This window comes from Cnephaeus nilssonii (assembly GCF_951640355.1).
Source record: "Cnephaeus nilssonii genome assembly, chromosome: 2".
In the NCBI taxonomy this organism is placed as follows: domain Eukaryota; kingdom Metazoa; phylum Chordata; class Mammalia; order Chiroptera; family Vespertilionidae; genus Cnephaeus; species Cnephaeus nilssonii.
The window spans coordinates 89,909,808-90,404,872 of record NC_137073.1 but is presented as its reverse complement, the minus strand read 5'-3'; the positions used below and the strand labels follow the sequence as shown (position 1 = coordinate 90,404,872).

Here is a 495,065-nt window from a genome sequence, read left to right as displayed (position 1 = left end):
TTACAATTTGTAGGGTCCAAACTTCTTCCTAAATATCAAGTGAAATCATTTCTTACTCCGTGCTGCTCCCTGGAGACGCCTGTGGATTTTCATCTTTATAAATATGTGATGTTTGGATTGATTGACCTTTTGGGAGCAAGATCGTATTTTGCTTCAAAAGTGTTAACACCCTATTATTACACAATAGGTGAGTAATAGAGGGTTTTGTTGATTACTAACCTTCAGCCTTCATTCCCATTTGCAATATTTGCAACTTAGTAGCCATAGAAGGTCTGGAAATACAAAATGGACTTGCCTTCCCTAAAGGCGAAGTGGAACCAGGGTGTGCAGTAGGGCTGAGTCAAGACTGCCTGGGGTTGAGTCCCCACGTGTTAGCCACATATAGCAGACTGTCTTTGGGCAGAGTTTTTAACCTTTTCTGCTTGCTGCTTTCTGTAAAATAGGAGAATAGTGGCTTCTTAGACTTGTTTAAGGGTTATATGAAATAATGCGAGTATTACAGTAAGTGCTCAGTAATCGTTAGCTGCTGTTGTACGCTAGGCCAGTGCTGTCCAGTAGAGTAGCCCACTAGTACATATGGCCACTTACATTTAAAATAATTAAAATTAAAAAAAATTCAAAGTTCAGTTCCTCAGTCACATTAGCCACACTTCCAAGTGTTCAGTAGCCACAGGTAGCTCACGGCTGCCATATTGGACAATAGAGGTATAAGTGTTTCCATCATCATGAAAGTTCTGTTGGACAGCACTGACCAGAGTCCAAGGCCTTCTGCCCTTACAAATTTGTAAAGATTAATGACTAAAAGAAAATCAGCTCAAAGAGGACAGTGTTTTACGGCTCCTCTCACATCTCACTGTCCTCGGGTATGGGCTCCTTTTAGAAGAGGAGCGGTAGAGCATCAGTGGGAAGGAAGGGAGCCTGTCCATTCTCTGGGACCACATGTTGGGGTGCAGGGATGCTTTACTCCCCTGGTGGCTCTGGGTGCTCCAGTGAAGAAAGGTTCATTGTGCATAGGTGTCTAGCATTGCTTAATTTAAAGGATTTTCTTCACTGGATTGAAGGAGTCAGTTGTGTGAGTGATTCTTGTTATCCCCCAAATAACTTGAGCACCCACTCCTTGTTTTTGTGTAGTTAGCGTTCTTAGTTTCAGGCTGACTTGGTTGATTATAGGCCCGGTTACGTTAAAAATCTCACCATTGTCTGGTGTGGTCATTACTTTGCAGCCTTCAGCCAGTTGGTAAATGCAGTGTGGAAGAATGCAAACAGACGAGGAGGCAAGGAAGATAGTGTTTGTGAGGGTATCACACGAAGGATTTTTCCTTTCTTCTCTCACCAGATGTTGAAATTAAATTAGATGAAGAAGGATTTGTATTACCATTTACATTTCATGAAGACGTACATAAAAGGTAAGAAAACTTTTGTCGTTAATGTTACTTGCTGAGGATAAACAATGATTGTCTTTTTAAAGTGAAAAAAAATAATCAGTCTAAAAATTAAAACTACTTTGCAGCATACCAGTTTTGGAAAATATTTGTAACATTATATGAAACTCAATTGAGTGTTTTCTTGACAGATTAAAGGATAACACATTCATTATTTACTTATAGGAATAAGCAAATCCCAAATAAACTCTGGCAACTAAAAATATGTAAATATATTGGGTTGTTTTGAAAATGGACTCTCTCTCTGATTTTTCAGGGTAGCACTGTGTATTGATGGTCCAAAAAGATTTTGTTTGAATAGCAAACACTTACTGGGAAAGGAAGCTATTAAACAAAGACACCTACGCTTACTTGGTTATCAGGTTGTTCAGGTATGTTTGTGTCTTTTTACTCCAAAGCAGTGTCTATTTTAGATTGCTTTTTCCAGGTTACTAAGTGGTCTATCAGCCCATTTATATTAAGGTCAAGAGCATTTTATTTTATTGAATTTATTCGGGGGGTACATTGGTTAATAAAATTATAGGTTTTAAGTGTACAGTTCTATAATACATCATCTGTATATTTTATTGTATATTCAGTTACAAAATTATTGGAATGTCTGTTTTAATTTCCACCTGATTTTATGAATAAAAGTGGACAAGATAGCCCATTAAAACCAGTATCCTCATTACCACTTAGTGTTTAAGGCCTTACTTGTATTTACATCATAAATCACGGCAGAAGGTCTCATGTGAGGAGCCACAGTGAGTGGACGTGGAGCTTCCCTAACTCTCTAAGCCAGTGGTCGGCAAACCGCGGCTCGCGAGCCACATGCGGCTCTTTGGCCCCTTGAGTGTGGCTCTTCCACAAAATACCACGTACGGGCGCGCACGTACACTTCGATTGAAACTTCGTGGCCCATGCGCAGAAGTCGGTTTTCGGCCTGGGCGAGTCTATTTTGAAGAAATGGCGTTAGAACACTCAAAGGGCCAAAGAGCCGCATGTGGCTCGCGAGCCGTGGTTTGCCGACCACTGCTTTAAGCTGTCCACCAGTCTGTCCTCTGCTTTCCTGTCTGGTTACTCTTCTCCACTCCATTTTTCTACATTCTCAGATTAATTTTCCTAAAACTAATCGTGCCAGTGTGTGTTCAGAGCCTTTATGTTTATTGCTTATTGCTTAGGTGATAAAGTCAAAGCTCCTGGGCGTCTCAATGTCCTAGGCCCTCTGCTCTGGGAGCTGCCCGGAGCTGACAGCCAGGCGCTCTGCTCTGAGCTCGGGGGCTGCTCCCCTTCCGTCAAGCCCCCTCCATTCTCTCTGGCCTTTCTCCCTTTGTCCAGCTGCTTCCACCACCACACTGGTCTCCCACTCTGAGTGTCTGTGGTCATTCATCAGCTCCCAGGTCAAGTCCACCTTTCACCCTAATCTGACGATACCAGAGCCCAAATTTTCTTTGCACGCTCTGCTTTGTATTTCCTGAACCTAGGTGCTGTTGTAGGCACTGGGGCTACAGGATGAATACGCTAGTGCGAGCTTTGCCCGCCAGGAGCTTACATTCTGCTGTAGAGGAGGGCGAGAAACAAGTAACCAAAAACACCAAGGGAGTTTCCGATTGTGAAGGATGATGACAAATTTCATTTTCCTCCTTTACAGATTCCCTATTATGATATTGAAACTCTAAAATCAAAACTTGAATTGGTGGAATATCTACAAAGGAAACTATTTTCTCAAAATGCTGGCATTTGTTGGTAAGGAGAAGGAATACTGGCTTCAGAACTCATATCGTGAAAGAACTTGTGTTTTCATGGGACTCAATATAAGAAAAAGAATATGATTTGTGAAATAGCCCTTTCTTTATGGACTGATGATCTGGAAATGGTCTGTAGTTTTACTTATGCCATGTATATAATTATTGGTGATAAATTTAAAATTAATTTTAATTTAATGTAATTATCATAAATACTTTTATACAATAAGCAGAATTAAATCAAGTATAATAAAGTATGTAAAGAATAAATTGTTATTATTAAATCTTCTGCCTTGTAATAGCTATCTGCTAACTGAAAATATGCTCTTTAGAGATCTTAGTTTCCTCTTCTAAAAAATGTAAGGAAAAAATTTTATCTCCCTTGTCCTTTTATATTTTCTTAGAGGAAATAATATATGGTGAGGAGGAGGAGTGAGAAAAACAGACTAGAGTCCTTTGAATCCTATCTAATAAAGAGGGAATATGCTAATTGACCATCACTCCATCACAAAGATGGCTGCACCCACAGCTGAGGCCAAGTTCCCATAAAGAGCCTTAACGAGCAATCAGCAGGGACCTGAGGCTACACCCTCCCCCGCCCCTGTGGGGCTTGACAGGGGACCTCAGGCCACGCCCCCCACCTGACAGGGCTGACAGGGGACCTCAGGCTGTGCCCCCCACCCTGCGGGGCTTGACAGGAGACCTGAGGCTGCGCCCCCCTGCCGGTGGGGCTTGACGGGGGACCTGAGGCTGCGCCCCCTGCCTGGCAGGGCTTGACAAGGGTGGGACTGGCCGTGTCTGGATCTAGCCCAATGGGAGGCGGGGCGCAGCTGGTTCTGGGTCTCATGCGATTTTGAGGTGCATGTGGGTGGGCAGGGACTTGACTCTGGGTCCTGTCTTGAACCCCAGACTCTGACAGGAGGAAGGCTTTCATATACATTTTACTAATTTTCTTTCATCTCTGACATTTCTATTATAGAGAAAGGGCAAGTAGCAAAATAGTAAATTATTTCCTCTCATCCTTTTTTAATGTGCACGAATTTCGTGCACTGGGTCACTAGTATAAACATAATTATAGAATTATGCAGAAATAACCCTTTAGTTATTAAGAAAACATTAATATGGGAGCTTTTATCTTTTTTAAAAGTTAAGTTTTAAAGACTTAAAATAACTTATTAGAGTTTTGGGGAGGAGGCAGGCCTCCTACGAACTGTGGAATTGGACATAGGTTCTTCCACCAGCTAGTTCTTCAACCTTGAGCAAGGAGACAACCGCTCTCTATCCCTCACTCACTGTGCTGAGTCACTCACTGTGCTGAGCCTGTGCGTTGTGTGAGCCTCAGGGCTGTGTGACTGAGGTGCTCCTCCCCTTTCACGGGTGAGTGGACCGGCTCAGAGAGGATGACTGTCCGGCTTTAGCATTTCATGCCTCACAAGTGGTGAGATTTAAAGCTCATCTCGAGAAGCAACATACTTTAGTGGCTAAGAGTTCTAGCTTCACCACTTGCTAAGGGAGTGTGACCTTGAGCCTGTTTCCTCAGGGGTACTCATAAATAATAAGGGGGTTGTGAATAGTTTCCAGAACTGCCACAACCAAGTACCATAAACTGGGTGGCTTGAAACAACCCAAATTTATTTCCTACGAGTTCTGGGGACTGGAAGTCCATAATCAAGGTGTCTGCAGGGCCATGTGCCCTTGAAGCCTCTAGAGCAGCGGTCGCCAACCTTTTTGGACCTCACAGGCCACCAGTGGTCCACGGACCACCGATTGGTGACCGCTGCTCCAAAGGTTTCCTTAAACCAAAGGTTTCCTTTCAGCTTTGTTGGCCTCAGGCATTCCTTGGTTTGTGACAGCATCACTCCAATTTTTGCCTCCATGTTCACATGCTGTCTTCCCTGTGTGTGTGTGTGTTTGTTTTACCAGCCTTATGGGATTAGAACCCACTCTAAAGACCTCATCTCCATTAAATCTGCAAAGGCCCTATGTCCAAATAAGGTCACATTTACAGGTAGTGGGGGTTAGGACTTCAATATAGCTTTTTTTTTTTGGGGGGGGGGGAAGGGGGGCATACAATTCAACCCATAACAGGTTGAAATGAGAATTAAGTTAGTTAATAAATATAAAACCCTTAGAAAGCTAGAACAAAATAAGCACAGTCTATGTTAGCTAGTTTAATTGGTCTGAATTTTTACCTCATCATGCCATATACTTCACTTTTCCCTTTTGAGTCACTTTATCTTCAGAATAGCAAGTGGAGACAAGGTAAGCTCTAAGATCATTCTTTAAAGTTTATGCCTTTGAATACAGAGCGGGGAGACATGGAAGCAGATGGAGATTGAGCAGGACAGAGGTGCTGTGGATTCTGATGTGTCTGTGCACCCAGGTGACCTTGTCACTCCCTTCCTAGGCCAACCTCACTGCACTGCCTCTCTCATGACTAAGCTCATCCCTGGGTATGATACAACCCTGAACTGTGAAGTACACACCTTATAGTTTAAAGAGGGGACAGAGGTGATCACAGTCTGTTATAAATTATTCTATATAATAAACCCTAATATGCAAATCAACCAAACGGTGGAACAACCAGTCACTATGATACACACTGACCACCAGGGGGCAGACGCTAAACGCAGGAGCTGCCCCCTGGTGGTCAGTGCGCTCCCACAGGGGGAGCGCCGCTCAGCCAGAAGCTGGGCTCACGGCCTCTCCGGCCTCCGCGGCGGCACTAAGCCGGGCACTGGGCACACGCTGGGCTGAGGGACCGCTCCCCCCAACCCCCAGTGCACGAATGTTGTGCACCGGGCCTCTAGTATAAATGATAAGAAGGAAAGCACAGCCTAATATGTTCTTCCACCTTTTCAATTTATCTAACTCCCTCTCATCCATCATGACCTTTTTTACTGGTTGATCTAATTGGAATCAGATACTCCTTTCTCTGTACTTCCCGTTACATCCTCTGTTGAGCCTTTGCTCCTTTGGGCTCTCCCCTACTCACTTCCTTCATTCAACAAACATTCACTAAGCCCTGACAATGCTGGGCGCCCAGTAACTGCTGGAGCTCCAGAGGGAAGCGGATAAGAGCCCTGCTTGAGGGGTTAGGAGTTGGGGGAGGTAAATAAGTGAGCAGATGATGACAGTGATGAGCCAGCGGGCACTCCTGAAGCATGAGCAAGACTCTGGGAATGCAGAAGGCCAGGCCTGCCTGGGGAGTGAGGGACGCTTCTTGGTGAGATTGGCGAGCTGAGTTCCAGAAGGAAGCAGGGAGGGTCCATGTGGGGGAAGAGCATTTCAGGCATTAGTGGCCAGAACACCCAGTGCAAAGCACACAGGCCAGTCATAGGAAAAGAGGTGAGACCTCATTGGCACTGTTTGATTTAAAACAAATTTTCATCCTGAAAATCTGTGTGTGTATTTATTATACATAATAATTTAGGCCCAGCTGGGTGTAGCTCAGTGGTTGAGCACCAACCCAGGAACCAAGAGGTTACCGGTTCGATTCCCAGTCAGGGCATATGCCCAAGTTGCGGGCTCGATCCCCAGTGGGGGGCGTGCAGGAGGCAGCCAATCAATGATTCTTTTTCATCATTGATGTTTCTATCTCTCTCTCTCTCTCCCTCTCCCTTCCTCTCTGAAATAAATAAAATATATTTAAAAAATAATTAGGTTAATAAATAAGATTGCTGATTTTCCCCATTGGCTTGAGTTTATCAAGGTCTGTCAAATTATAAAGCCAAGTCCTTATAAACTGAATTCTCATGTCGCTGAATTTTAATGTCTACCTATCCCAGCAAAAGTGATGTGATTATGCTTGTTGAAAATACATATCGAGCTCTGGCCACTGTGGCTTAGTTGGTTGTTTTCCCACGCACCAAGAGGTTGCTGGTTTGATTCCAGTCAGGGCACATGCCCGAATTGTGGACTTGATCCTCACTAGGGGGTGTGCAGGAGGCAGGTGATTGATGTTTTTTTCCCCTCTCTCTCCTCCCTTCCTCTCTCTCTCAAATCAATAAAAACTTATTTTAAAAAATTACATATTCAGTCTTGTAGCTCATGACCTTTCAAATAAGGTTTAACCTTGCTGTAGTATTCAAGAGTAAATGCAAAGACAAGTAAATCAGAGAAAGAAAAATTGGTGAAAAAAATTGTTTTACTTGCAAGCAAAAGCCTTGAAGCAGGGATATGTATCCCTAAGCACAGTGGTATTTATTTTTCAGGCCTGCCACTAGGGGGCAGCAAAGGTTAGGACTTGAACAGTGAGAGAGAGAGAGAGAGAGAGAGAGAGAGAGAGAGTGGGAGAGGGGGAGGGAGGAAGCAGGAGCTGTGGAAGGGTGCAGAGACACTTCTGCCTGAACCAGGCCTAGACAGGAAAGGGTCAATGGTGTGCTGAGATGAAGAGATGCCTGTTGGGGTGGGAGTTCTTTGACTAGGATCCTACCTTCCGAATCTTTCTATGCCTAGGTGCATATGGAGAGTTGGTAAACATCTGTTCAATGGACAAAAGAACAGGAAGGAGCAGAATTCAGCATATTTAATAGATTTCTTAGAAAATAAGAAATCAGTTCCCTCTAGAAAGCTACCCGCACTGGAAGACTTTGTGTACAAATGCAGGAATGGGCTATTGGGTCTGTGTGGTAAAGGAAGTGAATTAGCCTCAAAAGGCCGAGATTTCCCCAAGCTGGAAACATACCCAGTCCCGTTCAGAGTCTAAACACTCAGTGTAGAAGCGTGAAATGAGACACACCTTGTAAATCCTTGGCCAGTACCTGGGAAACAGTAAATGCTCGGTAAGGCTAGTGGGCCATTACTATTGGTGCATGTGTTGTGTTTCATTCTCAGCTAAACATCATTACAACGTTGTGAGTGTGCATGTCAGGGATGCTCTATAAGGAGGAATATGACTCACTCGCTAGTTACAACTTCTAGGGCTTCCACATGAACCTGTGGCAATTGCTTTGTTAATTAGTATCAAGGACATCGTGCTGAGAAACCTGCTTTTTGAAATCCTAGAGCCTAACTTAATAGCCTTTTTATCAAATACCTATATGATTACAGTAGTATAGACTCATTACACCTGAGGGCAATTCAATGATCAGTGTAAATATCCTATATAATAAAAGGGTAATACGCAAATTGACCCTAATGGCAGAATGACCAGAATGACCGCTGGACCAGTCACTATGAGGCTCACTGACCACCCCTTGGTCCCTCCCCCCGGCCATCAGGCACCGATCACCTGATGGTGAACAGGGAGCCAGGGGTGGGTAGCAGCGGGGGGTGAGGCCAGCTGCGGGCAGCTAGGGAAGATGGCCCTGATCACAGGCCAGGCCTAGGGACCATACCTAGGCACGAATTTCGTGCGCCGGGCCTCTAGTTTAAAATAAGTGTGGTAGACTGAAATAAAAATAATAGTGTCAGTAAGAAAGGGTCATTCCTCTATTGCCTACACAGGTTCTGAGCCAAATGGGCGATTTTTACATGGAGAAGTAGCCTCAATTTCCAACCCGATGCACAGCTTCATAGAAGAGGGTTTTGGATACACCATCCCACAGGGTCCAGAGTTGGCTTCTCAGGCCAGGCTAACATTAACCCTTTTACACACAATCTTGCTCTGCTGTGCATCTCTCCAACCTAGTTCATTCAATTTCCCCTCATTCCACCAGTCTCCCCATCTGCTTGGCTGGCTGTCTCTTGGTTTCTCTGTTGACCCCTCTCTTTTGCCTCAACAGTGAATATGCCTAACTTTGTGTTGGCCTTCTTCACCTGTTGGGCTCCATCATAAGAAAGTTTGCCTTAATACACTTGTAATCCCATCTCAGAACAAACAAACAACCATCTCTCAACCCCTCCCACAAACAGGCAGTTCTCCTCTGCTAATTATAAATATGTATATTTATACATCCATCCCTCTTAACCATCAGCCCAATGAATTTTCAGCCAAGGGAACAGACCAATTGAACCAGCATTCAGATAGAGACAACATAACCACGTTTACAGAGGGTCCCTAGAACTGAGCCTTAGCAGCTGAGTTTTGCCTGATTTTGTTAGATCACACTGATTTAATTAATGGAAGCTTTACACCTGCCCTGGCCAAAGCCACAGGTGGCCACCAAGCCCTTGAAATATGGCTAGCACCACGTGTTGAAACGCTGGAGTGAACATACTGAGTTAAAGAAATGTATTTTACAATTCATTTTACCGTGTTGTTTTACCTTCTTGGTGTGGGTACAGAAAGTTTTCACTTAACTGTGTGTGTCTCACTACATTGAAGTTGGGCGTCTCTGCTCTAGGCTTCAAGCTGCTTTTTAAGTTACTCGTCTTTTTCACCTCTATTACCTGTCTTATACCAGACTGTAAGCTCCGCGGGGACACGGGTTCAAGGCTGCAGCTCCAGCGCTGGCAAGTCGTAGGTGCCCGGTCATCAGCTGCCCGACGAACGGTCTCTGAGTGGACGAGCCCACCCTGCGTGGGAACAGGCACGCAGGTTGGAAAGTGCTGCCGCACAGGCGTCTCTCGCCCAGGACCCCGACCCAGCCGCTCGTAGCAGCTGGGGCTCCGCACCCCATCCACAACCCAGAAAGTACCTGGTGAAGGGGCGGGGCCAAGGGGAGGAGGGAGGGTCGGCCCCGCCCCTCGGCCCAACCTGGCTTTGCGCGGCCGCGGTTGCCAGGCAACAGCCCAACGCGGTGTCCGGGGACTGAAGCCGGTGACCGGGGACTGGGTTCCCAGCGGCGGAGCGGAGCACGGCGACCGCGGGGAAGCTGGACGCGGGCGGCATGGAGGACGACGAGGAGGAGGAGATCACCGCCGCCTCGCTGCGGTGCAGGCCCCCGCCGCTGCCCCTGTCGGCGCTGTCCGCCTTCCACTACGTCCCGCCGCGGCGCCAGGACCCCAAGGAGCACAGCTACTTCAACCGCCAGAGCCAGGTGCGCCGCGGGCTGCGCCGGGAGAGAGGAGATCCGGGCGGGACTGGAGGGAATGGGGGGACCTGGCCACCCAGCCGGGGAGGAGGCCTGGAGGTGGTGCCCCGTTTCCAAGTAGGACTCCAGGGGCGGGTCCGCTCAGGGGGCGGGGCCCCACCAGGTACGGGCTTGGTACGCGAAGAGCCTGCGGGTCATCGGAGGCCACCTTGCAGCCAAAGGAGGAAGAGAAGCCAAAGAAAAGGAAGCAAATCAGAACTTTCAGGGGTCGACTGTTTTCCTAAATGTCTCCAGCGTCTTGCAGCTCAGGGTGCAGGGGCATCATTATTCAAAAGGCACTTTGGTTGGGGACACTCAGCCTGCAGCGATGATGAGTGGCCCCAGAGGGTAAACCCATGGCTGGGAGGAAGGACGCCTTTTCCTCAGGGTGTACAGGGTGTTCCCACAAAAAGTTCCTCCTTTTGCTCCTTCCCACCCGCAATCCATGGAGCACAAATGAACCGCCATTTGGATCAGACAGCACACAGTTGAGGACTTGCCACAGGTGAAGTGTAGGAGAACGCACATTGTTAAGAGCTTAGCCTTACAAACAGAAGCGATAGTTTCTAGTTTAGGCAATTGTTATGGGTTGCATTGTCTCCCTAATATTCTTGTTTGAGTCCTAAACCCCAGTACCTCAGAATGTGACCTTATTTGGAGACAGGCAATCAAATTAAAGTGAGGTCATTAGCATGGGCCTCATTCGGTATGACTTGTGTCCTTATAAAAAGGTGCATAGAGGGAAGACGACATGAACAGATGGGGAATCAAGGGCCTTCTACGAACCAAGGAGAGAGGCGTGGAACAGGTTCACCCTCACAGCCTTGGAAGGAACCAGGCCTGCCAACACCGTCATCTCGGAGTTCAGGCACCAAAACTGGGACACAACATTCAGTGCAGTTTGATAGCTGGGGCACAGGCAAATTCAAGTCCTGAGGCCTTTAGTGTCACACGAAGGAAGTGACGCAATGGAAATATTAACACCTAAATCAAATCCTCTGGGAATTATCTGGACTGGCATTTAATCAGCTGCAGGGCTTCAGAAGTGGATTCTCTGACCTGGAGATCACTTGGGCTAAACAGGGTGAACTGTGTCCTAGGTTTGTGGGGTACTCAGCTGCCCTTAGAGTCATTGTAAATAATTCCAGGCCCCACTCAAAGCGAAGTAAAAACATTGCAGAATGAGCTCTTAAGTCAATTAGCATGCGGCACACTGAGCGATAAGTTAGTAGCACGGCCAAGGTGTCCTGGGTAGAAATATTGGCTTCGTGTTACTAGCTGTGTGAATTGCCCAAGTCACAAATTCTCTATCTCACTTTGCCCATCTGTGAAACAAAGATCAAACAGTACCCGGTGCCTGGAGTTCTTATGAGAACGAATGTAATTAATGGTATACTGTGGCATATAGTAAGCCCAGTGTGAATAGAGCTAGTATAGCTATTGTTTGTTTTTGTTAGTGATTATTAGAGTTCCTTTCACTGAGGGTTGGTTCTGGGGGCCAGTGTCTTATCTCCCCCGCTCATCCACCGTCTGAGAGTAACACAAGTGAGGCAGGTAATCTGTGTGTAGAGCTGGTGGCTATGATCCTCTCGGGCATAGGGAGCCCAAAGGTAAAGCTCTGTCAATGCCGCACACGTATCAAAGCCCCAGTAATGCCCTGGTCTTAAGTCAAATTTGTCATCTCAAGCTGCCAACGACAATGCCATCAGCCCCAGGCCTGCTCCCTAGGGGGCTCTAGCTGCATGGGCTTTCCTATAAAATGTTATCCCAGGGGCAGCAAAGCAAATTCAGTTCAATGGTGCTTTTAAACTACTTTTTTTTCTGCTCCTGAAGTGGAAAAGCTAAGTCAAAGGAGAATGGCTTTTTATGAAGGGGTTGGTTAAATTTCTCATTCTAAAAGCTACAACAACAAAAAATTCGGAGTGGTTTTAGAATATGCTTTCACTCATGCTAAGGTGAGCTGTGGATAGCGCTGTTTTGAGTGAAGCTTTGCTTAGAAAGCCCCAATTTAGCCCTGGCCGGTGTGGCTTAGTTGGTTGAGTGTCGCCCCCTGCACCAAAGGGTTCGGGCTCAATTCCTGGTGAGGGCATATGCCAGGCTTGCAGGCTCAATCCCCTGTAGGGGGCATGCAGGAAGTAGCCGATAGATGTTTCTCTCACACATCGATGTTTCTCTCCCCCTCTCTCCTCTCTCTAGAATCAATAAAAACATACAAAAAAAAAAAAAAAAAGAAAAAAAAACCAACTTAGCTTTGGTGGGATTAGCTGACTTTCCTTCTAGGTGTGTGGTGGGGACAGAGGGCAGGGCCTGACAATTTCTTTCCCCTCCTGATGATTGAATTTCCCTTCCCCAATGCAGCCAAGCACTTTGTAAACATAACAATGCGTGTTGACTGGCCAGAGGTGCAGAGGGGGATGTGGAGGACCTGTGCCCGTGTCCAGTACACAGGAGGTGTGCAATAAGAGCTCTCCAGCCCCCCTCCCACCCCCACCGCCGTGTTGAGCCTCTTCCCTCTTAGGCACCAAGCACATCTGCCACGCACACTTGGCCACTCCTAGGGGCTGTGGAGGGCAGGCAAGCTCCCATTCTGTTGCTGATGTACCGGTTAAAATCTAGGCAAGTTTACCTCTGGTGTCCTGCAGACTCTTGCACCCACATGGCTTCCAATCAAAATGTGTGCTAGCAAATGAAGTCATGACTACCCCCCACATATACGTCCTTTCCCTCCCTGCTTCACCCCTCCCACCTTTACACCTAGTAGTATCTATTCTATTACATATTTTACTTAGTTATTTGATTCCCCCCCCCCCCGCATTAAAATAGGAGCTTACAAGGGCAGGGGTTATTTCTTTCCTCAGCACACCAAACAGTACCTGTTTCATAGTTGGTGCTTTATAAATACCGGCTGCATGCAAGAATGAGGAATGAATAAATGAAATGTAAAAAATTTTAAGCAAAGAGACAAGTCACCGATTTACATGATCACCCCCTTAGACTAAACAGAAGAGGCCATGCCGCTTCAGTGGCTCAGCCTGGGAATAAACCCTCAGCAATTTTTCTCCTTTTACTCCCAGACAGGAATCATTTCCCTCTATGACTGTATTTTTAAGAGGAACCCAGGATATAATCAGAAATTGCACCGAGATGACAGAGAGCATGCGAAGGGCCTGGGACTTCATATTAATGAGGAGGTAAGACTAAGGATATTAATAGGCTCTGGCAGATGGACTGTGCATGCACAATTGTTTATTATTGTGTCCAGTGTGTGTCTGGCTCTCCTTTGTGCTGCTCTCCTCTAGTTTACGAAGAGTATGCTGCTGTTATAGCTCACTCTAGTCTGTCGTGTTGCTGTGCATTAATTTTGATTGGCTGCTGTTTTGTTCTACAGAATTTAACAATTTAAATGGAAGCAAAATAAGAAGTTCTTTTCAACAGATAAAGTAGGGTTTTGCTTAACCTCTGAGTCCAGGCTGTCACAGTTCTTCTAGGGACACTGGGCTTTCAGGGATGAAACCACACAGGCCAGGATGTATCTAGCTCCCAAGCTGATTACCAGGCCACTGCACGTAGCACAGTTCCTCCGTTATCTCTCCACGATTTTCAGGAAGGGAGGCTCCGCCTGCAGCCAGCTGCACAGGTGGTTGACCAACAGAGGAAACAACACCCACAGAGTGAGGAGGTCGGGATCACAGCAGTACAGGGGTGAGGAGGTGGCATGCTCCTTAGCATGGCTGGGCCCATCTGCCTGCTGGGCTGGATCCTCCTCCTGCCCTTCCACACTGGGACATTGTGCCCATGCATTCTGACCTGAAGACAGTATGATTATGAAAAGTTGGGTGATGGTTAATATCATAATCTTTTATCTGATACACAGAAATCAGGATGTAAAAGCTTTCCATGGGATTTCTTTCTAGATCATTGGATATTTGCCTGTCGCTGTTATTGTTTAAGCATGTTGTCATGTCACTTTCAATGAAACATATAATTTTAATGTGAAATTAAGTGATGGAGGTAGTGTGAGGTATTACTGTGTAGATCACGGACGTTAACGTATTTCCTCATGTTTTTGTTTGCTATTTCATTCCAAGTTGGTAGCGAAGTCAATGCTTTCCTCCCATGAGAACATGCCTAGTGTTTCATATTTCCACTCATAGATTTTGAGCACCTCCCATGTACTCCTGAGCACCCAGGGAGTAAGGCAGCAGTGTCTGCCTACTAGAACTGACATTCCCACGAGGAGACAGAAAAACAAAAGCCAAACAAATAATGAACTGAATCCAGGTAGTAATAAGTGGCTTGCAGAGACATAGAGCCTTTTAAGAGGATGAGGAAAGTGAAAGTGTTATGTAGGGGCTTGGGAGGTGAGAGGGGCTGGGAGATTAGAAGGGGGCTGTGGAGATGAGGGGTGCTGGGAAGATGAGGAGTCCCTAGGGGGATGTGCACCCTGGAAAAGAAAAAAGTTGGGAAAAGATAGAAAAGAAGGGCAGGCAGGAGCAGGGCAGGGAGGAGGGTGGGGAGGGAGGGAGAAAGTGAATCTGAAGTCACAGGTGCCTGGCGCCCAGTGCAAGAGCTTTGCCTTTCCTCTGAAGGGCCCGAGGACACTCGAGAGCTGTGAGCCGAGGGGCAGGGCCGGCATAGTAAAGAGGGCCCCTGGCGCCAGTGTGGAGTAGCCTCCAGGAAGCCCAGGCGGAGATGGGATGAGGTGTGCAGGTGACTCAGGCAGAACCAGCTTCCAGATCCCAGGCCCAGGGGAGGGTGGGCCCTGCTGAGGAAGCGGGTATGTGCTGACCTGCATGTCTGATGCCCTGGACAGGAGCAGGAGAGGCCTGTCGGGGTGCTGATGTCATCTGTCTACGGGAAGCGCATCCACCAGCCAGTGGAGCCTCTGAACCTGGAGCACGGCCGCGCCAACCATTTGAAGGCCGACTTCAACAGGAAGAATGAGATCCCAGGCTTCAAGGATCCTGGCTTTGGGCACATTTCTCCAGTGTGACAGTTCTCCTGTGAAATTATTTCAGATGAAATGATGCTGAGGACTGATCCACTGGGAGCACCTGAATAAAATGCAAACTTGGTTCTTACTTGATAGTGGTTGGGTAGAGCTTTGTTCACGGTGTTCACAAGTCTTCCCGGGGGAGGCGCTTGCAGGAGCAATGCGCAGTTACTTTTCTTAACACCTATGAAAACTACTGCCCGATTCTTCCATTTTCCCTTTCTCCACAAGGAGATATCATGAAACAGCCTTTTGGCACAATTGAACTCTAGATGCCACAGCACTTTTCCCCACAGAGGTCTGAGCAAACAGAATTTTGCACAGTGGAGGACAAAAGTAGGGATGGGTGGCCTCGGTGGTCGGCAATGCCCAGGTCACTCCTCAGGGGAGAAGCAGTCCCAGGTCCCAGGGAGAGACTGGACTTGAATCTTCAAAAGACTTGGGTACAATTCTGGCTTCGCATTTTCTAGCTGCATGGTGTAGGTAGGGGAAATGATTTCACCCGTTTGAGCCCACATCAGCTCAGCGTCAAAGTGGGGGCTCCCGAGCTTGAGGAGTGTGTGTGGGAGCCCAGGAGCCACTGCAGTGTGGTCGGAACACAAGCACCGCAGGGGCCAGGCTTGTGCCTTTGAACAGCCTTCTTTTTAGAAGCAGCTACATTGGAAATGTTTGCTTTGCAGATAACTTGGAACTTTTTCAAGTATTAAGACAGTGCTGTATTTTTAATGAATGGATCCCTTGGAGGAAATCATCCCTCATCTATCATGATTAAATTTCCCACAGCTGAGCATTCAATGGAAGGTGATCTAATGTGTTTCATTGTTGATTCCTCTGTTGCTGGTTTTATGATTTTTGATTCTCTAAGGACCCATGACACTAAGTTGCTGGTAATTTCAAGGCCGAGTTACTCCTAAATATTTCTTTATTCATTTGAAAATGTTTTTTTCCCCTCACTATAGGTGCCTTTTTAAAAAAATATATATATTTTATTGATTTTTTACAGAGAGGAAGAGAGAGGGATAGAGAGTCAGAAACATCGATGAGAGAGAAACATCGATCAGCTGCCTCCTGCACACCTCCTACTGGGGATGTGCCCGCAACCAAGGTGCATGCCCTTGACCAGAATCAAACCTGGGACCCTTGAGTCTGCAGGCCGATGCTCTAGCTACTGAGCCACACCGGTTAGGGCTATAGGTGCCTTTTTATTTTTCATTTTTTCCCAAGCAAATAGCAGTAGTTTATTTGGAATGCCCTTGGTGCATTAAACCATATTTATAATAACATAATAGAAAATATATAAAGTCAGGGTTATGGAAATTTGTAAAATTACTCTTTCTTCAGTTTTGATTACCAAGAAAGACAAGGCTTCTCTATGAAATGCCTTCATCTGAAAGTAACTGCCATAAATTAGTGGCAAGCTAAATCATTTTCAGCTAATTTAAGTCAGATTCTACTCCCTTAACTTTCTACTACTTTTAAAAAGCAGGGCTTGAATCAGTCCAGGTTTCAAAGATCTCACTTTTGTTAGACATAAATGCCTGTCTCTTGGCATGTCGAGTTTTGCAACTTAAAACCGATCCATAAATGCCCACTAGTCATCTTATCAAAGAGAAACACAGATAATTACAGTTCCACCCTTAGTCAATATTTTTTCAAAGCAGAGTAGTTGCTGTCTTTAGTAAAAAGAACAACAAGGATGATTCACAACAATGAAGACATTTCTAAGTAGATGGATTAAAAGCACTGAGATTTAAGGGCACTGAACTGAGGGTTTTTTAAGAGAGAGGGCTTCCGACTGAATGAGAGGTTGAGGAGGCTTTGAGGAGAGTCTTACCTACTACTGATGGTGCAAGGCCAATGGGCTGCTGGGTGTGAACTGCAGGTCTAGTTTGCATGTTTTGCTCACGGGAAGGTTTGTGGTTGAAGGTGCTTTGACCAGAGATGAAGGGGCTTTGACCAGAAGCTACACTATCAGTTTTCTGGGAACTGGCACTTTTCTAGTCTAGTCTTAGTCACAGATCACCTGGAAAACTTCAAATTATCCTATGGACCTCTCTGTACCTGTGTGTAAAGTGCAGGGGGTCTCAGGGTGGATTGGGATCAGAATCACCTGGAGAATTTGGTATCAGGAACACGGGTAGTGTGCGGGACCCTGCTGCCAGGATTTCTGACCTGGCAGATCTGGGTTGGGCCTGAGAATCTGCATTTCTAGCAAGTTCCCAGGTGATGCTGATGCTGCTGATTGGGGACCACACTTTGAGAGATGCATGTATGCACAGACCTTTGCAAGGCAAACTCTGATAATGACTTCGATTATTTTAGTCTGTTGTTTGTTAAGAAGACCTGGTGATACAACTTTGGTTAAAAGCAATTCTCCTTTGAGTTCTTTTCACCAAACTCAGCACCTGGGGGGAGCACGTTTAAGAGCGTTTGGTGAATCACCAGCTCTGGGTGTCCGCTAAGGGCTGGTGACATAAAGTGCCCTGGGATGGGTGCCATGGACTTTCCGGGAGGAAGGACCCACCAGTGCAGCTGCCGATCATTGTCACAGGTGCTTCACAAGGCCAGATGGAAGTCACTGAAACCCAGGGCATCCTAATCCAGATTTTGGTTAGAGTGACGAGACATGCCTTATCCTCTTTTTCTTCTTTCAGTCCCCTTTTTGGAGAATTAGCTGTGTCAAGGCCAAGGCTGAGTTGCAATTATAGAATAAAAAAATTCCTGATGGAGGCAGACAATTGATAAGCTCAGCTGAAGCCGCACCTCCTTGGGTGATGAGGGCCAGTAGTTAGTTTCCATGAGCACATTGACTATGAGTCCAAGTTCCCGCAGGGCCGCCATGTCTGTGCAGTCAATGTCAGTTGCAAGTTACTCGTTTGCATCCTGTGTCTGGTAGATTACTAAAGGCAGAGTATACCAGAGTGTGAGGACAGAGGGGTGCTGTTGTCAGTAGAGAATCTTCTTACTATTAAAATATTTTCAATGAAAATGCTCTCTAGAGAGGCCAAAATCAAAAGCAGACCGCAGGACACATGCAGCATGCTTCCTTTCTCCCCAGGGAGCTACCTAATCAATTATCTGCATTACAGACTTTGTCCTGATCTGAAGGACTCAATTCCTAGGTTCCGGAGGGCGTTTTCCAAAACAGGGAGATAAATGGAAAACAAACCTCCATTCTGGAGCAAACCAGAGAAAGAAGAAGGGGGGTGGGGAGAGGGGGGAGAGAAGACACCATAAACCAAAGTACATAAAATTTAATGAATTAACCTTACAAAAGACAATGGCATCAAAACATCAGACACGTTTGGTACAAAACTGGTCCTAGGTGGTGAGAACTAATTCTGGTGATGGATGACTACGTGCTGCTGGCACGACACAACAGAGCAAGGTGACGGAGCCAGGGATCCCAACGGGGCCCGTGGATAGCCCCTGGCAATGAGACACGTGGGTGAACACAGTCAAATTCCATGTGGGGTGACAGACTCAACTTAGTCACGAATACTGTGTGTTGTAATATCAGACTAGCGGATGCGGTTGGCGAGCTACCATATTTTCCAGAAAAGAACATGCACCAGAAGATAATATACACCCCCTAGTTTTATTGCCTTAAGAATTTTTGTTTGTTTCATCTCCATCATCCATGTTAGTTCTTTGAATGCATTTCTCTTCTCCATCACACACTCCTTTTCCTCTTCCTTCGGAGTAAGCACAGTGCGAGTGGCAGAACGATCTTGGCACCCCAAACGGCGTGCCCTCGGGTCACAGGAACGAGTCTCCAGAGGCTCCAGAGGACAGAACAGAGCACGCCATCAAAAACGAGGGACAAACGTTGCAGTCAGAAAGTGCATCGTACCTTCCTAAAAACACAGTCTTCTTGCCAAAACGAAGATGCTCTTCAGGAAGCCAGGTTGCTCTGGGAAAGGGACCTTGACATTTCCGTGTTCACAAAGTACGTCTTCAGGTCCCCCTTCCCCTTCACGTTGATGATGCCTCGACACGTGCACGTGTACCCTAGGGTCTGCAGGATGAGGCTCGTCTCCTCCGTGACCTACAAGCACGTCGACAAATGAAAAGGTGTTTAGCCAGAATATTAACACAACCCTTTTGAAAGGCCATTTGCCTATAAGGATAAAGAGCCAAGACATGTTTGTGTTCTTTGCTTCATTAATTCCACTCCTGAGAGATCAGTACGAGAAAGACAAATACATGAGGAAAAAAATTTAAGGGCAAGGTTTAATTCAGTGGTGTGATAGTGAAAAACTGGAAACAGTAATCTTCAGGGTTAAGTAAACCATGATGCAACCATGATCAATATCATGGATAAGAGGATGGGATAATGTCAAACCATGTCACCCTCTCAAAAATGTTAAGCCTGGTACCTGCTATAATTTCCACCAGGTGAGGATTAACTATGCACATATAAGACACCTGAAAAAAAAAAAAAGCAAATCAAAACACGCTGGACTGGTGGGATTTTTGATGATGTTTTTAAGTTGTCATGAATGTCATTTCAGGAAAAAAATAAATGTTAAAAGTAGATTTTAATAAAAATTGAGGAAGACACCCTGAGAAGACGAACAGTTAACTCCTGCAAATGGCCCTGAGTGTCTGGTTTAATGCACCTGAATAAAATGACCTGAAAATAAAGACACTAGGAATTTGCAGTGGCCTTAAAATGGATACGACACTGAGTCAGATGTGGAGTTTCCTCAGTTCACTGAGTGACATGAAATGCTAAATGGAGTGAGCCCTTCCCTTGCAGCCTGTCGATGTGACCTGTCATGTTCAAGTCCTGCTGGGTCAGAGGGCAGGGGCACCTGCTCAGTAGGACAGCTTCTCTCTCCAAGGGGAGATGCCCTGCCCTGCATTGAGCCGTGCACTGTCTCAGCTCGGGCCTGCTTGTGCTCCCTTGGGGGGCCCATATCTGGGGAAGGAGACCCAGGCCTCTTGGGTTTGGCTGCTTGAGTGTCCTAAGAGCCTCCTGCAAGAGACATTTTCTCAAGCAGAGAATTGGTGACATGCATAGGCTTGACCAAGAATGAGATTTCAGCTTCTGAGGTGAGGGAAGACCCTCTGTGGGGTACATGGTTCCCTAACCAGGCCCCTCACAAGGGACCTGGGCTTTGAGCAGAGAGGGAGGGAGCTGTTTGCTCAGGAAGCCTGGGTAACGTTGCTGCAGCTTTGGAACCAGGTACAGAAGCAGAGGAGGAGGGGTTTCCTCCCACTTTATCAGGGGAAATGGACATGACACCTGTGCCCCTGCCACCTCGCATGTGGGTGACACACCCATGTGAAGGGTAGGCTTGTGGACAACACAGCGATGCTATCACATCATGGTGCTCGTAGCATGGGCACTGTCGGGATGGTACAGTGGTGGGGACAGTGGTGGCAGCACCGAGCCAGCCTCCTTGGGCCTGGTGGCTGGAGAGACCTCAGGAGCAGGCACTGTCTTGGGGCAGAGACAGAAGTAAATCAAAACCACAGGAGACCCAGGACAGCATCAGGCCTCCCATAAGTAAGGCTGAAGTGTTCCCTGTAAAGATCCCAAGGGCACGCTGTGGGAAGGAGCCAGCAGCGCTGTTCTGTCTTCCTGCAACGAGACCCTGTGGTAGTTTCTAGCTCAGGGGCCAACATGTGGGTCCTCCCGACCCCACAGAGAGCAGGAAGGAAAAGGGGAAGCAGATGCTCATGCCTAGTAGGGCCCAAGTCCTCGGGGAGGACTGGTGTAGCTTGGGGATGAAGCCAGCGGCACAGAAGAGACTTTGGATTCCGGATAAGAACCAAAAGAGCAAGTACACAGTCAAGAAACTCAGATGACAATTATGTTCTCATGCTCAGAGTTCTCAGGGGCCATTAGGCGGAAAGAATCCCATAGGCATTTGTCTTCCGACCTTCCACAGAGAACAAACCCATGATCTGGAGCCCTGGAGCTTAATTTTGGAGTTGACATATTTATTGGTGCTGGGTAGCACCACCAGCATTCTCAAGCTATCCCGTTGGTATTTGTAGCACCGGTCATACAATTATAGGGATGAGGGGAGGAGGGAGCACCAGTCATACAATGATAGGGACACAGGGAGGAGGGAGCTGTCTACCTGACTGACACCAGCTCTGATTCCTCTATGCCTGGGAGGCCTGGCTGGGTGCCAACAGGCTCTCTATGCTGTTTGTGCTCCCAGTCTAGACAGCATGTGGGAGTTCATGCCCTTTAATAAAAACAACCTGTTTCTGAGGCCCAAGAGAAGCATTTAATTGTCTCTGCATCAATTTTTATGTTTCCTGGCATCTCACTACATTTTTTTTTCTTTGCACTTAAGTGGAAATAAGAGGCTACTGGAGCTAGACCGAGCCACACCCTCGGCAGAAGGACATCTTCCCAGATGGAAACGTGCCACCTGCTGTGGAAATGAACACACAAGGGCCTGCGGAGGTCCCTCACTCTCCACAGCCAGAGCCTGTCTTCCTCCCTCCCTGGGGCTCCCAGGAGACCTTCCAGGTGGCCGCTCTGCACTAAATCACATGCAGTTTTATGATGCCCGATATCCTCTCAGAGAAACACATGGGCACAAACTCATTTAAACATTGACCTGCAGGGGATTTACAACCTCCAGGAGGGAGCAGTCTCTCCGACCAGCTTCTCTTAAATGGCTTTTGATACTTATCCCAAGTGCCTGAAGGCCACTTGGAGAATTGTGAAGGTTATTAAATCTACCATCCACCTTCGGAAGGTTCCAGGTGGGGACATAGGTCAGCCTACAGGTGGGAAAGTGTATCCTGGGTAGGAGCTTGCCTCTTTCCTCAAAGGAGGGCCCTCGGTGGTCCAGGATGCTGGAGCCTCCCTGGGCACTGGGAGTGGCTACTGATGAACATGCCGAAAGCCTTATACTCTGTGGTGCCATCCGGGCACTGTTAGATTAGGCTGCCAAGGTGGCAGACCATTCCTGTCAAGGGTGAGCCACTGGGCTGTCTGCATAGTCAGGGAGCACCACTCCTACCCGCTGTCAGACGAGCCCCATTTGGCCAATTTGTCTGGGAAGTCCGAATACCTCCTCTCCTCCCCCATCACTTTCTTCTCTCTCCCTTCTCTTTGTTGGATGTTGCTTACTTTTCAACACCTGTTGACTAAGAAGGTAGACACTTAAAAGTAATGTTTGTGCCATTTCGTATAAAAATTAAGGATACATCTTAGAAAAGGCCACAGCAGTAAAATTGTCTTGGGTGAATGAGGTGAAGAAGCATGGCAGGCATGTGAGTGGGCAGAGGGTTAGTGACAAGCCCATTCTTGGTGATCCTGGAGCTGGTGGACTTCCACCAAGATTTATCAAGTTTCTACATCTCTATCACGATTTTAAGAAGGTTATTTGTGGCCAAGTTGAGGTACACAGGACAGGGACTCATGGATTTCTCTGAAGAGGACTAAAAACCATAAAGCCTCTCATTTGTGTCCAGTGGTTTTCATACAGATTTGCCATCCGGTAGGGCTTTATCTAGCTGAATACAACAGAGTTGGGGTGAAATGTAGAACCACTGCTATTTGAGGGCAATGCAAATAGAAAGTTTAGTGCGCGCGCACACACACCCACACACCCACACACCCACACACACACATCCTTTTCATTGGGAGGACTTAGTCCCCTGATTATTCTAGGTCAATGATTTCTCAACCTTCTTAATCTCATGGCACACATAAACTAATTTCTAAAATTCTGCGGCGCAACAAAAAATATATTTTTTTGCCAAACTGACAAAAAAATAGGTATTTTGATTCATGCACACCAGATGGCTACTGTTGTGTTGGCTGTTGTCACTTTTAAATTTGAAAATCTAAGGGAAAAGAGGTCAGTGCCCCTGACTAAATAGTCAGGTATTGCATGTTTTAAAAATTCTTGCGGGCCCTAGTGCGCCTGCCATGGCACATCAGTTGAAAATCGCTATTCTAGGTGTCTGGCCTGGTGCCCAAACAGGTGCACGCACTCACCACTGCTTTTCACTTGCTAGGTCTTCCCTTTCTCTCCCTTGAGTGGATCCCAGAGTTTTCCAGTCATTTCTAGATCTTCAAATCCCATTCTAGTCCAATTTAGCACCATTATATCATATCACCTGTGATTCCATCTCTCTTCCTCCCCTCTTTTCCTCCCCGCATCAGCACCCAGGGAAAGAAAGGCTGATTAGGTCTGGATTTGGTTACACACAGCCCTTCTCTCTTGCAAAACGCTTTCAAGATGTTGGTGGAGAGCAGGAAGAGGAAAGAATGGCTCTAGTCCTGCACGTTCCACTAAGGCTGTCCTATCGTGTGCTGGTTGTTGTGATCACTATGTTCACAACAGCCATGATCTTTATATCATCACAACTTTTTATTGTTGTTAACAGTGAATGCAGAAACAAATGAACATTTCCCCAATAAAAAGATTTAAGTAAATGTCAAGCTTTTTTCCAAGATTCTCAAGGTTTTTCAAGTTTTTTGGGGGGTCAAGTTTGAAGTAAATTTCAAGGTTCTTTCCTTTGTTTTAACATAGTAGTATAATTATTCTTATATTATCCACGGTTCCCCAGAGGACAGACATGACCCATGATGACTGTACAGGCTGAGCTACCTGTATTTTGTCCAGGACTCCAGTGCTGTCCATCCTACTGGCCACGTTTACGGTGTTGCCCCAGATATCATACTGTGGCTTCTGAGCTCCAATTACACCAGCTATTACAGGTCCATGGTTCATACCTGTGATGCATCAGAACTGGGTTAAGAGTCACATTATCACAACTGTCTTAAACACAAAAGTCTTACAGAACCATCTTGAATCATCATTATTAAATGAACATTACCCCATATAACTCTAAAGTTGGGGGTTGGGGGGAGGGGAGAGAGCCTGGGTGGATTATTGCTGGCAATGGGTGATCTCTACTTAACTGCAAGTGTATGCTCAATTTGTGATCCCCATTAAATGACTGATTCTGAAGCTTAACATTCAGAAAAGGGCATTATGAGTGAGTCTGGCTCTTACTTGTTTCATCACTTTTTGTGGGGAGTGGGTAATATTACCCATCTGATTTTCTACTGTGACCTGCCACTGGATGGCACCATGCACAGAGGTAGAGCAGGGAAGCTGACCCAGGAGAGGCTGAGGGTTTGGGCAAAGGGAGACCCAAAGTCCAAGAGAAACACTGAGCGTAGGTTTCCCTAGAAACCCAAAAGAGCTGGCATGTGGGGTGAATGTTTCATTAATCAATAATCAGTGTGAAGTAGGCTCTCAATAAATACCTACTGAAGGAGGTCCATTCCGTTGCTCACAGTAATTTGGAAAACACTGCTAAGGTCCAGACCAAGTCCACTGTGCTTTGATGTAGCACAGGGGACCGGCAAACAATTGTCCCTGTTCCCCCTCCCAGTGAAGGGCAATGTGATTTGGTCCATAAATGTCTGACAACAGAGGGGTCATTCCGCAAGGTGATAGATTTTCTCTTTTAAAGGCGGGTAGTGTGAAAGTTTCAGGAGCCCATTTTCCAAGTTACCAAACAATAAAGAATCTCCAGGGTGCAAGAGACACCTGGAGTTTGATGTGGTCAGCAGCGTAATGGGCAGCCCTTCTCCCCTCTGTATATGGCAGAGCCTGGGTCAAGTCCACTGTGCATGGAGGTGAGAAAGTATAAAGAGAAGTGTGTCCAGGTTCTGACAATTAATAGGACACACAGAGCGGAGAGTCCCATTTGCTCAAAAAATGTGAAATATTTCTGGGTTGAAAAGAATATATGCAGAGCAGAGGAAGAAATAGCTCTAAATATCAGGATTTTTAAAATAGTTTGTGCAAGAGAAGTGAAAGGCCATTCAGATGGAATGTGTTAAAAGATCTACTCTTATGTGGACTTGCTTTCAGAAGGAATAAAATACGTTGCCAAGAAAAACATACAATGGTCAAAGAAGTTCTTACAAACCCTGAATGGCTGGAAGTAACGGCAACCTCACAAGGCTGCTGTGCTACCCTCAGGGCTGAACACATTTTTTTTTTTTTAAATAAACACTTGTAAAAGGCAAATAATCACGAGACATGCTAAAGAATCAACTTAAAGTAAGGAAAGAACTTATTAGAACTTTTTATTTTATTTGAAAGAAAGTTGGATTTTTCTCTTAAATTTGAACATCCAACCTGAAAAGCTATAGCTACTTCAGAACCTAGGACACATGTTTGGCGTTCTTGTAGGTGCGTGGCTATTTTAACAATTCTAAGATGCACTTAACAAAATTAAAATTAAAATTAAAATTAAAATGTTTTTACAACTCTGAGGCCTAGAGGCATTTTCTAGCTTATGATGGGTCCTAGTTTTAGAGACAGAGGCCTACGAAACAATGAAGTGGCTTAGTCAGTGGCTTCCATGAGCTCCTCAGGGAGGCAAAGCCTTAGCCTCCCAGAGGAGCTCATGTAATCCACCTCATGGTCCAGTTGTTAAACCTGGGTCCAACCTAAGGCGGTAATTTTTGTTGTTGTCGTCTAATAATTTATGCCAAAGTGCCTGAGGGGCTCTTAGCTTCCCTGAGCCCTCCCAGCTGCAATCCAGTCCTGCTGCTCTAAAAGCACATTTGTCACGGTCCTACTTCAACGCAGGGATTATCAACATTTCCTGGGAACTCGTCCTTACGCCACGGCTCCGCCACAGCTGAAACCCAGTCTCTGCTCAACGTACCCACTCGCAGCTTGAAGTCATTGAAGGAGTGCTTGTTGATGGCGTCCAGCTTGGCCACCAGCGCGAAGGCGAACTCCACCATGGTGCCGATGTGCATGTACTGCCTGTCGGGCTCCTGAGGGAAAGGAGACACATGCAGGTGGGTTAGGGCTTCACAAGCTGGGGAGTATTCCCTCCAGTCTCACACCGGGGCTCCACTTAGAAAGGGACACATGCAAATTATGGCCCCGCAATGCACTGTAGACACTGGTGAGAATTAAATCTCATCCCTAGGAAGCACTGTGTGCGAATTCATTTTTGTGGCCACGAGGAAACGTGAGACACTGTGGAGGGCTCACACTGTTTTAATTCTGGGGAGGGGCTGGCTTCTGGTTCTCCATTTGACCCTCACACCCACTCATCCCCCTTCTCTGCTGGGTTCTGACATGGGGATGCTGCCCTGTAGGAACTGCCCCTTCCTTGTCCCCTAGTTTTCTGTTGGACTGACCCATGGGAGGGCCAGCGGGAGAACAGAGGGTGGGCAGAGGGAGGTAAGGGATTCACTCCTCCTCTTCCTCACTCCACACCTGCTACAGTTCTCCCTGAGTCTGCAAACACCACTCCCTTCTCTGTCCTTTTGGGGGAGTGGGTGTTATGGGCTGAAATGTGTCCCCCCACGAAACTCATCTGTTGAAGTCATGAGCCTCTAGTACCTCAGAATGTGTCTGTATTTATTGATAGGGTCTTCAGAGGTAATTATGGTCAAATTAGGTCATTAGTATGCTGACCCAGTATGACAGGTATCCTTATAAAAAGAGGAAATTAGGACACAACCAAACACAGAGAAAAGGCCACGTAAAGACATAGGGAGAAGACAGCCATTTACAAATCAAGGAGAGAGGCCTCAGGAGAAACCAGTCCTATTGACATCTTGATCTTGGACTTCTGGGCTCCAGACTGTGAGAAAGTAGATTTCTGTTACTGGAGTCCCCCAGTCTGCATTACTGTGTTATGGTAGCGCCAGCAAACGAATACAACAATTTTCTGCCTTTACTGTCCCTGGGTGGTATATCATGCTTTGAGCAATGGAGAGTGATCATATTATAAAGCTGAAAAAGAAGGGAAGTCCAAGGTTTTCAGTAGGGAAAATTTCAATTTCTATTTACTCTGAATATATGTTTATTATTCCTGCTGCTAGTTTATATTTACCATTAATTTGTAACATTAATTTACCATTAATTTATATTTACTTTTGAAGTTCATCTTTTAAAAATGTCTATTTTGGGTTAATAGATCATTTATACACACACACTACACACACACACCACACACACACACACACACACACACACACAACATACTAGGAACCTAGCATGCAAAATTGCGCGGCCCTGCCCACCCACTGGCCACCCTGCTTTGACACCTGAACCTCTCTCCATGCAGAGCTCCAGCATGCCTGGCCCAGCTACCGACCCCTTTGGCCATCTCTGGCTGCTTCAAGCCCCACCCTCAGTCCCTCCAGTCGCCTCAGGCTGGTCCCGCCTTCTCCGGGCGCCTCCCGCTTCCACCCCCTCTCCAGAGCAATGCAGCACTCTGCCCTGTCATGGCGCTGGAGGAGAGTGTGGAAGCCTCCCGCCTGCTGCGCTATGCTCCTTCCCCTGGCAGGTGGGTGGCGGGGCGCTCTGAGTGCGAGCGGTGGGTGGTGAAGGACTAGTGAGGGGGGTGCTACGGGCTCTCACCCCCACCCTCCCTGCACGAGATGGTCCCGCCTCCTCTGGGTGCCTCCCCACTTCCACCCTGCCTTTGGAGCAATGCCCCGCCATGCACACACAGGCAGCCTCCTGCAATTGGTCGTTATGCGTTATGGAGTCTGACCATTAGCATATTAGCTCTTTATTATACTATGTAATAAAAGAGTAATATGCAAATTGACCATCACTCCAACACACAAAGATGGCTGCCCCCATGTGGACACAAGATGGCCGCCACAAGATGGCCTGCAGCGGAGGGCAGTTGTGGGTGATCAGGCCAGCAAGGGAGGGCAGTTGGGAGGGACCAGGCCTGCAAGGGAGGGCAGTTGGGGGCAATCAGGCCAGCAGGGGAGGGAAGTTGGGGGGAACTAGGCCAGCAGGGAAGGGCAATTGGGGGGAACTAGGCCAGCAGGGGAGGGCAGTTGGGGGGGACCAGGCCTGCAGGGGAGGGCAGTTGGGGGGGGGGACCAGGCCTGCAGGGGAGGGTAGTTAGGGATGACCAGGCCGGCAGAGGAGGGAAGTTGGGGAAACCAGGCCAGCAGGGGAGGGCAGTTGGGGGGGACCAGGCCTGCAGGGGAGGGCAGTTGGGGGAACCAGGCTGGCAGGGGAGGGTAGTTAGGGGTGCCCAGGCTGGCAGGGGAGGGCAATTAGGGGCAATTTTGCCAGCAGGGGAGCAGTTAGGTGTCGATCAGGCTGGCAGGGGAGTGGTTAGGGGGTGATCAGGCTGGCAGGCAGAAGTGGTTAGGGGCAATCAGGCAGGTGAGTGGTTGGGAGCCAGCAGTCCTGGATTGTGAGAGGGATGTCCGACTGCCCGTTTAGGCCCGATCCCACCAGTATCGGGCCTAAACGGGCAGTCGGACATCCCTCGAGGAGTCCCAGATTGGAGAGGGTGCAGGCTGGGCCGAGGGACACCCCCCCTACCCCCGTGCACGAATTTTGTGCACCGGGCCTCTAGTTATGATATATATTTCCTGAAATGTTTTAATGTACATGTCCTTTATGTTCCTGCTCCCCCAGAGTTGAATGGTTGGGTGCACTAAGGTAGTTTGGAGCATAGCTTCCATTCAGCCTGGCTGATGAAATGAAGTCCCAATGCTGATGGCAGGCTTATGGGACATGCAGCCATCTTAGCCCTAAAATCAATGTGGCATTTCCCTTAAGCCTGTCTTATTCACTCGTTTGTGGGCTCCACAAGGCGGGAGACGATGTTCTGGTAATTTGTGCCTGCACACCAGGATAAAGTATCTGATATGCAAGAAGCATTTGGTACATGCTCACTGAATGGCTACACTTAGGTGGACCATCGGGTAGCAGAGGAAGTCATCAAGCTTTGGTGGGAGGTCAAAGCCAACTAACGCTCATCTGGGGAGCATACACCCAGGAGGGATCATTTACGAGTCCACTGAGGTGGATGAGGGCTCCAGAAGAAGCAAAGGAAAGGGAATATTACTGGGGTAGACTGGGGAGTGCCCTCAGTTGGGACAGGCATCAGTAAGGGGCAGGGGAAATGCTTGAGAGAAGAGTAGCAGAAACAGACCACCAAGTGTCACACATGACTTCTGAGATGAGTCCAAAGAGGAGGCACCTGGTGGCCTTGGGGGAGCATTCTCTATGGGGATGAAGACAAAACCAACTTTGATGATTGCGAAAGGGATGTGTAAGAAGAAAACAGGGACTTTGAACATAACCTGATATTCAAGATGACAGGGAGATGAAGAAAACCAAGGTAACAGTTAAGGAAAAAGGAAAATGACAATAGGATTATTCATCGAGTCCACACAGCATTTTAATAACAAGAGCAAAGAGAGAGAACACTAAGGCAGGGTTCCCACCTCCGGCACTGCTGACATTCAGGAGGGATAGTTCTCTGTTCTGGGGATTGTCTATGCCTTATAGGATGTTGAGCAGCATCCCTGGCCTCCACCCTTCCTGTTGTGACAACCAAAAGTGTCTCTAGACATTGCGAAGTGTCCCCTGGCGGGCAAAATTGCTCCCAGTTGAGACCACTGCACGGAATAAAGTAAATGTGAATGTTCTCGTTTAGAAAGATTTCTTCCTTTCCTTTGGTAAATTACATATATCTACAAAAAGTCAAATGAAATCCTACTGTTGCCATAAAACCATAGCTTAAAACCGTGGAAGAAAAACCAAACAATTTAAAACATTGGAGCTACGAAGCAGACTGCCAGCTAACTTTGATGGAAATGCAGTCATTTCTTAAGAACAGTTTTCCATCAGGGCTTGCTAATGTTTCCTTTCTCAGGACTTAGAAGAAGACAGTTTGGAAGTTTATGCAGTCACTTGGAAAACATCTTGCTCCTTAATGAAGGACAAACTGTTAAACCAACAGGCAGAACCCTGTGCAGTAAAAATCGCCACCATCCTAGCAAGGACGACCGATTTGCTTTTTTCCCCAACCAAGGGCCAGCAAAACAGCCCCACTCCCCGATAAATTATCGCCCGGCCTGTTTTCCTGCAGTGGGCCTTACCCTGGAGGTTTGACATGACCTAAGTAGTAAATGAAGAGACTGTGTTCTGGGAGTGGGGTTTAAATCCAACGTCAATAACTCATTTGGGCTTAGTAAACCCTGGACAAAATTATGCTCAGTCTCTGGAAGAGCTCAGTTCATTTCAAGATGTCGCTATACCTGAGCTTTTGATAAAGCTTTGATGGCAGTGAGAAGCACCCCCTTCTCCCATGATCTAAATAATTTGTTAGCTATCTTGGAATATTTTAATGACTTCCAGGCACACAGTGCACACGGTGAGACAACACGTTTGCTTTTGTGGAACACCTTTTGTGAACTGTGTGTTTTGGAAGTTGCTCCAAGCAAGGACAACTGCTTAAAGTAAACTGGCATTTGTCTGACTCTGAAGATTGAGAACTGCTATCTAAGGAGCACCATGTTCTGTGCCTGGGGCTCCTGGGGTGATCTGACCAGACCTCTCTGTCCTCCAAAGGACATCAGCCCTCTCCCAGGTGAGCTGAGGACCACAGCACGGAGATCAGCCGGCTCAGTGGCTCTGAACACCGGAGATTCAGGCACCTGTCAGAGAACAGGACTCACACCTTCCCAGTGTCTATCAAAACTCAGAGGCGCTGCATAACATTTGTGCAATGCAGCCCGATTGTTATGCCATCATGGATCCCTCTAGATTCACTCAGCTTGGATTAAATCGGACTTTCACTGTTCTCCACCTGATCTCACTCTACAGAGAATACGCTTTATTAAAATACACATTAAGGGATGTACTGGCAAGTATCTCTGCCCCCAACATTTTAAAGCATTTTCCATGAGGGAGGTACCGAGCACATGGCTCACCACAGACCCATTGTCATGGTTACAAGGGCCTCTGTTCGCACTTGGGACAGGGTCCAGTGGAGCTTCCAACTCTAGCCTGACTTGGCCTGGTTTTCAGATACACTAATGGTTTCATCTACCAATTTTCAGGAGAAGCTGGAAATGATATTTTTAAATGAAATGTCCTTTTTTCTAAAAAAAGAAAAAGTCTTCAAGTCAAGGAAAACACCTGTAAGCACAAATGTGCTATCATTGCCTGAAGTCTAAAGGTCATAGCAAGGGTCAAGCAGGGGCTGCAGTGTGGGGACTGGAAGAGAGTGAGATCCCGACAGTAAAGCGAAGGGCAGACCAGGGGCAGGGTCCCCACTGCTTCCCACCGCTGACTTCATCACAGAACATCTACTGACCAAGTGTTCGTTTGTGGAATTATGAGAGCGGGCTTAGAATGCAGGCCCATTCTCAAGTTAATATTCCATTTCTTGACCAGTGAAAACAGCAGTCACTTGTTACACATTATGCAACCAACATTTAGTCATGCTGTATTTAAGCTTAGAACTAGAACACATTTTTTTTTCTTCATTTGAGAAGCACAAACTAAGGCAGCAAAACAAAGGCAGGAATGAAAGCCCTGCCCGACTAGGTGGCAATAGGCTCCGTGCATTTCTTCTCCCGGTTGATATGTGTGCTGCAACCACAGGAGAAAATGCAGAGGTGTCACAAATAAAGAGGAATTTCAAAAGGCTTTTGTCCAGATAACTTTGCCTCTTTTGGGATTTAAGGAAAACACATCAATCCTCTAGAAACCAATTTGTTCTGCAAATTAAAAGTCATTTGTTGCCAAATGAAATATTTGGCTAAACAACAAGCAGAAAGTTGTTTCATTTATAAAAATCAAGTCGAATATGTTTTGTTTATAACTAGAGAAACAAGTGGATGTGTTGCAAAATGCAAAAGTGACTTTCATTCCTTATAAAAATAAGTAATATCCATATTAATATTTATCAAGCATATTATTTCCCCCCTTTAGAAGACATTTGCTGAACTTCAAATTACTTGTAGGATGACCTTACAAGATTCCACTTAAACACTCTAAACAAAAGTAACTCATATTGAGTAAAATCTCCCTGCATGGACATGATGACACACCACATTTCATTTATGTCCAAAAGCCCCTTATATATGGTCTCTTGGAGGAGACAATGGTATTAACATGAGAAACAGTGCACAAACCACAACTGTATTATTGTTGCTATTAGCATTTACCTTACCACTCTGTTCATGAGTCTACTGAGTGTTTTGCATGTTCATGTAGTCTTCCTAAGCCTTTTGAAGTGGGTATGATCCTCATTTTACATATAAGGACACCAAAGTGCAGAAAGCTTAGCTATTATAGTAATAAGAGCAGTCTCACTTGAAAGTTAGACTATTTCCACTTGTTCACCCGGAAAAATGCTAATGTAGTCCTAGCTGGTTTGGCTCAGTGGATAGAGCGTCAGCCTGCGGACTGAGGGGTCCCAGGTTCGATTCTGGTCAAGGGCATATGCCTTGGTTGCGGGCACATCCCCAGTGGGGGGTGTGCGGGAGGCAGCTGATCAATGTTTCTCTCTCATTGATGTTTCTAACTCTCTATCCCTCTCCCTTCCTCTCTGTAAAAAATTAATAAAATATATTAAAGAAAAAAAAGAAAAAGAAAAATGCTAATGTACATTTCACACTCTATTCTCTGCCCATGAATGAGAAGAGAGAAAAGAGGACCCTGTACTAATGTTCCTGGAAAAGGGAGCTGTTTTAACACTGCTGCCCCTCTGTCCCTCTCTCACTCCACCCATGGGAGGTGGGTCTGGGAGAGGAAGCTGAGCATATGTGGCTCAGCCCTTTGGAGGACCCCACCTGCTTTCAGCAAGCGGTGCTCTGATAAGGTCTTGTTGTCTGTGTTGCACCCACCACCTCTGTCCCACAGCAAACCTGTGCTGGTGCCCGTCAGGGAGCCCACTGTCCTAAGGGGAAAGGGGGTCTGGGTTAGGAACCCAAAAGTTACATACATATATCTATACACACACATACACACACAGAGAAACAAAACACAACAAAATGGGAAACCCCCTAAAAAATTCTAGATGACTAAAGATTCTCAATTTAGTCCAATCAGCTTTTAAATCAAATTTCTAATGGCCAGCTTGGTTTTGGACCACATGTTTGTTTGTTTATTTATTTATTTATTTATTTTTTAAAATATATTTTATTGATTTTTTAAAGAGAGGAAGGGAGAGGAATAGAGAGCCAGAAACATCGATGAGAGAGAAACATCGATCAGCTGCCTCCTGCACACCCCCCACTGGGGATGTGCCCGCAACCAAGGTACATGCCCTTGACCGGAATCGAACCTGGGACTCTTCAGTCCGCAGGCAGACGCTCTATCCACTGAGCCAAACCGGTTTCGGCAGACCACATGTTTTTAACCAAAAGATCAGCAATCATCCTGTGATGAGTCACCTTTAAGTAAACAGCTCTAATCCTGGTTTTGTATATTTATCTGGTATCAAGCAACTACTGGATTGGTTAGACTTTTCTCTCCCTGTCCACCAGAAAAAGTTCAGTGGACATATCCTCAGAAGTCTCCAGAATTCTCATCTTTTCTCATAAGACCTTAATCATTGAGATTTACGTGTCCACACAGAACAGTTTATAGTCATTGCATGACGGTTTTGGCTCCATGGATGACCTATAGGTGGAGCCGAGGCTCACATGTGCCCTTGTATGGCTGACATGTCTGTACCTGGGCATGCTCCTGGCTGGGCACAGCGCTCAGACCTGTTGCTGCCATATATGTGCTGCCGATGGTCTTGATCTTTTCAACTCCACTGAATTTTGGCTTGGACAGCAGCTGTGAGGCAATGACAATCATTTAAGTTATTCAGTCGAGTGCTGACCCAAGGTCTAGTGCTTTCAAGAGACATTCTCAAATTCTAGTTCACAGTAATAGTAATATGAGATGTTTCAACCACTGCTTATTCATCCTTCAATCTTGGGTTTTGCCAGGAAATAACATTTCATGAATTTCACAAAGAGCTTGTCCTTGGAAGGAAATGCAGTATAATGATTTACTTCTAATTAATATGAGTTATATTTCAATATTTGCCAGTGAAGGAACCAATATTAATTATGATGCATGTGATAGTGGCTTTAAATAAGGGAACAAGTGAAAGAAATTCTGGAGGTTCATATATCTGCTCAGGAGGATAATGGGATCAACTAAAGTCTGAGACATCTTCCTGACCCTTCTTTGGTACTTCTGTTTTCAAAGAAGTTTCCTTCAAGATTACATCTCAGAGAATTTAAGATAAGTGAGCCAATCCTCATACCATTTATCTAAAAGACAGTCCAATCTAAAAGACCACTGTCACTCATCCGCTGGTACTGGGGAACATTTATTTTGCTGAGGGGAACTGAAGGAAATATGCCACCATTTTTCACTAAGAACCTGGCAATATAGTGGAAATCTCTAGTTATCATTACTTTATCATGAGTCTTGAGTCAACCTCATGGTGATGGTGATGGTAGTAGAGAAATGTATACATCCCACAAGACATTTAGAAAGTTGGCCTGAAATCATCACTGTATTTCAAAGTTTCATGAATCATGATAAACATGTTCATGAATGTCAATTTTCCTATATTTTTCATAATATTTATCAGAATAATGTAACAGCAACATTCTTAAAACCAGAGGTGTGTTTGTTCTTACCAGAAAACAAAACACATTATTCTTTATGTAGGCAGAATATTGAAAATTGAAAAATGACATCTATTTCAAATTTTAAAACATATACGTTGTCCCTTCTAAAATATATTATCTCAGGTACATATTGCTTTTTCAATAACAAAACATGTCATCCATGCACAGTTCAAGTTGATATCTGACTCAGATCTTGGAATATGCACAGATAGGCTAATAATTTATGATAAATAGATTAATTATACTTTTATATAAAATTGATGGACAAATATTTTCTTTGGAGTCAAGCCTTTTGAGAAAATTCATGAGCACACTGTATAGGTATTTTATTGAACAGATTTGGTAGTTGTTCCTAGCAATCATACCTTCTCATAGATAAAATACATTTGTCACTCCAAATTTTTCAGAGAGCTAAAGAGAGCAATAGGCTTTAACTCCAGCCATGAGAAATTACACCAAAGGAAAAGTTTTAAGATCTACCATGATGAGCAACTTCAGGTGTACTGGCCTTGGGATTGCCCAAGGGTGGGACTAGGGCTACTCTTGTCCTTCAGGGGTCACTATCAAGTACCTACATCATCAAAGTCAGCAATAATCTCATTCAGGAGCCGTAGGCATTCCAAGCCCTCCTTGTTGACATCTGATTCTGTGTAGAATTCTTTGAAATCCGGAATGGAAGCAAACATAACACAGACGCATTCGTAGGACTGGTGGTATAACTCCTGCCAGAGAAAAAGAAGAGCTCAGCACCAGAAAACCTTTCAAACACATGCTCTAATGCATGTGTTTCTTTACACTAGGATTGGTAAAAAAAGTCACCCAGTGCCCCACATCACCTGTCCCACCCAATGCCAGGCCCATTCCAGACACTGGCCATTGATCACAGGGGAAGGGTTCTAATGAGCTGGATGTAGGCTCAGAATCCTCAATCTGCTGACACCAGCAGCTAATATGAAGAACCCTTCTAGTTAAAGCTCTCTTCCATCTCCAACTTGGGTCTCTCTCTTACAAGAGACCACAGACTTCTGGTTTAGGGAAAAGTTTCCTTTAAGCAACTGAAGGGAAACAAAATGATTTCCCAAACCACTACATTGTTCTAAAACGACTCCTTACGGCTTCATTCTTTGTATTGAGGTCCCGATGCATTTTCCTTTTTAGGGTCTCCTGAAAGGAGCAAATGAAACTCATCAAGTTACTCCTTAGTTGATCAGAAGGGAGCAGTGAAACTCCTCAGGCTATGTCTCATATTGCATTAGATACCAGCAATATTTAATGCAGATATCTGTTTTTAAATAGAAAGAGGCTCATAGTTCTTTGTCCATGGACACGAATAAAATTACAATGTCTTGTAAACACAATTTCAAGGTGTTTCCATAATTTCCCCAACATATAGTTAATCCCCCAAGTTCAGTGAAAGTTTCTGAAAGGGAGGGTTGTTATGAGGGTGTGTGGGATAATCCTAGGAATGAGGATCTGCCCTCCCCATAGTGTTGGCTCATCAGGGCACTCAAATAACCCAACAAAGGCAGTATGGCCAGGTGCCTTGGTGGTGCAGCACATCATGGGAAACGTTCCTTACTCCAGGGAATGTGAGGCTAGTTCTGAAAAACAAGATGACCATCATCTGAGTGAGGAAAGAATGCTAGCAGCTGGTGCTTCCGGTGTGCCTGGCAGGGTGAGGAAATCCACTCTGCATGTATGCTATCAGTGAGTTCTGTCCTCTGGGGCAACCAGATGAATCCCCTGGTAGAGAGTGAGCACTCCAACAGCACCATAGCTCCAAGGTGGCCTCTCAGAAGAATGTTCTTCCCCCACTGAGGTCTCAAAACAAACACATGAGGGCAATGGTGACCCATTGAAGGTCACAACTACTCCCTGGAAAAGCTAGACTCATGTAATCTTCCTGTTCTCAGGGCCAACCACCTCGTAATGCCTTCTGTTACTGGCTCACAATTCTGTACACAACACACGGAAGACAGAATCAAGGTTTCCCTTTTCTACTCTGCTCTGAATATGGTTGAGCTGGCTCATTGTGCAGACCTATACTTTCTCCCTCTGCAAAGTTGTTTTCGTGAACATTCATATCCTGGGAAGACAACTGGTGGCATTTGTGATTTCCAAGCTTAGGTTCCAGTATGCTGACTAAGCTAAGGATTCAGGGTAACAGATAACTCCCTAGGAGCCTGTTCTAGTTAAAAATACCAGTTTTTATAAACACAGGGTAGCCCGGCTTATGGGTCTCAGTGGTTGAGTATCAACCCATGATCCAGGAGGTCACAGTTTGATTCCCAATCAGGGCACATGCCCAGGTTGTGGGATCAATCCCCAGTAGGGGACATGCAGGAAGCAACTGATCAATGATTCTCATCATTGATGTTTCTATCCCTCTCGCCCTCTCCCTTCCTCTCTCTGAAATCAATAAATTCATATTTAAAAAAACCCCATAGTATAAATTCAACTGACCTCCCTGCTCTTAAGTAAAAGGGGTATGTGTAGGAAGGCAAGGGTATATTGTTTATATCCTGAATTTCTCTGTAGTCTGCTGACATCAACCAGAGTGACTCTCTGAGGAATGATGATGATGATAAGAATAAGCATGAAAATCACCAGCACTGACTGCTTGCTGTATGACAGGATGAGTGCTCTTACATCATTAATGAAAACTGATGGTTCCTTCTTAATAGATGTAGTGACACCATCATCTATGACCAATATGTAACTTGGTTGCTGAGTAACCTACTGAATGTAGAAAACATCAGGAGAAATAGGAAAGTGAATGGTCTGTGGCCAGTCATACCTGCTGTGGGACCCGGGGCTGGCTCACATGCCCAGCACACTTCCAGTAAGATGACAGTGACAGTGTCCAGTATCTCACCCCACCACCTGGCACTTCAGAAAAATACTGTTCCAAGCCTTTTCTCTCAAGGTTGCTTTGTACTCTAGCACCACCACAATTGAGCTTATTTATTAAGGAGTTCATCCATCTATATAGGTTCCCTGATCCCTCATCTATTCCCAACCTCATTAAAAATTTCCTAAGAACAGGACTGCACCTCACACATCATTGAGACTCCACTGTTCTCAACCCAGGCCTTCGCACACAGTGGGTGCTCAAATACATGTTTCTTTTTCTTTTTTTAAAAAATATATTTTTATTGATTTTTTACAGAGAGGAAGGGAGAGGTAGAGAGAGTTAGAAACATCGATGAGAGAGAAACATCAATCAGCTGCCTCCTGCACGCCCCCTACTGAGGATGTGCTGGCAACCAAGGTACATGCCCCTGACCGGAATCGAACCTGGGACCTTTCAGTCCGCAGGCCGACGTTCTATCCACTAAGCCAAACCGGTCAGGGCCAAATACATGTTTCTTAAATTAATAAAGTCCCACTGGAGATATATCTGCTGACTCATGTCATACAAAAATATTTTAAAAATTCACATTTTATTTCATATGCCATTTCAACACTGAATTTCAATCTTTCTAATGTGAGTTAAATATCCACACCTTTATATTTTCTGTGAAATTTCCATTTCCACCCATTTAAATTAATGGACTCAAGACTTTGATCTGGTCCTGTATGGATAACTTCCAAACTTTATCTCATATCTTTGAAATTCTAAAACCCTTAAAAGGTCCCCAGGAAAGCTGTGAGAAGTGAAAGAGTGGACATGTGGGATGTGTGGTTTGATTCTGCCTCTGGACTTGGGTCTCTAGTACATGCCGGTATTCAAGGCCTCCTCCGGCGCCAGGGAGAGGGTGCTGGCCACTTTTGTGACATACACATTTGGAACCCTAGTGCCTCATATTGTATCCTTAGAACATTATGTGATTGGGAGAACAATGAGGAATAATGAATCAGTTCTATGCTAAGACGTTCACAGGTGATTCTAGCTCACTCTTCTCGACTGACATCTATGCATCTAATCAATATCTTCTCGAATGCTGGACTTGAACACTTAGGTGTTTGTAGTACCACAGGCATCTAGGTGATTGCCTGGAGCTTCCAGCCCTCACCTGGCCCACCATCCAGTCTTGGCCATCAGTCCCACCTCATCTCACCTCGTTCTTCAGGCTCCTGGCCAGGAAGTGCTCGGCCACGTGCGCAGGAAGCACATTCTCCAGTAGCACGCGGTTCAGGTTCTCCATAGTTTCTATCTCCTCCCGCTCTTTATTGAACTTGTTCTTCCATAAGAAGTCTAACCTACAGTAATATTCATTCTGTTACAAGAGGACACAGAGGTAAAGAAACAATAGGCATCTTGTCCTGCCAGAGAGTGGAGGTTTTAAAGAGAAAATAAAAAGAACGAAAAACAAAACCGAAAATAGAACCCCCAAACAGAATTGTCACCTTCCCTGCAAAGCCCACTGTTACCCACCAATGCCGCTCACTCAACCTCTAACACAGATTTGCAAAAAGCAAGATCAGGAAAGAACCAGCCTCAGGAACAGAGAAAACAGTTATGTTGGAGGCTTGCAAGGAAAAAAGACAGGAAAGCGCCTTGCTCAGTTTTGTTAATAAAAGATGGCTTGAATTATTTTTTGAAAAGAGGCATAATAGAATGTAAATAACGACTAAATGAAAAATGGAAAACACATTAGTAGAGAAAGTGCTTTGTTTGATGATTTGCATTTGAGAAATAATGGTGTTCATTTGTGGCAACTTGCCTATAATATTTAAAAATTCGTTTTCCCCTAGCACAAATTATATAATTAACTATTCATTGAAAAATATGCATTTTTTATTTGGTGTTTCATTGTACTGAGAGAGTGACATATTTAGACAAAAGTTCATTTTGATATCATTTAATTAAGATGGTGCTTGGTAATAAAAACATGTGCAAATGCTTTATAATGTATTAAAACTTAATGTTGTTTTTTAAGTTATGAACATTGTAGAAATGGAGAGACTTGTTTACTGTCAAAGGGTCTCGCTGGTTTTGGCATCATTCTGTGCCAGCTGTGTGCCAGGCTTGAGTAGATCCTCCTATGGCAGAGGGGCCTAGTACACAGGGTGTATTTCAGCACAGAGAGTAATTTATAGACAAACAAATGCAAAGAAGAACTAGATGGAGGGGGTTTGTTTGTTTTATGGTTTGGTTAATTATGCCAGTGATGTAAAACAACAACAACAACAACAACAACAACAACACACACACACACACACACACACACACACACACACACCCCTCTAATGAACAAATAACAATGAAAAATAAATCCACATCCTGAATCCAACAAACAATGATCATTCATCTATTAGAACTGATTGAATTATGTTTGATCCACTAAAAAGTTACGCCTTCTCTGGTGTGGCATTTATTTTTGCCTCATATAGCCAGACATTTTTTTAAAAAAAGATTGCAAAGGATATTTTTAAGTTTCTTCATATTAACTTTTTACATTAATGCCAATTTCCCACATTCTATTTTATGGCATCATGCTGGGCACTTACTAGAAATGGCCTCTCACTTAGAGATTAGATTATTCACTTGGGCCTTTTGGGGAATAACCCAGTGATGTGGCTGGTTTTGAATTAAAATGACAGAGCAATCGATGGTGAGACAGAAATGGAACATGAGATGAAACCAAGGAGCCAGCAGGGCAGGCAGCAAGCCCAATTCATGCAGGTTTGAAAGGTTTCTATAAATTGTACAAAGAGGCTGCTCAGGTTTTCCAAGTGATCGCTCTTGCATCACCGGGGAGCATTTTGCAAGTTGTTTAATAAAAGGAACTGGATTTGGGATCAGCTACATTGGACTAAAAGTGACATTTTGCCAAATCTTCACATCTCCCCTCCCCAGTGCTTTCTGCTGCAGATTCCTGTCCTTGATGTGCAGGTACCTTAGAAACTTGAGGGGAGGCCCCCAAAGGAAGACAAATGTTCCCATCCCAAACCACTTGTCATGGACTTATTGGTGTGCCCCAAAAGACAGTTCCAAGTCCTAATCTCCAGTATCTGTGACTGTGACCTCCACTGGCAATAGGGCAGTAGGAGAAACAGATGAAACCAAGAAAAAGAACAACACGGTATAACAAGGCTTACAGAAATGTGCGGTTGTCAAAAAGGCAAGCCAAAGAAAACAGAACCAAGCAGGCGCCAGGGACAGAGGCGGGGAAGGGCAGCAGGCAGACCGGGATCTCCGAGGCTCTGCAGCAGGACCACAGCTCAGCTCCAGGGAGAATGCTGAGGGCTGCCCTGTGAGCTCCTGGGGCAGGCTGCCACTAGCACTGCTCCGGGAGATGGAGACTCCGGTGTCCCCAGGTTGCTGGGCTGGCAGTCACAGATCTGGTCTCTGCCCTCGCCATTAACAGCTTCCTATTGGTTCACAGTTTAGGGATGTGTACATAATGTAAATGGATTTGCATCTTAGTTGGTTATTTCCAAGTTAATCACTACTTGGTTTCACGTTATCCATCAAAGTACTCAAAGCAAACTTTGGTTGAGGCAGAGCCGCCAGGCATGAGATGAATGAGATGAGTCTATTCTTTGAGAGAGTGTCCTTGTGCTCAGGCAGAGGAAGGATATTGCCCTCAAAAATCTTGCACCCACAGCCTCTACTGGGAGGCCAGGAAGGAGTACAGGGCCCAAGGAAGGAAGCACAGTTTCATTTGCATCATAAAGTAAAATTTTGAACAAAAGACTCTATTTCTAGGAGTGATTACAAGTGACAGCACAGGTATTCATACCCACTTCAAAGAAAAGAAAGCATATTACACATTCTGAAAAGCAAATGAAAACCCAGTCAAGGGGAGTTTTTTCCAAGTAGTGTCAGCTTTTTTAGGCTCAGGAAACCTGTAAAATATATTTTGAGACTTAAAGGAAATGAATTGATTCACATCTTTATAATTTACAAAGTTTGCCACTAGTGGAAAATAGCAACTTTGTTCCTTCTGTCTGTATCTAAGCTCACGTACCCTGTGCCACCCAGTTTCTCCTGTGATAAGATGTTTGCATGAAGGTAACTACAATGCACATCCTCAAAGTGTTATTAACATAATACTTTAGAGAAATTGTGTAAAAAACCAGACTTCTTACCTGTCTACCCAGAACAAGCAGTGTGATGAAGAATATAAAGAGAGACACTGAGCCCATGGTCTTCAGGTCTTTCCAAATGCCTGGTCTATTAAAAACAAACAGACAAAAACAATACAAAACAACATACACACCGGACTTAGAATCTGTGAATCGGCCAACTTAAGAAACTCTAGTGAATGTCTGCATTCCATTCCGGACACACACACACACACACACACACACACACACACACACCCCAAATATATTTTCAAACTCAGATTACATCAAAACAAAACAATCCTATTTTAATAAAACATTATTTCAAATTGATAAAAGTTTCTTATTTTATACCAAGCTCTAACAAATATAAGGGGAAGGAATGTTAATCTTATTTTCTTTATAGTTTGGGGATCATTATGGATAACTTCATATATAACTTTTTTAAATTTTCAAAAATTTCTTAGAACTTAATTTCTACAAGCTATCACTTTCTCAAAAGCGCCCATTCTTATACCCTCTTTTATATGACTTTGTATCACAAAAGTGTAACGAAGATGGAAACCCTTCATCCACTGGCCCACTTCCCCTCAGGTCCAGATAGACATCAGTAAATTATCCCTGCCCAAGTTCTCACATCCTCACCACAACATTCCAGGCAGTGACCTTCCACACATCCAACTTGGCATGTGTGTTGGTCAATTTTATGTGTCAACTTCAGTGGGCCACAGGGTGCCCAGCTAGTTAGTCAAATACTACTCTGGGTGTTTCTGAGAGAATATTTTTTGGGTAAGATCAACACTGAAATTGGTAGGCTGAGGAAAGCCATTGTCCTCTGCAACACGGGTGGGCCTCATCCAAACAGTTGAAGGCATCAACAATAGAAAAAGCTGATCTTCCTTTGAGCAAGAGAGAATTCTCTCTGGCCTGACTGCCTTGGAACTGCAACATCGATTCCTCCTGGTTCTACAGCACCTCCCAGCCTTCAGACTCAAACCAGGACACTGGCTTTGCAGATTTTGGATTTGCCAACCCTTTTAACCACATGAGCCAATTCCTTGTGATAATCATATCTATACCTCCTATAGCTTCTGTTTTTGAGACAGAAAACAATGAGAAATACAGCATGCAAAGGGAAATCTCCTGTCATCCCAGGACAGTCCTGTATAAGCTGACAAAGAATGATTTCCCACATAGTTCCGAAGTAAGACCTGAAAAAACAGTTGATTTTGTATGGACACCGTGTCACATAAGCATCATAGGTTGTGTTTAATCAAGTATAAATATCACGTAATCACTGTCTGCTTGTGAGTTGAAGTTGCTTTGAGATTTTCCTGTTTCTCTATGGAAGGTTCAAGTGCTGATGAGAGAGTAAGAGGAATCGATACAGTACTGAAGAGCTCAGGGGGGCTGTGCAGTAAGATAAGCCAGCATGTAATCTTGACTCTACCTTCTCTAGCAAGCTGTGGCCCTGGGATTAACCCCTTGAAACCACACTTTTCTCATCAGCCAAAGGGGGTACCAATACCTACCTTATGGGCTGTTTCCATAACTAAATCAAATAGTCATGTACCTGGCAGAGAGCCTGACTCAGAGGAAGCACTTCATGACTTTAGGTATTAACTACAGAGTGATGGGGTGGGCGATCGAACTGGGAAGGATACACAAATGCTGATTGGAGAATATCATTAACAGAATAAAAGATCCAAGTGTAAAGGAGAAGTGGATTCCTGCATATATGAGGACACAGTTGCCCAGTCTCTGTGGTTTAAGACTCAGGACCTCAGAATTCACCAGAAACTGGCTGTGCTTGCATTCAGGGCTCTCTCCTCCCTACTAAGCCAGCTATGTCTGGAAGAATCTGAGCTCTTCAGCCAGCAGGTCAGCAGTTTCTCTCTGAGAATGAAGTAAGCCATTTTCCTGTCTCACTCATATTGATTTTAAGAAATGAAGCTCCATTTTGAGCCAGTGGCAGCTGTGTCTAAGCACAGTTGAAGGGACTCAGGGGAGCAGTTATTTATAAACAGTGCTGACTGCAATGAATGTTAAACTCATCTTTTTTCTATATTGACTATAGTGACATGATCTTGACCAGCTGGTAAAAGTGGTACAACACAGCCAACAGCCTAAGAAGCTGGCGCAGGCTGAGTTTTGAATTTTCATGTTGTCTTAGGAACACCTTATTACTTTGAACCAGGGGTCTGAGAAAGCAGCTATGCCACCCTCCTCTTCCACTCACCACCTCTGTAAGCCCCAAACTAAGAGTGAAATGTTGACTCCCAGGTCAAGATCTTGCATTAGCATCATTGGCATAACCAATCAGAACTCAGGTCCCATTAGCATGCCCAGGAAAGGGACCTGATGCCCCAAATATGCCAGCTCAGGTCCCTATCACTGCGGGAGAATGGGAGGAGGGCCCTAATAATGTAATCCAGGTCCTGCCTGGGTTTGCAGTTACTCACACAGAAAATATATGTAAGCAACCTATGGGAACAATCCTTTCCCAGAACTCCTCACATTGATGCTCTTGAGCATTGGTTTAGGGGTGGAGGTATCCTGCTCCCCACTCCCACATCTTGAGCCTCAGTGAGGAATAGTGGTGGCTGGAAGTAGGTACTTGGAGGAAGCAAGGTAAGGGAGGGCTCTCATGCTGAACTTGGCAGTGAGTTTGAAAGTACAGACCAAAATGGACCTCAGACATAAGAAGGCACAACCCAGATGTAGAACAGACTCGTGTACTGACACATGGATGCCCTTTTCACTTCTGAAAACCTCTGTACTAGGAAGAACTGCATCTTGCTTTCTTGAGTTTCATTTAGATGTCTTTAAAACTTCTTTTATTCATCTAGCCAAAAATAGTTGCCTACTCCCACCGGAGCCCTTCTCTCCCGTGGTGGCCTCTCAGGGATGCACGCTGCCAGGGCTCCTGTAGTTTGAATGATGAACTTCTCCATCCACAGATCCATTCCTGGTTACCTTGCTCTTTGTGTGTATGTGGGGAATATGGGGAGGAAAAGGAATGTGTAATGTGAAGGGAGCATTGGAATAGATGGAATAAAAGGGTAGGATGTCCTCCTGGCAGAGTCTAGTCAAGTGGGTGGATCACTGTATTAGTTTCGCAGGGCTGCTGAAACATAGCACCACACACTGGGTGGCTTAACACAATAGGAATTTATTGTCTCAGTCCTGGAGGCCAGAAGTCGGAAACCAAGGTGCTGGCAGGGCAATGCACCCTCTGAAACTTGCTGAGAAATCCTTCCTTGCCTCGTCCTAGCTTCTGGTGGTGGCCACCACTCTCTGGCGCTCCTTGGCTCACTCCTGCATCACCCCAATCTCTGTCTTCATCATCACATGTGTCCTCCCAGTATGTCTCCTTCTTCACATGGCCATCTTCTTATAAGGACACCAACCATGTTGGATTAGCACCCACCCTGCTCCAGTAGGACCTCATCTTAACTAATCACGTTTGTAATAACCCTGATTCCAAGTAGATTCATGTTGAGAGGTATGGGGGGTTAGGACCTCAGCAGGTTTTCTTTTGGGGGACACAGTTCTACCCATAACAATTATGTTAGCCATTTATATAAAAATGACAGCTAGTTGTGTATGAAGCCTCTTTTTCTCCTTCTCCCCCCTTTAAGTTTTAAGGATAAGGTCAATTTCAGACTTTCACGTGTAAGGGTTGTGCTATCACTGAGTTATACAGTAGGGGAGACAGAGCTGATATAATTGAGAAAGTTTCTAACTCTATGATTCTTAACTTGATGACAGTTCCAGCCAAAATGTGACCAAATATGCTTTCTTTAATACCTAAAAATTGGACTCTGGAGATGTAGATATCCAAGTATGCCTGTAGCCACACACTAATTCACAGTTGGCTCTCACCCTGAGGCTGTTCATGGGGTACTCATTCTGTCCCTCAAGTTTTGAGAGTCCAAAAGAACAAAGAAACCTAACAAATTGGGTGGCAGATATGGAAGGATTACTTGGTGAGCCAGTTTCTAACTTAAAGGCAAACAGTTCTGGTGAGGTAAAAATGACCATTCTCTGAGGAGAGAAAGCAGTCCAGGCATATGGACACAAATATAATCCTTAAAATGTGTTTTTTTTTTCTTGGCGAAATGAGCCTCTATTTTTATTTTTTTTTCAATTTTAAAGGACTCAGTTTATTAACTGACCAGATTACAAAAATAACCATGGTAGATACCTTAGTTCATTCTCCTAATAAGCCTATTGATCTGGTCTTCCCTGTTCCCAGCGTCTCCACCTTTTACACAGTGGGTGGTCTTTCTCTTCACCCCAGCTCCTGGAGAAGATAACTTGAAGGGCCACAGGCAGTTGTTTACTTCTTTGAAGCACATTCCAACAGTACAGATCTCATGCATCAGCTCTTCTATGCAGATGATGCCATAATTACCAAGAGATCAAGCAATCAATGAGTTATCTGTCAGGGCAATTCACTTTTTGTTGATTGTGCCATAACCACGCTTATAGATCAATTTATTTACTGACTTCAGGTTTGGGTACCCCCATGCAATATATGGTTCCACAATCCTCAGCATGTTCATGAAAGCCTTGTTGAGCTTAACAAAGGTGCCACCGAAGATCTGGCAAAGGCGAAGAAGCTGCAGCACCTTTTGGACCTTTGGGCTCACACCGTTGATACCTTTGAACCTGATGACAAATGCCAGTGTTGGCAGGTACATAGAAGTTGCCAGCTTTTCTTGTCATCCTGGTCATTCGAATCTCTGTTCTGTACATCAGCCTGTATTCCTTGTGATAGTGTTTAGCTTTTTCATAGATGAGCTTCCTTCTTGCTTTCGAAGCATCTTTTGGGAAAATTTCCTTCTCAGGTGCTTGATCTTCAGCTCTGCAAAATTCTTTCCCTTTTTCTTGAGGGTTTCTGGCACAGCAGGAACCTTCTTCTTCTTCTTCTCTTCTGCACCCTCCATGGTTCCAGCCAGAAAAGAGCGAGCCTCTATTTTTAAAGAAAAAAAGCATCTCAAGAAATCTAGTTATCTGTTGTTTTGGCAATAGTTGATAAACTGAAGTAAAGGTTGATACCTGTTTATATATCTCACATGTCCTTTACCTATTCATACATTGACAGACTTAGGCCATTTCCATGTCTTGGCTACTGCGAATAAGCTGCAATGAACATGGGAGTGCAGATATCTCTTTGAGATCCTGATTTCAATTTCTGTAGCTATATACCAGTAGTGGGATTACTGGATCATATAGCAGTTCTGTTTTTTATTTTTTCAAGGTACTTTCATAGTGTTTTCCATAGTGGCTGAAGCAATTTACACTTTCATCAACAGTGTATAGGGTTCCCTTTTCTCCACTTCCTTGTCAGCACTTGTTATTACTTGTCTTTTTGCTAATAGTCATTCTAACAGGTGTAAGGTGATATTTCATTGTGTTTTTTTAAAAGATGTATTTTTATTGATTTCAGAGAGGAAGTGAGAGGGAGAGAGAGACACATCAATGCTGAGAGATAATAATTGATTGGTTGTCTCCTGAACACCCCCTACTGGGGATTGGGCCCGCAACCTGGGCATGTGCCCTTGACTGGAATTGAACCTGGGACCCTTCAGTCCGTAGGCTGATGCTCTATCCACTGAGCCAAACCAGCTAGGGCTCATTGTGGTTTTGATTTCCCTGATTAGTGATGTTGAGCATCTTTTCATCTACATGTTGACCATTTGTTGTCTTTAATGAAAAAAATACTCCATGCTTCTTGCTCCCTCTAGTGGCAGAATTCTTAAGCTTGTATTCCTCCTCTGCATCCTACAATGCATTAGGCCAAGTGCTGACTGCCTCTCTTTAGTTTTCCCAAGAAAACCTACTAAGGTTCATGTCCCCATATTTGGACCAGCTTTCCGTGTGTGCTCACTAGCTGTCTGCCAAAGCTCACTCTCTCCGCTGCCACAGGGAGTGCACACAGGGAGCTGGCCCCAGAGCAGGGGTGGGAGGAGGGAGGAGGCAGAGGGAACAGTGGAGGTACTGTGGAGGTACATAGGCCAGGTGTAGGATCTGCGGGCAAAGTGTTCCCCATGGATGGTGGGCAGGCTGCTTGATGGAGGCCTCAGTGCAGTTAGTGGAATCCCTTTAAATGCCCATGGAGAGTCCTATCTGCTACTCTTCCAGCCTCTTCCTGACCCCCAGTCATACAGCTCCTGACGTAGTACTCAGGGTGGGCCAAGAGAGACAGGGGCCTCTTTGTAGTGCCCTGCACAGCTGGGGAAGCTTTGTGCTCACTTACATGCTCTTGTTTCCCCTTCAGGACCATGGGCGAGGGGATGTCTCTTGAGCCTAAGCTGTACCATCATGGGGGAGGGGTGATGTGGGTAGAGTCAAACTGTTCTTATTGCCTACTACAAAGCATTCAAATTCTAAATTTTCTTCCCATAATGTGCTGGAACTTTCCTCTGGAAATCTGGGCTTTCCTAAGGCTCTCTAATCCACTGGTGACTGGCTGAGAGTGTTTTCCCGGCCTCCCAGATCATGGCTGAAAGGGGCTGGAGCTTGTGCCTGGGCCACCGCAGGGCCCAAAGCCAGGACCAAGGTCTATATGACATTACCTGATGCACAGGTGGGTGAGACTCCACCCAGATCCCTTGGTATAGTTGCTGGACCCCATAACTCTCACAAAGGTACTTTGGTCTTTGGACAGGTTTCAAATTATTATTATTAAGGTGGGGGGGTGGGGAGGGCAGAAACGAGAGATATCTTATTCTGCCATGATGCTGTGCTTTGTCCTGTGCTTTTGAATCTCCATGGTTCTTCAAAGTCTCTCCAATATTGGAGTCAACTCTGGGCTACCTGAGGTAGGTCCCAGCCTGCATGCCACTCATTTCCTAGGTGTGCTGTACAAACGTAACCACGACTCCCTGGCAACCTCCTTTTGGCCTTCTGCTGAACCACGGTTTTCTTACAGCAGGTTTGTGTGACCTTCTTGACAACAGAGACTATATGTTATCCATCTCTGTGTGCTCCGACTCCAGGAATCAGGGCGGGCATATGGAGAATGTTCAATACAAGTGTGTGGTAGAAAAAAATGAATGAGCAGACAAATAATCACGCTGGTTTGAAACCTAAGGGGCTTCATTTCCAGACAATCTTCCTCCCCCTGGCTGGACACAGATTCGCCGAGATCCTGTGCAAGCTTCCGGAGTCGATGGCCCAGTGTCATCCAAAGACAGACAGACAGACAGCTCAAAGCCTCATGCCTTTTCAGAGTGGTGTTCAAATATGGCCAGCGGAACATGCAGGGGCTGAAACAGACTAACACGGTAAGGGATGTGCACAGCTTCAGCACCACCGATGGGAGAGTTGGTGATAAGAAGTATGTATTCTGTACAGTCTGTGGGCACAGGCTCTGGGAAATCTTCTCCCTCCCCTCATTCTAAAATCAAACAAAACAGCCCAGAATTGAGTATCTTCCTGCAGGTGGGTCCAAATCACAGGACATTTTCTGTTTTAGGTTAGACAACAAAATTGCTCACTGATGGCTGCTTTCTGTAGAAGAAAAGAAAGCTTGAGTTGTCCTAGGATGACTTGCTTTTTTGTTACATTAGGCATCTCAGATTACCTATCTCCAGCCCCACTGCCAGTCACAAAGAGATGTGTGCGTTCCTTGCTTTCTGGAGATGGCACGGGGTGGGGGAACTCGAAAGGGGAAGAGAAACTGAGACGGGAAATTTGAAAATAATATTATTTCAACATTAACTTGGACACATTATGGGTTTGAATGCAAATGTGAAATACAGTTTTAATTTAAAAGAGAAGACTTCAAGGAAATTTCAGGTGCTCTGGAATACGCCCAGACCGTCTACCGCGGAGGGAGTCTGCCCTGCTCCCCGGCCTGTCCCCTGAGTGGTTAATTCTGCAGTTCTTCCTCCAGACTCTCAGTGGGCTCATCACCAGTTGACCCCAAGTCGGGGCATTGTCAAAATATGTCACAATATCTTGAATTCCTAGCTGCTGGGTTTTCCATGAGACACAGGGAAAGAAGAGCAATTCCACATCGAAGGTGCCTAACTCACAGCTCGCAGTGGTGGTACATGTCTGCTTGAGCACCTGCATCACTACCCTTGATACCAAGCTGTTGCTGATCTGGAAGTTAAAATTATGTAGACATTTCTACCAGCAACAATCCAGAGCCTCTGAATGATGCCGGGCACCAGTATGCCTGCTGCTGATTTATATACTTTATTTATACGCTATCCACAAAGTATCTATTTTATGAGGGTTAAGTGCTTAAACAGAGCTGGTTAGTCTACCAGGCCCCTGGTCATCCCCTCTGTTCTCCGTACCTGACACCTCTTTGAAATTAACAGCACATTTCTGGGTCGATATGAAATGGTAACATCTATCCCCTGAGATTTTTCAGTTCTGCAAGGAAAAAGCTTCCAAGAAAAATCGGACACTGTCTTGCAGACGCTGTAAGAAGCATTTGTCATGGGAAGCGTCTCTGACACAAAAACAGCTTCCAGCAATATCAATGGTCATCACCATCCATCACCAAGAAGAGCACTCAGTGTCCTTGAAGGCCCTGGCGGAGGGCTGAGGGAGCCAGTGTCATGGACAGGAACCAGAATCCTTATCGATCGATACAGCAAAATATCTTGTCCTCACAGACAAGATGGAGGAGTGTTGTAAATGCCAAAGAATTAAGAAACATCTTGTTCTGGCCCTTCTAAATACCAGAAACTTCTGAGCTTCCATTACGTGAGGTAACTTAGCAGAATCACAGAATGGCAGGTAATGGTAAGTACTGAGACGCTGCTGGCCTTCATTCTAGATTTAGTTTTCAAATTTTTATATGACTTATCATCAATAACTGAAATATACATCAAAACTGTTAAAACATATTTTAGAGATTTGTATTCCTTTACAAAGAAAAAAAAAAGAATCTGCAATTACTATTTTGCTGTCAAGTCATTAAGACAAAATGAGTTAAAACTATTAAATTCAATTAAACTACTACATTAAAGTTGAAACTATTTTTGTCATGTTCATTTCATACTTTGCATTTTTTTGGCTTATTTATTTTTCTTTTTTACTCCCCCCCCCCCCCCCCCCCCCCGCTCCCCTGTCTTCCCTTTGGCAATTATCAGCCTGTTATCTTTATCTGTGGGTCTGTTTCTGTTTGGTTTTGCTTGTTCATTTGTTTTATATTTTTTAGATTCCACATATAACTGAAATCATATGGTATTTGTCTTTCTCTTTCTGGCTTATTTCCCTTAGCATAATACACTCTAGGTCTATTCATGTTGTTGTGAATGGCAAGATTTCGAATTTTTAATGTCATATTCTCTCAAAGTAGACTTCTTTTATTTCTCCTGAAAAGTTGACTTTCCACATTCATGAATCTGTAAGAATATGTTTGATGTCACTTTCTGAATTATTCATTGATTTGGAGTTGCATACTTGCATACTTTGTAGTGCATACTTCTGTTTTCTTTGCTAGCCCTGCTGGCAAAAACTGCATTGTTGGCTTGTCCATTATCAATATCAAATTTGGTTTGAAAAAGCCCTCTCAAACATGGGTCATGGTGAACTCACCTACAGGACAACAACACTATCCAAACTGTGTATTGAGACCATGGCTGGGCACTGCCTTATAAACAGAGATGCCCTCCCATATTTTCTCTTGACATTTAAGGTATAAACAAAATGGATGCTGATCCTGGAAGGACACATTTCCAAGGAGCCTCTTCCTTCGGGGAAGCAGGTGAGCTGAACGTGTCATTAGAGCCAGTATATTCAGGAGCACAGCCTGTTTTTATTCATTCATTCAGTAGATATTCACTGAGCACCCATTTACAAGATGCCAGGCACACTTTCAGGCACTGTGGACACCACAGTGGTACTTGGTTCAGACCTGCTCTTTCCTTGAACCAAGAGTTTCTATTAAAATTTTCAGTGTATGTACCATAGAAAAGGGATGGGCAGACATCAGAGGCAACAGATTTGTCCACGGGGGATACTTTCTACCCTCCCGGGATGGGAGTGTGGCTCAGTCCTCAGGCACACCCAGGGGTGAAAGCCCAAGGTCTCAGTAAGCCTACTGGGAACATTCAATGCCAATGAGGGGCCAGCCCAGAGGCCGAGGTGGGCAGCAAGGACACCGACTTCCACACTGGCAAGCACATGTCCCAGAAAGAAGCCCAGGACACCAGGAATGAAAAGCGTGTGTCGGGGGCAGCGATGCGGTGACCAGAAACAGGTCAGAAGAGGAAAAGGACCAAGCATGTGACTTCAATGACACACACTCCATCGGTCACTAAAGGAGGTGCCGCCTGGCACTCCTTCAGCCAGCTGCCTCCGTGAAGGACACCTGTGGCTTGGGACTTGGGGATGTCCACTCTCAAGGCACCAATCCATGTCAGGATCCTAGTCCTAGTTTCCTATCTGAAAGCGTTGTGTCAGCATCAACAAACCAAAGGATGAGGAAACTGTATCCGTCTTTTGATGGGGAATCTCTGGAATCTCAGCAGAGAAAGAAAACATTGGAATGGGTGGATTGGGCTCCGGCATGAATCGAAGGGTTGTATCAAACACACACAGAGGCTGAGAGACCAGGAGGGAATTCCAAACTTCCCCTCTTAGGAATTTCTCAATTTTAAGCTGGCATTAGAGAAAATCTGATGTGATGTCAGCAATATTTATCTCTCGGCAGAGGAATGCTCTGGGAGTGCTGTGGCAGTGAATCCTTCAGGAATCGGGTCTGGAAGTGGCAGAACCCTGAGGTCAAGATTAGGAACAGGGAGACAGGTGCATCCCCCCAGGGGAGGAGGCGGGCTTACTGTTGGAAGAGAAGGCAGGCCCTTGGGCGTCTCCTGCCAGCCCTCCCTCGCCGTAAGGCTACTAGAAAGACAGAACCAAGAGAGCACACACAAAGGAGCTTGAACTAAACCAAAGGGCTCGGAGGGTAAAAGCTCCTCTCCTTCAGCCCGAGCCCCGCTCCACAGCTGCCGTGGTGTCTCTCTCAGACCCCACGCGGAAATCTCTCCCATCAGAAACTTGCTAATCTAATTTCTTCCTCTGCCTCGGCTGTGTCGCGCATTCAGGAGCTTTAAATTTAATAAAGGGAATTTAGTAGCGTCGTCAGCTGCGCATAAAAATCAGTAATGCCGCATTTACTTAGAGATTCGATACAGGCTTTCTGGATACAGTACAGAAATATTAATGCATGTTTGCTGGGCGCTTTTGAGAATTTATTGGAAAATTAACTTCTGATTTCATTCTCATCTTGGCTAAGGAATCATAAAATTTCCTTAATACAATTATACATTTTTTGCAACTTCACTACCCTGAGCTTGATTACAGATTATTTGGATTTCATGGTGTGGGGGATGATGAAAATTAAATTAGGTGAAGAGAATGCTTTGCAGTTGTGTTTTTGAAAGCATTCTTATCAGTACGAAAGGTTCACAAAGTATCCCTGGCTCTGGGCTTCCGAAGATGTACATGGCCAAGCACTGTCAGCATATACCATCTTCCTGGAGCAACAAATCCATGCAAATACTTAAGGCATTTACTTTATATGAAAAGGAACATAGAAATATTATGGAGGATTATGCAGCCTGCTCATAGAAGAAACGTGAAGTCTGGTGGGCCCAGAAATAAACCAAACACTTGCTATAAAACATTGTCTTGCTATTAAAATGTGAGAGGGAGGATATCATAATGATTAAAACATTGTTTTTCAAGCAGGGAATAAATATTCATTATAAGCTTATGGAAGTAATTTGGTCACAGGAAACCTCGTATAAACCCGACTGAGTGTCTGTGAGAGGACCATTCTCTCAGCATCCAGTCCTAAGGCTGGGAAAGTAAACAGTCATATCTTTTCTTGAAAGTCAGTTTCTTCATAGAACAGAAAATTGACACAGTGATAGGAGTACTCCCTCCATACCAGGGTATTTTAGGAATGTTCCCATAAGAAATGCAGCACTGTAAGTGTATCTACTCAGTTTCCAGTATTTTTATGTGTGTTGATTCAGTTGTTCTGGACTGAGGAGCGGGGGGCATTTTGCCTTGCAGGGTACATATGTCTGGAGGCATTTTTGGTTTTCATGGCTTTGGAGGAGGTGATTGTGTCTGGTGTCTAGTGGGTAGAGGCCAGGAATGCTGCTAAATATACCACAATGCACAGGACAGCACCCTCAACAGAAATTATTCAGTCACACCCAATGGAACATTATTGATATTATTCAGAAAAATATCAATAATGCTGAGGGTGAGAAACCCTAGATTATTCTTATCAATATAGTAATATAGTACAGATTATAACAAAACATCTCTAAACCACTTCATACCTTCCTTTTATGATAATACATATTCTGTGTAATGTATAATAAAACCACACATCACCCTTCTGAACCACTGCTTCAAAGAAACTCTCACACAATGTGATTCCAATTACAATGTTATTGTTAATTTGCATTTACTCAACACACTCACATTATCGACATCCCATACTAAAGTAAGGAGAAAAAAGGTTACCTCTCAAATAAGACCTGGCTGTAGTCGTCCAGGACATGGGCGTGAGTGTGGAGGAAGATGATGTTGTAGCCCACCAACGCCGCCAGCATGATCAACATCTTTAACTCATAGTTGACCCGCAGGAAAACCGAGCAGGATATCAGCCCCAGAATGCAGCTGTATATAAAGTACTGGGACAGGAAAATGCGTTGAATCAACACTTAGGATCTCTTTTGAGAAATGCTGAAATAAGGATTAAGATTGGGGACCACCACCAAGCTCACTGGTCAACTTACACACTTCATGGGAAAGCAAATGCCTTTTTCTCCTCTTTGATACAGTGGCCAATGCCTGCACACATTTGATTTGGAAAAGGATTACTCATCACATGGCTTGCTGACCCAGCTTAGCATGTTAAAAAAAAAAATCAGGCATATTGCCAAAGAGACATAATTCTTTAAAAATCTATACTGAAGACATATAATTATAAGCCAATGTCATTTTCTTGAAAGTGAAAAAAAAAACCAGATCTTTTAAAAAATTTTAATATGTAGACTCTTCATTGGCCTTTCAATTCTTTAATTCTTTAAGTGGATATAAGTCGTTACTGGTAGTTCTGTTAAAAGGATAAGAAAGTGTGGAGATTTTATTAAAAGAGACATTGTTTGTCAGAAGGACTATTTAAAACAGAAAGGATTTTTAAAACTCAAATCTTTGACCAGGGTGAGCCATGAATATCCCGGAAGTGGACAGGTACTGGAAAAAATGTGAAGAACCAAGAGGGAGGGAGAAGGGGGCACCTGCCATCTGTTTAGTCCATTGGAAGCAGCACAGGCCAGCCTGTTAGCACTGTTCTCACTACTGAGCACAGTGGACATCGCTGAGTCAGGATACCCCCGGATTCCATCCTGCCTCACGCATCAGCTGACTCACGTGAGGTCAGTGACCTCGCCTGCCTGTGTCACAGCGTCGTCATCTGTGAAATGGGGGTAATCGTGTCCTCCTTGTAGGTCACTGAGAAGAACAAGTAAAGCTTGGAGCCCAGAGCCCTGGAAACAGTTGTCATTCTCACAAAGCCTTTTTTAATTTTTTTTGCTAATATGGTGTTTTTTACGAACAAGGAGGTTTGCTACTATATCAGCATTCTTGGAACAGGAACAGCACTAAAAAAGTGAATAACTTTAATAACACACAGATCTGATTGATGTCTGATAAACCCTGTCTGTATAAAACAGCCCACTTTGTAAGCTACTCCACCCTAGTTTCATTATGTGAACAGAGCCATGTATAATCTGCTTATTGTTGTCATTCTAGCTCTTGCTTTTATTTCCCCAGCCAAGGTCATCCATAGTCAGTTGTCTGGAGGCTACTGATACTCGATGCTCATCAGTCCTGTTCTTGGGGAAGAAAGGAAAGTTGAAAATGAGCTGCAGGGGTCATGGTCATCCCATGTTTCCTTCTTTGTACTATTCTGCTGTTAGGATGATAAACTGGGGCTCTCTGTAAGGTTTGGTTTTCAAAAGGATTCGGCTGCTAAAATTAGGTGGAACACCATTATTAGAATGAAAGTGATCACCCAGGTTAGCCTAATGGAATGACAAGCTGAATAAGGAGCCACTTATATGAACACATGTATCAATGTGTGCATGGGTATTTTTTGGGGGTGCAGATAGGATTGTAAAGGTTTTCTGGAGCACCCCTAATTTGAAATATGAGCCAGCAAATACCTATGCAAACCTGCCTATGGTTTCATATTTTAGAATTCATTCTTAGGCTTTTAAAAAGCTTTCACATTAAAAAAATTTTTTTGGGGGGGGGTAATTCTTTTTTCCCCCCATTTTTTTATTAAGGTATTATATGTGTACATATCTTACCCTTGCCCTCCCCACCCTCCACCCCACTCCCATACATGCCCTCACCCCCCAGTGTTTCACATTTTAGAGATGGCTACAAAAATACATATGTAAATGGAAAGGAGGCTCTAGGTCCATTTTGTATTAAAACACCTTTCTAGAACTCTTGAAGGCCATGCACAAGGTATGCTGGGAGGTAATGACAGGTAAGTTGGGACCCTGAACCTAGCCACAGAAGGGTGTGCGAATGAGGGGGAACGGCTCTGGGAGGCCCGGTGGGAGGCCCGAAGATCAGCCGTCACTGCTGCATCAGGCCGCTGGCCAGGGAGGCGCCGGGTGGCCAGGTGTTCCGGCTGCAGCTCGTGAGCGGACTGCTGCTAGGGTCTATCCTCGTAACTTCATTTTTATAGAGTCTGGGTACAGTTAATATTACTATTAGGTAATAGTTGTATTGTTATTTATTAATTTTAAATTAGCAAGTACTAATATTTTAATTACCGAATAATATAATTTATTAATACTAGTTAATATTTGACCCCTTTTCCCTTTACTACCCCTCCATACCTCTCTTCCCTCTGGTAACCACCACACTGTTGTCTGTGTCTATGACTTCTTGGTTATTTCATAAAGTAAATAAAAATATTAGTTGGTATTAAGTTAACTAAGTAAATATAGTCATTAGCACTTTTAATAGTTAATCAATGAAATTAACTTGCATTTTAATACCTAGGGAACAGCCACTGGCATCTTGGCCCCCTACTTAAGACTCTTTGGCCTGTTTCCTCACCTAGAAAATGGATATTCCAATAATATCTACCTCACAGGATATTTTTCCAATAAAATGCTATAGATACCTGGTAAAGCACAGAGTGCCTACATGGTAAAGATCCTTTATGATTGATTTTGTTGGGTATTTTAAAACTAGCTTTTTTTAATGCTACAGCAATTACACATCTGATGTTAAAAATTAGGAAACATACAAAGCACACATATAAAAATAAGGGTCTCCAATTATCCCCAACATCCAACTTGAGCCTATTAATTATTTTGTCTATAACTTTCCAGCCTTTTTCTTCTACTTATTATTGGTACAATTATTTTATAAAATTGGGATTATACTGTTTTGGTTGTTTTTAAATGATACTTTTCAATTAATAGCATCATAAATATATATATTTCTGTGTCATTAAATATTTTTCTACATCTTTTGTAATGACCGGATGAAACTAAATAATGATTTATTCAAATACATTTACTTTATCTTTCAGGTTGCTTTCTTTCTTTTTTAAAAAAATATATTTTTATTGATTTCAGAGAGGAAGGGAGAGAAAGAGATAGAAACATCAATGATGAGAGAGAATCATTGATTGGCTGCCTCCTGTACTCCTCCTACTGGGAATTGAGCCAGCAACCCAGGCATGTGCCCTTGACCACAATCGAACCCAGGACCCTTCAGTCTATAGTCCGACGCTCTATCCACTGAGCCAAACCAGCTAGGGCTCTTTTACTTTCTTGTTTATTGTTGATGTTACATAAACAATTGAATGAATGCTTTGTAGCTAAGTCTGTGCATCTTTAAAATTAATTTGCAGAATTAGTATTGCAGAATAAAAAGTACATCTGTATTGTGCTTTTCAAGAACTATTAAATTACCACTAAGAGGTTATATCACTTTGTATCACCCACAGCATGAAGGGGACTCTCCGCATCTCTTGTCAGACTCAGGTATCACGGAAGATGAGGTTTGAGAGGAATAAGGTATACTTTGTGAACGTCTACAAAATGGCTTTCCTAATATTTCTAAAAATCTTTTAAGGGGGAAGATGGGTTGTTTACTGGTTCCCCTGGAACCACTAAACTTGTGAGTTAATAAAGCAGTGTCTATACCGACAGCTCGTGAGCATGCGGGGCTTCCTGGGCGAAGCTCACCATAAACCTCTTCCTGAGGACTTGCTGTTGGAACAATAGTGACCTTTGACTAAGTGGGGCCTAGATTTTAAAGAGCCTATTGTGTATTTTTTCAGGATCTATTAAGGTTGAGTAAATATTACCTTTCCCCATCTTGGGTTTCTAATGATTTTCTTCTTTTGAAAATAAGGTATCATACAGACTTACCTAAATGAAATTCAGAATGATCACCCAATTGCTGTTAGTGGTGCCAAGCATGGTGAGTCATTCTACCCAAAAATATTGGATGGAGAGATTTAAAAAAGTGCTTTGCTAGCTATGCTTTTCTTTCCTATGAAAATACAACTTTAAAATGTGAAACTTAAAAAGTGCCCTGTGAATGTCACATGAGGACGGCTTGGAGTCACTCTCCCTCCACTGTCCTATGGGCTATGTGTGTTAATGCCATCCATTCAAGGATGCACAGTTAGGTCACAGCCAATAAATCATCATGAGACCCATCTCTCACCTGTCACATAACTAATATAGAGAAGATGGTGTCTAATCCTCATGGGGGTTTAATGCCTAAAATGAAGGCTAGGACCCTTTGGATAAGGGACAAAGCTTATGCTCTTCCCGAGCCCTCAGGGACATTCCTAGGAACCCTGGTCACCTTGCCTCAGAAACAGCCCTGGCCTCAAAAGAACACCAGACACCCCTCCCTACTCTGTACGCAGAGCAGTGAGCTTCCCAGAAACTGAAATGGCAAAAAGTATCCAAGCCAAATGTCAACAGAACAAATCAGCAAAAGCAGGATGAGGCAAGGAAATCACCTTTATTGCCACTGCTAGTGGAGTTTTAAAACTTGGCAGGACATTTTAAAAGTGCACATATTAAATGACCAATTTCAGGCTCCAAACTAGTTCACTTAGCACCGTCAACACAGAAAGTAAATGTTAATAATTTATACTACTTTTAGATGATTACTCATAAAATGAAAAGGAGAGTATCAAAAGACTTTTTTATTTTTGCACAAACAATTCATGGGTAAGACTTATTAAGCAGTAAATAACTGATTTACCTCTTTTTACTTAAAATACTGACGTGTTAGTCAGTTTTAAAATTCCAATCTAAGCCTTTTTGGACATTGGTTAAAATGAGTCAGTTTGTAAGGATTATCTGAGGATATAATCACTGGACGGTATTTGCAGCACAAGGAGAGGCAGAGAGAGGAGATGTAGCCCTGTGATCACAGCAACAGGGAGCCAACACGAATTCACTGGAACAATTCGCAAAATCTATGAGCAAGGAACCCAGGAATTCAGTGACATGTAATCGAATGCCAGATGCTGGGATCCATGCCATAAAATGCACCAGTTTAGAGAATAAAGGCAAGAGTCACCTGTGAGAGCATCAGAATGACATTGTGACTTTGCATTTGTGCCTGGCAGTGCCAGCCAGCCAGGACTTCTCTTAAGAAAGGCTGGTGGGCCCTAGCTAGTTTGGCTCAGTGGATAGAGTGTCATCCTGAGGACTGGAGGGTCCCGGGTTTGATTCCGGTCAAGGGCACATGCCAGGGTTGTGGGCTCAATCCCTAGTGTGGGGCATGCAGGAGGCAGCTGATCAATGGCTCTCTCTCATCATTGATGTTTCTATCCCTCTCTCCCTCTCCCTTCCTTTCTGAAATCAATAAAGCTTTATTTCAAAAAAAAAAAAAGAAAGAAAGGAAGAAAGGAAGAAAGGAAGAAAGGAAGGAAGGAAGGAAGAAAGAAAGGAAGAAAGAAAGAAAGGCTGGTGGTTCTTAAGCAGTCAGGACCTACTCAGGTACTGACACCAAAGAATTGAAGTCCAGGACAGGTGAGAAAGTGGAGGCCATATCACCACATAGGTGGAAAACAAGAAAAGCCATAATAACGAGGAAAATGCTCTTACCGGAAGAAAAAACAAGCTTTGCGCACGCAGAATTGCTGCCTGATTATTTGAGGCAGAAAGACTTGTGTTTGATGTATTGGTAGTTGGAGGGATTGTTTCCTCTGGGTCACTCAGGAAAAACTGCAAAGAAAATGTTTGTTTTTCAATGAATTAGTGCAAAGGAGATGGAAGGGTTAGTAGGTGGTGCTGTTTATTGGTGCCTGTGTGTCATCCGCAGTCGGCAGCACTATGTGGGCAACCCAGTCCCCTGATATGCTTCAGATGCCAGTAGCTCCATCCGCTTTTCAAACTGTGAGAATTCCTACTGAATAAGTAAGTGACTATTTATTGTTGTGCTATGCACTTAATAGTGAACTATAGAACTGCAGGATTGATGTTAAAGAACACACAAGCACCTCTGTTAAATATTATATTAAAAATGGCTTGGTTAGAATTACGTTTGAGGTTGACATCATCACGCATACAGACTCCCAACTCCCTGTCCTGAAACGCAAGCCTTTGGAATGTGTTTGCAGCCTCTTCACCATCTTGCTTCAAACATTAAATGAGTCCATGGAGTTTATGAGTTTTTGATTTAAGAAAAAAAGTTAATTTTATGAGCAAAATGCAATAACTGGTATCAACATCTTATCTATTACTTGTGAATGCTTGGCAGCTCAGGGTTACAGGGGATTAAAATTCAAAGGATGCATAGTCTGAGCACTGTTGGAAAAAGGATCCTATTTTCTTTTTTTAAAAAGGTAATTCTGAGAAAATGATACTAGATACAGTGTTTCTACCCATTATATCATTTGGTAAAATCAAAATGCTTATTTGAAAATTCAAATGTTGGAGATTTCTTTATTTACTACTAAAGAATTTGTCAAAAATGTCACAACCCATGGTTGAACTATAAATGTGCCAATTCTTTGGGAAAACTTCTATCAGAAAAAATGTTTGAACAGCAAAGGTAAACATTGGGCTCCAAAATGTTACAGATTTATATTTTACAGATCCCAAATAAAATTTATTTAAATACCAAAGAATGAAAAAATAAAAAATAGAAGGAGATAGTTTAGCTTGTAGGTTACTAGTCTCAAGCACCTGGGATCTTAAAATTATTAACGAAAATATCTTGATTATATCACTCTATGGAGAAGAAAATAAATTCTTGCTCTACAATGGGTAGAAGTACATCTTGTGAAAACTTAGTCTTGCAAGGAAGCTCTACAATAAACATGATGATTTAAATTTGAAAACCAGCCCTAGCTGGCTTGGCTCAGTAGATAAAGCGTCAGCCTGCGGACTGAAGGGTCCTAGGTTCGATTCCGGCCAAGGGCACATGCCTGGGTTGTGGGCTTGATCCCTAGTAGGGGGCATGCAGGAGGCAGCCGATCAATGATTCTCTCTCATCATTGATGTTTCTATCTCTTTTTCCTTCTCCCTTCCTCTCTGAAATCAAGAAAAAGAAATATGTTAAAAAAATAAATTTGAAAGCCATTAGAGAAGTTCAATAGAGAACTTCAATCACTATACCTAACAATGCTCCATTAAGCCCCTTTTGCACACTCTCTCTCTAGTATTTATTAACTACCCCCAAATCAAGAAACTCTTCATTGTGTCTATATGACATTGTAGAGAGTGCCTGGGAAAGGCCCCTGAGCTGATTGTTGTCTGAATCCAGCAGTGCCTGGCAGAGCCATGCCCTGGAAACATACCTTGCCAGAGGCAGGTGTGTTGTCAGCCTGACCTTCAGCTCAGATGCCAGGGGGTGGGTTTCATTATCTAAATCCAGCCAAGCACCAGAAACAAACATGATTATCAGGGCCCACCCAGAAGTGACTATTACAAAGAAGCCACAAGAATGCATATAATCTCCTTTGTCTTGAGCTTTAGTAAAACTTCCTGGTATTTTGCTGTATAAAATAAATGCACTGTATTGGCTCTGGGTCACTGTCTCTCCATCAGAGGACAGCTGTCCCACCCAGCCCCAGCTTTTTCCTTCTATCTCTGTGTCTGTCTCTTTCTTTCATTTTCTCAATCCCCAGCCGCCCCTACTCAGGAACTGGACTGCTGTCTAGCCGCACTGGACGCAGAAAAGAGATAAATATTTATATGACATCACACTACAATTGTGAGTCAATTTCCCCAGTCTATCTTCTTAGTCACTTTAAAATAACAAACTTATGTCATCCTCTATATAGCCAGGCAAATCCTCAATTGTTATTAATCCCATGTTTCTCTCTCTTTCAGGTTAAACTGCCACAACTTTCTCCACAGAATGAATTTCTAATAATCATAATTATTTGAGGAACTCCTCCCTAGACCAATTTTAACATTCATCAAACTTTGTCATCATTGGGAAAATAATATCTTCATCCTGGACAAGATGTCCTAATAAAGGGCCTATGAACACTACATATTTTTACCTTCACTTCCAAATTTTACATTTTTCAGAAAATTTAAAACATCTCAGAATTATGTTTTCCAAGCAATATTAAATTATGAACATGCAATGTAATATTGTTTTATGCCTGATGACATCATTGTGCTTTGCTTGTCATTTGGTTGGAATTAGAAGTCTGGCTAGACTACCAGTTGACTAAGGCTAATCCTGGGCTACGTGGTTCAAAAAGCTGTTATTGATTGCATTCTCTGGGAAGTTTCTCAGAAGAGATTGCAAAAATGACGTGGGAAGTCACAGAATGACACTGTCAAAATGTCAGAAAAAATGGCAGAGGATTTGAGCTTCTCATACAGGTTAAGCCAGCTGGAACTAAAATGGAACAAAACACGCAGGTCACTGGCAGTTTGATGAAACTCTGTATTTGATAAAAATCTGGATAACTCCTCCACTTTTTATTGGGGTGTTTGGTGTTACATAGGTGAGTATCAGGTGTTTAAAATGTCCTGTTAACACCTCACAATTCATTTTCAATACAACTGACCTGGGTGTTTTGTCATTTATATCACTGCGTGTTGAGATCTTAAAAGCCAGCCTCTCTGAGACACCGTTCCTATTGACCCCCTAAGTGCTGTTAAAATGTAGGTGCCATGTCCCCTGATATGAGTGAGTGACTTGGGAGCCCACTTCCTTTGCATGTCACCTCACTGATGCTCAGTTCTGATTGGCCAGTGTCTGAATGTACGTCAGCACCACTGGGTGAGGAGCTTGACCCAGAATGGTCACATCACCTTACAGCATGGCTGGGGACACAGGACCCTGCGTCTGCCTCATGTAGTCATAATTCAAGAAGGCGCGGACAACATTCTCTATAAATCTGCAGCTGTGATGAAAGCCAGCACTCTCATGAACAAATTCTTCCCCTTCTGTGATCAGTAAAGCTCCATAGTTATTCTCCAGTAAGAAAAAATTAGTTCCTTTCTGTACCATATGTCTGCGTTCATAGTGTTCTATGATGACTCTTTGAAATAAATATATGAGGTGCTCAGATGGAGAACCACCACTCATTTCAGGGTCCCCGGTATCAAGGAAAACACTGTTTCTCCTGCATTGATGGGGACAGCACCTGCTTGAGTGGTTCTGACTTCCTCTCCCTCTCCACTGGGCAGAGAAAAAGTACTCTTGTTTATTCCTCACCCCACAGCCTGGGCTGCCACAGAAGGGAGCTCAGTATGTGGACCAAAACCTTATTACCTTCCTCGCTCACACATCATCCATCCTAGTGTTAGCATGTCTTCTACAGACTTCTCTATCTCACTTGGCAATACTAGTAAATTCCTTTCTTTGTGAGGAAAAAAGTGGCCCTGGAAGACATATTTCTGGTACTGAAGATGTATCTCTTCTCTCCAAAGGGATCACAGTTACTGTGAAACCAATCTCCCAAATGCTCAGCTCATCAAACATTTAGACAGTGACTGAACTGCCTAAATTTCATTAGTAATTATAATCATTACTAATTATCCTTTGTGAAATACAGTTAGCTTCTAAAACTGATTTGTTTCCCACATAGATTCTGTCATCAAAAAATTAGGTGATACATCCTGATTTTATGAGGTCAAACTGGATTTTATCAAAATAAATCGTTGGTTTCTGGAAGGGTTTTGTGCTTACCTGTTCATTCACTCATTCTTTCATTCAGTAACTATTAAGTAGCCACCCCTCACATGGAAGGCACTTTTCTAGGTGTGTGATGGTGTGTTAAATGTCTTGTTCTCATAACTTGTATGTGCAGCCAATGGAGAAGGTCAAATCTCAGGAAGTGTGTTTCATTGGCTCTGTGCCTGCTCAGGTGAGTGAGCACACTCTTGGGGGATAAGAATGCCAAATGATAAGGGGATTGCGGCAATCATCCCTTGTAGAGTGAACACCATGTGTCTGTTAGAATTAGTGAGACCTCTAGCTAGTGGGCCCTGCCTGGTAGGAGCCTTCCGTGACTCACCATGTTGAACACGGCCATGGTTAAAATGATGGCCGTGGTGATGATTGTGAGGGAGATCCGTGGCCAGGGGCGGTTAGCGATGATGCCCGATGACTTCAAAAGCCACAGGAGAGAGACAGATGCCTTTTTGCTGCATTGCTAGGAAGAGAGAGAAAGAAATAAAGAAAAAGCATTGTTATTTTATGTATTATCTCAAGTTTGTTAATGATATGTAAAACCACAAGATGCCCCAATATTCTTCCAAGAGTCAACAAGTAGGCTCTGTCCTCTGCTGGGGGCTCAGACCAGATCACACACCTTGTTACATTATGTTGGCATCACTGTTACAAAGTAAGAACAGATTAATTAAATTTTCATAATAAATGTAAGTTGTGACTATCTGTCCTTTAAAATAGACCTAAAATTATATTTTAAAAAAATCTGGTGAAGAAACAAATATGTCAGTTAATTAAACCATTCTATGAGATGTGTTGGGTCTCAGATCACAGCTATGATGAAGCAGTTGTCATAAATTCCGCCAATTTATGTAGAAAACAGACCAACATGTAGCTAATCATAGGAATACAACTGTCAAATACTACTAAGTTAATACAATGGTAAAACTGGTGTGACCTCCATAAAACTCAGAGAATACTCCTTGACAGCTATAATAAACAGCACTTTTATTTCTCTACCTCTTTCACATCTTCTTTCTGCTTTACTCTCCCCCCCCCACCCCCCGCCTCTCCCTCTATACAAACACTGAGTGGCCAGATTATGATCTCTGAATGCATAATAATCTGGCCACTCAGTGTGTGTGTATGTGTGTGTGTGTGTGTGTGTGTGTGTGTGTGTTATACATATATATATACATATATTATTTATTATCCTACCTAATAATAGACAAATATACAAATTGACCATACCTTCGCTATGCCCATGATTGGCCAGGAGGTGCGGGGGGGCAGGACTCGGGGTGGCCGGGGTAGCTGATTGGGCCAGCGGGACGCTGAGCTGCGTCGCCAGCAGTGACACGAGCTCAGCGTCTGCGCCATGGCTGTGCTGCAGCACAGAAGGGGCCTCTGGGGCAGCGAGCGGACGTCCCACTGCGTGGACCATCAAAAGCGGGGGAGCTGAGTGCCTGTCCGCTCAGGCAGCAGGCCTTTAAGAAGCCTCCGCCACACCGGAGGCTTCTGAAAGGCCTGGTGCACCAGCGATCAAAAGCGAAAGCATGGGAGCTGGATGCCTTTCCGCTCAGGCACCAGGCCTTTCAGAAGCCTCCAGCGCCTGGTGCACCAGCGGACAGGCACCCAGCTCCCCGTGATCGAAAGCGAAAGCGTGTAGGGGACCCTACACGTGCATGATTCAATCATGCACTGGGCCTCTAGTATATCCTATATAATAAAAGGCTAATATGCAAATTGTCCTCTTGACCAGGAGTTCGACCAGCAGGCAGGCCGGCCAACCGCCTATGTCCCCTCCCCCTGGCAAGGCTGGCCGGACCCCACCCATGCACGAATTCATGCATCAGGCCTCTAATATATATATATATACTGAGTAGCCAGATTATTATGTGTTTAGAGATCATAATAATATGGCCACTCAGTGTATATATTTCTTAAAAACGTAAGTAATGCAATATGTGAAATACTAATGTAACAATTAAATGAGATTCTCTAATAAAAAGTGACAGATAGATAGGTGAGCTTAAAGAACAAGTCCAGTGGCCCAGCATCACACCCTCATCATTGTGAGACTGTCTGCATGTTAATTTTCCTCTCTAATTCTCCCAGGTCCGCCTCTGATTTCCCCTAGAGCCTGTCTGGAAGCATGAGCTGCCCTGGACTCCAGGGGCTGCAGGCAGCTGAATCTCTGGCTGGTGGCAGGAGGCACACACAATGGGGCTCTGGAGGGCATTTTCCCACCAGCAACAGGGGAGGAGCCAGATTTGTACCTCAGGCTTCTAAAGAGCAGGATTTGGTGGTGGCATTAAATATGTCATCCAATAAGATGCCCTTTAATGCTCTGAACATGCAGTATCCTGGAGGGTCCAAGAGCTGGAGGACACCCACCTGAGGATGCTTACTTATGTCATTATCATTTAATACATGCTACTTTTAATAATATTAATACCACAGACCCTAATCAGATTTATGTTCTGGAGGAGAAGCTATAATAAAGTGTAAAAAGCAGAGATTCAATAAAATGTCATAGTCATCTATTAGAAGATGATGGCATTGGGTTTGATTTTGGTAAATTAATATGAATTTGCATCTCAATCAACTAGAATTAGTGTTTTTAAGAGAGAATCGTTAAAATCAATGACTTTGTGTCTATACACAGAAGTTATCAATAAATTTGATAATAAATATGTTTAAGAGCAGAAATGCAAAATTTTATTACTCTAGGAGAAATTTAAAGCCAGCTCAGATTCTATATCACACTTAGGTAAAATATTATCTAGTTATTGCACAGACTTATTTTTGAAATTAAAAAATTACTTTGTTTGAAATTTTAGAATTATACATGATGGTGATCTTGCCAAATAAGCTATCTAATAGGAATATGTTATACTCTGAGTAGAGATTAGTCGCTTACTGAAACAGATGTGGGCAGACACACGTGAAATTGTTTCTGCTCCTGCAACATGCTGGGCAGAATTACAAATCAGCGCCCATGTGTGCCTACTGAACATGTGGCAGGGTGTCCGGGAACACCTTCATGCTCCTGTTTACCCCTAGAAAGAAAACACTTGGGGCACCTCACTAAAGACCATGGGTTTGGCATGCACTGGGTTCAGGATAATGAATTTAGGATGTAGTAGGTTCCATTTAGTTTTCTGTTCAGTCTTCATGTATGCCTCCAAGTACCCCCATGCAAGCATTTTTAAACTTAAGAGAAATATTGCTCTCAAGATCAGGGAGGCAGGCAGCCACCCCAGTCTTTTCACTCCTGTGACCAATTTCAGGCAGAGTGAATAGAACTGAAATATAAAGACTGGTAAGCATTGCTGGTGGCAAGGACAAAGAAACAGAAGATAAGAGATGAGTAGCCTGAACTATAGGGACATTTGGGGAAGAAGAGGAGGGAGATAAAGATTATGGAAGCAGAAGGAACCAACAATGAAGAAAAGAGGGAAAAAAAAGACCAAGATCTTAAAATAGAAAAGATCTGACTAAGGAAAAATGGGAACATTGATTCAATTTGAAGTCCTGAATAAAAATTACAATTGGATCTTGACATGATACTTTACTTCAGTTTATTCTGTTTTGGGTTAAGTATTCAAATAAAGTCCTGGATAACAAAAATAAGTTTATCAAAATTTATATCATTCTAATGAAGCATCCTATATAATAAAAGGCTAATATGCAAATAGATCGAATGGCAGAATAACCAGAACTGAACAACTGGTTGCTATGACGTGTGCTGATGACTAGGGTACGTACACATGGAACATGGCGGGCATTGGACGTGACAGGATGGTGGAGCAGGTGAGCAGGAGCGCCAGACCAAGGTGGGGCGCCGGATGCTGTCACTGGGGCGAGCCTCTGGTGTTTATTGAAAATTCTTTGCTCCTGTGCGCCTAGGTCCTGCCCGGTGCTTGCACCTGCTGACGGTGCTGGAACCACCACTTGCACCCACTGCCAGCGCTGGCCCTGTTCGCACCCACAGCCAGCGCCGAAGCTGCCATTTGCACCTGCTGCTGGTGCCTGGAGCCAGTCCCAATCGCTCAGCGCCATCAGCGGGTGTGAGCGGTGGCTGCCGGCCCCGATTGCCCCACAGGGCTTCTCCACCTCCCCCTGCTCCTGAGGGGTGATCGGGGCGGCAGCCGCCTCATGCACCTGCTGCCAGCAATGGCCCTGCTCTCACCTGGTGCCAGCGTCAGAGCTGCTGTTCATACCCACTGCTGGTGCCGGCCCCACTTGCACCTGCAGCCGGTGCTGGAGCCACTGCTTGCACCCGCTGCCGGCACCCAGCACTGGTCCCGATCGCTTGGTGCCATCAGCAGGTGCAAGCAGCACTGCCTGCCCAGATCGCCCCGAGGGCTTTTCCACCTCCCCTGGCTCCTGAAGGGCAATCGGGGCAGTAGCCACCACTCGCATCCACTGATGGTGCTGGCCCCACTCGCACTCGCTGCTGGAGCCAACCCCAATTGCTCTGCGCTGTCAGTGGGTGCGAGTGGGGCTGGCACTGTTAGTGAGTGGGAGTGGCAGCAGCAGAAGCAGGGCTGCTGGCAGAGAGGGGACCAGGGGCCGCAGTGGGAGGGGCCGGGCGGGGGCACAGAGGATGGGCCAAGACCCAGCCCTGTGCCCACTGCAGCTTCGCGGCCCACAGTTCCTTTAAAGGTGCATGAATTCGTGCACTGGGCCCCTAATAAATAATAATATCTCAAAGAACATTTTAGCATTTATTCAGAAGATGCTACTTATGGAAATGAGCCCAGGTTAGTCGCGCTAGTTGATCTTTGGCTTAATTACTGACATAATTTTACCCAACTCTGTTTCCTCCCTCTCCTGATCATCAGTGGGTCTCACTGTATCCTGTGTTTGCCTCTTACTTACAGTGAGCTCAAGTGGGCCTTCTAGCAATGCTCTTGGCTGTCAATGCCACACCCACTGACAAATATGGTATTAGTATTACACATAGTGGGAGATGTAAAGGAAAAAGAATATAAATTTATATGAAAACCCTATCATAGAGATGGTGCTGGGGAAAACGAGCAGTGTGGTTTGCTAGAAAGGGTACAGAGTGAATGTCAATGTTCTTCATTCAGTAAAGGCAAAATATTCCCCACAGAAAAATACAATAAAATGCTCATGCACTGTATTTGGGTTAAAAAAATATTCCCACCAAAAATGTTTCTCTTCCTTTGTTCTTATATTTTGTTTTTTAATGTTTTGTACTGGAAACAATTGGTAGTCTCTCACTCTAAAATACCATATAATTTAATGCAGTCATTATAAAAGCTTTTGTAGTTTCATTAGTGTCCATTTAAAAAAAATAAAATGAAGTATCTGGAAATAACTAGATGCTTATATTAAGTGAAGTTTTAATTCAGAACAACATTCAGAAAAATTATAACTATGTTATAGTGGCCGAATAACAAGCTTGCATTATTAGAAGCACAAAACTTATCTTAAAATCTTGCCTGACAAATATGGTGAAGTTTATCATATAAACATGTGCTTTTGTGTATTTGCCTAGAGGAACACCTTCTTTGGCATTTAGTTGGCCAAGGATTGTATTTTTGAATGGCAGCAAAAATTATTTGTAACATTTAATGTCACAGAGACTGCCATGTGTGCTTTGATTACTTACTTGTACTTGAATTTCCTTCAGAAAGAATGCTTTATTTCAATCAATCATATTTTACAAAATCAACCTGTTTCTTTTGTGCTTCCTGAGTGAGCTATATTCCTCACCCACTTCGGGGCACTCACAGCCTGTCCACATCGCATTGTCTTTGCTGAAATGCTTATCTCTGGCCACAGGAAGAGCTGCTTGAGAACAGTGACCACATTACCCGGGTCTTTGTACTCCCACAGGCAGCACAGTGTTCGGCAGCTAGTAGAAATGCAATAGATGATTACTCAATACATTCATTGTCTTAATGATGAACCCTAAAGGAGACTCCCAAGGGCAAGAAACAAAGGAGCAGCTCAGTACTGGAGAAACAGTGTCCTGGGACCGAACACAGGGAAGAAGATGTTGCCTTGGGTCTGCAAATGGTGGGCAGCTGGAACCAAGACCCCTGAATAAAACCAGAAGCCTCAAAAGGCTGTTCCCTCCATGTAAACAAGTCTAGAAGAACTCCATGAATTGGTTGAGGGAAGCACTAATAAACTTTAATGATAAATTCCAACTCTAAATGGAGGTGTTGGGTTTGAAATTTTGTGATCTGCTTCATAATGAGAATTTCAAGTTGAGGGGTTGTTAATCAGTTCAAAAACCAGAAGAAGTCTTTGGGGCTGTGGCAGAAGAAAGAACACTGCTTATAAATGACTAGAGGCCTGGTGCACATTTGTGCATGGAGGGGGGGCGCGTGGGGTGTCCCTCAGCCCAGCCTGTGTCCTCTTGTAGTCCGGGACCCCCGAGTGGTTTGCCAGCTGTGAGCCCAGCTTCTGGCTGAGCGTTGCTTGGTGCTTCCCTTATGGGAGCATACTGACCAGCAGCTCTTGCATTGAGTGTCTGCCCCCTGGTGGTCAGTGTGCGTCATAGCAATCGGTTGTTCCACCATTCAGTTGATTTGCATATTAGCCTTCTATTATATAGGCTATATAGTTGAACCAATTAAATTTATTTATCCTTTTTAAATAATAATTTTTTTTATTTTATTAAAAATAAGTGGCCCGGTGCATGAAATTTATGCACGGGGCGGGGGGGGGGGGGGGGGCGTGTTGTCCCTCATCCCGGCCTGCACCCTCTCTAATCTGGGACCCCTCGGGGGATATATGACTGCCAGTTTAGGCCCAATCGCCCTCACCTGGCCCCCCTGCCGGCCTGATTGCCCCCAACTGCTCCCCCCTGCTTTCCCCTAACTGTCCCCCATCCCCCCCATTGGCCTGCTCGCCTCCAACTGCCCTACCCTGCCGGCCTGATCACCCCTAACTGCCTCTGCTTCGGCCCCACCACCATGGCTTTGTCCAGAAGGTCTCCCAGTCTAATTAGCATATTACCCTTTTATTAGTATAGATACTTTACATTACTGCATGCAGGGCACGTCCCAGTTGTGGGGAAGCCATTCCCACTGAACATGACCTCACAATAAAAAAAAATTACAAACTACCTAAGACAATGGACCTCACAAGAAATACTCAATAGACGTACCAGATTGTACTAGTAGAATTAGCACAAGAAGATCTGTAGATATTATATCAATCTGAAATAGCCTATAAAATAAGATTGAAGGAATAAAGATGAGTTAGAGTCTTTAATAAATGAGCATTTAAGAGAAAATAATAGATGTTTTTTTAAAAAATGAGCCTTATAGACTCTCGAGATTAAATTGTAGATACTGACATTAAAAACTCAAGAGAGTTATTCTAAAGAGGAAAAGATGGCTGCGAGGAATTACACATAAAACCACACAGAAAAATGAAGAGATGAAAAATATAAAAAATACACTGATGCACAGAAGCTACAATAAAAAGTTTCAACATGTAATGAATGTTTGAGAAAAACAGAACAGAAAGATTGGGAAAGAGGTAAAATACAAGGAGATATAGGCCAACATTTTGTGGGCCTGGACAGAACATGAGTTCTGTGGTCGAGGCGACACACCGAGTCGCAAACAGGAAAAATAAAATATACCTACACTTCAACAAAAGAAATCTATTGCCCATGACAGCAAATAATAATTTCTAAAAAAACAACAAGGAAGAAAAGACATATTATCTACCAAGGAACAGCCACTAGACTGTAGCTTTCTCCTGAGCATAATATCGTCCAGGAAAATACAGATTCATGTTTTCAAAATGTTATAAAAACTATCAAAACCAGACGATTCTCCAATACAAAAGGTGAGTGGATATTTCATGCACAGGCTCTCTCTGAAAGGATTACAAAAGGAATAATCCTTTGAGAATATGGACCCCAAGTCCTGGAGGAAGGAACGATATTCATGGAGAATGGTGAGAAATCGGTAAACAACAGGAATAAAAAACAACGAATAATAAAACCAGTTTAAATTTAGAAAAATTTAAACAGCACTCTTTGTCTTTCTGTGTTATTTTATGGATTATTTTTTCAGCTCTTATCACACCTTTATTATAACTATTGAGGTTTTTTAAAAAATATAATTTCTTTATTGTTTAAAGTATTACATATGTCTCCTTTCCCCGCCATTGACCTCTGCCTGGCCACTTCTACCCCCCAGCACATGCCCTCACCCTCCTACTGTCTGTGTCCATTGGTTATGCTTTTATTGAGTTTTTAATTTCAAGAAGATGAAAGATGGAAAAGAAGGATTATATTTAGAGATTTAGAGCTTAGTCCCTGTATTCTTCAACAAGAAGATGGATATAGTAATAGACTCTGTGAGTCATGTGCACAGTTATATGTTTTAAGTTAATCACCAAAAAAAAAAAATAGAATTTATAATTTCCAAGTTGCTAGAGGGAATATAGGAGAATAAATAATTCAATTGGTTCAAGAGAAGGCAGGAAAGGAGAAAAAAAGAAGTAGAAACAAAGAAGATACATGATGGATAAAAAAAGCAAAATGAATATGTAGCAGTAATTATAATACACTGAAGTGTATGACACTCGTCAGGTAAAAAAGGGGGATTTTGGGTCTGAGGCAATAACATAAAGCTGCATGTTGCTTATCACATGCACAACTAAAACCTGCATAAGGACAAGGACAAGCTGAAAAAAAACAAAAGATGGAAACAGGGACACTTTCTCTTGGAAAATATGAACCAAGAGAAAGCTGGTAGTTATATTGACATTAGAGAAAATAGACTTCAAGAAAAAACGCTCCTGTGGGGCAGAAAGCTTTTCTCCCAGCCGGTGTGTGACCGACTTTTCTTCCCCAGGAGACCTCGTACTTGTGCTTTCATCTCTGCCTGCAACAAGGTTGGAGGCTGGCATCATATTATCTCTGCTGTACAAAGCACAAGACGACCACGTCGAGAGAAAAAGGTCTTCTGACATTTTCTAACATTTTCATTTGGTGTATCTGGTGTACTTGTTCTAAAAGGTGCTTTGGTGTTGTTTCCTTGTGTGTGGGTTTTTTTTTTTTTTTTTTGGTAGTATTTTTCATTTCAATCACTGAGCTCTATTTGTTACTGAGATGTACGCCCACTTCAGGTAGTTCAGAAAGTTAAACCTGGCAGAAAATGTACACATTTTATCACTACTATAACAGTTTTTTTTATTGCTGATTGTAATGAAAATGTGAACTTGAATCTCTTATTCTATGTCTCAGTTTCTTAGATAAAATGCATTGTTTTATTAAATAATATATATGAAAACCCTTTGAAGGGCTCATATGTGAAAGCATTTTGCAAAGTATTAATATTAAGGGTACTTTCTTACTAGCATATTTTAGAGTCTACATATATTTATAAGTTAACATTTTATTTCCATTTTACCAAATGTCTTTTTAGATAGAGTTACACTTTCCCCAGAATCCAGTTTTAAATCAAATGGAACAACAGCTGAAAAATGTATTTTAGGAAATTAGACTAGAGGAGGAGAATACAAATGAGGTCCCATGTGAGGTTATCTTGACTTACGAATGTAACTAGAGGCCAGGTGCACGAATTTGTGCACCAGTGGGGTCCCTAGGCCTGGCTTGTGGGATCGGACCGAAACCGGCTCTTCAACATCCCCCCAGGGGTCCCGGATTGTGAAAGGTCACAGGCCAGGCTGAGGGACCCCACTGGTGCACAATCAGGTCTGGGGAGGGATGCAGGAGGGCTCCAGGGCATGTTCGGCCTGTCTCGCTCAGTCCCGATCAATCGGCTGGACACCAGCCGCAAGCTCACCTACCAGTCTGAGCGCCTGCTCCCTAGTGGTCAGTGTACGTCATAGCGACTGGTAGACCAGTCTACTGTCTGCCCCCTGGTGGTCAGTGCATGTCATAGTGAGTGGTTGAGCGGCCGTAGCAATCAATATTACACTTTGATTGGTTGAATGGATGACTGGATGAATGGACATTTAGCATATTAGGCTTTTATTTTATAGGATTTTTATCAATGGGTGCTCAGCAGCAACACAAGGCACGCTATGTGCTGGCCAGTGACCATGAACATAGACATCGCTGTCTAGTGCTGGGCACTTGTCTGTTGGCGACTCCACACACAGACTGGCCCCCTGGAACCTGTCTCCAATTAATTTTTAAGAATACTCAGGCTGGATTCCTATTCTGGCTCCAATACCTACTTGTTGTGCATTGCAGGGCAAGTTTGTAGCAATTGCAAGCTTCTATCTCATTAACTGTAGAATGTGTGTTTCTTCCAAGGACTTTTGTGAGGACAAATGAGCCAGAATATATATAATGCCCAGCAGATTCAGTCTTCATTTTGAATATAATGTAATATTTGCTACTAGTGAACTGCAAGGAGGTCACATACAGAACTATTAATGGGGATCTTGCCTGCCATAAGCAGTGTATATTGCTTCCAAAGAATCTTAACCAAGGATAGGAAACCTTTGCAGGTCTTATAATTATCACACTTATGAGCCTGCTCCAGTCTCCATTTCCATCCTCAAGAGATCTGCTCACAGATCCTTCTGCATTATTTTCCATGGGGGGAAACTTCTGGATGATCAGAATAGGAAACTCCCTGAAGCCCATGGCACCCCAGAGTCCTGGGTTCTGTTTCAGCTCTCGAGCTTACAACTCTGAAATGCCAACCAGCCTCTGCCACTGGAAGCTAAGTGCCTCTGGAGGCACTGATGCCGAGGCGCCCAGTGAGATATGACATGAGAGGACTCCAGGGTGGTGGGCCAGGATGTCCCTGGCCAGCAGCTTGCCAGAACTGGGAACAGGGATGCAGCGATGGTGAGCTGAATTCAGAGCTGCCAGCAAGGAAGAACTGAGGGTGTGTGAGGACACGGTGGGACGTTTTCTGAGCAGTGGTGCCAGGAGGTTGCATTTGGGTGCAACCCAACATTCCTTCAAGCTAACTGATATTAAATATTTATCTTGTGGTTCAAGTGCCTAAAGTACGACAATGAACAAAACAGGGCTGACGCAAACTCACTGAGGATCGTTCCATCTAAAATAATACAAATAAGAATACCAAAGAGGAAGCCCAGCCAGCAGGCACTGGGAAGGCTGGCGGTGGGCTCCACAGAGCTGGGTTAGGAAGGTTAGAGGATTATTTCCCACTGAGGAGTCAGCTGGAAGCATGTTGGAGTCAAGGAACCATGGCGCATGTAAGAAGGAGTTTCAAGGCAGAAAGATGGGGCCACTGTCACCACTGCTCTCTTGTCCACAGGTTCTTGTACACACAGAACTTGCCCTTTGCAAGGATGTCTCGAGAAAGAGGGATTAACATGGGCTCTAAGGGCCCCCTGGGAATGATGGCATTGGTGAGACAAGGGGTGGTGGTGTTACACGGAGCCTGCTGGGAGGCGAGGCGGGGGTGGGGGTGGGGGTAGGGGTGGGGAAGGAAGATAGAAATGATGGGAGTCCAGCAGCAGTGACTTAGCACATGCTATTAAACACAGTTTCGTGGTCAGCAGTCTGCTGGGTTCACTGGGAGAGAGGAAGCAGGTGTAGGAAACAATTTTTGTCGTAAGGAACCTGTTATCTATCAGGGGAGAAAACAGTCACACTCACAAAAAGGGGGTCAAATGAGCTGCCATGTAATCAAGTGCCAAATTACGGGGCACAGACCCTAAGTCTCATGCAGCTCTAAAAAGGACACCTCACAAGGGCCGGGGCCGTTTCTGAAAAGTTTTCTAGAAAGGCAAGCAAGTGTAGAGGGCACCCACATGGGCAAGAACTGAGAAGTGGGCCACAGGGGGCAGGGCAGGGAGAGCATGGCTGCCTTAGCCCCTTGGGCAGGGGTGAGCGTGGGGGGTGAGTCTGGGCTTCTCACTGCAATACTGACACTAACAAATTTCCTGAAAAATTTTATCAGAATGTGTCACTGAATGAACACATGTGTGATTTTTTTAATCAACAGGAAAAAGTTGCATTTCATTAGCACTCTTATTTTTTGCCCATTTTGATGTTTCTCCACTTTAAAAAAAAAAAAATCAAACCCAGCCATATAATGACCAATCGATTTTATTTACTTGCCATGTATGTTTTGTATAACAGAGGGAAACAAAGGTAAAGCTCTTGGTGGAAAAATATCAGCCAGGCTCACCTTTTATCAACCTCCTTTATGTGAAAGTATTTTACTTTAATTCTTCACAAAGAGAATTTAATATCAATATTAGTATGAATACTGCCTTTGGCATTTACGTTTTCAGAAAGTTAACATAAGTTACTAGAAGGTGAGTCTGGGTTATTAAGTATTTTTTCATAAACTCAGTATTTAATCCATAATTAAATGCAAAGCATAATAAAACCTCATACAATTTGGTAGGTTTTCAAGAGGCCAGGGAATGGGCAGTTAGGATGTAGCAACGTATTCTCCAAGACCACCCAGGAGTATTTGTGCTATGCATGGATTTTGCTTGAATTTGGAGGGTAGAATAGAAAGCATACAGAAAGCCTTCTTAGATTGGCTGTGCATTAATATGTTTGATGTTTACAGTTAAAAAAAATCCTTAGAGAATCACATAAATAGTAAAAGAAATCTCTTATTGGAATGAGAAGAATTCCTTTTTGAATTTTACCAGGATTACCTCTGGATCAAGGATTCCAGCTGGCCACTGGGGGGAGACTCATTCATGGATCCTACTGATTCAAGTTTAGAAAGACCAAGCTGTCTTTAAGTCTAACCTTCCTGACCATTTTGTCAAAATACAGGCTTCTTGTGAGGACGAGGCAGGCACCAGTTCATCTGCAGCCTTGAAATTTTTCTTTGAGATAACAAAGAGTTAAAAAGAACTCCTGAGCAGCTGGTGTGTGGGTGTCAAGGTCTGAAAAGCCCCCCCCTTCCCCCCCCCCCATCCCCTGGAACTGGAGGAAGCAGGCACTGTGTGTGTGGGCTCTCTCTCCATCACCCTGAAGGACCACAGGGCGGGTACAGGAGGAATCAAGAGCCGTGAAAAGTTCCACAGTGAGGTCGGATTATACTGAGGCCGAGAGGGGAGACTTTTCATGAGAGCAGAGCGTTCCCACACAGACATCAAAGTTGCTCTGCAGATTCATTTTTCAGTCTCCAGTCCTGTGTTCCTTTTCTACAGAAACTTAGTGGGAAGAAAAACAATCAACTTGAAACCCTAAATATACACTACTAGAGGCCAGGTGTATGAAATTCGTGCACGGGGGGCGGGGGGGGGGGATGTCCCTCAGCCCAGCCTGTACTCTCTCCAATGTGGGATCCCTCTCACAATCCAGGACTGCTTGCTCCCAACTGCTCGCCTGCCTGCCTGCCTGATTGCCCCTAACCACTCCCCTGCCAGCCTGATCGATGCCTAACTGCTCCCCTGCCAGCCTGATTGCCCCCAACAGCTCTCCCCTGCCAGCCTGGTCATCCCTAACTGCCCTCCCCTGCCAGCCTGGTCACCCCTAACTGTCCTCCCCTGCAGGCCTGGTTGCCCCCAACTGCCGTCCCTTCCTGCCCTGGTCACCCTTAACTGCCCTCCCTTGCCAGCCTGGTCACTCCTAACTGCCCTCCCTTGCTGGTCCGATTGCCCCTAACTGTCCTCCCCTGCAGGCCTGGTCACCCCTAACTGTCCTCCCCTGCAGGCCTGGTCGCCCCTAATCGCCCTCCCCTGCTGGCCCAATTGACCCTAACTGTCCTCCCCTGCTGGCCAGGTCATCCCTAACTTCCCTCCCCTGCTGGCCTGGTTGCCCCCAACTGCCCTCCCCTGCTGGCCTGGTCACCCCTAACTGCCCTCCCTTACCAGCCTGGTCACCCCTAACTGCCCTCCCCTACCGGCCTGGTCACCCCCAACTGTCTTCCCCTGCAGGCCTGGTCTCCCCCAACTGCCCTCCCTTGCAGGCCTGGTCCCTCCCAAATGCCCTCCCTTGCAGGCCTGGTTGCCCTTAACTGTCCTCCCCTGCCGGCCCAGTCATCCCTAACTGCCCTCCCCTGCAAGCCTGGTTACCCCCACTGCCTTCCCCTGCAGGGCTGGTCCCCAAAACTGCACTCCCCTATAGGCCTGGGTCCCCCGCAACTGCCCTCCCCTGCAGGCCTGGTCCCCCCCAACTGCCATCCCCTGCAGGCCTGGTCCCCCCCAACTGCCCTCCCCTGCAGGCCTGGTTGCCCCCAACTGCCCCCCCCCCCCTGCTGGCCCAGTCACTCCTAACTGTCCTCCCTTGCTAGCCTGGTCACCGCTAACTGCCCTCCCTTACCAGCCTGATCACCCCCAACTGCCCTCCCTTGCCAGCCTGGTCACCTCTAACTGTCTTCCCTTGCCAGCCTGGTCGCCCCTAACTTCCCTCTCCTGCCAGGCCGGCCAACCCTAACTGGCCTACCCTGCTGGCCTGATCGCCCCCAACTGCCCTCCCCTGCAGGGCTCGTCTCCCCCACAACTGCCTTCCTCTGCAGGCCTGGTTCCCCCCACTGCCCTCCCCTTCAGGCTTGGTCTCTCCCAATTGCCCTCCCCTGCAGGCCTGGGTCCCCCCCAACTGTCCTCCCCTATAGACCTTGTCGCCCCCAACTGCCCTCCTCTGCAAGCCCAGTCACCCCTAACTGCCCTCTCCTGCAGGCCTGATCACCCCCAACTGCCCTCCCTTTCAGGCCTGGTCCGTCCCAACTGCCCTCCCCTGCTGGCCTGATCACCCACAACTGCCCTCCCCTGCCGGCTATCTTGTGGCGGCCATTTTGTGTCCACATGGGGGCGGCCATATTTGCCCACATCTTGTGTGTTGGAGTGATGGTCAATTTGCATATTAGCCTTTTATTATATAAGATGATCCCCTCACCCCACAAATGGATGCCTTGGACTAGAAAATGAGAACTATGGCTATTGAGGCAAAATGATATAAGGTGCTTTACAATGAGGTTTGGATTTCAACAGAAGTACAAATGATAGTTCCTGTTCTAAAGAACTAAGAAATGGGCTTCCAAGAAGGATCTGGAGTCCAGGAAGACAGAGGGTGGAGCAAAATGCTTTCCACCCAAGGAAAATCTGAATGTAGGAAATCAGGCTTCTTTGTGTACGAAGCATTTTAGAACTTGACAAGGATTTACCCAGTCAATATTTACCCAGTCCTCTCTTCTCTACAACCTCTGGTATCTTTAGGGGATTTTTAAGAGATGCTGTGTGCTTGCCAGGAAATCAGAAACCATAGTCTCACTTGTGGGAGAGTTTCCAATCCAATTTAAATAATCTAAACTATGATCCAGCAAATAGAAACCCACACAAGTTTGTAAAGGTACAAGACAGAGGAGGCCAGCAGTGGAGACAGAGACATGCTTTGCAATCTCAGCACTTTTTGGGCAAAAGATTTCAACACAGACTAGAATACAATGGACACCTGGGGCTCCAAACCATAAGAGGCCATTCTGTCACTGTACTGATGTTGCTGGAAGTAATACTACCATATGTTTTTAAAAAGCAAAATGACATTACAATGGAGAAACACATGAAAAGTGTAAAACCAGGTAGAATGAGAGAAGTGCTCTCCTAGAAGCCACAGTGCATCCTATGGGTGTAGCACAACCTTGAGAAGTGACCAGGAGCCCTGCACACTCTAGGTCTGCTTCCTTGGTTGTGTCATCTACTTGCTCTTGTCAAAGTCTAATTGGAAGAAGAAATCATGACTTCAGAAATATGAAAAATATGAAATTTCCTTAACCTCACACATCTCATAAAATGCATTCATTCACTGGCAGATATTTTAAGGATTATTCCTGTTTATTTTGTGTAACGAACTATTTGTGACATTAACATTTTGGTTAACAAAAGTAAGGGAAGTGTCTCCACAGAGGATGCCCATGAACTCTGCTCAAAAGTGGCCTCTCCTCTTTCAACCCATCTCCAACCAAAATGGAACATCAGCTCTCTTTTGTGACTTCTATCCCATTGCTGGCCTTCTTAGGATGCTCTCATTGCTTTAGACTCAAGTAGATTTACTTTTTATATCCAGAACTAGCATCTAAACCATAAGAGCTTGCAATGATTGCCTTAAATTAAAACACTAAAAAAATATTTTTACATTTGCTATTTTGATATTCTAAGATTTTATATCTGGAAAGTTGATATAAAAGATATATTTGGTTTGAGTTTTAATTCTCCTGTATACTAAAAGTCTCCCATTATACTTATATAGTCACAGTTATAAATACTCTGAAAATGTTGAGAAGATGATAAAAATTGCTGACAGAAGCAAGTGGACCTAACTACAATTTTATGATGTGACATCCAACATCTCAAATAATCTTCAAATTAGTGTCCTGGTTGTGTGTGAGCTGCGTCAGTTTGTATTTTTAGCAGATGACAGGAAGGACACATGTTTCTTTACTGGGATCTGTATATCTTGAAATGGTAAGTCAATAACCTCCCTGTTTTAAGTAAGAAATCAGTTTTCATTGAATGAGCACAGTTTTCAAAGAAGTTCAATATATGAAATACCTACCAAAAGCTGTCCAGCAAAGCAGACAAAAAGGATAAAGGCAAGCAGGAGGAACGCAGCTCCAAAGGAGATCCCAAGGATGGAGGTTCTACCAGGAGACAGAAAAGAATGGGTTAGTGTGGGGAGAGTTTTTCTTATCCTGGAAAGCCATCAGCAATATCTTCAGCTTAATTAGGACTTAATTAAATGAGGACTTCAATCCTCACTAAATTTTTTGAGAAATGAAAATGAACGTAAAACAAAACCAAAAATATGTCCATAGAAAACTATGTCCACAGTTGTGTCTGGTTGACTTGTTATGATGGCTCATTAAAATCACCCTGTACACAGTTCTTTATTAAAAATGATCTTTTTTTGGACTCACCTAAGCAAATAGCACTTTTCATCTCTGTGTCCTCTTCCCTGCTGTTGATGTTTTGGCAGCTGCTACCTCCAGAGCATTCTTACTCCTGTTCACTTAGGAAACACTGAGTCTTCACCCTCCCCACTACAATCCAACCAGATTCAACTTCCTTAAGAAATAAATGCATCTAAATGTTTTCTGAGATTCTCCCAAGATTTCAAAGGCCACGGCTTTTACATTCTTGCACGAGTCAATGAACACACAAGCTTTCTACGATCATGTGAACAATGTGCCCACTGAGTTACAGATTGTGCTACCAACAGGTTACAAGTATTTATAAGAATTACATACATTTCTGAGCGGTCCTTTAAAAAATTAAAAATTAAAGCCTCTTAAGCCTCCATTTATTCCAAAGATAAAAGGGGTTGGGGGTATCAAAAGAGCAGGACTACAATGAATAATCAGATGAAATTCAAATGGAACATCCAAGGAGAGGTCGGGTGTGTCTGAGACCATAATAACACTCATGCCGATGACACTGGCTGGAGAAACTGAAGAGGGAGAAGATACTGAGAAGAGTAGCAACACCCCGAATGTCAATAGACAGATGGAAGATCTAGATGCAAGTCAGCAATAAGGTGAAATAAATCTCTAGTGGGAAGGTGTTTATATACCAAATACACCTATATCATTGACTCATCTCATGCAGCTATGTTAGGCTGCAATGTTACAAAGATGAGTAAGATGTCAACCATATTTTTAGCTGCTTACAGTCTAGTAGAGATAAGCACTGTATGTCTCCTTACCTTCTAGAACACCCTTCCTTAAGACATCACTCCAGTCCTTAGACCCTGGTCAGAGGCCACAGAGGCCCTGACTACCACCAGTTGCCCCAGCCTCATCACCTCCCCTACACACGCTCAGAGGCTCCTGCTTAGACAGACAGAGAGGAGGGAGGGGACTGTGAAGCGGTGCACACCTCAGAGGGATGGACTAAGGAGGGACACGGTAACTCATCTGCTGAACTTTTGTTTGCCACCTTTCTCGTCCATTTTATTCTTATAAAATAAGTTCTCAAGAGTTTCATTTGACTCTATGTTCACCTGGTTCCTTTTAAATATCAAGGTAATGCCAGCCTCATAAGGTTGAGTTCAGAAACATTATTTATTTTTTTATGTCCAAAACTGTTTAGATAACAAACAAGTAATCATTTATTGAAGGTTTGGTAAATCTCAACTATAAAACCATCTGTCTGATGAGGTGATGGTGATGATATGATGATACGATGACACAAATTAACATCCACAGATCATTTACTACATGCCAAGCACTCTTCTAAGGACTTCATCTGTATAGTTAATTTACTCCTGGATAGCAGTTAATATTATCACCTCATTTTACTGACAAGAAACTGAGACCCAGATATCTTAGGAAACTTGCCTAAAAGCTATTTCTCTATTAAGTTGTGTGGGTGACGTTTGTGTTCATGATATTATATTCTTGATCCATGATTAGAAGTAGATATGTCACATTTCTGTCATGTTTACTGGTTCTATTTTTTTAAGTAAATTTTGATAATTTTCCTAGAAAATTATCTATTTTATTTAGATGTTCAAATGTAAAATATTACATTATTCTCTTAAAAGTTTTAAAGTCTCCATATTTAAAGTAATTTCTTTTTGTACTAAATGTTATTTTTATATTTTTTCTTTAAGTCAGACTTTTGAAACTTTGCATGTTTGTTAATTTTCTCAAAGCTTTTGGAATATTATTAAAGTCTATGCATTCTGATAGTTTTTTAGATTATTAGTTTCTGATTTAAGTTTAAAAAAATCTTTCCTTTTTCTTTATTTAAACTTAAATTGTTCTTTTGCTTAATTGTCACTTGTTGTCAATCTTTTGTATTTTCTAATAAATGTATTTAAGCACATAAATATTCCTATAATTACTGCTTTAGCCAAATCCCATAGCTTTGATTTATAGCTACCTAATTGTCATTCTTTTCTAAAAGGCCTGTAATTTCAATTTCAATTTCCTTTTAACACAAGAGTAATTCAGAAGTCTAATTTATAAATTCTACAAAGAGCCTATTTTTGGTCTGTTCTTGTTATTTCTAATTTCAACAGATTTGATCAGAGATTGTGCTTATTATTTATACTTTGACAGTTTATTTTTCTTCTGGGCTGTGATAAACAGGCTCTACTTCTATGATGATTTATGGCTTTCTAAAAATGATATGTATTTTCTATTTTTCTGGAAACAAAGCATGTTCTCTAAATATATCTATTCAGAGGGCCTGAGGAGTTAGTCAAATCCCCAGTGGGCTGACTTATTGACTCAATTTAGTCTGTCAATTTTAGAATGCATTAAGATTTCTAAATAGGATTGTGGATTTGTCAATATATCTGAACATTTTAATAGTTCCTCTTTATTTACTTCAAAGAGATGCTGGAGTGCACAAAGATTTATGATTGTTAAACTTTCTTGGTGACTGTACCACAATAGGTTTTTTGTCATGCTGAATGCCTTGCATTTGAATTCTGTATTGTCAGAAATTTATATTACTGCTGCTTTCTTTTTTCTGTAAGCTGTTTCTCAGAATAACTATTTTCCATCTTTATTTCCAAACTTTCTCTTTTAATTTTAAGTTGATCTCCCATATATAGTACAAAAGTGTGGCCTCTGATTTGTAGCCTCAATCTTTGAGCTTCTGTCCATGAATAGGATATTTTTATCCATTCACACTTATAAAATTCGTTAATATTTGACCAGTCCCTTTCATCTTATTTTCTTAAAATGCATAGTAGGATTAATACAGAAAATCACTTGCATGTGAAGTTTTATGTGAAGATTTAAAACAATTAAATTTAATACATTTAATATGTACATACACATTTAAATGTTCTATTCTATTATGTGTCAGGTTTGATAGAATTTCCTTTAAATGAATTTCTCCATTTCATCTAAATTTTAAATCTTGTTGGCCTTGAGTAATTTATAACATTCCATATTTATCCTGCCAATGTCTGTAGGCTCTGCAGTGGATTCCCTTTTATTCCTTATATTATTAGTTTGGGTACTTTCTGGTTATCTCTTTTTCTTTCTTGATCAGTTTTGATAATGGTTTAGGAATAATTAAACTTGTTCAAAAAAATCAACTTTTGGAATTACTGTTTCTGTATCGGTTGGTTCCTATTTTATTGATTTTTTTCTTCCTTCTTTACCAATTATTCCCTTCTACATTCTTGATTTGCTCTTCTTTTCCTGGCTTCCTAAATTGGAAACAGACTTTTTATTGTAACTGTCTCATTTCCTTTCCTTTTTTTTTTTTTTAAGCATTTGAAAGTTACAAATTCCTCTCTAAATGACTTTAAGGTACATACCAGATAATTTGAAGTTATGTTTTGATATACAAAACACTTGCTAATTTTTCTTGTGATTCCTTATTTGACTAGTGTATTCAAAAGTATATAATTTAACAATGAAAGGAGTGAAATACATTTTGAAAAGATTAATAAAGATGGAAGCAATAAAAATCTTGCTCATTGTTCCAAGAATATAGGTATGCTGTGGCTACTCCTATTGAATATTATACCGGAAGAGCTAGCCAGGGAAATTAGACACAAAAATAAAATAAGGGCATCAGATTAGAAACAAATAAGTAAAACTATCTCTACTTGTAGATGATATGATCTTGTATTTAGAATACGATGTCATAACCTGGCATTCAGACCCAGAGTGGCTCGAATTCTCACTGACATGCTTGACCTGAGGCTGTCCAGTGTTCCGGTCCACAGCGCACAGACCCTCTTGTTCAGGTGGAGGTACCCTTTATCTCGGGGAACAGAAATACCACCAAGCAAAAGTAATGGCTGCTCAAAAGCTCTTAATTATAACCATTTATCATGCCTGTTCTATCAAAAGCATGTTCAGGCCCATTAAGCATACCATGATGTTATGTAACATAACCAATTTTAATTAACATTCTGGTTGCAAAGCTGTTTCTTTTTAAAACCCAAGTATAACTGATTTATGTACTTACTGAAAAGCAAAGCTGACTCCTCCCTGTCATGAGGCATGAAAAGTCGCATTTTTTTAGTGAGGATTTTCGACTTTGGCACTTTAATCAAGTGTATTGTTACAGTAAATGGAAAAGGCTGATTCAGGACTAGGTCCTTTCTCCTCTCTGGTTTTTCTCAGCCAGTTCATCACTTAAAGATGGTTCTGACAGGGACAAGGAAGCACGTTTGCTGAGAAAGAAACCAGCAGAGATTACCGATGCCTCCCCCACCAAAAATGTCTAAAAGTTATATTAGTTATAAACCATTTAACTGGGTAAATAATAAGGCCTTTCTCTGGAATTCCATTTAGTGCCACGACCCTCTTCCCTCTGTGCTCTCACTTCTCCTCCCCCAAGTAGTGATATGGGTCCCTCCATCAATGCTCTGTGCACCTCCTACACATGGTATTTAGCAAAGACATGAGAACTGAGGGAACTCACAGACCCTCAGTAAAAGAACTAATAAATAATATACATCAGTAAGAAGAAAAATGAAGAAAGGAATTTTTAGAAAGCATTGATGAGCAAAGAATTGGTAAACACTATGGGTAAATCTAAATAAATATTGACTATAATTACCATCCGGACATAAAATGATAAGAAATAATTATACAAGAAATATAATGATTAACTTTAGAACTTATTAAGTTAAGAATACATATATTTCCTTTTAACTTAATAAAAAAAATCTCATCAATCCTTTAGAAGTTAGGAAGGGAAGTGGAGAACAAAAGAAAAGCAAGGTAAATGCAAATAAGAAGGTAAAGTGGGTCCATATATATCAAAGAAAAAATCAAAATACAAATAAAATAAAGCATATTAATATAAAGATAGCAGTTTGAACACATAAAAAACAAACAAAAGAAAAATAGATGCTATCTATAGGAAGCTATCCAAACAATAATGGACCCAAGAACATAGAAATGTACTTATAGTAAATATACCACCAGATTAACATCTGTGAAATGTGCATTTTGTGCACATGCATGCTTATTATCTTATGCTCTGTACTTTTCTGTATGTTTGAAGAATTTAATAGCAAGAATTTTTTTAAAAAGGAAAAAAGAGAGGCTATTAACATGAAAGGAAAACGAAGGGAAAAGACCAATACAATACAATACAATATAAAGCTGGTACAGGAGGTGCAGTTCTCAACTAAGAAGGGACTGGAGACTCAATATGTTAGCCCCACTTCAGGAGGAGGCTGGAGACCAACAGGCAGTCCCATGGGCAGAACGTGATTTAGCTTCATAAGAATTCTGGACACCAAAAGCTTGGGTGAGCTTCCCTGGTTGACAATACTTGGTGCTTATTGCCACACATGGTGGCTGGGAGAAGGTAATCTCTCCACGTTCCCCTGGGAGAGAGCAGCCAGAAGCCCTGCATTTGGGCCCCTTCTAGACTCTGCCCTATGTGTCTCTTCCTTAGGCTAATTTTAATGTATCCTTTCCCTGTAATAAGTCATTCAGTGAGTTACACACACACACACACACACACACACACACACACACACACTCAAGTTTCAATTCTTTTTATTTGAGGAGCCCACAGGCCTTCCTCTGAACTTTCTGACTGCCAACACAAAGAGGGAAATGCAACCAGCACAGAGTTCACAATGTTCACACTCGAAGTCTAACTTGTTGCTCAAGACACACATAATAACTGGTCATGATACCTGAGAGAATGAACTGCTATAATTAAATAACATATTTATGGGTCCTCATAAATACACAATTCAATAAAAGAGAGACAAGAAAATAAAAGCAACGACAGAGCAGACATCTCCTGTATGTTCTTTTAAAAGTATAATGCCATGAAATGTTCTTCTTGGTTCCTGGAAGTCTGTCATCTTTGACTCCATTTTTTTGTTTTTGTTTTTTTGTTGTTAATCCTCACCTTAGGATATTTTTCCATTGATTTTTAGGGAGAGTGGAAGAAAGAGGGAAAGACAGAGAGAAACATCAATGTGAGAGAAACACATCGATTGGTTGCCTCCTACATGAGCCCCCATCAGAGCCAGAGCTGGGGAGAAGTCTACAACCAAGGTACATGCCTGTGACCGGAATCGAACCCAGGACCCTTTGGTCTGGATGTCGACACTCTATCCACTGAGCCAAACCAGCTAGGGCATCTTTGACATCATCTTTTAAAATGCTCATTCACTTTCCTCTCTTCCAACTCCTTCTAGTGGTTGATAAACTATCTTAATTATGATGTAAAAATATATATAAAATACTTATTAGGAAGATACAGAAAAATGAATGAATTTATCTACTTGAGAGTAATAATAAGGGTCCATTTCCCTTGGTAGTACTAGTATCATCTATATAACTTTTTTAAAAAAGAGAATGTTTTATTATTTTGCTCTCTGAGAGGATTGTATAAATTAGTAATCAAAATACATGACAGAGATGTAAGAACTTTTTTTTTTATCCTCACCCGAGGATATGCTTCCATTGATTTCAAAGAGGAAGGGAGAGGGAGAGAGTGAAACATCAATCAGTCGCCTCCTGCACATGCCCAGACCAGGGATTGAACTTGCAATCTAGGTATGTGCCCTGACCAGAATAAAACTCACAACCTTTTTGTTGTATGGGACGATGCTCCTACCAACTGAGCCACCCAGCCAGGGCAATGCACAGCCTGTAAGCCTTGTGTATGCTGGGACCATTGTTTCTCTCCTGAATCATGTGGCACAGGCCTGGCACTTAGAAGGAACTTAAGTTGCTAACTTTTAAAAAAATAAAAAACTTGTAAGTTGACATTAGCAAATTTCACTTAAGTTTTAGAAGAACTCAATTGGCCCACACATTTTAATGCTAATAAGAGGAAATCTAGTGGGAACCCTTTCCTAAAAGGGTTGGATTGTACATATATGAATAATATTTTGATTTGTTATATTTCTATAAAGCCTTTGAATGGGCTCAGTGTCCAGAAGAATATCCTTTGGAGTACACAGAGAAAGACAAACTATTCATTTCTAGTTTGCTTTCTATCAATGAGACAAAATGTAACCCAGCCTTAGCAATTCAAGTTTCCCACAAATGCTGGCTGTGCCCCTGAAGTTAAATGCTAATGCTCTAAATTATACTAAATTAAACATGATTGCTTTGCCTTAACGAAGTAGGTAATAATAAGGGGAAAGAACATTTATGTCTATATCCCCAATTATCAAAAGACAAGAGATTTGTTTTCTTTTTCTTAGAATGGGAAAAATCTGTTTCTTTCTTTCTTTTTTTTAAAAATTGATTTCAGAGAGGAAGGGAGAAGGAGAGAGAGAAAGAGAAACATCAATGATGAGAGAGAATCATTGATTGGCTGCCTCCTGCACGCCGCCTAATGGGGATTGAGCCTGCAACCTGGGCATGTGCCCTTGACTGGAATCGAACCCAGGATCCTTCACTGAGCCAAACCAGCCAGGGCAAAAATCTGTTTCTTTAAAGGAAGTCAGTTGGTGTACATTTCATTCATTAAGAAGGTGAGGGAGAAAGACAATCCAGGAATCATAGAGTGACTGGGTTTTCACCAATAGGTGGGACTAGCAGGAGTCCACCCCAAAGTGTGAACCTGTGAAATCCAGCTCCCCCGGTTCCTCCTGTCTGTTTCAGGTCTGTCCTGGGAGAGGCGAGTTGGACAGTGACCTGTAACAATCAGAGATGGGGGCAGGGCATGGACTTCATGGAGAAGACTGTGAAATCAGAATGAATGGGTGGGCTAAGTGTGCCCAGAGCAGGTTTTGTCCTTTCAATATACAATGATGTTATTTGTATATTAGAAACAACACCTGGCAATTTTGCCTTTTTCGGTAAAGTTTTCCTGGGCTATATTTCTTAAACTGGGCATCAGAGTAATATGGAAGTCAAAGGCAGAAGGAAACACTGAAACATGAATCCACATGTCCACTTTGAAAATCCAGTATTTCTATAACTAAACATGATGCAAGGAGACCACTTAACTTCACAGATCCTGAGGTCTACCCCTTCCACCATCACTGTGGTATGGTACCTAACCCCCCTGTTTTAGAAATTACCATCTTCTCACACCCTTGAGCACAGTGGGCCAGTAGGACGGTACCAGGTGAGAATCCCAATGGAGAACCGCATGCACTTACTTTGGTAACACGAGAATCTGCACGATAAAGATGCAGAAGAAAATGAGACAAGCACAGGTCACGTAATACTTGAACGCTGGCAGTGCCGTGGCTCGGTACTAAGGGGAGAAGGAGGAAACTGTGAGTGGCAGTTCAGTAAGAGAAGGGCTGAAGCAGTCACCTAGCAGCCTAACTCTACCCAGTTCATGCATCACACTCCTACATTGTAGACTGTGGCACAAATGAGCTAAGGACGATGGCTGCTCATCTCCGGCAATGGGTACTTCCTCCCTCCAAATGAGCTGTAACTTCCGAAGACCGTGACTTATACGCTGACCTGTTCAGCAACCCATTTTAAGGTAACTGAATCAATCACTCCATCAAGGAGCGAGAGCACCTGACCAGAAAGACAAGTGAGTGACTGAGTGAACTGTGTGGGAGCCCTGGTTCCCTTGTTGCCCACATTTATTTGGGGAAAGCAAATACATTTTCACTTAATATTTCACTTTTGAATGCTACTGAGGAAATGTAATTTCCTCATTTAATTTACTTGTTTTAGTCTTTCATTTTGTTATTTATTTTAATGCTTCTTAGAGGTAATGTGTAGATTTACAAGAGAGAGAAGCCCGGCGGGCTTTGTCTAGGTCCACATTCATTCAGTTTGCTTGTCTGAGCCTGGCTGATGGACATTCTTTCCACTTGTCCACGCGGCTTTCCATCCCATCCAGGACCGTACACTGACCAGTGTAGCTGCCCACCTGGGACTGCCCCTGCCTGAGTTATGCAGGAAAAACAACAACCAAAGTTGCAGCTGAGACTATATTGCTTCTCAAAAGAGTTTTATAATAAAATGAAAGGAAATAAAGTTTCTGTGGCCATGCTATTGAGACACCCTGACAACACTGGCAGGCTGCATTAGCTATATCTGCACAGACTGCTCTCCAAGCTATGGGAAGTTATAGTATGAATTGCTGGGGTTTTAGCCACTGGGGTTTTAGTGAGGGATGCTGGATCTCTGGGTGGTGAATTGATGTTTCTCTTCCTTGCTTCCTTGCTACCCTGTATCCTTCCTGCAGGGCTGAAGAGCAGGCTTGGGGATACATGGGCAAAAAGCAAGCTTAAATCTCAATGCCCTCTCAACCTCGCCTGAAAGTTGGCCTCTGCAAATATGTCCTCATGGGCAATGTCAGCAAAAGTGGCATTTTAAAATTACGATCACCTTCTATCTGCTAGAATATTTTTCTGATGAATTTTGTGACTTACTAGCTGGGATAATTTACATGTTGATGAAGGAGCTACATTCGCAAAGGCACAGAAATGTGATTACATTCTACGCATTCAATTACACCCTTATCTTTTCCCTTCTGCTGGGCTTTGTGCAGAGCTATGAGTTATAGTATTAATAAAGGAGATGGACTTCTACCAGGAAGGGACTACTTTACCATTTACACATTAAGTAACCATCAGTATCAGAATAACTTTAATTCAAGGAAAAAAGGGTCAAAATAATAGTAATGAATTATATAAAACATCAATTTGGTAAACCATCTGTAGTCAATATGTTGATTTAGAAGTAGACAATTGATCTTCTTGACCACTAGTAAAAAAAGAAAATTTAGGTGTAACTGCATAATCCAACCCTGATGAATTCTGGGAGAAATTTTGGTATTTCATTTTTTCTATTCAATATCCATAAAACAATGAACTGAATTCCCTTAATAGCATTGTTACTACAGTAGCTTTTGTTCAAACTAAGACTGTAATTACATGGTTGGATAATAAAAATCAGCTCTAACTTGTTCCTTTTCTAGATCAACACAAAACAAAAGGCAAGTCAAATAAAGCTGACCTAGAGCAGTTGTCCTTTCTATAATAATTATTTAATTCATTTTAGCAAATCCATGTTAAACTTGACATGTAAAAATTAAATGTCTGCTTATTATGTGTGCCTGAAATAGCTCTTACTTTATGAGTTATAATGTGAAAGTATTTAGATGCAACAAAACCTAAAAGTTTGAGGTTCCTAATTCTCCCCAAAACGTCGAATGTAAATCTCATATTTTTGTCAAAAAGTTGATATAATTTGTGCAAAGTCACTGTACATTTATCAGGAAGAATTTGTTTAGTTCACGCTCCTTTCTTTAAGCTCCCAATCTCAAACGTGTTCCAGACATCACATACCACCAGGAGTATTGAGAATGATGACTAGCCAGAGATGAAGCTTGGTTGCAAGAGCTATGACAAAACAATATATGCATGGAAGAATTATAGAAAAGGTAGCAAAAGTTCGGATATAGCTAGAGGCAGTTTAAATGTCGCAAGTAAGAAAAAACACGAGTATACTTTCATGAAGAAATTTGAAAAACGAAAATGTCAGAAAAATGATTGATTTTAAAGAAAATTATAGCTTACCTCTTTTTCCAGTATTTTATTGTAGAAAAGCAATGAGATTCTCTGAATGTCTTCGGACTTGAGCCATTGCCTAGAAATAAAAAGGGCAGACATCATAAAACCAAACCTCTAACCAAACATCTGGAACTACTTTTAAAAAAGTGACTTGCATTCTTCTTTCTTTATTGTAAATCATCCAAAATTGAATATTTTAAAAAAGGTATAATGCCAAATAACTGGATATGGAATCTGCAAATATAATATTCCTATTCACACTGCCCTCCTTGGAAAATTTGATATTAACAACCATCTGTTGTACCAGCTTGAAACTCAAGTTATCCTAATTAAATAACTAGGGATTCAAGTACATTATTAAATGTGTTCCCTGATGTTTTACTGAAATCACATGGTAGTGTCATGTCCTGAAGCATTTGATCCACAGAGAAGCACTGTATTTCTGAGTTTATACCAAGCAACACATCATAGAATGTCAAGCCCATTTAGAGTCCCTTCAAGTTCTGGGTGAGGAGATTTTGCCTCTTTTACACTTACTGAAAATACTTTCATTGTTATGTTTTGTTTTCTTTATAATAATTGTTTCTCAATTAAATACATACAATTACAGTTGACATACAATATTATATAAGTTTCAGGTGTGCAACTAGTGATCAGACATTTATAAAACTTATGAAGTGGTCCCTATGATAAATCTAGTATCCATCTGACACCATACATAGTTTATTAAAGTATTATTGACTATATTCCCTATGATGTACTTCACATTCCCTTGACTATTGTAACTAGAAATTTGTACTTCTTAATCTCTACACCTTTTTCACCCATCCTTCAAACCCTCTTCCATTTGGCAACCATCAAAGTGTTCTCTGTATCTATGAGTCTGTTTCTGTTCTGCTTGTTCATTTATTTTGTTTTTCAGATTCCACATATAAGTAAAATCATAAAAATAGTATTTGAACATGTTTTTCAAAAGTATCAGTTGAAAATAATAATATAAGAATCAAGCAGTTCAGATCACTAATATTATGTTAACATAAACACATATGTGAATAAATACATACATATCTCTCAGATGTTAAAAAAATAAAAATTATATGGAAGTATGCATGCTTACTCACTGATTGACTCACAAAAATCTATCTTAAGAAAGTAGTTGAAATAGAGAAAGAGCTTAATGACAGAACTTTTCACTGGAATGCTCTATATAATCATAAGCTAAGTGGAGACACCAGACATATGACCAAGTAAGGCGGGTGGGTACACAGTGCTTAAGATAATCATACATTTGGCCATAAAATTAACATACATTTTCTGAAACAAAGTTAAATAAGAAAAAAATTAAAATGTGTGCATCAAGAAAAATATCTAAAAATAAACACCAACAATGACCAACTGGTTTGAGTCATTAACTGATGAATTTATATTTCTACTTTCCTAACTTCTCTTAAATATGTTTATAATTACAAATATAATAATCTGAATTATAATGAATATGCATATATATGTATATTTCTACAAGTCTATATAACCTTGTTTATATATATCTATATATAGGGAGAGAGAACATATACATATATGAAAACATTAGAGATAAAATGATATTTTACATAAAATTCCAAAAAAATTACATCTGTTCAAACAAAAACCAATTCACACGAATTTATTAATATAGAACTTTCCAATCCATTGCACATCTGTCTATGGATTTGGACTCTTTGAGATGTATTCAGGAAATAAAGGATGAAGGCCTTTGAGGATCCAGGAGAAACGGCCAGGTGAATTGTTACACTTTATCCAGTAATCAGCCACTTACTGATTTCAGATTAGGGCCCCAAAATGTACATGAGGTCTCAGATTTGGGTTAACGACAAGTTACCCCAGGAGACCAGCACATCTGAGGAGGGACATCTCCAGGTCTATGTGGATACGCTGTGCCTGGAACTCCTGGAGAGTTAGGAAGACTCTCATGGTGCCGACCATGATGAGTGTGAATGTCCCACAAGACTCAACAACAAGCCATGCACTTTCAATCGGGGCACAGAAGTCAGTAATGTATCCCAGAACAATCACCATTAAAACTGAGAACTATATATAACAATACTTTAAAAAATATATTTTTTATTGGTTTCAGAGATGAAGGGAGAGAGGGAGGGAGAGATAGAAACAGCAATGATGAGAGAGAATCATCGATCAGCTGCCTCCCGCATACCCCCCACTGGGGATCGAGCCCACAACGGGGGAATCTAACTGTGACCTCCTGGTCCATAGGTTGTTGCTCAACCACTGAGCCATGCTGAAAAGACAATAATACTTTTTGATTCAAGGGTATAATCTTTAGATTCAGGGAAATAGATATTTTTGTCAGTTCTTATTATTACATTAGCCGCAGAACTATGTAATTGTCCTCTTTTATGAGACTAATTAGAGGAATCAAAGGTTGGTTAATATAAAAAAAGGACAGAAAATAAAATTTAAGATAAATTTTTACTGTACTCATTTCCAGAACTGTGTAGTTATGAAACTATGAATTATGTATACAGGTAACTTATTAAAAGTTTTTTCTTTATTGAGAAAGAAAGATCTAATTTAAAAATGCTCCTGAATTATATAAGCTTGGAAATAAAATGAGTGAAATTTATAAAGGGGAAATAAAACCAGCTCATCATTAAGTTGCAAGGCCTCCTAATTCCAGTCCAGGTTTCAGTTACCTATCTGTCTGTGTCCTGCAAGTAGCAGGAAGTGCTCAAGACCAGGTTTCACTTTCCTGGTGTCCCTAACACCTAACACTAAGTTTTGTAAGCCATGAACACTGGACTGATACTTGAGGAAATGACTTAATTCAAGCCACATGTTGCATTTAGAGCACATAAAGGGTCTCTAGGCAGGTGTTAATTCAATGTGCCAGTATATCGGAATTATAACTGTAGCCTGACCAAGATACTTTATTGTGTATATATTCAATTACACACACACACACACACACACACACACACACACACACACATACACACAGTCATGTAATTTTCTCATAAACCCTATCAATATTTTAAAACAAATACTTAAAATGAACAATGTAGAAGAAGCACACAGTTTGCAAAGACGTGCAACTTAGTTTTGTAGGCAGAGTTCTAGGTGAAAATCATTTACATTTTTCAAGAGTCAACTTTCATGATAAAAATTAGTCCGGTTTCCATAAGATGGAAACTTTTCCATGGAGCTTTTCATTTGGACCTCCTGATGTTTACACTACAACTTAATTCAACAAACATTTATTGAATGCACATGCACCTGGTGTGGTTTCAGAGGCTGATGGATGTGACTGTTCTGTCCAGGCCATGAATGCCACTACTTTCTTTAATTTTTTGGGGGCATTTCTTGGACCATTTAAAACTACAACAGCAATTCATAGACTGAATAGACATTCACAGAATTTATAGACTTCATAGACTGAACAATATTGTGTCCCCACCCCAGAAAAACCTGTTCTTCTTCCTCATGAATTCAGATTCTAATGCATAATACTCTTCCACAATTTGGAACATGGGTAGCTCCATGTTCTCTGGGTTTGCATGGGAATAAATGCATTCTGAATGGATAGTGCTACTTACTATAACTTAAAGTTTTTCCCACATGGAATTCCTATTGATCTTTCACATGACCTCCTGAACACATTTTGCTATGATTTTTCTCTCCATATTTACATCTCATGCTTTTAATTAGTAATTTACTTGGAGAGTGTTTATTAGGCAGGAAATAACAATCTTTTCAAATAATAGGGTTTGAAATATCATCTCTGAAATTATCAGAGATGAATGATAATTTAAGATTAAGAAAAACTCACTTTTGTGCATTAATCCCATCAATTGCTTGAATCATCCTTTCATTCAATTCTTCTTCAAATCGTTTCTTTTGTGACTTGGTTCTACATGAAAAAGGAAATGTAATGGGTAAGAATCTTATTACTAAACTAAATATTAACCCAATTTTTCTATGATGCCAAAACCTCTGTTTAATTCTGTTAAACAAGTAAAAAGAATGAATCCATGAACAGCCTTTTCTTTATTAACAGCAGCCACTCTATGAATCGACAGAATTGACTAGAGTTTTTGGTGCAGTAAAATGTGGCTTTACTTCACTTAGAGTGAAATTTTTCTTGGTAATCAAAAGCAACACTGAAGGATAGGTGCTTAGTGTTTGAGAAGAAAGAACTTTTTGTCCTATAAGACACATTAGCCCTTGACTGGTTGCCTTTATAAACTTTAGTTTATGACAGAACACACTGGCTTTGGAAATTCCCCTGCAAAAATTCAGTTTAGTTGACAAAATAGTTACTCCTTGTTAATGTTTTCATTGGTCTGTTTTCAAGAATTTGAAGAACTACCATCCTTTTTAGGCATATCAAAGCTTAATTGTATGTATTTAAATGTTCCTCAGTATTGGAAAGCACAATTCACAGAAAACCCCACTTATATTTGCAGACCACTCACTTGGTGGTGGCAGCAAATAACCTTCAGCCGTAATATGCTTTGTAAATAAATTATGCTAAAATCATAATGAGTTTCACAAGGTTAATTTGATAATTAGCATGAGAAAACTAAAATAATAAATGTTTTTAAAAGTTAAGCACCTGCTAAGAGTGAAAGCACAGGCTGGCGCTCGCCAACTGGCCTGCACTAACCTGTGCCTAAGTCTAGGTGTGACAGGTCACTGAGTGGGATGTGCAATGAGCACATGGCTTCTCTGTGTTCTGATTGGTTAAATTACCGATTGAATAGACTTTGTATTCTGGAATAAAAATCACACTTTTCTGAGTTCAGAACTGCCTCTAGGTATAGACAAGAAGAGCCAATCAATATGCAATGTCACAGTTATCTATAATTAATCTCATAGAAGCATCATTAATGAGATGATGGGCATTGTAATTCCATCAGCATCTGTAGATTTGTGTCTTCAAGTCCTGTCTTCTTTAAACAGGCCAAGGGCAATCTTGGTTTAAAATCAGAATAATATTAAGTGATCCAGATCCAGATGCAGATACAGAGCCAAGAGGTATTGATGTGCCATATTCCAAGCTGCTTGAAGAAGACAAATTATTTATCTTTTTTTTTTTAAAGCCAGGAACTTTAGCAATCATCTAGTCTGGCTAATTCTCATTTACAGGGAGGAGCTATCTTTACCTTAGACCTTTTGTTTTGTTTTTAATCAGCCCTTGACTGGACTTGAGTTCTTTGACTTCAATTTGGCGGCTTTCTTTTTCTCAAAATATCTCTAAGTCTAAGAAGAAACAGTTGTAGGTCCTTGAATTCACAGAAAAACAAAATCCTTTAATGTTATGCCTGGGGCTAACAATGGCATTGCCTTCATGAATCTGTTTTGGGATTAGCTTGGGCAATGCCTGTACAGCGGTCAATGCAGTAAACATGGCACATGCAGTAGCCAATAAATGCATATGATTTTGCACCATTGTATTCACTAATTATCTGGACAAAAATTATTAACCTACAGACAGTTTTCTTGCTCCTCTAATTTGGTGACTTCTGCTAGGGAAATAGTAGATATCGCTGGGTCTCATAATCTATCCAACCAGGAGTTCTTAACTTGCCAACAAGGGCTTTGTTCCTTTGACTTTCAGCATTTCTGACCTTCCAGTCCTTGATCCTGCCTCTGGGCCTCACTATTAGCCTTCCCATTGCTCACTGTCCCTTACCCCTCTTTCTTTCCAATTTCTCTCCATTATTTCTCCTGAGCTCCTTCTCTAACCTGTCCCACCCTCATACGTGGGCTTTTATATCTAAGGAGACATGGAAGAGGTTGTGTGTTAGCTCAGATGATGCCTCAATAGCATGTGACATTGCCTCATGGCCAGGCTGGAGGCTCAGAGAGGTTTTATGATGTAGGCCATGTGACAAAGCCAGGGTGTGTAAGGGAAGTCTAGGTGAGGCTGATTTGAAAGTCAAACTATGTCCATGAAGCCTGTAGGGTCACCAGAGATCACCCATCACAGATATGGAGGGGACCCTTAGGAAGGCAGACAGGACAGGAGAGCAGTGAGGAGCGCAGGCTTTGGCACCACAGTGTCAGGGCACACATCCTGGCCTCACCTCTGCCAGCTGCCTGACTCTGGGCATTTGCCTAACCCCCTGCACCTCAGTGTCTTCCCTTCTTAAAGGATAATGGCCATAGTGTCTACCTTGGAAGAATACTAAGGACGAAATTGAATTTTCCACATGCCTAGTCCAGATACAAATGATAGCTTTTGATCACTGTCTTCCAGACAGCACTCATCCCAGAAGACACTGCCCACATAACCCTGGTGCTCTACTAGGCATTTCCTGCTGTCATTTCAGAAAACAGGTTCTTGCAGCACGATTTCAGGGAGGGGCAGATGGACAACAGAAGAGACATGGAGAATAAAGTGAAAGGATGTTCACAAAATTCCTGTGCACAGTTGCTCGCAGACCTGCTAGCGCCTGCTTGGCCAGAAGAGTCACACACTCTCAAGGTATGCTATGGGGTCCATAATATTCCTTAAATTGGGTGGAGTTCTCTTTAATATGGCACTTGTCACTTCAAACATAACGCCTCAAACGTCCAACAACCCAATTATCCCTGTAACAGAGGGCTATGGGTGTTCTATCTCAATGTTAAAATTTCAGATTTTACACAAAATATAAAGTAGAGCTCATTACAACAAAGTCACCTAGAGGGATTCTGGGGTGATGTGCACTCCTTGCCATGCTTTGCAGGGAATGATCTACCTAATTGTGTTTAGTTTTTACTTGGATACAATGTGTTTTCTATAAGAATAAACCCACTTCTTAGTGGGGGAAAGAAAGACTGGCTTGAGTTTTGGGCCTTCCATGAATTATCCTACTTACTTCAATAAGAAATACTTCATTCCCAAACCAATACTAAAGTATAACTCTGACCCCCAAAGCTAGAGGAACTTGGAAATAAAAGATATTAGTGCCTGTAATTCTACCATGGATGGTGACAGGGGCCTGGAGACATGTGTGGGAAGTTTTTTTTTTTTTTTTTTTTCTTTTTAGAGAGGTTGGGCAGCCCTACTTTTTACCATAGAAAGGCTAGGTTTATCTTGCTTTTATCTCTAAGATTAGAAACAGAAAAATGTAATTTTAAGGACCATACTCATTTTAAGAAAATTCCATTTTTTTGCTACATATTAATATTAGGAAGAATCATTTTAGGAAAATAATTTCAAGTTCTACAGTGATTACCAGGTGGTGTTTTCTTTTTCCTCTCTTAATTCTAATAACACGATACTAATAATCCTATTTTTAGAAGCTTGAGAGCAATTTAATAGGGCTCTTCACAAGTAGCTGCTCTTTTAGAAGAAGTAGCCTTCAGAATTACTATAATTGATGATAATTACTTTCAGAAATAAATAAAAAAATGAGCTTTTAAAAATTAGAAAATGGAACATATACCATACCTTAAGGTGCGATTTTGAAAATTATGCTGGCCCATTGGTACATCCTACAAAAAAAAGGATATTAGTTGCCAAAAATATACTTTTAAAATAGCATTGCGATGATAACTATGTAAAACATACTTCTTCTTTTATCATGAGAAATTCCAGTTAGGTAACATATAATTACCCATGTGGAGCAAAGACTTAACTATAAATGTAAAACAAGACTAAAGACTCAGTTTATATTTAAAATGTTGGTGTCATCTATAAACTGTGATGCCAAAAGTATCAGACTGGTTGTCAGGATTTTTAACATTTACATCCTAATATTCAAAGATATGATTTCAAACAATGGCCTACAGAAAAATCATTATTAGAGTTATGTAAACAGCTTACAATCATTTGAAATTGTAGTTTGACATCAGAAAAATATTTAAAAGTGCTTTAAAACATAAACATAACCAGAAAGTCTATAGTCAATCCTTATCATTAAACTCTGTTAAGAAGTGGTGCCATTGGTTAAGAATGTGTATTGGGGGAACCACTTTGTAAAGTATATGATTGTCTAACCACTATGCTGTATACCTGAAACTAATACAGAATATTTTTGAATGTAAACTATAATTGAAAAATAAAGATTTGACATATGAGTGCTGGTAGTTCCTGAAAACAGAATGAGAGGAAGACACCAGTCAGGGTTTATCAATGGGACACCCACTGTTAATGTTCAATAGTAGACTTAAAAAACCCACAAGATTCACCTTTATACAGTTACAGTGGAAATTAAAATAAAAATAAAGACAAAATAGTTCTAAAGAAACTTCTCTTTACTGCTTTATCTCCAAGGTTAGGGTAAGAAATGTGTTAAGGGAATACATTTACCTAGGAAAAGGTAAAGCAAAAACAAACAAACAAAAATAAACCCCAAGTTTTCTTACATGAAGTAAAATAATACATTTTTCACCAGCTCTATCAATGTTGAACCAAGAATCAATGGAGCTCTGCATAAGGGATTGGATAAAATAAATAACTTCTGGCAATGACAACTGTTCAATCTTGGGATGTATTAATAAGAATGATTATTAATCATTTCTGAAAGTGAGTGAGGGTCACAGCTAAGTAACCATCATATGGGATTCATGTGTTAAACAAAGCCTTGGAATTGTCTTAAGATATCCTATCTTGCTGCTAAAGCAGCCCCTAGGTTCTGTATCTGTGACTAGTGAAACCAGCCAGTTAAGAAAATTGATTTTGTTCAAGAGGTCCTCTGATTTCATAAACTTCTGGAAGCTTAAAGCACTAGACCTTGCAACACTCCCTTGAAGGAGGCATCTTCACTAACATAACAGATTAAAGTCAGGTAAAATATTTCCTGTGGTCTCATGATGAGATAATGAGGGAGACAGGCACTGTTAAGTCCTGGGACAATAAGACTGATGAGTAATAAATAACCACAACAATATCAGTAACACCTGGACAATAACATTTTCACAGGTATACATAAGAAACAGCACAGAAAATCATGTTCTAATATTTATACATGATTCTTATTTCTTGAAAACCAACCAACCAACTTCTGATGAACAACAAACACAATGAGAAATATGGTTATTAGCCATTAGCATTAATAATAAATGCAGCATTGAGGCGAAATTATCCAAATTATTATTTTCATAAGAGTGATAAAAGCATCGACTTTCACTGACAACTTGATACTAGCATCTTAGGATGCTCTTCCTCTAACAGCTCTGAATGCTAAAAGGCCCCAGATGCTCCAGGCCCTCCTCTTTTGATCTCTTCTCTTCTTGATAATTCCATCCAGCTCCATGGCTTCAAATACCTTCTAAAACTTGACCCCTCTCACATTCACATCTCCAGCTTGGGTCTCTTCCCTGAGTTCTAGACTTGCACATCCAGCTGCCAACTTCCTAGCTGCACTTAGATTCTAAAAGGCATATTGATTTGAAGATGTCCATTAGCAAAGTCTTGATTTTTCCATTTTAAATCTCTTGATTTCCCTATAGCATTTGTCGTTGCAGTTAATGTCATCATCATTCTTCCAGCTGTGCCACTGAAAGAAGTGCGAATTCATCTTTGACCCTCGTTTTCACACATATCCACTCTACCACAGTCTGATTTGCTCTACATTCAAATTAGACCCTGAATTTGCTTCTCACTGTATACACTACTAAAATCTTAGCATAAGTGAGCATCATTCTCACTTGGTCCCCTGCACTCTTGCTCCGTTATTGCAAGGCACATTACGTATACCATGCCCGTTCCTCACTTAAGATCCTCTAGTGACCTCCAATTATACTTACTAGTAGAGTAAACTAAACACAATTACCTTATTGCATCTCAGCCTGATTGTTTGCTCATTGTTGATGACACTACAGCCACACAGGATCCTCTCTGACCACATTCATTCCCATCTTAGACCCACTGAATTTATTGTTCTGCCACCTCCTTTCCCAATTTCCTCTTTTCCTTCTCTGAGATGTCCCCAGCCGTCCTACCCAGAGTAATCACCCATGCACTCCCATGAACATCACTCCATTTTATTTTTATCATGGCCTTCTGCAGCTCCCAAGATGATCATGTTTCTTTGTTTCCTACTTCTATTCTCTCTCTTCCCAATAGAACACAAATTCCTCTAGGACTCGTCCTGGTGGTCTCCTTTACTGATGGTCTGGTGGTCATAGTCTTCTGTCAAGCCACATTTATTTTTTAGTTTGAAAAAGAACAAGGGAAGTTGAGAGGAGAAATATAACTAAGTCAAACAAGAATGCTGAGCCCTACCTGTAGGGCTTCAGTGTGTCATTGTGACATGCTGGGACGTGTGGGACACAGGAAGACTGGAAATGCCCACTTTTACCTGACAACCTGATATGCTTCTTCTCAGGAGCTAATAGGAATTACATAACATTCCATTTCCTTTCTTTACCTCAACTCCATCTCGAATAGAATTAATTTTACTCAGAGATCATCTTAAAATCTAATGATACCATTGGGATTATTCTAAGTGCTTAATTATATTTATTTCTCTCTCCTCTATGGTTCTTTCTATTTTCTATCTGCATTGCAGCCATCTTATTGAAAACTAGTAGCCCGTTTGCACGAAGATTCGTGCAATAGACCTTCATTCACTTGGCTGCCTGCACCAGATTTCTGCCGGCACCGGGGACCCAGGCCTTGGCTGTGGCCACCGCCTTCTGCCTTTTTCAGGGTCGGGGCTTGGCCCCGGGCAGTGGCCTTGGGCTCGCCCGCACCCAACATCCCTGCTGAGGATCGAAGGAGCCGACCCCCAGTGGTTTCCTGCGATCGGTGCAGGCTCCCCGCTGGTGCCCAAGGCCCGGAAAGCCTCCGCCCCAGGCTTTCCTGGCCTTGGGCTCGGCCGCACCCAGTGTCCCTGCTACCGATGGCAGGAGCCGACCCCCAGTGCTTTCCTGCGATCCGTGCAGGCTCCCCGCTGGTGCCCAAGGCCGGGAAAGCCTCCGCCCCAGGCTTTCCCGGCCTTGGGCTCGGCCGCACCCAGCGTCCCTGCTACCGATCACAGGAGCCGAACCCCAGTGGTTTCCTGCGATCGGTGCAGGCTCCCCGCTGGTGCCCAAGGCCGGGAAAACCTCCGCCCCACATCTTTCCCGGCCTTGGGCTCTGCCACACCCCAACATCCCTGCAATGGTTTCCTGGTGGGCGTGGTTGGTGGGCGTGGCTCGGTTGGTGGGCGTGGCTTGGGCGTAGCGAAGGTGCGGTCAATTTGCATATTTGTCTATTATAAGGTAAGATGTCCCTGTTGTAAAGAACCTTGAGACTTTATTCTCTGATGGAAGTTGGAGTGATATAAACAAGGAACTACAACAATAGAATGTACATTGCTGCCGCCACAGCCTGAATGTTTGGGTGATGAAGAGACTGTCTTAATAATGCTGCTCAAACTCCAAGGACATTATGCCTCCACTTGTTCTTTTATTAAGATGCTCAGGTTTTTACTTAATGATGGCAAAAACAAAACACAAAACACAAACCTGGATTTTCAAAAACGTTCAACTGTATTCAGTTGCTACGGTCAGTTGTCAATAATACAGTCTTAGGGTTATAAAGTTACAATGCAAAATCACTCTGGGTTAAAACCTCTAGCAATGGGGGGTTGGCACTCATTCATATCCTAATAGCTATTTTTAAGGGGCCTCTCCGAGAAGTCAGAGATGGTAAACTTGCTTCATCTGAAGTTATTTTGGCAGGCGATGCCTTTTGGTTTGGGGGACAAGCCTTCATTCAGCGCTAAGATGCTTTGGAACGTGGGAGGACATACCGTGGTGCTGATCTTGCCGTTCTCCGTGGTCATGCTGTCTCTGTGGTGCAGGTGTGCAAAGGGCTTGGCCGCCCCCCAGGACTCCAGGTACCGGGTCATGCGCACAGAGGCCCTCATCTTGGCCCCATCAAGGGTGTGGCGAGTTCTGAAGAGGTGCTGGGGACTCCGTCGTTCTCCCTTGGGGTGGGGAATTAATCATTACACTTGGCATGGGAAAGCGGCACAACCTCTCCATCCTGCTCCATCCCATCAAGAAGTTTCCCTTGACTAAGCATCTTCCTCTAACATCACCCCTTCACCTCTATGGCTTCTGCCCTCACTCCTTCAGTGCTACTGGCATGCAGTGTTATAAGCTGTTTGAGCTGAGTCATTTTCTTTCCCCAGGCAGCAAAAGTTACCTGTAATTTAAACTTAGGAAAAATAGCCATTTTAATAAACATTTTTATAAAGTAAAATTTTAAACAGATATGATGATCTGTTCCAACTTTTTCTTAATGGTGAGTTTCACTAAAGTGACGGGAATAGAGATTGAAGCTGTTTTCTAATGCTAGATGGTCTTATCTATCCATGATTTGGTGTTCTTTTCCTGGAACACAATGTTTTCGTGTTCTATTTTTTGCCTTTTCCTTATGGTTCCCCCCATCATCTCACAGTTTTTCCTGCTTGTCACAGTGAACTAAAGTTTGCCACCAAAGGCAAACCGAGGGTTTGAAGGAGGCCACCATGAGTAGATAGCCACACATCCACACACTTGATCCTGTTTACTTTGTGATACTGGTTTTGACAGTTTAGGAGTGTTTCTTGCTTATATTTGCACCATTTAAAGCTGTGTGATTTAGGGTAAGTTACATAACCACTCAGAGTTTTGGAATCTGAATCTTTAAATAGCAATAACACTCATTTGGCAGGAGTTGAGAGGCTAAAGAACATGAGGGCTCTAAGGCCCTCATTCTGGAGGACATGTGGCGTGAACAGAGGAGGAGTCGGGTCCCAGGAGTAGGTTCTGGATGTGTGGGAAGGTCTTCCAGTAGCAGAGGGTGTTACTGTATGGAAGTTAAACATGTCTGTATACACCTGTCCTCGCACAAATGTATATGTGATACTTTATTGTTAATATTTTAGAAATCCCTTCTTTTCCCTTTTCTTATATGTTTATCCTATCTCAGCTCATTAGATTTTTTATCATCTGAAGGCCTAAGCAAAATATTTCTCTTTAATTTCCCATCTGTCAGGCTGCTCCCAGAAGCCCCACAAATTAACACATACACTGACTAACAATACAACCCTGTCACAGAGAGCAATTATTTCAATTGTTTCTTTAATAAGTAAATTTAAATGCATTATTTAAAACACGTTCCATAATTAAAATGCCATATGCATTTAAAGTACTTTTAGAGGCAAAGGCTTACTTAACTGAAAACACTTATACAAGTAATTTTCTCCTAATCACAGAAGTCATAGGCCAATTACAGTATATAGACTCTTTACTATACTGACCTTGGGGTTGATTACAAAGTAGGTTTTCACCAGGTGCTGCTTTAAATACGGGTCCCTGATGTCACCGTCTCCTTCCTCCACTTTGTAAGCTCCATTCAGATGCTCCAGGGTGACAGAAGAAATATGGACACGTCTGAAATTCCATTTAAAACCACAATCAAGATAGATAAGGCTATCTATGGAGGGAGATTATTTCTGTGACTTCAGAAGTGAAGGGAAGGCTGTATGTTCTTGGCAAAATGGACTGTGATAAGGTTGACAGTCTATTAACCAGGGCTTTAGAAAGATGCTTCTGGAGGTCAGGAGCTACTCCTACTTGGAGGTCTCTGCACTCACAGAAATTTGTCTGGTGGGTGTGGTGAAGAACAGCAAAGAAAGCTTGAGCATAAAGAATTTTATTATATAAGGATATTTTTTGAAATGCCGGCCAGAGGCATTTTAGAAAGCATGCTGATCTGTATACAAAGAGGAGTTTTCTTTCTCAGTTTGCTCTCATGCTTCTCTAAATCAGTGGTCGGCAAACTGTGGCTCGCGAGCCACATGCAGCTCTTTGGCCCCTTGAGTGTGGCTCTTCCACAAAATACCACGGCCTGGGCGAGTCTATTTTGAAGAAGTGGCGTTAGAAGTTTAAGTTTAAAAAATTTGGCTCTCAAAAGAAATTTCAATCGTTGTACTGTTGTTATTTGGTTCTGTTGACTAATGAGTTTGCTGACCACTGCTCTAAATTAAAGCACTTGCATCGAAAACCTCTTGTCTGAAATATGCTCTAACCAGAGACGGATGCCAGTTTTCTCATTTTAATAGTACTGGTTTCAGAGGTCACCAATAATAGAGAAATGCCATATCTGCACTGCAGTATAAAACATCTTCAACTTATGCCCCTATTCATACTTTTGCAAGTAAATAAAAGTTGTAATTTAGAATCTGATATCCACAGTCTTTAACCATGGGTCATGGGGGTGGTGGAATTGGGACTTGACAGGTCATGTTTATCTGATTAATGTAAGAGGCTGTAGGACATAAATACGATAGAAATCATCCAACACTGAGAATTAAGTTATTAACCTTCTGACCTATCATTTCTAACCATGCAGCCAACTTAAAGAGAGAAATCCAATGTCAGGCCTTACCCTGGGACCCCTCCAGCTTCCATGTGATTGGCCAAGGTAACGTCATGCGACCACACATCGTACTGCCACTTCTGCAGGCCAATCACGCCGCAAAGGACATTCCCGGAGTGCACTCCCACGCGCATGTTGATATCAACGCCAGTAGCATCTCTCACTTTCCTAAAGAGAAGGAAACTTACATCACCATCCAGGAACAGCCTCTTCTTCCTTTAACTCTTGGCCAATTTTCAGGGCATGTGATTATTCAGAATTTCTCAGACTGTTGGAAATATTATCACGAATTCTTCTGTAGCAGATTACTGCCTTGAGCCAGAAAATGTTTTTTCTTTCTGATTACTCCTCTTCACCCTCTTCTATCCCCCACCCCCACTTGCCCTCTGGTAATCATACTGTTGTCTATGTTTATGAGGTTTTTATCTAACCCCTTCAACTTTGTCACCCAATCCCCCCAACCCTTTCCTTCTAACAGCTGTTAACAATATCTTAGGACACTGTCTCATTAACAGAGGCAAATGAAAAATTTCCTTTAAGGGAAAATGACAATGCTTGGCAATGCTTATTTATTTCTGCCAGCTAAGTACATTTATCAATTAACATGTTACGGTAAAAGAAGCATACAGGAAGGTATTCCTAGTTACCCTGAGAATCACCCCCAGAGGCTATGGGAAGGGAAACAATGATGTTGGTTGCAACACAGCAAAGAGGAAGGGTTACCAGGTGTGGCTGCAGTAAATGAAACTTAAATGGCTCAAAATTGACATACGCATAGATGTCATGCTTAAATGGTAAAAAGACATCATTTGCGTATGCTAAAAATGATAAAAAGAAACAAACCTACAATGTAAAAATAAATGGCCTCCTGAAAAAAAAAATAGAAAGTTATTCCCTTCCTATCCCTTCTCTTCCTTTCTTTCCCTGCCCTTCCTCTCACTCTTTCTTCCTTTTATGGTCCCTTCCCACCCCCCCACCCCCTCAAAGACAACAAACAATGCAGGCCATCCAAACCCTTTATTCCTGCCCACAGGATGAGCCAGAACATTTACATAATGTAGAAGATCTGCCCCTGACACTCTGCCCTCCATCAGCAAAGAGTGCTATGGTGGCCCAGGCCCTGTATGATCCTCGCCTTTTGCTCATGATGGTTCCTCTCTCTGCTCCCCACTCCCCTGAGGCTCCTTTCTCTGACAGGGTGTGGGTGCCACAGGGCCAGTTTGCATTGTTCTTCCATCTGTGGCTTAGGCAAGACCTTCTCCTCATCCAGGAAGGCTTTCTAGTTGATAAAGGAACCCCTCCTAGGTCCTCAGAGCTCAGCCAACACTCCCGTTTGTGTTCACATCTGCTCTCAGAGAGTCAGCCCCAGGAAGACACAGACCTTGTCCAAATGGTTTGTATACCCATCAGTGGGTTCAGGGCCTGGGGCAATGTAGACAGTCAATACAAGATACAAGTTTATTACTTGACCTGGATCATCTTGGAAGAATTTACTTTGTTTCGTCTTTGGGAGGTAAATAATTTGTTGTAAAACCCATAATTGTTCTTAAGATTTTACCTCATGGAGAGAGAACAGTTCCAACCACGTGGCATTTCTGTACTGAAACATGGTCAGCAGAGAGCCAGGAGGGCATAAAAAGGGAAGACAAGGCACTCTACAATGGCCATTGTGACAGAATTGACTGGTTAATTTTTTGACTCTTTAAAATAGTCTCCAAGTCCTATGCATCTTTTGTAGAAAAATGAGTTGGTCAAAGGTTCAAATGAATTCACTGACCAAGTGTTTTAATGCATGCAGATGCAATCTATGTCATCTCCAGAAAAATGTTGAAGCAATGGCTTAAAACTTGCAACAGCAGTAGACACATTTTCTAGTTTAAGAGGAAGTTCCTGACTTACAACATCAGGATCCTGAATATCACTTCCTTGATTAAGAACAGTTTGCATTCTCATGACAGAATAAAAACAACACACCCCTCTCTAAGCCTTGAGAACATTCCAAAACTTCAGCTGAAGTGCTTCCACCATGGGGCCTCGGCGAATAGGGGTTGAGGCGCTGAGTAAGTAAGTGTGGAGTCCACACACGGAGGGGAAAACACAGGCAAACATTCACAGACCCATGTTTCTGGTTCCTGTGACAAAACCTGAGATGATCTGGCAAAATTCCAATGCCAAGTGTGTGCTTTCTCCTCACCATCTTAAAAAATTAAAATGCCTTTATCCATCCTCACCTTATGCGTTAACAAATGGGAATGAAATGCTTGCCCCTGCATGTGAGAGAGAACAGAGACTTCCTGAAATTGGCTGAGATGTCCTTTCTTGGGGGTGTAACAAAACAACCCATTAAGGATCACTTTGTGAGCTGTATAGGAGCCAAACAGGTGACATATAACTGAAACTACTCAAAGTTGAGAATTGTTGCCCAGATGAAGTAATTTTGGGCTGTGTTTGTATATTAATTGCTGCCTGGTGATAAAACTACTTTCTTTCTTACAATTTGTGTGTAGCCATATTATCTGCCAGAAATCATGAGGGATCCTAAGAGTGCAGTTTCCCTAATATCAGAGAAGATACTTAAATTTTTAAATATCACTTTTGAAAAAACCCAATGCTGTTCTTTTCCATAGATTTCTAACTCAGTTTTGCAAAAAATCTAAGGCCAATAATAATACAAAACACTTAGAGAAGTCATACTTTGGATCAAGTTACTCACATATCAGTAAATGGGTCTCTGCACATTTGTATTTAAATGTACAATAATGCATTTAATGCCAGTAGACTGATAAATACAGGTAGTGGCATCTGAGAACTGCAACTAAAATTATTAAACTGTTAAAGAAGATCTTACTAAGTGTTACACTTACTTTATGGCTTCACACATATCCAGTCCCATTTTCACACAATTTTTGGCATGGTTGGGGAGAGATATCGGGAGTCCAGACACACAGTAGTAGCAGTCTCCTAAAATTTTTATTCTCATACATTCATTCTCCTGGAAGAAAAAAAAATTCACAGAATTTCAGTTGCATTAAAGCACTTATATGAGAATTTAAATTTGCAGAATATCATCAAGAGCTAATCCTACTGACAGAGTGAGTAGGAATCATGGGGAGAGAAATGAGAACAAGTTGGGTTTCTTTTCACTACCCATTAAGAATGAGTCACCATCACTCACATGCCCATTTGCCAAAGTAGGAGAAGACGGGAAAGGGGAATGAAAGGGATAACAGAGAATGTTCTGGAATTATTTCCACTTAATATTAGCAGAGGAATATACAGACAGGATCATTCTCCTTAGTGTAAACATCCCCAAACATTGATGCTGAAATGAAACATTCTATGCAGAATAGAATCTCCCAGGGCAGAAAACAATGACCAGAATGTCACTGGAATTAGAATCGATGTCATTCCCTACTAAGCTCACAGTCTTCGTTTATATAAAAGTTCTTACCTGCAGACATATAGCTTCTGATACACATTTCCATCATATAATAAAGCACAATTCATTACTGTCTAGTAATTTAAAACAATTCTGCCCTGGCTGGGTAACTCAGTTGGTTAGAGCATTGTCCCAATACGCCAAGGTTGCAGGTTAGATCCCGGGTCAGGGCATATATAAGAATCAAACAATGAATACATAAATAAGTAGAATAACAAATATCTCTCTCTCCCAACTCTTTTCTTTCTCTCTAAAATCAACCAATAAAAAATAAATAAAACAATTCTGACAAATTCAACCAGTTGACTATAAAGTTAGACTAACTCATCATTTTTCTTGTCTGGGTTGTTTTTATAATATGTAGATCAACTTCATTCATATGCATCAATCTTACACTTACTTCTAATCTTTGCATCTAGCTTATAGACTCTTCACTAAAATAAAAAAGTCCAAAACCAAAACCAAACACAGGTTTTCTTTTCCTTCCTAACACAAACTCAGGCTTATGTATAAATTGAACACATTTGAAATAATAAAATGAATATAAATTTTTTTGTTCTGAAGCATACTGTAGACTTATAGAAGATTTTGCATAATTCTTTCCTTGTCTGATGGAGAGTGGGTGTACTTTCAAGCTTATCTACAGCACTGTATATGGCTTGCTAGCAATTCCTGATAATAGTATCATCTATAATAATAAAAGTGTAATATGCTAATTAGACCGTATGTCCTATTCAGACCTCTAGTCCTCTCTAATAAAATGGTAATATGCAAATTAACCATCACTCCGCTACATAAGCCACACCCACAGCCAAGCCACACCCACCAGCCAATCAGGGCGAGTATGCAAATTAACCCCCATCCAAGATGGCTACAACCACAGAGAGCAAGGTTTCCCAGGTAACAGAGCAAGCCAATCTTTTCAACAGCCGTTGCAGGCCTAAGCCTCCACTCAAGCTACAAAGTTTCAATTATAGAAGGTAAACAAATTCAAACAAATGGCGGCAGAATGGAGCTTGAGAGAGCAGGCCAGGGTTGCCGGCGGCAATAGGGGAAGCAAAGCTTTCTGCACACCATGGCCGGGCTCACCCGCTTAAGGCTACAAAGTTTCAATTGTAGAAGGTGAATTAACTGCCACAGAAATGGCTGCCACCCCCGGAGGGAACAGCAGGCTTGGCTCCACTCCAGGATACAAAGTTTCAATTGTAGAAGGAAAATAAATTCCAGATACCAGGGCCTCCTCTTGGGTCGCCAGGGTGCGTGGCTGGCCTGCAAACCACCACAGGCCCCTCGCTCAGGCCGCCCCACGCCCCAAGGGAACCCCACCCTGATCCGGGACACCCTTCAGGGCAAACCAGCTGGCCCCCACCCATGCACCAGGCCTCTATCCTATCTAATAAAAGAGTAATATGCAGATTGATCATCACTGCAACACACAATATAGCTGCCCCCATGTGGTTCAAGATTCTGCCCCCATGTGGACACAAGATGGCCACCACAAGATGGCCAGCAGGAGAGGGCAGTTGGGAGGCACCCGGCCTGCAAGGGAGGGCAGTTGAGAGGGACCAGGCTTGCAAGGGAGGGCAGTTGGAGGTGATCAACCCTGCAGGAGAGGGCAGTTAGGGGTGACCAGGCTGGCAGAGGAGGGAAGTTGGGGGCAAACAGGCTGGCAGGGGGGCAGTTAAGCATCAACCAGGCTGGCAGCGGAGTGGTTAGGGGGTGATCAGGCTGGCAGGCAGAAGCGGTTAGGGGCAATTAGGAAGGCAGGCAGGTGATCAGTTGGGAGCCAGCAGTCCTGGATTGTGAGAGGGATGTCCGACTGCCCGTTTAGGCCCGATCCAGCCTAAACGGGCAGTCGGACATCCCTCGAGGGGTCCCAGATTGGAGAGGGTGCAGGCTGGGCTGAGGGACAACCCCCCGCCGTGCACGAATTTCGTGCACCGGGCTTCTAGTAAGTAATAAAAAGGCAAACAAATATTTTTTGATAAGGATTACCTATCATATTTCCTACATAGATATTCTGAATCTAGAATACAGAAATCTGCAATATTAAGCATAGTGAATTCTTGACACACTTATCAAAGATCAGTTGGCCATATATGCATGGGTTTATTTCTGGGCCCTCCATTCAATTTTATTGGCCTATATGTGTGTTTTTATGCCAGTATCACAGTTTTGATTGTGGTAGCTTCGTAATGTATTTTGAAATAAAAATGTGTGCTGCCTTCAGCTCTGTTTTTCTATATTTTATTATTATTATTGTTATCAATTTCAGAGAGAGGGAAGGAGAGAGAAAATGTTTTATCAATATTCCCACCACAAACCTTAACAGTTCCAATAAATAAGGTTTAATATGGTTTTAAATCACTTGTCATCATTTCCTCTCTATAAAATTTCTTATAAATGAACATATAAATAACAACTACTGAACTTACTTCTTTCTTGAATGGCACAAGGATCAATGAATGAAAGTGAGACAGTAGTAAATAAAGGGCTAGGGAGAAGTTATGCATCCTACTTTAGGGGTTCTTTTAGGATGCTTCTTAACAATGTGAATACATGATAGTTACAACATGATAGTTATAACTGGACTAGAGGTCCGGTGCATGAAAATTGTGCACTAGAGGGGTGTCCCTCAGCCCAGCCTGCACCTTCTCCAATCTGGGACCCCTCAGGGGATGTCTGACCGGCAGTTGGACATCCCTCTCACAATCCTGGACCACTGGCTCCTAACCACTCACCTGCCTGCCTGCCTGATTGCCCCTAACTGCCCCCCCCCCCGCTTGCTGGCCTAATCACCCTTAACTGCCTCTGCCTACTGGCCTGATCGCCCCCAACTGTTCCCCCCCGCTGGCCTGGTCGCCCCTAACTGCTCTCCTCTGCCGGCCTGGTCATCCCTCACTAATGCCCCTGCCGGCCTGGTCACCCCACGCAGCCTGTCCAGTCATCCGTTCAGTTGTTTTGGTTGCAAAGGCCGCTTAGGCTTTTATATATATATAGATGAGAGGAAACCATGTTTCCAACTCCTTGACATCAAAATGCCTAAAAAAAGGACCTTCAAATAGCACAGTGCACAGAGATATGCAAATTAAATCTCATTATTCAAAATGTATTTATTATATGTGTGCTGAATTATATATAAGCAGGAGTTTTAAAAATAGATAAAAATGTGTTAATTACATGCTATGACATTTCTCACCCTTGAATTAGGCTTGAGACTTATCAGGAGGGCTCAATGGAAAATAAATCCAACACATTTACAAACATTCCTAAAGGAGGCTTTTTGTAAAACAGTAAAAAGTTGATAAGGGGCCAGAGGAAAAGTAAGCCAAATTTTTATTTATCTTCAACGTGAAATAGAATCACTAATACTTACCTTTGCAATTTGATCAAACTTCCCAAAAAGTTCGTTCAGCATGTGGACCAGTTCTCCTGGGGAGCAGTCACTGGCCAGCCGGGTGAACCCAACAATGTCAGCATAGAGGATACTGTGGGAATGAACAAAGGGGGCAGTGTTTGCGAGTTTATATTCATTACGAAGGTAATGCTATTAAAAGAGTATATACTCTGCTTTTCATTTTATATTTTCAGAAGAAAAATGTCATTTCCCTGGAAAGGGAATACATAAACACTTTGCTAAACATTCCCAGTACATTTTTATGTTAAATTTTTATAATTAAAATGAGAGAAAATTAGTCACATGATGCACTTTTCCTATTGTAGTCTATTCTTACTGATCACCTGTCTCTTTCAGGTTCAGGCCCTCTCTCCCTCTGGTTTACTTAGTAGTCATCCTGACAGTCCATTACACTGTCCTAATCCTGATATCCAATAGGTATGCTTCCATCTGTTACATAAATTTGTACTATAAGAATTCCTAAAAGTAGAAACAGTAAAATAATAAAAGCCAAAATCCTGTTTTTATTCATTTAAAGCTTCCTGGAATAATAAGCTTCTTAAAAGAAAGTCTTCTTAACAAAAGATTCTGGATTACTTGCTACCTGCCTGGATGAAGTAATCAGGGTACATGTTCCTAAAGCTCAGAGTTTAGTTGGGTGATGAATTAAACAAATAAAGATACCAAAAATGTCCAAATAAAGTGATAATAAGTCTATAAAAGAAAACAACAGGCTGCTATAAGAAAGAATAGTGTGTGGGTGTGTGTGTGGGGGGGAATGTGGGGGTTGGGCAGGAGGTGGGAATTAGATGGTGAGGAGTCCAGGAAAGTCACTCTTAGGGAATGACAGTGCAGCCTCCCTTTATGCATGTGGCAGGCATTGAGAGTGGGACGAATGAAAGCAGGGGAAGATGTCTGATTCAGCTTTGGTTGTATGGAGTTGGATGGTGTCTGCAGAACACCCAAGAGGAAGACGCCCATTAGGTAGATGAGTACGGAAAACTATGGTTGAGTTCTGTGTCTCAGCACCACGTGGATGGTAATTAAATCCTGGCAGAGAGCTGGAGAGAACAAAAAGAGCGAGGGGAGAGCTGTAAGACACTAATTTTACCGGAGAGGTTAGATTTAGGGAAGAGAAAACAACCAAGGAAACTGTAGAAATAAAACAAAGGGGATAGGACGTCAGGAGAATGAGGGATGGGGATAAATCTGTGAGTGCCAGGGCAAGGGCCGAGGCAGTCATTGAGAGAAGGGTGTGGAAGTCTGTCAAACACAGATCTGGGACAAGACAGTTGGTGAATTTAGCAAGAATGAGTTCTGTGACATGCGGATGTTAAAGCCAGAGAGTGCTGATTTGAGGAGAGTAAGGAAATAAAGATTAGTCAGAGAGAGTGGAAAAAAATTTCTGGAATCTGAGCTCTGAAAGGCAGAAAGGTCATTTTAGAGGTGGATGGCGGCATTGGGCTAAGAGACGTGTCTATTTTCAAAGATCTGATGGGTTTGTGATGTTTCAGCACCAGTGGGAGGGACTTGGAGGAAGACCAGGAAGATTCAGGAAGCAGCTGGTAGTTCTTACCTTTATGGCTATAAATTGTCTTTTCCTTCCCCTCCTTGCCATTTCCTTATCATCACCATCATTATTGTTGTTGTTGTTATCATTGCATAACAAAGAGCTAGTAATTATTATTAATGGAGAATAAATGTTTTGTTGAATGAACAGTCAAAGCAGAACTAAAAGTAAGTAACTGATCTCTTTGGTACTATCTACAAACCTAAAATTCCCATTAAAAGAAAAACCCCAAAACACTCAGGTATTATCTGTGTTACCTGCTTCTTTTCTTGTACATGTCCTGTTGCAGGACGAAAAAGCCACGTCTTCATATATATTTTTTTAAATTGCTATTTCATGCCATTTAAGGTTTTACATTTTTAAGTATTTGAGTTACTTTTGGATTCCAAATATATTTTATGAATTTAAATTTAATTCAATACTGCAAACATATTCCAGACAATGTGTAAGGGAAATTAAGGGCATTGAAGCTGCTTCCCGAACCCTTTGCCTTAGCCAGTGAGGCAGTTAGCTTCCAAGGTGGCCCCAGGGATCCTCACCTCCTGCTGCTCACACCTGTACTGTCCCCTCCCACACCGGGTGGGGTCCCGCAGAAATGACCAACAACTAATGATCACCCGGCTAAGATGCTCCCAAATTCCCACCCATAGACACTGGGAGACAATATTTATTCTTGTTTTGGGGAAATTCATTACAAAGAAACTGGTAACTAATAGCAGGATAAACCTGAAGTTGGTGGTTATCTTTAGTTATTTTTATAGGTCTGTTGGTTCCTGCATTGTGTCTTAACTACTGATGGATATTCTGTGATCCTGGTTAGATATAGTTGCATGTATCTTCACATGTTTTGAATAGCTGATATGTGACTTAAAAATATTTCCTGAAATGGGAGGGGCATTGCTGACTATCAGACAGTCAAGGTTGGAAGAGGTTAATTCTAGTATAATATACATTGTCAGATAATGCAAAATTTTTTTTTTCTTTAGTTATGTATGTAAGACACTTAAAAACCAGAAGATACTATTTTAAATAATTTTACTCCTAAACATGTGTAAATGTTCTTTAATTTTTAATCTATCTCCCCAAATGGTGGGACTTAAAAAGAAAAAAACACTCCCGATTCTTCATTTATCCAAAGGTGCTTTCACAGTTCTTTCTTAATATGCAACCATTTTTCTATTATCTCCTTCTCAATAGGCATTTCTTATGTATATCACTAGCTCTATGCACCTTTTCTAAAATCTGTTGTCAAAGTGAGATTTGTTTCAGCAATGCATTTATTTTGCAATTAAATTTATTTCTTATTAATGAGTTTAAAAATCCTTGACCCGAAGCAACCACACCAGAAGGCAGCATCATGCATTGGAAAGAGTCTGGACTTGGGGCAGAACAGGTTGATCCCAATTATCCCAATTCTAGTCAATGCTCAACAAATTTTGGTTGTTTGTAATTGTTATTATTGAACTATTGAACAGGGTGGTGGGTAACTCTGACAGCTGAAGTATTAACATCAAAACATAATGAATGAGACCAAATACATGCATGAGAACAAGCTGCCCCACAGGGTTCTCCTTCCTGACCCCAATCCCATCAGATTCCAGGGACTGTGATTCCAGTAATGGCTCTCGAGGATATATGACTGCGCCAGACTTTGAAAAGCAGTAACTTTGACTATAATTAAGCTCCACATCAGTCTCCTAGGATGTTGGTCACTGGTTGACCACACTCCAGAAACTCTTCATTCCTGGTGAACATGTAGATTCTCTAGAAAGTGCTGGTTTCTCTGAGACCTGTCTGCCAAGCCCACTGTGAGAACTCGTCCTTGTGCTGAGAGCCCACCAACCCGTCCTCCAATCTCCCTGCAAAGCTGAGTGTCCTAGGTTCCCAGGAACATGAGCTCAGATCATGGAGTTCCCAGAATAAGGACCACTGTCCACCTAATCCCCCTTTTGTGATGGTCAGCATAGAAATCAGGGCTAAGAGGGACAACACAGTAAAGTAGAGGATCCTATTTTCTTAACATGAAGGCCCCAAGAGGCAGCACAAGGGTGGGTGAAGGGGTAACTATTCTACATGCCAAGGTTTATCAATTGCAAAGGAGACATGCTATTGCAAGATGTGGGCTTCCAGTTAAAAATGTCCCCGCTGCAGTGAACAGGCTCCCCGGACTTGCTGAGAAAGAACAGAGCAGTATACCTGACGTTGGTGTGGCGCTTGACGTACAGGTTGTGAAAGTTGTTTGTGTTTTCCATCTGGCCGGCTTTGGGGCCCTGCAGCCTCTGGATAATCTCAGCTTTCATTTCCATGGCTATGTGAGCTGGCAGCAGGGACAGCAGGAGCCGTTCCTGAAACAAGGTGTGGAAGGAAGACCGAGAGTTCAAATAACTAAGGGAGCATCCAAGTAATATTCAAGAACATCAGTGAGTTGTAGCACAGCCAATTTGAGGACTATTTTCAACGAGTTAAAAATACAGATTCTAGGACTACATGTTGAAAAAAATAAAAATGTTTAAGGTCAGAGTGTGTTGTTTTATTTATTGAGTTATAATCATGTGTTCTTCAGTGTGGAGAAAAAAAGGAAGGCAAAGTTATTTCCCCAAGGATATTATTTATCCACTTTGATTCTAATGTAGTAAAGCAGAAATAAGTTTAGAATGCCAGAAACCAGTGGTTTGTTTAAGATAGAAAACACTCATTTTTGCTGGCTTGCCCATATGAGAGATAAGGTGCTTTATTGCACTTTAGAAAGTCAACCAATACTCCACATTTCCTAAATAAGATAAATATTTTCAACTATTTCATTTCCTCTATGATGAACACTCAATCTCCTTTAGTGATTTTGAACTATTATAAAGACAGAATATCAGGAATATTAGCTTCTGTAAAATGCCATCTATAAAAAACTACTGGTGGAAGGCAAAAAGCTGCTATGAGCTTTTCTTGTATGTTTGGTTTGTAAATTCAGTAAATTCAGTACACAGTAGCATGCAATATTATATTTATTTTAATATGTACTTATTTAGAGTTGTACTTTTCCATTTTCTTCAAGAAAAATGTGCCATATATATATATGGAAAAGTATTACAGATGGGCAACCTTTTTTTGAAAGTTTATATTAATCCTAGAGTATTTTAAATGTTAAATCTACTGTAGAAAACACCATGTTCTTCAAGTATTATAGATTTAATATTTATTGTGGTATTCCATGTTGATAAACATTTTTGAATGAAATATGTCTCCATCTTCCACATTTTTTCTCTCTCTCTCTTTTGTGTGTGTGTTTATGAACAAAGTGGTGAGAGAGTAGGGGCTGAGGGGAAACTGGGCTTTGCTCCCAGGTTTACAGGCCAGGGGTCCATCTCCTATACACATCACTAAGGTGGCTGTTGGGAACTACCCCTGAGGGACAGAGGGTAGTCCAGGAGTGCATCTTGATGGAGATGGGATGACTCTCATCAAAGCACATCCCAGCCTGCTCCAGGTAAAGTTAGATGCAAAGTCAACAGGAGACAAAGTACATGCCTGTAGAGGGACCTCAGTTCTCCATGAACTGGCATAACTGAGTGTTGATCTTTCTTCCGTTGCTCTGAGATGCCATCAAATCTCTGTCATTATCAAAGCAAACAGACACTGAATATAAATCTGTTAACTTCTAAAACTGTGATAAGGAATGTTAGCATGTAGAACACAGCAGATTATGAATCTGGACCTAGCCTATCTATTTAGAAATCCCAGAGGATTCTGTGTGTTTATAGAGATGTCTGACAATCAGCTTGACTAGATTAAAACCAATTTTGTCCTCTTTCGGATGGGTGACAGATGAGTCCAGGGCTAAGGAAAACAAAAAGCACCAGGCCACAATGCTCAGCTGACTTAGTTCTACTTTGCTATTTTATGACAATAACCTGTGTGTGCATGAAGATTCAGTGCAGTCTTCTGTTGAATTTAAAGCAACCAGTAGACTTTCCCAACATTTACATTCATTTCTACTTATGCTTCTTGTAGTCAACATTGTCAGTGTCCTACCCACATTCCCTATGCCTTCCTTAGAGGTCGCTTGCAGCCTGTTCCTTTATAAATCTGGTTTCCTGTGTCCCTACCAATAAGAAAGTAATTTGATGGAACTGTCCCCACCTTCTGCACCCATCACCCTCCTTGAGGAGATCTGAGCATATTACAGTTTCCCAAGGGTCTCCAGTAGTACTGAGCCCCTGTTGCCACCAGCAGCCCCTTTTAATAGCTGACCTCCCTCCCTTACTCTCCTACTTGAAACCACTTCCCAACCTAGTGACTAAACTCAGAGCCTTCTCTTAGGGTCTTCTTGGGGTAAAACTAAAAAAGAAATTTCTTCTCTCTTCCTCCTGGATTCTCTATTAAGAATATGCCAACCTCCAAAGACAGATTCCACGAACAAAAAAGAAGAATCGAATATAGTAATTGTTTTCACTGGCTGTAGAATCACTTAATGACCAAATGTAAATTATGATATTTTACACAAAAATGTAGATGGATGACTGGCTGGCTTTTTTTTAAAGCTAACTTGAAAAAATATATGTTGAATAAACTAAACTGGGCTAAGATTTTCCTTTCTAAAAGTGTTCATGAGTCCGTGTGAATTTAGACTGGAAGAAAGATTTTGCTAACAGCCAACCAGAGAAATATAAGAACCCAAAGTTCCCCATTACCATGTGATTCTGGTGCACTGGTGGACTGTGAGACCTCTTATAGAGCTCATGAACAGAATCTGTGTGATGGGGTCAGCACATGTCCGCTCGGTGATCACAGCCTTGGACAATGGGGTGAGCCTCAAATAGGAGCCTACACTCAAATGTGGTGAGTCAAGACACTTTTAAATTTGTCTTTATTCTCTTATAAAATGTTATACTTTGAAAGAAAAGCCCAATATGTTGGCACATATGACAAATTTTGACTCAATTCATAATCTGACAAGGTTAATATTCCCGTTAACATTTTAGCTTTTTGTTAATTTAGCTGTGTGAGCTGCCAAATTATCTGAAAATAATATACAAACCTAAGTGCTTTCCATACCAGATATGACCTAGCTACATTACCTCTCCAAGTACATTGGAAATCTTCCTTAAGGGGACTTTTGGAAAATCAAGTTGTCATTAGACTGATTGATGCATACCATTACTTCTTTCTCTTGCTAGAAAAGATTGTATAATTACAGAGAATTTGGCTAATTCTGGCATATTCAAAGGTTATCTGATGAATAACTTGGCCTTGGTTTGAAGGTTCCATTTCAACACATCCCTTTATTAAACCTGTAATTATTATTCATTAGCAATAGTTTTCCTAGAATTTGTTCTTTTCAATTATGCCTCATAAAAGAGCTACAAAGTTAGTACTTTTCAATGTACTATCGATCCAAGTTCAGGACACACTGAGCTCAGAAGTGTTTTTAATATAAAACAGAGCAGATATTATAACTTTATATTTGTATGCTATTTTTGTGGTTATTTTTGTGGAAAGAAAAATCCAATTTAAGCAAAGAAGACTTCTATTTAAAATTTGAACTAAGATTCAGTAATGCATATTCCATCTTATCCCTCCAATAAACCATGCATGTAATAAATATTTAAACCCACTTTACAAAAGGCAGGATGACAGTGACATGCTCCTTCCATAAGAATTTAAGCTTTTTTTCCTCCTTCAAAATTTCTATTTAGTTCTTATTTTAAATGCAATTCAATTACATCAGGATACCAAACCAATGCAACGAACAGAAGGCATATTGTTATAAATGTTTCTCCTTCCAATAGAAAGTAGCTATCAGAATGGACAGACGCCAGGTCCCAGAGCAGCCACTGGGTTACATGTGGTGCTGAGGAAACAGATGATGTCCTTCAATACTGTCCTGCAGTATGAAAATATCAGGTGTCCATTCAGAATCAAAGCTGAAAACGCTGCAGTTAGAAAATACCTGCCAGGAACACGAAAATATGTCAACGCCTTCTCATATCTCCTGCTGCAGCCAGCTTCATGTCTGCAGGTCTCAGAGAATAAGCATCTCCCTTGGCACCAACCTCCATCACCAGCATGTCCCCAAACCTAAGTTCTAGGGACCACTGCTAATGTTGTTGTTTCCCATTATAACGTTTAGTTTGTTTCTCTCAGGTCCCTCCTTAGAAATCTTGCTTCTCATCACTCAGTCAGAAGGCACTGAATACTCTTATTATTTGGAAGGGCTTGCTTTATCTTTCTTTGACTTTTATAAAAGATTAAGTCATCATATTTATGGATGATGGAGAGCAGCAGCACTTTGTGGTAGAAACAGCACTGAAATGGGAGATGTGGGTTCCTGCCCATTCTTTGCCACCATCTAGAAAACCTCCACCAAATCACTCCGGCCTTTGAGTCCCAGTTTGTTTGTCTAAAAAACACATCCATTGACCCAGGTGAGTTGAAGGTCTCCATGTCTGTGTAAGTTTGTAGCATTTTATGGAACCACAAGAGGCCCCTTTTAGATGTTATCTCTCTCTCATTTTTTTTGTTTTGTTTGTTAATTCTCAACCGAGAATATTTTCCCATTGATTTCTTAGAGAGAATGAAAGGGAGGGGGAGAGACAGAGAGAGAGAGAGAAACATCAATGTGAGAGAGACACATCAATTGGTTGCCTCCCACATGCACCCCAACCTGGCCAGAGACTGAGCTTGCAACCAAGGTAGGTGCCCTTGACCAGAATCGAACCCAGGACCCTTCAGTCTGCAGGCTGATGCTCTAACCACTGAGAAACTGGCCAGGGCAACTCTCACTCTTTTGGAGTCAAATAATTAGTGACACAGAGGAAAGAACCCAGTGTTCAGATCTAAACATGATGCCAAGACTGTAAGAAGGATTGTGGGTAAGGAGAGACCACTGGGATCTTGACAGAGAAGACTGAGTTCATCTTCTTGAAGAGTGGCTTCCATGAGTGGGAGGAGGATGAAGAAGGATGGCTAAGAGTTTGGTGCGCCATATTAATGGCCAATGTAGGCATGCGTAGTGAAAGTCAGCTTATTTATTTTATAGTCTAGGAAAACTGGAGTGCTTTGCGCAAGTTAAAACGAATATGCACTTCAACCAATCACTATTCCCTTTTACAAAAGACTGAGTCCTTTCACTGCATGCTTATATTGTTTTTCATTTTACAAACCCTGGTCACATACAGTTTCATTTAAATTCAAACATTTTTGGCAAAAAAATAGGTATTGGAGTGGCTCAGATAGGGTAAAGTGGAATGGTAGACACTAGGTAGACACTGTGTGTCTTAGGACTTCACAGTCACTGTTGGCTCTTTCCACTCACTCTGATTTACACTGAGTGGCCAGATTATTATGATCTCTGAACGCATAATAATCTGGCCACTCAGTGTGTGTGTGTGTGTGTGTGTGTGTGTGTGTGTGTGTGTGTGTATTAGAGGCCCGGTGCATGAATTCGTGCATGGGTGGTGTCCAGCCAGCCTGGCCAGGGGGAGGGGACATGGGCGGTTGGCTGGCCTGCCTGCTGGTCGAACTCCTGGTCGAGGGGACAATTTGCATATCAGCGTTTTATTATATAGGATATACACTGAGTGGCCAGATTATTATGTGTTCAGAGATCATAATAATCTGGCCACTCAGTATATAAGCTCAATGAGATGACAGGAATGCCTTTAGAAAGTAAATCATTAATAGAAGGTGAAAGAATGAAATTATCACTCATCTTTGATGACTCTGCAGTTAAGAGACATTAGAGAACAATGGGCTAATCAAGTCCAATTATAAATTATGTCCATAGTGATGGATGATGGTAAATTGAAACTTCTAAACTTTTTTGGTAAGGAAAATGGTCCTTTCCCCTAACTATGCTGAACTGAGACACTTGAAACCCAGAGCAAAACTGCTCTTAGGGTGAGTCTCACAGCTCCCACTGTCAGCAGATGTCAGCCCTTCCCACCCTTCCTGTCCAAACCCCTGACAGGGTGCTCCCAGGGCACCACTGGGGCACAGTTCGAATCACAGGCAATATCACAAGGCTTTCTCTGAGAAGGGGGGAACTGAGGCGATTTCTAAAAGAAACTCAGTGACATTTCTCTCCTGAGCACATGACTGAGTCCCGAAGTGGGCATTTACATCACTGGGAATGTGAAGCTGAATACTGGCGGGCAGGGGTGGGGTGATCTAAGGACACTGCAGTGCGGAGGTGAACTTTAAAGCTCTGCTTATCTGTCCTGACACCTGAAGTGCCATATGCCAGCCTCCAGAGCAGAGCCTCCAAAGACACAATCCCACAGGTAACACCGGTCAAATATTGTGCCTGCCTTCAAACACTAATTGTCCCCATGGGCACCGATGTGGTTGATAGGGCGAGAGGGACCCATCATTTCTGCATGACATCAACTTTCCAGGGAAAGAATAATACATGAGGAAAGGGAATTGGCAGAACAGCACTCATTCTCATTCCGCTAACGAAACAATGTCCTGAACTCTCTCAGATAAAAAGTAAGGATGCAAGCAGCAAACTGCTGATGTATAGCAAAATCAGCACAACAGAAAGCTCAAGGGCCATCACATTCCTAGAATTTTAGTAAAAGTAACTCAAATGAACCCAGCTGGTGTGGCTCAGTGGTTGAGTGTCGACCTATGAACCAGGTCATGATTCAATTCCTGGTCAGGGCATATGCCTGGGGTTGTAGGCTCAATCCCCAGTGTGGGGCATGCAGAAGGCAGCCAATCAATGATTTTCATCATTGATGTTTCTATCCTTCTCTCCATCTCCCTTCCTCTCTGAAATAATAAAAATATATATTTTTAAAAAGTAACTCAAATGAGATGACCATGGCTCACACTCAAGTACGAAGGTGCCTGTCTGCTACAGTTTGCCGGACTGTAAACTTGTTGCACACCTGATTGCGTTAATATTGTTGGCACGGAGTATTTTCAAAGCTTTATCTTTGCTTTTGGAAAACACCTTCTTGGTAATCAGACTGCAGATATTCTTCCAGGGATTCACCCATCTAAATTCCACTAATACATCTGCTTTAGAGAGAATCATATCAAAATAGTTAAAAAATGTAATTCTTGTTCAGTATCTCATATGCACCTCTACCTACAAAAATAAATAAGTCGTGACTTGGCGCTTCTATAATTAAAAAAACCTTCTAACAGATTTTATTGCAAGTTACAAATAATTAACTCAAGTTTAATCATTCACATAATGTAGAAGGAAGCCTTGATTTGGTGTATTTCCTAACTCTTTTATTTACTCTGAGCATGTAAGTTCTTATGACCTGTGAAAATGTTAAGTCCAGAGGAAGCAAACTAGCAGGCTGTGGACTGAGCTCTGATTGGCTTGCAGGGAGCACACAGGCATGCTTGTGTGTGTGCAAGTTAAACGAATTATCCTTAGGTAAGTCATGCACTGAACAGCTACATGTGGTCCATCATTTTAACCACTCTCTTGCCCCCGGTTTTCCAGAATAAAAGAGCACAACTAGCTGGGGCATCTCTCAGAAGTGCACCGTGACTTCTGCTCACCTGCCATTGGCCAGAGGTCACAAGGATATTCTCACCTCTAAGGATGCTGGGGCATGTGCCCAGCTAAGAAGATCCTCTTACTATAGAAGAAGAAGAGAGTAAACATTGGAAAAACAAACAAGCAGTGGTCTCTGTCCCATGCAGAGCAAGCAATGCAGCATTTCCAAAAGGAAACCATCAATGTCCCTCCCAGAGGTGCCCCTTTTTTCCCCAACCTAAATCCAGTTAAAAGTCAACCTGCAGCTGCCACCTGCTCTCATCCTTGACTGCTCTTTCCCTCTTACCATCTCCCATCCAGTGAAGCAGCAGTTCCTGTCCCTCACGCTAGGAAACTGCACCTTCTCCCAACCTACTGCCACTACCCTGGTCTTGGCCACCTGTGCCACCCTCTGATGATGGATCGCTTCCTAATGGACTTCCTACCTGCTGTCCATCCCCCTTGCTCACCCTTCCTCTTCTGCAGCAGAGGTCTTTCTAAAAGGTAAAGTAGCCAAATCAGGTCAGTCCCAGCTGACTGCTTCTACTGACAAATCTGAAGCTTACCAGTATGTTACAAAATATGAATTACTCCTGTGAACTCCACCTCCTTTACTTTGCTGCCCTCCTCCTGAGCCTGTGGCCCAGCTCTTCTGAATCATATAGAGCCCCAGCTGGGCACTGTGCTCACCTCCTCGCTGGAAAGCCTGCTACCCTTGGACCTGGACTGCTGGATCCGTCATACTGTTCCCACCCACGCTCACCTTCCTTCCCTAAGGCTGTCCTGCTAATTCTTCCTTAAACTTCTAATCACATACTGCCTCCTCCATCACTTCCTCCTGACAGCTGTCCTGCATGGCCTTCCCATCCCAACGGGGTTAGGTCCTGAGTGCTGTTCTGGCACCCGCTGTCACCCTCAAACTCTACTGAAGCCATCGGTTTCCTTTCTGCCCAATGTTGTAGGTGCCAGTGTGCCCAGGCTGTGCCTTCTTCAGCATAATGTTCTGGGTACGGGACACAGAACCTGGCACAGAGAAGAAAGACACCCAATAAGCATTTGTTCAGTGAATACAGGAAGAAACACTTGAATGTGTGGCTAATGCCTCATTACACTTTGAATAAGATTTCCACTGGGCAGCTCATTTAAAAGCTTGGTTTTTCAATGATTATCCAGGAGAACATTTTGGCCTTGCTCTGCCACTCATTGAGTGGACAGTGGGTAAATCATGTGCTAACCCCTTTGCTCCCAGTGTCCTCCCTGGGGCCTGGGAGGTGTCTGAGTATATTTCTGCTGCCTGTTCCACTTCCAGATTTCTTCCATTCTGTTAGGTATTGGGAGGAAATGGGAAGACATCCTCGAGTGTGGCAGCAGAAATGAAATACTTTTAAAAATTATTTTATTGGTAACTTTTAAAAACCTGTGATTTTTTCCAATAAAAGAAATGATGAAAGAATATATATAATTAATATATGTATATATTATATATGTGGAATATATAATATCTATATCTACAGATATCTATGTACTATAGATATCTATACTAATAAAAGGGTAATATGCTAATTAGACCGGGAGACCTTCTGGGAGACCTTCCTGACAAAGCCATGGTGGCAGGGCCAAGGCAGAGGCGGTTAGGGGCGATCAGGCCAGGAGGGGAGGGCAGTTGGGGGTGGTCAGGCCAGTGTGGGGGCAGTTAGGGGAGAGCAGGCTGGCAGGGGGGGTGGTTGGGGGTGAGCAGGCCAGCGGGGGGGGGCAGTTGGGGGCAAACAGGCTGGTGGGGGGCAGTTGGGGGTGATCAGACTGGAAAGGGGGGCAGTTGGGACAATCAGGCTGGCAGGCATAGGGGTTAGGGGCGATCAGGCAGGCAGGCAGGTGAGTGGTTAGGATCCAGTGGTCCTGGATTGGGAGAGGAATGTCTGACTGCTAGTTTAGGCCCAATCCCTTTGGGACATCCCCTGAGGGGTCCCAGATTGGAGAGGGTGCACCGGGCCACTAGTAGAAATATAAATAGTTATCTTTGAATTTTGTCACAATATGCATTAAGTAGGCATGCATGCATGGATTTCTAGGGCAATTGTAGAGAATAAAGGGCCTTTACATTCCTTTATATATTTTTTCTTAAAGGTTTTCTGATATCTGATCATTCTAGAGCTGAAGACCTGTCACTCTTCTCTTCATTATTCTGCAGGTACAAATCCAAGTGTTCATGTAAATCACGTTGGTGCAGGCTCCTCCTGTCACCGACTCGAGCCCTGGGCCTGATGGAAGGCGCACAGCCCAGGATGCGGTGTGAAGGAGTGAAGAGGGAATGAATGAATAAGTTATGAGCTGCAGCCCTGCCAAAGTGAAAAGAGGGCATAGTTTCTGCCAAGAAGCAGAAACTGGGATCAGTATGGGAGTGAACACCATGGCCACACTGCATTAAAAAAATACGTATTGATTAATTGAAATAACTACATCAGCATATATAAGCTTGGGAATTCTCAACTTTGTCATACCAATAAAAATATTTATCAAATAGTAAGCAGATTTTTAAGAGCTCTAAACTGACACAGGAAAGCCTGGTATCTGAATCCGACGCAATGATTTCGAAAGAAAATAGCACGTTACTTTCACCAGCTCCTGGGCACATGCTGACTTGAGCTCAAGCCTGGTTTGGATTAGGAATGTTTCAGGACTTTATTGCTGCAAAACACATCCCCAGCGGTTCAGAACACTCATGATTCTGTGGATTGGCTGGGTGGTTCTTTCGCTGGTTTTGCTGTGGGCCAGTCACCTGAATGCATTCACCTGGAGGGGGGTGGCCTGGCTGGAAGGCCCAATGTGGCCCCAGTTACACATCCATCTGGCAGTAGCTGCTGGCAGGCGGCTGAGCCCTGGTCTCCTCCACGTGGCCATTTATCCTCCCTCAGGCAGGACTGTCTTCCTAATGGCAATCTCAAGGCAGCAGTCCCCAAAAGTTGAGAGGGGATCTGCAGGGCCTCATAAGGCCTGGGCTCCGGAATTCACACAGCACCATTTCCCAATTTCTATTAGTCACAGTGAGAAACAAGCCTACCTCCAATTCAAAAATGACTGTCTCCATCGGATGCAAACTAAGTGAGAGCCGCTTCCAGCATTCATGGTTCCACAGGCATGGAGGAGCCAAGGATTAAAAAACGTCTACAGGCCCTCTCTCCTTGGCTTGTAGATGGCTTCTTTCCCCTGTGTCATCTTCACATGGCATTTCCTCTGTGTGTCCTAGTCTCCTTTTATAAGAACGCCAGTCAGATTGTATTAGCACCTACCTTACTGATCTCTTCTAACTTACACTGAGTGGCCATATTATTATGACCACCCCATCAGTACTTCGTTGGGCCACCTTTTGCCTTCAATACTGCGGTGATTCTTCTTGGCATTGACTCCACGAGATGTTGAAAGGTGATGCAAGGAATCTGACACTATGCCTGATGAATAGCACCGTCCAGTTCTGTGAGATTTGATCGTTGTGGAACCAGCTGCCTGATGGTTCTTTTAACTTCATCCCCAATTGGATTGAGATATGGTGATTGTGGGAGCTACCTAAGCAAGGTAAAGTCTCCCTCATGTTCTTGAAACCACTCCTGCACAATATGAGCACCGTGGCATGGCGCATTGTCTTGTTGGAAGAAGCCATCTCCATTGGGTTACGCCATCAACATGATAGGATGAACTTGATCAGCAATGATACTTAGGTATGTTGTGCTATTCAGATGTTGTTCCACATGAATTAAAGGGCCCAAATCATGGCAGGAAAACATGTCCCAAACCATAACACTGCCCTCATCAGCTTGAAGGGTTGTACTCATGGATGTGGGGTGCATGCTTTCATGCTGTTTCCGTGAAATTTTCACTCTGCCATCAGCATGATGCAACTGGAAATGTGATTCATCGGACCACAGGACTTTTTTCCAATGCTCGACTGTCCAATCCTTGTGTTCCTGTACGAATTGGCGACATTTTTATCTTGGTAACTGCAGACAGCAAAGGTGTTCGAACAGACCTTCAACTTCCATATCCCATATGATGCAGTGTACGGCTACTTTGCCTATAAACGTCAGGTAGTCATAATAATCTGGCCACTCAGTGTAAATTCCTCTTTAAATGCTGCATCTCTAATATTGTCACTCTGAGGTACTGTGGGTTAGAGCCTCAACATATGCATTTGTGGGGATACAATTCACCCCAAACAGAATCTTCGTCTACAGGGCAGAGAAGGAGGCAGGCAATCCACAGGCTGCTGCAGACTCATGAGCTGACTTTTTCCTCCCTGCCTTGTGCAGGCTTCTCCCCTCTGCTTCTTCATCACCAGTGCCTCACTTGTTCAAATACCCTCAAGGCTCCTTAAATGTTCTCCTCTTTCTCCTCTAACTGTCCTGCCCCTGCATTGTTGTCTTCTCGAGTTCCTGTCCACCTAAACTATGCACCAGGAGAGGCTGCTGGACAGCTCCAAGGCTCACAGTTTCAAGGAGCCATTTCCTCTGGGGAGCTGTGGGATTCTAGGGTCTTGTAGCCTCACAGTAAATAAGTGGAGTTACACCACTGGGAGGGACCAGCCCATGACACAGAGCCTCCAGCAGGGCTGGGCAAACTCTTTCTGCAAAGGGCCAGGATATGAATAGCCCAGGCTTTGTGCACTATACAATCTCTGTCACAGCTACTCAATTCTGCCATCCTACTAGGAAACCAGCCATAGATGAGGAGCAAATGAATGGGCGTGACTGTGTGCCAATACTTTATTTGTGGCGACTGAAACTTTAATTTTATATGATTTTCATGAAATATTATTTCTCTTTTGATTTTTAAACTTAACAATGGGAAAAGAAACAAACATTCTTAGCTCAGGAGGCTGTACAGAAACAGATGGTGGGCCAGACTTGGCCCTGGGGCTGTAGTTGGGCGACTCCTGGTGTAGAGAAAGTTCTATGGAAAACCACACTTAAGGGTACTGCAGACACATTGCAAGTGTCACTGACAACCGAAGTAAAGGCATATCCTTCCTCCAAAGGGCACTGTTATTATGATTTCCAGAATCTGTCTCTCATCTGTTATTTAACATGCTGGGCTCTATAATAAAAGCCATCAAATGGATCTTCTTGGAAAATAATAATTTCCAGGTTATTACTGAGTTGTCAGCTGAGGAGGAGGGTGCAGCGGCTCAGAGCATGGTTTTGGATTATCACAAGTCTGGGAACAAATCCCAGCTCCTCCACCTCATCATGTCTTGATGGTACTGACTTGTGCAAGGGTCTGGCCACATCCTGGGTTTCCGTGGCTGGTGGCTTGGAGGTGGCTGTTTGGCATCATGATTCAGAATGATGGCGGGCCAGCAAGACCACTGCACACAAACCAGAAGGTTGAAATTCAAGCCTGAGCAGGTCATTATGTGGAATGAGCCCTAAGGCCACCTCTGACTTCTCTGGGCCTCATTTTCCTCATCCTTGAATGAAGGGCCTGGACTAACTATCCCAGTCTGCTTGCTCTAGAAGCTGGTGAAGCAAACGTTCTATAACACTTACTTTTAGATAAAGTAAAAGTCAACTTGCGTTTAGCTGCAAACAAAGTATCTCATTTCCTCACTCAATAGCTAATACTCCAGCAGTCAGAATTCATAATGCATGTTGCTTGATTTACAGTGGCAACCAGTAATTTGTGTGAGAAAGACTTAATTTAGAAGAACGCACATGTCATCTTTTTTTCATAACCAAGTAAGACTTACAATTAGCTTGATTCACATGCTGTCACGGATGTCTCCACTGAACACACAGTGAACAATACGACGTTTTCAAGGCAGCTCTTTGATGGAGAGAACTAGTCCTCAGTTGTGTAATTCATACTAAACATAAATCCTCCTCCATTTTCTTCTTGAATACCCCATGCCCACTCGAGCATCACCTTCCGTGAGTGAATCATTAAAGGGGAAAACCACTGAATACATTCATTTTTTACTGTGTTTTGCTCTGCAACATTCTATGCTTGGGAAATAGCCACAGGAACATCAGTAAAATATGCAAAATAAAGAACAAAATATAAAATGCCTTAGCTTTTTCTTCCATTTTCACCAATACTTCTTAACACATAGCAAATTTTTAAAATAATGTCATTCTATCAAAAACCAGATGAATCAAAGTGTTTTCCAATGTTTGACTTAGAAATCAAGGTGCTGCAATACGAGGTTTAAAAGAAGAATGGATATGTTGTTAATAGTTGAAAAATTAGTGTTAATTATCACTTCATTTCTGGTAGCAAAGTTCATTCTTTGCTAATCATTTCTCTGTCTTATTTGATCCTACCTAATAAAAGGGTAATATACAAATAACCATCACTCCACTACACCCACGATTGGGCCGGCGGGAGGCTGGGGGGCGGGACTCGGGGTGGCCTATCCGGCTGTTGGGAGGCGTGGGGGGTGGGCCTATCCAGCCGTTGAGAGGCGCCAGAGGCTTTTGGCCTGGTGCACGAGCGGATACCCAGCTCCCCTGCCACCGAAAGCCGGGAGCTGGGTGTCTCTCTGTGCATACAGAGAGACTATAAGATGCCAAGAAAGAAATGACTACTAAGGAAAGGACTCAAAAACTAAAACTATGGAACTTACAGGTAAAGAAATAGGAGAAAATCTTTGCTACTTTGGAGGTAGCTAGATAGCTTAGAAGGACATAGGAAACACTAACCATAAAAAAGTAATTATTAGATTTGTTAAAATTAACATCTTCTCTTGAAAAAAGACACCATTATGAAAATAAAAAGGCAAGTCATAGGGAGAAATTATTCACAATACGTATGTCTGAAACAGACTTTTATGGAGAATATCTATGAAGCAGTCTTACAATTCAATGGTAAGAATACAGACAACCCAATGTTCAAAATGTGCAAAAGATTTGAACAGACACATCACAAAAATAAGATCTATACCACCATGTGATGATTGATATCATTAGTCATAAGGGAAATGTGGATTAAGCCTCAGTGATTTTCTACAAAACACACTAGAAAGGCTAAAATTAAAAAGACTGACAATAACAAGTATTGGCAAGTATGAGGAGCCACTACAACTCTCATGTAGGTGGGAGTATAAACTGTTGCACCCACTTTGGAAAATGTATTGACAGTTTCTTAGAAAGGTAAACATTCCCTTACCATAGACCCAGCAATGTTACCTCTTGGTATTTAAAATAAATCAATAAATCATAACATTTGTTCACACAAGGATTTGTACACAGATGTCCATTGTAATCCTATATAATAAAGAGCTAATATGCTAATTAGACCAGATGGCAGAACAACCTTCCAGAACGATCAGTGGGCGGGGCTGTGAGGTAGCTGTGAGGGCTGAGTTCCTTGCACAAATTTTGTGCATCAGGCCTCTAGTAGTTAAATAATTAAAATCACATGAGGGCTGATTTCATCAGCAAGCAATAAAGAACTAAATCCAATCTTAGAGAAGTTATTCTATGGAATAGAGGGAGCACATTTTAGAATATGTGAAGGAGTGTGCACACATTTCATATACCATTAAGAAATATATTCTTGGTATATAAAGCATGCTTTTGTTTTTTAATAATGTTAAATGACAGTATAATAGTATAGGCCTTCAGTAAATCCCTTCAGTACATGCATATTTTGTCACACAATGATTATATAACTTCTTCTTTTAAAAATATTATCAAATGTCTTGCCAATAATATGCACTCAATAAATGTTGAAAGAATAAGTATTATTTTGAGACATCAGCTTAGTCCCATCTACTTGGGTTTACAGCACCCTCTTACATAGGATACACATAGAACAGATTAGAAAGAAGAGGAGTGCTTTAAGAAAGGTGGAATGGGGGCCATCTTCATCTTTCATGAGAATCAAGGGAAATTGAGGCTCTCTGTTGTTCAGAGAGCTGCTACTCTGGGATGGAAGCCCACAGCTTCCCAAGTGCCATGTGACTCTTCTTCCCCCGCCCCTACACATCTCATAGGGCACAAGGTCTGCTTTTAGGTTAACTATGCAATGTTTTTCATATTCTAGGCTCTGAATTAAATGAATTTAAAACCAGGACATTCAGTACATGACAAAACAATACTAACAACTTCATCTGTCTGGAGCGGTTACTATGTGCCAGGCACTGTGCATTAAGTGTGTGTTAACTGTCTACTCCCACAGGAGCCTGTGCATTAGGGACGTTATTATGGAAAATGACCCAAGCTCACATCACCTGGAGGTGGCAGTGCTTTTGGACAGCTTAGGTTTGACTCAGCTATGTTTTATTCCTTTGGCTCTTCCTGTGTTTATTCCCTCTAATTCTCTGTCATTTCCCCTTTAGGAAGTACCACTAGTTCAGGTGATTCCACAAAAATCATGACACACTATTTGCACAATTACTGAAAAATGGCACAAGCAAATACTAGTAGAGACCCATGATGTCTCTTTACTCTGCCTCCAAATTCTGGGTTGCAGTTAGATTCATCAATATGTTTTAGAAAGCTAGTAGAGATGTGATGGATTCTGGGCTTCTGCAGAATTAGTAAAGACTGAACAGGTCAATGATAAATATCATATCTCTCATCACAGTTCACATCTTGGGTCAGAATTTCAGACCACTTGGCTTCTTCCAGGGGAATAAAATAAGGGCTCTGGCTGCTGAAATTCTCAGTTGTAACACAATGTCATATATCTTTTCTTTCTACAATTAGAAAATACCTTTGTTTACTTTCAAATGTGTGCATTAATCAAGTTTTTCCAGAGAAAACAGAACCAATAGATATGTGTATCTCTATCTATAAATTTTATACATCTCTTTATCTACAGTTATTTATATCCATCATCTATCTATCTATCTATCTATCTATCTATCTATCTATCTATCTGTCATCTTTATTTTAAGGAATTGGATCACATGAATGTGGGAGCTGTCAAGTCCTAATTCTGAAGGGAAGGCCAGGAGACTGAAGGCCCAGGGAAGCAATTATGTTGCAACTTCAGTTTGAAGGCAATCTGCTGGCAGGATTCCCCCTTCCGTGGGGGACATTTGTCTTTTCTCTTAAGGTCTTCAACTGACTGCATGAAGCTCACTCACATTATGGAGGGTTATATGCTTTACTGAAAGTCTACTCATTAAAATGCTAACCTCTTAACAGTATCTTCACAACAAAATCTACACGTGTGTTTAACCACCCATCTGGGTACCATGGTCTTGCCAAGCTAACACAAAATTAACTATTGTACCATGGTTTTAGACAACTTAAATATAAAGCACAATATGCTATTAAAAGTATTTAATTTTATATCAATTTTTCATTAGAACTGTTTCTGTGGAAACTAGGGAGATATTACACATTTAATTATTCCTCTCTTTTTCTCCAGAGAAGTTGCACAATTATTAAAAAATGGCACAAGCGAAGAGGGAATTCTTAATCTGGAGAATTCAAACTAATCACCAAGGTATCATCCTATATCCCTGATGTCATCTGTAGCTGACCTGCCCCACATCTACCTGGTCAACACTTAGAACATTTCATTCACAATGGAGGGAGGGAAGTTAGGCAAGCAGTGATTTCACTTTTTATATCCTTTACACCAATTGAATACTTTAGTTTTTTTTAAGGTAATAAAAATTTAGTTAATTTTAGTTAGTGAAAAGTAAAACACAAAATTATTCCAGACCAAAGACATCATTTCATAGCTCTACCCACATCAGTATAGAATGTAGTCATTCCAATCAAGAGAATGGTTTCTCTCCTCCTGAACAAGACTTTAGCAAGTTATTTTATTATTTTAGAAGAGGATATTATTTTGTTAAAGGTATTAAGAAAAGTCAATGGATCACAGTAAATAGTGAGAAGTAGTGAAAAAAGTAGTATGTTTTGGATTTGGAAGCAGATGAACAGTTACCAAGAACACCGGTTCTCCTCTGCGATCTTCTTAGGACTTGTATTCCTAGGTGGTTTGACAGTGGATCATGTGGTTCTTGCCAAAACAGCTTGTACATATTAGAACCGGAAGGTGGGACTATCATGGAGAGGGCGTAAGCCTTTCCTTCCCAGCCATGTACATCATCCCTGCCATTACACCATTTTTAGTTTGGGTTTACTCTTTTGCTCATTAGGGAAATGCAAATGCCGAGGAATCTGAGAATTAAACTTCTTCCCCTTGGACAACTTGGGAGACAGGTTATTTGAACAGTTCTTTTATTTATCCTGGCATTAGTATTTTACTCCTTCCATACATCTCTTTTTAAATTTTTTTCTTTATTGATTAAGGTATTACATATGTGTCCTTATCCCTCCATTGCCCCCTCACCCCCCACTCATGCCCTCACCCCCCTGGTGTCTGTGTCCATTGGTTAGGCTTATATGCATGCATACAAGTCCTTTGGTTGATCTTATACATCTCTTGATATACACTTGATTATCTCATCAAACACCATAGCTACTGCGGATGGAAAGGTGCCTACAACACAGACCCTGCCGCAGGAGTTCTAGGTCTGGGTAGAGGAGCTTGGGCATGAAACAGATCCTAGTAATGGACGCTGCTGGCTGTTTTACTAGGGTTCTGTTCCAAAGTACAAGTGAGACACTGGAGGGAAGACAAGTCCAGGAAATGGAATCAGTGAACATGATGCACAGTGGGAGAGGATGGGGCAGGAAGCCAGGAAGGGCAGGGTGAGCCCCAGCACTGAGATCTGTGATGTGGGGGAGATGGCCAAGCAAGTAGATCCAGACAATCAGGCTAAAATCCCCATCCCTATACACTGCTGTGTAACCTGGACTTTGCATTCGGAATTTTAGTTTCATCATTAACAATATAAAAAATTTCCACCCACCCTGCATGGTTTCATTGAAGTTACTGATAAAAACATGAAATGTTTCTGGCATGATGTGGGCACTAAATAAACACAGTTGCCATCCTCTCAGGCAGCCTTTAATGTGTAGGCGGCACATGAGCACATGGAGAGGTGGTTCCTTTCTCTCCTGGAACCCAGAAAAGGTGATACAATATTTTTCTCTAAAAATTATACTACAAACCAAACATAAATAAACCCAAACAGATATCTTAAAGAATAATACACTGCAGAATGTCTTGTCAGAACCAACCCGGATGCAGAAGGAAGAGGGCACTAGGAGAGGCAAGTGGGGATGGCCTCTGTCTGTCCAGGGAGAGGCCAGGCAGGCTCAGGACCACAGTGTCTAGACCATGTGGCCTCTACAGAGGAGATGGAGGCAGCAAGGGAGCATTGTGACCCAGCCACTACTGCCACCCCTCTCATCTGCTCATCCCGATGCATTATTATCTCCTGAAGCACAATGAACAACTATAACTGGACCTCCAACACAAGGAACATGAGCTGAGATGCAGATAGGAGTGTCTTATTTAGTGACAGTGGGATTTCCTGGTGTATAATCATCTGTTCTCTGCTTTTGATGCTCAGTGCATATGAAATTCCTCACAGGAGTGGAGCACATGCTTGGGGTGCTGACAAGTCAGGTCCCTGAGCCTCCAAAGTGAGAAGCCAACCCTGGTGGGAGAGAAAGTATCATCCACCATGTGGGAAACTAGTTTGGAGGACATTCAGATGGGCACCTGGGACATCCAGGGGACAGCTGCGATCACATGGTACATTTCAGTGCAGCAAAAGGAAGAGAAGAACAGATGGCAGGGCAGTACTCCTGGGCTCCGAGTGTCTCCTTTCAATGGCTTAAAAAGAGAGCCTTTGCCATCGCCCCTCTGAAAGTAAAAATCTTACTGGAGAGCAGAAATTGTTCTTTACAATTGAAGTGGAATTTTAAAAATGACTTTTCAATTCAGCAGTGAGGGAAAAATAAAACTCATCTGTTTTTCAGATTGAACAATTTGTGGCTATGTCTCTTTTGCCCCATTCTGTTGGCATTAAATGTTTTTATTAGAAGCTTTATGAAAAGATTCTTTTCAAATGGTCATATAACCTCAATTTTGATGGTTTCCATAAACAGAAACTGCTAGTGTTACCTTGAAAAACCATTTCTACTTTATAGGGCTTTGGCACATTAAACCTGGAAGCTTGCAGCTGGAGCTCAACGGAATGGACTGGCTATTTCAAACCTCAGAGATCCAGACAGAGGTCTCTCCAAAGAGTCACTCTTTGGAAACCACCCTCTAGCCCAACTTGCTGAGTTCCTTCAGATGCCTCCCTGACCCCTGCAATTCTCAGTTTAAACTAAAGAGTTCCAAGATCACATGGAGCACAAATTTCTTTCAAAAAGAGATCTGGGATATGCAAAACCACATTTAGGGTGTGTCAAGCTCCCTGTTGTCAGAATCCTGACCCAAGGTATTTGGGCCTGTTCTGACTGTGTTCCTTCCATCAGCCTTGGATCAGGCCTTGTCCCATGGAAGGTTCCCATTGGTCTTCCGGAAGAACCAATGTTTAAGAATCAAGAATATTAAAGTGGCTCATAAATGAGCACCATTCCAGGTACTTCCTAAGGACCTTTAATTTGCTTCCCCAACATGGGATTTCATTGGCCCACCAATGCAGAAACCATGGATCTTTTCAAAGGTTCTCAGTTAAAAGGCACAGTCCTGAAGTCTCCTGGTGGGTACCAGGACCTCAGGCATTAGTTTAGAAGCTCCACAATGAGGCACTGCAATGGCAGGATGCCAAACACAGGGAGTGCACCCAAGGGCATGAGCCAACTCTGACATCAGAGTGAATGGTGATAGCGCTGGGGTCTTTTGCAGAAAGTGCTTTCATAGGCCCATAATGTTTCCTGCCACAAGTCAAGTCCCTGAGCAAAACCTGGGCAATGGGTTGGTGCTAGTATATAGCATGTCTTTTTTTTTTCATGGCTCAATCTTTATCAATCTAAAAGTTCTGTATATAACTCTGTCTTTTATAGCCATTTAATAGATGCCTATCAGTAGTAGCATTAGTAATTCTGCAAGTGATTCTAAAAATCAAGAGATGAACAGATTGACATATTCATAGACTTTAACTCTTTTGGATTACTCGATTAGGCCTCTAACATCTACTTAATCCAGTGTGATATGTTAATATACTAAAGACTGTTTGGTTATATTTTGCTAATTCAAACTGAATATGTGAATGTGTTGAACTGTTGCCCTAAATTTCACTGCAGACCTAAGAAGCAAGGTCCATGTGGAGACCACACATCAAATAGAAGAAGGTATAAACAATCAGTGATCACCCTCCTGATTCATGATGTTCCTTCTCTTGCTAAATTTATGACCATGTTTCTGAAGATGGCAGAGTACTCAGAACTTTTCTATCCTATGTTGTTAAGAAGCCCTTAACCCCAAATCTTTATTCCTAGGAGATTCCTTACTCAGACCTGACAACCAGGAAGCACTGTCTATTAGGGTAATCAGTGAGCAAGGTCATCCAGGTAAGTGGGGTCTTGGGGAAGACAAGTTTAACCAGAGTGGCTTTTGGAGGTAAGGGAATAGCATTCTTGGCAAAGCTCTTCTGTACCTAATGCAAAGTGTGTTCCAAATCATGTGAAATGCTACTAAAACAACCATGGCCTCAGAACAACAAATTAAAAATAGAACAGAAAGCCCTACAGCTGTGGTTCAGGGCTGCCAGCTAGATGGCTGGGCACCAGGAGGCAAAAAGGCATCTGTCTGCTGGGAGGGCAGGAAAGGGAGGGACCAGGCTTCTTGGAGGCTGGAGTAGGGGGAGGGTGGCAGCAGCTGTTCTCTGCACTTGCAACAGCTGGAGGAAGGAATCTCAGCTGTGATTCTGCCTTGGAATGGAAGAGTTATCTTTGCCAATGGCCTCTTGCTTCCAGAAGACTTACTGTGATTAAATTTGAACATTTGCTTGATTGGGAAATTATTATATCCTAGCCTAAGGAGTTCTATTATCTTTCTGACCCCATCATTGTATCCCTAAAATCTGCAATCACTTTCTTTTGCTTTTGGTGTATGTGTGAGCTGGACCAGCAACTTTTATATTACCACTTGGTTGATGGTTATTCATAAAAGTGATGAGGCCATGTGTGTTAGACTTAATAATGATCTCCCTAAGATATCCACATCCTAATACTCAGAACATGTGAAAAGAATAACTTGCTTGGAGAAAGGAACTTTGTAGATATGATGAAGGTAAGTGTTTTGGGGTGAGGTTATAATCCTTGATTATCCAGTTGGGCCCAGTATAATCACATGACTCAAAAGAGAGAGCCAAGTTCAAAGACAGAGAAAAGGTGATGTGATGGTGGAAGCAGAGAGAGAGGGACTGGAAGATGGCACACTGCTGGCTTAGAAGCTGGAGGAGGGGCCATGAGCCAAGGTTTGTGGGCAGCCTGTAGAAGTTAGTTTTGAAATAAATTTCTTGGTCCAAAATGGAGCCACTCCTGCCTGAGGTGCCATCTCAGCAGAACAAAACTTAGACAACTTTCATGTCCCTGTAAATGCTCTATTTGACCAGAAACATAGTCTATCCAGTCAGCTGTTCCTCAAATGCCAAGGCAACTCTAGGCTCTATACCTACACTTCCTTGTTCCTTCTCACCTCAAACAAAGTTGACTATGTTGCCCCGTCAATCAGATGTTTTCTATATTTCTCTTCCTTGTTTTCTGTCCTATAATATCTTCCTGCCTTCTGCTACATTTTGCAGTTCTCTGAATGGAGACTGTCTGCCCTAAATTGTCTTCTTTTGTGTGTGTGTGTGTGTGTGTGTGTGTGTGTGTGTGTGTGTGTGTGTGTTTAACACTAGGAAGGGCAAGGAAACAGATCCTCCTCTACAGCTTTCAGAGGGAATAAGACCTGTCAACCCATTTTAGACTTCTGGTCTTCAAAAGTGTAAGATGATAAATTTGGGTTGTTTTGAACCATAAAGTTTATAGTGATTTGTTATAGCAGCAACAGGAAACCAATACCTATGAATAAAGACATGGACATGGAAACAGTGGACTAGACCTTCTTGGAAAGGAAACTGATGGGTGTTGACATGAACTTTGCACCAATGGTAGGGTGGGGGCTGTGGGAGGGTCATTGAGCCAAAGTGGGATGCAGCTTATGTTGCGGCTGTGGGCATGTGAGCAGGTTTTCTCAGCTGACAGCGCTGCTCTTCAGCCCTCATCCTGGGCTACATAAATCAGATGCAGCCTTGAGTTACAGAGCATGAACTTCAGACCCAGGATAAGTTTCCAGGGGACATTATTAGCTTGACATCTACTCATTTTGCTTCTACTAACACTTATTTAATGTGATTAATTTAATAAAATTTACCAAACTAGATAAAAGAGGGATACACTATGCTCCTAATGAGGGTACTATGATAATTTCTGGGTTGAGTTGGGAACAAGGCTTTCTCTAGAACAGGGTGTGTAAAGAAAAAATTAAAACTTCTATTTATGCTTATCTTTTAAAATTAAAAGTAAGAAAGACATCCAGCTCTTTAATATCTTGATTGGCGATGGCACCCTCTTCAGGCAACTGCTAACACACTGTATCACCTTCAATAGAGGGCACACCGGCTAGAAGAGAGGACTTCCTGAGCAGAGGTCTAGCAGTGGCACTCACTCTGGTATGTTAACTCATAGCATATCGCAACATGTGATGTGCACATGCTTTCGAATGTTCTGTATGGTTAATTCTATAGAGAGTAAATGTGTACAAAACTCCAGAATGTGATGCACTTCCACACCACACAGTAGTTTCTGGTTATCCTGTGCACAGTAATAACATCATTAAACTAAAGAGGGGTGTTGTTTCTTTGTTTTGTTTCGTCCAAAATTAATGGAGTCCAAATTTGTTGCTCTTTCTTAACATGACAAAGAACTTCTAATATCATACTAGCTAAGAGATATTTTTGAATACACACACACTCATAAATATTTTTCAAAGTAAGATTGTTGTTTTCATCATGAGAGAGAAATAATTTTTTTATAAGAAGACATGCTATAGAGAAACCACTTGAAAAGCAGGTATTTAGAAATCTCTCTTGTGATTTCCTTGCTAAAACAATATAAAAACTCTCATATATGTGTACTTATAATTCTTAGAAATGGAATTTTAAAATCCAGTGAAAAATCTCCCAAATGAAGATTCAGTACAGATTGAACCCATCTGCTAAAAAATAAAAATGCAGTAGCTTCCAGTTGATTTGCAAGAACTGACTGACATCAGGAAAAAGTTGGAGAGTTTGCAGCTGAATTTCATAAAAAACCTCTGCATGAGTAGAGATAGGATTAAAAATGAGTGTCATGATTTAGAGACCCAATCATGGAACATTTTCTCACTGGAATAATTTGGCTATTAAACCAAGTGACAGGATAAACTGAGCTTAAGCACAGAACTTAAAAGCATTAGATTGCAAAGTACTAACCAAAAATTTCTTAAGCAATGAAGCATATTCCATCATAATGCTCTTACCAAAAAAATGAAATAAAAAAGCCTAATGTATTTTTGAATAAAAAGTAAATAATTTAAAAGGTTGTTTTCATTGTTGTTGGCCTTTAATTTTAATATGTGTTTTATTATACACATAAATATTAACATATTTTAAGAATAGAAATATACATATCAAGGTACATGGTTAAATTCTTTTACCTTTAAGTATTTACAATTAAAACCGCTTGAATGCCCACTGCTTACAGCTACACCTCCCTGCCCAAATCACCCTGCACTGGCTCCCAAATAGCAGAAAAAAAATTAAAAAATATGCTGCTTTGTGATCTGGGGAAGTTGTACATGTATTGAATATTTATGAGGACCTATGTCAGTGATGGGCAACCTTTTGAGCTTGGTGTGTCAAACTTCGCCAAAAAACTGAGCATAACTCGGCTAGTGTGTCACTTTGAGGAAAAAACATTATTTCGCAAATGTTTCATCCTCGGCATGCAGCCGCGTGTCATCAGAAATGGCTACATGTGTCAGTGCTGACACGCGTGTCATAGGTTCGCCATCACTGACCTATGTGCTGAATTCTGCCTCTAAGAGCATGTGGAAGGGTGCCTCTTCATCTTGCTCCCCACTTCCCTCTCCTGTGTCCATGCTGTGACAGTTAATTTTATATGTCAGCTTGGCAAGAATATGGTGACCAGCTGTTTGCCCAAACACCAATCTAGCTATTGCCATAAAGGTATTTTTAAAGCTGTTATTAACATTTGCAGTTAGTTCATTTTAAGTAAAGCAGTTTGACCTCCATAATGCACATAGCTCTATAGGCACATACCCTATTGATTGTGTTTTCCTGAAGAGCCCTGACTAACCCACATAGGAGGGACCAAAGCTAGAGGTTAACAACCTTTTCCCGGCCATGCCTCTCACTCTTTAGAGGCGAAGGATCTGAGCATGCTCGGTACAGGTCCTGTTCTCCTTTTCCCTTCAGGTACCACACATCTCTTTTGATCTGCTCCTCAGTCTCCTAAAGTTTCCCAGCAGGGGTGCCTCCAACTGTTTAGCTCCACCAGGGGGCTGGAGCTAACTGACCTATAACATATGGGGTCACATCTGAGCCAAGCTTTCCCAGAATGCATCATCAATAACAAAGGTGGAATTCTGAACTCCATCTGTTTGACCTCTGTCTGTATATCAGTTCATTCTGATCACAGGCAATGCAACGAAGGGGCTGTGTCTGGGGCCCCTCATGTCATATAGAGTACACAGGTCACTGGGCATGGCCAACATGCAGGAGGTTGACATAGGCGTGAAATGTAAGCGTGGGGTTTCACAGGCAATGCTGTGAGAGACAGTTCCGCAGGGCTACAGACTGCTGTTCTTCTTGGGGTGGCTTCCCTGGCAGTGCCACCTCGGTTGAGGCTAACAGTGTCAGCCAGGTTGATGGGAAGTCGGGAACGTGTAGAGGGAAGCAGAAAGAGAGATGACAGGCACAGAGGCGTGAGGGAGACATCTGTGTATTGGGGAGCTGCAGGTCGTTGGGCTCTGTGGGCAGCAGTGGTGGCTAATGATGGAGGTTCATATACTGAAGAGGGTCTTACCCTACTCCCATTCTCCCTGTAACCTGCTCCTGCGTTGCCATAGCTACCATAGCCCAAGTTGAAAAGCCTAGATTTGGGAGCACAAAAGCACACGGTAGTGAGGACAAGAGGCATGGAAGTTAAATGTTCACATTTATATAATAGCTCCATATTCGAGGGCCGTGCTTACTCAGGCCTATTGGATCCAATTAACTTCCCACCTCAGAATGGAAAGCCCGGGGGATATGAATGAACGCTCTCTGTGAGCACCCGAGCAGTGTGTGCAGCGGGGCCACCATTCTAAATATAAAGGTGTCTCTCCCAAGCACTCGAAGAAAGTCCTGTTCTCGTGTATGCCGATTAGATGAATGAAACTGTTTCCTGCGCGTTGGGTCATTCTGGTGGAGCTGGTTCACAGCAGAGGCCTTATTTATCCTTAGAACTCAGTGTCCTGCTCCCACAAGGGTCCTGTTACAAGCTATGGATACATGGGGATTAACTCTTGGAATTCACACAGCTGAGGGTTTCAAGGCCAACAGCTAGAGGTTTTCAGCACATTTACCGAGCAATGACAATGATTTTGGTATCAATTTTACCAGACTGCTTTCATTTCCATTCCCATGCTGGAGGCAAGTGATGACATACCCAACACAGTACGGTAATCTGGGTATTATAAAGTTCTTGAATAGAACACACACACACACACACACACACACACACACACACACACACACAAAGACACTTCTGTTTATGTCAAATCACATCTTAAATTACACTGCGTTGGAGAGAGCTACATAATTACACATTATTTAACTGGGACTGGCTGAATGGAACAGGGTGAATAGCTGCAGAATGAAGAAAACGGTACCTATTCTGACAAGCAAACCCTCGCAAAGTTAATGCCAATGGCATTTCTTGTTTCTTTCATCTCAGAATCTGAGTGATTAGCATGTTGAAATATCTAATTTTCTGAAGATTCTTTGTGTAAAATGCATCTTAGTGTTTAAACTGAAGCACCAAGAAAACTCAGTGCGATAGTTCATTGTATAGGTCAACTTCGGTGAGGGTGTTTATGGATGAGATTTACATTGAAGTCAGTAGACTCTGAGTAAAGCGGAGTACCTTTCATAATGTGGGAGGGCCTCACCCAATCAGTTGATGGCCTGCATAAAACAAAGACCGATTTTCCCAGGCAGGAGGGATTCTGCAGCAGCAGCCTTTGGACCTGAACCACAGCACTGGCCCCCTGGGTCTCCATCTTGACGGCCCACCTTGCAGATTTTGGACTCACCAGCCTCCATAATCATGTATACCACTCCTTTAAAAACAATCTTTCTATATGTACACACATCTTATTGGTTCTGTTTTTCTGGAGAACCCTGCCTCATATGCGTAGGATTAACAATAACTAATGGTTCTGTTCCTTAGCGTTGCATTCTCAGCAGAAGTGTTGCAGTTAATACAGTTTTCTTCACTGGTAAAAAGGCAAATTAAACTTGTCCTAGGAAGAACAATGTGAACATGGCAAAGAACAGCACAGTCCAAGAGTGGAGAAATCTCACAAAGAGGGCTTACAGGAACCTTCTCATGAGGAAAATCTGGAGACAGAAAGAGGGCCTGAGAAAAAGTAATGCTGCTCCTCTCTGCCTTGCCTCCAGGGGTGGGGCCAGTGCATTTGCTGGTCTGACTGAAAATCACTATGTTGAGAAAAGTCTTGGTGGACAGGCTTTGAAGTCTGCCTCTTTAAACCTGGAGGAGGGCTAATGTTTAAGGTGAGAGACCCCCACATTCACCACTGGAAACCCTAGGAAGGCAGGGTGGTCGCTGCACCTGGAGTTGGGGGCCTGAATGTCACAACGTGCGATTCTTCCTATTGGCCTTGAGGGCTGTGGGCAGCTATATCACACCATGGTCACAGCTGCCCCCTTTGCAGGGTCGTATGACTTTGCAGAAAATATATTTGTTGGGAATTTTGGCATCTGACTTTCAGCTGAGGGAGCAAAGGTCTGGGTTGTGCACATCTGGACATTTGCTCTGAGTCCTGCCTGCATGCTTCACACCAAGGGGTCTTTTCAGAGACACAGGGTGGGCCTTTGTTTTGGTCCTTGAGTCAATAACTTAGGTCATAAATCCTCTTTCTTAGGAAAAAAAATGAATAAAAGAGCATATATAAGACTTTCAAAATAAAGTTAAATTAAAAAAAAGAACATAGTTCTATTGAGCACTTTGCTTACTGGTTTTAAAAAAAGTGCAGTGTGTGTACACGTGTGTGCATGGGGGAGATGGGGTGAAGACAGAGCACAGACACAGGTGGAAGGCACAGGAGGCATGGGGAACCACTGCCCACCATCCTGTGACTTACTGAACCCTGCCCAATCCTCCACATTACTGAGTATTCAAAGCAGAGTCTCCTAGCACACAGCTCCTCCTGTTTTTCCTGAAGGCTTCACCCTACTCCACGCATCTGTAGTGAAGGGCACACAACAAAGGAGGCAGGAACTCAATTAGCCTCACTGATTTTTAACTCTCCATTAGGCTTGCCCATCCAGTCCTACTGTGGGCTCCTGCTCCTGCTGCAACTTCACTGGGCGTATGTCATTATTACATGTCCCAGATTTGACAGATCCATCACAGAAGGCTGCAGACCATACAACCAGGCACTTGTCTTCCTCCTCACTATACATGGACCTGTGAACTCCGTTATTCCTCCTCCTGAAGGATTCCTACCACACCTTGCTGAGTCGCAAGGAACTGCAGCACATCTGGCACCATCCTGCTTTTGTCATGAAGTAACGAAATGCTGCCATCTGGAAGTGGGCACGCTGGCCCTCCAGGCGCGGTGAGGTGGGAAAGGATGTTTGACTGGCTATTTACTAGTAGATGATGTGGATCCCAGATTCACTTTGATGTGACAGATGAACAATGTTGGCAACCACCTATAGTCCTTCATTCAACTGTCTTATTTAGTGAGTGAACCTATCTATATTCCCCAATCAATTCTCTCAGTGTGCTTATTCCTCTGAGTCCACTGATGGCTCTTGTTTTAAACATGCCCGGACATCTTAAGAGCTTAGAATTGGTACCTAATCAATGCAAAATATTTAAGAAAGCCTTTCAAAAGATAGCAACTCACACCTGCGGAGAGCTTTCTCTGGGTCAGGTGCTGTTCTACATGCTGTCCACAGTAACATCACAGATATCCTTCGTGTACAGGACACAGCTCATGGGGGACGGGGGTAGCCTTGGACTCAGACTGCCCAGCTCCCAAGTGGGGTTCAGACACAGGTGGGTGGGGCTTCCCTCTGCTTTTCTACAATTCCCAATAAGCACACTCAGAGAATTAAACATCATTATAAATAGCACGTAGTTACTTGGAATTAAGACCTGAGCTTTCTTATAGTTCCATTAATTGGTCCTAAAATACTCAGAAATAATAATAAAAGCAACAAAGAAACACAATCCAATAAGCCACCATCAAAGGAGAATCTCCCCTAGACACAATCAATCTTCAGTTACTGTTAGATCACTGGGTTCCACCCTGAGACACAGGAGACATCGCTGGGACTCCTGCAACATGGCAGCAAGGAGCGTTCTCTGGGCGTATCAATCCCAGGGTTGTGTCTCTATATATCTTAGTCTCAATGCCTAAGAGGGATCTAAAAATACTTTTAAAACTTGAGGGAAACATGTATGTTTCGGCCATTAATGTCTCGCCAGCACATATTCCCAGTACAACTGTTGATAAGCAACACTTATTTGTATCCTTTTCCTAAATGACCGTTTCCATGTGTCTAGGTTTGGCCCCACTTTTCGCTATTTCAAAACTTCATAGGTTACTCATCATACTATTGATGTCAGTATATGGGAAATCACTGTTCTCTCACCATTTACATTTTCAGTACCAGCAGCATTTACTGATTGCCCACATCTTGCACCCTCTAGCCTGAGTGAATGGCAAGGGTGTGTAGAGGCACAAAGATGGGTAAATCAAACAACATAAGGAAGCAATAAAAATGGAAAGGATAACCACATGCCAGCACCTATCCCTATGAACTCGACATCCCCCCTGTAAGTCCAGAATGGTCCTGTCCTGTGTCAGCTCCACCCGCATGCACAATGACTTCCTTCCTGCAAAGATGTGGCTCTAGCAATCCACGTGTCTCTCTTACAACATCCATACTCCCTTCTCTACTGGATCATTCAACAGGGTACTCATGTGCAGCTCTTTCTCCTATGCTCACAATAACCCTCCTGGACACCATTTCTCCTCCTTGGCCATCTATGCAGCAAAGCTCCCCCAAAGAGTAACTCTGCACCCTTTCCCGATGCCTCTCCTCTCATTTGTGTTGAACCCACCATGAGAACCGCTGTTGGTAAGGACATGGTTTGTTGCTTCCCTTCCTCCTGAAACTATGGACACAGTTGGCTTTCTGAGCACCACACTCCTGCTGCAGGAAACAAGCTTCTCCATGCCCTTTGCTGATACCTCCTTGTTTCCTGGACTCTAATTGTCAGGCTCCCTTGATGGCTGACTCCAATCTCAGGACCTTAAATAGTATCGATCTGCCAGCTACTCTCAAATGCACATCCTTGGCCAAGCCCATGACCCTAAACTCCAGACTTAACAACTCCAATTGCCTTCTCAACACGTTTCCTTGGATTTATAACAAACCCTCACACTTCAATCTAAAACTGAACTCTTAATCTGCCCCTCAAACGAGCCCCTCTCCCAGGAATCAAGATCTATTCATCCTGAGTGATGGTGAGAATTGGTCATTTTTGAAACCTCATGTCTCTCATGATAGGAAATTATCCACATAAGAATATTTTATACTCATTAGCCATATGAAAATAATCAGTCTCAATTGCAGAAGTTTATCTAAGGCAATTTTTCCTTGAACTGATCAGCAAATATTTCTGATGGCATCTTAGTGTTCTAAATAATCAGGAAGGTTTAGAATATCTAAAGAATAATAAACTCTCCAATTTTTATTGAGCTCTGCGTGCCAAGACATGAGTGAAATCCTAATACCTTTTGTTAATATAATCCTCACGCCATGCTGAAACATGGGATGGAGGTGATTATCATCCTCATTTTTACATCTTAGGGGTTTTAAAAAAGAGTAATTTGCCTGATATCTCAGAAAAGAGCCAAACCCAAACCCAGGCTGGCTGGCTCCAGAGTCCACACTCCAGGCCTGGCTTATGGGAAATGTCGTGGGAAACAGAGAAAAAACAAAACAAAACAAAAACAAAACAAAGAAGGAAATGGTTTGAAATCCAAATTTCTTAGTAATTATACTTAGTTTAAAAAATAAACCCTGTTAACAGAGCTACCGCTACTCTGCACTCGAATGCCAGCCCTCCCCTGTCTACACCCACAGAATAGTGGGCTCAAGGGAATTAAAACAGTATCAGTTCCAACACAGAGGCACATGGAAAGGACCCAGAATCTTGGAAGTTCCTCTTTCTGTCAATCCTAAAATCTCTTTCCTTTTTTTTTATTTTCCTTTCGATTTGTTATTTTCCCTCTGGGTAACAGTTTATTGCTTTGACTACAAAGTTCTCTGCAGAGCTTATATAACGATGAAGGTTAGCAGGTCATGGTCAGGGCACATTACGGGAAGAAGGAAGATCTTTTCTTAGAAAGGAAGGGAAGCAACAATTCCAAGGTATTCCTAAAGAACCCGCTGCAAGCCTCAGCCTCCTCATGTAACATGCACATGCTTAACAGAATAACATCGGGGTCCCAAGAGTTACCTTCACATCAGCCCCTGAGACCCAGACACAACCTCTTTGATCTCTTCATATGAACAATGGGTTTAATCCGATAAAAGAAAGTATTAGAAACAGATGAAGTTATGCAGAGCATTCTGCAAAGGTTTCTTTTCACCATCAACACTGATAAAAATTACATAAAAAACGTAATGTGAATTTTTGAGTAGCATACCCAAAATGTATTTGACCTTCAAGAGTGGATAAAAGGAATATTTTTCTATGTTGTTACAATGTTCATCACATCTCCACATTTTAAAAATAATCGAGGGCAGAAAAACATTTGTGGTTAATACTTGAAAGCTGGATTTTCATTTTGTGGGAGAAATAGAAATTTTAGTCAGTCTCTCTTTTTCTGTATTTTTCCCTCTCCGGTAATGTAAATAACTCAATATTTTTATACATGTCACTACTTAATGAAAAAGGTAATGGAAATGCTCACAGCTATAATCAGAGAATGATTTAAAACTTTCGCCTCTTATAGTTCTGTTGATCAGCTTTTATGTCTGTGATAAATGTTTGTATATCTTCTGCTCAGAGCTGGGAACCTCAGCAGGTTGAAATGAGAGGTGGAGGCGGTGGGTATTGTTATTAATGGACATGCAATTTATTTACTAGAAGAGGCAGTCATTAAAGAAATTGTACTTTTTACATCATTCCCTCTATATTCTTGCCAGAAAAATGGCTTTAAAAAAGAACCCTTTGATGTTGCGTTTCAAATCGGACTCTGGGGGCCTGGGCTGACACCCCCATGCTGGTCACCCAGGCAGGTCCATGATCCAGAATGAGGATGAGGCTGCAAAGATGCTGGACAAAGCCCACACACCATTACCCTCTACAGGTCTTGTCTTTGCCATGTCACCAAGGAATGGTCCACTATTCACAGAGCAACTCTTTGTCAGCATTTTTTATGCAAACATTTCTCCCTGGTCAACTGTCCCACAGACAAAAGAGAATGATTTCTGTTCTCAGGGAGGTGCTCAGTATTATTTTATTAATATACTAGAGGCCCGGTGCACGAAATTGTGCACTCGGTGGGGGGAGGGTCCCTCAGCCCAGCCTGTGCCCTCTCGCAGTCCAGGAGCCCTTGGGGGATGTCCGACTGATGGCTTAGGGGGAGTGGGCAGTTGGACATCCTTAGTGCTGCGCGGAGGCAGGAGAGGCTCCCCCCACTGCTGCTGCACTCTCCAGCCATGAGCCCGGCTCAGGGCTTCTGGCTGAGCAGCACTCCCCCTGTGTGAGCATGCTGACCACCAAGGGGCAGCTCCTGCATTGAGCATCTGCCCCCTGGTGTTCAGTGCATGTCATAGCCACCGGTCGTTCCGCTGTTTGGTCTATTTGCATATTACCCTTTTATTATATAGGACTAGAGGCCTGGTGCACTACATTCATGCACTGTGGTGGGGGGAGGGGGTCCCTCAACCCAGCCTGCCCCCCTCACAGTCCTGGAGCCCTCAGGGGATGTCCTACTGACTCTGTCTTTTTCTATTGCCATGAAACATACCTGAATGGCAAATGAAACCACTAGAATGGAGAATATTTATATTTTTGGATCACCAGTTGAGGATATTCATGTAAAAATATATTTCTAGGCTAAATAGTATTTTTCCATATGTCATAGTAGTACTCTTCATTGTAAATATAAAACTAACTGTTCACTTAAAAAACTGTTTTATCCTGAAGCTTTGCTCTGAAGAGTTTCTTGTAACCAGCATGCATGAATATTTATAATTCATGAAGATAATTAGCTAAAATAGGAGTAATATGCCATGAGAAATGAATGCCATGCTCACAGAATACAAATGAAGGTCCACAGAGAGCAAGGAGTGAAAAGCTTAATGGAAACACCACAAAATCATAGCCAAAATTTGAGATGCAGTAAAAAAAAAAAAAAATGAAGAAAAGGAAACCAGTCATAGAGTTTTCCTTTGAAAGTTTCTGAGAGACTACAAGTAATATTAGAAAAGATAATTCATGTAAATCTATTGGGGGCTAAAGCCCTCATTTCCTTATTAAATTTATTGGTGTAACATTGGTTAATAACATTATATAAATTTCAGGGTACAAGTTTATAATATGACATCTGTATTGCATTGTGTGCTCACCACTCAAAGTCTAGTTTCCTTTTGTTACCATGTACTTAACCCCTTTGCACTCGAAGAAACTGAAGCCTATTGAGCACTGACATCACTCTTAGCATTTTACCCTTGCCTTTGGAAGGGCTCCTCCAAGGGAAGGAAGAAGGAAGGCAGAGAATCTGATTATCCCTTTGCTTTGCACTTCAAGTCTGACATACTTCAATGCAGACAGAAAGAGAGAACATCAGGAAACAGCAAAAGTCAAGCACAGTGTGACCTGCAGCAACTAGGATTGATGTCCTAAATTTTTCTAAAATTATGTCAAATGGTGGTGGAGAGGAAAGAGAAGGCACAATTAGTTGGCCAAATGTTGAGCAACACACTAGCAGGTTTAGTGCCTTCATTCTCAGTACCTCCTTTACCTTCATAAAGTTGTTATTTCTTTAATTTTTAAAATGTGTCAAAAGCATTGCAAATTTCCAAACGTGCATTTTAAAAAAAATATTTATTTTATTGATTTTTTACAGAGAGGAAGGGAGAGAGAGAGTTAGAAACATCGATGAGAGAGAGAGAAACATTGATCAGCTGCTTCCTGCACACCTCCTACTGGGGATGTGCCCGCAACCAAGGTACATACCCTTGACCGGAATCGAACCTGGCACCTTTCAGTCTACAGGCTGACACTCTATCCACTGAGCCAAATCAGTTAAGGCCCAAACATACATGTTTGTGGTTAATTTTTTCCTGTAATATTTAGAACATTTCTGAGTGTGCATATAATATATGGGATCTCTGTACAAAGCCTTGGATTTACAACTCATGGAAACGAAGAGCCTGTGAGGTTCAATCTCCATATAGTTTCCACCTAGTGGCTAAGGGCCCATGTGCACTGCACGCTCACTGTGTCAGGTAGCTCCAGACTCGGTCATATACACTTCATCCCCAGAACGACCCTATGGGCAGATACCATGACTGCTTATGTGTTACAGACCACAAAACAGAGGCACAGAGAAGTTAAAACATCAACCAACTAAAACAGAAAACAACACCTGTCCAGGGACAGTCACATTACCTGGCAGAGCTCCTTACCTTAGGAGTTGAAAGACACACCCATACATTCCTAAGAAGGGCAGAGGGGTCTGCTTGGTGGGGGTATGAAGGCCCTCACCCTTTCTGAGGGCACCAAACTTTCCTAGAGCAACTTCTTACAGGGGAAAAGCAGTAGACAGAACGCATCAGTAGGATGAGGTGAAGACAGATGGTCCCAGGAGCTAATTATTCCCAAATAAAAGTTATACTTGAGTCTTACCTGTAGGAAACTGTGTGAATGGCCCATCAGCACAAGCTTTTGCTATACCTCAGTAATTCCCCACCCTATGCATTTATGGCAATAGCACCACCATATGAGACATTTCTATGCAACATGGTATTTATGATGTTTCTAAAGAACTCAGTTCCCTTCGATGAAAAATGTTATGTAAACGCAAATACCAATAATGCTGAAATGTAGAATGTGCTTCAGAGGATTCTGACTTCCATAGCTTAAGTATAATAAGCACTATTTTACCTGGTCCTTCAGCTGAGATTTTATTGCACATGATGGAAGAAAAATATTAAAGATTCAGTGTACCAAACTGCATAATTCAAGATAACTAGTCCTTATATAAGCAATGTCTTTTTCCTTCTGCGCTGAATTTTTAATTACCACTGAGATAGTTTTTTAAACTTAAAACATAATTTATTTTGATATATACAAAACAATCTAATATTCTCTTTTGTGTTTGAAATTAATAATAGTCACCATGACTAAAAGCAGTGGGGTAAATAATTCCTTATGTTGTTATTGATGGCCTAGAAGTAATCGGTTCTTCTAGACAAGAGAGCCATCAACTCAATAACTCCCAAGGACTAACTTGATTTTTAAAATATTAGACTTTTGTTCTTTCTGTTTTAATGAATAGTGCTATTTTTATATTACATAACATTTCGTCTTAACTCTCAAGCTTTACCAGTTTCATGGCTCACAACATTTCTTTTCTTTCTTTTTTTTTTTTTGGTGCCCTTGACCGGAATCGAACCCGGGACCCCTGAGTCCGCAGGCCGACGCTCCATCCACTGAGCCAAACCGGTCAGGGCAACATTTCTTTATTCCCTTAACTTTTTCTCTTTTTTGTTTGAATTCATTTTTGTGTGTTTTACTTGGGAAAAAAATCTTCAAATTCCAATGTCATAAAATATGTGTGTGGGTTGCACTTTAAGTCCATGTATGCCTGAAAGTGTTTACTCAAACATCATTTATGAAGAATAGTTTGACTTGGTGCATAAATCAAAGTGCGGGATACATTTTTAGGATACTTTTAAGATTTTGTTCTACTGTTTTTTAACATCTGGTGTTGTTTGTGAGAAATGCAAATCTGACTTTTGTCCCACAGCAGTTAATCTAGTTTTTTAAAACTTCTTTCTAAAAGCTTTCAGGATTTCTCTCTTTATCCTTAATATTGAAATGTTAGCAGCAGGAGAATGAGTCCAGTGAGGATATTTGGAGTGCCTGTTGAAAAAATGAAGATGCAGGCCTTAACTTGAGTGTCTTATCATTTCCTCCTATTTTTTCAGTATAAAAATGTTTCTAAATAATGACTTAAAAGAGGATGGGATTTAAGACATTACTAAAAATGAAGGTAATAGACGTAGTTAGGAATTTGTTGACTGGTAACTTGGTGATTTAGAAGCGGCATCTTTCTTTTCAAAACGCTTATACGCTCTGGACACTCTCTCACTGGGATATCCTGAATCCTCTCAGTTTTTGACATTCCCTTCTTCATAATCTGTCGGCTGCAAAAGTACCTCCTAACTTTCAGGGGTTGGACTAGCTCTTCTTTATTCAGGACTTTAAAGTTACAGATGCTGGCTTTCCTTTTATTATCACTCTTAAAAGTTTCCAAGTGAAGCCAGCTGTCCTGCCCTGATATAAAGTGTCAGCTACTTTCTGTGGACTCTCTTTAGGCCACTTGGAATTCAGAATGTATATTATATACATATATGCTATATATGATATATATACATACACATATAACATATAATATATATTATAATATTATTATGAATTAGATATATTATATATTAAATATTATATATATTAAAAAGATAACGTGTATAGTAAGGAATTTGTTGACTGGAAATATAATATATAAAATATATCTACTAAATATATATTTAGAAATCCTATACAATAAAAGGCTAATATGCAAATCGACAGCGGAACACTGTTCAAAGTCAGATTTGCATTTCTCACAAACACCAGATGTTAAAAAACAGCAGAACAAACAGCGGAATGACTGGTCACTATGATGCACACTGACCACCAGAGGGCAGATGCTCAATGCAGGAGCTGCCCCCTGGTGGTCAGTGTACTCCCACAGGGAGAGTGCTGCTCAGCCAGAAGCCCTGAGCTGGGCTCATAACTGGCGAGCGCAGTGGCAGTGGCGGCAGCCTCTCCCACCTCCTCGGCAGCACTAAGGATATTCAACTGCCCACTCTCCGCAGGGAGTAGGCCTAAGCCATCAGTCGGACATCCCCCGAGGGCTTCTGGATTGTGAGAGGGTGCAGGCTGGGCTGAGGGACCCCCCCAAGTGCACGAATGTCATGCACCAAGCCTCTAGTAAATATGTAAGCTAAAATATAAATATATATTTAGCAAACATGTTTATTTATATAGTGAGCACACATATATCTTTAGCAAGCACATATATGAGAATAATAAAGTATTTATATATATATATGCACATATTTACATTTTAGTGAGCACATGCTCCTTGACTGATAACAAAAATGTGTAAGATACCGACAACTCTACTGAGGTAGGTAATATCATTACTCCATTGCTATGGAGTGAATGTTGTTCCCCCCAAAAAATTTATATGTTGAAATCCTACCCCTTAATGTGAAAGTCTGAGGAAGTGAGATCTTTGAGAAGTGATTAGGTCATGAAAGCTGAGCCCTCATAAATGGGACCAATATTTTTAGAAAGGAGACCTTACAGAGCTCCCCCTTTTTCCATGTGAAGATACAAGGAGAAGTCAGCCATCTATAACCAGAAAGAGGGTTCTCACCAGAACCTGATCATGCTGGCACCCTGACCTTGGATTTCCAGCCTCCAGAACTCTAAGCAATAAATATCACCTATTTACAAACCACTCAGTTCATAGTATTTTGTTAGACCAGCCTGAATGAATAACACTTCCATTTTACAGATGAAGAAACTGAGGACCAGAAAGAACTCAAAATCAAACAATGAGGAACAAGAGCCATGCTCATAACAATTACACAATACTGCCCCTCAGTAAACAACTCAAAGAACACCTGTTAAAGGTCCTGCATTATAAATCAAGCCAGGGTGTTTACAAGTCTAGCTTCACCCTGACACTAACCTTGGAAAGATTAATATGACACTATTGTATGGCATAAATTTGACGAGGACAAGGTGCAGTGAAATCCTAAGGCCATGACAGTAAGAATGGCAAATAAAAACTACTGTAGAGCAATTGATTTTATGTGGGAAATAAAGGAGAAAGTGCAAAGAGAGAAGATTCAGAGTTAGGGTGAGGGAGAGAGGATGGAATCACTAATAGAAATAGAGAGGATGACAGTCGAGTGTGGTGTGAGGAAAGATGGAGTTTGAACATTCTGAGTTTGTGATGTTAATGAAAATAAGTTTTGAACTCCAGAAAAGGTGGAGGGCAGAATGAGTGTATTGAGAGCAATTAATCCAGACAGGACGATTGGAAATGTGTGAGGAGCTGAAAGCCGACCAACACAAGGATGGAGAAAAGATGCCTCTCTGCTAAGCCCTGAGCAACACATGTGTGTGTGTTGGTGGGTAGGAATAGAAAAGCATCTCTGAAGAATGTGGAGCAAAAATTGCCAGAGACCAGAATGGTTCCAGATGGTGGGAACCAGGAGAGGAGGTTTGTCTTTTCCCTCCAAAAATACTTTCTCCCAAATAGACAAAAATGAGGGCAAAAGCATCAATACTGCACAAATCTAGGATGGAAAATGCTTTTAAATTTAGCAAGTTGAATGGTGAATTGTGATAGTTGAATAGTAAAGTTATGAAGTGGGTAAAAGGGAGAGAGAAACAGAAATTTCTATTTTTCAAGAAATTTAGTGGTGAGTGGAAAAAAGCAAAAATGAAGACACTTATTATGAGATACCTAAGAGAAGATAACTTTCTTCTTAGTTTATTAATTGTAAAATAAGATAAACTGGAATGTTTATTAGCAAGGAAGGACGTAGATAAGCATTATTGGGACCATTTGGATAAATAATAATGATAATGTTAAATTGCTGGTGGATATTCTAAAGTGCTTACAAGATATGTTAGAAATAGAATAGAGGACTTACAAATCCTACTTAAAATAAAAAGGAAATACAAACTAGAATGACATTGCTATAGAAAATTAAGAAACAACACTATGTATTAGGAAACAGAATGAGAGATACTAGATATGGAATCATGACTTTGACAACAATGCAAATGGTTTGGCTTTATCTCTCTCAAAAACAAAGTAAGTCTAGGTTTAAAAGAAAAACCAAAGTGGCATGGCTAGGAGAAAAGAATGTTTTAAAGAAGCTAAAAATAATCATCGAAATAGTTTTGAGACATATGTGTATTTAATGTACATTTGAATACAACAATGGCCACTTCTGTAAACACAGGCACCAACAAAGCTGCCCAATAGGATAATGTCATTCAGTGCAGCTTTGACGGCTTCTGATACCAGACAACATGAAAACTTAAAGGTAAAAAAACATAAAATGTCGTCTGCAGGTGATTATTGCACATGGGCTCAGGAAGCAAGCATGACTAGAGTGAACAGAGAATTCCCTGAGTGTCTGGAAACAAGATCTGTATTTATTCCAACAGTGTCCCTGCATTTATAACACTATTTATAATCAGGTAAAAGTCAAGTTGAAAAGAAGATAACCTCTGCATAAGAGCGCAGAAACTTATCAAGATTTCAGAAAAAAACCGATATTAAAACTGTGCCAGAACTTTGCAGAAAAAAAAAAAGATACAAAAATATATACAAAGAAGAGTGGTAGTAGTCTTGTAAGGTACAAAAGTACTGCAAAATACAGCAATTACAATCATAAAGTTACTGGGACAAGGACATAGTGACAAAATCATAGTAAAATAGATTTTGCATAAAAAGTTATCCTAATATATAAAAACCCTGGGTCTGTCACATCCACAATGACCAGAGGCTCGACCTAATGCCCAGGCTGCGTGCGCAGCAGGTTCTGGTGGGTGGGGACTTGTGGCAGCAGAGATGGGGATGGAGAAGGTGGGGCCGGCACTCACACTCACTCACAACTACACACACTCACAGACACACACAGTGCCCACCAGCTCACAGCCTTTTCTCCCTTTCTTTCCCTCCCTCCCAGCTCACTCTGGGATCCTCTCTCAGAATGAGGAAACAAAACAGACTGGGCCTGAAGAGGCCTGGATGGAAGGGAGGGCAGGCAGAGGGTGGAGCGGCCCCCACTAGCCCCGCCCCCTCCCAGCTGGGAAAGAGGAAGAGGGAGACAGGGAGGCAGGGAGGTCTGGAGGACTGCTGAGAAAAACAAAGAGAGACAAAGCCTGGGCAAGACCAGGCCAACAGGGGAGGGCAGTTGGGGGTGAGATCGGGCTGGCAGGGGAGGGAAGTTAGGGGTGATCAGGCAGGTAGGCAGGTGAGCGGTTAGGAGCCAGTGGTCCCAGATTGCAAGAGGGATGTCTGACAGGTGAGCGGTTAGGAGCCAGTGGTCCCAGATTGCAAGAGGGATGTCCAACTGCCAGTTTAGGCCTGATTGGGCCTAAACTGGAAGTCGGACATCCCCCAAGGGATCCCTGATTGGAGAGGGTGCAGGCTGGGCTGAGAGAACCCCCCCCACTGTGCACGAATTTCGTGCACGGGGCCACTAGTAATCCTATCTAATAAAAGAGTAATATGCAAATTGACCATCACTCCGACACACAAGATGGCTGCCCCCATGTGGTCAAAGATCCTGCCCCCATGTGGACACAAGATGGCCACCACAAGATGGCCAGTAGGGGAGGACAGTTGGGAGGGACCAGGTCTGCAATGGAGGGCAGTTGTGGGTGATCAGGCCAGCAGGTGAAGGCAGTTGGGAGGGACCAGGCTGGCAGAGGAGGGAAGTTGGGGGTGACTGGGCCTGCATGGAAGGGCAGTTGCGGGGGACCCAGGCCTGCAAGGGAGGGCAGTTGAGGGCGATCAAGCCTGCAGGGGAGGGCAGTTAGGGGTGACCAGGCCATCAGAGGAGGGAAGTTGGGGGTGACCGGGCCTGCAGGGAAGGGCAGTTGGGGGGGACCCAGGCCTGCAGTGGAGAGTAGTTGGGGGGGACCAGGCCTGCAGGGGAGAGCAGTTAGGGTTGACCAGGCCTGCAGGGGAGGGCAGTTAGGGGTGACCAGGCCTGCAGGGGAGGGCAGTTAGGGGCAAACAGGCTGGCAGGGGAGTGGTTAGAGGCAATCAGGAAGGCAGGCAGGTGAGCAGTTGGGAGCCAGCAGTCCTGGTTGTGAGAGAGATGTCCGACCGGCAGTTGGACATCCCTCGAGGGGTCCCAGATTGGAGAGGGTGCAGGCTGGGCTGAGGGACACCCCCCCCCCTCCGTGCATGAATTTCATGTACCGGGCCTCTAGTAAATATATAACAAAGGAAACATCATTCTATACTAGAACACAGACAATTCATTAAGAAAGAAAAAGGCACATTTGTATCTCACGCTGTGATCTTGTCAGCAAGAAAAAAAATACGTTTGTATCTTACACTGTTTTTCTTTAAGCTTGGGGTGCTGGGGAATCTCTGTGTTTTTCATTTGCATTTTTTTTTTTTTTTTGCAAATCTAATCTCAGCAGAATACATTAACGTTCATAGAACTCGAGAATCCTGGGGCAAGTGTAATGGACAGTTAGGCTCCCTCATAACATATGAACCCTTTAACCACATCCCTGACAGGTGCCGAACCTCCCAGTTGCGCACCTATAAAGGGCTCTGGGCTTCAGAGAAGTGTGTGGGTTCCCTGCCTTTCAGAAGCCCTTGGGAGAGGGGGTGTGACAGGAACATCAGGCCTGGGTCCTGTCTTGCAGGGTCTAAGTGACACTGGAGACATACATGTTAGCATCTGATTTTCAATATCCTCATCTCTCTACCCAGGAGTGTTCCAATAAAGAAAGGCTAAATAGGAAGCAAGTACCGAACTTTCACTGAAGCCACAGAAACGCAAGTTCTCCAAACCCACTCTCAGCTGGAAGTTTGTATTAGCCATTATTTCATTAGATTTAGAAGGCAATCCAGTCCATCGCTCTACTCCACCAGTAAAAAAAAGACAGTAAGAGATGAAATGATTAAACTCATCATTCTCTAGAGAAAATACCCACAAAATCCATAAAATCAGTGTCTTTCTATTTTTTGCACAATAATATTCTTGATTTGGCCTCTCTAATCTTCATTCTCTTGTTATTCATTTTCCAATGAAATAAAATCAAATCATGATGTCACTAAAGGCAGAAGACAGTAGCTAAAATTCTAATTTACAGTGGAAATGATAGGAATGTATTTCAGGAAGGCATATAAAAAGCAAACTTTATTTAAAGGCAAGTTTTAAATAATTTAAGTTTTAAATTATTCATTAGCAACCAACTTTGAGAGATCCATCAATTCTCTCTCACATGGAAGTTGCCATATTTTTTTGTTCATTTATGTCAGCTGATGAAGCATGTTGCTCTCTAATGAAAGGATTTCCCTCTGTTTTTCAATAAAACGTTCAAAATCCAACTCATAACTTTTTAGAGAGCACACCCATTTGAAAGTTTTGTCCTCAGAGTCCAAGTTTTGAGTGTTTATGGATCTATCTGCCCCTTTTGAAAGAGTAGAATCTGCTGTGGACATTTGTCTCTTTGTTCTGACCCACCCTATGGAACATTCACTCCTAAATACCGCTCCCTCCCTTACATTTTCCCCCTCAACTTGTTAATAAAATTTACTGGCAAAGAATGAAAGAGAAATTATGTTAAGTGCTAAACTCATCAATGTCAAAATGTAGCATTGCTTTAAAGATCCATTACCCTGCAGACTGTCATCACAGCTGTACCCATGAGCCAATCATCTTAATAAAGGCTTGTTTAAATGTATGTTCTTAGCAGATCTGAATCAAGTTAACAGGCCAGGTGATTTCAAGCTTGTATTTTATCTTTGACATAAAAATTGTGTCATTCATAACACACACACTCAAAATTCTGTCTCTACACTCCTTACAGGAAGGATATTGATCACTTCCATGACAACAAGCCTAAAAGTTCATACAAATACTTCAGCCAAAGTTATAGTTGAAACTTTTGGAGAGAGGAACTTTTGGCCTGGGAGAATAAGAAGGTGCACATTTTTGCTCTTTATCTTTGTTTTATTCTTTGCAGATTTAACATGACCAGTGTTACTTTAGTGAATGACGATACAAGTGAGCTTCATGAGGGGAAGACAGTATCTGAGTTTGTTCAGAGCAATCACAAAGGGTGGAGTGTTCAGAGATTACATTTAACTTGCAGAGAAGTCAGGAGAGATTATGAATAGTGCATCATGAGGGTGTGAGTACACTCAGTAGTCCAGGGACTGCTATAAACTATGAGGAATCAAAGTGTCGAAGGATGTAGTTGTAGGATGATTGATAACTACATATATATTAATGGTTGCATTGTGAAGATTGAACATAGAGAGAGAGCAAGCCAGTGCAGAATATATTTAGGCATTTTGTCGCTTGGTGTTTAAAAGCATGTCTCTTTGCCTACTCCAAGCAAGGACCTGGACTAGGTTCTAAGAATATAAAGAAAAAGAATCACTTAATAGATAGCCCTTGTTACCAAACAATTCACAGTCTAGTTTCAGGATGATGCTAGAGGGATGATGACCCTGGGAAATGGACTCCTGAGTTACTTAGTGTGGCAGTGAGCTCTCAGGCAGCTAGGGAGGCGGCTACTAGGGCTAAGACATTGGCACGGCACCATCACCTGGCACCCTGCCTCATGCTAAGCATGTTTGTGTTTCACTCCAACGTACTTTTATTTCTCTAATCAATGGATTATATAATATTAAAATGAATGGTAGTAATTTTACCCAAATTGAGGCTGAAACAAATTATTTTTGCTTAGACTCCATCCTACCCCTGAATGCAGCACTTTTAAGGGCACTGCTGTTTGTCATGTGACTGTAGATGAAGCAAAGATGGCATGTGGCGAAGGGTGGGCTGGAAGTGACACTCGGAACCCTTGGGCATTAATTTGGTTTGTGAGATGCTTAATCTGGTCTGTGGAGGTACCAGTCCTCATGGTCTCTGGGCCTGCTCCTTTGTGTGAAGGACACAGATTGCCACTGGCCAATTTTTATTTGTCTCCTTACATATATCAGATCATATATTATAGATTTTATTAAGATAAATTTTCATTCCTATTTATTTACATGTTGGTCTGAAAAAAGTACAAGCATTCATTATAATTCTAGGAACATATTTCCTGTAGCCCTAATAAGAATAGTAGTACATTCTAGGCACCAGATCCTGAGAGTTGACTCCCAATATTGATAATAAAATACACTGGTGGTATAAAATTATATATTATTAAACATCTTTAATGTAAGTCTTATTTTTCTTCAGAATATCCCTTTTCGCTTTCTTCCTTTTTAAAAGAAATATATTTTTGTTGATTTCAAAGAGGGAGGGAAAGGGAGAGAGAGATAGAAACATCAATGATGAGAGATAATCATTGATCAGCTGTCTCCTGCACGCCCCCTACTTGGGATTGAGCCAGCGACCTGGGCATGTGCCCTTGACTGGAATCTGCTCTTTGTTTTATAACTCTGCTCAGTGCACAGCCATGCTGGGCACGGGCTACTCCGGGTTCTTTCTGATGCCTGTGAATGAATGAACTGCATACTTGATATTAACAGCACAACATCATCTTAGAATACCTAAAAAACGTGGAATTAAGATTGAAATGCATTTTACCTGCTGACGTTTTTCAAACTCCAATTTGATCCGGGACTTGATGCAATTGCACGTGTCCTGATACGTTTGCTGCAGAGCAAGCTCCATGAGGTGCTTGTGGTATGCTCCTGCCAGGTTCCCACAGATGAAGATGATCACATTGGCCAGGATCTAACGACACAGAAAGAGTCACTCAATAGGGTGGGTGTTTAACTCTTGGATACAGCAATAACAAAATGCACATTAGCAATAGTCTTCCAAGAGATGTCTCTGTGGGAAGTTAATTTCATTTCTATGTCCAAAGGAACATTTTTATTTACTTAACAGGAACAGCTATTGCCTTTAGGGATTTTATCCCCTTCTTGGATCTATGCCCTTTGATAGTTGACTTGGCAGTCCCTCCCTTATCTGTGAGCTCAGCCACGTGATTTGCTGATGCTAAAGTAATGTGGGTTGGAGTAACTACTCTGCCCTGACAGCTACGTGGTTATTGGGGGGCTGGGGGAGAAGCCAACACCTATATTGAAATAAAATATTTTAATTCACTCTTTAATAACCAGTGACTTATTATGGGCCCTCAGTAGCTTTGTGCTTGTTGAGCACTGTGTAACATCGCCAAGACTTAGATTCCAATTTGACATCACCACTCACATTTCTCATTCTTGTCCTGATTTCTGCATGTACTGGTTTTTGTCACAACTGCCCAACCCAGCTTTTGAACAAAAGGAATGCAGTGTCATCTAATGTTGAAACCATGAACTACCTTGAGCTTGTGGTTTATGGTATCTGGCAGATGTCAAGTGCCGCTGTATTTCCCTTGAGCATTTATAACATGAAGAGGCACCCTGGGTGCCCTGGCACACAGTTTGGAAACCACATCACAAATGAAGTACAGTTTCAACAAAGTAAATAAATGTATTAATTAATTAAACAGAATAGAAAGCTATTCAAATTATAATGGGCACACTACTTATTTTCATCTTAGTAAACCCAGAGAAGGTATGTTTGATTGGATCAAAAATATATGAGACTTGCTAGCAGCTTCCACAGAGGTGTTTGGTTCTGCAAAGTAAACCTGATCTGAAAGGAGTATTGTGCAGATTTTTAGAAGACACATCTCAGAGTAGCTATGGGTTTAACCTTCTGGGTTAAAGTCTTGCCTGGGTCATTATCAAATAGCAGGAGCTTCCACTCCAAATCTACTTGTCTTCCTGAGAGACAAGAAGCAGCAATAACACATACCACATGAGTTCAGTTCCATTCAGTTCCATTCTCCCGTCTCCCCACCCCCCCACCCCCTGCCCCAAATGGTGTATACATTTTATCTCATGAGAGGTAAAAAGTCTCATGAAATGATAATTTACAAAGGCTTCCAGATTGGGCTTCACACACACTTTTTCAGCCTATAAATAAAATAAGAGACATAGTTCCAGCTCTCATCTGGGACCATCTTAATCATATTTTAAAACCCTCTAGTGATTCCAAGTCTAAATGTTATTTCTGCAATGAATTAACATGCTTCCTGATGGCGTGAAGACGTATTTTACTCCAAGAATGAAACAAATCCCTCCAAGGCTACTAGAATTCCAGAGAACATGTATAAGAAGTTAAAAATACTCACTTCAATTTTCCAATGGACATATTACATAATAAACCTGTCCACTAAAAAAAAAATCAAGAGCAAAATTATTAGATGAGCAATCCAGAGTACTAATTTTTAAGGAGCATAATAAAGAGTTGAAATCCTACTCGACAATTAACGAAGTTCTTTTTATTTTGTATTATATGTAAATCAGGCTTAACCAATTAGAGCAATATTTACTATCTCACTGTGCATTTTAACTATTTGAGGAACAGTCTGTCTTTATGATTTAACAAGACTATGTGAGATATGAAGTTGATAGAAGCAGCAGAAAAGTTGATTGAATATCTAAAAGAGAAAGTAGTCCGAGAAATGATCTTTACACTAGAAAGAAAAGGCAAGCGGGATGCAGAGCTTCCCATGGTCCTGGGTCCTGATGGTTGTGTTTTGCTGAGCAGAACATTTGAAATGCTGGGCTTGCTACAGGGAATAGTTTCACATGGTCAATGGGGAAAAAATGGAGACATATGTACTATTATTTGTAATACTTTAAACAATAAAATAAAATTAAAAAAAAATCTATAGGCAATCACTGCACTGAAAGATGCTGATGGGGAAAAACATGCCAGGCATCAGAACCACATGGGAGAATTGGAATGGAGGAAACAGATTTTAGAAGATGCATTTAGAAATTGCTTTTTATAGTTGAAATTTGACCACCAAATTCCACCAATTGCAAGAACACTTGTTAACTTCCCATGCATAAGAAAACCACACAGCCCTGGCCCATGACCTTGATTAATCAGTTGTCACCAGGCAACAGGGATTCCAGGCTCTAGTTCATTCCCAACCTCAAAGTTTGTCTACTTAAGCTCCTTCTACTTTTTTGACCTCTGACTTTCCATATCCCACTTCAAATAAGGAAGCAATCTCAAGATACCACCTCTCCTCTTGTCAAGGTCACTGATCACCTTAAATTTTGCCAAACCCATCAACTTCTTTGTGCCCTCACTACCACGATTTCTGAGCAACACCCTCAGCAGCAGCCGGTCCCTTTCTCTGGCCGAGAATACTGACCTCTCTTGGCAACCTAGGCTCTGCTTTCCCTAGGGTCTGCCTAGGTGACTTGACTTTCTGTGACTTAAATGTTTTACTCTCCAGGCTTCTGTGTATGACCCCTTCCGTTTAAATCCCCCCAATTTCTTTCATACAGAGTCATCTGTACACCTGGCTTTTCCAACACCATCTAAATAGCACAAATTCCTAAAGGTAGACCTTTAACCCAGATCCTCCTTCTGATGTGTGTACTGAGAGGAGCTGGCATCCCTACTTTAATGTCTCACAGATTTATCTTACATTGAACTCTTTATACATCCCACCCCTATCTGCATATTCAACCTGACCTCATGTCCTACCTCCAGCTCAACTCATCCCTTTTGGGGTTCCATCTCTCCAGGCTCAAGGCCATTGCCTACCTGGCCCATCTGGTTGGTCCATTCCTCTAGTGGAATTATACTTTAGGCTTTTGAAAATTGATGTCTTAAACAATGCATTCTCAATGTGGGCCATCTCACTCCCAAGAGGGCAAACATTGGCTCTTGGGGAGAGAAAAAAAAATGTACTAAATACATAAAACACAGATATGCTTACATCACATAAATAAATATGCAATAGAATTTCAGGGGGGTGAGTTAGAGAAAAAGTATCTAAAAGAAGCCCCTTAGGGGATTGTAATGGAGATAGGTGGAGAAACATTGCCTTAAACATTTAGTTCCCATGCCACCTGTGCTGTCTCCATGCTCATGGGTAACTTTCAGATAGAGTAGGTTTTTGCTTCAAAGAGAAAAGGCAGGAGGTAGTTTCATATAGCTATCTGGTCTACCTGATTCTTCACGATAAATTAAGCAGTTAGCATTCTGGGTTTAAATATCATTCTTCTTCACTTTTGTTAGAGCAAGTCAGCCTTACAAGTCTAGTAAAGTTTGGATTACTAACAACACACTTCAGAGCTTCCCTGACTGAGGGCCACTCCCTGCGGAGAGAACACTCCCAGGTGGACAGACACTACCTGTGTGGTCAGGCTTCCCCAGGAGACAGGTCTTCTGTCTGATTACATCATTCTTTAAATTAAAAGCAATTTATTTATAACTCCACCAGCCACAGATTTAAATATACCTTTCATAACCTGCTTAACTTTCCTATTTGGTAATATACATAAATTACATCCAATTCTGCACATGACCTTTGCCATCGTTTAGAACTATAATGAATCTAATGAAAACATCACCATAATATGCAAATGTGAATTTCATGCACAAACTGTGTTTTATTTAGAGAACCAAAGACTTATCTTTTAAAAGCATGCTGTCAATTGTAGGTGCCTTACAAATCCATCTTCTGATTCACTTTTAGCAATTGGAAAGATAAAGCTTCACAAGGGCTCACTGTACCATGGTTCTGAAACAGGCTATGCATTATAATCACTTGGCAGTTTAAAAAATATGTACCCAGAGCCCATTCCTGGAGAGTCAGTAGGGTATTATTTTTTTTAACATAAACATCCCCAAGTGAATACATTGTGTACTACCATTGAAGAAACTAACTCAGATTAAAAAGTAGACTACTAAACTTCAATACTGCCAGAATAATGAAAGAATCCAGGTTAGGAAAAGAGCTGAGGATTTAATAACAGAGGGAATTATGGATAATGCTAAGGAGAATGAGCTTCTCCCAAAGGAGGTGGGCCTTGCTATTCAAACTAACAATGTGAGGTATGGTATAATACTTTTAAACCATAAGAAAGTCAGCCTTCCACGCTTTTAGGAGGGCTCTTAGACTGATTCGGGAGGGAGGTAAGGCTGTAGAAAGAAAACTAGAAAATTAACTTGGATAAAGCTGAGACTAAGTGATAGGGTATGGTGGGGGGAAAGAGACAGAATGAGATTAGTAAGAGATGAGCCAAGGCCAACCTCACTTACTCCCATCTAAATAGTCAAAGGGAATCTCAGACAACCTGCAATAACAGATGAAGTAAGATTAGAGGTAGGGATTGAAGACTATGCACATAGGGTAACATCACTTCTAGGAAGGGCAGGTTCCCCTGTAACTTCTAAATGAATATTCTTAAATGCACATTCAGAGTGATGGGGCTTTTACCTATCATGTGAGCATATGTTTAATTTTGAAAGCAAATAGCAAACATTCAGTAGTTTCTAAGACAATTGGAAAACAAATCAGCAAGTTGAAACTAGTTAATAAATGAACATTCTGAAGTTATAATTCATTCTTTTGTTCCTTTGTTAGAGAAAATCAGCATCCTAAATCTGATAGCATTTAGATGAACAAACCTGATTAAGTTTGGCTAATATTAAGGGATAACACTTCAGAGTTTACAGGTGTAGCCTTCATTAATAAAAAAATCATTGCATTTACATGATCATTGACCAAATTTAGATTTAAATGTTAAACCATATCTTTCATACACAATATTACACTTTATTAAGTTGTAAAAATATTTTTACTTTTATTAAATTTTGCTGAATGATTAGTTAACTAATGCAAATAAAATATAATCTTCATAATTTTTTCAGGTTTCTCCGTAATTTTCACCCCACATCACCACTGGATGCAGGATCACAGGAGAACACTGTAGCAGGGGCTGTAGCAGAACCTGTGGTAGTAAAACACCTGGGGGTACCCTCAAAAACATGGTGTGTACCCTGTCTAAATATGTCCTCCTCATGTTTAACAGGAGCTTACGGATGGCTGTGCTGGAGCTTTCTGAACAACCAGTCAAGACCTTCCCCACTCTCTCTCCCCTGATACCTCCCACTACAAAGGGTGGAAATGCACACTTTTGCGTTTCCAAGTTTTTATATAACTAACTAGGAGTAAAAGAAGATGTGAATGAAATTGGCTTTAGAAGAGGAAGAATCCCTGTGTCAGCTTTAATTTTCTAGTAAAAAGGACCAGATGTAATTCATGGGAAACTTCCACTTTCCTACTCATTCTACTTGCTCTGAATGTAGATGAAATGGCTAGATCTTCAGCAGCCCCCACATGACTGTTAGAGAAAAGCCAGTGGACCCCTGGAAGCATCAATACTGAATTCATTAATCTGCTGGACCTACATCAGTAGTCCTCTACCTTCATATTTCATTTTACTTGAGGCAAATAAACTCACATTTGTTTAAACCTCTGTAATCTGGTTTTCTGTTTCCTTCAGCCAAATGTAAGTATGACTCATATGACTGGGGTATCCCGATTGAGTCAGCAAATATGGCTTTCCCTATGTTGTGGCGTACGCTTCTGTTACATGTAGTTTTCTGTGTGTGTTTGGTATATTGCTAATGACTTAAGATTATACATAAAAGCTATGTATGGAATGCACCTTAACGAGGCTGGAAAACCAATAAGAGGAGAAATTCAAACCAATCTGAGGAAAATTAACCTCTTTATGGAGACAATAATGTCAAGAGAGGTTTGAGTTGGGGAGATGGATTGAGTTATGTGTGGGAGCAACTTCTAGAAGGTTGGCCTTGAGATAACTACTAAAAGGTGGGAATGAGGTTGCTCCATGTGTGAAGGTCTGCAAATTGAGAGGAGGCAAATTCAGCCACACTGGGAAGACATCCAGAGTGTACTAGCTAGAGGGATTAAGAGAGAGTATTATGAAAAAGGTGACATGTTCTTTCCCTCAAAAAACTGACTGTATAGTTATGAGAATATAATAAAACTAGAGGCCTGGTGCACAAGAATTGTGCACTGGGGGAGGGGGGCTTCCACAGCCTGACCTGTGCCCTGTTGTAGTCCAGGGCTCTTGTAGTCTGGGCCCCCTGGCTCCTTACCGCCCGCCTGCAGCAGAGGTGGTGGGAGAGGCTCCGCCGCTGTGCTCACCAGCTGTGAGCCCAACTTCTGGCTGAGCGGAGCTCCCTCTGTGGGAGTGCACTGACCACAAGGAGGTAGCTCCTGCGTTGAGTGTCTGCTCCCTGGTGGTCAGTGCACGCCATAGCAACTGGTTGTTACGCCGATTTGCATATTATGCTTTTATTATATAGGATAATGTCAAAGCAGATTTTGCTCAGGTACTATTTTTAAAAATTCTTTATTGTTTAAAGTATTACATATGTCTCTTTTTCCCCCCATTGACCTCTCCTTGGCCACTCCCACCCCCAGCACATGCCCGCCCCCCCCCACCCCCCCGCCCCAGTGTCTGTGTCCATAGTTATGCTTATATGCATGCATACAAGTCCTTTGGTTGATCTCTTACCCCACCCCCCACCCTCCTGCTCCACAGCCTCCCCTGTCTTCCCTCTGAGGTTTAACGGTCTGTTCGATGCTTCTCTGTCTCTGGATCTATTTTTGTTCATTAGTTTATGTTGTTCATTATATTCCACAAATGAGTGAGATCATGTGATATTTATCTTTCTCTGAGTGGCTTATTTCGCTTAGCATAATGCTCTCCATGTCCGTCCATGCTGTTGCGAATGGTAAGAGTTCTTCCTTTTTTACAGCAGCATAGTATTCCATTGTGTAGATGTGCCACTGTTTTTCAGGTACTATTTTTTGATGGTATTGGATTGAACGGTACTCTCCTGTTTAAAAAAAGGTATGTCCACCCTAACCGGTTTGGCTTAGTGGATAGAGTGTCAGGCCGTGGATTGAAGGTTCCTGGGTTCAATTCTGGTCAAGGGCATGTACCTTGGTTGCGGGCTCTATCCTCAATGGGGAGCATGCAGGAGGCAGCTGATCGATGTTTCCTGGGGCAGGAAACATCCCTCTCCCTTCCTCTCTGTAAAAAGTCAATAATAAAAAAAAAAAGGTATGTCCACTTAGAATCTGTGAATGTAACTCTACTCAGAAAGAACTGGAGATGAGATCATCCAGGATTAGGGTAAACCCTAACTCCTATGGCAAGTGTCTTCTCTTTATTAGGAGAGAAGACAGGGAAAGTAGTGTGGAGACTGAGGCAGAAATTAGTAGTGTGGAGACTGAGGCAGAAATTAGTAGTGTGAGACAGGAAAACTGGGGCCACCAGAAGCTGGGGGTGGGGGTGGGGAGAGAAAGGATTCCTCCCACACACAGCTTTCGAAGGGAATGATGAGGACACTTTGATTTTTGGCTCTGGCCGTCTGAACTATGAGAGAGTAAGTCAAGTTTAAGTCATTGAGTTTGTAGAAATGTGTTACAGCAGCCCTGAGAAACTGACATACTGGTGCGCAGTATCATTGCTTCTGAGGAAAGATGAGAGTTCTGGAGAAAGGCAGGGTGTTCCTTCATTTGACTTTGCAATTAAGAGTAGTGACTTTTCCATCATCAAACATGATGCAAGACACACAGATGTCCCATACCTGGTCCCTGAAGGAATCAATGAGAATGCATGAATGAATGGTTTATACCAGTGGTCGGCAAACCGCGGCTCGCCGCTCTGTTGACTAATGAGTTTGCCGACCACTGGTTTGTACTAACTCGATGCTCCTATTGCATAGGTCATCCCATCTTGTTTCACTATTAGGAAAAGAAAACAAGTCTCTACTAGGGAGAGTTGAGTGAAGGGGGCAGCAAGGAGCAGTGCTGGGACCCCTGATGGTCCATGAGCTACTCATAGCAGCTCTGAATCCTCCCAATTGCTAAGGAGCTTCAGAGGATGGAGTCTGGGGGTACCTACTTCTCAAAGAGGGCTCTGTGTGGTTTCCACCAGAAGCTGCCTGAACATTTGCTTTGAATCCTGCCCAAACCACAGCCTTACCCTGGCCCCTGCCTCCTGCTCCCTTACCTTCAGGCAGACATCAGAAATAGCAATTGGCAGAGAAAGGCAGAAACAGCAAAAGCTGAATTTTATGTGCTTGCTCTTCAGACAGTTAAAAAAATGATCAAGAGAGAGATTTCTGGGTTTTGCTCCTGGTACAGCTCTGACCTGTAACAAGTATTTTGAGCTTGGCTGTTAAGGGAGCTCCAAAAACTGCTCATAGAGCTGCTTTGCTTTCCCTCAGTCCCTTGGTTTTCCTTTACCTCACTCTCCTGGCCTACGAGGAATCAGAGTAACATGCTGTATTGTTTGTATGTAGCCCATCTTAATTGCTGTTTGAAATAAAGAGAGGAATGATTTTAAAATATTAATGACTCCAATTCACCAACAAAATAGAGACCATAACTTCAGGGATACATCATCTATGATAATTATGTGCATACTAGTTAATAATAATAATAACAACAACAACAAAAATAATAACAGCAGCAGCTGAAATGCCAGCTCAGGTATACACAGCATTTACATTGGACCAAGCATTGTTTCAAGTAAAAGCCATTTATTAATCCATTTAATTGCTTTTAATGGCCCATTTTATAGATGGAAATGTGGCGTAAGAGAGGGAAGAGACTGACTCCCGGGTACCCTGTGAACCCAGGCAGTCAGAAGGCAGAACTCACAGGCTCAGCCTCTCCACTCCACTGCCTCCCACAGATAAGGAAATCACAGAATGAATTTTTAGGACAACATTTTAGGATCTTTCTCACTGTTCACATGTTCTCAAGGAACTAGTAGACAGTTCCAGAAACTACTCACTTGGTAATTGGATTCCTCTTATAAATACCAATTGTGTTGTTAGTGAGGGAACAAGGAAGCTACTTATGAGCATGAACCTGAAGTTTTGTGTTGACTTGGGTTCCAATGTCCCACCCATAGGCTAAATCAAATGATAGGGCATTTGATCATCATGGAAATATACCTCCTAGCAAGGTTGTAAATTAGTGTCTCAGGTTATCCATCTGATAAATGGACATTTAAACAATTACTTTCTACTTTTTTGCAAAAGCAATTATGACATATAGCTTGCCAATCATGAAAGGCTGGAAGGAAGAAAATATATATCGATTCCTCAGCATGTAAAGAAATATATGGTGGCAGAAGACACCTACTGAGAATTTTCTGGAGGTATATCCCTCTCTCTCTCTCTTAGACCCTGAGAGGCAGGGCTTGCCCCCACCTCCCCTCTGCAGGAGAAGGGATTTCAAAAATAGGGCAGGGCCCTTGCAGAGACTTCCTGCTGGGGAGGCCTCCAGAAAGACTGTGCTCCCTAGACTCTGAGAACAGTGACAAAGTATTGCTTTAAAAACATCACTACTAGTATATAAAATATCTGGCATGCCTACATAATTTGCTAGTATTTAAGTCGTTTGTAACTTGCAGACACTCAGAACTCAGGAGATGTCAAACACTTGTACTTCTGTTTTTGAACATCAGAGAGAAATTTTTATCTCCAACCAGAAGATGTGTGAGAGAAAAAATAACAGATTGCTCTTTCCTTGAGGGTTCTCACCATTTCACAAAGCCAGAAACCAAAAACACTTCACGTAGGTTTGGAAAAAGCCGAGTGAAATGATCCTAAATATTTCTGAGGCTTACGAGATTAACAGAAACAACATAAATAAAGATTTATGGGAAATGGTTCCTTAAAATATTAACATATACATATTGAAATAATGATTGGAAGTTAGCGATGACAATGGTCAGTAAGGAACGTGCTTGTTCAATACAGAAAGTAACTCCAGTGTTGACCACTTTTTAATAAAAACACTGTTGTTCATGAATGGACTCCTACTTTATTTCCATGAGCTGGCACTGGGTGTGGGCAGGTGTTTGGGTGCCTGCTGCCATGTGCTCATTATAAGAGCACAATTATAATGAGATGATTAACAAAACCATTATCCCCTTGTAAATTACTTTGCCTTAAAGGACAAAGAAAACATTAAAAAGAAGGGGAATAAAGGCAAATAAATTTAGAAGGATATATCAATGTCTCAAATAATTGGCTTAGAGAAGCAGTTAGGGCACAAATAGATAGCATTTAGCAGGCTCTGGATTCCATCCTTAGACACTGGCCTTGAGGCTCCACTCTTTCTAAGACATTATCCTTCCTCCTACTATGAAACAAGGTTCATGATACTGATCTATTGATAGAAGAGGGTAAAGTGGCCAGTTCTTTTTATAAGAGCTTTGATTGTTTTCTTTAATAAATTTAGTGTTGTTTTTTTTTAGGTGAATACTTCCCAAATATAGGAAATCCCACTCTCCTGGTGAAGGTCTGTTCATGGGGTCATTTATGCATCAAATATTTTATTGAGGACAAGATGGAAAAATGCTCTTGTGCAGATTAAGTTCTGTCTGGGGACAAGGGCAATGGATGTGTAAACTCATTAATTAAGTCAATAATTAATTACAGGCTGCAAACAAGGGAAGTGCTGTGAGAGAGGTCCACACAGAGTTCTCATGCTCAGAGAGAGACAAGCACCATATGATTTCACTCTTGTGTGGAATCTAATGAACAAAATGAACTACCAAACAAAATAGAAGCAGACTCTAGATACAGAGAACAGACTGACAGCCCATTGCCATCATTTCAAGATTTCTCTTCATTCACATGTGTGGTGTGATAACAGATCACCTACCACTGTCTGCAGACAGAGCTACCTGGTAGGCCTTTAGCTGACAGTCTTGCCTATAGAAAGTCTGGGCAAATTAAAGACATCCAGTTGGCTACTTGAACACTCAAGGTCCCTATCAGCGGCTTATTAGATTAGTTTGTCTCCTTTGCCTAAATCAAGCCCTATAGCAAATGTGGCAGAATTGAATTAGCTGTGCCTTTTCTTTCTATCACATTTGTCAGAATTCAGGGATTGACTTAGAATCACCTGGTACACACATATGCCTGTGCTGAGGAGACCCTGGGGAAAAAATGATAGTGGGGATAAGGATAGATGAGTGAGGGAAGTTGACAAAACAGGCAGGTATGTAAACTCATCTATGTCCTTAAAACTCACTGCTTTTTAAAATTACAATTCTGATATGAATTTCCCCATCAGTAATTTAATAGAATTGTTATTCTTAACCCTGAAACTTCATCTATCAACTTGTTATGGATTAGTCCATACTTACAATGCTGCTTTGCCACAAAAAATACAATAAAATAAATAAAACCAGTGCATAATTTCCCCTCAAAATACAATCAGAGTAATATATATCAGTCTTGAGACAGAAAAAAAATATAAAGTAAGGTGGCTGAATCTGGGGGCAAGCTTATTCTTGTCTAACACAAAATTGAGTACAGTATTTTTCTTTCATAAGGCGGCCTGTATTTCCTCACTTCATATATAAAGCCCACCTTTATGATTATTGCTCTATCCTAGAGCTACTGAAATATAAGGTGGGTATTTAGAAAACAACAAAATGAAGAATATATTGTCACTCCAGAAGAAGCAGTGTTAGACATGGTGACTGTAAGTAGTAAGTAGGTGCTGGTCACATAGGACAATCTTGCCAATGGTTGGTGTTGTCATTTTTTAAAACTAAGCCATTTTGGTCTGTGGGTGCTATTATAGCATTTTGACTTTAATTTAATGAATCTGAGCCCCCTCTCACGTGCTTATGTCATCTTTTGTGAGATGTCTGTTCAGATCTTCTGTCCTTTGTTTTTTTTAGGTTGTTTTTCCTATTGAATTATAGAAATTCTTTATATATTCCGGGTAAAAGTTTTTTGTCAGACCTATGTTTGTTGTTCTATCTTTGGTTTTCTTATTCATGATCTAAACAGTGTTTTTGATGAGAACATTTTGGGTTTTCAAAGTTATTATTTTCCATGGCTTGCCCCTCCCGCCAAAAAACAACAACAACTCATCTATTTTAGCCCCCAACAAAGATGGATTTTTACATTTTCATTTAGAAACTTTACAGTTTTAATTTTTGCATTTACCTACAATTAGATGATTCATATGGATTCAACTTCTTTATATGGCGAGAGAGAGAGGGTTTTTTGTTTTCCCCTGCATGTATATACAGGTCTGTTTAGGAACTCCCTATGGTGTCCCATTGACTGACCCCTTGTTCTGTATGCAACACCACCTTGTCTTGAATACTAAAGCTAACCAAAGTAAGTACTTGGACTATCCTAAGTCCTTTATATTTCAACATAAATTTTGCAATATGTTTAGATATTTCTACAAAAAGCCTGCTGAATTTCACTTGGGATTAAGTGAATATAAACAATAATCGAGAAAATTTACATTGTAATAATTTTGAGGTTCCTAAGCTAGGAACACAGTATATTACTTCATTTACTTTAGTCTTTTTAAAATGTCTTTTGAAAACTGTAGTTTTAAATCTAGAGATTTCACTTGTCTTTTTTGAAATTTATTATTAAATATTTTGGTTTTTAACTCAACTAAAAAGGGAATTATATTTTTACTTCTCCTTTTCACTTTTTCCTGCCAGTTATATAAAAATACAATTGCTTTTTGTATAGTTCTTTGCACTCTTTAACCTTGGTGTATTTGCATATTAGTTCTCCTAGGTGTTTAATTTATTTCTTTCAGATTTCCAGTGTAAATAATTAGTTCTCTATGAAGAGACACAGTTTTCCTTGTTACTTTCTATATTTCCGGCCTTTTATTTCTTTTTCTTGCCCCATTTCACTTGTGTGACCTGCAGTAAAATATTGAACAGAGGTGCCTTGTTCCAGATCTGAAAGGGCAAGTCTTTAATACTTGACCATTGAATAAAATATTAGCTGTATGTATTTCACCTATGCCTGCTAATGGTTTGAAAGTGTTCCTTCTCTTCTAAATTGCTGAGCATTTTTATTATAGAACTAGAGGTTCAGTGCACGAATTTCATGCACAGGATGTGGGGAGAGTCCTTCAGCCTGGCCTGCACCCTCTCGTAATTTGAGACCCCTCGGGGGATGTCCGACTGCCAGTTTAGGGTTAAAACCGGCAGTTGGACATCCCTCTCACAATCCGAGACCTCTGTCTCCTAACCGCTGGCCTGCCTGCCTGCCTGCCTGATCGCCCCTAACCACTCGCCTGCCTGCCTGATCATCCCTAACTGCTCGCCTGCCAGCCTGATTGCCCCTAACCACCACTGCCTTGGCCCCCGCCACTGCAGCTTTGTCCGGAAGTTTGTCCGGCTGTCCAGTCTAATTAGCATATTATACTTTTATTATTATAGATGGTAATATATTTTGCCAAGTGCCTTTTCCATTCACTGCAATAGTTGTTTTCCTTTATTCTGTAAATGTGGTTGACTAAATTGATTACTTTTCAAATGTTAAACCAACCCTACACTCTTGGAATAAACCCAAGGTTGTCAAGATATATTATGTTTTGTATATATTAATAGATTTGATTGCTAAAATTTTAGTAAGGATTTTGCATATAAATTCATTAGGAATATGGGTCAATCACTTTCTTTTGAATATCTTTATCAGGTTTTGATATCTGGGTTATGCTGGCCTCAACAATAAAAAAATAAACTTTAAAAAATGAGTTGAGAAGTGTTCTTTCCATTTCCTTTTTTAAAAAATGGTTTGTGTAAGATGGATGTTATTTTTCCCCTAATGATGACCAATTCATTCTAAGAGGATTTGTCTCCTACTCTTTTTAATTCTATTATTTTATTTCCAACTACTTGAAGTACATACATTTTGGTGTCTATATGTCTTCCTAATGAAAGCAGCATCATATGATTGAAATGTCTGGCAATTCTCTGGGTCTTGAATATTATATATATAGATGTAAAATAAACCTCTGTATATTAAATATATATATATGTCCCTTTTCCCCCCATTGCCCTCTCCAACCCCCCTTAATATGACCACTCCAGCCTTATAGTGCTTGTTCATGTGATGTACCTTCTACATCCTTTTATCTTTACCCTGCACGTCTTTATATTTAAAGTGCATATCTTGCAAATACCATATAATTGGGTCTTGATTTTTATCTATTATGATAATATTTACCTCTTACTTAGTGTGTTTCCTAAATTCATTTGAACAATTATTAACATGGGTGGCTTTAGGTCTACTGTTTTACCAGTTGTTTTATGCTTGTCCCATCTGCTTTATGTTCCTCTCTTCCTCCTTTCTTCTTTCTTTTGGGCCAATTGATTTTTCTTCTTGTGCATTCCATTTCAGTTAATCTATAGACTTCTCAGCTATAACACTTTGCATTACTATTTGAGTGATTGATGTAGTGATGAAAACATGCATCCCTAACTTTTCTTTCTAATGTCACATGAGCACCAAACACTACTGGGTGGGCCTGAAGTCTGTGTGTTTATATTTAGTATCAGGAGCTCTCCCTCTGTGGCTCTCTATTACCCCATTGAACAGATGAGAAAACTGAGGCACTGAGGTTAAGTAACTTTTTTAAGACTCACCAATCCAAGGGGATATTGTTACAGAAAAAGACAATGTATTTATCATTTTGATAGTAAATATGTCTGGGCTACTTCTAGTTGCCACTGTCTGCTTTTACTCCCAACACTCCTACTAGGCCACTAGGATAGACCACAAGGCTTCTCATAGTGACTTTGTACCCCATCACCTTCCACCATTAGTTTCCAAGGAGCTCTACCCTGTGGGGAGCCTGGAGGAGTGGAAGGAATGGGGAGGGGTAAGCACCGAGGCTGGCACACTGACATCCAAATATGAAACTTGGACACGAAGGGGAGTCCCCAGAATTAAGACTGTTCACACTGTAGAGTTATATAAAAGTAAGCTCTGAAAATAACACACCCACAATTCAAAAATAGTGACTTCAGAGAAATTAGATAAATGAAGAACACAGTTATTGCAAAAATACTCAAACAACAAGACAAAACAAAAAACTCCCTAAAGGGAATAACTTCTCTTTAAAATAGTATACCCAGGCAGGACGTAGGAACATGTGAAAATAAATTCAGTGTATGGAAAAGGTGAGCATAAACAGCTAAGTGTTACGCTGGGGAGACCTCAATGCCGTATTTATAGAACTTCCTAAATAAAAAAGTGCTGGGAGCTGACTCCAGACTTTTCTTTCCCTGTGACCACAGGCACCACACTGCACAAGCTAACACTTCAGAGTGCTCCTGGAGACACTGCGTGCCAGGAAATAAAATACCAGTGACCCACATTAGAAGCATTCTCATTTCAGAAGTTTTGATCTACGTGTCTCGTGGATAAATTGTCCAGGATGGCAAGAAGTACACAGCGAGAGCCCTTGGCTTGTTAGCTGAGGGAGCGCTGCTGCAAGTGGGAAGCCTTTGCTGAGAACTGAGGAAGGTTCCTTCTTTGACACGTGTAGGTGTGTCCACACCTGCCCTCTGGCCCAGTCCTTAGCTACTTATCTCCTACCTTCTTTCTCTGCAGACCCCCTGGGGATCCACCTTCCTCTCACTCTTGTCAGCCATCAAAATTGAAGTGCTTTTCACTTTCTGTTCTCTGGCGCACTGGAGTCCGGTTACAGATTCCCAAAGTTTCCTTTTCCTTCCTTTTTGGGAGGCAAACCGTTCCTTAATTTTCCTGAGCTTTGCTTTAACTTATTTATTATTTTCACTGTATTATCTTAATACTGGTAGTGATAAGAAAGTATAAGTCAAGGGGAAAAGAGCCCAGCTGGAGGGTGTTCTCTGATATTTGGTGGAGACAGGAGTTAACAATTTTCACACCTGCTGGCTCCACCTGCAATGGGCCAAATTCATCACATTACTTTATTCCTTGAGTTCAAATCACAGACACCTTTTCTTTTAGAAAAAGCCTCTACACCAGTTACATGCATATCAAAATCACATATATGTGTGATAATTGCCAATTTGATGGAGGGTAAATTGCTTGAAAATATCCCAAATGCAGGGTTAATCTAGCTTAATGCATTCCACAGATCACGGAGTAGCTTTACACACATGCTCTAAGGGCTCTCTTGGTTTTTTGATCATAGATCTAATATTAAATTAAAATAGAAAAATGCTCATTTACTTTAATGTATTATAATCATTCTAATCCCAGAGGTCTGCCCTAAAATGTGACCAGATTGGCATTCCCTGGACACACTGAACACTTCAGTAATTCCATTTATCTGGCTCCAAAAGAATGAGATAGTTTATGAAGACAAAAAAAAAAAAAAAGAGACAGAGAATAACAACATCTCTATCATGAACCGAAGGAAAAGGGAATAATTTTCAATAAAAATGAATGAGAAAGGAACTGGGCATCCTGAGAAGGGGGAACTTCTTAATGAAGACATACACTGAGAGGTGCCACGGAATGAAAAAGTTGTGTTTTCAGTAAAGATGAATCTATTCAGCTAAACCACACCTGCACACAAAGTTCCTAAATATAGACTGTCAATTTTAAATAGGTTTGCTAGTTCTACTTGATAAATGAAATCTGTTTTATATTTCAGGATGTGCTTAAAATTATTTCCCTAGTTAAGGGAGTCCTTAACAATGCTGCTGCTGCTGCTGCTGATATATGTGCATGTGAATAAAATGGTTCAATTTCTGCCTTCACTTAAATTGTGTGACCTTTAGCAAGTTTCTTAAACTATCTGAGTCTCAGTTGCAGGTCCCATAAAGCAGGAATGCTGCAGTTTTGTACATTTAAAACAAAATAATATGCTGAATAATATTGCTTTGTACAGCGTCTGGCACACAGCAAACTCTCTGGTAGCTATTATTTTTATTTAACCAAGAACCCGTGGAATTATTGGATTTTATTTCAGGCTTTTATGCAAGGCATCATGAGAGGATTCCTTCGTTTTGGTAATCCTGCTTCACCTAAATCATCTAGCATGTCATTGTCCTGTTGATTCCAGATGCAAATCTAGAAATGCAGATGTAAGAGGGAGAATGGGAGGCCTTTGCCATCTGTAATTAATGGGCCTCCTTCTGCTCACTAACCCACAAAGACAGTCTCTGGAGTGACATGAACACGGTTTCCAGCCACCTCATCCCTCCCCTAAGGAGGCATCCACTGAGGCTGCAGATTTAGCACAGAACCATCTGTGGCAGCCCCGTGACAGCTCTGTTACTGCCACCCCTCTCCTGGGAGGGCCTGTGTACAGCACAGTGAGCCAGAGAGAAACATTTCTGGCTCCACTTCCATGGGGGCTGGAGAAGGGCAGGCAGAGGATGCTTAGCCTGGCCGGCTTCTGGTAGAGTCTAACCCCAGGACACCATACCCAGAGGATCAATTCCAACACACTTCAGTCTAAATCATACTTCCTTGTTGCTTTCATAAATAGAAAGAGAATAGATCCACGTGCCAAAAATAGCCAGGCATGCACACACAGACACATGGGCACACCTGCATGAACAGACTCAATATTTCTTAATTCTTGAAAAACAACAATATTATAGAGGTAGTTCATTTTAAAGATAGTAATTCTGATTTCCAATAGATCTGATTATTTATAGTACATTGGAATTTCTTTTTAGCCTTGGTTTTAAAATAGAACATTTTGGGAAAGATGGTCCATGGTACATATTTGATTATAAAAATAAAGTGGAAATTTATTTTTTCACAAAACCTTGTTTTTAATATTATATTGATAGTTATATTAATAAATGAAGGGATAGATCATATTCATGGATGAAAAGATTCAATATTGCAGAGATGTCTATTATCTCCAAATTGATCGAATTTTCTTAAAAGAATTGGGTATGTAGAAGTTAGTCTCATTCCAAAAGATTAATATAAAATACATAGCTTTATCAAAGGTATGCATAACAACAGAATATCTATTAGTCTGACTCTAGAAATCCTATGTTTTAGGAATAGTTAAAATAAATGAAAATTATCAGTTAATAAGAACAAGACATTAACCACTAAGAAATGAATACAAAAGCACTCAATGTTTCAGAATTTTTACATCATCATGTTTGTAAATGGAAGCAATTACATCACTATATCTTTTCAAGGTATCTTTCTTCTATTTACATAAATTATATTGACTTTTGAATTATACTGAGTTTTTAAAAACAGTAATGAACATTTATTTTAAATCATGGAAAAGATATAATCCAAAAACACGTTAAAAATCACCTATAATCTAGGAGAAACCAAGATGGCGGCATAGGTAAACACCTAAACTGCTGCCTCGCCCAACAATTTCAAAACTACAACTAAAAGACAAAACGGACATCATCCAGAACCACAGGAAGGCTGGCTGAGTGGAAATTCTACAACTAGAAGGAAAGAGAAAAGCACACTGAGACTCAGAGGAGCTGCAGGAGGCAGAGGTACTGAAATGCGCGCGCGGAGAGGACTGGCAACTGAGTGCGCGGCAGGCTTTCTCAAGCAGGAGGGAGACAAAAGCTCCCGACTGCGCTGAACTTCAGTTCCAGGCGAGACTCTGGGGACCCAGACTCATACGGGGTGAAACTGGACTGTCAGGAAAGAGAAAAGCGCACTGAGACTCAGAGGAACTGCGGAAGGCAGAGGTACCGAGGCGCATGCGCGGAGAGGGCGGGCAACTGAGTATGTGGCTGGCTTTCCCAAGTGGGAGGGAGACAAAAGCTCCTGACTGCGCTGAACTCCAGTTCTGGGTGAGACTCTGGGGACCCAGACTCATTCGGGGAGAAACTGGACTGTCTGGCAGCGGGCGGAACTCGAGGGCGGCTTTCTCTCAGAGGTGCTTGCAGCGATTACCACGGGACACTGAGACATAGGGGCCTATTAGGGCAGAGCTGACGAGAAACCAATGCTGTCTGCTCCGCCCTGAGACTCCACCCCATTCAAGCTGAGCACAGAGGCTTTTGTAAGTCTCCTCCCATAAGATTGTCTCCAGCACAGAAGTTCTCCCAGCATAGACACAGCTGATCCTCACAGCCAATTGGCCTGGAGGTCAATTCCTCCCAGTGATACCAACAACAATCAAGGCTTAACTACAACAAGACTGTGCACACAGCCCACAAAGGGGTGCACCAAGAGTGTCCACCTCAGGTAACTGGGGAGGCTGAGCCACTGGGCCCTATAGGTCACCTAGCACACAAAGCCACTCTATCAACTCAGGGAAGCAGCCAAAATGTGGAGACAAAGAAACAGGTCACAAATGAAAGAAATGGAGGAAAGCAAAAGACTGGATATAGAGTTCAAAACCACAGTTATAAGGTTTTTCTAGACTTTTCTAGAAAAGGCCGATAAATTTAGCGAGACCCTTGAGGATATGAAAAAAGACCAACTAGAAATTAAACATACACTAACTGAAGTAAAAAATATTATACAGAGATCTAACAGCAGAGCAGAGGATTGCAAGAATCAAGTCAAAGATTTGAAATACAAAGAAGCAAAAAACACTCAACTGGAAAAGCAAAAAGCAAAAAGAATCCAAAAATTTGAAGATAGTGTAAGGAGCCTCTGGGACAACTTTAAGCGTACCAACATCAGAATTATGGGGGTGCCAGAAGAAGAGAGAGAGAGCAAGATACTGAAAATCTATTTGAAGAAATAATGACTGAAAACTTCCCCCACCTGGTGAAAGAAATAGACTTACAAGTCCAGGAAGCGCACAGAACCCCAAACAAAAGGAATCCAAAGAGGACCACACCAAGACACATCATAATTAAAATGCCAAGAGCAAAAGACAAAGAGAGAATATTAAAAGCAGCAAGAGAAAAACAGTTAGTTACCTACAAGGGAGCACCCATACGACTGTCAGCGGATTTCTCAACAGAAACTATGCAGGCCAGACGGGAGTGGAAGAAATATTCAAAGTGATGAATAGCAAGAACCTACAACCAAGATTACTCTACCCAGAAAAGCTATCATTCAGAATTGAAGGGCAGATAAAGAGCTTCACAGATAAGAAAAAGCTAAAGGAGTTCATCACCACCAGACCAGTATTATATGAAATGCTGAAAGGTATTCTTCAAGAAGAGGAAGAAGAAGAAAAAGCTAAAGATAAAAATTATGAACAACAAATACATATCTATCAACAAGTGAATCTAAAAATCAAGTGAATAAAAAAATCTGATGAACAGAATAAACTGGTGAGTATAATAGAATCAGGGGCATAGAAAGGGAGTGGACTGACAATTCTCAGGGGGAAAGGGGTGTGGGTGGTGCGGGAAGAGACTGGACAAAAATCGTACACCTATGGATGAGGACAGTGGGGGGGGGGCGGGTAAGGGCAGAGGGTGGGGTGGGAACCGGGTGGAGGGGAGCTATGGAGGATAAAAGAGGAACAATTGTAATAATGTGAACAATAAAGATTTATTAACTAAAAAAAAGAAAAAAAAAAGAAAAAAAATCACCTATAATCTAAACACCTATCATTCAAAATAATCCATTTCAGTATTTTGATGTGCATCTTTCCAATGGTTTGTACTTATATGTAGTTATTTTTCTTTACAAAAGTGGAATTGTAATATTCTTATAATTTTGGAACTTTTTTTCATATAAGGTAAATAAATAATTTTCCATATTTTTAATCTTCAAAGTTTTTATTAAATTATTTTACTTAAATGTAACAACTTTTATTTAACTCATCCCCTATGGTCAAACATTTATTTTTCTTCACTTTTTTTTGCCAAGCACACTGTGATGAACATTTTTGGAAGCTAAATTTTTGTACATGTCCATTGGCATTTTTAAAGGATCCATAATAACAAGAGTCATTGCTGGGTCAAAGGGCATTCCATGTATGACAATCTTTGCTATATTTACCAGATTGCCCTCCAAATATGGGATCAGATTTAAAGGTCATGGATAGAATAGGAGAGGGTCCATTGCACAGGTTCTCACCAACCCTGGGTGTTACATGTATTTGCAAACTTGGCCACTTTGCTGGCAGATGCTTTAAAAATGCTAGCAAATTAACTTTTCATAGATGGAACTTAAGCTTTAGATTCCATAAAATAAAATGATTCATAAAGTATATATCTTCCAAAGTACAAGTTATTGCTTCTTACTTTTTGTAATAAATCTCTAGTGACACATCAGCTGAGAATATTTCTGATAGAATCAACAATCAATGAACACAGAGAGTGTTTCTGGGACCCTGTAAGGCTGAAGGATGAGTGCTGACTAATGAAAGAACATTACAACAGTCAAGGAAAGATGTCTGCTGCCCTCCTATGTCACAATTTTTAAACATAAAAAAGTAGCATCAGCCTGGCCAGCGTGCTCAGTGGGTGAGCGTCGACCTAGGAACCAGAAGGTTATGGTTCGATTCTCGGTCAGGGCACATGCCCAGGTTGCAGGCTTGTTCCACAGTGTGGGGTGTGCAGGAGGCAGCTGATCAATGATTCTCTCTCATCATTGATGTTTTTTTTTTTTTCTCTCTCTCTCCCTTCTTCTCTGAAATCAATAAAAAAATATTTTAAAAAGAGAAGGAAATCTTACCTTTAAAAAAAGTGACTTGCCCAAGGTCACATGACCTGTTTTCACAGTATTATTCACAGTTGACATAATACAATATTGAATTGAGACTAACATATTAAGATTTAAAAGAAAGTTTCCAGAAGACACATTCTAGAAGAGAGGGTGAATTCTATAGTGTGGAGGTTAAAAATATATATCCCTTTGTGGCTTAATTTTTGATTTCTAATCACAAGCACTTTTTAAATGCCTCATCTTACACAGCTATTTGTTGATTCGCTATTTTCTTTTTCTTCTGCATTTCTATTTCAGTTCATCCTCATTGCAGCCCACCTTCAATTGCTTCTACTCATGTTCCAAACCTCACAAGACACTGCCTCACTGCCCTGGCATACTGAATTAAAAGGGAGCCTCCATTCCATGCTGCCTAGTACTACAGAAGTCCAAATTGCAGTGGTTACATCAAATGCTATAGAATAAAAAATGTTATGTCAAACTATATTTATTACAACAAAGTTACAGGCCATTAAAATATTTTAACAGGTCCATTCAAGTTCTTTATGATAATATTTAACCCACAGTTCAGTTGTTCTGCTCAAAAAGTCAAGGAAACCAACCAGTTTTGATCTATATTTCTCTGTGCTTTCATTTTGTCCCTGAAAAACATATGGCAGCCAGACATTGTGGTCACAGCCTCTCAATGAATCATGATTTTGATCTGGTTTGGAATTTAATCTTTAGGGAAAAGCTTAAATGAAGCATTCAAGCAGAAGCCAGATGGTTATATCTATAGGGGAAAACAGGTCATGTGACTTTGGGCAAGTCACTTAATTTATTTCCTCTTTTATAAAATCAATGATATTGTTTTAGAAACTATGCAAGGTTTATACTGCCAAAATTATTAATGGTTCTATTAATCTTTACCTATTGAAAAATCATCTTCAAATCAGAAGAAAATTTCCTATATTTCTGTAAATGAATAGAGGACTAAAACAGCATAGCTAAATTAAATGGAGATTTAATTCTCAGTAACATATCTTGGGTCTTTAGCACCAATCTTCTTTGCTTCTCCCAAGGCAGGAAACCAGTCTTTATTTTCTCCTTAAATCTGAGAAGTTCACCATTTTAACTATGAGCTTGGTGCCTGGGAAACCAGAGCCACCTTTGAGACAGTAATTCAGAGGAACAATTAGATGAGAAGTTAGGAAAATAAATCATATATGAAAAACCAAGCTTCAAAAGTTGTTCATTCCAAGCAGCTTGGTGACTAAGGAAAAGAGAAATATTAGGGAGTCAGCTAAGATGTAGCTTGGAGACTGAAGAAACCTCACTGCGGGGGGGCGGGGGGGGGGGGAAGGGGGAGGGCGGGAGCTCTGGTGCATTTGAATGACAGATGCTTGGCTCTGCTTCCCAGGACTCTTGGGTAATGCCCTTCCATTCTTTAAACTTACTTGTCTCTTCAGGGCTTATCTAATGAAGGCCAAATTATTTGTCATAGTCTATATATGATTTTAATGATATGTTCTGAGCCCTTCTCAAGCATCATCTCTCAGTTCTCACCTACACCTCTGAGCCAGGTCAAACCACTAGAAGTAGGTGTAGGATCCTTGAACATGCCTGGACTCATGTGTATGGTTGTGTCAGTCTTCCAGACGTAGTTCTGGGCTGCCCTCTTCTCTGAAGCCTTCCTCGCCCACCCTAAGCATTGAGGAGCTCTCCCTTTGGTGCTACATGGCACTCACCACACTGTACTGGGATTGCTTGTTCCCATGTCTATCCATCCAAGAGACCATGTGGCCTATATATGATACACTCTTATCTATAATCTCTTAATGCAAAATAGCTTATGCTTATTTACATTACAGTCAAAGCTCCATCATAGTCATTAGCCCATCTAACAACAGCACACGAGGAGACATGGCAGGTTTTATTGCCCCAACTCAACTTGAAAGGATGGAAGTCTACAGATGCTAACTTAGTTGCATGCCGGTCCAATGAATCATGGCTTCACGCACACAAAAGAAAGCTATGTAGCTGGAAGAAATAAGCCATTTCCTAGGACAGTCTCACTTGAATAGAATTAAGTAAAAGTTCATCTCAATCAAGAATTGTGCTGTGAATGTAATATGTGATGAGAGCTCAAAATCAAAGTTTTTCTTTTATTAATATGGTAGTGAATATTCTCTGATTCCAGCTCTGGCAGCAGCAGCCAACATGGACCTCTCCGGTGAGGAATTCTTGCCCTTAGTTGCAAAAACCATGGTCACACATCAACACATGGACCTTGGAATTTCTTTTGAATCCTAATAAAAAAAATTCCACCATAAAACTAGAGAACACCTCTAGAAGTGAGACTAGGCACTCAGATAACAATAATTTCTATAAACTGAGAGAAACAACTTAAAAAAAATGAAAGGGCTCTCAACGTGCTAATTATTGTACCAGCCACAAGGATAACACCATTTCAGTCCTGTAACTTTCCTTTAGATTTATCTTACTGTAAGCTTAAGGAAGAGCTATGCCTATGACTAAACTGCATCGAAACCCAAAGATTCAAAGATCAGCCCCGAGTTACATAAAACAGTGAATATAAAGTAAGTCTGCTATGATACCGTGGAGATGAAATGATTATAAAATAAATGGTGCTAGGATAAATGCATATTAATAAAAGAAAAACTTTGATTTTGAGCTCTCATCACATATTACATTAAGTGCCCAATGGACAAGAAAGAAAATATTTTAAAAAATCAGATCACAAAATATTAAAAACAAAATCCAGAATGCTGTTCTCTCTTAGAGGAACAGAGTCAATTACAAGAGAAAAGGTAGCTCTTCCTTTGCTAGAGATTGACATGTCCCAGGTTTTTTGAGAGGCAGATCCAGGTCAGACTTGTCTTTGTGTTTCAGTTATCTGAGAGAGTGAACAACATTTCATGGCTACCCATGAATAAGAAAATGCGTATTGACTAAATTTAGAAATGAAACAATATATAAACATTGGATACTTCTGTAGAATGAAATCCAACAAAACTAGGATTAAAAAAGGAATTAGGAAACACCAAAGATAAATATAACTGGCGAGGCTGAATATATAAGCTGCAATAAGAACTATATTCATTAACAAAACCACTCCTTAAAAGGCACAAAGTTCCAGGTGTACAAAATATGGACCACAAAGATGTGAATAGTCTTTGAAAAAACATGTCAGTTGCATTGATAATCCAAGTAAAAAGGACACAAATTCCTGAGGTTTCATTTTTCTATTCCTTTAAGGAAAAAAAAAAAAAAAAGGAAATGCCAAAATCCACTGCAGCCAAATTTGCTGTGCTTGAAACAATGGAAACTAGGGAAGAATTTTATGAGACAATTCTATTCTTCCAAGGAAATAATTCAGAACATCAGCAGCAACACTAACTACCCTGTATGTCCAAAGACAGTACAATAGCAACACTTTAAAAAATCAAAGTCTTCTTCGATAAAGATGTCAATCATATCATGCAGAAAAATTTATCTAAATTGTTATCCAAAAAGTAGAGAAAAATTGATCTATAGACCATGATGACCCTTAAGAAAGTGCTGTGGCAACAGATGGACACAAATTGAAAAGAACCTCACAAACATAAATGTTGGCTAAGTGACAGAATTGTTCATGTGAACTATTAAAAATTATTTAAAGGTAAATTATACCAAAAACTTACTGAGACTAATCAACACATTTTTGAGACTCTAAACTATAATGAAAAGTTACTATAGTCTTAATCATTTTAATTTTTTTTGGCAAGGCTCATCATATTACAATACTTGGAAACTTTCAAATTTAGTACTATGCAACTTCACTGCCAAAATTCTAGAATATTAGACGAGATCATGCATGACCAAATCCCTCACTATGGAATCTGAGGTTCACAGGGTGACACATTTAGCTCCTGACCAGGAAGAGTGTCCCTCAATCTACTGCCTTCCGTGATACACCGAGGCTCTGGGTGCTGCAGATTTTACATGTGTGAAGTGAGGCTCATTTCTGCAAAATCACTGTGAGAAGAACATGGAGTTTGGGGTGTTCAGTGAGTCATAAGGAAAGCAGCCCTCTCTCTGATTGCTGGTCAGAGACAGCATCATATGTGGCTATTTATGCTGCTTTTAGAAGTGCTGACCCAGTGCGGCTCACTCCTTGCTGGACCCCAATTCTTCTTCACTCACTTGTGCCAATGCTTCCCTTCCTCTGGGAAGAAAACTCCTTTTTACTCATTAGATGCGTAAGAACTTTCTAGATTCATTTTTTACTCTCATTTGAAAAAAGCTCAGTTATATTTCCCAAGGCATGCAGACTGGGTACGTTCATAGGTGTTATATGAATAAGTTTCCATGGTCAAGTACATTGGGAAAAGCTGGGCTGCTCAGGACTCCATGCGGCAGGCATTCTCAGAGCTGTTGATGCTCATTGGTAATGAGATTTCATAGGCGAGCATGTATGTAAGCGTGCATTTGCATATAAGACCTTTCTTCTATGGGGAACATCTTGGAAGATATGGGTGTGCAAAGACATTTGGAAGACTCTGGCCCAGGTTGTTATATATCCAGGTGACCCCTGTACTCATGCTAAGGCAGACCATTGGCCCGGAATATATATATATTTTTTATTTTGTAGCTCAAACAACTCTGTGAGAAAAACTTTTTTATTCTGGAAGAGAAGAAGCTGCTCTTTGCAAAACTTGTGCAGCAAACTGAGGTCGGAGAAAATACGTGGCTTAAGATAGTTTTAACCCAGGCATTACTTATTTCCCTATTAGTAGTAAATAAAGTGGGTGTCATAAAGCATTGAAAACAATCAAGGGAATGCATAAGTTCTGAGGCCATGTTAGCATATAAGGAAGATAAGCCTGATGAAAACTCCCCAATTCTTCATTTATTTCTCTAGCTTTGAAAAGCAACTGAAAGCACTTTTGATAAAAGTCTGAATGAGCTGCCCACCATTTCACTTCGGTGTGCTCTGACAGGCTCATGAATGATATGACTTCACAATTCACTTCAGAGTGTCCACAGACCAGCAAGAGGGAGGGCAGGACTTTCCCTCCGGGTCCAGCATGAGAATCAGCCCACCCGCTGGCCCTTGGGTAGTACCGTCCCTGTGTGTTAATTCCCGGTTCTGAGTGTCTGCCCTCATTAGGAGCAAGTTCACTTCCCCTGCTTCAGCATTTCCCTTTGTTCACTGGAAAAAGGCAAATGAAGTGTTGATTTTCTCATCCGAATGCCCGCTAGGAAATTCACTTTTCTCTAAAACCTGGAGAGACCTTTATTCAACATGGCACTTTCTTGAATCCACCGTCATTCGTGGTATCAGTTCACGTTTACTGAATGCCTCTTGGTAATAGTCCTACATACCTTTATGTTTTGTTTTTGGAAATCTTCAAAATGAACTTCCCATTTCTTCTGGGTGATCGCCCCTGTGATTTGAGCTTTGTTGGGTGGAAGCTGTGCATGAAATCCAATGAAATGACTTACAATGGACCTTCCCTCCAAGCCAGGCCTTGGGCAGGTACCGTAGTCAGGGCCCATTCAGGGGCAGGAAAGCAGTCCATCACAGCAGAGAAACAGTGACCATGATCAGAGAGTGGCTCATGGAGGCCACATGATGCCACCACGAAGATGATATCCAGAATACCCCACACACGGGGGCTTCTCAGCTCTCCCACATGCCAGCTGGATGACCTTGAACAAATCAGTCACCCTCTCTGTGCCTCACAGGCAATAAGGAGTAAATGGGTTAATGTACATAGAGGAATTAAAACAGTGCCAGGCATATTGAGAAACTTGTGGGTGTGTTATCCTTACTTTTTTCACTTAGGTTACAATGAATTCCTTGGCTTTCTCTGTAGGTATGTTACTCATATTATAATACCTTCCCTGTTGCAATGAGAAGTGAATCTTAAATCCATTATTTCCTTAACCTAGTCTGGAAATGTGTCCGTATGTTGTATTTCTATGAAGGTTCTTGGCTCAGGAAGAAATGTCACCAGATCCACAGATAACCTTATTAAACTGTGTTTAGAAAAAAAGTGTTGAGTGAGTAACTAAAGCTATGGTATATGGGTGGAAAAAGAACATCTTAAAAGTGCCTACAAAGACTATCTTCTATAGAATCAATCCTTAAAAATCAAATTAAATTCACTTTCAACTCAAATAGAAATATGGCCATCAGAATTGCATGTGATCAGAATTTGTCTGAGGTTCAATGTCATAAAAACCAAACAAAACACCTTTTTGCTTTGCTTGTGCTTGGGATGGTACTTATGATAAGAGCAAGAGGAGTCTTTGTTAAATGATAACACCCACACTATTTGATTATTCACTCAACCAACCAACATTTACTGACCATAAACAATAGGTAAGGTGCTGTGGAGGCACAAAGTTGAAAACACAAGGGTCCTCACTCCCCGAAGCCTTAGAACATGGAGAGAGTTAGGTGCTCTCAGTTGTCAGATACACAGTGAAAACGAAGGTCAGGCACTCCCTCAGGCAGCACTGGAAACCTTAAGAAGCTATGAAGCTCCTTGTTCTCATTTACAATGTCCTTGAGTTGTGCTTTTTACTCTGACCTAGGAAGCATGCTCACAGGGGAGGTGTTGCTTTTCGTCTGGATTATATAAAGTCATAACGAGAGCTATTCTATTTCATATTTATGGTTTTTAAAAAGCCTCCATATATTAAGACAGATAGTATACATATACTATCAAGAGGACCACAACACAAGAAGCCTGCACGTTTTAAGTTTAAGAATCAAACAGGAGATTTCAAAAAATGGGCTACTTTGAAGTAGATCTAATAAAAGAGAGTCCTGAGCCTAAAGGGTGCACAGGCAGCTGCCCTCTGGATTCAGGGATGCTCAAGGTGAAAGCGGGGCTCTCTTTTCCGGGGCTCATCTCTAAGTCCCATCTGCATCCTTTACTTTTTGTTTACCTTATATGAAGTTCTGTGTCACTGGACCCTGGAGAAGTGTAGAGAATGGAGGATTTCTGTCAATCATAAATGCAGAGAACATTTACAAAATGGCATTTATAAATATTTAGCTAGTTCATATTGGTTCCTATTTAAGTAGTATGTCTGCTAATTCATTTTTAACTTTACTTAAAAAAATAAATATCACAGATCACATCTTTTATGAATAGAATCCAAATATGGTGAGATCAAAGGTTAAATCTGTCCCCAAAATGTCAGGAAAGAGAACAAGAACAATACAATGCATTTAAAGCAATCTGGAGGATAGCAATACAAGCTTGCTAAATCTAAGACCCAGAATTTCAAAAGATAAAGTGAAGATAAAAGGAGATGCAGTGAATGCGAATGCCTCATTATTTTTCTTAGCTGAACTGAGTATCTGATAATGTCCTATAAAGGCAGTTCTGTAAAACACACAAAAAAGAAAAGTTTATGACTTATTAATGAATTCCTATGGTGAGTAGAGAAAATAATTCATAAATCCACTGAGAATGTAAGGAAAGGGAATCATTTTATAAAAATTTAAAGCATTGGGGGTTTCTTAGATTTTCAGCTAACAGGCTCTGCTATTTGAAACATGTTTTCATCAATTTCATCATGTGTGTGTGTGTTCTGGATAGCAATGATCCCAGGGAATTACTTTTGGAAACTCTTTCAGTGGAATAGGAAAGACTAACATATTTACGGCTCAGCATTGAGCATAATAATGACACTAAACACTGAATTATCACAGTAAATAAAATGCCACAAGGAATATGATGATAGTGAGCAAGACAGGCTCGTCCATTACAACCAGATGACACAGAATGTCCACACTCCCCCGTTTTATTTAGTGCCTTTCCAGAAGTTAACTTCATCAAAGAAAAAAACAAATATCTTCATTGAATAAAAAACAAATAAGGTAAAAGTTATAAGTACTGAAATTATTATAAAGTACCATCCTATATAATAAAAGCCTAATATGCTAAGTGTCCAGTCGTCCATTCAACCAATCAAAGTGTAATATGCTAATGATATGCTAAGGCCACTCAACCACTCGCTATGATGTGCACTGACCACCAGGGGGCAGACAGCTGACTGGTCAACCAGTTGCTATGACCAGTCGCTATGACCACCAGGGGGCAGATGTTCTGACCGGTAGGTTAGCTTGCTGCTGGGATCCAGCAGATTGTGACTGAGTGAGAAGGGTTGGACATGCTCTGGAGCCCTCCCGTGGTCCCTCCTGGCTGGTCAACCTCCTGCATCCCTCCCTAGCCCCGACTGTGCACTGGTGGGGTCCCTCGGCCTGGCCTGCACCCTCTCACAGTCCAGGCTGAGGGACTCCCCCCACCCCCAAGTGCACGAATTTCGTGCACTGGGCTTCTAGTGTAATTATAAATTAGTATTACTCACTGGCATGATCATCCATATGGGAAAAAAATGGAACAAAAAATAGGATTAAGAGTGTTCAATTGATTGGCCTGTTAGAACTTGCAAATATTAAAATTGGGAGTTTTTCCTATATGTCAGAGTAATTCATTAGTACATATAATTTGTAAAAAATTAAAAACCCATTCACAGAGTTAAAAATATATAAAATACTTAGAAATTGACAAGAAATGTACAAGGCCTCTATAAACGAAACTATAGGATTTTCTTGCTGTATAGCGAAAATAGCATGTGGATGTGTTGCTTAAAGGTACAAAATAATATTCTTGGGCATAAAGGCTTGGTGCTGCAGACAATCAGAATTAGTGTAGAACTAATCAAAATTGGCATTTTGGAGAAACTGAGTAACTCAGTAGTGTTGGAAGGAAGAGAGCATGCCATAAAGGTAGCTGCTACAGGATCCTGGTTAACAAAATGCAGTTTTATCCTGAAAGAGAATGAGTGCCCACCACAAGGCCATGCAGCTGCCAAATACATACCATGTGCACCGTCTAAAGCCATTCCCCATGACATTACAATAACCATATGTGAAGGCTAAGGAAATCTGGGCTCTGAATTATGTATGCATTCTAACAGTTCTGCAAAGAGACTTTTATTATTTGCCTTCACATTTTAAAAATTCACATTTCATCTTATACTTGAAAAATGCCTTACAAGTCATTGAGAAAGTAAATAAATACATACATACATACATACATACTATATAGTACTTCACTCTAGAAGGAGGCCAAGTATGTGTTTTTAGGCCATGCTTAATTATAATCAGAACTTTCCTACGCACTGTTGAAAATCCAAGAGAATAAAAGCATCAATAATGGGAACACAATGCCCATATGTATATTTAAAAAGAAAGAATAAAACAAATGATAAGAGTTAAATATTAGAAAAATATCAGTGAATTCAGATAGACCTTTCCTCACATCACTGTAGCGCATAAGAAATATACTTGAGTATCTCCCATTTAGGCTCATTCCAAAGTCTCAAGGCCATAAATCTCAAACAATAACATTCAAAATGACATCTGAATGTTGACTGTGTGCATAAAGGCTGAACACCGTGGAAAGAAACTCGGGCAGTTTCTTCAGGATGGAAATACATAAATAATTTTTCAAAGTGGCCATTTTTTATACTAGATAATTTTACATCCGCTTAAACTAGATACATTTTAGTACTCATTTTAACTACTTTAAAAAATGAAACCCTTTAAAGATAGAAAAATACAAAAAAATACTATAAAAACACCAGTGAACCTGCCATCCACACCTACAGAAAAAAATGGCAACAATTCTAAGAACTAGCTTCCTCTCTTCACAGAGGCAACTGGCACCCCCACCCCGTCTTCTCTACTTCCACCACATCTACGTATCACCATAAACAAAATGCAGTGTGGCTCCCTCCGTTTTAACCGTATAAAATGGCATCCTGACATATGCAGAGCATTCGGCCATTTGCTAGTTTTTATTCAGTTTGATGTTTGGGATGTTCATCTCTGCTAGAACACACAAACCCAGTTCATTTTCTTAATTTCTGATTACCATTCTTGTCTCTAAATATAGCTTAAGTGAATTACTTTTTTTCCCTACCCATGGACACTCATAAGCTGCTCTCAATTGTTCACTCGAATAAATGATGCTGAAATAAGCATTCTGGAACCTGTCTCCTTGGGGATACTCACTGAAGTCTCTCTAAGTAGAATAAGCAGTGGGATTTCTGCATCAAAGGTATGTATAATTATATCTTCCTAAAGTAGTTATTTAATTTTCACTCCCAGCAGCAGTACAGCAATTCTCCTTCTTTTATATGCGATCTTGTTTCAAGTATCTGAGACTTGCAAAATGTTACCAGTCTGGTGGTTGTGCAGTGGAAACTGCTTATATAATATGTATTCTTCTGATTACACACCCCAACCACGGCCAGGGAACCTGCAACCCAGGTACGTGCCCTTGACCGGAACTGAACGTGGGACCTTTCAGTCTGCAAGCTGATGTTCTAGCCATTGAGCAAAACTGGCTAGGGCTCTTCACTTTTTTAATGGTGTTTTTGTACAACTGAAAATTTAAATTTCAATGTTCTAAAATTATCAACCTTGCCTTTTTAGTTATGCTTTTGGAGTCTAAAGTTCTTACAAAAGCAGGAGCCATAAAGAAAAAGATTTAAAAATTGAAGCACAACTGTTGTGAGAATGTAAATTGGTGAGAACACTATGGAAAACAGTATGAAGTTTCTTCAAAAAATTAAAAAAATAGAACACATCATCCAGCAAAACACTATGTTGAAGACATAGCTGCATCTCCATGTTCACTGCAGTATTATTCACAACAGCCAAGACATGGAAACAACGTAAGTGTCCATTAACGAATGGATGGATCAAGAGAATGTCATACACACACACAAAATAAAATATTATTCATCCATAATAAAGAAGAAAACCTTGTCATTTGTTGAAATATCAATGGTCTTGAAGACTTTATGTTAAGTGAAATGAGTCAGACAGAGAAAGACAAATACTGTATGATCTCACTCTTACGTGGAATATAAAAACCAATTTATAGAAAATTGCATCAGATGTGGTTATTAGAGATGGGGGGTGGGGAAGAGAAATTGAAAGAGGGTAGTCAAGAGGTACATACTTCCTATTATAAGTAAGTACTGGAATTGTACAACATGATGACTACTGTTAACACTGCTGTACGATATATACTAGTATAAGAGTTGTTAAGAGAGTAAATCCTAAGAGTTCTCATTACAAGGAAAAATACATTTCCTTCTTTTTCTTTTTTCTCTATATAAGATGAGCGATGTTGACTGAGCTTATTGTGGTGATCACAATATTTGTAAGTCAAATCATGATGCTATACACCTTAAATTTACAAGTGCTATATGTCAGTGATATCTGAATGAAACTGGGGAAAAAAACCTAGAAAAAACTGAAGCTCAGAATGTTAAAACCTTCTATATAATACACTGGGAGCACATATTTATGACCATAATAATGATCAAAATAGAAACATAGGCCTGGACACATAGAACAGACCCAGAACTGATAGAGGAGAGCAGAGAGAGGGACTGGATGAAAGAAAATGAAGGGGTTAGCCATAGAACACATATGCATAGCCCGTGTACACAGACAACAGTGTGGTGATGGCCAGAGGGAAGGGGGTGAGGGGTAGGAGATGGGTGGAGGTGGGCAAATGGGGAGGAGAGGGAAATGGGGACATCTGTAATAGTGTCAACAATAAAAATAAAGTAAAAAAACAAACACTAAGTCCCACTGTGCAAAGGTATATGAAAATCATACAGCCACATATATTCACAAGATACAAATGCTGCCTAAAGTGAAAGAAATGCAATATTCCTGAAATAAATTATACATGCTTGGAAAGTATCTAACCCCCCTATTTTAAATGCATCTTTTAAATTAACTTCCTACTTATTAAAATTTAAAATGATTTTTGTCTATGCTCATATAAAAACTATCCTACATAATAAAATGGTAATATGTAAATTACCATCACTCCGCTACGCCCACGATTGGGCCAGCAGGAGGCGCAGGGGGCGGGACTCAGGGTGGCCGGGGTAGCTGATTGGGCCAGAAGGACGCTGAGCTCGCGGCGCCTCTGGCGCCGGGAGCTCAGCGTCTGTACCATGGCTGCCGGAGGCTTTCGGAAGGCCTGGGGCGCCTGCGGACAGCCAGCCGGACAGGTCCCCCGCGATCAAAGGCCAAAGCGGGGGACCTGGCCGCCTGTCTGCTCCGGCGCAAGGCCTTTCGAAAGCCTCCGCAGCGCCGGAGGCTTTCGGAAGGCCTGGGGCACCGGCGGACAGCCCGCTGGTGCACCAGGTGCATGATTAAATCATGCACTGGGCCTCTAGTGTTTAAATAAATAGCTATGACATACAAACAGGTGTATGAAGTGTATCTTTTCTACATGAATATAGGCAAGGAACCAACTTTTACCAATTTAAAAGCAAAAGGTCTTAACAATTTGCCAAAAATGCAGCCCTACCCTCAAAATACAAACAAGCTGAATATCAAGTGCTATGTAAATTTTCATAACTTTTAATAGAAAAGGTACTTGAAAGCAATCATAGGCATTCAACAATATCTGTTGATTGATGAAAACATTGTAACAGTACAAGGGGCATCTCCCTCCCCATACAACAAACTTTCAAGGAAGAGATGCCTACAGGCTACAGGAGGATTCAACAAGGCCATCACATAACAATGAGTTGGACATGACTTGAAAAATGTATGTTTTTGTTGTTGTTGTTAATTCTCACCCGAGGATATTTTGCCATTGATTTTTTAGACAGAGTGGAAGGGAGAGGGAGAGATAGAGAGAAAAACATTGATGTGAGAAAGACACATTGACTGGTTACCTCCCACACTAGCCTCAACCAGGGCCGGGGATCAAGCCTGCAACTCAGTTACATGCCCTTGACTGGAATCGAACCAGGGACCCTTCAGTCCACAGGCTGATGCTCTATCCACTGAGCCAAACCAGACAGGGTGAAAGATGTATTTTAAAAAATAGTTCAAGAACAGAAAGACACACAGGGAATACAATGCACACCCCCATTACCTACAAAGAGGCCTGATTTGTAATTTGATGATGAATTGATTATAAAAGCTCCACTTCCTTCCATTAATTACAGCATCTTGGGGGGAGACCTGGGGGAGGTAAAACTAGGGTGATACCTGGGAAGCTGAGAGAGAACCAGGTCAGAAGGAAACAGATGGACGATTTTCAGCCACAGACCCGATTTCTTTACACTTTGGGGATAGTCATTAACCTCTTTGAATATCTAATGAAAACTGTTCAAACTTTTGAATACAAACAAAAATATTTCTAAGAAGACTGCTGAGACCCCATGACATCTACTATGAACCTCTGCTCTAGGCATTAATGTCCAACGAGAGTCTGATACCTGTTGGAAGCCTTAAGTAGCTGAACAAGGCGGGGCAGGGGGTTTGAATCAAGACCCTCTTTTCTGGGACTTTCTAAAACTGAGGATTAAAGTTGGTAGGGCTACCCAGCTGACAGTTTTCAGCCTTTTTAAAAATATATATATTTTATTGATTTTTTTTTTTACAGAGAGGAAAAGAGAGGGATAGAAAGTTAGAAACATCAATGAGAGAGAAACATCGATCAGCTGCCTCTTGCACACCCCCCACTGGGGATGTGCCCACAACCAAGGTACATGCCCTTGACCGGAATCGAACCTGGGACCCTTGAGTCCGCAGGCCAACGCTCTATCCACTGAGCCAAATCAGTTACGGCAGTTTTCAGCCTTAAGGGATCCATCTGAAGTCTTCGTGGGCTTAATAGAGCTTTGCACATACACTGTTTTGTAAGAACCACAGTATGAAAATACACATGTTAACCAACCCTCACCCATATCCTTATTTACAGCCAGTAAACATTTGGTGATTGTAATTATATTCAAATATGTACTTCGTCCCCAAAGAACCACTTCTTCATTCAGAAGAGCACATTATCTTCACTATAGTCAAATGCAAGAGTATGCTCACGCTTCAGAATGTCATTGGAACACTCTAGTTCTCTCATGCGGGGCAAAAGGACTCAGGTTAATTAACTCTTTTATCTATAAAGCAAGGCAAATCCCTTTATTTATTTTTAATTTGAAAGAAGAAAAATGCAAATTAAGCATATTTGTGATTTGACTAATCCTTTTCTTTTCTATAAATAGCCTTGTCATAACTCGTTTCAGCACTGAAATCACTAATAAGCAAATTCATATTTATTTATTTAAGCCTGACCTTTTTAATGTGATGCCGTTTTTCTTTGCAGACACAGAATGCTTGAATGGCTTGTTTTTACTGGCCAACTTCTAAGCCCTCCCTGTTTCTTAAATAGTTTATACCTTGGTGGGATTTTCATAGTAACACTAGCAGACTCATCATTTGTTGCACTTTGTCATGTTTTGAGAAAGAAATGGAGGGTTGCTCTCACGCTTCTATGTCTGGGCACCACGGTGAGTACCCTTGGTTAACAGTTCTCTGTGCCACTCTTGTGGGTCTGCAGAGCTCCCCTGTGCTGGCTGGGAAAGCACAACCATCAGTAAGACAGAGGTGTCCAAGTGCTTGGAGGGCCCCACCTCCCCAAGCCCTGGTCCACCCCACAGTTAACAACTGCTCTATACTCTCTGGCTGTGACTGCATGCTCACCGTGCTCCCTCTGAAGGAGGGAGCTATCTGAAGGGATGTGCTCCTTGTCTGAAAGGCCTTCACAATGCCTCTCGATGTATCCAGGCCCAAATGAGTTAGGTGTATTTTAGACCAGATGAAGGTGAGAGGTCAGATAAGCTACTGCTTTGTATTCTGACTTTTTACTTTGTTTTCTTTCTTTTTCCTTTCTTGAAGGCCTACCAATAAGACCTAGAACTTTCCTAACCCAGGTTGAGAATTTTCAACAATTATATGCAAAGAACCTGCCATTGAAAGAATATGATGAGAGAACCCTACTGTATTTCACACATACTCCATGAGCTTCAAAATACATTAGGGGAAAAATACTCTATGTCTTAAATGTTCTGGTGTCTATATAGGGATCAGCAATTTTGTCAAAACTCACTGAAATGTACACTTGAGGCTGGCTGGTGTGGCTCAGTGGTTGAGGGTTGACCCTTGTACCAAGAGGTTGCTGGTTTGATTCCCAGGGCTCGATCCTCAGTAGGGGGTGTGCATGAGGCAGCCAATGGATGTTTCTCTCTCATTAATGTTTCTATCTCTCTCTCCCTCTCCCTTCCTCTCTTTCTAAAAGTCAATAAAAACATGTTTAATAAAAAAAATGTATACTTGAGATAGTACATACACTATGTATGCTTTACCTCAATAAATTTCACCTGAAGTCTTAGAGGAACACAGGTTATGGGGCTGCTCACCTTGTGAGAAGAGCCATTCGGGATGCTCCTCCATGGCCTTCAAACTAGGTCCCAAGGAAGGACCACCCCCAGGAGTGGCCGGTGGCTGGTTAATGTCCCGAGGCTTGACCAGCACTGCACTGGCCCTTTTCTTCAGGAGAATGAAGGTGGGCCATAGAGTTTCTTCTCATTAAAAAAGAATAATAATAAATAATATATTTTAATTAAAGTATTTAAAAACATTATATACTGGTTTTAAATTTTTAGTATAAGAGGGTTACTAATAGAAAAAAAATATAACATCTTTTACAAATTTTTTATCTTCCGAGATCTCCTAAAAGTAAGTAAGAAGGCCAATCTATTGTGGTCTATTTATGGTTCAAAATAGTAAACAATAAAACATTATAAAAGAGAACCTATGTATAAACATATCTTTCTACCATCTGATTTTAATGACCAGATTGAAAGGGGATTTCTGGGGACTGAAAAAAGCTACAAAAGAACATTTATAAAATGTGTTATGTTCAAGAAAATATTTGTTGGGAGACTAAATTGTGTTATATTCAAAGGCTTTCAAGCATGTGAGACAGCACATCCAACTTTGGTTAAAAATCCTTAAAAAATGATATTTGCATAATTTTATTCCCTTTGAAAGAGAAACGCAAAGGTCTGCAACAAACAGTGATTCACACCCGTGAGTCCTGGCACATGCAAAGACATTGGGAGAAAGTCTGTCAACCATCAAAATACTGATTTTCACTGATGAAAGACTCTGAATCCAGACCCTCATTACATTTTTAAAAACAATGTAATTAAAATGTGGGTTAAGGAGAAAAGTTTGGTTTTCTCTGTCTTAACAAGTCAGTTTATTGGAAATGGTTTACCCCAGTACTTCAGCTAGTTTCATAAGAAATAGCCTCTTGGAAGTCTAATAGTACACTCTATTCAGGAGAGCAATTATGACAAAGTTATTGCTCTTTCTAATCAATAGCTCTATTAAAATATTGCTAATAAAGCATTATAAGATTCTCATTAAGCCATTGATAGTAACATTTTAGTTAAATGGTACAACTTTGTACTGATTTCATTATTTCAGCTAACATACTGTTCAGGTCATAAAATTAAGTTTATACAGCAAACAAAAATAATACATCCCTGAAAGACTTAAACCAGAAAAATAGTAAAAGATACTAGGCATAATTTTAGACACAGTCTATTCACGGACTGGTTTTCAAAGGTAAATGACCTCTGTAGGACTCTCCAACTCTTTTTCAACCATACCTGATAATTACATTCTGGACACTCAAAGGTATATACATAGTAGTATGCAATGGAAGTTTTCTGTTCCCTGCAACATCTCTTGAAGTAAGCTTCCTCCAAAAATATGATATTCCAGAGTTACTGAGAACACTGATATTACTTGTGACAAATACCAGCATTGGCAACACTCGGTGATCACTGAATCTTTGGGAGATTACCCGTGTCTGGCACATGACAGGCTTTCTTAAACATTTTAAATAGTTTAAAAAAACACAGGAAGATGCACACTTATTCATGTATTCTTAGAAGAAAATCATGGACATTATGACATGCATTTTGGGTCTTTAGATGGAAGCCTGATCCCACTGACAGTGTGATGCAAAATAACAACACAGACGTGGACACTTCCTGTCAATTCAACTTGGTCAAGTCATTTCAACTCTCTGAACCTCTGTTTTCCAATGTTCAAAATGGGATATTAATATTTATTTTGTACAACCATCAGGAGGACTAAAAGCACTATGAATGTGAATGATATCGTCCCTGAATCCTAACTCTCATGAACTCAGAGTAGTTTCCATTCCTTGCTTGCCCCATTGCTAAACAGTATCCTTAGAGGCACCAATAGAGTGAAATGTGATGTAATGAAGACTGATCTTGGAGAACAAACTTTGTAGATTTTAAATTTGATGATATCTATAAATTTAAACAAAAATAAAGACTTAACTCTACCTGTGAGGGGGGGGGGGTCAAGAAATACTTCTTAAAGCAGGTGACTCTTGGATGATTCAAAACATCAAGAGCAATTTTGTAGGCAGAGAGAAAAGAGAGGGACAGAGAAAAGAGAGAATGCCATAGAGTAGCAACCAAAACGTTCCAGGGGCCCCAGGGAACATTTTTAAGCAGATGCTTGAGGCTGAGATGCTGAGCGTGAGTGGAATGGTAGGTGATGATGGTGGGCCTGTGATGGCATGCTGGAACATGTGCTGTCGCCTGTAAACCATAGGGCCAGATGTCAAGGACCTTATGGCATGGAACAAATGTCTCCATGGATGTCTTGGACAAAACCAAATGTCCTCCAGGGCCTCACCTACCCTGATAAACATGCCAGGTTCATAGCATCTATTGTTCTTTATAGAAACATAATTCCAGTAGGACAGAGCCCATCACTGTTACATAACACTGTTGGTTTTATGAGTGCCTTTCTAACTTTTATTTTTTTTTTAGCATCATTATCCTCGCCCACAAAATCGCCACTTGTCATTGTGTGCTGCTGATTGTAGAGGCAGGAGAGCTGCTCAAGCACAGGCTTTCACTGCACATGAAAGCAATCAGCTACCGCCTCTCCTCCCAGGGAAAGCAACAAATGCAGATGAGTAAATAGCATGGCGGCCTTTTTATTTTTAATTTCACAAAGTTCATTACATGAAAAACAAAAATGGCTTTAGCATTTTGGGCAAGTTGCCAAGAAGATTCTTTAGGGCCTAAAGTCTGAGGATATAGTCTTGACTATACTTTCAAAATATTTCAATGATTAAAGTGCTTGAGCCTGAAGGAAGATTTCTGATCCATGGCTATTAAGAAATATTAAAGTTATTGGTAAAAGCTAAGACTCTAATAGCTTGTTCTTGAAGGGACAGAATAATTAGGAGCCACTGATGCAAGACTGAAGTACAAGCAGTTTCTGTAAACAGACATTCAGCCCCAGTGGCCCACAGGTACAAGATGTAGGTACTCTGCCAGCTGAGCAAAACCAAATCCATGGCAAATCTTCTTTCTGCCATAATTATTTCTATGCAGAATTTTGTTTTTCACCCAATTTTCAATATTGGCATCTATATTTATAAAACATTATATAAATATATTTTACAAAGTAGACTCATTATCTTTACTTTAAGTAGATAACAGAAAATCAATTTATGAAGTAATCATTGATATAGAAAAACTTCAATTACTAATATTGAGCTTTCTTTGCAAAACTGTCCTCCTAATTTAGAAACACTACTTTGATGCATGCCTGAGGTGATATGTTTATTTGATTTGGTCATAGAAGAAATGAAAATAGTTTTACAAATGCTGCTCCTTGTTGCCAGGTTCAGCCACAAAATGGGCATGTTCCAATCCAACCAGTGCATGAATTTCAGAGGGAGACGCTGGGACTTTGAGAAACTCCCTCCCATGGAATTTATGATGATGGAGAAACTCGGTGTGGCCGTTCCCATAACAAAGAGCATGCATTTCAGAGCATAAGGCAATGGTAGACCCTTGTCCACAAGCTTCTTCAGAGACAACAGTGAGGGGGGGAAAGGCCAGTAGGAGGTTAGATGTGGTGAGACAGGGGAAGTGAGTCTATTTTCAAAAACTAAAGCAACTTAACATAGAAAGCAGGTAAGCAGCAGCTGACACACCTGCTCAGTGCAAAATGCTGTGTCAGCTATAAGGGGGTACGGCTTAAGAACAATCTGCTCAGGAAGGGGGCCACCAGGTGTGTCATTGATAATAAGAGGAACACGAAGGCAAATGAGATCAGAAGCTGTCTAGTTTTGGAGTCTTGTTAGAAATTCCTAGAAAGCACCCTTTCCTGCTTATGCTGCAGAACCATGGGCACCTGCAGACTCTGGATCTCCCCAGGCACATCCTCATGCCAGCAGATGCCCTCACAGAGGAGAGACATAGATGCAAAACCCAGACCAGGATCTGCTTTAGTAGAACTTTCTGGGACCTCCTAGAGTGAGAGAGTCCCTCCCCACTCATGCCACCCAGCCCCTATGCTCAATTCCAGCAGCACAGAAATCACACTATCATAGTTATCTGATGCCTGGCAATTATGTAAATATCTGACTGTCTATCTAGTCCTGTAGGTTCGAGTTCATTGAGGACACTGAGTAGTTCCTGACCCAAGTCTTTATCAAAGGGACATTTGATGAGAGAATGAACACAATAAGGAACCGGGGAGAGTGACACAGCGTCCCTTCCCTGGAGGAGACATCCTACTTCCATGCAGCTTCTCCACGAGTAGCAGCAGCGTGGGGATGTTAGCATTAGAGAGTGTGCAGAACTAGCATGTGCTGAAAGCATAGCTGATATCATAAGCCCATGGAGCTTAAGGCTCAGGAGGTAACAGACACTGAACAAATAAAGAAGGAAATATGTACTTGAAATTATGCAAAGTCCTTTAAGGCGAATGCATAAAGGGGTTGGGAGAAGGAATAACGGGGGCCTACTTGGGTTGCAGAGGAGTCAGGTTTCTCTAAGGAGAGAAACAATTTGAGCTGGGACCCGAGGGACAAGGAAGAGCCGGGACACTCCAGGTGGACAAGGCTTGGTATATTCTGTGAACTAAAGGAGGTCAGGTATGCAGGGAGAACACCAAAGTCAGAACACCAAGAAGGCTTGGCAAAGATTTGAATTCAGTCTAGTGGGTATGCATTATAATGCATGCAAAATGCAGTCTGATTTACAAGATCACTTCTAATAGGAGAAGGGGCTGAGGGAAGGAAGCAGGTGTAGGGCTTCTAGATGTATTGTAAACTGACCCGGACTTGGAGCCTGGCTGCATGAGAATGAGGGCAGGGGCAGGGTGGCCGTGGGCACAGGAGCTGGAGGCAGTGTGCCTGCACTGGCATCCCAGCTCTGCCACCTACATGCTGTCTGTCTGTGGGCAAGTTGCTTCTCTCTCCAAGGCTCAGTTTTCACACCAGGAAAAAGGAAGGAGGAATATTATTACCAGGATTAAGTAAAATGAAACATGTTAAACACAGTAAGCCCCAAATAAATATGCTGATATCAATCATTGTGTCTATTACTGTCATATTTATTCATACATTATCACTCATCCAAGGCCTACTCAGGGCATGGCACTGTGAAAATGAAGATCTATGAGGAAATGTTAGATGAACTGGATTTCTGCTCTGTCTTGTGTAGGGAAGACCACAGAGATCTGTACAGGGAAAAGAGCTTACTTAGTGTACATTTAAGGCATTTCACACCTACTGATGGGGGGTTCTATGGCACTATCATTTTCTAGATGAAAGATAGCAGTGAGAGGAAGGAGGAAGCCTATCTTTAATGAGTAGCTTCCTAAGGCAGAAAAAGTAAGTTTCTAGCATTGGTTCTGGAAACTGATCATTTGGAAGTGGAAATATCCTCAAGCTTTTGCAATGATCCCCTCTGAAAAGACCAAGGGCACAGACCTCACTTGAGAGAGCTGCGGTGGCTCTGATAACACAAGCCAATCAAATCTCCAGGCCTTCAGTGCCTGTGGCTGAACTACACAGAAGGTGGGATTTCTAGGAAAAGCAATTGCACAGAACAGTGAATGTGCAAGAAGGCCACTTATCAGCTGGAACAGACCCCATGGGTTGTGGGCTGAAGGATTATGACGCCATATCATAATCAATATGACCTTCAGAGAGAAGCAACTGCCCTTCTAAAGGTCAAGCCAACCTCTTCAAGCACAGAATCTTGGATAATTTAAAGTAAATATATTAGTAGACCAGCACTACTTTTCTAAGCTCCGAAGTGTGTGACTGTTGGGGTTGGATAGGATGTTCTGGGCACAGCTGCTAAAACTTTTGTGAGCCACCAGAATGGAATGACCATTTATCTCCCTTCTTCACAGGCATACACATCCTCTCACAGGCAGCTCTTTCATTAACAGAGAACAGTGATGTGGTGGGTGATATTGGAGAAGGGGCTGGCCTATGTGGTGGGTTGGACACTTCCCTTCCCCAAAACTTCTAAATCCTAATCCTTGGGTGGGTGCTGAACCAGGGCCCAAAAATGTCCACATCCCAATCCTCAGAATTGGCAAATGGACTTTGCAGATGTGATTTAAGTTAAGGATCTTGAGATGGGAAGGTCACCCTGATCTGTCTTAGTGGACTGAATTAAACAGGGATTTTTATGAGGGAATAGGAGATGTGATGGTGAAAGAGGTCGAAATGAGACAGGAATTGGGTGGCTTTTGGAAGCTAGAAAAGGCAAAAAAAAAAAGAAGAAGAAGAATTCTCTAGAACCTGCATAAAAAACCACCCTGCCAATACCTTGACTTTACCCCAGTGAAACTGATTTTATACTTTTGAGCTCCCACATTGTCAGAGAATAAATTGTGTTGTAAGCCATCAAATTTGTGGTACATTTTGATAGTAGCCACAGGAAACTAATAATGCCTGCTCACCTCAGGCAATCGTTGCTGGCTCTGTGGGATCTTCCTTCCATAGGGAACATGGATTCTGATGGGCGAGCTGTTTTTCATGGGGAAGGGGCCCAACATGGGTGGGGCAAGCAGAAGGACTAGGTAAAGTGCCAGTAAGCCACTTCCTCTTAGGTCCAATGGAGATATTTTTATCTCTGTCTCTCTGAGTCATAAGTGTATCTCTCAGTTGATTCTGAAAAAAAGAGGAATCTAATATGGCACGTGCTCCTGAAACCTTAATTAGTTTCTTATGTGTGAAGAGGACTGGTAACTGTCTGGAGGTATAAACACTATATATATTTCTGCTACTGGTTCTGTTTTTATGGAGAACACTGATGGAAACACCTGTTAATGCTAATCAAAAGAAAGCTGTCATAGTCATACTAATTTCAATAAAGCAGACTTCAGAACAACAAAGATTATCAAGGACAAAGAGTGACATTACATAATGGAGAAGGATCAATTCTGCAAGAATACATAATAATCTTAAATGTGTATGCACCTAACAACTGCGAGTCAAAACACATGAGGCAAAACCTGATAGACTGAAAGAACAGACAAACCCATTCTTATACTTAGTGACTTCATATCCCTCTCTCAGGAATTGATAGATCAAGCAGGCAGAAAATCAGTAAGGTTTGAAAGAATCTAAATAGCATGATCAATCAACTTGATCTGACTGACATTTAGAAAACACTCCATCTCACAACAGGAGAATATAGATTCTTCTAAAAAATGCAAGGAAAAGTTCACCACAATCAACCACATTTTGAGCCATAAAACCAACCTTAACAAATTTGTAAGTATAGAAATCATATAAAGTATGTTTTCAGGCCATAAAAGAATTATACTAGAAATCAGTAGCAGGAAAGTCATTGGAAGATACCCCAAATATTTGGAAATTAAACAATATACTTCTAGATATTCCATCAGTTAAAAAAGAAGTCTCAAGGGAAATTTAAAAACATTTTGAACAAAATGAAAATAAAAATTCCACCTATCAAAATTTGTGAGATGTGGCAAACGTGGTACTTAGAGGGAAATTGACAACAATTTCACATGTTAGTAAAGAGTAAAGATCTAATATCTATAACATAAGCTTCCATCTCAGGAAAGTAGAGAAAGAAGAGCAAGTTAAACATAAAGCAAGCTAGAAGGAAAGCAATAATAAAATTAGAGCAGAAATTAGTGAAATTAAAGTCAAGAAAATGATAGAGAAAATCAAGAAAAATAATATCTGGTTCTTTGAAAAGATCAATAAAATAAATAAACTTCTCTCGGGGCTAACCAACAATCTTAGAATAACTGGAGGGATTTAAAACATATATGTTTTATCAAGTCCAATATCTCAGAATTTAATAGAATTAACTCTCCTCTGCTTCCCAGTTTGATTACTGAATCAGGGTCTAAAGCAGCACAGTGAAAACAAATACATTGCTGAATGCCATATACTCACCAAACCCACAGATCTGTGTACTGCTGTTAGATGAAGAATTCAGTACAGTTTTATGGGGGGGATCCAGGAGGAGGTCCTTAAATTGGTGGCCTGTGTGGCATCAGTCTGTTTCTTGCATATCATCAGTCCTTTGCTTTAGCTAGTCACACTCACTTCACATAAAGGTTCTCTGATTTTCCAAGGGTTGTTCAGAGTAAACTACTGTAGTTCTTGAGGTATTTTTTTGCTTTTTTTCTCATTAAAAAACATACACAGAAGGCAAGAAGAAAGAGAACAAGTGATTTTCACCTGGTTCTGGGAAATGAATGTGTGTTGATGTCTTCCTAGTTGAGATCACACCAGCAATATTTCTCTAACTGAATGTTCTCAGCATGGTTCCATAACAATGTCATAACCACACCACCACCAGGAACCTCCCTTTACTTCTCAGTGAGCCATGCTCTTTCCCCTGCCATTATTTTATAGGGCTGTTTTCACATGGGTGCGCTGCACTTTCTTTATATAAACAGAACTGGATAGAGCTGGAAGAGACCTCAGGATCATTTTCTCCAAACCCCTTATTTTACAGATTAGGGCATTAGCATGGGAGGGCAGCGAAGGGCTGGGGGCACTGGTCTACCCCCAGACTCCCAGGTCAGTACTCTCTCCTGTGTCCCTGTTGGTGTCTTCTCACTGTCCCTGTCACAAAAAATGACTAAGTACCCATATTTCTGCTTCACACACATAATCAATCACAAAAGTGGGAATGGTTCCACTCTAGGCTTTGAAGAGACCTATTCTTTCTATAATATTTACCCTGTCTTTCCTGTATATTTTTAATTTTTTAAATAAAAAAATATTTTTATTGATTTCAGAGAGGAATATATTCAGAGAGGGAGAGAGATATAGAAGCATCAATGATGAGAAAGAATTATTGATTGGCTGCCTCCTGCATGCTCCTGCTGGGGATCAAGCCTACAACCCAGGCATGTGCCTTTGACCAGAATTGAACCTGGGACCCTTCAGTCTGCAGGCCAACATTCTATCCACTGAGCCAAACTGGCTAGGGATCCCTGTCTTTTCTTTAAATTATAATCCATCATGTCTAGCTATGTACCCTGTGTCAAAAACTTAATTCCTTCTTAGTCTACCATTGAAGTAAAGAAAATCATGTAAGATTCTGCTTTAATTATGTGAGTTCTGGGAAAGCTAAGTCTTCTAGTTAATGTTTTACAACATCAGGGGTAGGGGAGTTTGCCTACAGAATTCTACAGGGCTAGGTGGTGTCTGCAATAAGACTGCATGGGTCGGATTTCTACACCTGCCACTTGCAAGCTGGGCAACTCTGAGACACCTGCTGCCAATCCCTGCATTGTGTCCCTCTCTGCAGTAGGATAGGTGTGGGATGATTAACTGAGTCAAGGTGTATAAAGTGCTTGGAAAAGCAGATGTTAGTTAACTCAATGACAATTAATTAGTACATGTTCATCTATTAGCTATTATCAACCCATTCTAAACATGTACTGCTCAATAAAAGACATGATGATGTGTTTCTGTTGATATCATTTTGTTTTGTTTCATGTGGACACACAGCACATGCCCTTGCTGGGGAGAATTGATAATTCTGTTTTGGTCTAAATAAATCACATACTTCTTGCATTAAACTAAAAAATTTTAAATTCTGTTCCATGAGAAATTCTTACATCATGCTTCTCCCTTCTTGTGCTATGGAGCTCACCGTCTGACTTTCATCCATTCAAAAATAAATCTAATCTTAAGTAATCTGTCACATGTACTAATGGGACAATACCACATTTGGCTGTTTATCCTATTTCCATCATATTCAGTATCTCATGAAAATTGCTGTGGGGCTGCTCTCAGCATCACCTCTGTCACCAAACAAGGCTTTGATTTAAAATGTAGGATAGGTAGAGGCAGAGATGACCCTGCAAGGTTTATCTGAAGACTTCCTTTCACTTTGACATTGGCGTCACTGGGTACACTGGATCTGCCTGCTCCATTGGAGATGGACCCTTCAGGTGACATTGCTTTCCCAGGCCACATTGCTCTGTCTTTTCCTCAAGCCCTCCTTCAGGATATCATCAAGTGCCCAGGAAAAACACAGACACCCTCTGTCTCCAAGACCCCCAGTCTCACAGCCCACTGTGTCTACCGTGAGCATGTGTTCCCTTCAGATCTTCGATGGGAAAGGGTTTTGTATTTTCCTGAACATATTTTCATTTTACAAGTCTTGCATTTCACACCATCTGCTAATCTGGGTACTTCTCATGCTGCCAGTCAGCTTAAATTTTATTTTTAGATGCCAGCTTTGGGCAGACCATGAAAACTCTGCAGGCTAAATTTTTAGACATTCTAAACAAAATATCTCAATGGTCTTTTTAGACCCCATGAGAGTGAATTGTGTCAGAAGCTGAAATTGCTGAGAATTACTTGGTGGTTATTTCACGAAAAGAGAAACAAAGCAGCTGCAAATGGAAAAGGATCAAATAACTGCTGTTTATGTAACGATATCATGCACACTGGTCAGGAGAGTTGACTGTAAACAGGCAATCACATGTGAAACACAAGATTGGGGGACATTTTCAGCAAAGACAGCAAAATCTGACAGCTGAAAGGCAGATAGCTGAGAGGACCCCAGAGGACAGGATGAAAATCCTTAAGTGCCTTTTCACCTAAGAAGGTTCTAATCTTCCCTTGACCTCTCCTTCCATTTAGATTAAATGTAAGAGTGAGAAGCAGAAGCAGGAGTGTCACGAATCAATAATCTTTTAGTAAAATGGGAGTTCTTACTTCACCAGCTATCTGTCTCTTTCAAGCAGACCCAGCGAGGATGCTGGCTTGAGAAGCTCTGACCAGCAGATCCTGGAATCTGTTCATTCTGCCTTTTGGAGATTCAGGGGGAAATGTTTAGTAGTGCCCCCACCCCCAAGGTGAAAAATGAATGGGGTGTGTGCCCGAATGGCCCAGCCAACTACACAGTGTCAGAAAATGTAACTGTTACATGAAATCCAAAGCATCTGCTTAAAACCCAGAAGAGGATGTTCAGACACAGCCAGGGCACCACAGAAGTCAGAGATGGAAAGAGGATAAAAACCTGATTCTTACACCAGAGTGGAGGAATTAAGACCATCTAGATAAAATTAACCTTACCCTCACTATGTATACGACAAAAGTGGGGCATCTTATGAGGCTCACAGAACAATGCGTGATGACTGTGCTCCCAGGGCCCAAACATGGGCTCCTAAGACAGGAGCCAGTTCAATTTTTATCTCATTTCTCTGCCCATGACAAGTAACCCCAGATCCTTGAATTTCTCTCTATATATCCTGTTCCTAGATGTCTTTTTATCATCTTAGCATTTTCCCTGATTCCTCTATAATACTACACATTTGAAGAGCTCAGAAAGGGATTTAAAATCCATGTCAGGATCTAATTTGCCTTGAAACCAGAGAATGACATCAAGGTTTAAGGACATTGGGATTGTTGTCACTCTTTTGGATTCTCTTTAAAAGACACCACAACCTCACCTACTTTACAGTCGGCCGTCATGCTCAGAGATGGTGCAAAGAGATGGAACCGTTCATTCTTTCCCTTGTTTGGTGATATCAAAGGTACCTGGATGTTTACAATGTCCCTACACTTGGCCATGCATTTTTGCGCCTATTCACTCAATCCCTCATGGGTTTATTCATGCACACATCCATTTAACATTATGTACCCTTGGTGCTGGGACAAATACAAATATTAAAAAGCTCTAAACACTGTCACAGATTCAAGGCCCAGGGAATGTGTGGTAGGAGGACATACAGACAAATAAGCATGCTTACATATGATGTGATAATTTCTGTAGAAAATAATAAGAAGAACAAAGGGCAGGTGCTCTGGGAGCATGGGGAGTGAGGAGAGGGCTCCCACCACTTCAACCCTCATCTTCAGATCAGTGATTCCCCACTGATCACTGAGGGACAAGGGTACTGGCCCCTTCACCACCTTAGCTGTGCTTCTGGTCTACTTGGGTCTGTCTCCTGGCAGAACAAATCAAAAGAAGAAAGGAGAGTGAGACCCCTGCAGAATCAAACATAAGACTTTGTAGTCTGAGTTCTTCGGACAACGCTGAGACAGACCTGATAAATATTGAGAAAAACAAACAAACCCACTGCTTTGGACTGAATGGTCCAAGTTCTAACCCCCAATGTGACTATGTGACTATATTTGGAGTAATAGAGTAATTAAGGTAAAATGAGGTTACAAGGGTGGAGCTCTAATACAACAGGACTATTGTCCTTATAAAAAGAGACACCACAGTGTCCTCATGTGTGCTCGCTGTCTCCACCCCCCACCGCACACACTATGTGAGGACACAAGGAGAAAGCAGCTTCTGCCACCCAGCAAGAGAGCTCTCACCTGAACCTGGCCATGTTAGCACCCTAATCTCAGATTTCCAGTCTCCAAAACTGTGAGAAAAAAATTTCTGTTATTTAAGCCAACCTGTCTATGGAAACTTGTTATGGGAACCTGACCTTCTAAGACACCAACCCATGTAATAAAACTCTGTTTTGTCTCTTTATCTGTCCTTTCTTTCTTTCCCATCCCATTCTTGGTCCATATCTTGACCTAGAGTTTGAGGCTCAGACATGGCATAGAAGGCGAAACTGTAATAAACTAAAGAAATTATTAAAGACTACATATTTCCAGCTGAGGGCCAAGCTGAGGGCCCACCAAGAGATGTGAAAACCAAGTCTCTGATCTTCAATTGAGGGAATGTTGGTGGGAGGCCTCTTGGGGACACATACATGTATTCATGCATGTCTCCATGACCAGAAATCTGAAACAAAGGATGATCAGATCCATCCTATAAAGGTGCCATGTGCTGGTCTGAGTGAGGAGAAACGTGCAACCCCAAAGTTGGCTTGGGAACAGCATCCGGCTTCTCCAAGGGAACACTTCAGAAAATAGTCCAAGATGTCCCACTGGCAAATGACCCGGTTAATGCCCAATTTTGCATTTCTTTTTCTCACTTCTGACAAGAGATGAACTATATCTCAAGGGTTTTCAATACCAGGTGTTCTATTAACCCACAGGAGCTCAGATTTTCGTGCATTAGTAAAACTTTCCAACTCCACTCATTAGTGGAATGTGGGCTACCAGTTCCACACAAGGATGAAGCTCACTGCCTTGAGTCTGGGTAGGGCACACTGCAGGATGCCAACCACACCAGACGTGGGCCCTAAGGGACTTACATATGTAACTCTTGTCCTACTCAGCTCCATAGGCCATTTGGAATTCAATTCCAAAGTATTTTTATGTTCCACTTCTCTTAGCTTCTAAGAAGTCATTTATATTTAGTAAAACACATTACTGCTGCTGTTGCCTACTGTTCACTGAGGGCTAAGGATCAGCCCAGCTTGATAACAAACAGGTTCTTCCCACATGTGAGTTCACTGATTCAGCACCAAGGCCAGCAATGACTGAGGGAGGCTGGCATTACCCTTGCCATTTTACAGATGAGAAAACTGACTAAAGTAAACTAAAGAATCAACCCAAGTTCATGCAATGTGGCCACATGGTCCTCCAGGAAGCACATTCTGAAACAGTTCACCATTGATTCGGGAGTGCTCTTTGGCTCAGTGCCCGTGGGGAGGAAAGGAAGCCAATCTGGTCAGAGGGAGACTCTGAGTTGTGATGCAGACTTGACAACTTCAGACAAAAACACAAGCTCTAGAGCTGAAATGACCCATTGGAACTGCCCTGCATTGGGCCAAGATGGATAGCACATTTAATCAATCTGCAATAATGTATCATATTTGACATGAAACTATTGCTTTGAACAAAAAGAAGATAGAGGTAGCTGATGGGGACAAACCATCATTGTTCATTTTTTCAAGAAACCCTTCTTGTTGACGCTCCTTTGATCAAATATTTCCAAAACAAAACTTATGGTCTGATAGGGCTTCCCTTGACCTCTGATCCTTCTATCCTCTCCCACAAGCAGCCCCATAAATGCTGGAATATAAACCTTGGTCTCATTCCACCATGAGAGTAAAATAGTCCATGAATGACATGAAAATTCTCTGTCGCCAACATTCTGACAGTTTCATTCTAAAAGTTGCCAGAGCATTTTAAAAGTAATTTGGTGTCCTGCAGGGAAGCACTAATGTTTGTTGTTGTTCATTTGCCCAACCAACTGAACTTTCCCTGGTGGGACGATGGTATACAGTTTCTGCCATTTAGAGGAGAAGGGGTTTTATCTGCTGGGCTTGGGAAGGATAAGAAAGGAGAAAGAAGACGACTTTGAGGTGCATTTAGATTTGCTTTAGGATTTAGACACATTAAGCAGTTGCCTGTTTTTACTTCTTCTCCATGCGTATTCCCACTCCTTCCAAATCATAATCTTTAGGACAGATAAAAGATAGTTTTTAGAAAAGATAAATGTTAACTTATAAAACAGAAGGTAGATCATACTCAATCAGTAGCTGGATGCTATGCAGAATGAACAGTGGTACAGTCTCCTTTTCCCCCTGGTGGAACATATTAATATCTTGTGTTTCTCTAAAGACAAAATAGTAGGAACAGAGATAAAAATTCCTAACAATTAGTCTCTTCCACAGCCAGGAACCAGGCAGCTGGTAACCTGTTGTTTTTCCTTTGAGCTTCTCAGATTAGATGCTAAATGCAATTTAATTCCAGACTCCAATATACAGTTCCTGAATTATACTGAAAAAGAATCAGTTATGTAACAAATCTGCATTACTACTGATTACATGCCTGCCATAGATGAGAGGCTATATTTTCTATTTTAGGTCTTATCTAAAATTTTCCCAATTATATCACAACTTAAAGATATTAAAGTATCCACCATGTAAAATAATTCTATGTAATTTCTGTAAAATTGAGTGAGTAATCCTGTTAGAAAATCAATAAACACAGCTTAGTTTATCTTCTTTAATAAATATAGATTTTCATTTAACTGGCTTGCTTCAGTAAATCTATATTCAAATTCCTCCATCTCTCATGGGAAAATAAAAGTCATATGAAATGAAGACTCATTTCATATAAATACCAAGGAAATGAAAATGTAAGAAGGGTAAGTCTGTTTTGAATATAAAATGCAACTGTGATATATAAACAGGAATATCTGAAAATTCCTGAGGATGGGTCAGCATCCTGCTGACAGCCATGCCGATCTTCAGAAGTTTAGCAGATGGAGAATAGACAAAATGTATATTTAAATTGAAATTAATGTTACACAGGCACAGGCTGCAGGCCAGACCAAGCTACTGATCAATGGACCCACTGCCTCTGCGAGGCAAGACTCCTGACCAGGTTCCTAGTATTGTTTAAGGGCTGCATAACTGTCACCCCAAGGGCTCAACCAGGGAGCAGTCACCAGGGCATTGGGTGGGAGGTTTCACTGGGTTTTCCTAGCCTCCCTCTCCTTTTGCCTTGATAGAATAATAAGAAAGGACTCCTCACTACTCTTGTGGAACTTTTAGTCAAATGCATGTTATGCTACTAATATAAGCAAACTTACTTCCCGGTTAATTGTAAATCGGTAAGAGCTTTTCATTCTTATGCTAAATTTATGATAGATAAAATATTCTTACACAAACAATATAAAAATACTTTTATTTATTTTTTCAGATACTTAAATACTTTCTAACCTTTATTATTAAGGGATTTCAGATTCCCTTAATAAATGCAAATTCCAGAAATCTTTTCTTTGAAACCCAGTTGGGGGGAAAAATAGAAGAGAAAAGAATTAGAAGAAAAGTTGCTGCAACCTGTACAAAGAGATTCACAGAAAGTAACTAAAAAGAATCTCTTTCTCTTTAATAAATAACCCCTGTTTAAAATGTGTTCCTTCACTTCCTCTTGCTTGTCCCATCCTCTCTTCCTGCCCTTCTTGTCCTTTTCCTTCCCTCCCAAAGAATTTACTGCTCAGCCAATGTATAGCAAGGAAGCATTTGTACCCACAGGACACGGGAAGCCAAATTCACCCACAGTGACAAAGTGGGCTGGGTGTCAGATTGTTTACAGAGGGGAGAGTCAAGCACAGGGGACAGAGTCCAAGCTGGGGGAGTGGGATGTGGCTGAAGGATGGGAAGCTGGGCCAGTGACAAGGCCCCAGTGCAGATGGAGGGGTGGAAAATGAAATAAGAGACTGGTTATATGCCTGGATTCATCAGATAAGTCAATATATTAAGGATCAAGGGAGCTACATATTTTTCACTATTGGTCAAGGGAGCCATATTAAAAAGGGAGAAAACTGTCATGAAACCTATGGTGAGTTGAAAATGGAAATATCTGTGTGAAGTCTTGTGTTTAATAAATCAGTATAATGTACATACTACCCAAAGCAATCTATAGATTCAATGCACTCCCCATTAAAATACCAATGGCATATTTCACAGACCTAGAATAAACTCACCAAAAATTCATCTGGAATAAAAAAAGACCCCAGGGGGGTAAGGGCATGAGGGGTGGGGCGGTAAGGGGGGTAATGGGGAAATAAAGACACATATGTAACACCGTAATCAATAAAGAAATAAAACAAAAGACCCCGAATAGCTGTAGCAATCCTGAGAAAGAAGAACAAAGTAGGTGGGATCTCAATACCAGATATCAAGCTGTATTACAAAGCCACTGTTCTCAAAACTGCCTGACACTGGCACAAGAACAGACATATAAATCAATGGAATAGAATAGAGAACCCAGAAATCGACCCAAACCACTATGTTCAATTAATATTTGACAAAGGAGGCAAAAACATACAATGGAGTCAAGACAGTCTCTTCAATAAATGGTGCTGGGAAAATTGGACAGATACATGCAAAAAAAAAAAATGAAACTAGACCACCAACTTACACCATACACAAAAATAAACTCAAAATGGATAAAGGACTTAAACATAAGACAGGAAACCATAAAAATATTAGAGGAATCCAGAGGCAGCAAAATCTCAGACATATGCTGAAGCAATTTCTTCACCGATACAGCTCCTAGGGCAATGGAAAGTAAAGGGAAAATAAACAAATGAGACTACATCAAAATAAAAAGCTTTTGCACAACAAAAGAAACCATCAATAAACAACAAGAAATCCCACTGCATGGGAGAACATATTTGCCAATGTTATCACCAATAAGGGTTTAATCTCCAACATTTACAGGGAACTCATACAACTTAACAAAAGGAAGATAAACAACCCAATCAAAAAATGGGCAACAGACCTAAATAGATACTTTTCAAAAGAGGACATAAGGAAGGCCAAGAGACATATGAAAACATGCTCAAAGTCACTAATCATCTGAGAGATGCAAATCAAAACAACAATGCGGTACCATCTCATACCTGTCAGAATGGCTATCATCAACAAATCAACAAATGACAAGTGTTGGCAAGGATGCGGAGAAAAGGAACCTTCGTGCACTGCTGGTGGGAATGCAAACTGGTGCAGCCACTGTGGGGAACAGTATGGAGATTCCTCAAAAAACTAAAAATGGAACTCCCATTTGACCCAGTGATCCCACTTCTAGGAATATAACCCAAGAAACTAGAAACACCAATCAGAAAGAATATATGCACCCCTATGTTCATAGCGGCACAATTTACCATAGCTAAGATTTGGAAACAGCCTAAGTGCCCATCAGCAGATGAGTGGATTTAAAAACTGTAGTACATCTACACAATGGAATACTATGCTGTGGTAAAAAAGAAGGAATTCTTACCATTTGCAATAGCATGTATAGAACTGGAGAGCAGTTATGCTAAGTGAAATAAGCCAGTCAGAGAAAGATAAATATCACATGATCGCACCAATTTATGGAATATAATGAACAACATAAACTGATGAACAAAAACACATCCAGAGACAGAGAAGCATCGATCAGACTGTCAAACCTCAGAGGGAAGGTAGGGGAGGGTGGGGGTTTTGGGGAGAGATCAACCAAAGGACTTGTATGCATGCATATAAGCCTAACTAATGGACACAGACAATAGGGGGGTGAGGGCATGAGTGGGGGGATGAGGGGCCAATGGGGCAATAAGGACACATATGTAATACCTTAATCAATAAAGAAAAAAATCAGTATATACTTTTAAATGGGGAACTAAATAATCCATTGAAAGGTAAGGATCAATCATTCAAACAGAAAATCAATAAGGAAATATCGGTCTTAAATGACACATATACCAAATATTATACCAAATACACACATACACACACACACACACACACACACGTAAATGTACTCTGGGCCTTGGCATACTGACAACCCGATGAAAAGACACAAAGCCCAGATCTTGCCTCCAAATGTCATTCTTCACTAAAAAGAACCAGGGCTCCTTGGAGAGAGGCTGATTTTAGGGCCAGGGCAGGGAAAGCACAAGATGAACCTGAAACATTGTATTGTGCCAGAAAACAAGGATGGGGACACAACAAAAGGACACTGAAACCAGCTTAAAGGGGTGCCCACAGGACAAATTGGAGCCCATATGGGCCACAAAATCAACATTCATCATGGTTTATAATCTACTGAATAAAATAGGAAAACACAAAACAGTGTAGATATAAATAAATAAGGAAAACAGCATATCTGCCTAGTTTCAAAGTACCTCTCCACATATATTAATTACAAAGAGGAAAAGAGTCATGTCAAAGAATAAATGCCTGATGGACAGCACCATCATCCTAATGACCACCATAAGTAATGGGACAAAATGGAATTATGCGGCCCTGATAGAACGTGATGCGGACACACCACCCTGTCTGATTCCTGCCAACAAGGCATGACCTCCCCCTCTTCAGGAGGAAACATCAGACACTCCAAACTGAAGTACATTGTACAAAATAGCTGGCCTGCAATCTTCAAAAGTGGTAAGATCATGAAAGCCAAGGAAGACTAAGCAATTGTCCCAGACTGAAAGAGACCAAAGAGACCTGAGATCACAGTGCAGTGTGTTTCTGCTCTGTGTCTTTTGCTACAAAGGACATTAATGGGGAAGATGAAGGAACCCGAACGATAGTAATAGGCAATGTGAATTTCCGGATTTTGTATGGTTATGCAGAGCATGGTACAGTAGGAAATATACACTAAGGCATTTGGGTGATGGGTTATCAGATTGGCAGTTAACTTTGAAATGGTTTAAGGTAAAAACACACACAAAATCTCTCGGAACTGGATTGGCAATTTATTGGCAGACCTATGATTGATTCAAAGTAAAAGTAAAAAAAATGTGGTAGGATTATATCGGGAAAGCATGCAGTAAAAAGGCTATAGGAAATCCTCAGACATCAATAATCACCATAAATGTAAATGGATTGAATTCACCAATAAAAAGGCACAGTGCAGATAAAAAAACAAATCCAACTTCGTACTGCCTTTAGAAGACACATTTCAGCTGAAAGGACAAATATAGATTCAAAATGGAAAAAGATTTTCTAAGCAAAAGGCATCTAGAGAAAAGTGAGTGTATCCATACTTATATCTGACAAAATAGACTTCAAGATAAAAAACAACAACAAGAAACAAAGATGGACATTTTATAATAATAAAGGGGACAATACATCAAGAAGACATAACACTTTTCAATATATATGCACCCAATCAGGAAGCATCAAAATATATAAAACAACTACTAACAGAACTAAAAGGAAAAAATGACAAAAAACAATTATACCTGATTAACAGGTATAGATTTATCATTCAAACAGAAAATCAATAAGGAAATAATGGCCTTAAATGACACATTAGACCAAATGGACATAATTGACATTCACAGAGCCTTTTATCCCAGGACACCAGGTTATACATTCTCTAGGGCACATGGAACATTTCAAGGATAGACCGTATGTTGGGACACAAAACTAAAAATTAAACATCATATTTAAATATGTTAGGAAATATCATCCATAATTTTCAGTTATTAACTACACTTCCTAAATTAGATGATATATCATAGTCTGAGGATGAATTTTACTTCAGGACAAATGCTGGTAAGATGAATTTCCTGAGAACAGCGAACTCTGCTACTCAACCGGAAAGGGGACTAAGGTTAGATTTCCTATTAAGTCAGTATTTTGGTTAACAGATAAATACTACATGTTATCAATGGCAATGTTCAAAAAATAAAATGAAACAAAACTGTTTAGTATGGGTCCATGCTCAATAAAATACACTCTTTCATTGATGGTTTAGAAGGCAGGGTGATATTGATCATCACTGATGGGCAATCTCTTCTATCAAACCAATATTCTCTGAACAATTACACCACAGCGATCTGTCGCATTCTGACTTACACACATTTTCATTAAAACAATTCAATAAAGTGTTTTTCCTGCAACACAAACCAGTGTTATTTTTTGGTTATAGTTCCAGCTCTTTTCTTCATTATTTTGATGTTTACCCAGGAACCTTCCATTTTAAGTCTGCTGACATATTTTGCCTTTCCCAGTGAAAGTATTCCTAAAAGGATGGAAGACTGACCTTATGTTTTTCCATTCCTTTCAATGGTATTCTTATATGAAATACTATGAAATGAAGAAGTATTAATCTTTTTATTATTTCAGGATTATATTATCTGGCTGTCTAGTGATAAGTATTTTTTTGTTGGCTTTGGAAAGTTAACAAATAAAAATTTAAGATTACATTCTTTCCCTTCATTATATTTTTACTAAAGAAAGAAAATAAAAGTTCTTTAAAAAACTCGGTATCGTTATGACCTAGAATATGCCAGGTTCTTTGCAAAGCAACTTACTTTTTCCTTTAAAAAAAAATCCTAATTGATCATACATCAACAATCACCCAAATGTAAATGGACAGATATTATAATCTTTATCTCCCAGGTATTTTCCTATGATATCTGCTCCAACAGACACTTACTGGTATATATGCATCAAGGGGCAGAAGAGACAGGTATAAAATGTTCAAGGGATGCATTCCATGGTAACCCAAACCAGGAAGGTGCTGGGGGCCGTGAGACATGTTTGAGTGCTTTTTGCAATGTGAGGAAGACTTTCCTGCCGTGATTTCATAATGTCAACAGGCAAAAACATACCCGCTGCCTGGCCCTGCATGGGACCACCTCAGGCTGAGCTTAATGGCCCCACTAAAGGGTGGGCGGAAGAGTGGAATTTATGGGAGAAAGAAAAATACCCCATAAATAACCTCAAGGGAGGCTCAGAAATGCAGAAAAAGGAAGCAAAAGCTGGGGCAGAACTCGTGAACAAAGGAGCGTCTCCCGCCTCCTCCCAGGCACGGCTGGGTTGTTTCTTATTTTAAAACACCCACCTTCATTCTTTCATTTGATTAGCTACTGACTGGCCTCCATCTGTGTCAGGCGTGCAGGTTACAGGCCTGTGTCTACTCTGCTCGGTCAGTAGGATTGCACTGACGAAAAATGTGGCTTTCCTCTGCTTCCCGGGGGTGGACTCTTCTTAGCAATATCTGAACATGTCACCATGAACCTGGAGCCCACTGTGCAAAATCAGGGGCCATCGCCTTCACAGGGGCTCAATGCTCAGAGGATGTTTCACAAACACAGGCTGCTCTTTATGAACATTGTGTTTTAAACGATGGGAGAGAAATGTTGAGAAAAGTAATCAATCCCTAGAAAGCTTTCCAACTAGCAGAGATTACTACAGAACCAAGGGTCAGCCTCCAGGTCTGTCTCATGTTTCCAAATAAAAAACTCCATCAAGCACATGACAACTAGTTTCTAAGACCCCCTAGGGCTCAGGTGGTCCACGTCTTAAATCCCCTTTATGATGATAGTGCTGTTCTTCACTACTTTTCCCCCACCTCTCCCCCCAATGCACTTTGCACCATGGCTGCATCTCTTTCATTTGGTTCCAATAGAGCAAAATAAAATACACCTTTTACAGGTAAAAAGGAGACTGTTAGAAATAACTCTAAACCCCTGACCCTCGTGTCTACAGATGCACATAACAAAAAAATCAAATCACCTTTCAAATGCTTTTAACTAACTAAATGGGTGGCTTCATTGAAATACCATTTACAAGTAAAGCTAAATTTGCTGTTATCACGTTTTTAAAAAACTTTTAAAAATGTCCATGGACCTGCCAGAATATCAGAAATGGATAAATCTTTTGTCCTCTGTAAAGACGGGTAGGAGAGAATTATGAATTTAATTACAGAAGTCGGTTCACTCTAAAAATAAGAGTGCTAAATTATAATGTATAATGAGAATAGCTTTTAACCATCAAAATCACACCGCCATTCAGCAATCAGCCAAATGGAATTGCCATTTCCAACTTGCACTGTTGCTAACTGCTAAGTGACTGTTGGTTCCACTGATGGAGGGGTGTGTGTGGCTGGATACTCATTAGCAATACTCAGAGTCAAGGTCAGAAAGCAAAACTTAAGCACCTGCCAGGTATGAAAAGTCACACTCTGAGCAGGCGTGTGGCACCTCAGGCACTCCCAGCAGGACGGGAAGGCCACCTACCTGCCAGACCAGGTGCTCCTTGGCCTCAGGTGTCGCAGATAGGCAGACGCTCAGCACAATGGTGTGGGAGGAGGAGGTGAGCACGCTGGCGATGATGGCATCTCGCATGTTGAAGGGCAGCATGGTGTAGACCACGAAGATGATGAAGAGGAAGAAGGACACCTGCGGGTGGAAAAGAACAGCAAGAGTCACAGAGAATCCCCATTCCCAAGGGCTTCCAGTCTCCTTCCCATTACAGGCTGCGTAAAACATCAAGAACTGCACTCGTTTAAAAAATACTGTTATGACAAAGCCAAACAGTGTAGTAAAAAACAAAAACAAAACAAAACAAAACAAAAAAACCCCTGGATTACAATAAAGGACTATTGTAATGGTAAAAAAAAAATCATCCTTTTTCCAAATTTGGGGATTTCCAGTTTTGGTATCCAAACAATGGCAAACATTAGGTTAGTCAAAGTATTTCATGGGTATGGGTGCAAAGCTGGTCCTCCACCCCCCAGAATGGCTATATGAGCTTAGGAATGAACATCTGGAACCTTTAAGTTATCTATGGCATGATTTCAGGGGACCCAAGAAGGGAAATAGGTACCTTCTGGGGGAGTTAGCGAAAGTAGATCACTGCAATGAGTATGAACATGCAAAAAACAAAACAGCATAGAGGTGGTTTAGCTGTTATGAAAACAGTTTGGCAGTTTCTCAAAAAGCTAAACATGGAATTACCGTGTGACCCAGCAATTCCATTCCTCAGCATATACCCTACAGAATGGAAAATAGGTACTCAAACCAGTACATGTACATACATACTCAAAATAGCACTAACCACAATAGCTAAAAGTGGAAACAACACAAATGTCCAACAAGAGATGCATGGATAAGCTGCAAGTGGTATATCCACACAATGGAATACTATTCAGCCATGAAAAGGAAGAACATACTGATACCTCCTACAATGTGGATGAATCTCAAAAACATTATGCTACATGATCAAAGCCAGGGCAAGAGACCCCATATGGTATGACTCCACTTATATGAAATATCCAGAATAAGTAAATGTATAGAGACAGAAAGCAGATTAGTGGTTTCCAGAGGCTGGAGAAGGGGGGATGGGAAGTAAGTGCTTAATAGGTACAGGGATTCTTTTTAGGGTGGTGACAAACATTTGGGACTAGATAGAGGTGGTAGCTGCATAGCATTGTGAACATACTAAAGGCTACTAAATTCTTCCCTTTAAAATGACTAATTTATGTTATGTGAATGTTATCTAAAAAATCAATATGAAACAGCTTAAAGAAAGGTTTGTAACGAAATAGAAACTGGATTAATAGACAATGAAACAGGCCATTTTCATTACAAAGAAGTAGAAACAGAAGAACATCAAAATGGATAAGAAGGTTGTAAATAAAGTAGAAAAAGGACAGACAACAGGGACATTTGGAAAGTAGCATTGGTGAGCCTTGCCACACAGCTCTTCACTCAAAAGCGAAAGGGAAGCTAAGGGCAGAGCGTGCCCCACATTCACAGCATGACCCATGTTTAAGGATCCTGAATCCTAGCACGGCAGGAAGGACGGGAGACACCGCTAGCTGCTGTGAGAGCTGGGATATGTGCTCATGAGAGGACAAGCCAAGGGCCCTGCTCCTGATGGGTGTAATGAGAGGGACTTCTGAGCAGGCATGAGGCTTGTCTACCCTCAGGCATAGTCATGGGACTCTGTACCACCTAGTACAATGGAAAAGGACTGGGACCGAGATTCTGTGCAGCAGGATGCCTCAGCAGCAGCACTACTGACATTTGGGGCTGGATAACTCTTGGTGGTGGGCACCTTTCTGTGCATTGCAAGGTGTGCAGCAGCATCCCTGGCTCCTACCCACTAGAGGACAGGTAGCACTGCCCCCTTTAAAGTTGTGACAATGTCTTCCGGGGGTAATATCACCTCTGGCTGAGAACCACTAGGCTATAGAAAAAGTTTCTTTTAAGACGAGAAATACAACTGCTGCATAGTCATGGCTTACCGAGAAAATTAAATTTTCTTTGGAATCCCTAAACTCCAACAAATATACAGGAAATATTTTCAATGAACTTATTGTTATTGTTTACACATAGCATTTATGCAAAACCCTTATATCCTACAAGAGGTATTAAATGAATACTTTCAGGTATAAGAATTTACAATCAAGAACCAAAGAAAATCTCTGTTTTATAACTATATATTTTTTCTCCTAATATAAAAAACTTTAATACTTCTTTGAAATTATCAGTACTTTGAACAGCTTAATTTTGGACGGCTTTAAACCTCTAACATTATTTCAATTAGCATACAATTTTGCAAACATCGTGAGCTTTGAAATGGAAGCATGTGGAAGGCTTATCTACAGTAACCAAATGGGGAATAGACGTTGTTTTCCAAATGCCATTGCTCCTGTTAAGTGTTCCTTTTTAAAGGACAAAATGAATTTTTAAAGGTCAATTAAATAAGTCACGTTAAATTAAATTTTGGAAGTCCACGGCAGCGTCTTGGGAGCACAGCTCGTGGTGCCTGAGTAGCATCTACAGGCTGGAAGGGGAGGAAGAAAGTCAAGTGCAGTCCAAGTCCCACAGGGAAATGTTCTTCACTTCTTACTAATCCCAGAGGTTTCTATTTTTTTCAGACTGCTTTCCAAAGAAACTTCAAATAGGGCCATATGTAAACCAAAATGAATTTGGCAGATCTAAAGAATGTGTGGGTAAAAATCTCCAAGAAGTCTAATGCAGTCGCTTGGGTTTCCATGTTACCATGGGGACATTTCCGTGACTGAGATTCCTAGAGGATGAATCTCTGTCCGGAATATAGAGAAGGAGGGGCCATTGGTCAGATTACTGGGACATGCAGAGAAACTCAGATTAACACAATACCTGAAGAGGGAGCACTCATTCCAATAAGATGGTTTCAAGTGTTTCTCTTCACTCTAGTCCATCCGGCATTTGCATGTTGCAGGGCATATTTATCAGATCTACTTGAACTCCACAGGTTTCAAACCAACTAAGAGCCTCTTCTTTATGTTCTTAAACCTGTTTGTCTTTCAGGAGTAACTTAATTCTGCCCATGATGTCTCTGTCCTCAAACAACCCAGGTGAAAACTTCAGAATCTCCTGTGACAATTTTCCTTCATGTCCACACTCAAAAATAATGTCTTCTTACTTTTGCACTTCAGTGTACTGCACCTGTCCACCCTACTTCCACCAGGCTGGTCCATTATCTTTCAATTTGTTTAAAATGTATGCTTCCAACATGTTGCTTTACCTTGTTACTCCCATCATTCTGCCAGCCCTCCCCCCTTCCAAAAAAAAAATAATAAAAGCATGCTTCTATGCTTCCATACTTTCTCTCACTTCTCCTGATCCCTCAACATGGATATCAAGGTGTGTGTCCTTTCTCATCTTTGTTTTGGCTCATTCCATTCTCCATGCTTTTGCTAATCATTAAGACTCTTAAGCAAACATTTCTAGCTTCCCTCCTTCTGGGCACATGGTACAATCAGCATTTTTTCAGTTAAGCCAGGCCAGTCAGACTTGCTTTGACAAATGAAGTGTGAGCAGAAGTGATAGGTGTCCTTTCTGGGTGGGAATTTTCAAAGCTAGTGCACAACTTGCCAAGTCCTCTTCTCTCCCTGGCAGTCATGGAGACACGACATTGGAGCTCCTCTGAGCTTTGGGGTCACGTGAGGAGCAGAGTTCCTAGACTGATCTACATAGCCCGGTGGTCATGAGTGAGCCATAATCCTTTGTGGTGGGAAGCCCCTGAGTCTCAAAGCACAGTTCAGATGACCCTGAGGAATACCAAGCTCAGACACACACACACACACACACACACACACACACACACACACGCGCGCGCGCGCGCGCGCGCGCACACACACACACGTGCAAGAGGTTTTATTGATAAAATAAATAGGATGCTTTTATGTGCATAATTCTACAATTTGCTCTTACCACTGAATTATATCATGGGCTTCCTTCCAAGTCCACCCACAATGTCTCTATCTGCAAACAATTCAGGTGAAAAATATTATCAGTTGAAAATATTCCATAGTAATGGATGCACTAATTACTCCAGCATTTCCTTACTGATGGTGATTCATGGCATGATAAGAATCCCATATCCAACTGCTACAGTCATACTCTCACTAATTTCCCTTTCTCCAACATTTTCCTTTCTCCAATCCAGCCAACATGTAGCTGCCAGCTTCATGATTCTGAATGCAAAGGTCTAATTGGTTCCTTCCTTGGATGAGCATTTCCCCTGGCTTTCCCTGTGTTCTGTACACATCTATCAGAGGGTTCTTATGATCACAGAGTAAAGCGTAAACCACATGGCCTGGAAGTCAAGACTTTCCCCAAACTGACCTCTTCATCCTTCTCTATCATGCTCTGGAAGGATCCTCTGCTCCAGCGAACCTAGGTTATCCCCATGCCTTGAGCATGGGGGTGCTCCCCTGTAGGTCTGAAGTTCCCTACCACCAGAATGTCCTCTCTCTTTTTGCTAGTCATCATGACCTGCTTTACTGATTCACAAAAATTACAGTTCTAGGTTTATTTGTTAATTTTCTTCCCCGACACTGTAAAGGTCAATGACCTTTGAGGGCAGAGACTTGATTCACTCATAGCCAAAACCTCAATGCCTAGGAAAATACCTTTGCATAGTAGGTGCTTTACAAATGTTTTCTGTCTGCATGAAAAACTATTACATGTCCCAATATGAACCACATCATATCCACTCTATTAGCATCTACTCATTAAATGAATCTCTAAAAACATTCTGTCATCCTCTTTGGTCTAATTAGTCTTGCCATTAACCATAGCCATGTTGAGTTTCGAATGATCATTTGTCTATTTAGGAGACTAATTACACTAAAAAACCCAAGTGAACAGACATTTGTTAATGTCTATGGCAGGCAGCAGCAGATACTGCATTAAATATGAAACATTCTTGTTCTCAGTGAATCTCCTATTTTGTCTGCCTCTGGGAGCCCGTGTGTCCTGCAAAAAACACACAAAACAAACAAACAAAGAAATAAACAAACAAATAAACAAACACTTCTTCTAGTACTGAAGGCATAAAGCCAGTGTTAATCTACAGAAGAAAAGGGTGATCTAGGCTAAGGATGTTTATTGAAGCAGCGAGATTTCCTAGGCTGCTCCTCTGCCTCGGCTTCTTAGAGGTCAGCTCAGAGGAGCTGGTGCCTTTCAATTCCCATACATAACTTACCCTTCACCCATTATGGCAGCTGACAGAAAAGATGCTCATTCTGTTTTCCCAACAGCACACGCTCTTCCCACAGTGGCCACTTGAGATGCTGGTACGATGGAAACTCACTAAGCAAAAAGGAGGTGGCAATTTTGTCACTGCTTTCCCATAGAGGTAGCTCTTTTGCAAAGAAAAGCTCATCTTCTTCACAAAGTGGTCGCCCCTCCTTGGTTAGCAGAGAGAAAGGGAGATTCCCTGGGCTGAAGTCTCATTGTGCTAATGAGATCTTGAGCTGTATTTTTAGAAATAGGATCAGAACTGTGCAATTGAACAAGGATGCATTGAAGGGTCCATGTGATCCATCCCTTCAGAGGTAGGCTGGAAAGAGCAGAGGACAGGGAGGGCCAGATGCTTCAAGGACTTCCTGACTTCTTCAGAGTCTCATGTTAAGTGTATTAGTTTCTTGTGGCTGCTGTAACAAAGTACCACAAACTGGATGACATAAGCCAACACAAATTTATTCTCTCACAGTTCCAAAAGCTTAAAATTTGAAGGTGTCAGGAGGTTGGTTCCTTCTGGCAGCTCTGAGGGAGAGCCTGCAACATGCTTCTCTTCTAGCAGATTCTGGTAGCTTCCCGTAATCTCGGTCATCCTTTGACTTTTAGGTGTATCATTCTCTGCCTCCATCTTCACCTGGCCTTGTTCTCCTTTTGTCTGTGCCTTCATAAGACCTGCTCCTGTCTGTGTCACTCTGTCCAAATGTCCCTCTTATAAGGACATTATTATTGGATTTAGGACCTATCCTAACTCAGTTTGACCTCATCTTTACTAGTAACTCCAAAGACCTATTTTCAAATAAGGTCACATTTACAAGGACTGGGGGTTCGAACTTCAACATATTTGGGGGTAAAGTAATTCAACCCACAATATCAAATTTGTGTTATAGCTCAAACCAGAATTTAGATCCCAAGTACTTTCTGTCCACCTCACACCATGCTCCATTCCCACATGAGAGGTGAAAACTATGTGACCCCAATATCCATGTTATTCAGGTTATGACTCAAACAGAATTTAATAAAAAAATACATTTTTAAACAGAAAATCATTATGAACAAGGAGAAGAGATGAGGTACAGCTTAAGCAAGAGTAAGATAGACACAGAAATGGGTCTTAACTCGACACAAATCTGGTCTATCAGTGTCCCACTCCTGTCTCAGGCCTCTGGTGCAAAGCCCACGATTTCCAGATCGTGGTTCACATTTCTTTCATAGTTCAATGGGAAGCAAAATGTTCCCAGACATGCCAATAGTAGCTTTAAAGACAGAGATTTTAGGTTTTTCTTTCGAGAGGTACCTCAACTCTAATATCTTTATGTCTAGACTTACTGTCTAGTCCACTCTCTCCTACAATGCATAAATAAGCATAATCAACAAGATAATCAGGATTAGTGATGTAAATTGCTGCAGTGCTCTTGAGAAATATACATGTACATCAGAGAAACATCTCCTATTTTTATGCTAATAATGTTAAGGGAAATAACACCCAAGTGAACATATGAGATTATTTTATAGCCAAAAGCAGAGCTACTCAAATCATTTTTCTCTCCAACAAACCTCTGAGAAATCATAAATATAGTATTTAAAGTAGTGGCTTAATTTTCAAAGACATAAATTTTACTAAAAATTATAGACATTATGTCTTCCTAACTAAAGTACGAAGTGCAGCACTTTTAACATTGTATTTCATTGTTGTTTTAGATTATAACTAGAAATGCCAAAATGTAGTAAAAATTGCCCAGAAAAAATAGAATTATTGAATATATTTAACTGATTGAGCTTCCTATAACACTGAGAGAAAAATCAGTCTTCATCATGTTGATAAGGGTCCCTTCATGATCTGGTCTGGCTGGCATTGTCTCTAATCTCATATCTTACCATCTCCCATAACCCTGTTCATATGGACCTTCTTGCTGTTCCTTGAACAACCTCAGAGCATTTGCATTGGCTATTCTTCTGTCCTAAGTACTCTTTCTCCATTCCTTCCAGGGCTGGCTTCTTGTCATTCAGTGCCCACAACTCAAACAGCACTGCCCCAGAGAGAATCCCACTGATCCCCCATTCTTTCTAGCTAGTTGCCATGCTTTAAATTTTTCAGATCCCTTATAGGAATTAGATTGTTTATTTTATATTTTTCTAATTTTGTATTTTCTATCTTTCCCCACACAAATGTAGGCGCCATGGGGACAAGGACCATGTATGGATCTGAGAATAGTATGGTACATAAAAGATTTCAACAAGTATTTGCTGAAGGAATGAAACATTTCAGGTGTGATTACGCTCAGTGATGTGTAACTTAAGGGCATGAGCTTGGCTCTGCACATGTGTGCAATCCGCACCGCCACAGCTTCATTCCCACTAAGTAAGCAAAAGGGCCAGACCAACAATTACTGATTACATGTGATGTCTGGGCTGTTCACACACTGTCCTCCATCTAGTCATTACCCCACTCTGCTTTTTCCATTTTACTGACCAGGAGCATTTGCTTTAGAGGAGGGAACTAACTTGCCAACTGAATTATCAAGTACCATCTCTTATTTAATATCTGAATAGTTCAAGTGGAACCATACCTTTCTTACTATAAAAATATACTTAGAATTCTCAGAAATGAACTCTATACTATTTTAAAACATAAAATGAACATAATTCAGGATATAAATGCAGGGACTCCATGATGATTCAATGATTGAAAAGATTTTATTTCTCTTCTATCGTTATCTTTGGTCAAGATATCAACTATAATTTTTAAAAATTTTTATATTATTAAGTAAAAAATACATATTATATTCTCTGATGGAAAGCCTGAGCTCCAAAAGAGTAATGAATGAAATCATGAATCACTGGGTACCTTTCATTCTTCTGAAAATGTTATTCAGAGTTAGAGAGATTAATGATAAAATCAGAAGTAAGACAATAACTTTCCCTGTGCCTTTTTAAAATCTAAAATGGGTAGGAGATATGTCATAAATGTTTAAAATATTGAAAAAAAGAATAGTATAATTAAAAAACCTGATATACGAGGGGAACAAAGGCAGCTTGCTGTCTTCCCCAGCTCTCTGTCTATCCCAAGCTCTTGGCCCTGCTTTGAGCCAGGTGATGACTGATATGTTCCTTGTTTCTTTCCACAGTTCCTTCTCTTCCTCCTGATTCCTCATTTGGCTGTGGGTATCCAACTGCCTCTATGTGTCATCTTCCTTGTTTCAGTCACCATTCATGTATCCATGTATCTACCAGTGTTTATTTTAATCTCTACAAAACATATATAATGCACTTTATTAGCTATTATGGATAATACAAGGTCCCTGTTCTTAAGACACTTGAAATCATTTGGAGTAAAGGTAAATTTCCAAACTTGTCAATTTATTGCCCTTACCTCCTTTTTCCCACATACTCACATAATGACTGCAGGGTCTGTCTATGAGTCTAATTTGTTTAGAGTTAAAAATCTGTAAACTTCCCACCAATAATTAGCAAACTACTACGTCTCAATGTGGTCTAACTGTCCTCATTGTTAAAGCATTTAAGTTGTATTCCTTGGGCCTGGAAAAATAATAGAGTGTTCCCACCTAATAATCCTGTTTCCCAGAGTATCTATGCATATTTTTAAAGACTTGTTCTTGATGGTGGTCATGTGGACAAAATTAAAATGAGAATACAAGAGAATTCTTTACATTTTACTCAGTTAGGGATAGTTTCCTAATGTGGAAAGAAGATACAGTGGGATACAGTATCTGTCCACAATTCTTTCTTGTCTCCTTGCCCTTGTCAAGAAAATCACCAGATGGCATTATGTGTCCTTACCCCACTTGGACTCGGCCAGGAGACTGACTTGAGCCATGCAACATAGGCTGAAGTGACAGCATGCTAGCTCAGAATGAGGCTTTAAGAGGCCCAAATTAGGTTTCTGCCTGCCCTCTTAGAGTTTTGGTATTCCAATTGAGAAAACTATGGTCCAGAAAGACATATCTCTTTTTACTGTGTGTATTAAAACAAACCTGAATCCAACATGAAGTCTGGAATTTGCACTACCCTCTGAGCCAAGGTTACTAACAGAGAAATTTGGCCAACCCGTAGACTAGTGAGTATGAAATATGAAATGTGCTATTATTACTATAAGCCACTTGGATTTAGGGGTTGCTTGCTCATCAGCATCATTAGAGCAGAAACCTGACTAATATAGCAATTGGTATCAGAAGTGATGTGCTTCTGTAATGAAAATCTAACATAAGTCACTGCCTTTGGGACTAGCAAGGAAGGACTCCAGTACAACGTTAACCAACTGGCAAAAAAATCAATAAGCATGGCTTCTAAGAGAGCCATTTACCAAAATGTCCAGGCTTCATAAGGTCTTTGAATTGCATGATAACGTCTTTAGAAACAACAGAAGAACTGAGAAAAAGTAGAGTGTTCCCAGAAATATCTCTCAGGATATAGGAACAATGTCACCAACCTAAAATTGCTATTTTGTCTATATCAAAATACATTACACACCGGATTCATTGACAAGTATTTTCTTATTTTATAACAGGGAAAAGCCAGGAGCTAAGGTGTGTGTGTTTTTTTTTAAGTCATAAAGCAGCATAAAAACAAGGTATGATGTTCTGCTAAAGCTGACACATTAATTTGTCATAATCCCTCAAGGTTATCGGAGCTGCAGGAGATGAGCATTTCTCAGTGCATGGGGTCCAAATTATTCAAAATAAAAAAAACAGTGAGAATCCATCTACCCTTTCAAAACAGCTTCTTCCAACACCAGGAAGTCCTTTCCCTTAAAAAATTTTTTTCATCAAATGCAAAAAAAAAAAAAAAGTTCATTTAAAAGGAAGCAATCAGGCAAAATAATCTATAATAATAAAAGCATAATATGCTAATTAGACCGGAGAGCTGAACAACCTTTCGGACGTCCTTCCAGACAAAGCCTAGGCAGTGGGGGCCAAGGCAGAGGCAGTTAGGGGTGATCAGGCAGGCAGGCAGAGTGGTTAGGGGCAATCAGGCAGGCAGGCAGGCAAGCGGTTAGGAGCCAGCGGTCCTGGATTGTGAGAGGGATGTCCGACTGCCGGTTTAGGCCTGATCCCCGATTTAGGCCCGATCCCAATCGGGCCTAAACCAGCAGCCGGACACCCCCCAAGAGGTCCCGGATTGCGAGAAGGTGCAGGCCGGGCTGAGGTACCCTTTCCCGCCCCGTGCACAAATTTCATGCACCAGGTCTCTAGTGTTTATTAGAAAATGTCTACTTATCATGTTTTCTAGTTACATGATTAGGAGAAAATAATGTTCATTGTGATGATTTTTGGATCATTTTTCTCCAAAAGTGGTAAATAGCTTTCTACTTCCTAACCTACAACAGTGACCCCCTGAACCTTTTTACCTCTCATGGCCACCTTTCTGTGTGTCCCAGAATGACACAAGCCCACCTTTCATGTAAAGAACCTCCCATCCAAGTGGAGAATTGACAAGTGATTATTGGACAGAAAATAACAAGGCAATAACACATCTAACCTTTCATACTGCAGCTGTATTCACTTCACTTTCATGAACATTCAGATTTACATTATACAATACATCGACATTTAATCAGCATTTATTATGAGGTCACGTGTTCAAAGACAAACAGGTACAGCCTTGGGTAGCTAGTGTCATACAATAGACAACAATGCTCTCCTACTGTCAGTAATCTCAGATATTACTTAAAATAAGGACACCCTGACAATGCCATTGATAGAATTAATTAAATATCACAGTATACTGGCTCCTTTTAAATCAACTGTTTGGGCAAAAAAAAAACCGCACCCTTAATTTTTATTTGTCTTTCTCTTTCTGAGAAATGTCAGCCATTTCATTCTACTCTTGGCTTCACCCGCCCTTAAGGAGCTGGGATAAGGATGTTCATTGTCTGTGTTCCCAGTATCTAACAACACACTTTTTGCATGTCTGTGTTTTTAAACTTTACATTATTGGCTTATATATAGAAACACCTAAAAATATTCTGCCTTACTTTATGCGTATGAACTAGCTACATTTTGAGGGTACATGATCTTATTTTATTTTGTTGGATTTTTTTATATTCCTCCAATTATTTAGACAAACACTTTATTGAGGGCTTGACACCATGCTAGGCTGAATGTATGGATAATGGGCTATTCCACAGCAAGCACCACTTTACATTTATTTATGTAAAGGAAAATATTGCTGTATGGAACCATTTGGAAAAGAAGTACCACCTCAATAACAGGTAGACTACGTAGAAGAAATCGTGTCCTGAAAAATCACTTTGAAGAACACCGGTTTAGAAATATATATATATATAAGTAAAGTCCTCAAAAAATGTTATGTAAAAGGAATTTTATTTATACTCACTGTTTTGGTCTTTATGAATATTCATGACTATATTCTTTTGAAACATTATATTTATTTAATTCAAAAGGCCAGTGCTTCAGAAGAGAAAAACTCATGCAGGGAAAATGAGTGAATTATTCATCTAAAAACAAATATTGTTTTGAGACTCTGTTTTATACTTGTGTATTCAACATTTATATAAATCAGCCTCCGGTGGGGCAGTGTGTTCCTACAATGGGCTCTTACCACCAAAAAAAAAAAGTCTAAAAGCCTTTGTTTGCTTTTATTTTCTCATTCTGAAAGAGAAAAATCTCAAAAGGGAGAATGCATATCCTTGAGCTCTAAAAATGAATTATTTTGGCATCTGCATTGGCTCAGTGAGGCTTTCAACACTTGAATTACCCAACTTCCTGCCACAGTATTCAACTCCAACCCATCAGCATGATGGCCGCCCAAATTCCTTACGTTCTCATTTATTTGTTAGCAAAAACTGGACAGTCTTCAGAGCAGGTCTGTTCCACAAAAATAATTCCATTCTGGAACACCAGAGCTACTTTATTTGGCTCATTTTATGATATTTTTAACAGAAGTAAAAGGTTCAAACCACCACCACCTATTGTAACAATAGCTCTCTCATTTACATGGGACATCATTCTTGGCACAGAACACAGTCTTTCCAAGTATTAATTAACAGTCTTGGTGTTATTAAGTTTGGGGCTTATATCGCACCTCTATGGCATGTACCATGCTATCTAATAAAACATGATTCCATCACCAGTATCCTAACAAACAGTAGCAAACTACACACTTGAATAGGCTTTGAATTACCTCAAAGTCACTTCAAAAACAAGAGAGCCCTGCACTTATTTCTGGCTGAACATATTTATTTTTGAAGTGATAAGTGCCCTAGTACTACCTAAGGATTAATAAGTATATGTAAATTCCTGTTTACATGGGCAATATGTTCCTGAGAGCAATGCTAACTAAACAAAGGAGGAAAAATTGCACACTCTGGGTATTTTCACAATTCTATCACATTGAAAATCCATATGTTGAAATTATACTCAATAGGTGTTATTTAAAATATTTGATTCTAGATTCAGTAACATTTGATATTTAGATTTAGGTTTAAGTCTGTTTTGTATGTTCTTTCTGGTTCATAACTGACTTTTGCTCTGTCATTTAATAAATGAGTTCCTTGATCTAAAAGGCACCAAAGACACACGTTTAGTACCCATGGAATACCATGAAGATGGAGGAAGGTAAAGGACATTGAGTCAGCAAGTCCCAGACTGATATTATCTCCAGAAACCTGCCAGGTGTTTCTCTCAATCCCAGAAGCCAAGGTAACTGAGATGGATTTTCCCATAAAAGCACATCTACATCAGGGACCAGCCAAAACTTTGGTTAGACTTGTCATTCATTAGCTTTTTTCATGGCTTGTAAACTCCTGTGAAGGGCAAACACAGGGAAAGTAGACGTGGGTTCATGCTGCTTTAAAACACACACACACACACACACACACACACACACACACACACACACACCAAACAAACAAACAAACAAACAAACAAACAAATAAATACACATCTTTTTCTTCAGGCTGTTTTCTCTCCTTGAAGTAGCATACTTTTAAAATGATTAAATTATGCTCGTTCTACAAGATGTCTTTATTCCACTGTTGGGCGGCACATGTTCCTGTGGCAATGCCCACATACACATGGGCACCCATCCCTGTACTGAAATGCTCTCCATTCCACCCAGGCTCCTCAGGGCATGAGGGGACGGTGCTCCCTTCCTCTTTGTGTTATTAATCATCAAACAGCCAACATACCTGAGGTAGCATTATCTGATGGATAAGGAAACCAAGTTCCAGAGACAGGAAGTGCCTGTCCCAGGTCTACCCTAACAGCAGGTGGTAGCATGTGCATTGAAACTCTAGAATTTTGTGCCAGAGTCTGTACCCTAACACACCCCTTGCCTGCCTCAGAGTTCAGCCCCACACTAGCATGCGATTATTGAACTGGCATGACTTAAGGATTAAGCCTATCTTACCTTAAAGTTCACAAGTCAGTCAGTGTTCTATATATGGATTTTCCTCTATCTGGGTATAATTTTAATCTTTTTTTTTCCGACTGCCACTATTTTCTGTGCAATTGCTTCCTGATTCTGTGTAGGCATGGATTCCACATCTGGCTGTGCTGGGAGTTGGTATATGAAAGTTTATTTCCTATCATACAGATTACATGGCATTTGTTAATTTCAGTGTTCTAGTTGTGCTTTTGGAATTTGACATCTTTACTAATGTGAATGCCTTTGGAGTGATGTGTGGAGAAATTTAGATTATGTGGCCATCTAAATAGAAAGAGTGATACCAGAAATTGTAATTTTCTGTTTTTATCCCCAAATGGTTAGATAACACATTTTTGAAGGCTCAACTCACTTCCCATTGATTTGAAATGACATATATATACTTATGACTATTTCTGTTCTATCCATCTGTCTATTTTTATTGCAGAAACCTAATCTTTTAATTATTATACATTTCACACATTCTAATACCACAAAAATTCAAGTAACTGTCTCTGGATCTTATTTATAAAAACTTCCCTAGTTATTATTGTTTGTGTATTACTTTTTCATATTAAAGTTAGTAACATGCCCTTAATTTCCCCAACTTAGTGCATTTTAGGTGAGATTAAAATTGCATAAATTTGACATCTATTTTTTAGACTACTGAAAGCTTCACCTGTAAGAATATACTGCCTCTTGATTCATTAATATCTTCTCCTATGACACTCCTTAAAGTTTCATAGTTTTCTTCCAATAGATTGTGAACATTTCTTTTCATGTCTATTCTTAGACATTTTATGTTAATACAATAACATATTCCTAGATATACGAGTGTTACGATAACTAGGGTTTTTGCCCATTTTTTGCTAACTTTTAAAACTTGTATACTGCAGTCCTGGCCAGTTTGGCTTAGTGGATAGAGTGTCGGCTGTGGGTCCTGGGTTCAATTCTGGTCAAGGGCACATGCCCAGGTTGCGGGCTCAATCTCCAGTGAGGGGTGTGCAAGAGGCAGCCAATCAATGATTCTCTCTAATCATTGATGTTTCTATCTCTCTCTTCCTCTCCCTTCCTCTTTGAAATCAATAAAAATATATTAAAAAACAAACTTGTATACTGCAAAGCACTTAAGCCTCATATATGAACTTATAACACACTGACATATGGAATTTCTCCATTAATGCTAAAGATGTTCAATTGTGCCTCTGGTTTCTCAGGAAGTAATTATAAAAATGAATAACATTTACTGGCTGCTTACTATTTGCTGACTACTGTAAAAGAGGCAACGTATATGCATTATCTAATTTATTTTAATAGCCAAGTGTTGAAGTATATGGTATTATTAGTCTCACTTGAGATATTAATAATAAATATTAGAGGGGTTGAATAACCTGGCCATGATCTCCCAGCTATTATATTTCAAGGTCAATGGATAATAGCTACAATTAATGATAATTTTTCCTTATCCTTTCCTATATGTATACTTCAATTTTCTCTCATTCAACTAAAGTTTGGTTAAGTTCAACAGAATTGAGAGCATACACACTTCTTTGGTCTTCATCTTAGTGGAAATCCCTCTAATGTCACATCTGTAAGAATTTGAAGCCTGCATTTGAACTACGCAAGTGTTAGCTGCTATTAATACTATAGATTTTGTATACTATTGGACTAAATTTGCCAATATTTTTCATAATATTTTCCATCTACTACCATGAGATTTGTCAGTAATATTATTTTCTGTTGTATTTATGAGGTTAGAATAGTAGGCTGATGCCAGAATCATAAAAATGAATTGGAAAACTTTTCTTTGCCTACTTGCAGTATGTGCAGCATTACAGAAACCATCCAGCCCTAGAATAAACTCTTCTGATACTAGAGCCCTTTTAAAAATAAGTTCTTTCTAAATTTCTCAAGTGGTTATTTTACTCTTTCAGCCGCCTTGATTCTGCTTAGACAACATATATTTAATTAAAAATTAATCTATTTCAGTTAGATTTTTAGATTTATCAGTATAGATTGGTACTTAGTCTGCTTTGCAATTTCCTACTAGTTGGTATTGTTAAGAGTGAAAGAAGGAAATAATTAAAAGGCCATAGAGAAGGCATGAAGGGAAAATAAGGTACCCTTCTATCCTTCCCCCATCACCTCTGATGGGAGTTTTGAAACCAAGGAAATATAAATCATCAGGAGTATGCATATATTACTCATCATTTTAAACAGACAATCTCATAAGTTCAAGTCAAATTATACTGCTCAAGTACCAACGTGGACATAAAACCTGTAAAGCAGAAACGGTGAGACTCTATGGGGATCCTTTGTCCTCTGATGTGTGTTGATGATCTGGGCAGCAACTGTATTTGTGAGTTGTCTGCAGAGTTGTAACAAGAGTCCATTGACCGACACTCATCTACATATCTACCTACTGTATCTACATATCTATCTCACCTACCTACCTACCTACCTACCTATCTCATCTATCTATATTTCTATCATTTATCATCTATCGCATCTATTTATTTTTCAGTGAATTAATATATAAATGCGCTGAAAAAATAGCTTTTAAGTTGTCATCATATATATCTTAATGATTTTATTTCTTCTCTTTTAAAAACATTTTCTTTTGCATCTTTTGTACTCAGTCATAAATTTAATGAGAAAACCCCTGATAGTTATAATATTTCATTTCTAAATTTTAAACATCTCATCCCTATTTTAACCTTGGAGTCTATCTTTGGTCAACAATAACTACACTCCTTTATTTTTGTCCACAGGACTCCTAGCATCTACCACAGGTTACCCTACAGAGAAGAAACACACATTTTGGTAGAAGTGAGAAAAAACTTTTTGATCAGTTCAGTCATCTTTTGTGTGATTAGTCCTTTTTCTGAAATGAGTGAAAACTTCCCACTGACTGGCTAAATAATTCATTGCAACTGCTTCTAACTCTATACTTAAATTGAAGAAATAATAACTATTTCGTGATCTATTTTTAGGTAAGAATGTCAAAATCTTCAGTTTTAGCACACTCATGCAAAGCTCCAGAGAAATTTAAAAGGTACAGAATGATGGCTCTGGGTTTACTTAAAATGGGTCTAACTGCACTGGAAACAGAATAGTATTAAAGAAGAATCTTTTTATAACCAATAGATAAAATACATTATCCTAAAAAAAAATCATACATATAGTCAGTTTAGGCCATTTCATTTAAAAGCAACTATCCTCCTTTGTCAATGTATTTAGTTAAATTCTTGGGAATAAAACAGAATTTCAGGTATTAAGGGCTGTTAGAGTGTTAATTTCCAAAAGTAATTAATTAGCCCATCTTCAGAGTTCACAAGAGTATGCTAGATCTTCCAAACAAGCGAATCTGAGCTGCCTGACAGAGATATATGAGCTTCCTGGCACATCATGAAAGAGCGATAAAGTCCCCACATAGCAGATGTGATTCCTTTTATTCAGAGTGTATTCAGTTAACAGGCAGGTGTGATGCCAAGGGCAATTGGAACTAACATATGTGTGTATGTGCCACAGACCAGACCAAACTAAAAATGGCCACCAGGAAATAAAATATGAGTTACCTGCATTTTATTTTATTTTGAGGGTGGGGAAGAAAAGGTTTGAACAAGAAAAAGTAAAAAAAGAAGTAAAGGCAGAGAAGAAACAGCTGGACATTTCCTCTACAGGAGTGTGGGGGGGTCTCAGGTGGGGCAGCTCACACAGTGGCTTTGACCTTGTCCGCAGAGTGGATCTTCCATTCAGGCCGGCTCCTGTGCAGCAACAGTATGGCCTTGGGTCCAGAAAAGCATGGTTGACAAGGATGGAGTCAACATTTCCACCCATTACCTTTTCTCGCTGCCTAAAGTTTAGTCAAAGCTACTAGTACAACTAATCAAAATGAACTCTGTTGCTTTCTTTTTCTTGGTCTTAACACTCTCTGTTGAGTTCTGTCACTTGACACCTTGGTAGCTCTCCACATAATTTACACTTCACAGGAAACCAATGAGAGTGCCTCTCAAGTGCTCATTGTGACTTGAAAATGGAGCTTCAGAGGTTCTCAGTGCTCAGGTAATTGTTTAAATGGTGTCAACATCGCTGCCCCCCTTTGCCTCAGGAGCCCGCACCATCTGCGGGGCCTGGAGGAGTCCTTGGGCACAGGCTCCAAGCCTTGCTCACTAGGATCAGTTACACTGGGGAATTTGAGCTCCTGTGAGAGTCTCCTGTCTCAGTTTTGAAGAGCAGGAACAATTATAAGAAGAGCCAACTCACAGAGGCATATATGAAGGGTACGGGAAGCTATAGATGGGCTCCAAGCAAAAGGATGATTTAATCACACCTGGACTTCAGGAAGATCACCCTGCCCTGGTGAGACTGGGCTGCAGAGACCTGAGGAGAAGGCAGTTGAGAGCCTGTGCAGTATTTCATTTTGAGAAAGCAGAGGATTGATCTAAAGCAGCTACTGAAAGAAAGATACAAGGATACAGATTTATCTGGCATATGGTTTGGGCAAATGGACAGTATCACAGAAACAACTGTGATTTATTATGAGTACAGAGCAGATTCCCAACTGTGTTGATTGCTGCCTGCACCCCTCCCCACTTTCAGGACCTGGGATTCACTGCCTCTCCTGAAATGGCCTCACGTGAACAGAACCACCTGCCCAGGGTTGTTTCTTCCTGGTGCCGCTGACCCAATCAATGCCTGGTGGCCACTGGGGTATAAGGCCCAGTCCTCTCACCCCAGCTTGGAAGGGTGAGTCTAGCTTCCAAGCCCTGTGCAGGGCGAGCTGAGTCCCTGCTGGAATCTCAGTACAAGTGACCCTCTCCCTCAGCCCAGTGGCCTCCTTTCTTTCCCTCACAGTGTCCATCTCAGGAGCCACCCACTAAACTCCTGCATATTAACCTTGATCCCTGAAGCACAATCTGCACAACATCAGTGAAAAGGGGAATACCGAGCACTGGAGAAGCACAGGGCAGAACACAGGGCCCAGAGCATGGCCTGGAGGTCAGGCACAAGGACCAGTAACAGTTCTCAACAGGCAAGCGGAAACAAATCACATACTAGTACTTCCTCAAATTTGATGTAAAACTTTTGAGTTCTATTACTAGGCTAAAATATATTATGTGTTTTAGGTAATATAATGAATATACTATAACTTGAGAAGAAAGTTGGAAATACATAGCAAGGGACTGAAAGTGGCCTTCCATAATTAAGGCATGATTGCACAAAATATATACAGAAAAATAAGGATTTACCAGAAAGAAAACAAAAGAAAGGAGGAGTTACACGGTGTGATACAGCCCTTGGTAGGACGGGATCCACTAACACTAGCAGAATACTCCATGTTCTGGAAAGATATGGAGCCCTGTCTTGCCAGGGTCTGGAAGAAACAGCTGGGGAAACCATCCTGTTCTCTCAGCCTCCAGGACTGCCCTTCATAACCAGTGTCTTCTTTTTCAGTAATAGTAGATCCTATTTGTAGATAATGAGATAAGGAGAGACCCACTGCCTCTGTGACTCTCCTAAGAAGCCCAGCCTCTCAGCAAATAGAAAATGTGCTTTGATCCCCATCCGTATAAGACAGGGGACCAAGATACAGCACTAACCTTCTTGCTGTTGAATTTGCAGGACCTGACATTAGAGGCATTGGTCTGGAAGCTGTCCAATTGACCGAGATCTTAAATAAGTTCCCTCATAGGTAGACCGGGGCCTCTGAAGAACAAGATCATCTTGGAGAACTAGGAGAAACTGCTTTGTGCCTGGTGGAGAAACTGGATCCTGTGACTGGAAGTCCTCTCTACAGGAGAGGCACTCCCACATGGGCCATCACACTCAAAGGGCCATTAAGAGCAGGTAAGTTCCTCTGGAATTTCATCCTTTCTCTGTCCTTCAGGATTTCTGCATCTATGTTCCTATGTGTGTATCTATATACCTTAAGAGGTACTGGTCTCTCTCCATGGTTTTAGTATATTGTCAGGTTCTGGTGTCAGTCATGCCATTCTCAAAAAAGTTGGGTGATGTTCCATCTTCCTCAATTTTCTGAAAAAGTTTTAATAAGATTGGAAATATTTCTTTCAAGAATGTCTGGTAAAATTCACATAACACAACTGCTCTGTGTTTTTCTCGCTTCCAGGCTTGGAACCATTCCTCCCTATGTCCCCCACCCCTCACACCCTGGTCAAAGATTTCTTTCTCACTCTCAAACCCGGTCCAATTTGGGGCCTGGATCCATCCTGCTGAGGTGCAGAGAGCTCCTGGTACTGGGGACATTCACATTTCTACACCTTCCCCTGTACAGTACATGCCACACTATGCTACGTGTCATCTCCCCCATGACACCTGCACTCCTTCAAGGCAGAGCCTACTTCTTACTCAGTGGGGTACACCCTCAACAAGCTCCATTAGTCCTTTTTAAAATTTAATAAATAACTACAATGAGGAGCATGGAGACTGGGTGGATAGGTGAAGAAAACAAAATTAATTGTTCAGTTATTTTTGTGCTTACAACCCTGTTAGTAGCTACAACTTCTTTTATATATAAATGAGTGATTTAATATCTACTTTAGATAGAGATATCAATGGTCTATTTTTAAACTATATAGCAAAATTATTGAAATATTCTTCTGTATGTAATGTACATAATGAAAAAGAACAAAAAATGGTAGCACAAAGTAAAAGTAACATTGAGTAAAGTTTATCCTTGTGAGATTCACCAAAAATCAGTTTTATGTAATTATTGCTTTTATTGTTTTCTGGGTCTTCTTACAAACACAAAGATAAAGGGAAGAAAGTAAGCAAGGTGATACTAAATACCATTTCAAATTGAATTATTTTCATAGCCAAGCATGGATATGTGAGACTACATCTTGACTATTGTACAGCTCTAGTTATGAAAGAGATAAAATTATAATTTATTGATAAACCAAGTAAATCCCTTACCTGCCCTTTGTTGATCCATATTTAGGTGTTTCCCTTCATATAAATTGTGTGATTCTTGAGCTCCTGCTTAACATAATCTCATTTTGTGATTATTGTACTGCCCTTTCAATTGTAGAGGGCATTTTTTAATACAATAGTATCACCTCTTCCCTTCAGGTCATGTCCTCAATTATATTTATTTCACCTGAAAAGTCTCCATTTCTTACTTGTATCATATTTATTATATTTAATGGCCCTATTATTCAACAGATGTCTGATGTAGGGTAACTGGGATTTATAGCATTATTAATAATGTACCTTCTCTAAACTGCTGCTGAGGCAACATAGCTGTTCAGGACCACACAGATTTCAGACAGCTATTTCCATACAATTCCATCCCCAAGGTGATGCCATTTACATTTATATTTACATTTATATTTATAAAATATAGCTAAGTAAATATGCATACTTATTTTGTTGTTGTTGTTGTATAAAACCTTTCAAGAGTATGTGATAATTCCCTATAAGGTACATTTCTGTTCTTTCCATTTTTTTCATTGTTTTCCTCGATTTTGTTTCAGATGGAGGCAACAAAGTCAGCAAAGGAGAATTTTTTTTGTGTGTGCATATAGGATGTCCCCCCCCAAATGTACACACTTATAATAGCTGATAACTCACTTAATGTTCACTCCTTTTCAGGTTTAACTGATTTGAAATAATGGGTAAAGTGAGACTAAGCTTTGAACAAAGAAAATGCATCCTAAAATACCACGCGACTTTTGTTATGGGGATACATAAAAGATAAAGTTTACGGTACAAAACTGCAACAGTCACAAGTTGAGGGCACACAAATACCAAATGAAATGATTCTTGAGAAGCAAGTTGGAAATACATATCAAGGGACTGAAAGTGGCCTGGACCAGAATGGTCATCAGTTTGAAAACAGGCACTGATAAAAAAAATTATTCATTTCTGTAGATTCTTTTAAATTTTGAAAATGAACTCTATGTTAATGAGCACTGACTTTATAATCATTCAAAGTGTGTATACATTTTGGGGGGCACCCTATATATACCTCATTTTTCCTGTCATCTAACCTAAATTCACCCAGTCAAGCCCATTTATCTCTGAGCAACAGGCAGAGCCCTGTGTGTGTACTATTTCCTGTTCACCCTACAGGTGGATGTGAAAGGGAACAGACTGGAGTCAGCTTGAAGTGAACTGAGAACTGTTAAATATTCCCATTTGAAACTAATTCCACTTAATGTATGATAAAAAGAACTTCTGAAAGATATAAACAATAGCATTAACTGAATGAAGCTCTTTCAGAAGCTATTCATATTATACAACTCCTACTAGTTATAAGGGGGGGGGGGGAAAGCTAACATCAATTATGTATATTTCAGTCTATGAAAACACCTACTTACTCAACAGCAATAATGAACCTCCAATCACATATCAAATATCCTTCTTTCAAAAGTAAAATACCTTCCCACTAAAAATGATAAAAATTTTCCACTCCAGTCCCTAAAGTTTTCACTTCTGCATTAAATGAAATGTTAAACCTGTCTTTAAAATTCAATAAAAAAATCACAGAAATAAAAAATAACAGAAGAGCAATCTAAAACTCCAGCTATGTACACTGCTAGTGGGAATGCAGACTGGTGCAGCCATTACGGAAAACAGTATGGAGTTTCCTCAAAAAATTAAAAATGGAACTGCCATTTGACCCAATGATCCCACTTCTAGGAATATATTCTAAGGAAACAGAAACAGCAATCAGGAAGGATGTATGCACCCCTATGTTCATAGCAGCACAATTTACAATAGCTAAGATCTGGAAACAGCCCAAGTGCCCATCAGTAGATGAATGGATAAAAAGCTGTGGTACATTTATACCATGGAATACTATAAGGCAGTAAAAAAGAAGACTCTTTTACCCTTTGAGACAGCATGGAGGGACCTGGAGAGTATCATGGTATCATGCTAAGTGAAATAAGTCAGTCAGAGAAAGACAAGTATCACATGATCTCACTCATATGTGGAACCTAAGTAACAAAACAAAGTGATGAATGGAGTGGATCCAGAGACATGGAAGCATGGAACAGAGTGTGGAATCTCAGAGGGAAGGCGGGGGAGGGTGGGTGGGTGGGAAGTAATCAACCAAGGACCTTGTATGCATACATGCATTGGCCCATGGACACAGACAATGGGGCAGTGAGGGTCTGGCACAGAGGGTGGATATTTATCCTCATTATTTTTCCTAAAGTAAAATAAAGAACAAAGTTGGGATTGAACTATACATACTATTTCACAGTGACATCTCAAGTAGGACATTAATAAATATTCATATTAAATTTTTATGAATGTACCAATAGATCTTTTATAACCTAGCATTTCTCTAGGTTCCCATGAAGATTGTTACATCTTTTGCATATTTGTGTAATTATGTTCTTAGGGTAATTTACCAGATGTGGAACTGATGTGTTAAAGAATATGTACATTTTAAGAATTAAGGAAAAATCTGCAAAAATCCCTTCCATAGATGTGTAACAGCCTACATTCCCCTGGCAGGATATAAGCATGCCTGCTTTGTTCCGCATTATTCTTTCAGTTTTGAAAATGACAAATCATTGACATGTTGGTTTGAATTTATTATTGGTGAGATTGAACTTAAATTTTTATGTATATATTTTATCTGTGATTTTTATATTCATCCCTTTGTCTATTCCTCTTTTGTGATTTCAATCTTTTTTTATTAACCTAGAAAAGCTCTCTATATTTCAAGAACATTAATCTTTTGCCTTTTAGATGTTTTGAGTATTTTCCTCCATTAATAGTTTATTTTTAGAATTGTTTATGATTGTGCATTCTTTCTAGACTTAAAAACATCTATCCAAGTTTCAGAGAGAGAAAAAGGGATGCACTGTGTAGACCTGGTAAAAGGTAGGCTGAGAACTGACCACTAGGTTTAACAACATGGAAATTAACCAATGACCTTGAGGAAGTGACCTTAACAAGAGCAGTTACCACCTAATGGGCTAACTCTGTGACCTCTGCCCTCCTCTTGTTGCTCTTCCTGCATTACTGACCTCATCCATTGGGAGTGGTGTGACCTTGGTCCAGGGAAAATTGTGATCAGAGAGAACAGACGACTTTTTCAAGGAATTTGCTATAAATGGAGACAGAGGCATTGGATAGTAGTTCATGGGAAATGGGATCAAGAGTGTTTTGTAAGATGGAAGAAACAGCATGTTAGTGGCTGAAGGAGGGGGATTTTTAGGATTCAGGAGAGGGAAAGCACACCCCTGGGTAGTTGAAAATACCCCAAAACTATCTAAGAGGAAGAGTCAGCCCACATCGGAGAGCCACCAGCAGGTCAAAGGCCATGATGGGCAGGAAGGCTCAGCACAGAAGTGTGTGGAGGTGGATATGGTGGGGGCAGCTTTTCAGGTTGCTTAAAACTTCCAGTAAAATAAGAGAAGGTACAAGGTTACCAGCGGAGAGTGAGGGTGGGGAGGGAGAGGAGAGAAGGCTTGGAACCATCATCTGAAAGCAGTTAGTTTCCATGAAGTTCAGGGACAGGGATAGGATGGAATCCCCTGAGCAGGATGCTACAGCTCTTCATTCACTCCAACTACTTCCTATGCTCACTCCTTCAGGTCAGTCAGTACACGAAACAATTTCATAGTTTTCTTGACAAAGGTTATGCACATTTTTTATGGAGTTCTTCCCAAGAACTTTGTAATTTTATAAATCTTGTAAATTGGATTATGTCTCCCTAATTCATTTCAAATTGGGTGTTATTCTATTATAAATAAACCTTGAAAGCTTTGTATTTATTTCTTAACTGGTCACTCAGAAGACTTTTCAAGAATTAACTGTCACGTTTTCAGTTCAGTAGCGTATACATGGAATAAAAGTTTGGGAAATTATAATTTATTTAGAACTATATTTTGTCAAAGAGAAGAATATCTTATATATGAACAGATGGGTGAAAGTAGATATTGATGCCCTACAGAAATATCATTCACCCTCACTTCCTGACCTAGAAAAGATAAAATCTGCTCTTATCAACATTTTAATGATGTCAATAATATGAGTTTTGTATAAAAATATTTGTAAACTGTCCAGTTATATGCAAATGGAAATTATGATTAGTAAAGAGAGAGAACACTGCAGGTGAGTAAGGCCTCTAGAGTAAAAGATGCCTGAACTGCACCTTACACATTGATCAGGATGGTGAGCGGGGAAGGTGGAGCAGGAAGCTACTCAGGGGGGATGCAGAGGAGAAGGTGTGTCCTGGGTGGAAGTGCATGAGGCCCCTGAGTCTGAGATGCCTGCTTGCTGCCCCCTTCCTGTGCCTTCTGCCTGGCACCCTCACCCTGTATTGCCTCTCTGGCTCCATGTACATCAGAACCACGGTCTTGTCCTGGCAGCACAGAACTGCCTAATGTAAAGGAGCTTTCACCCCCCATGACCTTTAGTAGTGGAAGATCCTATTATATTTTTGCATGATGCTCATGAAATGAAATGTTTTCAGTGTTCTGGTTAATAATAACTTAAAACAAAATACAACTGGTCTTACTGAGATGGAATGCATCCCTTTGTGAAATGTATTGCAGTTTTTAATCACAGAAAAGCTGAAGGGTCCTCTGAGGGATTGCCTAAGTAGTGTGTTCTTCTATCACAGCCTTCCACTATATATCAGGGCTTTTTGAAAATGCAAGTCTTACACCATTACTGAGTCAGCAGGGAAATACACATACTGACAGACCCAGAAACCATGATAATTCACATTAAATCATGACTCTTAGAACTTCATTAAAAGTAGCTTCCTAGAGTGATTGCACCATCTTAGAAATAAACAAGGTGAGTCTTATTGATGGGACAGATTCACTAAGCTGTGAGATGGTAGCTAAATTTAGATACCTCTCCAGGTTACAGTCTGGCTTTATTTTTACATGTGAGTAAATGACTTTCTGATCCCAGCACCTGAACCATAAAGTTTGAGCTAATCCAGTATACCAAGAAGTCAGCATTTATTTATAAATGTTGTCATTCTTTCTAAAGTAACCCTTTAAAAAAGTTGTACTTTGGTTCTGTATGTCCTCATGCTGAATTTGGACCAATATGCTAAATATAAGAAACTCCTTTAGATTTTAAGGATGTCACCAATAATACATCAGAAATGATGGTTTCTGCTGGGTTTTAATCATCCAAACCCTTATAATTATATAGTATGCTTGAAAAAAAATGTGAATTTACAAAATAAAAGGTAAATACTGACTTAATTATAAGATCCTATTAGTTATAAAATAAGGTAGCATTTTTCTAATTTGAATGACACCCTTAAATATAAAGTTAAAATTAAAAACACGCTTGAAGTAGATGGCAGCTGTGGACATATAGAAAGCTGAGTGTTTTACCGTAAACCTCCTCCCCCACACAATACATAATAAAAATATATTATCCCTTTGGTTTACTCTAATGTGTCAGCAGTGAAAAATAATACTTTTGGAATAAAATTTATTTCAGGCCAGGAACTTTACCTTTAAAAAAAGAACATTATCAGAGTGTATTATGTCTAATAATCCTGTACAAATAGAGGTAACTTTGTGTGCTTGCAAAGATTAGCCTTCCTACAAAATATTAGATGACGAAACAATTGTACCTTATCACCTGTCTTTATTTTCTCTCAAACAGTCCAATAAATATTTATTGAGCAACAAAGACACACCATTCATTCAACAAATATTGGAGTGCCTGGTATGTTCAAATACATTCTGTGCTTATTAATATTACATATACACATTTATAAGTATAAACATATACCCATATAAGAACACGTGTAAGAACCTAATGGAAAGAGTAGCATTATTTTTACATGGATGTCTATTTCCTTAATGCCACTCAAATTGTTTATGCTGGTTGATGGCCTCACTAATGTTAGTTTTTATGTTTGGTTGGTGTTCTCTCCTTTGGTAGAAACACGGTAGTTGTTAATCATTTTATTGTCAGTCAGTTAGGCCTGTAGTGAGCCCAACAGCTCAGGGAGTGAACCCATCATCAGGACATCCCTACTCACCTGGACGTGAGATGTTATAGAAATGCTTACAGGTTATTACCGAGTAGGTTATGACCACACCAGGAGAGATGAGCAGATCCTGGGCTTGTAATATTGATAAATCTGACACAGAAAGTTACAGAAACATCACACCACCATCACTTATATCAGCTATTGTTTTATATTCATTCTTTCGTCAGTCAAGAAATTCTTTGTTATTTTTAATCTCCCAGGTGTCATGTAGGGTAAAAAGTTAAATAAAGCAAACTAAATGCCCTTAAATTAACATGTGGGTACATACACACACACACACACACACACACACACACACACACACACACACACAATAATCACTGCTTGGCAAAGTACAGGAATATAATTGATACAACCAAATATTTTGGTGCATCATTTAAATCTCTGGATGTTAAAAATGGATCATTTACATTGAAGACAATGGGCTTAGTCCCCATACGGGTCAGTTTCTTTCACACAGAAACTGGTTTCAGCTCTACAGATTGTGCCCTTAGTTCTAATTAGGCCTCAAACAATGCTTTAGACAAAGGCATTTTACCTGAAAACACAGAAATTCAAGTAAACTGAAGATAAGATTAAATCTTTAAAAGCGCTCCAAAGAAACATACACCAGTGCCTTTAGAAACAGCCAATATTGTCTCTGGCGCAAGATTGGCACGCTGGGTGGGAGCAAGATAGATCTGCAGTCAGGAGCAGGGCTCTCTGGCACCTGCAGGGGTAACTGACAGCACCCAGGACAGAGAACCCCAGATGATTTCTAGATTACCCACAACTCAACCTCAAAAACTCAGCAAGTAGGACATAAACAAATGCACAGTTGCATATATTTATTTCTTGAAAGATAACAGTTCCAGTATCACGCAGATAATACTCTGATACATAGAGTAAGGGCATGTGAGAAATTAGGCTGGGGTTAAGGATATCAAAATTGCTTTGCTATTTATTTGAAAATAATTTAGTATCTTGACTTGGGTTATCTTTTTTCATGGAGCCTTTTCTGGAGGAACACATTCTTTAAGGTGAAAAGATCCTATTGTTTTAATAAGCCATTATCCTATGCAAGGAAACATAGAAGGAAGTGGGGGTAAACATAAGACCGGGATAAGTGATGTTAAATGCAGAACAAGCTTTAACAGAAAAATCAAATCTGGAGAAATTATTTGCAGAACTAAACTTTTGTGGTTTTTAAGAAGCACTTTTCAATTTCCTGGATGTATAGTAATATTAAATAAATTATGTGATATTTCTTTTCATGTTGCTCCATGGTCTGTCTAGTCCACTCTGATACTAATACTGACTTACAAAAGTATAAAGACAGCAAACTTCAAAAACATGTTCTCCTTAGACTTGTTATCATATTAGAAGACAAGATATTGGTTTCTATGTAGGGGAGCAATGTGAGGAAAGGAAATTCCCAATATTTTGGAAATGAAGAGCTTTCTGGAGACAGTCCATTTGATGTCCATTCCTCACCAGGCACGACACAGAGAGAGCCAGTGCTGAGAACCACTGCTGGGAGTTTGGAAGGTCCTACGGAGTTTGTGTCAACTATAGGTCACCGAGTAACCAAATCCATGAGCAGACTAGCTGAGAACATTTGGATAGTCTCCCCCCACACCCCCCCCCCCTGCCAAAAAAAAGGGGGGCCCTTGAAGAAGCCAGCCTGGCTTATAGCAAACAACACAGGACTAAGCAAACAACACAGGACTATGTTTTGATCCTGTTCTTCCTGGATCTCTGGGAAGCCTCTGACCCTGTTGATCCTCCCAGCATTCTAACACTCTCTACCCTTCCCTGACACTGGCCCTGTTTCTTACCTACCTCACCGCCTGCTCCTTCTCCTCTATTCTGGGCCATAAAACAAACCTCAAAAATTTAAGTAAATTGCCCAGCCAGCATGGCTCAGTGGTTGAGAGTCAACCCATGAACCAGCAGGTCATGGTTCAATTCCTGGTCAGGGCACATGCCTAGGTTGTGGGCTCCATCTGCAATGTGGGGCGTGCAGGAGGCAGCTGATCCATGATTCTCTCTCATCATTGATGTTTCATCTCTCTCTCCCTCTCCCTGCCTCTCTGAAATCAATAAAAATACATTAAAATTTTTAAGTAAATTGAAATCATATAAAGTAGGTTCTCTGACCATAAAATAAACTAGAAATCAATAACAAAGCTACAAAAGTTATAAAAACATAAACAATAATTGTGTAACTTGTGAAAATTATCTAGAATACTGTACAAAGAGAAGGAAATGTGACAATAAGAATGGAGAAGCCTACTGTTGAAAAAATACATATAAAACCACATTTACTTTGTGCTTTCAGGATAATTCATAAGAATATGCAGTTTATAAAACAATAGATACAATGATAAAATATAGCAAAACAAAATGTAAATGGAAGCTGAGAAGCATGCAGAAGTAAAAAGTGAGCCATAAGAAAGAAAATAACACACTAAAGAATACCTACATTAAATTATAATCAACAACCACTATCTCAAATCACTTTTAGTGATATTCTAGAGGAGCACCCATTAAAGGCTTTAACAACACTACCAGGTCTTAACACCAAGAACTTAAAACCATTAGCTATAGTGTTGCTTATATTGTTTCCCAAGGTCGAGACAAAGCAACAGATGAAAAGTTATGAAAAAGTGGATAAAAAAGTATCCTTGTTTGTAGATGACCTATCAAAATAAGTAAACAAAATTAGAATCTATAGAGTTAAGTTGGCCAATTAAACTATGCACAAAATTAATAACTGTCATACATATAATTAATGATATAAAAAGCTGATTAAAATTTCCTCATGCAGATTTCAACAACAAAATATGCCTAGAAACAAAATATAAATATATATAAAGGAATTATGTGTAGAAAACTCAAAGCCTTACCAAAGGTCAGAAAAACAATGACCTTAATAAATAAAGAGCAACACTGTGTTCTTATACAGGAAAGATTATTATGGTGATTCTCTTATTATTTCCAAATTAATTTGTAACTGTTATGCAATGCCACGAAAATTTATAAAGAAATTTAGGAAAAATATTTCTCAAGTGATTCAGGAATAATAAACTGAAATTAAAAGGTTTTAAAACATGTAATAATAGAATAATGAGAAATAATTTCAATTGTAAAAAGCCAGAACAGGAAAAATGAACCTAAACTAAAGCCAGAACTTAAAATACATACAACCTTTTCCTCCTAGAAATGGTACTTAGAGGATTTTATTCTCTGAAGAAATCAGTAAAACAATAAAAGACTCGAAACTATTCAGATGATCCACAATAAGGAAATATTAAGTTATGACATAGGATAGAACAATATGCAGCCATTGTTGTTAGAAGAATATCATTAACCTTATCATCTATTCTAAATAGAATGGTTAACAATGAACAGCCCCAGATGTTAGACCTCAGTCCTTGCGTTTGGCTAAGAAAAGAATTCAGAGCCAAGAACTCAAATATAAGAGAAAGTTTATTTAGAAAGTCACAGAGGTAGAAGAAATGAGCCAATTGGGCTGCCTGGACTCAGGAAACAAGTTACAGAGGCAAAAGAAGGTCCCTTGGAGCTTAGGGGAACAAACCCAAGTACACACCCTGACGGAAGAAAGGGGGAAGGAAAGGCAGGGTCAGGCTCTAGAGAGAGAGAGTGTGTGTGCTGGGTCCTTTGTCTTAAGGGGTTTTATCTGTTTTCCAAAGGCAGGATTTTAGGGGATTCCTTAGGGAAGGGTCTCCATAGAATATTCATCAGCTTTGAGAGTTGTTGGTCCATGCTAGGATAGGGGGTCATTAGTCATTGCAGCTGGTTCTGATGTCAGCCATTGCGTTACTTCCTTTGGTTTTGCTGTTTTTCTGGGCCTGGAGCTGAAACACAACTGAGGCTTAGATGTTATCTCCAGTTTGATCAAAACTCTGTCTCCAGGCTTTGCTCCTAAGAGGAATTGATGCAGGCCAAAACCTCCTTGTAGTGGGGCTTAATGCTTAAGGGAGTGGTTGTGCAAGGGCTTGTATGGGAGACCTATGAGGCTATTCTCCGGCCACATTGTTCCCCTACAGGGAGAACAGGGTGGTCTACAACATGACTAGAGACATGCCAGGGGAGGAAAGGTCAGGAGAGGGTCCAAACCCCATGACCAGCCATATGAAAGGGCAGGGGGTTTAAACCACATAACCAGCAATATGCTGGAGAGCAAAGGTCACCCTGGGTGTGAGGTCCCACACTACAATATTTGTTTTCCTAGTTTTACCTGTTGCTAGGCACCCAGGGCTTTTAGCCCTGGTCACCTTGTGTTTCTGGCTATTGCTCCTATTCTATTTTTGTAAATATATAGAAAGTGTGTGTATATATATACACACACATAAAGGGCGGGGCAAAAGTGGGTTTACAGTTGCTCACATGGAAAATAATACAATAATACAATAATATAATAATACAATAAGTAATAATACAACAATAAATTACATGTTTCGCATACTCACAACTGTAACCTACTTTTGGCTCACCCTATATGTATCATGTAAAACAGACACGCAGGGTCTTATGTTCAAAAATTGATAGTAGTTATGAATGGATGGTTGGCTAATTGGTCTTTTTTAATCTCTTTTGGTTGGGCTCCAACTTCTCTGCAAAAATGCACAGATTACTTTTGTAATTGAGAAATAATGCCATTTGTTAAAATAACCAGATAATGCAAGTTCAGTCATGAAAGTGGCCACTCACTTTCTGGAGTCAAGTCTATGGGCTGATTCAGCTCTGGTACTTACTACAAGGCTGTTTAAAATGTAGGTAACCTTTCCTGGACATGAACTACCCAGACATTTTTTGAAGGTGCTATTTATTTAAGCAGTGGTTTTAGCATTTGGAGTCCAATGAATTTGTTTAAGACATGAAGTTTAAATGGCCTTAAGTCACAAAGTAATTGGGTTCCTGTAATAGAGCCTGAATTCACAGCCACTGAGTCCTTGTTTTGTATGCTAACTGCCAAACATGGCAGATAAATATTTTTAGCTGAGCAACAAGCTACAAATCCAGAGCAATAATTTTCTGCCTCCTTTTCTGCTAGCCTTCCCATTTTCAATTAGCAATCTTTTGTTACTGATGACATAATATTGCTTTCCAAAAGATGCATATTTTAGAACAGCAAAAATAGAAAAATAATAACATCATATATAAAATTTAAAAATCAAGCACAAAATCATACTTGCAAAGGCCATACAAATGAATATATTTGATCTGTCAAATTAATATGAAATATGGAAAAATTCTTTAATAATTTTTTTTCATCGCTTCTACTGAGCATCTTTTCTCTAGGTATGCCCTAGTCTACTACCCAGGCTCTATCTCCTCATTGTCCTCAGACAGAAAGCCTCACAAGGAGTCATTTATTCAGATTTTTATACATCATTTCCTATAAGTCTCTTATGTCCTATCCCCTTATTTAATTCTGGTATCACCCTATCCCATCAAAATTTGATCCTTCCCTAGTACATTCTTCAAAAGGCTGTTGACTAATTTGTTTGTATTCAAGTTCAGGTCTATTTCTGATCAAACTGGGGCCATACAAGTAAGTATAATTTTATATAGAGCTAATTGATATTTTTTATTATTCTCCTGAAGAGCAATCATAATCCTCAGCACACACAAATCTCTCAGGAATATTTTTAGAATATTTAAAGAAAATGAGAAGTTCATTCAACTTTTTTTAAAAAATAGAATTATGGTTTACAGAACTGTAGTGTTGTTCTTCTTCTTCATTCTCATTAAGCAACAATAATTCAGCTAATCTATGTTCATTCTTACCTGACTTCTCTCTTAGTATAGTTAGAATAGCAGCCAAAATGGGGAACTCAGGACCCCTCCCCTAGGTTCACCACCATAGCTTTTCTTTGGCTTTGCTGTTGCTGTTCTTCCACCATTTGCCCTTCCTTCTTGTAATCCTGCCCTGCCTTTGAAAGCATTGTCTCCAGGAAACAGTCTTAGTTCTTCAACCTAATTTGACCCCTTCCTCCTTTGAATCCCCATGGATTTCTGGGGAAGAGACTTTAAGGAATTTTCCTTTATCTAAAAGGTTAAAATAGAGATGTTTATATACTTAGCCGATTCCTTTTCTAGGCTGTGTCTCATTCTTTTTGTATGGGGCATAAAGCCATCCACGTGATGGATGAAGTGTAATAGTATAGCTTCAAGTTGACAGGTAAAGCTTTGGGACTGGACTCAGATGTAGCTCTAAGTCTATATTTGGGCTCCATCAACAAAGACCACTGGTCACTCGGAATGTTAACCTTTTTGGACCTCAGTCCTTTTAGTTGTAAAATGTGTGTGTGTGTGTGTGTGTGGCGGGGGGGGGGGGGGGGTGCTTGATAATCAATCCTTCATAAGGGCAAGTGTGAACCCTGAGAAAGAAGAACATACTAAGAAGGGCTCCTGGTGGTTAGTAACTGAGTTCAAATTTTATTAAAAATAAATAAATTGGTTAATTAATTAGATAAAACTGATCCTAGTATCCATTTATATACAGGGGCTCTCATGCAAACTGCACTCCACAGAAAAGCCTGCACTGAACTACCTGAATCTACACAGTACTGCCTGCCTTTGTGTGTTTCTGCCATCTGAACCAGCCCTTATAAAGGAGTTCCTGGAATCCTATTTCAACCAACGGGACTGAGACTTTCCCCATCCACTCTGAGCTGCACAGCTACATCCCCATCAGCTTTTCCACCAACCAATCAGAGCAGCTCCATTCTGACCAATCAAGTCAATGCCTTTTGGACCAATCAAATTGCAAGGATTTGGAATCTTCATTTGCATGAAGACAGACCAACCAGGGACTGGGACTTCTGTCTATATTAGCCAACTCCCCTCTGGCTCTGGGAGTGCACTTTCCCTTTCCACCAAAGACTGAAGACTGTGTTTCCCTGGCTAGGCTGAGACACAGGATATGTCTCACCTGAGCAGCATGAAGCAGGCCAGCACAGGCCAGAGCAGAATGGCACAGAATGGACTAGACCAGAGCAGAGGGGAGCAGACCAGTGCAGCACAAAGCAGTCTAGTAAGAAGCAGAGCAGAGCTGTCTAGGCAAGAGGGCCCTTGCCCCAGGGCTGCCTCACAGCTGTGCTGTTTTCATAGACTTAATGTATCACGGTTGAGCTGCTTTGCATTGAATAAAATTTCCTTCTTCACCACACCCAAAAATGGGGATTCCTGTTGTCATTGAATTGAAGTCAATAACCATCAGTTGACACAGGCACAGGGAATGGTGCTCACCACACCACACCACCAGGAAAGGATCGCTATCTTCTACATCTTCATTTCAGTGCAGTGGACACTGAACAGATCCTCATGGAATTGATGGACAGTATTAGTAGGAATGTGATGATAGCATCAAGATTAAGTCCATATGATGAGGGTAAACCAAAACATGGCATGGAATAGGCACAAATATAAGTACTGTACTTGATAGCTAAAGCCGATTATATAAAGCATGTTTAATCAAATTTTTTAATCTCAGATTCATTGGCAGCCAAACCCCATCTAGGCATCACTAAGTCCTCTGCTTGTTTCCCCCCCACACCCCTCCGACAGGTCTCTGGAGGCCAGGCCTCCCCTCCCAGTTTTACTGCACGCTGCAGGGCAGGCTCCATCTGCCCCCTTTGTTACCTGGACCACTGCATCAGCCTTTCAGCCGGCATCCACTTCGCCAGTGAGCAGGGTCACAGGGACAAAAAAAAGTCTGTAATATTTATTTTCCAATCTGACCCACACATGGTATCAAATAGAGAAGCCTACTGAATAGAATATTATCATTTAAATAACAAAGGCCCACCTGATGCTAAAAAAATAACCAAAACTAAAATGAAACAAAGGAAGTATTAAAAATACACCAAATATAATTTTGTCAAGTTGTTTATTTAAAAGGCACTTCAGAATGTTTAGGTATTCGTGGTAAGAACTACCATCAGTTGTTCTAAGTTGTCATTAATAAAATGTCAAATAATTTGATTTTTTTTGTGGCTACCTTTGATGAACCGCATTTTTAATAATAAAAAAATAATTTCCTAGGAGAGATTTGAAGTGTCGGACACATTAGCAATTAACTTCAGTAAATTTGAATGACACAGTAATATTGGGAATGCCACTTAATCAAGAAATTAAAACTTGGCGATTGACCTAGTATTATCAACCAGTAGCTGAGAAATACAGTTTTGGGATTGACATGTTTATCACTTTCATCTGCCAGTATTTTTAAAACATTTCCATTAATTAGTCTGAGAGATTTATGACTCTCTTCCAAGTGTTATTCAACTGCTACTTGAAAATAATAAGGTTAGACTTACTAAGATGCAGTGTTTGGGTTCTTATGTTGTTAATTAAAACACATTAAACATAATCGAATACTCAGCAGCATTTTGTAGATAATCCCATCTACTCGTCAACTTGCTCTATTTAAAGGAGAAACAGTGAATGTAGACACACTGCCATCAAAATGTGCAGACGCTGTAAGCTAACCAACAGGAAAAGTATCTTTACTGAACTATCTATACTTACTTCTTGTTAACAGTTCAAATCATATTTCAGAAAGTGACCTCGCCCTTCACTGCATTTTCTTCTCTGAGAGATTTTGACAATGTGGCAAATATTCAAGAATAATGATTTCCATTTAAAGTGCTTTCCTATCATAGATGCCAACATATAAGATCTTCACATAAATAACTTTTTAAATTAGCAAGCAAATAATGTTTCAAATGTGAATTTACATATAACACCAAAACATTGTTTAAGTTGCTTGAACAGTATAACCAACATTCATTACTTTAAAAAGGCCACAACAAAGATAAACTCAAAGTTTTATCTAATAAATTCCCACTCCAAAATGAAGATTTTTTTTTAAATCCAAATTTAATTTTTCCATAAAAAGTCACACATAAGGTATCATTCAGCTTAACGCCCAGGTCTTTTTTAAAATATGGTTTGCTTAACTTGGAAGCCACATCCAATTCTAAGATGTGCCAAAGGCACATATGTAGAAACATAATCATAGTTTCAAGGCAGCTTATAAAATAAATAAAAGCTATGGGAAGGCAAAATATTAAATTGAATTATTATGCTACCATGAATGTACCTAAAAGGTTGCTGATTCATTTGTTCTGGGATGAGGCCTGGGAATCTGCTTTTCCAACAATTTTCCAGGTTTTGCTAATGTTATTGATGTGGGTACCACACATTGAGATTATTCTTTTACAGGATCAATTATACTGCAAATAAAAGATCCCCTTAGAGAATACTTATCTTACTAAACTAGAAGAATAAGTTGTATCAGTTTTAAACATAAAGAGAAAAGGAATTATATTTATTATTCAGACATGCTGGGCAATATGAATATTAGAATAAAAAACAATAGATTATTGCACCTAGGGCCACCCACACTTCATGAATTACCCCCAATGCAACAATTTATGGTTGTAGCTAAGACTGATTTTTTTTCTTATAGTGTGAAGAATATGAATCACATTTAAAATAACATCCAGAATAAAGTGTTTCAATATACTATTAATATTTAAATTTTTAAAATGACAGCACTCTGAATACTAGTATTTATTTCTTTGAGCCCGATCGCAATAATATTTCAGATATTATTCATGTGGCTGATGCCATCGTGGCTTATGGAGGGTGTGCACTTTCATTTCAATGTCTTCCTTTAGTAAGTGAAACATATTTGCATTCTCTGAAGCTCTGAGTTTTATTGGCAGATATTCCTGACTTCTCAGGCATATAAATACTATTTCCTTCCAGTCTCTTTAAACCTATGCATTTAAAAGCTCATCAGTGGACACTGAACTCTAACAACACACAACCCTTGAAGAGAAAATATCTCCCCTCAGGAAGGAAGGAAGGAAGGAAGGAAGGAAGGAAGGAAGGAAGGAAGGAAGGAAGGAAGGAAGGAAGGAAGGGGAAAACAAAAGCAAAGCAAACAGACCACACAGGAAAGCCTGTATATACATGCTATGCACACATATGTGCATGCGTCCACCCATGTGCTTACATATGGCAGAACTGAGGCCAAGAATATTAAACCTATCAATAAATCCAAATGACCTAACTACCTATTTCAAAACATAGTTCCATGCTATAAAACAATAATTTTATTCTATAACTATAGGCCCAGTTCATGAAAATTTGTGCACTTGGCGGGGGGGGGGGGGGGGTCCCTCAGGCCAGCCTGCACCCTCTCGCAGTCCAGGAACCCTTGGGGGATGTCCACCTGCCTGCTTAGGCCCGCTCCCCAGGAGATCAGGCCTAAGCTGGCAGTCAGACATCCCTCTGGCAGCCCAGGAGCCCTCGGGGGATGTCCGACTGATGGCTTAGCGCTGCCGAGGATGTGGGAGAGGCTCCTGCCACCGCCACTGCACTCGCAGCCTTCAACCTGGCTTGTGGCTGAGTGGAGCTCACACTGTGGGAGCGCACTGACCACCAGGGGGCAGCTCCTGCATTGAGTGTCTGCACCCTGGTGGTCAGTGTGAGTCATAGCAACTGGTCGTTCCTGGTTGTTCCACTGTTAGGGTCAATTTGCATATTACCCTTTTATTATATCTCTATATATAAAAAGCCAGCGACCGTAATGTCGGAATGACCAGAACGACTGGTCGCTATGATGCCCACTTTGGCCAGCAAACCAGCCCGATCGGGGGGGTGGGGGTGGGGCCAGTGGCCAACCTCCTGCAGCCCCTTCCCCCACCCGGCCCCACTCCAGATCAGCCCCCTGACCCTGATCAGGGGCAGGGCCAGCTGGTCAACTGCCTGCTGTCTCCTCCTCCCGCAGATTGGGGCCTGGCCGGCTGGACCCCACCTATGCACGAATTCATGCATTGGGCCTCTAGTAGGAGGATAAGAAATTCTTAAAATAACCCAGAAAGATTAAAAGTAAAAGGACATGAAAGGATATACAAAAGGATGAGCAAAAGCAATAACATTTAATTTGGTGTTACAACTTTGGTGTCAGACATGGTGGAATTCAGGACAAAAATTATTTAAAAGCAGATAAATGCAGGCACCTTATAATGTTGGTGACTATAATGAGCAATCAAAATCCTTATATATAAGTGATTATGTTAAAAGATCTATAAAATTCATTTTTAAAAACGTCAAGAGGCAATTAACAGTACCCAACAACTTTTCTTTATAAAAACACCCAGTAAAAAGGAATTGATAGATGCTTACTTAACATTGAATGTGATTATGTAAATAAAATCTGAGTCCAAATGCCAGGATCTTACTTAATGAGGAAATACTGGAGACATTCCTACTAAAGTGAGAAAAATTACACAGATGCCAACTGTCACCACTACTGTTAAATATGGTAATGAATATATTAGACAATGCAATTAAAAAAAGAGAAAGCAATCAGAGGCATAAGAATTGGGTGAAAAAAGACAGAAAATAATCTTTATATGCAGATAAAACTTACTGAAACTTCAAAAGTGAGTTACAGACTTTTGTAAAAAAAGAGAATTTATTCAAAAGGATGTAAATTTAACCAAGAAAAATCAATAAACCTTATTTATAACACAAAGATAAAAAGACAGACGATAATGGAAAAACTACCTCATTCATAAATAAAAATAACTGAATGACAAAACACACCTTAGCAAATAAATGAGATAAGTGCCACACCTGTATAAGACAGTGAAAACACCTCTAAAAAAAAAACAAAAAAGAAAAACATAGCCATGAATAAAAGGAAAATATATCATGTCCTTGGATCACAAAGCTATCAATTCTCCATAGGGTTAGTTATAAATTTGGTGCAATTTCAATAGTAATAGCACATTTGTTTGCTTGTTTGTTTTTTCTGAAGAGCTAGAAAATTTCATTATAAAGTGTGTAATACCATAAAATACCTACCAGATAGTAAAACATATTATAAGACCTCCCAAATTAAAACAAAGTAGTCTGGCACACAAAGAGACTGAAAGAAGAGAAAAGAATGGAAAAAAAAAAAAAGACCCCAAAGAAAGGATATAGTGGCATCTTATCAACTAATGGCATTGGGCCAACTGGGAAGCCATTTGGAAAAAGATAAAGCATGTCACACTTTCTATCAAGATGAATGATGCCACATGAGTCAGTGAGCCACATAAAGATGAAATCATAATCTTTATAATCCAGAAGTTGGGAGAGACTTCCTCAATGTACCTCGAAATCTACAAGCAATAAACTAAAAGGCTCATTAATTCAACTACATAAAAAAAATAAAATCAAGCTGTTGCATGCAGAGTATACTACAAGAAAACTCAAAAGCACAAAGTACAAAGTGGGGAAAATATTTGCAACTTCTTTCAAAGGCAAATTATTAATAAGCAAATAATTCTTATAAAAGAGAATAATCTAATGCAACAATGGGCAAAACTATGAAGAAATAGTTCAGAGAAGAAATTAAAATGTCCTTTGAAAACAGGAGCATACTCATACCAAAAGGCATGCACTGAGAACCGATTCCTCCACCTAGAGAACAGCATACCCTGTTGGTTAGCAGGTGGCGTATGCATGACTGGGGAGGCAATGTGGTCCAAGCCCAGAACAGGGAGATGCGACAATTTCTAGCCAAACTGTGCTTATCCTCTGCCCTAAAAGTCCTATTTCTAGGTGGCTATACAAACAATTTACAGGCAAAAAAATGTACAAAACCATTCATTGTGGCATTATTTCTAACAGAAAAAACAAAATTTAATAAGAAATATCACTGTAAACTCATGGTTTCTTTCTTTTCAAAACTATATTGTTTATAGTTCTGTCCCCTGAAAATACCTGGAACAATAACAGGAGCTATGAGCATCCCTTCATTCCTGCTGGGGGAAAGGAAATAGTCAGAAAGCAAAGGAGCTATAAAGGACTAATGGGTTAATGTCACAGACATAGAAGCAGCCCAGCCAGTGTGGCTCAATGGTTGAGCATTGACCTATGAACCAGGAGGTCACAGTTTGATTCCCAGTCAGGGCACATGCCTGGGTTGCAGACTCAGCGCCCAGTAGGGGGCATGCAGGAGGCAGCTGATCAATGAGTCTCATCATTGATGTCGATATCTCTCTCTCCCTCTCACCTCCTCTCTGAATTCAATAAAAATATTGACACAGAAGCAAATATTATGGGGCTCTAACTAACTAAATAACTATATTAGGACATCAAAAATAATAATGACTACAACTGATTGAAACACATAAAATTGTTTATAATAATATTCAGGAATATAAATCCAAGAGTTCAAATGATATCCCCAAAAGAGGAAGTATTCCCCCCTTCCCCAAAATTTTAATAGGGCATAAATTCTTTACTCTGAAAACTATCAGTTACAGCGGAAAAGTTAATTTATTCTTCCTTTTCTATTACAGTTTCATCTCAAATAAAATAAATAGCCCTGGTTCATAAGTGAAATTTCTTTAAGAAAGTTAGAATTAAGAAAATAAAATAATGGCTCCAGGCCAGTGTCAATCAACAGATGGGAAAGGACACAGTGGAGGGATCAGTTTGTCACCCTCAGAATTCACTGCTGTCTATCACGGCACCACTGTTACTGTGGAAAATCTGTCAGAGTGCAGGCAGCCGGCGTCAGGGTGAGCGTGTCAGAGGTCAGCACCGGTCCCACAGCTGGTACCTACGAAGTGGGCTGTGCCTGACCCCAGTGGCCTCTTTAGAAGATCAATCTCTCACCTAAATGCCACTCAAGGGACAGAAACAGCCCCTTATGAAGGCAGAGTGGCTCTGAAATGACTCACAGGCCAGCCACTGGGTTTCCCAGGATACTCCCTGAGGAAGTGGCAGTTGTTTTATCTGGAAGCATCCCCGACAAACTGCCCACGCCTGCTGTGCTATCCTTACACTGCTCCTCGTCACAGGTTGTTTTTCAGGAACCCACGAGAGCCCCAGGGACAGCATCGCCCAGGCGGCACCTGCAGCCAAGCTGTTGCCAAGAGCATCAGCTGCCGAAGAGCCGGCACATTCTGACTTAAGGACCTTTGTTTTGGAATGTTAATCCTGGAATTCCTTAATCCTTCTCATGGACCTGTTTTTCTGGTTCTCTAATAATATCACAGGTTGTCGATACTTCAAAGATGGGCTGAAATTGAGTGGGACCAAAATACAGCTCGCAGAAATACCAAGGCCAAGGCACATATAATTTCAGCAATCAAATATGAAAACAGAAAAGGCAAAGGAAGAGACAGACCTGAAACCAGTAGTCGCAATGTCATCTCCACAGGTTATTGCATTAATGTTGTTATTGACTTCTCCCAAGATAAGGTACAGTCCATTCTCCTTACAGTAGTTGTGTGTATAACATCACCATAAATACTGAATCAGCCAATACTGAACAATTAAATATAGGGCTAGGTTCCTGTGCACAACATTTTTATCAACCGATCAGTACATAACCTTGTTTTCTTGTGTTTTTGTTAAAAAACAATATATATTCACTATATATTGTTATATATTCACTATATATTGTTAATTCATTATATTCAACTCCCAGCCAACAGCACTGTAACTCATGCCTGAACAAAGTTTACCTACCCAGCACATTTTCTCGGTAAGGTCCACCATAGCCTTCCTGCTCTTAGAACACTAGACAGTATTTCAGCATGATGCATGGGGGCCATTTTAAGCAGTGAAATCAACAAAAATGCAAAAACTGTGGCAAGAAACAGACCACGCAAGGGACACTTGTTTACAGTGTGAGAGCTGAAGCAAGGCAGAGTGTCACCTTGATCCACCTCAGCCGGGAAGGTGCACATTGGGCAACTCAAATTTTACCCCACTCTGCTCATGTCCACAAATGACCTCGAATATTGATTTTGGGATTACAAATAAATATTAACACGCAGGAAAAATAGCAAACTTTTGATAAACAAGTAATGGGGATTGACTGTATTGGTTTCATGCTGACTCTACTAAAAAACCAAGGTAAGAAAACTGAGATTTCTAAGGGCTTCTAAAGTTTTTAACAGTTGCCTTTTATCTGTAGAAAATCATCATCACTAAGTCACTTTATTATCTGTTGGGGGGGAAATACTGGCCAATCTAAGGGTATTGTTCATATCTGATAGTTGTAGGTGCTCAAGTCTGTGCTGTTTAATTATGTTGGGCATAAACATCTCAGTATTACAACTAAAGCTAAAGCGATGCCTGGCTACCATGTTTAGATGGCAAAGGCCCTATCACTGACCACACATGCACAATATCCTCTACTCAAAATGAAAGAAACTTTAGCTGTGCTTTTAGTAGTTGACACATTTTCCAACCACTCAAAAGACCCCTTTATTCAATTGGAACTGATTAGAAGTCCTTTTAGACTCTTAAGGAAATGTGCATTCATTTAATTAAGTAATCTTTCCGGTGCTTAGAAATGAGCAATCTTATGCCCTGAACTGTCCCTGCTGAGCAGGTCCTGATGGCCACAAACCCCAGGTCTGCTGAAGATTCTGATTATGTCATATGACCAAAGAACACAGTCTCACATTGGGACAAGTGTTTAATAATAACCAAAGGGGAATCCAAAAGAGATGATGTTAAAGAAAACCAAGCGTAGGTTTTCCTCCAATTGAAGAAAAAATTGCTTTTGTTCCAAAATCATTCATCCTCTTCCCTGGACCACACTCTATGTAGGAGATCTTTGATTGGTTCACTTGAGATTATGTGCAAGATATTGATCCTGATCTCCAAACAACATAGCCCAAAACTTTTGCCCAACATAGCCTGCCAAAAACAAAGTCCCTCTTGTGCAACTGTGATATTCCTCACACTCCATGGAAGCCTGAATAAAATACAAAGAAGAGCTCATCACCCTCTTTGTTCTGATCTGATCTTCAACACACACCCAATTGAATAGGTTTCCCAGGTAACCTAACACCAGAAAGAAGGCATTTTGTTTAGCAGACAGGAGCATTCTCTGAACAGCAATGAAATAATATATTGGCATTCTGGGTAAAAGTGAATTAATTCCCCACAATCAAATTATCCTATAAAGCTACAAAACAGATTCTGGACCTACGGAGACCTCCCACAGGCTATCTAGCCAGAAACCCTTGGTGCTTTATTATCACAACTAGAAGCCCAGTGCATGAAATTCGTGCACGTGGGAGGGAGGGGGGGCCCTCAGCCCAACCTGCACCCTCTCGCAATCCAGGACCCCTCAGGGGATGTTCGACTGCCGGCAGTCGGACATCCCTCTTGCAATCCTAGACCGCTGGCTCCTAACCACTCGCCTGCCTGCCTGTTCGCCCCTAACTGTCTCTGCCTTGGTCCCTGCACCTGGAACCCAGCCTTCCCTCCTCCGGCCGGCTACAGGCAACTGGGACCTGGGCTTCCCTCCTTCTGGCTGGCCGCAGGCACCCAGGACCTGGGCCGGCTTCATCCAGGCCAGCACCCGGTACTCTGGGCGGTGCCGCCCTGGCAGGCACCCAGGACCCTGGGTGGTGCCGCCCGGGCAGGCAATCGGGACCCAGGGTGGTACCACTTGGGCCAGCTGCAGACACCCGGGACCCTGGGTGGCACCGCCCAGGCCCCGGCTTTGTCAGGAAGGACGTCTGGAATGATGTCTGGTCTATCCGGTCTAATTATCATGTTACCCTTTTATTAGTATAGATATGTGCAGCACACCTTTGCAGAAGCCCACTTCCACACTGTAGTCTAGGGTCCCTGAGCCCCCCATCCCCCGAAACTCACACATAACCAGACTAAAGTTTTCAGAGGCTACACCAGAGACCAGTGGACCAATGCCCTCCAAATTATAAAGGCCTGATTCCACTTTTAGTTCACAAGTTTGTGCTCATATCCTTGGAGTGTGCAGCATCCACATATCCCCTACTTAGTCTTGGTGGCTTTACATTTTCAATAGGGAAAGAAGGAACTATTGGCTGTCATATCTAGATTCTGAGTTTCATTTTCTTCAAAGATGTATGTAGTGTGAAGCTGACAAGGAATACCAAGCAGTAAGTGTTGACCACGCCCCTGTGGGTATCACCCTTAGAGTTTCTGCAGTTAAATGAAAGCACAGGCCTTACAAAAAGACATGTAGAAATCAATGAAAAGAAAGAGAGTGGCAGGATTTTAATCAATCCGCAGTTATTTTATTTAATGTTTATTTTTACATGAATCCCATACTATGTTGATTACTCTGCTAATGTTATAGGTATCCTATCTAATAAAAGGGTAATAGGCAAATTAACCATCACTCCGTCACAAAGATGGCAGCGCCCATAGCCACAAGAATGCGGCGCCCAGTCCTCTCAGCCCCGCCGGAGAGCCCCAATCCCTGGGGGTGAGCCACTGAGAGCAGGCAGCATGAGCAGCCTGGTGGAATGCTTGCTTCATTGCCGCGGTGATGTGGCAAGCATTCCACATCCGGCCGCGGATGCGCCTCTGGGCCACGGAGATCCTCTGGGTAGTGGGCACGGAGCAGCCAGGCCCCACAGAGAGCTACTGGCGCACGGATTTGTGCACAGGGCTACTAGTTATCATAATAAAAATGTCAAAATATATTGATATCATAATTAATAGCATGCCTCCACAAAGCGAAAAGAATCAGATGCCTTCATTTCAATCCTTCATTTCTCATATTTTGTCAATAGTTTTGGGGTATTAGGGGGAATAGTTGGGAACCAAGGAAAGCAATTAATGTTCAATTATAATTACTTTATGCCTAAGGAATATGCCACTGCTTAATTCCTCAAGTATACCAAGAAAATGTAATGATGTCACCTTTTAGCTAATTCTTTTATTTTTAAAAAATAAAATAATTGATTAAAATCCTGCCACTCTTTTAGAGATTTTTAGAGAGAGAGGGGAAGTAGGGGAAGAGAGAGAAAGAGAAAGAAGTATTGATTTATTGTTCCATTTATTATGCATTCATCAGTTGTTTCTTGAATGTGCCCTGACCGGGGATGGAACCCAAAACCTTGGCATTTTGGGACTAAGCTTTAACCAACAGAAGTATGGGCCTGGGCCTAGCTATTTCTTTTAAATGAGTATATTCTTTTAATGTTTTGATTGAGGTTCATTAATTGTTAAATACAGATCCCAGTGATTAAATCTTACCATCATTCGGTATTACATCCCCTGGCATTTGTGTAGTGCTATACAATTTTTTTGTTTCGAAAATAGAATACTTCTTATTAAAACTAGTGACAATAACACACATTTAGGGGAAAAGAAAAGAGGTGTTTTTTTCACCCTGGTGAACAACAACCTGTTGTTCCTGAGGCCATGGGGGAAGGAGCTCAAGGAGACATGGCTGAGAGGCAGATAAGGAGGTCAGATTCTAAAAGCTGGGCTGGGGACAGACAGCACTGAATGGCAAATGCAGTTCAAAGGCAACATTATATTTAGCATAGCTGATGTTCTTTTCCATTTTTTTTCACTATAAGATGCAAAACACTAAAACTACTAAAACCCAAATTTTTGAAAGTACAACAAATATGACAACCACCCATGAGTACACATCATACACTGAACATCATGCCATACTAGCTTTTGATACATATTACACACACACACACACACACACACACACACACACACACACACACACACACACTGAGGAAGAAACCCTTTCTTATACTGCTGTTACAGAGATTTCTCTCTACATATTTGGTCTGCTTAATGGTCCGCTTTCCTAATTTAGATTTCAAACCACCTTGAATTTGTATTTTTATATGGAATGAAGAAGAAATCTGATTTTTACCATAATATAGCCAATTTTTTCATTATTTTCATTTATTTCTTTTTCATTTACTGAATAATCCATCCTACCCACTGTGTTTTAATTCCACCTCTGCCATACAGGGCAGGTGTGCTTCTGAGCTCCCTCTTGCCCCTTGGTCTACTTACCTATATCTGGGTCAATACAGTAAAATTAGATTTGGCTATTTTTCTATTTTATTATAACAAACCCCCATTTATTTCCCTTCTACAGGGAATTCAGCTTTCAACCTCCAAAAACAAATTTTTTTTCATTGCTGCATGATTTTTGGAGTAATGTATCTGTGTTTTAATGCTTCTTAGAATATTTGGTTCTTTAATTATATCCCCCATCAGGAGGTAAAAATAGTAATAAAGGTAATTTTTGCACATCAAGAGCATTAAAGAAAATGTAGGCTGGTGACCTAAGCATTTTTCAGGCGTGTATGTTTTCCCATGTTCAATGAAAAATAGTCTTTTAAAAAACAGGGTAAACAAAAATTGAATTTCAAACAACTCAGCAATACACTTGCCAACCTTTTAGAAAGTTTAATAAGCAATAAAACTATGCTTAAATCATCTCCATCGACTTGATAAAAGCAGAAATACTGCCATTCTCTTACATCTCAGTCACTTTATTCTCCTTAGAGATCCCTCCTTCCTTTGAGCCATTATAAAGGCATGGCGGGTCAGAGCCAAGAGCTGATGAGTCAGCACATCTGAATGCCAGGACTGGGACGGAAGAAACAGCCAGTTCCAGCTGGAGTCCTGCCACACGTTTTTGGAAAGTCACAAAATCTCTTTTTGTATCTCAGGTTTTTGGGATTTCCCCCGATGTTTAAAATAGAAATTATGCCTCCCATTTGAGGATACATTATCAATAATTTGAAATGGAGTATGTGGAAATTATTTGTGTGCTACAAAACCTCATACACTATTTTTACACCTTCATTGAGTACAATTGAGTTGTAAGAGTCTATTATTATATATTCTAAGTATAGACTTTTTGTCAGGTATATATTTTATAACTAGTTTTCCCACTCTATGGTTTGCCTTTTCACTTTCATAATAGTGCCTTTGAATAGTAAAAATTTTTCATTTTGGACAATCCTATTGATCAGGTTTTTTCTTTAATAGTTCATGTTTGGTGTGTTCTATTTCAGAAAAAGCTTTCAACCCAAGAATGCCAAAAATTGTCTCTTGTGTTTTCTTCTATAAGTTTAATAGTTTGGGAACTATATTTTTTAAGTCTTTGATCCATTTAGAGTTAATCTTGGCATATTGCATGAGCTGAGGGTGGAAGTTTGTTTTTTTGCACTCAGCTGTCCAATATTTTCAATAGCTATTTTTGAAAAGTTTATACTTTCCCATTGAATTGGCTTAGAACATAGTTGAAAATAAACTGACCATATGTGTGGGACTATTTCTGGACAGTTGATTGTATACCAGTGGCTTAAATGTTTATTTTTACATGAATCCCATACTATGTTGATTACTGTAGTTGTATAACAAATCCTGAAATCCAGTATAGCAATATCTCTATGTTCTGCTTTCTCAAATTTGTTTTGGCAGTTCTAGGTATTTTATTTATTTATTTTTATAAAACACATCAGAATTTTATTGCTTGAAGAATACAGCATATAAAATCACAAGAATGACCAAATGCAAAGTCCATCTGCATTTTAGAATCTGCTTGTTATGATATAAAAGAGCTAGGATTTTTATTGCAATTGAGTTACATCTAGAGGATGAATTTGAAGGAATTGACAACCATATTGTGTCTTTGGGTCCATGAACACAGTCTATCCCTCTAGTTACTTATTTCTTAATTTCTGCCAGCAATGTTTTATAGTTTTCCAAGTAGAAAGAAGAGTTACACATGTTTATTCAAATTTACTCCTAACTATTTTATATTTTTGATGCAATAGTAAATGGTATTTTTTTTCTATTTCTGATTGGAAGATTCTAATACACTAGAGGCCCAGTGCATGATTGAATCATGCACGTGTAGGGTCCCCTACACGCTTTCGCTTTTTGCTTTTCGCGAAAGCGTGTAGGGGACCCTACACGGTGCCTGTCCGCTGGTGCACCAGGCCTTTCAGAAGCCTCCGCCGCGCCGGAGGCTTCTGAAAGGCCTGGTGCCGGAGCAGACAGGCACCCAGCTACCACGCTTTTGATGGTCCATGGCCGCTGAGGGGGGCTACCCTGCTGTTGAGAGGCGCAGGGGGCGGGACTCCCGGGCGGGACTCCCACCCCCTGCGCCTCTCAACGGCTGCTGAGGGGGGCTGCCATGGACACCTAGCTACCCTGCCATTAAGAGGCGCAGCTGGGTGTCCGCAGCAGGCCCCCTCAGCGGCCACGGATCTGGCCGTTGAGAGGCACAGGGGGCGGAAGTCCCGCCCCCTGCGCCTCTCAACAGCAGGGTAGCCCCCCTCAGTGGCAGCGGATCCGTGCCTCTCAATGGCCGGATAGGCCACCCCGAGTCCCGCCCCCCAGCCTCCCGCCACCCAATCGTGGGCGTAGCGGAGTGATGGTAATTTACATGTTACTCTATTATTAGATAGGATAGGAACACTGTTTATTTCTGTATCTCAACTTTGTAAACTTCAAACTCAGTAAACCCATTTCTGGTAGCATTTTTTAGGTTTCATAGGATTTTTAACATAGACTATAACTGTTCAATACAAAAGCAAAACAACGCAAGCCACACATATAAAATTAAATTTTCTAGTAGCGATAGTTCTGAGGCAGTCTCTAAAATTTCTTATTAATTTCCATCTTTTTTTGGAAAAATATTTTTTTTTCTATGCTTCTCCTTAGAAGCTTCCAATTTCAAAATCAAGATATGCTTCCCATATAGTCATTCAGTTTAATTTTAGAGCTGGCATTTTCTAATTTCTGCATGCAAAATATTAATGTAGGTGCCCAAAGACAACTGCATTTTGGCGATTCTTAAGTTGATATTTTCTAATTAAATCTTCCAATTTTGTAAAGCACTTGCAAGTAAAGGCTTCCTATCAGGAGTATTAAATGAGGGCTGGGGTTTGGGAGTTTCTGGCCTTGGAGGCACAATTTCCCATATTAATTTTTTATTTATTTCTGGATATCTGTAGTCTGAGCAAATTTTCTAGACATGTTATGTAGTGGGTCAAGTGTGGCCTCAGTTTCTCTCCGGCTGTCTAAAAATACCTGGAAGGGTTCGGGGCCCAGGCAGACCAAGCCTATGGTGACCCTCTGGATGAGCCAGTTAGTTAATTACAGGTGAGTTGATACTTCCCTATGGAGCTCCTGCACACCCCCAAAGATTCTTAGTCACCTAAGAATACCCGAATCAGGCTGGAGGGAGGATGTGCCCCTTTCTTCGGAGCAGAATGAGTTCAGCTCTCATAAAAAAAAAAATTTCTAGTAGCCACATTAAAAGTAGGTAAATTTTGATTTTAATAACATATCATATGTAGCCCATTTTTCCAAAATATAATCTCTCTATATAAAAGGCTAATATGCAAAGTGTCCCCTCAGGAGTTCAACTGGGAGTTCGATTGCTTGCTATGATGTGTGCTGACCATCAGGGGTGGCACAGAACATGGTGGGCGACCAGCAGCGGTGGCAGGGCACTGAGGGAGTGAGGGAAGGAGGAGGCAGAGAGGTGGGGGGAACCATGTGATGAAGGTGCGCAGGTGGCAAGGGAAGGAGGAAGCAGGGAGGTGGGGAGGCTGGGAAGCAGGGAATCTGATCGGCCCTGACTGCTGGCCAGGCCTAGGGACCCTACCTGTGCATGACTTTCGTGCACTGGGCCTCTAGTTTCATCATGTTATGAGTAAAACAATTATGAATGGAATGGTTTACTTTTTTCATACTTTGTCTTTAAAAGTCAGTGTTTACACTTGGAGCATATCTGGATTCAAAACAGTCACATATGATGTGCTCAGTAGCCTCATATGGCTAGTGGCTACTATAATGGACAGTCCACACACAGACAGATAAAGCCAGCCTAAATTCTTATTTTCTAGTCTGCCTGCCTTTTATTTTTTCTTCTTGCCTTTTGCATTGGGAGATGTTCTTTGTCTCTCCAGGCCCAGGACCAGGAATCATTCCATCTACTGTTTCTTGGAGGTTCTTCTTCGGCTGTGGTAGGTTCCTCCCAGGCAAGTGCTCATCGGTCCCAGGTGGGTACTGGATGGATTCCTTTACAAATCCCTGAGCTTGTGTCCTCTTCCCACTCTCCTTTTTGGTTTTCTGTCCTGAGAATTTCAGTGCCTTTGCCTTTCCAAACTCTGAACTCTGATTTTTCAACTTTGTGAAATTGCTGGGTGAGGATGTTATTAGTGGCTGCTGAGAAAAGGAAATTTGAAATGCTGAATATTGGAGAAGCTCAGTGAGGTGTTGCTTAGCAACTCTTAATAGCAAATAATTTAAACTCTGGATTTATTTTTTCCTGCGAACTTGCGGCTCCAGCCCGGAATCTAGAATTCACTCCCCTCCACGGCAGCAGCTCGCCTGGGTACACACACACAGTCCCACGTGACGGTGACAGGTTGTGTTATTTACCAGTTCCCATTAAGTATGTTTCTTTGGATATAACAACCGCTTCCAAGATTCAAGGCCAAAGTAGCCGGAATTCTATTACAAACACAACCTTTCATAAAATCATCTGGCAAACAGAAGGGACACTAAAGGCAGGAAGCCCTAAGACAACCACCATCAAAAATGTCTGCATTTAAACGGTGTCAATAACAGATGTTTGTTTGGGGAGCCTACAGAACATTTTCCCTCCCTTGTAAAATATAATTCTAACTTCTTCAGGAAAACACAACAAAGTCCAGATCACAACTTCTTTCAACTTCAGGTTGACCTCCTCCGAGGTGCTTCCAGATGCCCTGAGACCCACACACACAGCTCCCCCCCGGCCCCCGACAGTGGCAGCCCCAGAGCACAGGAGCCATGTTACCCAGACATCAAGCAAGGTATTGGACAGGAGCCAAAACTGGCACAGCTTCTCCCAACACAAGGAGAAGACAGTACTGGGCTGGACTGCACCCTGAGCTGGCATCCCAGAGAATGCCTTCCTGGGGCCCTTGGAATCTGATGGGGTTTTCCTATGAGGAGGAAAGTGGCTGATTATAGGTGTCAGGAGCAAAGACAGAACCAGATGACAACGCCAGCAGAAAGGAATAAAATGATAAGGAATCTGTTTATAAAGAACTGATGTTAAATCTCATTTTAAAAGCAACCAGTAGATACATAAACATTTATTCCTTGGGTCAAATATGTGTCATTTATCTTAGTGATGCATCTGAGGAGTGAAAATACCTCCAACGAGGATTACATGCAGACAAAACTAGCAACATGACTGATTTTTTGTCATCTCTGAAGTAACAGCTACCTCTTCATGAAGTTTTTCCAAATAACAACTAAGCCAAAAGTGGTTCAGATAGAACAACCCAAAATTCCTAAATATCTCCCTCATCACACAATAATCTGTCATTTTCCAAATCACAACAGGAAACACCACACAGTTGTCAACCATAATGGATATATGAAGATGATGGACGATGATCACTGTGCCAAAATGCCATGTTCAAATTCTGGCTCTCTTCTTGCTGTGTGACGTTGGGGAACTTGATTAACCTTTCTGGGCTTCAGTTTTCTCATCTGAGGAATTGCAAGTAGTAACAGTACTTCATAGAGTTGTACAGATCAAATAACTTCCTATCTAATAATAGAGTAACATGTAAATTACCATCACTCCGCTACGCCCATGATTGGGCAGCGGGAGGCTGGGGGGCGGGACTCGGGGTGGCCTATCCAGCCATTGAGAGGCACAGATCCGCTGCCACTGAGGGGGGCTACCCTGCTGTTGAGAGGCACAGGGGGCGGGACTTCCGCCCCCTGTGCCTCTCAACGGCCAGAACCGCGGCCACTGAGGGGGCCTGCCGGGGACACCCAGCTGCGCCTCTCAATGGCAGGGTAGCCAGGTGTCCGTGGCAGCCCCCCTCAGTGGCCGTTGAGAGGCGCAGGGGGCGGGACTCCCGCCCCCTGCACCTCTCAACAGCAGGGTAGCCCCCCTCAGCGGTCGTGGACCATCAAAAGTGGGGGAGTTGGGTGCCTGTCTGCTCCGGCACCAAGCCTTTCAGAAGCCTCCACCGAGCCGAGGCTTCTGAAAAGCTTGGTGCACCAGCGGACAGGCACCCAGCTCCACTGCGAAAAGTGAAAGCGTGTAGGGGACCCTACATGTGCATGATTCAATCATGCACTGGGCCTCTAGTATGTATATAAAGTAACTGAATGATGCCTGGTGCAGGGAAGGACCGGGGCAATGGAAATATTTTCTATCACTATTGTGGTGGAAGAGGCAAGCAGACCAATATGCTATGTGTACACTCATTCAGTATTTCCACAAGTATTTGTGGTGTGATCCTACCTATGTGACACTGTGCTAGACACTGGGAAAAGAGAAGCCAATAAAAACGCCTCCAAAGCCACCCGTCTTTCAAATGTACCTTGATGTGGGGGTGAGGCTGGGGAGGACAACAAAAGTGCAGAGGTGAGAATGGCTGTGCCTGTTTAAGGAGCAGATGACAGTTAATTGCAATGTCCATCTCAGCACCAGGGCCTGTGCTCCTCGAAAGGAAAGAAGAGAAGCAGAGAGATTGTTCCAGAAATACCGACTGAACTGTCTATTCAAACAGGGTCAGGACTGGAAGGCCCAGGGAGGGTCGTGGTAAACTCCCAGTTCGCTGCATAGCCAGTATGACTTCCACACGCTCTGGCTGGGAACTGAGAGGAGGGAGAATACCGAAATGCCACCTCCGCTCTGAACAGCAGAAATGTGGGGAAATCTCAAAATAACGACACTTCAGGCTGGTCTGTGCTGCTGCACTTCCTTAAAATTCACACTCTGTCAGTATATTATTTGCTATTAAAAACAACAAAACATATTAAAAACTCTCATCTTCGTTGTTAGAATAATTTTTATATTGCTCTTTTATTTTCCTGAATTGTGTGGGCCTCTTCATGTTAACTCCAAAATACCCTCTGAGAAATCACCCCGGTGCACAGAAGCAGACAGCGATGGTTTCTCGGATACTCGGGGACAGGCTGGATTTGTCTCCTTTCATTTATATGCTACTAGGTTCTCCGCATGGTAAATCCATCCTTTAATAGCATTCCAGGTGACTGCACTAAAGGAAAAGCAAACTAATTCTGTACCATTTCAAAGCCTCTGAGAGCTCTTTATTTTCTTACATTTCACCCACTTTCAATACGAATATGATATTTGCACACTTATGTCCTATTTTTGCAAGAAAACATGATAGGCACATGCTGGATGCCTGGCATCTTGTTAGGAAATAGAACAAAGAAAGTCTCTTCTTCCTGGAGCAAAATGTTAGCCTTTCGAGGAGGCAATTTAACAAATCTATACAATAACTTCAGCATGGTCTCCCCGCCAAGCCCGAAATGGGGTTGTCAGGAATGGAAGTGTTTATTTAACTCCATTCAATGAGCTCTTAGTGTGAGGGAAGCAGAAGACTGGAGTCAAATGCAGATACGATTCAGCCCTCTTGTCCTCACTCAGCCAACCCAGCATCTCTTGTGTGTAAGCCTCACCCCATCCAGGCACTTGCCCTCCTGTCCTTCTGAACGGCATTCCCATCTCAGAGTGAGGGTCACAAGTCGGTAGTTATCAACTAAGAGGAAATGGATCTGTCTTGTTATAAATTCATTAAATAAAATGTATCGAAAAGCTTAGGCTTCACCAGATGAATGAAGGACATTACAAAAATGTGCCAGGCAGGAAAGACTTACTCAGTGTCACTAAGATGAGTGTGATGGTGCCCACCTCTTGGCGTTATGTGAGGATAAATGAGGTTCCATGGGGAAAGTGCTCAGGACAGGGCCTGGCACAGAACAGATGATGCACGTGCTGGTTGCTTATACTCTATGTTCTGCACTAGAGTTGTTAACGGCTGGGATCTACACCGAAGCCACCTGGGCAGCGAAGAATGAACCTGACCCAGACAGAGGTCTGGGCTTGCCCTGTGCTCCTGGGACGTCATCCCTAGGCCCCTGGAATGCTCTGCCTGACAGGAGTGCCTTTGTTTGGTCAGAGACAGTCTAAATATGATTTATGAGGGGGTCTTAGGGCCATGCCGTATCTGTTCTGCCTCCAGAGGGCTGGAAACTGCAGGTGTCAGACCAGCCTCTGTGAGGCTGGAGACTAAAGGTCAGCCATGCAGGCAGTATGTGATTGAGCCCCGGAAAAATCTCCGGACAGAGAAGGGCAGCTGAGCCTCCGGGGTAGGCAGTACTACCTGCATAGTGACATGTAACGTTGTTGAGAGAGTAGCACTGCGTGTGACTGCACAGAGAAGACGATGAAAGCTCCACACTTGCTAGTTTTCCTGCCCCTTCCCTTGGCTGATTCACCTCTATTTTTTCCTTGTAATAACCCATAACTGGGAGGGTAACGGTGTTCAGTGAGTTCTGTGAATCCTTTTACGAAGGTGCCCAAGCTCAGGGTGGTCCTGGGAACCCCAAAGTTGCCATTGGAGTCAGCAGTGAGGGTGGTCACGTGGGCAGTGGGCTCACTCCTGCATCTCCTTATCACAATAGTGTTAGTTTAACCATCTCCTACGGGGAACCACCCCTTGAGCACAATCCCTTAAACACAGTGAACCTATTATAACACTTCTAGAAGTGTTCACTGAGAGGCCTACATCTGTGGTGCCAATATTAAAAGATGCCAGGCTTTAGGCTAATGTGAGCATATGATTTCATTTTAAATCTGCATGCCTGCTGAATGGGGCAGCTGTGGCCAGAGGCTCGGGCAGGATTTGAAGCTCCGGTGGAGGAATGGGGCCCAAAGTGGCCCTCAGTTCTGGACGGACGTGTGAGCAGGTCCACAGTGTGAGGCAGACACCCTGCCCAAGTCCCCAACATAGGAAAAGTGGCCAAAAGTAGCTGCAACCTGGCTATGGCCTTTTCTGAGCATCAAGCAGACACAGCTGGCCCAAGCCACAAGCAGGGCTGGTCACCCCACCTGCAATGCCATCTGGGCTGAGGCTCCACATATAGTCTAGTTTTGCCCAGGGCCCTGGCTGTGTAAGAAAGGCAACATCACGGGTAGGATTACGGCTGTGGGCAGAGGAAGAAAATCCCACTCAATAGGAGCCTGGAAGTAGCAATGCCAAAGCTCACAGGAGCAATTAACGCTGATACATTTAGCCAACAAACTCAAATCCTGCGAGAAATCAATCTTAAGAAAATGAAAATAAAATGCCTATGGAAAAGGTATGTTTAATATGCTTACAGGCATTTTTTAAAGTATCAATATAAGCAAAATGTATGTCATAAAACCAAAAGATGGGGGGAAAAAACAGAAAAAGTGGATACAAAAGAAATTCAACAACAACAAATATGGAGATGACAAAATCAAGTCATCCATTAGGGAGACCCTGAGTGAGCAGCCATGGGTGCCTTCCATCGCAGTCCACTCTCATAGGGGCAAAGACATGACAGTGAAAAGACAGTCACTGCCCAGGAGTTTATATTCTTGCAGGGGATATAGTCAACAGACAAAAAAAAGAGAATAAATCATTGTCAGTGCTATGGGAAACTGGAGTAGGCTGAGTTGTTGCCCGATGGGGTGGCATCTGAAGGCTGGGAAATGCTGCTCTGAGACAGGGACCCATGAGGTCAATGAAGATAACACAGGAGCCACACTGCATGGGGAAGAAGAGCATTCCAGACAGATGGAGGTCCTTATCCTGACGAACTGATTCTATTAAAATACAAATCATAGAGCAAACATTTTATTTCCCGTGAAATTTTGGATGTTCTAATTATGTTGACAACAGGTCTGATTCCACTCACACTATGCTAATCCCTTCTGTATCAGGAATCCTGGCTAATACTAGCACATGTAGACAACACAATGCCTGCAAATAGAGTGAATTCAGGATTTGAAAAGGAGAAAATGTTAATTATCTGGAGATGATGGTACTGTATATATAAATAAACTGAGACCCTCAGACAAATGAACAGAGCTAATAAGAGTCCACCATAACAGGTCAACATAAAAAGCAGCAGCACCCTTATGCAAAGATATTAAATAGAAAAGGGAATAAGAAAAAATGCCTTTAATAAAACCACCAAAAAATATAGGTACCTAAGAACAAGTTTGAGGAACATTACCACTGATTTCATGAAGAGAAAAAGTCTCAGAAGGACATAAAAGAAACCTAGAATCATTGGAGAGACATGCCATGTCTTTCTATGGAAGGACTAGATACAAAATTAAAAAGAGCATATCTCTGGATGTTTTTCATAGTGTCCTTTTATTATTTCCTAGTTGTTAAATATCTTTCAAAGCAAAAAATAGGAAATGCCATATAATTTAAATCCAGATCCTAGATGGAGTTTGCACTGAACATGACAAGCTGATTCTGAAATTCATATGGAAAGTAAGCTAAGAAAAGTCTAAAGAACAGGAAAACAGAAGAACATGGAGGGGCTACTTGCTCTTCCAGAAAGCAAGGCTTCTTATAAAGTAATAGCCTTAAACCAAAGTAGCATTGGTTTGAGGAGAGACCAGTGGGTCCATGCCACAGGCCAGCAAACCAAGGCTCTTAATCCGTCTCCTTCTTCTGTTCTGTGTGCGCCAATGTGAAGGTGGGAGGGACCGTGGACCATGTGCACCACTTAAGGCAGCAGGGTGAGGCCAGGGAACAGGGTACATGAAGAAGAGAGGCAACACTGAGGCAGGGAAGGCACTGGCCTGGGCATGGAAGTGGGTGCCCATCCCTCCAAAGGTGAGAGTGATAAGGAGACTGACCCCTAAAGCCTCTTCAGGGAACTGCAGGAGAGGAAAGATGCAAGCACAGATTCTTGTGTCCACTATGACAGTGTTCTTTAGAACCAGAGAGACCAACCTGAGTTCACTTACTCCAGTCCTCACCCTTTGCAGAAGAAACCGAGGCTCAAACATGATGGTGGGTTAGCTGAGATCATGGGATAACAGAACCCACGGGAAACCTCATCCTGGGCTCTCTCCAACTAAAGCACACCTGTGATGCTCTTTCCCTCATCCTGGGACTTGAACCCTTTAGTCTGTTCCCATCTTGAATCTCCCTTTTCTTTTGGCCTCTACAGCAAGTCTCCCTTACTGGTTCTCTGCTCCCACAAATGGCTCTTCCTCTATCCATTCCTGGCTCCTATTCCTCTCCTAACCCAGCTCTTGAGTCCCCACCAAGTCTGTGATGACCCTCTCTTGGTGCTCAATTCACTCTCTCTAGGGTGGCTACAGAACACCATGGCTTCCAATATGAGCTTGAAGCTAATAACTTGAACATCCATATCTGCAGCCCAGACTTGTCTGTGCTCTGGACCATACACCATCTAATTTAGTAGTCAGCAGGATTCCCCCAGGTGGCAGCCCATTAGTCAGAATACACTCTCCTAAAGACCTAACATCCTCCAGGGGAGCCATTTTCTAAGCCGAGAGCCTCACCAGGTTCAACACGAAGAACCGTGAGTTTCCCAACAGGTAAGGAAGCAACCTTATTGATATGATGTGTTCATGTTGATACAAAATCAGTATCACAGAAGTCTGTCTGTAAGAACAAAGGTCCAGTGATTGAGAAAGAGTTCAAGGGCAACTATACTAGTGTTCGAGAATTAGAGGCACAAGGTAAGGCTCCCACCCCAGACGGATCCTGGAAAAAACAGAAAACCCAGGGAAGCAGGAGAAGATGGTGTGAGGTGTAAACCCAGACTTGGCCATCTACAACCAGCGACAAGTGAGACGCAGGCCCGTGCGCTGGCTGCCAGCAGTTCTGATGACTTAAAATGGACATCGAGTGACTTCAGGCATGAGGTCATTGTGAAGAGAACTATTTCAAAAGACTTTCTTCTAAAGGTCTCTTATTTGCAGTTTACAGAATTACGTATATCTCCAATCAGAGCACATGAAGAAAATATAAAACCCATTTTAACACCTTACCTGGTCCCAGGGAGAGACGGTGCCTCCGAAACACATGAACAGGTAGGCCATGGCCACGAGACAGATCCAGATGACCACAGAGAAGAGGCGGAGCAGCTTCTTAAACACAGACTCGATGCAGGCGAGGATGAATATCGCAAAGAAGATTGCCAGGGCAGTGGGAACTGTTATTAAAAACGCCACATGGTCTTCCACTTCCTAACAGGAAGAAAAATATTGCAAGGTGCACTTTAGAAAAACCATGGAAGCGATGATTTATGTTATCAAAATCTCATCAACATTCATCAGTGTCAAAATATATTGGGTTTTATAAATTATTTCAGAAGTAGAACAGTTTGAACTTTTGAAAATGTAATTTTCCTCTCAAATAGCCATGTTTTTCTATAGAAATATCCCAGTATTTGATATTTAAAGTATGCAAAAGAACTATGCCATCAAAAATAAAATTTCCCTGAAAAAATGGAGAAATGAATTTTATTAAGAAGTGAATGCAAGAATACATAATACCCGGATAAAATAGGACAACCAACTTGACTGCCTGCATTACAGGATGTAAGAAATGGCCTGGCCATCGGAAATGAAGGCTTACAAAGGATTTGAAATCTTTTATTTTTAAAAGTCTAAAAATGATCTCAGTCTCTAAAATGATGAGCTCTTATTTTAATTCGTGGTGATTAATGTTTCAACAGGATCATAGGTTAATAGAAAAGGGACAGAAAGTGCTAAATACAGACGATGAGAGAATGGGAAATACTTCGAAGACTGTGCCGTTTTGCTGGTTTCCTTTCCCACCTCTCTTGGGCTCTAGTAGCAAAAAGAAAATGGGCATTTATTAATAGCCTCTTGCTAATTCATGATTTTAGTATCCACATTTGCTCGATAATCCTCATTTTCTATACATCTCTTTCTAGCTCCTTCCCAAGGCACACTATTTCAATTCTACACAATTTAACACAATGTAAGAGATAGCATGTTTCCTTTGATTATGCAAGCATGGGTGTAAGCCTTAGCTTCTGCAAACCACCATGCTGGAACTTGCTAGGAAAAGTGTGCACTCTGGAGAGAACACAGTTCAAGATCTTAAATCCTCATCCAACATGTTTAGTTACCAAAACACCCAAAGGAGTTTCAATTTAAAAAATTCCCTATGGCTGGGACCCTAAGAACTTCCATTGAGGTTTCAGAATTTTTAAAGTTACAGTAAAAACTGAGACTTATGGAGCAGCTCCTTGAGCCTAGTGAGCCCCTCCCCTTTTCTGGTTGCTCCCATGAAGCTTCACACTAGGGATGGCCCCATCTAGATATCCAGCTATTAACCCCGGAGCAGATCAGCCAACTAACCACACCAAGTCCAGGTAGACATGGGGGAGGAAGAAAGGCACCCTTGATGACTTTATTTCCCTTTCTCTCTCACAATTATATATGCGTCAAGTGATACCCGGGAACTTGGCAAGCATTACAACCATAGCAAATGCCAATAGATAGATTTTTGTGCTAAGCACTCTTACATATATTAACCTCTTTAATAACTACAACAACCCTATGATGGGGCACTGGTGTTAGCAATACTCTACGGGAGGTAAACCGAGGCACCAAGAATGAAAATGAGTTGCCATGGGTTGAACAAACCGATGAGGGAGAGAGAACCAGAGCTCAGGACGGGGATCTGGCTGGGGGTCTGTGCCAGCCACCACAGTACTCGGCCCTCTAGCTGTGCAGAGACGATGAGCCACACCAAGTGGAGCCAGCCCTAGCGTGGCCAAAAGAATGTATGTTTCCAGAACTGGCAGGAGGCAAGAGGATTAAATGTGATGTTCTTATTCTCTCTCCCACTGCTATTTTTGTCCATGATGAAGTGTCTAAGTTGTACTCTTCCCCTCAGACACATGTTACAACCATTGCAAAAGGGTATCAGATATCCACCAGGCTGCCAGGGCTCCCCTGCACTCAGACACGGCAAACCAATGTAAGCATGGACATGACAGCATGCCCTCTGGGGATATCAAATTTGAGATTATGATCGCTACACACATGGAGCTCTGAAAACCTGTTTTATTTTAAACCTCCCAAAATGAGCTTAACTGAGCTATGGGCAGAAAGCTAACTGGGGAATAGCCAGGACAGCTGTTTTCCCAGTACGACTTTTCACTTATTTCATTAACCCAGTAGGGGAGAAACCATCGTGGATTTTATTGCCTCTTACTTCTCCAGAAAGACTGAAAATGGTACAAAAATATGCGTACCTGTAAAGTGAAAATTAGCAGGCAAAGGAACTGAAAGATTGTGATGGAGTCCTCCCAGGAAGTGGAGGACACACCTGCAGGCACTTTCCCTGCACTTCTCTTAAAAGATCTAACTGTGAACACGACAAATACCCAACGGCCTACAGCGCTGGGTACCGTATAGGGCAGTAAGGGTAAGACTTGATATTGTGCTGGCTTGAAACGTGGCAGTCTTTGCCTCACTGTTTTTTTTTTTAAATGGCAGGGTCTTCATCACCGAGAAGACCTCTGCGTTAGGCACAATGTACCTGATGCGGTGCTTAGGTCCCAAAATCTTTTTAAAGACCCATAAAAGTACCTTGATTTCTTGAAAAATTAAAACATCCAAGCTTTTAGGGCCAAAGGTCACACACATCTTCATGCTCACACATTTGTAAACTATAATTGTGAATATATTTTTAGGGAGGCAGGGGCATAGGCAAGCTTCTGAGTCTTAATGCCATCCTAGGGGCTTGTGTCATACTCCTGCTCACCAGATGCCTGGCATCACCAGGTGAATCCCACACCCCAGAGGACGGCCTTCCTTCAGCTTCAGTGTCCCCCACCTCGGTGGGTGATAAGATTGCGAGATGGCCAACGGCTGCAGATAGTCAGCAGCTGCTCATGAGGCTGTGGCCCTAACCACCGTAAACCCTGAGCCCGCAGAGAGACAGGGGCTCTTCTAGAAATAGAACAGCCATCAACTTATTCTTCACTTGCCTTTGAACTCTAACTCGGAGCAAGTTTTAATATAGACTTCTCCACAAAATAGAATCTTTTATAAGAGTGTCAAGGAGAGTATTCATTAAAAAATGTATAAGCTTATAAACTACATTCTTTCCTAGTCTCACTGTTGGCATCATGCATTTTTCTTAAGGCTAAATAAATTGAATAAAGGAATGCCCTCAGACCTTGAATGACACGGCCCTCCTCCCTCTCCTAGTCCATTCCCTGTGGACTGAAAGGTGGATGAAGCCACAAGGCACACCCTATGGCTGTTTTCTTCTGGACTAGTTGAGTTTTCAAAATTCAGAATACAAAGCAAACAGAGTTACTTAAAAGAAAACGAACTAAAACATTCAAAATATTGTCAATCTAAATAAATATGTTTATGTACCCTAATCCCTTCTCCCTTCATTCAAAAACTAAATGAAATGTGCTAAATTGCCTTTATTAGTACTAAAATGCCTTTAAAATATGCCTTTAAAAAGATAAAAAAATTACCATGTAACACAAACTAAATGAAATGTATTAAAATGCCTTTAAAAGGGAGATGTCAAGTATAATCTCCTATAATGATAATAGGTTCCTATCACTCTCTTTGATCATTTTACCCTTTCTTTTTCAATGCATTTTCTGTTACTTTTGGATGGCTTCTAATTGCTAGGCCTATTAAATACCCATTGCTTTTATTTATTATGTGACAGCCTCTTTGTTTCTTAGGGGCTTTTTCATGGATCAAGGGATTATCTGTATTTTCATTCTTTTCCATGTGCATTTTTTTGCTTTTTGTTAAACAGAACTATTTTTCATTTAGATAGTAAAGAGCACTGTAATGTAAAACACTGCTTTTCTATAAAAAGATATTTAGTGAAGTGCTTTGAAGTCCTAAGACTGCAGGTAGCAACCCATTACTTACTGCTGTGTCTCAGGGGGAGCTCTGAGCCTCTAGCCTATGTTTTCACGTGAACAGCAGTATGAACATTGCATTGCCAGATTCAACTCAATCCCTATCAAAATACCAATAGCATTTTTCATAGAACTAGAACAAATAATGCAAAAAGTTTATAGAAACACAAAAACCAAGAATACCCACAGCAATCTTGAGGAAGTAGAACAAAGTTAGAGGCATCACACTACCTGATATTCAACTATACTATAAGGCTATAGTAATCAAAACAGACACATAGATCAATGGAACAAATAGACAGCCCAGCCCACTTGTGTGGCTCAATGGTTGAGTGTCCGCCCATGAGTAAGGAGATCACCGGTTTAATTCCTGGTCTGGGTTTTCAGACTCAATCTTCAGTAGGGGGCATGCCAGAGAAAGGTGATTGATGTTTCTCTCTCATTGATATTTCTATATCTTTATTCCTTTCCCTTCCTCTCTCTCTAAAATCAATAAAAACATATTTAAAAAAAATAGAGAGCCCAGAAATAAACCTACACTTATGTGCACAATTATTATATGACAGAGGAGGTAACAATATACAATGGAGGATAGTCTATTTCACAAACTGCATTGAGAATATTGGATAAATACATGCAAAAAAAGTGAAAATAAACCACCTTCTTATACCATATACAAGAATAAACTCAAAATGAATTAAAGATTTAAATGTAAGACTCAAAACTATTAACCTCCTAGAAGAAAATATAAGCAGTAAACTCTAACACTTCTCTTAGAAATACTTTTTTTTTCTGATATATCTCCTCAGGCAAGGGAAACAAAAGAAAAAATAAAGAAATGGAATGACATCAAACTAAAAGGTTTTGCACAACGAAGAAAATCAACAAAATGAAAAGACTACCTACTGAATGGGAGAACATTTTTGCCAATGATACATCTGATAAGGGGTAAATATCCAAAATTTATAAGGAACACATAAAACTGAACACCAAAAACCAAACAATCCAATTAAAAAATGGTGGAGGAACTGAATAGACACTTCTCCAAAGAGGTCATACAGGTGGCCAATGGACATATGAAAAGATGCTCAATATCAGAGGAATGCAAATTAAAACCACAATGAGATATCACCTCATGCTTGTTAAAATGGCTATCACCAATAAATCCACAAGAAATGTTGATGAGGATCTGAAAAAATAAAAAGGGAACCCTCCTACACTGTTGTTGGGAATGCAAATTGGTGTAGCCACTCTCAAAAACAGTATGGAGATTCCTCAAAAAATTGAAAACAGAAGTACCTATATCCTAGCAATTCCACTTCTGTGTATATATCTGAAGAAACCCAAAATACTATTTCAAAATGATATATGCACGCCTATTTGTTCTTTGCAGCATTATCCTATCTAATAAAGAGGGAATATGCTAATTGACCCTCACACTGTTGCAAAGATGGCAGCGCCCACAGCCAATAAAGAGGGAATATGCTAATTGACTTCCCTGCCCTCAAAGATGGCGGCGCTCACAGCCAATAAGGGGGGGATATACTAATTGACTGTCCCGCCCAAAGATGACAGCACCCACAGACAATAAGGAGAGAATATGCTAATTGACTGCCATGCCCTCAAAGATGGTGGCACCCACAGCCACAAGATGGCGGCACCCAGGCCCCTCAGCTCCGTTGCACACCTGCCTCTGGAGTCCCTCAGTCCCCTCAGCCCCACAGACGCCCAGGGCTGGCCCGAGGTGCAGGCAAGCCTTGGATGGCAGCTGCCCAACCGCCCAGGGCCGCCTGAGGCTCAGGTAACCAGGGCCGGCCGAGGCTTGTGCTGCCAGCAGTGGCAGCAGCAGAGGTGTGATGGGGGCATCACCTTCGCCTGATCACTGGGTCATCTCCTGCCCTTGAGGGCTCCTGGACTGTGAGAGGGGGTAGGCCAGGCTGAGGGACGCCCCCCCTCCAGTGCATGAATTTTCATGCACCAGACCTCTAGTTTATAATAATCAAGCTATGGAAACAATCCAACTGCCCATAAATAGACGAGTGGATACAAAAGCTGTGATACATATATACAACAAAATATCACTTAGCCAAAGAAAAAGAATAAAATCTTACCATTTGCAACAGCATGGATGGACTTACAGGGTATTATGCTAAGTGAAATAAGTCAGACAGAAAGACAAATACCATATGATTTCACTTATATGTGGAATCTAAAGAACAAAATTAATGAACAAACAAAATTAAAACAAACCCATAGATACAGAAAACAAGACTGATGGTTCCCAGAGGGGAGGGGGCTTGGGGGACTAAGTGAAAAATGTGAATATTTTAATAAATACAAATTGGTAGTTACAAAATAGTCATGGTGAGGTAAAGTACAGCATGGGGAATATAGTTAGTAATATTGTAATAACTATGTATGGTGCCAGGTGGGTACTGGAAATATTGGGGGGGATCATTTTTTTTTAATTATATAATTGTTTAACCACTATGCTGTATACCTGAAACTAATATAAAATAATATTAAATGTCAACTTTAATTGAAAAATAAAATTTCTAAAAAATAAATCTTCTCTAAAAGAACTTTTAAAAAATGTAAGTAATTCTAAAAAGACCATGTGATATGAAAAAAGGTGAACAAATATAGTTTATAATAAACACTTTGGTACAACCAAACACACACTCTTTATCTGAAAGAATAATAATAAGTGTCTAATTTCTAGGCTTAAAAACCAAATTAAAATATTTAACAATAACAATAATAAAGTCAGGAAAAGAAAAACTACAGATAAAGTGTTTCAAAGTCAATTTAATGAACTAGGTGTCAAGAGTGACCAACTGTTAATTTTTGTTATGATAAAATTACAAGGGTGACCACCAAAAGAATACAAATGAAATATATAAATTCCAAATGATCAGAGAAAAAAATGAGAGAGAGAAAGAAGTAAACAAAATCAAGCCAAACAAAACAACAATAAAAGAGTAAGGAGAAGAAAGAATTGGGACAAATAGATATCAAAGAAGTAAAATGGTACAATCAAATGCAAATGTATCAATTATCACAATGAAATAATTAGTTTGAACTTGCCAATTAAAAGGTAGATTCCTTTTTTTTAAAAAAAATATATATATTATTTATTTTATTATTTTCTTTATTAAGGTATTACATATGTGTCCTTATCACCCCATTGCTCCCCCAACCCCCACTCGTGCCCTCACCCCCCTCGTGTCTGTGTCCATTGTTTAGGCTTATATGCATGCATACAAGTCCTTTGGTTGACCTCTTCCCCTTACCCCCACCCTCCCCTACCTTCCCCTGCCTTCCCCTACCTTTAGAAACTGGGTTATAAAATAAAGCCCAACTATGTGCTATTTAGAACAGACAGAATTAAGCAAAAAGACACACACCCGGCTGGCATGGCTCAGTGGTTGAGCGTCAACCTATGAACCTGGAGGTCATGGTTTGATTCCCAGACATGCATGCCCAGGTTGCAGGCTCCATTCCTCGTGTAGGGTATGCAGGAGGTAGCTGATCAATGATTCTCTCTCATCCTTGATGTTTCTATCTCTCTATCCCTCTCCCTTCCTCTTCTAAAATCAATAAAAATATATTTTAAAAAGACACAGAAAGATTAAAAATAAAAAGATGAAAACATGCTAGTTTAATATCTTACAAAATATGCATTAAAGAAAAATAAAATTAAGGATAAATTAAAATAATAAAATGCTTAATTCCTGGGCAATTATAACAATTTTAAACATCTGTAAACCCAATAAAACAGCCTCAAAATGTATAAATCTAAAATGTATATACAAGAGGGAGAGTAAACTAATGTACCAAGAATAGAAGAGTTCAACATCTCCATCCAGCTATTGATAGGTTGAGCAAACAAAACAAAGCAAATAATGCAAAAGATTTAAATGTCACAATTTAACAAGCTTGACCTAATTGACAAATACAAAATTCCAAGCCAATCTAAGGAAAAACAATATTCATCTCCAGTGCACATGAAATATTTTTAATTATGGACCAGAAAACTTGCAAAAATTTTCCAAGAAGAGGTATCATAGAGACCCATGTTCTTGGATCATGGTGGTTTTAAATTAGAAGTTTATATAACAAAAGCATAAATCAAAATCACCACTTATTTGTTGGATAAAAAAGAACAACTCTAACTTTTGGATTGAAAAATAAATCATTACATAAATTTGAAAAATATAATTAAAACAGTACATATCAACACTTGTCATGTACTTGAAGAAAAAGTGGATCTTGGAGGGAAATTGGTCATTTTTAAAGTTGAGCTGAACTATCTATGCTCAATTTGGTTTTGCTTGGAGTTACATTTCTCAGAAGCCCTTTCTCTGTATGGCTCTTAGAGCTGAACAGATGAGGAATTTGTGTAGTGCTCACCTAAGGTCTTCACAGTCCGATATGAGCATGCACAGAGCTCCAGGCAGGCTCCAGCTGGCCCTCACTCGCCCCTGCCCCATATCCTGCTCTTCTACCCAAATGCTGCCACTGGTGAACAGAGGCCCAGCAGACTTGATGGCAGAAGCTCAGAAGTAGTAACTACACAGAAGCACAGATTCTCAAAGCCCCTTCTATGGAGCCCCCTTTGAGCGACTAGCCAGTTTGTCTTCACAGATTGCTCCCACTTTTTCACTCAAACCAGTGCTTTGTGAAGACTTGTTAGTGATTCTGCAGATAATTATTCTCCATTTGAGAAACAGTAGCTGGCTTGTTACTAAACCCTATAAGGAACTGAATATTGACCATGGACCGCCAAGTCCCCAGGCCATCTGAGATGTCAGTCATTAACAGAATGTTGTGTAGCCCTCCAGGCAATAAAGCTGGGTATGCACAGAGGCATGCCATACACAAGTGGAGGTGGGATGAAAGAATTAGGGCTCAGCTAGGTCTGAAGGCACAAGTAAGTTGAGTGAGCAAATGATACATAGTCTGTACTCCTGCTACACTGTCTCCTCTTTCTAAACTTGCACCTAGTCCTTGTAGAAAATTCCCTAGGCCTGAGGAAATAAAAATCCAGCTCTGGATTACAGCTGGTTCTGCAGAACACACTACGGCCACCTACAAGGAGACAATTAAAGCACCATAACTCAGAGCCCCTTACATGTGTCATCTTCTGGAGAACCAGCAACCATCTCTAGCAAGCTGATTACAATTGACCTCTTCCATGATGGAAGGTACAGCACTTTGTTCTCATTTGAATTGAACTTTCCTGTCCACAATGCTTCTGTCCAAACCACCATTGGAATTCACTGGTCTTACTCTTTTCTGCATCACTCTAAAGCAGCTTCCTTGATTGAAGGCGGGAATGACCTTCTGAAGACTCAGTTACAAGTCCTGCCTGTGGACAACACCTGGTGGAGCTGGGAGAATGACCTCCAGGATGCAGTAGAGGCTCTGGAACAGAACCAATGCATGTCACTATCCTCCCACAGCCTACGCTCATGGATAGAAAAACAATCCTAATATATAAAAAGCCAGGGTCCGTCACTACCTAAACGACTAGATGGATGACCAAACACCAGGCTAGGGTCCCAGCTGGCATGGCGGCGGGAGTCAGTCCTGGGTCCTGGCCGCCTGCAGTGCGGTGGCGGGAGGGAGCTATGGGAATGGAGCCATGCTGCCATCAGACTGGCCTCTGGATCCCTCCCCTCTGCCTGCAGGCTCTGGGGAACCAGAGCCATGCTGCCATCGGACTGGCCTCTTGGTCCCTACCCCCAGCCCACAGGCTCCAGGGAACTGGAGCCATGCTGCTTGGACTGGCCTCTTGGTTCCCCCCCGAGCCTGCAGGCCTGGGGAACCAGAGCCATGCTGCAATGGGACTGGGCCCTACCCAAGGGGTCCCGGATTGTGAGAGTGTGCAGGCTGGGCTGAGAGACCTCGAGTGCATGAATTTTTGTACACTGGGCCTCTAGTATAAAATATAAATTCTCAGCAATGAATCAATAGATTCAATATAGATACTAATAAGATCCCAATAGAGTGGTTTTATGTGGAGATTGACATAGGTGATTGCAAAATTTATATGGAAGAACAGAAGAATAATCAAGAAACATTTAAAGGAGTTGCATATTATTTGCCCTGATTAATATAAATATTTATCATAAAGCTTTAGTAATTATAATCAGTGTGTTTGTGTGTGCAAGTGTGCAGTTTTACCAAGGAAAAAAAAAAACCAAAACAACAAGACAAAACTTAAGCAATGAAACAGAATAGATAGTCCATAACAAACTACTGATATGTGGGAATTTGGTGTGGGAAAAGGAATAACTAAAATGGATCAGTAAAAATTCATTCTCCACAAAGAAAAAATATGGAAATGGATCTTGATCACTATCTCTCACCACATATATAGCATACATATGTGATATGTATATATATGATATATGTGTGTGATAAAATGAACAAAAAAAGAGAATGATAAACAGAAAGTGCGATATGAAGCTGACTTGTGAGGGTGGGCAGGGGAATGGTGCAGCGTGTAGATAGAAATACATTACTGGAATTACTCTAGGCTGTACTGGTCTCATGAGTGTTTATTTCAGCATGAATATATATGTGAGCCAGATAGAGATTAATGAGGATTATGCTCAAGAATCAAATATTAACGACATTAATCAAATGATAACTTCCATTCTGTTTACCTAAAAGTCCAATTCCGAGGAACAGATGTTACGTATGTATGAATTAACTGCAACTCAATGATAGGAAAGAATTTGACGTTAGATCTGCCATATGTTTGAACTCTGTTAACATTTCTTCACTATCTCTTTCATTTGCATTCACCCGATCTCTTTGGTCTCTTAATTTTAAACATAAATAGCTTTTTATTGGTTCTAGTAATAAACTAGCCTAAAATGTTGTGTCCTTTATAATGTTTATGGGTCACTAGTAGCTTTAAATATTAATTATTTGCCCTCTATTTTTTATATAACGGTAAAAAATAATACAGGACATTTAAAACACACATACAGTCTTGGCTGGGTAGCTCAGATGGTTGGAGCATCATCCTAATATGCCAAGGTTGTCAGTTCAATCCCATCAGGGTACATACAAGAAGCAATTAATGAATGCATAAATAAATGGAACAACAACTCTCTCTCTCTCTCTCTCTCTCTCTCTCTCTCTCTCTCTAAATCAGTGGTTCTCAACCTTTCTAATGCCGTGACCCTTTAATACAGTTCCTCATGTTGTGGTGACCCCCAACCATAAAATTATTTTCGTTGCTACTTCATAACTGTAATTTTGCTACTGTTAATGAATCGTAATGTAAATATCTGTGTTTTCCGATGATCTTAGGCTCTACAGCAGCAGTTCTCAACTTGTGGGTCGCGACATACTGTTATGAATCATAATGTAAATATCTGTGTTTTCCGATGGTCTTAGGCTCTACAGCAGCAGTTCTCAACTTGTGGGTCGCGACATACTGTTATGAATCATAATGTAAATATCTGTGTTTTCCGATGGTCTTAGGCTCTACAGCAGCAGTTCTCAACTTGTGGGTCGCGACATACTGTTATGAATCATAATGTAAATATCTGTGTTTTCCGATGGTCTTAGGCGACCCTGCTAGCGGTTCTCAACCTGTGGGTCATTACATTACGATTCATTAACAGTAGCAAAATTACAGTTATGAAGTAGCAACGAAAATAATTTTATGGTTGGGGGTCACCATAACATGAGGAACTGTATTAAAGGGTCGCGGCATTAGAAAGGTTGAGAACCATGCTCTAAACAAACAAACAAACAAACAAACAAACAAATAAATAAATAAAATAACACTCACACATACTAATACTTCATTGGTCTTGGGGGATAAGCACATAGGAATGGAAGCCAGCATCTTTGATCTCTGGCTGGCCCTAGCTGTAATATCTCAACTTCACTGTGTCTGGAAGATAATAAAGGATGTTGGTAGAAATAGGCAGAGGTTCTAATTCTAAGATCGTGCAGTCAGGGATCCCCTTACAATAGTGTTGATGCACTATCTTCTGTAGGGCAGTGACGCTAGAGACTTGACTCTTTCAGACAACAATAACCATCTTGAGAAATCTCAGGAATTTCAATGACTTAAAAACAAGTTATTATACTTTATGTCTGATGTTTCAAATGCAATAAATTGTTCATATAATATATTTAATTGTGCTAATCGTTTAAGATTCCCATTTCAGCAACCAAGTCTTTTTAAGTGACTTGGTTTGATTCTAAGATAAAATTGGCCATATGCATCCCTTATAGTCATGGCCCAGTTCTGTGTTCTCTTTCTCTCTTGTATTGGTATCATCATTCATTCTAGGACCCTGGGCAAAGTCAGAAAACTGGTTGGCAAAGCTGCTCCCAATGGTTTTTCAGGTTGAGACTCCTATTACTGTGTCCATCACTCTGTCACCCGAATCTGACTCCTGGGGATGAAAGTGTAAACCCAAGTAAAACAAAGAAACAAAATTAATTATTTGTAACATTGCCAGCATCAGTTGAACTAATGAAGGCTACATTTGAATCTCTCCTCAGATCCCTTCCTTGTGATTTTTATTATACCCTTATACAAAGAGGGCATTGAAGCAACACCAGTGAAGTTTTAATTTGGTCAAATGGACCAAACACAGGAGCTAATTCAACAACCCTTTCTGTCCTCCCAAATACACCTAGTGGTGCAAACCAGAACTGCCAGGAGTGTGTCACTTCTCTAGTTTGACACTGAGGAATCACATGGTAAATATCTTATATAACATCAAAACTAACAAAATTGAAAAATATGAATGTTCATATGAGTGTCAACTTGGCAAGAATTTTACTTCTGGAGAATGTTAAATTATGTCAAAATGTGACTTTTAATTAAACAATCTATGCTTCTGTCCCTTTTTAAAAAAAACTCAAAGTTATATGCACAATGTATATCATATAAATAGAAACACTTCTCCTGTTCTGTCACATGCCCAGGTTTAAAAATCCTAGTACTCAATTAGTTTTCAATGAGAAATACAGCTACAGGAGACCTTGACAGGGAAAACCCCCAAGGTACAAATATAACAAGAATAACCTACATTTTGGGGGTACAGTAGGTGTCCATCACTGAGCTAAGTGCTCCCATGATTTACCTCAATTCCCAACAGAGCTCCCTGATCCTAGTGGTCTTATTCATTTTATTTCACAGGTGAAGTAGCTGAGGCTATGGCAGATACATTAATATGTCAGGAACACACACTAAGTGGCAAAATTGAGGCTTGGATCCAGGCCTGTCAACAAAATTTTGTGCTCTTAACCTGTAGGCTACATGCTGGAAAAGCAGCTGCTGGGGAAAACATACCTACACCATAAATTACAAGTGTTAATTAAGCACCTGTGAAATGGTTAGTGCTGTGTTAAATATGGAGAGTGCTACACTTCTTCCCTAAAGAACTAACAATTAGTGGAGGAGACGAGACGCATTTATAAAACTACCCTGCACGTCAGATGACAGTAATGTAGTGGTTGATTCCGTATAGTTCATAAGCTTTACAGATGTCAGAGGCAGAAACCAATGCAGGCAGACTGCTCAGCCAAGGCTGGACTGTGTCAGCTCTAGAACTTGATTTTGTGCCCATGCCAATATCAAGTTCTAGAAAGGATGAGTGTACCAGTAGGTTGTATACAGATACCTGACTTTGGCCAACAGTTACTGATCAAACATACCAATTAGTACAACCATAAACACCTTTAACGGAGCAATAGATCAGCTCTAACTGTGTTGTTATCTCCTAAATAGAAGGTTTGATTTAAAAATATCCGTGGGTTGCACAAACAGTTCAATTGAAATGGATTTTACATGCTGCAGTCTTTATGCCACGGACTGCTCAGACAATAGAGGCAAAGCCACAAAGGGATCCTTTGCTTAACGGGGAAGACACTGGGAATATTCAGCAAAATGAGAACAACTGATGCCCCACCTCAGTGAGTTCATTGTGAGGAAGCATCACTACCCTGATCCTTTTCACATTCAAGAGAAGAAAACGGGCATATGACTCCCTTACACAGAATGAAGGTTGAGGATGTCCATATCATTATGAAATTTCAACAAGAAAACTGCTTTTGTGCCAGGGCCAGAGATGGGCATTCTAGACCTGCCGTGAGCTCTAGAAAAGTTCGCCCAGGAAAAGTCAAACGTGCTACACCCGGTGCCATCACCCTCCCCCCCCCCCCATGGCATGACCTTGAGGAAATGAGCTCACCTCTTTTGGTCTCGGTTTCCTTGTCTGTAGAATGAGACCCATTCCAGTCCTAACACTATGTGGCTATATGTTCTTTCATAGCAATAGGGGAAATGCAGATACAGAAGACCCACTAAGAACCATAGTTCCTGGGGACATATTCTGTGTCAGACATTATTCTAAGTGCCTCACATGTACTAATTTGGACCATCACATTAGAAGACAGGTACCACTGCATTTACAAACAAGACAACTGGGGCATACAGAGCTTAAACAATTTCTCCAAGATCACAGCAAGAAACAAAGCCAAAATGCCACGCAGATAGATGCTCTTAACCATTACAATGTCTGCCTTTGTTAAATGAGGAAAGCAAGGTACTTTATGCACTTCAATATCTACAGGATGCTCCAAAGTCCTTTCTTGCTAGCCCTCTAAATTGTAACCACCTTTCCTACAGAAAATGACAGTTTTCCTTTTCTTTTGTTTATACCAGTGAATTACTGGTTGTAAATTACAAATACCTGCCAACTAAGATTTTCCTGAATGTATAGAAATGCTCAAAAAGATGTATCTTTAGCTACCTCTACTCCAATCCCTAAGAACAGGCACTATTGCCTCCATCCCCAGAATTACGGGACTAGAGAAAGTATGCATATACTCCTGCTCCTTAGGAGATGACAGGCATATTTACCTGCCTTCTCCAGTGTCCCACCCCCCCAAAAAAAGGCTGCAGGATTCACTTCTTCCTATTGGCATCCTTCAACCGAGGCTACTGAAATGTTGTCTGCAATAATAAAGCCAAGTTCATCCTAGAGTGATTGGGTTGGTTGTTTGGTTGTTTTGTGATGAATTATGATTTTTTCTCTATGTATAGACAAAAGAAACACTCTGATATATCAGCCTCTAGAAAAACACCAGATACTGGAAATTTGATTTGTAATAAAAAGTACTTATGGTTATCATTGTAAAGATTTTACACAAAATCACAGTAAAAGCGAAAAAAGCAGATCATATTCTCAGTGAAAATCATATTTATTCAAAGTACATACATATTTCATAAAAGTATATACCCATATGGCTTTCAGCATCATACCAAAAAAAAAAAAAAAACACCCAGAAATCTACTGTATTGCAATATTTGACCTCTTAAAACTTATGGGAATGAAATTTTTCCATTCCAGTTGAAATATTGACTATTTCTAGTTACAAATTTTAGCCAAAACAAACCTGACTAGAGCCAGTTGTTATTGACAAACAAACAAATACAGGCAAATTTTGAGAAAAGCTATCTGATTCGGGACATAATAAAAGAGGGAAGATTTAATTCTGAGAAAGGATTTTCTTACATTTCACAATGAAAACCAGCCCCAGAAAATGAAGTGACATCATAAGACTTAGACTACTTAAAGTCTGGTCACATTAATTCCCAGTTTTCCAAGGCTAGGGGCAAAGTTTATTTTGCTCATCATATCCAGTACTATCATTAAAAATTTCCATGATAAGCAATGGAAAATATTCTCATATTATTAAACAGAATATTAAAATTCTAGACATGCTATCATGGGTTCTATTAACTTTGTTTCATGTGTAGATAATTCTTAACAAATATGGAGTTAAACCTACTTAATAGCTTTTTATGTAGCAAATAATTAAGCAAGATGGTGAAGTTTCAATTCAGAACTTATTTTTACAGTATAATACAAATACTTTGAGGATTAACTTCATGATGCAGAATCATGGATTGACCGTAGATTGAAATTAAGTGAAACTAGGTTCTGAATAATGTCAGTTAGAGAAATACAAAATCAAGACAATGCCTACTTTTTTCTTTTTAGTAGATATTTCCAACCACTTTGTACAAAGGCAATTACATATAGCAAAAAAAAAAAAAAATCACTGTGTACTGGAATGATGCTAAGATCATTTTGCAATCCAAATGTTCTCAGATCTATGGATGTGCATCAAGAATACTGCCAGACTTTTTCTACTACAAGAACTGATGGAAATCTAATGGAAATCAAAATCGGACAGATTCATGGGAAAGAAGGAATCTGTCCAAGATTTCAGGCAGCAAAAATAGATCTGCTGAGCTCCTGAATTACATCACTGCCTAGCTATTCTAGTACCGTGCTGGAAGGTGGACACCTGGGCCAGCCCCAAGCAGCTGTTTCCATCTCCTGAAGTAGACCACTCAGAAGCCAGGCTCTGATCAGCCTGCAAAAGTTAACTCAACCCTATCCATGCAAACACTGCTCTATGTTAACACCGTCCCATCTTCCAATGGTCCTATCCCAACCATCTTTGACTATCTGGATGGAGAACATATTTTTGGAAAGAGGAACTGCTGTTTATGACATCACTAAAAGCAAAAGAGAAATAAACTGTTAGGAGCTCAGAACTATCCCAGTCCCTCCTGAGATACGGTTTCAGAAGATGTGCCCATTCCTCCACGGTTTCCCACTCCCCGCTTGGTGTGCAGCCCAAGATCCCATCTGAAGTTATCCTTCCCACCACCCTCCCAAAATCTGGAATGTTTCTGTGCAGTTTGTCACCTCGAAGGATTTACACAGTAGTCAGACCATGGACCAGGTACAGCAAAAGAATGGGATCCAGCCCTAATGGTTTGGCTCAGTGGATAGAGGATTGGCCTGCGGACTGAAGGGTCCCAGGTTCGATTCTGATCAAGGGCATGTACATTGGTTATGGGCATATCCCCAGGAGGAGGTATGCAGGAGGCAGCTGATCAATGTTTCTACCTCTCTATCCCTCTCCCTTCCTCTCTGTAAAAAATCAATAAAATATATTAAAAAAAGAAAAAAAAAGAATGGGATCCATCCTGACCTCAGCCTGGGCTACAGCCATGCCATGGGAAGTGCCCATTTTGTGCTTAAAATGATTTAGCTGAATGGCAGGAACGTGTGAAAATAATTGACTGATCAAGGAAAAGTAAGATCGCCTGTGTAAACTTTGCAAAAGGAGACCACTCGAGCATTTGCACCACTTGAAACAGAACGTAAGGGAATTGTGTAAAGAACCACAAATACAAAGATCAAGAGGTCAGAGAAGGGTGCTTTCAGCTCGACTCCACTGAATCTCTGACTGACCCATTCAAGAACATACATACGAAGGAGGTCAAATAAATTAGAGATCTATGTCATTGCAAAAACAACAGACAAAAAATGCCGTGTGTGTAGGGGACGTATGAACTCCCCAGTTGTCTTTAGCTATATTAACGGTGCTATAAATAGGCCATCACCTGCTCCTCCTTTTCCACTTAGAAGAGAACAAGCCAGAACAGGTTTGCATTACAGCTTCAACAGAATCACCAGCAGCTATGTCCTGGCAAAACAGATTTCCAGAGGGAAACTGATGTGTTTTCTTCCCTGAAAGTTCTGGAACAAAAAGGAGATGCTTCTAGAAATGCTGCTTGCCAGTGAGGTTGACCAGAAGTCTCTCTCCAAGTCCTTTTTGGTCCTAAAAGTGGTGAAGAGAGATAATGATGCCACTCCAGGGAACACTGAAGGCTGTGCTGGTTACAGGGATGTGAGACCTGGCCTGAACCCACACCCAGGACACAGGATCAAAGGGCGCTCTCTGCTCTCTGCTTTACTTGTACTAGCCAGTTGTGATATGTGGCATCATGCTCTCTCCTACACTCTGTTTTTAATTTTGACCTCCCTGGATTCCAGCAGAAGACAGCATCCCTTTACCAGTGTGGGGGAAAAGAAAACTCTAGTTTTGAAAGAACCCCATGATGGCAAGTTTTCCAATGCATAACGTTTTGAGCACCATCTGGCTCAGGATATCAGAAACAACCTGCCAAGTACCAAAGACAGCTATTTTGCACACTGAGTGAAACACGCACAAACATCCACTTCTTTGCTCAGTGGACACAAATGTGGTGCATATTTCTAGTCTAAGCTGAAGACATCCCCCAGATCAACCACTGCCCCCAGAAGTATCTCACTGGGTAACCGATGCCTAGCACAAACATATCATAGGAGGTGCAAAAGTTTGAACCACGCAAACAGAAGGATCAGTGACAGGAAGTTTACTGCCATCTACAGATTTCCCCTCACTGCTCAAGGGAGTGAGCCAACGCTTTCTGCTTGAAAAATACAAATTGGCAAAACTGACATCAGCCATTGGGCCGCATGGTGCTCCTACTAATGAAATCCACTTTAACAAGCGCTAGTGCACACAGTTAACTACCTACCGCTCTAGAACCGGGAAAGTATCTCGCCTGACACTTACAGGCTCAGAGGATGCAGAGTCACAACCGGTCAACACCCCATCCCTTTCTGTCTATGGGACTAAAGACATACAGGTTTAAAGGCAAAGATGTACGATAATATAAAAAACACTTTCCACCTTATTAACCACTTTCTCAAGGCAGGCTTTTTACAAAGTTCAATAACACCAATTCAAACTGAAACACCAGCTCAGGAGGCAGGCAGCGGCCACGGAAGTCACGGGTTGATGTGGATGGGGACGCATCGGAGCGGAGGTGGCGGGCAGCAGCCTGGGCGCAGAGTCCAGCGGAGTTTGCCTGCGGGTTCGCAGAGAGGGGAAACTCACGCCCCGCGGTCCACCTGGTGAACACCCTGGCAACTTTATTTTGGGCAGAACCGTCCAAGGAAACTTTTCTCGTGCCGGCAGCCCTGGCCAGAGCCAGGCCAGCCTCGGGCAGGCAGGAGGGGCAGGGAGCTGAGAGGGCAGGGCCGCCCTAGGCGGGACGCGGCCGGGCGGGCTGGGTCCCTCTCCTCTCGGGACCGGGAATGCGCGGGGCAGGTCCCGGGGGGGAAGCCACTCACCAGCTGGAGCGCGAAGAAGACGGCCAGCAGGGCGACACAGGCGCCCATGACGATGAGCAGCAGGAAGACGATGAGCGGGTGCTGCTGGCTCATGCAGTAGTAGGACTCATACAGCCAGTCCCGGGACCGCTGCAGCCCGTCGCCGTCGCCGCCGCCGCCCGCGGCCGCCGCCGCCACCGCCTCGGCGCGGTCCCGCAGGTAGCGGCGGCGCCGCATCGCCTCCTGCCACATCGGGGCGGCTCGCGGGGCGCCGGCCGAGTGAGCCCGGCCCGGGCTGCGCCGCCCGCTGCCGCCCGCTTCCCACCTCCTGCGCCGCCTTGGCCGCGCCGCTGCCCGCGCCCCGAGCTGCGCTCAGGGGCCTCGGCGGGAGCGGAGCTCGGCGCCCCGGGATGGGCGCTGGCGTGCAGGCGAGGGCCGGGTGGCGGCCTCGGGGGCAGCTCCCGACGCCGCCGCTGCCGCCACCGCGCGGGAGGGAGAGGGTGCGACCGGGGGCCCTCCGCCCGCCTCTCCTCACCCCGCGCGGCGCAGCCTGGCCTCTGCGCACCGCTGCCCCCCGACGGCCGGGCCGTGCGCTAGGGGAGGCCGGGGGCTGGCGGATGGGAGGAGGGCGGGGAGCGGGGGAGGAGGTTGGCACCGGCCGCGCCCCACCCGGGTGTCCCCTCCTTCCGCCCTCCCACACTCAGCCACAGCTCGGTCCACCTCCTCTCCACTACCTCAGAGCTCAGCCTGGGGGTTCCCTCTCCATGCCCGCCTCCCCCCTCCCCCGCCCCGCCACTTCCCACTGCGCCCAGAGCACTGCGGGGGCGCCCGGCCTCCTCTGCACTAGCTCCCAGCGCCACGGAGCGGGGTATTCCCACCCTCCGGTGCCCCCAGCCTCTCGGCGGGCTGCAGGGGGTGGAGAGGTGCTCCCCATCTTCCCCACCATCGGGGAGGAGACCTCCCATCCTAGAGTAACCCCTACTCAGAGGAACGCGGGGACTACTTCCTTTTCACTATCTGGGGGCACGGAAAAGGGGTTCTACTACCCTCGCCCCCCCCCTCCCCAGTGGGTAGGAGTTTCCCACCCACCTCCTCTATCTCAACACCGTGTGGTGGGCTTCCCGCGCTACCACAGAGGGCAGGGGGACTTTCCTGCGGGGAAGGAAAGGAGCTGGGACCCGAGGAGTCCTAGGAGAACAGCCCCCAGATGCGCATGGAGTAGTGAGGCGGAGGTGATGGAGCGCAGGACCCCGCCACGTCCTCGGGAGGCAGCCACACTTGCGTCCTGCACTTTTCACTTTGGAGGCGCCCAGTGGGCTAGGGTTTTCTGTATCGGAGGTACAGGGGGAGCTGTCTGGCCGCCACGCCCCCACGGAACCCCTTCTGACCGGCGGGAAGGGCTCGGAGCGTGGCTGGGCTCAGGGCGGGCGGGCTCTGGGGTTACCCCCTCCACACCACCTGGAGCGACTGGGTGGGAGGCGCCCAAGACGGAACTGGAGCCGGCGGGGGGGGGGGGGGAGGGGCAGCCTCCCCTCTGCACACTCCTGGGATGGAGATCACTGGCCCTAGCGCGGGGTGACGGGGGATCTCATCGCTGCTCTTCCGAAGGAGCCCATCCTTCTGGAGGCTGTTTCATACTCGAGTGTCGTCTGACCCCAAGACCCGCCAATCTCGCCTCCTCCCAAAGCCTAAGGAATCCAAGGCACAGCGACCTCCCCTTTCCTGCCACCAGCAAACAGCCCAGGGGGAGTTCCTAGGCACCTGCGGTCGCCCCCTGGAGACCCCCCCGCGCTCAGACTCTGAGTGCTAGCACGCCTACTGCCGCCTATTCCAGAGCTGTCCAGTTGCCCGCCCAGGCTGTCCTGTCGTTCTCGCCGAGCAGGGATATCTGATCTGGGTAGCTGTGTGCCCGTGGCCAGTACCCGGCCACTCGGGGAGAGGGGACTGCGAGCTTCCAGGGGGGTATTTTTAGCGGCAGTTAATGTCTGTTCTGCCCAGGGGTTATGACCAGAGAAAGGCACACCCGTGGAGGTGAGGGAGAGTAGGGCGGAAACAGAAGGGGGCTGGGCTCAGGGGCGTGCCCAGACACTGGCTCCTTGGCCAGGGTCCTGCCCCACCTGGTCCGGGACCTTCCCTTCTGGAGAGAAGGAGAAATGGGAGGAGGAAATGGATGGCAGAAGGTCCCCCCAATGCCTCCCGCAGCCCATGTTCCCACCCCCACCCAGTCCTAGTGGTAGAATGAAACTAATCTGTTGGGTTGTCTGAAGCTCCCCCACTCCCCTTGCCTGCCTTTCCTTTTACACCATCCCAGACTGTCAACTGTAACCAGGTCATCTAATCTCAGCCTCTCCTGCTGGTCTAAACGCACCCACTGGGCTCAGTTCTTTCTTTTGGGCCAGGGGATTCTGGGAGTTGGGTGGTTCTGAGAGCAAGCGGCAAAGGCAAATCACACTTAGAAACTTCCAGAACCTAATCTCACCTATGGAGACACAGTTGAGTGGGAAGTTGGCCATAGTTTCTTTAGTGTGGATTTTCTATATTTCTTCAGCTCTGCCCAAGGTCGTTCTGGGTTTGGTAAACCAACATTAATTTTAGACTGAAATAAAAAAATATTAAAAAACCGCTTATTTGAGGAAATGGAGCTCCAATTCAGGAGGCTCAGATTCAGGCAGCAACCTAAATTGTGTTTCCCCAGACAAAGGGGGAGCTGGCTTCTGCTGGCCCAGGTTTCCAATTAGGTCCATTTTATGAAATGAGGATCTAAATCTGTACTTCTGATTGGTCTGACTGTCACAGTCCTGACTGGTCAGCATTATATTTGGTTGTTATGGGGCAGTTCTGATTGGACAGGCAGGTCTTAGTCCATTGGTCCAAAAAGGAAACCAGAAAGCCCCTTATATTAGTTTTCAGTGAGGGAAAATGAGCAGGGCATGGTGCAGAAGTCAGGAATTCACTCTCAAGTTCTTTCCTGGAGAAGACCCTGTCAGCAAATGGCTGCTACTTCTATTATTCATAACATTTGGGTCCTGGGTGGACTATCTGGATCAATTCCTTCTCCTGGTGCACATCAAGTGAATCTTTCTTCTCTGAGTCTATAGTTTGGGCAGAACTGAACATTTCCAGTCCTTTCCTATTGGAGCAATATACTTCTTCTTCTTCTTCCCTCCAATTCTTGCTGCTTTTTCACCCATTGTATTGATAAATGTCTGCTTTCTCCTACTCAAGAAGGAAGAAAAAGTAAATAATCTGTAATTTAGGTGCCTGGAAAAAAGAACTAAAAGACTTGTGAGGGAAAATTAAAGGTTTAATTAATTATTTTCTCTTTTGTTCTAGTGGGGAAGTTGGGTATTTTTAACAACCAGTATCTATACCATATGTATATGCACCACATATTAAAGGGGTTGTTGTGAGACTTACAGAGAATTTTGTAAATGCAGGGGCAACCTATAATTAGACTCGGAACAGAGAGAATTTAACCCTTATGACATTTTTATCACCTATTCTTTCATTAGTTCATTCAACAAATATTTATTTTTTACTATCATGTGTCAGATGTTGAGGGGGGGGGGAAGTAACTATCCTGGGACCCCCGTGGGAGTTTCCAATGTACCACTTTGAAAAAGAATCCTACGAAAAACAAAACAAACAAAAATCAACATTCATCTCCATCTTCCTCCAACAATGTAAATCTCACCATCATAGAAAAAAGTTCATGGAAGGGATATAATATAAAAACCAAGGATATGTCAGGCTTTCCTAAGGTTTTGTTGGTTGTTGGTTTTAGCTTTAGTTCTTATTTTTATAGGGACCTCTATTGTTACATTATGTTTAATACAAAATAAAATGTGAATCAACACCATCGTTACAATTATTCTATCAGTGTGTTTTAACTAATTGTATCAAGTATGCCTCTTTAAAATACCAAAAAAGTTTCTATACGAAAGAAAAAAGTAATAACCCAGAAGCAGCATGAGGTAGAATGAAAATAATGTCCTTTGGTACAAAGCCAGGAGTGTGAAATACAGACCCCTGCAACGAAAGGGACCCCCAAGGTGCCATCTACTTCATTTCCGTGTCTTTGGGGTAGCAGGGATGCTATGCCAATGGTAAGGCATGGAGAGCAAAGGGGTTCCCATAAATGTATTCCATATCAACTTATTTGTGACAAAATGCACAAAGACACCAACTGTGAAAGCTCTAACTGGGCCTAAGGGAGAGGAAAAAAAAAAAAAAAAGCATTGGGATAAAGACTTCATTTTTTTCCTGCAACACTAGAGGGCAGCCCGTCATCCTGGGAACCCAGCAGGCAGGCAGGTTTATATATGGGTGTGTGGCTTGTGCTATTGCACAGGGCTCCACACTTGGTTTAAGGGTCTGCTGTCACCATCCAGAAATTCTTAGTAATTTTTTACCAAGAAGTCACACATTTTCATTTTGCCCTGGGCCCTGCAAATTAGAGAGCCGGTCCTGCCAGCTGGTGACACTAAACAGTCCTCCCATCTCTGCCTGCATTCAGAACCTCCTGGCTGCAGGCTTGAGGACAAGCAGGCAGGGACCCTCCCAATCTGGTTATCTTTCACACACACTGGGTCACACGTGAAGGATGATAAATCTGATAAATGATTATGTTGCAGGACAGGTTTTTGAATCAGTGTTTTGTGCTTTAAAAGGACTCATCTTCTAGTTCCTATTCCAAATCCAGTTAGATTAGCTCAGTCAATAAGGGAGCTGTTATGCTCCTCCCAATGTCACAGTGCTTTGATTAAGTAAAGGCAGGCGGGCAAACTGTGCCAAGGACAGACGCGGGCATGTGCCAACCCCAAGCGTATTGTAAGGGTTGAGCACAGAGTATTTCCCTGTGTATTCGTTTTCCTCTCTGGCAAATATATCACTGAAATTTATATAATAAAGTATGAACAGTATGTCAACAGATTCATTATCACCATGAAATATGTCTTGTGTACTCAGATAACATTTACATTTTTATTGTACCAGACTCTGTGGATACAGAAACCACACAACCATAGTCAGCTTATGGCTCCAAGAAGTCTCATTAACTCTTTGAGCTCACTAAGGAGCTCTTTTGCAGTTCAATTTTTAGAACATCAAAAAAAAGTGGCTGAACGTAACATTAACATCTTCATTTTCTTTCCCATCCAGGGTGGGATGATCTCGATGTGTCTTTGAAAGATCCTACTTGCTTGACTGATTTGATAAATTATTTCTCAAGTGGCAAAATTCAATAAATATTTCATAGAATCATCTTTAAGATCTGAGTTCAGGTGACTTATTGGGATATAGAGTCCTGAATATGTGAGAAGATGGTACAAGTGTTTTGGAGCCCCGCTGCCATTCCAAAGCTTGTAACTAGTACTTTTTTCAAAACCCACTGAGACACTGGAATTCCTTCTATGAGAACTGGGAGGAGGGAGGAGAGGTTAATGACTAATCAGTCTCCAGCACGCCTGCAAACTTGTGAGAAATATCGATTTCCCTGCTCTTGCTCAGAGAAGGGGATCTGAAAGCAATGACTCATGGAGCAGAGGTGTGTGCTCCGGATCTGTTGCTAGGGGAGGCACAGGAAGAGGGCGCCTACTGAGCAAGCTTACGTGGATCATTCAGATACTGTGACTTTTATTTTTATACCCTTTTAGGTGTCCCTTCAACTAGTCAATGAAAGAAGAGATTAATTACACGGTGAAACTGATAAATAATCTACTTTGAGGAAAAGAAATAGTCTCTATAAAAAGCAAAGCTGAGGCATACTTCATCAACATTTTTACCTAATTCTGAATTCGTTCCATTCAGATAACTTAGCTTAAGATTTTAAGCTTCTCCACTACTGTTTGATTCATGATTTCATATTGGCATTTGAAAATAAATAAAACTTGCTCTTGTATTATTCCATACTGTTAGAATAAGTTATTAACTATAATAACTTTCTTAAAGTGCTGGACTTTTGCCTTAGCTCTGATACCAACTGTAAATTTTCCCAGAAGTCATAAAGACCACTGAGCTGCAGTTTATCTGTAAAGTAAGAAGAATAGACCAATTAGTTTAAGCAACTTTCTAACATGTTAATATTACCCTGGGCTGGGGAAAGGGATGGATTTTATTCAACATTTTTAGACAAGGGGGAGGAAATTATACACCCCACCCCAAAAAAAGAAAAAAGTTTGTTAGGTTGTATGTGAGCATTTGAGAGCAAGTTCTATTTCCTTATAGATACTAGTAAATGCAAGAAGGAGAATGTTTCAGTGGACAGGTACAACCTTCTTTCTGTGTTAAGCTGGTCTGTCTTCCCTCATTAGAAGGTAAACTCATTAAGGGGAGGTGATTTTTGTTTCTTTTTTTCACTGTTATATATCTCCATTCCTGAAATTTGCAAAACCCATAGTAAGTGCTTAACAAATGTGTGCTTGATGAATGAATAACTGCGTGGCTGAAGATATATGGTAACGTCATCCTTTTTAAAAAAGAGTACAATTGACAAATAATGTCAGTACATTATTTTAATCAGAACTTCATTTGATAGAAACATTGTCCAGGTCCTGAGGAGGTTATATGTATATACATGTTTTCTATTGGCACTATATTCACATTCCTAAAAAATCTCACCATGTTTTCAAATCCTAAAAAGGCAAGCATCCAGGCTTATTTTGTAGTCTGTTTTTATAAAAGCATGATAATTTCTATCAATATAGACAAGGATTTCTAAACACAGTGTTGTTTTTCAATAGAACGTTTAAATATACAGATATATATAGTGACTACATTTTAATATAAAACTCGATAAGGAAAATGCTGTCATGGTAATAAATGATATTTCAAATGGAGATTAATAGGTCCTGCTGAAGGCAATAAAATCTGCTTTGTCTTGCTCAGGAGCCCCCTGAGCTGCACGTCCTCAGCTCCCCGCTCAGAGCCAGGTGCTACCTGGGAAAGAGCTGGGGGGAGGTTGCTGAGTTCATGGGGCCAATTGCCTTAGATTAAATAACCTCCAAATGGCCAGATACAGTTAACGTGCCAACTCTATCTAGACAGGCTGTATTTACATTGTTACTGGGAAACGTTGAAGACATTTTCACGCTCAGCAGGCGAAAGGAATAAAAAGGCAATCTTAAACCTAGACCCTCATTATTACATTACAGTCTGATAACTAACACATAAAAAAAAAAAGTATCTGTCTTCCCTGCTGGGGTAGAGTTGCTCTTCACGTCTAAGTGTATTCTTCCAGAGAGCCAACAAATGGAAGGTTCATCTAAAAAAAATACTTAGAAATGTTAATGATATTAATATGAAACTATTTGGACTAAAATATAGAAAGCGGGTGTCAGACATGGAGGTTTCTCAATGTTGATTCAATTTGCTTTATATAGTCTCATCAGAGCATCATGCAACCACTTTTCTTAAGATCTAAGTTTGCAATTAGCTATCCAGTTACAGCAATGTATATGCTTTTCTATATAGAGACAAAAATATGTAGTTGTATTTAGTGTTTTAAATTTGCAAACAATGAATACAGTTATGTCTGTTCTGGACAAAATTTTACAAATCCAAGTTATAGGCCCCTTTTGCTAACTTTCTATATTGATGGTATAGAAAAATATCCACTAGCCTTCTTACCCTCTTTCAATGGTATTTTGCAGGGAACTTTAAGAGATAAAGGAATTGTGAAGTGTGACATTAGGAGTCACAAATGTGAACAACTAACAAAACCAGATTATTGTAATGACTCACACATTACCCAACAGATGTGTTCTTTTATTTGAATTCTTCCTATGAGTAAACTATTCTTGACCCAAACAATATTCAGCTCTTTCCTTCTTTGGGGTCACTTCAGTCTTTTAGTGAATTGCAGCTAATCAAAAGTGCAAAATCGAATTTATAAAATAATTTTTGTAGTTAGTCCGCTACATAGACTTCTTTCAGGGTCCAGAGTTTAAGAATGGGCCCTGGGTACTAAAAAGCCAATTAACATAGGGACTTGCATGGAGAAACACTGAACAGCCATGTGAAATTCTTATCAAATACATTGAAACAACCCAAAGCAGGAGCTAGCACTGGTTCTACCCAATCTTTTAACCTAGTGATTGTGGAATGAATAAACTCTAGGGATGTTTAACATTTTTTATCCAACATTTAAAGGATGATTACTTGTTTATCTTCTTTTTGATCAATGGCCCAGATTCATAAGTAAATTCTCACACTTTATACTATAAGATCTTTGGGGAAGAAACCCCCCTGCTTAAGCTGTTCAGATCAAGATAAAAACCCATAGTCATGATCTTACTTTATTTTTTATTATTATTACTTACTGAAATACATATGTAGTCCTGTAGTTATTTGAGTTGCCCTGTTTCTTTAACCAGCTGGAAGCTTTTCTGTTTTGTAATTGTCTGATGATTGATTGAAAAACTAGCCACTTCCTAAGAAGGATTATTGAATTAGTGGCAGCCCTCTGATTGCTCTATTTTAAATAGTGCTTAATTAAAAAGTTAATTCCAACTATTTGGGAAATGGGTGGGATATCAGTTTCAATTATCTAATAGTTAGCGGGATACAGAAAATAAAAATAATTAAAATATAGCTAATTTTAAATGATTGATGAGCATATGAGAAATTTAGACTTAATTACCAGAAGTGTATATTTAGTCTTAATTATCAGAAGTCTACATTTTTAAAACTTTTTTTTTTTACAGAGAGGAAGGGAGAGGGATAGAGAGTTAGAATCATTGATCATCTGCCTCCTGCACACTCCCTACTGGGGATATGCCCGCAACCAAGGTACTTGCCCCTGACTGGAATCGAACCCGGGACCCTTCAGTCTGCAGGCCAACACTCTATTCACTGAGCCAAACTGGTCAGGGCAAGTCTACATTTTTAAAATGGCACTGAGAAACTAAGACCACAGTGAGGATGGTACCCATCACAGGACCTGGGAATCCGAACCATCATGCTATGCTGCACGGTTTGCTATGTGCAGCTCTATGGGCAGAGCTTAACCTGGAAAAGTGATGCTTCCCTGGGGCACAACACAGTCACATGTTTGGTCCTCTGGCACTCAGCTAGGAGGGAATGTCGCTTCTTTGTCTCCCTGTAGGTGCTTTGAGCTTTTCCCCCAGCCCCATTCCTCCGGGCCAGGAGGAGAGAAAGCAGATTGAGTGTAATGCAGTCACCAATCTTTAACTGAAGGGCCTGACACCAATTTTACCCTAGGTTTAATAAAAACAATCTCCTACAAAATTATTGGCATTATAACTGAACCTATCTATATTGATGATTTAAAAAAATATTTTTACTTTAAAATTATATTTAAATTTGTTAGTATTATCTGCTTAGTATACACTATTTTGTAGATGAATTTGGGAAATGATAAAGGTTCTTTGACAGTATCTTGAATTATATTTTAAAATAGTAGTCTAAACTTTCTGAATGCTGCAAAGGAAGAATGGCTATATTGGAACAACCCTTTGCAGATAATAACAAACAACTCTGGATATAGATAATAGGATAGTAGGATGTGTCTTTAAAGTGGAGGAAAATATATACATGTTAACTGAGAATTCTACATAAAGCAAAATATGGTTTTGAAATTCAGACTTTTAAGGCAAAGTCTAAAAATTTCATTGCCAGCAGAACTTCACTATAAGAAATGATAATGGAAGTTTTTCAAGCTGAAGGAAAATGACATCAGATGGAAATGCAGATCTTAGTTATCTAAAAGAAAATTAAATATTTAAAGCAGGCGTCCTCAAACTACGGCCCGCGGGCCACATGCGGGTGTTTTTGCCATTTTGTTTTTTTACTTCAAAATAAGATATGTGCAGTGTGCATAGGAATTTGTTCATAGTTTTTTTAAAAACTATAGTCCGGCCCTCCAATGGTCTGAAGGACAGTGAACTGGCCCCCTGTTTAAAAAGTTTGAGGACCCCTGAAAAGCAAAGTGTTTATATTAAAATATGGAGTTTATAGCATATACTTTATAAAATTTATAACAAAAGAAAAAATAGGTAAGTAAAATCATGACAGTAGCAAAAAATAAGTGGGTATGTTAAATTATAACTTGCAAGATTTTATAGCCTATCCGAAGTAATACTTATTAGGTTTAAATAGGCATTGATAAATCACCATTGCATATTTTAATCCTTACAATAACCATTAAAAGTTAAGATAAAGTTAAAAAGCCAATAGAGGTATTGAACTGGAATATTAATGGCAATAGACTAATTTTAACAGTGAAAGAAGACAGGAAGAGAGGAACATAAGAATAAAAACCAGATGAGACAAAAAGAAAATAAATTGCAAAGCTGTAGAACTATATCCAACTGTATCAATAATTGCCTTCAATATAAACACTCAAATTAAAAGGGTAGATTGGGAGATCATATAAAAAAGCAAGATGCAATTATATCTGAAGGAAAACATCCTTTAAAGATAAAGAAATGTGTAAGGATGGAAAAAATACATACCATGCAAAAGTAAGAAAAAAGAAGTTGGTTTAATCATTTTAATATCAAGATTAGGAGTACTACCAGTGATAATAAAGGATATTTTTTAAATACTAAAAGATTAATTTTATCAATAACATATGATAAGTAACACTAAATTTAGTTTAAGATTGATCTGAGACCTAAATGTAAAAGTTAAAACTATGGAGCTGCTAGAAAAAATTATGGGAAGATACCTTTAAGGCTTTGATGTAGGCAACGATTTTGAGGTGACAAAAGTATTTGACATAAAAGTAAAATATTGATAAACTGGATAGGTAGGAAAATAATAGTAAAACCACTCCATGTAATATATGACATATAAAACTAAAAATATAAGTAATTTTCTTGTACTTATAGATACCAAAATAAATGGGGAAAATGTAATGATATGATGCTAAAACATGAAATAGTAACAATTTTCAGTAATAAAGCTCCCATCATATTCAAAATTCATTTAATAAATCTATGTGGAAGTAAATATTTAATTTAATTGATCTAGGTAATGGCCTAAAGTATGAATATATTCAAATAATGAAGTCGGCCCAGCCAGCATGGTCAATCAACCTATGAATCAGGAAGTCACAGTTCGATTCCCGACCAGGGCACATGCCTGGGTTTTAGGCTCAATCCTCAGTGTGGGGCATGCAGGAGGTAGCCAATCAATGATTCTCTCATCATTGATGTTTCTATCTCTCTCTTCCTCTCCTTTCTTCTCTGAAATCAATAAAAAAAATTTTTAATTAAAAAAAAAATGAAGTCGTAGGTCTCTCTAAAAAGTGCATGGCTCAAGTAATTGGACTTCAAGTCCTGTAGATTTATCTTTCACTTTCTGGTCTGTTCTCATTCTTTCCCATGCTGTTCCTCATTCCTTAGTTCAGTAAAGTCAATGTCCAGAATCACAGAGTCCTGAATATAGGGACCCTCTTCTTTCCAGAGGTTTGCTTCTTGAGAGCCTCAGGCACCTGGTTCAGTTAGAGAACTGAATGGGAGAACACCCTTTTCCCAGAAACCTCAGGCAGCAGCTAACCCAGAGGAGCAATCCATTCCACCCAGAGTGCACCCAGGAGCCCATGCTGCCCCCAGATTCTTAAGCAGAATATAAACATATAATAAATTGGCATAATTACCCATGACTGTCCACTCATGATGCTTTCCTGGAAGATGAGCCACACCCAGGAATGATCTTCCCCCACTCATTCTTAAAAAAAAGGTACAGGTTTATCATGGCTTTTTCAGATGGTTCTTCTATGGTCGATTTTATTGGAGACCTTTTCAGAAATGCACGAGTGAGCCTGGGGGTAGAACTACTCTGGTGTCTATGTACTCATCCTATACCCTGTGACAATTCTTTTTGTGTTTATGTGCATGTGCATTTCATGTCAACCTAAATCATACATGAAATATACCTCTGACCCTTTGTCTTTAAATAATATGATTTGTGAATGTCATAGAAGTTTGAAATTTGAAAGACCAAGCAATTGATCTTATAACAGCTATCATATGAGATTTTTAACAGCCTGTTCTAGGTCACCTGAATATAGCTGCGTGGCCCATTATAATCACTCAGTTCACTTCGTGTGATTTAGAGAATGCCAAGGTCAGCATATACTCCACAACCACTAAAATGATCATAATTCATCTTCTTGGAATGGTGTGTCTAGTTTTATAACCTGAATTAGAAAAAACACAGGGAACTTAGTGCCCAAGTAAGGCAATAAAAATCTCTACATATTGGACAATGAACAGTCTCTTTATATGTAAGTCATCATTAATTGTTTAATTATTTGGATTTGACCTTACTATTTTAAATTTAAGAACACTTTTTCACCATGTCTTTTATGACAAAAATAATACATACTTGGGAAAGTGGTATTATAAAGAAAGAGTAGGGGGAAAAAAGAAAGAATAGAAAATAGAAAGAAAGGAGAGAGGGGAGATATCCTGAGAAAACAGGGTAGGACTGAAAGAGGTGACAAAATTAAAAGCGACAGTGGTACAGAGAATGTGTGTTCCCAAGAAGAGATGGCCCAAGCTGGAAAGCTGCAAGACAACAGCTCAAGTGATGAAGAACCGTGTGTGATCTCCTTTGGGGTTATGTGGAGGCTGCGGCAATGACAGTGGGAGGTGGCAGAAGTGGGTTCCTGCGACTCTGGAGAAGAAGGATGAGCAGTGGAAGATCATGGGCGCTGGAGTTAAGCAAACCTAGACACCATACTGGCTACTTGACTATTTGTGCAGGCTTGGGCAATGCCTTCATCTCTCTGGACTCAGTGGTGAAAGGATATGCTTGCTCATACCATGTCCCCTGTTGTGATGATTTAAATAAGTTAACGTGCACTTGAAGGTTGTATGCTTATCTGACCTCCTCTCTTGCCTCTTTCCATCAGAGGAACGTAGGGAATGCCTTAGACATGCACAAGACTTTGAAGCTACTGTTCTAATGCACCCACCACATCCTCTGCAGAGTGAGGAGGACCCAGGGTTATTGCCATGACTATTTAGAGCCAGCTGCCACGTGGATCCTCGTTTCTAAACTTGATGGAACCTGCCACCAAGATGGAAATGTATCACCTTGGAAATGAAAGAAAAAAGAATGTATGTGATAAGAATCAGGGCCTTTTAGTCTGCAATCCAAAGATGGCTTTTAGCACATTACATTTACAAATATGTTTATTCCTTTCTACTTTTAAATTATCTCAGTCATGCAAGGCAACCCAAATCCTTTTAACACATAAAAGTTATTTTAAAAGTATACTGTCATTTCCTGCTGAAAGGAAATGGTAAAATGCTACTATAATAAAATGAGAAGGAAACACATTCGAGCTATGTCTACAAGGCAAAAAATGTATACATTTTTGTGTATTTCCTGAAGTAGACACAGAATTGGATGTGCTTTCCTGAATAAGTAAGCCACATAAATTAATGCAGTTCCAAGCATTAAAAGAATTGACTCTGCATCAAAATGAATGAGGAATTGGATTTAAAAAAAAACTCAGGAAGCAGGTGGAAAATATTTAATTCATCCTTCCATTTCTCCCACCATTTGATGGGACTTTCATAGGAATCTGTGTTTTGGGAGGTTTAGAGACCTAGTTGGAATGAAAATGGATGAGTTATGTTGGGCGTGGGTATCCTGGGAAGTGGGAAATAGCAAAGGCACATCTTTTTTGCTTGATACAGATATCACTGGCCTTTACAACATAAATATATACTAAAAGTCAGCACAGTTCTTGATATTTGTGCAAGTAGCATTTTGATGTTTTTTATACTATTATTTTTTAAAATTTTACTAAACAATTTAGTAAATTTTAGTTTTGTACAATTAATTTCTGTTGCATTATTGATAAAATAAGGAATTATATATTTTTTGAAAATTTGAACATTTCACCAGCTACATATTTCATACCTTTCTTCCACATGTATTAGACTATTCATGTTCTCTGATCCTTCTTTGGTCTATGACAAATACTATGTTATTCATTTATGTTTCCCACAAGTGAGAGAGCAGCTTCCTCAGCAGGTGAGAACTCTTGGCACAAGACACTTCTCCAAAATAATTTAGAGAAGCAACCATTGCCCCTCCAAGGTGGAAAGCACCTGGGTATCAAGTGTTTGGCTGCTATCAAGTGTGTGGCTGGTTTCCCCAAGGGATGCTGCTGTAGGCAGAGCTCACCATTAGTCACCTCCTCTTGCTGGTTTGACATCCAGCAGCACTTGTAGATAAATCAGCCTTGGTGAAGTTATCAGAGACTTTGCTGAGGAGACATAGTCTGCCTGTCAATCAGTGCACTCTGTGGGAACTGGCTTAGATCTGGGAATGATAATCTGCAACAACTTCCAATGGCAAATAACTTAACCCAGATTTCCTACAAAGAGAACCAGATGCTAGGGGAATATGGGGGAGGCGTGAGAAGAAAAAGTGAGATAAGGAAAGCAATGAAGCAATGCAATATAGGTATGGTCACTGGAAGGACATCACTGAACTAGTTATAAGGAAAAACCAGACCTCAAGTTGTCCACAGAAGGAAGAAAGTGGTGGTGATGGTGATCCCTCCCCACACCCCGGTGGAGTGTGGGGAGGGATTTACCAGAGAAGTTTCTTCCCACTTCCCTTTTCTCATCGTTCAAGATTCACTCCATGGAGAATTAACTGTCCCACAGTCCCAGGTTGTCCTTCAGTGACTTCCCACCCTCATCATTAGGTCTTTCATGTAACACTGCAAATCTTACAGTTATTTTGCAATTATTCCTTTAATATCCTCCCAAATTCCTGCCACAAATCCAGTGATTCTTAAACTGTACTTGTATGACCTATTAGGGAGGTACACATAAAATCAGTTTAGTGAATAGTGACAGACACTTTTAATAAAATTCGAATACACCAAAAGAGAATAGAAAGTTTAAGAGTGCATTACACTTTGTAAAAATAAGAATTGTTTTGTACAATGTTTAACCCTGTTTTTTACATGTAAGTGTGGTCTGTGTGTCTATTCGTGTGTGTGTATGTGTGTTTTGTCGTGATATAAAAGGTATTTCTGATTCTGCATTGGAGAGCAAATAAATTTGAAAGCCAGTCTACTAAGTTGTAGACTCTATCTTTTACTGGATGTGTAACTGTAGGCACAATCTTTGTCTCTGCCGAAATGTCTTCCTTATGGAGTAATTGTGAGGTTTAAGCGCTTGGACAAATGCCTGGTGCCCTTGGAAGTACTGTATGAGTGTTATGCAGTATTATGTTTATTTGCAATTATATATGTCATTCAATACTTTATCCTCAGTAACTAATATGTGTCTGAAACAACCTGGCTTTCAACAATTATTGGTTGAGTAAACAGCAAGGACCCTGTGTCATAAGCCATCTTATATCTACTTACAGGTGTGGGAATGAGGCTTGTGGGGATTCAGCACATTTTTGTTAGTAAGTGCCAGAGAGGTTCTCAGGGTGTTTTACTGCCAGAAAAGCTCTCATTCTTACTGCTTCACCACACTGTGTCTCACTGAAGGCCACTCTGGGCCAGTATCTATTTATTTATGTGTTTGGCAATCTCTAAGTATTACATAAGTAAGTAAGAGGAACCTAAGGCAATGAGTGGGAACATCTTCACTCACAAATGAAATCCAGCAATACCCAAACATTTCCTCATCTTTTTATTTTTTTTTCATTAGCAATGCTTTTGAGGCCAAACCACTGGCAGCTGCAGGAGTTGCCAATGTGCCTGAACTGGGCATAACTGAATTGTTTGTTTTATTCTAAAAATCTCCCTCAGCTAACCAAAGAGGGACCTAAGTGAGGGTGGCATGAACTATTAGCACGCTTATCAGACACTCTAATTCAGAAGGACATATTAAATGTCTACTCTTCCAAAGACAAGAGTACTGTTCTGATTCCATTATCACTGAAAATAGGTTAATGGTTTATTTCCTGTTTTGACTGTGGCTGACCCAGGGATGATCACTCACATGTAACACCCAGCTTTGTTCCCAGGCCAGCTCAAAGGATAGGGACCCTCCACCATGTTATTTGCTTTGCTTCCTTTACATGTAAAGAAAGGGCTGACAGAAGTTGCATGAAGGCAGATTTAAGGAAGTTGAGTTAGCCCATGAAAGCTATAACTATGAAATAGGCTGTCTCACAGAGTGTTGGATGTCCATCACCACGGTATTCAGCTGATGTCCAGGTGACCATTTCCATCAGTAAGATTTGTGTCAGGGGTTTCCACAGAGACTGGGATTGTGAAGTTCCTCTCTCCTCACAGTTCTCAGCAATGTCAAGGTCTTCATCTTGATACAGGCCATCACCTTTCTTCCCATTACTATGTCTTTAATCTGATGCATCAGATGCATCATTGCATTTTATCTATTTCTTGGGCCCACAGGTCTAGGCTTTCTTTACTCATCAATATGTGAGAATGCACCTGTCCATTTCAGTCCTAGGGAAGAAAATGGCTACGGATGTTGAAAAATACCAGCCTTTCAAGGCATATGGAAACATGAGCTTTACAATATGCTTATATACCAGAGTGGCCACTACCATTTTTGTGTGGGAATAATTATGACATCTTAGATTTTATTTTTATTTTTAGAATGAAGTTAAAGTTGAATTGCACAAAATGTTAAGAGCATTTTAAAAGATTTTCAGAGGTATGAAGAATATGACTTTGAACATGTGAGTCTAGGAAAAGGATATAATTTTGTGCAAGATGGTGATTTCAATTGAAAAGGTAAAGTTGTTATTTTATGTAGGAGTGGCATTTACTTTACAGAAACCGATGAGTATGCTAGCTGGTTTACTTTTTTCAAGTTCCCCATGCACTGAGAAAAACAAACAAGTTTTTTTTTTATTTTTTATTTTTTATATATATATATTTTAAATATATTTTATTGATTTTTTACAGAGAGGAAGAGAGAGGGACAGAGAGTCAGAAACATCGATGAGAGAGAAACATCGATCAGCTGCCTCTTGCACACACCCCCTCCCCCCCCCCCCCCACTGGAGATGCACCCGCAACCAACGTACATGCCCTTGACCGGAATCGAACCTGGGACCCTTGAGTCCGCAGGCCGACGCTCTATCCACTGAGCCAAACCGGTTTCGGCAACAAGTTTTTTTTAAATAAAATATACATTTATTTCATTGAATACCGATAGCCTTTAAGCAAATTTCATAAGTCATTCAGTAAGTATTTGTTTAATAAATAAATCTATAATGAGAATATTGTTGTCTCTACTTTTAAATTTTTGGAGAATGGAAAAGATGGATGGATGGTTGACATAAATTTATAAATGTTCCTTAAAATATTCAAACTATTTTAGAACCCATGAGTTAATTTGAATCTTATTTTATTTTTCTTTTCAAAAATAATTGTCAGAGAAGAGAATGAAAGAAGAAAAAATAAAACTGTTTTATTCTGAGAGCAGATATTTGAGAAAGGAAAATTTTCAGTCCTGTCTGTTTTTATGTACTCAGAGTTACACTAAGATGTTATTTTGGCCTTAGCAGGTTTGGCTCAGTGGATAGAGCATCGGCCTGCAGACCAAAGAGTCCCAGGTTCGATTCTGGTTAAGGGCATGCACCTTGGTTGCAGACTCCTCCCTGGCATGGGCCCCAGTCAGGGCTCACTCAGGAGGCAACAAATCTATATGTTAAATAAATGAATAGAGAAAATGATGATTCTGAGAATGTAAAGAAGAAGGAGTTGTTGTTATTGTTCAACCTGATATAGCATCCTCCTCAGAATCAACATAGAAATTGGTTTCTGTGCAAGTTAATTTTAGAAGATGCTAAATAATTATCCAAATATGGTTAAAACTATTTGAGCATTGGTCAATGTGGTTTATATCTATCAATTTTTAGCACAGAAGAAATTAAAACAGAAAATTTTTAAAAATGTATTTCTACATAACAGTAAGTTCATTGCATATGTATATAAATAACATTTTTGTGAAAAGTATATGTTCCCAAACCAAAATAAAATAGTGAGATAGTGACATTGTTCTACACTCTTGCAAATTTATTTGATGCCTTTTTAAATGAAAGACAACTGGATTTTCATCTGCTTCGACATTCAGTCTGTTTATGACATGTCATTTTGGTTGAAATACATAAAGATAATCTGGCCTAATATAGATATACAGCTGGAAAGGGAGAAATGTTTGAGTAGACTTCTCTGATATTTGTGAATACTCTTTGTTACTGCACCAAACTAAAAGAGTAGTAGTTCCTTGGAGGTTAACTGTAATGTGATATCAAACCATAACAATGAAATTCCCATGGTCTGCACACTCATGAGAGAATGAGAATGAGAAGGCGAATAATAAGTAATGATTTTGGATATTTTCCCCAGCTTTGTTGAGATACTAGAGGCCCGGTGCACGAATTTGTGCACCAGTGGGGTCCCTCAGCCTGGCCTGCGCCCTCTTGCAATCTGGGACCCCTGGAGGGAGGGGGTGTTGGACTACTGGTTTTGGCCAATCCAGGGATCTGGCAGTCCAACATTGCCTGAAGGCAGGCAGCCGGGGAGGAGCCAGAGCCCGGGCGGGGCGCAGCTCCTGCTCATCCCAGCCCCACTGCACCTGCTGATGCCACAGCTCGGTAGCCAGCTGTGAGCCTGGCCTCTGGCGCCCATTCGTCAGCTGAGCGGCACTCCTGCTGTGGAAATGCACTGACCACCAGGGGGCAGCTCCTGCATTGAGCATCTGCCCCCTGGTAGTCAGTGCGCATCATAGCGATCGGTCAAATGGTCGACCGGTGGACCATTCAAAGGGTCGGTTCAGGTTTTATATATATAGATAATCAACATATAACATATAACTTTAAGGTACAATGTGAGGGTGTGATAAATATATATATTGTGAAATGATCACCTCAATAAGGTTAGTTAACACATTCACCACCTCACATAGTTAACAACTGTGGGTTTTTTTTGTGATGAGAAATTTTAAGATATACTGTCTTAGCAGCTTTCAAATACACAATATAGTACTGTTAGCTATAGTCATCATGCTGTACATGACATCCCTAGAACTTATTCATCTTATGGCTAGAAGTTTGTATCTTTTGACCACCTTCACTCATTTCCTCACTCTCTGTCCCTGACAACCACCAATCTACTCTATGTTTCTATGAGTTTGGTTTTTAGATTCTATATTTAAGTGAGATCATACAGTATTTGTCTTTCTGCAGAAACGATAGGTTTAGCGGGTGCTTCTCAGTGCCTTTCCTGGTGCAAGGGTGATGTGGTCAGGGTAGACCCACCCCCTTACCCTTCTCATGTGGTCCTTCTCCATCTCTGTGGTCCACAGGGTGCTTAGCCTCATCATCTCCCCCAGGTGCTGAGATTTTTTCAATGATGTCTTGAATATGGATAAATGTTAGTTGGTCTTCTTGTGAGGGAGCTGAATTTTAAAATGAGCTGTGTTGCCATCTTGATGATGTCACACTCTGATTTGGGATTCTGTATTAGAAAAGTTTTGACCTTGCAGATACCCAGAAGGCTTTTCCCGTATCACGCTTTGAGAATTGTTGTTTTACCATTTTGGTGTATTTGTTTGGAAGGTATGTCTAGGAAAGAGAGATTTTTTAAATCAGAAATAGCTTGCCAATCCCAGCAGGGTTTTTTTGAACATAATAACAAATACCAAAATTGATATAGAAAAATAACAAATTCAGAATAACCAAGGCAACCTTGAAAAAGAAGAGTAAGTTTAGAGACATATACTCTTCATTTTAAGGATTACTATAAAGCTATGCTATAATCAAGACAATATGATTCAGACATAAGGCTAAACAGATATAGGCAATTAAATAGAGCACATAATTAGATCTGCATATATGCCCCAAAATTCATTTTGGCAAATGTGCCGATGAAATTCAATGGGGAAAGAAAAGTCTTTTTAACAAATGATGCTGGACAACTACATCTGTGTGCAAAATATTAAACCTTAATTTATACCTATCATAAAAGTTAACAGACACTGATAGATTTCAGACAACATTTAAAAGCTAAATTATAAAGCCTGTATTTTTTATTTTTTATTTTTTAATATATTTTATTGATTTCAGAGAAAAAGGAAGAGGGAGAGAGAGAAACATCCATGATGAGAGAGAATCATTTATTGGCTGCCTCCTGCAAGTCCCCCACTGGGGATCGAGCCTGCAACCCAGGCCTGTGCCCTTGACCGGAATCAAACCTGGGACCTTTCAGTTCCCAGGCTGACGCTCTATCCACTGAGCAAAACCAGCTAGGGCAAGCCTGTGTTTTTTAAAAAAGAGAATATCTTTGTGAGCTGCATAGTCAAATATTTCTTAGAGAGATTGCAAAAGCACTAACCCTAACAGAAATATAAAACAAAATAAAAAGATAAACTGGATTTCATCAAAGTTGAAATATCTACTCTTCAAAAGACTTTTAAAAATAAAAAAGGCAAATCACTATCTAGAGAAATATTCTCAATCTCAATATATATAACAAAGACTTGAATCCAACTTATATAAAGAACTAATATATATCAAAAACAAAAGACAAGTAATCCAAGTAAAAATTGTCAAAGACTTGGATAGATACTTCACAGATAAGGACATAAGAATGGCCAATAAAAGATGTGGGAAAATGTTTACTACTGTTGGTTATTAGGGAAATGCAAATTAAAATCAGAGTGAGGTATCACTAAACAGCCACTAGAGCAGTTTAAACTTAAATGATTCCAACAACAAATGCTGGAGACAATGAGGAGTGACTGCATATCTCACCCTTTAGGGTAGGAGTGCAAAATGGTACAACCAGTGTGCAAAACTATGAGGTCTTTTCTTACAAAAATTAAGTGTACACCTACTTTATGATGCAGCAATTCCACTCCAAGATATTTTTTTCCAGCAGAAATAAAAATATATATTCACACATATATTTGTACAATAGTGTTTACTGTAGCTTTATTCATAATTTTAAACAATCCAAATGTCCATCAACAAAAGAATGAATAAGTTGTGGTGTATTCATACAATGGAATATCACTCAGAAGTAGAAATGGACTACTAATACACATACATAGATGAATGTAAAAAAATACCATGTTGTGTTAAGGAAACCAGATGTGAATATGAACTACTAATATATATACTCATTTTTATGAAGTTCAAGAACTAATTTGTTGGACTATAACTCAGCATGGCAGTCTTGGTGCAGGGAGGGAAATATACTATTCAAAGCCATAAAGGGACTTTCTAGGCTAAAGCCAATGCTATATGTCTTGATTGGATTTAGTTCCATGGGTACCTGCATTTCTAAAAACCCATCACAGAGTGCGGTTAAGATATCCACATTTTACTATATGTAATTATACCTCAAAAGAAGTATAAAAATGCATACCCTAGTTATCACCACCACTGTTAGGAATATTTTTTTGGTTTATTAAATGAGACTTTCCATCAAATATGCATCTTGATTGCATTATGAATATGAAACATGTTGATTACCAATTCATATTCATTTGGAAACCTAGAGGCAGAAGCAAAACTACCATGTGTGACAGGAAGATGGACGTACCCATCCTTCAGTATTTCAGTTTTCAATCTCTTGTCTATTAACATGGTAATTGCCTTTAATGACTTTGTTCTCCACAGTGTAATCAGACAGGAAACTTTAGATGGAAAATGCATAAATTATTCTAACTTCTGCCAGGAAAAGAATCCAAGACTTTAATCAACTTCTGTGCATTTTATTCATCATGTTAGGAAGTTTTCTTTATATTCATATTTAACTGACAGGTCCTCTGTCTGGAAGGTACAGTCCTTGTTCAGTGCCCCCATCAATATGATCATGTCCCCAATGCAGAGGACATATGACATTCCTGTTCAAAAAGGATCAATGATGCTATGGAATGCTGTAAAAACTCATTTGTCTCTCTGCTGTTTTTACATATTATCTCCGAAAAATATCAACACCATCAATGGCACCAACATATATAATTCCTTTCAGTTTATGAATCATTATGCACAAAGCAAACATCTGGGAAGAAGATAGGGAAGGTGTCATTGCCCCCATTATACAGAGAAATTAATTGAAGTTCATGACATTTAGGCTCATTTTTTGTTATATTAATAAATTGGTCATGTTTTATTTCTGTTGTAAACAAAAATAAAATTTGCCTTCATTCCCGAAGCTCTCTAAATTGAGCTTCCCTTACTTCTTGCAAAACCTACAGAGTCCACTCTTAGGTTTTGATGCAGCAAGGAGTCTCTGCATTTAAATCATCCATCTGACACAGTGATCCTGGCCAGGTAGCAGGTGGGCGATCTGGATGGAATCCACTGAAGAGCCAAGAGCCAAGTTGGATAACAGCAATACACCCTTTTAATGGGTCCACATGCTATGCCATGGTGAGGTAGGCATAAAACAAACCGAACGCCTTTCTTTCCCATTTTGAAGCAGGCCACCTCTCTATTGATTTGCAATTTAGCATTTATTGAGTTAAGGAAACACTGAACAGAAGACATTTTATTTGATTCTGAACTGCATCGTTCTAAATGTTGATTGCAAAATCTCTGACACAGAGTAACTTTAGTGTCCAAATATTCCAGAGGAACTCAGTGAAAAAAATTACAGAGCTAAAAAACAATAATTTGGGTGGTACCAGTTGCGATGCAAACTGTCACCAGTTGAGAGTACAAGTTTAGGTGTTGGAAAGGACTGAGTATCATGAAGATGGTTCTTGGTGTGAAGGCTAAACCTCGAATGCCTAGATCAATAGCCTGGACTTAATAGCTCCAGACTTCCTTGTCTGTAAAATGAGGATAATGATATCCTGTCCTGTCTATAACCCATGAGAACCTTCCAGTGAATTGGAAAATAAGAAGAAAACACTTCTGAAGCTGTAAGAGTTCTGTGAACCTAGAGTGTGGTTGCCATGCCTATTTGCCACTATTTCTCAGCTTTTCTATGAGGTTGGTGATGGGTCTGGATTTGTGTTAGCCTCATCAATTGGCTTACTTTCATACTCTTACATTCTAGAGCCTTCTCATTATGTATTTATTTAGAGAGCTATTGCTGACCCTTATTCTTTTAGGGACTTTTATCTTATCCTCTCGAATGCCTCATTTGTAAGTGTGAATGTCCGTTCTGGCAGGAACAGTGTGTGTTTGCTGTGTATAATTGGAAAAGAGAAAACATACTGTTTCCTTCCCATACAGAATTCTTCATCACAAGTAAAACCTAAGAGATATCTCAGTCCACAAACTGAGAGTCAGGGTCTGCTGTGCAAGACCCAGGGCTCAGAGGCCATCATCAGAATCATCTGTTTCACTTTCTTCCTCTCAGCTCTGCTGTCTTTGGCACTGGCTTCATTTTCAGACAAATTTAAGATCTTCCCTAATAGTCTCAGGATGACTGCTCCCAGATCCAGAATTACAATCTGTCTTACTCAGTTCAGGCTGCTATAACAAAGTACCACAGGCTTCCTGGCTTAGAAGCAATGAAGATTTATGTCTGACAGTTCAGGAGGCTGAAAGTGAGATCAGGGTGCCAGCATGGAAGGGTGAAGACCCTCTGCCAGGTCACAAACTTCTCCTTATATCCTCACATGGTAGAAAGAGCCAGGACGCTCACTGGAGCCTCATTTATAAGGGCACTAATCCCATTCATGAAAGCTCTACCCTGATTACCTAATCATCTCCCAAAGTGCCCACCTCCAATAACCATCACCTTAGGATTACGGTTTCAACACATGAATGTTGGGGAGACATAAACATTCAATATTATCTTATTATCTATTCAACAACAAAGAAAAGGTCTCTTTCTGATGATGCCAATAAAACTGTGGCAATTAAGTGTCATTGGCTTGGATGGTCTACTGGCTTGGATCCCACACCATACCCCACACCAAGCATGGTGATCAAGGTCAATGCAGAGCTCTGATTGCCTCAAGTTTGTAAACATGGACAGTAAAAAGAGCCTGAGTCTGTCTCAAGAAAAACCAAAGATTACTCCTGTTTTCTTCATGTGTAGACCACCAAGCTGATGTTGACATTCAATGTGGCCCTGTGAATACCCCATCTGGAACAACATGGTGGCTCCCTGTCTTATTAGAAGACTAGAGGCCCGGTGCACAAAATTCATTGGGCCTAAATGGGCAGTCGGACATCCCTCTCACAATCCAGGACTGCTGGCTCCCAACTGCTCGCCTGCCTGCCTGCCTGATTGCCCCTAATCACTTCTGCCTGCCAGCCTGGTCGATGCCTAACTGCTCCCCTGCTGGCCCAGTTGCCCCCAACTGCCCCCCTCTGCCAGCCTGGTAGCCCCCAACTGCCCTCCCCTGCTGGCCCAGTCGCCCCCAACTGCTCTCCTCTGCCAGCCCGGTAGCCCCCAACTGCCCTCCCCTGCTGGCCTGGTCACCCCCAACTGCCCTCCCCTGCTGTCCTGGTCTCCCCTAATTGCCCTCCCCTTCTGGCCTGATCACCCACAACTGCTCTTCTCTGCTGGCCATCTTGTGGCGGCCATCTTGTGACCACATGGGGGCAGCCATCTTGTGTGAGGCTATGATGGTCAATTTGCATATTACCTCTTTATTATATAGGATAATAATAGTCTCTATTCTTTCTAAAATGAAGCTTAGAACTTGTGACAGAAACAATTCAATAGGAATTTTTCAAAAAGTTTCTTTCTTTAGTTATTCAGTAGAAAGCATATTTCTTCAACAAAGACAGTAAAGCAGTAATTTGTTTTTCAGACTTTGCATGTTTTTATTTTATTTTATTTATTTTTTGTTGTTAATCCTTGCCCAAGGATATTTCTCCATTGATTTTTAGGGAGGGTGGAAGAGAGAGGGAAAGGCAGAGAGAAACATCAATGTGAGAGAAACACATAAATTGGTTGCCTCCTACACGAGCCCTGACCAGAGTGTGGGCAGAGGAGGAGCCTGCAACCAAGGTACATGCCCCTCACCAGAACCAAACCCAGGACCCTTTGGTCTGTATGCTGATGCTCTATCCACTGAGCCAAACCAGCTAGGGCTGCATGTTTTCATTTTGATTGATGTTTTAGTTTCCTATGGTTGCTGTAACAAATTACCACCAACTCAAGTAGCTTAAGACATCACAGACATATTATTACCCCACAGTTCTGGAGGTTGGAAGTCTGACATGGGTCTTACTGGGCTAAAACCAAAGAGTCAGCAGGCTGAATTCCCTCTGGAGGCTTGGGGGAGGGGGAATCAAGTACCTTGTCTAGTCCAAGCAACCTGCATTCCTTGGTTCATGGGCCCTTTCTCCATCTTCAAAGCCAGTAGTGTAGCATCTTCAAATCTCTGCCTCTCAGTTTAATAATCCTGCCTTCCTATTGTAAAGACCTTGTAATTGCAGTGGGCCCACCTATATAAAGTTCCCATTTCAAAACACCTAACTTAATTATATCTGCAAAGTCCCTTTGCCATGTAAGATAACATATTCATAGGTGCTGGGCAATGAGACATGTATATCTTTGAGAAACCATTTTTCTGTCTATCACAATTGGCTTCAGGTTCTTGGATTCCATGTATACACTTACTTTTCCGTGGATGTGCCCTAGTATCACCTACATTATTATTTTTTTTACTAGCGCCCTGGTGCATGGATTTGTGCAAATTAAAAGGAAATTAATTAGTAGGGTGGGACTGGGCGAGCCTGGCTGGACATGCCCTGGAGCCAACCTCCGCAGTCCCTCCCTGGGGCGGTGCTGTGGCTCAAAGGGTGTCTGCGGAGTGAGCAGGGTCTCTCCGGCAGGTGGGGTCTCTTGGCCTGGCCTATGGGGATCTGGCTGAAACCTGCTCTCTGACATCCCCCAAGGGTTCTTGGATTGTGAGAGGGTGGTTCTCAGGTGATGCTAAGTCATGGAAGCTCCTGCGTTGAGCATCTGCCCCCTGGTGGTCATTGAAAGTCATACCTACCGGCCAGTCGCTGGTCAGACGGTCACTTAGCCTTTTATATATAGATATTTTTAAATTAATTTCAGAGAGAGGAAGGGAGAGAGAGAGAGAGAAATAGAAACATCAATTATCCTATATAATAAAACAGTAATATGCAAATTGACCATCACTCCAACACACAAGATGGCTACCCCCATGTGGTCAAAGATGTCTGCCCCCATGTGGACACAAGATGGCCACCACAAGATGACCAGCAGGGGAGGGCAGTTGGGAGGGACCAAGCCTGCAAGGAAGGGCATTTGGGGGCGGTCAAGCCTGCAGGGGAGGGCAGTTAGGGGTGACCAGGCCAGCAGAGGAGGGAAGTTGGGGGCGACTGGGCCTGCAGGGAAGGGCAGTTGGGGGGGACCCAGGCCTGCAGGGTAGAGCAGTTCAGAGGGACCAGGCCTGCAAGGGAGGGCAATTGGGGGTGATCAGGCCAGCAAGGGAAGGCAGTTGGGAGGGACCAGGCTGGCAGAGGAGGGAAGTTGGGAGCGACTGGGCCTGCAGGGAAGGGCAGTTGGGGGGGACCCAGGCCTGCAGGGGAGAGCAGTTGGGAGGGACCAGGCCTGCAGGGGAAGGCAGTAAGGGGTGACCAGGCCTTCAGGGGAGGGCTGTTAGGGGTGACCAGGCCTGCAGGGGAAGGCAGTTAGAGGCAAACAGGCTGGCAGGGGAGCAGTTAGGCATCAATCAGGTTGGCAGGTGAGTGGTTAGGGGTTGATCATGCTGGCAGGCAGAAGCGGTTAGGGGCAATCAGGAAGGCAGACAGGTGAGCAGTTGGGAGCCAGCAGTCCTGGATTGTGAGAGGGATGTCCCAGATTGGAGAGGGTGCAGGCTGGGCTGAGGGACACACACCCTTGTGCACAAATTTCGTGCACCAGGCCTCTAGTGAGAGATAATCATTGATCAGCTGCCTCCTGCATGTCCCACACTGGGGATTGAGCCTGCAACTCGGGCATGTGCCCTGACCGGGCATCGAACTGTGACCTCCTGGTTCATAGGTTGACACTCAATGAGTGAGACATGCTGGCTGCACTCACCTACCTACATTGTTATTTTTTTAAGAACAATCTTCCAATTTCCATGTCTTTCCTAGACCTTTGAAAATACATGGTTAACTCCCTTTCTCAGTTCCAGCCCAGGTCATATCTGTAATATTGCCAGCAATTTTACCAAATATAATTTAAAACAGAGTTTATTACATTTGTTTAAACTTGCTATTCTTTTAAGCCTAGGGTGCATAATAATTTGATAAGATAGAGGCTGACCACAGAAGCAATGTGTTGTATAGTAATTTAATACATTTTTCCCTCAAGCTGAAGTACTGATTCAAGTTCATAGGGAGAACTTAGTTTGATTTTAAATTGGTTTTAAAAAGAAATAAGAATGTAGGAATGGAAGATATATCAGAGTCACTATACTAATAAGAGATACTAATAAATGTGATACTTGTTAATACCTTCATTTTTAATAGAATTCTCTTGTTGCCAAAAAAGAGAGAGAGAGAGAAACATAGCTATGGATTTGTGTGCTTTATCAGACACAGATTTTACCCTTGACTTTGAAATGATATGCTGAATTTTTTTCCTGTTTATTTCCCAGTAACTAATGTGTCACATCTATCAAATGATATTTCTTTATATGCCTCTTTTTTCTTATCCTCTCAGAAGCTTTTCCAGGAATCCCTCTCAGGAAATTCTATTGATTTGATACTTAGCCTTGATTTCTTACTTAGTACAATGCCTTTTCAACATTTGCAAATAAAACAAGAATGACGTGCTTGCATTATAAAATAAAGCCCAACTCCCTACCCCATGGAAATAATTGTTTTCTCTTTATTTTATAGGAAAGACTTTCAAATTCCTTAGAAAATGCCAATGCTGAAAGTTTTATAGCTGCCAAGGTAAGAAGAAATTAAAAGGGAAAGATAGAGTGCCCTCCATATGCCCAGATGATAAGGTGGGTCCTTCACATGCATCATTCCTTGCTAGGAAGTTAAAAAGGCTTGCTGCTCACCTCTTGTGTATATGGCAATTGCCATGAGACAGAAGAGCAGAGTAGGCCCCACAGTAACTAAATTAAGCAATTGATAAATTATTTGAGTCCCCATCAAAGAGAGAAAATATGTCTTGTAAAACCTTATTTACAGTCTGAGAGGGAAATTGCAAGACCTCCTCCAGCACTGTCCTCTTCTTGTCAGCCTTTCAGTGATTTTGTTATTTAAAGTATTTTCATTAACTGTAGTGTATGGCATCTTTGCTATCAATATGGGAAATATTAAAAGAGAAACAAATACACTTGACGTTTCCACTTTTTAACTTATACATTTTCCCCAAATTGTGTAGTTAATATGATCTATAAGCACAAAAGCAGGGTGTTAAAAATCGCCTCAGCTAAAAGCAGGTATGAGGAGAGAGCAAGGATTATGCAGCATTCTACAGACAAATTGTGTGATTTGAAGAGGAATTTGAGGAGGAGGTGTGAAAATTTGCTCTTTTTTTTTTCTTTTTAGAGAAAACACCCAACAGATGCTTTGAGACTAAAAAACCTTTTTCAGTTGCATGGGGAACAGAATTTCTGCAGAAAGGTTGAATTTATAGAGCAGTATCCTAATGTGGACAACTATGTGGCCAGTACCAGGTAGTGCTGCAGAGCACCAAGGTTTTCACAGGGGATGTAAAATTCTGACTCTGAAGGTGAGTACATTCTGTGATGTAATAAAAGTAGTTGCATGTTTATTCTGATGAAAATGGCTTAGGAAGCAGTTAATTAACCTGGGGTAGCTCAAATATTTATTTAATGCAACATTATAATGGACCAATAGTTGGAACAGGGGTTCTTAATCCTTCAAATATGAGAGTGACTATTCCCCCTCTACTCACAGTGCTCCCTCCAGCAGTGGTGGCTGGCTTGATGGATGGACCTTCATTTCACTGTGTCATTCAGCAGCTAGTAATTCCATCCCCATTTCCTGCTCTTCTCCAAAGACCCAAGCCTGACCTTCAAAAAACAAACAAACAAACAAAAAACTGGAAGAATCTTGGTCCTGAGATCTCACTTGGCTTCAGTGTAGATGAAATGAAGATAACTTCTTACTCTTGAAAATAACTTCTACATCTATAATGTAAGGTAGTCATATCTACAGATGGATATTGAAAAATTTGTTAAAATTTTGGAGAATGATTTGTACACTTGTAACAGGGAATGAATACAAAATACTACTTATATAAATCTTAATTGATGTTGAACCTAATGTATTACCTGATTTTTTTCCTCTCTTGAAACTAGAGCTTGCATGTTAGAAGTTTTTTTAGTATATTGTGGAAAGCCACCGCTTGTGATACTGTCATGAAAGTGCACCAAGAAACGTGGAAGGCCGATGGACCTTGGGTGTTAACAGGGCTGATGCTAAGCACCCTTTGTTTGTGTTGAGATAGTGGTGGCTCAAGGCAATTCCCTAACCTGATAATCCTTTTACTGTTTACCAAATTTTACCTTTGATATGTCTGTATGCATTGCTAAAGGGCAAATGTGTATTCAAGTGAATAAAAAGCAAATGGGACTCAGAGGTCAGTGTGCCTCTTCAAGAGGTCTCCACCTGGCCCCCCATGCCTTCTAAATTCATATTTCTTGTATAGCATTTTCATTTGTGCATTGGCCCCTCCTTCAGATCCTAAACCCTGCTGCGAAGGTCGCAGCAGTATACTTTACAGGGATCTGCAATTTCAGTTTCTATATGTATTTAAGAGGTAGCTTCACTTCAAGACCCCTGGAATTCATATGACACACTGTATGCATTGGGGAATCAATGTCTTATTTGAGCCAGTGGAATTCTTAGTAGTTTCCAATAGGTCTATCTTATATTCTCTAGCAAGCTTCTCAGGTTCACTGCTGGGGATTAGATCTACATTAGACATTTTAGCAATTTCTTTTCACTTCCAGAATATTTTCCCTTTCCTTTCCTTTTCATTTTCCCCCCAGTCATGTCAAGCATACATACCCTTAACGTCAAATGATAAAATGTGGCAAAGATAATTATATAGCTGACTGCTTTTGCTAGAGAACAATTATACCTCTTAAGAGTTCTGATGATTATGCTTATATTCTGCCAGAGTATAATTTAATTTAGAAGTGGGTCTTTGACAGTGACTCTTGGTTCATATTCAAGAGCTTTAGAATTTAAATCTACAGTAACCACCACCTACATTTGAAGATTTGAGTGAGAAGCACACACAGAGTGTGTATTACTTACTGCCTTTACTATACTACTCTCCTGATAAAACATTGTCATAATTGCTTTTTGGATCAATGCTAAAAATATCCAGTTCTGACATCCAGGTTATCATTAAACAACTCATCTTACAACTCTCCAATCTCTCCTTTACAACTTCTCTCCATTCCACCCTCAGTTCTAATCAAACTGGTCTCTTATTCCATTACGTGTCCTTCAAATCCCCAAACCCCAGCCTCGGCCTATTTCCTCCTTCCAAAATCTATTTTAGATGGGTGTGAACTGTTCTCCCTCTGCTTATTCAAATCCTGCAGGTACTTTCAAAGCCAAGCTTAACATTCTGACTGCATAAATACACTTATTAAATTCATCCAGTTTCAGAATCACCTTTTCCTGCGGCTGAAACCTTCCAATTTCAGTGCACACACTATGCACCATGCTTGCAGGGCTTTATCATTGATTTGGCCTCTTCATTGGTACCTGGCTTCTTTTGTGTGTGTATTTGTTTCTCCAGGGGAGGATCCTCACACCTATTTCTTTTGCATCTCTCACAGCACCTTGTAGAAATCTTTGGTACACTATGAGTTCAGAGCATTCTCATTGAATGGATTTTCATCATACCGTGAAAAAAGACTGTCCAGTGAATGACATTTTTATTAACCTTTTATAACTCCCACAAACATGACTTTTTACTGAATTTTTAGTATTAATCTGAAAGTAAGCAAAGTAATAAAGATGATGTATAAAAACTTCAGTTTCTAGGAAATTCCCTAATGTTAGATAGTAGATACCTGCCTCTTTCATACATCATTTGTACTCAATGGGGAGAACCAGCATTGAGAGTAAAGCCAGATCTTTAACCAAATATTGTTTCTCAGCAGTATTAATGAAAACAAATGAATTCATGGAACTGAGATATTTAGCTATGATTGGGGACAAAGAAAACTTTTCATTTTAAGCCTCTTATATCTTTATCATTATTTTGATCTAAGTATTTATATATTGATAGTTCAAATCAAAGGAAATTTTACTGGATAAAAATTGCGTATAAATTAAAATAACATTAAATTTGTATTCATAGACATTAGCACAAAGGAAAAAACAAACCTGTATGAGGATATCCTATATAATAAAAGCCTAATATGCTAAGTGTCTGACCATTGGTTCTACCATTGGACCAGTTGCTATGACGCACTGACCACCAGGGGGCAGATGCTTCAACCGGTAGGTTAGCTTGCTGCTGGGGTCCGGCTAATCAGGATTACACAAGACAGGCTGGACATGCCCTGGAGCCCTCCTGTGGTCCCTCCCCAGCTGGCCAACCTCCTGCATCCCTCCCGGCTCCAATCATGCACTGGTGGGGTCCCTCTGCCTGGCCTGTGCCCTCTCGCAATCCGGGACCCCTCAGGGGACATCCGCAGGCCAGGCTGCGGGACCCCACCAGTGCACGAATCTGTGCACCGGGCCTCTAGTCTTAAAATAATTAATTTAAAAATGTCATTGAACCATGCTTCTTAACCGTCTGTGTTTGAAAAGACCAGAATTTTTATTTTCTATTGATCATGGACTGATGTTTTTATAAAATATAAACCATGCTTATAGATATCATGGTAATATTAAATTGCTATACAGTGTCCCAAATGCTTACTCTCTCTCTCTACTTATTTCATGGGTGAGTGACAACACAGGCATCATGGGTGCCAACAATCTATGGGCCATGCTTTGAACAGCGGACTTCATTGTAACAAAAGAATTGCACAAGAAAAGTAGCTGCTATGTCAGCTTACAAGTAGGAAAAAGGAAAACTGTAAAAATTATATTTGGTTAAAGCAAAACTTTAGTAAAGAAGCACTTGGCAATGAAGGTGGGATAGTTGGAAACCTATAGAATACACAGTTTCTTAGCAGTAGTCAATACAAACATTTCGGGTAGCAAATTCACTTCACTCAGTGCAAAATGAAATGAACCAAGAAGTTTAGAAGATTTTTCCAGTTTTTCTTGTGACAATCAATTTTTCAAGACAGCAGATAAATAAGCCAGGTTAAGCTGACTAGTCAACAGGAGATAGAATTCAGTTATATAAGTGCATCATTCTAAACATCCATTGGTGGTGACAAAAGGGTTTGGGCCCTGACTGTCTACAGCCTTTCATTCTCTTCTCCAATCTCATTATGCATCCTGTGATGGTGACTAAGGGCATAAAATTAGATGGTAATGAGAGGACAGAGATGAACTAATGTCAGGGCAGGTATCCCAGGATGGCCGCCTTGGGGTACGGTCAGTACCCAGAGTGCCTGATCCTCAGCTTTGCAGGTACAGAAAGCAATTTTTGTGAGTGTACTTAGTGTTGAAAGACACTGGTTCACACTAACAACTATGCAGCATTCAGAAAGAACTGATTTGTAGACCAGAAGGCCAGGTTATCATTTATTTATTTACTTATTTATTTATTTTTATATTTCAGATATTTTTTATTTCTTCAAATTTGTGGTTTATCAGGAGTGACGGAAATAAAAAATATAATTGAGTCCCATCATCGTCATGGAAATGGCTTTAAGAGAAAACTGGTCAGATGAATATTATTGCTTCCCATTTTCAGCCAGTAAATAATTGTGATTGATAAGCAGACAACCAAAAGTCTGTCAAGAATGCTCAAGATATGTTACATAATACAACATGCCTGTTCACAAAAGCTGGGGGAAGGAAGACTAGGAAATAATTTATGTGACTTCTTGATTTCATCATATGAGACAAGCACAAAAGCACCACCACTGCCTCTGAGAACATTGGACCACGCACCCTTGTAAAAAGCTTTGCCTCCTCCATCACGAGCAATCTTCCTCCAGCAGTCGAGTGTGTCTGTGTACATGATATCAGTTCCTTTGTGCCCTGATTGCATCATCACACAGCAATGAATAGTGTAAAATGGATAGGAAGTCAACCCAGCCACCGCTGTGACAGACTGTGAGATCATCCAGCTGATGAAGATGTGAGTATTCTTGGGATCTGGAAGCATTCCCTTTGCAGTGTCATAGTCACCGAAGTAGGCAGCTCGGTAGATGATAATACCCTTTACCAACACACTAAAGCCTTGGTATAGGCCTCTAATCCCATCAGATTTGTAGATCTTAACCAGGCAGTCACCAAGGCCTTTGAATTTCCTTTCAGCTCCAGCTTTGCCCACATCAGCTGCTAGATGGGTATGGGCAAAATCAAGAGGATACACAAAACACAAGGAGGTGGCCCCAGCGGCACCACCTGATGGCAGATTCCCTGCAAAGTATTGCCAAAACTGGGCTCTCTTGTCCACACCACCTAGGAAGATCTGCTTGTATTTATCTTTGAAGGCAAAGTTGAGAGCCTGGGTGGGGAAGTATCTGATGACATTGACCAGGTTACCACGCCAGAAGAACAGGACTCCCTGCTCCTTGGGGATACGAACCATGCAATCTATAATGCCCTTGTATTGCTTATCTGCAGTTTCTTGCTGGCATGCTGCACCTGCAGCAGCAGCTTGACCCACTTGATGGGTGCTACCACTGTCTTGGAGATGGCTGTGGCCACTCCACCTGCCAGGAAGTCCTTGGCAAAGGACACAGCGGCATCTGTCATGTTGAAAAGAAGTAAGCGGGAGACTGCAGGCCTGGGACCAATACCGGCTGAACTCTGGGGCTCTAGCCAGAAGGCCAGGTTATTAATTAAGGGGAACTGAATGGTCAATAAACTGCCAATTTTGTGTAAGCCAGTGAGTGCATTTTCTTCTGATGGATACGCTGTAGGGAAAACCAATAGCAATTGGAAGGGAATTCATGAGCATGATATTGGAACATTAGAAAATGGAATGTCCAGTGTTATCAACCTATAAATAATATAAATATTTAATGCATTCATTTCCTCCCTCCCTGTGCATGTGCACAGAAACACACACACACATACACACACTCACATCGGGATGTTTGTGCTATTGGAAATTCCAGAGACATGCTGATAAGCTTCAAAGTTTCACTCCCTCTTTGGAATCCCACATTGATAACTCATTCTTAGACCTTGTTAATGACATTGAATTGGTTATATTTGTCGTTAACATTTAGTTAAAAATTCTTTGACTTGTAAAATATTCTGTCATTTAACGAATTGTGCAGTGAGATAATCTCTACACAGTAAGTATGAATTTCACTAATTTGGTTCTCAGGGGATAATATTGATTGTTCCAAAGTTCTTTGCAGACTTCAAAAGTGTTGGTAGCATGACTGACTACTTCATTTTTTAAAGAAATGTGTGCATCTGTGTGTATCTAGGTCCTTATATTATATGATCATAAATATTGTTATGATTTTCAGCACAAAATGTGAGCCTTATTCTCCACTGCTCATAGTCAACTTGCTATCAGATTGCAAATTTCAACTTGATTTTGTAAAAAGAAAGAAAACTTTTATTGTTCTGACATAAAATGTGATTAATAGGTGCTCAGCTTGTTTTATATATGTATATTACATAATTAAGAAAACTCTTATACCCCAATTGCTAATCCTATCTAATAAAAGAGTAATATGCAAATTAACCATCACTCTGCTACACTCACAAGCCATGCCTACCAGCCAATCAACCCAACCAAGATGACTGCAGCTACGGAGTGAGCAGGAGGCTTGGGTTTCCCCGGCAATGGAGGAAGTCAAGCTTTCTGCACACCCTGGCAGGCTCAGGCTTCCACTCAAGGCTACAAAGTTTCAATTATAGAAAATAAATAAATCCCAACAAAAATGGTGGCAGCCTCAGAGCTAGAGAGTGCAGGAGGCTTGAGTTGCCCCCGGCGATAGAGGAAGCCAAGCTCCTGCAACCCTGGCCTGCCTTGGTCTCTACTCAAGGCTACAAAGTTTCAATTATAGAAGATAAATAAATCCCAGATACCAGGGCCTCCGCTTGGGTCGCCGGGGGTTGTGGCCAGCCTGCAAACCACCACAGGCCCCTCGCCCAGGCCACCCCATGCCCCAAGGGAACCCCCACCCTGATCGGGACACCCTTCAGGGCAAACCAGCCGGCCCCCACCTGTGCACCAGGCCTCTATCCTATCTAATAAAAGAGTAATATGAAAATTGACCATCACTCCAACTCACAATGTGGCTGCCCCCATGTGGTCAAAGATGGCTACCCCCATGTGGACACAAGATGGCCTCCACAAGATGGCCAGCAGGGGAGGGCAGTTGGGAGGGACCAGGCCTGTAAGGAGGGAAGTTGTGGGCGATCAGGCCAGCAGGGGAGGGCAGTTGGGGGTGATCAAGCCTGCAGGGGAGGCCTGTTAGGGGTGACCAGGTCGGCAGAGGAGGGAAGTTGGGCGTGACTGGGCCTGCAGGAAAGGGCAGTTGAGGGGGACCCAGGCCTGCCCAGGAGAGCAGTTGGGGGGGACCAGGCCTGCAGGGGAGGGCAGTTAGGGGTGACCAGGCCTACAGGGGAGGGAAGTTAGGGGCAAATAGGCTGGCAGGGGAGCAGTTAGGCATCAGTCAGACTGGCAGGGATGTGGTTAGGGGGTGATCAGGCTGGCAGGCAAAAGTGGTTAGGGGCAATCAGGAAGGCAGGCAGGCAAGCAGTTGGGAGCCAGCAGTCCTGGATTGTGCGAGGGATGTCCGACTGCCCATTTAGGTCCCAGATTGGAGAGGGTGCAGGCTGGGCTGAAGGACACATCCCCCCCATGCACGAATTTCGTGCACTGGGCCTCTAGTTATTAATATTAGGACAGTAAAAAAAAGGAGAGAGTAACAGCAAATTTACCAGATCTAACTTAGATTTTGTTACTTTAAGAATAATGTAGGGAAATTTATTTCTACTATGGCAAGTCATAAATCAAAATAATTACTTGTGATATGGTGAGTTCTTACTCTATGTAAAGTAACTTTTTAAAAATATATGTATAACACAATATATGTCTATGTGTGTATATCAAACACCTGAATATATATGTATTTATATGTATGTACAGAGAGAGGTAGGTACATGTGTCTTTATTTTCCAAACTCATGTTGCAATTAGTATACATGAGAAACTAAAACTGCAGAGTATGCTTATTCAAAAGGCCCCAAACAAACAATAAAACTGAGCAGACTTTTTAAGTCTAAAAACAATTTTTAAAATTCTCCTTTTATAGATCAATGGAACAGAACACAGTACTTAGAAACAGATACTCACAAACATATTTGACTGACTTTTGAGTTGCAAAAGCAACTCAGTGGTGGTGGTGGTGGGGGGGGGGGGCGAGCAGAATGAGGCCTTTTCAACAAATGGTGCTCAAGAAACTGGACATCCATGGGCAAAAAATGGAACTTTGACAAAATTGTGCACGTTATACAAAAATTAATTCAAAATGAATTGCAGGCTTTAATGTAAACCTTAAAACTATAAAACTTTTAGGAGAAAAATTTGGGGATCTAGGCAAAGAGTTCATAGACCTGCAGCCAAAATAAAATCCATAAAAAGAAAAACAGCTATATTAGACCTTATCAAAATTAAAAACATGCTCTGGGACCATATAAAGGGGAAAAAAGACAAGGTATAGATTTGGAGAAGATATTTGCAAACCACATATCCAACAAAGGACTCATATCTAGAATATAGAAAGAACTCTCAAACTCAAAAGTGGGGGAAAAATCATTCAAATAAAATGGGTAAGACACTAACATACATTCTGCCAAAGGGAACATATGAATGGAAAACGAGAACCTGGAAATATGCTCAACATCATTACTTATCAGATAAAGGCAAATTAAAACTTCAATGAACTATTACTACACATCTATTAGAATGACAGAAATAAAAAAATAGAGACATTAAATACTGTCAGGATAGGGGAAAACCTGGATTGCTCATACACTGTTGGTGAGGATGTAAATGTACATTCTGGAAAGCATTTTAGCAGCTTCTTATAAAACTAAACATGCAATTGCAATACAAGACAACTCAGTGACTGCACCCATGGGCATTTGCCCCAGAAAAATGAAAACTAGATTTACATAAGTGTTCATCACAGCTTTATTCATAATAACCCCAAACTAGAAACAACCCAGATGTTGATCTTCAATAGGAAAATGTTAAACATAACATAACATTCACATAACAATTTTGAAATAACAAAAAATTAGAAATGCAGAACATCTTAACTGAGAGGAGGGAGGAGTGGAGTGGGGCTGACAAAAAGGTGGGTGTGGTTTTCAAAGAGAAAGTCAAGGGCAGAGAACTAGATTGTGAAGGTAAATATAAAACCTATTCACATGATAAAATTGTACAGAACTGAACACACAGACACACAAATGAGCACAAGTAAACCTGGGGAAATCCCAACAAGATTGGTGGTTTGTATCAATGTTAATATCCTCATGGCAATATTGCACTACAGTTTCCTAATATGCTACTACTGGGAGATTGGGGGAATGGTGAATAGGACCTTTCAGTATTATTATGTACAGTCTAGAGGCTCAGGGCACAAAATTTGTGCATGGAGGGGGGAATCCCTATCACAATCCAGGACTGCTGGCTCCCAACTGCTCGCCTGACTGCCTTCCTAATTGCCCCTAACCACTTCTGCCTGCCAGCCTGATCACCCCCTAACCACTCCCCTGCCAGCCTAATTGATGCCTAACTACTCCCCTGCCAGCCTGATTGTCCCTAACTGCCCTCCCCTGCAGGTCTGGTCACCCCTAACTGCCCTTTCCTGCAGGCCCAGTCACCCCCAACTTCCCTCCTCTGCTGGTCTGGTCACCCCTAACTGCCCTTCTCTGCTGGCCTGATCGCCCCCAACTGCCCTCCATTGCAGACCTGGTCCCTCCCAACTGCCCTTCCCTGCTGGCCATTTTGTGGCAGCCATCTTGTGTCCACATGGGGGCAGCCATCTTGTGCATTGGAGTGATGGTCAATTTGCATATCACTCTTTTATTAGATAGGATAGAGGCCTGGTGCATGGGTGCAGGCTGGCTGGTTTGCCCTGTAGGGTGTCCCAGATCAGGGTGGGGGTTCCCTTGGGGTGTAGAGTGGTCTGGGCAAGGGGCCCGTGGTGGTTTGCAGGCTGGCCACAACCCCCGGCGACCCAAGCGGAGGCCCTGGTATCTGGGATTTATTTATCTTCTATAATTGAAACTTTGTAGCCTTGAGCAGATGCTAGGGCAGGCCAGGAAGCTTGGCTTCCTCCATCGCCGGGAAACCCAAGCCTCCTGCTCGCTCTGTGGCCGCAGCCATTTTTGTTGGGATTTATTTATCTTCTATAATTGAAACTTTGTAGCCTTGAGTGGAGTCCAGGGCTAGCCAGTGTGTGCAGGAAGCTTGGCTTCCTCCATTGCTGGGGAAACCCAAGCCTCCTGCTCGCTCCGTGGCAGCAGCCATCTTGGTTGAGTTAATTTGCATACTCGCTCCTGATTGGCTGTGGCTTATGGGCATAGTGGAAGTACAGTCAATTTGCATATTGCTCTTTTATTAGATAGGATGCTGTGAATGCACAATTATCTCAATAAATGTTTCAATTATTTAAAACATCCTTTTGATATTGTTGATTTCCTTGAGAGGTGCCATTTTCAGTTGGTGTTTCCATTGAGTAGAAGGAAATGGTTGTCCTTGGTCAAGGCTCACCCTTAGTCTTTGGTCAGATTTTATAGTAGGGCTGTGGTCACATGTGGACTGTAACCTTCCCATCAAACACAGCCTAGCTTTGACATCATCCTCTTGAATCTAGCCATCCAGTAGAAGTATACAGATGTGTTTACAGGTTTCTTTTTCTTTATTGTCTAAAGTTTTACGTTTGTCTCCTTTTTCCCCAATTGGCCTACCCCTTCCCCCCCGCCCCCCAGCCATTTCCCATTCCCACCCTGGGCAAGCCCCCACTATCCCAGTGTTAGTGTCCATTGGTTATGCTAATATGCATGCATACAAGTCCTTTGGTTGCTCTCTAACCCCCCTTCCCTACCATTTGTCTCTGGATCTATTCTTATTCCTTCTTTTTTTTTTATAGCATCATAGTATTCCATTGTGTAGATGTACCACAGTTTTTTAATCCACTCATCTGCTGATGGGCACTTAGGCTGTTTCCAAATCTTTCTTTTTCTGCCAGGTTCTCAGATAGATCCTATGAAGAGCTTTCTCTCTCTCTGTAGGCCAAGCCATAAGCCCTGACTGTCTCACCAGGCACATGTTTTGATTGAACTGTCTAGTGGTGCACTCTCAGTATTAGCACTGCATTTCTTTTTAAAAGTATATGAACACTTGGGTGTGTTTTCAAGAGTCCATGAGTGTCTGAGCCCATTAATTTCATCCCAAATCAGAGTACTTTTAAAACCATAAGTTCAAGCCTATTCTCAACACTTTCATGATAATAATTTAAAAAATCCTTGTCTTTGATCCTACAATATAGACTTTGAAATGTCTAGAAAAAATTTCCTGCAGTAATAAATACAACTGCAGAGTAAGCCTGCCCCAAATAATGCAGTAAGTGTATAGCGTTACACATACTTCTTCTATTGCACAACCCTCAACACTCTTCTTTTTTTCTCTTATCTCATGAAGAAAAATAAAAAATAATATTTCCTTGAGTAATGTTCTATTCTTCCCATTTAGAAGCAGTGGCATGGCCGCCCCCAGAGGTTCCTCCAGGGCTTCAAGGATAGCAGGCAGTTCAGCAACTAGGTAGACTTTGCCTTGAGAGTTCCTGTTTTACAATGTTGGATGAAGTGTCCTCCATAGGGCAGGCTGAAAACTAAGCTAGAGGTGATGCCAACAGCTCCTGACTTATCACCAACTCAAGTGGGGAGAACTAAGATCACCTCACCATTCCCTGCTCAGCATTTACTTCGCTCTGATGATGATCTGGAATCTTTCATCTCCCCCAATGTGGCCCTGTTTTTTTGGCCTTTTACTGAAGTTCAGATGCCTAAGCTTTGATCCTAAAACTTGGGGAGTGGGGGAGCTTCAGTGCTTTGCAATTTCTTTGTAGGGTACTTCTCTGGTCCCTGCTGCATCTCTAGAAGGTTCACTAGAGATGTGGCCGCCAGGGCGAGTCCTCCAGACTTTCATTCTAACTTAACTCCAGTATGTAAGGAAACTAGAACAAAAACCCTGCATAGCTGCCACCTCCTAACTCTGCTGACCCTAACGTCTTGTTTGTACAATTTCTCTGTTTCCTTAAACAGATGTGTGTATATGAAACTACCAGGAAGATATTTTATAAATGAATATCGATATTTCCCCTTCCAATGTAATTAGATATTCTGTTTCAATCTAAGGCCCTTATTATGCCAAAAAGGAATAATGAAGCTTTCAAACATGATGCAGCTGGGCAGATTTCAGCATTCCGTTCAGAAAGAAAAAATCAGGCCTGCCCACCCCCTAAGCTTTAGAAGGAGGCTGCACAGGGTGGGGGAGGGAGCAGCTTTAAGGAAATCTGGGTCCAAAAAAAGAAAGCACGAGATGCTAGCTGCTTATTGTCTAAAATTTAAAAAGACAAAGCAGGATTAATATGAGGGATACATTGGGACAGATGAGTAGAGCCCCCCTACTGCTTTAGAAAAAAACACACACAAAAACCAGCTAAACTCATGTGTGGTTTTATCCACTATGTTCCCATCTCTGGAGTCACAGAGAACACTAACAGGCTTACAAGGTGTGCGGAGAATTTTGATGGCACAGGAGGAGGAAGATGCTGAAACTCAGCTCCAAGGATGTTGGCGCTGCCCCAAGCACAGCAGAGCTGCTGAAAGGAGGGATCTATTTGGAACCAGAGAGGTCCTGCAGAGACTCAATGTTAATCTGATGCAGATTCAAGAGAGCTCATATAAATGGGTTGCAAAAAGATTATGTAGGAGGCCTGCTGCCCCTGAGGGTGGGCTGCAGCTACTCAGAGGGATGGGCTGTGGGGGGTTGGGCTTCTCTGAGGGCAAGAGAGCCAGGGATGGGGCAGTAGACACTCTGGACTGTCATCTGGACTCCCTGATTTGGCTGTGTAATACAGGCTGAATTACTTGACTACTCTGAGCATCTGTGCCCTTTTCTTAAAATGGGTATGAAAACTACTCCACTAGGTTGATGTGGAAATTAATTAAGAAGGACTATAAAATGCCCAGCATGTGGTGGTGATCAATAAATATGAATCCTTTCCCTAGACCTAAATTAATGTTTCATTAACTCATATGTCAAAGATACTAGAAATACTTTCTATTTTAGAAAGAACTTAGTGTATACTTTACATTCTAATTGGAAAATTGAGGGAGCACTTGCTAAGGGCATATAAACCTAGACTTCCTGATGAACTTTACATTAGAAAGTTGACTAAGGGGGATGCACCAGCCAACCCCCCTTTTTTTACCTTTGGGTGCCCAATTCTGGAATTTTCCCCCTCAGGGACCTTGATTTAATTATTCAGCACAGAGCACAGAGGAGTCATGTTCTGGCCTCCTGAGAAAGTTGGAGTGAGTAGAGCTATGCCTCTCCTGTCCTTTCTGTTCCTCCAGGAAGGGCCTGAGTGGGCATGAGGAGGCTGATATGTACGGATGAAGTGAGGATGCAACCAACTCCCTATAGAGACGTACCCACCTCACATTTCAGTTCCCTCTAGGAAGGAGTTTACAAAACAAGTGTTTATAAAAAGACATTAAAAAAATTAATAACTTGTCAAAATACCTGAGTAATAATAACATCAACACTTATCTACTGCTGACCACGTGTCAGGCACTGTTCTAAGCATGCTATATGTATACTAGTAAACTCACACCATCTGCCTCACTTTAGGGATTAGGAAGCTCAGGCCCATGAATCAGTGAATCATTCATGATCTCAGAGTTAATGTTAAGTGTCTGGGTTCAAGGTAGACCAACTCCCAGTCTGTTAACCTGTTTCATTGATTGATGTCATATAGGTTTTTTTTTGTTTTTTTTTGTTTTTTTTTTAGCGTAGGCAGCTAGTTAGATATTAACAAAAGAGAAGGGAACCAGACTTCTGTTTAAACTGGATTAACTAGGAAGCTATAGTTTCCAGACACTCCAGGGCTGCATTGCCTCGCCAAGGGGATTAACATCCCTCCATTCCCTGAGCTGGCAGGAAGAACCGGCTTTCAAATCCCCCAAGGGGACAACCACCTGGGCAGTCCCCCAGATTATGGGGTTGTGGGGAGATAACCAGTAAAGGGAAATCCCTCACCCTTAGTAGGAGCCAAGGTGGTGACCTTAAAGGGAAGGTGTCTAGTGTGGGAAAGGAGGGGATTCGATAGGGGTGGGGGAGCGCAGCACAAGCCCACGAAGAGCCAGGAAAGCAATTGCTTAGTTTGAAAGCGAGCCTACTCTTTTCCAAGCCCAAGATAATATAATCAGAGCCTAACAAAGGCCCGGGGTTCATTTGTGCATTCGTTTGTTTGCTTGTTCGTTTGTGTGCTCTCTCTCCGTAGCAGCTGTGCGGGCCCAAGTGCAGCGCTGGCCGCAGTTGGGATGCCATCAGGCCTTGGCAGCGGACGTACAGGAGGGGAAATGAGACACAGAGAAGTTCTGCATCTCTGGGTCCTGGCCCTCCTGGAGCTGATAGGTCTGGGTGTGGGCCTACCGCTCCAGGGGCTGGTTTTCTTTCACGGCGAGACAGAGCTGAGCCACCTGGTCGTGGATGAGACATTGGGCATCTGGGGATAGTCCTTTGTTTTCATTTCAATAAAACTTACCACAAATGCTCACATCCTCCTATGCGTGGGTTCCCAAAATGCTTCACTTGCTACTCCATGGAAGAATCCTGTTTCCACTAACAACAGTTTGTATAGTTTTCTTACTCAGAGAACAACCCTTTCCTAATCCCAAGCTTATTCCTAAACCCTTAGACTTATTAGTTCAGTGTTGGTGCAGGGTATTAAGTAACTGCAGTAGTTTTGTTAAAGTTAGACAGACATGAGCAGAGTAAGAACGATAGGCCAGGTACAGAATGTCACCAAGACCAAAGCCCAAGGTGCCTAGCAATAGAGAAAATAAGTGTTATAGTGTGGGACCTCTCCCCCAGGGTGACATTTCCTCCCCTAGCATATTGTTGGTCATGTGGCTTAGACCCCCTGACCTCTCATAGCACTAGTCCTGCAGGTTCAGATTCCCCTGACCTTCCTCCCTTGGCATGTTGCTAGTCATGTGTTCCCCTTAGAGGAGGTCCATGGGAGCCAGAACCTAGCTCCCATATAAGCCCTTGCATGACCACTCCCTTAAGCATTAAGCCTTCAGGACAATAAGGTTCTGACCAACATAAAATAATCTTAGGAATAAAGCCTCAGGTCTGTTGGCCACAGAGACAGTTTTGGTCAGACTAGAAATAACATCTTCGTCTCAGTTATGTTTCTGCCCCAGGCCCAGAAAAGCAGCAAAACCAAATGAAGCCACACCATGGCTGACATCAGCACCAGCTGCAAGGACTAATGACCCTCTACCCTAGCATTGATCAATCAGTAGAGACCACAACTCTTGTTTTACTGAATCCACACAGCCCAGCAGGCTCACTTCTTCTACCTCTGTGACATTCTGAATGAATTTTCTCTTACAATTCGAGTTCTTGGCTCTGAATTCTTTCTCAGCCATATTCAAGGACCAAGGTCTAATGTCACTGGTTACATATGGTGCTGTTTGCCATGAACAGTCTCAGCAAAAAGCGATTATGACTTTATTTGAAATGCAAGTATATTAAGCACTGTTGACTTTATTTTTAAGCAAAATAAGCTTTCAGTTAGGTTTATTGGTCATTATTTTTCAGCAATTTGTTCACTGGCAAATAAATCCCACTGAAATTAGTCATGTTGTGCAACAAAGAAAAATCTATTACTTTCCTTAATTGTATCTTTGATTGCAAAAACCTAACCACAGAGTATTGCACTGATACCACCCAAGGGGTAAAAATGGTGGCATGGGCTTCGGATTAAAGCAGAACCTTTGGGTGCCCACTTAAGTGTAATTTCAGGAACATGGAGAAGCAATAAGAAGACAACTATAATAGAAATAGAACAACACAGTGACCTCAATAACTAATCATTACATGACACTCACTGCATCCAAGCCTGTTGTATGTCCTTACATGTGGTAGCTCATTCAATCTGGCCTTAGGAAAGTTTGATTCATACTGCCATTTATGATTATTTTATAATCTTACAGAATCCTCAAAGTTAGCCCCATTTTCCCCAAAGCAAAACACTATATGGTCATCTGGCCTCAGTATAGGTCTGGATGTCACCATTGACTAGTAGGATGACCATGGGCCAGAGCATGTCTCTGAATCTCAGCTCCCCCCTCCTGCCCTGCAAGTGACAATACTGATAGCCCCTGTGAATGCACGTGGATTACATGCAACAGAGCAGGGAATGTGATCACACAGTTCCTGGCAGTAAATGGGTGGCATTGTTATTATCTGGATTGCCTTAAAAAATGATCAAGCTAGGACAGTTATTTAAATTTTACCAAAAAACTGATTTTTCCTTGGAGCAATTTTGACAATGAAATCAGGGACAGGTGCTATATTAATCTCCCAGGGCTGCCCTAACAAAGTACCACACATGGCATGGCTTATACAACAGGAATTTATTCGTGCTCAGTTCCGGAGGTGAGAAGTCCAAAATCAGAGCAAAATCTGATGGCTCTAGGGGTCACTCTGTTCCTTGCTTCTCTCCAAGCTCCTTGTGTTGTTGGGCATCCTTGGTGTTCCTTGGCTTGTAGCTGCATCACTCCAGTCTCTGCCTCTCCACACAGCCTTCTTCCCTGTGTCTCTGTGCATCTTCTCTCCCTCTGTTAAGGTCACCAGTCATACTAGATTTGAGCTGCTCTAAAGACCTCATCTTAATTTGATTACATCTATATAAATTCAATTTCCAGAAAAGATCAGATCCACAGGTATTGGGGTTGGGACTTGAATATATCTTTTTGAGGAACATAATTCAACCCCTAGCGGGTACCGTGAAAATTTGGTTAACCTGTCCGTGATGAGGTAAAGGATATAAATCTTCAAAACAAACCATTCTATTAGCTCTGCTGCAAAGAACACCATTTTTCTTTTTTTTTTTTTTTTTTTTTTTTTACTCTCTGTGCCACTTCTTGCTTAGTTTATTTTTTTCTGATTCAACTGTATTCTTTATCAAGAGCTGCAAAATCACAACCTAATTTTTGGAAATCTCAAGATTACAATGAGAAAAGAAAACATTGTTCAGCGATCAACATTAAAGAACACGCAGAACTGAAGACAGTATCGTGTAAGCCAATAACAATAAAAAATGTTCAATCGATTTTGCCCTAACCAACCTTGACATTTTGATATGTTCCTACTCGTTCTTTTCTGGCTGATAAGGCAGGACTGGGCTGCAGTGTTTAGAACACCTGGATGCAATTCAATCTATACACGCAGAGCAAAGAAAAATTAAGGCATGGAATAATTTTGTTCTTTACTGGAATTTGTATAATTAGTCCATAGTAATTACTTCTGTAGAAGATTTAATGCTGAAAGCCTTTCTCCCATACATTTGTATGTTGACAATATTATAAAAATCATTATTTATATCTAGGAAGCAAAGAATTGAGTGGAGTTGCCTACTTGAGAGATGGTCAGCACAGTCTCTTGACAGAGCTGCATCTTCTAGGCCATTCTGTTTGCCTGGGCATATGACTCTTACCACTTGTTACTGCAGAACCCAGGAAAGAGTGAGACCACAGTGCTCATTGCTGCCAGGAGGGAGGGATTCTGTCCCCTGGAAGCAGAGGTGGGTCAGAGATCACCCCAAACTTTCAATTTACTGATAAGGAAACCTCTGGTTCTTTGAGAACTAATCATCTCCCACGGAGTAAAAGAAAGACCTGCCACAGCATTTTGGGAAATAATGTTATGATGAATCACGAATCATCAATCCTGTTTGGTAAGTGCTGGATGAAGGTTTTATGTCTTTAAAGCCAATACTTTTGTGCACTGAAGTCATACCAACGGTCAAGCCCAGAATTAGAAGTGACGCTTCTTTAAATGTAAATGGCTACTGAGGCATTTTTCAGCTCAAAAGAAGAAGAAGAAGAAATATCTGCTGTTGGCTCCAAGAAGCCACTCTCTCCTGATGGATAAGTGTTGGGGTCAATTGCTGCCACCAGTAAGTGAGCTGTGCAGCCTATCTCATTCCTCCACCAGCAGGCAAATGAGGTAGTTAGTGAAACAGATGAGCATTTCTCTTTTGACAGCATGTGCTGTCTATTCAGTACAATTGTAATATCAGCTGGAGATCCAGGCTTCAAGTAACAAATATTCATCAGCAGAGAAAGGAGCTGGAAGATGTGTTGTCTATTTTCTAGAGGAGCTTGCAGACTTTTTTTTTCCAGCACAGGCTCTGTCACTAACAGCTCTCTCTCTCCTGGTTCACATAAAAGATAAAGGCTCTATCTTATAGATGTATGCATTGTCTGACATCAGGGGACGTGAGAATACAGCAGAAAGGGTATAGATGTTGGTGCAGAAACCTAACTTCATTACTCATGCAAGAAACATTTGTTGGCTGTGTGTTGCAGGTTGGGTTCTCTTGGAAGTGACTCTGAGATTTGTGCATAGAACATTTATTAGGAATTTGTTCTTGGGATTGACACTTATGGAAGGGAGAGGGAGGAGGCTGAACTGAGATGTATTCCTAACAAGGTACTTGGCAGACCCTATAGGGCGCTCGAAGGATGGACTAGCCCTTAAAGTTGTCCCTAGATGGGGAAAGAGGGCCATGCCTTTATCCTCCCACATTGATCAGTCATGGGATGTGGTGGCCTTGGGAAATAAGCAATTTTTCAGCCAGGTAATCCCCAAAGAAGACTGACAATGAAGGGTTGTCTGCGTGGCAGTATGCCCAGGAGCTGGGGAAAGTCTCTGCCAAAGAGGAGTCTGAATGGCACTTGGTATCTCCAATAAACCACCTGACTTTGGAAAGTCCTGTGTCCACTCACAGCCTCGGTTTATTTATTGAAAACTTGGTGATTATGATTCCTACCTCATTGCTCTTTCTTTTTAAGACACATGGCAATCTGCTCAGATTGGTCTGTGAGCTCCAGGAGGATGAAGGGACCTCATCTGAGTTTTTACCTTCAGGACAAGCAAATATCACACACACAGAGGATGTTCCACAAACACTCACACCATTGAAACTAAAGCTTATTATCCCTACTGCAAAGCACTAATTCATCATGAGGAACTATCAAGTATTTTCCCGACTCCAAAGCACTAACTCATCATGAGGAACTATCAGGGAACTGCCAAGAGCTCACATGTGTGAGGGACTAAGATAAAAGATGCCTTTGCTCTTTTCAAATATAGGAGAATTGCTGAGACTTGGAATTACAGGAGACTTTCTGTGCTTTGATTGCCCTGAATTCATGGTCAGTGACAGCTCACCATCAGTGTGTGTCGGGGGGTGGGGGGTGGAGAGTGGAGTATCTTGTTTGCATGGGATTGAACCAGGGAACCAGTGTGAATTTGCAGGCATTGTTTGTTTGCTTGCCTTTTTCTGCTTACATGGAGAAGTCCTTTTGCTACTGAGCTTATTAAGTCCGAAGCTAGAATATGGATCTGTAGCTGATGCAACTCAGTATTCAGTGATTTTTTAGTAAGTCCCTACAGTCCAAGCAGGGCAGACCCATAGGCCAGATAGAGCCCATTTCCTCCCATGAAGTAATGATGACCAGCAACTTCTGGCTTCCACCCATCCTGCTGCTGCCAATTCCACACTCCAGGATTCACCACTTATAACTCTTCATTTCCCAATTCTGCAAGTATTTATCCCACCAACATTTTATTAAGTGCCTGGTATCTACTAAGCATTGGGTCCTGTTAAGTTATTATTAAGAAAGAAAGTGTGGCCCTAACTGGTTTGGCTCAGAGGATAGAGCGTCCTGGGTTCAATTCCAGTCAAGGGCATGTACTTCGGTTGCAGGCTTCTCCCTGTCTGGGACCTGGTCAGGGTGCATGCATAAGGCAACCAATTGATGTGTTTCTCTCACATCGATATTTCTCTCTGTCTTTCCCTCTCTCTAAAAATCAATGGAAAAATATCCTCGGGTGAGGATTAAAAAAGAAAAAGAAAAGAAAGAGAGAAAGTGTGCCATTTCCTTGAAGATGTTTGTAGGCCGGTCAGGATAGACAAAACAACTTGCCAAAAGAAATAAGTTGAAACATACAAAAAAACCCTAGCTTTGCCAATAAGAGAGATTTTAGCTGGCAAATGTATCAATAGGATGGCTTATCAAGCTAAATGCTTTTTATTAAGCTGAATCCAGCTGATTATGGCCACTTTGAATATGCGTATGCAAGAAGGTCCTTCTTCTTCCAGGGGTATGGGAGATGAACTCAGTAGCTGAAGCAACAAAACACAGATGGCAAAATGAGATATGGTTAGAAGGAAGGGGGCAGGAGGCAGGAGAGGAAGAAAGAAATAGACTTGAGATAACATACAGTTAATGAATGTTCATTGGTTTGCAAATCTTTATTTGAGTATTATATTTTATAAGTTTAGCTTTAATGTGAACACATCAGAAGTCCCCCCCCCCCACCCTCAGTTAAGGATAAAGTACCCTGAGTCCTACAAAATCAGTGGTAGCAAGAGTCCTGCAATTCCATGTTCTAGTTTCTCATGCCTGTTTCCCACTAAGCTCACTTAATTAGACCAGTCGTTTATGGCACACAATATCGTGTTAACCACGTCAAGGAGAGAGCATCTTTTGAAAAGAAGAGTGACAACATACCCTTCACAGTCCCCTCTCCCTATGCCTTTGGAGGAAGCGTTGTCATAAAGCCCCCATGGAACCAAGCATAATAACTTTGAAGCTGAGCCTACATTATGCTTTATAATGAGGCCAGCCAGACTCATCAGAATGGTAATTTGAAGATGCTTTTGCTCCATCAGCAGTAATTCAGTCCAGGGCAGCCTGAGTTCAAGGGAGGGGCTCGCGGAGAACACTGCAAAGGTTCCTGGAAGATGAGAGCCCAGCAAAGAGAGAGAGTGCCCACTACTCTATAAATCCTGCTGTGGAAATGAAGAAAAATGGCTCCACATATTTCACAAATTGCCTCTTGTTTCTTCCATTAAAGAAAAGCCAACACCGACATTGCATACTGGCTTTGTAAGGAACAGAATTAAACATCATCAAATCTCAGATTCAAACTAAAAGCAAAACTTTCAGGATGGAAGTCTGAAAAATATTTTTTCCCATTAAAATAACAACTTTCATATGGAAATACAGAATCACAATTATTAGCCTGCTAAAGATATTTATAATGTATTTTGAAAGGCAATTGAAAAATGATTTTTTTAAAGCATTCAGGAATAGTAGGAGTAGAAAACATTTTTCACTCTGGGAAACTAGGGGCATATTATAGCTTTTACGTTTTGGGGCAACGTGCAAGTAAAACACACATGTAGAAAATTATGTTTTTTCCACTATGAAAATATAGTGAAGATGAATAAATTAGAGAGAGTTTCTTTTATGAATTCATTTTTAAGTGGGTTCTAAATTTCACCACTGTAATGATTTAGGGGAATTTTTGCTTTATTTGAATATACTCTAAATTTGCATAGTTAGCAGGACTTATTGAAAGTCAACTGTGAGACAGTCAGAGGTCATGCTTATACCTTTAACCCCTCGATAAAGGACCTCTTGCCCTTACAGAAGAGGAGAGTAACTCCCAATACAGCTGGGAGGGTTTCAAAATGTGTGGTTCAGTTATGGTGGACACTGTGGACAGGCTTTCAGCACACATCTAGAGTCCAGGGATTGGGAACTAAACTAAGATTTCTATTTCCTTGGCTCCTTTGTCCCCCAGTTCTGCAAATCTGATGCCCTCTTGGGAAACTCTGGCCTGGAACTGAGTTACATGAGGGAAAGCAAGGAATAGGTTCCCTGTTCGTTGGTGTTAGCTGGGGACAGAAGGCAGGAATTTGTAGCCTGAAAATATAGCTGCTTTTTAAAAATTTTTATTCAGTAGGTGGCTTCCAGATGCTTCAGCAATAGTGGTAGGAATTTCCCTGATTCTGGCAGAGACGGTGCCTTTGTGCAATCAGCAGCAGTGATGACAATTCCTTGATTTACTACGGAAGAGTACAGTTTGGTGACTAAGAGTTCTCCTAGGAGCGTCACTAGAGCCTGCTTCCCCAGCTTCCCAAATGATTTTGTAACATATGCTTCTTCATACTAAGTCCCTTTTTATTTACACCGACGGGAGTGGCTATTACTGCACGCAACTAGACCCTAATCAGAGCACAAGTAAGGAGTTGGCCAGAAATGAATTCCAAAAGACTGAAAGATTTGCCACTCTTGGTGCACACACATATTTCTTTGTACAAAGGAGGCAGATCATGAGTAGCACAGACCTTGTTTAGAGGTACTAGGGGCACATTTGTTCACAGACCTCTGGTGAAACACAAGCAATTATGGTCACAGCTAAATAAGGATGGAAATCTCCAGGCTTCTCCATGAATAGCTTGGTGGGGGAGGAGCCATTTTCTTTCTTCAAAAGGTTTGCTGCAGCCCCAGCAGACCCTCCCCAACATACACACACACACACACACACACACACACACACACACACACACACGAGTGGATGAGCAGAAACTACCTACAGTGGAATATACTACAATAGTCAAAATGAATAAGCCACAATTGCACACAGTGATAGGAAGTTTAAAAAAGTAAGTACCCAAGTTTACATAAAACATATTTTTAATAAGGAAAGACAAGTAAAATTATATATATATATATACGTTAAGAATGCATACAATCACAAGAAAACTATGAAAAGGTGATGAGGGGAAGATTAAACATAGGATTTAAGATATGTTTATTCTGGGTGGGGAAACTGGAGGCCTATAGATATTAGATAATGATTATTGTTAAAGCCTTAGATTTTTTGGGGGGGTGAGTAGAATTGTGGGTACATATTGCATTGTTAAAATAACTAACTAAATAAAGAGAAAAAAAGCCAACCATGCATAGATGAATGTAAGAGTGTGTCACGAGGCAGAACTTATGGTTAATCAATTCTTGCACCTGGAGTCCAAAAGAAGGCCATTTACATATAGCCTTGTACTGCACCTGCTCACTTCAGATTTCTACATCATGACTATTGCCATCCACTACGAAACTATGACTGCTTCAGACACATCCACAATTCTGCCAAACAGGTGAAGTTTAATTTTGTAAATGGCTTCCTCTTTCTCTGCTGAAGTATACTTTTCTGGCACAAATTCAATTCAGTCCTAGAATCAAATATTGCTGCTGCCTAAGTATACATGTTCCTAAGCCCTTCTTAAGGGTCTACACACTCCAAGACATTAGAAACCAATATAGACCAGACATGGGCTCCTGCAGCTAGTTTTGGTTGAGGAAGGACCCTCTCTTACAGTCAGACCCATGGCGGTACAGATCAGAACTAACTTCTTCCAGAGATTTAGATCACGGCCTCTTTTTTTTCTCTCTTAAGCCCTTGTTTTAAAGCAGTTTTTAAAAATTTATTTTTATTGTTGGAAGTATTATAAACATCTCCCTTTTTCCCCCATTGACCTCCTCCACCCCACTCCTACCCCTTCCCCGGTCTTCACCACACTATTGTCTGTCCATGGGTTATATGCATGTAAGTTCTTTGATTAATCTCTTCCTGCCCCACCCCTTCCCTCTGAGGTTTGTCAGTCTGTACCATGCTTCCATGTCATTGGATCTATTTTGTTCATTAGATTTCACAGTTTTATGTTTACAACAAAATTGAGAAGGAGGTACAGATATTTCCCATATACCCCTGACCCCACATGCATAGCCTCCTCCATTATCATATCACTCTCCAGAATGGTACATATTTCACCAAGGATGAAACATCATCATTACTCTAAGTCCATAGCTCACGTTAGGGTACTGCCTCCTTTTAAGCCTCCCTTAGAACTAGAAGAACCTTTCTCCAATGTGATATGGAGATTCGCACTTTATGTAATTCATACCCACTTAGCTTGTCTCCAAAATCCATGGTTAGTTGGGGGATGAACCTGTGGTCCCTTTAACACTATGTGATCCTCAGGACAATGGATGTTATGTATTCTTTTATTTTCACAAATAATTGAACGTCGAATTTGTACCTGCATCTAAGCATGGCACTATAGGACCTAAGAAATGAGTGCTCGCCTTCCTAACATGGCTTAAGGTAGGATGAGGGAGACACACATTAAGAGTATAAATTATAAATAGTGGTCTTGAAACTCTTGTTCAGGAGGGAGATGTGAGCTGTATGTGAGGCAAGTTTATTCTCACCAGCCTCACATTCCCATGGGGAAGACGGGTGATACATGAAGAGTTACTCTTAGGCCCCGTCCCACAGAGGCAGGTTCAGCAGTACTGGTGGATCTGAAGCAGGCATCCAGGCAGGGAAGTGGCTGTACCCAGGAATGCTGTCAGAGAATAGAAGCCTGGGGCAGCCTCAGGCCTTCTCTGCATGGGCTTCTCTGCAGGGCATCACTTTTCTTTTTACTTGTGTTTTCTGTTTAGGTCAGAGTCATTGTGGTATAATTTGCATAATTTCTTCACATTAGGGTACATTTCTATGAATATTTGTTAAAAGCTTACAATCATGTAACCATTACCATAATTAAGATATAGAACAGTTCTATCACCCCACAAACGTCCCTTGTGCAGCTCTGTAGTCAGCAACCGATCTATTTTTTTTTTGTCTCTGTAATTTTGTCTTTTTCCAGCAGGTCATGTAAATAGAATCATACAATACATAACCTTTGGAATCTGACATCTGTCACTCGATACAATGCAGTTGAGTTCCATCCACATGGTTCATGCATAGAGATCATTCCTGTTTATTGCTTAGTCATATTCCATTGCATGGAAGTACCACCATATATTTATCCATTCACCACTTGATGGGCATTTGGATTTTGTCACAATAAACGTTTTGGCAGTTGGAGGTTAACTACTGTCATTCCTTCACCTGAGGGCTTGCATGTAGTGACAGGGAATAAGCTGTCATTTTATCATCATTGATCCAGACCTCATCCAAAACACAGGTAAGAATCAGAAGTAGGTGAACTGGAGGCATACTTTGGGCTATGCACATATTTTATCCTTTAATCCTCACTACATCCTTATGAAATGAGCACCTATCTCCATTTCATAGAGGAAAAATTGAAGCTGAAAGGTTAAGTGATTGTCTGCATTTATCTAAATTTTGAATAGATTTGGAAAGCCTACCTACTTATTTGACTCCCTTGCATATAAGCAACATATACAATTAAACTATGAACCCAAATGAACCGACATAGGTATGCTAACTTATCAAATTAGGCAGGGATTTCCAGCCATTGTTTTGTCTAAGATAGAAAAATCATGCTTGTTATCTGCTCTCTGAGTCCTGAAAGTCAAGTGTGGTCTCAGGTTCCAATCCCTCTAAGACTTCTGGTCATCAGACACAGAGGCGGCTAAAAGAGGTCATTTCTTCAGGGGTCAATCTCATATGACATTCTAACTTTGATTGGAATATACTATTTGAGAAAAATTCAAAGTTGTTTTGGATTAAGGCTTTATTCATTATGATAAAGACCATACAGTTATTAATATGAAATTGCTAGGGCCCATTGCAGACCTTTGGAAGAGGACTTTGTAAGTAAGGGCCATGAAATGAAGGTGTCATTAACTTTACAATATATTCATTTCTCATGCTATTTGAACTTATTTTTCTTTGAACAATATCAATAGATATTTTGAGAAAATTTTAATCAAGATTAATTAAATATAGTCAACATGGTGTTGTTGTTTTTTTGTTGTTGTTGTTTTGTTTTGCTTTTACACCATTGGTCTTTTTAACACTTTTCTGTAAATAAGAAAATGTTAGCCATTGACTGTGTGGAGAAATCTGTAAGACCAGACAGACTGAAGCCAGTCAGTTGGAGTCAGTGAACTGATTTGTAGATTGTCATGGCTCAGCACGTGGGGAAGCCATAGAATATCTAATTTTAATTAAATCAAAATACAGAACAGACCTAGTAAGTAACATTTTACCAGGCCACCAACTCAGCTGAGCAAACAATAAAACAATTGACTACACTTAAATTAATTTTATTATACTGAATTTATTTTTAAGTTGAGCCTCTTCTTCCATCAATAATCACAACTTAATCTTAGTCAGTCTTGGACAAATGGCAGGCATTTTATAGTTCCCTCTCCAACCCTCCCTAGTATCTTATCTAAATTGCAGCCTGATGATGGGGATTGACAGAAATTGGAGATGATATTTGGTCACAGGTTATCAACTCTCAGCACTGACTTTCCTTGGATGCACTTCAAGGACTGTCCTTGCTCCATACCAGAATCATGGGAGAGGTATGTCTCCTTGCCTGTTCCTGGCTGCTAGTCCTTGGTCCAGCGGCAAGGCTTGGCCAGGTGTACTTTCTTTCAGGATCAAGCTCTGATCCTCTCTTTGATGAGTCTGAGAATTTGGGGGGATGATTAAGGAAAAGACAAGACTATGAGATGACAATATTGCACAATAAGATGTATTGAGTAGTATTTGGACAGGATTGAATGGGAGGAGAAGTCCTATCCAGCAGGAGAACTTTCAGAGACTGTCGCATGAGGTCACCGGCCAGAAAAAAAAAAAAAACTAGGGCAAGGGAACTTCCTGGGGGAGGGATCATGGTGGGGTGGGGAGGGAGTCATGTCTAGATGCTGCTGCTCAGCAGGTAAGTGGGGAGTCTCTGGGACAGAGAGCTCCAAAGGGCAGCAGTAGTTTGTGTTTTTCATAGTCACAGGTTTGTCATATCTATAGCTAGAAGATGCTGGGTGTAGTTTCATGTGGTATGGAAAACAAGAAGGCTCTAAGAATCTGCCTATTTGGATTCTATTGAAAGCAACTGGATGTGTAAATATTTGAGTTTGGTGCCCTCTGGCTTTGAGCTAATGGTCATAGCTGGCTATGAAGAAGTAAATCTTATTGGGGTGAATACACAGGGGCCATATTTGGCCAATTTATACAATAATCCCTACACAGCACTGGGTCATGCAACACGTTTTGAGGTTCTCCCTTCTTTACAGCCTATGGTATCCCTCACTCTATGCTTTTTTATTGGACACCATGCTGAGTGTCAAAGGGACTTTCCTGGACTCCAGATACTGAGACATGGGTTTTCTCCAGTCTCAGTTACCAAATTGATCTAGGCATTCTACAGAAAGTGTTTCGAGTGAATCAGAGAGTTGACAAGAAAGTAAGGATTTCACAGAGAACAAAATATGAGCAAAATCAGAAAACCCCTCAGCCAACCTCTGCTCAGTGTTATGGGCAATCTGATGACTTGTGAGTCCAGTCACTTCATGTTCACCCCTTGGATCCAGTACAATTACTCCAGTACCAGAGTAGAATGACATCAGAATCATTTATGTGTAGATACACAAACTATTCTTGTGCAAATATGTATTGACCATAATTATGTATAGTTGTGTTATCTGCAAGAAGTGTGATAAAGAGAATCTAGAAATTAAATCTGTCCCTGAAAATTAAATACCTAGAATTTTCATCACTATCAATATTGATATGAAAGAATAATTGATTTATTCAATAAAAGTTTACTAAATGCCTACAATATTTTATACTTAATTCTCATGAGAATAACATTTTAATGCATCTTTAAGTAAAAACTTCCAACCTAGCCCAATTGTTTTAATAGTCTTTCTTTTGTATATGAAAGTACTAATATCTGTTGCCTGTGCAGGGAGATTATTTTCCACTCAACACTGCTAATGCTGTGATCTACACTATTTTCAAAGACTTCATTATTCATCACTTTCTCCTAGTTTCTGATAAGGCTTCAAAGAGGAAAGTAATGGCAAGGCTAACATCCCTAATGCTTTGTCCATTATTCAAAATAGCAAGATAATAAATTTGTTTTATGACATACAAAATATCCATATACAAGTATATTAGTCTTTATATAAGTTTTAAAATGAAAGAAACATGCCTCCAAAGAAAAGAAAGCCAATAACCCATATGAAATATCTGGGGGCAGAATTTAAATGTAAGAGCTTCTCTTTCATTGCTAAATCCATTCCACTTCTGGAAAAAACCTAGAGCAATGATGTGAAGATGGTTTAGATTTGAATTCAGATTTTCAAGACACTTTTTGTCATAGAAAATGTACTACAATTGTTTAGCAAAATGATCCAAGCTCATAAAGAGTAAGTATCAAGCTACTAGAGTAAGAAATAAAAGTGTGGTGCATCTAGCTAAAGGTAAAGTAAATGATCTGGACTAGACTGTTAGAAAAAAGTTCACACCTTACAAATCCCATCATAAACACCAAATATCACAAATACAACTTTGCAAATTAAAAAAGCATCATGTAGAAGAAGTGAAAATGGCTTTGTGTGTGGACTTGTAGGGTTGCTGATGGCAGTATTACATTCAGCAAATGTAATAACACCAGCAAGCTTCCATCACTGGGCCAAAACTTGTCCTGGCCTCCACCCACCTCAAACCTAACATCAGTCTATGTATAGAAATGGAACCTAGAAGCCACCAAGCTGCAGTGAGCTAGGGGTTGAGTATTGTTTGTTTCAATGGAAAAGGATACTGTATAAGGAATGGCAATAGCATTATATACCAGATTTTTTATTCATAACAATACTAGGTAACAAGATTTTGAACTCTTCCTATGTTTGAGCACTAGTCTTTTATGCTATATCTAATTTAATCTTCATTTTTAACCTAATTTCACCAGCTAGATATGTCAGAAATGAGACTTGAACTCAGATCTGTGATTTATCAGCTCAAGGCTACCATTTCCTTATCACCACAGTTCCCCTAAGTTCTTACAGACAATGTGTGATGTTGCCATTGCTTCTGATAAAAGAAAAAGTCAGTATTCTTGCTAGGTAATCACACCTCAGACAGCATTATTGTTTTAAATTGTTTTGACTTCAACTTCTTCTGTTTATTTTGATAGTTCTACTATATTCACTTATTTTTCTAAGACTATTTCCGGTATATGACTTCCTTAGATCTCTGAAAGCCTTTTTCTGGGGGTAAACCCGATATTATGGAACTTACATGGCCCACCCCAGCAACCTTGTTCATTCTGAATTTGTGACTGGTCTGTTTCCCAGTTGTAAGAGTTGTGAAAAAAATATCTGTGATTTCTCCAACTTCTTTACAGCCTGACTGCATCTTCAATCCTAAGGGAAATCCATCATTTAGGAAAGGATGATAGGAGCCACTTGCCTATAATAAATGTGCTTTGTCTGTAGGCTCTCTATAAATATCTCTTCTCAATTTGCTTAGAGTCACCCACACACTGGGGTACTCAGTGTTATTTTCATCAGTCACTGTTGGGTTTTGTGATCCAAATTTAATGTCAAACAATTACTTTTCCAAAATATTAATCTACATGTTCCTAGAACAGCAGAAACAATCAACAACTTGATATACCACTAATATTATTCACTATTTTACACATTAAAATGAATGCTATTTATGCTAATGGAAATAAAATTGCTCTTATTTAATTAAAAGATTTTCATTTCAATTTGACAAAAAATGTTAATAGAAAATTTACATTCATCTCTTAAGGTTTCAATGTAATATCTTAAAGTTTCAATTTTATAAATACAATCATTTTCTGAGTACATACCATTAAATGGTTTTATATTAAGATTTCTTTCTCTCTGAATTACACTTCCATGTAAATGTAAATGTCCTATTTACATTTTGGCAGAATGAGTCTTTGGTGTGTGTTGGGTGGGGGGTGGGGCGATTGTCCTGCACACTGTAGAATGTTTGACAGGTTATCTGCCCTCTACCCACTAGATTCCAGTAACAAGCTCCAGTGTGACAACAAAAATGCCTCCAGACATTGCCATTGCTAAATGCCCTTAGGAGACAAAATATCCCCCAGCTCACAACCACTGATATATACATTTTATATATGCAGTTTTTGACTTTGGTGTTTTTTATGGATATAAAATTATAACTGGGAAAAATAAACTCTGTTATCTTCTTTAAGGTAAAATATATATCATTCCTAACTATAAAATTACTACACATGTATACACAAAACTATATTAATAAAGAATAGACCCTTGATTCAGGAATAATGCTGAGTTAGTTGTTTCTGCTGTTTAACAAATTACCCAAAACTTAGCAGTGTAAAAACAGAGCTATTATTTCAGTTTCTGTGCCAGGATTCAAGAAGTGGCCTAGCTGGGTGAGCAGTTCTGGCTCTTAGATCTCTCACAAGGTTACGGTCAAGATGTCAGCCTAGGCTCTAGACATCTCGGTACTTGCCTGGGGTTAAAGATTCTAAGACACTCACATGGGGTGGGAAAACTTCAGCTCCTGATGAGCTGTTGGATGGAGGCCTCAGTGCTACTTCACCAAGCCATGATTGATTCTTTTAGGGCTGTTCCCACACGATGGTGCTGGCTTCATCTAGCATGTGGTGATCTGAGAGCCAGAGAATGCATACCAGAGATGGAAGCCACATGCTTTCTATAATCTGATTTCAGAAGTGATATCTATCATTCCTGTTATATGCTATTGAATGGAAGTGAATGGCCATGAGCTGCCCACACTTGGTGGGAGGGGATTATACCAGAAGGTAGGGGCCATGGGAGCCAGCAAAGAGCTGCCTACCATGGTCTCCTTCATAGAAATGAGTATCAGGACCCAACTTTACTTTGCTGATAACTGATTCCAGGGCTTGGAACCCTTTTCTCATCTGAGTTAACACTCCTTCTAAGGGCCACCATTTAAAGGGCAACTCTGTTAATGAATCCTCTGAATCATTTTTGAGTCAAAAATCCTTTCTCCACCTCCACCAATCTTTGTAAGAACGCCTCCCTGTCAGAACACCCCAGAAATCACCTCAGTGACCTAGCAGTGGAGGAAAACCCTACTTTCTATCACTGGGGCAGTAGCTAAGGAGATGCTTCTTAGTTCCCCTAAGGAGTGCTGAAGGCCTAGGTGGTAGGGGATGGTCCTTCAGTTGGCATCTGATTTCCAACCCAAGCTCCACCTCTTTCTGGGCCTCTCTAAGTTTGTTTTCCTTTCTTTTTTAATCCTCACCCAAGGACATTTTTTCTATTGATTTTTAGAGAGAGGAAAAGACAGAGAGAAATATTGATGTGAAAGAAACACATCAATTGGTTGCCTCCTGCATGAGCCCTGACTAGGGCCCAGGGCTGGGGAGGAGCCTGCAACCGAGGTATGTGCCCTTGACCAGAATTGAACCTGGGACCCTTATATCCACAGGCTGATGTGATGCTCTATCCACTCAGTCAAACTGGCTAGGGTAAGTTTGTTTTTCTGACCCTCAACTTTTTCCTGGTAGAGTGGGACTGATAGCACCCACTTCTCAGGATTGTTGGGCAAATGAAAAGAAGAAAACCCATAGAAAGTTCCCAGAACATGGTAGGATGTTTTAAATGAAAGTTTTCTTATATTCATCATTTCTATAAGGGAGCAATTGTTAATGGTGCCTCACTTGTAGAGCTCTGTGTTTGTATTGAATTACAACAAAGTACAGTTTATCAGTCCAGCCTAGGTTTTAACCAGCAGTGCAATTTGAGTTACTTTGAGAAAATTCTTTGAGTTAGAAATGTTTGACTTGAAATGAGCTTTTGAATAATGCCTTATTTTAATTTGAAGACGGTCTGTGAGAGTTAGATTTGTTTCCTCCTACTTACTAATGAGTTTGACTAGAATTCCTGACAGAGTCATCCTTTCAGTCAGAGTGTGGGAAAGATTCCTGGAATAGAAAATACGAATTCTGGAAGCAGGCCTTCTACCAATTATTGGGGTCATTTTGGGCAGGTGGCTTTCTTTCAACTGGCCTCATTTCCCTAAGTTTATAATGAGTGAGGCATATGGATGAGGTAATTTCCAAGGCCATATCATCTATTCATCTTTTTGTAAACAGTAATGTTCTGGAAAAAAATCATCCAGTAGAGCAGACGACGTTTTCTAAAATATGCCTATAACATATCATGTCATTTAGAAAGGATTGCTACTCTCTGTGCTGAGGCAGATGCATAAAATGTTTTGAGCAATATTACTTTACCACTCTTCACAAATCACAATGGAAACTTTTAACCAGTCGTTCTTTAGTAGGAATTAGTGACTGTTGGAGGATTCAGGTGACCAGCTTATTTTGAAAACAAGTAATTAAAGAAGAAGAAACAAACATTTATTTCCCCCCTCCCCATTAATCGAATGATACCACTGGCTAACCAAATAGTGGATGAAGAGAAATTTTTATTTATAGAAATAGTCCAGCCAATAAATGAAGAAACTATGGCAGAATTAGAATATGACCATTTCACAATCCAATAATTAGTGAATTCAGTCAATGAACATCAATAGCAGCTAACATCATGAAGAGAGATAGTCAGATGCTGTAAGCCTCCTCTGAGAGGTCCATAGTACCACCATCGAAACACTCTTGCCATAAAAATTGAATCTGACTCTGATAGACTTCATGTAGATGTAATGATCTCTGTAAAGGAAATATAGAGGACTAAGAAGCATGTGATGAAAACAACAAAATCCAGTCTGTGGAAAATGCTACAAGACAAATTGATCTTATTTCTCTTGTAAATATATAATAAAGAAAAATATGACATGAAGAGAAAATTCTACTGGTGGAAAGTGATGTAAGATATTTATCAATTAATTATAACATGTGAATGTTTTCTGCATTCAAATTCAAACAAACTATAAAAATATATAGAACATTTGAGAACTTTATGAAGCAATTAATTATTCTGGATGGACTCTCACCAACCTCATTCCTTGTTTAGGAACTTACCACACACCAGGCACTACACTAAACCGTTAATATATATCTTATTTAATAACTTTAATAATAGTATGAGATAGGCTTATTACCCACTACTTTATAGATGAGGAAACTGAGCAAAAAAAAGGATTAAGTAATTTTTAGTAGGAGGTAAGACAGATTTTTTAGATTGTCTGCTTTTGAAGTTCAGGCTCTTTAGCATATCATGTACTATCTTAAAGAAGAGGAAGAAATTACTTCTTCAAAGATTGGTATAATTTGAACAGCAGAGAGAAAGAAAGGACATGTCATATAATAGGGAAAGAAGCATCATCAAGGTAAGACACAAGAAGAAAAAGATTTTTATGAGCTAGTGAGGAGTCTGTCCTGGCTGAGTGGCTAATTCTTCTTTGGGAAGGTATTAATATGAGGCTGGCTGAGAGGACTGACTTTCCTAAATGCTCTGAAAGCCAGGCAGGGAAATTTGGCTCCGATATAAGAAGCCATCAAGGTCTTTGAGCTAGATGATGCTATAAAAATCATGTAATTCAAAGAATATTAGAAAATATGCCAGAAGGACTGAAAGAGTAAGAGTGGAGACAGATGTAATGATACAGGTCTGAAGCAACATCCAACTGGATTAGAATAATAGATGTTTTCTTTGGCATTTGAGACTTTTTTTCTAAATTATTGCTTATAATCAATGATAATGATGAAATCACAAAACCAGTTTCCATAATTAGACAAGTAATGACATTTTTCCCTAGTCTACATCCAATAGTCTATGTTAAGTCAGATTGACTACTAAAGAGTCTCTGGTGTTCAGCGAAATGGAGGTGCTCTGGGTGCATTTTGAATGAGAGGGTTTATTTTGCAGGGTGTATAGTGTCTTATGTTCTAGGACACCAAAAGCCAGCAACAACTCCACATATAGTTTGTGCAGGGGCTAACTTTAATAATGATGGGATTTTCTAGAAGACAACCTGTGTATCTGGACCTGAATGTCAACACTGTCAGTAACCCCAACCTTCAGATTCTGATTCCCTTTCTATTTTATTAGCTGCAGTCTCCCTAGTAGCTGCACATCAATCATGTACTCTCCCTTTCCACAATAAACAGTGCTGACAAAGCCCATTCTAACTGGCATCACTTCCTCAGTGTTTAATTTTTTTAATTTTTTTTCCCCAATCTGACCACCTGAGCCTACATAAATTCCAGGATTACCACACACCCAGCCTCCTTTGCTAACACAGAGATTTGGGAGTGAGGAGGGGTAGGACAGGAATCGGGTGGAAGTGGGTAATGGGGGAAAAAGAGAACATCTGTAATACTCTCAACAATAAATATTTTTTAAAAGAAGAAAAATACTCTTTTGACTAGTATAAAACACCTCAACTAATTGTAGGAGAAAAACAACTTCCATGGTGTACTAGTATGCTTTTGGGAACGTCCTGAAGGCCTGCTGGTTCAGCAGGTAGCAGTAGGAATTCATGTTCTCCATAATCCGTAATGTGGAGGCACACAGATATCACTTCTCCAGGGCCAAAGGGGAAAGGAACACAAAGCTCTCATTAGTGGAGTCAATCCCCTGACTTTATCAAGATTCTACAGGTCTATTTCCTGTGCACATGCAAGTATATTGTTCTTTTTGAAACATGAGAAATTAGGCACAGAGAATGAATGAGATTGTGTATGGGGTGCACCCATTTCTGCCTTGAAATTCACACTCTATACCATTGTTACCTAAATCTGCCATGTCCATTAATTACACAGAGGTTCTACAAGACATATGGCACACTGATGACTAATCTGTGGTTACTCTGTGCTCCAGGGAAGTGCTGGTGCATTGTGACATCTGTGTTGCCATTTTATCATATCAACCAGGACACCTCCGTCTCTGCAGTAAGTTATTGTAGCCTCATTTCCTCACCAAGTTATTGCCAGGTGACTGTTTATCCTCTGTAGATAAACCTGCCTTCCTGTCTCCTCCAGAAAACTCCCTGATAGCACTGGGCTCTTTGAGCAACCTTTCTCAATTAAAACGTACTCAAACATTCACCTGTATATTGGTAAAAGAACAATTCTATGGGATGTGAAATTATTAACGGTGCATAGATTTCAAGCTTCAAGATTCACCTATTTGAGAATTTTCTCTACTTCGTTCTGAACTATACTCCTTTACAAGGACAATCATAAGGAACCAGTGTTGGGTGGTGACCAGGGGTGGGGCCGGCTGCAGGCAGCCAGGGAAGATGGCCCTGATCGCAGGCCAGGCCTAAGGACCATACCCACGCACTAATTTCGTGTGCTGGGCCTCTAGTATTGTCTATAAAATAGGATTTATTCCAAAATCATTAATACCAGAGAAAACAATGAAGATAATTTTCACCGTCTATTCATTAAAGGTTAGGGTTTTAATACTCCTCTTTAAACATTTTCTGAAACCTATCCAATCTTGCCTATTGTTTTGAAAAATTCAGGAGTCAATAAAAGGTCTCTTTTCCCTGGAGCTGGTGGGAATCCTTGTTAAGAGTCTTCTAATGTGCAGAAACCTGTGGTTTGTCCATCTTGGTGTCCAAGCAGTAGACAGCGAGAGACAAAATAAAATGTGACTTATTGCCTCTGGTACCCAACAGAGAAAGCAATACTGTCAACATACATCCAATTGGTGAAAGATCAACCTCAGGATCAAGTGACATATAGGTATGTAGAGAATAACTTGGTTTCTTAGATAAGGAAAAATGGCATAAATAAAAGATGAATTTAAAACATCTGACCAATCTATGGGAAGAAATTTGAAGTCTATGCTTACTACCTCTTCAGAGTCTTGGTGAGATAATCTACACAAAGAAGTGGCAAAAAAAAAATCTCAAAAATGCAAGATCAAGCTGTCCTATTTTTATTCAAAATGAAGGTGTAAAAGACACTGGGATAGTGCAAAACAAAGGCTAGAGAATCAGGAAAGGAAATTTTGTTTTCAGAAATTGTTATAATAATTTAAAAATCTATCATGTTTCAATAACTTTTCTCTCCTATGACAAGGCCCCCAAGCAAGTAGAAGACAATGAGAAATTGGACATGGGAGTCTATATTAGTTTCCTGTTGTTGCCATAACAAAGTACCACAAACTGGATGACCTAAAACAACAACAAAATATTATAATAAAAAATTATTTTCTCAGCTCTGGAAACAAGAGAGTTTAAGTTCAATAATTTTTATGGTTAATCCTCATGCATTGTGAAAGGAGTATTATTCTCACTTTACAGATGAGACATCTGAAATGCAGCTGGATTTAAGGTCACCCACCAGGACATGGCGGAGTCAGGATTTAGACCTGAACTTTTCAGACTAGACTTCCACCTCCAGAGACTTTCCTTTAGAACACTACAGTGTTTCACCTAATGTGTGTGTTTTCCAGGAAAATATAAAATTAGGCTTTCTAATCTCTAATTTATTTAAATGGTAAATTCTAGTATTTTCTCCAAAGTACATAACTTATTTCATTCCAGAAATGCAGAATTTTTAATGATTTAGGAGAATTTTTAAAATGTAGAGTTTATTGGGTAAGGACCAAGTTGAATGGTTCAATTAGAGTTGACAAAATTTTCAGTAGTATGACAAATATCATATCTATGATAACAACATGAGTTATATCATTATCTATGAAATATAAAGTATAATATGTAATGCAATATGTAATATATATGCATACTCTTTGAAAATTATAAAACAACATCCTTATTTTCATTATTATTCATATTAATAACATATTAAGAAAGCACTTTCTTTTATTTAAGAAGATCTATCATATTATCACTTCTATGTGCTAACATTTGTGGGTCTTTTTGATACTTTTTTTTCATTCAGACTGGCCATTAATTTTTTAAACTCCTTTTGTTAAGATTTTTAATCTTATTTATATGAAGCATACCTAGTCTTCAAAATATATTTCTTTTCTGATTATAAGTAGCTCATGTTAATTATAGCTATTATGAAAATAAAAACAAATTGCAAAGAAGAATCAATCATACAAAATCAAATAATGACCTATAAATACATTTTTTTAAAACCCTATTTCAACTTCTCCAAGAAAACACTCTCCTAGAAGTCATCAGGCCCCCAAGCAAGTAGAAGACAATGAGAAATTGGACAGGGGAGTCTATATTAGTTTCCTGTTGTTGCCATAACAAAGTACGACAAACTGGATGACCTAAAACAACAACAAAAAATTATAATAAAAAATTATTCTCTCAGCTCTGGAAACAAGAAACCCAATGAAAAGTGTTGCAAGGGGCAGTTTTCTTCTGAAGGCTCCAGGGGAGGAGCCTTCCTTGCCTGTCCCAGCTCTGGTAGCCCAGGCTTTCCTTGGTTTGTGTCAGCATCACTTCAATCCCTACTGCCATCTTCAGATAACTGTCTTCCCTGCATGTCTGTGTCTTCATGTGTTATTTTTCTCTGTGTGTTTAAATTTCCCTCTTCTTATGAGGACATCAGTAATATTGGTTTGGAATCCACTCTAATGAACTCACCTTACTTATATCTAGAATGATCTTATTTATAAATCAGATTATATTCATATATATTAGAGATTAAAACTTCAAACTGTCTTTTGGGGAGATATCAATCAACCCCTAATAAAGGGAACTCTGCTTTTACCATGTAGAACTGTTGGGAATATACCTGAAACCTTTTCACCTTGCATAGATACCAGTGATTGCTCCAGAATCCATTAGCTGAGTGTAAAATAAGGCTACCTCAGAGGGACTGTCTCCATCAGCCTGATAGAAACTAGTCTCAGTTTTGACTCCTGGTTTTCATCATATTGGCCTATTATTCTTTTAAAGAATCTCCTCATTAACCTACTACTCTGCAATATCAATAAATGTCAGTTTATGAGGAGAATGTACAAAGTAAAATCGCTTTACCCCTATGAACTTTCCCCCCTACCCCCTTCATTATTCTTATCTAATTGCATCACTAGGAGACAGATGAGATCTTCAGCACTTGACTCAGCCATGACCGGCCAAGTCTATTCTCTGCTGCCCCAGTAACAGCAGCCTCTGTCTCTAAATCTGTCAAATCAAACAGCAGCAGAGACCCACCCAAGTCTGAGTTCAGACTTTATGGAAGCCCGGGCACCATGAGGAAGCTGAACAGAAGCCAAGAGAGGAATTACCATGGCTTACCATTTTATCTGCAGTGTTTAGTTTTTCCAATGGACATCATCAGATTTACCTTCTCATCATGCCTAACTATCCCAAGAAAAGCCCCTTTGATCTGATATTCTTTCTTCAAGTCATGTGCTTAAAAAAGAGCAACCATGTTATCTTCACAGACTCTTACACTCAGGCCCCAGAGATGATTGAAATGGATTGTTGAAGGAACATGGCTAGTATGGCTTCTGCACCTGTGTTGTAATAAGAATGTAGGCTCTGTCTCCAGGAGGCAGGAGCACTTGAGGGAATTTAGTCACACTTCTTTACTTCTGTTTCACTTGTTTTTACATTTGCTGTATGTATATGTCAAGTGATGTTGGCTTTCTATTATTGGTAGTAATATAAAATTTTATTGAAACCTACATTTATTAAAATAAGAGAGTAGATTTTTAAAAAACACTGAAGTAAACAAGAGGCATAGCAGAGAGTGAATGAGTTTTGGAAAACAGGATAGTAGACAATGATTATTTCAATCTCTTTCTATAGGTCTATTCACATTTTTTAATCTTTCTTGAGTCTTTTTGATAGTTTATGTCTTTCTAATTTGTCCACTTTATCTAGTTAAATTTAATTTGTTGACGTTCTGTTGATCATAATTTTTCCTTCAAATCTTTTATTTCTGTAGGGTTGGTAATGATGTTCCTCTTTCATCCTTGATTTTAGTATTTGAATCTTCTCTCTCTTTTTTTTCTAGTCAATCTAACTAAAAGCTTTGTCAAATATTTTTTTTCAAAGCATCAGCTTACTCTTCCTTTTATTAATTTAGTTTTTTAAATATTCTGTATTTTACTCATTTATTATTTCCTTTTTTATTATTTGCTTTAGGTATAATTTCTCTTCTTTTTCTAGTGTCATAAGGTAGAATATTTGTTTTTTAGTTAAGCTCTTTCTTCTTTTTTTAAAATACAGAGGTTTCCAGCTATAAATTTTCCTCTAAGAACCACTTTAAACAGCACTCCCTACATTTTGGTATGTTGTGTCTTGATAAGATTGATAAGATTACAGGTACAAACTCCATGCCATTCTTACTTTAATTTTGTCAGTTTTTGCTTCATATATTTTGGTGGCTCTGCTGTAATATGCACATATGTTAACCATGGTCAAATCTTCTTGTTAGATTTGACTCTTTATCATTATAAAATATCCTTCTTTATCTCTAGTAACTCTTTTTGTTTGTTTTAATATTTATTTTGTCTAATATACCTGATTTCTTGTTGCTGTTTGCATGGTATAACTTTTTCTATCCCTTTTACTTTCAACCTACTTGTATCTATAAATTAAAGCATGTCTTCTATAGACACCATATAGCTAGACTTTATTTTTTTAATCTAGCATAATATTATAATCTCTGCCTTTTGATCTGATTGTTTCATCCATCCATATTTAATGCTGTTATTGATATTGCTGGCTTTACATTTGCCATTTTACCTTTTGTTTTCTACATACCAAGTATTTTTTTGTTCCTCTATTTCTTACTTACTGTTTTCTTTATAACTAAGTGAATACTTTTAGGGCAATAATTTAATTGCTTAATTAATTTTTTACTATATTTTTGAGTTATTTTTTTAGTGATTGATGTAGGGCTTACTTATCAAAATCTACTACAGATTTATAGTGAGTTCATTCCAGGAAGATGTGTGTGTGTGTGTGTGTGTGTGTGTGTGTTCTTCCCTTTGTTTGGTGCATTACTATTATATGTATTACATCTATGGGTATTAATTATCTATTATTATACTAACTGCTATGTAACTTTCTGTCTTTTAAAGAAGAAGAGGAAAGAAAAAAGAGGAAGAACAAAATTGTAGAGCTTTTAAATAAACAAGCTAAAGATAGCCTCTATATGTATACTAGAGGCCCGGTGCATGAAATTCGTGCATGGCGAGGGTCCCTCAGCCCAACCTGCACCCTCTCCAATCAGGGACCCCTTGGGAGATGTCTGACTGCTGGGATCAGGCCTAAACCATCAGTTGGACATCCCTCTCGCAATCTGGGACTGCTGGCTCCTAACTGCTCACCTGCCTGCCTGCCTGATTGCCCCCTAACTGCCCCCTGCCAGCCTAATAACCCCCAAACTGCCCTCCTGATGGCCTGGTCACCCCTAACTGCCCTCATGTCAGCCTGGTTGCCCCCAACTGCGCCCCTGCCGGCCTGCCTTGTCGCCTCCAAACTGCCCCCCTGCTGGCCTGGCTGCCCCCTAACTGTCCAGAAGGAAGTTGGACATCCGGAAGATGTCCAGTCACCCGGTATAATTAGCATATTATCCTTTTATTAGTATAGATTGGCCGCATGGTGTTTAGTTCTTCATGGCAGACTGGGACAGTTAGCTGAAAGCCTTTTGATACCAAACTTAAAATTGCAGGGATAATATTAAAGTATAACTCATTAAATGTTTTTACTAAGGTAGTGTTTTAAAATTTCAGTTATATTATTTTCTGATTCTCTATACCAATATAGGAATAAAGTCCAACAAGGCTTAAGGTATTAGTATCTCACTGTTCTCCTAGATACTAACTTCCTATTTGTTTAGTAATACTTTCATTGAAAGTGTGTAAAATAAACTCCAAAAGGCCAGTTCAAAAATGAACCAATCTAGCATACTGAGAATGCAGATAAATTTTTAGTAGACACCCAGGATTTTGCAGCATGGAGAAACCATTTTATCTAGAAACATCACAGTCAACCATTATCAGTCAAAAGCATTAGCTTTCTAAACTATATAAATGCTTCTGATCACTCTGATTGAGTGTATATTAAAAATACAGATATCTGCCCTGAAGAAACAAAGTTTGTTATATAAGTGCATATAACAGAAAACCATAACTTTGTGGGACAGCATGTCTGAGATGGCTCATCTGAAGATTGGAATAGGAGTTACTAGTAAGTGAGCAGCAAGCCAGGTGTATCAGGACCAACAGTGTGTGTGAACATCCGGTGGCAGGAAGGAGTGACATCATTTTTGAGGAGCTGAATTGAGGACCTGTGTGGCAGACACTCAGAGGGAAAATAATAGAATGTGATACTGCAGAAGTGTGCAGAGAGCAGAGCACCAGGACCTGCCAGCTACCCCGAGGGTTTTAATTGATATTCCACAGGAGCAATGTGTGGAATATCAGTGTATTTTAGGCAGAAAGATCACATCTCCTTATTTACATCTGAAAATGATTATTCTGGTTTTCTGTGGAGCATTACATGTGAAGGCAAGCAATAAGAGTGAGTTATTCCTGCTCTAAAAGACAAGGAAGAATAGTACAAGCTGGATTGATAAGATTACAGGTACAAACTCCATGCCAATGGAGAAAAGATTTTGGAGATTGAGAATAAAATGGGAAACGTGGGCTAGACAGAGAGCCAGAAACAAAGTGGCGACACTGAGGCAAAATTGAAATCTTTAAAAGTCTTTGCTTGAATACCTCCACTTCAGGGAAAAACAGACTGTTTCAAGCAAATACAGTGATCTGTAAATGGAGGCTATAAATACTCATACATTACGTTCAAAAGCTGCAGTAATAAAATCTCGTTGAGCCTAAATCAGAGCTACAGTTGATTTTACTTTGGTTTTCTATCTCATCTTCCTTTCAAATGTTGTGCTGGGTGAGGGACATGACTCCCACAGCATAGCATCTACTCAGAGAAGAGTCCTTCCAGACGTGATTCTCTCTGAGCCGCAATCTGATAAGCTGCTTCTATGGGCTTATCTTTCTTTTTAGAAATCCATCCCTTTCACCACCACTCTTAACTACCCTCCACCCCCACTGGTATGGATCAGGGTTGATTAAATCCGTGGGGGATTGCTAGCAGTGTTGTGTGCTCAAGAACTGTTTGTGTCAGAGTTTCACAGCCTATTGACATTATGAACAAGGTCATTCGTGGTTGTGGATTCTGCCCTGTGCATTGTCGATGTTTAGCACAATTCCTGTCCTCTACCCCTAGATGCAGTAACACCCCTTCAGTTTTGACAATCAAAAATATCTCCATTTACTCCATTTCTCCCCTGGAAATCAAAAGTATTCCTGACTGAGAATCATTGGTTTAGACTTTAAAATTAACTTTTTATTGTTTTATTTCTGTCTTTGTTATGATTTTTATTGGAATTTTGACAGAGATGACTATTATTTTAAATATTCTATTAACTTTCTCTAATCAACAATTTTTGTTTTGTTTTTTACCGAAATAATAGAATGCTTGATTCCATAATAGGAAAAATGTAGTATTTCAAAATAAATAATTGGTTCTACAAATGTGCTACTGTGCATATTATGTATTTCAAAATAGTCCTTATAAATAAGAAAAAGACCTGTTGAAATGTGAAAATATGCCCAATAAACTGCAAAGGGAGGGAAAAGCAGCTATAAAGTGATACGTAGAGAATGACACCAAATATATATATATATACTAGTATATATACATGTATAATATATACATCCATATATATATGACCCCGCATGTTTATATATATACATATATATTTATATACCCTACAAAGATATATACTGTAATATTATGGGAGATTATCTTTGGATGGTGAAATTACATATTATTTTTGTCATATATATATATATGTATATTTTGTGTCTCTCTGTGTTTTCCAACTTTCTTGCATTAGATTGTATTATATTGGCAAGGATTTTTTAAAAAGAAAACCATAAATGTTGTTCTTTAAAATGATCAAATTTGAGAACATCTTGTATTTTGTATTCAATATCTACTTACTTATGAAATCACCATTATATTCCTACAAATCACACCCGACCTGCACACAGTTCAAAGGATGTTCATTGTGATAAAGACATGCATCAACCTAATCACATCAAAAACTCAAAAGTAATAAGTTAAAGTAAAGAGAACTTTGGAACTCTTAGCACTTACATCATGGGACTACCATTTTTGTATGTGATTATGCGGAAAAACACAGTTGCTAAATTGACAAAGAAAAAAGCCTGCTATTGTTTTTTGTCTCTAAAAGCAATAGATAGTTATAGGGGAAATGCATTAAAATACAAAGAGAAATGGACAAGTTTTAAAGGTACTATTTCCTAAAAATGAGACTTTAATATATATATTATTTTCCTGCCTTGATAGTGTTGCTTGAATGTCCTATTTACAAAAGATATTTTATCTAAGAGTTCAATAACAGTGACGTAATGGACTATTTTGTTACAGAGGAAATAGAAACACAATGACATCTCCAAAAACAGTATTACCAGAGCTTATTTGAAATATTTTCAGGCAGTTTTCATTTTACAGCATTTAAGATGCATCAAAAACATTTACTATTTTTAATAATTATACATTACAGATATTAATAACATGCCAATGTTACTGGCTATAAAACTTATAATTAACAATATTTTGTTCACTACTTAGAAATTTGAAGTATATTTTAAAATTATTTGAACAGTGCTAAACTTAAAAATATGTTCAAAGAACTTTACTTCTTTTTTTCAGTATACATTCCAGAATAGATGAAGAGGCACTTGGTATTATTCTGCTGACCTTAGAAATTTTCTCAAAAGTACAATTAAATAGCCCTAAAAGTTGGCATGTTAAAGGGATTATCCAAGCTTGTCTACTCAATTAGGACATTAGGGAAGTAAATCAGATAAGACTTATATTTCAGTTTGGTATAAAAAGGATTTTCACTTTGGGTTATAGAGTAGAATCCTATATAATAAAGAGCTAATATGCAAATTAACCCTCATGCTGTCACAAGGTGGCTGCGCCCACAGCAGAAATGGAGCTCCTGTAATGAGCTATCAGCAGGGACCTGAGGCTGCTTGGCGCCAGGCAGGGACGGGGGACCTGAGGCAGCATCCCTCACCCAGCGGGGCTTGACATGGGTGGGGCTGGCTGGGGCTGGATCTCACCCCATGGGGGTGGGGCCGGCCAGGTTTGGGTCTCTCGCAATTTTGAGGCACAAATGGGTGGGCGGGGACTTGACTCTGGGTCCTGCAGCGTACCCCAGACTCTGACAGGAGGAAGATTTTCATATACATTTTACTTATTTTCTTTCATCGCTGGCACTTCTATTATAGAGAAAGGGCAAATAGCAATATTAAAATATTTCCTCTAATTAATTCCCTTTTAATGTGCATTAATTTTGTGCACCAGGCCACTAGTAACCAAATAATAATGGCTGACCATTTTACCCACCATAAGTAACAGAAAACATGTACCAGTATTTTAAAAACTGAAGTCAGAAAAAAAATTAGAAGAGCACAATTCTTTTCTGTATCTAATAACCACAGAAATCCTGGCCTGCATATAATTACTTCATCAAGGAAGGTTTGTAAAAACCCATTTGGATATCTGGATTTCAGAGCTTTAATGTATCTCTTATAGAATTATACTATTAAGTCTCTTAGAACTTATTCTCAGAATTGGTCACCATGGGTACCAGCATTTAAATTGATGTCATTAATTCTGAAAAGTGGAAAAAACCTCCACTTTTTTTTTTGTTAGACCTAAGGGTCTTAGACCATCCTGTTTTCATTTCTAATCCTTTAAAATAACTATGCCAGTGACTCTGGTAAATTCCTGAGCTTCAAACAATGAGCACACCAAGTTTATTCTGTCCATTTGGGACCTGCTCTCAGATGGCTGGAGCGGAAAGGCAAAGGAGAGAGGCTAGTGAGTGCCCCGGAGCCTGCTCAGTGCCTTGGTCTGTACAAGGGGTTTGCTGCCTGTGGCGAGTCTCTAGTCAGAGATGAAACTGCAGTGAAGAAATATTTGCAGAGTTGTAGGAGGGAAGTTAAGGAAATATAAGCCATCCCTATAAATATTTTCTCTTGGTGGTGAATTCTTCAGGTTACAAACAATCTTGGTAAATTTTTTCTTGTTTTTTTTTCTTGTGCAAATAAGTTTTCATCCATTTGCATATTTGAGGAGACACAGATCCCCTATTTTTTGTACAAATGGAGTAATAAACTGCCCAATTATTGGGAGGGATGCTTTCTCAGACAGAAGGCTAAGTAAGGTTTTCAAGAGCAATTTCAATCATTCTCCTTCCGAAACAATCACTTCACTTTCCATCTCACTCCCTCCACTATCCCCATGAGAGCCATGCTCCAGCCCCTGGGAGAGTCACTCCATTGATCCCACCACCAGTGTCATGCCACTGACTGAAGACAGTGGTGATAAGGAAAGAACGATGACTTATCTGTGCACAAAAGGGAAGTGCCCCACAATTTCCATTTTAAATATTGTTTTTCTTGATCCTGAAAAATAAAAATATCAATTATAGTATTAAATAATCAGATCAAACACAATACTAGTCCAAATAGCCAGAACCTTCTCTTACCTTGCAGTCTCTCTTCATTTCCTTTCATTCTTTCATGTGAACCATTAGAAGGATGTAAGACGGTATTAGTTTGGGAGATGACATTTTTCTTATACTCTTTTGATAAATCATTGAAACACTATAAGGATTATAGCATTTAAAAAAGAAGGATCTCTTACCCTTTAAGACAGCGAACAGGGACCTGGAGAGTATTGTGCTAAGTAGAATAAGCCAGTCAGAGAAAGATAAGTATCACATGATCTCAGTCCTATGTGGAATCTAATGAACAAAATAAGCTGATGAACAAAATAGATCCGGAGACATAGAAGCATGGAACAGACTGTGAAATCTCAGAGGGAAGGTGGGGGTGGATGGTGGATGGGAAGAGATTATTGGGGAACTACATGAGTATATGCATAGCCCATGGACACAGACAATAGTGTGGTAAAGGCCTGAGAGGGGCTAGTGGGGAGTGTAGGGGGTCAATGGAGAAAAAAGGGGGGAACATCTGTAACTTACAACAATAAAGATAACATTTTTTAAATTAAAAGTTTTATAACATATACAACAGCTTCATTTTAAAGATCATAAGCTCATTTTTATATATGGTAAGTAAAAATTTAGAAAATTTCCCAATATTTATATTAAAGAAATTACATAATATTAAAAAATCCTTTTAATTGAGGATTCCCAAATGCAACTGACTGCGGGTTCTTCTCACTCTTGTCTCCTTTGAATGTTCTGTGAATAAATGCCAATGGTTGTAGTATAAGATGGTTTCATTTCATTTAATTAACAGAGCTGGGTCTTGAGGGAATCTCCCTATTAAATCTGAGAAGTTCTGTAAATGGAGTATTTTCCAGGGAGGAGGCCAACATAACCACCCACTGACACTTTTATTGAAATAATTCCACGTTGAACAGAGCGCCCCAGAGTAATGTTAGTGCAGTTTTAATCATAGCTTCTAATTATGAACAATAAGTCACTTCAAACAATTTCTTGTGTCTTAGATATAATAAAAGGAGTAATGAACAGTCAGCAATAATTCTCAGGATGGAAGAGTTACACAGCCGGGGAGTCTGAGTCTGGTAGCTCCATAAAGTACTTTGTAGAATATTCCTCTACCTGGCTTATTAAAGATCATTTGGCAAAGAGCAGGTCCTCCTAAAAGTGTTCAGGTTATTACCCACCAATTTGCTGGGAAGTTATTAAGGCTCATGGGCGATGTGCTAAGAACACTCGGTGTTAGTAGCAGGAAGCAAGTTTTGGTTTAGGTTTAGGAATATGATACAGCTTATTGCAAAACAACCCAGGAGTGCTCCCGAAGCTCATGTGTGTTTGAAGCACATACTACCACCAAATATTCATCATGGCAATGCTGATAATGTAATCAATTATGTTAGTATCCTCTTTTTTTTCTTTATTATTTTCCAGACTCTTAACAAGTTAGAATTCCTTTTATAAAGAGAAAACAATTAATGTTCCACATCAGGAACCCTGAGAGACACTCAGGTGTTCCCGCACTCTTCAAACTGCATTTCCCACAGATTTGCCCTCCCCTGGGATTTTCAAGCCTTCCCACTCTCCAGCCCCCTGGCCCTACATGGGCAGCTTCACGTGGGTCTTTTTGCCTCTAAGTGTATCTGCCTTCACTCTCACCTTCAGCCCTGGCAGAGCAGTCCGTCAAAAATGCACTTCCTGGATAACCTATAAAGCCCTTTTTATGGTGACTTCATATTCCTCATGAGATAAAAATAGTAAAGCTCCTAACCACCTCTCACTGATCAGGCCCGTGGTTACCTTCCCAGCCATTCCTCTTCTTCTTTGTGGACACTTTTGATTCAGCAACATCAAACAGCTTATGGTCCCTGCACACGTTTTCCGTGCTGGGTCGGCTTGATGTGTCTACTCATGTCTCCTCTTCCAGAAACCCCCTCATTCACCTGGTTAACTCTTACTCATCCTTGAAAACTCTCAGATCAGGAAGTGTACCCTCTATAAAACTCTCTCTTACTCTTCCTGCTCTCACCCCTGCTTCCTACAACGCTACTTCTCTGTATTCCCCTAAATTACTCATAGTTGTCTCTGCCATTTTATCTCATTATAATGATAATTTCATGTGGCTGTCACCCCTACCAGTTATATAGGTCATTTTAGGGCAGAGAATGTGCCTGTTTGCTTACTTGTACCTGGGGTCTTGATACATGTATGGTCAAAAGTCAATAAATGTTTATTGAATGAATGAATGAATGTTGATGCTGAGCCCACCAGCAGTAGTTTAGATTTCTTTCTTTCAACTGTTTTGGTGGTAAATGTTAAAGATATTTCTTCAAGTGTGTTTAGAATCATGAACCAGAGAAGTAAAGCAGAGATATTGAAGACTGCACTGTAATGCCTACTGTAATATCTTATTACATGTGGTGTATGCCAAAATATAATATGATAACCTGGTGAGGCACTAAGACCTGACACCACAGTGAAGTAATACAGTGTATAAATACCTCACTGCACTGAATACCACAGAGTAATATGACAGTTATGTGATAAAATTTGCAGTATCAAACCATAGCTGCCTTGGTCATGATGGAATAGGCATGACTGCAGCAACAAAATGATAAATCTCCATAACATCACAGTTTTGCTTTTGTTCTGATTTGGTGAAGGTCAGGCAGTCTCCTCCAAATTCAGCCATCTAGCTTCTGCTCCTATAATGGTGGATTTATTGGTTTCCAGCCATGCAAATAGTGACAGAGAAGAGGATTGCTGGTAATGAGGCAGTGGCCATGCCTAAAATTCACTTGCATCAGTTCCCCCAGATTCTGTTGTCCACAAGCCCCTCACACAGAGTTCCAGCGAGAAGCCGGGAATGTGCTCCCAGAGGAGGAAATAAATGGGAATGGAAATGTAATCTCTCCTGACTCTGCAGCATAGGGCAGAGAACCCAGCATTCCTGTGAGGTTCTGGAGCAAAACCCCAGAAGAATTCCACTATGCAATGCCTCTGTGCCCATTGACCCTGCTCTGGTCTGCTGATCCCTGCTGATGTGGGGTCCATTCCCAGCATATACATTGGAGAGGCCATTGCTCCTCCTGGAAACTCAAAATCCAACTCACCTAATAAACAGGTGGAACACAAAGTAAATCTGCAAACCCGAAGTTACATTAGATATTTATTCCCAATATTTCAGTAGCATCCCTTCTCCTCCACTCTGCCATAATGATGCTTATTGAAAATTGATTTTTTTTTCTCTTCTCTGGGAGTAAGACATAATTTGAGTTTGGTGGAGATTGCTCAAACGATGGCATTTTACTTGTGCTGAAGGAAATTATTCCCATATCCAAATGGCTATTTATTAGAAATAGGGTCAAAACTTTAGAGCACAGCAAGTTTCAATGCTACTGACTATGAGACCCCACTTCAAATTGGGAGCAAGTACCCACAGTCTACTCAATCTCTTCTGACATCCTCTATTCTCTTATGACCATGTAGAATATATATTGTCCAGCAAACTGCCTGAGGAGTGAGGTGTGTGTGTGTGTGTGTGTGTGTGTGTGTGTGTGTGTAACATATGACCCTCTGTAGCAAATTAACCCACACTATAAGAAATTCATAGTTGAGGCAGACTGCAGACCTAAGTTAGCAGTTGTGTTTTAACCCAGTGGAAATATTAGTCATGAATATGTGTAGCTTTTAAAAGTCATTGTTAGAGTATCTTAAATGCACCTTAAAATAGAACTTCAGTTTGAATTTATTTGAACATTCTTAAGCTTGATAACATAAAATGTTACATGTTTGTGTCAATATATATAAACTAGAGGCCCAGTGCATGAATTTGTGCACAGGTGGGGTCCCTTGGCCTGGCCAGCGATTGGGGTTTGGGCCAATTGGGGCCGCGGGAGGCTCTGATCAGGGCCAATTGGGGCCAGCCAGCCAGAGAAAGGTTTGGCCAGCCAGGGGGAGGGACCATGGGAGTTCGGCTGTGGGAGTGCACTGACCACCAGGGGCAGCTCCTGAGTTGAGCGTTTGCCTCCTGGTGGTCAGTGCATGTTATAGTAACCGATTGACCGGTCGTTCGGTCACTTAGGCTTTTATATATATAGATAGATAGGCTCATGCTGCATTAAAAACTTTAATAGTCTGCATGGTCCCCTCACATGCTGCAGAAAAACAGCATGGTTGCCAAGACTGCTGAGAGTGAGGTAGCATGAGAAAGGAGCATCCAGGAGCACAGCATCATATGCTGATCCTGCCTCCACTTGGACAGCCCCTCTTCAGGGAGGCACTCATGGACACATCCCGAAGTTGTATGGAAGCTGCTACCATTTGTACCTTCTAAGCATCTCTAAGCTCATTCCATGTCTTCAAGGTGGAGCCAATTTTCCTCCCAGATCTGGAGAGGGCCTGGAGAAGGGGCAGATGTGGGGCACCAGCAGCCACTCAAGCAGCACATCCTCCTAGCTAGTTTTGCTGAAAGAAGTTCCCCAGCTTAGTCATAGGGAAAGAGAGTCCTTCTAGACTTCTGTGGAACTTTTAGGAAAACTGACTCTGTCCTTACATTGAGATTGAAAACAGACAGAATGGCATGGAGTGATAAACTTGGAGCTTCTAGAAGCCCACATGTGAGAACCTAGAGCTAAGTCATACAGAAATGAGACCTGACTCTGGCGCTGGAGTGTGAGGCCCAGACCAGTCCATACTAGCTCCCTACTTTTCAGTTGCTTGGCTTCGATTTTTTTCTGTTTTGCTTTGTGTTTTGTTTTGCTTTTGACTGACCAGAGTGAGTTATGTTGCTATCACTTAATAGCTAAAAGAGTAAATGAATACTGACTGATTTACTTCTACAACCTTGCTGAATAAGAAAGAAATAAAAATCATGGGTGTTTAATCTGCAGTATGTTAGAAAAGATTTTGTACTTGAAGAATTTATGATGACCATCCATGATAGAATGATTGATTCACGACTATTTTTATATAAAATAATAGACTTCTTTATGTGTCATGATATTTAATGTGTTTTATTATTTTATCACTAGAGGCCTGTTGCACGAAGAGATTCGTGCAATAGGCCTTCCTTCCCTTGGCTTCCAGCACCGGTTTTCCTCTGGCACCTGGGACCCAGGCCTTCGCTCCGGCCAGAGTCTGCCATCTTTGTCTTCACTGCAGACTCCGGAGTCTGCAGTCTTGTCTTCGCTGCGGCACTCCACTCCTGTAGATCCCTCCGCCCCCCGCCCTCCCTCTCATAGCAGGCATCCTGCCCCACTCGGCTACTCCACACCTGGAGCAGCTGGGCAGCGGCCATCTTTGGCCTTCTAATTTGCATACTCACTCTGATTGGCTGTGGGTGTAGTGGAGGTACAGTCAATTTACATGTTTGTCTATTATTAGGTAAGATATATTGCATTTGACTTGATAGCTAAAAATCTTGTTCCATTAGAATACATTAAATTCCAACATCGGCCAAGTTTTTTGTTTCATTGGCCAAGTGTTTTGTTTCATCAGCAATTTGGAAGGCGAGTAACTCTGGGCTTTTAAATATAGCCTCTATAAAATATATTCTTGTCGTGTGCATATTTCCAAATGTACTATACCCATGTGACCAAATACCTATTCTACGTAGGAATTATCTAAATAATATTCTGATGGCACCATGTATATTTTGTAACCCTCCCTAACATCTCCATCCATATATTGATGGGGGAACAGATTCAGGGTCCTCTCTAAGTACAGGGGCCTCTAGGAAGCCTATGAGTGGATTGCCAATGGGTTTGTGACCTCCCTGAGATTCTATGCAAGGGTGTGTATTTGTGCATGTGTGTGCATATATACCTACATGCACGTTTCAGTGGAGGCTGTCACCATAAAGTTTATGATATCATCTCTAAGTGTCAAGTTGTCCTCTCCAATTCCATGTCCCACATACATCTCAAAGTGACCATTTCCAAACCCAGCTATCCCGGAAGGACACCTGGCTCTGCTATTCATTGGCTGTGGGTTTTAGGCAAATTGTTTATTCACATTATGCTTCAGCTTTTTTCTTTTGTAACATGGAGGTGGCACTGTAGGAAGATAATACATGCGGAGTGCTTAGAACAGTCTTGACAGGCAGGTCTTAACTGATATGCTGGCTATGCCCAGTATTGTTGTTATTCTCTTCTCCTGCCCCTCATTGGTTCTTTTTCAGACTTTTCCTCCTCAGAAAATGGCACCCCCAGCAGTTCAGGCCCCACACACTCAAAACCACTTCTATCCTCTCATTTATATTATTTCTAAGATCTGCCCATTGTTTCTAAAATACACCTCCACTACACCAAGTAGCAGCCCTCTCCACCACTCTCTCTCACCTTGTCTGGGCAGAACAGAATGTTTTATTTCTCCATCCTATTCCCAGTGACTGACATGTGGTAGGTGCTCAAGAAACATAACTTGAAGTAAAAATAGAGACCTTTTGCTATCAAATTAAATCATCAGTTCTCTTTGGAGATTCCATTTCAAAGTTTCTGAATCTAGTTGCCTTTTATTATTGTCCCCCTTCATGGCTTTGTTCTCCTGGCTCTTGGCCCTCTAATGACTTTATCTCAGATTGAGTCATTATTGAAGCATTCTCTTCTCTAATCCTTCCATTCAATGCTGTCAGGGCCTATTGTCTTATCTTTCAGAACACATTAAAAATTAGGCAATAATAATACTTCCTCCATCAAACTCTTCCTGACCTTTTTCAATCATTTGTTGTTTCTACCTTCCATGAATGCTCTACCGCTTTTCCTTCATCTTCTGGTACTTAACGACTTCTGATTTATTTGTAGTCATTTCTGTATGCCTGCCTGCCTCCAATGACTGTTTGTTTCTGCCAGTTCATGCTGGCTCTACTCAAGGGATATGAGCTTAGTACCTTCTGTCAGTTGTAGTTCTATGAGGGGGTTAGAAACCAAAATTAGTGACCCTGCCAGCCAACACACAGAACTTATTTGTCCTACCTGTGTGTCTCTCATGACTTCATTCCAAATCTTGTGCTGTAGTGTGGGTACAGCTGCAGGGTAAGTTTCTTTACTAAAATGATTCATCTTACATTTGAACAACTTATTTGATAAGTGGTCATAAGTTTATAATAAAACATTTGAGAAGAGTCTGTGTATAATCTCTAAATATTAAAGAACTAGGAGCCCGTTGCACGAAGTTTCGTGCAATAGACTTTTCCTTCACCTGGCTGCTGGCACCAGTTATCCGCCAGCAGCAGTTTTCCTCTGGCCACCCGCCCATCAGAGCGCCTCCAGCCAGCACGATCAGCCACCCTGAGAGGAACTCCGATCGGGAGGTGCTCCAATCAGGCGGGTGGCCAGAGGAAAACTGCTGCTGGCGGAAAACTGGTGCCAGCAGCCACGCAATCGGCCACCCCGAGTTCCGCCACCAGCGTCTTCCCAAGCGCCGGCCTAAGCAGCGCAGGCCGTTTAAACCAGTGCGAGTCCCCTCCCCCCGCTCCTACCACCAGCCAATCGGCCACCCTGAGTCCCGCCCCCCGCACCTCCAGCCGGCCCAATCGTGGGCGTAGCGGAGTGATGGTAATTTGCATATTACCATTTTATTAGGTATGATGATTACTAATTTTAAAATAATGTTTTTTAAGTTAGAAGCTAACTATTTCTGAGTTCTCTGGGGGGAAAAAATGCTCTATATATGTCCTGGTTTAACATAGTCTAGCTTTGAACCTAGGAAAAACAACACATACACACACATGTATATTTTGAGCAACTACATTTTTTTAGAACTTAGTCCATTTCCTAAAGCATCAAGAAGTTTAGGAGAGGTGATTGTGATAGCAGAAAGTTAAAGGATTCATTTTAAATTTATTTTAAACTATAAAAATTATATCCTATCTGGTATCAGCCACAATACTGGTCATAGCAACATGTATCTCCTGAAATATTACATTATCATGAATTATAAAAGATAGCGTTGAAATAATATGAATAAGAATATTTTTATATTGGATGATGGAAAATTTACTCTGCAAAAAAAATGTTTTCAGGTTCCTCTATTATGCTTTTTCTTCCTCTTAATTCCACTCAGGATTAATTAACCTATTTTTATTCTTCTTTGTTCCTCTGCAGTAAATCTTCAATTGCTACATGTGTTTTAGACCTTCAGTGATGGAATTGTGTCTTTTGTTTTATAAAATTTCTGCTAGGACTCAAAATACCAGGACCATCAGAAATAGGCTATATAACTGAAAAAATCCATTTCTATTATTATTATTATTATTATTATTATTATTATTAAGATTATGTTGCTTAAAATATAGTTTCTCATCTGAATGGGTCACTGATTGACTGAAGGCTCTGTGAATGTTTAAATATTTAATTAAAAATGTCATTTCTACCATGTTCGTAATCTCGAACATGACAGAAATGTTGGATCACGGGTCAAGTCTTCCTAGGAACTCCATGAGCATAAACATTGACTTTGCTAAAGTCCCTGCTGTCAAATGTGGAGGTGAATGACCTTTAGCATCCAATTAAGTGCAAGTTTTTGAAGAATGTGCATAGTGATCATTCAGATGAGGCCTGAAGGAGGGGGAAGCAGGATAATAACAGAGAAGACAAGTAAACAGAGTGTAAATGACATTTGCATTTATCCAGACCTGCTGATTCAAGTGCTTTAAAGGTTGAAGTTAAAAATAGATAGTTGTATGGATAGATGGATGGATGGAGGTAGATATATAGATAGAGGATAAATGGAAGACACACAGATACAGAGCTCATAGCTCAAAATAATCTAATGTTAAAGGCAAAGTCCCAGTACCAAGAACAAACACTAATAACTGAACACTCAGGCCAGAGAATTGACTCTTTGATACTGTTACAGTTTTGATTGAATAATTTTAGAATTAATAGGGGTTTAATATAACTGTTTTTAGGAGTTGCCAACCTTGTTTAATTGAAAAAATAATCATAAAGAAAATGTGGTATATATACACAATGAAGTATTATTCAGCCATAAAAAAAACAAACAAACAATGAAATCCTGCCATTTGTGACAACATGGATGGACCTGGAAAATCAAGCTCACAGATAGAGAGAACGGGGCGGGTGGGGGGAGGGGGATGAAATAGATGAAGGGGGTCAAAGGTACAACTTCCAGTTGTAAAATAAATAAGTTGGGGGATGTAATCAGCCAGGGGATATAATCTATAGCTTGATGAATATACTTAATACTGTATTGTATATTTGAAAGTTGCACACAGAAATAGTGTTAACTATAGACATTATATTGTTGGCAGACCTCTAGAAATTAACCTTTAAGTAACTTAATGACCTTGACTTATCATGAGGGGAAAGAAGTTCTGTTTATCTTCAATATCACTGGTGTGGATATTAGAATTTTACTGATGCTGACACAAGTTCGGAGGTGGTTGCCCCATAGAACAAATCATTAGGTAATCTTTCCAGTTGTCCTAGCAAACACTACCAAAGGGAAGTGGTAATAAATTTGTGCTGTGGTAAGCTGCTAAGTTTGTGGTAATCTGCAATAGAAAATTAATGTATTTGTGAATGGGAAAATAGTTTCTTTAAATATTGCATCTTATTTTAGTTTCTATTCTTAAAGAACTCTTTAGAATCTGGGTCTTGGTACATCTAAATTAGCCCTGAAGAGAATTTAAGAAAAATCATCATCACCAAAATTATCAGCTACATATGTGGCAGGGGTTCTGTTTTCATCAGTCACATACCCAAAGGCCCCTTTCACATTCTTCCTCTCCCATCTGCACAGATTTACTTCTCATGGATCCTGCAGACCACAGATATTCCCCAGATAGAGGCTAAGGTGGTGGTCTCCCCATTGTGGCTGGCTAATGAATGGAGTTGGACTATGAGTTCTTGTAAGCCAATTAAATTCTAAATCCTGGGATTGAGTTATAAAGTTCATTTGATGACAGATACAATGTCTTATTTGTCTTATACCTTGTGCTTAATAGCACCTAGACCAGAGGAAACTCCAATAAAAGCCTTTTGAATTAAATAAGCTATGAATAGGCTAAGCCTTCAGGGGATGCACATTGTCTGCTACTTTCATAATCTGACATTTATTAAGATTTTTTAAAGTTTGTAAAGATAGTCATAATGACTAATTCTTGCTTAGCTATTGAAACAATGGCTTAGCTGCTGAATTTTTTCAAAATCTTACTTTAAAAGAGTAGCATCTTTGAGTCAAATAGGGAATGATAAAACTTTCCATTCTGTTCCTAGAACACCATTTGAACATAAAGTATATTTTGAAAGTGATGGTAATGTATCACAGATCGAAGGGTTTGAATTGTCTCAAAACCTCCCCACAGATTTGTAACCTGATAAAGGCATCCACACTCAGTGGAAACCTGTCCAGTATGTCAGATGGACTGCATAGAGGTGCGAAGAAACATTGTAAACACAACAGTAGATCATTGCACCTTAATGTCAAATTGTACATTTCCTAAGTTAAGCAGAAAACAAGTAATAAGTATTTTAGTAGGTATTTATAAAATGTAAATGCTTTGGGTGTGTTGTGGGGATTTTAAGAAAGATTAAAGTCATGTCCTTCCAAAAATTATAGAAATTTACAGTATTATAGTTTAAATAGTGTTTCCAAATATTTACATCCACCTAGAACCTCAGAATGTGAACTTATTTGGAAATGGCATTTTTGCAGATGGAATTAGTGACGTTAAGATGAGGTTAGGTTCCAAATCTAATAACTGGTAGCCTTCTGAAAACAAGAGAGGACCCACAGATTCACACAAGCAAGAAGGCCAAGGGAAGATGGAGGCAGAGATTGGAGTGATGCAGCTACAAGCCAAGGAACACCAAGATGTCTGGCAACACCATAAGTTGGAAGAGACAAGGAAAGATTCTTCTCTAGAGTTTTCAGAGAGAGAGAGCATGGCTCTGCCAATACCTTACTTTAGACCTTTAAGCCTCCAGAACTGTTTGATAATACATTTGTTTTTGCCAACCAAGTTTGTGGTACTTTATTACATCAGCCCAAGGAACTAATGCAGGTGTTAAGTTAGACAAGATAATAGAAAACAGGGGAAAATACATATGCTGAAGTCCCGCTATAATTGGGTGCTCTCCATATTTTATCCAATTCAATTCTTATAATTATCCATTAAGATAACTATTATTATCTCCATTTTACAAAATAAATAAATGAGTTTCAGAGAAATTAACAGAGTTGTTCATGATTATACAGCTGTTAAAAGTTGGAAATCAAACCAAGTAATAAACTCATGCTTTTCCTACTATTGCTGTTAAGGGAAGCAGAGAGCTCAGTCAAACATCTAAAGATACCAAAAATATAGCTAGCGGAGGGAGGCAACTCAGCTTCAGTTATTCAAGAGGGAAACTAGAAGAACATGGGCAGTCACTCAAGGGCTATTACAGTATTATAGTTTAAATAGTGTTTAACACTAGTGGTTATTCCAGGCAGGAGGCTGTGCCCTCACCTGAGCAGTACCCTCCCCCTGCCCCAGCCTCACCAGGAGTCTGAAGCTTGCTGCCTCAGACAGTGGGAGCTTCCAGAGACAATCTGAAGGCATCCAGTGTCTCATTACTCTTGGTGAGAACGTTCCTGGAGTGGTCAATCTGTATGAGGTGAGCACATGTAGAAAATATCACTGTATGGTGAATATTAACAGAGGCTGTGGGGCTCTGTGTATTCTAACATGTGCCTATTTTGATCCACTTTCTCTATACCATCTCTCTAGTGGACTGGCACTGCAGGTATCACAAAGGAGAATAAATTTTCCTCTCAACTTTATCATGGAATATGAAAGATAAAGCTACACATAGACACAGACAACTAGTTTATTATCACCCTCACATCATACAGAAAAATTGTATGGGTGTTGACTTACCCTTTGATTTCAGAAGGACCAGCTCTGTGACTTCATTAGGTCTTTTCTAGGTTTACTGGAAATCAATGCAGATGATTTTGGAATTGCCCTTTTCAATGCATGGCTCACTGTATAAAATAGGTAGCCACTCAAAAATGTACCAGTGGAATGCACATTCATGTATTCAACAATTTTCCTATTTGATTACCTAATGAAATGAGAATACTAGGGTACTAAGATTAAAGTTACCTTTCAAACTTGGAAATATTATTGAAAAAGAAAGAGGCATTTATAATGTTACGAGTAATTATGTTTAATATGTGGTTGCACATCTGCTAACATAAGCAGTTCTAACAACTCCTCAGATGGCTGCAGGTCTTAGATTGCTCTTGTTCCCAGGCCTTTGTATGTATTTTATTTCTATGAATTCTGAACACCACAGCTCAGGTCTCCGAATTTCTGCAATTAGTTCCTGGCACTGAACACTGTTAATTAACTCTGCCCACTAGACCTTATTGAAACATTAACCAAAGCTGGGTAAGGAAAATGGGCAAGCAAAGGACCTATGGATGGACTTCTCCCCGGGTGACCAAAGGCCAATGTCCCGCTATCTTAACCATTACTCTATTAAAAATGTGAATTTTATACTATTCCAGATGATTTTTCCTATAAACTTGAGTAGAGCAAAAGGGCTGATTTTGGAAACTGAGTGTATTCATAACTTTCTAAAATCTATGAAAACCATGGGTCCCTGAGGAAGAAATGGGTCCCTGAGGAAGAAATTTGCTGTATGTTCAAGAGGAACGTGTTAGTAAAATATCCTAGAAAATGGCGATTATGTCCCCAGCTTTGTCTGCTAATGGAGCAATTCTGAAATTTCAGCCACTCCACTCACTGCTTATTAAGTGTGCCCCACCCAACCCAAGTGGCTGATAATGGCCTTGATGATAGTACACTTGGGCTCCAAAAGGAAGGAGGAGAGAAGAAAACACTGCTTGGTTCCAGCTTCCTGGTCAAAGCCAATTTTAAGTAATTTATTTTGTAAAAAAAAAAAAAATCGCAGTTCCACATAGTGAGTAAAGCTCAAATAACTTGTGTTTGTCAGGAAAAGGACACTTAGTCCCAGAAATCCATCTGGAACAGGAAGTCAACCAGGCTCTTTGGAGATGTGTCAGCCACTGTCAGACTGGGGAGAGGTCAATGGGGCAGGAAATGGGCGCCAACAAGGTGCCTGCTTACCTGGACACAGGCCCCTTAATGGGTAACTAAAATCTAAAAATAGAGCTCCAGAAAGAAACCAAGCTTTGGCTCCACTTTTCATTCACTTTTTTCTTTCTCCTGTCATTCAGGCATTTAATTATATAAAGCTCTTTCTTTCCCCTACAAAAGCATGCTTCCTCTGCTCTTTATGAGCAAAGCTAGATGGGGTGGGATTGTGAGTGTATGTCCTGTGGAGCTCCCCCCTCTCAGGACTGAAGATTGGTGGCTGTGGTGAGATTGCACTTGGACTCTGGTAAGGGGGCACACCCAAGAGCCCCTGCCCCACGGGTGCTGTAGAAAGATCAACAAGTCTGGCACCCTGGTGTGGGCTGGTCCCTCTCTCTCCATTGATGTGATGAGAGTAAACACAGGGGTTTAGGGAGTCCTGGTCAAGTGGAGGTGAGCTGGGTCAGCATGAAGCCTATAGAGCTTGGCCAGGGAGCCTGTGAGTTGCTGCAGGTTTTTGAACAGATTTTTCATGCTTTTGGAGCCAAAGAGACCTGAGCTGAGATACATGCCGTTTAGTAGCTATGGGGCCTGAGAAAACTTAACCACTTGAAGCTTCAGTTTCCTCATGTATAACATGAAAGTGAATGATTCCCGATGCTCAAGGCTGCTGTGAAGATCAAATAGGAAAGCATGCTGTCTAATGCAGTGTCTGCTGAAGAGAAAAATGCATTTTCCCCTTGTATTTTGAATTAGGCTTTCATGTGGAATTTTCTTTGAAGATAAGGGTGAACTATTGAAGAGACAAAAAGAAAGATTGATATTCACGACCTTAATCCATTAAATTTATCTCAATGTGAGCTTTTCTGGTTTACTGATAGACTGTTAGAAAAGAACATTGCAGATCAGGGGCACTGCCCTCTACCCTTCCCCAACCCCCCACCCCAGCCCCATACACAGCTCTTTAAATCGAATGACATTTCCATTTATCTCTGTGAATGGGTACTCAGTGAAATAATCTCTGAAAAATCAAATAACTAAACCACACCCTGCCAAGGGTTGCAAACATCTTTCTCATTATCATATATTTGAGCTCCATCAGGACAAGGGTATGGAAGATCTCAGCCTCTAGGAAGTTATGTACCTGTTATCTTTGTTGAATCCTAAATGCTTTGGTTTAATTAGAGCCAGAAATTGATATTTAGACATGAGTTTCTCCTGAGTATAATTGCCTAATGACATTGTGTTAAAAAAAAAAGGGGGGGGTGATATCTGCTTAGAACTCAAATCCTGATCACTATCTGGTGACAACATGAAATCTAAGGGTTATCAAAAAACAGAGAGAGGCAAAACTATGATGAAAATACATTACAAAAATATGATTATTATAAGCCTTGCTTTGAGAGAAAAAAAATAATGAGCAGCTAACTGTTTTTACTTCTATCTCATAGTGTTTCTCTCCATTAAATTCTAAGTTGGAACTTCATGTCCACTAAACTGAGGGTTTAAGCATGGCCTCCCTCATTCACAGAATTTAATGTGCCCTTTATTCCCAGCTTTGATTCAGTCCACAGTAGGGAGTCCCCAGAATACCCCAAGTTCTTGGTAAAATTCTTCACCCTCTCATGGCCCTGCCTCTATCCCATGCCAGGATGGCACTGCTCCCAGAACACGCCCATACCAACCACTCCAAACCACCTGATGCTAAACTCTAGATGATGCCATGAACTCTAAAAACAAACATCTTTGGTGAAGGTTCAAGTGACAAGTGACACAACCCAATAGCAAATTTAGTTGTTATGGTGATGGACTGAAATTCAGAAAGAATCACAAACATTGTAATGAGAGAAGGGTTTTCAATTTCCTTGTAAGTTATATGTTTTTTTCTCAAAGACATGAGTGTGCTATTTTTCTAGTCCTATGGGTCAAAAACCATAACATCCACAATGATTTCTAAAGTAGACTGATCAACCAAAAAGAGATTCTTATACTGGTAACAGTAATAATCTCTCAAACCTGTTTAGCCTAACTGATTAGTATGTCTCATTGGATAAGGGCCATTTGTATGCAACTCAGAACTTTTGAAAATAAGAACTTTAAGAATATAAATGATGGTTCATTATTCCTTAAAATACCCAAGGTTCTAAAACAAATATCCTTTTAAAAGGTATGTTTATTTAAATGAAAAGCTGGTCTTCTGAAATGGATGCCAAGAAAATATTGTTGCTGATTATTGGTGCTGCTAGGAACATGGCCTGGGGGAGATGAGGCAAGTGTTTCAGAAATAAAGCAACAGCCGAAAATTAATTTTAGTTTCTATTTTCTAGTGACATATATGTGTTTGTAGTTTGCCTGGTCTTCTCTGCTTCTTCCTAAAACATAGTTAAGAAACATCATGTTAGTTCTCTTTGGAAAACTCGGAAGATAGGGTGTTATTTATTTGTTTCATGCTAAACATCTCCTCCTACTTCTAACTTAATCAACAACAATAAAGTCACTATTTATTCAGTATCTACCATATTCGAGTCACTCTGATAAGCATGGAGAATACAAGATGAAGAAGATAGACCAGGCCTCTGTTAAATTATATCAGCAACTTATGTAAGGAGAGTATGTGTCCTCCCAAAGTCCCAACCCCTAGTACTTCAGAAAGTAACTGCACAGTATTTGAAAATAGGGTCTTTAAAGAGGTGATTCAGTCCAAATGAGGTCATTAGGGTGAGTCCTAATCCAATAGGACACAGACATGTACAGAGGAAAGACCATGTGAAGATACAAGGGAAAGGCAACCATCTACAAGCCTAGGACAGAAACCAATCTGCTGACACCTTGATTTCAGACTTCCAGCTTCCAGAACTGTGAGACAATAAATGTCTGTGGTCTAAGCCCCCAGTCTGTTGTACTTTGTTATGGCAGCCCATGCACCCTTATACAGGGAAAGAGCAAAATTACCAACTTCTTTCATAGAAATGCAGATAAACGGAAGGCTCTCTATTCTTCAGAGCAACTTGATGGGTTAGTATATACATGTTTGGGGTGAAGACCTAATTCTCAGCAATAGTGATAAAAGAAAGGGATGTTCATAGAGTCATCTTTAAAGGAGAGCTGGGAGAAATGAATGATGAAGGGGAAGAAAGAGCAAGGCTGTGGAAAGCCACCACTATGAGCCTCTTACAAAGTCTAAAAGTTTCATCACAGTCAGCCAAACTCATGAAGTCAATGGCATAAGTGGGTTTCTTATGAAAACTGGTGAAATTATTGCTGTTGGATCTAGATTGATACGACACAAAACAGACAGTGGTTAAATACTAGGAGCAGAGTGAATCCTGAGAATCTAGACCCACTAGCTCTGCTGGGCATTGTGGAGAGACTGTGAATTACCCAGGCAATGGGAATGAAGAACCAACTCTAACTACAGTTTAGTCCCCTCCCCCATATAATATCTAGTATACTTAGAAGCACATAAAAAGAGCAATGTGTGTAATTAAATCCAACACCCTTTTGTATTTTAATGCAAATTGCTTATTAGTGTGTGTGTGTGTGTGTGTGTGTGTGTGTGTGTGTGTGTGTGTATGTGTAGCTGTAAATGGAGTAAAGAGCATTATCTCACATTTGACTGTGTTACATTACCCACATCCATGCTGAGGGCTGCTCTGAGGATGAGGGATAGTGGGATGGGTGAGGGTAGGAGGAAGAAAAACAAATGAAAAATCTATGTTTGGGGAAAGAAAGCCTATGTTCAGTGTTGCTAAACCTTGAACTATAAAACTAAGCTCAATCTTTTATCTTTCCCTTAACAATAGTCATATTTGGCAAAAATTGGAACATACCGGGAACTCTAAAACTACAGGGACAATTGGATAGTGGTTCAAAGGAAACAATTTTGAACTCCAGCTATCATCCAGAAAATATAGATGAGTGAGATATTTAAAATAATTTAGAGAAACATCAACTTTATAGGAAGGTTTTAGGGCTTGGTACTGCTTGGCACTGGATACAAAGAAGCCATTTAAAAATTTCTGGAATGATTATGTGACACTGGATCTCAAGAGAGCAAACATTCTTCTTGATGCCAGGTTTTTAATGCACTCAAGTATTAAACAAAGAGCATCTTGTTTTGCAAAGTTTATTACAAATGATTGCGCTGGCTATTAAAATTTGCATGATGTTTTCAAATGTGCTTGGGAACATCACAGAATGTGCAGATTTGGAGACCAGATATATCAAAGCTCACTTGTCACCCTGTGCAAAATGCTGAAAATGTTGCATGCATGGGTGGAGGGTGCCTTTACTGAACCAGCCCAGATTCAAAGGCCATCAATTCAGTTTTGATGGTAGTAAGAGTTACAACCACTTTATTCCACATGAGACTGTGCAGCCAGTTTAATAATATTCATCAACCCTAGTGGAATGTAGGAACCAGCCAACGTTTTATCCTAAGTAAGCAGGAAATGGCAAATATGATTTTCTGTGTAACAAGCAAACGTGGGTTGGATTGTAGTCTCAGACATGAATGATTTTGATTCCTCAAAGCCTTGGGCTAACCTGCCAGATGTCTGACCATCTTACGTCAGACTTTTAAATGGGTCAGGGAACACTCAGTAAAGAAATGCTAGCAGAAGTTTAGTTTTTCTTTCACAAATATTGAAAACAGCTAAATTCCAAAACTCTGCATACAGAGAGTTTGGGGTAGGGGTGGGGGGAGGCATGTGTTCTGTTTTAGGAGGGTCAGTTGGATCTTCAAACTATGATGTTGGAACTTGAGAAAAATTCTGTAGCCACATTTATGTAACGGCCTAGCTCCTTGGACTCAGAGCTAGGGTGAAGGATTTACCTCAGTGCTGTGAGATTTCCCAAGGAACATCATTTTGCTCATGGCTTTTCCCCTTTTATCCAGGTGCCTGTTCCTTAGCAGGGAAGCAAGGAATGCTGCTCTGAGAAGGAAGGGAACTCTCAGACTGCTTCCCCTCATTCAGGTTGTGTGACCTCAAGAAAGTCACTCCTCTTAGCCTCTATTTCCTCATCTTAAAATGGGAATAATTACAGTTCCTGAGACATATGACTTTCATGATGATTAAATAAAACCATGCTTGGCAAGCACTTGATTGGTACAGAGTCTGGACATAGTACATTTTCTATAAAAATTGCCATATCACAATTCTCTGTTACTAGAGGCCCGATGCACAAAATTCGTGCAAGAGTAGGCCTTCCTTCCCTTGGCTGCTGGCACTGGTTTCCCTCTGGCACCTGGGACTCGGGCTTCCCTCTAACACCCGGGACCTAGGCTTCCCTCTAGCACCTGGGACCTGGGCTTCCCTCACAGCCCAAGCTTCATCCAGAAGGTCATCCGGAAGGACATATAGTCTGATTAGCATATTATGCTTTTATTATTATAGATTATTATCAATATTGTCATTGCAATAGTCTCTTCTCCTTTTTAGTCCAATTCAATTCTGCAAACATTTATTGAAAGCCAGGTTTCTATTCTTTAGAAAGCTAGTGGGTTAGCTTTTATTCATTAGCATATATGATACCTGTCTACTTAAATTTTTCCTGAGTTCTAGCCATAGAGTCCTATAAACCCTTAGGATAGGTAGGATATAATGTTCATTATCACATTCTCTTAACATTTATTTAAGCTCTATCCTTACCAACATTTATCTCTTGGGATTTAATATCCAAAATGCAGTTGTCAGGGCTAAAAAATTATGAATTAAGACTGGGAACAGTTTAATATTAAAAGAGTTATTTTACTCAGTAATTACCCATTGAAATTCAATAGCATAAAGACATGTTATAAGAAAGAGGAAAATGAAAGGTCTAACAGCCCAGGTGTATGTTTGGATTGCTAACAGCTGTGAGGTATTAACTTATGTTAATACGATATTTCTGTCCATATATCATTGCTCTAATATAGGAAAAGGCTTGTGATTGCCTATGCCACCTTGCTCAGGCTCTATCTGAAATGTTGCTTTAGTGATTCAAGCTACAAGAGTCCCTTGTACATTACACATCTCTCTTTAATGTTTTACATGGATTCCTGAAAGATTTCCCTTGTACATTACACATCTCTCTTTAATGTTTTACATGGGTTCCTGAAAGATTTCCCATAGCCTCCTAAGTAGATCACAACGCGAACATTGGGGAAAATTGGAGATGCTCATTTCATAGCTTAGTTCAATCTTCACATTTCATTGATGAAAAATCTATGTGAAGAACATTAGACAAATACAATTTGAGGGAAATTCTAAAAATACCTGACCAGAACTGTCAAGGTCATCAAATCAAGGAAAGTCTGAGAAACTGTTACAACCAAGAGGAGCCTAAGGAGACATGACCACTAAATGTAGTGTGTCCTGCATGGGATCCCAGAACAGCAAAAGGATGTCAGGCAAAAACTAAGAAAAATCTGAATAAAGTATGAACTTCAGTTAATAATAATGCATCCATATTAGTTCATCAACTGTGACAAATCTATCTCACTAATGTAAAATGTTAATAGAAGCTAAGTGTAGGATATATGAAATTCTTCTCTACTACCTTCATAATTTTTCTGTAAATCTAAAGCTCTTCTGAAAGAAAAAAAATGTTATTTTTTTAAAAAGCTGTGTGATTAAAGGCAAACAAGTGGATTAGTTAGTGGGAGTAAAGAAAACATGTTCATGATCATTTTCGACCTAAAGCATGCTCTAATGGTTTAATGCCAGGGATTCCCACAGGTTATAATGATAACACTTGTTGTCTGGGACACTGGAAAGAGTGTGAGTTTGTTTTCATAGTTGTGTATCCATGCTCTGTTTTTTGTTTAGACTACAAATACTTGGTCAATCATTACAAATAATGTTGGCCATGCCAAGCATGATTGCCTCATAAGAGATAAATTATTTAATGTTCAGTTCCCACTGATTTTTAATCATCTGTGAGGTATCTACAAACAAAGCGAGAAACTCTAAAAATAAAATAGAGATGTAAAAGAATCTGGTTGAAATGTTGCTTTTGTTCCATGTTTTTGGGGGAGAAATTAAGGTAGAACTTGCGGAACTATATGTTTAAAAAAAGAAACCTCTATAGAAAGGTGTTAAGTCTACCTGCATTTATCATTTTTTTCTGAAGTAGGAAAATAGGTAGAGAATGGAGAAAAACAAGCCTATTCTGACCATATATGGATCTCTCTAAGGGGCATGGGTAATTCAAATGGAAGTTTACACATTCATTTAAGCAACTAACTGTCAAGAACCCACTTGATGTGAATTTCCATACTTGAGGCTGGAGGTAGTAGGCAGCTGATAGTCTCAGCTATTAAACTGCTCACAATCTGGTCAGATAGATTCCACATGGTAAGACTTGACCCTTGTCCAAGGTTAGGGGTCAAGAGAGTTTCCCAGGGTGTGCAGTTCTGCTGAATTGCAAAGACTGTTCAGAGGAAAATGAGACAAGGGAGATGGGTGCAGATCTGAGCTCAAAGTCCATCCCCAAAACTGTCTCAGACTTCAAACTTCTGCAAAGACAAAATGTAAGAAGGAAAAGTAAGGCTAGTACATAAGGCAAAAGTGCTGGGCAGTGCCCAGGTCCTCTGCTCAGACTGCTCAGCTTAGGAACTGAGAGGAGAACAATCTGTCCAGGCTTCTATTGTAAATAGATCTTGATTTCAGGTGCAGGGTAAACTGAAGTAGGCTGAGATTGGATGCAGTGTTTGAAGACTCTTGATAAAGTTCAGGCAAGAAGTGATGAGAAATTAAATAAGGTAGTAGCTGAAAGAATGAAAAGCAAGCATGTGAGTCGGCATTGAGGAGCTAGTGACCAAGTGAATATGGAACACAGTCTTGGATAACTTCCAGGTTTCTGGCTCAGGTCACTGAGACTATTACAATGGATTCATCAACATGAGAAATGGAGAAAGAGGTGTGGAAGGGAGGGTGAAGATCAAACAAGAAAATGCTGAGCTTGAAACGCCTACAATTCCAGGGCCAATTAGAATATCTTGCCCTCTGACACATGCAGCTTTAGGGACAGGAGAATAATATTGCTTCAAAAAAAAAAAAGTAAAGATGATCCTCTCTAATCCCAGCATTGGATGCCTTCAAATTCTTTATCTGTTAAACTTTTAGCAATAAAATAACTAGATGACATGGTTAAGAATCTCCCTTGTTTTTAATCTACTGTGATACTAAAAACTGTATTACCATTGTGTCTTATGTGCCTTGAAACTGGAGTGGGAAGGGCAACTTGTGGTCATCATTTTGTGCCACTCTTCAGCTCCTGATGGGTAGGGTATGATGTGATGCTACCCCACTCTGGAAAGAAGATGAAGGGATCAAGTTTCAGATTCAATAGCAGGAGCCCACTGGTTCCTCCTCTGTTTATCACTATTTATAAGTCCATGAACAATCATTCTTTAGTCCAAGATTTCATGAGAGGTAATGTATATCAGGAAAACTTCAGTTTACCACTTTGGCTATATGTGGGTCAATTATGTACATTGTTTGAACTACAATTTTGTCACCTATAATAAAACAAGAAAAAAAATATTACCTATCTCCAAGTGCTGTTTTAGGAGTAAATATGGTTACATATATACACTTTTTAATCAGCAATACAGTTTTAAAATGTCATGAGTTTATTAATATTGTTGAAATGTAAATTTCTTAGCTAAGATGATTAAGACATTTTATAATTAGTATGTGCTTTGATTTGTTATCTTTTAGAAAAGATAATCATTCAGCCTGGCCTGCGTGACTCAGTGGTTGAGTGTGGACCTATGAACCAGGAGGTCAGGGTTTGATTCCCACTCAGGGCACATGCCCAGGTTGCGGGCTAGATCCCCAGTGTGGGGCGTGCAGGAGGCAGCTGATCAGTGATTCTCTCTCATCATTGATGTTTTTATCTCTCTCCCTCTCCCTTCCTCTCTGAAATCAATAAAAATATATTTTAAAAAAAGATAATATTCAAAAAGTTTTTACTTGTAGTAGGTGTTTAGATCATCTTAGTTAACCTTTTGCAAATCTTGACAATTAGTGGGTGAAATGGAATATGTCCTGTGAGACTACATGGTGTTCCTTACTGCTTTGATAGGACAAACAGGAAACTCAATACCAAGTAGAATGCTGTGAAAGCAATTAAAGTTTGTAGAGGGTGTCAGTCCAATGTTTGAAACAGATATAACAATCTCTAACAATTGGTACTTTAATTGTCATGAATCCTTTTATTTTTACCAGCGAAAGAGCTGAATTTGTTTTCACATGATACATTTCCTATTTCTCCAGAAAAAAAAAAAGTTTGTTTTTGAATTGAGTTTCCAAAAATCATCAGGTTGGGCTGGCCTTTAACATTTTTGGAGGGTTCTAGTGGCCGTAATGGCTAAGCTAGAAAAGACTGTGTCTGAAACGTGTGTTGTATTTTTATGGATACAGTTGGCTCTTGCCACTTAATAAAAGGTGGGATAAGAAAGGGAGTGAAAGATTGGTGGATGGGCAGCAGATAGAAGATCTAGAGGAGGGTCACTAGGAGAAGGGCAGTCTCTAACAATGCAGAGTTGATAGAGCCTCGAGAGACGGGGATTCAGGACTGCTTTTTAAGGCAGAGTGCAAGCCTTTGTCAGTTGCTTCTTTGATGTTTTCTTTTAAAAGGCTGACATCATCTCCTCACAAGACATGGATGAAAGTTCTGTTTATCTAATCACATTATACTGATTTCTTTTCTAAGAAAAATTAAAAACTGGGTAGGGCAAAATGATCTTAGAAAATGTTTTACTGGGTATAATGTCACCAAAGATCAGAGACCTAGAAACCTCAGAAATAACCCCTGGAAGATAGAAGAGTTGTATGCCAAGAGAAAAATAATTTAGAAATATCTGCTCTGAAAAGGTACTGGACAGGCCTGTATGATTTACTGAACGTCCTTGATTTAAGATTCCAGAACCCCAGAAAATGCATTTCAAGGAGAAAATTAGACCATGAGAGTTAGGAGTTGGACACTGAGACATGTTGGAAATGCTCCCCAATGATTTGAGAACTCTAGAAGGGTGGCCCCACCACACCCAGGATGGGATCCCTCTAAAGATGCTGTTCTGTCCCCTCAGCACTTCACTCTGAAGACCCCGTGATGACTCCAGGACTGAGATGCTGTCTGGTGGCGTGGCCCTCCCAGGAAAGATCTACTGGAACAGCCTCACGGTCTTCCCTTAATTGGAGCCCTACCTCTTAGGGCTCCAGAAGCATCCTCACTGGACTTGGAAGGGGAGTTGATATTGATGAGTTTGGCCACAGAGCACAGCTCTATGGGGCTAAGTCTTCCTTCCCCCACTACATAATTAGATTTCTGCATTTGGTGGAGATGATTCTGCCTTTTGTTAGACTACAATGTTCTGAAGTCTGAACAGCTCATTGAGCAGGATGCATTGTTATCAAGGAAGGAAATGCTTCCCAGAGATAAATTAATTTAAAGGGAATTATCCTTACCATTGGATGTGCCAGAAAAGGCAGTGGGAGGTGGGCAGATAGATTAGAGGAACTTGAGTAATAACTTAAGCTCTCTAAAGTTAATACTTTTTAAAATGTCTTTAATGATTATTAACAAGGGAAATCAAAATTGTCCTGGGCTTTCCTTTTAAGACTTAGTCCTTAGTATATATACCAAGTCTCTGACATAGATTCTAAGACTCCTGAAACATACTGTTGAGACATTTCTATTGTCTTCATTCAAATGTGTTTGCCATGCTTTGTTTTATGCACCAAACACAGTCAATGATACTATACTCACAGATTCATCATTTCCTGTGTTCAGAAATGGATACTGGTAGAGTTCTGCCCAACAAAAGGTTATCCTAATTTGAGTCATTTCATACCATGGTCTAAGTCATTTTTTCTGAATTTGTAGTAAAGCTAAATTAATTAATAAGATAAAGAAGACCTATATTCAAGTAGTTTTTAAAATGGACTCAATGTGATTTTTTAAAAATTCTTTATTGTTTAAAGTATTACATGAGTCTCTTTTTTCCCCCCATTGACCTCTCCCCTGCTACCCCCTCCCTCAAGCACAAGCCCTCACCCACCGCCCCCCCTACTGTCTGTGTCCATTGGTTTTGCTCATATGCATGCATACAAGTCCTTTGGTTGATCTCTTACCCCCTCACCCCCAAGGTGATTTTTATTAAATTAACCCAGCCCTGCCTGGCTGGCATGACTCAGTAGTTGAGCATTAACCTATAAACTAGGATGTCATGATTCGATTCCCAGTCAGGGTTCATGCCTGGGCTACAGGGTCGATCCCCAGTGTGGGGCATGCAGGAGGCAGCTGATCAATGATTCTCTCTCATCATTGATGTTTCTATTTCTCTCCCTCTCCCTTCCTCTCTGAAATCAATAAAAAAATATATTTTAAAAATAACCCATCCCTTAAAATTCAAGATTATTAGATTTAAATCAATGTATTCCTGCTAAATATTACTACAAATATTTTAAAACAAGTTTTTGTGATTCCTATTTTAAGAAAAGGGGCATGTTTAAATGTGTAAGGGGGAGTGTGGGGTTGTGTACAGCAATAGTGGAGTAGCCTTATGGGATACCTTGAGATTTTATTATTTCATCAAGTTAAATATGCCCAGAAGTGCATTAAGTGATGCCAACTCTCCAGTTATTTTGTGTCTGAGACTTTCAAGACTCGGTGATTTAGGAGAAAAGATAGAAACCTGGGGAACCTAATTCAGATACTTCGATACAAGGCATATTTTTCCTTTGCTTGTCCCAAGCTTGCTGTCTTAATGAGCTGTGACCAGCATTGACCCCAAATATTGATTTTTCCCACCTCCTGTTTTTATCAACCACCCTTTGGAAAATGTGTCTGCAGGCACCAGCCACAGAAACAGCCCATGTGACTCTGCTGGCGGGTCTTTCTTTCCCATTCAGCATAACAAGAGAACTTGTAGCTCACCTCTGTCCTTTCAGAGCCTCACCGTTTACTGGTGTCTAAGCAAGCTTTAGATTAGTGTTATGGTTATGGGCCACTTAATGACAGGGATAAGTTCTGAGAAATACATACTTAACTGATTTTGTCATTGTGTGTACAACACAGAGTGTACTTACACAAACTTGGATGATATATAACCTACTACTGTGATTGTACATGCTATACCTTTTCAGGACTGGCGGCACTGCAGGTTTGTTTACTCCAGCATCATCACAAACACATAAATAACACATTGGGCTATGAGAGTACCACAGTACACTAGGTGATAAAAAAATTTCAGTTCCACTATAATCTTATGGGACCACCCTCATATAAGCAGCCTGTCATTGACTGAAGTATTGTTATGTGGTCCATTACAGTACATGCAAGCAATCTGAAATGAACTTTTTGTTATTAACTTTAGGATCTTAAGATTGATTCTTATGATTTTCTCTCAGTGTTCCTCCCTTACAGCAGTTACTAATAGCCAGAGGGAGAAAGCCGGGCAAATGGGAGTAGATAATCAAACAGTTTGCTTGTTGAAGCAGAAAACAATCTTTCTAGGCAAACACATTTCCTCTTCATAGATATTTATAGTGACCAGTTGTACATTGGCACATACCACACTGAAGTCTATGTTACATTGGTCTGGCTTGCTATATATGTGAAACAGAAGAAGGAAATAAATCAGTGATGGTAACTTCACTTCCCATTTGCTTTAGATCCATATAATCATGGTGCAACAACAAGAAAATGTGCAACAAGATGAATATCATTTTTGATCTGCTAATAAGATAATATAATTAACTAAATTATATAATGCCGTAAAAAAAGATAAAAATTTAGACTGAATGTCAGGAAATGTTTCCTGATAATAGGAAGTATTTGATTAATAGAAAGGCTCTCAGGAGAATGAATCATTCTACCACTCAGAACATTTCAAATTAGATCAAAGCCAGAAAAATGGAAGCGGGCTATTGTTTATATATGCATACATCCTAGGTTTTCTTTACCCAGACCATCTAATATATGAGTGAGAATATTCTATTTTAACTCTGGACAATACTTATAGTAAGCAAGTTGTTGATGGCAATGTTCTTTCAATATCAATTGCACTTTCCAGTTTATAAATTTATATAAAATCAGGTTATACTAGAGTATAAAGTGAGGAAATGGTAAAGATTACCTGCCTCTCCCTTCACATATTGAACACAGAGCATGAGAAAAAGTAGAGGACTCATAGGTGAAAGAAAGAGTCAGGGCAGAGGCAAGCACATGTTGAAGAGCCCCTTGGAGACCCTGCTCAAGCTCCTCCCTCTGTCAGTAGTTAGGGCCGCCATTCAGGGCTAGAGTGAGGAAAGATGGAGCCTTTTGGAGAGCTTCTCCAGCCAAGGATCTGGAATTTTTCTTTTGCATTATTTTCATGTCAATTAATATCTCTCTGAAGTAGGAACTGTCCAGATTCCATCCGGACATCCTAATTCTTCTTCCTTTGCATCCTAATTCTGCTTTCTCTCTGGTATAAAAAATGAATTTTGCCCTGGCCTAGTGGCTCAGTTGGGTAAAGTGTCGTCCTGTACACGAAAAGGTTGCAGGTTCAATTCCCAGTCAATACACATATCTAGGTTTTGAGTTCGATCCCCAGTCAGGGCAAGTATAGGAGGTAACTGATTGATGTTTCTCTCTCACCTTGATGTTTCTATCTGTCTATTCTGTCTATCATCTATCTATCTATCTATCTATCTATCTATCTATCTATCTATCTATCTATCATCTCTTATCTCTCTCTCCCTCCCTCCCTTTCTTCCTCTCTTCCTTTCTAAACAAACAAACAAACAAACAAACATGTTCTCAGGTGAGGATAAAAAATAAAAATCCTGATCTCAATCCTGAATGCATACAACAGAAAGTGTATTTAAAGTCTTCTAAAAAGAAACTCAGATATCTCTAGCAATAAGAGTAATTTATTGGCATTATAATCTTCTTAAAAGCTAACCTGGAAGGATCAGAAAAGAGAAGAAATGGAAAAATCTTTTATTCTTGGGGAAAAAAGTCTGCAATAGACAGTTACAAAAAATATTGACAATTTTGAACTTTTAATTCTTACATTTATATTAGAGTAGAAACTGTTTTAAAGGCACAGCAATGTTGAAGAAGAAAATGTCAGGGGAGAATCTTCCCTAATGCTATCTGGAAGATGAACACTCGATTGTTTGTCATGGAGGGAAAGGCGATGTGTCTCTACCAATGATGGTAAGCATGCCAGAGAGGAAGGAGCAAAGATAAGAAGTTCTGATGCTACAATGTGACTCAAGGCAAATAGGGCAAATTTCTGAGCTTCTATTGTCTAACCTGAATATTGGATTTAATACATGGTGTTCTTAAAATCTGTCTGCAAAGTCTTCAATACTCTCTCTTCCAAAGGCTAAGCCTGTTCCCCTTCACTGGAGTGAGGGCTGGACTTTGTGATTCAGATTAGTGCTTTTTTACAAACGGAATGTCGCATATGTGATGGTGTGTGACTTCTTAGACTAGGTCATGGGAGGCAGTTTGCTCTCTCTCCTGAATGACTCACTCTGAGGAAAACCAGATGCCATGTTGTGGGAACACTCAAGTAGCCCTATGGAGATGTCCAACGATGAAGAAATGAGGCCTTCCATCAACAGCTCTGTGAGTAAACCATCTTAGAAATGGCACTTCTACCCTAAGTCAAACCTTCAAATGGTTCCAGCCCCACCACATTTCGACTATAAATTCATGAGACCCTGACCCAGAACCATCCAGCTAAGCTAGTCCCAGATTCCTGATCCACAGAAACTGTGAAATAATAAATGTGTATTGCTTTAAGCCACTGCATTATATAGTAATAAATAACTAAACAACAAGGCAGAATAAATATGAGGATTCAATGGCATGATGCCGTGAGTTCCCTGAGACACCTACAGGGGCTTATAAAATCCACAGTGACCATAATCTCCGTGTGGTATGGCTACAGGGGCAGTGGAGTGGTTTTAAGCACTCTTGGGAAACAGGGTTATATCAAGACTGTAGCCTACAAAGGCAAGGGCTGTACCATTTCTATGCCTCCCCTATTCAATGTCTAATAAGTAATGCCATTCCTGAGACAGAGCAGCTGATTACCAAGTATTTGCTAAGTGAATGAATCAACACCTTTTGAGCAAATCATTTAAATTCTCTGAACTACAGTTGCTTTCATTGTCAATTAAAGGAGTTGAACTAAATAATCTAAAATATTTGTCCTGGTCCTGAAATAATTCTAAAATGCTGTAGGCAGAGATTCACATAATAGTATTTCTTTTTACTTCAAGATTTTTGAGCTCTTGTTATGTACTGTGTGCCAGGCATTATATTAAGTGTTATACAGGTATCATCTTATTTAATCCTCTCAACAGCACTATGCAATAGGTAATATTATTGTTCTGATTTTCAAAATAAGATATCTGTGGCACAGAAAGTGACATAACTTTCTTGAGGTGGTAAATGTGAACCGGATTTGAATGAGGGAGACTGACCACATTATAATCCAAAGATGAACCTGTTTAAAATCTTCAACTTTGTGGTGTGGTCAACTGCTCTGTCCTCATACTAGACTCTAAGCTTCCTAGGACAAGGGCAGTTCCTTATGAATAAGTGTTTTGACATTGCCTAACATATCAATAAATGCTCATTGAATAAATAAGTGAATAAATGAATGAATAAACAAACACATAAGTGGTGTGGAAATGCCTTTAACTCACATTAATTGTGATTGCAAAAATTATAGAAAAGTTAGACATTTGGGAGTTCATGAGTTGTTCACAGTTACTAGGTTACTAGGATACCTACTGAGTGTTTACAGAGAAAGCCCATCTCCTAGCCCTCTCCTTAAGCATATCCTAACCAACAGAGTGTTATACAGTCTATTCAAATAAATGAGTTATAATTCAGAGAAATGTTATAACTAAATTTTAGTGTAAAGGATAAGCAGATATCATTCATTACGTTGTAGAAAGTTCCAAAGAAACAACTCTCTGACGTGAAGCGATCCAGTAAAATTTGCTCTTAATCAAGGCTGTTGTTAGCTTGAATATGGAATTGAAGAAATTAAGGATCAATGAAAATCGATACATAAAAATTCAGATGTTTTAAACTAGCTTTGATTTGAATATTGTAACTCTCTTAGAATTAATAAATCCGCCTTTTATGGGGTAGACCACTTAAATCCCTAGGAAGGATGGCTTCCCAGTAGTATTACAATAGCAGTTGTACCACCAAGACTTTTCCTCTCTTTCAGGAATGTGAAGGAAGATACACAGAAGCCTTAGATGAATGGTTTTAGGGTGGGAAAACTATCCGGGATGAGAAAAGATCAACAAGCTGGAGCTATGTGTCAGGTGGGTTATGAGGACCAGGCAGAGGCTGGGCCCAGGAAAAGAGCCCAATACTGTGAGAAATTTTCATAGGTTTTATATTGTAGAAATGAAAACACACCTCACCCTAGCCCACACTTCATTTTTGCTCCTATTTCTATGAATTCCATGCATTTCCTATGACTTCTCTGTACCTGTTATTTACTTTGATTCTTTGTTAATGGGGTAGATTTCATCATTTAGTTTTTTGTTTAAGAGGATTTTACTTTAAGAAGTATTTTACTTGTATATACTAAGCTCTTTCTTGCTTAAATGTCTTTATTCTTCAATGATGATTCAGGAGACACTAATATTCATTCATTATTTTGTTTCTAGTGCACTTTGCAAATATTGAAACTTACCTGCAACAATCAGGATCCACCCCAACTTCCCCCTTCAGGATAACTTGTTCTCTTGCTCTTTGTCCTTGAAATTCTCTTCAGAATTGTCTTGGTGTTGAAAAGTGCATACCAATTTTTGTGAACCCAGTGTAATTTTCCAACCTGTAGATTCAGCTATTTTACCAATTTGGGGATTTTTCAGATACCTTTGAAGTTTACTATGATTTTATCCACAAGACCAGAAATTATATTAGATCATTTTAGTATATTTTACAGCTTCTCTTATTATAATAAAATATTTATTTTAATTATCTGCACTTTGATCACCTCTGATCATTGCAAATCTTGTTGGTGAATGATTTGACTTTAGTGTGGTTTTCATTTACTTTTTCACTGTTTCTGTTTTATAAATTTGGTAAAAATATTTTGTTCTTCAAATATGTTTCCTTGGGCATGCCATCTCCCTTTTCATCTCATTCTCTTGTTTATTCATATTGTCTTTGAACTACTATTTCTTTGAATTCATGTCTCATTAACTTGTCACACAGCTTGACACTATTGTGACAAATTTTCTAGTGCTCCTTGAATTTTGTTTTACTTTTGACTTCATAGTCTGTCGTTTACATGGTACCTCCTTTCTTGTAGGTTTTGAGATGAGGTGTGATGGTAGACTTCCCATAGAATTCTCTGTTATCCTGCTCAGTGTCCTCTCACGTTGCTCTGTGTGTTGAGTGCCCTGAACCAAGTTGGGCAGGGAAGATGTCCCAAAGCCTTGGACTTGGACCCCAAACAGTAAAGCATGGAATCCTTATTTTCCTCTCCCTTATCCCTTCTCACCAATTTATCCCCAGCAGCTCCTTCCGATACTCTTTGGTTAAGAAAGATGAGGATGCCTATTACATTGAGTCTCCACATATTTGGGGGAGATAGACACGGTTTGCCAAGCCAAGAGGGTGAAACTGGAGCAGAGTTAGGAGTGAACTGTGCTGTACTTTACTCAAAATCACTTTCTTTCTTTGGTTTCAAGTTTAGGGTGTTTATGGAATTGGGTTAGATTCATCTCTGTGTTCGGTGCTGTAGGTACTCTGGGATTGGGCTTCTGGTTTCTATTATGTTTTTGCTCTTTAAGTACAGAAAGAAATTGTGTAATGCAATTTCAATTCCCTACCTTAAATTGCAAGTTTATCTTTACAGCAAATCTCCTGTGTCTTTATACGGTAATATATATATTACTTTGACTTTCACTTTATCTTGGGCATCTTTATGCATGTTTAGCTTTCCTGTTTTTTTAATCAAATGATCCCTTTCGGGGACAATGGCTAATAATATAATTGCCTTGGTTGATTTAAGTAAATAGCTCTATTTTTATATTTCTTTTTTTTTAGTATAAATATAATAAATTCTCATTGTAGAGTTGGGAAATGCAAAAGTTTAGATGCAAAGGTTTATTTTTTTATATGTTAAAAAAAAACATAACTAAGGAAATAGAATCTAAATGTCCCTTCCCCGCCTCCCTTTCCCTCTCCTCGCCCCTCCCACTGTCTCTACTGAAGCTCTGACAAGGTTGCATGACCTTAACCTGTGGTGATGGGGTTGACTAGTAAGGTGTGTGAGAAAGGGTCTGTTCCTCCTTCCCCAGCCATCAAGGCTCTTGGTGCACAAACCCTGCCTGGTCCTTATCAGCCCCAACAGAACTGTTGAGTAGCAGGAGCTCCCTGTGGATTGGCAGTTCTAGTGTCATCTGTCTCATAGCTGACCTTCAACAGGCCTCCTCACTGCTCCTCAAAACTGCCACAGCCTTTCCCAGCTCCCAGCTTTGCCTCTGGTCCTTCTCTCTCACTCCTTTTTCTGCCCCAGCTCTCCAGCAGCTGCTCCTTGGCCCCTTCTCAGAGAGCCCCCCCTCGCCACCCTGGCTGGAATAATTCCTATGGGGACAATCTGCATCACCCACCTGTTATTTCCTCATCACCTGCCAGCATCTGCAACTGCTACCTTTTCAGTCTAGTCAGTAGGACTGGTCCTCAGCCCCAGCTTCCTGCTTGGCATTCAGGTTCTCATCTAGCACCTGTACTCTTCCCCTAAGCCCACCTCTGACTCAAGAGCCTTTCAGTTCTCCTGGCTCATGCTTTCCCCTGAGGTCCTGCCAGCCCTGCTCTTCTACCCCAGCTAGCTCTTCCCACTTAGGTGATCACCCTGAGGACTCCCCATCCACAGGCATCCCAGTGTCTGTGCCCATCCCACAGTGACACATTCAGATCAACCCTGACCTCCCCATGTGTTGCCAGACTCAAGTGATCCTACCCAGATAATGAAGATAGGGTGACAAGCAGAGGAGAGGCCATGGTGGCCCATTGCTCTGATTTTGGCTCACTTCTGAAGCTCTACTCCTGACCACTCACTCAGGAATAGTGTGGATGGTTGGAGTTTGAATTCTTGAAGGTTCTGTGGCCACAGAAGAAAATGTTCCAACCTACAGCTCAGCACAGCCCACTGCCCCATTTGTCCATTTCACTCTGAACTCCCCAGTGTGGGAAGCAGGTGAGTTAGCCACTCTTCTAGAACAGATCTCCATATATATTTCTTATAAAAACCTTTAGAAACAAAGCACAAGTTTTGCTGCTGTTGTAGTCAGCATTTCTTTGCAGGAGCATCTTACTGCTACCTGGGAAAGAAATGTTAATGATTGCTTTGTGGCTGTTTGGGGTGTTTTTAATTGTTCCTTTTGGGGTCCAGCCCAGGACAGGTCCTTTCCTGCTCAGGTCCAACCCCCAGAGGAGTGGGAAAGCTTCAGTCTCTGAGAGTTGCCCTAGTTCCAAGTAGGAGTCAGCTTGTCAGTTTTGCTAGAGAGAGTGACCTACCACAGAGATGAGATCAAGAATCCTGGTCTAATTGAACAGCTGGTTGGGAATCCCCATGGAAAAAGTCCTCCTTTGTTCTTTTCCCATTGACAGGCGTTTTCCTCTCATAGAGTTTTGTCTCTGTAAACCATGTTAGATGGGTTTGCCTTGACCTCAGAGGACTCAAATGGGGAGAGAAGGGGGTCACCTCCCTTCTCTGCTGGCACCAAGAGATCGGATGAAATTATTTGAAGTTCACATGAAATTATTTTCAGTTCACATGTTTGAGTAAGTCAAATAGTGTTCACTTGCCAGCAGGAAATCAGCTTCAGAAGCAAGATTTGGGTGGAAAATACAGGATCAGACACAGAAATAACAGTCAGGCTCGAGTGACTGGGAGTCCTTGCTCTCTGTGCCTGGAGAGCCAGGTCACCTGTACTGTGCTATTTATAAAACTCATTCTTAGCATAAGTCACTCTTAGTGCCTGTTGCAATTTGGGAATGGACAATTTCTAACACTGCTGCCTCTGAGCAATCAGAAAAGTCTTCCTTCTAGAGCTTTCACACAAACTATGATGGGTTCAGCAAACATGCCACTTAGAGCTGGCATTGTGTGCCTGGTCCTATACCAGGGACTGGGCATCAAAAGAAAAATACAGCTTAAGTGTCCTTACTTTTAGGGCCTGCACCACTTATCAGGTGAAGATTATTAAAGGTAACAGTAAATGATGAAGAACAAGGAATTTTTGTTTTAATCCTCAACCAAGGATATTTTTCCATTGAGTTTTAGAGAGAGGGAAAGACAAAGAGAAATATCAATGTGAGAGAAACACATCGATTGGTTGCCTCTTGCAGGGATCTCCGACCAGGGCCCCAGCGGGGAAAAGCCTACAACCGAGGTACGTGCCCTTGACCGGAATCGAACCTGGGAATCGAACTTGGGAAGCGAACCTGGGAATCAAACCTGGTACCCTTTAGTCTACAGGCCAACAATCTATCCACTGAGCAAAACTAGCCAGAGTGAAGAACAAAGAATTTTGACCTGAGAAGTTCTGTTTGCATTAAAAGGGAACTGAATGTTGAAATTCTATTATGTCATCCTTAGATTATTTTATACTGCCACTATAAATCTACCTTTTACTTCTTAGAATATCATTTTAAACACACATAACTCATGAAGTTTCTACATAAGCTATTGAAATTGTCAACTCTGTTTTAAAACAGATTATTTTGTTATTGTATCATAAATAAATAACTTTTTAGCTACTGATAACCTTAGCAATAAAAAAACTAAAATAAATAAATAAGGTTTAAAAAACTAAATAAGAAAACAAATGAGCTTGGGCAATCATTTAAAAACACTTCACCTAGTTATAATTATTTTCACCTCTCAGCAATTTCCATGGTCAGAGTTTTTAAAATTGGATGGGAGGCCCTCACCGGTTTGGCTCAGTGGATAGAGTGTTGGCCTGTGAACTGAAGGGTCCTGAGTTCGATTCCGGTTGGGGGCACATGCCTGGGTAGCAGGATCGGTCTTTAGTTGGGGGCATGCAGGAGGCATCCGATCAATGATTCTCTCTCATCATTAATGTTTCTATCTCTCTCTCTCCCTCTCCCTTCCTCTCTGAAATCAATAAAAATATATTTAAAATAAAATTGGATGGGAGGCTGCCATTCTTTCATTAAAAGTAATATTTTTAGGATTAAATATCATTACTTTCTTTGAATATTAACTTATGAACTTTTGAAAACTAATTATAGACTCACAGGCATTTATAAAAGCAGTACATAGAGTCTCATGAACCCATTATTCAGGATCTTCGAGAGGTAACATCTTATGAGTGTCAGACAGTATCAAAAGCAAGAAATTGACCTCGGTGTAAGTACAACCCTGTTAACTAGACTAGAGACCATATTCAGTTTCCAGCAGATTTTACATGCACTCAAATGTGTGTGTATATGTGTGTGTGTGTGTGTGTGTGTGTGTGTGTGTGTGTGTACGTGCAGTTCTGTATCATCTGATCTCATGTGTGACTCCACCACAGTCAAGATGCAGAACTGGCTGTCACTGAGAGGGCACTCTCTCATGATACCCACCCCACCCAGTCCCTATCCCCTGGCAACCACTAAATTTTCTCCGACTCAGATTTAATTTTAACGATCCTGTTTGGCCCACCTCACTGGCTTGAATCTTGTTGATAAAGAGTTTCAGCCAGACTTTGCTTGGCATCCAGACGAATTAAACATTAAGGGAACATCAAAGTGGGACATGGTGACCTTCTAGCAAACCGAAGAAGGTAATTCATTTACTTTGTTGTTATTGTCCTTTGTTCTAATAAAATAAACTTTGGTTTCTCCTTTCTGTGAGTTCAGTAGGTGAGATCTCCCTCAAAGACGATCTGAAAGGAAAAAGTCAATGAATAGTATATATATTATGTGTGTGTATATATATATATATATATATATGTATATATATATATATATATATATACACACACACACATATATAATATATAAAATAACAATACATAGATAATGTATAATATACTGTATATTACATATATAATAACAGTACCACTTCATTTAAGTTAAAAGCAAATCAATTTCCCATTAATTTAGCAAAACATTAATCTTAGTGATAATTAAAAAATTGATTCCATAAGCAAGAATTTTATAACATTGTAATTTTCTTAGTTGTTAACAATAACACTAAATCCTGGTCTGAACTTCAAGATTTTTCATCCAAATCACATCATATCATTTTAAAATAATTACATAAAGAGCTCTCAAGGGAATTTTTGGCATTCATATACCAAAGAACCAAAATGACATAAACATATAGAACTTTGTAATTAAATGAATGTTTTTAAAATGTTTACACTCAACTATTTGGCAAGATTACCTTTTAAAAATATAGTCATTGTTATTTATTATACATATACAGCATTATATCATAATAATGTATATTACATATTATCTATTTATGTCAATATTATAAATCATATCCTATCTAATAAAAGAGCAATATGCAAATTAACCATCACTCTGCTACACCCACAAGCCACGCCCACCAGCCAATCAGGAGCGAGTATGCAAATTAACCCAACCAAGATGGCTGCGGCCATGGAGAGAGCAGGAGGGAGGCTTGGGTTTCCTCGGCAATGGAGGAAGCCAAGCTTTCTGCACACCCTGGCTGGCCCAGGCCTCAGCTTAAGGCTACAAAGTTTCAATTATAGAAGATAAATAAATCCCAGATACCAGGGCCTCCTCTTGGGTCACTGGGGGGCATGGCCAGCCTGCAAAACAACACAGGGCCCTTGCCCAGGCTGCCCCACGCCCCAAGGGAACCCCCACCCTGATCCGGGACACCCTTCAGGGCAAACCAGCTGGCCCCCACCCGTGCATCAGGCCTCTATTCTATACAATAAAAGAGTAATATGCAAATTGACCATCACTCCAACACACAATATGGCTGCCCCCATGTGATCAAAGATGGCTGCCTCCATGTGGACACAAGATGGCTGCCACAAGATGGCCAGCAGGGGAGGGAAGTTGGGAGGGACCAGGCCTGCAAGGGAAGGCAGTTGGAGGAGATCAAGCCTGCAGGGGAGGGCAGTTAGGGGTGACCAGGCCTGCAGGGGAGGGCAGTTAGGGGCAATAAGGCTCGCAGGGGAGCAGTTAGGCATCAATAAGGCTGGCAGGGGAGTGGTTAGGGGGTGATCAGGCTGGCAGGCAGAAGCAGTTAGGGGCAATCAGGAAGGCAGGCAGGTGAGCAGTTGGGAGCCAGCAGTCATGGATTGTGAGAGGGATGTCCTACTGCCCGTAGGATCGGGCCTAAATGGGCAGTCGGACATCCCTCGAGGGGCCCCAGATTGGAGAGGGTGCAGGCTGGGCTGAGGGACACACACCCCCGTGCACAAATTTCATGCACTGGGCCTGTAGTAATAATATGTTAGAGTAACATATAATTTGGTTGTTAGATTATAATATATTATTGAACATTATTACTATATTTATTTTGTCATATATAATACAAGTGTATAATACAAATCACTATTATATGTAATATATGTATTAATTATATATTATTACTTATTATATGTCTATTGTATATATATATATATTTATATGTATATATATATAATATAATAAAAATCATTCAAAAACACATGAATACGTGGACCTCACCATATGCACATTGCATTTAACATGTAGAGGGATATTCAGGTAATGAGCTTTGCAAAGTGACAACAAGGTTGTACTTCATAGTAAGTCCAGAGCTCCAGTCTCCCTCAGGGCTTTGAGCACCTGAGCATTTGATTAATATGTACTCATTCTTCTTTTTCATTATAAGCTCCTTTAGGATCAAGTCCTATTGTTCTTTTGAAATAAATAATATCCGATCACAGTTCCCATTAGATGTATAACAAATGGGCAATCTGGAAAAATAGCTCATAGAATACTTCTATTAGAATTGGAAACAAAATCCAATCTAAAGATTGGGTATTTTCTTCTGTAAAGGTAGCAGGTTTCTAGTGTTACACGAATGGCTGAAGGCAACTTTATCTTTGGAGTTGGTTACTGTCCTTGGTGCTGAGCATAGCTTAGCCTACTGGTCCAAAGAATATTTTATTCACATACATTTTCTAATAGAAACTATTGTTCTTTGCAACTTTATTGGACTTTAAGCCATTAGATTCTTACCTCATTTGGAAAAAAACACATTTGATTTACCCTAACTATAATATAAAGTGTCTTTTAAATATTTTCTCCAATATTTATTTAGAAAATATTCAAAGACAAGTTGAAAGAATTGCATAGGAAACATCCATACAACCATCAACTAAGTTCTATTTTTTTTTTATTTTTCACTATATTTTCTTCATCATTTGTCTATCTATCTATCCATCTCTTAATCCATCTATCAATCTACCCTAATTTTTCTGCATTACAAAGTAAATTGTTGTTATTGATATGTGTTATGCCTAAACCCTTTAGCATGTATTTTATTAACTAGTGTTTTATATCCTCTCTAATAAAATGGTAATATGCAAATTAACCATCACTCCGCTACATAAGCCACGCCCACCAGCCAAGCCACGCCCGCCAGCCAATCAGGGCGAGCATGCAAATTAACCCCAATCCAAGATGGCTACAGCCACACAGAGCAAGGTTTCCCAGGTAACAGAACAAGCCAAGCTTTCCATAGCCGTTGCAGGCCTAAGCCTACACTCAAGCTACAAAGTTTCAATTATAGAAGGTAAACAAATTCAAACAAATGGCGGCAGAATGGAGCTTGAGAGAGCAGGCCAGGGTTGCTGGCGGCAACAGGGGCTCACCTGCTTAAGGCTACAAAGTTTCAATTGTAGAAGGTGAATTAACTGCCACAGAAATGGCTGCCGCCCCAGAAATGGCTGCCGCCCCAGGCTACAAAGTTTCAATTGTAGAAGGAAAATACATTCCAGATACCAGGGCTTCCCCTTGGGTTGCCAGGGGGCGTGGCTGGCCTGCAAACCACCACAGGCCCCTCGCTCAGGCCGCCCCACACCCCAAGGGAACCCCCACCCTTATCTGTGACACCCTTCAGGGCAAACCAGCTGGCCCCCACCTGTGCACCAGGCCTCTATCCTATCTAATAAAAGAGTAATATACAGATTGATCATCACTGCAACACACAATATAGCTGCCCCCATGTGGTCAAAGATCCTGCCCCCATGTGGACACAAGATGGCCACTACAAGATGGCCAGCAGGAGAGGGCAGTTGGGAGGTACCTGGCCTGCAAGGGAGGGCAGTTGTGAGGGACCAGGCCTGCAAGGGAGGGCAGTTGAGAGGGACCAGGCTTGCAAGGGAGGGCAGTTGGAGGTGATCAACCCTGCAGGACAGGGCAGTTAGGGGTGACCAGGCTGGCATAGGAGGAAAGTTGGGGGCAAACAGGCTGGCAGGGGAGCAGTTAAGCATCAACCAGGCTGGCAGCGGAGTGGTTAGGGGGTGATCAGGCTGGCAGGCAGAAGCGGTTAGGGGCAATCAGGAAGGCAGGCAGGCAGGCAAGCAGTTGGGAGCCAGCAGTCCTGGATTGTGAGAGGGATGTCCGACTGCCCGTTTAGGCCCGATCCCAACAGGATAGGGCCTAAACAGGCAGTCGGACATCCCTCCAGGAGTCCCAGATTGGAGAGGGTACAGGCTGGGCTGAGGGACAACCCCCCTCCGTGCACGAATTTCGTGCACCGGGCTTCTAGTTTCTTTATAAACACAACTGAAGAGGACCTTGCTTTAAAAACACATTCCTCCACAATATGACATGCTGCCATGAATATTACAAATAAAAACCCACCTAATACCATTTTTGATGACATATGTTGCTAGGTAAAATTCTGTGGTTATAATTTCAAGTGAACAGGCTGCCCGCACCCTGGATGCACAGAGATGGGTATGCTCTTCACCCTCCTGAGAGGGGGATCTGTGACACTCCTTTTGAGGACTCTCCTCACCACCTATGCTCAGTGTGAGGTTATTCTGGGTCTGCCAGGAGCCACAGCTCCCCTCTCTACCTGAACAGGGGTTCCCAATGTACCTCACAGACCTTCTAGGAGAAGTACCAGTCCTTCTTTCCACCTCTAACATGCCTTTCCCCACTGAGACAGGGACTCTGAGTGGCAAAGCCCTCTGTTCTACACTGAGCTTCTTCAGGTGTAACAGATGTATTTTCTTGCGCATTCCCTTTGGCATGTGGCATTTGAAGTTTATCACTGGCTTGATTTTCTATATGGGCCCATCATTAAGTAACATCTGTATTTATCTATCTTCATTAATGATCTTAACTCGTCCTTCTGGGCAACTTACTACAGCTTCCACATTAGTACTTGCTGCTTTACCTTGAACCAACCTTACGTTATTTTTTTTTTTTATCATTTGTGTGTTTATTGGAAAAACACTTTTAATTTCCTTCAAGAACTTTTTCTTTGCATTCACAAGTTGGCTGTTTGGTGCAAGAGGCCTAGCTTTCAGCCTATCTGGGCTTTCAGCATGCCTTCCTCACTAAGCTTAATCATTTCTAACTTTTGAGAAGTGAGAAGCATGTGACTCTTCCTTTCACAGAACACTCAGAGGCCATCGTGGGGTTATTAACTGGCCTAATTTTAATATCATGGTGCCTCAAAGAATGGGGAGGCCTGAGAAGAGGGAGAGAGACAGGAAATGTTTGGTTGGTTGGAGGAGTCAGAACACACATCACTCTTATCAACTAAGTTGTTTTGGCAGCACTTTGTGGAGCCCCAAATCAATTACAACAGTAACATAAAAAATCATTGATCTCATATCCCCACAACAAATATAATAATGATGAAAGAGTTCGAAATATTGTAAGAGTATGTGATAAAATGTGACACAGAGACAGGAAGTGAGCAGATGTTGTTGGAAAAATGACACCAATAGATTTGCTTGACACTGTTACCAGGCTAAAGGTGTCCCTTTGCCTGCATGCACCAAAGCCCAAACAAATGCAAACAGGAGATTGCAGCCATGAAAGTAAGGGTTCACTAGTGAGGAAAAGGTGTCAAGCCCAGGGTGACAGGTTATTGGTGCTTTCTGATAGCTTCCAGGGGATGAGTTTTACAGGGAAAAATCATTAATCCTGGTGGCTAAAGGAGTCGGAGTCCTGGGCTCTGCTGATTAGATGGGGCCAGGGTAGAGAAGTGGATCATTGTATCAGGTCCTGATGTCAGCTGTGGCATTGTTCTGTCCAGTTTCTTGAGAGTGTGGTCCACAGGGTTGTTCTGCTTTCATGGATCTGGGGCTGAAACACAACTGAAGGGAAGATGTTATCTTTAGCTTAACTAAAACTCTGTTTCTGTGGTAAACAGACCTGAGGCTTTGTTCTTTAGACAGTTTGATGCTGACCAGAATCTGATGTCCTAATGGTTTAATGATTAAGGAAGGGAGTGGACAGACAAAAAGGAGAATGGATCATATTTTAAAAATGAATTTTCTGCGTGATTACTACACAGGGTTGCCACAAAACTTCAATTTGTAAAAACAAAAAACAAAAAACAAAACCACAGTATCTGTAAGTGCAATAAAATGGAGCTCAATGAAATGAAGTATGGCTGTATTTCTAATTTTTCCTCCTCTTCATACCATAGCCATGAAGGCCAAGACTTTATTGTTCTCTACCTTATCCCCTGAACCTATAATAATGCCTGGAACAGAATAGGTTCACAGGGTATATTACATGAACAAATGAATGAATGAATGAATGAGTTAATGATTTGCTTTCCTTTGCTTTTATTTGACATAACAATGGTCCAACATTTACCAGCATTGCTAACCTTTCTCAGGAGAACAAAATTAAGGTTAGCCTGAATAATCCCTCTGAATTTCAGATATTGAGCAATGTCTATTTAGGGGCCCTGCAATTTAGGGAAAGGATCCACATTGGTAATGTGATTGTCTCCTTGACCTAAGTGTTCTTGGACAGGGGGATTTATGTCACCGCCCAGGTGGCTAGAGTGATTTTTATCTGGGCTCCACCTCCTTGTTTGGTTTGCCTAAAAGACTTATTTTATCCTTGTAGTAAAAGGCTTTGAAGTGGAAATGAAAGGGGACCTAGTAACATTAGCCACAGGACATTCTGTGCAAACCACTAAAACTTGAATGACAAGCAATGCCAATTAAAACACTGTCAGGTTCTGCCAAAAAATGTTACTAAGATGACACAACAGGAATGTGCACAACAAAACATATGTCTGCAATCTCAGAGCCTGTTAGCTTTTTGGGGAAAGAAAAATCAGAATTTTAAAACTTTAAATAATAGTCTATAAATATAACTAAACACAAATAAGAAGTAATATAAAAACAAAGAAAACACTCCCAGCCAGTGTAGCTCACTGGTTGAGCATCGACCCATGAACCAGGAGGTCATGGTTCGATTCCCGGTCAGGGCATATGCCCGGGTTGTGGACTCAATTCCCCATGTGGGGCATGCAGGAGGCAGCCTATCAATGATTCTCTGCCATCATTGATGTCTCTATCTCTCTCTCTCCCTCTCCCTGCCTCTCTGAAATCAATAAAATTATTTTTTAAAGAAAAAATAAAAAACAAAAATAAAGTATGCGCAAATCAATAACATGGGTATTGGGTATTGGTTTGGGGAGGCAAATGAGTGGTTGTTTTAAAAAACAAACAAACAAAAATCCAAAGTCATATCTCCCATAAGAGAATTTCAATTTTTAGCACTAGTGGAATTTGAAGCCCCTGGCTGTATTCCTCATTCTTCATTTGTATTTGGTTATCAGGCATCTTCAGGGAAGTAATGACCAGCTGCATCCAGCACTTATGTTGGTGAGATAGTGCTTCTGTGATTTCAGATGATGCTAATGAAGCCGTATTTGAGTTAGATTGTCACCAGCTGCCTACCAAGAATAATGCACAGAGCAGCTGAGCATGTGGACAAATGTGGCACCATTGTTTCAAGGGTGCCATGTTGGGGTGGGGACAAGGGACAGGCACCAATCACTATTTGAATTCAGAAAGTAATTACAACCTCCCACTGCAGAAAATTACTACATATAAAGACTCGACAAAGCCTTCTAATGCCCCACAGCAGCTCCAAAAAGAACTCACACAACCCATGAGGAATGTGGGCATGAAACACAGGCAGAACCCTGGCTGTAGAACCAAGTGGATCATAAAACTGAATCAGAATGAAAAGAAGTTTGTTTTGTCAACTAAACAAAAAGCATAATAAAATTTTCATAGACCTTATGCCTATTACCAATAAGCCTATTACCAAAATGTTCTTATTAGGAAAATCTTCAGAAAGAAATGGAAAATAATAGGCTTGTGTTAAGAACTTCAATATGTAACACAGGAATTTACTGTAATGGAAAACTATGTAAATCTAACTTATTTTGCCTATGTATAGATTATCTCTAAATTTAAACATATATCCTTGGGCAGCAGAATGGAAAGCTGACACTATGCAGATGAACACAAACACTTGGAAAAGGAGCTAGTTGTTGAGCTGGGTGAGTTTGAATCATCTTATGTGTGAAGGAATAGATGTCTGGGGCCCAGCAAATTTCCTAGTCCTCTCTGTTCACCAACATCTGGAGAAACTGGCCTTGAGCCACAGCAGCAAGAAAGGAGAACAAAGATCTTTTTGTACCAAACCACAAGAGTTAGAGCAGTGGACGGGGGCTTAAGTGTTAGTATCAGTATCATTAGAATATTAAGTTGACTTGTTCATCCTCTTCTCCAAATTCATGGTCCTCAGGCCCAGTTCTAATCGTGAGAACCAAATAAGGAGAGATCAAATTTTTCTTTGAGAATTTAGGGGTCAGAGTTCACCAGATCCACCTCTCTCCTCTGTGTCATTTGGGCATTTTGCTCCCATTCTTACAAAAGTGTTTACCATGTTGAATCCTAGCAGCATAGGTACTGCCCACCTCTACTCCTTGAGTTCCACAGAGTTGGGGGTGTCATTGTCCCCTTCCCCCAGCACAGTGCATAACACTCAAGAGATTCTTTGTTGAGTGAATGAATATGAAGAAAGTGCTTATTTTGCAGTCAGTCTCATGAAGGAGCATTCGCTCTAGGTGTTGGCAAATCTAAAACAGCAAGGGGGGATGACTTCACTTCTCTGCTCTGAGTGGACTTGTTGCTCAGCTTGGCAAAGACCATGATGGCTGTGATCTCTGAGACGGTAGTTCCTCCTCTGAGTTGAATACCCACAGGCCTGGACTTGTGTTCAGCAACTGATGTTTTATGTTTTGCTTATAAACTATTTATTGCTTACACTTCTTCATATGCACCCCCAAAGAGCGATACATTATTCCTACTCCCTTCTCCCTACTCTAGTCCCTTTGCTAGTATGTTTTATTGCTGTGATTACCCTTAGCTCTCATGTGAATATGTTGTTTTCCAAAAACAAGATGGAAGAGAAAGCAACATTGGGGGAAAAAAAGCAAAAAAAAAGCAGTGTCTTCTTTTTTTAAGAAAGAAATGCCAAGGAGAAGAGAAAAAATTAAACCAAACTTGTCAGCACAGTTTATACAAGAGATTACATCATATTATAATGAAGAGCCTTTGCTATAAATGAAATTACTTGGCCAGGATCATTTTCCCCAAATATGCAGAAAATGTACCCAACGGGACTGCCACCATAATATTATAATGGATGTTTCTGGGATGTAGTCTAGTGTTGTTATAAAATAGGATACAGTGTTTAAAACAAGGCTGTCTAATTGTGGGTACAAACAACAAACACCTCCCAGAACAACAGGAAGAGGGATGAAAGACCGTGGTTTTCTCCACGCCTGGAAAGAAATGTTCTCCCTATACAATTCCCATGGAATTGCAGTCTCCCCTAGTAAACAACTAGAGGCTACCTCGGGAGCATGTCAGGGAAGTGGATAGATATTACAGATGTGTATTCTCCAGTGTGCAGACTGTTTAGAAGGGAGAGTACTATTTATTTCTGTAGCCAGAAATATAGCAGATAAAAAAATTAGTATTTCAGTGGTTAAGCACATTTTTTGAACCTCAGGTGGCAGAACCTGCTTAGTCACTGAGGTGGCCACGCTGGTCCACACAAGTCTTTGGCTGTAAGATTTTGAGAAGTTGTCTTTAGGGAAGATGGCAGCATCTTGGGCATGCTCACACCTTTCAGAGTTCTTTGAGATTCCAAACAAAATTTAAACAATGGGCGCATTGACATGTCGGCATTAATCTAACATTTTAACTAACACAGCAGTTTGGAAGAGCACCTGGTGAGTAGAAATAGAACCCAAGGATGTGTCTGCAGAATGACACCCATAGTGTGAATGAATATAGACACAGAAACAATGAGCATTCATTAATATATCAAAGGAAAAAATAAAAAAATCAGGCTACAGATGTTGGTTTTCAAAAATTGCAAGGTGCAGTCCCATCTTTTCTGGTTAAACCACAAGAATCCATTTTAATTTTTAAAAGTTAGAAGCCACTCAGGTGAGCTAGATTTTCAGTGATGGTTAAGAAGGAAGGTGTGAAATCACCAGGAGGAGAGTTTTATGTGGCATAGTAATGCCCTCTGGTGATAACTCTGGTGTTGTTTAGTTAATCTGCACCATTTTTCATTCATTCATTCACTCATTCATCCATTCACTCACACAGACATGCACTTATTCACTCAGTCAATCACTCATCCAACAAAAAGCCATTGAGTGCTGCAGACCTGTGCCTCGAATGGTGTATGTAGTACTGAGTCAAGCAGACAGGACACCCCTCCCCATGGAGCCAATGCAAGGGAGGGGAGTCAATGCCATTGAACATAAACACTAAGAACATCTGGCAGGGCTGGCAAATGTGTTAGGGGAAAATCAGAACATATACGATGTAACTGGGGCACAAAGGAGCTTTCAGTCTGGTAGGAAGGATATGTCTAATGTGAAAGAAATGACTAGAAAATATGCACAATGTGGGACATGAGAACTTTATACAGAAGACTGAGAAAAAATAAAATAAAAAGGAGAGAATGGGCCAGTGTCAGGTGAAGTCAGTCAGGAAAAACTTCTTGGAGGAAGGACATTGCCCCCTCAAAGGATATAATCGTGACATTAGACATGATTTAGGAGAGCATATCAGAGGAGAGGCATTAGGCAGGTTACCTTCTGCTTACACCAGCTTGTTTACCCTTGTCAGCACCCTGTCTAGATCTGCCTGCCACCCCTGCTGGTTAAATCAAGAATATTTTCTGAGAATCCCTACTGCCTGGCTCCTCCTCTTTTGTTTGAATCCCCTGGGCCCCTAGTAGATTAATTATCCAAACAAAAGGTTTCAATTCTTTTCTAACACAGTGCAGACCACTGGAAACAAAGGCAGTGGCCTCCATTGCCACCCCCACACTCAAAGAAGAGAGCCACAAAATAGACAGGGGCTACACATATTTTGGCTGCAAGTTCACACCCAGAAATACTATCAATGGACACACAGCAAAACTTGTTGGATTTGCTCATCCCAAAGCAAATAATAATAATAATAATAATAATAATAATAATAATAAAAACCTCTGAAGGCACTGAGAAAGAGATCAGGGAGGAACTTGGCTCTAAGGGATGCGCCCTGTCCACAAAGGGGAGCCTACTCTGACCCGCCTCCTTCCCTCACTCACCATAGTGGAAGCCAGCAGGACACAAGATTTGCCTTGTTAGAAATATTTATGTCTCCGTAACTGATCTCCTATAGAAAACACACATCATTTGCCATCATAACATCCAGTTTTGTAACTACTGCTCAACAGGTGATCTCTTCTCGTATTATGACTCAGATGGAAGAAGGTTTCCCAAAACCTGTCAAAATTTGATATTTAAATTTGTGTAGCTATCTGCTTCAGGCTTATCTCAAAAAGAATATTCACGGAAGCCCAGAGGCTCTCCCAGAGGCTAATATGTATGATCTCTCTTATATTGGAATCAAAAACAAACAAAAAACAACTTACAGATACAGAGAGCAGATTGGTGATTGTCAGAGGTTGGAGGTAGAAGGTGGGAGAAATGGGTAAAAGGGGTCAAAGGTACAAAAGAGAAACAAACAAACAAACAAATGATGTAAATCTAGATCAATCTGAGCCCTGAGGATTTGCAGCGACCCTTGGCACTGAAATCAGAAAGAGATGATCTGTACCTTGTCTTCGCATCATCATCCATGCCTTCACAATGGCCCCAGGCTGCCCCACAGTGGGCACCACAGTGGGAATTAGGCCTTTTCTTATGAAGGCCTCAGAACAGGCTCATGTCCCCGGGATGGTGCCATTTACTATGACCAACGCTGTGTGTGTGTGTGTTACTACGTGTATGTATGGTGTGAGTATATGTGTCAGTGTATGTGTATGTGTGAGGTGTGTGCATATATATGTCCTTGAGTGTGTATGGTGTGCATGTGTGTGATACATGAATGTGCAAGGGTGTGTGCATAAGTGTGGGTTCATGTGGGTATGCATATGTATGTACATGACTATGAGTGCATATCTGAGTGTAAATATGTGCGTGGGTGTATGAGGACTGTATAGTCAACTTCCTGGAACAAGCACCAAAGCTAAGCAGATGAGGTACTTTGCCCCATCATTATCCATATAGGAGTTCAAAGATAGAAAAGCAAACACCAAGAACATGTGTTTACGAGGGTTATTCTTAGTCCTTCCTGGCAACAGTAAGATATCAGCAACCATGTTCTCTAGTAACAATCCAGTGAACTTTTCAGAAGGATCTTGCTAAAGTCCCTCAATTTTTATCTTTGTCTATTTTCAGATAGAGATAATCTAAGGAGAGTTTCCAGTGAAGTATAGCAATCCAGGAGGAAAAAAAACACTAGCTTGAGAAAGTTTAGATTTTTATCATGTATTAACTGTGGTCTCCACTAAGTCATGTCTCCTCTCTGTACTTTACTTTCCTAATGGGCATGGAAGGGATGGAAATGTTCCCCTTGCTTCATCCACACGGGGTCATAGGTAACATGAGATTTACATTGAAAAACGAAAAGCATGGTATTAAGTGTCTCTGAAGGCAGTGCTCAGCACTTCCTTGTAAGTTAGGTGGTGACAAGCTTCAGATTTTAAAAATGGGATCTCTTTAACGTCCCTAGAAGAAATCTGCATTAAGGGGCCTCTTGCGAAAATGCTGGCCCTTCATTCAACCTTTATTGCTTTAGCCCACCCACAGGTCTCCAAAATTACTTTCAGCAATTCTAGTGATTTATTGGTAAAGAAGGTTAATGGTGGGCAATTTTCAGTGACCACAGGGTATCATGAAATGCAATTTCTGTGAATTCAGGCTGACCACGGGAGGTAACACAAATTTGTGTTGAATTGATCAAAGGTATATTTTGAGGGACTTGAAACTTCAGCCTGAGTTGTGCCATGCTAATTGAAGAGTGTACGTGTTTACATGTGTATTTAACAGCAGACCACAAAAATGAATTTTCAAAGAGCTGAGATTGCAAAACTATGTTGGTTTCCCATCATTTAGGAAATCTTCTCCCCAGGTAGGAAGGCTGGGTCATTCCTGGGGTGTCTTGTTTGCCCTCCGGCTCCTCTGAGCAGCAGTAAGGAGGGTCTGATTGTTCAGTGGTCAGCTGATTCTTGGTGGGGACTAGTTTGAGAGCTTTTGTGGCTGCCTCTATTTCTTTGCAGGTGAGGCCTCGATCAAATGAGGCTTGAGGAGTGAAATTGATTTTTAAGCAAACCAGGTGACCGTTTTTTCATTTGCAATGGTGTATGATAGCGCTGAGAAGACAACTCTGGCCAAGAAAGGGCCAAAATGGGGAGCAAATAGCAGCAGCAGAAGGAACACTTCAACTTTGTGGCCAATGCTGTGCTCATCTTAGGTAATGGAGAGGAAACAGTGACATTTCTAGTCATGGGTGCGTGACTGTTGGTTCTGTCATTCTCTTTACTTTTTGAATTTATTACCTTGAGAGAGAGATTGAGAAGGCAAAGATGAAGAGGATAAAGGAGATTAGGGAACTATGACAACCATTGGCACAGATGTAAGTCACAGCAGTAAAACATAACCAAGGCCAGAGATGTCCTGCTCACTGGAGGTTGTCTCTAGAAGGCATTCAAAATTACAGATTCCTAGATCACAATTTTGATTCCTCTTGAACCAAAATTTCCTGGAAGAAAGGGTGAAAAATATCTGTCTTTTCAAAAAGGAGGTTCTTAAGATTAGCAGAATTTTAAAATGACCTTGTTAACCGCTCCCAGATGGCCTCCAGGCCTGTGCCTTGGAGAACCACTGCACAAATGGTGTATTAGCCCCCTGAACTGACCCTGACCCCCAACAACCTGAGGGTGCCAGTCTCTTAAAAGCTGCTGTCTAACAAAGAGGGGTTCCCAGACAGAGGTCATCCCCAGAACGGACTGGAGGCATGGTCCAGCACGCTCCTCAGCCTCTCAGCAACTCACTTGCTTCATCTATAAATAGTAGGGGCACATGCTTTATTACAGGGATTTTAAGAGCTGATGGACCCCCAGGATATGCAAGATGCTTTGCATCGTATATGAGATGAAGACTGTGAGCTCTTCTGCCCTCCGCCAGAAAAAAAAAAAATACCACCATAAATCATAACATTCACACACGGGCTATTTATCTATGCTGTTTTAATTTTTATGAACTCACTCAAAGTAAAGATGTGCTTTCTTTGTCCCTGGACTAATACCATTACCTAATTTTCTTGCCTTGCCTTTTTCAGCCAACATGACAAAGGTTACTTTGTTCTCTACAAAATGTCTTCTTATGTTATCCAACCCTTTTCTTTCTGAATATTTAAAACCATAAAAAAAAACACCCACAAAAAACACACACAGTATGCTTTGATTGAAGTTAAGCAAGTTCTTTACATTAGTAGCCCTGCAGTCATGTTGCTGATTCCACTCTAGAAGGTGCACCATGCCAACTTTCTAATAGTCTGCAATCAGATGCTTTAAAATAAGGACACTTTAAAATGCTGGGTCAGGAAAAACCCCAGCGAGGCTGAGAGCCCTTGCAACATCCTCTCAGCTAACATTGCTCTGTCCATGCCAGTATGGAAATTCACTTGTTTTCTAGGCTTTCTTCATATCTCATTAGGATGCTAAAATGTTGCAAAATCAAACCCCTGGAAGGAGTATCAGATATGCAACCCACGGAATACCAAAAAAAACCACATTATTTTGATTTATTTGCTTTCTTTCCATCAAATCACCAAACCAAGACTATCAAATTTATTGTACATGGCAATAGACATGACAGATGCCCAAGACACTTTATAAACCTTTGGGGGGGGAATTTGAAAATCTGTCCATTTTAGATTTCAGTGCACTTTAGGTTTCTGTTAGTATAATTGCAAATTACACGTCTATTCTGCCAAACTTTTAAGCTTTACTTGATTGAAACTTCTAGATGGCTCCAATTTTCTCCTCTGAAACAAACACTGCCATCTAAGTTTAACTGCCTCACTGGAGAACATAACACAATTTATAGTTTCCTGTGATGCCCTAGACAAACAAAATTCTAATTTACAGCTACAAAAAGGTTCATGACCGATGACTTGCAAACCACTTCCATTTAGATCATAAGTGTCTCTTGGTCTTACTGAGGATTTTAGTTTAACTTTGTCCTTTTATAAAACTACCTGACCAGATATTACAGACGAGTCATGGTCACTTGATTGGCAAAAGAAGAGATTGGATATAAGGCCCTGCTTTGAAATTGGCCTTAAAATATTCCCTGCTGGTGTCTGCTGGGTCACAGAGAGAGCAGGACACCATCCAAAACATTTGTATCCTCTCTGCTCACCTGAACGGTCATGCCCTCCAAGCTCCTAGGATAGTGGCCAAAAACCTCAAGTCCTCACAAAGTGGACACCAGCATCAACATCTAAGTCGGGTGACTGAATTACTCTCAGGGGGTTTCAAAACAATTGAAATCTGCCTAAGGCAAAATGAATACATAGCCTTTTCTCCTTGTCCTCTGTTTTTGTGGGTTTCATTCTGTCTCTCTCTTTCCTTTTCTGTAGAAAATCTCAGCAAAGGGGGCTCCCTTCCCTGATTCCCCACAATTGCTCAGCACTTGAAAATCTGATCTGTGCCCCACCAGACCAAGCCGCAAACACAGCGACCACAAGTCAGGACACTTACAGAGAGCCTGCTCTGTGCGGGGGCGAGAGGGGGGAACGATTCCTCTGGGCACTCTGGCTGCAATTAACCTCAGCCACCCACTGAAGCAAGGGCCAACACCCTCTTTCACCAGTTTGGGTTAGAAATATTAAGAAATGTTGTTACAGGCAGCTCGGGGCCATTCCTTGTCTCATGCTCAAACATTACAAATAGTGAAATTTATGGGAAATATAAACATGGGTTTGTTTACTAAATCCCAGGAGACCAGCATTTGGAAACTCCCTGTCAAACCTGGGAGACAAAGAAAATATACCTTAACCCCGCAGGGATCAGACAGGCGGAAAATACGACTTCTTCTGTGACATTTCTTTTTTTTTTTTAAGACTTAATTATTTTTAAGAGTAGTTTTAGGTTCACAGCAAAATTCAGTAGAAGGCACAGATTTCCCATACACCCCCCACCTCCACACATGCACAGCCTCGCACCCCACCCACCATCAGCATCCTCCACCTGAGTGGTACATTTGTTACCGTTGAGGGACCTAAGTCCATACATCAGGATCCCCCAAAGTCCATAGTTGATATGATGGCTCACACTTGGTGCTGTACATCTATGGGTTGGGACAAATGTATGAGGACATAGATGCATCAGTATACAAGCATACCTCAGACACACTGCAGGTTCGGTCCCAGACCATCATGATAAAGTAAACAGTGCAATAAAGTGAATCACACAAACTTTTGGTTTTCCCAGTGCATCTAAAAGTTATGTTTCCCTAAGTGTGCAATAGTGGGAGTTAGGTTAGGACAGTGTACTGGTATGCTATGGGGACAAACAGCCCCTGCATCTCAGTGGGTCTGCACACTCAAAGCTTATTTCATGCTCATACAAACCCTAAATGCAGGCTGGAGCAGGGAGCATCTTTCCACTCTGGCTCTTCTATAAGCAATTAGGACATTTCTGACAGGGAAATGAGCTTGGCAAATTCTACAGATTGGAAAATGGAAAAGATGGCAATAATGGTGAATAAGCACAAGATTGGTAGAAGAACCAGGCTGTGTAGAGCAAGACTTTTACTCTCAGTGCTGCCCTGTGCTTTGTAGGATGGTTAGTAGCATCCCTGGCCTCTCCCAGGGTGCAAAACTGAAAGGGGGTGTTTGAGAACCGCTATTGTAGAATATTACAAGCCTGGAAAGTGGGTTTATAGGTCATTGTCACCGCAGTGGGAACCAGCGGATGGTAATGGACAGTGTGGTGATGTTGCCCATCTGTACTTCAACAATGATTCCAGGCAGGACTGAACCCACGAAAGCCACTGAGGAAGCTGTTTTTGTTGTCCAGTCAAGAGATGGTGGTTGCTTTGCCCATGATGGTTACAGAGTGGGTAAGTGGTGTTATTGGTCAGTTTTTTGAGATATGTGATGTTGGTAGAATATACAGAGCTTGTAGTTGGGTCGAATATTGCATGTGAGGGAAAGAGAGAAATGAATTACAAAGAATCAATAATCATGATATATACCAGTGGCTTCCCAATACCTGTTTTGGGAATTGAACTGAGTTGGCTTTATGATAATGTTTAGGGAGCTTATTAAAATTACATATTCTTGAGTTTCACACCTGGTAATTCTGCTGTCTTCAACCTGGCGAGTGGCCCAGGGACCTATTTGCAATATACATACCTCTTCTGTGATTCTGAAAAGCAGTTAGTTCTGTGACTCCCAGCACCTATTGTGTGGGCTTCTACACCACTGGTGGGTCAATGTCACCCTATTTATGTATGCTGTAAGAGCCCAAAATACTATGGTTATTTCTGAGATGTGAAACCACGGGTGCTTTTTACTTCATTTTTCACATTTCTCTTTACTTGAAATCAATAATGAACACAAGCTATTTAATAATCAGAAAAAATGTCACAGAACAATATGGCTAGAGACTACAAAGAAACTTATTAAAGCCTACAGCCTAGTAAATAAAATGCTGTTTTATGTACTTCGAAAAATAGCTCAATGTAGACCACACAAAACTGCTGTTTGACATGGGGGGGGCTTATATTTAAGAAATATGTGTTAATCAGCATGTTTACTGGAATTTATATGCTGAGAAGCTTTTATTTTATAACTAGTAGCCCATTTGCAGGAAATATCCTGCAAGCGGCCGCTGCGGCCGCCGCCCCTGCACTTGCGCGCCGCTGCCACCCACCCCGCTCCGCCCTGCCCCACCCCACCCAGGCTTTCCCTCTGGCAGCCATCTTGCTTTCTGCTTTTCCTCCGTCTTCCTTCTAAGTTGTCTTCAGTCTTCACTCCTCCCTCCCTTAGCGTATGCAAATTAACCACCATCTTTGTTGGGTAATTTGCATACTCACCCTGATTGGCTGGCGGGCGTGGCTTTGGATGGTGGGCGTGGCTTGGGCCTAGTGAAGGTGCGGTCAATTTGCATATTACTATTTTATTAGGTAGGATATCTGAGACAGGATCCTAAATTGAAGTTTATTTATTCTTGAGGAAAAGTATTTGCCAATGAAAAATCTCATCAAAGGGAGATTTACGTGGATATTGAAGGCACAGTCTATGGGCACCAAATCCAAGGCAGAAGTCATTGCCTTGTGTCTTACAGAGACATATTCTATTTCTCAGGATGGGAGAGAGTCTTCAACTGACTTGCACACCTTTCTTTTCTATTTCCAAGTTTACAGAGGAGTAAACTCCCTACCTGCAAAGTGAGTCCTGGCCATGTGACTGTTTCTGGCTTGTGAAGAGCAAACGGTAACATGTGTCTCTTTCCAGGCTGAAGCTTACAGTTGCTGGTACTACCTCCCTGTTTCTCTCTTCTCCTATTGCCATGGCTGTGAGAGCACAAGTCAAAATGAGATGCCCCACTATCCAAGCAACAGCCTGAAAACCTGAGTCACAGCATGGAGGTAAGACACCCTGGTCAGGCGCTAAGACCTGTGGCAATGCAGAAACTCTTATTATGCTGCTCAACAGAGACATTGGTGTCTCATTTTTCAGTTTAGCATAATCCAGCCTATCTTAAATTATATGCTCAGTTTTGAAAATTAGGTTCTTTGTGATGAACTGTGTCAGAATTGCCTTGTAGATTCAGCGGTGATTAAGAAATTCATTGATGTCTCCTCAAGGCAGCTTGATTGACATGAATTGTGGCTCAAGGGAAGCTACTGCCAGTGAAATGGTTCAAATGTGTCTTAGAAATTAAAGTAGCAGCTTCTAATGAAATGTCCTTGATATTGAAAGAACATGAAGGAGCTTGTAGAACAAACTTGAAATACTTGGATGTCATTTCAGACTTTCCGAACCTTGTCTGTCTATGGAGTTGTATACCCACACATGTTCCAAACTTTTAGAATGTAGACTATTTTTAGGAAGAAAGAATTCCTTAAGAAATAAGTCCTATCTGATTCACTAAGATGGAGTCCAGGAACTGTGATCTGAGTGATCATTCTCTAGCATCACATGGTCTTCACTATCAAGTAAAAATGAAATGTTGAATTCTTGTTCTATTACCAAGATACAGGGTTGAAAATACTCAGGATAAAAAGGAATGTCAAGTTGACCATAGGAGTGATCTTAGTAATGATGCTTTCTATAATTTTTTTTCCACAAGGGCATTTTCCAACTCTATTGATGTCAAAATGTATTCAACATGATTATAATTATCACTAGAGGCCCAGCCTGCACTCTTTCTAATCCGAGACCCCTCAGGGGATGTCTGACTGCCGGTTTAGGCCTGATCCCTCTCACAATCTGGGACCCCTGGCTCCTAACTGCTCACCTGCCTGCCTGCCTGATCGCCCCTAACTGCCCCCCCACTGCCAGCCTGATCACCCCTAACTACCCCCTGCTGGCCTGGTCACCCCCAACTGCCCCCCTGCCAGCCTGGTTACCCCATGCAGCCTGCTGTTCAGTCATTTGGTTGTCCCTCACTAACCCCCCTGCCGGCCTTGTTGCCCCAGGCAGCCTGCTGGTCGTTACTGTTACTATGACTGTGTCCCAGACAATTTGCATATTCTTCTATTATTAGATAGATGATTGAAGTTGAGTTGTTAAATGTATCTGAAAATTTGCTTGTTATTGAGAGGCATAGTGCTAAATCTCCTTTCAAATAACTGGTTCACCTCATAGTGACCTGACACCCCAGACAGGCACCCATCCATGGAGACCAGCCCTTATATGATAATATATCTTGGGATTTCTCTGGTGATTCTCACAAGAATGGAGTTACTTTAAAGAATCAACCAATAATCATTAGACTATATGAATATGAACACCCACCCAAGTCATTTGAAAGTTATAAACGTTTCTTTAAATATGTATAAAAGGGAACATGTTCATTCAGTAATCTCTACCAAAGCCCCCAAAATACTTGATACTTTCTGGGGATTATCATGGCCTTTGTGACATATGAGTAGAACCCACATGTACTGTGCCTCTCCTGGGTGTTTTTTCTGGGGGAAGAGCCTTTCTGAACTTGGCCTTGACTACAGTTCCAATTCACTATGGATGATGCCCTGCAGACACTCAAAATTGGGACTCAGCATTTCACAAGACATTTTTGGATCTCATGGGGAAAGGTGGTAGGGAGTTTTCACTCTAGAGGTCTTGTTTGGCATAATAATTCCAGTTCTCTCTCATAAGATCACTAGTGCTGCAAGAAAATTCCAGTAGTTAGCATAATAAATGTGAGAAGTTCATCAGAAGGCTGATGGACAGCTTCATCAGGGCCGAAAATCTGCATATATTATTGCTTGCTGCTGGAACAGCCAAAGGCAGTTCCCCCAACCTGATCATCTTTTTATTGTTTACCAAACCTTACCTTTGATATGTATATCTGCTTTGCTTGATGGCAAAATGTGTGAATAAAAAGCCCTGGAGATTTGAGGAGCTTAGTCACTAGAACTAAGTTTCCATCTGGCCCTCCAAAATGCCTTCCAAATTTATATTTCGTGTCTAGTCTCTTAATCCATTTACATGCAGCTTCTTTTCCAGATTCCTGAACCCTAGTAGATGCTGGATAACACCCCGGCAACTAGGATATCAAATTCTAGAAATTCCTCAGTGTTTTTGCTACATCAAAAAAGAGAAAAGGAGATGTGAAATACGTAACTTGCCTACCTGGCAACATCAACACCTCTGGCTTACCGTCACCCAAGATGAGGTCTCACTCCACCATCTCCTCCAATAGGACTTCTGATATTTTCCTCCACAGGGTGGAGTGCTGCATAACCCCAATATCAGTTACAAAATGCAACCCATAGTGCTGAATTCTCTAGCTGTGGGTGTGACCCAAAAGGCCATGGATTCATATCTGAATTTATGCTAGCAAATTATTAAAATGTATGGAAAATTTTGGAGTTATTTATTCTTTATACTTTATCTTTCTTTATTAGAAATGACAGATAGTGACAAAGCTTATTTTTCAGAACAATATCAATTAAAAAACAAGTTTAAAATTTTTAAATTTTTACTTATCTCAGAGAACAATTACCTTAACCTTAAAATACCTCTAGGATTTTTTTTTACAACTTATACCATCTTACGTTTGTTTCAGAAACCTTTTTAAGGGTAACTATTGTGCTAATATTTTTCCATCCAAGTCACAAATATAATTGAAGGAAAAGAAAAGAAAGTCCCCTGTAACTTCCCTTCCATTATTAAACATCTGAGAGGATTATTTGTAAATTTCTCTTGTGAATATTCATACATTTAACATATTTTACATGGGGATATATTATATATACTGTTTTGTTAACTGTTTTTTACATATATATTTATTTTTCATTTAATGAATTATAGATATCACTAGAGGTCTGGTACACAGATTCGTGCACTGGTGGAGTCCCTCAGCCTGGCCTGCACCCTCTCTCATCCCCCAATCGCATCTTGGGGGATGTCAGACTGCTGGTTTTGACCTGATTCCCACAGGCCAGGCCAAGGAACCCCACTGGTGCACCAGGTCTCTAGTATGCATAGAAGATCTTTGACTAATCTCTTTCCATCATGCCCCCTCCCCCTTTCCCTCTAAGATTCATTAGTCTGTTCCATGTTTTCATGCCTGTGCATTGAGCATCTGCTCCCTGGTGGTCAGTGTGTGTTATAAGTTGAATGCTCGAATAGTTGGACTGTCGCTTAGGCTTTTATATAGAGGGACAATTTACATTATATATAGGATGGGGGAAAGTAGGCTTACAGTTGTGAGTACATGAAACAGAGTTTATTCTTGTATTATTACTTCTTCATTCTTACGTTATTTTCTAAACAAACAACTGTAAACCTACTTTTGCCCCACCCTGTGTGTGTGTGTGTATTTTTTCCTGTATATTTTAACAAAAAAAATACTGAATACTAATTAATAGAATGCAAGATTAATAAAAGCAAGGAACAGAAAGGTGGTTGCCAGGGGCTAAAAAGAAGGGATAGCGGAGGAATGGCAAAAAAGTATAACATTTCAGTTATGCAAGATAAATATGTTCTAGACATGTACTATATAGCATAGGGCCTATAGCTAGCAAGACTATATTGTATACCTAAACTTTTCTAAGAGTGCAGATTTTATGTTAAGTGTTCTTAACATACACACACAAAATGATGATAATATGGGAGATAGTTGCATGAGTATATACCTATCTCCAATCTCATGGAGTTGTATACATTAAATACATACAGCTTTTACATGTTAATCATACCTCAATAAAGTGCTTAAAATTTTTTTGAAGAAAAAATACACTTTCCAACAACAAACTAGTAAGAAGATCACAGCAACTCAGGATTAGAGGTTATATAACAACCATTGTAGAAGAGCTTCCTACAAACAAATAGTTCTCTTGTATGAAGACAAGACACTGAATAATTACAAATCTGATGGGGAGTTCTTCACCCTTCAATGTCATGGTCGTTCTTACATTGTTAATGTTTTCCAGCTTTACTCTTGTGATAAACAGAATAATGGCCATTCAGAGATGTTAACTGCTTAATCCCCAAATCTATGAGTATATTACCCTAGCGGGCAAAAAGGACTTTGCAATTAAGATTAGGGATCTTGAGAAGAAAGGATTATTCTTGATTATGTGGGTAGACTCAATGTAATCTCATGAGTGTTTGGCAGTCTCATCTGTAGTTAGAGAGAGGTGTGCTGACTGAAGAAATGGCAGGCAGATGTGATCTAAGACACATCTTGATGTAAGACTAAACCTGTCATTGCTGGCTTTGAATGGAGGGAAGGGCCCAAGAACCAAGGATGGCAGGGGCTTCTAGAAGCTGGAAAAGGCAAGAACATAAATTCTCTCTGAGGGAAAATGTTCAGAGAGAAACACAGCACTGTCTGTACCATAATTGTAGTCCAGTAAGATCCTTGTAAGACTTCTAACTTAAAGAACTGAAGATATTATGTTTATACTAGAGGCACGGTGCATGAAATTCGTGCATGGGGGTGTGTGTCCCTCAGCCTAGCCTGCACCCTCTCCAATCTGGGACCCCTCGAGGGATGTCTGACTGCCCGTTTAGGCCCGATCCCGGTAGGATAGGGCCTAAACGGGCAGTCAGACATCCCTCTCACAATCCAAGACTGCTGGCTCCCAACTGCTCGCCTGCCTGCCTTCCTGATTGCCCCTAACCGCTTCTGCCTGCAAGCCTGATCACCCCCTAACCACTCCCCTGACAGCCTGATTGATGCCTAACTGCTCCCCTGCCAGACTGATTGCCCCTAACTGCCCTCCCCTGCAGGCCTGGTCACCCCTAACTGCCCTCCCCTGCAGGCCTGGTCCACCAAACTGCCCTTCCCTGCAGGCTCGGTCGCCCCCAACTTCCTTCCTCTGCCAGCCTGGTCACCCCTAACTGCCCTCCCTTGCAGGCCTGGTCCCTCCCAACTGCCCTCCCCTGCTGTCCATCTTGTGGTGGCCATCTTGTGTCCACATGGGGGCAGCCATCTTTGACCACATGAGGGCAGCCATCTTGTGTGTTGGAGTGATGGTCAATTTGCATATTACTCTTTTATTAGATAGGATAGAGGCCTGGTGCACGAGTGGGGGCTGGCTGGTTTGCCCTGAAGGGTGTCCAGGATAAGGGTGGGGGTTCCCTTGGGGCATGGGGCAGCCTGGGAGAGGGGCCTGTGGTGGTTTGCAGGCTGGCCACACCCCCCAACAACCCAAGTGGAGGCCCTGGTATCTGGGATTTATTTATCTTCTATAATTGAAACTTTGTAGTCTTGAGCAGAGGCCAGGGCCAGCCAGGGTGGGTGGGAAGCTTGGCTTCCTCCATCACTGGGGGCAACCCAAGCCTCCTGCTCTCTCCAGCTCTGTGGCTGCCACCATTTTTGTTGGGATTTATTTATCTTCTATAATTGAAACTTTGTAGCCTTGAGCGGAGGCCAGGGCCAGCCAGGAATCTTGGCTTCCTCCATCACTGGGGCAACCCAAGCCTCCTGCTTGCTCCATGGCTATAGCCATCTTGGTTGGGTTAATCTGCATACTCGCTCCTGTTTGGCTTGTGGGCGTGGCTTGTGGACGTAGCGGAGGTACAGTCAATTTGCATGTTTCTCTTTTATTAGGTAGATTGTTTAGACCACTACATTTGTGATGTTATAGCACAATAAAAACCACTCATCTATAAAGCAAAGTGATAATTAGTGGAGTATTTTTCTATCAAGGCTTTGTGTCAATATTTTGTTCTTACTATATCAGGAACGTGTTGACCAAAATGTGCATTATTTCTGTTAAAAATTCTTTTAGCTACATTTTAGAATGGGTTTATAATTCTACTAGAGGCCCAGCACATGAAATCCTGCGCAGGTAGAGTCCCTAGGCCTAGCCTGCTATCAGGGCCATCTTCTGCTTGCTCGCCAGTCCCCAGTCCTGCCCTGCCATCACCCCGAGTTCCCCGTGGTTCCCCATTGGCCATTCAGTGATCAGAGCCTGTGGGCCAGGGGGAGGGACTGAGAGGTGGTCTAGGCACCTCATAGGGACTGGCCGATCAGTCGTTACAGTCGTTACGCCTTTATGGTCACTGGCCTTTTATTATATAGGGTAGCGTGAATTGCTTTGGACTCCTGTGCTCTGGGGTTTAAAAATACAAGAGTTTTACCAATCAGAAAATTATTTAGTTGTCTCTCTTCAACTTGGTTATTTGTCCTAGAAGCAGCTGATATTCTGATTTCCTTCACTGCCAACACCCACCCAGAGGTGACAGCCATGCACACAGTGCAAGCAAAGGGGACAGGAGGTAGCACGTTGTGTCTGAGAGACTGAGTCTCCGCAGTGTAGGTGGGAACAAGAGCAGTAAGTATCCTGGTGCCAATGGAGACTGGAGATTATAACGAGCATCATCTGTTTAGACTTTGGAGTATAAGAGAGTCAGACAGTAATTGGGAAAAAGTAGAACGTATGAAAAAAAAAATACTGCAAAAAAAACAGGACTTGTGAAAAAGAAAGACTGCAAAAATAGAACCTAGGGAAAATAAATATTGCAAGAAAGAAATGAAATGAGAGCAGTATTATGAAAATTCAGAGGAAGAGCATGTCTCTTAGAAATATTAGCACCATAAACAGATGATAATCAAGAACTGTGGAGAGTGCACTCACTAAAACCCAATTTGATATGTGCCCTGTCAGAGGAGGGGAAAGCCTTCAAGAGCAAAAGGTGACCAGGGGAGCCACAAACGAAAGGGCTCAGATAAGCCGAAAGCTCAACAATGGTGCAGATGGACTAGAGGAGTGACTGAGGCAAGGTTTGCTGCAGTTAAATCAGTGAAAGGGGGGTCTGACTTGGCAAGCGATCCTATATGAATAGGAACAGGAAAAGGAAATGTTGGGAAATGTTGGAGAAAGTGGCAGAGATGAAAGACAAGGAAGGCTTCATCCAAGCTGACGATTGTAAATTGTTCTCATAGAAGGAACTGGAACAATTACAACAGAGATGAGGAGCAGAGACTATTTTAATAATTCAAAACTATTTTACTGGACTGAATAAATGTTTTTACAGAGATTAAAGGGACTTACCCTCTTGCATATACCTCCCCTGAACAGCTCCTCTCATCAGAAATTGGTGCTTCTTTCTGTGCTAACCTTCCCTTACAGTCAGAATATTGATTATGACCCCCAAAATTTTTAAATGCTTGGGAAAAACTAAAACTCCACACCAATTAAAACTGAGTCTTCTATTGTTGAATGAGCTTCTGAGTAATTTTTAATGTATTTTTCTATGTTTTTCCATTTTTCTACAATGGCATATATTACTCACAATTAGAAAAACAAACATTTAAGTTAAAATGTAATAAAACATACTAGCCTGAGAACACCATACAATTGTGTTTAATAATAGGGACAGAAAAAGGCTGGAATTCTTTAAGTTTTCTACATTTACTAACTTTTCTATAATAAGCATGTATGATTTTTATAAATTAACTTGAAAAAGGAAACCTCATTTCAAAGCATATCTGAAATTTGGGGTTGGATAAAAAAAATACAGGGGAGTGGAACATTGGACAAGATCTGGATAAACTGTCAAAGACTTCTACTTCTCCATGAGTGAGCAATGATGTGTGAGTAAGCAAGGATCATTTCATTGTGGTGAAAAACTTTAGGGTGGCAACATTTTATTTTTTATATATATTTTTATTGATTTCACAGAGGAAAAGAGAGGGAGAGAAAGAGATAGAAACATCAATGAAGAAAGAGAATCATTGATCAGCTGCCTCCTGCACGCCCCACACTGGGGATGGAGACTGAAACCTGGGCATGTGCCCTGACCTCCTGGTTCACAGGTCGACGCTCAACCACTGAGCCACTCTGGCCGGGAAAGGGTGACAACATTTTAAATCATGACCGACTTCTTTTCCAAATGGTTGTGTGGCTCTCGGACCCCTCCTAAAACCTCCGTTGCCACCGTCACAAGGCTGCACAGGGATTTCACTATGCAGGACTTCCAGAACCTGAATTTTCTCACAGAAGAGTGAAAAAAAAAAAGTGTGGACTGACACTTTAAAGTAATTCATGCAAATTGCCAGTTTTAGGGGGTACTGGAGCCTGCTAGGAATCCCTGAAGCAGATTTGTTAAGGAGATTGATCTTATTTCACAGAATAGTCAACACCATATGTTATTCTTGCTGAGTTATTAATAAGTGATTGCATGTACCAACACTAATACAGACACCTAACAGATATTAAATGTCTACTATGGGGCCCCAACTGGTCTACACATTTTAAATGTGTGACCTTACTTAATCTTCACACAAAAAATTGTGAGGTAGGTGCTAACATCACCTCCGTTGTATGAACAAAGAAATGGAGGCAGAGAGATGTTATGTAACTGCCCTATGTTTTCTGTACCTCAGTAGTGGAGATGGGATTCAAAGATAACTTACCTGGTTTGAGTTTTAATCTGTATGATAAACTGCTTAAATCAGCCAGGGTACTCCAGAGAAACAGAACCAATATGTGAGAGAGGGAGGGAGAGAGGGAGGGAGAGAGAGAGAGAGAGAGAGAGGTCTCAGTCTCTATTCGCTCACACTCGCCACTCTCTTCATTTATCTACAGTAAGGACTTCGGATTTGAGGAAATTCTATGCTATTTAGTCTACTCACATTTGTGTAATAGAAGAGTTTTGTAAGAAAAAATAAATAAACCTGTCACCTAGTCCCTGTGTCCTGAGCCTTTCTGGGGTCCTGCAGCATCTCAAAGTTGACCAGTCCACAGTTGTCACTGGGCTCCAGGATAACTTCAGTGTCTTAAAATAGAGGGCGCTACACTTCTCCAGCCATCACAAATGGTCTGCCATTTCTAGTGTATATCCACCAGGATCACACAGGAGCCTTGGCAAATATTTTCTCGGGATGTTAGTGAGAAGGAAATGACAGATACTATCAATGACTTCTACCAACGTTCCTGCCTATGTAGGCATTTGGAAGTTCTGCTACCACTCCCTGACATAACTGGCATGCACAGTGGTGAAGAATTTCTTACCAAGATCAGCTCATCCTTTTTTGTGTTGTTCTATTTTGGGTGCTTACCCAACACAACACTATTGCATTTACTGATTTTCCCACCTCTTGGGTTTTGAACAGGGCATGAAACTTTTTTTTATCAGTTCCAATATCTGAAATGTTTTGCGATGCAACTCGGGACGCACTCACATTCTAAAATTTAAGGAAAGTGGTCCCTTCACCCTCTGCTATCAATTTTCTTGTGACAGCAGCTACTCAAAGCAGCTTTCAGAAGCCCTTTGAAGAAGCCTCCAGTCTCCAGCCTTTCTCCAGCGAGACCATCTGTATCCTCAGTCGCTGGACCTGAAATATTAACTAGCAGGGAGATCGACTTCCGCCACTCAAAAGCTCAGAATCAAGGGCCAGCTTTGAACCTTCCCTCCTCTGCTGTTAGCATTTTTTTCTGCCTTAGGCAGTTGGGATTTAGCTATCAAATTGGAAGAGCAAGATGTGGAAAGTTACTGTCAGTGCTTATGGGAGATTTGTTCTTCTCTTTAAGACCTCATCTTCCTCTTTGGTTTATAAATAGAATGGAACCTCATAAATTGAGCATCATTTTAGGATTCAGTGGAGCCCACTGAATTGTCAAAGCCATAGGCTAGTTCAAGTACTACAAAGATGGTGCAAGGCATATTGATTTTCATTTATGTCAGAGTTGCTTATTCTGGTTTTGCAGGTTCCACTTTCATGACAGGATATTCCAATTGGATATGAACATAATTTTTGAGGATGAAAATGCACATAGGGTTATTTCTTGAAGCACTGTTGCTTAAATCCACGTTGCAATTTCTAAGGAAATAACCCAAGGGCATTACAGATAAAGTGATAACCTCACTATTAGCCTTAAAATTTAGATCTCTAGCAGAAAGTATTTGAGCTCTCAGTCCTAGAGAACATATGCAGTTGGAAGATTGTCAAGTTGATCCCAGATATCTGTATAAACAGTGTGCACCTGGGTGGGAGATAGACAAACATGAAGGTATTATCAAGCCTGTTTTTCATGTAGCAAAATCAATTTAGAAATAAATGAGCTCCTATTGGGTAGTTGCAGCAGCTCAGGGACATCTGTTTTGACAATGATGACAGTGAGATGTCTAAAGGAAAAAAAAAATGACAGAAGCCTTTAGAAATGTGCATGCTTTCTCTTTGAGGCATATGATTTTGTGCTCTTGGGGAGAGTGAATATACTGGGACATTCATATTTCTATGTCCCCTCTGTCATTTTCAGAGGAAAATTTAATTCATTGGAGGAACACCCTGGAGAAGAGTCTGGCCTCAAGCAGCCTAAGGGTGAATAGATGTTCAGGCTCCACTTCCTGGCTATAGGTTGGAACAGGCCCTCCTAATTGTTTAGGATGAAAGAGAATAAGATAACAGCACATTTCTAAACAGTGCTGTTTATAAAAGGAATTGCTCAGCAACTTGAATTCCAAAGTTGATAATAACAAAACACTGAAGGAGCTAAGGCCCATTTCACTTGCTTCCATAGTTTAGCTGCTTAGTTATCTTGGTCATTCTAGTGAATGCTTCTACAGGGCCACACTCCGAAAGTTAAATTGTCAAAAACAATGCTAAAGTAAGTGGCGAATGCTTGTGACTAGTAGTTCAGTTGATACAGAACCAGAAGTTTCCTGTGCTTTGTGTGTGAATATGTATTTCTATTTAGTTTCTTGGTAACTATTTCAAATATTGATAAATGTCTATGACCATATACTTAACATATGTTTTAAAATTACTTGGTGCAGTGTATTTCAGCTTATATTGGGATTCATGTAACTATGTATTGGGGTATGTATATTGTTATGGTCTCTACTAGAACAGAGAAATACTATAGGTGGGCTGAGGGATTTTCATGATTAATTACAATATCCGGCTCATGCCCCTCAAGGGGTCCATCTCAACTGATCATGTAGCTCTTACTGTCATCCTTCAAGTATGGATTTGGAAGACCCAATATTTCCTGTGGTCCTTTGCTCTTCCCACACATGCCAGGCACTACCCACTTACTCACTCATTTATTCATTCACTCAATTATTCATTTAAGACACTCATCCAGTAAATCTTTACTGAGTACCCAGAAGCACTCTGGGTAGAAAATGTTGATACAGTAGGAAACAAAACAGTTTCCATCCTCATGACACTAGAGCCTTTTATGGTTTTCTTCCATTCCAAGTCCTTTGGCCACTTCCACATACCAGGAGTACCAATAATAATGATAATACAACCTTTTATATTTTTCCTTTTAGTGACTTTTGGCTTACAGAATATCAATGGAAGCCAAATTCATATTTGGCATTATTATCCCAACTTTGAACCACCACTTTTATTGTTCTGTGGGTTTGTGTCTTAAAGCCAAAGATCTAAAATTTAGTCTCAGCGACACTTGAACTGTTCAGTCCTTAAAATTACCTCACATAAATAGCCATTATATGTCGTATTTGTTAACATGTAAATATTCTTTTTTTTAAAGGTGATTTTTTCTGATATTATAACACTTATTTTTTCTGATAGACTTCAAGAAGAAAAATCTAACACAAGCTGACCATTATGTAACATTTCCAATGCAGCACATTTCCTGAATAAAATGCTCCCTTTTTACAGATTAAGTTTGGGTGCAGATTCTGAAATGTCCCCTTGAAAACAGAATAGCCAGGGCACATGGGATATAGATTAGGGAGATACTGGCATTCAACTTTCCTGAATTATGTTGTTATTTTTCATTTAATTTGTTTAAATGAAATGCTTGGATCTCCTTCAAAACGTGTTTCTCCTGTTGACTTTTATTAGCAGTAAAATAGATCCCAGAAGCCAAAGAGCTGAAGATTTATAATGCCTTCTGGGAGCCCATTTTGCTTTTCCACAACCCGTTCTGACAGTGTCAAATATTAGTCTTGGCAGGATGCAGACGCTGTCAGAGCAGCTCGAAGGCTTGATGGCTGTCCCATCATACATTGTCCAATGATGGCAGTGTAGAAAGTGCCCTCATCACCGAGGAAGAGCAAATCAATCAAGCTGACTTCCTCAATTGTACCAGACATAAGAGATGCACCACATTCTGGCTTGATGACCATGGCCGTGGAGGTTACAGGAAGGCAGGGTAGGAAAGCTCTGCAGAGCTGGCATTACCAACAACATCAAAAGTAAGAATGATGTCTTTGGGGCTTTTTCCCTGGACAATTTATAACATGAACTTCTTGTATTAGATGTAGTTTTCGGCAATAACTCTACCAACTTTCACATCTTGTTTTTGCCCAACAGAGACCAACTCTTAAATGACCTGGGCCAAACCTAATGAGGAAGTGAAAGTTACTGAGAGAAGTCACTAACCAGTGTCTTTCAAACTTAAGTAGAATTTAGTATTTCAACTAAATGTGTTTCTCTGGTTCTCCATATTAGCCCAGGCGGAGTATTTTCAGAAATATGCAACATTATTTTGCTAGAAATAAGTACAATTGATTATAAGATTTTTTAAAAGCACGATACAATAAAATGAAAATTCACACAGGCTGCTAATGGAAATGTAAGTTGATGCAATGATTTGAGATTAATTTGGCTTCTGAGGCAAAAGCTTTTAAGTAATTCCATACATTTTGATCCTGAATTTTATTTTTAAGATTGTATTATAGCTGCAAACTTTTTTTATTTCCTTTGCATATTGTAAGTTTGGAGCATTTCTGAATTGTTTTCTCTCTTTCAGGGATAAATAATGGAATTCCCTTACATGTCCCGGGAAACCAAAGGCCTCCTAAAGTGCTGCTGCTAAAAAAAAATCTCAGGAAAAAAAGAAGAGGACAAAAAATGTCCCCTTTTCCCTACAACTGGAGAAAAGCTAACACTAAGCTGTGAACATGCTAATGTACAGTCTGGTTTTTATAAAGCAGAAAAAAATGGAGAACATCTAGAAAATTTTCAGTTCTCATTCTCTTGTCCAATGTGATGCCTTATGCTAAAATATGTAATCCTATTCTGTTTCTGTTATGAAAACTGCCCTTGAAAATGTTTTTATGAAACAGGGACACAAAGACTTTAGCAATTATTGCTACATCCTGTGAAATGTGACCGATAACCTTGGAGTCAGAAGCTCTGTTTGTGTAGCTTACATGTGTTCTCATAACAAGACATAAACTGGCATATCTGTTTTCTGAAAGGATCAAATACGTTTCTCTATGAAGCCACAGAGGCTCATTGGCACACATCCCTTCCCCTCATAGCTGGAAGTGAAATTAACCCACAACTCTAGTAGAGTCTATAATTGAACTGAAAGTTTCAGGGTCTTATTAAAATTTATATTATCATTATCCTGGGAGGCTAATTAGAAAAGCTGATGAAAAGATGTGTGGCTAAGACTGTTCATTGAGTGTTGTTAATAATAGCTAAGAAAATCAGCTACATTTTTGATAGACACAGGAGAAGAGTTTGACTATGTAGGCATGTCAATCATATCACTATGCAGATTGGGCAATTGGGTCACATTTCCCAAATCATTGGAAATGTGTTATGTGTCAAAAAAATAAGTAAAACATAACACTAAACTCTAAATATACAGCCAAAGGCTTAAAAGTTTGCATATGTATTATGGTTTGCACCCAGTGGAAGAATTTTGGATGACTTGTGTCTTTTTCTTTTCTTTTTAAATATATTTTTATTTATTTCAGAGAGGAAATGAGAAGGAAAAAGATAGAAACATCAATGATGAGAGAAAATGACTGACCAGCTGCCTCCTGCATGCCCCCTACTGGGGATGGAGCCAGCAGCCTGGGCATGTGCCCTTGACTGGAATCAAACCTGGGTCCCTTCAGTCTGCAGGCCAACGCTCTATCCCCTGAGCCAAACCAGCTAGGGCTATCTTTTTCTTTATATTCCTCTGAATTTTCCACTTTTTCTAGAGTGAACATATTTTTTTTATATAATTAGAAAAAACTTACTAAAATGTCATGAAAAAAAACAACAAAATATAAACATCCCAATACTTTTGTGTAGTATACTAAAACTCTAGCTGGTTTTAGCACTATTTTGTCCGTATTTTCAAAAATGTCAAAGTCTAGATGGGAAGTCAGTTTATTTGTACTGACAGTGCAATGTCTGTCTTTCTCTAAGATACTCTGCCTTCTTCTGAAGGGAGCCATTGGTGAAAATCTGGATGTTTCTCTGTTGGTTTTTATTATTATTATTATTTCTTATCAAGAAATCTACACTGTTTAGAAATAAATCTCATTTTTCAAAACATAATTTATTTCTTTTATTAGTGGAATAACAAAAAATATATACCTACTAAAGACTGAAAAACTATATGAATTTAGAAATAAATCTCATTTTTAATAAATTATTTGAGAAGAGATGAAGCTGCCCACATATGCAGTCAGAGCTTATCACCAAGAAATCTATCTACTTGCTTCTATTAACTTGGTGTCTTTCCTTTATTTTTTAATCTGGTGTAGTTGGCATTTCAGCAGAAATTAGGTTCACTTCCAAAAGCGGTCATCTCATAGGCCCCTTTCAACATTTCCCCATGGGTCTTCAGAACAGGTGATGTCATGGTTCTCTCTGGAAGGAAGTCCCCAAGCTCAACAGCAGCATTTTGATGCACAGATTTTTCTCATTGAATATGTTGGGTGAATGTTTTATAATCACCTTCTGAGTGCAAATTAAGGGAGTCCTTTTGTCAGCGATGGCCAGTGTCAATGTCACCCACTGTGATGATGCACACTCTGACGCCCCTTCTCCAGACTTGTTCCTGAAGCAGGAGAGTGATAGTGGAAGATCCCAGAAGCAACAAAAACAAAGAAAAGTGATAGAAAGGCTCATGTTGGCAAAAAGTCACAATAAATGAAGGCAAGAAACACTGAGTGGGCTCATAACTAGATCTAAGATATTGGGCCTCAACAATGCCTTTCCCTTAGATACAAAATACGTTTACAAATAAAACCACCATTATGAGTCAAACTCATTCTCATTTGCAAATGGTCATAAAACACACAATTCACGGAATGCAGATTTTTAGCAATTTAGCACTCCTTGAACATGATAAAAAGTATCAAAGCAGAAATATTGTGCCAATAGTTTTACAAATGTATAAATGTTAATTATGAACAAGTTTACCTGCAATAGTGTTGACCATGCTAGGTAAGGTTTGTGGAGAAGTTAATCCTGGCTAAAGGTTATAAAAGAATCTATCATTTTAGCTCAGAAACAGAGACAATAAAAGTGCCTATTGATTTTTTTTCTTGTGGTTTTTATAATTTATGGATCCATTTCCTTTTATATCCCCAATTTGCTAAAAATTGATGGCAAGAGCAACAAAATGACTAACTAAACCTGTTTCTGGTATAGTCACATCTGTCTAGACAGTGTGATGTGTTCATCACTAAACCAGTCATAATTTGCCAAAGTTTCTGAGGACTTGGCTGTGCCCAGGTGAGCTGCCGGGAATGGACCTGGACCCAGAAGGACTTCACAAGTGCAATTGTAGGTTTTGTGCAATTCCAAAGAAAAAGTAGGCAGAGCAAGAGAAACTGCTGGTGAGAGCTTCATTTAAAGCCTGAATGGCAGCACTTGCATCTATAACCAGTTTTCTGTAGGTTATATTATAGCTCTGGTCCAAAAAATGTAGCAGAGCATACAGAAGAGGACCGTTAGGGACACAGACTGGGTACTGGAAAGCAGAAAGCAGAGGTCTGAGCAGACAGTGGGACTGCATGTGCAGGGCTCACCAGTACTCATAAGAGACCCAACTAGAGGTCATGTGGTAGGCTGGAAATGTGCCCCAAAAGATATAAACATCCTGATCTCTGGCCCCTGTAAATGTTCCTTTATATGGAAGTGACTTTGCAGATGTGATTAAGGATCTTGGGATGGAGACATTATCCATGATTATCTATGTAGGCCCTAAATGCAATCACATGTAACCTTATAAAAGAGAGAGTGGCCCTAGCCGGTTTGGCTCAGTGGATAGAGCATTGGCCTGCGAACTGAAAGGTCCTGGGTTCGATTCCAGTCAAAGGCACATGCCCGGGTTGCAGGCTAGATCTACAGTAGAGGGTGTGCAGGAGGCAGCTGATCCATGATTCTCTCTCATCATTGATGTTTCTATCTCTCTCCCCCTCTCCCTTCCTCTCTGAAATCAACAAAAATATAAGAGAGAGAGAGAGAGAGAGAGAGAGAGAGAGAGAGAGAGAGGCAGGAAATGCTGGCAGGTACCTCCCTCCAGGCCCTTACTTTCTCTCCTGCCCTGGCCATCGACCGTGGTTCAGTGTTGTGATGTCATCTTGCCTGCTCCCCTGGAGCCCTCTCTAGTTTCAACCCCACCTTCTACTTCAGTTCATCTTCTGTAATTTTACCAAAACAAAATCTAAAGTCCTTCAATGAGATTCCTTTGTTCCCATACAAATATTGTGGTCAGGGTCTTTCCTGATCTTTCCTCATCCCTGACAGGCACTTGGCATCGCTACACTAGGCATTCCAGCTACAATTCCCTGAGTGAGGCATGCCCTCTCCTGTCTTCCGGTTTGGGCCCAAGACATTCCTATTTCCTTGGTCAGAAATGTTCTTCCCCTGCCACTCTGCCCAGTGAATCTCACCTTCCTCTATTTCTCCACTCAGGCCAAGTCTCAGAGAAGCCCTTTCTGAACCCCTCTTGCTGAGGGACCGCCCCTTCTCTCCAGTCTCAGCGCACTATGACCCTCATTGCAGCCTCCCCCACCCTGCATAGACACCTCGGGTTTTATTTTTGTTTCCCCCACTGAGACCTTTCTGGGGGTCTTATCTGTCCATCTTCATCACCATTCCTGGCCCATAAATGGATTCCAAGAAGTTTTGTGCAATAAATAAATAAATACATGATTCATATAAGCATAGCCTCACAGGTAAACCGAGCCCGGTCATGACCACTTGTGTTTAAGAGAGCTGAAGGAAAACACCAAGTTAAAAACAATAACATGGTAAAGGGCAAAATCAGAGAGAAATGGAGGTAAGAATAGAGAAGCATATTGCCAAAAAAGAAAAAAATGGATTCATTTTAGAAGGGAGTCTTAAGAAGTTAAGTTGACTTTGTTCTGAAGTTAGTTTCTCTCTCTAGTCAAGGACCAAAACAGCATCCTCAATTGCTCTGTGTTGAATTAAGTAAACTGGTGCTCTCAAATCGGCAGGCAGTCCGGGAGAGAAGCAATTACAGCTCCTGAGTAGCAAAGATGACATATCCTTGGCTACTGTGTTCTCACACGAAAGTCTTTCTGCTTTCCTCTCATTAAAAAGGACCCAATTTCCCTCTTTAGTGTGCCAGATATACAGCATCCTTGTGATGGAAATAAATTAAAATGTATACCTTTCTTCACGACACTGCAGAACTGATGTGGAGATGCTGCTCAGCACGCTCTGGAGAGACAAAGGTTTGAGAAGCGTGATTCTGCATTCAAACATCACTCATGCCATTAATTGGGAATTGAGACATTTGCCACAATCTGCTTCCATTTCCTTCTAAGAACCAGCAGTTTATCCTGGTAATCGTTAAAGTCAAGGGACCCTGAGACAAGCAAAGGATACGGCTTTACACCACAGGTCTTATCTGAACACACAGTCAGCCTCTTCTGGCCCCAGGATAGGTCCTGGGTGAATGACAATGCCTGCTGGGCAGGCAGCCAAGATCGCCCTTTTTCTCAGTCGGGGATTAGAAAGAAGAAGGACACTGGGCAGAAAGCCCAAGCTGACGGCCTGTCCATGACCCCACTGTACCCAACATCTCCACTTGACCCTCTTTCCCTGCAGCTGTAAAGGCTGCCCTCATCATTCTGATAATACTACACAACCTCTAACTCAATTTTGAAACGTCTCCTTCACTGAAGAGCAGAATCCTTCATTTAAAAGATTGCTATTGGCAGGTGGTAAACAGTTCACCCCATTTCTGAAATGGCCTACGCAGAAGAAAACGTTTACATTTCTGTCTGTCAATTTTGTTTTCAATAGAATGCAAATGATAATTAGAGCAGCATAGGCCATCTCTCCTGCGGCAACCGACTCACAAGATGTGCAAGTAATGACAGAAATCCATGAATTTAAAGATCCTTTGCCTGCAGGCTGGAAAGAGGAGACATTAACCCCATTAAGATGAGAGCATTCTTTGGAGCAATTTTGACCAACAAATTGCTAAGCTCTTAGGGCCTGTTTCTTGTGTTGCGTGGTGGCGGTTCTTTGGGCTGATTTAAATGAGGCATTCCAGAAAGTGCTCACAGCTTTGCCTGGAATCTGGTGAGTGCCTGAGGCAGCTGGTGGATTAAAAAGAGTGGGGACATCTGTGCTGGAAGAATAAAGAGAGATTTATTAGCAACCTGATGTGCACCCTAAAACACAGGAGTCCAGTAAGACTGGGTACAGCATGGCTGGTGTGGCTCAGTGGTTGAGCACCAACCTATGAACCAGGAGGTCCCAGTTCAATTCCCAGTCACAGCACATGCCCAGGTTGTGGGCTCAATCCCCAGTAGGGGGTGTGCAGGAGGCACCTGATCAATGATTCTCTCTCATCTTTGATGTTTCTATCTCTCTCCTTCTCCCTTCCTCTCTAAAATCAATAAAAAATATATATTGGGGTGGGGGGAGACTGTGTACAAACCAAGTCCAAAGTGAGACATTTTCCCCAATACTTCAGAAGCCCAAATATTGTAGTGCATCTCGTCCCCTCCCATTCCACACCCTCTCAGGATCATGTGACAGTAAGTGCAGAGGCAAAAGTTCCTGCCGCCTCCCCTGCCAGGGGCTGTTTCAGATCCTTGCCACCAGCAGCAGGATGAGCATTAGTACAGTTGGCTTCCATCTGAGACATTGGGAAAGAATTATTGATATTCTAAAGTAATTAGCTTTATAACAACAGAGAGCAGAAAACATCAGGGAGAAAGTCATTTTGCACAAGCCTTTTATTCAAAGCTGTTCTGCCATGAGGAGCCTGCCAGGAAAAGGAGACAGAAATTTCAAAAATATTCTGACTTGCATTTTTGAGTCTCCTTACATTTTAATATCGGTGTTTCTTTATATGAAAGAAATGTTTTTCTATATGCAAATACATTTCCATTTTGCTAAGTGTGTGCTCTATGGATTTTCAAGAACAGGAATCTGAGAAGATGATAAAATGATATTTGTACAATGTCAAGAGTACAAACTTTTGCATCTTTGAAACGTGTTTTTCACCCAGAGAGACCTAGTGCTGCACAGGGAAGGAGGTGGGCATGTACAGGGCAACAATGCAAGTCATTCAGATTATTAACATTGGAAACACCAGCTACTAAATGGAGGAATGCATATGCTGCCTTAGGTTTACCTGGCACCACTGCTGAGAGGAAATTTCTTACCTTCTCTGGATTCTTAAAAGGTCTGAGATTAGAAAACCAGGGTGTTTTGTTCTGGTTGAGGAAGGAGCAGCCCCACCATCCCCAAGCAGCACTGCTCCCATTTGCTCTGTAAACTCCTTCCACTTTGTGGGTGTCTGACTGTGTTCAAATGAGTCCTGATCCAATTGATGAATCCAGGGTTTTTAATTAAGCAAAGATTCAGCTCCCTACCTCAGAATAATTTAATGTAACTATACCCCTGAGGGCAATGCTTATTTAAATGAACAAGGCTATGTGAACTCAAACGCCCATTTCCAAATATTATGCAACAGAGCAGTTCATAATTAAAAGAATGTCTGCTCCACATAACCTAAATGAACATTTGAATTTCTACCACAGATGCTTAATGCAAAGCAAATGGAGCGAAAATATTCAAATGGGGTTAACTCATGAAACTGAGTCATATTCCAGGAGGAAAATCAGAGGCTGTCACAGCAAGCAGCACAAGGTGTTTATGTGATGACCAATGCCAATACCGGGTCAGCAGACAATACACTGGGCTTTGTTCATGCAGCTCATGGTCCTGTCTTTGCTACAGGACCTTTGCCAGCCTTAAAACTAACACTCTCCTGTTAGTTTGTAAAGCCAAGATCTTTTCCTTAGTATCTGTGTGGCCTTGGGCAAGTACTTTGCCTGAAACTATCCAGTGGAATTACCAACCTCCCTCAACCAGTGGGAATAGGAATAAAATTAGACAGACAGTAGTATTAGTGTTATTTTAAAAGTCCATTAAAATTACTGTTTAAAATCAAGTGTGTGCACCAATAAAAATCCTCAAGAGCTTTATTTTTATTGTTACATATCTATAACTATAAAGCTTTATGTTTATGGCTACATATCCCTCTCTCTCTCTCTCTCTCTCTCTCTCTCTCTCTCTCTCTCTCTCTATATATATATATATATATATATATATATATATATATAATATCTCAAGAAGACCTAGGAAAGTTATAGTTTCATAGAACCATTAAGCATCAATCAAGTTAAAAGCTCCCTTGAGAAGAAGTCACTTGTAAAGAACTGATTTAAATTGGCACTTAGTCCCATCTCTCATAAAGCCATCCAGGCATTCAAACACACATTTAGTGTGTTTATGCTTCATGTCTCCTCCCAAATTCTAGTTCCTATAACTCTTACAGATTTTTTCACTTCTCAACAGAATTTTTATAATTTAAAATATTATCAATTCAATATTTTAAAATTAGAAAACAGTAACTCAAACCATTTGAAGAGCATCTCCAAGGCTGCATTAATGAAGAGAAAAAAAGCTCATGTTCAACCTTTGTATCAAATATTTCACATTGTTAGCCTGCCCAGGCGATATGTAGGTGCTGAGAGCTCCATGGACAAACAGACTACATGTGTGCGTGCTCCTCTCCACCACGTAGCAGCCAGAGTTGCCTCTAAAAACCACAGGTCTGGCCATTTCTCACCTACTGACCACCCTGTCAAGGGCTGGCCATTGCACTTGAGCTGCAGTCCCAGAGCAGAGCTCTTCACCATGGCCCCAGCCGCTCTCTGGTCTCATCTCTGTGTGGCCTTGGAAGACTGTGAAGAGGGAAATCCACCCAGTGGGCAGAGCTTTGGGCTATGTACTTAGCCATCCTCTGTATATAGAAAGAGAAGTGACTATAATGTGTAATATATATTCAAGACTAGTGGGACAGAGATGAATAGCCTACCAGCTAGCTAGAAAGAAGATAGGATAATGGAAGTCTGGATAGAGGAAATGTGGAAGGGCAAACAAGAGTGAATGGACACAAAGTAGAATAATCTTTGCATCACATAAAAGCATATACCACAGAAGATGTTCTTAGCAACCCAGTAGGCAAAATGACTCAGCCAGTTGATATCAACAAGCCTTTGTCATTGACTTAAATCACAATAGAGTCCTGCAGACTCTGAGCTTCTAGAGGGTGGGAGTTCTATCACATTGATTGATCTTTGTATGCCAGGTACTATGCACTATATGTAGTACATAGCAGGGACTCTTTATATGTTCATGGAAAGAATGAGGGTTGTTATTCATTCAGTATCCTACTTGTTGCTTTGTTGTTCTGTTTACTTCTGCTTTCTACTTTGAAATAAGAGAAAAACCATACAATTCTTGAAAATAACATTTAAGGTCAAAGGGATTTGTCTTCAAAAAAATGTGACAAGACTGACCTTGGTGGTGTTTTTTATGGCCTCCATGTTTAGGCCTTGGGTCCAGTAAAATGACAAGCTCCTGGCAAGCTTGGTGACGGTAAGACAGTTAAATGTCTGTTTTTCTACACATCACAAACACTGTTCAGGGACTTCGAGATGCTGAAAGTGTGGAGTAATAAATTTATATTTATGGTTTAGCAGGAATAAAACCTCAGTCTTTTTTTTTTTTCTAATAATTATATCAACCAGGTTTGGCAGCCTAAGGCTGTTTTTCTTCTCCCCAGACAAGGTCTTTCTTACATTAAGATATAAATAATGACACAGCGTTTTTAGACTGAATAAGCCCACACACACTGTAAATTTATAGTTGTTTTCCATCTGTGAGGACAATAAGTGCATCCTGATGAAGAAGAAAGAAACCCTGAATTTCTTCAACTCTAAACCTAGTCTTTTATTAAAAATAAAAAGATAATTTTTTTGGCCTAAATGTAGTTAGGTTTGTATTGAAAACCTGTATAAAAATACATCTGAAATTGAGTTTGCATTTTAATTGGATATATTTTAAAAATCGCTTTAACATACTATACGGCAGTAGTATGAACAGTAAAATTGATCATTCCTATGTACTCCTCTGGTTTGGAAAACAGGAAACTTCAGGCATGAAGGGGTATGATGAAGTATAGATGATGAGGGTCTCTCAACTGGCATGTACAATGATGTGCTCTGTGTTGTACCCTTTCATGCCCAAGTTGAATCACTTCATCTAGACCTGGTCAAATCCAGACAGATTCTACTGCATCTGGTCGCATCCAGACGGAATCCCTCACAGTATCCAGCCCAGTGGTTTGAGCAGGCAAGAGTATTTGTTAATTGAACAAAATTTCAGAACGTTGTAGATTTAATATTAATAGAGGGTGGACTAGAAAATTTGGACCAATACTTCTGCTAAGGACAACCAGAGAACTTGGACATAATTTTAAAAGTCTGCTGGAAGAGATAAGAGAAAGATGATAAGGTTGTGACATATTCAGGAGGAGAGGATCTGGACTCTACTTTCACTTAATGGCATCTTCCAAATTCTGGAAAGTGTTGGGGGTCGGGGGAAAGGCTAAAAATATAAGCAGTATTTCTGACAACCTTATAGGACAATGGGGAAAAAAATCAACTGTGAGTCATACAATCAGTGGAGAAAGGTCCTGACAAGCTATCCACAACCTAAGTTGTGATGCTTAAAAAGACATGAACTAGCCTTAGGAATGACTTAGCCAAGCTTTGAATCATTTTAAAGTCTCACACCCTGAGACTAATTAAAGTGATGCTAGAATTTAGTGCCAATGCCTGTCAAAAGCAGAATTAAATTTAAAAAATTAAGTACTCTCTGGAGTACAGAGCCATTATTCTGGGCCTCAAGGGTATTTAAACAATTCTGTATATAATGCTTTACACTCAATTAAAAATGACCAGCATGCAATCAGACCAATAACATGAATTAAAATGAAGAAACAATGAAACAATAAAAACAGATCTGCATTTTCAAATAAGAATGGGAACTAGAGAAAAGAACTAGAAACTATAAAATAAAAAAATAAAAAATATAAATATTAAAATGACTAAAATTAAGAATTCATTAGTTGGATTATCAGCATTTGACACTATAAGGAGAAAAATCAGTGAACTGAAAGATGAGACAGAAAAAAAGTCCAGAATTAAGTGAATAATTTTAAGGAGGGAATTAAAAACAGAAAGAGAATAAGTGAATATATCTAACACATGTGTAATTGTCCGACAGAAAAAGAAGATTTAACATAATGCAGAAAAAAATTTAAGGAAAGAATGGATGAGGATTTTCAAAAATTAATGAAAAAAGTCTCTGAATTCCCAAGCCAGAAAAATAAAAAGAAAGCCACAATTTCAGAGTAAAACTAAAGAAAATCAAATAAAAACATTTTTTAAATATGCTAGGAAAAAAGAGATTACCATCAAAGAAGAAGCAATAAGACTTGGAACTCACTTCATAACAAACAAAACTAGATGAAAATGCAATGATATGTTCATGCTGTGTAAAGAAAAATAAGACAACAGACTAGAAATCTACATCCAAAAAATAAATTTTTTCCAGTTTGAACTATACAGTTTGAACAATAACAACAACAAAAACATATAACTTATTACTAACAGATCTGCAAGATAAGAAATATTTAAAATGCCTTCAGGTAGAAGAAAAGTGGTTTCAGTAGAAAGTTAAAGATGCAAGAAAGAATAGAAATAAAAATCAATAAAAAGAGTAAACATATGGGTAAAACTGAAGAAATATTTAATAATAAATAATAATAACATTTAAATGTTTTAACATGTATACAATTGAAACAAAGGGCAATGGAATTATATATATATACTAGAGGCCCGGTGCACGAAATTCGTGCACTGGGGAGGGTGTCCCTCAGCCCAGCTTGCACCCTCTCTAATATGGGACCCCTCGGGGGATGTCCAACTGCAGGTTTAGGCCCGATCCCTGTGGAATCGGGCCTAAACCTGCAGTTGGACATCCCTCTCACACGGATCGCCCCAGGCACCCCCAGGGAGCGGCCACGCCCCCATGCCACGCCCCCCCGGGGTGCCGATCTCCCCAGGCAACCCCGGGGAGCAATGGCAGGGGCGTGGCCACGCCCCCCGGGGTGCCGATCGCCCCAGGCACCCCTGGGGAGCGGCCACGCCCCTATGCCACGCACCCACGGGGGTGCCCATCGCCCCAGGCACCCCTGGGGAGCGGCCACGCCCCCATGCCACGCCCCCCAGGGTGCCGATTGCCCCAGGCACCCCCGGGGAGCGGCAGCATGGGCGCGGCCACGCCCTCCGGGGTGCCGATCACCCCAGGCACCCCCAGGGAGCGGGCACGGGCGCGGCCACGCCCCCCGGGGTGCCGATCGCCCCAGGCACCCCCGGGGAGCGGCAGCAGGGGCGCGGCCACGCCCCCCGGGGTGATGATCACCCCAGGCACCCCCAGGGAGCGGGCATGGGCGCGGCCACGCCCCCCCGGGGTGCCGATCACCCCAGGCACCCAAGGGGAGCAGGCACAGGCGCGGCCACGCCCCCCCAGGGTGCCGATCACCCCAGGCACCCACGGGGAGCGGGCACGGGCGCGGCCACGCCCCCCCAGGGTGCCGATCACCCCAGGCACCCCCGGGGAGCGGCCACGCCCCCATGCCACGGCCCCCCCGGGGTGCCGATCACCCCAGGCACCCACGGGGAGCGGCCACGCCCCCATACCACGCCCCCCCCGGGGTGCCCATCGCCCCAGGCACCCCCGGGGAGCGGCCACGCCCCCATGCCACGCCCCCCGGGGTGCCGATCACCCCAGGCACCCCCGGGGAGCGGCAGCATGGGCGCGGCCACGCCCCCCCGGGGTGCCGATCGCCCCAGGCACCCCCAGGGAGCGGCAGCAGGGGCGCGGCCACGCCACCCGGGGTGCCGATCACCCCAGGCACCCACGGGGAGCGGGCACTGGCGCGGCCACGCCCCCCCAGGGTGCCGATCACCCCAGGCACCCCCGGGGAGCGGCCACGCCCCCATACCACGCCCCCCCGGGGTGCCCATCGCCCCAGGCACCCCCGGGGAGCGGCCACGCCCCCATACCACGCCCCCCCGGGGTGCCCATCGCCCCAGGCACCCCCGGGGAGCGGCCACGCCCCCATACCACGCCCCCCCGGGGTGCCCATCGCCCCAGGCACCCCCGGGGAGCGGCCACGCCCCCATGCCACGCCCCCCGGGGTGCCGATCACCCCAGGCACCCCCGGGGAGCAGCTACACGGGCGTGACCACGCCCCCCCGGGTGCCTATCACCCCAGGCACCCCCCGGGAGCGGGCACGGGCGCGGCCACGCCCCCCCGGGGTGCCGATCGCCCCAGGCACCCCCGGGGAGCAGCTGCACGGGCGTGGTCACGCCCCCCCGGGTGCCTATCACCCCAGGCACCCCCGGGGAGCGGCTGCACGGGCGCAGCCACGCCCCCCCGGGGTGCCGATCACCCCAGGCACCCCCGGGGAGCAGCTGCACGGGCGTGGCCACGCCCCCCCGGGTGCCTATCACCCCAGGCACCCCCGGGGAGCGGCAGCACGGGCGCAGCCACGCCCCCCCGGGGTGCCGATCGCCCCAGGCACCCCCGGGGAGCGGCTGCACGGGCGTGGTCACGCCCCCCAGGGGTGCCTATCACCCCAGGCACCCCCGGGGAGCAGCGGCTCGGGCGCGGCCACTGGGCACCGCCATCTTGATTTTATCAACGGTCAACAGGCCACCCGGAGTCCCGCCCTCAGCCTCCGCTGGCCCAATCATGGGCATAGCGGAGGTGCGGTCAATTTGCATGTTTCTCTATTATAAGGTAAGATAAGAGAATGGGTTAGAGATAAAGCATTCTAAGGTCCTTGCATCATCAAGCAAGAGGGTGAGACACCAATGAATGTCAGACATTAATGAATCAAGGTTGAAGGTTGCAATCTCTGAGGAAACAACTAAAACTAAAGTAGTAAAATTGTATATAATTTCTGCACTTATAGAGGGACATATAAAATCCAACTATCACTGTCTTAGTAACAATAATATGCCCCTAATAATCAAAAGCTCTGTACAAAAATGCTAATGAGAAGTCTACTACCAATTATTTTTAATGGGAAAATTATCATTCATTATACCTTAACCAGAACCCCTAATCAATGCCCTAAAATGTAGCTGAGATGCAGTAAAGCCAATTCCACCTATCCTTATCACTGAACAAGGGCTAGTGAGATTGAATTTATTTATTTATTTATTTATTTATTTATTTAATATATTTTTATTGATTTCAGAGAGGAAGGAAGAGGGAGAGAGAGATAGAAACATCCATGATGAGAGAGAATCATGGATTGGCTGGCTCCTGCAAGTCCCCGACTAGGGATCGAGCCCACAACCTGGGCATGTGCCCCTGACCGGAATCGAACCTGGGACCCCTCAGTTCGCAGGACTATGCTCTATCCACTGAGCCAAACCGGCCAGGGCTAGTGAGATTGAATTTAGTAACAAAGCCCCTCATGGCCAGCTGCACAACAGATGTGTGATGTATTTGACAAATGGTTTGCTTTTAAAAAAAGTTCACACACATGTTATTCTTAATGTCCTACTAATTTTATATAAGAAGTTTATTGATATAATTTATATTTTCTTTTGAGTTTTCAAGTTTTAGCTCCTATATTTAGGTCTAAGATTCATTTCAAGTTAGTGTTTATGTATGGTATAAAGTAGCTGCCCAATTCCTTTTTTTGCATGTGGATATGTTGTTGTTCCAAGACCATTTGTGGGGAAAAAAAAACTATTTTTCCCCATTGAATGGTTTTGATACACTTGTAAAACATCAACTGGTCATAAATTTGAAGGTTTGTGGGTGGACTCTCAACTCTATTCCATTGTTCTGTATGTCAATGTGTCAATCATATGCCAGTAACACACTGTCTTGATTACTGTGACTTTGTGGTAAGTTTTGAAATCAAGAAATGTCACTCTTTCAAATTTGTTTTTATTTTTTAAGATTTCTTTTATGTTATATGGGCCTCTTAAATTTTCATATAAATTTTAGGTCAGTCTTCCAATTTTCGCAAAGAAGCGAGCTAGAATTCTGGTAGTGATTGCAATAGATCTGTAGATCCACCACAGGAGTGCTATCATCTTAACATTGTTTTGCAATACATACATATGGCATATCTTTTTATTTACATAGGACTTCTTTAATTTCGTTCAACAATAATTTATAGTTTTCAGAGTATAAGCTTTGCATTTCCTTTGTTAAACTTATTCTTAAATATTTTATTATTATTGATGCTACTGTAAATGGGATTTTTTAAAATTTTATTTTAAAACTAGTGGCCCAGTGCATGAAATTTGTGCACATTAAAAGGAAATTAACTAGAGGAAATATTTTAATATTGCTATTTTCAATAATAGAAGTATCAGTGATGAAAGAAAATTAGTAAAATGTATATGAAAATCTTCCTCCTGTCAAAATCTGGGGCAAGCCACGGGACCTAGAGTCAAGTCCCACCCATTTGCGTGCACCTCAAAATCACGCAAGACCCAGACCTGGCCGGCCCCACCCTTGTCAAGCCCCACCAGGTGGGGGGCACAGCCTCAGGTCCCCCGTCAAGACCCACCAGGTGGGGGGACATGGCCTGAGGTCCCCCGTCAAGCCCCATGGGGCGGGAGGTGCAGCCTCAGGTTCCCTGCCCTGAGCACCACGCAGCCTCAGGTCCCTGCTGATCGCTTGTTACAGGAACCTCGTCTCCGCTGTGGGCACAGCCATCTTGTGACGGTGTGATGGAGTGAGGGTCAATTTGCATATTATCTCTTTATTATATAGGCTTGTTTGCTTCTAAGGTATAGAAATGCAATTGGTTTTTGCTTATTTTCTTGTGCCCTGAAACCTTGCAGGCCTAATTCACGCATTCACTAGTCATAATAGTATTTTAGTGGATAATTTTACTTCTTCTAGCTTGAATCTCCACTACAATGTTAAATAGAAGTGGTGAGAGCAGAGATCCTTGTCTTGGTCCTGATTATATGGGAAAGCACTGTCTTTCATCATTAAGTCTGATGCTATCTGTGGGAATTTTGTAGCTGTCCTTTACTGGAAGAGGAAGTTCTCTTTTATACCTACTTTCTTAAATGTTTTCATCCTGGAGGAATATTGGGGGTTTTAAGTGCATTTTCTCTGTCTATTGAGGGAGGTTAATTTTAATGTGGTGTTTTTATTTATTTTTCACTCTATTAATATGATATATTCATTGACGTCCAGATGTTACTCCAACATTGCATTCCTGAGATTAATACCAATTGGCCATACTGTATAATTATTTTTATATGTTATTGGATTCAGTTTGCTAGTATTTTCTTGAAGATGTTTACATTTACATTCATAAGTAATATTGTTTGGCACTCACCTATAGTTTTCTTTTCTTACAATGCCATAGTCTCCTTTTAGTATCAAGGTAAAACCAGCTTCAGAGAATAAGTTGAGAAGAGTTCCAGCCTTTTCTATTTGTTGGAAGATTTTGTGGATTTGGTTCTAATTCTTCTAGTTTGCTTGAACTCACCAGTTAAACCATGTGGGCCTAGACTTTGTGGAGAGTTTTAAATTACTGATTTAATTTCTTTACTTCTTATAGGCCTGTTCATACTTCTTAATTCTTTCTGTATGCTAGCAATAAGCAGAACTGAATATCTTAAATAAGTGTGTGTGTGTCATTAACTACATTATGAAAAGACATAATCTAATGCCAAGAAACAAATCTAACAAAATATATGTATGACTTCTTTGCAGAAAACATTATTTAAAGAAATTACAGAGCACAAAATTATATGAAAAATATATTCCATGTTTAGCAATCCTACCTAATAAAAAGGTAATATGCAAATTGACCGTACCATTGACACACCCACAACCCACGCCCACCAGCCAATCAGAGCAAGTATGCAAATTAACCCAACCAAGATGGCTACAGCCACAGAGAGCAAGGTTTCCCAGGTAACAGAGCAAGCCAAGCTTTCCGCGAGCTGTTGCAGGCCTAAAGCCTCCACTCAAGCTACAAAGTTTCAATTATAGAAGGTCAACAAATTCAAACAGAAATGGCGGCAGAACGGAGCTTGAGAGAGCAAGCCAGGGTTGCTGGTGGCAACAGGGGAAGCAAAGCTTTCTGCACACCCTGTCCTGCCCAGCCTCCGCTTAAGGCTACAAAGTTTCAATTATAGAAGGTGAATTAACTGCCACAGAAATGGCTGCCAGCCTTGGAGGGAGCAGCAGGCTTGGCTCTGCTCCAGGCTACAAAGTTTCAATTGTAGAAGGAAAATAAATTCCAGATACCAGGGCCTCCAGCTTGGGTTGCCAGGGGGTGTGGCTGGCCTGCAAACCACCACAGGCCCCTCGCTCAGGCCGCCCCACGCCCCAAGGGAACCCCCACCCTGATCTGGGACACCCTTCAGGGCAAACCAGCTGGCCCCCACCCGTGCACCAGGCCTCTATCCTATCTAATAAAAGAGTAATATGCAGATTGACCATCACTGCAACACACAATATAGCTGCCCCCATGTGGTCAAAGATCCTGCCCCCATGTGGACACAAGATGGCCACTACAAGATGGCCAGCAGGAGAGGGTAGTTGGGAGGCACCCGGCCTGCAAGGGAGGGCAGTTGAGAGGGACCAGGCTTGCAAGGGAGGGCAGTTGGAGGTGATCAACCCTGCAGGAGAGGGCAGTTAGGGGTGACCAGGCCGGCAGAGGAGAGAAGTTGGGGGCAAACAGGCTGGCAGGGGAGCAGTTAAGCATCAACCAGGCTGGCAGCAGAGTGGTTAGGGGGTGATCAGGCTGGCAGGCAGAAGCGGTAAGGGGCAATCAGGAAGGCAGTCAGGCAAGCAGTTGGGAGCCAGCAGTCCTGGATTGTGAGAGGGATGTCCCAGATTGGATAGGGTACAGTCTGGGCTGAGGGACAACCCCCCTCCGTGCACAAATTTCATGCACCGGGCTTCTAGTTATAAAATAAATTTTTATAGTGAAAACTTTCTACAGTTAATGTATAGAGTCAATGCAATCCCAAATAAGTAAAAATGAGGTTTTGGATGCATGTGTATGAGCCAAAAAGCCAATTTTTATTTAAAAGCATAGAACTAAGAATATCAAAGACACTCTTGAAGAAGAAAAAAATGCACAAGTGAGAGGACTTATTTTACTGGAAAACCAAACAAAACCACAATAGGAAATACAGTACTGTATTGGTACAAAGATAGACAAACAGATACATAGAATAGAATAGAGTCCATAAACAGGCCACAAAAACATGGACAATTGATTTTTGACCAAGGCACAGAGGCAATGCAGTGGAGAAGAGGGAGTCTTTTCAACAAATGGTGCTCAGTCAGCTGAACAACCATCTGAAAATGAAACCTGACTCCTACCTCAAATTGAATAAAAAACTCAATTTCAAGAGGGTTGTAGGACTAGATGTGAACAAAAAACAAGTATGCTCTTAGAAATTGCTAGAGAGGAATGTCATTATGATTTCAGAATAGAAACATATCTTGAAATAAAATACAAAATTCACTGACTGTAAAGGTAAATATGGGTAATTTTAGCTAAATTTAATACTTTCTATTAATAAAAAGCACAAATTTTAGAAGGTGAAAAGACAATCCAAAGAATAGACAAGATATTTGCAACATTTGTAATCAGAAAAGGTGTATATTTAAAATAAGGGATCTCCTACACATCAATATGCAAAATAATAGATATCCCAATACAGAACAGGCAAGTGAATTGACCAGACATATGCAAAAGAGGAAATCAAATTTCAAATAAACATATTGTAATTTATGTGATCCAGATAAATTACAATCATGGAGATGCCAATTAAATCTACAATGAACTAAAACTCTATCTCCCAGAAGAGCTAAAATTCAATATCATGTTTCAGTGAGGATTTGGGCTAAGATGTATTTATCGTTAATACATTTGTAGGTCCAAAATAGATAAAATTCTCATTCATTTAGTGCACACTTTCCTTTTTACATGTTTTTTTCCTTGCTACAATAAGTTTTTTATGTGAAAATCAATTTGTTTGATTTTAGTATCCATGCATTTTAGGTAAGATTTATGAGGACATAGTATAAAATTTTTAGACAAGAGTTAGAGGAATATGAAAAAATAATTCTAAGATGTAATACTTCACAATTAGGTCACAGCCTCTATTTTTCAGGGAAATTTTCCAACTCTCCACATTGGTACTTTTCCACTTACACAAGGCCACTTTGCTGGTTCATATTTAAAACAGAGCTAAAAGGATAGAGTTTCCTTCTCTCACAATATCATATATTGGAAAAGTGAAATATAAACGATTTACCTGCAATATTTTAAAACCACTATACATGCATGTTGCCATTCATAAAGTTCTTCCCAGAGAAGACAGATAAATCTAAGATGTCCTGTGGCAAACTAGGATTCACAGGGCCATGAATATTTAAGTGGAATTCAAGAAAATAATTTATGCTCATCTACTCCTTCCCAGTAAGAGGAATTTAATGTTTACCTTTTCATCCTGTCCTTGAAGAGATTGCTGGGAGGGAGGTGGTTCCTCGTGCCTATGCCCCTACCTGGGGAATTTTTCTTTTGGCTCTTGAGTTGTGTGATGACCAGCCTCTGAAGACCAGAAAACTAATCAGCCCCCCATGATTCTAATGGCAGACCTGAGGGAGGCGCTGGCCATCTGCTCCTGTAGCTTCGGAAACCTCCCAAGTGGCCCAGACCAGATGGGATGGTGCAGCCAGATGGCTGGCAACTCCCTGTCCAGGGTCTCTAATTTTAGTCCTGACATGGATGTCAATTGCTTGTGGGTGCTGCCTCTTCCCTCTTTAGGTGAGAAGCTGAGAAAGGACATTGAAATTGGGTCTCAAAAGAACTGTTGGCCCAGAAAGAAACTCACTACACATTGATTCATTTGCCTGTCACCATAACCATTATTGCTTGTCTCTTTTTCGGTTCTCATAAGTGTATTTCTAATAGCACATGATCTCACTCATCTAGGGGAAATAATGAACAACATAGACTGATGAACAAGAACAGACCCAGAAACAAGGAGGCATGGATCAGACTGTCGGGCCTCAGAGGGAGGGTAGGGGAGGGTGGGGATAAAGGGGAGAGATCAACCAAAGGACTTGTGTGCAAGCATATGAGCCTAACCAGAGGTTAAGGACAACAGGGGGGTGGGGGCATGTGTGGGGAGGGGTGTGGGATGGGAATGGGGGGACGAGGACAAATATGTGATACCTTAATCAATAAAGAAATTTTTTTTAAAAAAAGGCAAATAGGCTGACTCCTTGGGAAAATAGATTCCAAACTATTCATGACAGGCAGGCCACGGAGCTCTTCAGGCCCAATATGAAGTTTCTCTTTAGTGGACATGACTTTCCTCTGGGGGCATTTGCAGTCAACTCCCAGTGCCATCTGAGGACACCAAGGTTTCCTTCTTCCCACTTTACTCCATTAACCACTGTAGGCCTTCCCAATTCCAAACATGGTCCAATTCCTTTTATTTTCAATTCCTTTAAGAAGACACTGTTAAAGGTAAGAGAAACAGGCATAGAGAGGAAAATCCGCATTCTACTGCTTACACCCCCACGTCCTCTACCTAACCTGATGCATGTGCGTGCACACACATCCACACACGCACACACACAAGCAAGCAAACAAACATGCCTTTTATCTTCATCAACAAAGGGAAAATCACTGAACCAGAAAAAGGAGTCCTGGTGATTTTTCATTCTTTTTATTTCTTCAAGAAATAATAATTTTTTAAAAAAGCTAGAAAATAAATAAAATCTCCCTATACAGCTCTTTCCTCCAAAGATACGTTTTTTTTAAAAAAGCATAACTCAAAGCTATAAATAGTCAAGTACAGCAAGTCTTCCCTTTTGGAAAGTGCACGTGTACCAACTGACATTTTAACTTACTCTTTTCTCTGTGTCTTTTATGTTTTGCCAGCCTTCATTTTATGTGGTGGTTGTTGATGTCTCCATATTGCTGTATAGTTAATCAATGGTTAAATAATAATCAAAACATCATTATATTTAGCAATTATCCCAACACTCTAAGACATCTTAGACGCACTACATAGAGTTTGAGATGTTCATTTCCTGTGGGTTGACTCATTTGCCTCCCAGAATTTTTACCACATAATGTTCCATATAAATGTGCTCATTGGAGTGTTCTCAAAACCTAAATTACACTATTCATATGGACTAAATTTATAATAGCATATATTCTTCAATTTCACTCCCTAATGAAAATCGATTAGTCAAAGCCAGAGAATATAAAAAAGCCATTTAAGAAAAAGCCTCTATGGAAATATCAAGTGTATATACATATCCATTTGCTTCTGAAAACCTAATATTTCCTAGTGGAAAGTCATTACATTTAAGTTTAGAATTATTCTAACATAAGTCATGTTAAGCATATAGCTGAACCAAGATTATTTTCTCTAATCATGTTGTCCAAAAGACATTATTCACAGTGAGGACCTTAACAATAATGATAATACACTAATAACAAAACTGAGAGAAACATGAAATAATGTAATGGTCTTCAATGTGCAACTTCAATTGGATAGTACCTGACAAGATGACATTGTAAACTAGAAGTTTTCAAAAACTTGACCTATTAACAATTTAAATACAAGGGTAGGCAAATATAGGTTTATAATTGTGAGTATGCAAAACAAGGAGTTTATTTATTTTTTTATTGTTGAGAATATTACTAGATGTCCCCCAATTTCCCCTCTTGGTTCTCCTCCATCTGGCTCTGGCCCCACCCCAGACATTCACCGCACTATTGTTTGTGTCTATAGGCCATGTATATATGCATATAAGTTCTTTGATTAATCTCTCCCCACACTTTCCCTCTGAGATATGTCAGTCTCTTCCATGCTTCCATGTCTCTAAACCTATTTTTGTTCATCAGTTTATTTTGTTCATTAGATTCTACATATTATTGAGATCATGTGATATTTGTCTTTCTCTGACTGGTTATTTAACTTAGCATGATACTCTCCACCTCTATCCATGCTGCCTCAAGAGGTAGGATATCCTTCTTTTTTATAGCTGTATAGTATTCCATTGTGTAAATGAACCACAGCTTTTTTATTCACTCATCTACTGATGGGCACTTGGACTATTTTCAGATCCTAGCTATTGTAAATATCACTGCTATAAACATAGGGGTGCATATATTCTTTCTGATAGGTGTTTCAGGGTTTTTAGCATATATTCCCAGAAGTGGGATCCCATATCCTAGGACCTTAAGTCTGGTCATGAATGATTTCTAGGGCTCAACCTCTCCTTCACCTGTGCAGCCTGGCCTTCAAACCAAGATTCACCTCTTGAGCCCTATATTTCCACATGGTGATAATTAATATTGAACTTCACCTTATTTTTTCTCCATCTCAGTTAAGAAAAATTGGATTGTTCTTGTCACTCTTCTCAAATGTGAAACACTCTCTGGGGTGACTTTAATAATCTTTGCCACTTATTTGAAAACAATCATTCTTAATTTTCAAAGGAACAAGAAAATCAATGTAACAGTTCTACAAAATAGGCAAAAGTGAGGTCCTGTTATAGCCTAATTATTGATAAAAATTAGGAAAATGACCAAGGGTTTTTTGATGGCTTTTTAAATGTTTTGGCAAAATCAGCTTAGAAAGTCATATTCAAAAGCATAAATATAATAACTAAAACCCATGGAGACTGATAATATTTTCAGAGTCATCAATAGAAGTATGAAAAGAAAATCTAGGAACCAATTATCGGCCACTCTGTAGGGCTTAGATCTCTGCCAGTCCCATGTTGGGCTATTCGAGGTTGTCAGCAGCATCGTTTTCTGGCTTTATATCTAGACAGATTTTGGGACTAGAATACCTGAGCTTCCCAAGATTCTTGTCCAACAAAAGACAGGACTATAAAGACCATACTCTGTCTGCTGATGCCTTCCCCAGGCAAACTAGTGTGGTTTCTCCTCAGGGACTGTGACCGACAGGTCATCTCCAGCAGCTATCTAACCAAGGGTTTTATCGCAGATGCTGACGAGCCTCAGGGAACGCATTCCATGCCCCGACTTTGCACATTCTGAGCATCTCTGCTGCACGTTAGAGTTAGATTGCCTTGGCACATCCTGTGTTTGAAGCCAACTGCTCACCCTAAAACTTTCTGGTCAGATGGTATTTGTATTCAGAATTTACATTGTTGGAGTGTAAATCATAATTGCTGGTCAAGTCGAATGATTTAAAACTGCAACTTATGTGGACATAAAAACATATCACATTTGTACCTGCACAGGCAGTATGTACAAACAGTATTAGGAAAAATATTCTTTGCATATCAGCAACAAATTTAGACTCAATAAGTATGTACTAGTCTAGCTATATGGCTCATTTTAATTTCCAAAAAAGTCTGAAGTTTGTATAATTTTATTAGAGGCTTTCTAATCAGTGCACAGCTCTGTTGCCCAGTTTTGAATCCCAGGCCTCTCTCTTGTAGACATATGATCTCGGGAAAGAACTTTATCATCTCTGAGCCTCAGTTTGATTTTCTTTAAAAGGTGGATAAGTTTGTTTTGATTTAATACAGTAAACTTTACAGATGAATTTGATGAGTAAATGAAAGGTCATGTTTATCACATTAGGGACTACTATCCCATGTATACATGGCAATGTGCCACGGGGAACTCAGCACCACAGGATACTCTCCAGAATCTTTCTGATGTACCTATTTTAGTCAATGATAAGTAATAAATATTTATTTGCTTTTAATTAAAGACAGATGCATTATGAAGTAGACATTTTAAGATAAAACATGAGCTTCCAAAAGATTTACCTCCTGCAGCTGACTCCTTTGGCTACAATGCAAGACTGCCACTCAGTTTTCTGGCACCATCCCACATTTTCTTATATCTGTGATTTTTATCATCTTTGCCAGTGATGACTACCTCCTACCAGTGTGGCTACCCATGGAAATCCAGCCCCACTTCAAGAACTACAAAACTTTCTATTTTCTGTGACGACTTTCTTGAATCTGCCACCATATGCAATTTTCCCTGCCATGAATGACCAGAACGCTGTATTTATAATAGTTGTCCCATACTATATAATAATGTCTGTGTGTGCATTAGCACTCCTTTCTTTCCTTGTTAGACTGTCAGCAACTTGAGTTCAAATATTATTCCCAACATTTTACATCTTTCTTTCCTCCCCCAACCAAAATGTCTAGCATGGTGCCTTTCATGTCATTAAATGTTTGTTGAGGTGGCTACATCCCATACCTCCATCAAGAATAAGTGCTAGCCTATCTGGTATGGCTCAATGGTTGAGTGTCAACCTATGAACCAGGTGAATCAGGAGTTCACAGTTCCATTCCCCATCAGGGCACATGCCTGGGGTTTTGGGCTCAATCCCCAGTGGAAGACATGCAGGAGGCAGCCAATCAAGGATTATCTCACATCATTGATGTTTCTGTCTGTCTGTTCCTCTTCCTTCCTCTATGAAATAAGTAATAAAATATATTTTTTAAAAATAATAACTGCTATATAAGTGAAATAAGCCAATCAGAGAAAGACAAATATCAGATGATCTCACTTATCTGTGGAACTAATGAACAAAATGAATTGACCAACAAAATAAAACCCAAGACATGGAGGCATGGAACAAACAGACTGGCATGTGTATAAGTGTGTGTGGTGCAGGGGGTGAGGGGGTAAGAAGAGATAAACCAAAGACCTTATATACTTATATGCATAGCTCATGGACACAGGCAATAGGATGGTAAAGGCCTGGGGAGGGGAGGAACTGGATGGAGGAGGGGAAAGGAGGGGAAATGGGGACCTCTGTAATACTGTATATATATATATATATATCTGCCATAGGGCAGTTAGAAGTCATTCACCCACTGTCACAATGACATCAGTGGAAAGATGACCACATCATTGGGTTATTGACTTCAACTCCATGAACGTACCAAGAACAAGCATTTTACTTAATCCTCCTACCACAAACTCATAATTTTCAAGTAAGCTCAACCTGTTTTCCCTCAGGGAGCCTGTTAGCTTGGCTCAGCATCAGCCAGAGGAGTGGTTCCATAAGGTAAAGAACACCTTTACTGAACGACCCATTTACAACAAGGTCTGTTCAGACCTCAGCATGAAAAGGAAAACTAAACAGTATTGTTGGAATGTCAATTGACAGCTAATTTCATATCTAGCTGTTCCCTGAAGATTCTACTAGCCTCATTTTTGTTTTGTTAAGTTTGTTTAGAGATAGTTTGTGTCAGGCTTTATAGCAAACAACATAAGAACATTAACTAATATTTAAAACACTATTTCCTGAGTACCTAGTAGATACCAGGCACTGAGGTAAAAAAATAATAATAATAATAATGAGGAGCCAGAAATGATCTGGATGGACTTTATCCATAGTCAGCAGTGCAATTGGGACCACTAAAGAGGAAATTAAATTCAGGGCAATGAATGTTATGACAGTGGAAATACAGTTTGTCAGGGAATATATATGAACTAGATTCGATAGGCTTTGGCTATTGCTTGTCAAGTACAAATGAAATCTAGGGAAAAGCCCATCCTTTTGTATTGACTCCTCAAGGGACACTAGAAATAAAGCAGGTTCACCTGAGGTAAGGTTGAGGTGAAGAAAGATGGTCTCCACTCAGACTTCAGTAGCACCTCCATTCTGTGCCAACATTCACACATTCCTTTTGCACAAAAATACTGTGTGGTTCATTATAGTTCTGGGTCCTACCTGGTGTGTAGTGTTTATTATTTAGATGTCTACAACTCTTCTCTGCATCACCCTCCTGTGCCCGATCACTGGGTCAGGCATGCTGGGCACTCAGCAGTGATGGATGGCAGACTCAACAGAAGAGAAATCTGAGAAAGCAGCTCAGTAACAATTTCCAAAGCAAAGAGGTGGCTGAAGCAGGGTTCTCTCTTTCCTTATAACTAGGCTAAGAAGTGGATTTCATCATTACAGATTGAGTTTAGGCAATGGGAAAATCATACAGACCTAGGAAGCACCTTGTCTGGTCATGTTATAAAGTGTACCTGATGCAGAGCCTAAAACACATGCTGACAATCAGAGTAACACCCTGAAACCCTGAAACCACTCATACCTTCCCATGTTGCTGACCCTGCACATCATTGGTCCATGTCTATCTGCTGGTCAAACACAGAAGGGAACAATGACAACATTCAATGCCACCATCACTCTTCTGCAACCTGTAGAAGAATGGCCCTCTGTTTGGAAGCAAGAGGAAGGAGAGAGCTTCAGTTGGATGAATGAGATGTAGAGTGTGGTTTTGACTCCTTGGGCTCATTAATATGTTCTGGGGAAAGGCAAACATACACATATTGAAAATACGAAGCCACACATGGTTATATACCTGAGTAAAAATTCTCCAAGATTTAGTGAGGAGAGGAGCTCATAAGACTGTACGAATGTGTAATTTTTTTTTCTTTTTTTGGTCTGATGTGGTCTTCAGAGAACTTTGGAGGCCATTTAACCAGGCAGCCCCAGACCCACACAAATTTTTTTCTGAATACCTGCTTGCTCTTATTTCATGATAAGAGCATTTGTTATGATCAGCCTGTGTTTCTTCTTTTTTAAAAATTTTTTCTCTTTCTTTCTTTTGCAGCCTGTTTCTTTATTCTTTTTAGCATTTCCTTCCCACACTGACTATTGTTTTCCTCTTTTACTTGCAATAAATACACCCCAAGTTTTCGTACATATTCATTCCACACCCACTGCACCTGTCTTCTCCAGGGAGTCACCTGTCATCTCTGAAGTGTTGTCACTGTCATTTCCTGTGTTTTATGTGGTATGTAGTGCATTGTTATTCAGCAGTGAGACATTAAGGGAGATGGAAACTGGGCTCTGTTTACCTGTTTTAGAACAGGGAAAAATTAATTGTATACCTAAGGGTTCATCATTTACTGTATTCTGCTGTTTATGAATGTATTGCAGATCAGGAGCTGAAGGTAAATATTGAGAAATTAACATAAAGTAAGGTTTCTTATATTGCATATAGTTTGAAAGTATGTTATGGATAAAAAGAAAAGGGGGGCCACATACTAAACCCGACTAGCTCAGGGGTGGCCCTTATGGTGGGCCTTTAAAAACTTAGAAACTGAAAAACAAAAAAAACAGAGTGGTCTGAGCATACAGATTTCTAACCAAACATGGATCATGGGGGGTAGTCACACCCTAGGCCTGTAGCTTCCTTGACAAAGGTCGATTTTTACCTTAAGTGAGCCTGTCTATTGTCTTTGTGCATCTAAGATAACATTCCTTTGAAATGTCACAGTAACCTTCTTTTCCAGAGCTCTCAGGCACGACACCAGCACCAGACCAGGAGACCACAGAACCCTTCATTGTTATCTCATTGCCAGAACACTATCCCCATGTGCTGTAAATGTTAACTATCCTGTACCCACCAAAGTAAAAGTATGTGTCTCTCCATTTTTTAATCCAATTTCAGAGATTTGCCCACATTGCTTTTTCCCACCCCCTTCATTTACAACCAATACATTTTATGTAACCCTCCTTATATTCTAATGTACAAAATAAGCTGCAAAACTGTTAGTCACAAGAGCATTTCCTCAACCCACTGAGATTTTGCTTCCCAGAAATTGTCCTCAGTTTGCCTCAAATAAACTCTTCTAAGACTTTTCTTAGGCTGGACCTTTTTTCATTGGCAATACATATCATATATAATATATGTGTGCGTGTGTGTGTGTATATATATCCCCAGGATCTTCAGGGAATATGTACACACACACACACACACACACACACACACACACACATACATAAACCTTATATACATGCAGAAACCATGTACCTTAAAGGAGCAGCTGGACCATCCACTCACAGAGATAGAAGTGATCAACATTCCAGACAAGAACTATTAAAAGTACATTACACAGAAATGTTTTCCTTCATTGGGCATCTTAAAGGAAAGATCAATCTGCACAGGATGGTCAGAATCTGACCAAAAAAAAAGTAATTAAAGACTGACCCAAGTGATTTCCTTGCAGTGAGATCCCATAAGTCTGAAAGTTCATGGTCAACTCTGAGGTTTACTTCAGAGAGCCCATCTGGAATCATGGCTAATGCATGACAGTGAGTCGGCTCACCCGGCCTCCACAATGGCATTTTGTTCCTTGAATGTCAATTTTCCCCCACAGTCTAAAATGGGGACAATAAAACCTGCTGCTCTTTTATTTCCTGACACATTTATAGAAAGACACTTAACTCTTAAGAAAAGGTCAAATCCTATAGGCTAGAGGGCTAAGAAAATATCATGGTCAGGCAAGGTGTTAACTTGTAGATTATTCAGAGTTTTTTCCAAAAAATTCAAAATAAGTAAAACAAAAATTGCTTGTTGAAGTACTTTACAGGCCAAATTCATTTTCCAGACTTATCTATGTCTGCATCAATACTGGAAATAAACTCAGTGTGCTCTTATAAGCAATTAATATAAGAATTATTCCCTTTTCTACTGCCCAATCCTGACCATGGTATACTAAGCAGTAAAACCAACATCCTATTTAAATTTCCAATTGGATTATTTTATGACTAGCAAATTATAAGCTCAGAAAATTACTGTAAAAAAATCAAGTATAGGACAAAGAGGCTGGCCAAGTATAAGGAAAGGTGGTTTTTTTTCCTCCTTAAGACAAAATTTTGTACTTATAAACTGATTTTTCTGAAATTACTGAAACAAAAAATGAAATTGTGCATTCCTTTCCTAAATGGATCTATGACTAAGCCAAGTATAGAAGAATCTTTTGAAAAGAGAACATTAAAATGTTAAAATTAGGCTTTGTGTTTTAAGAGTACTTTGTTTGTGACTTTGATATCATTGTGATTAACCCAGTTATTAATAACTGAAAAAGAACAAAGGGAAGGCCAAATATAGGCCTGCCATCTGTGTAGCATTGCCAAGAAGCGGCAAATCCACTGGTCTATTCCCTGAAGATCCTGGGGAAAGGGACTGCACAAAGGAATAATAGACACATGCCCACTAAAGTCTGAGTGACATAGAGTTTCACCTGGGAACAGGTCATTGGCCAGAGTAGTCGTGGCCACTACAAGCATCAGAAGATTTGAGATACATGAGCTCCTAAACAAAGGAGTTTCCATGTTTGGAGCTCTTGCTCTCTTGGGACTCTTGTTACAGGGGCCTGTTCTTCTGTCTCCCCTGTTTCAGCCCACATGGCACACAGCTACATGGACCCCACATGCCAGAGGCTAAAACCAACAGTAGTTAGCATATTAATGCAAAAAGACCCATTGGAAGGCTAATGAACTTTGATATTCAGCAGGGCTGAAAATCAGCATAATATTGCCCTGCTGTTGGCTCAATGGCTCAAGGCAATCCCTAACCTGATAATACTTTTACTGTTTACCAAACTTTACCTTTGATGTGCCTGTATGCATTCCTAAAGGGCAAATGTGTATTCAAGTAAATAAAAAACAGACCGGGCAGAAGTTGGTGAGCTTCTCCACCTGGCCTCCCATGCCTTCTAAATTCATATTTCTTGTCTAGTGTTTTCATTTGTGCACAGCCCCTTCTTTAGATCCTGAAGCCTAGCCGTGCTGGATGCAACACCCACACACAATGGACTAATGGATTGCAACTACTGTAATGCTGTACTGGACTCAACTTCACCAGAAACTTTGGATGCTGGCTTTGCTTCTAGCTCTGCTGAATCCCCAGCTGCAGCTCCTCCAGAACTTGTTTAAAAGAAAAAGGACTTTGCAAACCAAGGGATGTAATTCCATGCAAATAAAGCTTTCTACCACATCTCATCCTCACATGGGGGACTCCAGAAATGCTTATTCCAGTGGTACCCCAAAAACCTCACTGACTAGCAAGAGAGAAAGACTACCTATGCATTTCTCTGATAATAGTTTGACTAATAGTTTGACTAATACTTTAAAATAAAATACATTTATTTATTTTAAATTTCCCAGGAAGAACTTGAAATGCAGATTTGTGATGGAGCATTTTGTACCCAATGGTAAAGATCACCTGCTAACTTAAGGCACTGGGGAGAAAAGAGTAATTTCTTTCTATTCTCCTTCATTCTCCTTTGGTCTTTCTTTTCTAAGTTTTAACACATTTTCCTGGGTATCAAAAATCCCATTCTGGTACCTGACTACCATTGTTTCAAACAATTTATGCCCATTTGTCTACACTGGAAATGTCCAAAGTGGATCTAACTCTGAGTCATTAGAAAGGACAAAATATTTAAAGACAAAATCCTTAAATTTCCTGTGATCCAATCTTTCAAAGTAACATTTAATAACAGAAGCAAATTCCAATACATAACCAAACTACTTATATTAAACTAGTTTTATCTAAAGGATTATACCTTCTCTTTACTCTTTCTCTTTAACCACATTGAAAAATTCCCAAATTAACATCTGGATCTATTATTCACTACTATCCCTTCCCAATCACCTCTCCATCTTTCTGATTCACTTGAAATTCAGTGCAGACTTCCATGTGTAGCTCATAATCATTTCTTCTCCCTCAAGACAATCATCTTCCTGAGTCACTTTTCAATGCCACTTGGAAAGCCCATCTAATATGTTTGCCTCAGAGTTTTTTGGGTTTTGGCTCCAATGGTCTTGTTTTCTATTTTACCACAGTGATTGATTCCCATAGTCACATTCTATATCTTGTTATCACTTGGAAATTCTTCACATCTGAAAATAGGAACTTCAAGATATCACAAACCCAACTTCTTCCTCTTGACCTCTCTTCCCTCCAATCCATGTTGGTTTGTAAATCCTAGACAGCTAACAATTTTACTGTTTCTAGTTTTACTTCCTTTTTTAATCTAACCTACACCTCACAGTGTCAGTATCCTCAGCTGATTTCTTCATGTCCTTTTGTTGAATTTGCCTAACAAATGCTGCAGCCTGACCACTTATAGTCTGCTTGTGGAGCTGAGCCGTACTGCAGATGGCAAGCCAAGAAGTGGGCTCTCACCAGGACCCATCCTTGACACACCTTGAGCTTGAACTTCTAACCTCCAAAATGTAAGAAAATAAATTTCTGTTGTGTAAGCCACTCAGTCTGTGGTATTTTTTTATGTCATCCTTGCATATTAATACACAGGGTATTATTAAAAAGAAAAAAGGAGAGCAGACAACCTGTTAAAAACAATGATTTGTAAAATGCTAAATTTCAAACCTGGCTATATATCAGTTGGACCTAGGGAACTTTTACAGGTATAGTTCCCAACCCCAAACCCTGGAGACTCTCATTCAGCACTTGGAGATGAGGAAGGGTTGCAGGGTCCAGGAAAATGTACATGTACACGCCCAGCTGCTTCGAGCAGTGGTCTGCAAAGCAGATACACAGCAAAGAGGGTTTGTGAGATGGGACACTGTGAGTTGTGATAATTATGTGTTCTTTTTCCAGAGGCAAAATATTCTTTAGAGTTCGATTCTTTGCCTAAGGCCTCTGGTGTATATAATAAGGAGTGACAGGCCTTTCAATTCAAATACAATGTATAGAATGGTAGAATAATGGGATAAAAAGTTTATATAACCATCCAGACAAAGCCAAGAGAAAGGGATATAACAGTAAATAAAAGATGGTAACAAAACTCTGGGAGTTGGAGAGCAGATGGGTAAGTATAACTTTTATAATAAAACTAGAGGCTCAACCTGAGGGAGGGGTGTCCCTCAGCCTGGCCTGCACCCTCTCCAATCTGGGACCCCCTCGAAGGATGTCCTACTGCTGGTTTACAGGGATTGGGCCTAAACTGGCAGTTGGACATCCCTCTCACAATCTGGGAATGCTGGCTCCTAACTGCTCACCTGCCTGCCTGCCTACCTGATTGTCCCTAACCACTCTGCCTGCCGGCCTATTCACCCCCAACTGTTTTCCCGTGCCAGTGTGCTCGCCCCAACTGCCTCCCCTGCCAGCCTGCTTACCTCCAACTGCCCCCCTGCTGGCCTGCTCACTCCAAACTGCCCCTCCCCGCTGTCCTGATCATCTCCAACTGATCACACTGATGGGGTGAGGGACTGAGGGCTGTTTTCAGGCTGGCCACACCCCCTTCAGGGTGGGGGTCCCCACTGGGGTGCCTGGCCAGCCTGGGTAAGGGGCTGATGGCTGTTTGTAGGCTGGCCAAGCCCCCCAGTGGAGACCCTCACCCCATTGGAGTTTGGCCAGCCTGTGTGAGGAGCAGAGGGCTGTTTTCAGGCTGGCCACGCCTCTGGCAATCCAGGCTCCAAGCCCCTTCTTTTTTTCTTTTCTTTCTTTTTTTTCAGCGCCTCCTTGAGTGGAGGCCAGAGTCGGCTGGAAGCAGGTATCTAGGATTTATTTATCTTCTACAATTGAAACTTTGTAGCCTTGAGCAGAGGCCAGGGCCAGCCAGGGCGGGCAGGAACCTTGGCTTCCTCCATTGCCAGGGGCAACCCAAGCCTCCTGTTTGCTCCAGCTCTGTGGCTGCCACCATCTTGGTTGGGCTAATTGGCATACTTGCTCCTGATTGGCTGTAGGTATAGCTGAGTAATGGTTAATTTGCATGTTTCTCTTTTATTAGTGTAGATGGAGAAAGTATAAGTTAAGTGCCTACAATGGAGAAACACCAGGCATACATTATGTCGTGTCATAAAATGAAGAAGATCCAGGATCATAACAACATCTGCTCTCTAAGTCATTGGGAGAAGCAGAGCCCCCATCTCCACCCCAGCCAAATGCTGAAGTTTTCTTTCTGGAGAGGTTGAACCACAAAGATTCTAACCTTGAGGCATCAGCCCCTCCAAGGGCAGGTTGCCTTCCTGAAGACAAGTGGAAGTCCAGAGCACCACTCTTCAATGGAAGTCTCTGAGACAATGGAAATGTTCTATATCTGAGCTGCCCAACTGATCAAGAACCAATTCTGAATCTTGAGCCCTTGAAATGTGGCTAGTGCAACTCAGGAAGTAACTTCTGTTAGATTTTAATTCATTTAAAACAGGGCAGCACAGGTCTAGAAACTGTAGGTTGGTGTCCAGTGCCCTTAACCTCACCCAGAGCCTACAGTGACAGCAGCCAGCTTGTGACCCACCCAGGAGAGAACTGCAAATTTCTCCTGGGAAAATTGACCAGCTCAAGAAGAAACATCTAGAGACAGACATTTGTGGGTTCTCCAGCAAAACACAGGCCTCTATTAGGCAAGGTGGGAACAGGGTGGAGGGGGCAATGGGGGGAAAGCGGGGATATTTGTAATACTCTCAATAATAAAGATTTTTATAAATAAACTAGAGACCCAGTGCATGAAATCTGTGCACGGGGGGGGAGGGATGGGGGGGGTGGGTGTCCCCCAGCCCAGCCTGTACCCTCTCCAATATGGGACCCCTCGAGGGATGTCCGACTGCCGGTTTAGGCCCGATCCCAGGGATCGGGCCTAAACGGCAGTCGGACATCCCTCTCACAATCTGGGACCACTGGCTCCCAACCACTTCTACCTGCCAGCCTGATCACCCCCTAACCACTCGCCTGCCAGCCTGATTGATGCCTAACTGCTCCCCTGCTGGCCCAATTGCCCCTAACTTCCCTCCCCTGCCAGCCTGGTCACCCCTAATTGCCCTCCCCTGCCGGCCTGGTCACCCCCAACTGCCCTCCCCTGCAGTCCTGGTTCCCCCCAACTGCCCTCCCCTGCTAGCCTGGGTCCCCCCAACTGTCCTCCCCTGCAGGCCTGGTCACCCCCAACTGCCCTTCCCTGCTGGCCATCTTGTGGTGGCCATCTTGTGTCCACATGGGGGCGGCCATCTTGTGTGTTGGAGTGATGGTCAAGTTGCATATTACCTCTTTATTATATAAGATAAAATTAATTTAAAAAGACCACCTGCAGGATGGCCCCATTGAGAAATGAACTCACATTGTGTGTTTAATCAGGTTTTTATCAATTCCCTTTCAAATCAAAGTGGGCAACTGCATCATCAGTCATTTGAGGAAAGCCTCCAACATGTAAGAAAATAATTTTTTTTTAAATTAGTGAGGAAGAGCCAATAATGGGAACTCAAGGAAAGCTGACCTGGTACAGGGAACATAACACATTTCCCACACACTAGTAATCTCAGAAAGAAAAGAAAATGCAGGGCATCCATGAAAGGGCAGGATGTGGAGTGGGGGGAGCATGATGTTATCAAAGAACAGCCACTACAAAGGCCAGGACATTAAAAACCAGGGGAGAGAATGTTTAAGAGGAATTAAAAGGTGAGGAAGGTAGAGGAAATCTCCCCATGAAGGACTGGGGTACATTAAGAACAGACACTGTGCAAGAAGAAGCCAACTCCAGGAGTCAAGGAGACTCTGAGCCTGTCAGGTTTCGTTGAAATGCATGGAGATCTCGGCCTCCCACGGGCAATACCATTGCTGAGGCACAGTGGGTGGACCAGGAGCTTCAAGGCAAATTCTCTCACCCTGTGGAACTGAGGAACTGTAGCTGGCATCTGGATTTTACTTAGAATGTAGAGCAATTTAGCCTGGGAGCCCAGGCACTCAGAGCCCCAGGGAGTGGCTCCAAGTGTGGCCCTGTGGCCTGACAGCTCCATGTTTCAGGATGGCTTAAAGGGCCTCCTGAAGTAGGCAGATGACAATGAAAGTTTTCTAGTTTAGAGCAGCTTCAAACAAACATTTATTTAGAATAAGGAGATAATGAGCGATTGTTTTCACTCCTAGATCACAGATGTTGTTCATTAGAGTATGTCAATCAGAAACAACTCTTTCATATACATGAGCTCATTTTCAAGAATTCCCAAGGATTCATTTGAATAAAACTGAAGGACTTTTTTATAACCCAATTTTGCAATCTCAGGAGGCCATTGATGAGGAATGTGGAGGCTGGGTGTCAGTCCCACACTGAGACACTTCAGCTGAATGCTGGCTTAATAAGCAGCCTTTTCATTTAAGTACCTTGCAATCAATAGAATGTTTTTCTAATTGATTTTTGCCCTGGGTTTACTTTCTGTAAAATGTGAATCAAGTCAAGTAAAACAACCTCCACATTTTAAAAATATGACATAACGTACCTTCCTGAATTAGGCTCATTGCCAGCATCTCTAACATAATCGATACTACTAAATATCTAGAGAAGTAACAGAAAATCTGAGTTTAAATCCAGCTGTAATGTTTTCTAGCTAGGTGACCTCGAATGAATCACCTGACCTGAATGTCCCAATTTCTCCTTCAGGGACGTAAGCACAGGTGACCAAGGGTGCCTCAGCCAGTTTTTAAACTGATATGTACTACCTAAGGTACTTACTTAATATTGACCGAGCATAAATTACACAGGAGACAGACATGCAATGCACGAATTATTTATGGTTTATTTACCAGAATTTTGGTAGTTTCTAGATCTCGGCAGGTTACCTGGGGATCTGCGCCGACAGACACACACACTGGACGTTGGACATTGCAGCTGCGGCTCAGCATCTTGTTTGAGGCCTCAGTTTCCGGCTCACTGTTTGGACTCACAGTCCACAGCAGAGCTTGGGCAGATTGCCGGAAGGGGGGTGGAGAGTGACCGTCTGTGGAAGAGCAGAGCAGCCTCTCTGATCTTCCTCTGGTGCTTCTTTTTTTATGTGCCTAGATGGGTGTCTTCAGTGTATCTTATCAGCGGGTCCCAGGAGCCTTGCATATTTAGTTTTATATATGGGGAACAGATCACTTTATCTATTTTTTACATACAGGCTACTCAGGGGTGTTTATCAACCTGTTTACATTATATTCAATATTTTTTAACATCATACTTTAATATCACACTGTAATTCCACACTTTGATACTTATTCTATATTATTCTTATCACTATTACTATAACATTGAATGATCTTTGGTTTCCCCCTCTGATACATGTGGTATTGTTCTGTAAACTGAAGAGCAGCATAAAAATGAAGATGCTAGTTATCGAATAGAAGCCAGGGTGCAGAAAAGTCATGCTTGTACCCTAGTAGTGTGGATCTATAAATATTAATTTATTAAGATTTAGTTGCCCAAATAAGAGCATATCAGAGTCACTTGTTTAATACAACACATTTTATTCAACACATATAGTTACTACATTCTCCAAAGACAGTCATCAATATTAGCTTTCTGTTTCCCTGCTTATTGAAGTTTCACAGAAAATTGCTGTTGGTGTTTTATATAAAATCAGCATAGCACGGCCGGCATGGCTCAGTGATTGAGCGTAGACCTATGAACCAGGAGGTTGTGGTTCCATTCCCAGCTGGGACACATGTACCAGTTGTAGGTTTGGTCCCCAGTGTGGGATATGTGGGAGGCAGCCAATTGATTGTTCTCTCTCATCATTGATGTTTCTATCTCTCTCTCCCTCTCCCTTCCTCTCTTAAATCAATTAAAAATATATTTTAGCCCGGCTGCAGTGGCTCAGTGGTTGAACATTGACCTATGAACCAGAAGGTCACAGTTCGATTCCCAGTCAGGGCACATGCCTGGGGTTGCAGGCTTGATCCCCACTTGGGGGTGGGCAGGAGGCAGTCAATCAATGATTCTCTCTCATCATTGATGTTTCTATCTCTCTCTCCCTCTCACTTACTCTCTGAAATCAATAAAAATATATATTTAAAAATATATATATTTAAAATCAGCATAAAGTCTCGTCCAAAAACTATTTAAATAAATATGGCATACTTAACACACACACACGTGCACACATGCATATGCAGTCACCACATCCACAGAGTACTTCTTCACAAAATGTTACTGATGTTAGATTCAGCCTGCTGTAGTGAGTTCAGAGATTTGTTAAACTGAGGAAACTATTATTTATTTCCCCAAAAAATACTCCTTGAAGTCTATAATAATGCACTGACAAACTTTGGAAGTGATCACTGTTGCAAAGTTAATAACTACTATAAAGTTATTTATAAGGGTCTTCAAATTAAATTAAAATCCCAAGAGTATTTTTATAGCACCAAAAAATGAACTTGAAGCTCTTTTGAAAAAATAAACTAAGGTAGATAATTTAGAAGATACTGTAAGATTAATGAAGGAAACTTTCCATACTGAATATTAATAGTGAATATAAAACTGCAATAAACAAAGCAGAGTAGGACTAATAAAATGTTAGGACAAGTTATGTAAGAATGCCTAATTACTGGGTAAGGTAGATTTACTCTAATTTTTTGTGATTTCTACTTTATTCAATACTAAGGATTCTCCATTATTGCATTGACCATAATTTTTTAAACACAAAATTTTGAGCCATGGTCTGAGTGCATTTATGAGGATAGTATTAAAAATAGGTACTTGAAAAACCTGTACAAATGATCAATTTATTTACAGACAGTAGTAAAGGAACCTCAAAGATATCAAATTACTCCAGCAATTTTTGGACAGGAAGTTAATTCCAGATTATTTGTACTCAGCATATCCACATTATAAATCTCTTGCTCATCAGAAAGCTGCAAGTATGATTGATGAAAAAGGGGCAAAGATAAGGGAATTCAAATTAAATGTTGTGTCAATTTTTCTTTTTCACATTGGGAAGATGAGGAATTGTTTAAGACAATCATAATTTAGCAATGAGAGAGATGTCTTTGTTTTCATTAGAAATCTAATTTCCAGGACTATATTTTCAATATGTGAAGTAAAATAGTATGTGAAATCATAAAAAAAATTAAAGCTGCTTTAAGTTAAAATATGCGGATTGACCATCATTTTACTTTTTATGCTCTTTTGAGCCTTGACCGTCACACACACACACACACACACACACACACACACACACACACACCACAACACATTTGGCGCACTCTGTCAAGATTTTTTTTCCATGTTTGTGGTGATAAATAACAATATCACAGAATTCTCTGACTTATTACAAAATATTTGTTACCATCATCAAAAATATTTTGGACCAATAAAAATAGAATGCAACAGGCCCTGGTCAGATAGCTCAGTCAGTTGGTAAGAGTGTCATTCTGATACGTCAAGGTTTTGGGTTCAATCTCTGATCAGAGCACATATAAGAAGCAACTAAGGAATTAATAAATAAGGGGAAAAACAAATTGATCTTTCTCTCTCTCTTTCCCCTCCTATTTTCCTCTCTCTCTCTCTCTCTCTCTCTCTCTCTCTCTCTCTTTCTCAAATCAACCAATAAATACAATAGAATGCAATATTGAATAATCCTCAGAAGTAATCAGTCTTGGGAAGGACACAAACAAACAGAAATGCCATTGTTGGCTCAGACAGAAAGTTTTGTTTTCTGAATTCTTACTAAATCACTGATGCTCTATTTTTCCCTCATAAGTGCCCCAGGGGTTTCAGTAGACACAGCCTCATAGCCCCAGAGGAGAAATGTTCTCTTTCTTAAATAGGAAAAACCCTTCTCAGCCTAGAGAGAGAGTTTTTCCATTCGAATACATGGGAATTCATTTCTCCAGTCTCTCCCATTACTCTTCCTAATGGACTGAGCCTCATTAGATAGAGCTAAGACAAAAATCATCTAAAACAAAAAGCTAAATTTTCATCAATTAAGAGAAAATGGGGACTGTGACCCACAGAGAGCTTCCAAGAATTTGCTTCATTTCTTTTTCTTTCTTTTTTTTATTGTGGTAAAAATACTTAACTTAAAATCTACCTTCTTATCAAATATTTATGAGTACACTACAGTATTCTTAACTATAGGCACACTATTGTACAGCAGATCCTTTGAACTCATCTTGTGCAACTAAACTTTATATAAACCAACGTGGGAAGTTGAAATGCAGTCCCCTTCCCCCTCTCTTATCCCCTGGCAACTCCCATTCTATTCTCTGTTTCTCTAAATGTAATTAATTTATATAGCTCTTGTAAGTGGAATCATGTCATATTTGTCTTTCTATGACTGACTCATTTCGCTTAACATAATGTCCTCAAGTTTTATCCATGTTGTCAAATATTGCAGTATTTCCTTCTTTTAAAGGCTTAATAATATTCCCTTGTATGTATACACCATATTTTCTTTATCCATCCATCCATAGACAGACACTTAGGTTGTTTCCCCATCTTGGCTATTGTGAATAATGCTGCGATGAACATGACAGTGGAAATATCTCTTTAAGATATTGATTTCATTGAATATATATGCCCCAAAGTGGGATCACTGGATCATATGATAGTTATTTTTTTGATTTTTTGAAGGCCTTTTATACTGGTTTCCAGAGTAGCTGCATCATTTTACAATTTTCACCAACTGTGTACAAAGGTTCCAATCTCTCCACATCCTTGCCAACAATTGTTACCTTTGTCATTTTTTTTATAATGGCCATCCTAACCAATGTGATGTGATATCTCATTGTGATTTTGATTTTCACTCCCTTGATGATTAGTGATTATGAATATCTTTTCATATGCCTGTTGGACATTTTTATGCCTTCTTTGAAGAAATGTCTATTCAAATTCTTTGCTTATTTAGGTCAGTTTCAACGATCAGCTTTCAGATTGTTGCTTAAAATCTTGATTAATTCATGTTTAAGAAAAATAAGGTCAACACTAAGGAATACACTGTGTATCACAAATGTTCATGGGAATGCAAATTGTGCAAATTAGGTAATAATAACAAAATATAACAAAGAACAAAGTTGTGAACCAAAGATTCAGGAATTGTTGCCTTAACCAGGTTTGTATCTGCTAGTGCGGACAGAGCCAAGAATTTATGAAGCCTCTGACTTCTTGAGCAGCCACACAGGTGTTACCAACTATTTATACTTTCTATTAAATAGCAAAGCATAAAAATTTTCATTACAGTGTCTGGCACTGCCAAAGGTTCAGGGTGACCAGCATCTCCCAGGACAGAGCTATGAAAGATGTGTGGATGTGGATGTGTCATTTTAGGCCTTTGAGAAGAAGCCACTAATAAATAATTACACCTGCAAAAAGATTATTAGGACAAATGCCTGGAAAGGATAAAGGAGAAGGATCAGGAGTAGGCATAGACAGCTTTCAAATCGTGATGCAGGTCTGATACCCATGAGAGGAGTGAGAGAAGGAGGGACTGGGTAGAAGTCTCAGATCACGATGAAGTACTAACAGAGCCTGCCTGGGCAAATGCAGAGTTCCTGAACCTATACTGCCCAGTAGAGAAATCCCCCATTGGGCAGGGATGGCCAGTTTTAGTACATCATTCTCAGTCATTGCCTAGAATCTGCCCAAGGGGAGTGTGGCTGGCATGACCCTTGTAGTGACTGACCCACAGGCATGTTAACTGGAGGTTTTCTAGCTATATTCCCTAGGCAAGTTCTCTTGAGGGTAATATAAATGGGGCCTCATAATGGCCCTTCTCACTTCTCTCTCCTTAATTCAGAGCCTCTGCTATGAGATGCATCTGTTGTTTTTGCCACTCACCATTCATTTTCCTGACTTCTGGTCACACCTGATTGTCCTTGGGGAAACCACAACGATGTTCTACTCTATTTGGTTTGAGTAAAACTAACTCTCTGCTCTCCTTCTCCTCCTACAGGTCTGGTCATATGACTTTAAACAATCTTTCAAACTTGGAGGGATTGATGAAGAGATGCATACAGCACCCAGAGCCATTGAAATCATCCCAGGGCCATTACTGGGATGTTGAAAACAGAGAATGTATCTTTCTTCTGGGGTTGCTGAAGGAATAAGAATCAACCTGGAGCTACTGGCTGATCTTGACATTACAAGGCAGAATCTGCCTGAGAATAAAGCCAACAGAGAGAAAAGTGAAGGCAAAGGATGTGACATATGATTTCTGTTGAGCCCCTTGGTCCAGCCATGCCTGAATGTGGGATTTATTGTGGATTCTTTAATCAATGATTCAATGTCATCTCTTTTCTTTTTACGTTAGATTTTCTGTCATATGCCACCATGAGTTTTGACTGATATACCTATTTTCACCAATAGCTATCGTGGACTGGACAACAGCCAATATTTCTATCCTTTTGTAGCAAATTGAGAATATGATTGCATGCAGCATAAAAAATTCTACTGGATTAAATTGTTATTGCCTATGAAATTAGTGAAAAAGGAACATTACTTAATGAAGTTATCTAAATCAGTCTGGATCCAGATATCATACACTCAATGTAACATCATTTATTATAAGGAATTGTTAGTTAGGTACAAAGAACTGTTAACTAGGTTACTAAAAAGGCAAAAAGAGATCACTAAGGTGGCCTGCAGGTAGACACTGAAAAAAGCAGCTATCATCATTTAGGCTGGGGGGGCGGGGCGGGAAGAGGTTGGAATTATTAGAACTCAGAAGCTTGGAGAAAGGGCCCTGTGGAGCTAAAAGTCACATCTCCGAGTGTCTCTGAACTTGGAGGGAGTGCTCCATTGGCCTGGGACTCAGACATGCAAAGAAGGGGCATCTGTTGGCTGGTGTCGCTAAGGAGGATGCAGTAAGACACACTCAGCAAGTCTTCAAAAGATACCACAAACTGGACCCCATGCTTTCTATGGGAACAAGCTGCCACTGCCAGAATAAAGACATTTGGTGGGTTAAAGGAAACAAACAGAAAGGAGTAGGTCTTGTCTTCCTCTTCTAGTCTCTGTTTCTCTATAGGCAAAGCCTATCAGCAGTCCATCTGGCAAAGAACATGGTTTCCAGGGCACAGCTCAGAAGGATGAGTTTGGAACTAAGAGTCAATAACTTAATAACTGGCACAGAGTCAAACAGCCAGTGGGTCCAGCTTTACTAGGACAGAGACCAGGCACCCCAGAAAGATAAATGACAACAGGGACCAAGGACCCATGGGCATAGATCTCCACAATAGTAGCCTCATGCTTGACATTTCAAGACATGCCCAGAAAGATTATTTAAAATGCTGTAGAAAGCATTTGTAAGACTTGAGAACAAGATCATTTGACCTATCAGTTTAGTGATGGGGCCCCAAAGCTTTTGAGCTCTCACTGGTTAGACCCTGACTGCAACCTGAACGTGTAGACCTCCGGTTTTTAGTACAAACTAAGATTGTACTCCTGGGTTCAAAAATAAAATTAAATAGGAAGTCACATCTTTTTAATTAAAATGTTTAAAATATGTATTAAATAACATATAATACTATTAACACATAACCTACTGTAGGAATGCTTTAAAAGGGGAGAGAGATATAGTCAACAACAGTGATAAGTTTGCATGTGACAGATGATTACTAGAATTAGTGGGGTGATCACATTGTAAGGTACAAAAATGTCAAATCACTATATTGTACACCAGAAACTAAAATAACTAATATAATATTATATACCAACTACAAAAATAAAAATTAAAACACTTTTTAAAATCTAACCTAGTTTAGTTACTGAATTCTTACTTCACCATAGTGGACTCCATGGTGAAGAACAATAAGTGGAAAACTCAGAACATTTTTGTTGTTTCCAGTACATTGATAATCAGGCCACAATCTGATGATGATGAACCAGGCACCATGTGGGGAGAATGACCATGTACCTGACTGGTCCTTAGAGCAAGTCCCTGATTAAAAGAAACCTGATAAAGCCCATTCACACAGCAACCCTCCGCCCCCTCTCCTGGGCTTCCAAATGCATTAAATCAGTAAATGTGGGGATATTGTTATGCCATCTGAAACAATAACTTCTTTCTGCAATGACTAATTTTCTCATTCAAATGTCTTTATAGGACAGTGAACTCCAGCTCTAAGTTCCTCCCTTGCTAACTCAAGGGCCCAGTTTTTGCTGAGATTTCTGTGATCTAGACCACATTATTTGGAGAGTTCTGTTGACTTTCATTTCAATTACAGTAGCTGTCAAAAATTGTTTTCTGTGGTGGTCAGTTATTTTTGTATCTAAACATTGCAATTTTGTTACAAAGAACTTACAGGGATGTGAACTTTGTTCTAGTCTGCTTCGTGCACGAGAGCTGAGAAGACACTGCTTGTTACCTGTGATGCTGAAATTGCTTATTCAATGCTTTGGGATTTTTAAATCATTTGTCTTCCAGTGTTTGAAAGTTTGAATTTTTCTCAGCTCAAACATATCTCTATTTTAAAATTATAAGATTCCTCAGGATTTCCTGAAGACTCAGTCACATTGCTCATAAATATATTCTGGAACAAAGAAATAACACCTCTGGGAAATTTTAGTAAACATCATCAACAACCATCATCACTAAGCGCATACTTCAGATAGGGCGTTGGCCAAACTCTGGACTCTGATATAAGGGGCTCAGTTGTCACCACTGAAGACACAACCGTTCAGCTGACAAACTGAGGAAAAAACAGTTTAGTGTCAAAAGAGCATAACCCTGGGTACAGGGGCAGCTGTACTAACAAAAGGACTCCACTGGGGAAAGACATTTAAGAATCGACTCTGCTTTCTGTCTTTGAGTAATGCAAACCAGCTAATCTTTAACTTCAAACAAGATGTATTTTTTTGGAAATTATCTTGTTACAATCAAAATATTATTTGATTGTAAACTCTCCTTGAGAATAGAAATACAAAGGAGAGAGAGAGAGTAAGAGAGAGAGACAGAGAGAGAGCCCATGCAAGAAGGCAACTCATCTGAGTCTCTTGCCCTTTGCTTCCAGAACTTTACATCAGAAGATTCTTGTGTTACTCCCACCTAGAGGGAAATCCTCCCCTAGATCTATAGGTTCTGTGAATCTTTGTTTCTGTTCCTTGTGGGTGTATGCAGGGGAAACAGACATCAAAGGATGAGTGAAAGAGAAGAAAGACAGGCAAATAAATTGAGATAAATTATTACCTCACAATATTACCTGCCATTCTCACCTATAGGTCATCAGATCGTTTGTCTCTAAAACTTGTGAAGTTCCTAGAGACAAGGAAATTTTCATAGGTTTCTTGTGGCACCATGTAGGCATCTGTGAATATCCTATGCAGACATTGCATCAAATTCATTAAAGCAAGTTTTAATCTAAAAATAAGCCTTCTCCAAAACTTCAGGGACTGCTGGTCTGAAAGCTCCTTCTTGTCTGAAATCTTCCATGAAATGAATTAATTTTGCTCACTCAAAACTTGCAGCCAAATCAGCTTCCTTATTCAAGACAGCAGTAGCCAGGCACACTGGGAGAGCAATTTTGTAAATGAATTGGCAATAGACTTATATTTCCCCACAACATATCCATCATAAATCTGGATGAACCAATTCGGGAAATCATAGCTCAGTCCAGTAAGGCAAGTCAAGCAACTTCTGGAAGTGCAGTCTTTATTAACCTAGAGAGGAAGAGCCTGCTCCTCCCTAGACACCCAGTCAGCCAGGGCTGCAGAACTGTCCTCTTGGACTTGCTGCACAAGCAGTCAACATCACCCAATCATGCTCCTTTCAGCAACTCATTTGCTGAAAACCAGACCAATTCAGCTTCCCCTCAGCCTCCTCAAGGGGGAGGCTCCAAGAGTCACAATTAAAAATCAATGTGCTACTGCCTGTGGAAACAACCTCTACTCCTGCCCAAGAGCCAGAATCAAGTAGCCATTGTCCCTGCTTCTGATGGGGGAAAAAAGCTAGTTTATGGGCTAGAGCCTTCTTCTCAGCCACCATGGGCAATGAGAACATGAGAAACATCTGTCAGGAGGGACACGGAAAGTGAATTGGGGAAATTCAAATTTCTGGACTTTTTAAATCTAGATTGTGTATATAATGTCCTTTCTCAGTCACTGTTGATGTAGTCAATAGGGAGTTTCCCTGCTAGTAATATGAAAATATTTAAATTAAAATGTAAAGGCAATCACACTTTGCAAAGTAGTTACTTATTCATCTTTCACATGCATTAACTTCATGAGCTTTCAAGACGACCCTATGTGAGAACCATCTCTCTTTTGACAGAGGAAAATGACCAAAGAAAATGCTAGAATCCAAAATTATTGACTGAGTTACTGGAGGGGCCCAAGAAAATCAAGGGGTTACTGGGTGGGATGGTTGTTGTGAACACTGTCTCTAAAATTCATGTGGTTGTGTCCAGCGGGTGCTTCAGAATGTCCTGAGCATAGACCGCAAAGCAGCACTGTGTGGGTGGCATTCTTGCTCTGTTTTCTGAATTTTACTACTCAGTTATTTGGGTTGAATTACAGTAATGATTCCCTAACAACACAGCCTTAAAACTAAGAATTGTGATCTTTGACAAGGGTCATCCTCTTTTTGAACTGCAGCAAGAGTCATGAAATTGATTAGTAGCCATGAGGTAATGTGGGTCACCAAGATGGCAAAACATCTAATGTTCAATGCTAATGTTGCTGGGACCTACTGCCGGAACCTGGCCCGGACTACAGCCTGGACTGACTACTTAAAAACAAGACAGAGGCTGAGCTCATCAAGAGCATCTGGGACCTGAACTGACCCCTCTTCTGATGCAGAAAAGACCTAGGGAGGCACTCGGTTAGGTGGGGCCATGGGGGGCGGGGGGAAGGGGCGGGGTGCGGAGGAAAGGTCCTATCCAGTCAACCAAGCACAATTTCCACAGTGAAAGGCAATAGCAGATCAGAGTCCAAGCAAGCTATCAGCAGAGAGGGTCATTCTGATATGGAAAGTGGCTGACAAAATGCCATGCAGGGAAATACTTAGACACAGAGACCCACAGATCCTCAAAGCACTTGGTAGTAAATGACTGGGCTTCAACAGGAAAGGACCCTGAGTACTACATAAGTTATTTGAAAAAGCCATAAACTCAGGTTTGACAACTATGGCTGCTGTCAAACCACAAGCATGAAGAAGGCTTAGCTCTTGGTGTCTGAATTAAGTTGTCAATCTAGGTGCAAATGTCTTTATGGCAGAAATAGCTGACTGTCCCTCAAAACTTGTGTCACTGAGAAATAGCTTCTTGACAAGGGACTATGTCTCCCAGTCTCTTTTATATACAGAAGGAGCCACATGGGTAGCCTTTGCCAATCGAAAGTGGGGGAAGCCCTGTATGCCCCTTTCTGCCCAAAGGAAGAATCAGAGGCCTCTCCTTCACTCTCCTTTCCCCACTCATCAGCATGGAATAGAGAACTAACTACAGCTAGATGAGCCTTGGAACCCTGAACCACCACAGAGAGGAACACTGTCTTCATATTAGGAACAATGCATTGGACTATTGGGGAATAAGGAATAAATATTTATTGTGTTAAGATGCTTAAATGTAAAGGTTTATTTATAGCAACTGACTTTACTCAAATTACTATGGCCATGATAAGACAAAAATAACTGACTTGCCTGAGACACATTCCCCAACCCCTCAGCTGCCTTCTCCAAACCACCACAGCAGAACTTCAACCATGAGGACTCAGTGTGTTTCTATCCCTCAGATACACCATGATTACCCTCCATTCAGTGGTAACACATGTGAGTCAGCCATTTCCCAGCCAGAAAATCTGCTGAGAGCCAGGGCTCAGGAGGACTCTAAAAGCTGCCATGCTGCTCTGCCCTCAGCACCCTCTCTGCACCTTGAAACTCTATTCTCTGATTTCATATCCCTTTCTGCAAGTCATCTTTAGGTCAAGTTTAAGTCCCCTGCACTCTGCCTGTGACTTCCTGCCATGCTTCATGGTATTCAGTCTGTTTGACCCAAACCCTTTCTTCTCTCACCCTGAGCCTGACAGAGGCCATGCAGTGCAGTGGGAGAGCTCAGCTTTCAGTTGGGGAGTCCTACATTTGAATCCTAGCCAGTTACTCTCTGTGGGACCTCAGCCAAGTGTCTAATGTAATTAAGTCTCAGCCTCCTCATCTCAAAAACAGAAAGTCATTATCCATTGAAGGTGATTGTCGGGCTTATGTGTGTGTACAGTGCTGGCCTAAAGAGGTGCTCAACCAATGCAGTGTCAGCAGGTACTTATGAGAACCTCCTATATCCCAAGCTCTTTGTCAGATGTTTTCTGTAAACTATCTTAATCCTCTAAATGAGGCTCTCAGTCGGTTATCTTTATCCTGTTTTGCTAATTAGAAATTAATAGGTAGCATGTGGCTCATTCCACGTCACACATCTGGCAAATAGAAGGTCCTGAACTTGAGCCCCATATCCACCTCCTGGTCCAGTGCTCCTTCCACTACACTGTTTATTTTTAAACTTGGACTTCTAATTTGGGCCATGTCCATGGTTTTATCTGACAACCTGTGCCCTCCCGCCATTTTGAAGAAAGCTAAGGCTTATAGAAAGATCTTTGAATCTGAAGTTGACAAATCTGATTTTGCTACTTAACCTTGTATGTAACCTTGAACAAGGCTTCTAATTCTGTGGCTTCAGTTTCTTCCCTCAAGAAATGAGGTGAACCCGGCCTGTGTGGCTCAGTGGTTGAGTGTAGATTCTTGCATCAAGAGGTTACCATCGATTCCCGGTCAGGGCACATGCCTGGGTTGTGGGCTAGATCCCCAGTAGGGGGCCTGCAGGAGGCAGCCGATCCATGTTTATGTTTCTCTCTCATTGGTGTTTCTATCTCTCTCTCCCTCTCCCTTCCTCTCTGTCTCCAAAGTCAATAAAAACATAGTTTAAAAAAAAATAAATGAGGTGAGTAGACCAGATGGGTTGTGAAGAATATGATCTCACAATTAGAAGTCTGGGTAGCTTGCCAGTTGCTCAACACAACAATCCTGCTAGTTTTCTATTCTGGCTTGACCTAACCCAAGCCACTCATAACTAAATTTGATATTATCCTAAGGTTGTCCCCTAAACCATGACCAAAATCATAGGTCACCAGGCCTGAGATCAATCCATGCTTATGATGAAGAATTGGTTCGAATTCCTCTCTGTGTGCCTGTGGCCCTTGTTATAGGACAACACATTTTGCCATATGTTCTGGTTATCTATTGCTATGTAACAAACGACTCCAAAATGTTATAGTTTAAAACACTTATGTGGGTCAGGAATTCAGGAAGCATTCAGCTAGGTCGCCTTTATTTGGAGTTTCCCAGGCAATAGCAATAAGATGTTGGCAGGGCTATAGTCATCTTATGGTTCCACTGTGCTGGATGTCAAGATGCTCACTCAGGTGACCATAAATCAGGAACCTCAGTTCCTCTCTGTGGAACTTTTTGGGCTTCCTCAAATCATGGTGGCTACATTACAAGAGGTAGTCTCCTAAGCATTACAGGAGAACAAACATGGGAGCCATACAATCTCTTCCAGAGTCCCAATATATCACTTCACTGCAGTCTGTTGGTCAAGCAAGTTGTAAGACCAGCTCAGATTCAAGGGGAGGATAAATCTATTCTACCTCTCAAGGGGAAGAATAACAAAGAATGTGTGGCCATCTCTACCTTCCACACTGTCATTGTTGAAGAACATACAGATATAGCTACCTAAAGCTACCTTAAGGATAACCTTTTTGCATAAATGACAATATATTCAGCATGCTTCAAAACCTAGAAGATATCACCTTTGTCCATGTAAATGAATTCCTACCACATCCAGACAGTCCCTGCTGATGCAGAGGGACTGGAGCCAGCCTCCTTGCTGGAAAGTGGATTTCTTCTAAGACAGTGACCTTCTCCTCCACAAAACCCACTGGGCCCCATATATACTTGCCATTTCCAGTCAAGGCAGCTTTATAGATTTCTACACTGAGCCTTTAAGATGTGGCTTCCAAGAGGAGTTTCAAAAGGCATTATCCACCCTTCCACTTCCTCCACCAGGATACTCATGTATTTGATAAAAGGAGAGTGATAAATTGGGCACCTGAATAAAATATTAGGTGTTAAACCACTTCCAAATTTATTCCAGAAACATTTGTTACCTATGCTTTAAATTTTGGACTTTAGGTGAAGACACACTTGGTCTAAAGATGAGAAAGGGGCCACTGGAAGGACCATCTGTTGACAAAGGTGGAGGCATATGTGTTATCTCTCCTTTGTTCCATCTCAGAGTGAGAGGTACCTATGATCAGGTGTTAAATATAGGAATGCTTTGACTGAACAGGTTATTCATTTTCAGTGTATTCTGCCGTGGGACTATAGATTTTGATTTCTGGAATCCATTCAATCCTGACTCCATTCCACCTAACAAAATTGGGGCAGGGCTAATATGTACCTCCCAGGGTTGCTGTAAGAGTTAAGAGTTAATATATGTTAAAGCACCAAGTGCCTAGTACACATGTTGGATGAATCTGAACAAGACTACCAGCTTGTTCTCTTGGCCATTAGCTTGGTCCTGCCCTTAGTACCAGTGATGTGAGTCCAGTTGAGTCCTTTCTCTAGTCCTGGCAGATAGCCCCCAGGTCCACTTTGATCATGGTCTTTCAATCACTGCTCTGGGGGCATGTATGCTCCCACAAAGTTACTTCATCTTGTATTCCCCCATTCTGTATAGTTACTATTGATCTGTCTCATATCCATAGACTCAGTTAAAAATATTGGACACATTTGAGTCTGAGACTTATCACAGATATAACATGAAAACTGCCAATGACCAGTATCACTCCCTGTTGAACATTTCCTTTGTGTATATGCTGTGTTTTTCTTTTTAAATATTTGCATAACATTTTAATATAATAAGACATTCCTTCTACATTCGTGGTCAATATTGACATTATGCTTAGAAGCAGTATCTTTACAAAGTTATCTTAGAAATCAATTCAACATTAATAGAAAGTGTAGCCATCAGGCATTTCTAGGGCTAGTCTAATTTCCCATTGAATGTTCTATTTTTGCTGTCCATATCAACCTTGTAAACACAATCATGTATGAGTTTGCACTTTATGAGAGGTGGGTCTTTAAAATATAATTATCATCTTTCTAAGTCCTTCTGAATTTCTCTATAAAAGTATGGCCTTTGAGGAAAAACTGAGGATACATTTGGTCATCTGGCTGCACAGTGCTTCCCAAACTTTTTAATTTTTTAGAAAATTATATTTGTCCATTCCATTAGCATAAATATTAGGTCTGAGGCTCCAATAATTCCAAAGGCCGAGGGAATGTGGGAGTCATTCTCTGTCCTCAGAACCTGGCCTCAGAAAGACCCCAGTAAGTACTTGTTAAATTCAATTGGATTCAATCACTTTTATCAAAACCATTTAAAAGTTTGAAGAAAAGATACAACAAAGCATGAAATTCACTCTCTAGGAAAGAAAAGCATCCCTATAGACATTTCAGAAAGTACAATCAACAGAGTAAATTGCAAACATGTTTTTGTTCTGGAAAAGACAAGGGAGGGGAAGGCAGCATCATGTCAACTCAAGCTCTGCAGATGTTGGATAATTTTGGATCTCATTTATTCACAGAGAAAACAAAATGTGGCCTCATTACAGTCAAGAAGGGGGTTATTTGAGGCTAGCAGCTGATGCATACTCAGTAAACAACATACACATACAAAGGCATGTACATAAATATGGAGATCTATGCCAAAAATAAAAACTGAAACTCTTCTCCCATCTGTCCATGCCTCAGAGAAGAAGTGGGTGATCCCTGGATTCCCCAAAGCTATCTCCCAGCACAACAGGCACAGACACACACAGAACAGTCATTATACAGAAGCAGGACTATGGACTATTCCTTGTGATTACACAGCATTATAACCAGAAGCATGATTCTCTTAGCACAGCATTATAACCAGAAGCATTATTGACTAAAACAACTGTATAACACACACAGCCACAGGGAACATTAAGCGTGGGTACTAGGGAGGAAGCCTGGCATCATTTGCAGTTAAGTTTTTCTGGGGGTTCCCATCAGACTCCTCATGTGCTGATGCAGCAACCTTGGCCATGTTCAAAGAATCGAAGAGGACCTCTCACCCCATGCACCCAATGCACTGATTCCAAAACGCACTTCTGTGCAAGTGATCTCTGTGTGGAACAAGCTTGGATTTAAATTCTTGCTTAGTTCATCACTAGTAGCATGGCCCAAGTTAGCTAATGTGTCCGTTTCCTGATGGGAATAATGATGTTACCTGCCTTATATGATTATGTGAGGAGTAAAAGGGCAAATGCACATACAGTGCTAGGTACATGTTAAGAATGACAAAGATGGTAGTCACTATTATTGTTACACAAATTCATGTCCCTTGGGAAATTAACAAAGCACAGCATTAAAGGTAGTAGAGAAAAGGAAATCCTCAGCTACCACATTCTTCATGCTTACCTACTGGTTTCCTCATTTAGCCACTATCCTTCCTTCCTTGAAGCCCATGTCTTCCCCACCATTATGTCCCCTATAGATAGTAGAAGCCAAAGGAAATACTTGTATCATTAATTATATCTCCCTGTCCTTGTTCTACCTTTCTTCATTGTGCCCATCTTCTCAAGAGAAAAGGGGAAAAAAAAACAGTTGTAGAAGTCCAGATAAAAGTCCAAACCTGATCCACAGTCTCCTAGAGATAAAGCCTGTAAGCACCACCCTGTTTCTTCTAGGTCACACCAGTACATAGGAGCCCAACAGTAAAAGCAGGAAGAACTACAACCACTCCTTTCCTAAATAAATGAAAGGCCCTTCAGAATTAGTCTCTCAAGTCCAGTGGCTTTGATGGTAAGTTAACTGTTGGAGGCCAACCCCATATGGCTGTGTCATCTCCACTTCCTTTTACTTAGCTGAAAGTGTTTAATCTACACACAGTGCTACAAATTAGGCAAAGAAACAGGCCAAAGTCAGTTGACTTGCCCCATAAGACATCTGGTAAGTGAAAGAGGTAAGACTCAGTCTGATTCTTCCAAATGCAAATCAAGAACTTCTCCCACCATCCCCCTCCCCCAATGTCCCAACTCCTTGGCCCTGCATGCTGCTCACACTACCCAACCCATGGTGCTTACCCCCCACCCAATAGCTCTTAATGTTAGTCTGACCTCCTTTCATTCATCCTGCTGGCTACCTGGCCTCCAATTATAGCTGAGAATGGGATGGGGTGCTTATGGACATCATTTGAAGTTAAATATCAGATCTCAAAGGCCTGATTAAGGGAAGAGTTTTAAAATGATGTGAGAACAGTGGCAGGTGTAGTCTATTTTGTCTCCTTACCTTTCTCTTTGTCTTGATAACTGGTTGATTTCCTCTTCCTGAATCTCCACCTGCAACTCCCTGCTTGCCAGCCAAGTAATTCAGGGTGCAGGATGGGAAATCTGAAGGGTACCATGGTGCTTTCTTCTGCTGCCTCAGACCTAGGGACTTTTTCCTAAATTATTTTATCATAGAAGGAGCCATTATAGGAATACATCTGGAAGAAAGGAAGGAGGGAAGAAAGGGAGGAAGGAAGGAAGGAAGGAAGGAAGGAAGGAAGGAAGGAAGGAAGGAAGGAAGGAAGGAAGGGAAAAGAGGAAGAAAAAAGAGAAAAGGAAAGGAAAGGAAAGGAAAGGAAAGGAAAGGAAAGGAAAGGAAAGGAAAGGAAAGGAAAGGAAAGGAAAGGAAAGGAAAGGAAAGGAAAGGAAAGGAAAGGAGAGGAGAGGAGAGGAGAGGAGAGGAGAGGAGAGGAAAGGAAAGGAGAGGAAAGGAAAGGAGAGGAAAGGAAAGAAAGGAGGAAGGAAAAAAGAAAGAAAAGAGGGAAGAGAGAAAGAACATTGAAAAGAAAACCCTATTCATGTCCCAGGAAGAATTTTTGTTTAGCTCTCACAAAATTTGCCATACATGGATAAGGATTTGGAAACAAACAAAGAGGCAGCGTGGAGCATGACCGGTACCCAAACAAGAGTAACCTCATCTCGTAGAGGCCCTTGGACACAAACGTTGTGCCTTTCTCATGTGTTTCCTGCTTGGTGGTCAGCAATGCCTGGTGCATGATGAGGGGCCAATGTTTGTTAAATAAACACCTTACACAACACTATAGTCTTATACAAATAATTTAAAGAAATGAGAGAGAAAAATCTCGGAAGTCCTTTAAAAATTTCTTGTAGCTAGTTCATCTTCATCTGCCCTATCTACCAAAGCCAACAAGCACAGTTGGAACAAATCGGTTAATAAAACCAAGCCAGATGGCCAGCCATTAATTCTGTTGCTTCTCTGCAGCCGTTACAGATTTATCTTTTAAAGTCTTACACTAATCAGAGTATAAATTCCCCTCAAGCCACTTGGTGTCTTGGCAAGTAAGCCAGACTCATGAATTTCTAAGAATATTGCACCCACATTAGTCCCTTTAAACTTCTTCTTATCCTGTTGGTGATCATAAAAAAATCAGTTGTCTTGAAAACACCATTCTCAAACTGATTTAGTATTTTACTTTGATGCTGTATTCTTCTGTTGATTGTTATTTGTTTCACTTGAAATGTGTGACTATTAGAAAAGTGCTTCCGTTTTGTCAGCTCTACAAACACGGCTGTGAAACCTCCACCACAATTAAAATATAGGACAGTCCCATCACCCTAAAGTTTTCTCCTGCCACTTTCCCCTCCACCCGCCATCACTCCTGACAATCACCGATCTGTTTTCTTTCCTTATAGTTTTGCCTTTCCTGGCATGTAAATGAAAAGTTGAGTTACACAGTATATAGTCTTTTGAGTTCACTTTCTTTCATTTAGCATAATGCACTTGAGATTCACCCATGGGGTTGCATGTATCAGTGATTAATTTGTAAAGAAATTGCTGAGAGGTATTCCATTTTGTGGATATACCACAGTTTGCTTATCCATTCATCAGCTAAAGTTCCCTACAAAACCTGTATATGAATGTTTACCGTGGCTTAATTTGTAATCGTCCAAACTGGAAATGACCCTAAGGGCCTCAATAAATGATTTAATTTTAAAAAGTACTTGAGAGTTTTCTCTCAATTCCTATCTCCAAAATAACACATGTTCTCTCACTTGAGTGTCAATAAGCAATAAAACTCCTTGAAAAGTGTAGCTAATTCATTGACTAGGGCCATGGTTGGCAAACTGTGGCTTGCGAGCCACATACGGCTCTTTGGCCCCTTGAGTGTGGCTCTTCCACAAAATACCACGGCCTGGGCGAGTCTATTTTGAAGAAGTGGCGTTAGAAGAAGTTTAAGTTTAAAAAATTTGGCTCTCAAAAGAAATTTCAATCGTTGTACTGTTGATATTTGGCTCTGTTGACTAATGAGTTTGCCGACCACTGGACTAGGGCCCTTGCAAGGTGGGAAATTTTAAGTGAGAGGGCTCATTTCCACAGAAAGTCTGAGAGAGGCAGAGCCAAAGAAACAGGGAGGGGAGGTTGGAGGGAAGTGATTCCTCTGTGGTACAATGAAGGGAAGGTACTAAAGATGGTTCAATCCCCTTAGGGTACCCTGTGTTCTGAAACCATTGTTGGAGAACCCAGACTGCTAGGTACTAATTGAGGAAAGGAAGTGAATTAACAGATTCGAAAGCATGTGTGCTGGTTCCCCTTAAAAAGAATCTTAAATTAGTTCAATACTGTCAGACTCTGGACTGGGCCCTGGAGCCAACTCAATGGAGAACACCATTCCTCACAGCAAAGTTCCACTCAGGAAGTGCCCGATTAAACAAAAGCACTCAAGAGAGTGACACCCTTTTGCTATCTGCTCCCCACTTGCTACCTGCTCCCAGCAGCCCCTTGGGGAGGCTGCAGCCCTTAGGACATGAACATGCTTGAGATCCACTGGTCACTTGGGCAGCCGTGTCTTGTGCATCTTGTGCACACAAGCCGGGGCCCAAATTCTTCCAATGAACTTTGAATTCTTTAAGTTGGATTGAACAATATGCATTTATTAGAAATTGGAAGAATGTATGTGGTGAATATTACCTGTGAGGGAGACATAAGGATGTTGAATTCCTGAGAATCTCTCAGCAAATGTTAAAGGAAGCCCAGGAAAGGTTGCTTGTACACAGGCAGAGGGCCCTTCACTGTGAATCTTTTCCCCGCCCCATCAGCCTCATCTTGGGGATCAGAATAAGTTCCACAATGTTATGCAGTACCTTTTTAAAAATACCACAGACACACTGAAGGCCCAAGCATTGGGCCACAAAATGGGATGATCCCAAACCACAGCGGTGCCCGGTGCTGCTCTGCACACAATCACTCTGAAAAAATGCTGCGGGTATATTAGCGCAACTGGAGAGCATGGCGGTGTGCTTGCTACAGGTCTTTCCTCTACCCAATTCTTAGTGGACAGCCCAGTTTTCATCAATGCCCAGGCCTAATGGGTCTATTTTCTTCATTGTTGTAAAACCTTTTCTGTAAACCCATATATTTCAAACAGGTTTCTGTTTTTGGACAACTTTGATTGAAAGACATTTTTCATGGGCCTCCTAAATCACTCCCTTTGGCTTGTCACTTAAGAAAAAGAAGAACAGGAAAGAAAGGAAACATCTAACAAAATTTAAAATTCAGTGGAAAAGATGGCGAAAGATTGCATGTGCTCAATTTCTCCCAGAGACTGGGAGACATGCAGTTGTGTGACAAGGATTCAGCTCCCAGGCCCCCAAGCAGCTTCCTGAGGAGCAAGGTTCTCAAAACCACGCTCTGAGGATTTCTAAGGTCTGCAGGAGAGAGCAGAGATTAAGTCACACAGGGGAAGTGCCCACAGGGGTCCCCAGCACTATTGCTTTCCTATATTTCGTTTGTGAGGTTGGTGAATTGGAAATTACTAGAAAAATGTCTCTGGACCTAACAGAATCAGCTACTTGCTTAGCAGAATCCTAGAAACCTGAAATTGCTTGGCAAACATCCAGAAGAACCTATTAGGGAATTTGCAAGGTGTCACCTCCCACCCACACGGACGTCTGCAGCCTGAGCATCCTTGTGACCAAGAGAGAGCAAGTGGGAGGCAGACAGCACCCAGCGTTTGTATTGGATTCAGCATGACTTTGCTTTGGGGGGAAACCAGACAAGTGTACCCTGAGCCCCAGGCTTGGCAGGCAGGCAACCCGTGCAGCACCTGCCTGAACCCCAGTGGACACAGCCCTGCCAGTCTGTCTCCCCCAAGGTGTGGTTACATGGGAAAGCCAGCTGCCTTCACATTTGTCCTGCCCTTACCGCCTTTCCCAGGCCCTACTGGGTAACCTGCTCACAGCTGATGATTTTGAAGTCTCCTCAAGAGAAATCACTTGAAATCAGAGTCTAACCTTCCATCATATTATTAAGTGTGCACTCCTAACTACCTAACAAGTGGACTGACGGCATCTTTGGAAGTGCCCGAATGAGTTCCCTCTCTGATATCCACAAGGGGCCAGAGCTGGGGAGGAGCCATGTACCTTTTGATTCACAGAGGAGACTCAGTTGGATTCACAGGCACTCAAAAGTATCTCAGCTTGATATTTTTCAGAGCCAAAAAGGTGCAAACATAGTCAAACCTCAACTATATGGAAATCCAGGTCACAATAAGAGATGGTTCCAGACTTCTCTGTGTGGTAGACTGTGCAAGCGTTACGCACAGTGGGAGCCATTCCGATGTGAAGGCAATGATTTGGTTCGTCTGAACACTTATTTAAAGACACACAGCATGTACCAGGCCCTGCACTTCCCACTGGGAGGCAACCACACATAATCTGAGAGACAGTCTGTAAAATAAATATGTGTGACACTTTGAAGAGAATGTGAATTCCTACAGGAAAGAAAACTGGCATAGAAGCAGAAGTGGTATTTGAGGCAGAGGGAAATTTTTGTTTCTGAAGAGATAGCTGGTTTTGAAGGAATATCTCTTTTATAGGCAGGAGTCTTAAGTCTTTTCCTAGAGAGAACCTGAGGAGGGCAGAGAATGGGACAAGTTGGAAATGGTCTGGAGGAGACGGGTCCCACCCGCCCCCAGTGCAGGGTCTGCATGTCACCCAGAAGGTGAGAGGCAAGAACGCAGAGGGGCCTTGGCCCCAGGCAGCAAAGGTGACAGCTCCCCTGCAGTGGGATCTGGTCCTCCCTCGTTTCTGCTGCTGCTGCGGAACTTTCATTTAGGTTTTATCTTATTATGAAAAGCAGCATTTCTGGGGCAGGCTTTGCTGAAATTGCTCAGAGCACATTGCTGCATTTCCTCCGAAGCCTGCCTGTGAAGCTGCCTGGAGACATGCCAGAAACATCCCCATTGCTGTGCTTGCCAGGATGGTCCGCCTCGCACAGAGAAAGATGCCTCCCTGAGATGGAGGGTAATCTCTGCGGAATCCAGGACAGACAAAAGCGCTGAGTCACCATCTCCAGCTGCCTCTGTGCTTCCAGGACTTGCCTCCTGGCTCGTTCCAGGAAGGACCTAGGGTGGTCCATGAGTTCTAAAGGCCAGGACATGTGGGGTCGGTGCTGGATCATCTCAGATAAGGGTGTTGCTACATCACCCACCAGGCTACCCAGGATGCCACTGAGATACCATCCTGGTCAGAGGGCAAGGATCAGGCACAGAAATTAAATGAGAGTCAAGATAGCACAGCTTAGCACCTGGCAGGAACAAATCTCCCAGCACCCATAATGACCAGTTACCATGAGCCTGTGGCAGCATCTTGGCCACACCCCACTGGAGACAAAGGGACAGAATTGGGGGCACAGGGAAGATGACTCTGTTACACTTGGGAACCATCTCCTGGTTTTAAATTCAGAAACTATTCAATTCCCGTTGAATTCAAGTATCTGTGTTGAAAGAAACTAAACCAATTACGTCTGTCACTACAGCTATGAAATGTTAATTTTCTATTTCTTTAATGTCCTGTGTTAACTGTATTCTTTGACAGCTGGAAAGCCTTCCAGGGAAGGTAACTATCTTTGCTTGCTCATTTCTATTCCACCTTCTTCCTTCAAGGCTTTGGGAAGAAGTTAGCTTACTAGTTCTACCTCAAAGTGCTCAGATTTGTGTGCATAATTTATTGTCAATTATTAACTCCCCTAGTTCACCCTCACCCCCAGAACCATTCACTTCCCCCACACAAAAGTATGCTCAAATGTTCCCAGTCACCAAGCCAACTTGCTGCAACTTGACTTCAGTAGCAAAATATGTTTGTTCTTCTCTAGCAACTGTCTCTCACCAATTCTGAAAGTCTTAGTTAACAAAGGCATGGTGTTATGACTGCCTGCCTAAAAATTCCATTTCGGGTGCAATGTGTGCCATAGCTGGGAGAATCTGAAAACTACAATGGGATCAATAAAGATATTGAGAGTACCTTATTTTGGTGTTTTGAAAGATTCAGTGCATATCTCTACACACACACACACACACACACACACACACACACCACAAATATTATAAAATGTGACAAGAACTAGAGGGCCTCGGCTTTGAGAAACACTTGTACATGACTGAGGTGCCCAGGCCGTCAAGCCAGAATGTGGTCCAGGGATGGAGACAATCACAGAATAACGCTCCCTAGTGGAACTTATGAATCTAAGGCTCTGCTCCTTCCGGTCTTCTAGGGAAACCTGGGAGGCTCCTTGTCTTCCATCAGCAGCTCTCCTCTCTGCTCTCCTGAACCTCCTACTTCCAATGTTGATGCAAAGTTAGCTCACAAAAGGCCCAGGCAATGGCATCCATCCAGACCCCACATCCTCAATCATCTCCCCTGCACTGGCCCCTGATGCTGTGTTCGTTTTCACACCACCCATGTGTATGGAGTTACAGCATGGCCAAGCCCCTCCACCAGGCCCCCACAGCCACTGACAGGGGCCCAGTGCGACTCTCAGGATACCATTGTGATGTGATTGGTCATATAACAGAGTGGCGCTGGCAACATGCCCCACCACCGCTGAGGACAGACGGGCAAGGAGAATCTCTCTGGACCAGCTGATTGGCCATGTTGGCAGATGGAGCCGCTGTAGCACTGCATCCGAAACAGCGCACTTCACAAAGCCTGCGGGGCAGCTGGCACCCGCGTTCCTTCTAGCACCAGATAACGACCCGCAGAGCCCAAAGCACTGATGTCATGATGGTGATCAGTCTTGGTTTTCTTTAGCTCATGGTTTAATACTATTTTTATTTTGACTAACACATGTGGTGATAAAAATAATACTAAACCATGAGCTAAGAAAATACCAACTCTGACAGATTCCTTCTGTGATAAAAATCTCATTGTTTTTTTTTTAATTCCAAGTATTGTATTCTTCAAAGAATATGTCTGTTTCAGGTTTTTGTGTCTCTGCTCTGCTGTTGCCCTAGATACCTGCTCACTGAGTCCTTCCCTTTTCCTCATCACCTGAGGCAAGTGACAGACAGGACAGCTCAGGACTAAGACTCATCCAGAAAAGGATCCCCGACCATCTGCTTCTATTTCATCAATAAACAAGCTGATTAAAAGTGTATTTCTCCCCTCGGGCCTCTAGAATTGGAAAGGAACACTGAATAAGTCAAAATTAAAATTATTTTCAAAATAATCTGGCCTTTGCCCAACATGGTGGTCTTTGTTCATAAAAGGTGGTGTGGTGGTGTCTGGGGATTGCTATGAGGACTGACACCACCATGGGACCATCTGTGGATGACAGCTCCACCCGTGCGCCAACCTTCTCCTCTCCCGTCCCAAGTGTCTACCATGTCCTTTGCCCCTTGTTCCTCCTCTGTCTTGTAATGCTATCAATATGTTTTCTAAATCCTTGAGCTCAAAATACACTTCTCTATACCTCCATCCTAGTGATACACGGAAAAATAACAACAGAAGCCAAACAGCACAGCATCATAATTTTACATGCATCCTCTCTTTAGAGTTTATGCATCTAAAGTGTATCTAAGTTCTCATAGGTTATTTCAAATGTGGCGCCACACAACAATCGCTCGTGAACATCTCCTCTGCGGACTGTGCACCTGGTTGACAAGCTCCAGCCTGGAGCTATGCTACGGATGTTTACCCGTGTTGATGTCAAGAGCCCAGAAGGTCAGTTCTCTGGGAGCAGACGATATCTCTCTTAGTTTTTCTTTTTAAAGGCATTTATTTTAATCAGATTTCCAAGATTGGGTTAAGCAATTAGCACTAAATAAATATTAATAAAATTTATAAATGGTAGATGATTTCTGGGAAGAAAAGACTACTAGCAAGAGATATTATGAGCTCTATTTTAATTAGCATCAAATGAGCTTATCAAAGTTGAACATCAATTATGTCTAATAATCATGAAGCCTTGTTTTTATTTTTAAGTGAATTCAAATAGGCCAAATGTTTGGCCAAATAAGGTCAAATTATTTTTTAAAATAATTTTTAATTTGGACTTATTCAGTGTTCATTTCCAATTCTAGAGGCCTGAGGAGAGAAATGCACTTTTAATCGGGTTGTTTACTGATGAAATAGAAGCAGATGGTCTCCTACAATTTCTGTTAGAAACTTCACAGCTTCCCTGAGGAAGGGGTAGGTTATAATTTAACCACGTTTGGATGAAAAGCAAACAACCGGCCTTAAAGAGCAAGGCCTCTTCTTTTAGCCTCCTCTCTGTCACCGTGATGCGCACACGATGCTGAGGCAGGAATTTCCTCCCTGGTCGCTTAAAGGACTGCGGAGACTTCTAAGGGTACAACTGGAAAGGAAGCGGACAACACTTCTCAGCTCTCTGGCTCCCATTTGCCAAACCGACAAAGGAAAGCTGTGTTTTGCTTTGTTTGGTAGGGGAGAGAAG

The 495,065-nt window shown here is 41.1% G+C and overlaps 4 protein-coding genes and 1 pseudogene across 6 annotated transcripts in view; 2 read left to right on the top strand and 3 right to left on the bottom strand.

Moving 5' to 3' along the window:
- The window catches only part of FASTKD3 (FAST kinase domains 3), a 5,771-nt gene extending 2,460 nt beyond the window's left edge, over positions 1 to 3,311 (top strand). The window contains exons 3-6 of the mRNA XM_079797953.1: positions 14 to 187; positions 1,337 to 1,406; positions 1,699 to 1,813; positions 3,073 to 3,311. Coding sequence (XP_079654079.1) covers positions 14 to 187; positions 1,337 to 1,406; positions 1,699 to 1,813; positions 3,073 to 3,171 — 458 coding nt within the window. The 3' untranslated portion in view covers positions 3,172 to 3,311. The remainder of the gene's footprint in view (positions 1 to 13; positions 188 to 1,336; positions 1,407 to 1,698; positions 1,814 to 3,072) is intronic.
- Positions 3,312 to 9,906: 6,595 nt separating this feature from the next.
- On the top strand, positions 9,907 to 15,115 carry CFAP90 (cilia and flagella associated protein 90; the record flags this gene model as incomplete). Its single annotated transcript, XM_079783799.1, has 3 exons — positions 9,907 to 10,089; positions 13,197 to 13,313; positions 14,936 to 15,115. Exons 1-3 carry the CDS (start codon positions 9,940 to 9,942, stop codon positions 15,113 to 15,115), a joined length of 447 nt encoding a protein of 148 aa, XP_079639925.1. The 5' UTR covers positions 9,907 to 9,939.
- Positions 15,116 to 18,354: 3,239 nt separating this feature from the next.
- On the bottom strand, positions 18,355 to 296,460 carry ADCY2 (adenylate cyclase 2). Of its 2 annotated transcripts, XM_079798318.1 has the most exons (25): positions 295,978 to 296,460; positions 277,056 to 277,253; positions 219,634 to 219,795; positions 160,261 to 160,410; positions 116,123 to 116,271; positions 112,336 to 112,447; positions 108,385 to 108,512; positions 105,530 to 105,688; positions 104,400 to 104,532; positions 102,903 to 103,079; positions 98,612 to 98,655; positions 95,000 to 95,080; positions 91,162 to 91,231; positions 88,771 to 88,868; positions 80,260 to 80,344; positions 64,123 to 64,260; positions 59,741 to 59,860; positions 54,090 to 54,259; positions 41,598 to 41,682; positions 38,621 to 38,779; positions 35,135 to 35,281; positions 33,601 to 33,708; positions 25,793 to 25,907; positions 23,710 to 23,834; positions 18,355 to 19,163 (listed from the first exon to the last, which is right to left on the bottom strand). In XM_079798318.1, exons 1-25 carry the CDS (start codon positions 296,206 to 296,208, stop codon positions 19,011 to 19,013), a joined length of 3,297 nt encoding a protein of 1,098 aa, XP_079654444.1. In that variant the 5' UTR covers positions 296,209 to 296,460; the 3' UTR covers positions 18,355 to 19,010. The 2 variants fall into 2 exon arrangements, with proteins under 2 accessions (XP_079654444.1, XP_079654445.1); XM_079798319.1 differs by lacking the exon at positions 33,601 to 33,708.
- Positions 45,782 to 46,538, bottom strand: LOC307115227 (large ribosomal subunit protein uL30-like; annotated as a pseudogene). Its single transcript has one exon. The product of its transcript is annotated as a large ribosomal subunit protein uL30-like (transcript).
- A 32,311-nt stretch (positions 296,461 to 328,771) lies between the features above and the next one.
- LOC307114999 (ADP/ATP translocase 2-like) lies at positions 328,772 to 329,721 on the bottom strand (the record flags this gene model as incomplete). Its single annotated transcript, XM_079797940.1, is given in 2 exon segments — positions 328,772 to 329,589; positions 329,592 to 329,721. Coding segments are annotated over 2 exon segments (948 nt in total).
- Between the last annotated feature and the right edge of the window lie 165,344 nt (positions 329,722 to 495,065).

Bases quoted from the DNA above. Each gene is read 5' to 3' on its own strand.
- ADCY2 (XM_079798318.1), bottom strand. From the start codon at position 296,208: ATGTGGCAGGAGGCGATGCGGCGCCGCCGCTACCTGCGGGACCGCGCC. The intron at 112,448-116,122 runs GTATACTGCTCT...TCATTCCCACAG, and splicing joins AAGCGCCACACCAACGTCAG to TATCCTCTATGCTGACATTG. The intron at 41,683-54,089 runs GTAACCTTTTTT...TGTTTTTAATAG, and splicing joins AGCCAGGTCTTATTTGAGAG to ACCAGGCATTTGGAAAGACC.